This window comes from Callithrix jacchus, chromosome X (genome assembly GCF_049354715.1).
Source record: "Callithrix jacchus isolate 240 chromosome X, calJac240_pri, whole genome shotgun sequence".
Taxonomy (NCBI): Eukaryota; Metazoa; Chordata; class Mammalia; order Primates; family Cebidae; genus Callithrix; species Callithrix jacchus.
In genome coordinates, this window is record NC_133524.1 from 36,908,397 (window position 1) to 37,485,112 (window position 576,716).

Consider the following 576,716-nt stretch of genomic DNA (forward strand, 5'->3'; position numbering starts at 1 on the left):
AAATATCATGCACAGTAGCAACTAAATATTTTGAGTGTTTCAAGTGTATTTTATTTATACACTCCGTTCTTTAAAGGCAAGTGGAGGGCAAGGACAATGACTGTATCTTGTACATTTATGGTAATCTATATGAAACTCAACACGGTACATGATCCATTAGATACACGCAGAAAGTCATTTTTCTAGGCTTTCGGTGCTGACAGACCTTACATTTAATCTCAGCTTTCTTTTGCTCTTCTAGTGGCATTATATCTCCATGTCACAGTTTCCTCAAAATTGAAATGAGCACAAGAGCTATTTCATCCAAAGATACAGTGAGATAATGTATGTCTGACAAATAGTGAGTCTTTAATAAATTCATTATTATTAACCTATAAAGACAGAATTTAAAGCACTGTTTTTGAAAGCTTGGTCCAGCAGCAGGTGGGGAGATATGTTTACTACATTTCCATCAACAGCTTACTATATAAATATGTCATGTTGCTCAAGGATGCTGTGGGACCAAATATGACAGAGGTGAGAAGAATGGAAGTAGTTATCTGCTTATATAATCTGATGTCAGTCAATCCCCTCCCTTGAAAAATTATAATTCTTAAGCATTGACTCCAGCTTAACCTCTAATCTACCTTGTTCATAAGATTCACTATTTTTGGAAACTGGAGAAAAATTTAAAAGGCACTTGCCATAATTCAGGCCAAATCTGTCAAGAACTGAAATGAGGAGATAGCATTAGGGATAGACATAAGGAATGAAATCAAGATAGTTAATGAAAGAAGAGAAAACAGGATTTGGCATTCCAAAAATATTGCATTGACATAGCTAAGAGATTAGCATTAATCTAAATGACAAAAATATTGCATTGGCATAACTAAGAGATTAACATTAAGCTAAAGGAAATATTTATTCCCTTGATTACAAAATTTAAAAAGCTCCCCAGAATATTGTGACATTCAAGTCTTGGATTGTATCCTAGAAATAAAGGACAGCTTTCATAGCAGTCACATAATAGTAATAAAAGAAGATATTATTGGTGAGTTATCACTCTGTTCCAAGTCTGTGCAGTCTTTTTGAATTCTCAAAACAACTCTATGATGCAGTCACTTCTATTACTCTCTATTATAGATGAAGAAACAAGGCTTAGAGAGGTTTAGTAATTTTCCCAAAGTCAGCGAGCTGGTAAATGTCAGAGGCAGGATTTGATTCTGGGTCAGGCCTACTCCATAGATCATGCACTAAACTGCAGTTATTACACTTCTCAAGTCACATCAGAAGATTGGCTCAAGTGGAGATGGTGATGCCCCACCTTCCATGAATTATTCAATTTTCTCTACTTATCTTTATGTGACTTGAAAGGTTTTATTTGCATGCAAGTTTCTCAAGTAACAACAGCAACTAATTTAACAAGAACATTTTTTGAGAACTTCCTGGGTGCCAGAGACTATTCTAGGTACTTTTCCTAAATGTTTTTTAAACTTCGCGGTCATCCTCTGATATAAGCATCAATTATCATCATGATCATCATCATAACCTTCACCACTACCACCACCATCATCATTATCTATGCTTAACAAATAAGAAAATTGAGGCACAGTGAGATAACTGCCATTGCCAAGGATTAATTCACAGTTAGTGGTGGTACCATCATTTAAACATTGGCAGGCTGATCACCAAACTTGTGCTGTAACGTACAGGGCAAATAGTATCTGCCAGAATTCTGTCTCTGGCTTTCTGTTTTAATTTTTAAATTAAATTTTGGCTTGTTAGTTTCAGAATATTATTCTGGCCTGTCAAGGTTTTAACTTTAGTTCTCTCATTCATCTATTGTATTAGGTAGCCTGCACAGGTTTCTGCCATCTGCAAATTTGAGGTTTGAATTGCACTTTATGTTTTTGCAACTGAATTGAATTATAAACATTACTAAAGCCATAATATACATAGATATTTATACATAAGGCCATGGATGATTTGTTCTTTGATATAATTACAAATTATTTTTATTATATATTTGTTATCTGACAAAAATATGTATTTAAAATCTAACAAATTGGCTTCATAATAGAGTCAAAAAATATTAAGGTATAAAGCTACCATGATGCCTTATTTCCCAAAGCTAAAAACATGTAGTATATTTAAATTGTTCATAATGAAAACATTTTCATTGCATCATTGGGTTATTTCCAGTATTTCTGTCATTTTTGTATTTGCTAGAGCACCTTAAGAGAGAAAATTCAAATTGCTAGTGTTTAGTTTTGAACATCCAATGATGCTCAACTGGGACTAACTATGATGTGAATATATGAATAATTGGTATGCTTTTAGTATTTTAATATACATTTTGAAATAATGATAGATGCATTAAAATTTAAAAAATAATACAGAGGTTCTTGTATGCTTCTTCCAGCACCCTACAATGGTAATATCTTACATAGTTATGCTATAATATTAAAACCAGGAATTAACATTAGTACAATATGATTAATTACACTATAAATTTATTTAGAATTAATCAATTTTTGCATGCACTGATTTGTGGGGGGTGTGTGTGTGTAGTTTTATGTATTTTTTCAAATTTATAGGTTCATATAACCACCATAGCAATCAAGACACAGAAGAACTCCATCACCACAAACAAATTCCTTTGTTCTACCTCATTAGAACTGCATCCTTGCCTATGTCCCTAAGCATAGGAAACCATGAATCAAGTCTTCATTGGTAAAATTTTGTCATTTCAAGAATGTTGTGTAAATATAATAACATGGTATGTAACACTATGAGATTGACTTTTTTCACTCAGCATAATGTTCTTGGGAGCCAGTTGTTTGTGTGTAAGTAATTTGTTTATTTTTATTGCTGAGAAATATTTCATGGTATGTCTGGACAACAATTTTATTTATTTTTTATTTAGAGACAGGGTCTTCCTATGTTGCCCAGGCTGGTCTTGAACTCCTGGCCTCAAGCAACTCTCTCTCCAGGGCCTCCCAAAATGCTAGGATTACAGGTGTGAGTTACCATGCCTAGCATATGACAACTTTAACCACTCACTTATTGAAAGATACCTGGGCTTTTCCTGTTTTTGACTATTACATATAATGCTGCTATAAACACTTCAGTGAAGATTTTATGTATGTACATGTATAGGCTTTTGTGTAGATGAACGCCCAAAAGTGTCATTACTGTGCCATGTAAGTAATAGCAAATTTAACGTCATAAGAAAGTTCTAAACTGTTTTCCAGAATGAATGTACTATTTTATATTCTCACCAGCAATCCATGAGTGATCCAATTTTTTTACATTCTTGCCAGTATTTTGTGTTGCCACTATTTTTAACTGTAGCTATTCCAATAGGAGTCTAGTGATAGGTCACCATGGTATTTTATTTCTAATGGCTAATGGTGTCCAACTTTTCATGTGTTTATTAGCCATCTGTATATATTCTTCACTGAAATTTCTATCTTTTTCTCATTTTCTAATTGAATTTTTTACTGTTAAGTTTTGAATGTTCTTTATATAATCTGCATACAATGTTTTGAGGTATGGTTTGCAAATATTATCTTCAAAATTGTACTATTGCTGGTAGAATGTACTAAGTGTCAATTAGACATGTTGATTGATTATGTTGTTCAGCTATTCTATATATTTTTCTGAATGAGTGTCTAGTAGTTCTGTCGGTTCCTCAGACAGGTTTGTTGAAATCTCTAAGTCTAATTGCTGATTTGCCTCTCCTTTCAGTTCTAGCAAAATCGCTTCATGTATTTTTCTAGCTCTGTTGTATAAACATTTACGATTGCTAAGTTTTCTAGATATATTTTCCTTTTTACTATTACATAATTCCCTTTGTTCTTTGTCACTGGTAATTTTCATGGCGATGAAGACTACTTTTTATATACATATATTTAATATATTGTATATGTTAAACATACATATATTTATATATATGATAATACATATATTTGTATATGTTGCATATATATATCCCAAACATATGTATATATCAATATGCATAAATATATATGTGGGAATATATTTATATATATCTAAATCTCTCTCTATATATACTTATATATACATAAAATCGATATACCTATACATAGCTATTTATTTGTCTATGGAATAGTCTTTTTTAAATTTTTTTTTCTTGGATAAGTGCTTGCATGGTATAACTTATTTTATCCTTTTAATTGCCACCTTCTCATATTATATTTGTAGGGAGTTTAAAAAACTCCACTTTTTTGAAATTTGCATATTTAGATGAGTTACATGTAATATAAATAGTAGATATGTTAGAACTAAATCTGCCACTTTATTATCTGTTTTCTCTATTAATTAACTCCCTTTTTCCCCTTTCTTACCTTCCTGTGGGTTAGGTGGATATATTTTTTAGAATTCTACTTTGTTTTATGTATGATTTCTGTAATGTTTTGCATACATACAATTTTATTAGTATAATATATGTGTGTGTATGTGTGTGTATATGTGTGTATATATTTTATATATGTATACACACAAATATATATGCACATATATATGGATCAGTGGACAGACATAACTATATAGATGTAGATATCTATTTCAGGCTCTCTACCATTTTCCCATCTGACAGTATTATACTTTTGGTTTCAACCACCAAATATAATTTTACACACTCAAAAGGAGGGTAATCAATTATATTTGTCCCTATTTTTATCTTTCCTGTTGTTCACTATTACTTTTTAATGTTCAATATTCCTCTTGTCTGTGTTTAGATCTTGACTTTATTCACTCTTTTAGGGATGATCTGCTGCTGACGAAGTCTCTTAGTTTACATCCACCTGAGAATGTCTTTATTTCACCTTTTGTCCTAAATATATATTTCATTGCATATACAATTCGGCATTCACAATTACTTTTGCACTTAAGAAATATTGTGCTACTTCCTTCTGGACTGCATGGTGCCTGAATAGAAATATGCCATCATTCAATATATTATGTTCCCCTGTAAGTTATGTGCCATTTCTCTCTGTTTTAGAACATTTTGTTTATCTTCAGTTGTCAGAAATGGTACTACAATGTGTTTTGGTGTTGATTTATTTGAAATTTATCTTATTTGTAATTTGTTTAGTTTCATTATTTTATAGGTTTTCACCTGTTTGCCAAATTTGAAAAATTTTTTGTCTTTATTTTCTTCAAGTATTTGTCAGGCATATAATATTCTTTTCCTTTACCTTCTTGGGCTCCAATGATGCAAAACTTAGATATTTTGCTGTTGACTCACAGGTCTCTAACATTTGTTATTTTATTTGTTTTTAGCCCATATTTTCTCTATTATTCAGAATGGGCATTTCCTTTTTAACTATCTTCAAATTCACTGATTCCTTCATTTGGTATCTCTGCTATTGAATGTTTCCTGTATTATTATTATTTTTTTAGTTTTATGGTTATAAATTTTGTATTTAAAATTTCCTTTTTAAAGGTGTTTTTCTTTTTTAAAAATTTTTGGTAAGATGTTCTGTTATTTCCATTTGTTTCAAGAATGTTTGTAATTTCTCCTTGGTTATTTTCATACTAGTTGCTTTAAAATCCTTGCCAGATAATGACAACCTCTGTGTCAGATTCATGTTGATGTTTGTTGATTTTCTTTTCTTATTCAAGTTGAGATTTTTCTGGTCTTTAGTATCTCTATATTTTGTATATTATGTTTTAAGACTCTTATTCCTATGGAAATAATCTATTTCAGCAGGCAGCTATTTGGTTTTGACTTAGCAAACAGATCATAGCCTACTTTTGTGAGCTGTGGTTAAATGACAACTTCGAATTTCAGAACCATTTCAGTGTTATTCTTGTCTCCATCTTTTGTGCACTACCCAGATAGCAATCTGATTCTTGGAAAATTCCAAAGGTTTAAGGTTTTAGTTCTTAAACCTTCTGACATTTTGATATGGTCAATTTCACATGAGACTCAGTAGTTTGCACAGGACTTTATATTTGTTTTAAGAGTCCCTTTTTTTCACCTCTGTCCTCTCCATTGTTTTTTTACCTCTCTAATGTAGAGGGGCAGAAGCACTGCTTCATTTGTACTGGGAAGGAATGGGAGTCCATGTGCCCAAGTAAGCCTCTGTTAACTCCAAATCAGCAGTGGGAAAAGGGAGAGGACCTCCTTGTTACTGCTAGGCAGGAAGTAGATGTCTGAGCTCCCCACTCAATCTCTGATGATACTGTATCAGCAACAGAAAGAGGAAGTGTCACTGCCTCATTACTGCTCTGCATGGACAAAATTCTAGGTTTCCCACTCAGTTTTTGTCAATGAGGAGGGATCACTGCTTCATTACTGTTGGTCAGGGGATGAAAATTCATACTTCCTTCTCAGCCTCCAAACACTGTGTGGACAGCCGAGAGGAACAGGACAGTGTTTTTCACCATGGTGTTCAGCTGAAGAGTGATTATTGTAAAAAGGATTTTTGCTCTCCTGTTTAGTCCCCCTTCTGGTCCTTAGGCTCCAGGGTGAGTTTTTTTTTTTTTTTTCCCATACTTGTTGCCTTTTCTAGATTGTGAGTTTTTCCAGCATCTTGTCTGGGATACATAGGAAGCAAGAAGAAAACCAAAACCCAGAAAACTCACTGCCTTGCTGTTCATCAAGTGCCAAGATCTCTAGCCAAATTCCTCATTCTTTCCAACTTTTTGGAGGGTCTTTCTATGGTTGCTTTGTGTATCATATATAGGAGTTTTAGCTCTGCATTAATGTGAGGAACAAAGAGAAGTGTGTCTATCTTTTTTTTTTTTTTCTTTGAGACAAGTTTTACTCTTTTTGTCCAGGCTACAGTGCAATGGCACGATCTCAGCTCAGTGTAACCTCTGCCTCCTGGGCTCAAGCGATTCTCCTGCCTCAGCCTCCCGAGTAGCTGGAATTACAAGCACACACCACCACACCTGGCTAATTTTGTATTTTTAGTAGCGATGGGGCTTCATCATGTTGGCCAGGCTGGTTTTGAACTCCTGACCTCCAGTAATCCATGTACCTCGTACTCCCAAAATGCTGGGTTTACAGGCATGAGCCATCACGCCCAGCTGTGTCTGTCTTTTTAAGAACTAAAGTCCAAACTTGTTTTTTTAACAAACAAATTTATATTTCCTTGATGATAACAGCTCACACACATATGAACATAGGGAAAGCTGTTAACAGTTGTGTTAGAATGGCAAGATTATTCCTCATTTTTTAAATATTCTACCATAATATTTATATTACTTCTATGAAGACAAAATTAAGTTTCTGATTAAATTTCTAAATGTGCTTACTAAGTGTGCTTTATTGTTTCTAAGTGATTTAAATACTCTTTAGCTTAGGTTTACTTAGTTCCTTATCACCATAAGGGCCAAGTTCTCTACTTGCCAGGTCACAGCTGAACTTTCTTTTGAGAAGGAAAAAATTTTAAAGAAGTAAAATACTCTATCTTTTGCTGAGCATAACAGTCAAGGTTTGAACAGAGAAGTAGTTTCAAAAGGAGATATATGTTTAAAAATTTATTGCAAGGAGTTGGCTTACATGATTGTGGAGGTTGTTTAGGCAAGTCTGAAATTTATAGTGCTGGCCATCAGGAAGGGCAGGCTGGAATGCTATGACATGAACTATTGCTATACACAGACTTGATTCTTATACAGAGAAGCCTCAGTTCTCATTTTAATGCCTACTAACTGATTAAACTAGCCCTACCCTTATTATCTTGGATAATTTACTTTAATGAAAATCGATTGATTATGAGCCTGGTGCAGTGGCTAACACCTGTAATCCCAGCTACTCAGGAGGCTAAGGTGGGAGGATCACTAGAGGCCAGGAGTTCAAGAGCAGCTTAGGCAACATAGTGAGACCCTGTCTCAAAAAAAAAAAAATCGAATGATTATAGACTTAAATCACATCTACAAAATACCTTTATAACAATACCTAAACTAGTGTTTCAGTAGCTGAGGACTTTGGCAAAGCCAAGTTGACATATACATTTGCCAAAGTCCTCAGCTACAATATTTTCTGCTATAGCTAATAAAGTATTTCAAAACAAAATATAAAAATTACATCAGAGCGTAGGTCATGTTCAAATGTATAATTAAAAAATGAAGTTATTTAAGCATTATGATTGTACAAGATGGGGGAGGAATTGCATAGAATTATAGGTAACATTATTTTATGAATTAAAAACAGCAAAATTATATTGTGAAAAATTACTACAAAATATTTCTGTGTAATAAATAAAATTGCTTTAGCTATCTTTTTATCAGATTTAATTAACATAAATGTATTACCTAACCTTTAAAATGTAATATTTATAAAAAATTAATTTTGAAGTAACTAAATGAAGCATAATAAACATTCTGAAAATGTTTTTATAATACAATTTAGAGTGAAAAATATAAGATGCAAAATCATATATGTATATTATACACTCAATACTAATGTTTGTTTTGTTTTGAGACAGGGTCTTACTCTGTCACCCATGCTGGAGTGCAGAGGCCTGATTTCAGCTCACTGCAACCTCCACCTCCAGGGTTCCAGCAATTTTCCCACCTCAGCCTCATGAGTAGCTGGGACCACACGTGCTCATCATCATGTCCAGCTAAATTTTTGTGTTTTTTGTAGAGACAGGGTTTCGGTATGTTGACCAGGTTGGTCTTGAACTCCTGGACTCAAGCGATCTGCGTGCCTTGGCTTCCCAAAGTGCTGGGATTACAGGCTTGAGCCACTGAGCAGGACTGCTCATGTTTATTATAATGTTAACTGTTACTAGAAAACATTATTAATGAATGCTATAGTAAGATCATACTATGTGCCAGGCACTCCAATAAATGTTTTTGATAAAATATACCTAATTCTCAAAGCAACTCCGCTAAGTGTTATTATCTTCCCCCTATTGCAGATGAGGAAATTCAAAGTCCAGGAATTTAAATAGCTTGCAGGGATTAAATCTAACCCGTAGGCAGCCTTACAATTATCAGTATAATTAAGTTTAAATACATAGAAAGGAATTTTGGTGAACATCCTTAAAATCTTCAGGTAGGCCAGACCCAGTGGCTCACATCTGTAATCCCAGCACTTTGGGAGGATGAGGTGGGTGAATCACCTGAGGACAGGAGTTTGAGACCAGACTGAACAACATGGAGAAACCCTGTCTCTACTAAAAATACAAAGTTAGCCAGATGTAGTGGCTTGTGCCTTTAATCCCAGCTACTCGGGAGGCTGAGGCAGGAAAATTGCTTAAACCCGGGAGGCAGAGGTTGTGGTGAACTAAGATTGTGCCATGGCACTCCAGCCTGGGCAACGAGAGCAAAACTACATCCCCAAAAATACAAAAAAAATCTTCAGGTAGGGGAAATCCTTTTAAACATTGAAAATTTCCATAAATCATCAAGAAAAAGCCCATAACTCTGACAGTCTGCAAATTTAAAACTTCTTTAAAAAGTTTAAAGGTAAAAAGCACTACAAAAAATGATGTTTAAAGGCAAGAAACACTAGAAGAAAATATTTTAGTTTTTCTTTGTTAATGTTACATATTTTTCTGCTGGTTATCAATTTATTGACTCTCAGCTCCAAATGCAAAATTTCAGGATGCTCTCTGAAATTGGATCTGGGCTCTTTAAATATTGTTCCTTTGCCAACGAGCATTGAATTTCTCAATAAAGGGTGCCAAAGATACACTGCAGTAGGAAAAGTTTGTGCTTCCTTCTTCTGCTGACTCAGCGGGTTCCTGAAGCAGCCTTGGCTTTCTCTGACATTAGGCTCCTGCGGCACAGGCAGTTTCTCTAGTACTTAGCTCTTGCAGTGTACAGTGCCAGCAGTATCCAGCAGTAAGAAGCTTCCCCTGGCATCCTCCTGCAAGCCTTTTTGTAGCAAAGTGTTTCTGATGAAATAACTCTCCATAGGCAACTTTCCTCCTCACCATAGAGGAAAGATTTCCAGAAAGTTCTGTGAGTGTAGTACTCCAGCAACATCTCTGTTATTCAGTGAACCATGGCTGTACTCTCTCCAAGAAGGTATACATTTCAACCTTAGGAGAGGGGTGTCTTCCTGGGATGCTCTATCTTAACACTGACATAGCAACTACTCATTATATCTGCTATGTCTATATTTTCTTTTTTATTTTTATTTATTATTTATTTATTTATTTTGAGATGATTCTCACTCTGTCACCCAGGATGGAGTGCAGTGGCAGAATCTCAGCTCACTGCAACTTCCCACACCCGGGTTCAAGCGATTCTCCTGCCTCAGGCTCCTGAATAGCTGGGATTACAGGCACAGGCTAATTGTTTATATTTTGAGTAGAGACAGGGTTTGACCATATTGTTAGGCTGGTCTTGAACTCCTGACCTCATGATCTGCCCACCTCAGCCTTCCAAAGTGCTGGGATTACAGGCGTGAGCCACTGCGCCCAGCTGATTTCTATATTCTTTAGAGTCATCTTTTCTTTCTACTTGCCTGTCTTTCATGATGCCAATAATATATTATTGTTAATAATTCTATATTCTATAGTTTAATGCTTATAGTGAATATTCATTATATTAAACATTCCCTGTTCAGATTATAATATGGGTTGTCTCAGTTAGATTCAGACTAATATACAATTGGTACCAGTTGTAATCCTAGCAGGTAGATTCTATCAAAGATAGGATTTTAGTTTGGTCATACCTTTGGACTTGAGAGCTGTGCTGATATCCTTGCCAATGAGAAAATTGATGTTAGTGCAGTGGCCTCAAAATTAATCAAGCTATCACTTGTGATTGAGTGTGATAAAATGCTAACTGAAACTTGGGCCTTAGGAGCCCAAGTGGCTGCTGCACTTGATTATTATGATAGTAATGATGACTAAAATGACTGTGGTATGGAATAGATTATTTGGAATTCACTTGAGTGCTAACAAAGAGAAAATGACAAGCTTAGAATTGTTAAATCCCAGCTCAAGTTATAGTTCACGAATCAAAGAGCTTCTATGACAGTCCTAAAAGGAGCTATTACTTATTGTACTCACAGGGCTGATGTTGCTGAAAATCAAACACAAAATTTAATTATGTGGGTTGCTGAATTGCAATGACAGTTACATTCTCAGGCTTGCCAAGTTTCTCATCTGAAATTTAGGGCTAAGAATGGGATCCTGAAATTTGCAATTGGTTGGATTCATATGGAACTGACAATCCAAAGCCCCAGTGTCAAACTTTCTAAGGCATTTCATCGCGAAAGCTGTGGGCAAGAGCTAACAAGCCGGGACTGAAAATGCATCACAGGCTTCAGACATTATTTTAACCTGTAGTGCTCTTGAACATGTTCAGAGGTCAAAAATATCAGTATATGGAGTCAATTCCAGAAACCTGTCATTGGATAAGAAAACCCCAAGAGTATCTCCTGAAGAAAAAATTAATCTTTCCTCTGAAGGGTGGATAGAGGAGGACCCTTTAGAAGGACAGAGAGAAATAGAAGGAAATAGCAGAGGAGGATGCTGGGGAAACACATGTAGGAGGGTATTTACAAATGATAGAAAGGGACAATGGTATAAAATACTGCAATAAATTCCATTATTGAAAAGACTTAAAAGTGTCCACTAGATTTGCTCTTGGTGACTTTTGCAAGAGTGGTTTGAGTATAGTACAGTAGAGAGTGGGATGGTAGATGAGGAGGTAGGAATACAGATTGCCTTAACTCAACTGCAATAAGTTACTTCCTTTGTGTTTGCCCTGTGTTTTCTTGACTGACAGTAATTATAAAACAATATATGTATTTCTTTACAGACAGGAATAAGGTCAGCATGCTTGACATCACCACAAAGCTTAAATATAAGTCTGTATGTTCTGACCAATATAATAAATCATAAAAAAGGAGATGATAACAATGATGAGAATGATGATGATGATGGAGATACATAAATTTTTGACATAAAGATAAACATTTAGTAAATTATCATTATATGAGATTGATAAACTGTTTACTTAGAAAACCTTGAAAAATTATTGATGATATACTTGAAATAATCAGAGACATTCGGTGAGGAAGCCAGATGCCAGATGAAATGGAAATAAAATTTAGCTTTCTTTTAACCAGGAATAACTAATTAAAAATAATAATGAAAAATATTTCCCACTTACAATATGTGTGTGTTTTAAGATAAACATAAATAAATGGTAAAACTTGCTATTTCTTGAATGGAAAAACTCAATGTCTTATTGAAAATTATATCTTTAAATTTTCTGAAAATTATATATTTAAGGTCATTCCAATTCAATATTAAAAACCTTTTATTTCTTAACACAAGAAAAAATTATTTAAGAGTATAGACAATTGAATGGATGAAAAGAGTCAAGAAATCAATGTAATTGATATCTTTGAGGTGAAACTTTCTTTAAAAAACATAAAGAGTAGTATAAACTTGTTGTAATTTAAAATAAAAAACACCAGGATTTAAATGGACTGATAGATCAAGAACACATAATTAATTTAGTATATCACAAAACAGTTATTTTATATCACTGTAGATACAGAATAGAATTCAATAAATAATGTTTATCAGGAAAAATTTAGGGAACAAATACTGCTACACTCCTACCCCAACTCCTCCATAAGAATAAATTTAAATGGTGTCTCTCCATTATAAATGTCTGTGAATATGCTTTTCCCCCAAGGTCCAAAAATATTAATCATAATAAAAACACACAAGTGAGTATGAAACAAATGACAATGAAAAGGTACTGATTGCAGCACTGGTATAACACTAAATAGATGGAGATGACCTAAATATTCAAAGAAGGAATTGGTAAAATAAATTAGGGTATATCTATAAAACTGAATAATATAGAACCATTGAAATTAGGATATATATATATATGTGTATAATATAACAATGATCACTATTTATTGTATGAAAAATTATTTTATTAGAATATGTATGTGTTTTAGTAAAAATGTGTATATTAATATATGTTTAGAAAAATTTCAGTATGCTGACAGTGATATATTCAGGTATAATATATGATGCCTATGATATTTATTGGCTATCTTCATTTTATTTTTCTGGCATAATTTTGCATTTATATGAAGTAGCAAATCTATTTCATAATTGACAGTAATATATGGATGGCAACTATTTTTGTATATTAATGGAAGCTGCCTTTTAGATTATTTGTAATGAAAATAGAAATAAATATATTTGCTAGGTATTACTGCATAACGAATTATCTCAAATTTTAATGGCTTAAAATACCAATCAATTGTTATTTACTGTAGTTGTTATTGGTCAGAAATTGGAGAGGGCCTTGGATGGTTACTTCTGGCTTTGGGTCTACTGTTAGGTCACAGGACTGAAAGATCAGATTCCAAGGTAGATCATTTACATGGCTGGGAAGATAATGCTGGCTCGTGGATCAAAGACCACAGTTCCTCTCCTCATAAGGAGAACAGCCACTGGAGTGCTGGCATGTCCTCAATATATACCTTCTAGCTTCTCCCACAGTTAGTGATTCACAAGCACAAGGAGGAGGCTGCAATGTCTTTTATGGCACAGCCTTTCAACTCACAAACTGTCAGTTTCATAGTGTCTCATAGGTTGCAGGTTTGCCCCATTCTTTATTGGAGAGGATTACATAAGGGTGTGAATATCTGAAGGTGAGGATCACTGAGGACTATTTTGAAGCCTAACACATAATTATATTAAGAAAACATAAAAATAATAAATATATAAAAATTATAAGATGCAATAGAATATCTGTTATGTTAGCATAGCAAACTGGTCTTATCCATCCACTGAAATGATTAAAGCATTATTGCACAGAAAATATTTTAAAGCTAATATTAGGCAAAAAAAGATGCACACAAAAATGTGTATAGGGTATTAGCTACTATTTAAAGTGAACAGTGGATAAAGATTGAGGTAAAATGAAGAAATTCAAATGGTTATATTAGAGAGTAGGATTATGTGCAGATAAACATTTTTCTTTATTTTATTTAATGTTGTACCACTTTTTTTTTTAGCAAGACATGAATTTAAAACAGGGACCATGTCAGTATTATACAACATTTAAGTCATTATATATTAATTCTGTTTATAATTGAAATAATGTATGGTTAATTCAAAACAGTATCAAAAATTAATAAAAACAACACAAAAGCCTAGAAAGAAACCAATAAAATTTATAAGAAATTAGTAAGAAAATCTTACAAACATCAAAGAGCAAACATAACCTAATGATAAATATGTATAAAGCAATGTTGAATATGCTTCTGCAAAAGTTGAGGGATTTTAAATTTGGACACATGAATAAAAATGTTAGAAGGTGATATGAACTGTTTCCTAATTGTTATGGCACATTCATTCCTTCATTCAGCAAACAATTATGAAACACTGTTTTTTGTGTCATTATTAAATGAGGTGTTTATTACATAAAGATGGATAAGACACTGTCTTTATTCTCCAGGTACCCATAATCAAGTAGTGAAAGCAAATAATTGCAATGTGTTGTGATAAATCTTATATTTAAAAGTCTGGTATAAATAAGAAAGTAATCTCCATAAAAAGAGAAAGAAGGGATCAGCAACATGGTTTACAAACTGAGTAGAGCTTTTCTTTTCTATATACTATCAAAATGAATAACAAACCCAAGAACATTGTGGTATTTTAAAAGATTAATTTTGTTCTGTTTTGTAACATAGTTTTCTGTACATATGTTAGCCTCTTTTCAAGTTGCAAGACACATGCTCAATTTTCTTACTGTAATAGGATTTGTTTTAAAGATAAACAGAGAAGGCAGGAACAACAGCCACACAGCCAGTACTTATGTGCAATTGAATCGTCAATCAGAATGCAACACAGCCTTAGCAATTCAGGCATCCTGTCCTTATCTTAAGAAAAGGTACACCTTGCTGGCTTATCCTTTAGATAGGTAATACCCAATTTGTTTTTCCAGTGTATAACTCAAGGTTCCTCAAAGTGGGTCATTTAATTGACCCACTTTTCTAAGACCAATGTGATTTTCTTATCTACATGCGATTTAAAAAAGTTTGTTTTTCCAGCGTTTAACTCAAGGTTCCTGCTGTTCATGACTTGCACCATCCAATGGCTTCTCCACCATTAGCTGAATTTATCATCCACTCACTATTTCATATTCAGTGCCCTGCTGGGTAGCACTCTAATTTCAGGCCATGTAATGAAATACCACTCAGCAATAAAAAGGTATGAGCTACTAATTCATGTAACAACATGGACGAATTGCAAATGAATTATGCTGAAATAAACCACTTAAAAGGTTATACACTGCATAATTCCATTTATGTAGATTTAAAGATAAAACTATTTTAGGGGCAGAAAGCAGATCCATGCTTAGCGTTGGCGATAAGGGAAGAGTATGAGATAATATTTTGAGGTGATAGAAGTGCTCTACATGTTGATTGTGATGGTGGTCGCATGACTGTATCCATTTGTCAAAACTCATAAAACTGTACACCAGAAAGGGCAAATTGTATTGCATGTACTTATTTATTTATTTTTTGAGATGGCGTTTTGCTCTTGTTGCCTGGGCTGGAATGCAGTAGCACCGTCACTGCAATCTCCGCCTCCTGAGTTCAAGCGATTCTCCTGCCTCAGCCTCTCGAGTAGCTGGGATTACAGGTGCCCACCAACATGGCTGGCTAATTATTATGTTTTTACAAAATACAAATGAGGAGTTTGAAATATTTATCATTCTTTCCTATTTATCTCCTCTTATTTTTAGTCTTTAGCCAAGGAACTATGGAGAGATAGGGTTTCACCAAGCTGGTCTGGAACTCCTGTCCTCAGGTGACTTTGTCTGCCTCAGCCTCCCAAAGTGCTGGCATTATAGGTGAACCATCATGCCCGGCTTACTTTATTTTTAAACAAGTAAATATAAAAACTAATTCACAGTTTTTATACGTGTAGCTTCAAGACACAAAACAAACTTACAATAGAGTTACCTAGATAAAGAATAACAGAAAGGAAAGTGAAATTTAGAACTAGAAAACTCATTTTATTAAAAGAAAAATCAGAAATTTAGCCTCGATGGAAACAAAAATACTTGCAAAAGGGGGCAGAAAATATTTAATTTTGATTCTTTGAGGCCCACATCAAAATATAAGATGACAGCTGCTAGGCACTTCCCAGACACCCACCATTTAATTATCTCAAGGTGCCAGAGAAATGAAAAGTTGAAATAAAGTATTGAAAAGTGGCCAGGAATCTCTGAATTAGATTACAGGTGAATATGAGACCTCAAGGAAATATTCTATATATTGAGAATAAACAAGTTATTCTTTCTAATATTGTTCTATTTTTCAGAAAGATTAATGCCTCACAAATAGTTTATTTGAAATATGAGGTAGTCTCAACCCACAAATTCCAACTTGAAAATTTCTCCCTCCCTCTAGGCTTCTCAGAGAATAATGAATAATTGAGGAACTAAGCAGTTTGAGTAGAGTCTATTCCTTTACCTTGATATTAGGGACTCCTATGTGAAGACATCACAGGAATAGGGAAAATGTTTCTCAACTTTGGAAATTAAGTATCATTTAATTGACCCACTTTTCCAATGACTGTTTTAATTTTCTTATCTACATGCTATTTTTAAAATGTAAACATAGTGTTAGATTACTTATTTTAAAAATAAGTTTGAAAAGATCAACTCTGTAGCTCTTCCTCCATAGTTCCTTGGTTTGAGACTAAAAGTAAGATGAGATAAGTAAGAAAGAATGACAAATGAAATAAAAGTACTACTCGGCCTCCAAGATTTTTCTTTTTGAGATGGAGTTTCACTCTTGTTACCCAGGCTGGAGTGCAATGGCGCGATCTCGGCTCACCGCAACCTCCGCCTCCTGGGTTCAGGAAATTCTCCTGCCTCAGCCTCCTGAGTAACTGTCCAAGATCTTAACAGCAAACACTGATGGTTTAAGAAGTACATATACCTCATGCTGTGCTCTATTAATAAATACAATTTTTAAATGAAATGAAAAGCTAATATAAAAGTTATACTTTCAACTCCAGTCATGCATATTGTATAACTGGGCAAAACACTTGAGTTTTCATTATTTAACATGAGCTGATCATATCACTGCCAGTTCCTTCTTTTGTCATGGATTTTTTTGGAAGTAGTTTATTCTCATAACAGAATTATGAAAGCATAAAATATCAGAGCACTTCTTACTGGTTACTGAGCACTGGAAATATGGCTATTGTGATATAGGAGCTACATATTTTATTTCATTTCATTTAAATTGATTTAAGCTTTAAATAGCCACATGTGGCTAGTGGCTACCTTATAAGGAAACACAATTCGATACACTGGCATAGAAGACATGGAAGTGGCCCACAAGGAAAGGAGAGGTTCGAATGACTTAAACAAATTAATCCAGTCAAGGATGTCAAATATAACTGTAATTGCCTGCTAGCACTTTTGATTATACCAAAATCTTATGTGGCATGGGCAAGGGTTACCACTAAAAATAAATCAAGGCCTTTACTGCTGATTTCACATTTTCTTGCTACATAGGTCAACCAAGAAAGTACCAACTGGATATTTACATTTCCACAAGAAAACAACAGACAACTTACAGCTGCCTATAAATATAGTGGAGGACACTTGAAACGGGAAACCAGATAATCAATCTGCCTCACTGGCACAAATTTACTGAGCGAATTCTCACCAGGTGTGCAGTCTTTGCAGGACTTTATATATTCTTTACACTGTCTGGATGAATTACATTCATATAAATGAAATAAATCTCCCTTTGAATCCACAACAAAAGTGGAATGCTTTAGAATTTTGAGCAAAGTGGTATACTCACCATCTGGAACATTGTGCACAAACACAATGAGGTTTTATATTTCATTATACTCTTACACTTCATGCACATTTTTCTCAGATATCCCAATGGTAACACTTTCAGGAGTAGAGGATACTATATATATTTTATTTATTTGAATTTATTTATATTTTTATTTAAATTTTGTATTGATATAATTGTGGATTCACATGCAGTTAGAAAGAATAATACAGAAATATCTTCTATAAAATATTTCAAGCTTCCCTTGATGGTAACATTTTGCAAAACTATCATATAATATCATAACCAGGCTGTTAACATTTATATAATACCCTATATTATTCAGATTTCCAGTTTTACAAGTACACATGTATGTATATGTCTGTGTATGTGTGTATTTAGTTCTAAACAATTTTGTCGCCTTTGAAGGTTCATGTATCCTCAACCAAAGTCAATATAACAGTTCCAACAAAACAGAGATACCTTACCCAGCTCTTTTTTTTTTTTTTAATTTGAAACGAAATCTCACTCTGTTGCCCAGGCTGGAGTACAGTGGTGCAATCTCGGCTCACTGCAACCTCTGCCTCTTGGGTTCAAGTAATTCTCCTGCCTCAGCCACCCAAGCAGCTGGGATTACAGGTATGTGCCACCACGCCTGACTAATTTTTGTAATTTTAGTAGAGATGGGGTCTTGAACCCCAGACCTCAAGAGATCTGCCCGTCGCAGCCTCCCAAAGTGCCAAAATGCTAGGATTACAAACATGAGCCATCGTGCCCAGCCAACCTGCTCTTTTATAATCATACGCAGTGTGCTTCTGCCTCACCCTATACTTAACCACTGACATGTCCTCCATTTCTCACATGCTATCATTTTAAACATTACAGAAAGGAATCATGCATCATATCATCTTTTGGGAATAGCTTTTTTCTCACTCAGCTATTGATACAGCCAAGTTTCTGTGTGTATCAGTAGTTAATTCCTTTTCATTATTGAGTAGTGTTCCATGGTATAGATATATGACAGTTTGTTTAACAATTGACCTGTTGAAGAGCACTCAGCTCTTTTCAGGTTTGAGTTTTATGAATAAAGCTGCAATGAATATTCAGTTTTGGGTGAACTTAGTTTGCATTTCTCTAGGATGAATGTGTGTGACTGCAATTCGTGGACTGTATGGTAGTACATTTTTAATTTAATAAGAAAATGTAAAACTGCTTTCCAGAGGGCTATGTTACATTCCCACCAGAAATTTCTGAATGATCCAGTTGCTCCACATTGTCATGAGGTTTTGATGTTATCCTTATTTTTTATATTAGAAGATGACAATTTAGTGGACTTCAATCAAGCAGCTCTTGGTCACGTACACACACTTTCCATATCACCAGGTTCCCAATATAGTTTAGCATAATTTTGTTTGGATTAACATACAACTTTTTTTTTTTTAGTTTTCATTTTAATTTTTGTGGAAATGTAATGGGCAAATATATTTGTGGGGTACATGTGATGTTTTGATACAGGCATGTAATACATAATAATCACATTATGTAAAATGGGGTATCTATCCCTTTAAGCATTTGTCTTTTGTGTTATAAACAATTCAGTTATACTGTTTTAGTTATTTTACAATATACAACTAAATTATTTTTCAGTATAGTGACCCTGTTGTGCTATCAGATACTAGGTCTTATACATTCTTCCTAACTACGTTTTCTTTTTTGTAAACAGTAACCACCTCAACCTCCACCCCACCCTCCCACTATGCTACCCAGACTCTGGTAACCATCCTTCTGCTCTCTACCTCCATGATTTTAATTGTTTTAATTTTTAGATGCTACAAATAAGTGAGAACGTGTGAAGTTTCTCTTTACGTACGTGGCTTCTTTTATTTAGCATAATGATCTTCAGATTCATCCATGTTATTGCAAATGACAGAACCTCATTCTTTTTATGGCTGAATAGTAATCCATTCTGTATAAGTACCACACTTTTTTGATCCATTCATCTGTTGATGGACACTTAGGTTACTTGTAAATCTTGGCTGTTGTGAACAGTGCTGCAACAAACATGGGAGTGCAAACACCTCTCTGATATACAGATTCCCTTTATTTTGGGTATATACTCTGCAGTGGAATTGCTAGATGATATGGTTCCTCAATTTTTACTTTTTGTGAGGAACCTCCAAACGTTCTCCGTAGTGGTTGTACTAATTTACATTCCCACAACAGTGTATAAGGGTTCCCTTCTCTCCATGTCCTGGCCAGCATTTTTTATTGCCTGCCTTTGGATATAAGTTATTTTAAGTGGGGTGAGATGATATCATGCTGTAGTTTTGATTTGCATTTCTCTGATGATGAATGATGTTGAGCACACTTTTTTTCTTTTTATTTTTTAAATATATTTTACTTTAAGTTCTGGGATACATGTGCACAGTGTGCAGGCATGTTACATAGGTATACATGTACCATGGTGGTTTTCTGCACCTATCAACCCGTCATCTAGGTTTTAAGCCCCACATGCATTAGGTATTTGTCCTTCTAATGCTCTCTGTCCCCTCGCCCCCGACCACTCAAAAGGCCCTGGTGTGTGTTGTTTCCCTCCCTGTGTTCATGTGTTCTCACTGTTCAACTCCCACTTGTGAGTGAGAACATGCAGTGTTTGGTTTTCTGTTCCTGTGTTAGTTTGCTGAGGGTGATGGCTTCCAGCTTCACCCATGTCCTGGCAGACGACAGGATCTCATTCTTTTTTATGGCTGCATAGTATTCCATGGTGTAAATGTACCACATTTTCTTTATCCAGTCTATCATTGATGGGCATTTGAATTGATTCCAAGTCTTTGCAATTGTAAATACTGCTGCAATAAACATATGCATACACGTGTCTTTATCATAGAATGATTTATATTCCTTTGGGTATATACCTAGTAATGGGATTGCTGGGTCAAATGGTATTTCTGGTTCTAGATCCTCAAGGAATTGCCACATTGTCTCCCACAATAGTTGAATTAATTTATACTCCCACCAACAGTGTAAAAGCATTTCTATTTCTCCATGGCCTTGCCAGCATCTGTTTTTTCCTAACTTTTTAATAATTGCCATTCTGACTGGCATGAGATGGTATCTCATTGTGGTTTTAATTTGCATTTCTCTAATGACCAGTGATGATGAGCTTTTTTTCATGTGTTTTTTGGCCTCATAAATGTCTTCTTTTGAGAAGTGTCTGTTTATATCCTTTGCCCACTTTTTGGTGGGGTTGCTTTTTTCTTGTAAATTTGTTTAAGTTCCTTATAGATTCTGCATACTAGATCTTTGTCAGATGGGTAGATTACAAATATTTTCTCTTATTCTGAGCTTCTTCATAGAGAGGATTTTCTGACGTATGCTAACAGGGATGAGAAATCAGTTTTTCCAACATGGAATAACATAATGGATTTGGGTACACTACACGTTATATTTTCTCCAACCATTCAACAGGAGAAAAAATTTCCTATTCCTACTCTCCTTTCCTGACTCCTGCCCCTGAAGATGTAATTGCTAAGATTACTGGCATTCTTTAGATGCAAATTTTCAGTGCATTTTAAACACTCATTTTTTATTATGAAGAATCAGCTACTTTATATATTTACTTTCTAAAATAATATACTTGTATATATATATGATTTGATAGATTAATTTTCAGTATGCTTTTGTATAAAAGAAAAAATATATAAATATAAATACATAGGTATATTTGATTGATTTTCAGTATGCTTTGCTTTTCTGTAAAAGAAAAGCATACTGAAAATAAATATATCAAATTATGTATGTATTATATATACATATATATTATTTTAGAATCTGTATTAAACATTTTGTTCATTATCTGTTTCACAGGTTTTTCATCCCCTTTGGTTATGGAACCTATCTTCAAATTATCTCACTTATTTTGCCAATATCTCAAGCCCAATGGAAATAGGTTTTTTAGTCTATTGCAAATAGCTAATACCAAAGGGGTTTTGGGAAGCACTAGGATCAAGCAGGAAATGAAGTTCATATGGCGATCTGAATGAATTGAGGTATGAAAGATTCTTGAAACATTTTATGAATAATTGCTTTCACAATTACTACTTTGGGACTTTTTTGTCATTGCATTCAGCAATCAACTAGTCTTATTTATTTGGGTTCTGATTGGATTGTAGTTGCATTCTATACTCAATAGGCATCAATATCCTATAGCCAAAATATATTTGATACAAAACTAGTTTTGTCTAAAATGCCAGTGTATATAGTTCACCAATCAAACACTGAACTCTTAAATAAAAGATAGAAAGATACAGCAATTTTTGCTTTGACAAAAGCATAAAGTTAAAGGGAGAAATGACAAAAACTGAATTGGAAATGTACAACAAAGAGAAAGGGCAAAAATTCGGGCATGTTGAAATGATGGAAAAAAATCAGAGTGAAATAATTTAAAAATACATTCTGAGTCATTACCTAGATATAGTAAATCACAACAGAGAAATACAATTATTAATACAAATGCAAGAGAAAAATTAGGGAAACCAGTATGTAAAAGTGATCACGTATTTGATAGAAGTATTGAAACTCAACAAGTAATTCCCAGAGAATAAATAAGGGAATGTGCTATCTATGCTATCTAAAGAATTAATGTTCAGTTGGTAAGTTCTGCTAATCATGCACTAAATAAAACTTTTGAGAGAATTTTTAATATACTATACTACACTTTGAAACTATTATCATAAATTATGCAGTAAATGATGTTGGGTTAGTTTGGATCAGTAAATCGCTTTTATATCAGGGTAAATTTTATATGAATAAAACCCTAAACAAACAAAAACATGAAAAAGCCCCCAAAAACGCCGAAGGGAAGCAATAGTAAACAAATAGTAAATGCACCAGAAGGAACCATGGGAGAACATTGGTTTGTTCATTGTCCAATTCTGACATAAGGAGAGTTTTTCTAAGAATAAATAAAAATACTTTTAAAAAACCTGAAGCTATAAAAATGACGTATTTCACTAACACAGTCATTAGAAAAGTTTAAAAAATAGATATACAGAAACATATATTTATGCAGACAAAACTGTTTTTCTTAATATATAAACCATTTCCACTATTGATAATAAATAGATCAACATTCCAAGAAAAAATATATGAACAGACAGAGTATAGGAAAAAATAAATACTAATGACTTTTAAATAAGTGAAAAGATGTTCATTTATATCATAATAAGAGAAATGCAAATAAAGATGCATGGAAATATCCTTTCTTATGTAAGATAGTTGCAAAAAATCAGAACATTGATAAACAAAATTTGTGTTTTCTATTGCTGCAGAACAAATTACTACAAAGTGAACAATGTAAGACAACAGACATTTATTATCTCACGTTTTTTGGAGGTCAGAAGTCTGAGCACTGCATGGCTGGATTCTCTGCTCAGAAATTCAAATGAACAAAATCAAGATGCCAGCAGAGCTACACTTCTTTCTGGTGGCTCTAGGGGAAGAACTAGATTCCAGGGTCATTTAGGTTGCTGATAGGATTTGGTTATTTTATCCCAGTGTATTAAAATTCAAATAAGTAATGGTGTATTAAGTCCTTCTCGTGCTAAAAATGTCTCTGACTTCTCACTCACCCTGAGCTTGAGAAAGCTCTCTTATGTTAAATTAGGCTCACCTGGATACTCTTCGTATCTTAAGATCAGTTATGCCATACAAATTTACATAATCGTGGGAGTGATAACTCATCATATCCACAGGTTTTGTGAATTAGTTCAGGATATATGAGTGGAGGGGGCATTTTAGAAACCCTGCCTACTACACATACTGTAATAGCTTAAGTGTGGGAAGAAATGTACTTTCATTTTTTTGCTAGGCTGTGATTAATATAAACTCACTGAAGAACAAATTTCTAGTTTCTGTTAACAGTGACATTTCTTTATATCCATCTAGTGGCAAGTGCATAGAATTTTGACTTATCAGTTCTCCTTATAGTAATTCTATATTATTCTATCGATATACTCACACATGTGAGAAAAATATACACAATGACAGTCATCACTACCCTGTTTGTAATTTTTTTAAAAATTGCAAACAACTCAAGATGAATTAGAAGTTCACCAGGTCAATAAATTATTGTACATCCACATAATGGAATATTATGCTTTTGTAAAAAAAATTAAGATACTCTTGTTGTACTGATATGTCTTCCAAGATGTACTGTTGTGTGAAATAAGCAGTAATGATGTAATAGCATGCTATGAGTGATATAAAAAAGAGGGGGAAATATTCCCCCCTCCCCTGTGCCCCACAGGTACATGTAACAATGTTTGGAGTTAGTTTGGGTGGTCATAATTGAGGGGACGGGGATGTGCTGCTGACATCTAGTGGGTAAAGGCCAAGGAATTAGCTAAATATTCTACGATGCATAGGATAGCACCTAAAAAATATAATAATCTGGTCAAAAATGTCAGTAGTTCTGAGGTTGAGAAATTCTGCTGTAAAACTGCCATTTTGAGATTTTCAGAGTCTTGCTGGTTTTAAAGTTTCATGAAAAAGTCTGTGTCCATTTTGCTCATTCTTATGAGTACTATATAATTCAGCCAAATTCTTTCCTAATTCTTCACATTTCCATTACTGGAAAGTCCTGATGTTTTAGATTGTCTTCCCCTCAATTCCTCTAGGTGTTATTATCCAACTCTGTTAAAACTTTCATGAGATAGAGCGACTGTAAGTGCCAAAATCCTTTCAGGTAGTACAAGAAATGGCCCTGTAGGAGAGTAAAATAATGCAAAAATTACTCTTGCTACTATCAAGTGAGGCCTCTCCTGATGAGAGATACTGCATGAAATGATTGACTTTCAATTGCCTGTTTCACTCAGGAATCTATAATTACTCAGGAACCAAAGGTATTACTTGCCATCAAGTATTTGCCCCCAGTGAACATGAGAGGAAAATCCAGCATCACTGCAGTAGTTTAGAGGTAGGAAATGTCGTCAGCACCTTTGGATAGCTAAAACAAAGTTTTTCAAAAGTTATGATACTCAGTCTAATAGGGTGGTATTATCAGAACTGTTCAACTTCATGGGGACATACCCTTCTGAGTTCATGTCCTCTGTTGGTGTCTGCATTGATCAGATTTAGCTGCTCTATAGGGACTCAAACTAATAGTGCCTTAAACGTGATTTAGTTTCAACTCTCTCTCAGATAGTCCCACCAGGGTTGGTAGTTTTGCTAGACAATTTAGTGAGGGCCCAGGTTTCTTTGATCTTTTCACTATACCACCTTAAAGTGATCAGGTGGTCCACTACCATATTTACAATGAGCCCAAGAAGCAAGATAAGAGGGTAGGGAAAGCATCTCCGACGGTTGTAAGGTACCACTTTAACGTTATAATTTAGAAGTGGCACAAGTCAGTTTCACTCACAACCAAAACTTGTTTGCGTGGCTACATTTAGCAAAAAGAAAGCCAGGAAAATGTAACCAACCAGGTACAGTCATAGGCACATCGAAAAACTCTACCATGAAAAAATAGGGAAAATGGATAATGCAGCATAGTTAGCAGTCCCTGAACTGATTTCTGTTTGTAGTAAAGCACACTTGTTAGTAACGTTAGAGAAACGTGTATCCTTTGGCCCTGATCTCTTGAAGCCTTTCCTCATTCATCATATCCTTTGTAAAAACAATGGATTATTTTTCTGTTAATTCATCTTGCCATCCAATTCATGCTATTCTATCGGATCCAGGCATTAGTCTCATCAATTTATTCTTATTGACATGGCTTTTTATTACCTGGAAGAACTTTTAATTTTATGCTATCTTAGTCAATTGTGTGGTACATTACTGAGTTTCAAATTATTTCATAAACACCTTGATTACCATACGTTTTTATTTTATGTCAATGATTTTGGAGGAAGAGGTGGTTTTTGCCTGCCTGAATAACTTCTTGAGCGGTGATTTCTGAGATTTTGGTGGCTCTGTCACTGAAGCAGTGTACACTGTGCCCAATATGTAGTCTTTTATCCCTCACCCTCTTCTGCCCTTCCTCCTGATCCTGAGTCTCCGAAGTTCATTATATCATTCTTTTTTGAGACAGAGTCTCACTCTGTCACCCAGGCTGGAGTGCGGTCGTGCAATCTCAGCTCACTGCAACCTCCGTCTCCTGGGTTCAAGGAATTCTCCTGCCTCAGCTTCCCGAGTAGTTGGGACTACAGGCATGCCCACCATGCCCAGCTAATTTTTTGCACTTTTAGTAGAGACAGGATTTTACCATGTTGGCCGGGCTGGTCTTGAACTCCTGACCTCAGGTGAACAACCCACCTCAGCCTCTCAAAGTGTTGGGATTACAGGCGTGAGCCACTGCACCCAGTTCATTATATCATTCGTATGCCTTTGCATCTTCATAGCTTTGCTCGTACTTATAAGTGAGAACATATGATATTTGATTTTTCATTCCTGAGTTACTTCACTTAGAATAGCAGCCTCCAACTCCATCCAAATTACTTCAAAGGCCATTATTTTGTTTCATTTTATGCCTGTGTGCCTAGAGGAAATCTTTTTATCCTATTCCAGTAACATCTAAGTCAGTATTCTAACCACTATTGTAGATTTTTCTTGATTGCCTGCAGACTCCATTTTAAATAAATTATTTGATCTTTTTAATCATTTTTTTTCAGTCCTTTAAGCAGATCTAAAAGTAAATATCCAAAAACTCTACTAAGGATAATTTTGCATACTTCCTCATTGTTATCTCTGCCTTGGTGTTCAGAAGCTCTACACTTCATTAGAATTTCCACTAGCTATGTATGAAGTAGAGTCTTTGATTTCTAGTTCACATGGCAACTTTTATAGTTATTAAATGAGAGGCATATTTTTTTCCTTAAATTAATTCAGAGTAGAATGGCATGTCTGAATTGAACATTTAGGATGTCTCTTCTTAACCTCAATGGCTCCATAACAGTACTATTCATCATTCACTATAATAATAAAATAAAACTTAGCCTTATTTATAATATATACATTGTTTCCATAAGAAATTTTTTTGACTTTTATATACAAGTTCTTGCCAATTAAGCTGTCTTGGAAATGTGAACAAAAATGCACACTCATATTTAATCCATGGTATATAATTGATATTGTTCTCTGTGAAGCCCCCAGAAGATTTTTATAAAATAAAAATATATATCTATATGTATAATATATAAGACTATTTATATTTTAATTACTATTATGCAAAATCTCTTGTCATTTTGTGTTATTTGTTCAACTTTAATTATATAAATATGCATTGATGAAAATTTGGTTAAAAACAGCTTATACTTCAATAAAAGCCTTGAACTCTTAGTCAACATAATACTGGAAATCCTAGCTAAAGCAATCAGACAAGAGAAAGATATGGAATGGAAGAAGTCAAATTATCTCTGTTTGAGATGATATGATCTTATATTTGGAAAAAAAAAATCTGAAGACTCCAGAATAAGAGCTACTAGAACTGATAAACAAATTTGGTAAAATTGCAGTTTGCAAAATCAACCTACAAAAGTCAGTAACATTTCTATATGCCAACAGTGAACAATCTGGAAAAGAAATTTAAAAAGTAATCCCACTTATAATAGCTACAAATAAAATTAAGTATCTCGGAATTAACCAAAGAAATGAAAGATCTCTAAAATTAAAATTATGAAACACTAATGAAAAAAATTGAAGGGGACACCAAAAGCATGGAAAAATATTCCATGTTCATGGGTTGGAATAATCAATATTGTCAAAATGTCCATAAGACCCAAATCAATCTGCAGATTCAATGTAATCCCTATCAATATACCAATGACATTCTTCACAGAAATAGAAAAAACAATACTGACATTCTTCACAGAAATAGAAAAAACAATACTTCCCAGCTACTCGGGAGGCTGAGGCAGGAGAATTGCCTGAACCCAGGAGGCGGAGGTTGCGGTGAGCCGAGATCGCGCCATTGCACTCCAGCCTGGGCAACAGGAGCGAAACTCCGTCTCAAAAAAAAAAAAAAGAAAAAACAATACTAAAATTTATGTGGAACCACAAAAGACTCATAGTGGTCCAAACTATCCTAAGCAAAAAGAAAGACACAGAACAAATCACATTATCTTACTTCAGATTATACTACAGAGCTATAGTAACCAAAGCAGCATAGTCCTGGCATAAAGACAGACACATAGACCAATGGAACAGAAGAGAGAACCCAGAAACAAATCCACATACCTACAGTGAACTCATTTTTGACAAAGATGCCAAGAACATACACTGGGGAAAAGACAGTCTCTTTAATAAATGGTGCTGGATAAAAAAGGAAGAGTTCATGTTCTTTGCAGGGATATGGATGAATCTGGAAACTGTCATTCTCAGCAAACTGACACAAGAACAGAAAACAAACACCACATGTTCTCACTCATAAGTGGTGTTGAACAAGGAGAACACGTGGACACAGGGAGGGGAATATCACATACTGGGTTCTGTTGGGGCTTGGGGTCTAGGGAAGGGATAGTGGGGGTGGAGAGATTGGGGAGGGCTAACATTAGGAGAAATACCTAATGTCAGTGAAGAGGGGATGGAGGCAGCAAACCACCATGGCACGTATATACCTATGTAACAATTCTGCAAGATCTGCACATGTGCCTCAGAACTTAAAGAATAATAAAAATAAATAAATGGTGCTGGAAAAACTGGATGTCCATATGCAGAAGGAAACAAGCCCCATATACCTTGTAATAAACAAATATCAAATAAAAATGAGTTAAAGACTTAAATTTAAGACTTTAAACTATAAAACTGCTACAAGAAAGCATTGAGGAAACTCTCCAGTGTACTGTTCTGGGCAAAAATTTATTGAATAGTACCCTACAAGTACAGGCAAGCAAGGCAAAAATTGACAAATACGATCACATCAAGTAAAAAAGCTTCTTTACAGCGAAGGAAATAATCCACAAAGTGAAGAGACAGCACACTGAATGGGAGAAAATAGTGGCAAACTACCCATATGACAAGGGATTAATAACCAGAATATATAAGGAGCTCAAACAACTCTATAAGAAAAAAAAATCTAATGATCCAATCATAAAATGAACAAAAATGCAAATAGACATTTTTCAAAAAGAGACATACAAATGGCAAACAGTCACATGAAAAGGTGTTCGACATCACTGATCATCAGAGAAATGCAAATAAAAACTACAATGAGATATCATCTTACCACAAATAAAATGGCTTTTATCCAAAAATCAAGCAATAGTAAATACTGGAAGGGACTCCTCATATACTGTTGGTGGGAATGTAAATTATTTAAAACCACTATGAAGAACAGTTTGGAGATTCCTGAATAAATTAAAAATTGACCTACCTTGTGATCCAGCAATCCCGCTGCTGGGTATATACCTGAAAGAAAGGAAATCAGTATATCAAAGAGGCAGCTGCACTCCCATATTTGTTGCAGCACTGTTCACGATAGCTAAGATTTGGAAGCAACCTAAGTGTCCATCAACAGATAAAGGGATAAAAAAATGGGGTACATATACACAATGGAGAACTATTCAGACATAAAAAGGAATGAGATCCAGTTACTTACAACAACGTGGAAGGAACTGGAGACCATTATGTTAAGTGAAATAAGCCAGGTACAGAAAGAGAAACATTGCATATTTTCACTTATATGTGGGATCTAAAAATCAAAACAGTGAACTCATGCATAGAGAGTAGAAGGATAATTTCCAGAGGCTGGGAAGGGTAGTGGGGGGCATCAGGAGAGGTGGGGATGTTTAATGTATATTAAAAAATCATTTAAAAGAATGAATAAGACCTACTACTTGCTAGCACAACAGGGTGACTTGACTGTAGCCCATAATTACTTAATTGTACATTTTAAAATAACTGAAAGAATATAATTGAATTGTTCATAACACAAAAGCTAAATGCTTGAGGTGATGCCTACCCCATTCTCCATGATGTAATTTCATATTACATACCTGTATCAAACCATCTTATATAACCCGTAAATATATATATGTCTACCCACCTACCCACAAAAATTAAAAATGGAAAAAATTAAAAAGTCTTTATATGGCCATTATTTGAAAATAGAAGCCGAACAAGAGAGTTTAGAGATAAAGAAGTGATGCAAATATTAGAATATTTCATCTAAAATTAATAGTTTGAGTAGATAAAAGAATATATAAGAAGCCAAGAAGGTTTATGTATAGTTACTAAGGACAATGGATTGAGCTTTAGGCTTGCTGAAATTGTAGAGCTATGTGACATTCTGCCTTTGTTGATGAGAATACCAACAGAACAGAAAAACAAAATTGTTCTTCATTTGATTTTTATTGCCATATCTTTGGATTGTACATGGAAGTCCAGACTTGGGTTTTCTCCTTGAGAGTAAAAAATAGGGAGTTTTGAGACCTCTTTGGAATTTCCAATTTTTTTAGAAATTGATTGAAGGGCTTTGTATGAATTGTGGTCTTGATTCAGTCAAGTTATATGAGCCATTGTTATTTCAGTGCTATAAAATTGCCCTGCTTAAGGGCACAGGAATATGAATAGGATTTGTATTGTGATATAGTAGTAGCAACTAGTATAAAAATTCCAGCCATGATTCACATCTCCCACTTATTAAATCAAGGTATATAGAATTTTGAAAGATAATGTTGATGGTTTGCATCTATCAATTCCTAAGAATTTGCAAATAATAATCATCATCACCACTTCTGCTGTTTTCAACTACTGCCAGCAGTTCCAAGAAATGTGACTACTTGTCTTTGTATTTAGAGCTACTTACTAATCCTTGTGGAAAATGAAGCAGGAAATTCTTTATCATTACGGTACTGTGAGAACCTTTTTAAAGTGTTGTGGGAAAAGTTTTACTGTTGAAGAATGATTAACTGTCTGGCAGATGGAGAGGCCATTCTCCTCAGTGAATATAAAGTGTAGCAGCAAGGAGGAAATGAAAGCATGTGGTAGTTTTGAAACTCTCAGACAATAAAAGGACGAGGAGAGAGTAGGGACGTGGCAATGTGAATATGAGTTTGTTGGAAAAGTCCTCATCTAGCAGTGAAGATGTGTGATCTCTATCTCCCGAGCAACACCATTTCACAAATGAAGACCCTGGAATAGTTAACAAGGTTCCTAAAGCCTCCATATTCAACATGTGGCCCCTGAACCGGCAGCATTGTAATTACCTGGGAGCCTGCTTGTTATAAACACAGTTAGGCCTTGCTTCAGACATACTGAAACAGAATCTGCATTTTATAGAAAAGACCTAGAGGAGTGCTTTTACATTGTGTGTGTGTGTGTGTGCGCACGCATGCATGTTTAAAAAGATATAGGTGTCACAATATGCATACTGTTTGGTCAATTTTGAAATTTAATACTGTATAATGGATATCTCTTATGTCAACAAAGATCTACATTATTATTCATCATGAATAAAAGTAAGCTATATCCATAGCTACTGATTGGTATTCATATTAATCTAATATTTTAGTATTGTAAGAAATATTCTGATTCAGAAACACTGGCATAAAGGCCACTGGGCAGGACATCTAGGAGACACTGACTTTGCTTCTACATTTCTCCCTTTCTGTTATATCTTGCTGCCTTAATAGACCACGTGGGCACATCACTTTCACTGGTCTTTTTATTCTTTGTAAATTTAAATTTTAATTGGATTATAAGGCCAATTTACAGTGCATCTGTGGACCGATTGCTTTGAAATGCGTGGTACTTTAAACTTGGTCTTAAGAGAGGTTCAGGAAAATGCCCACTAACCCAGTGTGATTTTAATGTCTTGCTATGCCATGGCAAAGTGAGATGCCTCTGACGTTTGGGTTGCTACAGGTGTTTTTCAGTTACTCTGGTGACACCTGTGACCTGAGGGTTCTATTTGCGTAACAATTCGCGCAGCTTGGGGGGCGCCAATGAGGGCAGGGCTTGCAACTAGCGCTTTGCGTCCGATGGTTGCCTAGCGACGGTCTTCCGCGTTAATCCTTGATCGGTCAGATCCTACTCTGTTTTTCGTTTACTGAGAGGGCAGCTATGAACACCCCAAGGGGTTCCCTCGTCCCCCGGGGTTCCCTCGTCCCCCGGGACATTGAGAGCCCGGGGAGAGACATGAACCTGCGGGTAATCCCGCCTGAGCTGAGGTTCCTGGACGCGACGGCCGGGAGTGTGTACCACCTCTCGTTTGTTGTTCATAACCTTGGCCGCTGGAACCAGAAAATCCGGTTTGAGGAGCCCACCAAGCCACAGGTGACACACTAAGGGGTGCTGGGAGCAGGACGTTGTGAGAGCGCCTCCTCACTTGGCGTCTCTCTTTGCCCCAGGGAGTAGACATCTGCCTCCTGCCGGGATGGAGGAAGAATTGGGCTTCCCGGGAAACAGTGAGAGGTTTCTGTGTGTCTGCTTTTCTTTTTTTCCTCTTTGTTTTCTCTTTTGTTAAGGATTAGGAGATGGAAAAGACAGGGTGGAGAAAAGCTGATCTAGAGCCTCCCCATTTCTTCAACCTGGGTTTAGAAACTTCTTAACAATCCCCAAATATGTGCAACTTGGTTTTATGATTTTGTAGTTGCCTTAAGAATTATGAGAACAAAATTCTCTATTAACTGCGCTTTGAGTCACAAAGTGCCTGATAACTCCAGGAGCGGTAGGATTAGTGGAAAGGTTAATTATTTCACATTTTAACAAACATTTGTTAAGCACATGCTATATAACAGGCAATAGACATGAGGAATACAGAATGGGCACAGCCCTGCCCTCACAGAACTTTTAGAAAGGAATGAAGGGGTTTTAGTACAGATCTAACCATCACGAAAGTTAAAGTTTCTATTTTCTAATATAAAAGTCGGAAGAATTTCCTCTGTGTATCACCATGTTATTTTACATAATGTATGTGAATGGATGGTTATTAGTTCAGTATGATCACATTTTTGATATAGGAAACATGATGAGAATTTTTGAAATATAAGCAATAAATAACTGAAAATTTCAAGAGATGGCCCTAATGATAAATATTGTTGAATACAGCTTGACTTATATGTAGAAATAAAAAGATGTCCATTATTTTTAGATTAAATTTACATGTATTTCTTTGTATATATGTAGAAAAACCTATGTTAACGATTAGAAGAGCAATGAGAAAAAGGACTTCCATGTTATAATTTTATTCTGTTAAAAAATTGGTGTATTGACTGGGCGCGGTGGCTCAAGCCTGTAATCCCAGCACTTTGGGAGGCCGAGGCGGGTGGATCACGAGGTCAAGAGATCGAGACCATCCCGGTCAACATGGTGAAACTCCGTCTCTACTAAAAATACAAAAAATTAGCTGGGCATGGTGGCGCACGCCTGTAATCCCAGCTACTCGGGAGGCTGAGGCAGGAGAATTGCCTGAATCCAGGAGGCGGAGGTTGCGGTGAGCCGAGATAGCACCATTGCACTCCAGCCTGGGTAACAGCAGTGAAACCCCATCTCAAAAAAAAAAAAAAAAAAAAAAAAAATTGGTGTATTATTTGCCGACATGAAAGTGCACACATCTCAAAAGTAATGTTTGATGAATTTACAAAAAACTAAACGTGTGTATGTGTGTGTGTAAATAGGTAGATAGATGATCTCCATTAGCTACTACCTGGATCAAACAATAGAATATGTCCACCACCCCATAAGATCACCGGGGCTTCCTCCTTACAGTACCTGGAGTAATCACCCTGCGGAACTGACCACTATTCTGATTTCTAACACCATAGATGAGTTTTCCCTTTCCTTGGCTTTCATATAAATGGAATTATGTTTTAATGATTTTTATATTTAAATATTTTTATTAAAAAGTATATCTCAAGAGACTATTAACTCCTCTTTAAATCAAAAAGTACTTGCTTACTCCAGATACTGTAAAATTAGGGAGAAGCGGTGTTATTTCACTATATTAGCACATATTTATGGAACAATTGAATGTGTATCTGAAAATACTTTCTTTTGAAATTCAAGCTGGTGGTAATGTTTGGATGTGGACAAACACTATTTTATGGATGTTCAGGAAATAATTGTATGGATGGTTTCTGTGCAGTAACAAGAAAAATATTATAATTGGTTGTATTTTGATTTTTATCTAGGGTATAACGGAAAACAATTTATTCCATAGGTCTTGACATTGACAAGAGAATATCCGGATATGCTTACTAGTTAGAAACCAATATCAGTGTAAATTTTCCTTTGTTGCAAGACTATGAGATGCACTACTGGTCCTTCATAGGCATAAAGGGAATTAGATAAATTGTGAAAACTGCATCTTGGGGGGGGAAGGGGATAAGAAAAAGTGAAAACAAGGTGCTGTGGAAAGGTCATTGTCATCATCACTATTGTAATTACCCAGAAAATGATTCCTCTAACATACAGCAGTGCTCGTTTTCCACCCAGACTCAAGAACCTGCATTGACCCTATGTATTGAATACCCACTATGTGCCATAGGTTGCTGGTAGAAAAATAAGAAGACACATACTTTTAATTGTGTGCCAATGTGAATTTGAATTGTCAATTCAAATAGAATTGATAGTACTATTACTGATTTTCAAGACCATCCTTCAATCTCACCAACATTATTAATCTAAGAATGATTTTATGGCTTGTGTAGCCTCTGGTCTGGTCAGACCAGTCTTACTCATAACTGCCCCCTCTCCCTTATGACAGACCTCTTTTTCTTCTTACCCACATTTTCTTTTTTTTCTTTTTTTTTTTTTTGAGACGGAGTTTTGCTCTTGTTACCCAGGCTGGAGTGCAATGGCACGATCTCGGCTCACCGCAACCTCCGTCTCCTGGGTTCAGGCAATTCTCCTGCCTCAACCTCCTGAGTAGCTGGGATTACAGGCACGCACCACCATGCCCAGCTAATTTTTTTGTGTTTTTAGTAGAGACGGGGTTTCACCATGTTGACCAGGATGGTCTCAATCTCTTGACCTCGTGATCCATCCTCCTCGGACTCCCAAAGTGCTGGGATTACAGGCGTGAGCCACCGCGCCTCCGGCCTGCACCCACATTTTCATTCCCTGTCATCTGCAATAATTATCCCTTTCAAAATCCCATCCATCCTTTAAGGTCAATGTAAGTCCTCATTTTCTCTAAGACGTCACTCATTATTTTTCTTCCAAATTATTTCTGACATACTGGATACCATTTTCATTTACAGACATTTCTTATAGTTTGAATTTGTGCCCTTTTGCCTTTTGGTAAATGTTAGTACTGCCTCAATTTTCAGCTCACAAACTGTTAAGAGTAGGGATGGTGCCTTGCACATACTTGCATCTCACTAAGAGTGCTCAGCAACATGCAGTTTGACCAAAAGCACGTGGTTCTGAAGTATTGGTTTTCCTTCTTGAAACTATAGTTTACTTAAAAAAAGACAGTCAAACCTGATACATGGATTTCCACCACCCAAAGGCTTATGTGGAAAATATTGTATCCCTTGTATTCCTTTTGTTCTATAATTGCAGGAGGGGTGAGGGTCGGAATGTGGTAGTTATGAGCTATCAGCATTGTTTGCTGAAAGTGTGAAGCTCCCAGATCAATGTTAATTCCAAATCACTCCCCTTCTGTATATCCTTAATTGCTGCAAAGCACTATTTAGACTCAGCCTCACATTAAAATCTCTGAATAATTATTTTCAACATAACCTCCATTGTTTCTGATTGAGGACTCTTGCCTAGGGAGGCTGGCTTATTATCTGCTTTCTGAGAGACTATTTTGCTTATTCTTGCTTCTGCCTGTGTCTGAACTATTTTTACACCTATAATAAGCACCTTCTTTGCTTCTTCTCCACCTTTAACATCCATTCTCTAAGACTAGGCAAGATACACTCCTTTCTAGCCCATAATAATCATGTCCTCTTATGGATTTTCATGATGCTATGTCTGTATCACTCATATGGCGCTTAACTAGTTCCTGGCTTATATTTAATTTTCAAGGGGTATATAGTCTGCTTCCTTAAAGAGATTATATATTCAGGAGAGGGACTCTTTCTAGTTGAAGGGGAGGAAGTGCTTATGATTTAGAGTCAGACAGATGTGTTTTTGAGTCTTCACTTCCTGAGTGACTTGAGACATTAATTATACTTTACATGTCCCAGTTCCCTCATCTATATACTGAGAGCCTTTACTATCAGCCTCACAGGACTGTAGAAGTGTATTTGCATAAGATAATAGATGTAAAATGCTTGACACATTATAAATGCACAACAGACATTATTTCTCTTTTATTCTCCCTTTATATTTTTCCTGGCATCTAGCAAATGTCTTACTAGAACAAAAGTGTTTTTATCCTATTTGTTATATTATTCTTTTATATTTCCTCCAAGTTATAAAGCTCAAATTGCCATGGATAAAGTATATTAAATATACATATATATGTGCATGTTGGTATATATTATGTATGGATATGATTGAGCAATATTTTTATTAGGTTGTTCTTCCTTTTTTCTGTATTTAGATTTTAAGCTTCTTAGACTAGAGGCCACGTTAGTTCTGTAAGTATCTTATATGTTTAAAGTAGCTCGTTAGCATTTATGTGTTTCTTAGCTAACTGCATTGTCAGACTCAAGTTGTGTACTCTTGAAAGCATACTTAAAGATCTGGAATTGGATAGATAAAAACATGAGCATTAAGTCTTTGTCTTTAGGTACATAAGACAAATGCCACGTTCTCTCACTTATATGTGAAACATAAAAATTCAGGTTCACAGAAGTAGAGAGTAGAATGGTGGTTACCAGAGGCTGAGGGTTGGGGTGGGTAGAGAAAGGACAAATGTTGGTCAAAGGGTACAAAGTTTCAGTTAAACAGGAGGAATTAGTTTTGGTGATCTATCACACAGCAAGGTGACTATAGTTAATAATAATGTATTGAAGATCTCAAAATTGCTAAAAGAATGGATTTTAAATGTTCTCAGTACAAATAAATAAATGATGTGATAGATATGTTAATTAGCCTGATTTGCTCATTCCACAATATATACCTGTATCTGTACATTACATTGTATTCAATGAATATATACAATTATTATTTGTCAATTAAAAATAAAATTAAAAGGCCAGGTACAGTGGCTCATGCCTATAATCCTAGCACTTTGGGAGGCTGAGGTGGGCGGATCATGAGATCAAGAAATAGAGACTATCCTGGCCAACATGGTGAAACCTCGTCTCTACTAAAAATACAAAAAATCGGCTGGGTGTGGTGGTGCATGCCTGTAGTCCAAGCTACTTGGGAAGCTGAGGCAGGAGAATTGCTTGAACCCAGGAGACAGAGGTTGCAGTGAACCGAGATTGTGTCACTGCACTCCAGCCTAGTGAAAGAGCAAGCCTTGTCTCAAAACAAAAAAAGAAAAACAAATTAAATTAAAAAGTCTTTGCCATTAAGAGCAAGAATACAGCCTATATTTTGATAACACTCCTAACTATAGTTGCTCCTGTTTTTTTTTTTTTAAGCAGTTAATATGTATAATTTGATTCTCTTTCTCCCACTGAAGTTCAAACTTATGTTGACCAGTCTGGATAAAGAACTTGCTGCTGGCCTTCACATGACAGCTACAGTGGAATATCATCCGGATAAAGATGAAAACACTTCTGATCGAATACTTATTTCAATAGGAAGTAAATCAACAGAAATTCCTCTAATTGGGTATGTAATCTTCATAGTTCCTGCTGACACTTTGAATACTTTTTAAATAAAAATGAGGTTCAAAGTAATATTCTGTATTTTTTTCTGACATAGTTTCCTTACGTTGAACTGAAAGGACACATTTTTAGAAAATTGTAACCTCATTCTCTGTTATTTTTATTATAATAACAACATTCGACAATTGAATATATTAATAATTGGATTTTTGCAAACATTCACATTTTAATATAATTTTAAAGTATTGTCAGGTTCACTTCATTAAATTTTACATTAGGCAAATGTTTGGTGTCAAAAAAATCAAAATGCGATTCTACTGAGACTGGTTGAAAAATATGGATGGATATGAGTATAACAAAGAACCAAGTGACTGACATGGAGATTAACTTTGTTACAAATTATTTATTTGACCAGGATGAATGACGATTCACGTGTTGTTTTTATTTTATTTTATTTTGTTTTATTTTATTTCTGTCTTCAGGCTGGAGTGCAGTGGCACGATCTTGGCTCACTGCAAACTCCACCTCCCGGGCATTTGTTGTTTTTTAAAATCAAAAGTATATTTCGGTTCATGGTAAATTTACCTATCAAAGTTAGTGTTAAAATTTAAAATGTTTCTTTATTTATATCCATATATGTATGATTCTCCTTGTTTCCCTAGCAAAATGTGGTTTCCATAGGTGGTGTTCTTTTGCCTCTATTTATCCACCACCTGCAGAATTAATCTGGAATATTTTCTGCTGATTACATGGTATTAGATATATACCTTTTAAAAAATTCCCTTTTATTCAGGCCGGATGCAGTGGTTCATGCCTGTAATCCTAGCATGATCCTAGCACCTAGCACTTGGGGAGGCCAAGGCGGGCAGATGGCTTGAGCCCAGGAGTTGGAGACCAGCCTGGGCAACATGGTGAAACCCCACCTCTACAAAAATTATTTAAAAAATATAGCTGGGAGTGGTGGCACATGCCTGTAGTCTCAGCTACTTGTGGGGCTGAGGCAAGAGGATCACTTGAACCCAAGAGGTCGAGGCTACAGTGAGCCGAGATTGAGAGACTGCACTCCAGGCTGGGTTACGAAGTGAGACCCTGTCTCAGAAAAAAAAAAAAAAAATTCTTTCTTTTTCATTTCTATAAACTAAATGTAGATCCTCAATTATTTTCTTTCTTTGTGTTGTTGAGAAGTTCTGATTGAGCACATCATGCCGTTTTGCATAGGAATCAAACAGTTGACACATGGTAGGAAAAAAACAAGCTATTAACCCAGTATAAATATTTAATTTTCATTTTGAAATTTAAGCAGAGCCATTTTTGATGCATTCTGCACTTTGACATATCTATGACTATCACTCAGATTTGCTTGTTTGTGCTATGTATGGACAGACAGGTTCAAGATGCCTCTGTCCTTGAAAAAAGATTTTTTTCTTGTTTCCAGAGTAGATGACCTCTCTCATCAGAAGTCCATTTCTTACCACAGTTGCAATATAAGGACAGCACTGCCCCTCTTTTGGTGTGATGGACAGGGTTGAAGGAAGGTTTTGTGTGTGTGTGTGTGTTTGTGTGTGTATGCATTCTACACATTTTTTTATCACCTGTGTAGATTCTTGTATCCACCATCAGAGTCAAGATAGTGAACAGTTCCAATACCACAAGAAAATCCCTCCTGGCTCTATTACAACTATTTCTACTTCCCGTCTGCCTCACACCCATGATTCCTAAACTGTGGATGCTGATAATCTTCTATTTCTAAAATTTTTGTTATCACAAATATATTACATAAATTGAATCACACATTATGCAGCCTTCTGTTTTCTTCTTGCAGCACAATTTTTTGCAGCAAAATATTGCAGGAGATTCAACCAAGTTATTGAATGTATCAATATTTTGTTCCTTTTTATTGCTGAGTAGTATTCCATGATAAATATATCACAATTTGTTTAACCATTGACCTGTTGAAGAACAAAGGAACAGATTCTGTTTTTTAGCTATCACAAATAAGCTGCTTTAATATTCTTGTACAAGTTTTGTATGAGCATAAGTTTTTATTTTTTCTGGGATAAATGCTCATGAGTGTAATTATAGGGTTATATGGTAATTATATGTTTTGTTTTATAGAAAATCTCAAATTGCTTTTCAGAGTGCCTGTACCATTTTACATTTCAAGGAGTGATACATGAGTAATCTACTTTTATGATATCTTTGCCAGTTTTTCTGCTTTCATCACTATTTAAAAATTTTAGCTATTTTGATGGATATGTAATGAATCTCTCCATAGTTTTAGTTTGCATTGCCCTGATGACTAATGATGTTGACAACATATTTTCAGGTGCTTCTTTGTCATCTGAGTACCCTCTCTAGTGAAATCTCTGTTAATGTGTGTTTCTCATTTGCTAATTACATTGCTCTTTATTATTGAGTCTTGCAATTTCTTTGTATATTCCTGATACAAGCCTTTTGATGGTTACGTGGCTTGCAAATATGTTCTCCCAGTTTGAGGTTTGACTTTTCGTCCTTTTAACAGGGTATCTTGTAGAACAAAAGAGTTTTTGTTTTTTTTTTTTTTTTGAGATGGAGTCTTGCTCTGTCACGAGGGTGGAGTGCAGTGGCACAATCTTGGCTCATTGCAGCCTCTGCCTCCTGGGTTCAAGCTATTCTTCCGCCTCAGCCTCCTGAGTTGCTGGGACCACAGGTGTGTGCCACCATGCCTGGGTAATTTTTTTTTGTATTTTTAGTAGAGACGGGGTTTCACCGTGTTGGCCAGGATGATCTCGATCTCTTGACCTCCTGATCCGCCCTCCTTGGCCTCCCAAAGTGCTGGGATTACAGGCGTGAGCCAACAAAAAAATTTTTTAAAAACTGTTCAATTATGTCCAGCTTATCAATTTTCCTTTAATTGGTACTGCTTTTAGTGTTAGGTCTAAGAACTCTTTGCCTAACCCTTGATCATAAAGGTTGAAAATTTTCTCCTATTTTTAACTTTTAAGTTTTATATTTAAGTTTATGGTATATTTTGAGTTAATTTTTGTATAAAGTGGTTTACATTGAGGTTCTAATTATTGCCTATACGTGTTCAATTGCTCTGACCAAATTGATTGAAAAAAGCTATTTTTCTCCATTGTATTGTGTACCCTTGAAAATAATCAGTTCAATATAATCTGCATTGGTCTATTTCTGTGTTCTACATTTTTTTCCATTCATCCACATATCAATATGTTTGCGAACATCATGCTCCCCTAATTACCTTGGCTATACAGTAATTCTTAATATTATGTAGAGTAATTCCTCTTATGTTATTCTTATTTGTCACCATTAGTGTAGCTATCGAAATATCTCTATCTTTCCATATAAGCTTTAGAATAATCTTTCTTTCTGAGTCTGAAAAAAAGAAAGAAAGAAAGAAAAGCAAAAATCTTGCTGGGATTTTGAATATAATTGAGCTTAGCTTATAGATCAATTTGAGGAAAATTAACATCTTTACTATGGTAAGTCTCTAAAATATGAATGTGCTATGTCTTTCCATTTATTTAGGTCTTCTTTGGTTTCTTTTATCAGTATTTTGTGATTTTCGGAACAGACATTCTCTATATGTGTTGTTAAGTCTATAACTATTTCATTTTCTCTGGAGTGATTGCAAATGATATTGTGTTTTAAATTTTATTTCTTGTTGCTATATACAGAGAAGTGATTGATTTTTGTTTGTTGACATTGTATCCTCTGACCTTGCTGAACTCCCTTTTTAGGAGGTTTTTTGTATGTTTTTTAAGATTCCTTGCCATCTTATATGTAGATAATCATGTCATTTGCAGACAGGGATAGTTTGTGTGTTTTTTCCCATTCCAAAATATGTGCTTTTTACCTTTTAGTCTTGCTTTATTTCCATGGCTAGAGCTTTCAGTACCATGTTGAGTAAGAGTGGTGAATCTGGGCTTGGTGGCTCACATCTGTAATCCCAGCACTTCGGGAGGCTGAGGCAGGCAGATCACTTGAGGCCAGGAGTTCAAGACCAGCCTGGCCAACATGGCGAAACCCAGTCTCTACTAAAAATACAAAAATTAGCTGGGTGTGGCAGCTCACACCTGTAATCTCAGCTGCTTGGGAGGCTGAGACATGAGAATCACCTGCGACTGGGAGGCAGTGGTTGCAGTGAGCTGAAATCATGCCAATGGACATCAGCCTGGGCAACAGTGAGACTCTGTCTCAAAGAAAAAAAGAAAAAGAAAAGGAAAGCAGTGAAACATTCTTTCCTTTCTTCCAATATTGGAGGAATCACTCAGTCTTTCAACATTGAGTATGATTTTAGTTGTCAGTATTTTTAAATGGCCTTTATCAAGTTGAAGTAACTCCCATCTATTCTAAATTGCTAAGAGTTTTTTTTTTCCTTGTTGGAAAGGAGTGTTAAATTTTGTCAGATGTATTTTCAGTGTCAATTTACATGATCATATTTTGTTTCCATAACTTATTGATATGGTAGATTACATTGATTAATTTCTTAATGTTGAATCAGTCTTGCCCTTGTATACTTGAAATAAATCCCTTTTAGTCATCATGTTTCATTCTTTTTATATATTCTGAAATTTGGTTTGCTCATGTTTTATTAGGGATTATTGTGTCCCAGTTAATTAGTGATATTGGCTTATAGTTTGATTGATTGATTGATTGGTTTGTTTCTTCTGTATTGTCATTGTATGGTTTTGCTATCAGGGTAGTGCCATCTTCATAAATTGAATTTGGAAATGCTCCCTCTTGAATATTCTAGAAGAGCTTCTTTAATATTAATGGAAATTATTTAAATGATATAATTCTCTAGTGGAACTGTCTAGACTGTAGAATTTTCTTTCAGAATGTTTTAAATTATGAATTTAGTTTTTTTAAATTTTTTATTGCATTTTAGGGAATTTAGTTTTTTGATGCTTCTAGGGCTGTTCATACTGGCTGTGTTATTATGTTGGTTGAGTTATTGTAGTTTCTAATTTCCATGGAATTCTTCTAATTCTAAGCTGTCGAATTTATGATTTTACAGTTGTTAGAAATTTGTTCTTATTATTTTTAAATAACTGCAGCATCTGTAGTGATATCTTTTTTTTCATTTCTGATGTCAAACGTGTGTGTATCTTGTTCTTTTTTAAAGTATTGCTAGTGGTTGATCAACTTGATTGAATTTTTTCAAAGAACCAGCTTTCTGTCATTGACTTTCCTATCATTTTATTTTAAATTCCATTGATTGCTGCTCTCTATTATTTCTTTTCTTCTGCTTGATTTGAATTAATATTGTTCTCATTCTAGTTTTTGAGATTGGAAATTAGATAATGAATTAGAGACAATTTGTCATTTCTAATGTAAGCACATAATATTATATATGACCCTCAGCACTGCTTTAGCTGTGTCCGACAAATTTTTATACATTGTATTTTTATTTTGACTCAGTTCTATGTATTCAAAATTTTTTTCTTTCTTTTGAGATGGAGTTTCACTCTTGTTACCCAGGCTGCAGTGCAATGGCGCGATCTAGGCTCACTGCAACCTCTGCCTCCTGGGTTCAAGCAATTCTCCTGCCTCAGCCTCCCGAGTAGCTGGGACTATAGGCATGCGCCACCATGCCCGGCAAATTTTTGTATTTGTAGTAGAGACAGGGTTTCACCATGTTGACCAGGATGGTCTCCATCTCTTGACCTCATGATACACCCACCTTGGACTCCCAATCAAATATTTTTTAGAAAACTTTTTATTTGGCTCCTTGATTATTTATAAGTGTGTTAATTTCCACAGGTTTATTTTGGACATATTTATGATCATTAGTCTTTTCTGGTTGATTGATACTTTTATTATGTATAATATCCTTCTTTGTGCATGGTGATTTTCTTGCACTGAAATCTCTATTAGATATTAATGTAGCTTTTTGCCCTTTTTTTCTAAGTAAAATTTGCATAACTATTTTTTCTCCTGTCTGTTTACTTTCATCCTACTATGGCCTTGAATTTAAACTGAGTTTCTTCTAAGCAGCAGCATATAGTTGGGCAATGGTTCCCTTCCTCATATTTTTAACCCCTGTGTTTTGATTGTCGTATCTAGACTATTTATATTGAAGTTAATTTGTATATGCTGTAATGTGTCTCCTTGTTTATTTCTTGTTTTTTCATTGTTCTTTTTGTTTCTCATACTTCTGTGTCTCATTTTTGCATTCCTGTAGTTTAATTGAAGGTTATTCTAGGATTGCATCTTGATTTATTTTTACTGTTTTGTGTGTATCTCTTTGTATAGTTATCGTAGTGGTTTCTCTGGGTATTTCAATATACATACGTGATATAATATGCTAGTAGTATAAACATTTTGTCACTGTTTTAAGGTTTATTTTATTTATTTATTTTTTTAATTTTACCCTAAGTTCTGGGGTACATACATTTTGTCACTTTAAGTGAAGCTTCGTTTCCATTTGAGTCATTTTTTCTTTCCCTACTTTTAAATATTGTCTTGAGTATCTAAGGATTGATGATTCTTGTTTTCATCATCAAATATGATTTATAAAGCTTATAAGAAAAAATATAGCTGAATGTATGTAGCTAGTCTTTTGCTATTTCCATTCCCCCTTCCCCTTGCCCTTCCTTCCTCCCTTCCTCCCTTCCTCCCTTCCCTCCTTTCTCTTTTGTGAGGCAGGGTCTTGCTCTGTTGCCCAGGTTGGAGTTCAGTGGTTTCAACATGGTTCACTGCAATCTCAACCTTCTGCGCTCAAGCAGTCCTCCCACCTCAGTCCCCCAAATTGCTTGGACTACAAGCATGTGCCACTAACCCTGGTTATTTTTTTTTCACTTTCTTTCTTTTTCTTTTTCTTTTTTTTTTAAAGATAGAGTCTTGCTCTGTCACCCAGGCTGGAGTGCAATGGCACGATCTCAGCTCACTGCAACCTCTGCCTCCCCGGTTCAAACAATTCTCCTGCCTCAGTCTCTTGAGTAGCTGAGATTATAGGCTTGTGCACCATGCACTTGTAATTTTTTTGTAGAGGTGGGGTCTCACTATGTAGTGCAGGCTGGTCTCAAACTTGTGGCCTCAAGAAATCCTCCCACCTTGGCCTCCCAAAGTGCTGGGATTACAGGTGTGAGCCACCATGCCCAGCCTGCTCTATTTTTTTTTCTTTCTGATACTCCAAGATTCTCTCTTTTATTGTTTCCTGACTTTTTGAAGAACTTCCTTATATTTAATTTTTATGGGTACTTAGTATGTGTATATATTTAAGGGTTACGTGAGATATTTTGATACAGGCATGTAATGAGTAGTAATCACATCAAGATAAATGAGGTATCCATCACCTCAAGCATTTATCCCTGTGTTACAGATAATCCAGTTACAGTCTTTTAGTTATTTTTAAATGTACAAGTAAATTATTTTTTACTATCTAGTCACTTTGTTGTGATAGTAAATAGGTCTTATTTATTCTTTCTGACTACATTTTTGCAACCATTAACCTCCCCATTCTTCCCCACCCCCAAGTACTCTTCCTAGCCTCTGGTAGCTATCCTTCAATAGAAGGTTTAAATTAAATCTTCATGGTTTTAACTGTTTTAATTTTTAGATCACATGAATAAGTGAGAAATGAAATGCTTGTCTTTCTGTGGCTGGCTTATTTCACTTAACATAATGATCTCCAGATAAATCTATGTTGTTGTAAATGACTGGATCTCATTTTTTATGGCTAAATAGTAGTCCATTGTGTATATGTAGCACATTTTCTTTATTCATTCATCTGTTGATGGACCCTTGGGTTGCTTCCAGTTCTTGGCTATTGTGAATAGTGTTACAATAAACATGAGAGTGCAGATATCTCTTTAATACACTGAGCTCCTTTCTTTGGGTATATACTGAGCAGTGGGATTGCTGGATCTTACGGTATCTCTAGTTATAGTTTTTTGAGGAGCCTCCAAACTGTTCTTTTTTGTGGTTGTACTAATTTTCACTCCTACCAACAGTGTATGAGGGTTACCTTTTCTCCATATCCTTGTTAGCATTTGTTATTTTCTATTTTTTGGATAAAAGCCATTTTAATTGGTGTGAGATGGTATCTCATTGCAGTTTTGATTTGCATTCCCTGATGACCAGTGATGTTGAGCTCCTTTTCATGTGACTGCTATTTGTACCTCTTCTTTCAAGAAGCATCTATCCAGATTTTTTGCCCATTTTTAAATTGAGCTACTGATTTTTTCGTGCAGAGTTGTTTGAAGTCCTTGAATATTTTGATTATTAATCCCTTGTCAGATGTGTACTTTGCAAATATTTTCTCCCATTCTATGGGTTGTCACTTCACTTTTTGATTGTTTCCTTTGCTGTGCACAAGCTTTTTTACTTGATGTGATTCTATTTGCCAATTTTTGATTTGGTTGCCTGTGCTTGTGGGGTACTACTCAAGAAATATTTGCTCAGTGTAATATTTGCTCAGTGTAAGAGTTTCCTGGGTGGGTCCAGGGGTACCATCCAGGAACAAGGGACTGGGGTAAAGTACCTTAGAAGTCTACCTATTGTACTGTGACCGAATTGGCACTCAAACCTCAAGACACTGTTCTTCCCACTCTTTCCTTCCTTTCCCAGAGGCAGAGGGGCCTTACCCTCTGGCCACCACCACCAGCGGCTCACAGGGAGTACTGCCAAGCTTACTGCTGATGTTCTCTTAAGGCCGAAGTTTCTTTAGTCAGCTTGTGGTGAATGGTGTTTGGCCTGGGACTCACCCTTCAGGGGAATGAGCCCCCTTATGGCCCAGGGCAGGTCCAGAAATGCCATCCAAGAGTTAAGTCCTGGAATTAGGGTCCCTAAAGTCCTGCTTTGTGCTCTATACCTCTGTGGCCAAGCTGATACCTCAGGTACTAGACAAAACCCTTTACCTTTTCCCTCCACTTATGTCAGATGGAAAGGACACTTATATCAGGTGGCTTGCCCTGTAGCCACCACAGCTGGGAATGTGCTGAATCTCACCTGAAGCCAGCAAATTTCCAAGTGTCACCCAAGGCCCATGGCACACTACTTAGGTATCACTGCTGGTTATTCAGGGCCCAAGGGCTCTTTAGTCAGCATGTGATGAATCCTACCAGGACTGGATCCTTCCCTTCAAGGCAATAGGTTTCCTTCTGGCCCAGGGTGTGTCTAGAAATGTTATGTGTAAACTAGGGCCTGGAAAAGGGTCCTCACAGCTCTGACTGGTGCCCTGTCTTACAGTAGCTAAGCTGGTATCCAAGATTCAAGACAAAGTCCTCTTTATTCTTTCCTCTTCTCTCCTCCAGTGGAAGGAAGGGGTCTCTTTTGGAGCCATGAGCTGTGCAGCCTGGGGTTGGAGAAGGGTTGGCACAAGCACTCCCTTAGCCAGACCACCTGGTGTCTTAGTAAGTTGTGTGTCTCCCCATGTCCACTGACTTTTACCCCAGTTAAGCACCAGAACTCCTCTAGAAGTTGCAGTCCTTGTGGCGTAGATTGCCTTTCAAGGTTATCTGGGGGTCCTAGACCATGTTAGCTCATGGTAGCAGGGCTTGCTAGAACTCCAGTAATGACCACTGGGATGGGTGATTTCTCTCTGGCTAGGGCTGGTTTAAATGTTCCTCCCATAGGCAGGCATCAGCTTAGTTCCCCTCAGTTTTACTTTCTGCTGTGACAGGGCAGCACTGAGTTCAATGCAATTTCTCACAACTGTCTTGCTCTTCCTCTTTCAAATGCACAGATTCTCTCTCCGTGTCATGCATCCACTGCTGGGGTTTGGGGAGGGTTGACAAAGGTGGTTCGAAACTGTGTTTCCTATACTCTTGAATGCCTCTTTCAGTGATAGGAAGTTAAAACCATGTACTGTGGGTGCTCACCTGATTTTTGGTTCTTATGAAGTTGCTTTTTTTTTTTTGTATAGATAGTTGCTAAATTGGTGTCCTTGTAGGGGGGATGATAGGTGAAGCCTTCCACTCAGCCATCTTGCTCTGCCTACTTGAAGAATGTTATTTAGGTGATCTTTAAGGGTGTGTTTGCTAGTGACAAGTTCTTTTAGTTTTTCTTTGTCTAATGTCTTTATTTCTCCTTCATTATCAAACATAGTTTTAACAGATGTAGAGTTTTCAGTTGACCGTTTTTTTTCCTTTCAGTAATTGAAAAATATTGTTTTTTTTCACATTTTTTTAAATTGCATTTTAGGTTTTGGGGTACATGTGAAGAACATGCAAGATAGTTGCATAGGTACACACTGCATAGGCAGTGTGATTTTCTGCCTTCCTCCCCTTCACCTGTATTTCTCCCCATGCTATCTCTCCCCAACTCCCCATCCCCCACTGTCCCTCCCCTATTCCCCCCAACAGACCCCAGTGTGTAGTGCTCCCCTCCCTGTGTCCATGTGCTCTCATTGTTCAACATCCACTTATGAGTGAGAACATGACTTCCTTCTGGACTCCATGGAGTCAGATGTGATATGTACATTCATTTAATTTGATGTTTCTTTATATGGAACACATTCTTTCTCTCTGGCTGATTTTATGATTTTTGTTTTTATCTTTTGTTTTCAAAAGTTAAATTATAATATACCTTTATGTGATTTTCTTTGAGTTTATCAGGCGTGGGTTCACTCAGCTTTTGAATTTGTGTGTCAGTGTCTGTTGCCAAATTTTGGAAGTTTTAGTCATTATTTGCACTTAACTATCATTTCCGCCTTATTATCGTTCTTCTCTTCTTCTGAGACTTCAGTGATGCAAATATTGGATCATTTGTTGGTGTCCCACAGGCCACTGAGGCTTTACTCATATTTTCTCTTGTTCTCTCAGTTTCTGTCAAGTCTGGGTGAATTCTATTAATTGAACTTTCCTTTCACTCATTTTATCTTCTGTTATCCCCATTCTGGTATTGTGCTATGTTTTTATTTTGGTTTTTATATTACTCAGTTCTGTAATTTCCATTTGATTCTTTTTTATAACTTGTATTTCTTTGCTGAGATTTTCTATTTATTCACTAGCTTGAAGAAAACTTGAAATTGCTTGTTGCAGCATTTTCTTTTGTTGGCAGTTGCTTTAAAATCCTTGCCAGATAATGTCAAGCTGAAGTTCATCTCGATTGAAATTGGTTGATTTTCTGCTCTCATCAAAATCGTTATCTTTTTGGTTCCTAGATGACAGGTGATATTTGGTTGAATGCTAAATGTTTTCTCTGTGATGATAGAAGATTCTGGGTCTTATTTAAACCTGTTATTTTAACAGGCAAACACCCCATTAATGTTTAGCATGTTTTTCTTGGCCTATTTTATATGCTGTTGTTGTGATGACAATTTAATTTTCAGTATGCTTGTGGTATTATTTTGATCCATTTTGTTGATATGTTATCACTACTGCTCCCACTGTTTTCTGCTGGTGTTTACTGAAGGAGTGGAGGAATTTCTTTTTTTTTCAGTCCTGGCTGCCACGTCTCTTGGTAGAGGAGAAGTGTGGTGAGAACCCTATACAAGTACCCCCCTGGCTGCCCAGGTGCTCTGGGCAGATAGAGAGAGAAATCTGACTTATGGGACAAAGACGTTTGTTGCATTGGGCCAGTTGCTGTATCTAGATCTCTTGGAGGTCCTGCTCACTTTTCCAGGTTATCTCTGATTGAAAAAGGAGGGGTTTGAGCCAGCAGTGACAAAGAGGCTTTTCAGATAGAGCTGCTTGCAATTGCTGGTTTTTTTTTTTTTCCCCTGGTTTTCTAAAACCAACTTGGTGCCTTTTGACAGAAAACTCCTTTTCTCAGGAGGTGAGCTCCTCTTCTGCAGGATCTCAGGCCTGGAGTAGGAGAGTACTTCCCCTTGTCACTTACGATTGGTATACCTCCTAATTGATCCCCAGGCTGGCATTGTCTGGCTTACCTGGTGTGTTCAGTGGGGCTTCTATTTGATCCAGCAAAAAAATGATCGATCCTAACTAGGTCAGCAGGCAAAGAATACTGGGTCTGTGTGGCCTTTCTCTGCTGGTTGAGGAATTGTAAGACGCCCTGCTGCTATTGTTCCTCCCATCCCAGAGTCCTAAACCAGCCAGCTCTTTTTTTCACCACCTTTCATCATTCTCTCTTGCTTGCCTCATGTACCATTTTCAGAGTTCATAGTTGTGTCTAGTAGAAGGATCAGGAAAAAATGGGTTTATGCTGTATTTTTCTGGGCCAGAAGTTTGTATTTGTTTGTTTCTCCTCATTAGATTATAAAATTCTTGAGGTCCAGGGGAGTTTTTTTTTTTCTATAATCTAAATTGAATGTATATATACATATACACACACACACATATATATTCAGTGAATGTTTTGTGAATAAAGTTAGTCCAACTGGATCTGAAATACTCCATAATGGCATGAACAGAATGTGATTAAAAAAACTGTCTTGGAGTGAACACATTTATTTTTACTTTAGACTTTCTGTATGTGGATCAGACATGTAATGATCCTTCTATTTGTTGTGGAGTAAGCCCTGAAAGAAGAAGACAAAAACAGAAATTACATGTTTTATTTCTACATTTCTGTATATCTACCTGGATTTGCAAAAGTGCCCTAGTTGGCATATGATATAATTAGTGATTTTCAGAGCTTTTTTCAATGTGTAACCCAAAACCCCTTCTTTTACATTTAAAAATATCTAAGATTTTCATCATTAGTTTGAACAGTTGCAAAGATGTAATGGCTTATATATAGTAAGTGTTACTCTTTAAAAATAAGATATTTATATGACTTCTTAAAATGTATTCAGTAGAATGAATATACCATAATAATATGTTAACAGGTGAAAAACTTACCTCTTCCCTTTTTCCTCTTAAATTTGTAGCTGCATTCCATTTTTCACCACAGAAACACATCCTAATATATTATATTTTCATGTAATCTATTAGCATCACATCCTAATGTGTTAGCATCACATCCTAATGTATTACATTTTTATGCTTATGTTATTTTTTATGATCACCAGGAATAAAGTGCATATTCAGTTTGTCTATAGTTTATGTCTATGTGTATATGTACATATGAACATATGTGTGTGCATTGTGTAAACAGATATGTATTTAAATATACTTGCTACAGTCATGAATCATACATATTTTAAACAATTGTAAATATTATCAATACAAATTGATTCACACTCCATATATCAATCTAAGTTTGATTTATTAACAGAAAAGCAAACTATTACTGGAAATATTTATAATCAGATGAATGGGGCATCTTGAACTTTTATTTAGTTAGCATGTTTATGGATGATAGTTACTTATTGCTTATATGAATCCCACATACATTTTATCCCCATTTAAAATTTTTTTAATATATAATTTGCCGAGTTTTAGTAAATATATACTGTTGCACACCATCATTACAATCCAGTTTTAGAATCCTTCAATTATCCCAAAAAGTGTTCTCAATTTCTCTTGTACACATATACAGTCAATCTAGAGTTTTACTCTATCCCCAGGCAACCATGGATCTGCTTTCTGTCTCTATATATCTGCCTTCGATTTTCATGTAAATTGAATCCTACAATATGTGGTCTTTCTGAGTCTGGCTTCTTTCAGTTCGTTTTTGAGATTCACCCACATTGTTGCATATATCAGTATTTCGTTTTTCTTTCTTTTTTTTTTTTTTAGATGCAGTCTCTCTTTGTCACCCAGGCTGGAGTGCAATGGTGCCATCTCAGCTCACTGCAGCCTCCATCTCCCGGGTTCAAACGATTCTCCTGCCTTGGCCTCCTAAGTATCTGGGATTACAGGTGCCCGCCACCATGCCCAGCTAATTTTTGAATTTTTAGTAGAGATGGTGTTTCACCATGTTGGCCAGGCTTTTCTTGAACTCCTGTCCTTGTGATCCAACCCGCCTCAGCCTCCCGAAGTGCTGGGATTACAGGTGTGAGCCACTGCGCCCAGCCAGTTTGTTTCTTTTTATTGCTGAGCAGTTGTCTACTGTTTGTAACTCATAACCATCCTTGTTTTAAGAGATAGTTGGTCCAGGTTCAGAGTCTTGGTAATCAAGAGTATCTAGTCAAAATTCAGTGACACTGTTTAGGTTTTATCTTATTTATTTTCAGGGCATTTTCTTTTTTTTATTATTATATATTTTATGGGTTTTAGGTTTTGGGGTACATGTGAAGAACATGCAAGATTGTTGCATAGGTACATACATGGCAATTGCCTTCTGCCCCATCACCTACATATGACATTTCTCCCCATGTTATCCCTCCCCAACTCCCCACCCCCACTGTCCCTCCCCTAGTTCCCCCCAACAGACCCCAGTGTGTGATGCTCCCCTCCCTGTGTCCATGTGTTCTCATTGTTCAACACTCACCTGTGAGTGAGAAAATGCAGTGTTTGATTTCCTGTTCTTGTGTCAGTTTGCTGAGAATGATGGTTTTCAGGTTCATCCATGTACCTACAAAGACACAAACTCATTGTTGTTTATGGCTGCATAGTATTCCATGGTGTATATGTGCCACATTTTCCCTGTCCTGTCTATCATTGATGGGCAATTGGGTTGGTTCCAAGTCTTTGCTATAGATTTTTTGATATGGTTGTCTGCATAATGAGTAGATTGGAATGGAAGGATTTTTTGTAGTAATGTCTCTCAATTTTTTCAACTCTGTAAAGTTATATGGTAAAATTACAGCAGTTGTTTATCAAGTATTATTTTTAACAATGTGTCAGCTAAGTCAGTTGTATTTCCCTCTTTTAAGGTTGATGAAGGAGAATTGGATAAATACATTCATGTAGATATATTTGTTACCTAATCATTTTGGGCACTCACTTTATCAATATCAACACCAGTGTTTTTGATTGTCCCCTAGTTTGTTGTCCCAGAGATGTTTCCACTTCACAGCAATGCATCAGCATTAAATTAAGTTGTGGCACTGTTTACAATAGCAAAGACCTGGAACCAACCCAAATGCCTATCAGTGATAGACTGGATAAAGAAAATGTGGCACATACACACCATGGCAGCCATAAAAAAGGATGAGTTCACATCCTTTATAGGGATACGGATGAATCTGGAAACTGCTATTCTCAGCAAACTGACACAAGAACAGAAAACCAAACTCTGCATGTTCTCACTCATAGGTGGGCATTGAACAACAAGAACACATGGGCACAGGGAGGGGAGCATCACACACTGGGGTCTGTTGGGGGATGGGGGGCTAGGGGACGGACAGCAAGGGTGGGGAGGTTGGGGAGGGATAACACTGGGAGAAATGCCTAATGTAGCTGACGGGGGGGATGGAGGCAGTAAACCATCATGGCCTGTGTGTACCTATGCAACAGTCCTGCAAGATCTGCTCATGTACCCCAGAACTTAAAGTACAATTAAAAAAAAAGAGAAGACTAATAAGGTCACTCAGAATGACAGATAATTTTGTAACAACTTTATTGAGGTATAATTGGCATACAATAAACTGCATATATCTACAGGTTATATATTGATACGTTTTTACATATGTGTATACTCATGAAACCATTACCACAATAAAAGTAATGAACATATTTATTACTCCCCCAAAAGAAAGAAAAGATGACATTTATTTCTCCTTTGTATAAAGAAATGGGAGAGGAATTGTGAAAAGTGGGCGGAGAAAACAAAATCTGCACAGACCTCTTTGTTCTCTTTGTATCAGCAGATACACTTAATGAGATAGTAAAACAGGAAGATGCCTTTATACCATTGGAAGGTACTTGTTTACCTATTAGGGCATCCCTGAGTTTGACAACTTCTCATACTTAGCCTTGTGTTTGTCATTCTCTTCTTTTCTAGAGATTCCTTATACTATGGTCCTTATATAGGTACTTCCTCCGATAGCTGACTAGATACTCTGTTGTCCTCAGAGGTCAACTGTCTTTATATGCTGTGGTATATGTGAAGCCAAAACAAGATTTTAAGATTTTCATACAAGAGGAAGAGAAACTAACAGGAGATGCAGAGAAATTGTTGCATATTACCAAACTCTTAACACTGAAGTAGCCTCTGTCTCTCTTTTTCTCTCTCCCTCTCTCTCCTTCTCTGAGTGAAGTGTGAAGATTCCTAAGAAATTATTCTAAGGACCTTTTGCTACATCCAAAGGAGGATAATATACTTAGGAGTACTTTTTAACCATGAATGTCTAGCCAAATAGAAAATGTATGTAACCTTTGAGGTGTATATATAAGATGATAATGGATTTTTAAAAACATATATGAATACATGCTACAAATATGCTATAGTGAATTTTTTAGAAACACATATGAAAAATAAATGGTATCATTTTGTACTTAGATCTTGTTTTAGACCCTAGATGATATGTTACAGCATCACTACATTCTTTTATTTCATAAAAAATTTGGAAACATTCAGACTACTTATTTGGGATGGCATACCATGCACTTAGATACACAAAGTTTTATTTCTTTGTTAAAATGTAACCCATTACATTGTTTTCATCTCTTTATTTCATAACTCCTTTTATTGACAAATATGCCACCAGTAGACCAGTAAAGAAAGTGAAATGTCTTTTAAGCCGTTAAGTGTCCATCTATATTCCCCTACGTATTTAACTATCAGGCTGTTACGATTGTTAAATGAATTATGTGGCCTTCTTTTCTCCTCCCTAGGTTGATTCCATCCTGCCAACTGGCAATTGAATCCGTAGTTGATTTTGGCACATTGGTTGCGAATAGTAAAGTGTATCATAAAGAGATTACTATCACTAATCATGGCAAAGTTCCAGGTAAATACTTCCTGTCATATTTACTTATACTTTTAGAAGAGTTGGCATTATTTGAAATGTATACTTTGTGAAATAGATTACCTAATTTAACTGAAAAAAAATGATATCATTTGAAATAGGTCAAAACCAAAGGTCCTAAATAGTGTGACTATAAAAGACTGATAGGCAACAATTCAAGAAAAATTAACCTTCCTCTTTATGATCCTGATTAATACAGTAAGACTCAAATGACTGCTGATGTCCCTCAGGATAGGAGGCAGGTTAGTGTCAGAGAAATTACATGGTTCAGAGACAGAATTCGAGCACAGTGTTTATTAGTTGTGTGATCTGGGGCAAGTGTTTTTAAGACTTTTGAACTTTAGATTTCTCATTTATAAACTGCGGCTGATAAAATGTACGATGGTGAATTATGTACATACTTTGAATTGTGGTATGTTACTTGGCTCATCATAGATGCCTAATAAATATATTTGTCCTGTTTCTCAATCATATTCAACTTTGAATTAACATCAAGCTCCCCAGAAGGCTTTTACTTTTTTTTTTTTTTTTTTTTTGAGAAGGAGTTTCACTCTTGTTACCCAGGCTGGAGTGCAATGGCCTGATCTCGGCTCACCACAACCTCCGCATCCTGGGTTCAGGCAATTCTCCTGCCTTAGCCTCCTGAGTAGCTGTCATTACAGGCATGTGCCACCATGCTCAGCTAATTTTTTGTATTTTTAGTAGAAACGGTGTTTCACCATGTTGACCAGGATGGTCTCGATCTCTTGACCTCGTGATCTACCCTCCTCGGCCTCCCAAAGTGCTGGGATTACAAGCTTGATCCACCGCGCCCGGCCCAGAAGGCTTTTATTATTTTTTTTGTTGAAAGAATAAATGCTTCTCTCTTCTCCAGATTGAATTTTTTCCGGGAATTCCTACTGTGACTTAAGAGTCTGTGCGTGTGTGTGTGTGTGTGTCTGTATGTGTGTACATTCATGTATACTTTAATTTGATAGCATACAGTAAACATAGGATCGCTTATCCCTTCAGTGTCCTGATTCAATGGACCCTTCATCTCAGCTGTCTATAGCTGTGGATACTCTTATGTTTTATGTGCCCCCCAAGTCTTATCAGTGAGCAAGTCTATAGGTCTGTTTTACATGGCTTATTGGCAAAAGTTGACATAGTTGGCCACTGCCACTTTCCTGGGAAAACAAAATAAAAACAATTCAAACCCCTTTGGCTTCTGTGACCACTCTCTATAAAAAATACTCATTAATAACTCAGGACCTGAAGAAAAGTTGAACAAGGCCCAAATCTTAGTTGTATCACTTACTATCTGGGAGGCCCTGGACAAGGAATTTGCACTTCCCAGACATCCATTCTGTCACTTACAGATTAGAGATGAGATAGTACCTTTCTCCTCTAATGGTGGTGGTGATTAATAAAATGCTTAGCACACTCTCTGGCATATATTAACTTTTCAGTAAATACTAGCTATTTATGTTATAATTATTACTTTTTGACCATCTCTCCCACCTTCAATTCTCTTTTCTAGACTGGTGTTCCTGTCTGTGGTATATTAAATGTCAATGTTTCCTACAGTTTGCCATAAACTCTTATGTCTCTTCAGTCAAGATGCTCTTCTTGGTCCATCATTTCCCTTTCTTTTATTTCAGTGACTTTTCCCAGATCTGTACAACCCTTTGGGTATATTTCAGTTTTCTCAAACTTAACAGCTTCCCCAATACTTCTTTTTTCTTTTTCAGTGAATGTTACCACTATGTATTTGGACATTTCAGAAACTTGGCAACATTTTCAACACCTCTCCCTTTTTCACTTCCTACCCCCTTAGTCAATTAGTAAATCTTATCTGTTCACTTCATAATTAAGCCAGTAATCCTACTTGTGTCTGCCCAATGCCACTTTTTTTTTTTTTACCAAAAAGCCATGATCTTCCCTTGCTAACCTAAATTATTTTCCTGACATTACTTCCTTTTATTTTATTTCCCACACATATGCCAGTGCCATACCTGAGAAGAAATGAAAATTTGATCACAAATATTCCATTTGTAACATTCTTTTTTTTTTTGAGATGAAGTCTCGTTCTGCTGCCCCACCCAGGCTGGAGTGCAGTGGCATGATCTCTGCTCACTGCAACCTCCACCTCTTGGGCTCAAATGATTCTCCTGCCTCAGTCTCCGTAGTAGCTGGGAATATAGGCATGTGCCACCATGCCTGGCTAATTTTTGCATTTTCAGTAGAGATGGGGTTACACCATGTTTGCCAGGCTGGTCTTGAACTCCTGATCTCAAGTGATCTGCCTACCTCAGCCTCCCAAACTGCTGGGATTACAAGCATGAGCCACCGTGCCTGGCCAACATTCTTTTTATCAATAACTCTTCTCTTAGGATGATATTCTTGCTTTTGTTGTTAGCAATTTAAAAAGCCAAACAAATAGTTTTTGTATTAAAGTTAAATAAGATATAGTAATTTTGACATACCTGCAATTTAAATGTACTTTGAAAATTAAACAATATTATTTTGTATTTTGTGTTGCTTCTGAATAAGTTTTTGAAATCTTCACTTAAACTCTTTTGTCAAATTATGTCTAAATGGTTACAATATAGGAAACTTTGACTCAGTCTTAACTAATTTTATATACCTTTTTTTCTTATGGAATTGAATCAATAATACCTATTTATTTGAAATGGACATAATTTTATAGATTTTTTACTTATGATAGAAAATTAACTTTAAATATTATGTTATTAGCACATCTATAAAATGACTGAATTAACCAATGTTGTTAGTTACTTTGTGTTTTCAAATATTGTGTTTTTTATCTTTTCATTACTTTTGTTGTGCTAACATTTTGTTTCCCTAAATTAAATGAATACTTTTGAAAAATGTCATCAGATGTGATTTAAAACTGGTGAATTCAGAATTTGCAAAACTGTTTATTTTAGCAGCATGCACATTCGTGTTATAATGATACAGAGACTAGTGATTGGCTGCTTCTATTTCTTGGCCATATTTTAAGTACTGCTTAGTGCTAAGCGGTGTGTAGGGCATGGTGACCACAGACGTAAAAAATAGATTGTATCTGATTTCAAGGACTGCATGCTCTAATATAGGCATAAAACATTACCATAAATTATGAACCATTTCTGCTTTCAGAATAAGAATCTTTGTAGTCTTTTTCTCATATACGACTTGATTTCAGTCATAACTCATCTTTGCCCTTATCCTATGTGAACTGGTTAAATTCATCTCCTGGGGAATGGTAGTAACTATAAGTATGAACCTGTGGTCAGAAATATCCAAGTGAAAATCTCATCTTCATTAGTTACTAACTGTAGTAGTTATTGCTGTATAACAAACCACCCTAAACTGTTTTCAAACAGCAATTATTTTTTAAGTGGTCACGTGGTCATGTGTATGCAGATTGGCTGGAACTTGGCTGATCTAGGCTGAGCTCAGCTGGGTGCTCTGCTTCAATCTGAGGCAGCTGGGCCTGTTCTGTTTCTCACTGAAGGTCTGTGGGTCAGCTGGGTGGCTCTGCTTCACATTTACTCATTCTAGGGTATAGACCAGTTACTCAGAAGAAAAGTTCCTAAAGTCAAGGTGCTTGATCATGTAATTTGCTTTGGTCAATAACATGTGGGTGGATTGACAGTTCCAACCTAGATGCACTTCTACCATGGGAAGTGGGAAGTGTTTCTCCTGAGTAATTGCTGTCCTCTTGGCCCATGCCCTAGAATGAGCAAATGTGGAGCAGAGCCAACCTGCTGACCCACAGCCCTGCAGTGAGAAACTCTGGAACAATAGGGTAAAGATACGAATGTGGAAAAAGGTAAAGAATTGTGCTCAACAAGCTAATCTACCACAGCAGTTGTGTGACTTTAAACAAGTCATTCAACATTTCAAAGCTTCTATTTTCTTATTTGCAAAATGGAGGTAATGATTGAAACTATTATATCATAGATTACATATGGAAATTGAATAACATATGCAGAGCTCTTAACATAAGTGTCTGAATGTAGTAAGCAGATGATACATTTTAACTATTGGTGAGAGTTGAGTTCTAATAACAGGATCATATTTGTTGGGTGACCTTAGAGACTGGACTTACAATTAAAGCCTTAGTTCTGTGTACACTGTAGACCATCTACTCCAGGGATATTCAATCTTTTGGCTTCCCTGAGCTACATTTGAAGAAGAAGAATTGTTTTGGGCGACACATAAAATGCACTAACACTAACAATAATTGATGAGCTTAAAATATCTCAAAAAAAATCTCATAATGTTGTAAGAAAGTTTATGAATTTGTGTTGGGCTGTGTTATAGCCATCCTGGGCTGCATGTGGCTCATGGGCCACAGGTTATGCAAACTTGGTCTACTTTTTAAAGTATGTTGGTCCCCTAATGAGAGACTGTGAATGCAACATTGTAAGGGTCCAGATATAAACTAACTGCCTTTATTCCCTTTAGGCACATTTAATGCAGAATACCATGGCCAATTACCCATCCTCATTTTTCCAACTAGCGGTGTTGTAGATGTTAAGTCATCACTGGCTATTAAAGTGGATTTCTGTGCAGACCAACCAAGAATTGTAGATGAAAAGGCAATGTAAGTATATATTGTGGTTCTCAAAATTCTAATATGGATTTCAGTGCTTTTTTGTTTAACGCTTCAGATGTGCCTTCCACTGTATGTTAGCTTCTTTGTGCTTTCATTTAGCATTGTTCATTGAGTCTCTACTATTTGCCAAGCGGTAGTCTTTTAAGAAACAGGAAGAACTAGAGGATGGTATATAGGTACACATAACGGGATATTCTATTCTGAATTTCATTGAGGTGAGAGAGTGGACCAGGAAAGGGCTCCACTGACAAGGTGATAGTTGAATCAAATACTTATTGGTGAGTAGTAATTAGCCAGGCAAAGAGCAGTGATGTGATTTAGGGTGTGTGTGTGTGTGCACGCGCATACACGTGTCTGTGTGTGTGTTGGGGTGGTGGGAGTTAGTGATGGGAGTAGCATAGAGGAGGGATTTCAGGCAGAGCAAGTAACATACTGGAAATCCTAGAGGCAAAAAGACAGTATTGCATGCTGAGGGATCTGTGGCAATGTAAAATTAAAAAGATGGAGAAGGGGAATGACAGGAGACAAGACCAGAAAAAAGGTATGAAATGGTCCAGTTTGAAGGGCTATGTAGTCCAGTATTTTTGTGCAGTATGTCTCAATTCATTGGTAGAATGTGCAATCAATATAATGGGCCATCACCAGTATTTTTAACAAACGAATTAAAAATATCAGAATGCGTCTGTGGAGTGTGTGTGTTGTGTTGGTTTGTTTTTTGTTTTTTTGGGGTGTGTGTGTGTGTGTGTGTGTGTGTTCCTGCATTGGAATGTAAAATACATTTTTTAACTGAAGGTCACAGTCATGTGATAAACAGTCATATGATAAACAGATGTAAGCCCTGATAGGAGCTTGAGTTTTATTGTGAAGGCTATGAAGTCTTAGGAGGGTTTTAAGGAGATTATCATGATTAATTTGTATTTTAGAAAAGTCATGCTAGTGGCAGTATACAAAACAGACCAGGGAGTACAAATGTGGAGTGAGAAACTTGACTAGAAATTATAGTAAAGCAAGAGGAAAATGGTAAAGGTCTGAGGTAAGGTCAATTGAGAAGACTGATAGAAGTGTGCAAATTGGAGATAGGCTATGGAGTTAGATTTGACTAGATTTGGTGACTGATTGTAGCAAAGGAAGGTAAGAGGTGGAACAGGGTTATTGGAGAAGATGTTAAATTCAGTTTTGACATGTTGGAATGGATTTACTTTTCAGATTCCTGGTGGAGCTGGCTGAGGCTTATTAAATTATCTTGAGCCCCAGAAAATTTGGTTTAGATGTACAAGTTGAGTGTTCCTTACTCAAAATACTTGAGATCAGAAGTGTTTTAGATTTAAATTTTCTTTGGACTTTGGAATATTTGCATTATAATTACTAGTTTAGTATCTGTAATCTAAAAATCTGAAATCTGAAATGCTCCAATAAGCATTTCCTTTGAGTTTTATGTCAGCATTGAAAATGTTTTGGATTTTGGAGCAGTATGGATTTCATATTAGGAATACTCAGCCTGTATAGGGTTGAAGATCGTTAGTGTATAAGTGGTAGAAGAAACAGAAGTGTTGAGAATAACTTTGAGAAGGAGAGTAGAGTGAGAAAGAGTAAGACGAAAGCATTACTATTCGTGTTAACTATTTATCAAATTTCAAAAAGATTCCAGTCTTAGAAGAGTGAGAAGTTGGGCCTCAGTTAGTTAAAAGAAAACCTTGAAATTCTGGTGTCAAGGAAGCTAAAGGAGGAGTAATATGCAAAGAGATGGAATAAACAATGCCCAATGTTACAGGATATAGTGTAAGATAAGGGCTTAGGTGATGGTTGTGGAGTAGTCAGTTATCTGTGGTATCTGATGGGCCTAAATTGAAAGATTGCATTTATGCTGGAGAGGGATAAAAATGAAAGAGCGGTTCCCAAAGGAACTGAAATTTATCTGAGAAGTGAAGTTTAATGGTGAAATAATTATTTCAGCAAAAAAGTGGGAATTTTGCTTTGTTTTGCTTTTATTTTTTTTTTTGAGACGGAGTTGCAGTCTTGTTACCCAGGCTGGAGTGCAATGGCATGATCTCGGCTCACTGCAACCTCCGCCTCCTGGGTTCAGGCAATTCTCCTGCCTCAGCCTCCCAAGTAGCTGGGATTACAAGCGTGCACCACCATGCCCAGCTAATTTTTTGTATTTTTAGTAGAGACGGGGTTTCACCATGTTGACCAGGATGGTCTCAATTTGTTTTGCTTTTGAGATGGGATCTCTTTCTGTCACCCAGACTGGAATGCAGTGACACAATCATGGCTCACTACAACTGCGACCTCCCAGGCTCCAGCAATTCCCCCACCTCAGCCTCCAGAGTAGCTGGACCTGAAGATGTGTGTCACCATGCCTGACGATTTAAAAAAATATATTTTTTGTAGAGATAGGGTCTCACTGTGTTGCCCAGGCTCCTCTCAAACTCCTGGACTCTAGCAATCCTTCCTCCTCTGCTGCCCACAGTGCTTGGATTACAGGTGTGAGATCATGCCCAGCCAGCAGTGGACTTTACTGAGATACTTTAAATGGTAAGGAATTGAGGTGTAAGGATGGCGATAAGATTAGCTGTTGGACTTGGGAGATAAGAATTATAAAAGAATTTCAGAAATTGAGAACAGAGGTAACCATACAAATCACTTAAATAATTGGCAATATGAATATGCCATTGAGTTGTTTCTGGGGTCAGTTCATGAGATGGTTTTACAACTCTGTTGTTTCCTGAAGACGACAAATTAGCATGCACATATGCCATTTCATTGTGTAGATTCAGATATACAGAAGAACCTGATAACATGTGGTATGTAAGTGAAAGGAACTACTGTTAGGCTACAGAATTTTAATTATAATGTGGTTCTATAAAGTTTTTGTTTATCAAAATTTGTAGGAGAAAAAGTATATAGAATTCTAATTAAAATATATATGTATGTGCATACTTTATTATCTTGTAGAGTGGTTTTGCAAGATCAACCTGAGATGCTCTTGAGTATCAAAGCTTATGTGGTTGAGCAGATTATTGAATTATTACACATGAGTCATGACCAAAGGCTGAAATGCTTAGAATTTGGTGCTGTTTACTTCGGGACATCAAAACTTAAACATGCACGTATATACAATAATAGCCCAGAGCCCATAAATTGGGTGGCTATAATACAAGATGATGCCGTAGGAGAAGAACTGGTAAGTAAATGGTGTGATGGGGATATCAGGTATTATGATTTAAAAGAGATTGTGTTAAATCTACTAATAACCAACAAGCTTTTTAATTATTCAAAATACGTTTTAACATGGACAGATAGATTTGATTTCATATGTATCCAATGGCAACCTCAAAAAATTCAGAAATTAAGTGAAAATTTATGGTAATATATATCTGAAGTAAATCAGACAAGTACTTCTTATAGATCAATAGCTAATTGAAGGTATTTCTGTTCTCATCAATTTTTTAAATTTTTTTCAAAAATTTTTTTTATTGTACTTTAAGTTCTGGGGTACATGTGCAGATCTTGCAGGATTGTTGCATAGGTACACACAGGCCATGGTGGTTTGCTGCCTCCATCCCCCTGTCACCTAAATTAGGCATTTCTCCCAGTGTTGTCCCTCCCCAACCTCCCCGCCTTCCACTGTCCCTCCCCTAGCCCCCACCCCCAGGAACCCCGGTGTGTGATGTTCCCCTCCCTGTGCCCATGTGTTCTCATTGTTCAACACCTGCCTATGAGTGAGAACATGTGGTGTTCGGTTTTCTGTTCTTGTGTCAGTTTGCTGAGAATGATGGTTTCCAGATTCATCCATGTCCCTGCAAAGGACATGAACTCATCCTTTTTTATGGCTGCATAGTATTCCATAGTGTATATGTTTCACATTTTCTTTATCCAGTCTATCACTGATGGGCATTTGGGTTGGTTCCAGGTCTTTGCTATTGTAAACAGTGCCACAATGAACATATGTGTGCATGTGTCTTTATAATAGAATGATTTATAATCCTTTGGGTATACAACCAGTAATAAGATTGCTGGATCAAATGGAATTTTTATTTCTAGATCCTTGAGGAATCACCACACTGTCTTAAAAAATGGTGGAACTAATTTACACTCCCACCAACAATATAAAAGTGTTCCTATTCCCCCACATCCTCTCCAGCATCTGTTGTCTCCAGATTTTTTAATGAACGCCACTGGCATGAGATGGTATCTCAATGTGGCTTTGATTTGCATTTCTCTAATGACCAGTGATGATGAGCATTTTTCCATATGTTTGTTGGCCTCATAAATGTCTTCTTTAGAAAAGTTTTTTTTTTCCTTGTAAATCTACTTTAGTCCTTTGTAGATTTTAGATATTAGCCCTTTGTCAGATAGGTAGATTGCAAAATTTTTTTCCCATTCCGTTGGTTGCCAGTTCACTCTAATGATTGTTTCTTTTGCTGTGCAGAAGTTCTTAAGTTTAATTAGATCCCATTTGTCTATTTTGGCTTTTGTTGCCATTTTATGATGTGCCTTGGCCAAATTTTTGTATAAATGTTACTTTAAAGATATATATTTGCGGCCGGGCTTGGTGGCGCAAGCCTGTAATCCCAGCACTTTGGGAGGATGAGGCGGGTGGATCACGAGGTCAAGAGATCGAGACCATCCTGGTAAACAAGGTGAAACCCCATCTCTACTAAAAATATAAAAAATTAGCTCGGCATGGTGGCACGTGCCTGTAATCCCAGCTACTCAGGAGGCTGAGGCAGGAGAATTGCCTGAACCCAGGAGGCGGAGGTTGTGGTGAGCCGAGATCCCGCCATTGCACTTCAGTCTGGGTAAGAAGAGCGAAACTCCATCTCAAAAAAAAAAAAAAAAAAAAAAAAAAAGATATATATTTGCTATTTCCTTGATTCTGGAATTTCAATAATTGTTTTGTAACCTCTTTGAAAAAATTTTTGTGTTTTGCCTTAATACTCATTTATTTCTGACTTTGTATTACAGGGTACGAATACTCAACAAAGAACAGATATTGCTTTAAATAGTCTCGCCTCCATAAGAAAATTAAAGGACATAGATACTACTACCATTATCTCCTGTGTTCCTAATGAAGGGACTTTACAACCTTATCAAAAGATTGTAATTATATTTTGTTTCAGCCCGAAGTAAGCAAAAATTAATTTCATTATAGTGTTAAGTATTAATGGAAAGTAGACTAACCACACTTTAATCAGATTCACTTTAATACTATAATAGTAAAACTTGCCAGAAGGCACAAATCAGATTTCGCTTGTCATGGTTCTAGATGTTTCTAACATGGTTAGTAATATTTCTAATAATTCTAAATATGGTTATAAATACTTCATGGAAACTTAAAAATCTCCCTAGACCTTGTTGAAACGGGGTGGAGGAAGCACAAGTTTTGAGTTGTTTTAGAATGTGGCCCCAAATTGTTTGTGTAATCAAGACCTTGTTGTCCCCACGAATAGTCAGGCGCATGCAGCATGTTGAAGGCCTCTCCAAAGAGGATGCAATGCTTCTGTTAAGGCAAAGTTATTGCTAACTGTCATAAGTATTAAACCTATAGCACCTTCCTGGGATCAGTCAAACTTGCTTGCTGAAATTCATAGATTTTTAGCACGTAAGCTAGTGTACATTTTTCATAATTCCATGAACTTTTTGCTATTTAATTTGAAGAACATGCTGTTTTAAATATATAATAGCAATTTCAGTGATACCTTGATAGGTTGCAGTATGTATGAACTGATTCAATTGCAAGTATATATTTCCTTGTTTCTGAGAGGGTAATGTTTAATGTACTTCTTTTTGTGGAATAGGGTTGCTTGGTAACATCAATTGCCTGTTGAAGATAGAGCTTGCTCTAATTTAAAGAGGTTAATAAATCAAGTAATTGTTCTATATGTAAATACAGAATTGTTTTATTAATGATACCTTCATACAAGTAGTTTCTTTGGTGAAACTATAAGATTCTCTTTAATACACAATTTTTGAAATTTCAAATATTCTATTCTTTTTCATGGCAGCAGGTTACCTGTAGAGTCTAGCATAAGATCGTAAGTATGTGTATGATTTGAAGTCTTAGTTAAACGTGTTCTGAACATACTATTTGTATTCATATTTAATATTACATATCAGTCTTTTGTAAGTGTAGTTGAGTTTGCACTGCTAGAAGAGCTGACCTCTAGATAAGGCGGATAAAGATAGCCAATGAGCAGACCTATGACATAACCCATCTCTACCTTTGCTCCTATTTTCCTTCCTCCTAGCCTTCCTTTCCTTTTTTCCTCGAACAAAATTTAATTGTTAGCAAATCTTGTTCTCCAAATTACTTGTCCACAACGAAAGTGTGGCTGGCAATATGCACTTAGTACATTGGAGAAGACAAATATGTAACAAATGTTTTTTATTACGCCCAAGAGTAAGAGGGACTATTGTAAAGAATTAATCAGACTCTGAAGCTAGAGTTGAATTTTGCCTAGAAAGAAAATTCTTTGCAGAGAAAGTGGCATTTGAGCTGGACCTTGAAGACTTGGTAAATTTAAATTACTCTTGTCTTTACAATGTTGGCATGAACTCATTTTTCTGAGCTTTATACCCTGTAGCCTTCTTTTGGCAAATCTTTCCGGCTGTGCAGTAAATTTGGAAAATGGATCACAGTTATATTTTCATTCCTTAGCATTCACTTGCTTGCATAGATTTAAAGATTGAGTTGACACTCCCTCTTACAAGGTGATAAAAAGTGTATCACCTTTACTTTAAAAATAACTCATTGTGATTTTTTTACAGACTTACGGATGAATGTAAAAAGGATATTGGACCTTCATACAAGCAGGACTATGTTCTCTATTTGAGATTTGAGTCTGTAGGAAGTAAAGATGGATTTTTGAGAGATGATGACTATAAAACCATTAAAAGTAAGTGTGAAATTAACAAAATTATCAAAATTTAAATTTAAACATTTAAATTGTTTAAAAATTTGAACATCAATATCTGTAGAGACAATTTAATCAAATTTATAATTATTCAATAGAACAAAAATGCAACCGTGTTCAAGAGACCGTAAAGTGTCATCTGTGGCGTGTTAGGAAACAAGTCAACCTCACAATTATTTACATAGTAATTTTCCAGGTTAGAAGTTAGCTTGCTTTATAATTTTAAAATGATTTTAGATAAACATGATGTTCTAGAGTTTAAGAAATAAAAAAAAAAAACCTGATTTCTTTTTCTATGTATGCCTAGGTTTTTTCTTAGGGATTGGTATGGGGACAAATGAACCATTTCATCTCTACTAAACCTTCAGCTCTCTTAGAATCTACAAATAGGAGCAGTAAAAAAAAAAGATCTAGTTAATAGGGTACAGGACCAATAACCAGTGTTATCGGACACTGGTAATTGTACATGTTTTGCAGGCCACATGTCAAGATGCCTTATATATTTTACATTTCAGGTTGGTTGTAGTGAGGGAAAAAAAATGGAATTGGACTTGGAGTTCAGCTTAGCAAGACAGATGAAAGAGAAAATAGAGAATTAGGAAGGTTATGAATCAAATCCAGGAAAATGAGCTATACCAAGGAGGGGTTAGGTCACCATGCTGGATATTTAGGCAAATTGGGTATGTTGGTGTAAGTGATATGGAGCAGGATTTAACTGTATTCCTTGGGCAGAAATGGATTGTCCTGTTACTATTTATATCATGTTTTGTGATATTGAGCTATGTCTGCTAATCCTAGACAGCAATGGCAATTCCACATTTATACAAAGTTTACAGGTAAATCCAGTTTTTTATACCTAGGGATGGAGTTACTTGGTTTGCCTTAAAGGTAATATAAAGTCTAAGATTGGCTTCTGAGAGCATCAGTGAAAAAATAAAAACTCTATTTCTTCGGTTCCAGTTACACTGGTCTCTCTGCAAAATTGTTCTTCTGCTGTCGTCTTTCTAGTTTCCCCAAAGCTTCATGATTATATTTTTGCCCAGCTTCTATTCCATTGTCCATTATTACAATTACTCTTTTTCATGTACACTTATGTCTGTTGGTCTGTCTCCCATAGTGTCTGACTGACAAACCTCTAATTCTGTGAAATTCAACTTTGAGCCTACATTGGGTATGCACATGGGAAGTGGATTGTGTTAGAGAAAAACACACAAACATATTGAGAGGTTTCACTGTGTATCTATAGTCACTAATCCCAAATGAGTTATTTAAGCTGTCTGACATTCCTATTGCATTTACCCATTCATTCACTCTTACACAATCTGAAATGAGTATCACACACCTTTTATTCTCTCCTCAAGTCTCCACTCTTTCCTCCTTCATCTTCACTCGTAAGCTTGTCAATGCAGAGTGGCCTAGTAGACATTTCCATTAGAATATCTACTAGGTATCTCAACTTAACATGTCGCGAATAGAACTCCTGATTTTTCCACAACCGGCTCCTCCTTCAGTCTCTTATTTCATGAAATGGCAATTCCGTCATTTCGGTTGCTAAGACTAAAAACTTAGAGTCATCCTTTATCACTTCTTTATTTCCCTATTCTGTGGCCAATGTATCAGCAAATCTTCTTAAGTCTACCCTCAAAAATATATCTAAAATTTGATAATTTCTCACCAGTTTTCTGCTCCTCTCCTCTAGCTATATTTGATTCTTTAAAGTTGTTTGAACATGACAGACAATTTCCTGACTTAGCATATTTGTACCTGCTGTTCTCTGCCTGGAATATACTTTTCCTAGATTTTTAACATATTTTTTCCAGACTCCCTTTATATCTTTGGCTCAAGTATCTCCCTGTCAGAGAGGCCTTTTTGGACATCGCTATATAAAACAGAATTCCCAAGACCTTGTGCTCTGTCTCACCTTGTTTACCTTTACCCATAATACTTATCGTCTATAAAATGCTGTGTAAACATATAGCATTATTTGGTTGTTTATTGTCAGTGTCACCTTACTAGAATGTGAAGTCCGTAAAAGCAGGAATGTTGTCTTTTTTATTCATTGCTGTATCCTCAAGGCGAGACACAGAGAAGGCACTCAATAATTTTGTTGAAAGAAAAGATTGAATGAGCTACCCAATTTGCATTAGGTCTTTCAGACAACAAATGGACTAAGCAAATATATTCTGGATTCCCCAAACACTTTTTATGTTCAACAGTTATTATTGCTTTCACAGGTGAGCGACTTCAGAAAACGGAATTAGCGGTGAAGGGATCAGGAATTCCAGTTTTACTACAGTTTGATCCAGGAAAAGTTCTTAATTTTAAACCTTGTTTCGTGGGTGAACGTTCAGAAATTCACTTTACCATACAAAATCAATGCCAATTGCTTCCTGTGATATACCACTTTCCAAGAAATGCAAATTTTAAAATCGAACCTGAAAAGGGCAGGATTAATGAGGGATGCATGGTGGTAAGATAATTTTTCTTTGCTTTTCCATTGCAGCTAACATTTTAAGGTGTGCTAAAATGCTATGCAGAGGATTAGAAACAACATTTGTTCTACCAGTGTTTATAAATCGTTTCTCTTCTGTGGCCTAGTTATGAAGACTTTTGTATTGGTACTCAGATAGAATCCATAATGATTTGTTAAGTGACTCTCATGTGCCAGCGAAAGCATTTGGCACTAGGGAATTTAAAGAAAGGCAAAACATAGTTACTTCCTCTAAGATGTTAGACATATACACAGGTAGGTATGGCTTAAGGAAAATGCAAAGTATGTTAAGATAAAGTTGTAACAAGGTGATATAGAAACTCAGATAACAGGATGTTTACTTCTAACCAGATAGAAAAGTCTTCATAGGAGAGTAAAGTATGAGCCAGACCTTGAAGTTTGAGTAGAATTTCGAAGTTTGAAACTGGTGATATTTACCAGGCAGGCCTAGAACTTGTACTGCTGGTGCAAAGCAGAAAAAGAGAACAAGGCATACCTGTGAGCACTAGATCAGCTTCTGCTTGTCAGGAGCTCTTTTTCTTTTCATTGCTGCACAGGTAACTCTTTCCCATATCCTCTAAACCATGGGTTAAAAGACTCTGGTCCATAGGTCAAATGTGGCCTGATGCCTATTTTGGTAATTAATGTTTTTGGAATATAGCTACTCTTTTTTGTTCACCTGTTGTCTAGGGCTATTTTTACACAAAATGCAGAGTTGAATGGTTGTGAGAAGACTGTATGCCCCATGAAGCCCAAAGCATTCACTGTCTGGCAATTTGCAGAAAAAGTTTGTTGAACCCTGCCTTAAATATAGCAAACATAAGTACATTCAGTTTCTCCTCAGTTTCTTATGTTATCCTCTTTCTTCCACTGCAGTGATGCAGTTTATAAAGTTATTGAAGGAAGCTTTCTCCCAATTGCAATTAAGAACTATTGTATACGTGTTTATACACATGCAGCTCCTATTTATATCTCTTACTGTTTCATTAGTATGACTCTCTCCCTCCAAATTTCGATAGACGCAATCAGTTTTCATAGAAGAGCAACAAATGTTAACCACTTTATACTAAATGTTTTCTTTTTAACTGCTTCCTAGATTTCCTGTAATCCAAGTCTCTTAAACCTACCCACTCAATTATTTTTCTCCAGTACCATATGCGTCTTTCAAAACATATCTGATAGCTAATTCCCCAATATTATTTTTAACCCTCTACATTTGTGAATTTCTCTTACACTAATCATTTTCAAATTAGTCAAAATGTGAATGTAAGAAGTATAGTAGACACTGGACAATTGTGACCTGCACAGACTGGTCAAAGAGCGTTTGACTATTTAGAAGTGTGATAAGATTATTCTTTTTAAATACTAACTTTATAGATATGCAATTCACATACCATAAAATTCACATATTGAAATATACAATTCAGTGATATTAATATGTTCAGAGTGCACACATCAGCACTAATTCCGCAACATTCTCTTCACCCCAAAAAGAAACCCCGTGCCCATTAGCAGTCTCCCCTTCTCTTCATTCATCAGCCTCTGGCAAATGTTAATCTATTCTCTAGTCAGTAGGTTTTCCATTTTGGGTCATTTTCTACAAATATTATATTCATGGCATTTTGTGTATGGCTTCTTTCACTTAGCATAGTATTTTCAGGGTTCATGCACATTGTAATATGTATGAATGCTTCATTTTTATAGCCAATTTATATTCCTTTGTAAGGATTTATCACCTTTTGTTGAACCAGTCATCAAGTGAGGGACATTTGGGTTGTTTCCACCTTTTGGCTATTATGAATAATGCTGCTGTAAACATTTGTGTACAACTTTTTTGTGGACAAAGTTTTAATATTCTTGAAATATACTTAAGAGTAGGATTTTTGGGGTCATATGAAAATTGTATGTTTAACTTTTTGAGAAGCTGTCATACTGTTTTCCAAAGTGATTGTACCATTTTATATTCCCACCAACAATAAATAAACATTCCAGTTTATCCATGCCCTCCCACACTTGTTAATGTACTTCTCTTTTTATTATTATTATAGTCATCCCAGTGGGTGCAAAGTATCATGTCCTTATGGTTTTCATTTATATATCCTCAGTAACTAATGCTGACAAATATCTTTTCATGTACTTTTTGTCCATTTGTATATTTTCTTTGGAGAAATATTTATGCATATCTATAATAAGGCAGAATAATGGCCCCCTAAAATATCTCTATCTTAATCTCTAAAAGTTATGAACATGTGATGTTCTATGGCAAGGACTAATTCAGGTTTCACTTGCAATTAAGACTGTTAATTGACTGACCCTAAAATAGGAAAATTAGCCTGGATTATTCAGGTGAACCCTGTGTACTCCCAGGTTCATTAAAAGTGGAAATGGAGGACAGAAAATATATCAGTGTCAAAGTGATGAAAGACTTTACTGTCCATTGATTTCTGGTTCTGAAGGTGGAAGGGGGTGGGGTGCATAAGCTGAAGAATGGGATGGCTTTTAGAATCTGGAAAAGGCAAGAAAGCAGATTCTCTGCTACAGTTCCAGAAATAAACAGTCCTATTGACACCTTGATTTTCATCCTGTATTAGCCTTCTGACAAGTGTAAGCTAAGAAATTTGAGTTATTTTAGTCAACAAGCTTTTTGGTAATTTTTTATTGCCAAAATAGAAAACTAATGAAATATATTTTACTAATTTTTAACTGGTCTGCCTTTTTGTTATGGAATTGCTAGAGTTCTTTATATATTCTCAATACAAGTCCTTTGACAGATATGGAAATCACAAATATTTGATTCCATCCTGTGGATTGTCTTCCCACTTTCTTGGTAGTTTCCTTTGAAGGATAAAAGTAATTCTTTTGATGAAGTTCAATTTATCTGTTTTTTCCTTTTGTTTCTTGGGCATTTAGTATCATATCTAAGTAGTCATATACTGTCTGAGGTCATTAAGTTTTGTTCCTATGTTTTTTAGTAAGAATTTTAGCTCAAACTTTTTCTATTATACATTTTGTTATTTTTTATAAATGGCATTTTTATAACATTTTTTCATAGAGATGTCAAGTTATCACAGACTATTGTCACATATATAAAAAAATTAATTGACCATGAATGTAATGATTTCTAGACTAAAAATTCTATTTTGCCTGTCTGTATTTATCCTTTGTCAGTACCACAATGTATTAATTACTGTAGCTCTTTTTATTTTTTTTTGAGACAACGTACTTCACCATGTTGGCCAGGCTGCTCTTGAGCTGCTGACCTCAAATGATCTGCTCGCCTCAGCCTCCCAAAGTGCTGGGATTACAGGTGTGAGCCACTGTACCAGGCCTGTAATTACTGCAGCTTTATGGTACTTTTCGAATTTGGGATATATGAGCCTTCCAAATTTTTTCTTTTTAAAGAACACTTTTGCCTAATGCGACATGATTGCAAATACATATGAACTTTAACATTAGCTTGCTAATTTCTGCAGAAAGAAAAGACAGCTGGAATTTTGATAAGAATTGTGTCGAATCTGTAAATTTATTTAGGGAATTTTGCCATTTTAACAATATTAAATCCTGTGATCCATGAGATTGTATGTCTTTACACTTATTTATGTCTTCTTTAATGCCTTTTTAATAATGTTTGTAGTAGTCAGTGTACAAGTCTTGCAATTATTAAAAAAATTTATTTTAAATATTTTATCCTTTTTTGATGATATGTAAATGAAATTGAATTCTTAGTTTTATTTCTGGATTATTCATTGCTAGTGTATATAAATGCAGTTGATTTCTGCATATTGGCCTTGTATTCTGCAAATTTTGCTGAACTCATTTATTAGTTCTGGTGGTTTTTTGGTGGATTCTTTGGGATACAAGATCATGTCACCTGTGAATGGAGATCATTTTACATCTTTCTTTCTAATCTGGATTCATTTTATTTACTTATTTTCTTACCTACTTGTCCTAACTAGAACCTCTAGTACAGTATTAAATAGTCATGGCAAAAGGGTATCTTATCTTGTTTCTGATCTAAGGGGAAAACATTTAGTCTCTTATCATTAAGTATGATTTTAACTGTAAGATTTTCATAGGCTGCCTTTATCAACTTGAGGGACTTCCCTTCTATTCCTAGTTTGTTGCATGTTTCTATTATGGAAGTGCATTGTATTTTGTCAACCACTTTTTGTGTCTATTAAAATGATAATGTGGTTTTGTCCTTTATTCTATTAAGATGGTGCATTACATTGACATATAGATGTTAAACTTGAAATCATACTCATACATAGTATATAATCCTTTTTACATTTTGCTGGTTTCAGTTTGATAGTATTTAGTTGAGTAATTTTGCATATATATTCATAAGGGCCATAAGACTAGAGATTTTAAAAAATATTTTTGATTTTGGTATCAGAATAAAACCAGTACCATAGAATGAATTGAGAAGTACTCTCTTCTTTTAATTTTTTTGTAAATGCTTGTAAAAGATTGGCACTAATTCTTCTTTAAATGGTTGGATTTACCACCAAAGCCATTTTGTCCTGGGATTTTCTTTGTCAGAATTTTTTTGGCTATGAATTCAATCTCTTTATTTGTTGCGAGGCTATTCATATTATCTACTTTTTCTTGGGTTAGTTTCAGTAGTTTATGTATTTCACTTTATAAGAATTTTCCCATGTCATTTAGGTTACCTGATTTGTTGGTATTCAATTGTTGATCACATTAACTTATAAACCTTTTTATGATGTAAGTTGGTGGTGATGTCCTCTCTTTTGTTCCTGATTTTAGCAAAGTTAGTCATCTCTTTTTTTTGCTTATTAAGTCTAGCTAATTTTTTTTCAGCATTGTTAATCATTTCAAAGACATAGTTTCAAAACTGATTTTTTCCTAACATTTTCTATTCTCTTTATTATTTATTATTGCTTTTGTGTTTATTATTCCTTTTCTTCTACTCCCTTTAAACTTACTTTGTTGTTTTTTTGAAAAATTTCCTAAGGTGAATGGTTAGATTATTAATTAAAAGTCTTTAAAAAATACATTTATTTATAACCATAAATTTGTATCTTGTCACTGCTTTTTCTGCATTCCATACGTTTTCGTATGTTGTGTTTTAGTTTTTCTTCATCTCAAAATATAGTTGAATTCTCCTTGTAGTTTTATTCTCTGATCTATTGGTTATTTAGATGTTTACTCCTTAATTTCCAAAATGTATGAATTTTTTACATTTTCTTCTCTTATGGATTTTAATTTTATTACATTTTGGTTGAAAAACAGACTGTGCAGATTTCAATTTTTTTAAATGATTGAGGCTTATTGCATAACCTAACATAGTCTATATTTAAAAAGTTTCATTCAAAGTGCAAATGTGTGCTTTGGAAAAATGTGCATTCTACTGTAGTTAGGTAAAATGTTCTGCAGGTATATTTTAGGTCTAATTGGTTTTTCAGTTCTCTGTTCTTTGTTGATCATATGCTTAGTTTTTCTAATCATTATTGGAAGTGGGATATCTAAGTCTCCCACTATTATAGTTGAATTGCCTATTTCTCTCTTCACTTCTATCAGTTTTTTCATATTAGGTGCATATGTGGTTATGATATCCATTCCTGATGTCTTGACTCTTTTATCATTATAAAATGCTCTTTTTCCAATGTAGAACTTTTTCTATCAGTATATATTTTGTCTTATATTAGTATAGGTGCCCTGCTCTCTTTTGGATATTGTTTGCATATGACACATCTTTTTGCCATCTTTTCACTGTCAACCTATTTGTATCTTTGTATACAACGTATACCTCTTGTGGGCAATATGTAGATGGTGTTTTTGCCTACTCCACCAATCTCTGCTTTCTGAGTGCACAATGTAATCCATTTATGTGTGTTCATTTATCTATTGATGAACAGATTGATTGCATATTTTGGCTATGGAATAATGCTGTAGTTAACATGAGAGTGAAGATATCTCTTCAACATGCTTATTTCATTCCCTTTGGATTAAAAAAATGTGTGTGTGTGTGTGTGTGTGTGTGTGTGAATACCATACAGCCTTAAAAAATAAGGAAATCTTGTCATTTGCAAAGCATGGATGAACTTGGAGGAAGTTATGCTAAGTGAAATAAGACACACTTGGAAAGACAAATACTGCATGCCCACACTTACATGTGGAATCAAAGTTGAACTCATAGAAGCAGAGAGTAGAATTGTGGTTGCCAGGAATAGTGGGTGAAAACTAATGAGATATCAATCAAAGAATATAAAATTTCAGTTAGACAGAATGAATAAGCTCTGGGTGACTATAGTTAATAATAATGTGTAATTGAAAATTGCTAAGAGGGTATAAATATTTTCAACACAAAACAGTAAGGATATATTATTTAGCTTCATTTAATCATTTCAAAATTTATTCAAAATTACATATTAAATACTATATATTTGTATACAAATAATTTTTATGTATTAATTATACCTTAATAGAGCTGGGTGAAAGGAATGTAAAGAAAATTCATTTACTTTTTTCAAAAATTTTAATTTTAATTTTAAATTATGGTGTACATGTGCAGGATATACAGGTTTATTACACAGGTAAATGTATGCCAACCCATTTATATGTAATGTACCTACTAGTAACATAGGATTTACATTTGCTATTTTTCTATTTGTTTTCTGTAATTACATATCCTCCTTGTTTTCTATCATTTCATTACTGTTTTATTTTGTACTAAATAGATATTTTGTAATATACCATTTTAATTTCCTCATAATTTATTTGACTAAACTTTAAAAACATTTAATTTTCTTTTATGTAATACAGTCTCATTTACATTAATGTCTACTTAATTGTATAGAATTCAAAAACTTTGCTTCAGTAGAATTGTTTCTTGTCTCCTCTTTATGCTATTCTCGTCATACAAATTATATGTGCTTATTCTTTAAAAGCTCATCCATACTCTAATACTTATTTCTGAATACATTGCTTTTTAAATCAGATAGGAGCAGGAAAGCATTGCAAACAAAAGTAAGTTTATGCTTTTATATATATCTGTGTAGGTAATTATGTTTACCTGTGCTCTTAATTTCTTTTTCTGAATTTGAGTTATTACTTCATTGTGAAGAATTCCCTTTATATTTTTATAATGCAAATCTACTAATGATACATTCTCTTCATTTATATTTTTCGGGAAACCTCTTAATTTATACTTTAATTTTGAATGATAGTTGTGCTGGTTACAGAATTTTGCATCTAGAGTCTTTTTCCTTCAATATTTGAACATGCCTCCCCATAGCCTCTTTGCCTTCAGAGTTTCCAATAAGAAGTTAGCTCTTCATCTCTAAATAAACCTTCTCACATGATGATTACCTTTCTTCTTGCAGTGTTTCAAGATTCTCTCTTGTTGCTTTCTGGTAGTTGTTGTGTTTAGATATGGATCTATTTGATTTAACCTGCTTGGGTTTTGTTGAGTTTCTTTGATATGTATATTATCTTTATAATCAATTGAACTTTTCATCTATTATTTCTTCAAATATTTTTTCTGATCTGTTCTTTCTCTCTTCTCCTTTTTAGACTACCATCATACACATGTGACTATGCTTGATGGTGTCCCCAAAAGGCTCTTGAGACTCTGTTCTTTATTCTTTATCCTTATGTATCTCTCTTGAGTCTGAATAATTTCAAATGTCTTGTCTTCAATTTCATTGATTAGTTTTTCTGCCAGTTCAAATCTGCTACTGAGTCCCTTAAGTAAATTTAAAATTTTAGTTACATTACTCTTCAATTCCAAGTTATTAATTCATTCTTTTTTATAATTTCCACACTTTTTTGAAATTGTCTATTTTGTGAGACATTGTACACATACTTCCTTTAATTCTTTTGACCTGTTTCTCTCCAGTTCTTTGAAAATATTTGCAATAGTTAACTTATCATGTTTGTCTAATAAATTCACCATCTGGATTTCCATAGGGACATTGCCTATGAACTACATCTTTCCTAGGTATCAACTATACTTTCCTGATTATTTGGGTGTTTCATATTTTTTTCATGTTGAAAACTGGTTATTTTAAATAATATAATTTGGCAACTATGAAAATCAGAGCATTGCAGTATTTGTTGTGCTTTTTTGTTGTTTTGTTTATATAGTGATTCTCTAGACAAATTCTGTGAAAGCTTTTTCTTTATTGTGTACAGCCAATAAAGTCTCTACTCAGTTAACTTAGTGTTCAGCTGATGATTGACAGAGGTTCCCTTAAAAATCTTTGAATCAATAAGTCTCACAGCCTGTATCCAGAGCCTCTGTATAAGTAAATATGTAGGGGCATGTCTTCAATATTCTGTCAAGTAGTTTACAACTCTTTCTAGTCTTTAATTCAGATTCAGCTATAGATGAGACATGAGCACTTTCTTAATTCTTTTCTGGGAATATATAAAGTCCTGCAGATGCAATCTAGATTCCCAGGAATATTTCAGAGCTTTTCAAATACCATCTGAATATCTTGTTCTTAAGTGGTTTTTAAATTTTTCTGTTTGTTCATTTATTTATGAATAGCCTCATTTTAGCCTTAAATGATAATGCCACTTCAAGTTACTTAGATGTTCAAAAATTGCTGGACAAATGCATACACAGAGTAAAATATACCTATATATTTGACAGAGCACTGGAGAGAGCATTGTTCACACAGAGTGAATGCTGAATCATGTGAGACAAAACAAATATGTACATGTCTCTAGTAGTGAGGCTTTTGGAGTGTTCCAAACTCATTCTTTCCCCTCCTTTGGCTACTAGGCTAATGGTTTTCAGTTACCAAAGTTGCAAGGCTGCTGTTTTTCAAAGTGACTGCAAAGCTGAATTTTAAAGAATGGAACTACATCAAGTAAAAGTGGCACAGTCTTCTGTTCCTTCAGAGATTCAATCTTTTTTATTTAAGTAAATACTCCTTAGATTTTTGTGAGCCTTTAGGTATTTTCAAATATCTGAAAATAGTTCATTTTGACAATTTTTGTTGCCAGTGTTCTCTTTCCTGTTCTCGAGAAGTAGGCTTTTGGAGGTCCTTAATCCACCATTCTGAAAGTGCTTTGGTATTATTTTTAATTTTTCTTAAATACTTTTATGATAATGAATATTTTAAGTTTGTTAATGCTGTGTATTTCTGAAGTACTTTCATATTACCATTATAAACTAGCTTTCCTTGAAATTTTATTAACTTTTTTTTTTTAAGATTTGCTTTTGCTTTTAACTTTTTTTTCAACCTATTTGTTATTGGTTACTTTTCATCTTTTTGTTTGTTTGTTTTGTTTTAGAATGTGATGTTTTCCTTTGCACCACATCAACTTGGAGTCTTCAAAGTGAAACAGATGATAGAGATCATTGGTTTAGTGGCAGATGAAGATTTGCAGTCTTTATCAATGAAACCTTTCTGTCATGTATCTTTAGATTTCAACAGCATCTGCAAAGCTCCCACCATGAAAGTTGTGAGGAAAACTATTCCTGGTATGCTATTGTGTAATGCCACTTGGTTTTGTTGTTATTGTTGTTAATTTAAGATTATTTTAATATACTAATTGCTTAATCACACGCACATGTGTGTGTGTGTATATATATGTATGTGTATATAATATAATGTGGTCTGACCTAGGAGTTCTCATCTTTTAACATGCATTGAAATCACCTAGAAGGCCTGTTAATGCACATATCACTGGCTTACATCTTAGCAATGATTATTAAGCTACTCTGTGTTGCAGCCCAAAGACTCACATTTTTACCATGTTCCCAGTAGATGCTGACACTGCCATTATTGCCATTCTGAGGACTGCACTTTACATAGCACTGGTTTAGTGATGTATACAGTTTATTTAATTTTTTTATGGCTCTTATATTTTATTCTTCTTAGTCTGGTTGCTAAAGGAGTCTATAATAGAAACTGTTTTTGACTATTCCGTGGATTTACTTGTTGCTACTGTTTTGTCTAATTCTTCTTTATATATACATTGAACTATATGAAGTTGCTGATAGTCAACAGTTTTTAACCAACAAAAAATTTACTTTCATATGGGCCAACTTAAATCCTTCAAGTTACCATATTTTATGTTTTTATATATGCATTTTTATTATTCATATTTTATTATTTTGCTAAATTGTGTTGTATAGGTCTCTTTTAATTAATAATTTGTATTTTCAAAGTGTGTTTAGGAGTTAAGCATTTAAGTTAGAATCAATTATCTAGTGTATTAATTAATTCATGGTTATTGCTTATAAAGTTGAAATAAAAAATACCATCTATAAACTTAATATTCAATTCTATAAAAGGGGTATCGCCTGTGATCCATAATCCTACGGAAAAGATTGTAGTTGAAGACTTGGCAAAATGTAAGACTTATGCACCTCTATCAGTATTTAAATCCACCATAAGATGCACTCACAATCATCACTCACGTGGAGAGTCAGAGAAGGACATGCTATTACCCTTTCCCAAAGATGGAGCTGCAACTATCGGGTGTACAGACCATCATAAACATTTCAGGTAACATGAAATATTATAAAAACCTGAAACTTTGAAAAGTGTAGTGGACAACATGACATGCAGAGGTTTGATCAGATCCCACTGTATAACACTAATGATAGCAATAATAACAAAACTGCCATTTTCTGTTCCTTTTTTTTTTTAACATGGAGTGAGATGGTTGTTGAATGCCACTGTGTTTTCTTTATCTAACCTCTCCTATGTACTTGCCAGGAAGTGAATGGTATATAAAATATTCTTAAAATATGCTGTTGACAAGTATAGAAGAAAAATATAAATAATCACCTTTGGGAATGTAACAAGTCCTCAGAGTAGAAATGTTTATTAAGTATGGTTGACAGCTTGAGTTTATTTAAGCTAAAAATAAAATTGTGTGAAACAATCATTGTTATCATAATCATCATCTTTGTTTGACCCCTTCAAAGACACATTTTAAATAAACTTTCACAAAGTGAACTTAAACCTCTCCAATTAGGATGATAAAAAGTGTTTAACCTCAGTTTATATTTATCCAAATCTCAAATAAATGACTAAGTTTCCAATGGTTATTAAGAAGTGAACCAGGCATTTCAACATGCTTATCGTGGCCCTATGCCCATGAATAGTTTTTACACATTTGAGACTGAAATGCATTTTTTTTCCTGCCTGCTTGTGCGTTAATAGTAAAGTATCTAAACTTTACAATGACTCTGGACTTTCTTCACTTGTCTTTTTAGATTTGGTTAGTCATTAAGCTCACTTAATTCTGCAGACATTTTCCTGCAATACCATTTGTTTTTTAGGACATACTTGTTTTATTGTCTACAATAGGAAAAGTCCAGGTTTTTCTATAGTGCATCTTATTGTTTTACAAATTCCAACCAAGTTAGCCTTTTTAAAAATTATTACTTGACAAGTACCATAAAACACAGAACCATAAAAACCACTTAGACTGCATTTTATATAATTGTATATTATAAAAAAGAAAATTCTGTCTTTTCTTCTGCCTCATTCTGTTTGCTCCCACCCTGCAGAGGTGGTTTCTGGCAATAATTTTTTATTTATCTTTTTCAACTCTTTCTTAAGGTTATGCATGTGTATCTATATACAGATATAATGTGTTAATTAAATATTATTATTTTGTTTCTATATATATTAATCAGATGATCTAAAAATAGCAGAATTTTAAAAACAAGGCTTGGTTTTTATTATTTATCACCTGACCATAACCATTTTTCTCAATGAACACTTTTTTCGTATAAGTAATTAGGACAGTATTTAGTCCTTATGTTTTCTGGCTAGCAATTAATAACTTTAAGTAATGAAATAAGTTTTATAGTATATTTACTTGTTGGTAATTATAATTTCTATTTTATTTTAATGCATTTTACCTTTTCAATTTTTGAGAAAAAATAAGGTAGGAATTTTTCTCTATTTTATTTACTGCAGCATGCCTTGTGCTTAGAACAATGTCGGGCATAGAGTAGGCACTTAGTAAATTTTTTTTGAATAAATAAATGAGGAAAAATATTTTATTTCCATAGTAATTCGTGTCCCTTGTACTTTGCATATTTTAGAAAACTTATCTTCTTTAAGCTGCAGAGGTATTTCTAGATGTTTCTCTAAGGAGCCGATAAGGATTTAGATATGTTAATAGCTGTTTCTCATTTAAGGCATTTATACCACTACTCCTTTCCTTATGCCTCTCTGCTTGTTAGAGATCTCAGGAATTCAGATATATATGGGAATTATTTCTAGGTTCTAAAGATGGTTGAGTGTCTCAGGGCTTGAAGAAAATTTAAGTATCAACAGTTATCTTTGAACAGCAAAGCATTTGTTTCCTGTCTTGTTTTTTCACTCTCTTAAAGTATTTAACATTGTTAATGCTGTGTTACTGTAAACATTGAGGAATTGTTGAGGAAAAGAAGAAAAATTAATTTTCATTTGACTTTGTGACTGATATCTTCATACCGATGTTTTAATTATTGAGGGTGAACATCTTAATGATTAAGAACATTTGGTGAAGATTGAGGTAGACCAAACCCAGAAGGTGTGAATATTTGCACATTACTTTTTATTGAAAATGTATGGTGGGTAAAAAGGAAGAGCATAAACCTAGTTGAGTGAATATTAGATAGAAAGTAATTCACGGTTCTTTTATGAATTGTTTTCTCTATATAGATTTATTTTTGATAGTTATTTCATAAGCTGTGAAGTTTAAAGGAGGTAGCATGTTTAGCAAAATGATTCATTATTCTACATTTTTTCCCTAATTTTGATCATAATGATCTAAAGATAGTTAACTTTTAGAAAACATTAGTCAGATTCAGATCTTGTTTCTTGGAGTCTTATGTGTAATCGAGAACCATCCAAATTGCCTATCTGACTAATTATTCAAAGGTGGGTTTAGAATAGGCACCATTACATCCTAGTGACCTTACAAAGGATTGTTTTTGATTAGATTAAGAAAAAATAGGCTTCACTCTAGTTCTACATGCAATCATGTCTTGATGTAGAATAACATATGAGGGGAAGGACTGGAATCTGTCCTATTTGCCATTCCACACCCAACACCTGACATAGAAATTGGCTAGGACCTCTTAATACTGATTGAACAAATGCATATATGAAAATATTAACATGACTTGCTTATATTGCAGAGGAACTTTCATAACGGTTCCAAGATTTAACTTTGTGAATCATGATTTTGCATGTACTACATGTGAAAAACAGCAAAGGAAATACCATGCAAAGAATTATTCAACGTATCTTAAATATTTAAGAAATATACACTTGCAGAAACAAGCAGAGAGATAATGTTCAATTCCTCAAACAATATAAACAGATCATGGTGTCTACAGAATCATAATTTTTTTTAACTCCTTGGTTTCTTTTTTATTTTAGATGTTTTAAACGACATTTCAATACATGATAAAAGCAAAACAGTGAGCTGCTTTAACTACAATTATTTGTTTTGTTACCTTTTGACTTGGAGATATCTTAGATGAATTTCCCCAGAAGCAGATCTTGAGATAGGGATTCCAGTGCCTATGATTAATGGAATGTGTACTCTCAAGGGAAACTTGTACAGATGAGGGAAGCAATATAGGGAAGGAATAAAAGCTGAGGAAAGATGTGTTTCAAATACATTTTACAGTCAGCCTAATGCCCAGGATCTCTTGAGACTAAATTTTAACAAATGGTTGTTCCTGCCTTGAGCCAAAGATGCTTGTCTTTTGTGGTCCATATCAGTCATTGGCTGTCCTTGGGTGTGGCAGGCATTAGGATAATTTCCTTGATGAGGTGTTTGAGAAGGGGTCTCCTCCACAGAGGACCGTTTTATGCAGAGTAGTGCACCAGTCTGGGTACGTGAATATGAGTGAGACAGCAGCAAGATGCGCTATAGGAAATGCTTGAATTTATAGATGTATTTTCTGAATGACTTGACTGCAATTACTGATTATTATTATTATTATTAATTTTATAGGGAGAAAACGTATTCATATAATGATATAGACATAGGCTTAGAGTCAGGTCTAAGGTCACCTTCACTCTCAGTAGCGCATATAGAAGAGGAGCTCCCTTCAGAGAATTCAATCAAAGCGAATCGATTGTTAACCACAAGGAGTATCGCATCCCAGAAGGAGCAGTCCCTCAAAAGAAAGGCATGTGCAATGTTTTACATTTGGTTATTCCATGAGAATTCTCAAAATAGCTTTTGCTAATAATGAATAATTCTGGAAAAATATGATTTTTTACAGATTATAAAAAGACTTAAATCAGACCCATCCACACTCCAGGAAAAACATGACTGCAGTCTAATTTTGACACCAAAGCAAATTCATCAAGTAATTGTTGGTGAGAATACACAAAATCCTACTACAGCCTTTATTTTTTTTTAAAAAGTTCAAGTATGATTTATATTTCATGAAATTTAGAGTATGCATGTATCACCTTTGGAAATATAAGAGGTCCTCAGAGTAGTCATATTTATTAAGTATGATTGAGAGAATGAATTTTAGTAAATTTAAAGTTGTGTAACCACCTTCATAATTTAATTTTAGAATGCTGCCGTCACTCTCACGCCCATATGCAGTTACTTTCTTTCCTTCCTTTGTTCCTTCCTTCCTTCTGTCCTTCCTCCCTCCCACCCTCCCTCCCTACTTCCTTCCCTCTCTCTCTTTCTCTCTCTCCTTCCTTCCCTCCTTCCTTCCTTCCTTCCCTCCCTCCCACCCTCCCTCCCTCCTTCCTTCCCTCTCTCTTTCTCTCTCTCCTTCCCTCCTTCCTTCCTCCCTCCCTCCCTCCCTCCTTCCTTCCCTCCCTCCTTCCCTCCTTCCCTCCTTCCCTCCCTCCCTCCCTCCCTCCCTCCCTCCCTCCCTCCCTCCCTCCCTCCCTCCCTCCCTCCCTCCCTCCCTCCTTCCTTCCTTCCTTCCTTCCTTCCTTCCTTCCTTCCTTCCTTCCTTCCTTCCTTCCTTCCTTCCTTCCTTCCTTCCTTCCTTCTCACTCTGTTGCCCAGGCTAGAGTACAATGGCGCCATCTGGGTTCACTAAAACATCCATCTCCTGGGTTCAGGCGATTCTCCTGACTCAGTCTCTTGAGTTGCTGGGATTACAGACACAGTGCTACCACACCCAGCTAACTTTTTGTATTTTTAGTTGAGATGGGGGTTTCACCATGTTGGCCAGGTTGGTCTCGAACTCCTGACCTCAAGTGATCTGCCTGCCTTGGCCTCCCAAAATGCTGGGATTACAGGTGTAAGACACCATGTCCCGCCCAGTTACTTTCTATTTTTACCCCTTGTCTCAGACAACCATTAATCAACTTTCTGTCTCTATACAGTTGCCTATTCTGAACATAAATGGAATCGTACAATATCTAGTCTTTCATATATTGCTTCTTACACTTAGCCTAATGTTTCTGAGGTTCACCCATGTGGTAGAATCAATATTTTGATCCTTTCTTATATTGAAATGGCACCTCATTTTATGAATATACACATTTTGTTTATCAGTTCCCCAGTTGATGGACATTGAGTTGTTTTCAGTTTGAGGATATGATCAATAATGCTGCTATGAACATTCACATAAAATTATCTGATTTTTAGGAGTGGAATTGCTGGTTTGTATGATAAATTTATATCTAACCTAACCCTTAAAATGTTTGCCAAAGTGATTGCACAAAGTTGCAATCCTATCAGCAATGTATAAGCGTTATAATTTCAACATTCTCACCAGCACTGTTATTTTCTGTCTTTTTGATTATAGACCTGCTAATGAGTATGAAATGTTATCTCATTGTGGATTTGATGTTCATTTCCCTAAATGAATAAGATGTTGAAAATATATTCATGTACTCACTTAGAGAAATGTCTATGTATGCCATATATGGTCTTTGGAGAAATGTCTTTCAAATTCTTTGCCCAATTTTTTAATTCAAATATTTGCTTTCTTATTACAGAAATTTTCTGTGTATGCGTTTATATGTAGCATAATGTAGCTATGCCTGAAACTTGGATTCTTAGCTTAGTTCTCTCTGGAATTGTCTTTGTGTGCTTCAGGAACACTGTGTGTTATAGGGTAGAAAGACTGTAATGAGACCAAACTGGGTTTGATTCTGCAACCTACTAGTGCAATGACATTTGAGTTTACCTCTATGGGTCAGAGTTTCTTCATTTGTAAAATAGGAAGTGATAATATTGCCTACCCTACAGTATAATTGTGTGAACCGAGTGCCTTACCCATAATAAGTGTTTAGAAACTTTTAGTGAAAACACTTCATCCATAAGATGAGTATGCTGCATTAGAAAATGCCTGCAGTTTAATTGTAATTCCTTTATCCATTCAGTCATTTAAAAATGTTAATTGAATGACCACCATGTACTAGACACAGTTCTGTGTTCTAGAGATACAGCAATGAAGAAAACAGACTGAGTTCCTGCTCTCATAGAGACTACTTGTGGGTGGGATAGGAGAGAGATAATAAACCTATCCTTATATAATACGTCATTGGTTTACAAGGTATGAAGAAACATAAAGCAGGTCAAGTAGATTGAGAACAATAGAATGTTTTCATGGAGAGTCTCTTTTATCAGGTGGCTAGCATCTCTGAGAAGTACATTCAAGCGGGGGCAGATACCTGTGTGAGGTAAAGACATGAGGCATCTGGGCTGACTGTGAGTTAGGAGAACAAGTGAAAATTCCTTTTTAACCTTACAGAGGTGCTATGCAATGTAACCCCCAGGTCCGTTTTCACCAAGTGATTGGAGGACAATTATGATTAAAGAAGTAGTGGCTATAATGGTCTGAAGTGGGAGTTCTCATTTTATCCTAACCATGGTTAAGGTGGCTATGAGGGAGATGTGGACAGAGGATAATTGATCCGTGTGGCTAGGCAGATTCTCTAGGGAAGAATTCAGCATACAAAAACATGGAGAACAGTGGGAGAGAAGGAATGTAAAGGGGCACAAAATTTTTGGAGTGATGAATGTTCGTTCTTTATTGTGCTGATTGTTTCACAGGTGTATACATACACCAACACTAACGAAATTCTATACTTTAAGTATGTTCAGTTTACCATCTGTCAGTCTTAACTAAATTATGCTGTTAAAAGCAAGGCAAAACTAAAAATTATTAAAATTGCTTTTTTATAAAACCCTGGGCATTTTAACGGAAAAATTTAAGCAATGGTCATGGGAAATTTACCAGTTTCCATAAATTACAGATAAGTGAACAAAATAGTTGTACTATTGGGTATAGAGGAGGTGTTGAAGTGTTGTAAATCAAGGTGCTAAGATAAGTTATAGTGAATGGTTCTTGTTTAGTCATATACTTTTCCATATAATTAGAATACATTTATATTGAATTATAGCCAATAATGTCCAAACATTTAATTATGATCATGTAGAAAAAAATTCTTACTTAATAATTTCAGATATTATGGTAAATATTTTTCTAAATTTCATTTTTATATAAATTGGTTGATCAAAATATATTTTGAAAACTTAAAATGTAAATGAACCCATTTGCCAACTTTAAATTTAACAAAATACTTTTCATTTTTTTCAGGGCCTTCTGTCCTTAACTTTGGTAATATTTGTGTGAACTCTCCAAATACTCAAGCACTTCATGTTGTTAATATGCTACCTATACATGTTTTGCTCCAGTTAGATACTGATTTAGAAGAACTTCAGAAAACCAATCAATTTTCATATGTGATTCCACCTACATCCAGTACTTACATTTCAATGATATTTGAATCTCCTACCATTGGAAATTTTTGGAAGTAAGAATTATTTTTGAATTTCTGTTTGTTAGAATCAAAGTGTACTTTTGTAGAATATGTATTCATTTGCCTGAATAATTGTATTGTATATTATATTTGTTCTCCAAACATAGAAGCTATATGTGCATCAATTTTTAGATATATAAATTCATATTTTAGTGGCAATCTAATTATCTTTCACAATTAAAGTGTTACATGCTAAGAACTGTGGATGTTAATCAATGCTATGTGCATTTTACATGTAGCCGAATTCTATAATCACAAATAGCTCTCATCAGTTAAATGTGGATGCTTTTGCTGTGTTATAGGTCTTTCACGTTTACGGTGAACAACATACCCAGTGGACACATCCTAGTGACGGCAGTTGTCCAGCTAGTAAAACTTGAGCTTTCTTCTAATGAGCTAGAATTGAGACCACGAGGCTTCTTGATACAAACGTATTTTCGGGGGACAGTTAGATTGTATAATCCTCAGCATTGTTCTGCTCAGTTTCGATGGCAACCCGTCAACACAGGAGGAGGGATAGCATTTTCTGTTTGCCCGGCTAAAGGTAACAGTTTATTGTTTGTTTGATTTAGATACTTATTTTTTAATGTATTCATGTCTACTGGTATTAATTATTTATTGAGTGTGTACTGTGTACTGGTGCCAAGAGTATAAAAGTAAATGAGATACTGTCATCTGGGGTATTTATTTTTACAGACATAATACAATTTGGAAGTATGGAACCCTAATTAGTGTTCTCCAGAGAAACAGACCAACAGAGAGAGAGAGAGAGAGAGAGAGAGAGAGAGAGCGCGAGCGTGAGAGAAAGAGAGAGAGAGAGAGCGTGACAGGGTGTGAGAGGGCGTGAGAGAGAGAGGGAGAGAGAGGGGGAGATAGGAGACATTTTAAGGAACTGGCTCTGGCTCACAGGTTGCGTGGTTGTGTGGGCTGGCAAGTTTGAAATTTGCAGGGCAGGGTGTTAGACTGGAGATACCAGGAAGAGTTGATGGTGGAGTCTTGAGTCCAAAGGCAGAATTCATTATTCCTCTTGGGACATCAGTCTTTTCTGGTAAGGCTTTCAAGTAATTGGATGAGATTCATCTATATTATGAAAGGTAATCTGCATGTTAATTAACTGATTGTGATAATTATTTTACAGTATATATGCATATTAAATCATTATGTTGTACACCTTGAATATATACAATACTGTAACTTAACTGTTTTAAAAAGTCTACTGGTTTAAGTGTTAATTACATCTAAAAAAACACTTTCACAACAACATCTGGACTGGAGTTTAACCAAATAACTGAGCCCCACAACCTGGAGCAATTGAAAAATAAAATTGATCACCATAGATACTTATGGACAAGCTAAATTTTGTTTAGTTTTAGTTAGATAATGATGGTATGATTCAGAATGACATATTTTTCTAGAGTATGAGTTCTTTTAGAAAGACCTAGAAATTGCTTATGGCCAATATTGAATATAGCTCATAAAATCCAATTAATAAAATCAAGAACTTAAAACTAAATAAGAGGATTTTTAATTAATAGAAATCCTCTTCTAATTAATAGAAGACAATTTCAGATATACCTTGTTTGACATGTCCTGTATTTGTGAACCATCCTCTTAACCTTACTTCTGCCGTTCTCTGGAGTCTATAATTTTACATAGTATACCTGCTGTAACATGAACACTAGTAACTGCTAAACTGTGACTTACTTAGTAGCCTGTTGAATTTTACAAACATCTTTGTGATGTGCTGTGAGGACCTCATGATGGCACAAGCTATCATTTAGGAAATAAGATCGCAGTGTAGAAGTTGAATGATCAATACCATGTCTTTGTCTTATGTATATGTCATGCCTTTCCAGCTAGATGAAAAGAGCCGGATCTTTATATCTATAGTGACTCTTTTGGTGATTTATAACAGCTGAAGTCCGGTTTTGCATGAATGGAAAGTGAGACAGATTTTGGATGATCTTAGCTCCTCACTAGCTATTTTAACTTAAGCAAAGTATCTATGAATACAAGTTTCCTCATCTGTAAAATGGAAAGATGAATATATCTCAAAGATTAAATATGTGGGAGACTTCTCTAGTGCCTGGCAAAGAGTAGGTGCCAAATAAATGAATAGTCATTTTATTACAAAAATTTTCTAGATCCGTTTGGAATTTTTTTCTGAAAGGATCCTCGGAATAATAACCTAACCTGCCCCTTTCCGTCTATCCTCATTAGAAATCCCTTGCTGCCTGCTTCGTTCCTTCTGTCTTTCCTCCCTCCTTTTTTCCCTTTCTATTTCTCTTCCTCTTCCCCTTCCCTCTCTCTTTTAGTCTAATTTAGCAATGGTTGTTATTTAGGGTCTAAATAGAAAAAAGCTATATTTCATATTTCAGACGAGTTCTGGTTTGTGGAAATCTTGCCTTAAGCATATTTTTTTGTGAATATTAGTCATTTCCAAATCAACGGTTTATATAACTCTAAAAATGCTTGTAATAGGGAATGTTATAAAAATTATCTTAAGTATTAAATTAAATTCACTTAGTTTTAGTGTGGATGTATAGACAGAGATTTTGACAAATTTAACAAGGGGAAGAGTGGGACAGTCCCTTCGGTAGGTTTGGAGGTCACCAATACAGCTGTTTAATCTTTTTGTTAATGTGGATTGATTTAGAACCATTCTAGATCATAATTTATTAAGTATCTGAGGTATACTTTCACCAATATTTCACAGATTCACCTGACCAAGCTCTTTTTAAATTATAACACTGAAAATACTGGATCCTGCCTCAATCGATTATAATGCTGAGAGAGTAATTAAAGAAGAAAGAGAACATATTTCTGTACACTTAAGATATTTTAGATAAAAATTATACCATTTCTTTGAACAGGTATCAAATAGTGGTTGTCGTATTATCAGCATTCCAGCTATAGCTTCTGACCAACCATCTGATCCTGTGCCAAGAGTGTTTAAAAAGCTCCTACCCTATACTTTTCCTTGTATTAATATTTCTCTATTCTAAATAGGGAGGAATGGGCTAGGCTTGCCTTGTGGCTGCCATGGAAATACAATAATGATACTTAATTTTTGTAAAAGAGAAGTAGAATTGCAATATTATAAACTGGAGCACAAGTTACACTTCTTGTGGTCTTTAGAACTCTTATTTTTACAGGAGAGGTTTTTACATTTTATTTTCTTTGGTTACTCATTGCACCTTTTATAATTTTTAACTAAACAATCACCAAATATATAAAGATTTAATTTCAAGTAAAATGTTTGTATAAGTAATGCCGTACTTGCCTTTTTAAGAATACAAAAGTATAATGCTCAAATCTATTTCATATAGCATTGAAAAAAGTGTTTATAATTTGTAGCATATATAGTTTTGCTTATGTTCCTTTCCTCAGAATATTTATATAATAATTACTCAATTTCATATTGTTTTTACTTTTTTATAAATAGAAAGTGACTTTTTGCCAAGGTATTTTTCTTGTGCTATATTGGTTTTCCATCCTGGACAATACATTTAATCATATGCCTCTCTCTATATTTTTGTAAACTAAAACAAATAATTCCAAATTAAAATTTATATTGTCTTTGTCCTTTTTCCTTGTGGCATGATAGGTTTTGTATTTGTGTTGGGATAGTGGATATTGTAAGGGGAGAACATAAGAGTGGATTGATATATATTTTTTCTTTTTTGAGACAAAGTTTCGCTCTTGTTGCCCAGGCTGGAGTGCAACGGCGCAATCTTGGCTCACTGCAACATCTGCCTCCCAGGTTCAAGCGATTCTCCTGACTCAGCCTCCCGAGTAGCTGGGACTACAGGTGCCCACCACCATGCCCGGCTAATTTTTGTATTTTTAGTAGAGACGTGACTTCTCCATGTTGGTCAGGCTGGTCTCAAATTCCCAACCTCAGGTGATCTGCCCGCCTCAGCCTCCCAAAGTGCTGGGATTACAGGCATGAGTCACCATGCCCAGCCAAGAGTGAATTGATACTTTCTAAGATAGAATTCACTTCTCATTGGACTTTTTCTGTGGGTATTTTTCATGTTTCTGCTTTATTGTTTTTGTTATCTTTATCCTTACTAAAACCTTGAATCACTCAATCCATGAACTTGCTTTTGATCAATTCACTCTCACTCTCTTTCTCACTTCTCTCACTCCTAGGTTATATGCAGTACCAGCCCTACCAGTCCCAGCCTTACTTAATCCAGCTGAAGGGGAGAAAATCTAATTTATTTTCTCAACCCTCATAAATGTTTAATTGCGATACTTTCTTGAAAACAGAAGTCAGACCAACAAAAGAAAAACCAGCAGAAATTTACTGATACATGCTATACTCATCACATAGGAGAGGCCTCAGTTCAAAAGTATGTCTCTCAAGGCAGTGGCTTAAAGGTCTTGTTTAAATAGTATTTTAACAAAGAACAATAAATCTTAGCATAGCAAGACAAAGGAGAAAGCAGTTCCAGTCTTTTCAAAGGCAAAAAAATATGAGAAGGTAGATTTTACCATGGCAGCCATAAGGCAAGCCTAGCCCATTCCTCCCTATTTAGAATAGAGAAATATTAATAGAACGAAAAGTATAGGGTAGTGAGTTTTTTAAACACTCTTGGCACAGGATCAGATGGTGGGTCAGAAGCTATAGCTGGAATGCTGATAATACAGCAACCACTATTTGATACCTGTTCAAACAAACTGAAGAGGATTTATCTAGAATATATTAAATGTATATCTGAAATCTGCTCCCAGATTTCTCTGGTGCCTGCTGGTGTCTTCTCTGGGCCAATAAGCAAGAGATGTCTCCAGTAAGGAACGATTTATGTCCCAACATCTGGCAAACAGAGGCTGAGGCCCAGTGTTCTCCTGTGTTTTAAGTTTAACAATCTTAATGTATTGGGGAGAAATACTTTGTTTTCCTTCAGTTATCCAGTTTCTTTCCCATACCCCTGATATACTTAATATTCCTGAAGAAAAAATATGTAACTGCTCATTGTAGGGAGAAAATTCTTCTCATGCTGACTTGTCAATATGGATGTATAATTCTTTCATTGCTTTCAGCTCTTCTCAGGGCACTAAAGTGGCTTTGTTTATAGCACTGAATATTCTTTGTTGAAATTACTTCCCATCACATTTTTCCCCAAACCCCAAAGAACAGGAGAAAGCTGTTTTGTAACCCAACTTTTACATATTCCCCAGGATTTGTCTTTCTGCAGAGTTCCTGATCATCCTTCATGTCACAATTCACATGCCACCTCCATCTAATGAAGTTTCCTCTGCCCTTTGGCTAATTTAGTTTTTTACCCTTTGTTTCTGCTCCCATTGTGTGTTTGTTATGTCATCAACAATTATTTGTTTGTATCTGTCTCTTATTTTGGCAGGCATCGCTAAATCCATATCTAATGTTGGTTCCTCTTCCCAACAGGACGCTCATTTTGTTTGGGGCAACAATGTTCTCATCTGAAAAAACGCTTCCCAAACCTCTTTTGCCATGGACAGAAATTTTCCTTAGCTTCACCCTCCTCCTATGTACTTGAAACTGTTTCAACTACTTTTTACATGTATTATCATATTTATTTATTTGGACAATAAGAAGTTTAGTATCACAAACATATATATGTGTATGTATATATGTTTGTGATTATATATGTATAAAATTGCTCTTTTTGTCTTTCAAGCTTATTTAAAGCAAAATTACATAAAGAAATAACTATAAAAATATATTGTTGAGATTATAAGATAAATATACAATAAATATAACATTAGTACCACGTAAAGAAGAAAAGGGGAATAAAGTTATGTAAGAGTAACATTTCTACAAAGAGCATAAATGGGGAAATAACCGCACAAATTAAAATGTCAGTGGAAAATATTCACTTAGTACCAAAGAACATAGTAAATGTAGAATAAAGAATAAAAATACCGGTGGCTCAAGCCTGTAATCCCAGCACTTTGAGAGGCTGAGGCGGGTGGATCACGAGGTCAAGAGATCAAGACCATCCTGGTCAACATGGTGAAATCCTGTCTCTACTAAAAAATACAAAAAAAAAAAATTAGCTGGGCATGGTGGCGCATGCCTGTAATCCCAGCTGCTCAGGAGGCTGAGGCAGGAGAATTGCCTGAACCCAGGAGGTGGAGGTTGCAGTGAGCCGAGAGCACGCCATTGCACTCCAGCCTGGGTAACAAGAGCGAAACTCTGTCTCAAGGAAAAAAAAAAAAAAAAAAAAAAAAAAAAAAAAAAAAGAATAAAAATACATGAGCCAAACATAAAACAAAATGTAAAAGAGCAGATATAAATTCAAATATACCAATTCTAGCACTAAATATGAAAGCACTAAAGAAGTATCAAATAAAAAGGCAAGGACTATTTACTAGATATTAAACCAACAGTAAAAACTGAAATATCTACCACAAACAGTCTGCAAAAGTAATTTAAATCCTAAGAAACAGGATAAAAGTAGTAACATAAACTTGCAAACAGGAAACATAAGAAAGCTGGAGTGATGATACAACAATTAGAAAAAATACACATTTAAAAAAACTTTTATTTTAGATTCTGGGGTACATGTGCAGGTTTATTACATAGGACAATTATCTGTCATGGGGTTTCGATGTATAGGTTGACAACCAGGTAATAAGCATAATACCCAACAGGTAGTTTTTCAATCCGCACCCTCCTCTCAACCTCCGTCCTCCAGTAGTACACAAAGTCTGTTGTCCGCTTCTTTGTGTCCATATGTACTCTATTTAGCTCCTAGTTATAAATGAGAGCATATCATATTGGTTTTCTGTTTCTGCATCTGTTTGCTTAGGATAATGGCTTCCAGCTACAATCAAGGTTGCTGCCAAGGACATGATCATATTCTTTTTTATGGCTGTGTAGTATTTCATTATATATATCACATTTTCTTTATCCAGTCTAGTATTGATAGGTATTTAGGTGGATTTCATGTGATTGCTATGGTTAATAGGGACAGACACACATATGTGTCATTATGGTAGAATCAGTTCATTTGGGTATATACCCAAAAATGGGATTGCTGGGTCAAATATTAGTTCTGTTTTAAATTATTGGAGAAATACCAAACTGGTTTCTGCAGTGGCTGAACTAATTTAAACTCCTACCAGCAGTGTATAAGTATTCTGTTTTCTTTGTAACCTCAACAGCATTGGTTATTATTTGTCTTTTTAGTAATAGCCATTCTGACTGGTATGAGATGTTATCTCATTGTGGTTTTGACTTACATTTCTCTAATGATTAGTGATGTTGAGAATTTTTTTTTCATATGCTTGTTGGCTACATGAATGTCTTATTTTGAGAAATGTCTGTTCATATCCTTTGCCTATTTTTTAATATTAGGCTTTTGTCAGATATGTACATAGTTTGAAAAATCTTTTTCCCCATTCTCTAGGCTGTACTTTTACCTGTTGATACTTAATTTTGCTGTGCAGAAGCTCTTTAGTTTAATTAGGTCTCATTTGTCAATCTTCGTTTTTGTTGCAATTGCTTTTGGCGTCTTCATCATGAAATCTTTCCTGGGGCCTATCTCCAGGATGGTATTTCCTAGGTTATTTTCCAGGGTTTTTGGTTTTAGGTTTGGCATTTTAATCTTTAAGGCATTCTGAGTTGATTTTTGTATGTTGTCTAAGGAAAGAGTCTAACTTCAATTTTCTGCATATGGCTAGCCAGTTATCCTAGCATTATTTGTTGAATAGGGAGTCTTTTCTCTTTTGCTTGTTTTTGTCAATTTTGTCAAAGATCAGATAGTTGTAGATGTATGGGTTTAATTCTGGGCTCTCTAGTCTGTTCCATTGGTCTATGTGTCTGTTTTTCTACCAGGACCATGCTGTTTTTGTTATTGTAGTCTTGTAGTATAATTTGAAGTTGGATAAGGTGATGCTTCCAAGTTTGTTCTTTTTTTAGGATTGTTTTGGCAATTTCGAGCTCTTTATATGGTTCTGTATGAATTTTAAAATAGTACTCTTCCAATTCTGTGAAGAATGTCAGTGGTAGTGTGAAAGGAATAGCATTGAATCTGTACATTGGTTTGGTCATTTTAACAGTATAGATTCTTTCAATTCATGAGCATGGAATATTTTTCTATTTGTTTCTGTCATCCTTGATTTCCTTCACTAGTGTTATAATTCTCATCGTGGAGATCTTTCACACCCCTGATTAACTGTATTTCCAGGTGTTTTATTCCTTTTAGAGGCTATTGTGAATGGGATCACATTCCTGATTTAGCTCTCAGCTTAGATGTTGCATAGAAAAGCTACTGATTTTTATACATTGATTGTGGATCCTGAAACTTTGCTGAAGTTGTTTATCCAATCTAGATGCATTTGATCAGAGAATATGGGGTTTTCTAGGTATAGAATCCTATCATCCTAAAACAGAGATAGTTTGACTTTCTTCCTATTTGGAATGTCTTTTATTTATTTCTTGTGCTTGATTGCTCTGGCTAGGACTTCTAGTGCTATGCGGAATGCAAATCATGGGAATAGAAATTCTTGTTTCAATCTAATTCTAAAGATAAATACTTCCAGATCTTTCCTGTTCAGCATGATATTGGCTGTGGGTTTACAATAGATGGCTCTTATTATTTTGAGGTGTGTTCCTTCAGTGCTTAGTTCATTGAGGGCTTTTAACATGATGAGATGTTGAATTATATTGAAAGCCTTTTCTGCATCTATTGAGATTATTATGTATTTTTTGTTTCTGGTTCTATTTATGTGATTAATCACATGTATTTATTTGTGTATGTGGAACCAACCTATGTCTCTTGGTATAAGGCCTACTTGAACATGGTGGATTAGCTTTCTGATGTGCTGTTGGATATGGCCTGCTAGTAATTTGTTAAAAATCTTTACATCTATGTCCATTAAAGATTTAGGCCTGAAGTTTACTTTTTTTTGTTGTATCTCTGCCAGGTTTTGGTATTAGAATGATCCTGACCTCATGGAATGAGTTATGGAGGAGTCACTCCCCCTCAGTTTTTTTGGAATAGTTTCAGCAAGAATGGTGCCAGCTCTTCTTTTTACATCTGGTAGAATTTGACTGTAAATCTTGTTGGTTCTGGGCTTTTTCTGGTTGGTAGGGTTTTTATTACTGATTCCATTTCAGAACTCATTATTGGTCTGTTCAGGGTTTCAATTTCTTTCTGGTTCAATCATGAGAGGTTATATCTTTCCAAGAATTTATCTATTTCTTGTAGGCTTTCTAGTTTTTTGTGTGTACAGAAGTGTTTGTAATATTTTGTAAGTTTTTTTTTTTGTATTTCTGTGGGATAGGTATTAATGTCACCTTTGTTATTTCTGATCTATTTGGATCTTTTTTTTCCTTTCTTAGTCTAGATAATGGTCCATCAATCTTATTTATTTCTTCAAATAACCAGTTCATGGATTTGCTTTAATTTTGTATGGATTTCCATGTCTCCATTTCATTCATTAAGCTGTGATTTTGGTTATTTCTGGTCTTCTGCTAGCTTTGTGGTTGGTTTACTGTTTTTCTAGTTCCTCTAGTTGTGATGTTTTGTTGTTAATTTGAGATCTTTCCAACTTTTCAATGTGGGTGTTTAGCACTATAAATTTTCTGCTTAATATTGTGTTAGCTGTGTCCCAGAGAGTCTGCTATGTTGTATTTATTTCTCATTAGTTCTAAGAAAATTTTTAATTTCTCCTTAATTTCATTGTTTACCCAAAAGTCATTCAGGAGCAAGTTGTTTAATTTCCATTTAATTACATGGTTTTGAGCAACCTCCTTAGTATTGATTTCAATTTTTATTGTGCTGTGGTATGAAGGTATTTTTTTTTAATTTGCTGATCATTTTTCTATGGCCAGTTTCGTGGTCAGTTTTAGAGTATGTGCCATGTGCAGATGAGAGGGATGTATACTCTGATGTTTGGGAGTAGAGAGTTCTGTATATGTCTGTTAAGTCCATTTGATCAGGTTTTGACTTTAGGTCCTGAATATCTTTGTTAGTTTTCTGCCTGAGTGGTCTGTCTGATAATGTCAGTGGGATGTTAATGTCTCCCACTATTAGTGTGTTTATCTAAGTCTCTTTGTAGGTCTCAACTTGTTTTATAAAACTGGGTGCTGCTGCTTTGGGTACATATGCCAAGGCTTATCTCTGTACTCCTGGGCTGTAGGGTGTAACTCTAGGGACTGGTATTGGGCCCCAGGTTTGTTCTCTGGCTCCTGAAGATTAGGACCCTGCTGTGGTGAGGGGACTGATGTGTTCCTGGTCTGTGGGCCACAGCATTCCTACTGGGGATGCTGCCAAAAGCACTTCATTGGGGCCAGGGTGGTGGGATGCACTTGTACTAGCAGTGGTGGTGTGGTAGGGTGCACACAGACACTAATGCCAGCAGGGGAGGAGAGGGGAGGTCAGTCTGCACACATGCCCTGGCTAAATTCTCCTAGAGGAACATTGCAAGCCTTGGAGTGTGGACATCCCAAGTTGTGTTCAACTGTGGCGGTTCCCATGTCAAACCCCTCTGGGCTCTACACAGCTTGGAGTCCTGCCCCTGCTTCCTCTCTAAGCGGCTCTCCCTGACAGCATTAGCTTATTTAATCCCCACAATGTGATTCTCTGAGTTAAATACAATTGTTTTCTCTATTTTACATATGATTAAACTGAGCTACACAGCAATTAGGGAAATTGTCCATGGTCTCAGGTAGTAAGTGCCAGTTCTGGAGTTTGAACTAGGGAGACCTTAGAATTTGTGCTCTTTTGGGGTTGTTCTTCTTGAGGAGTATCTTTGTGGTGTTCTCGGTATTTTCTGAATTTGAATGTTGGTCTATCTTGCTAGATTGGGGAGGTTCTCCTGGATAATATCCTGAAGTGTGTTTTCCAACTTGGTTTCATTCTTCCTGTCACTTTCCGATACACCAATCAAATATACGTTTGGTCTTTTCACATAGTCCCATATTTCTTGGAGGCTTTGTTCATTCCTTTTCATTGTTTTTTCTCTAATCTTGTCTTCATGCTTTCTTTCATTAAGTTAATCTTCAATCTCTAATATCCTTTCTTCTGCTTGATGGATTTGGCTATTGATATTTGTGTATGCTTCACAAAGTTCGCATGCTGTGTTTTTCAGTCCCATCAGGTCATTTATGTTCTTCGCTAAACTGGTTACTGTAGTTAGCAATTCCTCTACCCTTTTATCAAGGTTCTTAGCTTCCTTGCATTGGGTTAGAACATGCTCCTTTAGCTCAGAGGAGTTTGTTACTACCCACCTTCTGAAGCCTACTTCTGTCAATTCATCAAATTCATTCTCCATCCAGTTTTGTTCTCTTGCTGGTGAGGAGTCGTGATCCTTTGGAGAAGAAGAGGTGTTCTGGTTTTTGGAATTTTCAGTCTTTTTGTACTATTTTTTCCCTCATCCTTGTGGATTTATCTACCTTTGGTCTTTGATGTTGGTGACATTTCGATGGAGTTTTTGTCTGGTCATCCTTTTTGTTGATCTTGATGCTATTGCTTTCTGTTTGTTAGTTTTCCTTCTAACAGTCAGGCCTCTCTTCTGTATGTCTGATGGAGATTTCTGGGAGTCCACCCCAGATCCTGTTTGCCTGGGTATCAACCAGCAGAGATTGCAGAACAGCAAAGATTGCCACTTGCTCCTTCCTCTGGAAGCTTTGTCCCAGAGGGCCACCTGCCAGATGCCAGCTGGAGCTCTCCTTTATGAGGTGTCTGTCCACCCCTGCTAGGAGGTATCTCCCAGTCAGGAGGCATGGGGTCAGGGACCCACTTAAGGAGGCAGTCTGTCCCTTAGCAGAGCTAACATGCTGTGCTGGGAGTTCCACTGATCTCTTCAGAGCTGGCAGGCAGGAATGTTTAAGTCTGCTGAAGCTGTGCCCATGGCCACCCCTTCCCCTAGGTGCTCTGTCCCAGGGAGATGGGAGCTCTATCTATAAGCCCCTGACTGGGGGTGCTGCCTTTCTTTTAGAGATGTCCTGCCCAGAGAGGAGGAATCTAGAGAGGCAATCTGGCTATAGCAGCTTTGCAGCTCTGCGGTGGTCTCCACCCAGTCCGAACTTTCCCATGGCTTTGTATACACTGTGAGGGGAAAACTGCCTACTCAAGCCTAAGAAATGGTGGGCGACCCTACCCCTACCAACCTCAAGTGTCCCAGGTCAACTTCAAACTGCTGTGCTGGAAGCGAGAATTTCAAGCCAGTGGATCTTAGCTTGCTGGGCTCCATCGTGGTGGGATCCACCGAGCAAGACCACTAGGCTCCCTGTCTTCAGCCCCCTTTCCAGGGAGTGAATGGTTCTGTCTTGCTGGCATTCCATGCGACAGTGAGGTATGAAAAAATACTCCTGCAGCTAGCTTGATGTCTGCCAAATGGCCGCCCCGTTTTGTGCTTGATATCCAGGGATCTGGTGGTGTAGGCAGCTGAGGGAATCTCCTGGTTTGTGCATTGCAAAGATGGTGGGAAGAGCATATCTGGGCCAGAATGCACCATTCCTCATGGCACGGTCCCTCAGGGCTTCCCTTGGCTAGGGAAGGGAGTTCCCTAACCCCTTTGGCTTCCTGGGTGAGGCAATGCCCCACCCTGCTTTGGCTTGCCTTCCATGGGCTGCTCCCACTGTCCAACCAGTCCCAGTGAGATGAACTGGGTACCTCAGTTGGAAATGCAGAAATTACCTATCTTCTGCATTGATCTCTGGGATCTGCAGACTGGAGCTGTTCCTATTCAGCCATCTTGCCTGGGAGTCCAAATTTGTGCTCTTTTAACCACCATGATATATGATACTTTTTTACATTGTGGAAGGCCACATGATAAGGAATGTTAATATAGGAAGCTAGCAGAGCACACTGGTCTTTGAAGGCGTTGCCAACCTGTTAAGACAGGTCTGGAATACCTATCCTTGGGATTTTGATTGAGTAAGATGAATAAACTCTTATCTACTTAACCCGGTGAATCAGGACTTTTTGTTATTTACATTCAAATATAATCTTGATGGACCCTTATTAAATTGATGGCACTTCCATAGCAAGTTCTCTTCTTCTTCTTCTTTTTTTTTTTTTTTTGAGACTGAGTCTCGCTCTGTTGTAGAGGCTGGAGTGGCAGTGGCATGATCTCGGCTCACTGCAACCTATGCCTCCTCAGTTCAAGCGATTCTCCTGCCTCAGCCTCCCAAGTAGCTGGGATTACAGGCACATCCAGCTAACTTTTTTTTTTTGTATTTTTAGTAGAGACAGAGTTTCACTCTGTTAGCTACGATGGTCTCGATCCTTATGATCTGCCTGCCTTGTCCTCCCAAAGTGCTGGGATTACAGGTGTGAGCCACTGCACCTGGCCTTCTTTTTATAATTTAATGTGCCTAACACAGTGTTGGCATTCAAGGGTATTAAAAATATCTGATATTGGGTGTTTTCTGGGCATTGCACACTATGTTACTCTCTGTACATATGTTGTTATCTCCCTATATGGCCATTGCAAAACTAAGGGGGAGATAGGCACTATATCCTTTTTACGATTTAGGAAACTTACATTCCATAACACTCAACCTGACCCAAGGCAAAGTTTTCTTGTGATGGTGTTTGATTGATTTCTTTCATTCAGTATCCTGTGCCTCTGATACTCAGGGGCTTCTCCCTTTCTGAAGGAAGAGCATCTAAGTTATTGTTTCCATTAAGTATTATTTTCCTTACTTTAAAGGAAATGATGAATTTAAACAGATAAAACAGCTCACACTAAATGTGTCTGATACCACATAGTTTTCAGTGTATTTGAATTATAGCAATGTGTTAATTACCAATAGCTAAATCAGAAGCTACATCTCTAGGGATGTATGTATTTTTTAAAAAGTTCTCTGGTAATGGAAATTCTTCCTTCTGAAAGCTGAATGAATGATGCTGACAAACATTCCAGAATGTCAGGAAACATGTGGAGTGGGCAATTTTGTTAGGAATCACAAATGATTTTCTACTGTCTATATGTGAATTTATCTCTAATCATAGAGTATTTGCTTTATTGCTAAGTTTTCTATTGTTTTCCAAATAGTGGCATATTTTTTGTGTATTTTATTTGCCTATTAAAATTGAAAAATGATGCATACATTTTCTATTTTAATCAAACCCTATAGGTCAATACTCATTTGATAATATCTCACTTAGCATTTTTCTGGTTTTGGAGTTTAAATTTAGTAATTTATTTAATGACATTACATTTTTACCATGACTCTTATTTTGGATAGTAACAAAAATAAATTCAATTAAAATGTGGAAAATGTCTTATTTTCTCTCTACATTTTCTGTAGGCACTGTTGAAGCATACTCCTCACTGGAATGTGAAGTGACATGGCAGCCAGGCTTCAGTTCTCCAGAAGAAGGAGAATTTAATCTTCATGTCTTAAAAGGAAACATGTTGAAACTAAAATGTGTTGCACATGTAATTATTTTCCTCAAACATGGTTTTTATTTTGAGGGCTATAAATTGATTGGGTGTACACTGGTGTGTATAGTTACCTGTATCTAGGATTAACTCTGAAACCTAAGACTTTCATGCCAACAATAATAGTTTTTGTTAGAGCCTCTATTGAATATATAATATCATCATGGGAACCATTAAAATGACATTATTTTATTAAGAGACAAAAAAAAAATATATCCAGAGAATATACTTGATGGATTAAAAATGTGAGTCAAGTGAAAGCTGTAATATGTAATTTTACCCTTTTTCTGGTATAATCCAGAAGGCCTTAACTTCATGACTCAGTCACCAAGCATGTATTTTACATGTATACCAAGTTTTCTATCCAGTGTTTTTAGAAATATTAAAGAAGCCAAATGCTCTTTTACCAAATCCCATCTATATTTCTAGGACATGATGATACTCTTACATATTTCAGCTGTGGAAGAGTTTGTAGCCTTAAGAGATGAGAGATTCATCCACTTTTAGTGATGGCAAGTGACAGTAGGGTTTTTCTTCTAAGCCTAAAATAAGTTGGGTCCTACTGTTTTTCATTATGTATAAATTACATTTATTCTTTTAAAAACTTTTATTGGCTGGGCATGGTGGCTCATGCCTGTAATTCCAGCACTTTGGGAGGCCGAGGTGGGTGAATCACCTGAAGTCAGGAGCGTGAGACAAGCCTGGCCAACATGGTAAAACCCCGTATCTACTAAAAGTGCAAAAAAAATTAGCTAGGCATGGTGGCACATGCCTGTGATCCAAGCTACTCAGGAGACTGAGGCAGGAGAATCGCTTGAACCCAGGAGGCGGAGGTTACAGTGAGCCGAGATTGCGCTACTGCACTCCAGTCCAGCCTGGTGACAGGAAAACAAGCAAACAAACAAACAAACAAAAATACCAAAAAACAAAAAACTTTCTATTGAATTATAATGTGCATATGTGTATTATATGTGGAGAAACATGAAGTGATTCATTAAAATATTCATTTGCTTGTCATTCCTTTTAGAAGGGCTGACTGGTCTATTTACTCTTCCGTTAGTTTTGTTTTAAAATTTATTGTTCCGATTACCTGGATAATATTCTTCAAATAAATGTAATTATAAGAATATATTAAAACCTATGATAATAACAAATAATATTTCATAAGTGAAGACAATAGGGTCTGATATAAAGGACACATAATACGAATTTGGAAAACGTGGATTCTAGTTCCTCTTTGGCTACTGTTTGCTTTCCTGAAAAACTGGAGAGGTGGATGACACCAACATCTCCAAAAATCAGTCTGTGATGCACTAGTTCTCTGAGGTGCTTTGTGAGATGAGGAGGGGGATTCCTGACCTTAAGTAATTCTCTGAATCCTCATTTTTAGAAGCCCCATGAGTAGACTTCTAGTAGAAACATGCCTGAAAAATTTCGTTTGGCACCTTCTTTTCCATACTTACGTGATCCTTCAACCCTTTCCTTTTGCACAGCACATAGTAACACCTTGTACATAGTTGTGGCCATGCTCCCTAAGATCCCTTTCAGTGATTAATCTACGTGATTTTTAGTCCTGGATCTACTTTTTTAATAGAATTATCTTACTTCTCTCGCCTTCCCTATTTTGGGAGTATATTGTAAATATTAAATTCATTTCCATTTCTCTTAAGCATTCCGCAAATCTGATAACACTTTATATTTTAAAAGTCACTATGAAGCTGAAAAAAATTAAGTCATATTGTAAAAGTGAAAAATGTATTTTTTATAGCTGCTCTCATTACCTTCCCTCCTTAAACATGAGAAGAGTTGGCTTTACTTTCTTGTTCATAGTAAGGAATTTTTTCAGCTGTAAAGAAACCATACAAGATTGACACATTAAGAACTACATATGTTTATTGAAACATATTTTTACGTGTTTTGTGAAGCTGGCGAATGTTATGCAATCATTGTATGACTTAGACAAAGTACTTAATCTCCCTAAATTTTGGTTTCTTCCACTGTAAAGTGTGATAGTACCATCCATTCATTCATTTAACATTTACTTATTGAACCCCTACACTGTACCAGACCACATATAGTCTTTTTGTATTTAAAGATGAATAACATAAGCATAGCCTAGCTTTCCTCTGGGCACTTTCTGGACTGATAGACGATAGTGGAAATGTAGGTAAAAATTAATTGTATATCTGGTTGATACTAGGTACACAATGATATTATTACTATTATTATTTTATATGTTTACCATCAATATGTAGATATTTTTACCTAAAATATCTAAATTCTAAATATCTAAAGATTTAATTATTATAGCCAAAATATCAAAAAAAATATCTCCTATGATGTTATTACCCCATCCTAACTAGATTATCACAGATTTAGTTTAAATTTTGGAAAATAAAATTATCATACCTTGGGTACTTTTTAATCAAAACTAACATATAAAACCCTATTTGTGATTTATTTTGTATGTTAGAATATATTGAATAAAGAATATAGGAGGATAATTATTTTGTTTTATTTTAGTAGTTATATCTTTGGTTAATATACATTCAAAATTAAAATACTTTATTTCTGTGACCAAAACAACAAACAGTGTATTTTATTTACCATTAATTCAGTTGTATTTTTCCTTTCCTTCTCTCTTTATTAGCCTGATCACAGCAAGGTTGTATTTTTGGAGCCAAGGATATTCTTTGATGAGTGCCCTCAAGGCTTAACAACTTGGAAGGAAGCCATTCTTCAAAATGTAGGACAAAACCATGCTTATTTCAAGGTAATATAGGATGTTGGTAATTTCTTATTTGGATCAGATGACATGATCATAATACTATGAAGTTCATACTTTATTCTTCACTTTTGCTAATTTGTAGATATTTCATATGAAATTTATCTGAGTATAGTTCATCTAGTTTGTCCTCTTAATTTCTTGTAAGAACAGTTTTTCTCACTACCTTCCTTAGCCTCTCTGTTTCTTCTTGTTTCCCTTTTATTCTTTCTGTAATTTGGTTTTATTGAAAAAAAGAGATGTTTAATTTTTTAAATATACATTAAAATGTTACACTCCATATTTAGTTATATGATTTTTCTTTTCATTTTACTCTGTAATCAGGACCATTATTGTAGCACCTGGGACCTAGATGAAGGCTATTCTGGAGAGAGTATGTTTATGGATGTTGCTCCTGATTTAAATGGAAAGAGGAGTAAAGTGGTGATTTTTTTTTTAACTGAAATATGTAGTAAGACCAGCCTCCCTTCCCAGTAATAGTAATAGAGATTAGTGTTTGAGATTTTTCATTCAGGCTTTACATTAATGTGTCATTTTCTGCCCAAATTAAGTCTTTAGCAAAACTGAAAAATGAGGAGACTCTTTTCTACTCTGCTGCTGTAGAATTAATTCTTACCTACATAGTCTATTTGTTCCTTTAGTCCCAAAAATCTCTTGGCCATTTTTGGATGGTAAAAAGGTTTAGATTGGCCTAGGAAAAATCATACAATAAATAATTGGTAAGTTACTTAGAACTTTTCTGAAGATCAAAATAACATCTTAGACATTAGGCTTTCTGTCAAGGAGATAATGAACAAGAGATTACTTCATCATCCTACCTCCTCGCTAACATTATTTTGAGTTTTTAGGATCAGGGAAACAAACCCTCAAAAAATAGTATGTAGAATATTGTCATCTTCTCGAACAGAAATATCATCTTTGTAAGTTTTGCTGTCTTAAAAGCACTCCAGATAATAAACTTCAGCATCGTATCATCCTATTTGAATTGGCTGTTGTCACTACTGAAGGTTCTGTTTTGTGGGATAGGGTTGCAATTTTTTGTTTTAGTCCAAACTATTTGAACCTTTGGTATTTTCAAATACTATTGCAAAATCCTCTCATGTCCTGTACCTGGAGGTCTTCTCTTTAGGTAGTGGCATGGAGGTTTTCCTATGAAAGCTTTGAAACTATAATCTTGGTGAATAATGTAGTATTTCTGCTAATTTTCAATTACAGGTTAATAGTCAGAGTCTGTTGCCTACCATTAATATTACTCCATCAGAAGGAATAATTCCATTTGGGGGAACAGCTGTTCTCAATATCTCTTATAAACCTACTGTGGCAGAAGAGTTTGATACAAAAGCAAAGGTATGTCCATACATAGGAGTTTTTGCACCTTACGTATGTATCTGTGGGTTTGTTGGTTGTTTATCTATAATGGTAGGTATAATGCTACAAAATGGAGTACACATGTTTATTATTAGAAAACTTGTTTTAATTCTTCTATTGGGGATGTTATTTAAAGTTATAGCAGTAAAGAGCAATTTTCTAAATGTATATAATTTTTCTAGAAATTAAGTTAACTTTAAAGAAATGTAGCTTTTGGAGATTAAAAAAAAGCACTTAACTTTATCATCTAATGAAAAATTCATAGCAGAACTTGGAGAGGATTTTCAGAAAATATTTTTGAAGAAAGTTGGTAATGGGAATTTATACTAAGTTGAAATGGATACTTTCCATCAATATGAGGTACTTTCTTATGAAATTACGGTATTTGGCATTTCTGAGTTTTGACAAACCCTAGATAGCCACAGAGAAAAGGGTTATTTTTTTCATATTTAGTTTGGTAGATTAGGGAAAAAATAATCAATTTTGCAATGCTAATTCTAAATAGTTTTAAATAATATGAATTATGTAGAATTTCTATATGATGTTAATATCTATATTTTAGAGCACACATAAAATGTTTTACTGCTTTAGGTTCTGGGAATTATCTAAATAAAAAATATTACCCTGATGCTAGGCAATTCTCTAAGTGATAAATAAAATATGTAAGACCAGTATGTGTAAAACTTAACCATAAAACTCAAAGACTAGAGTGTTCTTGGTCAATTGTATGATGAACTGTTTGTATTTACTCACATTAAAAATAATATATACACTATTATCAGATCAAAATGAATAACTAAGTATATCCTCCATGTTATTCCTGAATGGACCATAACAATACATGATTAAATAATAGGTAATTTAATATAATAAAAACTGATTTCCTAACCCTCAAACAAATCCCTTAAGAATATCTTATTATCGATTGAAGCTCTCGCTGGACGCACGGAGAGGGTGAGTCGGGGAAGCATTTCCAGACGGATCTTAGTTGCCCACAGAACGGGGAAATTCCCAGGTATAAAAGAGACGCGGGACACCAGGCAGAGGTCTCCGCTGGCGTAGCCGGCAGCCGGTGCGGCTCCGGCCCGCGCCAGAGCGCAGAGGCACTCCACAGCGCTCCATACAAAAGCACACTGTTACGGGTGCCCTGTTGAACCGGCAAACTAAGACCCGAGAGGGCTGAACTTGAGACTGAACGGGTCTTGAACTGTGACCCAGCCCAGGAAATCCCAGGGACTCAGCGTTTGGGGGAGCGCAGTGCGACAAACAAAATGGCGATTCCAAACGCTCCCGGTGAATAGGTTTTTTTTTTTAAAGTGCAGCTCCGCGGGGGAGGGGCGTCAGCCATTACCGAGGCAATCAGCCCCTACTGAGGTACACGCCCATTGCTGACGCAGCCTGCCGCTGCTGACGCAGCCTGCGGCTGCCGAGGCAACCCGGTACAACAGAGAGACTCCGCCGCAGGGCGTAGCCCGAGGCAACAGGGCGGAGACCACAGCAGAAGGGCGGAGCCTGCAGGAAAAGGGTGAACCTCACACCAGCAGGGCAGAGCCTCGGCAGGCAAAAAGTGACTAGACTGCCTCCTAGCTGGGCAGGACAGTGAGGCGGACACTCACAAGGAAAGCCCCAACCCCCCCCAGACAGAGCATCTGAGGAAAAAAAAGGGGTTTTCTTACGAGTTAGGTTGCAGCAGAACTAAACATAGCAGCCTAGCAGCCCTGAATGAACAACAGAGCTCACAGCTCAGCACTTGAGCTCCTACAGACTGCCTCCTCAAGCAACTCCCTGACCCCTCTATATCCATAAGACTGACATTCGGCAGACATCATCCTGGGACAAAGATAGCAGAAAAAGAAACTGGTAGCATCCCTCGCTGTTCCGCAGCCACTACAGGTGCACCCCAGACAAGCAGGGCCTGGAGAGGACCTCAGCGGTCATACAGCGAAGGGGCTAGACTGGTAGAAGGAAAACCAAGTAACAGAAATACTCCATCATCAACAATCTGGGTGTCCACTCAGATATCCAATCAAAAAGTCAGTAACTACACAGACGACAGGTGGATAAATCCACAAAGATGGGAAGAAACCAGCGCAAAAAGGAGGAAAACACCCGAAACCAGAACACCTTGCCACCTAGAGAGGACCAAAACTCCTCACCAGCAAGGGAACAAAGCTGGACGGAGAATGACTGTGACGAAATGACCGAATTAGACTTCAGAAGGTGGATAATGAGAAACTTTTGTGAGCTAAAAGAACATGTTTTAAATCAACGTAAAGAAACTAAGAACCTTGAAAAAAGATTTGAGGAAATGATAACAAGAATGGATACCTTAGAGAGGAATATGAATGAATTAAAGGAGCTGAAAAACACAATACGAGAACTTCGCGAAACATGCACAAGTTTCAATAGCCGAATTGACCAAGCAGAAGAAAGAATATCTGAAGTCGAGGATCAACTCAATGAAATAAAACGAGAAACCAAGATCAGAGAAAAATGCGCAAAAAGGAATGAACAAAGTCTCCAAGAGTGGGACTATGTGAAGATACCTAACCTACGTTTGATAGGCGTACCAGAATGTGATGAAGAGAATGAATCCAAGCTGGAAAATACTCTGCAGGACATTATCCAGGAAAATTTCCCCCACCTAGCAAGACAGGCCAACACTCAAATGCAGGAAATACAGAGAACACCACAGAGATATTCCGCAAGAAGAGAAACCCCAAGGCACATAATCGTCAGATTCAACAAGGTTGAAATAAAGGAGAAAATACTAAGGGCAGCCAGAGAGAACGGTAGGGTCACCCACAAAGGGAAGCCCATCAGACTCACAGCAGATCTCTCGGCAGAAACTCTACAAGCCAGAAGAGAGTGGGGGCCAATATTCAACATTCTTAAAGAAAAGAACTTTCAACCCAGAATTTCATATCCAGCCAAACTGAGTTTCAGAAGCGAAGGAAAAATAAAATCCTTTGCGAACAAGCAAGCACTCAGAGATTTTGTCACCACCAGCCCTGCTTTACAAGAGCTCCTGAAAGAGGCACTACACATAGAAAGGAACAACCAGTACCAGCCATTCCAAAATCACACTAAATGCTAAAGAGCATCAACATAATGAAGAATCTACAACAACTAACGGGCAAAACAGCCAGCTAGCATCAAAATGGCAGTGTCAAACTCACACATAACAATATTAACCCTAAATGTAAATGGACTAAATGCACCAATCAAAAGACACAGACTGGCAAATTGGATAAAAAGCCAAAACCCAGCAGTGTGCTGTATCCATGAAACCCATCTCACATGCAAGGATACACAAAGGCTCAAAATAAAGGGATGGAGGAAGATTTACCAAGCAAATGGAGAGCAAAAGAAAGCAGGAGTTGCAATCCTCATCTCTGATAAAATAGACTTTAAAGCAACAAAGATCAAAAGAGACAAAGAAGGCCATTACATAATGGTAAAAGGATCGATACAACAAGAAGAGCTAACGATCCTAATCATATATGGACCCAATACAGGAGCACCCAGATACATAAGGCAAGTTCTTAACGACTTACAAAGAGACTTGATTTTTTGGAGGGTTTTTCGTGTCTCAATCTCCTTCAGTTCAGCTCTGATCTTAGTTATTTCTTGTCTTCTGCTGGGTTTTGAGTTTTTTTGATCTTGCTCCTCTAGCTCTTTCAATTTTGACGATAGGGTGTCAATTTTGGATCTCTCCATTCTTCTCATATGGGCACTTATTGCTATATACTTTCCTCTAGAGACTGCTTTAAATGTGTCCCAGAGATTCTGGCATGTTGTGTCTTCGTTCTCATTGGTTTCGATAATAGTGGGAGACTTTAACACTCCGCTGTCAATATTAGACAGATCAACCAGACAGAAAATCAACAAGGATATCCAGGGCTTGAACTCAGACCTGGAGCAAGCAAACCTGATAGACATTTACAGAACTCTCCACCCCAAATCCACAGAATATACATTCTTCTCAGCACCACATCATACCTACTCTAAAATTGACCACATAATTGGAAGTAAGGCACTGCTCAGCAAATGCAAAACAACTGAAATCATAACAAACAGCCTCTCAGACCATAGTGCAATCAAGTTAGAACTCAGAATTCAGAAACCAACCCAGAACCGCACAGCTTCATGGAAACTGAACAATGGGCTCCTGAATGTTGACTGGATAAACAACGAAATGAAGGCAGAAATAAAGAAGTTCTTCGAAACCAATGAGAACGAAGACACAACATGCCAGAATCTCTGGGACACATTTAAAGCAGTCTCTAGAGGAAAGTACATAGCAATAAGTGCCCATATGAGAAGAATGGAGAGATCCAAAATTGACACCCTATCGTCAAAATTGAAAGAGCTAGAGGAGCAAGATCAAAAAAACTCAAAACCCAGCAGAAGACAAGAAATAACTAAGATCAGAGCTGAACTGAAGGAGATTGAGACACGAAAAACCCTCCAAAAAATCAATAAATCCAAGAGCTGGTTTTTTGAAAAGATCAACAAAATAGACAGACCACTAGCCAGATTGATTAAAAAGAAAAGAGAGAACAACCAAATAGATGCAATAAAAAATGATAAAGGGGAAATCACCACAGATTCCACAGAAATTCAAACCATCATCAGAGAATATTACAAACAACTATATGCGCATAAACTAGTAAACCTGGAAGAAATGGATAAATTCCTGGATTTCTGTGTCCTCCCAAGCCTAAACCAGGAGGAAGCTGAAACTATGAATAGACCAATAACAAGGGCAGAAGTCGAGGCAGCAATTAAGAGCCTACCACACAAAAAAAGCCCAGGTCCAGACGGGTTCACAGCCGAATTCTACCAGACACACAAAGAGGAGCTGGTACCATTTCTTCTGAAACTATTCCAAATAATCCAAAAAGAAGGAATCCTACCCAAATCATTCTACGAGACCAATATCATCCTGATACCAAAACCCGGCAGAGACCCAACAAGAAAAGAAAACTTCAGGCCAATATCCATGATGAACATAGATGCAAAAATCTTCAATAAAATATTGGCAAGCCGATTGCAACAGCAAATCAAAAAACTTATTCATCATGATCAAGTAGGATTCATCCCAGGGATGCAAGGCTGGTTGAACATACACAAGTCTATCAACGTAATTCACCACATAAACAGAACCAAAAACAAAAACCACATGATTATCTCAATTGATGCAGAGAAGGCATTTGACAAAATTCAACAGCCCTTTATGCTAAAAACCCTCAATAAACTCAGTATCAATGGAACGTATCTCAAAGTAATAAAAGCTATTTATGACAAACCAACAGCCAATATCATACTGAATGGGCAAAAACTGGAAGCATTCCCTTTGAAATCCGGCACTAGACAAGGATGCCCTCTGTCACCACTCCTATTCAATATAGTACTGGAAGTTCTAGCCACAGCAATCAGGCAAGAAAAAGAAATGAAGGGTATTCAAATAGGAAAGGTGGAAGCCAAATTGTCTCTATTTGCAGACGACATGATATTATACCTAGAAGACCCCATCGCCTCAGCCCAAAAACTCCTGAAACTGATAAGCAACTTCAGCAAAGTCTCAGGATTTAAAATCAATGTGCAAAAATCACAAGCCTTCCTCTACACCAATAACAGACTTAAAGAGAGCCAAATCAAGAATGAACTGCCATTCACAATTGCTACAAAAAGAATAAAATACCTTGGAATACAACTCACAAGGAACGTAAGGGACCTCTTCAGGGAAAACTACAAACCACTGCTCAACGAAATCAGAGAGGATACAAACAGATGGAGAAACATTCCATGTTCATGGTTAGGAAGAATTAATATCGTGAAAATGGCTATACTGCCCAAAGTAATTTACAGAATCAACGCTATCCCCATCAAGCTACCATTGACTTTCTTCACAGAACTGGAAAAAACCACCATGAACTTCATATGGAACCAAAAGAGAGCCCGCATAGCCAAGTCAATTCTAAGCAAAACGAACACAGCGGGGGGCAACACACTACCGGATTTCAAACTATACTATAAGGCTACAGTAACCAAAACAGCATGGTACTGGTACCAAAACAGAGATATAGATCAATGGAACAGAACAGAGGCATCAGAGGCAACACAACATAGCTACAACCATACAATCTTTGATAAACCTGACAAAAACAAGCAATGGGGAAAGGACTCCCTGTTCAACAAATGGTGTTGGGAAAACTGGCTAGCCATGTGTAGAAAGCAGAAACTGGACCCCTTCCTGACACCTTACACCAAAATTAACTCCAGATGGATTAAAGACTTAAACATAAGACCTGGCACCATAAAAACCCTAGAAGGAAATCTAGGCAAAACCATTCAGGACATAGGAGTAGGCAAGGACTTCATGAACAAAACACCAAAAGCATTGGCAACAAAAGCCAAAATAGACAAATGGGACCTAATGAAACTCCACAGCTTCTGCACAGCAAAAGAAACAGTCTCTAGTGTGAATCGGCAACCAACAGAATGGGAAAAAATTTTTGCAGTTTACCCATCTGACAAAGGGCTGATATCCAGAATTTACAAAGAACTCAAACGGATTTACAGGAAAAAAACAAACAAGCCCATTGAAAAGTGGGCAAAGGATATGAACAGACACTTTACGAAAGAAGACATATATGAGGCCAACAATCATATGAAAAAATGCTCATCGTCACTGTTCATCAGAGAGATGCAAATCAAAACCACATTGAGATACCATCTCACGCCAGTTAGAATAGCGATCATTAAAAAATCTGGAGACAACAGATGCTGGAGAGGATGTGGAGAAAAAGGAACACTTTTACACTGTTGGTGGGAGTGTAAATTAGTCCAACCATTGTGGAAGACGGTGTGGCGATTCCTCAAGGCCTTAGAAATAGAAATCCCATTTGACCCAGCAATCCCATTACTGGGTATATATCCAAAGGACTATAAATCGTTCTACTACAAGGACACATGCACACGAATGTTCATTGCAGCACTGTTTACAATAGCAAAGACCTGGAATCAACCCAAATGCCCATCAATGATAGACTGGATTGGGAAAATGTGGCACATATACACCATGGAATATTATGCAGCAATCAGAAATGATGAGTTCGTGTCGTTTATAGGGACATGGATGAATCTGGAGAACATCATTCTCAGCAAACTGACACAAGAACAGAAAATGAAACACCGCATATTCTCACTCATAGGCGGATGATGAAAAATGAGAACACATGGACACAGAAAGGGGAGTACTAAACACTGGGATCTATAGGGGGAAAAGGGGAGGGCTAGTGGGAGGGGGAGGTGGGGAGGGATTGCCAGGGGAGAAATACCAAATGTGGGTGAAGGGGAGAAAGCAAACAAAACACACTGCCCTGTGTGTACCTATGCAACTGTATTGCGTGCTCTGCACATGTACCCCAAAACCTAAAATGCAATAAAAAAAAAGAAAAGAAAAAAAAAAGAATATCTTATTTTCATAAATAAATGTGTTGAAAATGTTTATAAATTATATTTTGTGATATATGATCTAAGACTTGGGTAGAATACTTTTAAACACAATATTCTGGGAAAAATAAAACATATGGCCACCAAAAATATAGATTTTACTAAACTTAATTCCCACTATATTTTAGAGAATTATACTTTTTTTCTAATCTTACCTTTATTAACATTATATTATAATGGGACTCATTTATTTATTCATTCAACATCCACATTATGGACCAATCTCATGTAAATGTTATGGATTCAATTATTAACAAGATAACCAGGGTCTTTCATGTCAAAGAGCTTACAATCTGGTGGGAAATACAAATAACTCAATAAATAATTAAAATATACTATAATAAGTATTATGATGAAGAAATATAGCAGGCTAAGGAAGTACACAGGAGAGACACACCACTCTGTCTTAAATTATCAGAGACAGCTTTCTAGATGAAGGTATGTCTGAAAGACATCTGAAGTTAAGAATAAGCCAGATTGAAAGGATGGTAGTGGGGTGAGGGGGGAGAGGAGGAAAGATTGTTCAAGGCTAGCATGTGTTGAGGCTTGTGAGAGAGATAGCTGAGAGGCAGACTTAAGAAACTTGAAAATTAGCACGACTAGATTATACTATTGAATGGACTATGGTTGGGAAAAAATGTACTTATATGACCCGTGTAAGTTTTAGGTCATACAGGGCCTTATCAACATTAAGAAATCCAGGCTTTATTTTAAGAGGGATTTATTTTTATAGGGATTTCACAATGAGATTTGCATTTTTTAGAGATCACTTTGGTGATAAAGAAGTAAGCTAGGCCCAGAAAGATTGAATGCAGAGTTATTAGTCTGGTGACGAAATCTAGGCAAACTGGTGAGAAATTGATAAATACATGGGGATTGGTGATTGAAAAGGGGTCTCATATAAATAAGATGAGAAAGTCAAGAATGAGGCAGACGGTGGCAACATTTAGAGAGAAAGAGATCAGAGTATGAGTAACACCTGTTAGAGGAAAATGTTTGCTTGAGTAGGAGGCATCTTTTTGATTTTCATGTAGAGATGTCTAATAGAGAGGCAGCCACATATACATACTGGTCTGAAGGCTAATGATTCATCTTAGAGATGAAAGAGGATTTTTCTGCTATCCCTCTATGGGTCCAGATGTGTATAAGTGAACCAAATATATAATTGAGAAGTTGGAATGGTAAAAGTTGAAAGAAATTGAATAAAGGAAAATATAGAGGATAAAGGTGAATTGGGGATGATTGGGAGAATATTACACATCACAGGTTTGAAAGTCTCTGTGATATGTGACATCTAGGAACTGTTGTCTTTGAAAATGAGAGAAAGCAAGGGTGAGAGGGAGTTGTAAAAATGATACAGATGAATGAATTTATGATTTCAGAGGTTGTGCATTTACGAGGAGTAATGTTGTCTATGGTGTAGTTTAAGTCTCTAGAGATGAAAATGTCAAGAGACCAGTGGTCTAGGGTGGTAAATAAGCTATGACATCCAGGAGTTTTGGATGAATAAGGAATGACTGGGAGGTGAGTAAAAGGCAGCCATAGGGAGTTGAGACTTGTGTATGAGATTTATTAATGAAGAACATGTCAATTTGCAATTTCCTCTGAATCATTAAGTTATGCTTCTCTTGATTTTAGTCAAATATGTTTTTTATGTATTATATACTCTGAATAAAATGTGGCAATCATATAGCATTATGACTATAGAAACTTTAATAAGGCTCTCTAGTTGGCATATTAATTTCCCCAGTAATTCTGAAAAATGATATTTTATAGTTTATTTGCATATAAACAGTATCAGTGATTCTGTGGAAGAGTGAAATACACTCACTTTGCTTTCTTAGATATAATATACATTTAAATTTAAATGTACACCTTGACTCTTTCCTGTGCTTATACAGACAAGACTTCCAGGGAATTATATTTTTGCACTTCTGAGATTTTGCTTAAACAACTGTATGCTCAGATACTCTATAGTTCTTATTTTGTGGAATTATACAACTAAATTCTTGATTTGCTATCTTAATTTTTTTGGAAGAAATAGAATGTTCAGGCAGGCCTTAGTTTAGCTGCTGCTGCTTTCAAGTTTGTGATCTCATGAAAAAGACAAAATAGTTGGCCTCTGCAGGAGTCAGTTTTCTCAGTTTAAAATTAGGATTATTAGCAGTCGTTATCTAATAGAATGTTGAGTACCAAAAAGGAAATACTGTATTTAGCACTGTACTGGACCCATATACACAGCAATTTTTAGCTGCTATCATTACTATTATGGTTGTGCATATTCATATCTTTCTAGGGGAAGATACGAACTGCAATCATTCTGTTGTTTGTTTTTCTAAAAATTTTAAATAATGCTTTGAAATTAGATAAATAAAAATTGTACTGCAGGGAGTGGCAATAAAGTTTAGTCAAGTAGGTAGAACTCTGCATTCAGATTCACAAACCATCAGCTAATCACATTTATGGTGGTTCTGAGGATTTATACACTCACTTTTCTTAGAAATATCAATTCTGCAAAACTGGAAATGTGACGACAATTACCAGAAAAAATCTTGTGCATTTATAATATGTTACTATTATTTAAATGAAAAAATGTTGTATAAATGTCAGGTAATACTTTAGCGACTTAAGATTATATTTTAATGTGGTTTCTACAACGTTTTTTATTTCTCCTAAATAAGATTGATATTCGTCATGCAAACGCTATCAACCTTAGGATCAGTGGAACTGTTGAAATTGCTGACGTAGAAATCAATCCTGTGAGTATGTTACTTATTTGTGTGATGAAACTCTTGAGTGTGGTGATTTTTATTTGTTGTGTATTTCTAGTTAGTCCCTTTATGTTTTAAAATATTTTCCAATGTATGATTTTTAATTAAAAGTTACTATATGTAAAGTTAAAAATTAATATATGTCATATAAATATTAGTGATGAAATAGAATATCGAATGAAGGTTTAGGAATTTACCATGGAACATAAGTATCAGAACACTACCAGTACCATTGAAATCATCTTCATTATGATCCTGTCCCTTATAAGAGATAATCACTTGCCTAAAATGACACCACATAAATATAAATATGAATGCTTTCATTGTTCATTATTTAGTTTGTTTTTGAGTTTTATAACAAAGATGTACTATTTGTAGCCTTGATGAGTTACTTTTACTTAAATATTGTGTTTACAGCATTCATCTAAATGGTGTGTAACAGTATGTTAATCATCGTCATACTGCATAATAGTTGTTTCTGTAGACAAATATAATTTACATGCTCATTCAGTTATTCATCCCAATAGGTATTTTTGGCTTTCTTTTTTAAATACAAAAACTGGTTCACTGTAGCTGTGAACATTCATATGCATATCTTCTGGGGTACACGTACAAGAGGTTCTCTAGGAATGGAGTTATTGAGACAGAGTTATGAGTGTGTTTGACTTCACAAGATTATTTTTAAAATTTCCTCTCTGATTTCCATTGTTCCAAATTCTATTGTTCTGTAAGTTGTATTGTCAGATTTAAATTTTCCCAATCCATTGAGTATAAAATGATACCTCACTGTGGTCTTGATTTACATTTTCTGAACTAGAGTCATATTTATTTTTGAATTACTGTATGTGCCCTGAAAAAAACGTAGTTCTACAAATGATAAAATGCACACACACACACATGCACACACAAATACATACATCACTTTTTTGTTGTTGTTCTGGCCAGCTTTTTAGGAATTAGATCTAGACATACCTATTCAAAGAAACTTTTGATTCTTCAAAGTAGGGCCCCTCCATTGTGACATTTATAAGGCATTACAAACATCTTTTGCCCTGGGAACATCACCATCGGAGCAGTTGTCATATTATTTGGGGGTTGTTTGTACTTTTGTTTTTTTCTCCCACTAGTAGTGTTAACACATATCACCATACTTGTGGGGAGCTAAATGGAGGAGAAACTGATGATGAAGAGGTCAGCTGACTGCCTCAGGTAGGCGGCTCACTGCTAGTCTGCATTTAAATGGCATCACCAAAATTCCAGTGTGTGGCTTTAACTTATCCTTTTATAACCTTTCTTTATTCAATGATGAAGGCATAAATCCAGGTAAACTGACAAATACTAAGTTAGGTTGTCCAAGATTGTGTGATTCCTGGAGATTAAACTCCATAGTATCCAGAGTGGTTATTTTTCCATTACTATGGTATCCTTCCTTGAAAAATATTAGATAATTTTGAGTCTTTTATCACTTTCTTTTTTCATCCTAAAGTCATTTTTGGCATGCTTTACGTGTTATGGTATAATTGAATAATTTATAGGATGTTACATTAATATAGTTTATCAATATGCCCTTATTTCACAGGATTTTAGACATAGCTGACTTTAAAAAATAATATTCACACATGACTAGATATTTTTAGCAAAACATTTGTTAACTATACAGTAATGGATATGGCATTGACTATGTACCTTAATAAAAATTAGGACATTTTGTTCACATGAGCACATATGCAATGCTTATTTGAATATATGCTCATTTTAATGGGATAAGAAGAGTGATTATTTTTACATATACAAAACATCAAATTTTCCTTTTCCATGTTGAATTTTACAAATTTCACATATACGACTGGGTTGGCATTTTAAATGAAACAAATAGTAGCCAGTCTACCTTTATACGAAATTTTCCTCGATATTAGGATGCTGTTGTCTCAATCGCCTTTAAATGTTATATGTAATTATTTTACTAAGAAACTCCATGGCATTTTAGTAACTCCACTACAAGGAGTAATTCTAAAGAGTGTTGTGGTATAAGCACATGCCTGGACTGTGAGCTACAGTTCAGATACACTTAATAAAAATGCCTTGTTTATTTAAGGCAGATGTCAGATAGGTGCTAGGGATACAAAAATGAATCACAATAAGGTCCAGTAGAAGAGACATATAAGAAAATAAGTAAATCAATGAATTACGTGATTTCATAATGTAAGTAAATATAAGAAACAGAATTGGTCCTGAGCACAGCATGATTAATTGTGGTTTATCCAACTGGGCTTTGAAGTATGTGTAATATTTTATTAGGCAATTGCAAGTTATAGAAGGGCTTTCCTGACAGAAGGGGCACCAAAAGGGTGAAGACAGAAGGATGAAGCTCAGATGTTGGTTGAAAATGCCATCATACAGCTTGCTGAAATATTAAGTGATAGGGTGAGAGTGGGGCTAGTTGAAGCCGGAACATGAGGCAGCAGAAGGCCGTGGTGAGCTTTATGAGACCTGCTAATGAGCTTGGGCAGGGTCCTGTAGATCATGAGAAACCATCAAATTTTAAAACAAGAAGTAATGTGATCAAATTCTTAATTAGTTTAAATATGGCTTCGTTATAAAGGGGAGAGTTTGAGAAAGTAAAAATCTAGAAACTGAATGAAAAGTGATGTTTTACTAATTTCATACAGTTACAATATGGAGAAGAGGTAAAGAAAGGGGAAGAATTAATAAGATTTATTAACTCATTATGTATAGGAGGCATATAGGAGGTGGGGAAGAGGAAGGAAAATGTGACTAATTTTTTATAGAGTTTGCTTTGCAGTTAATAATTTCCCTGATAAACATAACATTGCAAGTTTTAGTTTGTATTTTCATAAAGTATTATTATATTTTCTAATTATATTTTTAAAATTTTAGGAAGTATTTAATTTCACTGGTGCCTATGTTGGTGGTACGCAGATTATTCCATTTGTAGTAAAAAACAAAGGTGCGACACGTGCCAGAGTGGAGTTTAATCTAAAAGACTTTCCAGAGTTTTCAATGGATCTTAAAGACAAATCAGGTATATGTTTTGTACTATAATGATATTATTGTAAAAGGAAAACAGTTTTAAGTTGCCCTGCGGTATAATTTCTAAAAATAATCCCATTGTGCAAGTTATTCTTAAATGTTTTTAAAGACCACTGCATGTTTTTCTTATACTCTGTAACTCATCATGGTTTTACTTGTAGAAATACTTCATTAATATCAAAACACTTTGGTAATACATGAAATGTAACCATTCTTATTAGTGGGTTAAATATGGTAAGTTAACTATGTTATATATAAGTATATGCCTTAAATGAACATAAAATTATGAATCATTTAATTGCCCAATAATTTCAGATAAATGTCTTTGGGGAGCTATCTCTATATATTTGCTCATGTATTAGGTATCTTTCTGTTAAATTCGATTTAAACAAAATATGAAATTTTATAAGTGCATTTTATCTGTTTACTCCATGGGTTGTCAAAATACGACCTATGGGCTAAATACGACCCAACACCTGTTTTCATAAATCAGATTTTATTAGAACATGCACAGACCCATTTGTTTGTATAATGCTTATGGCTGCTTTTATGCTATACTGGCAGAGTTGAATAGCTGTGATAGAAACCGTATATCTCACAAAGCTTAAAATATTTACTATCTGGATTCTCACAGAAAGTTTCCTGATCATTGGTTTAATTATATGTTATTCATTAATTATTTGTTGAATCCCAATTACAGGCAAGATAGAGTTTGGGTCCATAAAAATAAGTAAGACATCTTACATATCCTCGAAAAGTGAACAGTTAAGTATATCAGTGAGGTAATGGATATGCGTTTATATTACTTACGGACTCTTTGAGGCATCAAAGGAGATCTGATTCTTCCCTGATCAATTTTCACTGGAAAGGGAGGCTCCTAGCTATTCCAGGCACTAAGATTTAGTCAATTACTTGACCTTGCCGTTTATTCCTATTTATATTCATCTGAGTATGACTGTAGCATGCTTCTTGAATTTTGGAGTTATGTTTTAATGAGTTTACTGTCACTGTTTTGCTGATTGAATGTATATTTCTTCCATGCATATACATCAATTTTGCTAATTAGAATCTTGGTATTTAGAACAATGCTTTACCCAGCATCTTCACATAGCCCTGCACAAATATTTCAGAAATTGATTTTTGATTGTTATGAACATATGTACGTTTTCATCTCTTATAGAGGAATTTAAAAACCCTGCATGTCCTTATATATATTCTTTGGAAATAGAGAAAAATACATCTCTGGAATGCAGCATATCATATTCTCCCAAAGAAGTAAGTTTTCTGTTTTCTATTCCTCATATTACTGTAATTATGGGTAATCCTAACCAATAACCTATTAAAGATCACTCAAGATCTATCTGTAGAGGGTAGTTTCTTACTTGTAAGCATGCCTGTGTATACCTTAATTTAGTAAAACGTTTACTGGAGGGTTTGGCTCATGCTGCAGAGTGTCTCAAGAGGAGCAGAGGGCATGTACGGGGGACCTATGATTGTGTGGTCTTTGTCATACGATGTGGAAAATTCAAGATATTACACATTTTGAAGGAGACTAAAGTTTAGGCTAGCTAAAAAAATCACTTATATTCCAGGCAGTTGGTGCTTTCTACTTACATTTGAGTGGCTTAAGGTCTGTGAACCACTATCTGAAATTATCAAAGACATGTTGTGAAGATTTAAGAGGAGTTGCTATGATATTGGCTCCTTTTATATTGTACCCCTTGTAATTTAGTGATATAAAAACAAAAAATAAACAGACAAAAACCTATTCTGAAATGTGCCCAGAAGGAAGAGATACCACTGGTCAGGTTTCAGGAGCCAGCTTTAGTAGGCTTTTGCTGCATAGATTCTCTAACAGAAGTACCCAAGGAGAGAGCTTCTCTCTACGGAGCATATGAAAGTGCATATTGTTGTATCCTTCCAAGCAAGAATCAAACTTCTATGTGGGAATCAGAGTATAAAATTTTTATGTCAAAACTTTCTTTTTAAATATTTCAACATAGCTAGATTAATTCTACTCAATAGATATAGAATAGAATTAAGTGAAAGTAACTATTAGTTTAACACAACAAAATTGTATTGAATGCTACTAAATACTATCTTTAATAATCCAATTTTAATAATGTTATTTTTACTAGATTAAAATTTATTTTAGGAACAACATAAGCTGTTAGTTGGCTTTCAGGCAGAAAAATAAACTTTCAGAATGAGTTCAGATATTAGAAAATGATAAAGATTAATTTTGCTTTTTTTATGTTCAGTACTTCAGTTGAGATAAGTTTCATAGGTTTTGTGCACATATGATTCACATGACATGTTATTGGCTACAAGTTCATTCTTTTGTCTATTCTAGTTTTAGATAAGCATAGTAAAGGAAATAGTAAAGATTGCTTTTCTGACATCAAAGCAAATTAAAATCCTTTTTCTTATATATAAGGTTAGGTGTACTCAGATGTGTTATACTGTTCATTTTCCATGGATTTGGTGTGAAGTAATTATTCATCCACATTCATGAACAGTGATATTTAGGTAGATAACAGTCCAGCAAGGTTATCAAGAGAAAAATATTTGATTTTGAGAAAATCATCTTCAGGATATTTATTTGGCCTCATTTATGTTATCAAATATCAGAAACTAAATTTTATTTAGATTTTCCTTTTATCTTTTCAGCAAAGAATTTGCAGTACATAAAAATATTGTCAAACTATTTATTGAATAATACAATCTCTAATTTGTTTATTTAATTCAGACAAACAGCATAATTAACAATGTACTTTGGATAATTTCAGAGGATGTTTATCTTTTTATTTTTGCTGCATTCTAATATTTTTCAAAGGCTACTCTCTTTTTCATATTCTATTTACAAATGTTATCAGCATCAACTTATATTTTAATCTTAAATATTAATGATATTATCTTCCTGATTATTAAAGTTTATTGTCAAATTTAAGTGGAGAACTTAGAAAAGCAGAAAGAAAAATGGTTCTTAAAATTCTGATACTTAATAATGACCAGAAGTGATATTTTGGCATACCTATATTTCTTTGTCTCCTCCTTCTCTGTACTCATATTTCTACATTTGTATTTTTTTCAAAGAATACTTTTTGAGGTATTTTTAACCTACATTTTTTGTACGATTCTATCAATTAAAATGCAATGAATGGCTTTCTGTGTCCTTAAGTATTCCAAATACAATTTAATTTTATAGGGATAATGAATTGTATTATCTTATGGCTATGCTATGTCAGGGTTATTTAACTAATTCCTTTCATTGTACACTCCTCTTTTTTGGCTCTTAATAATACTGTTTTTAAAAAGTTCCTGTAGACAAATGTTTAGTTTCACATTATGCATTTTTACTGTGTATTACTAGAAGTTGAATACACAGGTCCAAATCTATGTACATATTTTGGGCTTTCAATATGTATTGTCAGATTGCTCTAGAAAAAGGTTGTATCAGTTATATTGACCATTTTTCAGTGTACAAATTTTCTATTTCTTCATTCAATTTATTTCCACATAGAATTGTTTTCTTAATTTCATTTTTCGATTGTTCTTTTCAAGTGTACAGAAAAGCAATTGATTTTCAGCATTGATATTGTATTCTGCAACCATGTCGAACTCATTTACTAGTTTTAATATGTTAATGGATTCCCTAGAATTTTATTTTTTTAAACTTTTAAGTTTGGGGGTACATGTGCAGGTTTGTTACATAGGTAAACTCAGTCATGGGGATATGTTTTACAGATTTTTTCATCACCCAGGTATTAAGCTTAGTAACCATTCGTTATTTTTTATGATCCTCTTCCTCCTCCCACCTCCCACCATCCCATAGGCTCAAGTGTGTGTTGTTCCCTTCTATGTGTCCATGTGTTCTCATCATTTAGTTCCCACTTCTAAGTAAGAACATGTGGTATTTGGTATTATGTTCCTGTGTTAGTTTGATAAGTATAATGACTTCCAACTCCACCGATGTTCCCACAAAGGATGTGATCTCATTCTTTTTATGGTGGCATAGCATTCCATGGTGTATATGTACCACATTTTCTTTATCTAGTCTACAATTGAAGGGCATTTAGGTTGAGTCTATGTCTTTGCTACTGTGAATAGTGCTGCAGTGATAATATGCATTCATGTGTCTTTATGGTAGAATGATTATACTTCTTTGGGTATTTACCCAGTAATGGGATTGCAGTGTCGAAGGGTAGTTCTGTTTTTAGGTCTTACAGGAATCGCCACACTGTTTTTCACAATGGTTACACTAATAATTAGACTTCCACCAACAGTGAATAAGCGTTCCTTTTTCTCCACAACCTCTCCAGCACTGTTAGTTTTTGACTTATTAATAGCCATTCTGACTGATGTGAGATAGAATTCTCCATATATATAGTAATATGTTATCTGTAAATAGAGAAAGCTTTAATTCTTCCTTTCTATTCTGGATACCTTTTACTTTTTTAGTATCTAATTTCTAGAACTTTTAGTGCAATGTTGAATAGAAAAACATCTTTGTCTTGTTCCTGGAAGCATATATTTTAGACCTTTAAATATAAATTTAACAACAGTTTTCTTTTTTTAAATTTCCTTTATTAGGTTGAGGAAGTTCCCTTCTATAGTTTGTTGAGTATTTTTATCTTGAAAGACCTGGATTTTGTTAATTTTATTATCCACCTAATGGCCATGTTTTTGTTCTTTATTCTCCTAATATAGTTAATTATATTGATTGAGTTTTTAATGTTAAACCAACCTTGCATTGTGAAATAAATCTCACTAGATCATAAGATATAATTCTTTTTATGTATTGCTGAATTCAATTCCCTGGTATTTTGATGAAGGTTTTTGCATCTATACTTATAAGGAGTATTGGTCTATAGTTTGTAAGTCTTATTTTTTTTCTTGTGATACCTTTGTTTCAAATATCAGGCTAATATTGGCCTCTTAGAATAAATTGCAAAATGGTGTCTCCACTTCTATTTTGGCAGTATTTGTGAATGATTGAATTAATTATTTAAATTGGTGTTATATTTCATAATTCAAGTCATCTGGTCCTTAGATTTTTTAAAAATATGTTGATTTTAAAGTAGGCATTGAAGGGACATACCTCAAAATAATAAGAGCCATCTATGACAGACCCACAGCCAACATCATACTGAATGAGTAAAAGCTGGAAACATGCCCCTTGACAACCAGCACAAGACAAGGATGCTCTCTCTTACCACTCATATTCAACTTAAGTCCTGGCCAGAGCAGTCAGGCAAGAGAAAAAAATAAAGGGTATCTAAATAGAAGGTCAAATTGTCCCTGTTTTCAGACGACATGATTCTATCTCTAGAAAACCTCACAATCTCAGCCCAAAAGCTCCTTAAGCTGATAAACAACTTTAGCAAAGCTCCAGGATACAAAATCAGTGTACGACATCACTAGCATTTTTGTGGGGTGGAGACAGAGTCTTACTCTGTCATCCATGTTGGAGTGCAGTGGCATGATCTCAGCTCACTGCAACCTCTGCCTCCCTGGTTCAAGCAATTTTCCTGCCTCAGCCTCCTGCGTAGGTGGGAATACAGGCATGTGCCATCATGCCTGGCTAATTTTTGTGTATTATTTTAGTAGAGATGGGGTTTTGCCATATTAGCCAGGCTGGTCTTGAACTCGTGACCTCAGGTAATCCGCTGGCCTTGGCCTCCCAAAATGCTGGGATTACAGGCATGAGCCACTGCACCAGGCCAAAAATCACTAGCAGTTTTATAAACCAACAACCAAGCCAAGAGCCAGATCAGGAATGCAATTTCATTCACAATTGCTACAAAAAGAATACAATATCTAAGAATATAGCAACCCAGGGAGGGATATTTCTTTCCAAAAGAAGGGAAATGTGTATTCACATCCATACAAAGACTTTTATGTGAATGCTCATAGCAGCATTATTTACAATAGCTTAAAAGTAGAAACAACACAAATGTCTATCACCTGATAAATGGATAAACACAGTGTGGTATAACCATATGCTAGAATACTCTTTGGCAGTATAAAGGAACAAATTGCTGATATGTGCTGCTCAGTAAATAAACCACAAAAATGTTATTTGAAGTGAAAGCAGCTAGATACAAGAAAATACATTTCATATGAGTCCATGAAATTTCCAGAGAGACAATCTATAGAGCAGATGAGTGGTTACCTGGAGTTAGGCAAACTGGCATAAAGAAGCTCTTGGGGGTGATGGAAACATTCTAAAACTTAATTGTGGTGATGGTTGAACAATTCTATAAATTTACTAAAAAACATTTAATTGTACCATTTGGTGAAATATATCTCAATACAGCTGTTAAAGGTATAAAAAGTTATGAATTTAATCTGCTGTGATAGGCGCATATTTATTAAAATTTTCTATTTCTTCTTGAGAAGTTTCATCTAAGTTATCTAATTTATTGACATACATGTATTAATGGTGTTATTCTTTTTATTTCTGTAAGGTAGGTAATAGTTTAGTTCATTCTTTCATTCCTGATTTATAATATTGAGCCATCTCTCTTTTTATCTTGGTCAGCATATCTAAAGTTTAGTCTGTTTTGATAATATTTTCAAGATCTAACTTGGTATTTCTGATTTGCTGTATTATTTTTGATTCTTAATTTCATTCATTTCCATGTTATCCTTTATTATATATTTTTTCTGTTTGATTTGATCTTCTATTCTTATTTCTAATTGTGGAATGTTAGGGCATTGATTTGAGATATTTCATTTTTTAAATATAGGTATCGCAGCTACATACTTTCCTCTAACTACTGTTTTATATTTATCGCGAAAGTTTTGATATGTTTTATTTTCATTTTTACTCTTCAAAATATTTTGCAAATTCTCACGTAAGTTATTTTTGACCTATTAGTTATTTGGTGTCTCTTGTTTAATTTCCACATACTTGTGAATTTACCTAGTTTGTTTGTTATTGATTTTTGATATAATTCCCTTATAGTTAGAGAACATAATTTATTTTATTTAAATCACTTTAAATTTATTCCAACTTCTTTCATGACATTCTATGTAGGTTATTTAACTATGTTGAAGTAAGTCTGAAACAACACATCCACATCCACATTACATCTGGATGTGTATGTGTCTGGTGGTGTATGTGTGCACATGTGTGCAATGGCGAAGGGAAGAGTGCTGATTATTTTAAAAATAAACTTTGCATGATTATTTTTTCAAATATGTATTTTATGATGCTGATTTTTAAAAACCGTCTAAATAAAAAGAAACAATACTTTTCTGAGAAGTTAATATTCTGATGTTATGTCATTCTCCTATATAATGTTTATATCTCACATGTTCATAGAAGTATGCCGACACACACACACACACACACACACACACACACACACACTCTTTTGACAAGAAAAAAACCCGAAATTTTGTGCAGTAATTTATTGGTTTTTAAAATTATGTTAAGGCCAAGTTTATATATTTTTCTAATAAGTCTATATTGTGATTTTATATTTTCATATAATTGAAACATATATAAAAATATTTTACTTAAGGATCTTGAAAATTAGAAAAATCTGTAATACAGTTTAAGTATCTTACATGACTTTTTTTGAGAATGTATTGGATACATTTATATATTATATTTAGATAATAGTCCACTAACAGCAATTTAAAAAGTTCTAAGTATTTTTAAATGTTTAGGATTCTAGAAATTGATTATAAAATTAAAATTAATTTTATATATTTAAATTTCAATGGAGTGCCACACTTCTCTTGGATCCTGAATCATTCTACATTAACTGGTTATTTTAAAAGAAGATTTACTTAGTGTATTGGAGTGTAATTCACTTCAACAATGAGAAGAACATATAAAATCCCGCTGAGACAGCACACCCTTTGAGAATTTGTTCTATAAATTTGTGCCAGTAAGGCAAATTGATTATCTACTTTCCAGTTATTTCAGATGTCCTCCACTATATTTATTGCTAGGTGTAAGTTGTCTATCTTTATACGTGTGTCGAAATGTAAATAGCAAATTGATGTTCTCTCGGTTGACCTATGTAGCAGGAAAATGTGAAATCAACAATACATGATTGATTTATTATTCGTTGTAGACCTTCCTTTCCTATACTGCACCAGGTTTGAGCACAACCTGAAGTGCTAGTAGTCAATTGCAGTTGTATTTGGCATCCTCAACTGGATTTGTTTATTTACTGTAAGTCACTCTTGTGGTCTACTAACATGTCTTCTTGGCCAATATATAGAATTGTACTTCCCTATATGGTAGTCATATGTGTGGCTATTTGAATTAAAGCTTAAATGTATTAAAATTAAGTCCAACAGAAATGTTGTTTCTTCATCACAATACCTACATTTCAAGTTCTGTAGATTCACATGTGGCTATTTTACAATGCAGAACTTTTTTTTCCACGACAGAAAGATGCTTTGGACAGCACCATCATTATCATAGATCTTTCCCTATTATCACTCTTACTTTTCCTGCTGCTTTGACCCAGGTTTTGCCCTGAGGCACAGGCTGATTAATTTTCAGTGGCTTAGTTACTCTTCAGCTCTTTGCAACTTTCGCCTTTGCTGCTCTGTATTTTTCCTGCAGTTTTTGAATATAAGGGAGAATTGTTCACCTTTTTTTCCCGCTACCCTTGATCTGTGATTTAAGGATGTGCAGAACCTTGGGTAAACCTTTCATAATAGTTATTCTAGATTTACAATCATTCTTACAGGAAGATAATTCCTCAAGGATTAAAGGAAAGAACATTTGAATGACACTCCTTTTCAATTCATAAACATGTCTCTAGCAACACTGGACTCGGTCCTGAAATCTGACTTCATTAGAGTATCCTTTTAAATTTGAGGTATTCCTGTCTTTGTATGACAGTATTTGGGAAATCACTTAAAATAGCACACATCACAAAGCGTTCAAAGTTTTCCTTCCTCATTGAATACCTCAGTGATTTTATAATGATAGGGCTTGTCTTTTTTTCAATGTGTCACTTTGTTTCTGTATAAAAGATAAGCCTTGTAATCTTGCAGTATTGTTGAAGGGAGAAGACTTCCATGGGCAAAGGACTCATGGAACCTCCTAATTTGGCATTCTGTGTAATTATAGACCTACTTTGGATAAAAACATATTTTATGCAAATTATGTGTGAAGATGTCAGTTAAGAGAAGACAAGTCCAGTATGACTTTTCACCCATACATACTTGATAATCAGAGAAGGCAGGGATTAACCCTCAGCCTTGTTAATTCACCACACAGTTTTAGAAAAATTGTGTTTCAGGAAGGAGAAAGGCTTCATACTTAAAAGAGACAGTTAAAGGCTGAGATGAGTACATTGAATTATCTTGATAATTACCAACAGTCATTATCATTGACAGTCACCAACAATCATCAACAAAAGCAGCATCAAACATTTTAAAATAAAGCCCTCAGTCTGGTCCTGTATTAAACCTATCTTGTAATTTCAGCTTTCTACTCTTATAATCCCTAACTTTGGAACCCAGCACTAGTCCCAAAGACAGACAGAAAAGGCTCAAGCCCCAGTAACTGTCAGGATTCAATTCATCATGACTCAGATTCCTCTTTATTTCAGTTGTTCTCCAAAAGTGGAGCATCCTGTGAATAACTTCTCTTTCCTGTCAGCTCTGATTCCCCTCACGTTTAGCTTCCCTTCCCTTTTTCTCTACCCCTAGGATCCCTACACTTCTGTAAGTCCTCTATATTTTTCGGTCTTCCTTTTTCTTCGTGATTTCTTCTTATTGGGAACATGGCTATCTCAACAACACTGTTTTTTTTTTGTTTTGTTTTTTTTTTTTTTTTTTTTTTTTTTTTTTTAATAGCATTTCCTATGAATCTTGCTGTGGGTCTAGAAGTGATCTTTTCTGGAGGCCGTGTTCCCTGGGGTGATTTTTCTAGGGGGTCTTTATCTGTTAAAAATGCCTGCTTCTGGCTGGGTGTGGTGGCTCACACCTGTAATCCTAGCACTTCGGGAGGCCTAAGGGGGCGGATTGCCTGAGATCAGGAGTTCGAGACTAGCCTGGTCAACATGGTGAAACCCCATCTCTACTAAAAATACAAAAATTAGTTGGGTGTAGTGGTACACACCTGTAATCTCAGTTACTAGGGAGGGTGAGGCAGGAGAATTGCTTGAACCCAGGAGGTGGAGGCTGCAGTGAGCCAAGATCATACCACTGCACTACAGCCTGAGCTACAGAGTAAGACTCCATCTCAAAAACAATACAATAGATAAAATAAATAATTTTTAAAAACCTGCTTCTTTGAATTTTGTATTGTGTGAGTTTGCCAGTTACCCTCTTGTGAAATCTCTGGTGAGTGGTCTTTTGTGAATAGTCATCTCCAGACATGCTCTTAGTCACTGCCAGACAGACTCGTAGTATACCTGGCACCCTACTCATCTCATTTTCTGAGTGATATCAGTATCCACATGGAAGTTTATCCAGAACCCTGGCCACACACTTTTTTTCTTCTTATTTCTATTGATGTGGAAGAAACTAAGTGACACACACTGAAAGAAAAGACGAGTCCTATCATTATAATTTTCCTATTTGCTCACATTTCCAGTCTCATCAGCTTCTGGTAAAAACAAATCTCCATCCAGCAATCAGATAAAGATGACAGTTTGGGAAACTTTAAAATATGAGTACACATTATTAATATATGAAAGAAGCCTTAAAATAAAATAGTAGCCTAAAGTAAAATAATATTATAATATGTATGACATTAATAATCAAGTTAAGAAAAAAAACCAGATGAACCAGATATGGAAAAATAGAAATGAGGCATGAAATATAACTAGTTGCTGATGATTAAATACTAAGAAATTCCAGGGAAATAAGATGAAGCAAAGTTTTTGTTGTTTTTTTCTTTAGCTATGAAATATCAAAACAGGTTGTATTTGTACATGAAATACTACATCTTTATTTAATTTATTCCTTGATGTCTGCATGCTGATGCCACTGCAGAAATAAATAATCATGGGAATAAATTGCTTGCTTTTTTTGACAAAAGAATTGAAACCTTGAGAAAAATAACAGATGAGCACTATTTTATGCTTGTATAATTTGGTTATAAGAACAGACTGTACATAAGATTCTATGATAGAAAATGAAATCAGCAGTGGTATGACCAGCTAAAGTCAAATAAAAATAAAAATCCAAGTGTTTTGTATATTAGGGCAATTTGAATGACTAGAGCTGGATGTATGCACTTTATATTATCCAGCTCTTTTATTTAAAACTGTTTAGATTGTCAGCACCGAGTTTATGAGTATAGCACAGCACTAGATATATGTAACCTCTGAACCCATCAATGCTTGTTATCATGATCTTGGAGGTTTTGACATGTGAGAAGTACTATTATTCTTCCCTTTTCACATTTAAAATATTCACATTCTTGCCTGTTTTCTACCTCCCACCTCTAGACATTTACCAAGGTATCATAGAGTAATAGGGTTGACCATCTTAATATTTTTAAAAGATAAATAATGTGAGGTTTTGATAAAAACATCAACACAAAGTTTAAAAACGTCATTAGAGAAAATGTTTTTATTTTTAATTATTTGTAATGTAACTTGAAATACAATAAGATTTTTTCATATAATGTAAATATTTTAGCACTGATACTCTGTAGTGTTTTCAGCTGTGGTATAAATCAATTTTATTTTTATCAATTTAAATTTCTAATAAATTATGTAATTTATGATTTTATTTTCAAAATTGAGATTTGGACCAGAGCAACTTTTAAATTCTATATACACACCCTTCCCCTGGTTTCTCAATTTTTAATTGATCAGCTCACGTTGAGGGAGGAAATGGTTAGTTAGAGTTCAAGGGTTTAGAACATTTCAATTTTCAAATGAGCAGCTGGTCAGAGGAATCCGTCTAAAACATAGGGTGCTAATAGGTGAGAAGAATAGTTAAGCTGTATAATCACAATAAATATAATAATTTAATTTGTGACTTAATATTTACCCCTAATCTAATAGTCTCTCAATCATTTTGCAAAAATGGATCTTTATTTTTTATTTTTCTGGAACCTTGAGATCATCAAATGGCAGATATCTAGAGAGTTTTTGGAAACCTGATCAGCCTCTCTTTCCTTTATGCTTTTTCTTTTTAAAATATTATAACAATATAACATTTAAATAAGATAATTTATTGAGAAGTCTATATGATGTAAGTTAACCAATTTAAAGTAGGCAATTCAGTACATTCATAATGTTTCATGTATTACACTTATGTCTTTAACCCATTTTGATTTAATTTTTGTATATGATGTAAGATAAGTGTTAAGTTGATTCTTTTTCATGTGGATATACAGTTTTTCCAGCACTACTTGTTCAAGAGACTGTCCTGTCCCCATTAAGAGTTCATGGCACCCTTGTCAAAAACCATATGATCATATATGAGTGTTATGTCTGGGCCCTCTATTCTATTTTATTGGTTGATTTGTTTTTATGCCAGTGCCACAATCTTTTGATTACTGTAGATTTGTTATGTGTTTTAAAATCAGGGAGTCTGATTTCTCCAACTTCGTTCTATTTTTTCATAAGTATTTTGGCTATTTGGGAATCTCTTGAGATTCCATATGAAGTTTAAGATGACGCTTCTATTTCTGCAAAAAGTGCCATTGGTATTATGATTGAAATTGTGTTGAATCTATAGATTACGTCATGTAGTATGGACCTCTTAAATGATATTGTCTTCTAACTCAACAATATAGGATGTCATTCCATTTATTTGTGTATGTTTTAATTTCTTTCACCAATGTTTCATAGTTCAAATGTACAAACTTTGGCCTTCTTAGTTGAGTTTATTCCTAAGTATTTAATTTCTTTTTGATGCTATTGTAAATAGAATTGTCTTTATTTTCCTTTGGAATTTTTCATTTGTAGTGTATAGAAACATAACTGACTTTTCTGCTTTAATTTTGCATTATGCAAATTATATGAATTCTTTTATTAGTTCTAACAGGGTTTCTTGTTTTCATTTATCTGTGAAATTTTTAGAATTCATTCATCCATTTAGCTAACTATATATTTGGATCGGGAAGTTTAATTCATTTACATTTAAATAAATTATTGATAAATCCCACTTGATTTACTCCTGGGATGCAAGGATAATTCAAAATATACAAATCAGTAAATATGATACACCATGTTAACAGAATGAAGGGTAAAAATTATATAATCACCTCAACATATGCAGCAAAAGCACTTGACAGAACTCAATATATTTCTATATAAAAATACTCAACAAAGTAAATATAGAATGAATATGCCTCAATGTAATAAAGGCAATCTCTGACAAGCCCACAATTAACATCATACTCAATGAAGAAAAATTGAAAGCATCTCCTCTGAGATCAGGAACAAGACAAGGATACCCACTCTCACCACTTATTTTCAACATAGTGCTAGAAGCCCTAGACAGAACAATTAGGCAAGGGAAAGAAATAAAAGAAATTTAAATTAGAAAGGAAGAAGTACTTTTTTTTCTGTTTTAAGATGACATAGTTCTATATGTAGAAAAACCTAAAGATTCTACCAAAAAACTATTAGATCTATTAAACAAATTTAGTAAAGTTGCAGGATACAAAATTAACATTCAAATTTAGTTGTGTTTCAGTTTACTAGCAATTAGCCATTCAAAAGAAATGAAAAATCTCATTTACAATAACATGAAAAACAATATAATCCTTAGGAATAAATTTAACCAAGGGAATAAAAGACTTAAACACTGAAAACTATGAGACACTGATGAAAGAAATTAAAGAAGACACAAAGAAATGAAAAGACATGTATCCATGGATTAGAAGACAAAATTATTAAAATGTTCATACTACCCAAAATAATCTACAGAGTAAATGCTATCACCATCAAAATCCAAATGAATTGCTATAAATCTGTTCATATTTTCTGTTTCTTCTTGAGTCAGATTGTGTAATTTGTGTTTTCCAGGAATCTGTCAATTTCATCTAGGTTATATAAGGTAATGGTGTACAGCTGTACATGGAATTCTCTTTGAACTATCCCCCACCCCCACTGCCTTTATTCTTTTTTGAGACAGTCTTGCTTTGTCACCTAGGCTGGAGTGCAATGGCATGATCTCGGCTCACTGCAACCTCTGCCTCCCAGGTTCAAAGTATTCTCTGGCCTCAGCCTCCCAAGTAGTTAGGATTACAAGTGCCCGCAACCATGCCCGCCCGGCTAGTTTTTGTATTTTTAGTAGACACAGGGTTTTTCCATGTTTGTCAGGTTGGCCTCCAACTCCTGACCTAAGCTGATCCACCTGCCTCAACCTCCCAAAGTGCTGGGTTTGCAGGCGTGAGCCACCATGCCTGGCCTAATTACCCATTTTTTTATGTGGTTGATAGTAATGTCTGTAATCTCATTTTTTATTTTAGTTATTCATTTCTTCTCTCAACTGTCAGACTAGTTTAAAGTTTTGTCATTTTTTAAATGTTTTCTAACAGCCAACTTTTTGTTTTATTGATTGTTATGATTTCTCTTTGTTGATATTCTCATTTTGTACATACATTATTTTCATGATATTCTTTTGTTCTTTTCTGTGGTTTCCTTTAGTTCTGTGGTTTTAAAGTCTTTTTCTAATAAAGTCCTATGGCTGGACTTTCTTAATAATCTTTGTTTTGTTTTTGGTTATTGAAAACTGGACATTTGGATATTATAATGTGGTAACTCTGTACATCAGATTATCTTCCTTTCCCTGGGTTTACTCTTCTGGCTTGTTGAAGGGTATAGTCATCCATTTTGTTTATTGACTTTTCAAAACTATTATTGTAAAGAATACATTCTTTGCTATTCATGGTCACTGAAGTGTCTGTTCCTTTGTCTGGTGTTGAGTAGTGTTTTGAGATATATTTCCTTAAATTGCAGGAACTAAAATAATCAGACACATTAACAAATCATCTATTAGAGTCTTTTTGGATAGAGTGTCCTGAGGCACTTCAGCAGTTAGCGAGGTTGTTTACAATATTTTCTTAGGTTTTACTTACCGCTTGCACTTAGCCTAGAGTCAGACGAAGATGAAAGTTGAGCATCGTCTCAGGAATTTTCTGAGCACATGTCCTACCCTGAGTACTCTTGATGCTTTCTAAATTTTCCAGGGCACTTTTAAATGCCTTAATTTCTCCGAACGCTTCCCTGCTTTTATTTTCAGACTTTGAGTAGTGTTTGTATGTCTCAACCATAATATTCTGTCTGGTGGCTTTGGGTTTTCTGTTTATCTTATAATATTTTTGAACAATTTCACTTCTTTTCTGCCTTGATTGAGTTCAAACATAGGCAAAACATGGCAAGCACCTTGCATCAGTTCTTCATGTAGCCCCAAGAATGTTGGAAGAGACAAATACAATAATTTCTGAATAAAGTCTGCTCTGTTTTATCAAAAACCAGGTACCTTTGTTTAAGTTCCTTGTAGATTCTGCATATTAAACCTTCATCAGATGGGTAGATTGCAAATATTTTCTTCCATTGTATAGGTTGCCTGTTCACTCTGATGCTAGTTTCTTTTGCTGTGCAGAAGCTCTTTAATTTAATTAGATCCCATTTGTCAATTTTGGCTTTCGTTGCAATTGCTTTTGGTGTTTGAGTCATGAAGTCCTTTCCCATGCCTATGTCCTGAATGGTATTGCCTAGGTTTTCTTCTAGGGATTTTATGGTTTGGGGTTTTATATTTAAGTGTTTAATCCATCAAAGGATATGAACAGACACTTCTCAAAAGAAGACATTCATGTGGCCAGCAAATATATGAAAAAAAGTTCATTATCACTCGTCTTTAGAGAAATGCAAATCAAAATCACAATGAGATACCATCTCATGCCAGTCAGAATGGTGATTATTAAAAAGTCGGGAAAAAATAGATGCTGGTGACGCTGTGGAGAAATATGAACACTTTTGCACTGTTGAAAGTGTAAATTAGTTCAACCATTGAGGAAGACAGTGCAGCAATTTCTAGAACCAGAAATACCATTTGACCCAGCAATTGCATTACTGGGCATATACCCAAAGGATTATAAATCTTTCTACTATAAAGACACATGCACACGTATGTTTATTGCAGCATTATTAACAATAGCAAAGACTTGGAACCAGCTCAAATGTCCATGAATGATAGACTGGATAAAGAAAATGTGGCACATATATGCCATAGAATACTATGCAGCCATAAAAAAGAAAGAGATCATGCCCTTTGCAGGGACCTGGATGAGACTGGAAGCCATCATCCTCAGCAAACTAACACAGGAACAGAAAACCAAACACCATATGTTCTCACTCATAAATGGGGGTTGAATGATGAGAACACACGGACACAGGGAGGAAAACATCACACACTGGGGCCTGTTGGTGGGTGGAGGGCAAGTAGAGGGAGAGCATTGGGACAAATACCTAATGCATGTGGGGATTAAAACTTAGATAATGGGATGACAGATGCAGCAAACCACCATGGCACATGTATACCTATGTAACTAACCTGCACATTCTGCACATGTATGCCGGAACTTAAAGTAAAATAAAACATTTAATTTAATTTAATTAAAAAAATAAAAAATCAGGTCTCAGGGTCTTGCACTGGGAAATGAACGCTGCTAGCCTCAAGACAACTGCTGAGTTAGAGGGAGTAGAACAAGGGCAAGTGAAAGTGCCACAGAGATTTCCTGCTGTTTTTAAGTTGTCTTTTTTCTTGATTCAGTGTTCACTTGATTGCTGTAAACTGTTGACTTTTTTACAGTTCTGATAACATGGTTCCTGACATTTTTTGTGTGTTTTTGATGTTTCTGTTGGGCCTTGGCCATTTATAGCTGCCTGTTTACCATATGGCTGAAGCCAGCCTTTTTAGTTTTGATAAATCCCAGACATGCAGATCGACTCTTTCTTTTCTGTTTGATGCAGACTCTGTGTTTTCATCAAGACTGGACCACATTTTCTTTTTTTTGAAATGAAGGGCTAGCACTATATAATTGCAAATATATTTTACAGCTCTGAGTGTTAATTGTTTTATGATTCACCTTCCTAGGTGCTGATATTGTCAGTCCATTTTGAGTTTTGAATCCAGATGTATAAAAATCAGAGCCAAGGCATTTGCTTTAACTTTTAAAAAAATGTGCATATGCTAAAAGTCTCTTTCTGCTATATGAATATTAACAAATGTATACAATTGTGCAAAAAATGCCAAAATCAATATAGAGAACAGTTGCATCACTTTCTGTACTTTTTTCTTGTGTGTATTATTATAGGCTGTGAAGGGTAGTAGGTGGATGAAGGGGAAGTGTGGGTGGTTAATGAGTACAAAAACATAGTTAAAAAGAATAAATAAGACCTAGTATTCAACCTCTCCTCCAACTCCAGTCCATGAGAAACACTAATCTGAATTTGACCCCATAATTTTGCCTTTTATAAAATGCCATATAAGTGAAATCATTGGTATTCATAAGGTAATCATGAAGTTTTCAGTCTGACTTCTCTCACTTAGCATAGTACATTTGAAATTCATCCACATTATTGTATGCAACAGTAGTTCATTCTTTTTATTGTTGAAAAGCAAGTTTGTTATTCATTCACCATTTAGAGGGCATTTGGATTATTTTCAGTTTTTGGCCATAATAAAAAAGTTGTATGAATAAGTTTCACTTCTGTTGGGTAAACACCTAAATTTGGGAGTCCTGAGCTTTATGTGAAATATGTACTTAACGTTCCAATAATGAAGAAACTTGTTTTTCAAAGTAACTATAAAATTTTGCATTCTCATGAGCAATGTATAAATGTTTTAGGTGTTCACATGTTATTTTTGTTTAAGCAATTCTGATAGGTGTGAAGTGATACTTCATATGGTTTCAATTTGCATTTCCTTAATATGAAACATCTTTCCATGTGCTAATATATTATTTGTATAGCTTCTTTTCGGAAGTGTCTTTTCAAATTTTTTACAAACTTTTTTCATTAGTTCATGTTTAAACTTTGGGTATTCTTTATGTATTTTGGATAAAGATAGATTTTTTGTGAGAAATGTCTTTTGACTTATAACTATTTTCTTAATAATGTCTTAAAATAACAGATTAAACAATTGATGCTGTACAATTTAATTGCTTTTAAATAGATGATCTAATGATTGCTATTGCATTTAAGAATCTTTGCTTTCCCAAGGATTACAAAGATTCTTTTTTCTATAATTTCTTCCTAAATATTTACTGCTTTGGATTTTATATTTAAAATCTGGTTCATTTCGAATGAATAAGAATTATTTAAAATTTATTTTTATTTTTTAGAATCATTTTTGAACTAATTAAAAATGAACCATCTTGTTTTAAATAATGTAGTGCAATGTCGCAAGATAATTTCATTTTTTAAAAGTGCTTTTTAAAAACTGCTGTTTGGCTAAATAAAGTGTCCTATATTTCTCAAAGGAAAAATTAACGAGTATAATGTATTTTTTCTATCAGGTGGTGATAGTTAAATTTATCATTCAAGTTCGGATTAATTTCTTTGAGTCTTCAAAACTCTACACTGAATATTTGTCTAGTCCTCCTTCGGATCCAATAACAGTACCACTTATCCGACCATGTTATGTTCATGCTACTGGTATGTAAATATGAAATAATCAATTGGTGTTGGTAGGCCAAAGATTTACACTTACATATCTAAAAGATTTAAAAAAAGAATATGATATTTATTTTTCATAAATAGAAATATTAGAAAATAAAATATTGATAAGATTCCTTTGTGTGTCACTTAAATTGTATCTATGAGATTTGAATGTTCATAAGCAGCACAGATATACTCTCTGGTAAGTAACTTGATAAAAAATGAGAATAGAATTAAAATCAGGCCAATTTAGTACGTTACTGTGTGGTCGATTTTAAATAATTAAGGTGAAATATAAATTATTGTAATATTACAAAATACATTTGATATAAAATAAAACAATAAGAACTATGTTCAAGAATATATCTCTATTCCAAAGGGATGGATTACTAAAAGACTAAGTACATGAAAAGAAGAAGTGTTTTACAAATTTGAACATTTTGCTCAATATTTACTCATTTTCTTCAAATATAAAAAAATAAAAAGTGATGTACTCTGCAAATTACATTTTTCAAGTTGGCCTTGCTTTCAATCCTATGTGTGTATTTTTCATGAAAAGAAGTCTATATTTTGTTTTTATAGTTCTGATATTAAGTTAAATTGCCATTAATTATAAAATAGTAGGGAGTTTCATATCAGTTAATAATTATATTTGGCAACTGGTAAGAGAGGTCTAACTAAAATAGCATGAATGTGATAAAAAATAGTTAACTATCACTTAAAATCCAGAATTAGGAATTCCACAGCTGATATGGAGGCTCAGTGAAGTTCAAGTTTTTCTTTGTTTTAAGAATTTCTTTTTGAAAGTAATTATAATCTAATATTGCTTCTTGAGTTAGATAGATAAGCTTTCAAAACATTTACTTGTTTGAAAATTAAAAATTAAGATAGCATTGTTAAAGAGAATTGGAAAATGTAGAAATAAAAATATTATCTGAAATTCAAATATTTAAAGTTCTTAATATTTTATCTTTTTTGTTCTATACATTGCTTTTGTTAATTTATTGTTAAATATGCTTATGATCTTACTGCTTATGCTAAGTTGAAACCAGCTGTGTTTCATTTTATTTTTTACTTTTTTGGGGTACACAGTAGGTGTATATTTTTGTGGGACACATGAGATGTTTTGATACTGGCATGCAATGGGTAATAATCACGTCATGGAATATGGGGTATCCATCCTATCAAACATTTATTCTTTGTGTTACAAATAATTCAGTGATACTCTTGGTTATTTTTAAGTGTACAATTAAATTATTATTCACTATAGTCACCCTGTTGTGCTAGCTAATACTAAGTCTTATTCATTCTTTCTAATTATGTTTTGAACCCGTTAACTGTACACTTTTCCTCCCCCTCATCCACCTACTACCCTTCACAGCCTATAGTAACCATCCTTCTACTCTGTCTGCATGAGCTCTATCGTTTTCATGTGTAGATCCTACAAATAAGTAAGAACATGTAATATTTGTCTTTCTGGCTTGGCTTATTTTGCTTAATATAATGACCTCCAGTTCCATTTATATTGTTGCTAATGACAGGATCTCATTCGTTTTATGGATGAATAGTACTCCATTGTATATATGTACCACTTTTTCTTTGTCCAGTAATCTGTTGATAGAACCTTAGGTTGCTCCCCAATTTGGCTATTGCGAACAGTGCTGCAACAAACGGGGGAGGGCAGATATCTCTTTGATATACTGATTTCCTTTCTTTTGGGTATATGCCCAACAGTGGGACTGCTGGATCATATGCTAGTCTATTTTTATGTTTTTTTTTAGGAATCCAAACTTTTCTCATAGTGGTTCTACTAACTTATATTCCCATCAACCAACAGTGTACAAGGGTTCCCTTTTCTTCTTATCCTTGCCAGCATTTGTTATTGCCTGTCTTTTGGATAAAAGCCATTTTTACTGGGGTGAGATGATATCTCATGTAGTTTTGATTTGCGTTTCCCTGATGATCAATGATGTCGAGCACATTTTTATATGTCTGTTTGCCATTTGTGTTTTCTTCTGAGAAATGTCTCTTCTTTTGCTCAATTTTAAATTGGATTATTAGATTTTTTCTCATAGAATTGTTTGAGGTTCTTATATATTCTGGTTATTAACCCATTTGAAGTTTGAAGTTTCTTAATACAAATAAAAATAAAGCTGGTACATGATTCAGCAATCCCACTGCTGGGCATATACTCAAAAGAAAGGAAATCAGTATATCAAAGAGATATCTACGCTCCCATGTTTGTTGCAGCTCTGTTCATGACAGTCAAATTAGGAAGCAACCTAAGGTTCCATCAGCAGATTACTGGATAAAGAACATGTGGTACAGATACACCCCTGTCAGATGGGTAGTTTGCAAATATTTTATCCCATTTGGATACTGTCACTTCACTTTTTGGATTGTTTACGTTGCTGTGCAGAAGATTTTTAACTTGATGTGATACCATTTGTCCATTTTCGCTTTGGCTGCCTGTGCTTATGAGTTACTAATCAAGAAATTTTTGCCTGGACCAATTTCCTGGAGAGTTTCCCCAAATGTTTCCTTGCAGAAGTTTCATAGTTTGAGGTCTTGGATTTAAGTCTTTAATTAATTTTGATTTAATTTTTGTATATGGTGAGAGATAGTGCTCTAGTTTCATTCATCTGAATACGGATATCCAGTTTTCCTGTACCACTTATTGAAGAGAGTCTTTTCCCCATTGTGTTTTCTTGACTTTTTTTGTTGAAAATGAGTTCACAGCAGGTATGCGGATTTGTTTCAGGTTTGTCTATTTCATTTTATTTATCTATGTGTCTTTTTTCTTCCAGTATCATGCTGTTTTGATTATTATAGCTGGATAGTATCATTTCAAGTCAGGTAATGTTATACCTCTAGTTTAGAACTTTTGCCTAAGATAGTTTTGTTTATTGTGGATCTTTTGTGGTTCCACATAAATTTTAGGATTATTTTTCAACTTCTGTGAGGAATGTCATTGGTATTTTGACAGGGATTACATTGAATCTGTAGATTGCTTTGGGTAATATCGATAATTTTACAATAGTGATTCTTCCAAACTGAGAACATGAAATACCATCACATTTTTTGGCACCCTCTTCAATTTCTTTCATTAGTGTTTTATAATTTTCAATGTAGCAATCTTTTACTTCTTTGATTAAGTTAATTTCTAGGTACTTAATTTTATTTATGGCCATTGCAAATGGAATTACTTTTAAAATCGCTTTTTCATATTGTTCGCTGTTGGCATATAGAAATCTGCTGGTTTTTCTGTTGATTTTGTATCTTGTAACTACTGAATTAGTAATTTACAATATTTTTTAGTGTAGTCTTTAGGTTTTTCCAAATACAAGATAATATTGCTCTGCAAACAAAGTTAATTTTACTTCTTCCTTTCCAATTTGTATGCCTTTATTTCTTTCTCTTGTTTGATTGCTCTGGCCAGAATTTCCAATACTATGTTGAATAAGAGTGGAGAAAGTGAGCATCCTTGTCATGTGTCATATCTTAGAGGAAGACTTTCAGTTTGATACTAGCTGTGGGTCTGTCAAATATGACTTTTATTATGTTGAAGTATTTTCCTTCTATCCCCTTGTTTTTTGAGGGTTTTTATCATGAAAGGATGTTGAATTTTATCAAATGTTCTTTTGGTATTAATGGAAATGATCACATGGTTTTTGCCTTTCATTCTGTTGACATGATATATCAGATTGATTAATTTACATATATTGTCTCATCCTCATCCTTGCATCCCATGAATAAATCCCACTTGGTCATAATGAATGATCATTTTAATGTATTGCTGAATTTGATTTGCTAGTATTTTGATGAGGATTTTTACAACAATATTCAATATCAATATCAGTGATATTGGCCTGTTCTTTTTTTTTTTTTTTTGATGTTTCATTGTCTGGTTTTGGTATCGGAGAAATACTGGCCTCATAGAATGAATTTGGAAGTATTCTACTGTCTTCTATTTTTAAGAATAGTTTGAGGAAGATTGGTGTTAGTTCTTCTTTAAACGTTTGGTAAAATACAACAGTAATGACACCAGGTTTTCTTCACTAAGAGACTTGTTATTGGTCTGTTCAGGTTTGAAATTTCCCCCTGGTTCAATCATGTTTCATTGTGTGTGTCTAGGAATTTATCAATTTCCCCTAGATTTTCCAATTTATTGGTATATAGTTGCTCATAGTAGCACTAATGATGCTTTGAATTTCTGCAGTATTAGTTTTAGTAAGTCTTTTTTTAAATCTCTGATTTTATTTATTTGGACTGTCTCTCTCTTTTTTTTTTTTTTTTTTTTTTTTTAGATAGCCTGGCTAAAGGTTTGTCAATTTTGTTTAACTCTTTTAAAAAACAACTTTTTGTTTAATTTGTCTTTTGTATTCTCTTCATTTCAGTTTTTAAAATTTCTGCTCTGATCTTATTTCTTTTTGGATTTTCTGTTTGGGAGATCTCTGCAGCCTTGGATTAGAGGCTGTGTGATGCCAGCACTCACTTAGCTCCCCCAGCTGGTGGCTTATTAGGTCAGGTACCTCCCCAGAACACTGACTCTGGGCCCAGTTCAGCCGCCAGGACTCACCTAGCAATTGCAGTCCCTATGGGCTAGTCAGCCTTTCAATTTTATCTTGGGTTCCACAGAACTTTTTTGAGGTGGCGAGGCTTGTGGGAACTCAAGACTACCGGGATCAGTGACTCACATCTGTCTGGGGCTGGTTTAAACACTCTCTCCATGAGTAGATGTCAGTTGTGTTTGGTTTAGTTTCACTTTCTGCTCTAACAAGGCAGTACCATACTGCCATTGCTGGGGTATATGAAACGGGTGATATCAGTGATTCATGACTGTTTTACCTTCTTCTTCAGTGCCTCTTTCAGTGTTATGAAGTTGAAACCGGGTACTGCTAGTGCTCACTTGATTTTTGGTTCTTATGTAGTTGCTTTTTTTTATGTAGATACTTGTTAAATCATGACCTTGCAGGGAGGACAATTGGTGGAGCCTTCTGTTTCAACATTTTGCTGCAACCATTCTCTCTCTGTTTAATCTTAATAGAAAGTTTTACTTGGATATTGTAGTTTCTTATTAATTATTTAAATTAACCCTGATAGATATTGCAAAAAATTTCATCCTGTAAGTGTCTCTTCTAGGTGACCTAAACATGATCGTAAGCATTTAGATTCTTTCTTCCTTCCTAATATAAACATTGTGATAGCAAAAATTTTTTGTATAATACTTTTTTCTTAGAATTATTTGGAGACATTCTCAAAATGGATTTTATCATTTCTAAAGCACATACATATTAAAGGTTCTTGATGAATTTTGTCATAGAACATTTCTAAAGGGTTGTATGATTTTACTCCCTGCCTGGTGTAAACTCTTATTAATGTTGCCCTAAAGAAATTGGATAACTTAACTGGTAATTTTGATTCACCCATATAATCCTAGTACTATGGGAGGCTGAGGCTATAGGGTCCATTGAAGCTAGAAATTCGAGACCAACCTGGGTAGCATAGTGAGACCCTGTCTCTAAATTAAAAAGAAAAAAAAAGAAAGTAGGTGTATGTGGTGATGTACTTCTGTAGACCCAGTTACTCAGGAGGCTGGGGCATGAGTATCCTTTGAGTCTAGTAGTGAGCAATGATCCTTCCACTGCACTCTACCCTGGGCAACAAAGTAAGGCGCTGTCTATAGAAAAAAAAAGAAATACAGAAAAGAATTTGTATCTCTTTCTATGTGATTAAAAACACATTATTTCAATTTTCAGTTTGATTGCTCATGAGGATAAAAGTTTCCTATCTTTGCTTTTAATTATACATTTTTATGTAACTTGTCTGTTCACATACTTCACCGGTAAGTGAAGTACCTTTGCTTTTTAAGTTTTCATATTCGTCTGATAGATTTGGGTAAGCTCTTTATATTATTTTTATATTTAATGTGAATGTTTTCCAAGATTTGTTATTTGCCTTTAGTGTTATTCATTTTCTGATAGATCTCTTTTTTAACTTCATGGAAAATCTCTCTTGTTCAAGACATCTAACATTGCTTGAAAATTCAGAATATCTTCTTCAACTAGAGGGTTGGTAAATATGTAATGCTTTATTAGATATTTTTTACTTCCACAAAATATATATGTAACGTATTAGCAGATATTTTTGTGCTTCCACAAAGATTAGAGATGTAAAATCAAACATACTTGTATTATGTAACTTAACCAAAACCAAAGTTCACTAATGATTCAAATGATACAAGAAAAATGAGGCAAAGATGTAGCATTACTTCTTCATCTGACAAGATGGGATCTGTCAGACATACCTCTAAATTGTTCTTTTCTTCCTCCCTAGGATTCCTTTTAGTTTTGAATTAACAGATAAAGTTTTAAAATTTTTGTTGTATACGTTTAAGATGTACAACGTTATGTTTTGATACACATATACATAGGAAATGATTTCTATAGTCAGTCAAATTAACATATCCATCATCTCAATCGTCCCACACAGTTAACATTTTTTGGTGGCAAAATTACTTAAAATCTGCTCTCTTAGGAAATTTCCAGTACATAATACAATTAACATTAGTCCTTGCTGTTTATTAGATCATTTTGAATGACATTTATATAAACCTTGTTCCCAAAGAATGCCATTTTTGTTTTATGCTCCTTAATTTTGTACTCTTAATAGTTACATAGATATAAAATGCCTATATGAGAAATTTCTACTCTTTGCCAGCCATGCTCCATAAATTCTTAAAAGCTATGTCTTTTTGATAGGCTATCTAAACAGATATGTCAAAGGCCTTCTTCTTTTAAGTCCACTGGTTAACACCATTTCAATGTTAACAAAAAAGTCTGATCAAGTCCATCATTCCCTTGGCCATTACCTGAATAAAAGAGAATGATTCTCAAGACTGCTATTTCTTTACTTCAAAATTCCCTGTATTCATATTAAAATTAAAATAGGGAAAACAAGGGTTATAACCCAATTATAATGCAATCTATTCTTCTTCTTCTTACAGTTTATCCTATACCACAGAGGCAGCAACTTTCCTCATAATTTATTTAATGAATGCACTATTTAGTGACAAGCATTTTTCCTCATGTGCAACTTTAACCCACTTCTCCATTTTGCTAGTATAATCATACTTTAAATTTCAATTAAACTTTTATTAAGAGTTTTAATTTTTTTTATGCTATGATAAAATTTTTTTCAGTGTCTGTACACCTAAATTAAATTCACATAATTGTTTATATAACACAAAATATTAGTCTTCTTTGGGTGTTTTTCAGTCTTAGTTTGTGGGCTGTACAAAAAGCAGTAGCAGGTAGGTTTGGCTTGCAGATCGTAGTTTACTGACCCCTGTATTAGAGTTTCATAACCATAGGAACAGATTCTATGTCATCTCTCAATTTTCCAACATAGGTTCAGGCCTTAGAAAATGCTCTATACATTGCAGATGCTCAACCCATGCTTAGAGGATGAATCACTGTTAAATAATTTATGGTTCTTTTAATGACATGGTTACCTTGTTTGTGTGTGAATGATTTTGCACTCTCTCTCTCTCTCTCTCTCTCTCTCTTTCTCTCTTTCTCTCTCTCTCTCTGCCTCCCCCGCCCCGCCTTCTCTCTCTCTCTTTCTCTAAGATTCTAGTTAAGTCAAAACATGGTAGACTTAAAGTGGTAAATTATTCCTATTAAATTCAGGATATTTAGAAAGAGACTTAGTTTTCAAAGAAAAGCTCAGTTAAATAATTCAAATGGTACAATGAACTAGAGTTTTAATTATTATGACAGTACATTGTTAATTGCCAAGCCAAGTAGTGTATTGTGCATGGTTATTTTATTTCCTTTCCATTTTTTATTCTTGGAGATAATTGCTTGATTGTCTTTGAATATTTTACTAAATCCTCCAGTTTCACAAAGCTCTGTAATACGCTTGTCAGTACAGTTTTCCACATATTCTAACCTGTCAGATAATAGGCCGTTCCTATTTATTTTCCTGATACATTGCTCCTGGAGCACATCAAACTCTTGTTGCAGTATGAGCTAGATCATTGCTTTCTTTGCAAGATGCATAACTTTTGTGTGAGATTTGTCTTTACTATATTTATGGAAATTCTCTTAAGATTCTTGGATTTCCTGTTTTTTAAATCCTTTGCTTTCCTGTTTTTGCTTCATAGTTTTGGTACATTATTATTTCTGGGGCTTCCCAACAAAGATTATTTTGAATGACATTTATATAAACCTTTTCCCTAAAGAATGACATTTTTGTTTGTTGGTCCTTATTTTTATGCTCTTAATAGTTACATAGATATGAAATGCCTATGTGATAAATTTCTACTCTTTGCCAAACGTGCTCCATAAATTAATGATTTTTATGTAGTTTTGATAAGCTAGCTAGACAGGTATGTCAAAAGCCTTCTTCTTATAAGTCCACTGGTGAATACCATTTCAATGTTAACAAGAAATGTGATCAAGTTCATCATGAACTCCAAGGGAGTTAATTTTTTGGAAAATTTTAATGTCTGATGTATCATTTTTCCTTCCACATTTGAATGATATCATAATTTGGTTGAACATATAATTTAATATTGAAATAATTTTTCTTCCAAATTTTGAAACTATGATCATTGCCTCTTCTCTTGTTGAATTTAGAAATCTGTTATTTTTCTTCTACATCCATTATATGCTACTCAGTGTTTCCTTTTTGAAGCTTTTAGAGACTTCTTTTCTCCTGGTATTCCATTATTTTATACTGATGATTTTCATGTGAATGTCTCTTCATATATATGTATATATAAGACTGTATATGTTGTATTTACATAAATATATATTTAGAGGGTACAAATGCAGATTTCTTACATGCATATATTGCATAGTAGTGAAGTCTGGGCTTTAAGGGTATCTATCATCCAAATAGTGAGCATTATAGCCAATAGGTAAGGTTTCAACTCCTGTCGTCTCACACCATCCCACCTTTTGTAGTCTCCAATGTCTATTACTCCATGGGATATGTCCATGTGTATCCATTTTTTACCTCTCACTTATAAGTAAGAACATGCAGTATTTGACTCTGTTTCAGAGTTATTGCATTGAGGATAATGGCTTCCACTTCCACCCATGTTGCTGCAAAATACATGATTTCATTCTTGTTATGGCTGAGTACTATTCCATGGTGTGCATGTGTGTGTGTGTGTGTGCACGTGTGAGTGTGTATCACATTTTCTTTATCCAATATTCTGCTGATGAACACTTAGGTTTATCCCATATCTCTGCTGTTGTGCATAGTGCTGCAATAAACATATGAGTACAGGTATCTTTCTGATACCATGATTTCTTTCTTTTTGGGTTTATGCCCAGTAGTTGGATAGCTAGTTCAAATGGTAGTGCAATTTTTAGTTCTTCTGGAAATCTCCACACTATTTCCATAAATGTTGTACTAATTTATATTCCCACTAAAAGTATATAAGTTTTTCCTTTTTTCCATAGCCTCACTAACATCTGTTGTTTTTTAGTTTTTAATAATAGCCTTTCTGACTAGTGTAAGATAGTATCACATTGTGGTTTCAATTTGCACTTTGCTGATAATTAGTGATGTTGAAATGTTTTTCATGTTTGTTGGCTGCATGTTTGTTTCTTTTGAGAAGTTTCTGTTCATGTCCTTCACCCAATTTTTAATGGGGTATTCTTTTTTCTTGATTTAAGTTCCTTATAGATTCTGGATATTAGTCCTTTGTCAGATACATAGTTTGCAAATATTTTCTCCCTTTTTGTATATTGTCTATTTACTCTTTTTATCATTTATTTTACTATGGAGAGGATTTGTAGTTTAAATAAGTCCCATTTATCCATTTTTCTTTTTGTTGTTTTTGCTTTTGAGAACGTGGTCATGAATTCTTTGCCAAGATAAATGTCCAGAAGAGCTTTTTCTATGTTTTCTACTAGGATCCTTATAGTTTACAGTTTTATATTTAGGTCTTTAATCCATTGTTAATTAGTATTTGTATATGGTGAGAGGTATGGGTCCAGTTTCATTATTCTAATATGAATTTTAGGATTGTTTTGTCTAATACTGTGAAAAATGACATTGGTACTTTGATAGAAATTATGTTGAATCTCTAGATTGCTTTGGGCAGTATGACCATTTAATGATATTGATTCTTCTAATCCATGAGCATTAAATATTTTGCCATTAGTTGTGTCATCTATGATTTCCTTCATCAGTGTTTTGTAGTTCTCTTTATAGAAATCTTTCATTTCCTTGGTTAGTATTTTATTTTTTTAAGCTATTGTAAATGAGATTGCTGTCATTATTTGATTTTCAGCTAGATTGTTGTTTGTATATAGAAACATTACTGATTTTTGTATGTTAATTTTGTATGCTGAATCTTTACTGAGTTCATTTATGAAATCTCAGAGTTTTTGGATAGAGTCTTTAAAAATTACCAGATGTAAGATTATATCAATGAGCAGGGATAGTTTGACTTCCTCTTATTCAGTTTGGATGTTATTTATTTATTTATTTCTCTTGCTTCATTGCTCTGGTGAAGACTCCAGTATTACGTGGAGCAGGAATATGAAAGTTGCCATTCTTGTCTTGTTCCAGTTCTTACAGGAAATAGTTTTAGGAGGATTGATATAATTCTTTGCATGTTTGGTAGAATTTAGCTATAAATTCACTGGTCCTGGGCTCTTTTGGGTGGTAGATTTTTAAAATTACTGATTCAATCTCATTACTTATTGTTGGTCTGTTCAGGAGTTTTATTTCGTCCTGGTTCAATATTAGGAGGTTGTACGTTTCCAGAAATTTGTCCATTTCCTCTAGATTTTCTTATTTGTGAGTGTATAGTTGTTCATAACAGTCTTTGGTGATCTTTTGCATTTCTGTCATATTACTTGTCTGTTTTCATTTCTGATTGTGTCTATTTGAATCTTCTCTCTTCTTGGTTAGTCTAGCTATTACAATAGCTTGTACATTTTTTAAACACTTTCTGAGAACCAGCTTTTCTTTTTGTTACTCCTTTGTATTGTTTCTTGGTCTCTCTTCCATTTTCTTCTGCTCTGATCCTTATTTCTTTTCTTCTGCTAATTTTGGCTTTGTTTTTTTCTTGTTTTCCTAGTTCTTTAAGGTGTGACATTAGACTGTTAATTTGTGAATTTTTCTTCTTTTTTAATGTAGTCACTTAATGCTGCAAACTTCCTTCTCAGCACTGCTTTTGCCATATCCCACAGGTTTTGATCTTTACCATTGTGTTATATTTTTTTGGTCTTTCAAATGGGGAACTCATGTTGTTAAGTTCTATAAAACGTTCATAAATTATTTCCTTGAAAATTTTCTGTCATCGTTTTCTATATTCTCAGATTACTATAGGTTGGATTTTATACTTTATGGATTATGTCATATATATCTATACACATGCATATATATATATTTATATTATCTTAGGCAGTCTCTCTTATTGCCATTTTTCTCATATTTTTATTGTAATTCCCAGGATATTTTTTTTCTTTACTTTTCTAAATCTTAAAATATTATTTTGGCAGTTTTAAACTACTGAAAGTTCTTCGAGTTTATTATTTCTTTATTTATAGCCTATTATTGGAAAATAATACCTTTAATTTCTAATTATAACATGATTTCATTGACTTTTTTCTGTTGACTATATTTTCATCAAATTATTTATTCCTTTATGTCTCTCTCTTTTATGTTGAATAGTTCTTTAATATATATTCACCCTTGCCTTTTCACTCATGTTTATTAATGCCTCTCAAAAAGCTGGCTTTATCATTAAATATTATATCATTTTCTGGCAGTCAGGATATTAAATGTTTTAATTTTAGAAGGTGTGTCTGTGACGTTAGTCTGTGATCTTTAATCTTAGGTGGTTTGGTTTCTTGTTTTTTTTTTTTTTTGAGATGGAGTTTCGCACTTGTTACCCAGGCTGGAGTGCAATGGCGTGATCTCGGCTCACAGCAACCTCCCTACGCCTCCTGGGTTCAGACAATTCTCCTGCCTCAGCCTCCTGAGTAGCTGGGATTACAGGCACGCACCACCATGCCCAGCTAATTTTTTGTATTTTTAGTAGAGACGGGGTTTCACCGTGTTGACCAGGATGGTCTCGATCTCTTGACCTCGTGATCCACCCCCCTGTGCCTCCCAAAGTGCTGGGATTACAGGTGTGAGCCACCGTGCCCGGCCCTGGTTTCTTTAGAAAATGATTCTACAAAAATCTGTGATGGGTAGAGTATAACTTATTTGTTTAAATTAAATAAGGCTCTCTAAATGTTCAAGTAATATGCCAATACAATGCTTTGTTTTTAAAGATATAGTCAACATATTATTTTCCCTGGTTATTCCTAGTTGCCAGGTTGTAAATGGGAAGGCAATATTACATGTGCCACTTTTTATATATCTGCTGTAACATTGTCTCTTTTAGGGTTTCACATGACAGGTTTTGGGAGTATCACAATGATTAACACTATCTACAACTTTCTCCTATCCCATATGTTCTGACTGCCTGTCGAATCATCCATTAATTCCAGTGGCATAATAAAAACACATGTAAGATAGATACATTTTTAGGATCAGAAAATGTTTTTATTGTACTTCCTTATTTTTTCAAAAGCTTGTGATACCCTTTAGTTTTCATTGAGAATTACGAATGTTTTAGAGGTAAGTTTCAAGAAGCATAGTTTTTTTTTTCCAGTAGATTATAATATCTTCTCTAATGCAATGAGTTTTACAGATATTCCTTTTATTAATCTTACAGGAATAGTCATTTACTCCCAGAGTTTTCTTGTTTTATCTAGGAAATGTTACATGCTATGCCAGCTATATATTTTCTCTATTCCAGTAAATTTTTATTGTGTATTTCTGTTTACTTCTGTGTTGTTCAAACTCTAGTGTGGAGATCATTTTAGCTCTCTTTACTTTTTTCTTAGCTTACTATCATCTTCTTTATTATCTCAAGGATTAGTTTCCTATTTTGCTTATAATTCATTACCATTAAAAAACTCCACAAAATGGAACTTTGTTAATTTGATACACCAAGATATTATAGAAATGTTTTTAAATGTTATTTTATTTTCTGGTTGGGAGTATAAAAATATACAGAAGCAAGTCTTATTTTATTATTGTTTAATGTTTTAAAGTATACTAAGAAGTACCTATGAGCTTATATCTGTTGACACTTTATCAGTATATTTACGTTTCTCTTACAGCATTACGATCACCACTGAAATTATCTACTACTAAGTTTGTATTGGAAATCCCTTTATATGAGATGAATCTTAATAAAAACGTCACAAAAACTCAGGTATGTATAAAGAAGCGATACAGTTCACAACTCTTTTCATGATTAATTTGATTATATATATAAACCATTCCCTATGATTAATTTCTCCCCAGTCATTTATGCTATTTGGAGGAAGAATATTGGCATTTTTAGAAAACTTACATATAAAATTTCTCAGGAGTAATTTTCAAATAAATATACAGCTATTTATAAATACATATATGCATATAATTAATAAAAATATTAAAATAATTTTAATGTAATTAAATTATCCCGTTCTCCTTATACAAATGGAAGCTATGATTTAAATTAATATGAAATATATTCCATAGATAAACAAAAATGTAGTGGGAGGCAATAATAAATCTGAAAAAATATCCAAGTATGTAATAAAGTAGTTTCTATATTAAGTTACCATTTTTTTCTTACAGGATATCTCTGCCTCTCTTCTAATTAGAGAGAAAAACAGAGAGACATGCATAAAAAAGGAAGCTCAGGACACATTATAGAATTTTGTATTTGCAGTGTCCCCTTTTGTCTTATATATTGTTATACCTGTAACCAATTTTGAACCTTTATAGCATTCAAGAAAATTTATATGGAGAGAATATTTAGCATTGAATTAATAAAAAATAGCAGAGTGCTATATACAATTATAGTTAGAGATCCATGAAGGATCTACTGAAATTAAAATGTTACTGTTTAGAGTATGAAAAGTACGAAAACTTCTACTTCAAATAGAACTTCAAGGATACAAAAGAGCTTATATGTGGGGCTAGAAAGGCAACTTCAATTAACTGAATTTAATGGATTTCAGATAAAAAACTATCCCTTCATAAATGTGAAATTATTTTACATCATTGAAATTTTATTCAATCCATGTAAGCAAAGAAGGTCTAGACACCAATAGCATTCTCTCTTTTGAGGGAAAAGTGGTACGTTGGCCTCATGGAGAAAAAGAAATGTGACTCTGACCTACTGAAACTTCCCATGAATGATATTTGCAGTCATAATATATAAGATATATGATTCAGAGAAGACTCAATATGTTTATGGAAGGTTAAGTTGACAAAAGGGTTAAGGATCTTGGAAAAAAATTCATTGTACATCGTGGGTAATTAAGGAGTGTTATCTAAAGTAGAGAGAGAGAGAGAGAGAGAAAGCAAGAGGTATATATATTTTGCTTAAACTTACCAAGTGACTAATGTAAGAATTAAAAAAGAATAAATATCTAAAATTGGGAAGTGGAGCAAGGAGTATAGGTAGTGCCAATGAGCTGAATCTATATCTTTCCTAGTTGGCAGTCAAAAGACAGTATCTAAAGCTGGTAAACCATAAAATAAATAGCCATGCAGCAGGCAGATAATGGGCCCAAAGATACTTAAGTATTCATCTCCAAAATTTGTGAATACATGACCTTATGTCACAAAAGATACTTTGCTGATGTAATTATGGTGAGGAACTCAGAGAAGGGGAGATTTTCCTGAATTATCTAGGTGGCTCCAATCTAATAACATGAGTGGTTAAAAGCAGAGAACCTTTTCTAACTGTGCTCAGAGGGAGATGTGATGACAGAAGGGTTAGAGTAATGCAGTGTTCAACATAGAGGAAGAAGGCCACTGACTGAGGAATGCGCCTGGCCTCTAGAAACTAGAAAAGGCAATGAAAGGGCTCTTTCCTAGAACTTTCAGAAAGGAACACACTTCCTGCTAACACGTTGATCTTAGCCAAATGATATTTGTGTTGAACCTTTAATCTACAGAACTGTGATACATAATAATTAATTTGTGTTTTCCTAAGTCCCTATGTTTGTGGTAATCTGTTATGGCAGCAATAAAAAACGAACATAAGCCATATTGGCATCACATTTAGATTAAAGCTATTCTAGATAAAAGTTCAAATCATAATTGGCTAAAATTGGTTGCTTCTGGGAAGCAGAACTTTTGATGAGGAGTTTAGTGAGACAACTGCTTTAAAACAAGTATTTTGAACTTTTTGGGTAAGCTGCATACATATATCATTTTGACAAAAATATAAAGAAAAAATAACACAAAACATACTGAACAAATTAACCAACGTTTCACTATAGATAACTGTATCAGTTCCATTCTCAGAATCATAAGCTGTAGAAGGTAGGTAGTATTTTTGGAGTGTAATATCTTTTCCTCATTTTAAAATGACAAAAATTAGCTTAAAATGGCTGGTATGATTTTGTGCTCACTTTCTGTATTAAAACGTGTTGTTTTATTTAGAATGTCTAAATTACCTTTTTAAAGTTAGGATATACCAATATTAGAGCTAAATAGATGCTTAGGTGCTTCAAGGCTTGGGAATAAATTCGACTCATTGTTTATCCTATGTATTTTAAATCAATCATGCTTTAGAGAGAAGTGAAGTATATATTTTGTTGTGGTGATAATTGTATGGCTTCTTCTGTACTCTTCAAATATTTGAAGAGTAAAGTTGATGAACAAACCTGGTTGATAGTTTTATTTTAATAGCAGTTAACATTAGAAAGAAGAGTCTGCCTGCAAGTCAGGCCCATAACGTTCAGATTTGCTAAAATGTTTCAAAGATAGTACAGAGAATTTCTGATAGCTTTCACCCAACTTTACCTAATGTTACCTTACACAACCATAGAGCTGTTTTTTAATGAGAAATTAATGTTGGTACATTATTAACTAAACAGCAGACTCTATTCAGAATTAAATGGTTTTTCACTAATGTCCATTTACTGTCCCAGGGTCCAGCCAGGAGTGTACACTGCATTTAGTCTCATCCAACCTGTGATAGGATTGCAATCTTGTTTATTTTTTATGACCTTGATGATTTTAAAGTGTATTTGTCTAGCATTTTTTGAAAATATCTTTTAATTTGAGATTGTCTGGTGTTTTTCACCTGACTAGACTGAGTTTTTATTTTCCATGGGTTTTGAAGAAGAATGTTACTGAGGTGAAATAATTTGTGATAAAAGAATGCATGATATGAAAATGACTAATTACTGGTGATATCTGCTAGGTTTCTCTACTGTGAAGTTACTATTTTTCACTTTCCATACTCTATGCTTTGGAAGTGTGTGATCAATTTCAGCCTACAATCAAGTGGTAGAAGGTTAAGCTCTACTTTCTGGAGGGGAATATTTACATACATTACTCAGAAATTTTCTTTAACAAAGATTATTTCCTCTATGTAGTTATGTTATTACATAATATATCAGTATAAACCACATATATTTGTTTTTATACTTTCAGTTATAATTTAACATTATTTATTTTGTTGCTAAAAGTGTTTCTGCTTTGGCCATTATAAGTTCTTTTACATTGGTCCTTTGACAGGCTCCCATCCTGGTGATTTTTAAGTATTTTCTTATTTACTGGCACTATCAAATGTTCCAGGCTCATCTTTTATTTTACTTGCTCCAGCTCTAAAATCAACATTTCTCCAAAATCCCCTAGTACTTTTTATTGTAGAGTTTAGAAACTGATATCTAAGTATTGTGTATATGAGTTGCTACTGCAGTGTCACAGGTTCTAGGGCCTTTCAACAAATAGGAAATATGTGTATATAGGTTAATCCCTATATATGTATATACCTATAATTATCTATATATGTGTCTCTCTATCTATTCATATATCCATCTAACACCAGTTCAGATTGATATCTCTAATCTAGCACCACAGTGTCAATTCCCATCTTTCTCTCTTACTCATTTTTGACTTATTTATTTGACAATGAGAAATCTGCCTCTCATTTTTTACTTTTTATTTACTGATTTTTTAATCCTAATTTCAAGTAAAGAAGCTTCAGAATTTCTAACCTGTGGCCTATTAAAATTGCTTACACATTTATCACCTAGAGTACATTATTCATACACAATTCTTAGTGTTTAGCCTTGTAGCTTTCAGTTAAAAACACAGTTTTTCAAAGTTATTAAGGTCAGTATCTCCCCACCCCTAACTACATTCAATGAGGTTATTACTAAGGTCAATTTCTCCTCACCCCAACTACATTCAGTAAGGTTATTTCACACATGTGTAATACAGTGCATTAACATTCCAAGATGGACTACAGACTGTGATGCACTGTATTACAGCTGGATTGATTGATTTTGATTTACATATATTTAAGTTCACGCTTTTTAGTATACAGATGCTTTGGGTTTTGAAAAATGTATGGAATAGTGTATCTACCCCTTCATTGCCATAGAAAACATTTTCATGAGATTAAAAACCCCTTTGTTTCTCTACTATCATTTTGAAGCATTTTATCTATGACTAATCATTTGAATTTATAAATAGGCTCATCAAATTGAGATGTAATACAATTAAATTTTATATTACCTGCTATAATTTTTGACTTTTTTTTATCTTTTTGTGTGTGTGAGCAGAATCTTGTTTTATATAATATTACCAAACACCATGTGACATGGACTTTGGATATTAGTAATACTGGCAACCTTTTCAAAGATGGCACATTCAACTTCAGTGTACTAAAGGGGCTTCTACGACCACTGGAAAAGTACAATGTTTCCATAAATTTCTGTCCAAGTAAGATCTTTTCTCCTATATTTGTGGTTATACTTTCAATTTATCCTTCATATATGAGATTGTTTTATTATGTAGTTAGAAATTTAGATTATTTTTTCCTTTTAATTTAAATAATTATGAATAATGCAATTTTATTGATCTTATTTTTGAATGTTACATTATTTAATTGACAAAGTTGGTATATATTCAAGGTGTACAATGTGAGGATTTGATTTTTGTATACATTGTGTAATGACTGCCACAATCAAATTACTTAACTTATCCATCATCACCCATGTTGTATATTAGATCCCCAGAAACTTGTTCATCTTATAACTGAAAGTTTGTACCCTTTGATCAACATCTCCCCATTTCCCCTACTCCCAAGCCCCTAGAAGACAATATTCTGCACTCTGCTTCCATGAGTTTGAACTTTTAAATTCCTCATGGGTGAGATTATACAGTAATTGTCTTTCTGTGTCTGGCTTATTTTACTTATAATAATGTCCTCTAAATTCAATCATTTTTTTTTCTTTTTTCCTAAGGGCAGGATTTTCTTCTTTTGTATGAATGAATAGCATTCTATTGTGTATACACACATCACAATTTATTTATCCACTCATCCATCAATGGACACTTCCATAATTTGGCTATTTTAAATAATGCTGCAATAAATGTGGGTGTGTAGATATCTGAGATACTGATTTCATTTCCTTTGAGATTACTGGATCATATGGTAGTTCTATTTTTAATTTTTTGAGGAACATTCTCAAAATTCTGCTTATCACATTCAGTCACTATAGTACAATGTAATCTGTTTTTCATTTTATTAGACTTATAAAATACCCAAATTCTGAGGACACTGTTTTACACATGTGGTAATCCAGATAAAATACCCACAACTGGCTCACTTATCAGTAGAAATTCAGGCAGGGAAAGAATCTATTATAGCTTTTAAGCTTATTAGAGAGTTCATTGAGCAGTGTGTTCTCTCTCTCAATAATATTCTATTAGCACTGTGTTGCAATAACTTGATATTCTACTATATCTATTAGCATGGCATTGTATCATTTTAGTTTTGTGTATGAGAAACATCTCATAGCATATTATGACTAGTAGGTTTAAAAATGTTCAAACTTTTTATTACCTCTCTTTAAATTTTTGAAAATATGATATAAATTATCAACTTTTCTTTGCATTCTGAGATTTGTTTTATAAAAATAATTAAGTTTCATTATGTATCTCTCTAGTTTCTTCTCTGTTTCTACCATATTCTGGTTTGAAAGAAATAGCACAAAGGCTATTCCAGTTAAACCTACCATCCGTATTTCTGTTCAGAACTTCTCCTTTATGTCGCTGTCAACATTTATACTCAAATGAAATGGACTGGACTGGTCAATCTAGAAGGAAATAAGAAACATTTTCTTTTGACTTTTCCTTCAATATGGGACTGGGCTGTAGCAGTCAAATCTATGGTTTCCTTTATTAGGCTCCCAACCTTACTGTTTTGTTGTTGTTGCTGGAGACAGAGTCTTGCCCTGTCACCCAGGTTAGAGTGCAGTGGTACGATCTCAGCTCACTGCAACCTCTGCTTCCTGGGTTTAAACGATTCTTTTGCCTCAGCCTCCCAAGTAGCTGGGACTAGAGGTGCGCACCACCATGCTTGGCTAATTTCTCCATTTCTAGTCAAGCTATATTTAAAAATTTTTTTCTTTCAATAGCACCTCATTACATGTCTTACGTTCTCCAGCAAGCTAAATCTAATTTCTGGGTAATTTATTCTGCCCCATTAAATAGTTGTAACATCATAGTACATTTTGAAATTTAGTAATGTTTCAGCTATGTAAATGGTTTTGTGTGTTTTAACTAATTTTAAATACCCTTAAAATTTGTATTTCATTAGAACATCCTGGAAAATACACAGCAGATATTCCTATGCTTTTAAATGGTATTCCAGTTTGCTATAGAATATTATCTCTTATTGGAGAAGTAAAATCACCAAAGTTATTGTTTGACCCTCCGTTTATATTTTTCACTCCTGTTCCTTTGAATATAACAACTGTGATGGATGTCAAAATTTTACCTCAAAACTATTTCAGGTAAATACTTACTGTGAATTTATCACATCTTCTTTATATGCTTTTTTTTGTTTGTGTCTGTTATATAAGAGTTATAAATAATGTCTGACCTGTTTCTATAGTTGGAAAGAACTATTAAAATATTTAACACAAAAAGGAACAAAAAAACCCTCTAATTATCTCACAGTCATTGAATTTTCTTGTGTGTGTGTGTATATATATATATATATATTTTTTTTTTTTTCCTTTGCTGTGTCTGTCTTCACGGTGTAATAAGCAAGCTTGAAAATTCAATATAGGTCAGGCATGATGGCTCACACCTGTAATCTCAGCACTTTGGGAGGCCGAGGTGGGCAGATCATGAGGTCAGGAGATCGAGACCATCCTGACCGTGGTGAAACCCCATCTCTACTAAAATACAAAAAATTAGCTGCGTGTGGTGGCGTGTGCCTGTAGTTCTAGCTACTTGGGAGGCTGAGGCAGGGGAATCACTTGGACCCAGGAGACGGAGGTTGCAGTGAGCTGAGATCGTGCCACTGTACTCCAGCATGGTCACAGACCAAGACTCCGTCTCCAAAAAAAAAAAAAAAATCTATATATTAGTTTTCTATTGCTGTGTGAAAAATTATCACAAATGTAATGCCTTAAATCATGCATTTGATGTCTCAAACAACATGAATTTGTGTATTATCTTGCAGTTTCTCTGACTTAGTAGTCCAGCTGGCTTAGCTGTATTCTCTGCTGAGTTTCTCAATAAGCAGAAGTCAAGGTGCTGGCTAGAGTGGCACTTTCACTTGAGGCTCAATCTTCTTCCAACCTCTCAAGTTGTTGACAGAATTAATTTCATGGTCCTTATAGAACTAAAGCATCATTTATTGACTAGGGACACGCTCAGTCCATGCTCAAGTCCTAGCCATGTGGTCACATCCTCACAACATAGTATACAAGTAATTCAAGGCCAAAAGTATACCATCTATCAAACTTCTCTGCCTCTGACTTTCAAAGCCTTTTTTATGATCTCAACTAATTGTGTCAGACCCATCCATGATAATCTCTTTCTTGTTTTATTCAAAGTCAATTAATCAGACACCTTAATTATACCTGAAAGGTTCCTATACATATATATGTATATATACATATATTTATATATATAAATACATCTATATATATTTATAAATGTATGTATATACATATATATATACATTGTATACATATATATGTATATATATAAATATATGTATGTGTGTATTGTGAGAGGCTATGTTGTTTGTTATGGAATGTTTAGCAGCGTCCGTAGCCTCTACCCAATAGCAATCCTCCCCTTGATGTGACAAAAAATATATATCTCCACACATTGTTACATGGCTCCTGGGGAACAAAATCACTCTCAGTTGAGAAGCACCAAAGTGAAAAAATAGGAAGAGATATAACAGCATAACCAAAATAAAACTGGGTAGCAGTATTAATTTCAAATGCAATAACCTCTGATAAGTAAAGTGTGTTTTAAAGATGTAAAAGTAATCAAATAATTGTAAAAGATTAAATTCACCTGGAAGCCAACAGAATTCTAAAATTCTATGCCTAATTAAAATTGTCTTAAAATATGTAACTTCCAAATTTAAATTGGGAAAATTTGACTAGTCCTTCATAACTCTAGGATATTAAAACATGTATCAGAAGTGTTGATGAGCCCAGAGACAAGATATGTGAACAATATTTGTAACAAGCTTCATTCACTTAACATGTATAAATTACACCTTAGTATTAGAGAATACACATTTTTAATCAGTCATGAGACATTTATAAAAATTGACAACGTATGATTCTATAGTTATAAGTTAAGTCTCAAAAGTTTTTAAAGAGTTGACATCATAAGACATTCTCCAAAAATAAATATAATAAACTGAGTGTCAGTAAAGATAACAAGATCAACCTTGAGTTAGAAAATGTTAAAAAAATTCTACAGAGATTGTAAGAAGAAATCATAATGAATTTCATAAATAAATAAGAATTAAAATACTAGATTCCAAATCTTGAAAACATTCACTGAGAGTCATGAGTGTGTAATACAATCAAGTACTGTAAACACCATCTGGACATTAGAGCTGAAAACTAAACTTAAAACAGCTGCTAGGACTTCTACTGCTTTCTTTGCAAAACCAATTAGGCCTGCATCATTGTTTACTTTATCTGTTTTATGAAATAAACATTAAAATTTCAGTGATTGAAGAAAAATACCTTAATAAAGTACAGTAAGATTATCCATACATGGAAACGTGCAATGTTAAATACTGATATTAGGAAAGAAAAAAATGATTGGAAATTTTAAACATTGAACTTAATAAGTAAGATTAAAAAAATAGAATCTTAGACTAACCTCATGGAGTGTAGAAGGTAGAATTTTAATTTCTACACAGTAGAAATGAAAGGAATATAAAAAAATTACAAAACAGAAACTCATTGGAACCAAAAGTTTCTTCTTTGAAAGACTGATACAATGGATACTAATACAGTGAATTTGACAAGGAATAAAACAGAGAAGAGGCAGTTAAATAATGTTAGAAATAAGGAAGCGTGAAGGGGAGAAGGAAAGAAAAGCACACTGCCATGTGTGTTTCTATGCAACTGTCTTACATGCTCTGCTCATGTACCCCAAAACCTAAAATCCAATAAAAAATTAAAAAAAAAAAATAAGGAAGCGTAACCATAAATCCAAAGAAAAAAATGAGATAATCAAAATACTACAAGGAGATCTATTCCAATACATGTGAATACTTAAATGTGAAAGTTTTAGAAATGTATAATTTACTAAAAATATGCTGGGAATAAATAGAAAGCCTTTGAGTCAGTACTTGAAATTTCTTAAGAAAACGTCCTCTGATGATTTTACAATCAAGTTTTACTGACCTTTCAGGAAACAGATATATCAAATTATAGAATAATAGATAATGTGCCCTAATTTGTTTTATGACCTCAGAAATTTCTATTATGAAATCAGGAAATGACAGTATAAGAAAGGCGAATTATTGCCTAAGCTGTGTTATGAACAAACATATAATTGTCCATAAAGAATCAAACCATGTGAATATAAGATAGATCATGACCAAATTGTTTGTATTTCAGTATTTCAAGGCTTGTCTATCATCAAAAGATCTAAAATGTCATTTTATATTATCTACCACATTCACAAATTAAAGAGAATAATGATATGATAATTTTCACAGGTTGAGAATAAAGGCATTTAATAAAATTTTTATTCATGGAAAAACTCTCAACAAACAGTAATAAAATAGATGTTCTTTAATTGTTTAAGGTCCTGTCATATAAGCCTAGAGCAAATATAATTATTGATACTGGAATATATGTGAATTACCTTTTAACAAAAGAAAAATCAGCAGTGCTTATTATCACTGCTTCCCTCAAGCATTTTAATAGAGAACCTAACACATGGCAGGGGGATGAGAAAAACAAAATGTATAAGGGTTAGGAAATAAAACTCAGAAGTGTCATTGTCTGTATATTACATTATTTTTGCATGCAGGAAATTCAAAGAATCTACAGGAAATTTTTTAAAACTGGGAAGATCACTTATCAAAATAGGCAAACATAATTTTAATATTTAAAATTCAATGTAATTTCAGCATACATACAGCACACAACTTTAAATTACTATTTATAATAACATCAAATTTTTTTTTTTTTTTTTTTTTTTTTTTTGAGATGGAGTTTCGCTCTTGTTACCCAGGCTGGAGTGCAATGGCGCGATCTCGGCTCACCGCAACCTCCGCCTCCTGGGTTCAGGCAATTCTCCTGCCTCAGCCTCCCGAGTAGCTGGGATTACAGGCACGCACCACCGTGCCCAGCTAATTTTTTGTATTTTTTTTTTAGTAGAGACGGGGTTTCACCATATTGACCAGGATGGTCTCGATCTCTCGACCTTGTGATCCACCCGTCTCGGCCTCCCAAAGTGCTGGGATTACAAGCTTGAGCCACTGCGCCCGGCCAATAACATCAAAATTTAAAAGATAATAGATAAAACTGAACAAAACATATGAATGAACTATATGGAACTGTATAAAGAAAATTATAAAACGTAAAGAACTCATAAATAAATATACCCATATTCATGGATTGGAATGTTCAATGCTGTAAAAAAAGTTTTCCACAAATAAATTCACATATCTCATGTGACTTTAATAAAAATTCAACTAAAGTTTTCATGGAGATTGAAAAGTAAAATTTTAACTTTATATGGAAGGGTAAGGATCAAGAATAGCTAGCTGGGTGTGGTGGCAAACACCTATAATCCCAGCACTTTGGGAGGCTGAGACAGGCAGATCATAAAGTCAAGAGACTGAGATCATCCTGGCCAACATGGTGAAACCTCGTCTCTACTAAAAATACAAAAATTAGCTGGGTATGGTGGCACGTTCCTGTAGTTGCAGCTACTTGAGAGGCTGAGGCAGGAGAATTGCTTGAACCAGGGAGGTGGAGGTTGCAGTGAGCTGAGATGGCATCACTGCACTCTAGCCTGACAAGAGGGAGACTCTGTAAAAAAAAAAAGAAAGAAAAAGAATAACTAAGCTCTCCAAGAGGAAGAAGAATAAGATGGGAAATGCTTGCCATAGGGAACATCAAGACAAAACCAATATGATAGTGGTACAGGAGTAGATAAAATGACCAAGGAATAAAATCACCTTGAAAAAGGTCCATATATGAATAGTTACTGGATTTATGATGAAGATGTTATTGCAGTTCTTTGGAGATAGGAAGTTATTATTCAGTAAATGATGGAGTGAGTGAATATCTGTATGAAATATTCCAAACTATATTATATCTCTGCTTCACACAATTCACAAAAATTCATTACAAATGTATTAAAAGCTTAAACATGAAAGGGCAAATGTAGAAAATAAGTATTAAAAACATTTAAAATGTTTGTGGGTAGTGAGGGATTTCTTTTTTAATTTTTGTAGCTACATAGTAGGTATATAAATTTATGGGATACATGAGAAATTTTGATACAGGCATGCAATGTGAAATAAGCATATCATAGAGAATGCAGTATCCATCTCATCAAGCATTTATCCTTTGTGTTATACTCCAATCACACTCTTTATTTTTAAATGTACAATTAACTGATTATTGACTATAGTCACTCTGCTGTACTATCAAATAGTAGGTCTTTCTATATTTTTGTACACATTAACTATCCCAACCTCCTCCACAGACCCCCACTACCCCTCCCAGACTCTCGTAACTGTCCTTCTACTCTCTATGTCCATGAGTTCAATTGTATTGATTTTTAGATCCCGTATATAAATGAGAACATATATTTGTCTTTTTGTGCTTGGCTTATTATGCTTAACATAATCATCTCGAGTTCCATCAATGTTGTTGCAAATGACTGAATCTCATTCTTTTTTATGGCTTCTTCTTTTTCTTGAGACCGAATCTTGCTCTGTCACCCAGGCTGGAGTGCAGTGGTGTAAACTTGGCTCACTGCAAACTCCGCCTCCAGGTTCAAGTGATTCTTCTGCCTTAGCCTCCAGACTAGCTGGGATTACAGGCACCCACCACCATGCCAGGCTAATTTTTGTATTTTTAGTAGAGACGGGTTTTCACCATGTTGGCCAGCCTGATATCAAACTCCTGACCTCAGGTGATCTGCCCTGCTCAGCCTCCCAAAGTGCTAGGATTACAGGCATGAGCCACCATGCCTGGCCCACCATTTCATTTTTATGTCTTCTTTTGAGAAATGTCTATCAATTTTTTTGCCCATTATTAAATTGGACTATAAGGTTTTTTTTCCTATAGGGTTGTTTGAGCTCCTTATGTCTTCTGGTTACTAATCCCTTGTCAGATGTGTGGTATGCAAATATTTTCTCCCATTCTGTGCATTGTATTTTCACTTTGTTGACTGTATCTCTTGCTGTACAGAGGTTGTTTAACCGGGTGTGATCCCATTTGTCCATTGTTGCTTTGGTTTCCTGTGCTTCTAGGGCATTTTTCAAGATTTTTTTACCCAGCCCAATATCCTGGGGATTTCCACAAGGTTTTCTTGTAGTAGTTTTAAAGTTTGTGGTCTTATATTTTAAGTCAATCCACTTTAATTTGATTTTTGTATATAGGATGAAAGATGGGTGTCTAAATTCATTCTTTCACTTATAAATATTCAGTTTTTCCACCACCATTTTCTGAATAGTGTCTTTTCCCCAGTGTATGTTCTTGGTATCTTTGTCAAAAATAAGCACATGGTATTTGTGTGCATTTGTTTCTGGTTTCTCTATTCTGTTCCATTGTTTCAAGTGGTTGTTTTTATGCCAGTACCATGCTGTTTTGGTTACTATACCTATGTACTATAATTTGAAGTCAGGCAATATAATCTTTCCAGTTTTGGGCTTTTTACTTAGCATTGCTTTGGCTACTCTGTTTTTTTGTGTGTGGTTTCATATCAATTTTAGAATTTTTCCTATTTCTGTGAAGAATGTCATTGGTATTCTGAAAGGAACATTTGATCATCTGAAGTGGTTCTTAGGTAAATTAAAATATCATCCATCTTATATGAGATGATACAAAGATATCTTTAATAATTGGGCACATGATTACAAATACTTTTTTATAATTTTCCTGAGGATTCCAAAAAATGAAATATACATTTAGAGCCAATTACTTGCAGGTATTTTGAGCTAATGAAACATTTTTTTTTAATTTTTAAACAGAATGTCAACTCTACATGTCAAGATTCCCACAGCAAGGCCTCTTGATGGCCAAGAAATTCAGCCTCTTACTGTGAAATTTCCAAAAGGCAGCATCATCCAAGGCTCTTACAATGGAATTAATCATAAGATGACTTGCTGCCTCACTTTCAACTCAGCTAAGCCTGTGTCATTTTTTACCAATCTTCTTTTCTGTGATGATGCTCAAAACTGGTAAGATACCTAAATGTAGATTGTTTTGTATCGGACATGAAAGAATAACATGTTTATATTTTACACCATTGTAAAATGTTAAAAAGAGAGGGATCTAATATAATAAATTTGGACATAAAGATTCTTTCTAAAGTTCCAAATATAAGTGTGCTCTCCCAAAAAAGCAGCATAATAGTGGCTACCAATTTATACTCTGGAGTCACATCCTGGCTTTGTTAACACTACTTCTGAGCCTGTCAGTTTCATCATCTGTGAAATGGACCTAACAGCAGAACCTATCCCATCTGTCATCATGAAAAGTACAGTGAATTGGTAATTATTAAGCAATTGGACAGGAAGTAACTCAAAGGAAATGCTGATAAGTATCAACTGAAAGCGGGAAACATCAGCATAATGATTTCTCTACAACATGGCTTTGTTACATGTTGCTTTAATGGTGTCAGTAGGTTTCAAATACACCTTGGTGAAATGGTGTTTCTGGATATCTTATCTTGTAGGATGAGAAATACCATTTTTACATCATGTCCTGAAATGACTGACTAAATGGCAAGAGGTTGAAGTGTAGGGCTATAAAGTTTGTTTAAAAGGTTTACAATAAAAAGTAAAATTAGTGTCAGTGTATGTTCTCTATGTGCTCATTTCTTAACATTTAGAAGTGTCATTTGTATATTTGTAGTCAAAGGACTGATTCATATGTTTGCAATTAGAAGATAGAGGAACAGATAGTAAAAAATGTCATATTAAAGGCAAAGTGTAGCTGTATCCAGGACACAGTGAAAAAAATTCAGTGACATTGCTTGAGGCTACTTTCAAGCACTGAATTCCATGTCTGTCATGGGAGGCATTCTGTCTTTTGTATGTAACTGAACTTCTTCATAAAAGCTGAATTGTATTTCTCTCCATTCAACAAATTCATACCTTTCTGGAAGCACTATGTGGTGTGTACTTTTCAACTCATCAGGAAAAATCATTAATATCTTATCCATGAATGCTGTCTAACACCACATTAACAGAGTAAGGAAATAGATAGTTTCACATAATATTATGGGGGCTAAGTGGCTTCTGAAAACAGGGGTATAGTTTGCCTCTAAGAGGGGCATGAACATACTTCACAGTGCCAATGTGTTGAAGCCTGGTTGGCAAACGGGATAATAAGACTTGAACACATTCTCTAGAGGTAGTAGGATGATTCATATGATAGTTTTCTTTTCTTTTTGTTAAGCATTTCCTTTCAGTCCTGAGTGTTATTTGTTCTTATCTGGAATTCCTCACCATTTCTTCTTAATACAACATATTTCACAAAACTCTATTTCAATCAGCAGATTTGGGATAAATTAGAGCTATTGGAACTAATTTAGAAACTTTGCAAATCATAGATGAGCAACAAAATACTTTTCTGTACACCCAGATAAACAAGGAATTAAGACCATAAGCATTCCCTAGAGTCTTAATACTGGCAATCCTTTTACTAGTGACTGGTTAACTCCTTATCTGGTTTTCCCATAGTAGTGAATATGATCAGATCCTCTTATTGTTCTCTACTCTCCAATGCTGCCCTTGCCTTCCTTTCTTTGGGCATTCCATTTCTGATCCATTGAGATAAGTGAGGTATTCTAGAAAAGAATTCCTCAAGAGCTTCCCTTTCACTTCAGAATTTCTATGAAATAAATTGTACTCATTTATTATTGTTAACTATTAGCTTATATTTATTGTAGGGAAACCATTTGTGTACTCTGCTCAAGATTTAGGGAAAGAAAGGGGGCAAATCCTTGATGGATGTTAGTGTGTTAGGTTTTATTGCCCTGCATTGAAGACTTTATTTGCATCTGGTTTGTTCCTACTGAAGCCCATGGGCCTACAACACTGATTTCTTAATTTTTTGCTTTCTTTTACTTTGTAAAATTCTTTCATAATGTGATTTATCTTGGAGGCTAACATGTTTGGTGTTTAATTTATTTTCTTTAGATTTTGTCACATTTGGATGGGCTCAACAAGCTGGAAATATGTTAATAATAGTAGGAACAAGTATTTTCTGCTAATGTGTCTACTTTCCATTACACTGCCATGTACTCACAGCTCAGACATTATACACCCTATTTGCCTTTTCCCCAAATTCCCCCAAAAGTCTAAGATAGAGGTTTTATTCAGTTGGTGCAAAAGTAATTACAGTTTTTTCCATTACTTTCAATGTCAGAAAAACTGCGATTACTTTTGCACCAACCTAAATATCTATCTGTGAGAAATGGTGATGTGAACAAGGAGTATTATAAACAGCAAAATAGAGCATGAGGTATGGAGGATAAAACAACTCAATTTAATGGCATTTTTGGTGTCATGGTTTGGTGAATTCTGGCAAGACTTAGCTGGGAGATGAAACTGAAAAGGCAGCAGGAACAGATTATGAAAGTCATCCATGCTCTGCTTTGGTATCCATGAGTGAGAAATAGGGTGAGAACTGGGAGAGTGTGAGGTTATGGATATCAAGGCTTGAAAAAATATAGGAAGCATAAGGTCTACAGCTATTAATTAATATAAGTCAGGTACTACTCATAGGCTAGATTTCATGGAATTCACACAGGAGTCCTGAGAAGTGGGATTTTTGTTTTCTTGTTTCTAGATTATCATCTCTATTTTACAGAAGAAGAATATAAGGTCCATAGTGTGGCCTAATACTTGTCAGAACTCACTCAAACATTAAATGGGGGAGCCAAGATGTAAACCATATTTTGGTTTCCAAAGATGTTCTACTTAGTCACCTTGTTTTAAGTACCATTTAGACAATAAAGAATCATATAGAAATTTTTATAATAATATGTTTTTGAAACAACCCCGTCAAAAAGTGGGTAAAAGATATGAACAGATACTTTTCAAAAGAAGACATTTATGTTGCTAACAAAAATATGAAAAAAGCTCATTATCACTGGTCATTAGAAAAATGCAAATCAAAACCACATTAAGATACCATCTCATGCCAGTTAGAATGGTGATCATTAAAAAATCTGGAGACAACAGATGCTGGAGAGGATGGAGAAATAGGAACACTTTACACTGTTGGTGGGAGTGTAAATTAGTTCAACCATTTTGGAAGACAGTGTGGCGATTCCTCAAGGACCTAGAAATAGAAATTCCATTTGACCCAGCAATCCCATTACTGGGTATATACCCAATTAATTATATACCTAGTATATAATTAATATACTTTGGGTATATACCCATTATAAATTAATCTATTATTAAAAAACATGCACATGTATGTTAATTGCAGCACTGTTTACAGTAGCAAAGACTTGGAACCAACCCAGATGCCCATCAATAACAGACTGGATAAAAAAATGTGGCACAAATGCACCATGGAATACTATGCAGCCATAAAAGAGGATGAGTTCATGTCCTTTGCAGGGACATGGATGAATCTGGAAACCATCATTTTCAGCAAACTGACACAAGAACAGAAAACCAAACACCAAGTGTTATCACTCATAAGTGGGTGTTGAACAATGAGAACACATGGACATGGCACAAAGTGGGGTCTGTTGCGGGGTGAGGGCTAGGGAGGGATAGCAGGGGTTGGGGAGATTGGGGACAGATAACATTAGGAGAAATACCTAATGTAGGTGACGGGGATGGAGGCAGCAAACCACCATGGCATGTGTGTACCTATGTAACAATGCTGCAAGATCTGCACATATACCCCAGAACTTAAAGTAAAATTATAAAGAAAAAAGAATTATACATTTTTGAGGATTATGCTACTATATGTCATATGTAGATTTTCCAAAGAATAAGATAAATGTTTTCTTTCTTTCCTGCTCTTCTGCATATATTTCTCTCTCTCTCTCTGTCTCAGACACACACACACACACACACACACACACACACACACACACACGTAAAACTTCTATGTTCCGCATATAGTAATGATAGAAATACAGCTACTCAATAAGTACTGAAACATTATTTATTCATTTTCCTCAATATATTAATTAATGAGGCAAAATCTTATAAGTCGTCTCTATGGTTATAGCATAAAATCAAACAAATATGAAATGTAACTATGTAGTCAAAGAATGTAGTTGTTGTGGTTCCAGTGATACCAGGAGCAGTGGACCTGCACATTTGTTCTTGGCTGGTGTTTAAAAGTATCATTGTCTGATATATGGCTTAGCTGTGTCTCCACCCAAATTTCATGTTGAATTATAGCTTTCATAATTCCCATATGTCATGGGAGGGACCTCATAGTAGGTAATTGACTCAAGGTGGTGGGTTGTCCTGTGCTGTTCTTGTAATAGTAAATAAGTCTCATGTGATCTGATGGTTTTATAAAGGGCAGTTTCCCTGCACACTCTCTCTTGCCTGCTACCATGTGAGATGTGACTTTGCTCCTCCTTCACTTTCTGCCATGACTGTGCAAGGCTTCCCTAGCCATGGGGAACTGAGTCCATTAAACCTCTTTTTCTTCATAGCTTGCCCCATCTTGGGTATTTCTTCAGAGAAGTATGAAAATGGACTAATACAGCAATTTGGTACCACAGAGAGTGGGGAGCTGCTGTAAAGATAGCCAAAAATGTGGACATGACTTTGAAATTTGGTAACAGGCAGAGCTGGAACAGTTTGGAGGGCTCAGAAGAAGATAGAAAAATGTGTGAAAGGTTGGAACTTCCTAGAGACTTGGAAGGCTGACAAACCAGGAAGATGTAGGAAAGTTTGGAACTTCCTATAGACTTGTTGAATGGCTTCTACCAAAATACTGATTGTGATATGAACAATAAAGTCAAGGCTGAGGTGGTCTCAGATGGAGATAAGGAACTTATTGAGAACTGGATTAAGGTCACTCTTGCTATGCAAAGGGACTGGTGGCATTTTGCCCCATGCCCTAGAGATCTGTGAAACTTTAAACTTGAGAGAGAGGATTTAGTGTATCTGGCAGAAGAAAGTTCTAAGTGGTAAAGTATTCAAGAGGAAGCAGAGAATACAAGTTTGAAAGATTTGCAACCTGACAATACAGTAGAAAAGAAAGACCCATTTTCTGGGGAGAAATTTAAGCCAGCAGCAGAAATTTGCATAAGTAACAAGGAGCCAAATGCTGATCACCAAGACAATAGGGCAAATGTCTCCAGGGCATGTCAGAGATCTTCACGGCAGCCCCTCCCATGACAGGTCTGGAGGCTTAGGAGGGAAAAATGGTTTCCTGAGCCAGGAACAGGGCCCCCCTGCTGTGTACAGCTTAGGCACATGGTGCCCTGTGTCCCAGCTACTCTAGCTGTGGCTAAAAGGAGTCAAGGTATAGCTCAGGCCATGGCTTCAGAGGGTGGAAGTCCAAAGTCTTGGCAGCTTCCACTTGGTGTTGAGCCTGCAGGTACACAGAAGTCAAGAGTTGAGGTTTGGGAACTTACCCCTAGATTTCAGAGAATGTATGGAATCATCTGCATGTACAGGCAGAAGTTTGCTGCAGGGGTGGAGCTCTTCTGGAGAACCTCTGCTAGGGTAGTATGGAAGGGAATTGAGGGGTCAGAGCCCCCACACAGAGTCTCCACTGGGGCACTGCCTAGGAGAGCTGTGAGAAGAGGTCCACTGTCCTCCAGATCCCAGATCTACTGACAGCTTGCACTATGCACCTGGAAAAGTTGCAGACCCTCAGTGCCAGCCCATGCAAGCAGCCAGAAGAGGGGCAGTAATCTGCAATGCCACAGGGGTGAAGCTGCCCAAGACCATGGGAACTTACTTCTTGCATCAGTGTGACCTGGATATGAGACATGGAGTCAAAGGAGATCATTTTGGAGCTTTAAGGTTTGCCTGTCCTGCTGGATTTTGGACTTGCATGAGGCCTGCAGACCTTTTCTTTGGGCCAATTTCTCCCATTTGGAATGGCTGTATTTACCCAATTCCTGTCCTCCATTGTATATAGGAAGTAATTAACTTGTTTCTGACTTACAAGCTAAGAGGTGGAAGGGACTTGCCTTGTCTCTTATGAGACTTTGGACTATGGAATTTTGATTTAATGTTGAAATGAGTTAAGACTTTGAGGGACTGTTGGGAAGGCATGATTGGTTTTAAAATGTGAGGACATGAGATTTGGGAAGGGCCATGGGTGGAATGATGTGGTTTGGCTGTGCCCCACCCAAATCTCATCATAAATTGTAGCTCCCATAATCGTGGTAGGGACCCAGTTGGAGGTAATTGAATCATGGGGGTGGTTTTTCCTTGCTGTTCTCATGATAATGAATAAGTCTCATAAGATCTGATGATTTTATAAAGGACAGTTCTCCTGCACACACTTTTCGTGCCTGTCACCATGTGAGACATGTTTTGCTTCTCCTTTGCCTTCCACCATGATTATGAGGCCTCCCCAGTCATGTGGAACTGTGAGTCCATTAAACCTCTTTTTCTTTATAAATTACCCATCTTGGGTATTTCTTCATACAGTATGAAAATGGACTAATACAGTATCATTAACAGCAAAGCTGACACTGAAGTATCTGCTCTATGAATTTATTGACACACAAATTCCTGGAAAGTACCTGATTTAGTGGTCCACTCAAAACCAATAAAAAAAGGTTTTCCTAATCATGGATGAGATATAGTGTAGTAGAATGTTTAACCTTTCCTTAAAAATAACAAACCACATTCTTGCTTAATTTTGCAAGTCACCATATTTAAGGAACTGGATTATATATGCCCTCTGCCTTTAAAACAGGTACAATAAGAATTTAGCACATAAATTAATTTGTAAGTGTTTTAAATAATAAAAATTATAATTCTTACAGTTTTCATTTATGTTTTAATTAATCATTACATTCCGACTTTAGAGCTGAAACTCCTAGACTTTGTTGCAAATGTACTTAACATTTTTCTGATGAGAAATATATTTTTAAATAGGCAAATTTGTTTAAAACTGAGAATATAGAGCTGTTAATTATATTAACTCTTTTCTTCTATTTAATAGCAGTTTATCAACTCTATTATGGGTTTATAAATACTTTTGCTGCATTATAAAGCTTATTATACTTACTCTCATTGACAATCACTTAAATGGAAATTATACTATTTTTAGAAAACATTCAATACAATTAAAAAGGATTGAGAAATAATGAAGGTAATTCTAACTATTGTTCTGCTCAGTGCATAATTTGGCAATTGTGTAGAGTGTGCTTGGCACCTTTGGGTCAGTCCCTAGTACTTTAAAATGTGTATTTAGCATGCCTCTTTCAGAAACCTTCCTGTTTTTGAATGGATAAGAAACTGCTTCACATAAAGGAGACTAGCAGAGAGTGAATCAGATCCAGATCAAATCAGTTTGAGCATTAATTCACTCAAGCTGGCAATGCCACGTTAGGAACTGTAGTGTAAATTAATACCTGCTATTTATGTGCCTCTTTGGAATATTCAATATTGGATATTTAAAATAAATATGTAGACATGTTTAAATATATATTTAAATTAAGACTTAAACTAAGCAAATAATGTGAATCAGGTACCTCTGAGGGATATTACCAGGTAGTTATAGGAAACTTTTGAGGTACTTTAAGCTCTCCTTATGGATTAAGAAGAATTATAAAGGATATATTAATCTTTTGGAGATTCTACTCTCAGTGCAAACCATTTACAATAATCCATCTCAAATTTTAGCATCATGGCAATGAAAGGCAGGCAATGTGAAATCTCAAAGAGGATTTCAGTATCCATCTAATTGTTCATAACTGAAGTCAGTATTGTAATATTGCCTGAAAACCTTATTTGTCATGATTTAGGGGACTGAGTTACACATAATACCATACACTGGCCCACCTTACTTAGTTTTTTGTATGTAGATAGAATAAGCAGTGAGGAAGGGAGTAGGATTCACATGAGACCACTCTGTATTCTGATATAATCATCTGTTCTGTATTCTTTGACCTAACCCTGTGAAAAGCTGTTTGTAATGGCATCTTCATCCTACAAAGGGCATTATTTTCATGGTTAATCTATTTAGACAAATCATAATCTCTATTACAAGGTAGAATGTTTAATTTATATTTAACAAAAATACAATACTGGTGTATTATAATAAACTATAAACATGATGTTCATAACTAGAAGTTATTCATTATTTACTTGTAGCAAAATGGTGGAGTTTAAAATGTACACAGAAATGCAAAAGCTGAGAAACTCTCAAGGTAATATTTACCACATCTTCCCAGATAATTAAAATTATAGTACTTTTAAAACCAGGTAGCAGAATAAAAAAAGAGTTAACTGCAGATGTAGTTTTTCTAATAACCTCCTTTTTCTTTTTCTTTATCCCCATCCTCTTTGGAATCTGTGAAGTTGGTTTTAGAACCTCTGCCTTGCTTATAGATTTTTGATTTTGAAGGAAATTCCAATATCTTGTCCTCTTTCTCTCCCTTACTGGTTGTGAGCACCTCCCTGGTTACTGTTCTTCACAGAACTCCTAGAAGGTGGATGTCCATGCAGACTTTGTGATATGGTTTGGATTTGTGTCTCTGCCCAAATCTCATGTGGAATTGTAACCCCAATATTGGAGGAGGGGCCTTATGGGAGGTAATTGGATCAAGGGGGTGGATTTCCTCCTTACTGTTCCCGTGATAGTGAGTTCTCACAAGATCTGGTTGTTTAAAAGTGTGTAGCATTTCCCACTGCTCTCTCTTCCTCCTTCTCTGGCCACGTAAGATATGCCTGCTTCCCCTTCACTTTCTGCAATGACTGTAAGCTTCCTGAGGTCTCTGAAGCATGCTTCCTGTCTAGCCTGCAGAACTGTGAGTCTATGAAACCTTTTTTCTTTATAAATTACCCAGCCTCAGGTAGTTCTTTATAGCACTAGGAGAATGAGCTAATACACTTTGTAACTCTATTACTGATTAACATGGCATATGTTGTCCTCACTTGTGATCAAGAGATTCTTGTGTCTGACAACATAATGAATGAACTCTATTCATGCTTAATGAGTTCTATGTGTGTTGTAAATATATATAAAAGTACCAGAATTAAAATTCCTTTGTCCCATCAATTGACTTAACTGACATGAAGTAGTAGCTATAGCAATCATTAGATATTTAAGACACATATCAATGAATTTTTGTGCATGTGAGTAACGTTACATATGAAATATTTTGCTAACAGTTATTGACATTGAGAAAAATTGTGAATAGGTATAAATAAACCACATCAGAATGGTTGCTCAAGGAAGTTTGTTTTGTGTAATAAATTTTCCTGACAGAAATATAGTCATCTGAATATATTCCATTAAGTGTTTACCTAAATGCTATATGAATTCTGTAAGCACCTATTTTTTATGGGGATGGGTTGGTTGTTGGTTTCAAAACGAAAAGCGTGTTCAAAACACCAACCCAGCATCTTTTCCTCTCCTTCACCTGTTGCTCACTTTATTCAAACCTATATACAGAAAAAGGGTTCATTAATCAAAAGCAATGTTAGCATTAACCTCTTCTTTTAACCCTTCATAGCCACTGACAGTGTTACCAACATATAATTTTTTTTCTAGCTGCATTGTAGAAAAAAGTTTAGTTAGATAACCATGGTAAGGCTAGAAAGACATGTTTTGATAAACCTGGAGGCTTTCTTTCTCTGCCCATTTCTCTGTGAATTAAAATCATGCTCAATAAGATTGCTTTTGGAATGTGAGATTGGCCTTGAAATAGTACAGATGAGAGCAGAACTTTAGTAAAGATGATAAATATAGTATCACAATATTTTTCATGTTGACATATGTTTGACATGCCATCACAGTATTTTGTGTGCTAGTGGAAAGCACTAAAATATTATAAATACAAGGCTAGTTATCACAAAAATTTAACATGAAGCTTCAAAGTTTTATTCCTAAAAATTGGTCAGACAAGCATAAAATCTCTCGGCCTTACTAATGATGTGGAAAGAATTAGTGATGTGTGATTAGAGTATTAATTATTCACCAGCTAATGGCCAGAGAGATGAATTGTGAGACTTTTCACACTTTATTTAATGAATTATATGTGAACATCATACCATTCAATATTAAAATATGAAAGATTTGTGACGAAAGTGATATGCACATGTTCTCCACATTTCATCTGCAGAGTACTTATTAATTTCCAAAAGAGAAATTTCCAGCATAGGAAAATTGGTAGGTTGCTTTCAGGGGCTGGGAGTGGGGTGGAGTTGCAAATAGAGAGTGACAGTTAAGGGGTAGAGGGTTTGTGAGAAGCAGAAAAGTTCCTCTTTAAAGTTTCCTTTCTTGTTAAATAATAAATCATAAGTGTGCTAATAACTGTTAAGCCCTATCCTATGTAGCTGTTAGACATGCCATGCTTACAGGCACGTGGTACATTCTATGTCCTTGTACTTTAACCAAGATATCTATGCTGGACATGCTCACAAGCATGTCCCAGCTCTCCATTGCTTTTACCTGTTTAGAAAAGTTTTAAGTTGTTAGCCAATAGGATTTTAGTTTAGATTGTGAGGTCTGACTCCAGTCAACGGAGAAGAGACACAGCAGTAAGGATGACCCCAAAAGTGTAAGGAATAAATGTTTCTGCTTTCCTTTGTTTGTTGTGCTGTCATGACAGTTTGGCTAGCGAGAGTACCCTTCCTGCAGTCCAGGAGGTAAAAATTGTGTTGCTGAAAGATCCTTTGTCTCAATGCTGATTTTTCTTTGTGACACTGAGCATCTGTTTCCAACAGTTTCATTTAAGGACGAAGAAAATCTTCTAAATTTTCTAGATAGTGGTGATGGTTGCACAACTCTGTGATTATGTTTTTAAAAAATATTGAATTGTACATCTTTGAAAGATGAATTTTATGGTACGTAAATTACATTTCTAATGCTGCTGTAAAAAGAAATGAAGACATCTGGTGAACGCAACCATAACCAAATGACCAAACACAGTATCACTAATAATGGGAAACATGGCCACAAATAGTACAAGCCCATTTACATCACTTTCATTAATATTCACATCATATCTTCAACCCTCTTATTACCAGGAATATTCATTCTGTTTTTTACCCAGTAGAACTATTGTAAATCACACATGCCTGAAAATAGTTATTTAAATCTTACAATGGAATTGAAACTCATAAAGGGTCTTTTCATCTCACTATTACTGTAATACTGAGTATTTTTTAGAATAATTCCTCTGTCAGTAACCATTTCTGTCTGTATGCATTGGCATAGTGAATTCATAAATATTACCATTGTTCCCTGATTAAGTAACACAAATTGCTCTATTTCCCCAGAAATATTTTATTAAAATGTAGAGTATTGGTACTACCAACTGTATGTCCCTTTTTCTGTTTTAATATATTTTAATACTAATGTCAAAGAGTGAAGTATCCGTATTCCCATGCCATATTACTTGTATAATTTCTGTATTATATCCTCTATGAAAAGAATGTGGTCAAGTCAATTTTGTATATGTCGGCTATTTTTTACCATAAGGAACATCTGAAATAAAATGTTATCTTCAGCAAACTAGATTTGTAAGAGAAACAAACAAACATTATTATATTTATTTCCACTTAATTCTTGAAGTAAAATTTATTTTCAATATTATTTTCCTTCATTCTTCACAATTGTAGAAATATTTCAAGTGCTAGTGTTTCTTTTGTTTGTTCATTTGATAGTTGTCTTAGGTAACTTTGTCTGGAAGCTCACTTTCAGATGAAGACTCATGGATCTGTGCATTATTAAGGAAATGTTCTCCTCCAAAAAACAAATAAGGGGGTAAGAGAAGTAGAACAGGGAATTGATCACTCCAAATAAATGTGACACTTAAATTTAAATCAAAATCTCAACAGCAACCTAATCCCTTAGGTGTCTCCAGAACTGAAATGACATCCCAATTTTTGTTGGGATTGGGTTGATTGAGCTGAGATTTGAAACTTCCACAACCACAGGTGTTGGCTATGGGCTTGCCCTCGGATGCACCCAGGCAATACAGGTATAAGAGCAGAGCATCCATAGAATTTACTACTGCGGTCTTTTTTTCCTTCTATAGTCCTAGTTAAAACAAAAAATAATAATTCTTATTCTATGATGGTAGCAATGATGGTGCCTCTCTGTAAACTATGTCATTTAATCTAAAAATTGTTGATTAAATAATAGTTGATCAGCTAATGAAATTTTGATTGGTCACTATGTTTAGCACAAGTGTACAATTTGTAGAAGTACTGATTTATGCTATCAAGGAAATTTAAATCTAAGAATGATATCATATGGTAAAAATTACATATAGATAGGAAATGTTGTCCTGAATAAGACCATTTGATACATGTGCTTAGGATCTATAGAATGAAAGATAAGATTAGTGTTTGTTAATCAAGATGATGTTGAGTATGTATTTTACATATAATTTTAATACATATCAATTTATAAAGAGAAAAAGGTAGTGCATTCCTTTCTGAAAAATATTTTATGCAGAACTGTGGTAGAAATCATTCAATTGCATGTCACACATGTTTACCATTAATGTACTTGGTAACTCATTATATTTCAGGTACGAACATTTTTTTAGTTTCATCCTATTCTTTATTTACTTACAGTTACTTGCATTGAAAACATGGGATTTTGACATTTTTACCTCAGCAAGTAACCATAAAGTAGTAGTAGATGATAGATGGCTGATTCAATAGTGATATTTTCTTGGTATACTATAATGCAAATCTGAAATTAATAAGGCAGGATTACAGTGATATAGATATAGAACATAGCCCTTTTATTTAAAAAATCAGTTCCACAAGAATAGAACTGTCATATAAGATAGACAGCCCCAATATACTTTAAGAGTGTTTTGTGACTGATAATAAGACAATTTCACAATACTTTCATAAAATAGAGTATGCAGGTTGTAATAGAAGGTAATAGTACTCTGTTCTCATTGAATAACTTTTGCAGTATTGCTTTCAGTCCTCAGACACATTTAAAGAAGGATAAACACAAAACAAAAGGTCATCTAAATAAATGAGATTGATATGTAAGAGATGTGGAGACCTTACGGTAGAAAGAATCTTCGAATGTCCTAAATTTCTGAAATCTGAAGAGAAACCTTAGAGAAAAAATAATGACTGCATTTAAATATTTGAAGAACTGTAGTGGGCTTCAGATTGTAAGTTTTGTTCTGCATTGCACTGGAACAGAACTTCTGCAGTTACAGCTCTCCAGATAGAAAATGGGCTGTTTCTGTGTTGTGAGTATCATCTGGTAGTATCTCCCTAATAGTGTCATCCAAGGCTACATACCATTTGTCAGGGACTCCATAGAAGAACATGAGTAAATTAACTCTGAGACACCTTCAACTCCAAACTTTCCCAAATCTGTGTTTTTGCACCTGCACAGTTACAAGCTGTGTTCTATAGCACACTTGACAGTGAAATTTATGTATGTTAAAATCTTTAAAAGTAAAAATTTAAAAAATGATTAATATTGAATAGCTGGTTAACAAAAACGAAGTAAGTAGAAAGAAAAAATGAATAAATCATGTCTTCATCATCAAAGGCATCTGGGATATTTAAATTCATTCAATTTACTGCATCTGAAATTTTTATTGTATTGAAATGCAATGTTTTCACTTTCAGCTTTTCGCTCCCAGTAACTGCAACCGCAGAAAACTGCATTCTTACTACTTACCAGTATGTGGCAATTCATCTGGATAAGCAAAACATTATTTTAAAGAATGGTAAGCTATGTATGACTTATTTATCTCTAACTCTCACTGTATAGGTTATTGGCCAACATCTAGAAATAAAGTGAATTGAAAATTATCAGTTGTTTATTAAACAGCTGCCATTAGTAGGAGCTGTGCTTGTCATTGAGAGTAGAATATATATGTCTCTTAAATCCAAAAATTGACAGTCTAGTTTGAACAGGATGATTTGGACCGAAGACAATATAACAAAGCATGTGGGTGTGACAGGAGATGTAAGGCAGGAAATGTAGGTACAGGACCATAATGCTAAGCCCTTTATTCTATAGTAGTGGGAGCCATCTGTCATTTTTTGAGTATCAGTGATTAGAAAGAAAACAATTCCTGGGATGTATGATGAATTAAAGTGGGACAGAGTATGGTCAGTAGACCAGCTTGGAATTGCTGCAGGGGAAATTGTGAGAGAAGCTAAGAATACTAAACAAGCTAGTGAGCAGGGAGAAATAGGAAAGGCAAGATACAGGGAAGTACATTAGAGAAAGGAGGGAGAGCAGGTAACAACAACAACAAATCCCATCTCTGTGGATTGTCAAGGTCTTAATTTTCAGTGCTGAATTAGAGGTCTTTTTTGTTTGTTTGGTTTTAACCAGTTTTCTCATATTCTTCACTTGTTTCTTCAAGCATTTACAACTCTCATAAAACATGTTTAGTTTTATTCTACCTCAATCTCAGGAGATGATTCTTTTTTCTTACTATTCAGAAGAAATAGAGGCCATTGGGCAGTACCACTCTGAACTTCCAGATACCCTCATGGATTGGAACTGGATTGTGACACACGAGTCACAAGCATGTATTGTGACTCATTTTACTGGTCACAAAGCTGGGGGCCAGTACTGTCTCTTGCCTTAAGCCATTCCTTTATCTGAATCCATTTACCCAAGTACCTTTCTGAATCAAGTAACCTTGCCTATCTTCATTTCTATCTCCCTCTTAGCTGCTTTGAGTAAGCATCTAGGAAGACAGCAGAGGAGAAAGGAGACTATATCTTCTCAGTACCCAGCAGGCTCATCCCCAAAGAGCAAAAAGGGTAGCTTCAGGCCATGCATCCCTTATTAATTCTTTCCAAATCTAACTGTAAGATAAATCACTCAACTTCCCAAGGAGAGTGAGAAAAGTAGCAGAGGAAATTATGCAATTAAAATACTTCAGCTGCCTTTAACAGGAAAAATTTCAGGGATGAGGAAGAAGAATTTATCCATTATGCTGCCATTACTAAAATACTGAGCGCAGCTAAGACTATTGACTATTCTTTCTCCATCTTTAAACTTTCTCTGGGTTTCCACATACCATACTTCTTTTGGTCTCCTTTAACCTCTCTGACTATTCCATCTGAACATCTTTCATAGATTTCTCTTCCTCTAGCTATACTTTTAAATTATTTGTGTCAATAGGAATTCTGAACCCTCTCCTCTTCTTCCTTCCATGACTTCAGCTATAATCCATGGGCTATATCTCTAGCCTAGTTTCCTCTCAGAGATTCAGCAATTCAGAATTCAACTGCCTTCTGGATACCATTCACTGTATTCACATAGGCATCCCAAAAACCAACATATTCCAAACTGAAGTCCTCTCTCTGAAATTTTTTTTCTCTATATGCGCCATCTCTGTGTTTGTACCTATGGTCCATCCAGGTGCCAAATCTGGAAACCTGAGTGCCATCATTGGCAATGTCTTCTCTCTCACACTCCACTTCCAGTCCGATTCCTGTCCCTTTTGCTGCCTAAATATTTATCAAATCAATTCACTTTTCTCCCTCTCTGCTGCCACTACAAACATTCAAGCTGCCATAATATCTTTCCAGGATTGTTGTAAGGGTTTCTAAACTGTTCTCCTACCTCCTACAATGGTCTCCCCTTTCACAAACCTACCCTCATGCCATGGCCACAGTGATATTTACAAACTGAAAATTCATTCTTTAATTCCCAGGTTTAAAATCTTTCCATAGAATGATTGCTAGGTAGATGAAGCCTGCAAGACCACACATGTTAGCAAGTGGCTTTGTTCTCATTTCTGGACATTTTTTGCTCTATGCTCAAGCCACATTAATCTTCTGCAAGTTCTTTGAGCATGTTGACCTTTACTGATATTCTATCTGGTGACTGGAGCATTTTATCCATGATACCATACACAGTTATAGAAGATCCCTGCCTCTGCATTCAAAAAGTATGTGTTTCTCTGGTGTATCCTCAGTTCTGTGCAATTCTTTTGTCACGGTCCTTGCTACATTTTGACTTATCCTGCCTATTATCAATGTCTATTTCCAAATGCTGCTATCTATAAAGTCTGTGAGAGTAGGAATCACCTCTCTCTTTTTGACTATGTGTCCGTAGTGCCTCACACAGTGTCTAGCAGATAAAAGGTCTTTGTTCAGTATTGTGAAATCAATTATTTGAATTATAAACCATCAGGAAGGTATCTTTTAGCTATATATTTTCATAAAATAATGAGTTATATGTGGAATAGCATATTCTGAACACCAAAAATTTATTTTAAAGTAATTTATGGAATAATGCAGTTGGCAGAATGGAGATATACAGGGAGAGATAGATATCTCAAAATTTTATCACACACTGTCAAAATTTAAAGCTTTTTTCTGACTAATATTAATATAGTATTTTTATATTCTATACTGCAAGGGGGAGGATTTCAGAATAATACAATGTAATAGTTATGAAGAGTCACACAAACTGGATGGCAATTCTCATTTGTGTTCTAACCACATTATTATGCCATATGATTTTATTTTTATTCTCAAATCTTCAAATTTACCGTCTTTTATTAAGGAAAACATGCATGACAGAACAGTAACAGAACACTGATATCTGTTTTACCTATTTAAAAGGGCTTTTGTGAGGACCCATAGACTGCAAATACATGGAAATTATTGTTATTAATATTATTTCAATATTATTGCTATTATCACTGTGGTTGTGATTGCTTTATCACTTTTGTATGCCTTATAATTTACTTCCAGAAAATAATGATTAATTACTGGCCAAAAAATAATATTGTGATCTCTTTAAAAGAAATAAATAAAACCTGTGTGATAGATTATTAAGCATAAAGTCTATGTATTAAAATAAAGCATCCATTTGGGGAAATATTTCAAAAGAAATAAATTATAATTCTTAAATATTCTAAATATCTTTAGAAATATGTATAGTAATAATTTCTAATGTATATTTAATGCTTCCCAGGTATATGGTACTCTGCTAAGTGCCTTATATTTATCCTTTAAATTAGTCCTCCCAGAAGTTCTGAGTTAGATGCTCTTACACATCTCGCTTTACAAATTAAAAATCTGAATATGTAGAGAGGGTGAGCAGATTGTCCCAGGGAATTCTAATGAAATTTGAGGCCTCAGAACCCACACTCTTTGGTACTATGTGCTAGGGTATTATGTGATCAGCGAAGGTAAAATATTAAAATATATCAATTATATCCAAAAGTAAAGCAGCATGAATATTTTAGAATTGCTCATCTGCAAAATTCTTTCAAAAAGTAAATTATTGAGTTGAGTTGAAAGGGTAGAGATGTGGTTTTGTATTCCACTAGGAACTTTTTATCATTTAATGGTAAGTTAAAAACATTTAACCTAATGCATCTACCACACATAATTCTATCATTGAGTTCTCTAAGGCTCACTTCTATGAATTCTATAGTGGTGTAGCATTCTGGAAATAATGCACACCTATTGACTACAGAGTCTCTGGCAAATTCTGAATTACTCTGTTATGAAAGAGTGGAAGAAACTTAGCATACAATAGCTCATTTATATTTGGTATTGCCTTTAAAATAATCTTCACAACAAACTCATGAGCTCAGAAACTTTGGTCTCATTTTATGGATAAATATATGTTTTAAATAATTCATATAACATACTCACAATTTAACTTGTCAGGAGTAGAGGTGCCAAGTTTTCAAATTAGATTTTTCTAACTGCAGAGTCTATGCATTTTTGACAGAATCAGACTGTCCCAGACTGAAGCTGGGACTTGATGCCAGGGCAGGGATTGGACACTGGACCACATGGAGGACTAGCTAAAAGAGAGTCAGGGCAAAATCAGCTTTCTTTCTTTCTTTTCTTTTTTTATTGGTGAGACAGGGTGTCCTTCTGTCTCCCAGGCTGGAATGCAGTAGCACAATCACGGCTCACTGCAGCCTCTGCCTCCTGGGTTCAAGCAATTCTCATGCCTCAGCCTCCCAAATAGCACCACACCCAGCTAAATTTTGTATTTTTTTGTAGAGTCAGGGTTGGGCAGACTGGTCTTGAACTTCTGACCTCAGGTGATCCTCCTGCCTTAGCCTCCTAAAGTGCTGGGATTATAGGCATGAGCTCTCTTGCCTGGCTGCAAAATCAGCTTTCAATCAGACATGCCTACCAGTGTGCCATGTCAATTTACCATTGCCATGTCAACATTTGGGAGTTACTGCCCCTTTACATAGCAGTGACCCACAGATTACTCCCCTTTCTCTAGAAATTTTTGCATAAACCACCCCTTAATCTGCAGGCCATTAAAAATGGGAATAAATATGACTGCAAAACTGCCCTGAGCTGCTACCCTTTGCCTAGGGGTAGCCCTGCTCTTCACGGGCAGTCATGGAGCTTAATACTGCTGGAGATGTAACACTGACTCTTCAATTAAGCTGTTTACTTCTACCTCTGGCTTGCCCTTGACTTCTTTCCTGAGCAAAGCCAAGAACCCTCGCAGGCTAAGTTCTACTCTGGGTCCCACCTGCCCTGCATCAAACTATGAATGTATGTAAATTGCATATGTATTTTGAGGCTTGGCCTTAAGTCACTCCTACTGGCTTTTCTTGGTCAGCACTGCCTTTGGTTGTATTCAAATGGACATTGTGGCAGACCCAAATATATGTATAACAACTTTAACTAAAATTGAGATTGAAATCTGTACAAAAATGGTATCAGTTCATAACCAAGCTGTGATATTATTACAGAGAGTTAACTAGGAAGAAATTACTTTTTCTGGTGTCTCTTTTCCTCTATCTTATTTTGAACACCGTATATAATAATTTCATGTCTTTTGATTTAGAAACATTTAAAATGTTTTCATATTCTTCTTTATGCTAAAGTTGAAGATTGTTCATTCTCTAATAACTTTGATGTACCATAAAAATTGCCTTACCAAAACATTCATTTAGTTTAGAAAATTGTATCAACTTTTATGTTATTTGTTTCCTATTTGACATCTTATTTGATGTACAGAGGGCGTTTGGTTTTTTTTTTTTTACTTTGTCATAGATAGATAGATGGATACATAGATAGATAGATACATCAATAGATAATGGATAAATTCCCATTAAATAATGGGATAAAGAAGTACATGAATGCATGTTTTACTTACTATGATTCAATGTGTCATTTGTAGATAAGGATGAATATCTTAGGAAAACTAGAGACCTTGTTTCGCCTCCCTGCCAGGATGCTAAATCATCCTCTCCTGCTTCAATTAAAAAGAAAGACACCACTAGCAAATTAAATGATGCTGAACCTGCAAAGGGAAACATATTTATTGGTATGTAGCAGATATATAGTGTACTTCCCAAAATTAGTCCATGACATGATCTGCTTAATATCATTTAATTTAAAAGTTAGGTTTTTACAAGTAACAAGAAATTCATGAGGAAAATTGTGAATTTGTCATTAATATTAAATAGATCATCTCTTTGGAGAGTTGTCTTCAAGGGTCAATAGCATAACTTCTCTAATGTTCTTGATTCATAGCACTTTAACTGTTTAAGTATTTATTTTCCAAAGCCAAAATGTACCACATAGTTCCATGTATTGAATGCATTGGGACAAAAATATAAGAGTAGTAACTTATGTGCTGTCCAACAGATGTTGCAGTAATATTTAACTAAAATGTTAAATATCCTGTGGAGCCTCTGTAAATTTACTTGGACATCCCAAGCACTCTCTGTGCACAGTTTGGGAACTGCAGAACTAAGGACTTGACTCCTCAGTATCTAAATGTAGTCAATGATTCCTATCTTAGAAAGAGGTCAGCACAGATAAATATGTGGAGTTTCGTACTATGATTTACAATTAACTGTTCAAATATTCCTTTCTCTGGATGTAGGTAATATTAAAAATTTTTCTTTTTATTGAATGGACCAAACCAAATTAAATAATATGAGGTTTTTAGTGAGTGTGTGATTGTGCCATTATATAGACAGATATTTTTGGGAAAAAAGATGAAATTATTTTATATTCTTGAAAATTATTTTAACTTGAAAATGCTTTTATTAAAGTACTTGTTTTGGATAGAAAGTCACTTGGGATCTAAACCAATATTATGTTTATATAATTTTTTCAGATGAGGTTAAATATTTTCTAATACATAATGCTGAAGATTGTCAATACATTTTATTAATGTAATAAAAAATGAAAGATTCCACTTCAGGGAATATTTTCACATACCGTTATGGAAAGAAGAATATGTAACTTTTATTTATTGAAATCTACCTATTGTCAAAACATTTCTGTTGGGTACTTAAAAACAAATACATTTTCATTGTTTATTTTTAAGATACAGTAAATTGTTTAAGAATTTCTATGCAAGCATAGAATAATTTATAGAATAGGTTCTGTTAGTCTACATACAAATGACAATAACTGAAAGAATATTTTACTCCTGGTCATGTAGCCCTTTTTTTTTTTTAACAAACTAATTTAAATTTTAGGAGTGGAAGCAGTGCCTGAAAATTTGCACCTGGGTAAAAGTGAAATATCAAAGAAAGATAAGAAAAAATGTGAACAATTCCTTTCTCTTGAAGAAGAAACAAAGGCAAACTGCTTTTTTGAGAGAGTTGTAAATGCAGTACAGATCTGGTTCAGCCTCTTCGGCTGGCCTGAAGGACCCCATTCTCTTTGTATTCCAGGGTCTGTAAGAAGGTAGGAGTCACATGTTTCTCTAAATTCCTTGCTTTGTATCACATCATAAAATACAATCTATTGATTGAGATTAAGTGAAGTACAATATGAAATAATTTATTCTACACTGATATATCACGATGCATCTCATAATTTATTGTTATTGCAAGAAGAGTAAAATGATGCAAACACACATTCTTTAGTATAATGTCATCTTTAATTTCTTTTAAATATCTGTTAATTTTAGGCAAGCACGGAAAATCTCTGAACCTCACCTTCCTCATCTGTGATACGAGAAAGGTTATACTATGAGTAGTATAACCCTTTAAAAGTTGAAAATTTTGTAAAAAGTTGAAAGCCCTTTTAAAGTTGAAAATTTTGTAAACTACACATTGCTGTGTAAATAAACTATTAGCCCCAGATGGAGATTATGGCCAGGTAGATAGGTAATGGTATTAATGAATAGGGAGGGATCACCTTTCTTTGACGTGATTTCTTCTTTTACAGTGCATTTACTTCCCTTCTTTCATGTGTTGTTCTATTATTCAGTACGTCTAAAATAGTTCAACTGTTTTGGTTATATCATGTGACTTAATTCTGTTGTTAAACAGGAGTTTAGGCCTATTACTTGTTATAATGTTGGTGTAGTATGTTCTCAGAATTTTTCTACCTGCTTTCTCAGCAATGAGGTAACTTGCTGCAACCATGGTGGGGAGTGGAGTACTCATACCGATAGTGGACTATGGGCTATTTATATAATTTCTGCTCTATATTAGAGAGACCTAGGTAAAACTAAGGCTACAGTTTTCCTGTATGTTACCTTTTTCATGTTTTTTAATTAATGGGACAAATCTAGCTTCATGGAATGAATTGGCTAATATTTCCTCTTTGTCCCTGCTGTGATAAAATTAATGCAATAGATACCCTGAAAATTTATCATTTTCATCATAAAATCATTTGGCTCCAGAGAATTTTTAACAAAATTATTCTATTATAACTTCAGTTTTCTGTTCTGGGGTTTTGTCTACTGAAATTTTTACCTGTTTCAATGAAATTTTAATGACTTGTTTTCATTTTGGAGGAAATTATTGATTGAGCATTTGAAACTCATTATTCAATAGATGTGACTAATAGTTATCTTTAATTGTACTTTAAGTTCTGGGCTACATGTGCAGATCATGCAGGATTGTTGCATAGGTACATACATGGCAATGTGGTTTGCTGCCTCCATCCCCCGTCACCTAGTCTTCCTGGTTTTTATTTCCTTTATGCAGTTGTATGTATTTCTTCATTTCCAACTGTAATTTTATTTTTTCTTGATTATAGGTATCAGGAATTTAATTTTAAATCTCATATAATGAGTAAATCCTTGCATTAACTTTCCATTTCTGTGTTTTCTAAATCATGTAATACTGATTTTTTATAATTTACTTTTTTTTAAACCTGAATTGTATACTTAATTAATTTGAGGTCTATATATATATATATCTTTTTTCTCCTTTAACTGCATACCATAATTTTTGTTACTAAGAAAAAATTTCTAGTTTTCATTTTTTTATAGATTGAAATTTTAGTTTTTATTTTCTATATAATATTACTATAATAGTGATTGCTAGTTTGTTGCATATTATGTTATTGCATAAATTTATCAGTATTTACTTGTAATTAACATTAATTTTGGGGCATACTTGCTATTTTATCATATTTTTGTTTAGTCTAGATGCAGAAATAAATGCATTTGCTTACAAATGGTAGCAGACACTTATAGATACTATATGGGAAGCTTCTCAGAGGTGGGATCACTGGATCAAATAACATAAACTTCTTAAAGTCTCTTATAATACATTGTTGGATTATTTTTTAATAAGTGTTCTGTATTAATCCCACTAATGAGATGCATTGTCAGTCTGGTTGTTTCCTGAGGGAATTGAGTGCTGTAACACTTTAAATCCCACTATTTTGACAAGTAAGAAACAGCCCATGTTTCTTACTTGTCAAAATAGTAATCGGGAAAGGCAGTTCTGGAGAAATATGGGAGCCTTTCTAGTTTTGGGAAGAAAGATACCCACAACCATAAAACTGATGAAAAATTAACTTTTTCCAAGTAATGATATTATTCAATGCATTTTTTAAACTTTTAGTTTCAGGGGTACATGTGCAGGTTGGTTCTATAGGTAAATTGCATGTTGTGGGGGTTTGTGGTACAGATTATTTCATCATCCAGGTAATCAGCATAGTACTCAATAGGTAGTTTTAAAATCCTTACACTTCTCCCAACCTCCACCCTCAAGTAGGCCCCGGCATTTATTGTTCCTGCTTTGTATCCACATATACTCAATGTTTAGGTCTCACTTACAAGTGAGAACGTAGTATTTGGTTTACTGTTGCTTTGTTAGTTCACTTAGGAAAATGGCTTCCAGCCCCATTCATATTGCTGCAAAGGACATGATCATATTTTTTTGTGTATGTGTAGTATTCTGTGGTGCATATGCATAACGTTTTCTTTATCCAATCCACCACTGCTTGGCATTTAAATTGATTCCATGTCTTTACTATTGTGAATAGTGCTGCAATGACATACGCATGCATGTGTGTTTATGGTAGAATGATTTATACTCCTTTCTCTATACCCAATAATGGGACTGCTGAGTTGAATGATAGTTCTGTTTTAAGTTCTTTGAGAAATCACCAAACTGGTTTTCACAGTGGCTGAACTAATTTACATTTCCACCAGCTGTATATTAGTGCTTCCTTTTCTTCATAGCCTTGACAACATCAGTTATTTTTTAACTCTTTAATAATAGCCATTCTGACTGGTGAAAGGTAGTATCTCGTTGTGGTTTTGATTTGCATTTTTCTAATGATTAGTGATGTTGAACACTTTTTCATATGCTTGTTGGTCTCGTATATGTCTGCTTTTGAAAAGTATTTGTTCGTGTCCTTTGCCTATTTATTAATGGAGTTGTTTGTTTTTGACTTGTTAATTTAAGTTCCCTATAGATTCTGGTTATTAGATGTTTGTCAGAGAAATAGTTGGCAAATCATTTGTCTAATTCTGTGGGTTGTCTGTTTACTCTGTTGATAGTTTATTTTGTTGTGCAGAAGCTCTTTACTTTTATTGCGTCCCATTTGTCAGTTTTTGTTTTTGTCACAGTTGCTTTTGTAGTATTCATCAAAAAATCTTTGCCTGGGCCTACATCTCAAATGATATTGACTAGATTTTCTTCAAGTATTTTTATATTTTTGGGTTTTAAATTTAAATCTTTAATCGATCTTGGGTTGATTTTTATATATGGCATAAGGAAGGGGTCCAGCTTCAGTCTTTTGCATATGGCTAACCAGTTATCCCAGCACCATTTATTGAATGGGGAGTCCTTTCCCCATTGTTTGTTTTTGTCCACTGTGTTTAAGATCAGATGTTTGTGGGTGTGTGGCCTTACTTCTGAGCTGTCTTTTCTGTTCCATTAGTTTATGTGTCTATTTTGTACCACTACCATGCTGTTTTGGTTACTGTAGCCTTTTAATCTAGTTTAAAGTCAGGTCTAGTTTAAAGATGCCTCTAGCATTTTTTTTTTTTTTTTTTTTTTAGTTAGTATTGCTTTGGCTACTTGGGCTCCTTTGTGGGTATATATGAATTTTAGAATAATGTTTTTCTAATTCTTTGAAGAATGTCATTGGTAATTTGATAGGAATAGCATTGAATTTGTAAATCACTTTGGGTATTATAGCCATTTTAACAATATGGATTCTTCCTATCTATGAATGTGGAATGTTTTTCCATTTTTATCATTTCTGATTGATTTGAGCAAAGTTTTGTAATTCTTGCTTTAGAGATCTTTCACCTTCCCAGTTAGCTGCATTCCTAGGTATTTTATCTATTTTGTGGCTGCTGTGAATGTCATTACATTCTTCATTTGGCTATCAGCTTGGGTGTTATTGGCATATAGAAATTCTACTGACTTTGTAAATGATTTTGGATCCTAAAACTTTGCTTAAGTTTAAAAATCAAATCTAGGAGCTTTCGGGCAGAGACTGTGCGGTTTTCTGGGTATGAAACCATAACATCTGCAAACAGAGATAGTTTAACTTCCTGCCTTCCTACTTGGATGCTCTTTATTTCCTTCTCTTACCTGATCGCTCTGGCCAGGACTTAACAATACTATGTTCAATAGGAGTGGTAAGTGTGAACATTCTAGTATTCTTCTGGTTTTCAAGGGGGATGCTTCCAGCTTTTGCCCAGTCAGTATGATGTTGGCTATGGGTTTGTCATAGATGGCTCTTATTATTTTCACATATGTTCCTTCAATGCCTAGTTTGTTAAGGGTTTTCAACATGAAGGGATACTGAATTTTATTTAAAAAAACCTTTTCTGTATCTATTAATATGATCACGTGTTTTTGTTTTCAGTTCAGATTATGTGATTCACATTTATTAATTTGGAATGTTGAACCAACCTTGCATCCTAGAGACAAAACCTACTTGATTTTGCTGTGTTCACTTTTTGATTTGCTTCTGGATACAGTTTATTAGTATTTTGCTGAGGAGTTTTGTATCTATGTTCATCAACAATATTGGTCTGAAGAATTTTTTATGTCTCTTCCAGGTTTTGGTATCAGAATTATGCTGATCTCATAGAATGAGTTAGGGAGGAGTCCCTCCCGCTTGATTTTTGGAGTAGTTTCCATAGGAGTGGTACCAGTGCTTCCTTGTACATCTGGTAGAATTCAACTACGAATCTATCTGGTTCTGGGCTTTTTTTGTTTTTGTTTTTGGTTGGTAGGCTATTTATTACTGACTCAATTTCAGAACTCATTCTTGGTCTGTTCTGGGATATAATTTATTCCTGGTTCAGTCTTGGAGGGGTGTATGTGTCTAGGATCTTAAACATCTTTTCTAGGCTTTCTAGTTTGTGTGCATAGAGGTGCTCATAATTGTCTCATTTTTGGGTGTTTCTGTATGGTAGGTGGAAATATCCTCTGTGTCACGTCTGATTGTGTTTATTTGGATCTTTCTTCTTTTATTTGTCTATCTAGCAGTCTAGCTTTATAATTTATTCTTTCCGAGAGCACGTGTCTAGCTTCATTGATCTTTTTTATGTTTTTTCCTGTCTCACCTCCATTCAGTTCAGTTCCAATTTTGGTTATTGCTTGTCTTCTGCTAGTATTGGGGTTGGTGTGCACTTTTTTCACTGTTCCTCTAGGTACAATGTTAGGTTATTAATTTGAGATCTTTCTCACCTTTCAATGTCTGTGTTTAGCACTATAAACCTTTCCCTTAACATTGCTTTAGCTGTGCCCCAGAGATTCTGATACGTTATATCTTTGATCTGATTAGTTTCTAAGAATTTCTTGATTTCTGCCTTAATTTCTTTTTTACCCAGAAGTCATTCAGGAGCAGGTTGTTTGATTTCTATGTAATTGTATGATTTTGAGTGATTGTCTTGGTATCAATTTCTGATTTTACTGTGCTATGCAGTCTGATGCTGTAGTTGGTATGGTTTCTTTTTTTCTTAATTTGCTGAAAATTAATTTATGGCTGATTGGTCAATTTTAGAGTATGTGCTGTGTGCAGATGAGAAGAATACATATTCTGGTGTTTTTGGGCGGAGAGTTGTTTAGATGTCTGTTATGTCTCTTTGGGTAATTGTAGAATTGACGTCCCAATTATGTTTGTTATCTTTGTTAGTTTTCTGCATCAGTGATCTATCTAATACTGTCAGTGGGGTGTTGAAGTTACCCACTATGATTATATGGTTATCTAAGTCCCTTTGTAGTCTCAAATAACTTGTTTTATGAATCTGGGTGCTCTTGTATTTGATACATGAATATTTAGGATAGTTATATCTTGTTGAATTGAACCCTTTACCATCATGTAATGCCCTTCTTTGTCATTTTTGAATGGTTTAATTTTAGTCTTTTTTTCTGGAATTAGGATAACAACCTCTCTCTTTTTTTTCCATTTTCTTGGTATATTTTTCTTCATCCCTTTACTTTGAGCCTGTGGGTATCATTGCATATGAGATGATCTTTTAAAGACATTATATACTTGGGTCTTGTTTCTTCATGTAACTTGTCACTCTGCCTTTTAATTCAGGCATTTAGCTCATTTACCTTGAAGGTTAGTATTAATATGTGAGAACATGATCCTTTCATTTTGTTGTTAGCTGGTTATTATGTAGAGTTGATAGTGTAGTTGCTATAGTGTCAATGGTCTTTGTAATTAAGTGTTTTGTGGTGGTTGGTAAATATATTTCCTTTCTACATTTAGCACTCCCTTAAAGACGTGCACTCTTGTAATGTACATCTGATGGTAATGAATTCCCTAAGCATTTGCTTGTCTGAAAATTATCTTCTTTCTCCTTCACTTATAAAGATTAGTTTGATGGTAGTTTTTTTTCTTTAAAAATGCTGAATATAGGCCCCCAATCGCATGTGGCTTGTAGGGTTTCTGCTGAGAGGTCTGCTGTTAGCCTGATGGTGTTCTTTGTAGATGACATGCCCCTTCTCTCTAGCTGCCTTTTATATTCTTTCATTTTTATCTTGTATAATCTGATGACTATATTCTTGGGGATAGCCATCTTGTTATAGTACCTCACAGAGTTTCTCTGCATTTCCTGAATTTGAATGTTGGCCTCTCTAGCAAGGTTGGGGAAATTTTCATGGATGATATCCTCAAATATTTTCCAAGTTGCTTGCTTTCTCTCTCTCTCCTTCAGATATGCCAGTGAGTTTGGTTTTGTTCTTTCCTTTTTTTTTAATGTTTGTTTCACTGAGTTTGTTTGGAGAACCAGTCTTCAAGCTCTGAGATTCTTTCCTCAACTTGGTCAATTCTGCTGTTAATACTTTTAGTTGTGTTGGTTCTTTCTCATCTATGTGGGCTGATGTTCTTTTAAGTGTCATGTAATTTGAGTATGCTCAGTTGAATTTGTTTCTGGATGTTTTCAAAGGGTTGAGGCTTTGTGCTGGGGCTTTCTTCGTAGCTGAATTCTTGTTCTTGGTTTCACGGTGGTGTATATTATGTTGAAGTTTGGGCTATAATTCAGTAGATTGCACTGAAGCGTAATGACTGGTAGATAGGCTTTTGTACAGCCACATGGCTTCTCTGCAATTCCCTGCATTTCCAGCCATGCTTCCTGTCAGTGCTCTGAGAGTGTGGGCTCCTCTCCCACATGACTGCTGGCTACAGATCTTGGCTTGGCACTCTTAGGCTGCACACTGCAGCCCTGAGATGAGTTCAGGTTTTATGTTCCCTCTTCGGCTCAGGGGCAACAAAGGCAGGGACTTTGGCAGTAGCAATTACAGAGGGCCTTTCATTTGTCTCTTGGTGCCCCACCCCAGATAAATGCAGAACCCATACCAATCAGAATGTCCAGCCCCAGATAGGATGGCTACTTTTTGGGCTCAAGATGGGAGGCCCTGCTTGCTGATGGCTTATGGGAAGATAGACTGGTCTCTTCTTCTTGGGGTGGCTACAGTGTGCTGGAGGTGTGAGTAAATCCCTCAAGATCTTTGTTTCTTCTCTAGTCCCAGGGCAGCAAAAGCAGAACTGCTTCAGTGGCAGTGTCACAGGGGCTGTCAGTTGCCTATGGAAACTCCACCTTAGGGAAACACCATGCCACTACCAGTGGCAATGCTCAATCAGGTTTGGAGCAGCTGCTTTGCAGTCCCTAGTGTAGGTACCTGCCTGGTAAAGAGTAGAGGGTGCTCAGTGGGAAGGGAATGGGCTCCTCTGTGTATGATGGTTGCACCATGATGGAGGTATCAGCTATATGACCAGGCCCTTTGTTTCTTCCCCAGTCTGAGGGCAGTAAGGGCTGTACATCTGCAGCTGCATTGGGAGAGGGGCTGTGGCATGTCTCTCAGATTTTTCTCCCTAGAATAATACAGAGCCACCACCAACTGAAATGATCAAGTGGGGGCAGGATGGTTTTGCTGGGGGCCCAGGTCAAGAGGCCCTTCCCAGTGAGAAGTAACAGGGGCAGTGAGCCACGTGGAAAACAATCTGGTCATTTTTTTTTTAATAAGGCAGTTGCACTGTGTCGGGGCCCTGCATTCGTCTTAATCACTTTACTCCTACCTAAGCCTGAAAGCAGTAGGAGCGGGAGCTGTAGAGCAGCAAAACTGTGGGCCTGGCTGCTCCCTTTGGGAGCTCCATCCTACGGAAGTACAGGGCTGCTACCAGCTGGCTCAAGAGCTCAGGGAGGGCTGGGGTGGCCATACCAGGGTCTCAGTGAGGCTTTTCTGGCAAAGTGCAATGGAGATGAAGCCTGCAGTCCATCAATTCCTCAGCCCCATGGATTCAGCCCTTATCCTGTGATTTTGTGATAGAGCCTGGCCTCCCTGGCTGCTGGATTTATAGCTCACTTGTGCTGGAATGCCCAGAGTCCAAGGCCCCCAAGACTCTGTTCCTGAACAGTGGCTCTGCCCAGACTTACAAAGCTGTCTGTGTCAGTATAGAGGCCCTGGTTGGTCCGGTGGCCAGAGGTTGTGGGGACTGGTGAGAGTGAGCCAAAGGGGATATCCTGAGTCCAGGTTGCAAAGGTCCATGGCAGAAGTGCAGATCCCCAGGGGCTCTCACCCACTCACTGTTTCTCTGCAGTGGTGAGTCTCCCTTGGCTCCATGCCCATTTCAGGTGTGCAGCTGTCCTGCCTCCATCTTTTCTTTCTCTGTGGGTCACATTGCTTCCTTGATGTGTCCACTTGGATGATCCCGTTGAAGAGCTCATGCTTATTTGCCACTCTCTCCTCCCCATGAGGGAGTTGCACACTAGCTGCTTCTAGGCAACCATCTTGGCCCCAAACACTGGTGCCATTTCTTTTCATGGAATTCGTGAATCATGAACTCTCAGGCTAAGAGACCACCAAGGTCGTGTAATGTTGCTCATGTTTGAACTCATTCCTCAGCGTCTCCTGCAATACTTCATTGTCTGCAAGCATCTAGTGTTTCTGATGAGAAATTGAATGGCATATTTTGTGAGTAATGTGTTCATCTCTTAGAGTACTTTTATGGCTTTGCTGGTCTCCTGTTCTGCAATTTATTGCAATACAATCTGAGCATGTAGGTCTTTTTCATCACTCATTCTACCTGACATTTAGTAGGCCCTTTCATTTTGAAGCCTTTAGCTATTCTTCCCAGCCTCCTCCCCTGCTATTTCCTTCCCTCTGTTTTCTCAATTTTCTCTATTATCTCTATCTGGATCTTATTAGAAGGATGGCAGACCTGCTTGACCGATCCTTTATATCCCTCACAATTATGCTTCATGTTTTTCATCTTTTTCCATCTTGTACTTTATTATACTTGTATCTATCCTTCACTTCCTCTTTTAGTCTTCCGTGAATTTCTTAAGTTGATATTTCTAGTTTTGTTTTCCCATAGCTCTGTGTTATTATTTCCTTTCTCCCTGACTTGTTCCTTGTTCCTCCTTCTCTTCCTCCCTTCCTGCCTCATTCCTCTTCCTCCTTGACTTCCTTCCATTTTAACGTCTTTTTCTTTCATTATAGCATCCTGTGTTTGTGTTATAGATGTTGACTTTCTCAAATATCTCTTTTAAAGTGTGAGCTTCTTCCTAAATTATATTTTTCCTTGAGTTGTTTTATTTCTTCTTAGTTCTTTATATTTTTAAATTTTTATTTGATTCTTTTCTTTCCTGCTCTGCTTTTTCTAAAATAGTTCTGTGTTTGTTTATCATTTATTCATATATATATGAATGAAAGACTTGGTTGTAGATAAAACCAACACACAAGGATTTATCTGACTATTGTGCAAATCTGTTTTTTTATCAATTATTTTGTCTGATTGGAAGACAGATAAAAGTCTTAAGTGGACAACACAAATGCTTTATTTTAGGGGAAAGAGAGGAGAAGCCAGACTCTATGCAATGCAAAAATAATGGAGGATTGACTCTAGAGAATGAATAGCCACTAAAGGTGCCCTCAGTTCCCCAGGTATCTGGGAGTTGAATTTATTCTGTGAGTTCTCCAGTTTCTTCTGGAGTCTATGTTTGCTGTTGTCAGTCTCCTCTGTAAATGTTTTGTGGTATAGGAGGTCAAGCCTAGGTATTCTATATATAGTACTTCTATTAATCATTGTGATTACTGTACCATGTGTCACTTCTTCCTTGTGTATCTGCCAACTCAAAACTTGAAGCCTCTCTTATATACCTCCAAGGAAAATGGCTTCCTTTTCCCTGGAGCCTATTGCTATGCTGTCCATAATTTTTATTTCTTTCTTAATTCAATTCTTTCCATTCTCTGTCTTATAGATATTCTTCAAAATTTCTGGTATATTAATGGTCTTTTCCCTAATTTCACCATTGTTGCAAGGTTATTCCCTGTCTGCAATCTTTGTGACATTTCAGAACTATTTTGAGAGAAAGGGAAGCAAATAAGTTCGGTATACTTTTCTGAATAGGAAATTGTCCTACCTTCTCATATGTATCAGTAGTTTTACTCTTCCAGTTATCTTCCTAAAGTCATATCTTAATGACTCATTGTTCTGCTATTGCTTTTATTATTTTGGTCTAGTGATTCATACCCCCACTGAACTTACTTTGGAATATCTCTCTGACCTTGTCCCTTTAAAATATTTTATATTTTGTTGATATTAATAATGGTTAGTATATACTGAACTCTTACTGTGTATAAGGCATCATTATATATGCCTTATGGATATTCATTTACCCTTTTTTCACTTTTTTTCTTTTATGAATTGTATATATCATATATACTTTATTTTTATTTTTTAAATTAAAAGAATTTTTTTCCCATAATTTATTGGGGTCCAGGTGGTATTTGGTACATTAGTAAGTTCTTTAGTGGTGATTTGTGAGACTTTGGTGCACCCATCACCCAAGCAATATACACTGTACTATATATGTTGTCTTTTATCCCTAGCCCTCCTCCCGCCCTTCCCCTCAAGTCCCCAAAGTCCATTGTATCATTCTTCTGCCTTTGTGTCCTCATAGCTTAGCTCCCACATATCGGTGAGAAGATAAAATGTTTGGTTTTCCATTCCTGAGTTACTTTACTTAGAATAATAGTCTCCAGTCTCATCCAGGTCACTGCAAATGCTGTTAATTCATTCCTTTTTATGGCTGAGTAATATTCCATAACATATATATGCCACAGTTTCTTTATCCACTTGTTGGTTGATGGGCATTTGGGTTGGTTCCATGATTTTGCAACTGTGAATTGTGCTGCTATAAACATGTGTGTGCAAGAATCTTTTTTGAATGATGACTTCTTTTCCTTTGGGTAGCCAGTAGTGGGATTGCAGATCAAATGGTATTTCTACTTTTAGTTCTTTAAGGAATCTCCACACTGTTTTCCATAGTGGATATACTAGTTTACATTCCCACCAGCAGTGGAGAAGTGTTTCCTGATCATTGCATCCATGCCAACACCTACTGTTTTTTGATTTTTTTATTATGGCCATTCTTGCAGGAGTAAAGTGGTATTGCATTGTGGTTTTGATTTGCATTTTCCTGATCATTAGTGATGTTGAGGATTTTCTCATGTTTGTTCGCCATTAGTATATCTTCCTTTGAGAACTGTCTATTCATGTCCTTGGTCCACTTTTTGGTGGGATTTTTTTTTTTTTCTGATTTGAGTTCATTGTAGATTCTGGATATGAGTCCTTTGTCCGATGTATATATTGTAAAGATTTTTTCCCATTCTCTGGGTTGTCTGTTTACTCTGGTGACTGTTCCTTTTGCCGTGCACAAGTTCTTTAGTTTAATTAGGTCCCAGCTATTTATCTTTGTTTTTATTGCATTTGCTTTTCGGTGCTTGGTCATGAAATCCTTGCCTAAGCCAATGTCTAGAATCATTTACTCTTTACAGCCACCCTGTGATGTAGGTACTGCAGAGCTTATAGCTTGCAGCAAATGCCAAGAATTAAGTACTCAGACAATTCCAGCTGAGCAGGGCTAATGGGTAGCTCTTCTGAGAGAGTCTGCCCCAGCATCTGTCTGCAATGTATTTATTGAAAGGGCTTGTATTAACTATAAACATCCATTAGATGGCCATTTGAGGCGGGTGCTGAGGCACCTGTGACCTTGTACACACTCAAACGTCATTCTCAGGAGCTGTTTTCAGCGTTCCCTATCACACCACACACTCCACTCCCTGTCCTGTTTTCAGGGTCAAGGAGTTTCATTCCCATAGACAAATAACATACACCCAGTGCCTCAGTATTTTTCCATACCCCAACCTGAAATGCATGCCTTATACATAAGCCTGAATAAGTTGCCTTGTGCCTCTCACATCTCCCCCTTCTTTAATTCTGAGAGCATGCTGGTCATTCAATGCAAGGTAAGCTTCTAGCATTCTTCCTTGGTCATATATGCATCGGGTAGCAGCACAGAGCCATCTGCAGATGCCTAGCAAACAGATACAAAAAAGAGTAAGTGTAACAGCCATCACCAAAATGCATATGTTTAACCCCGAAAACCAAGTATTTGGGTTTAACCATTGAAAGCCTTTTTGTAATTGCTGAAGGGTACTTGTTTGTAATTGCTGCGACCATTCGTCAAGTTGTTTCTTTAATTCACGCTCAAGAGTGGAAATTTGAGAAGGCAAATGGTCGTGATAAGCCCTTTTCAGCTGTGCTTTTCTAAATAACTGCAAGGTGGACTCTCCTTCCCAGTTCTGCATTAAATTTACAGGCAGTCACAATACTGCTTGCCATATTAAGATCATGACATAGGTTATATTTAACTGTATAACATTTTGATGAGACAAGGATATAGCATACCAGCTACTGGAAGAGACTTTAATACTATAAAAGGATTGATTCTGCTCTATGTTAGGAACACCTTGCCCAAACAGAAGTATAAAAGGGTGCGTAGTACAAATCAGGACTGTATCAATAACATTATTCTGCAAAGAGAGGGTGTAGCTGCCACCACTAGTAATGTACTCATCATGTGAAAGAAACTGTTCCTAGTCTCCAAATTTGGGTATGTGCAGGGCTTAAAGCTTGTTTCCCTTTTAATTGTAATATTGGTCCTGAAAGCCCATACTCTGGCTAGGTGATAAAACTATTGGAGGGACTCCCAAATCCATTAGTCTGATTTCTAGACATAAAATAACCATGGAAGTTCCAATCAAGTAAGGTGCCCTTATCAAACAGAGGCCCTTGGAGTGGCGCAGGTTGTCTGCTCAGAGACCAACAGATGGCCTCAAACTTATATCACCAGTCCCTACTTGGATGGCATATAGGAAGATCAGGCACTTGTGTAGCTTTATTAAAAACCTCAGTAAGATTAGTAGTAACAGCAGAAATAAAGGTCAAATTAGCATCCCTTTTGGGTTGATAGTAAAGATACTCCTGAGGAATGAGAGTAACACACTTATCATGTGATACTATGAAAAAAAAAAACAAAGAAGAGGATTACTAGGCAATAAAATCAAGGAGTCATTAAGTTTAATCCATCTCAAATTTTCAGTTAAGGGAATCAGACAGGGGCATCCATTGACCTCCTGTTCAAGAAGTATCATTAGATGACAAAGGCGGGTCAGCATCCCACCATGTACTAACATTAAAAACAGGGGGATTTAGAACATGACTCCAATAAATACGTTCTTGAGCTGATCCTACTTGGCAAAGGACAAGAATTACCAGCCACCCTAACATCCATGCCTGTCTTACTTTCTCAGGAATTTCCCCAGTTACCACTAGATACATAAGAAACTAGTTCTTTGCAGTTCCAGGGGCTTCCACGGTGGCAAACCAGATAGTTGCTTGTTGATCCAATTTCTTTAGCTGTTCCCAGGTAATGTCAGATGCCTTCCAAATCATCACTGTCATTGCTGGTCGATTCTCCAACAACAGGTCCTGTTCTGAAGGAAAGAACCCCATATTCCCCCTTTTTGTTTATTAAGATATACTTTAAGAGTTTGATGAGTTAATTTAATAATGGCCTGAGTGGGTAAGTTAGAGAGAATGCCAGTTTTATGTTGTGTATGTTAAAGTTGCAATGCATATGCAAATTGAACACTAAGATAGTAAGAAACATTATCAGTTTTTATAGTTTGCGGAAGGCCTAAAGTTATAATAGATTTAAACAAATGAGCAATTGTGTGTTTAGTTTTTCCTCCGGTCCAGGGGGTAGCATGTATTAAACCCGTATACGTGTTCACGCTGACGTGGAGAAATTTAAAACATCCAAAGGGTGGATACTGAGTAAAATCAGTTTGCCACATTAGCATTAGGCACCAGACCTCATGGGTTGGCACCAAGCCCGAAGGAAAAAGGAGAAAGTGAATGCTATTGGCGATCAGGAGAAGTTTGAATAATCATGTGAGCTTGAGCAAGCGTTAAACGAAACTGTTTTTAAAACTTTGGGCATTCTAATGAAAAAAAAAAAAAACATGATTAGCTTGAGCTCGAAAAAAGCAGGAAACCACAAACCACATTACCAGAGCATCAGCTGAAGCATTCCCTTCTGACAAGGGACCAGGTAGCCCAGAATGAGCATGAATGTGGGTGATATAAAGAGGGTGAAGACAGGCACAGAGGAGGTTTTGTGCTACAAGAAACAAAGCTAGTAGATTCATTAGTAATGTCCTTCACATGGGCAAGATCTAAATGAGTAATGCTATATACTAACTATATTTATGTCTTGGTGAGGAAAGGTTTGTAAGGTGATTAGAGCATTTAACTCTTCCTGTTGCATAATTTTAAAATATTCCTGGGATTTGTGCTGCCAGTTTTGCATGGCACCTTGCCACACTATAGCTGTCTTTTCATTTTTTTTCTGAACCATCTGTAAAGAGAGTAGTGGGGTGAAGCAAGGGCTCAGAGACAATAATAGACACAAATTTAACAGGTGCAGTTTGTGAAAAGTTCAGGAGCTTACAGGTTGGTAAATGGAAGCTGATATTTACCAATAAAGTCAGCCATTGCTACTGGCCAATCAAGATCACAAGCTAAGAGACTGTGAAATTGTTCTTAAGGGTAGGAAAAGAGTAGCAGGGTCATATCCTGATAATTGGACACAACGTTGGTGCCCCTTTAGTAAGAGAAGCTATTAAATCTGTGGTCTTTTGCATATGTTTAGAGGGGTTATGAGACAGGTACATAACATATAAAATACAGAAATGGCAAAAGATAAAGCCTACCTGTTAAACTAAGGTATGGAAGGGATGGATATTTTAGGTAACTTTTACCATATTATGGCCCTTGAAAGTTATTAGAATGTGACTGCAAGTCTCCAGGATAATAAACCTGCACTGAGTTAGCATAAGTGTGTTAAAAAAAAAAAAGAACCCCCCCCCCAATTTTTTAAATGTCCTTAGGTGCTGGCTATATTCCTGCATTAGCCTTTAGCTGGAATGTCTTAGAAGTGAGCTTGGGAAAGCAGGACTGTGGCCGGTTTCTTTCTATCTGCTCCAGGCTCTTTAGGCAGCCTCTCTTTTTAACAGCCTGCCACCTGTTGCTACCCTTACCCTGAGAGGAAGGAAGGAAGACTATAAGTGGCAGCAAGAGGTCAGAGAATGACCAGGTGGTAAAGTGGGTGTGGAAGTGCAGAGGCAGGAGGCAAGAGGGTAACAGGCTGGGAGAAGACCTTTCCCCTCATCCTCCGGGGCACCTATGCTTGGAGCCGACCCTGTTAGGTAAGGTACTGAAAATATATTGGGCTTTTTATTATTTTTACTACCCCTAAGCACAGAAGCTCAGGGGAGGAGCCGACATGCAGCACAGGGTCTGCTTTGAAGTTTCCCAGTCACAGTGTTTTTTAGACGTTTTATGAAAAAGTGAAACATTCCTTGCTGCTCTATCTTCTGAAGATGACAGCAGCTGGCAGAGGTTGTCCACCTCAACCTAGTTAACATTTAATATATGGCTGTGGGAGATCGCCCCTTTTTATCTGGCTTCTCCCCCAGGGGACTAGGGAAGACAAGGAATTGCTTGTCAGCTGAGACATGCAAGGGGTGGCAGAACTAGGAAAAGCAGCAGCACAGCAAGCAGCAGGCCAATCTCTGCACAGTTACTAAGGCATGTGCCCATGGTGAGGATGATTCTTAGGACTTGGCTGGAGCTGCCCGTAGTCACCCAGAGATCCGGTCTGTGCCTCTTGGCCTCCCATCCATCACCACAAACTCATAAAGGAGTGACTTGCCTAGACTGCCAATGACCAAATGGGGACTCCATGGCATCTTAGCAACTCTCTTGCCCCAGGCCTCTGTGGGCGGCAAGAAAGCCAGAGCTAGCTGTGATTAAAACCCAGGAGGCAGCCTGCAATTTCCCTTATACTCCAGGGAAACAAAAAAGACAAGGCCAAGAAGTTCGATGCTGGAAGTAGGAAGTGAGAACTTGCATATTAGGAAGACAATCATCATCTGCCACTTTCCTTCCCTCCTGGAGGCACCCCTCCAGCAGGGAAGTTTGTCGAGGAGATGTGGCCACCAGATCGTATAGATGTTTTCTGACCCGGGGTCTTCTCCAAGAGGCATCCCTTGGGTGACCTCCTATCTCCTTAAGGTGGATGGGAGGCACAGTTGCCTGCTCAGGGCCAACGAATGCAGGTCCCTTTAAGGGTGGAGGAAAGGAGGGCAATGACTTTTCTGTAGGGGGAGGAAAAGGCGTGGGTCCATCCTTATCACTAGAAAATGTCTCTTCCTTATTCCCCATAGAAGGAAATGAAAGGGGGAGAGGAGTCTCTCCCTGTGGTTCTGGTTCCTGTTTTTCCTTCTCCTTTAAACCTCCTGAATTCCCTTCAGGTGGAGAAGATGGGTGGTCTGACTTGCCACAATTTGGCAGATAAAGAGAGTACAATGCAGAGCGCACTAGTGTCCAGGTGGTCAAAATAGTAACATTAGTAAAATGACCTTGCTCAAGTCCTGTTTTCAGGCAGCTACGTACCTGCTCCCATAACTCTAAATCTAAGGTTCCGTGGTCAGGAAACCAAGGGCATTCCTGCCGAATTAAGAGCATGAGCATAAAGCTCCAGGCTCTACGGTGCACTGGATAGCCTTAAGTAGCTGTTGCACTGTTTTAAAAAATACTTTCTGCTCTTTGGTCATTTCTTGACCCATGATAACCTAAACCCTGATATTTTACATGTGTGTCCCATCGTCCTGATGGGAGTCAGGACTGTCCCTTACCGGGATTCCCTGAAAATTGATAAGCGCTCCTCCTTCACGTGTAACTTCAAGGTGATTACATCAGGGGCACCACTTGCAGAGTTTATAGCTTGCAGTGAATGCCAAGAATGAAGTACTCAGTTTCAGCTGAGCGGGGCTTGTGGGCAGCTCTTCTGAGAGAGTCTGCCCCAGAATCTGCCAAGTATTTATTGAAAGGGCTTGGATTAACTACATTAGATGGCCATCTGAGGTGGGTGCAGAAGCACCTGTGAACTTGTACACACTCAAACCTCATTCTCAGGAGGCTGTTTTCAGCGTTCCTTATCACTCCACACACTCCACTCCCTGTCCTGTTTTCAGGGTAAAGGAGTTTTATTCCCATACACTAATAACATACACCCAGTGCCTCAGTATTTTTCCATACCCTTACCTCAAATGCCTTGTACATAAACTCAAATATGTTGCCGTGTGTCCCCCACAAGGTACTATTATTATCCCAATTTTATTGATGAGAAACTGAGGCAGGAAGAGAATAAAGCAACTTTCCTAAGATCACACAGCTACTAAATAGCAGAGCCAGGTTTGGAACTCAAGCATTCTATTTTCAGAGAGTACTTTTTAAAATCATGCCCCTTGTCAATTATTGGAGGATCAGACTAAGATTTAGGAAATTCTAACACTTGAAAGACATGAACTCCACCATTTGGCAATCTTGTCTTTGGCTTTACTGTAAACACTACAATTATCTGTGGTTAGGTATATCGGTTTAAGAAGTCAAAGAATACAATAGTTTGGAACTAAGAAGAGATGTATAATCCTGTTGTGTATAGGCATAATCTAGGACTTCAGACAAAATGAAGCTTCAAGTACTGGGCAAGCCGTGAATTCTAGGATCATACAGGTTAATAGGTATAATTGCAAGGCCTTATATGCAATAACCCTCAGCTGGAGAGTCATCTACTATAAGACATATTACTTGAAAAAGTGAAATCCATTGTGGGTTATGGTGTGGGTCTCATACTGCATTTGTTTTTTGTGTTTTTTTTCTCTAATATTATTGAAACATTTTTTGAAATGTTTGTGCATTGTTTCTCTTGAACCTGAAGATAGGGATTGTCAGAAATGCTCTTTGTTGGTGTGTACCTTGGATAATCTGACTCTTTAGAAACACCACTTCATAGCAATAAGGGAAATGGGGCCAGTTTATTTGTTGATTTCTGAGATACATACAAGTAGAATAGCAGAAGGCAAAGAAATTATTTAAGGGGATTTCCTATTTATTCTTGGTTTTCTTTTTTATAAGGCTATGAAAATGTTATTAAGTTATATTTTGTCTTTTACAATAACTTCTTCATAATAATATTTTGGGATCTAGTAAATGAATTATGTGACTTACAGGTTCTTTTCAATTTTTTGAACAAATTGCAATCATATAATTATAGGGTATACAGCGTTAATGCGGTATATATATATACAGTGTGGAATAACTAAATCAAGATAATTAACATATTAATCATCCTAAGTATCATTTATTTCTCTTATGTAATTGCAACCTATTATCACTTGAACAACATCTCTCAGGTCCCTCAACCTTTAGCCTCTGATAACCACCATTCTACTCTCGGCTTCAATGAGTTCAGCTTTTTTAGGTGCCTTGCATGAGTGAAATAATATGATATTATCTTTCTATTCCTGGCTTATTTCACTTAGCATAATGTCCTTCAGTTTCATCCATGTTGTCAAAAATTACTAGCTTGCTTTCTTTTTTAAGGCTGAGGAGTGTTTCATTTTCTTTATCCATTCATCTATTGATTGACACTTAGGTTGATTCCATGTCTTGGCTATGGTGAATAATGCTGTAATAAACCTGGGAGTGATGATGATATCTTTTCAATACACTGATTTCATTGACTTTAAATAGATACCCAAATATGGGGTAGGCGGATCATGTGGTAGTTTTATTTTAATGTTTTGATTTTAATTTTATATTTACTATTTTGTTTTATTTATTTATTTAGAGACAGAGTCTCGCTCTGTCTCCCAGGCTGGAGTGCAGTGGCGTGATCTGGGCTCACTGCAACCTCTGCCTCCCAGGTTCAAGCAATTATCCTGCCTCAGCCTCCCAAGTAGCTGGGATTACAGGTGCACACCACCATGCCTGGCTAATTTTTGTATTTTTAGTAGAGATGGGGTTTCATTATGTTGGCAAGGCTGGTTTAGAACTTCTGACCTTGTGATCCACCCACGTTGGCCTCCCAAAGTGCTGGGATTATAGGCATGAGCCACCATACCTACCCTGTTGTTATTTTTTAATAATTTCAACTTTCATTTTAGATTCAGGGATACATATGCAACATATATGCATATATTGTATGATATTGAGGTTTGGAATACAAATGATCCTATCACCCAGATAAAGAGCACAGTATACAACCATTAGTTTTTCAACCTTGTTCCCTTCCTTCATGCCTCCTTCTATTAATCCTGAGTGACTTTTGTGGCCATCTTTTTGTTCATGAGTACACAATAGTTAGGTCCCACACGAGACAGAATTCAGTATTCGTTTTTTTGTTCCTGTGTTTATTCACTTAAGATAATTGTCCAGCTGCATCCATGTTGCTGCAAATGACACGATTTCATTGTTTTTTATGGTTTCGTAGTATTCCATGCTGTATATGTACTGTATTTTCTTTATCCAATCCACCATTGATGGAGAACTAGGTTGATTCTATGTCTTTGCTATTGTGAATAGTGCTGTGATGCATATACAAGTGCATATGGATTTTTGGTAGAATGATTTCTTTTCTTTTGGATACATACCCAACATGGGATTGCTGGGTTGAATGGTAGCTCTGTTTTAAGTTCCTTGAAATATCTCCAAACCCATAGTAGCTGATCTTACTTGCATTCCCACCAATAGCATTTAAACATTCACTTTTCTCTGCAACCTCACAAGCATCTCTTGTTTTTGCCTCTTTAGTAATAGCCATTCTGACTGGTGTGAGATGGTATCACTGTGATTTTGATTTGCGTTTCTCTGATGTTTAGTAATGTTGGGTACTTTTTCATATGTTTGTTGGCCAGTTACATATCTTCTTTTGAAAGTGTCTGTTTATGTTATTTGCCCACTTTTAAATTCAGTTGTTTTTTGCTTTTTGAACTGTTTCAGTTCCTTATAATTTATGATATTAGACCTTTGTCATATGCTTCATTTGCAGATATTTTCTCCCATTCTATAGGTTGTCTGTTTACTCTGTTAATAGTTTCTTTTGCTGTGCAGAAACCCTTAATTAGGTCCCACTTGTCACTTTTTTCTTTTTGTTGCAATTGATTTTGAGGACTCAGTCATAAATTATTTTTCAAGGTCAATGTCCAGAATGCTGTTTCCTAGGTCTTCCTCTAGAATTCTTATAGATTGGGCCTTTATATTTAAATCTTTAATCCATCTTGAGTTAATTTTTGTATATGGTAAAAGTTAAGGGTCTAGTTTTAATCATCTGCAAATGACTAGCCAAGTATCATAGTACCATTTATTGGATACAGAATCCTTTCTTCATTGCTTATTTTTGCTGACTGTGTTGAAGATTAGATGGCTGTAGTTGTGTAGCTCTTTTTCTGGATTCTCTATTCTGTTCTGTTGGTCTTTGTGTCTGTTTTTCTACCAGTACCATACAACTTTGGTTCATGTAGCCTTATAGAATAGTTTGAAGTCAGGAAATACGATGCCTCTAGCTTTGTTCTATTTGCTCAGGATTCATTTGGGTTTTGGGTTTCTTTTGGTTACATAGGAATTTTAGAAAAGTTTTTTTTTTATAATTCCATGAAAAATTGCATTGGCAATTTGGTAGAAATAGCATTCAATCTGTAGATTGCTTTAGGCAGTAAGTCCATTTTAACTATATTGCTTCTTCCAATTAGTTAGCATAAAATGTTTCTCCATTTGTTTGTGTCGTCTGTGATTTCTTTCAGCAGTGTTTTATAGATCTCCTTACAGAGATCTTTTACCCCCTTGGTTAGATGTATTCTTAGGTATTTTATTTTTTTGTTGCTATTTTAAATAGGATTGCCTTCTTGATTTGGCTCTCAGTATGAACATTATTGGTGTATATAAATGCTACCAATTTTTGTAAATTGCTTTTGTATCTTCAAACTTTGCTGAAGTCATTTATCAGTTACAGGAAATCTCTGGGATGCAGCAAAAACATTTTCAAGAGGAAAGTTTATAATAATAAACATCTACCGCAAAAAGTTAAAAAGATTTAAAATGGCTGGGCACAGTGGCTCATGCCTATAATCCTAGCACTTTGTGAGGCAGAGGTGGGCAGATCGCCTGAGGCCAGGAGTTCGAGACCAGCCTGGCCAACATGGTGAAATCCTGTCTCTACAAAAATACAAAAAATTAGGCAAGCATGGTGGCACACTCCTGTAGTCTGAGCTAATAGGGAGGCCGAGGCAGGAGAATTTAACCCATGAGGCAGAGGTTGCAGTAAGATGAGATCCTGACACTGCACTCCAGCCTGAATGACAGAGTGAGACACTGTCTCAAAAAAAAAAAAAGAAAATAAAAATCTCAAACTAAACGTCACATATTGAGGCACTAGAAAAGCTAACCCAAAAGCTAGTGAAAGAAAAGAAATTACTAAAATATGAGCAAAACTAAATGAATTTGAAACTCAAAAACACATGCAAACAATCAACAAAACCAAAACTTGGTTTTTTGAAAAGATAAACAAGATTGACATACTACTAGCTAGACCAACAAAGAAAAAAGGGAAGAACATGCAAATAAGCACAATCAGAATTACTAAAGGTGACATTACAACTGATCCCCAGAAATACAAAGGATCCTAAGAGATGTTTATGAACACTTCTATGCACAAGAACTAGAAAATTTAGAGAAAGTGGATAAATTCCTGGAAGCACACAACCTCTCAAGATTGAATCAGGAAGAAGTTGAATCTCTGAGCAGATCAATATTGATTTCTAAAGTTGAATCAGTAACAAAAAAACCTACTAACAAAAGCCATGGACCAAATTAATTCACAGACAAATGCTACCAGATAAACAAAGAAGAGCTGCTAACAATTATACTGATGCTGTTCCAAAAAATCAAGGAGAAAGGACTCCTCCCTAACTCACTCTTGGAAGCCAACATCCCTGTGATACCAAAACTTGGCAGAGACACAGTGAAAAAAAAAAAAAACTGTAAGCCAATATTCCTGATGAACATAGATTTAAAAATCCTCAATAAAACATTAGCAAACTGAATCCAGTAGCACATCAAAATGCTCATTCGCCATGATCAAGTAGGCTTCATTTCTGGGATTCAAGGTTGATTCAACATACACAGAATAATCAACGTGATTCCCCACATATATTGAATTAGAAACAAAAACCGTATGATCATCTCAATAGATGTGATAAAAGCCTTCAATAATATCTGACATCCCTTTATGATAAAAAAAACCCAACAGTCACCAACAAAGTAACATACCTCAAAATAACAAGAGTCATCTATGACAGCCAACATCGTACTGAATGGGCATAAGCTTGAACCATTTCCCTTGAGTACTAGAACAAAACAAGGATGCCCACTCTGACCCTCCTATACCAAAGAATATGAGAATTCCTTTGCAGAGCAAGCAGGCAAGAGAAAGAAACAAAAGACATCCAAATAAGAAAAAAAGAATTCTTACTTTCTGTCTTCACTGATATGATTTTATGCTTAGAAAACCCTAGTTTTATTTTTAATTTTTTGAAGAACCTCCATAATGTTTTCCATATGGCTGTACTAATTTACCTTCCTGCCAGAAGCGTGTAAGGGTTCCCTTTTCTCCACATCTTCTCCAACACTTGTTATTCATATTTTTTATAAGTCAATCTAACAGGTGTGAGACAATATCTCATTGGGATTTTAATTTGCACTTCATTTATGATAATGACTTTGACATCAGTCTCTTTTCAGTTCCTAGAAGCCCTTAGATATTATTTCATTTTAGCTCTTCTCCCAAATCACCAGAAGATAGAAGTAGCCCTTGAAATAGGCAAGAAAACATAATTTATGTTTCAGAAATAATCACAGAAAATGTGGTAAATATTATAGTCTATTCTTTTCAAGTTGGGCGAATTGTAGGAATAACATTTTCTATAAACGCCACTGGGAAGATCTCTGAGCAACTAACCATAGAGTCATTTGAATCCTACTGGAAATACCACTTATTCTGAGAGAAGTAATTGCACTACATATAGGTGCTATTCCAGGATTCCACTTTAGCATGAAGCTTCCTGCAGCTGCCACATACAAATAACACAAGCTAGAATGCCAGTCAGGAAGCTTAAGTAAAGCTTGTTTCAATGCCAACTATTCCATCCCAGAGCCTCTCATTTAGTATAATACATAGAATCTTACAGAAAATCAAATTCATTCAGTGGAATGTTTTATCTTTCATAACAAGAGATATGAAATGAGGAAAATATTTCCTTTATGCCTCCATTTACTCATCTGTAAAAATGGAGCTAATCATAATACCTAACCAATACAGTTGTTGTAACATTTATAAGGTAATATATTTAATGCATATCAGAGCAGACCTTAGGAACTAGTAAGTCTTCAGTAAATATTAGCTATTATTAATAAATTTAATTAGGATCATGTTAATATTGTTATGTGTTTCTAATTTCATTAATCATATTCACTAACTCTTCTTGTATTTGGCAGTAGAGAGTCAGTTTAAAACTCATCATTTTCAAGACACCACTTTTTCAAGTTACGTTTTATTAATAATATTTCTTTGCAGGATGTTTTCCCAGCTTGATTCAGGATCATTTGACTTTTATCTATATACATAGATACACACACACACACACATACACATGCACATATAGGTACATATATACATATATGTGTATAGATACTTATATATGTGTGTGCATATGTACAAAATATATATATAGCATAGCATGCTTTTCTGTTTGCAGCTTTGAGTTGTGCTGGCAATCACACTGATAATTTATCAGTATAAAAATGAGGTGTCACGTCCATTTCTGGGCATCCTGCCCATTTATACTGTCAACAGTGTCCAAAAAAGTTATAGAACTTGACTTTAGATTCAAGCTAAGTATTAAAATGAAAGTGGTTATAATAACTCATTCTAGTTTTGTTCCTTAATTCTTTTTACTTTTGCACACTATTATAACAATAATGAGATTCTCTACAGTTCTTATTTTTAAAATAATTTTATTTGTTTATCATTTTACTGCATGTTTGCTGGTGACAGTGGTGTGTGAGCCTTTTGAATATTTTCAATCTCCAAAGTAGGGGATTCTCCTAATTGAAAAATAAACAAAATCCTTTAACATATTAATATATAAGTAAGAGTAAAATGAATATTGTTAAACTATATATAGACAAATATGGAGTCAATAAAGAATAATGATTTGACAATATTAATATTTTTAATTCTTGTTTTTAATCAATTTATATTTGCCTATATATTTACCATCATCATTGTTCTTTATTCTTTTTGAATCTTTAATCTTGCAGGTAGGATGATTTTTATTTTCTGAAATGTTGCAGTATGAATACTTTTCTATGAGCTATATTTCATTGCAGTAATTTTTTATTTGACTTAATCTGCTGTTAAGCACATCATTGTTTTCTTAATTTTATTCAGATTTTTATTTGTGAATGTTCCATTTAGTCAATTTTTACGTAATTTATTGTTCTATGAAAAAATTCTCAATTTTGGACATAGTACATTTGGTTTAAAACCTGTCTTACAACTATAATACCTGGGATCCCTGAGTGTCCATTTTTATTCCCTATTATTCCTTTTCATTTGCATTAATCTTGACCAATAGTGGTATTAGTTTTCTCCATAAAATATTTGTTTCTTTCTTTCCTGGTAACTTCAGGATACACTAGCTCCATCATATCCATTACTTATGAGGAAACTAAGGAACGGAAAAGCCAAGTAACTTTTATAATGTAATCCAATAAGTGGAATAGCCATATTTTGAGCAGTGGTAGTCTGTTTCTTACCCAGTAGAATGTATTTTCTTCTGTATGAACTACCTATCTACCAAACTGGGAAACTGCCATTCAAAATGGCCTTGGATACTTTTTATTTCTCAGTCTAAGCAAATGATATTTCTGTGACTCTTAATGCTAGCAAACAATTAGACAGTGTGGTATGAAATATTTAATAAATTTTAGACAGCCAGAACATGTGGTAATTTTTAACTTCATTAAAAGTCAGTATGTATCACAAACTTGTACAATATTACTAGAAAGTAGAGATTTCAGTATCTCATTTAAAGCACAGAGGAATGTATATTATCTGTGGACTTTGTCTTTAAAATGAAAATTCCTGCTTATTAGGCCAATGTGCAGAATGTACCCTCCTAAGCATTAAAATACAAATACTGAGAAAATGTGTGTAAATTATTTTTGTATATCCATGTGTGATAAATGTTTGAAATTTATCTTGGAACCTATTATAGGCCTTATTAGCTCCAATTTATATCATGCAAAATTGAGCTCAGTGAGTTTAGATAGCTTGCATACTCATTCAGCTAGTAGGTGTTGGGTTTAAAATTCAATCTCTATTCTACTTTTCCAGATTCAATCTATTCCTAATCTAATACTTCAGATTTGACAGTTGTAACATCAATTATGTGTGTTTAAATGAGATACTGGAAATCTATGATATTATTTAACAGATCTTTTTTTGGCTAACAAATGGTAACTGAATGAAGCATATTATGTAATTTCTTACTTAGTTGATTTTAATAGAGTTTTATTTAGTCATTGAATTGAACATTTTTTTTCATACTATAACATTTTGAGACTGCTTTTAATTTAAAGTCTGTTTCTCATAGGGATGTATATAAAATGCAACTCTACTCATCACCCTTATCACCTCAAAAGTTTTCCAGACAGAATAATATTTTTAAATATAATAAAACCATTTATGATGTGTTCCTCCATTTGAGTGGAAGAAGGCCACCTGGAATTAGTTCAAGTCAATCTTTACCTGTGGATAATAATGAAAGGGTAATTCAGCTTCACAGGCAACACTCTTCACTTTTGGAGTTTCTCAAGTAAGTAGTTGGATGTGCTCATATAAGCATGTAACTCTGGCTTGGATAGTTAGATAAATAGTTGAGTAGATAGTCTTTGATATTATTTTTCTTTTTAACCAAATATATATATATACAAATATATACGTATATATATAATAATTTATATACATCTCACACATTTCAGAAAAATATATAATGCTTAATAGACAATAAGCATTTTATGATGTATTCGATTTTTAATCTAAGGCAATCATTTTTATACTTTATTATGCATCAAAATCACTGAAAGGGCCTGTTAAAACAACAGTTTGCTGACCCTTACCTATTGAGTTTACAAAGTTAATTTTCATTTATAACAAGTTTTAAGGTGATGCTGATATTTCTGATCCATTATCTCATTTTGAAAATCTTGATCTACAGCAAATATATAAATCCACTGAGCTAAAAAAGGATGAAACCAATAAGCTTTATTTCTCAGATTGTTATTAGTATCATCTCAATTTATGGATACCATAAACTTTTAGTCTGCATATGTAAAGTCTTAATATTAAAATATTAGGCAGGCAAAAGGAATTTTAAATGGTTGATACAAAATGGGAAAATACTTGTCATTATAATATCTGTGTTCCTCTGCAAATATTAAGTGGCAAATGGCCAAGAAATGGAAAAACAATGTACATTTACATTCTGAGAAGAGTACTGGTGAATTCACATTGCTTCTTCGCCCTTCACTTGCAGCATCCTTGTATACTGAAATATCCCACATCCATAGGCAGTAATTTATTTAGCATTGAGTTGAAAATAGTACTACTCCATCTTCCATGCTCCTATACAATTAAAATGGCATTTATTACTTATAATTATGTAGTGTGATTAATATATTTTTGAATACATTATTGTGATTTTCTCTTGTGCATCTTTATTTATGGAATCCGCTCCATTGTTTCTCAGAGGTATTCATCTATCCTAGCAGGAATAGAGATGAAGGGCAAGAAGAGGACTCTTACAGCAGGAATATAAATTAAATATTTGATATTCAGTTTTTAAATTTCCAAATCAGGATTTTTGAGTCCCTAGCAATGCTATGTATTAAAACTTTGACATGTTACTTAAAATATTTTCTTTCATTTCTTAGGCTCTCAATATCATGGTAATGAGGCAAACTGGCTTGGTTCCTTGTGGATTGCTAGGTAGCTAGAAGTTTCTAAATCACTTCAGGTGATTTAATCAAGATCCAGGCAACTTGTCATGGCAGTTTCTGTGTTAGCATGTTAGAGGGACCCCACTGAAGAGACAAAAGTGGCAGTTGGCAGGCCCTGACGCCACAACAGGAATGACAAATATATGAGGACTAGAGAGTGGCTGAGTCAGTTATAGGAGACCTCTTGGTCCTTGATGGGCCTAAGGGCAAAGACAGAAGATCCCCATCTCAGACATCAGTAGCATATGCCTACGTAACAAAAACATTTCAGGCCAAGAGGAGGCACAGCCTAAAAAGAACAAGTATCCAGAAATGCAGTCACCAACCTTCATGTACAAATATAGGAGTCCCTCTCCCTATCTCAGATAAGCCCACATCAGCATGGATGATCCTAGTTCTGAGAGTTCTTATACAATTTGAGGGACCCTCTTATATAAAATACCAAATGAAAAATATAAATATTAGATTCATGGCTTTATAAGGTAACCATGAAAGTAAAGAAACCTGAAGTCAAAATGGTATTTATTTGACAATGAATCTACCTTTTCCCAGGTGCCATATGGCATGGATAGGCGGGGTGAAATTTTGACTGTTAATCACAAATAACAGAATTACTGTAAAGAGGTTCTGAGGAGAAGACCTAAAGATACATGAAAATGCAATTTTGCATTTTCTCTATATCCTTCTCTACTCAATCTAGGTGGGAGAATGAGGACGGTTATATCAGTTAAGGAAATAGCACAGCTATGTGGAATTTTGTAAATCACTTTCAACTCCACTAACTTATCCCTGAGTCAGTGAATCCCCCAAATCTGTGAGCATCTTAAGGGCAGAAACCACATCTCATCTCTTTCATCTGGAATTTCTAACACCAGGATCACTGGCAGCACGGAATGAGGCCAATGTTCATTAAATATTTATTTTAAACATTTTCTTTCACAGAGATTTACCTTATGAATTTGTGTGGTATAAGGAATAAAACTTTGAAATTGCATCTCAGGACATTTATATAAGAATGAAGAAAATGCTGTGAACTATAAAAATTAGTGGTAAAAGAAAGGGTGAAGAGTTTGCATTCTAGGAAAGAGTGTAACATGAGAGAGTCAAGTTGGAGCAAACAACTTAAATTTATTTTCTCACAGTTCTGGAGGCTGGAAGTCTAAAACCAAGGTATTGTCAGGTTTTGGTTTCTTCTGAGGCTCTATTTGCTGGCAGATAACCTCTTCTTGCTGTGTCCTCACATGGTTTTTCCTCCATGTGCCCATTTCCCTGGTGTCTTTCTGTGTGTTCAAATTTCATCATCTTATAAAGACATGAGCCAAACTGGATTTCATGCTACTCTAATTATATCATTTTACATTAGTTATCTTTTTAAAGACCCTAACTCCAAATACACTCACATTCTAAGGTACTGAAATTTAGGGTTTCAATATATAAACTTTGTGGAGGGGTATAGTTTAGACCATAGCAATACCGTGTGTGTTATATTATGAAAAAAATATGTAATTGGATGTTATAATAAATTTTGTGTGGATATATTTGCAGTAATATATTTCTTGTCATTTGTGTCTGGTATGGACTGAATTGTGCCCCATCCCAAATTCATATGTTGAAATCCTAACCCCCAATGTGATTTTATTTGGAGATAAGGCTTTTTTTAAGGGTGTTATTAAGGTTAAATGAGGTCATAAAGGTAGGGCCCTAATCCAATCAGATGGATATCCTTTTTTTTTTTGAGAAAATATTTTTTTAATTTTTTATTGGATTTTAGGTTTTGGGGTACATGAGCAGAGCATGCAAGACAGTTGCGTAGGTACACACATGGCAGTGTGCTTTGCTTTTCTTCTCCCCTTCACCCACATTTGGCATTTCTCCCCAGGCTATCCCTCCCCAACTCCCCCTCCCACTGGCCCTCCCCTTTTCCCCCCAATAGACCCCAGTGTTTAGTACTCCCCTTTCTGTGTCCATGTGTTCTCATTTTTCATCACCCACCTATGAGTGAGAATATGCGGTGTTTCATTTTCTGTTCTTGTGTCAGTTTGCTGAGGATGATGTTCTCCAGATTCATCCATGTCCCTACAAACGACACAAACTCATCATTTCTGATTGCTGCATAATATTTTATGGTGTATATGTGCCACATTTTTCCAATCCAGTCTATTATCAATGGGCATTTGGGTTGATTCCAGGTCTTTGCTATTGTAAACAGTGCTGCAATGAACATTCGTGTACATGTGTCCTTATAGTAGAACGATTTATGGTCTTTTGGATATATACCCAGTAATGGGATTGCTGGGTCAAATGGAATTTCTATTTCTAAGGCCTTGAGGATGGATATCCTTTTAAAAAGAGAAAGAGATGCCAGATTTCTCTCTCTCTCTCTCTCTCTCTGAGCATAGAAAAAATATTATGTGAGTATACAGTGAGCAGATGGCCATCTACAAGCCAGGGAAAGAGGCCTCACCTAAAACCAAATTTTTGACATCTTGATCTTGAACTTAGAGCATCCAGATGGTTAAAAGAATAAATGTCTTGTTTGAGCCACTTATCCTGTGGTATTTTGTTATGGCAGCTTGCTTACCAACATCATAGCTAATATCCTTTGATACAACTTCATTTGTTTGTAATTATTATCATTTTTATGTTGTCATTAATTTTCATTGAAAATAACATTTTTAAAAATTTATAATTTGGGTAGTGTAAAACAAAAGCAGAAGCAGACTATGAACATCTTCTGCCCTACATTGTAACTATAAAGTAGACCATTACGAGAATATAAAACTATTATAACTCTTATTTTTAAATTCCATTGAGTTTTTAAATAAATAGTTCATTCACCAAAATAAATATATCTAGGAAAAATAACTCACATCCTCTTACATGTATATTTGGTTCCACTTGTGATTTTCACTTTTATCCTTATAAGTTTTATATCCTGGGCCAGGTGCTGTGGCTCAAGCCTGAATCCCAGCCCTTTGGGAGGTCAAGGCGGGTGGATCACCTGCGGTCAGAAGTTCAAGACCAGCCTGCCCAACATGGTGAAACTCTGTCTCTACTAAAAATACAAAAAGTTAGTCAGGCCTGCTGGCGGGCACCTGTAATCCCAACTACTCAGGAGGCTGAGGCAGGACAGTCACTTGAACCTGGGAGGCATAGGTTGCAATGAACAGAGATCGTGCCACTGTACTCCAGCCTGGGCAACAAGAGCAAAACTCTGTCTCAAAAAAAAAAAAAAAAAGGAAAAATTTTATATCCTTCTTACATAGGCATGACCATTATGGTATCTTATTTAATGGAATTGCATCTAAGAATAAAAATATTTCGAAGAAACAATCCAAGAAGTAATCCTGGAAGAGTGGACTGAACTGGGTTGAGAGAGCATGGCTTTTGAATCATGCAGATGTAGGCTTATATTCCAGCTCTCTTGTATTCCTGTGACCTTGCACAACTTACTTCACCTGTTTTACATCTAAGTTCATTATGTAAAATTAAGGGTGATAATTTCCAAACTAACTTGGTTGTTAGAAGAGTTACATCAAGAAAATAACCAATGGATGCTAGGCTTAGTATTGGAGTGGCAGAATAATTTGTACAACAAACCCCCGTGATACAAGTTTACCTATATAACAAAACTGTATATATACCATTAAACTTAAAAATTAAAAAATAATTAGAAATAATATAATGTGCATCACATGACATATAGATTATTATTGTTATTGTTGTTAAATGAATTATGGTCTAAGACTTTCACATGCTTAGATATTTCCTTAAACTATTCCAATATAGTAACCACTAGTGACATACTGAAACTGATTCTTGTGATATCACTATCACTGAAATGGAATATTTATTTTAAAAATCCATTCTATGATTAATAAATGTCTTGTTGACATAAAAATGTCAAAAAACCAGTATTTATCAATTATATCCTCACATTTATTAGATAGAATGGAGACTTTATTTACATTTTAATAGGTTTATAATGGCACATGGCTTTTAATTTTCACAGTTTGTACTTTTGGTCCTCAATAATTGATTCAAAAAGGTAAGTGTTCTAATTCAATAAGTCCAAAACCTGAATGCATTTTTTTCATAAAGTTTTACTCTTATTATAAATATTAACTGTGAGCAAAAGAAGGAAGCTTACACACTTAAGTCAATCTTGATTGTGTGTATGTTATGGAAATCAAACAACTTCGTGATAGCATCATTAAACTCTATGGTACTTGCTATCATTGTGTTATTTTTGTAGAATTCTTTTTGGCACAGCTCCCAGTAGTGTTGACATTAACAGGGGTGTTGTGACATTTTATGATGTGAGGATGCGGGTATGGAAGAGTAATTTTGACATTAAAGTCATGCCATTCAGATTTATCTGCTTTTTATCTGCAAATACATGCCTATCAGGATATGTTGACTGTGATAAAATTACTTAACATTTAGAAAGTGACATTATGGTTAATAAAATTGGGTCATTAATTCAAGATATGTGCATATGTTTCATCATGGAAATATATGTATTAAAATACAAAATTATCATAAATGTTATCAGCTTTCCCATTTAAATTTGATGACACAGTAGGCAAGAACTTTTGTACAAGTGAAATATGTACTCTGAAATAGATGAGCAGTTTATTTTTAGGGATTAAGCTAGAATTTTTTAAGAAACAAATTTTTAGAGATTACATTTAGAATTTAATAACTCATTGCATCTAATGTTTTGGTAGAAGTCAGCAGAAAAGCCATTAGGTCCTGGGCTTTTCCATACTGGGTGACTCTTTATTACAGCTGTGATCTTATAATTTGTTATTAGTCTGTTCAGGTTTGGATTTCTTCCTGATATAGTCTTGGTTGTATGTGTCAGTTTTTGACTTTGTCCATTTCTTCTAGATTTTCCAATTTATTGCCATATAGTTGCTCATAGTAGCTACTTGTGATCCTTTGAATTTTGCAGTATCAGTTGTAATGCCTTCTTTATCATCTCTGATTTTATTTATTGTATCTTCTTTCTTTTTATCTTAGTCTGGCTAAAGGTTTATCAACTTTATCTTGTCAAAAAGACAACTTTTGTTGATTTATTTATTTCAATTTCGTGTATTTCTGCTCTGATGTTGATTATTTCTTTTCTTCTATTAATTTGGGATTTGATTTGTTCTTGCTTTTTTCTCTTTCCTTAAGACGGAACTTTAGGTTATTTGTGTGAAGAGTTTCTCCTTTTTGAAGTATGTACTTACAGCTATAAACTTCCCTCTTAGTACTGCTTTCATTATATTTGATAGGTTTTGATATGTTGTGTTTCCAGTATCATTTATCTCAAGAAATTTTTCAATTTCCTTCTTAATTTATTCATTGACCCACTGGTCATTCAGGAACACATTTGAGAATTTCCATATATTTGTAAAGTTTTCAAATACCTCTTCTTATTGATTTCTTGTTTTATACCATTGTAGTCATTGAAGATGCTTGATATAATTTTAAATTTTGAATGTTTTAAGACTTATTTGGTGACATAATATATGGTCTGTCCTTGAGAGTGATCCTGTGTTGAGGAAAACAATATGTATTCTGCACCTATTGGATGAAAACTTTCATAAATATCTGTTAGATCCATTTGTTCTATAGTACAGATGAAGTCTGATGTTTCTTAATTTTGTCTGAAATATCTATTAAATGCTGAAAGTGGGGTTGAACTCTCCAGCTATTATTATCTTTTGGTCTGTCTCACTCTTTACTTCTAATAATATTTGCTCTATATATCTGGTTGTTCCAGTGCTTAGTGCATATATTTTTTTACAATTGTTATATCCTCTTGCTTAATTGACCCTTTTATCATTATATAGTGACCTTCTTTGTCTCTTCTTATACTTTTTGTATTGAAATCTAGTTTTTTTTTTTGATACAGGTGTACCTACTCCTGTTCCTTTTTATTCCCCTTTGAATGAGATATCTTTTTTCATCCCTTTATTTTCAGTCTATGTGCATCTTTACAGGTGAAGTGTGTTTCTTCTAGGCAACAGATCATAGGATCTTTTTTCATTCATTCAACTACTCTATGTATTTTGATTGAATAGTTTAGTCCATTTATATTCAATGCTATTATTGATAAGTAAGGACTTACTTATGCCTTTTTAAAATTTGTTTTCTTATTGTCTTCTTTCTTTTCTTTCTGTTTAACTTTAGTGAAGGTGATTTTCTCTGGTAATATGGTTTTGTTTCTTGCTTTTTATTTTTTGTGTATATGTCATATGTTTTGTGGTTTGTGGTTACAATGAGGCTTGCAAATAGTATCTTATAACCTATTATTTTTAGCTGATAACATCTTAACACAGTTTGTGTAAACAAGCAAACAATAAAGAAACAAGAAAAATAAAAAAAAAACAACTAATAAAAGACACTACACCTTAACTTCATCCCCTCACTTTTTAACTTTTGTCATTTCTACTTTTATCTTACTGTAGTGTCTGTGGCTTTGTATTTCTTATTTTTGATTGGTTGATTATTTAGTCTTTCTGTTTAACTTAAGAGTAGTTTACGCACCACAGTTACAATGTTGTAATAAACTGTGGTTGTTTTGTGTACTTACTATTGCCTGTGAGTTTTATGAGTTTTGTACCTTGAAGTGATTACTTATGGTTTCTTTCTGTCTGAAGTTTTCCAGTTAGCATGTCTTGTGTTGATGAAATCTCTCAACTACTGTTAGTGGTCTAGTAAACTCTTTATTACTTTTTCACTAGATACTCTATATTTTTTTTCACTTCAGCACTTTAAATATGTCATATCACTCTGCTGGCCTGTAATGTTTGCACTAAAAAGTCTACTGCCAGACATATTAGAGTCCCATTATATGTTATTTGTTTCTTTCTCTTTCTGCTTTTAGGATCATTTAAAAATTTTTTTTTAATCTTTGGAAGATTACTTATTTAATGCCTTGAGGTAGACTTCATTGGGAGTTTGATTACTAAATGTCTTGAGGTAGTCTTCTGTGAGTTAAGTCTGCTTGGTGTTCTAAAACTCATTTGGATATTGGATATTGGATATTGACTTGGGATATTGATATATTTCTCTAGGTTTGGGAAGTTCTCTGCTATTATCTTTTGAATAAACTCTCTTTCCCCATCTCTTTCTCTACCTCCTTGTAAGGCCAGTAACTCTTAGGTTTGCCCTTTTGAGGCTATCCTCTAGATCATGTAGGTGTGCTTCATTGTTTTTATCCTTTCTTTTGTTGTATCCTCTATTTTTAAATAGCCTGTCTTTAAGCTCACTCTGCTTAATCAGTTCTGCTATTAAAAGATTGATCCCTTCTTTAGTATGCCAATGCATTTTTCAACTCCAGAATTTCTAGTTGATTTTTTAAAATTATTTTAATCTCTTTGTTAAACTTATGTAATAGAATTCTGAATTCCTTCTCCATGTTATCTTGAATTCTCTGAGTTTCTTCAACACAGCTATTTTGAATTCTCTCTCTGAAAGATCACATATCTCTGTTTTTCCAGGAATGGTCCTTGGTGCCTTATTTAGTTTATTTGGTGAGGTCATGTTTTCCTGGATCATCTTGATTCTTGGAAATGTGTATCTGTATCTGGGGACTGAAGAGTTACAATTAGCAGGTGGCAAAGCCAACCAGGTCTATATCTTTTCTTTATGATGTAGAGTTCCCTCAGACCCCAGGTGGGTTCAGAGGTGCTATTCAAGCCCAGGGACTAGAGTTAAAAAAAAAAGCTAGAATTCCACTGGTGTTATACTGTACTGTGTCTGAGATGGCACTCAAACCATAAGATGCTTTCTTTTCACTCTTCCATCCCCTTTCCAAAGGCAGAGAAGCTTCATCCAGTGGCCACTGCCACCTCTGGCTAATTATATAACTTTTAAATTTGAAAAATAAAATGTAGCAAATATAAAAATATGACTATTGAAATATTTAATTGATGGTCAATGAAAATAGTATATAGATCATGTATCTTACCATAATTTGAGTTTTTCTTTTTTTAATTTTAGTGCTCAAGGAGGATGTATTTCACATATACTGCCAGAATTTTTGCTTGAACCAGAAGACTATAAGAGGTGGATTGAAATTACGGTAAGAAAACATAATTTCTTGCAACAAACCACATTATTATTGTATGTACTGGTATTTGGCCTATGTTAGAATATTGTATTTCAGAGTCCTTGAGTTTTATATACAAAATATTACAAGGTTCATGATTTTTGGACAAGCCGTATGTTTTGGACATTTGTCTAAAAATTTCCGTGGTGTTCCTATGTGAAAATGATTACATGGCTTTCTTAAATATATAAATAATTGCTACTTTGGAAAATGTATAAATGAAGACCAAGGTGGGGTTATGGAAATTTTATTCTTAAACTTTTAGAATATATATTTTCCAAATACTGGTTTTATTTCACCACCATGTACCACTTTTCTTCATTTTCAGAGGGACATAGAAATGAAGCAAGAAATACATAATTCTGTCATAATATATAGTTCACTTTGTAGAAACCTATTGAGAGGGGAGTGGTCTTGGAGGAATCTGCCGACTTTGAGGCAACTATCTATGGTTGTAAGACTCTCACTATGCTTGCCATATGACCTGAATAGAGAACCAACTGCCTGCCTGTTCTTTGGCACTATGCTGAGGTCCTGTTACCTTACCCAAAGGGTGTGACTCTTTCTTGGCTCAGCAATCAGAAGAACTTTGTATGTTGTTTGGTCACTTCTTCTAGAGTGATCTAGTAGGTGCATTGAGTGAATAAATCTATGACCTAAATATGAGCCTGTGTGCTCCATAAAGTTTCCTGTGTTGATATTTTATATTATTGGCACATGGAGAATTAGAGCTCTTGATTAAAGTATGGAAAAGGCATGCACATATTTTGTAAAAAAAAAAAAGTTTATATTCTAAATTTGCCTCAAATTTTAATTAATGTTGTACTATTTTATTTCTTAAAGTTTTCCACTCATACCATGCCTGAGAGTTCCTGTACACCTCAGGGAAAATGTTCTGTTGTCATAGAAATGTCTAAATTTGAAGATTGGAGTAAACGGGCATGGACAGATGTATTTCTACAGATATACAAGGTAACATTTCCACTATTGTTTGCTGCTTTTCTGTTGATTAATATAAATTATATATTAATTAAAGTATAGATAATGCTGCTATGAAAGGCTCAAAACACAGTGCTTTAAATAAGATTTTTTTTTCTTGCTTTCTCATGGAACTGCTGAGATGTGAGTGGGTCAAAGCTTGTGGAGTATCTCTTCCCTCCTCAGTACTAGGTTTTCATCTTTGGGTCTGCTTTCTCTGAAGAAGGAAGAGCAGATAAAGGATTACTGGAGGCAAGGATTTACCTTTTAAGGATGTGACCTGAAAAATACGTCTTTTACATTTCAAATTCCTTTAGGCAGAATTCAGTCAGATAGTCATATCTAGCTGTAAGAGAAGTTGAGAAATATACTCTCTAGAATGAGTAGCTACAGTAATATTCTAGTACTAAAAGGGAGAATTAAAGAATGAGTACTGGTGAGAATTATTGTCTCCACATCTAATATACAGGAGTTTCTTGCTATAAAATGATATTCATTAGGATTCATACAACTGTAAGCAAAAGCAGGTTTTTATGAGATTCTCGAACTTACTTCCTACCAAATTGCATTTGTGGGCAGATTAACATAGCATAAATTATACCTCTATACTCCATACCCTTATTGCATAAACAAGGCCTGGTTTCAGTCCATGAATCATTCCCTAGGTTCTCAAATAGCACTATAGATCTTGTCTACTAGGACAAATGGAGGCTTTTGTTTTGTCTTTACACTTTGCAACCCAAGACAGGTGAGCTATAGAACTGAGAGTTAGAACAAGAGAGGAATTAAATAGAATCAGGAATTACTGACTCAAAGGAAATTAAGAGCTGAATAATGAGTAGTATGTGTAAGACTCTGTAAATAAATTTTTAAATGTTAAATCCTCACAACTGAAATCCTCAATTTAGCAGTGAAGAAACTGAAGCTCTAGAGTAGCTGGGACTACAGATGTGCACCACCAAACCCTTCTAATTTTTATATTTTTGGTAGAGAGAGGGTTTTGCCATGATTTCTAGGCTAGTCTTGAACTCCTGAGCTCAAATGATCTGCCCACCTTGGCCTCCCCAAGTGCTGGGATTACAAGCATGAGCCACCATGCCTGGCCAAGTTTTTACTTTAAATTGTGGCACAATTCCATCAAATATTTTTATTCTTTTAATCAGAGAGCAGTGGTCTTCTGGTTAGGCATATTTTCCCCAAACCAGTTCAAAATCCCTCTATAACATCATATAATTGGAATATTTGTTGCTAAAGGCAGGACATGAAATCTACAGAGGCATTATTCAGAATTGCATTTGTATTACCAGGGTATCTAGCACAGTGGTAACCGACCATAGACCTCATTGAGTTATATAGGCCTGTTTCTCTTCCAAATAGTGCCCAGATGCTTGATTTTTTTTCTTTTTAGTTTTTTTTAATGCTTTTCCCCCATTATTTTTGTAAACAACTATTACCTCTCTTCCCTTCAATTGCTATTATCAACGTGCCTGGTTACAGTACTTCTTTTTCCTATTATTTGCAATCTTTTGTGGCATAAGAAACTAGATATCCACACTTATTAAAATTTTTTATACATACAAGCAAATAAGTTCTGATTTAAAGTGCACAGCAGGTTTTTATCAATTAAGTAGAAGAAAGGATTTTTCAGATGCCAAGGATTATAGCTCAAAGTGTTAACATATGCAAGAAATATGTTCTTGAATTATGTGCTCGCTGGCTTGCTTTCATGAGATTTTTTGCCATTGTCGAGATTTGAACAGGTAAGTTGTTACTGTGTGTGCTCTCATTTTTATCTTTATTGTAACACAATAAGAATCCATGTTAGATATGATATTCTAAATCCATTTTACTTGGCCATAATTGAAGATGCCAACATCCTTAAAACCCTCCAAGAAAATTTCCCTCTGTTAGGCACAAAGGCTGTGGTAAAATTCATTTTATTGGTGACTGGTAGTTAATGCTGGAAATATGCTCTTTTGCACTGTTAGTCATATAGGGCCTACTCTGCTTCACCGGAAGCATGGTCTCAGTTTTGGTTTGATAATCAAAATTGTGAAATATAACAGATTTCACATAGCAGCATGTTAGCTCAGTTTTAAGGAAGTGCAAAAGATAGGTATAATACAGAATGCACAGCAATAGCCAAATCATAGCTTTCAGTGTCCCACTCACTGCACGCTCATGTCGGAAGTGGTTACAATAGTGGAATATGGTGGGCAAGGACCATTTCAATACAGGACAGCCTTCAAGTCTAAGAAATCTTTTCATTTTTCTAGTCATGCAGCACCCTCAAAGTAATTAGTAATTTCTCATTATGCAATACAAAATACTGACAATGAGGTATAAGTGCTTAATCTGGTACACTATCCTCATCTGGATTCTCAATGAACTTGGATGTCTTGTAAATTTATTGCTATACATTTCTTTAGTTAAGCGGGTTTAAAGAGACTCCAAATAAGTGTTAAACCATCAGGCATCTCTTTAACTAAAGGTAAGATCATACATAAACTGGCAATTGGTTCTTTACTTTGGGTCCATATAAGCCTAGTCAAGATGATTCTTCAGAACAAGTCCAAATAAATATCTCATTAATCTCAAAAATCCAGAGATTTTTATGGATGCATAAAATGAAAATTATGTTTTCTGTGCCAATGGGTTAAAATAATACATAATTTAAAAAGTTGTCATTGATAGAAAATAAGCCAAATATAATAGCAAAGTTTATGTGAAACTGAAAGCGCAATGATAGGTAGGGGTGGGATAGCACTCAATGTATGCAAATATGTACTATTAGTAGTAGTTTTGTCATTGTTGTTTTAAAGTCTTTTAAACGTTCCATAGTGACATAGTGGGATAGCTCAGGACTGTGTTCAATTTTGTGGCCAATCTGTTGACTTTAAAGTGTGCTATTACATTTCTTGAATTAAATTTTTGCCAATAATGAAAGATAATTCAAAACAATGTTTTGTGAGGGTATGAAAGAATTTACTGAGTATGAATCACTAAATATGATTTACCCAAATTTCATCTTAGATGGCACGGCTTACAGCACATTCTTGCCTCTGTAATTCTTACTCCATTCCTTCAACTCATGCTTGGTATGATTTGCATGGTAACGGATAAATAGTAACACTTTTTGCCCAAGATATATTTGGATTTGCAAGTGATGGAGTCTTGTACTTTGTGTACATTTTAATTTTTCATTTTATTTTTCTAGCAATTTATTTTCAGAGTATTTTACAAAACTATCCTTCTGTGGTAAAGAGAAAATTAATAAGTTGTTTACCACTGATAATTGCAGAAACACTGCTGTAAAATTAAGCACTCATTGTAATGGCTCTTCCAATACTAAAGGTTACATCCATGATCCATGTGGGTCCATCATTAAATCTGTATTCTTAGTAAAGGGTCACTTGCAGATCTTGTCTCATTTGCAGAGTAGACATGACAGATGACAGATGATTCCTGAGCCAGTTCAGGTCATTAGTCCCAAACATATATCTCATCAGCTGTACTCAAGTAATTTACCATTTGGTATTTCCAAGAAATAAACAAAAATGGATGGGGGTCCTTTCCAAAGGCTTTAAATTGCATTTTTATAATATGTGAGATTTGAAATGTAGGACTTCTAGAACACAACTGCCAGAATGAAAGAAGGCAGTTTAATTAAACTTCTATACAAAGTACTAAAATGATGCAATTCACATATGCTAGATCAATAGCTAACATTCAGAAACTGACTTTTTTAAATCAAATTTGAAGTATTTCTTATAGTAGCAAAGAAAAGAACAGTTTTGGATACTCATAGGTATTTTAATAATTTGTATACTGTAGTTATTTGAAACACTGCATGCCATAAATGTGCACTACTTAGAAAAAGAGCACTTTTATTCAGTTACAATTAACGTGTACTTGACTGTAAGAGTACTTGTCTTAAGTTAGATTTTCTGAAAAGCAGACTCTAAGACAAGTATTTGAGTGCAAATCATTTATTTCAGAAGTGCTCCAAAGAAGTATTGGTAATAGAGTACAGAATTAAAGCAGATAATATAATGAAGTCAGTGACAGATGCGGTTTCAATCAGATTTTACTGTGGGCAACTGAAGCTCAGTGCCACTGGAGACCAACAGGATACATTTTATAACATGTCTCAGACTTAACTGACTGGTGAGGAATCTAGAGTAATTACCTACCAATGCCACTGACCATGTTTGGTAAGGGATTGCTGCTGGGGTCATTATCTTCTGGCAGTCCTGCCTTCCCATCTGTGAGCTGAGTGTGCTCTCATATGCCAGAAAAAAACAGTCCTCCAGCAGAGACTTACAGGTTTTCACAATAATCAACGTTAAGAATGTAAAGGTGAAGCTAAGGAGATATGGGCAGGGTATCAAGAGTATCTTTTTTTGAGACGGAGTTTTGCTCTTGTTACCCAGGCTGAAGTGCAATGGCACGATCTCGGCTCACCGCAACCTCCGCCTCCTGGGTTCAGGCAATTCTCCTGCCTCAGCCTCCTGAGTAGCTGGGATTACAGGCACGCGCCACCATGCCCAGCTAATTTTTTTGTATTTTTAGTAGAGACGGGGTTTACCTTGTTGACCAGGATGGTCTCGATCTCTTGACCTCGTGATCCACCCGCCTCGGCCTCCCAAAGTGCTGGGATTACAGGCGTGAGCCACCGCGCCCGGCCCAAGAGTATCTTTATAGCACATATGACTCAGATTGTTGCATTCATACCCATACCATTAGAAAACTATCTATTAAAGGTTTGGGATAAATCAAGGAGCTGAGCGTACATTGTATACTCTAATGTGAACCAATGCTCCATTCAGAAACTCTTGAGATGTATATAGTGAGGTAGTGGATCAAAAGCTGTTCATCTCATCTAGAACTTGTAGACAGTGGTTAGTAGAGTGTTACTTTGAGTAGCTCTGTGCTGTAGTGCTTTACTGACAAACACAGAGTTCTTTACTTCATCTTAATATTGCTAAGATTATTTTTACATCCAGTTGCATTGCTACCTAATAAAACATTTGGTATACATGTAGTGAATGGTGATATGATGTAAATATACCACACTTTAAGTTATAGGGTAACAATATGTCAAATAACAAATTTTGTACACCATTATTATCTTAAAAACAGACCTCTTAAATAAGTATCAATGTCAAAATAAGTTTTGACTTGTGTTTTAAATGAATTTACATCCTAACAGAACTGTCCTTAAATGCAGTTATGTTTTAATTGTTCAATAAGCCTCTTGCAAATTATACAGTCTGGTGCCCTGTAGACTACATACTATAGAAGCAAAAGGTTGGGAATTTAAAATGAGCATTATTGGGACACATCTGTTCTGTTCTTTTACTTCTAATTGAATCTATTTAACCAGAAAATACCTGTGCTCTCTTTTATCTACCTGTCATGTTTTTTCATTTTCTCTTCAAATATTAATTTGCTATTTTTCCATTTGCATCTAGTAAAAGTTATCTCTCACAATTTCAGGTTTTTGTTCTATCCCGTGTGGTACCATACAACAGCGATAATATGCCCCCCATATATGTGCAAAATGCACCAAAAGTCAATCACTGTTTTGCATCTAGTAACTTATATTCTGACTCTGAAAGAATTTTGCTTAATTGGATGAACATAAACTATGAGAATACTCGACATGTGATATGGAAGAACTGTCCCAAAGGTAAGAAGTTACTTTTTCCTTTAAACAAATTATTGCAAATTGTAGTGTGATGATGTAGAAGGAGCCATGGGCCCACACTCCACTCAGAATCCATGATTCTAGACCTATCTCCAACATATACTTTCTGTTCTACAAAAATGATGCTTCCTTAACATCTTCAAGACATGTTTCCTCACATGTAAAGTGGAAATAATGAAAGGTGCTTCTTTAACTTATTTTGGAGAATAACTGATTTTAAAAGCATATGGAGGAACTCTAGAAATGAAAGCCTTATTTATTGCCACCATTTTCAGCTATATAGGTGACCTTGCTCAAATTTTGTATATAACTAGTTGAGATCAAGTAAAATCTCTTAGAAAACATCTAACATGTCATATGATGATCATGTTGGATATAACTAAGAGTAATAATGCTTCATGAATTCTTTGGAGGCTAGGTAGGTCATATTAGGCATTTCACAATGAAATAAGAAAGGCAGTTCACATCCTCGTGATATAAATGAATTTACATTCTATGAGAACTGTCCTAAAAATGCACTTTTTTTTTTCTGTGACAGAGTCTCACTCTGTCACCCAGACTGGAGTACGATGTCACAATCTGGGCTCACTGCAACACAGCCTCCCTGGTTCAAGTGAGTCTCCTGCCTCAGCCTCCCAAGTAGCTGGGATTACAGGCACATGCCACCACACCTGACTAATTTTTTGTATTTTTAGTAGAGACGGGGTTTCGCCATGTTAGCCATGATAGTCTTGATATCTTGATCTCGTGATCCGCACACCTCAGCCTCCCAAAGTGCTGGGATTATAGGCATAAGCCATCACACTTGGCCAGCAGTTATTTTTTTAATTGAGTAATAAGCCTCTTGCAAATGATACAGGGTGGTGCTGAGACATGTTGTTGTTCACAGACAGTAGTAAGGACAGTGTTCATGGTCATTGTTTCTTTAGCTTCAATTCAACTCCTTTCTTCCAAGCACATACAAACCTGTTGTGTTCAGAATAGACTGTTTTTTAACATAAAATAACTTTTTATTATCCAATATGCAGAATTCAGTTCAAACTTTAGAAGTAAGGGGAAGATTAAAAGTTCAGTTTAAAGTGAGACTTTGAATTATGATTGCCCTTAAATTGAAGGTGTTATTTTAGAAAATATTCCAGAAAACATCAAGAATGAAAAAGATATATTGAGACGTTGGTATTTGAGAACAGCAAACAGAATACTTTACCTTCTAATTGACATGCTGAAAATACCAAAATTTATATCCTATAAAAATGTATTTCCCCATTAAAATACAAAAACCAAAGTACAAATAAATAATGCTAAAGTGAACTACGCAAATAACATAAAAAATTGGTTTTATTAATGTGGAGTAACACTTTGACCAGGGTGTCATAAAATATGTACATATATTAAAAATTAATATGTTCATTCTTTATAAATGTATTATGGTTCTAATTTTACAACACAGTGGCCTATGCAAGTTAATTTCAAATATTTTGCTACTTTTTTCCAGATAATACATTATAGACATTTACCTCTTTGCTGTTTTTTTAGCACACTGAGTCCAATGCCTTTACAAAGCCTTTGTGCTTACCAGATATCTTCATGGCTCCCTTTCTCAATTCATTCAAGTCATTGATTAAATGTCACCTTATCTGAGAAAGTTTCTCAATGCCCTCTCTAAACAGCGTACCCTTCAGTCCTACTCTTTCTTGCTCTATTTTAATTCTAAATAGCACTTTTTAAACATAAATGTGTTTGTTTATTGTCTGTCTCTTCCAGTAGAATGTGATCTTCTGAATAAATAAGACAGGATTGTTCCTTGGCAAATTAGGAATGTGACCTTCTTAATTAGCTAAGGAACAGTCTTGTCTAATTTATTCCCAGAGCCTAGAACTGGGCCTAACAAAATAACAGACATATACTGTCTTAGTTTTGCCATAACAGAAAAGTGCTATAACAAAATACCATAGACTGGGTAATTTATAAAGAACATATGTTAGTTTTGCCATAACAGAAAGGTGCTATAACAGAATACCATAGACTGGGTAATTTATAAAGAACAGTAACTTATCTCTCTCAGATCTAAAGGCTGAGAAGTCCAAGATTAAGGTACTGGCAGGTTATATGCCTGATAAGGGCTATTGTCTGCTTCCAAGATGGTGCCTAGATGATGCACACTCCAAATAGGAAGAACTCTGTGTCTTCCCATGGTAGAAGGCAGAAGGACAAAAGAGATAAACTCTCTCCACCAAACAACAGTGTATTATTGAGCAGTAAAATGAAGTGAGCTATCAAGGCATGAAAAGACATGGAGAAAACTTACAGGTTTATTACTAGGTAAAAGGAGTCAATTTGAAAAGGCTACACACTGTGTGGTTTCAACTATATGACTTTCTGAAAAATGTAAAACCACAAAGACAGAAAGAAGATCAGTGGATTCTATGGGTTAGTGGGAAGGAGCAATGAATAGGTAGAGTACACAGGATGTTTAAGATAGTGAACTACTTTTGATACTATAATCGTGGAGATATGTCATTATACATTTGTTAAAACCCATAGCAGTGGGATTGCTGGATCATATGGTAGCTCAATTTTTAGGGTTTTAAAGAACTTCCAAACTGTTCTCCATAGCGATTGTATTAATTTACATTCTCACCAACAGTGTAGGAGGATTCCCTTTTCTCCACATCCTCATCAGCATTTGTTATACCCTGACTTTTGGATAAAAGCCATTTTAACTGGGGTGAGATGATATCTCATGGTTTTGATTTGCATTTCTCTGATGATCAGTGATGTTGAACACATTTTCATATGCGTGTTTACCATTTGTATGCTTTCTTTTGAGAAATGGCTATTCAAACCTTTTGCCCATTCTTTGATTGGGTTTTTTCCTATAGAGTTGTTTGAGCTCCTTATATATTCTGGTTATTAATCCCTTAGCAGGTGGGTATTTTGCAAATATTTTCTCTCATCCTGTGTGTTGTCTCTTCACTTTGTGAATTTTTTCTTTGCTGTGCAGAATCACTTTTATTTAATATGATTCTATTTGTCCATTTTGCTTTGGTTGCCTGTAATTGTAGGATAGTAATCCCAAAATTTTGGCCCAGGTCAGAATTCTGCAGAGTTTTCCTTAAGTTTTTTTATGGTAATTTTATAGTTTGAGGTCTTAGATTTTGATTTGATGGTTATATATGAAAAGAGATTAGGCCAAGTTTCATTCTTTTCATATAAATATCGAGTTTTCTCAGAATCATTTATTGAAGAAATTCTCTTTTCCCTAGTGTATGTTCTTGGCACGTTTGTCAAAAATGACCTCACTGTAGATGTGTGGATTTGTTTCTGGGTTCTGTACTCTGTTCCATTGGACTATGTGTCAGTTTTTATGCCAGTACCATGGTGTTTTGGTTACTAGAGCTGTATGGTATAATTTGAAGTCAGATAATGTGATTCTTCCAGTTTCATTCATATTGTTTAGCATAACTTTGGCTATTCTGGGTCTTTTCTGGTTCCATATAAATTTTAAGATTGTTTTTTTTTCTTTGAAGAATGCCTTGGGTATTTTGATATGGATTAGATGAAATCTGTAGATTGCTTTGGGTAGTATGGACATTTAAAAGACATTTATTTCACTAATCCATGAACATGGAATATCTTTCCATTTTTTCCATAATTTTGATGTCATCTTCAATTTCTTTCATAAATCCTTTGTCATTTTCATTGTGGAGACATTTTACATCTTTAGTTAAGAAAATTCCTAGGTATTTAACTTTATTCAAGGCTATTATAAATGATATTACTGTTTTTATTTCTCCTTCAGATTGTTTGCTGTTGACATGTAGAAATGCTACTGATTTGTACATGTTGATTTTGTAGTCTGCAACTTTACTGAGTTTGCATTCATTCTAATGGTTTGTTTGGAGGAATCTTTAGGTTTCTCCAAATGTAAGATCATATCATCTTCAAACAAGGATAATTTTACTTTCTGTTTACCAACTTGGATGTTTATTATTTTATTTGTTTGTCTGATTACCCAAGCTAGGTTTTACAGTACTTTGTTAAATGACAGTGGTAAAAGCGAGTATCCTTGTCATGTTCCATATATTCAGAGGAAAGCTTTCAGTTTTTCCCCATTTGGTATGATCCTAGCTTTGGGTCTATCATATGTGGCTTTTATTATGTCACATTCCTTCTACACTCAGGTTTTGAGGGCTTTTATAAAGGATGTTGAATTTTATCAAATGTTTTTTCAGCATCAATTGAAATGAAAATATATCTTTTATTCTTTATTCCATTGATATCATGTATCACATTTGTTAATTTGCATATGTTGAACTGTCCTTACATCCCAGGGATAAATCCTCCTTGGTTATGATTAATGCTCTTTTTAATGTATTCTTGAACTTGGTTTGCTAGAATTTTGTTGAAGAGTTTCACATCAATATTCATTAGATTTATTGGCCTGTAGTTTCCTTTTCTTGATATGTCTTTCTCTGATTTGGTGTCAGGGTAATACTGGCATTGTAGGATGAGTTTGGAATTATTCCATCCTCCTCTATTTTTCAGAATAGTTTAAATAGGATTGATCTTAGTTCTTTAAGTGTTTAAGAGTACAGCGGTGAATCCATCAGGTTCTGGGCTTTTCATTACTGGGAGACTTTTTATTATGGCTTCAATCATGTTACTTGTTTTTGGTCTGTTTAAGTTTTAGATATCTTCACAGTTCAAAGTTGGTAGGTTATATGTGTCTAGGAATGCGTCCATTTCTTCTATATTTGCTAATTCATTGGCATACAGTTGCTCATAGTGGCTTCTAATGATCTTTTGTGTTGTTGCAGTATCATTTGTAATGTCTAGTTTTTCATCTCTTATTTATTTATTCTTTTTCTTAGATGGTCTGCCTAAAGGTTTGTCAATTTTGTTTACCTTTTCAACAGATCAGCTTTTTATTTTGTTGATCTTTTATTTTCTTCCTTTTAAATGAATTTATTTCTGCTTGGATCTTGATTGTTTCTTTTTTTCTACTAATTTTTGGCTTGTGTTGCTCATGCTCTTCTAGTTTTTTATTATGCATCATTAGGTTGTTTATTTTGAGTTTTCCTTTTCTTTAGGCAGGCACTTACCACTATAAAATTCTCCCTTATTACTGTTTTTGCTGTGTCCCATAGGTTGGGTATGTTGTTTCCGTTATCATTTGTTTCAAGAAATTTTTCAATTTCCTCTGTAATTTCTCCATTAATCCATTGGTCATTGAAAGCATATTGTTTAATTCTGTGTATTTGTACACTTTCCAAAATCTCTCTCATTATTCCTTTCTCATTTTACTCCATTGTGTTCAGGGAAGATTCATGATATGATTTAATTTTCTTTGAAAGTTTTAATACGTTTTGTGACCTAACATACAGTCTATTTTTGAGAATGATCCATGTGCTGAGGAAAACAATGTGTATTCTGTAGCCTTTGGATTAAATGTTCTGCAACTGTATATTAGGTCCATTTTGTCTATAGTGCAGATAAAGTCTGATGTTTCTTTGTTGATTTATCAAATGTTGAAAGTGGGGTGTTGAAGTCTCCAGCTATTATTGTATTGGGTTATATCTCTCTCTTAAGCTCTAATAAAATCTGATTTACTTTTCTGGGTGCTCCAGTGTTTGGTACATATATATTTACAATTTTTAGCCTCTTGCTGAATTAACCAATTTATCGTTATATAGCGACCTTCTTTAGTATTCTCTTTCTTCTTTCTTTCCTTTATCTTCTTTTAGTGAGGGTAATTTTCTCTGATTATATGATTTAGTGTTTTGCTTTATATTTTTGTGTATCCATTGCATGATTTTTGGTTTGAAGTTACCATTAGACTTGCAAATATTGTCTTTTAACCCAATATTTAACTTGATAAAAACTTAACACTGCTTGCCTAAACAAACAAGTGAAAAGAAAGCCCTTAAGAACTCTGTGTCTTAACTTTATCCCTCCCCATCTTCTGAACTTTTTATTGTTTCTTTTTATATTGTATAGCACTGTCTGTGCCTTGTAATGTTTTATAGTTATTATATTAATCAGTTCACTGTTCATTCTTGATACATTGAAAGTGGGATTTACACACCACTTACAATGTTATTATACTCTGCACTTTTCTGTGTACTTACTTAGTATTACTAGTGTGTTCGGTACCATCAGATGATTTTTTTTATTGCTCATTATCATTCTCGTTTTTCTAACTGAATTACTCCTTTTAGCATTTCTTGTAGGACAGGTATGGTGTTAATGAAATCCCTAAGCTTTTGTTTGTCTGATAAACTATTTCTCCTACATGTTTGATGAATATTTTTGCTGAATATACTATTCTAGAGCAAAAGATTTTTTGTTTTTCTCCCTTTTCCCCTTTAGTACTTTAAATATGTCATGCCACTCTGTCCAGGCCTGTAAGGTTTCCACTGAAAAATCTACTGCCAGATTTATTGGAGCACAGTCGTAAGTTATTTGTTTATTTTCTCTTGCTGATTTTGGGATTCTTTCTATATCTTTGATCTTTGGGAGTTTGATTTTTAAATTGCTGGGGGTATGTCTTCTTCGGGTTAAATTGTTTGGTGTTCTATAGCCTTCTTGTCCTTGGATATTGATACGTATCTCTAGGTTTGGGAAGTTCTCTATTATTATCCCTCTGAATAATCTTTATACTTGTATCTCTTTCTCTACCTCCTCTCTAAGCTCAGTAACTCTGAGATTTGTCTTTTTGACATTATTCTCTAGATTTTGTAGACATGCTACTTTTTTTTCGTTTTTCTTTTGTCCCCTCTGACTGTTTATATTCAAATACCCTATCTTCAAGATCACTAATTCTTTCTTTTGCTGATCAATTCTGCTATTAAAGGACTTCGATGCATTATTTAGTACACCAATTGCATGTTTCACCTCCAGAATTCTGCTTGATTCTTTTTAATTATTTTAATCTCTTTGTTAAACTTAGCCAATAGAATTCTGAATTCCTTCTCCATATTATCTTAAATTTCTTTGAGTTTCCTCAAAACATCTATTTTGAATTCTCTGTCTAAATGGTCACCTATCTCTGTTTCTCTGTGATTTGTGCTTGGTGATTCATTTAGTTCATTTGGTGAAGTCCTGTTTTTCTGAATAGTGTTGATGCTTGTATATGTTGTTCAGTGACTGGGCATTGAAGAACCCTTAACACATTGCACTATTCTCATTCTTGGCTTGTTTGTACACATCCTTCTTGGAGTAGCTTTCTTGATACTCAAGAGGACTTCAGTGTCATATTCTAAGCTGTAAGCCCAGCAATGTTGTGGTCTTGCAGACTCATAGAGGTATTGCCTTGATGGTCTTGGACAAAGTCCGGGGAAATTTTCTGGATTATCAGGTAGAGAATCTTGTTTTTTTTTTTTTTTCTTTCTCCCAAGCAAATGAAGTCTTGTTCTCTGTTCTGAAACACCTGGAGCTAGGGGTGTAGTAACACAGGCACTTCTGTAGTTACTAGTCTTAGGACTGTGGTGGGTCAGACTTCAAGCTAGCACAGCACTGGGTCTTATCCACTGCCGTAACCAATCCCTAACTACTGCTTATGTTTGCTCAAGGTCCCAGGTCTCTACAGTCATCAGATAGCAAAGCCGTCTAGGTTTATTCTCTTCTTTTCAGGTTGATGAGTGCCCACAGGTCCCAAGTGTGTCCATGGGTGCTGTTCAGGACTAAAGTCAATAACCTTTATACTCTACCTGGTGTCCTATTCAGCTGAGCTGGTACTAAAACCATACGACACAGTCCTTCCCACTCTTCCCTCCTTTTCAAAGGCAAAGGAGCCTTACCCTGTGGCCACCACCACAAGCCCACAGTGGGTACTGCCAGACCAGTGATGTTCTTTTTAGGTTCAAGGGGTCTTCAGTAAGCTTGTAGTGAGTGACTTCTGCGTGGACTGTGACTTCCCCTTCAGGGGTATGGGTGCCCCTTTATCCCAGAGCAGGTGGAGAAATGCCATTCACAAGTCACGTCTGGAACTGGGGACTCCAGGAGCCCACTTGTTGCTCTACCCACTGTGGTCATGCTGGTGTCTAAGGTGCAAGACAAAGTTCTTTTTACTGTTTCCTCTGTTTTACTCGGGTGAAAGTAGTCTTACCCCGTAGCCACCACACCTGAGAGTGTACTGAGTCTCACCTGAATCCAGCAAGTCTCAGAGTCTCACTCAGGTTCCTAAATGTTGTACCTGGGTATTGTTGCTGGTTATTCAGGGCCGAAGGCCTCTGGTTAGTGGTTGATGAATCTTGCCAAGACTGAGACCTTCTTTTCATGCCAGTGGGTTTCTTTCTGGCTCTGGATGTGTCTAGAAGTGGTGTCCAGGAGCTAAGTTATAGAACAAGGACCTCACAACTCTGAAAAGTTACTTATCCTGCTGTGCTTGAACTGGTATTGAAGATGCAAGACAGGGTTCTCACCACTCTTCCCTCTCTTCTCAGGCAGAGGGAAAGAATCTCTTTTGGAGCTGCAAGATGTACAGCCTGGGGTTAGGGAAGAGGTGATGCCAATGCTCCCTTATCTGCCTATACTGGTGTCTCAGTAGGTTCCAGCCCCCAAGTCCTCTGGCTCTGAGTCTAGTTCAGCACTAGGACTTGCCTAAGAGTTCCTATCCTTGTGGCCTATACTGCCTTTCAAGTTCATCTGGGGTCTCAGAGCACGTTAGTCTGTGGTGGTGAGCCTTGTGCAAACTCAAGTTTTGACCACTGTGATTGGTGATTCCCTTCTGGCTATGCCTGGTTTATATGTTCCCTCTGTGGCTGGTCATCAGCTGAGTTTGGTCCAGTTTTGTTTTCTATAATGACAGGGCAGCACTGAGTTCAGTACCTCACAACTGCTGCAGTATCCCTCTCCCCAGTGCAAAGAAATGCTCTCTGCCCCACATTGCAACTGCCAAAGGTTATGGGAGGGATGGTGTCAGCAATTTAAGACTGTCTTTCCTACATCTTCATTGCCTCTTTTAGTGATATGAATTTAAAACCAGGTACTGAGTGTTCACCTCATTTTTGCTTCTTATGAAGGTGTTTCTTTTGTGTAGATAGTTGTTAAATTGGGGGTTGATCAGTGGAGCCATCTATTCTGCTATCTTGCTCTACCCTCGATTAATAAAAAATATTTTTTTCAATTTTGGGAATATTCACAATTGCATTGAACACAGTAGGGAACTCAGAACAATGAATGTATATAATGGAATTTAGTATAATGAGTGTGACATTTCAAAATCCATAATAAATATTAGTTTACTCAGTAAATAGTGCTAGGTCAATTGGCTGATACTTTGGAATACAGGTAAAATTATCTCTGTATAACATACCATATACTGAAAATGAACAAATAAACACTGAGTTCATAGATAACTTGAAGGAAAAATAAGTGAATCGTGATCTGATTTTTGTATGATAATTTATTTAAAATAATCCTCACAAGGATAGAAGCCACTAAAACTGTCATTTGTTTAACAATTATCTATTAATCCCCAGTTTATATCTTTAGCAGTGTTCTAGGGATTAGAGATGTAGTAGTGAACAAAAGAGCCCAAATCCCTCCTATCATGTCAGATAAATTCTAGTAAAAAGAAGCAAGTCAGCTGCATAGGCCTTGGAAATTAGTCTGGTCTCTTGAGAAGGAAGTGGGAATTTTTATCACTCACAATACATTTACAAATTGATTAAATAGAATTTTATCATCTTTATAATTGGAACGCTTAATAGCTTACTGAAGTGAAAAAATCAAAGAATTATAAATATTTTATAAATATGTATATACAGTCACATACACATATAATTTAGCATTTTTTAAGTATAGAAAAAGTACGTGAGTAAATACATGTTCATTCACCAACTGTTTTATCAATGTTTCCATGCCTGACTCCAGTGATTTCCAATTTAGCTGTCTTCTGTCTTAATCCCATTATCAGTACAAATTGTCACCCTTTGTAATGGTCAGAGGAATAACATTGTTTGTGATATCACTGATATTATTGTAAACAGAAAGTTAAGAAATGTGAGAGACAAGCAATTATCATCTTCCATAATGTTCAGAGTTACTGTGTAGATAATTCATATTAGAAGAATTCTTACCTTTTAATGTATGTTCTAAATATTACTCTCATTTCCTCTCTCCTTCCTTCCTCGGTGTCATCATTTTTGCTACATTTACTATGCCTACATTATAAATACGTGTAACACATATTCTGTTACTACTATTCAACCACATGTAATATTATCTGAAACTTCCATTTTTACCGCATTTCACTATTAGATGGATAAAAATCAAAATAATTGTATTTTTCTAATTCAAGAATTTCTATTCTCTTAGTTCTGTTTGTAAATATCTTAATGTGATTTATATGTGAACAGTATCTTACCAAATATAAAATTGGGGGGTCATTATTTTTCTCTGAACACTCTACACAGTGTACCCACTATGTTATGCCTGTAAAGTAGCTGTGGAAAACTGAGATCAGCCTGAAAGCTTGGTTCTGCACTTTTTTGTATTGTCGAAATAAGTGAGGTTTTGAAGGATTTAAAACCCATTCTGAAATAGACATTTCTTTGTAAATTTGGCATATATTTTTTGGTGCTCATTTAAATTTTATGATATTGCTTGAAACTGAGACATACTTTTTAAAATATTCTATTTAGATGACCTTGTTTTATACCTGATATTTTTGTATAATCTTAAACAGAGGATATTTAACATTTATTAACTATGATATTTATTATATGATTATTTTGCAGATTATTTTCATTATATCCTAAAAGTTATCTCCTTTCTTTAGGAATTTTATTATGAAAAATATTGAATATATATATATTAATTTGGCAAATTAAATTCATTTAAAAATGTGAATTAGCCTTGTATTCTGGCACAAACTCAGATTTTTCATGATAGTTAAATCCTTTTTATATACCTTACCTGGAAGAGTTTACTGTTATTTTAGTTGATTGATTTAATTTAATGATAATTAGTCCGTAATTTTTTTCTACCATTTTTTTAAAATTCAGTTAATGCAAACCTTAGACAATTACCTGGAAAACATTCTTTTTTTGGAGAAAGAGTTTCTGTGATAATGATATTTCTTGTTTTGAAAGAGTTCCTGTGATAGTGACATTTCTTGTTTTTTGAATTTTGTAATATTCACTGGTAAGACCATCTAGATTTTTTTCTTTGTGGGATGATTTTAAATAACAAAGTAATTGTTTAATTGTTACAGGATTATTTTTATTTTTCATTGAGTGAGATTTTGTAACAAATTTTTATGAAATCAATGAGATTAGTCTAAAATTTAAAAAAAATTAGCACAAAATTATTCATAAATTGTATCTATTCTATTATATGCAACTCCTGTAATTGTTTTTTTTTATTTTATTTTTTCTTGTAGCATCTTCTGTTTTAATTTAGTCTTTTTCCATCGCAATTTTTTACCTTGATACTGAAAATATTTTACTTAATTTCCAGTTTATTGGTCATTTATATAAAAGTTATATCAAGTATTACATGGATTACTTTATATCACATTTCATGTAACTCATCTTATAACTATTATATGTGGCTGGTCTTATAATGATTTATAGTTCACATATCTTCATAACTCAACTACCTTTGCATACAAAATTATCTATGTTGGCATTAAAGAATTTACCACATTGCATTTCAGAAGTGTTTCAAAACAAAATTCAAAAATGCTCTATCTTATGTTTTATGAGAATAGACATGGAAATCTGAAATTACTAGCAAACAGAATCCAGCAATATAGAAAAAATATTAAATATAATCAGGAGATGAAATCTATCTTAGGAAAACAAAGTTGTCTTAACATAAACGCCCATCTATATAGTATATCATATGAATGAAATAAAAATGAAGAAAAAGGAACATTTCAATGGACATTAACAGCAAAATTATGTATCTAGCAAGAGACTTGTATCAAGAATATATAAAAAACACAAGTCAGTGGTAAAAAGACAACCCAATTTAAAAATGTACAAAATATTTAAATAGACATTTCTAAAAGGAAAATAAGTAAATTACCCATAAGCATATGAAAAAATGTTCAGCATAATTAGTAATTAGGGAAATGCAAAGCAAAATCACAGTAAGTTAGCATTTGGCACCAATTTGTATAACTAAAATTTTTTAAAACTCGAATTTAAAAGCTTCTGCACAACAATGGATATAGTTGACAAAGTAAAGAGACAACCCACAGAATGGGAGAAAACATTTGCAAAATACCCATCTGATAAGGAGCTCAAACAATTCTATAGGAACCAAAGATTTAATAATCTGATTTAAAATATGGGCAAAAAATTTGAATAGATATTTTTCAAAAGAAGACATACAAATGGTAAACAGGCATATGAAAAGGTACTCAACATCACTGATAATCAGAGAAATAACGAAAACTACAGTGAGATATCATCTAACCCCAGTTAGAATGGCCTAGATCCAAAAGATGGGCAATAAAAAAATGCTGATGAGGATGTGGAGAAAAGGAAATCCTTGGACACTTTTGATGGAAATGTAAATTAGTATAATCACTATGGAGAACTGTTTGGACGTTCCTCAAAAACTAAAAATTGAGCTACAGTATAATTCAGAAATCCCACTGCTGGGTATACATTCAAAAGAGAGGAAACCAGTATATCGAACAGATAAATCTGCACTCAACAGTTTGTTGCAGCACTGCTCACCATAGATAAGATTTGGAAGCAACCTAAGTGTCCATCAGCAGATAATAGATTTTTAAATAATATGGTACATATGCACAATGGGGTACTATTCAGCTATAAAAAAAATCTAGTCCTGTCATTTTCAACAACACGAATGGAACTGAAAATCATTATGTTAAGTGAAATAAGCAAGACACAGATAAACAGACATTGCATGTTCTCACTTACTTGGAATGTAAAAATCAAAACAAAAACTGAACTCATGGACATAGAGAGTAGAAGAATGGTTACCAGGGACTGGGAAGTGTAGTGGAGGGATGGGGAAAGGTGGGGATAGTTACTGGGTACAAAAAAGAATAGCTAAAAAGAATAAGACCTACAATTTGATAGCACAGCAAATAATAACTGTACATGTTAAGATAAAGTGTGTTATTAGATTGTTTGCAACTAAGTGGATAAATACTTAAGGAGATAGATACCCTATTCCTCATGATGTGTTTATTTCACATTGCATGCCTGTATCAAAACATCTCGTATACCCCATAAATATATGCACCTACTGTGTAGCCACAGAAATTAAAAACATTTTAAATTAAAAAAATAAAGACTATAACAAATGTTGACAAGAATTCGTGGAAATCAAAAACCTCATATGTTGCTAGAGGGAATGTAAAATGGTGCAGCCACTTTGCAAAACTGTGGCAGTTTCTCAAAATGTTAAAATTAGATTAACTAATGAGAGAGGTAATGCATGCTTGAGGGCAGGGAGTATATGGAAAATCTCTTCACTTTTTGCACAATTTTTCTGTGAATGTAAAACTGCTATAAAAAAGTCTTAAAAATAGTTTATTTTTAAGATTAGTAATATGATTCAATAATTGTACTCATTGGTTTATACTCAAGATAATTGAAAATATATGATTATAAAAAACTTTTACATAAATGTTCATAGCAGCATTATTAATAATGCCAAAAATTAGGAACACAAATATCCATAAAGAAAATGTGGTATATTCCCAAAGCGGAATGTTATTCAGCAATAAAAAGAAATGAAATACCTATACATGTGGAAACATGAATGAACCTTGCAAATGTTATGCTAAATAAAAGGCAACAGAACACAAAAGGGTACATATTTTATAATTTTATTTCTATGACATGTCATAGTAGACAAATACATAGTGACAGAAAGTCGATTCATTTATTCCCACTGTATGAGGGAAGAGAGAAATGAGAAGTGACAGTAAATGAGTATCGAGTTTCTTTATGTGTTGATAAAAATATTTTAAAAGCAGATAGTAGTGATGCTTGCACAGTTCTATGACTATACTAAACAACAATGAATTGAACAAGTGAATTGCATGAAATTTGTGTTATGTGAGTTTATAGCAGTATAACTTTTATAAAAATGTACTGTTATAGTCATCTAAAATAAAATTCATATAATTATATTCATAAGTTGACTTTTTCTAAAATTTCTGATGAAAGTTTGTGATTAACAAACACATCTCTAATTCACAATACTATAAAGACCAGTAATTTTATTACTATTTAAATATACCTGAATATTGGAAGCGATGTAATGTAAAACTGAATAAAAACATAACTTGCAAATTAATTTTTAAAAAAATGTGTAGAGCATCACTTGAAAGTTTTTGTTTCTGACAAATGACATCTACATTAGACTGCAGGTTCTCTCTCCAAAAAAACAAACATTGACCAGATGATAATGTGAATACAAATCACTTGGAGATTTTATTAATATGTCTTTATATTTTGCTAGGTGTTGAGTGAGGCCAGAAATTCCGCATTTTCAACAAGCTTCCATTTGATGTAGGTTGTGCTGATTCACTTAGCTCACTTTGGGTAGCAAATCCTTAGAGGGAGTATAGAAGAGAGAGTAGCTTATATCAAAGGAAGTATCATAAAAGCAGAGAAAATCATTGATATATCAAAGCTGTGATAAACTGTGATGAGGGCTCGGCAGCAGCCTTGAGTATAAAGACAAGATACAGACATAGGATCAGAGATTAGAGAAGAGCTTTGAAGTTTTGTCTTTACTTTTTCACAACATCGTCTTGGAAGAATCGTTGCCATCCTATTCTTACTGAGAGCCTTTTTGAACAGCTACAGCCCATGCCTACTGGTACTTGACAAGTAATATCAAAGCAGATTCAAAGTTGTGATGGGTTGAACAAAAATAGGTGCCCTGGTTTCTACTCAGGTAGATAGAGAACTGGAAACTGTTTTCTCCCACCCTTATAACAACAACGAAAGTCAGACAAACAGCAAATTTTCTATTTTTCTTGAACCCTAACAGAAAGCTGAGATTGCAGGACAACAAAGGGAGACTTGGTTTTTACTGGAAGAAATGAGATGACAGCAATGGTCTACTTGTAGATAGAGCTAGATACTATTAAGGATAGTTGAATTACGGTGATTGGTATAGTGGTAGAGGCCAAGTATACACTAGTGAGAGATCGTGAAGCTCCAAGTGGCCACAGTTATAGATTCTGCATCTTCTTGCAGGTCATATCTTCACAAACTTCACATGTTGCTCACAGAAATGACCAGAGTGAGTCTGGAGAACATGTACTCCTTAGTACCTAGCGTAGGGGCAGGTAATTTGCTTAGCTTTCTGTATATCTCTTAGTCCATTTAGTGTTGCTATAATAGAATACTATGGATTGGGTAATTTATAAACAATAGAAGTTTATTTGGGTCATGACTCTGGAGGCTACAAAGTCCAAGATAATTAGGTTGCCTTTGATGAGGGTCTTCTTGCTGCATTATTACGGTATGGTAGGTATCCCATGGCTAGAGAAGATGATAGAAAGTGAGAGCATGCAAGGCAGACAGAAAAGGAAGGCCAAACTCTCAATATAACTAACCCACTCCTGAGATAACAGCATTAATCCATTCATGAAGCCAGAGTTTTCATGATCTAACCATATCCTAAAAGTCTCACCTCTATTGGTTGGTATTAACCATTGAAATGGCAATGAAATTTGAACATGAGATTTACAGGGGACATTCAAACCATAGCAATATCTGTAGAACAGATGTGTTCATCTATGTTAAGGATACCACATACTGTCACCCGTTGGGCTCTGGTGAATACTCATTGCTATTGCAAAAAAAAAAAAAAAAGAAAGAAAGAAAGAAAACCAAACACCTCTTGCCCTGAAAAAGGGGCTGAAATTAAACATGTCTGTCAGGTAGAAAATCCCAAATAATCTATAAAAAGCTCCTAGAAATAGTATATGTGTTTATCAAGGTCAGAGGATATATGATAGTATACAATTAAATTAGATTATATTCCTATATATTGGCAGTTAACAATTGGAATTAAAAAATATATATACCATTTAACAAAGAACCATAGATGAAATACTTAAAAACTTAGTATAAACATCTATAACAAAATAAGTTAAAGATATGTATGCTATAAACTGCAAAACACTGATAAAAGAAATCAATGAGAACTAGAGAAATATAACACGCACATGACGTTGGAAGACTAAATGTTGTTAGATTATCAAATTGGCCTATAGATTCAATCCAATTCCAGTGAAAATACCATCACATATTCTTATAGATAGATATCAAAATATATATATAAAGGCATTGGTATTAAAATAGCCAAAAAAATTTTGAAAAGGTGGAAGAAAGTTTAAAACTACAATAATTAAGACTAGGTATTAACAAAAGAATAGATGTGTAGATCAATAGAATAGAATCGAGAGACAAGGTATAATCAACTCAGGTTTTTTTGCTTACAAAAGAGCAAAAGAAATTAAATCAAGAAAGGCTAGTGTTTTCAACAAATAGTACTTGAATAATTGGAAGTGCAAATGTAAAAAATGAGCACTGACCTATACCTCACATCTCATACTAAAATAGTCTCAAAGTAGATCATAGATTTGATATAAAATATAAACCCACAAAACTTTTATCTCAATGTGCTTTTATTTTTGTCTTAATATACTTTGTTTTTATCTCAATGTGGTATCTCAATGTGATTTTGATTTGCATTTCTCTAATGACCAGTGATGATGAGCATTTTTTCGTATGTTTCTTGGCCTCATATATGTCTTCTTTTGAAAAGTGTCTGTTCATATCCTTTTTCTACTTTTGAATGGGTTTGTTTGTTTTTTTCTTGTAAATCTGTTTTATTTCTTTGTAGATTCTAGATATTAGCCTTTTGTCAGATGTGTAGATTGCAAAAATTTTTTCCCATTCTGTTGGTTGCCAGTTCACTCTAACGATTGTTTCTTTTGCAGTGCAGAAACTCTGGAGTTTAATATATTTTAGATAATGGGATTCAGATTTTTCACTGTTGACAAAAGAATGTGGGGCGGGTGACATAATGAATTCTGTGGTCCTGAATTGGGATTGGTAGAGTTGGAAGTAACAGGAAAACAATTAGCTGTTGCTATGTTGTTATGTATTCATTGACTTCTGGTTGGGGGATTATTTTAATTAGTTGTTTTCCTGTTATGGATACGATTTCCCTGCAACAAGATGTTAAGTGCCTTCAAGGTAATTTCTATCCCTCCTCTAATGTCTGTATGAGACAAGGATGTGCTATCTGGTGGATAAAGTCTATATCCACTGCCAACTGACTGATTCTCTATCAGTGTAAAAGGCTAGTAAATGACCTTTTTCAGATCAAAAGTTATCATTGCTTCTAGTCCATAGAAAATAAATATTAACTACAAAAGTGAAATATTTTGCTTTTATTGATAGCTACGGGCGGCAAATATAGTTTCAGAGAAGCACATTTTGCTTAGCTAAGAGAGTAGATCTTACGTTCTCACCACACACATATACACAAAATGGTGACTGTGTGATGTGATGAATATGTTAATTAGCTTGATTTTGGGAATCATTGTACAAGGAATGCTTATGTCAAAATAAAATTTATGTTCTAAATACATATACTCTTTATTTGGCAATTATACATCAAAGCTGGACAAAAAGGAAAGCACATTTAGGTTATTAGCCAACTGGCAGTGTATGTTTAAGAAAATCATTAATTTGATTACATTGAATCTTGTATCAAAAATGTTATTTATATGTTTCTATCAGGAAACAATGCTTTGAAAAATAGGTTGTTTGCTTTGTATTAGTTGAAAATCCTTAGTGATCTTTGTTTGCTAGACTGATATTGTGCTGGTATGCTATAGAAATCCTTATAGAAATTTTCAATACTGTAGCTTCTCACATGAAAAAGTACTGGAGATTGTCTGTGAAGTGTCCAGGTCATCTGTGATTCGGGTGAAAATTAACTCTTCCGATTCCAGGTGTAAAGCAATCCTGGTTTGTGAAGTTAATACACATGTCATGGATGTATCCTGTCATGCTTTCTTCTTCACAGAAAATGGAAGTAGAGAGATTTGAGGGAATTTATAAAGACCACCATTTGCCTCTTGTTTTCAGACAAGAAATTGTCTCACACCATAAAGAATCTAGGCTTTTGGGAAACTTGCTGTAAAAGAAAATGTCACATTCAAGATAGCAATTATTTCCACTGTTTAAATTACACTCCACCCAATATAGGTATTTCACATCTTCACTTAAAATTCAAATATGTTCTTTTTTGTTCTGGATTCAGCATAGCAATCATGTCTGAAATTGAGAATTCCTTTTACTACTCCTCCATCTTGTATTGCCGTTTATAGGCCAATTTTGTTTCTTTAACCCATAAATCTTGAATTTCTTTCACATACTTTCCTGCCATCTGGAGAAATTTCTGCAAGAAATAAAGAAACTGGCACTAGTACTCTAAAGTTACAGGTAACTCTATGCCTTTTCAGTATCCTTACCCATATTGACGATAATTGATTAAACATTTGAACCTCAAGGTACTCAACAGAACAAATAAGTTTGAAACATTGAATTTCTCTTCCATTACCACATTGTAGTATATTTTTCAAAGCAGTTCATATAGAAATAAAAAGACAGCTTACAATTGTTTATAAAGCCTTTACAGATAACTCTCATAGTAATTTTCTGGGGTTAAATTTTGTTTTCGTTTCCAATATAATATGCTTCTTGTTTTCCAGCAGAAGCAAAATTTTCTTTTATTATTGCTCAAATTTCCATAGGTATCTTTCAGTAAAGTAAAACTATTGTCGTATTTACTTTCCCTCTTTTTTAAAACAGATGTTTTCCCCTCTGAGAGATGGATAGTAAATTTTGACAAAGACCTTTTAGATGGCCTAGTTTTGGCAACACAGTTGGGAGCCTATTGCCCATTCTTGGTAAGAGTCATTTTTATTCATAATGATCTTCTATTATCTGAAAAAATTTAGTGCTTAAAATTTGAAGTTTATTTTCTAGAAACAGATTCTTTCAAATATCTTACATTCAAGTCAAACACCTGGATCTGAATGGCTAGCACTACCTTTTCATTTATTCTTGCATTTTAATTATAACAATTTATTAGTGACAAATATTAATATTTAAATGATTCTTTGCCTAACTATAGAGAGCACTTAAAAAGCAGAAATTTTTATTCCATTACCAACAGGTTTGATTTTTTTTTTTTTTTTACAGATTGAGTCTCATTTCATAAATATGTATACACAACCAAGAACCTCTGAACAGTATTTGCACAATTGCCTGATTATTGTAAATAGTCTTCATGAAATTGGTTTTGACATAGACATACAGGTGGGTGCCTTTATATTAAACATTCTATAAACATTTTATACATTTCTTTTGATAGCTTACTCATTTATAGTATTTCTTTGTTCATATTTTTAAAATTTGAATTGAAACAGGCTTTTCATGAGCCATTGCTAAAATGTAGACATTGAAATAGGACTCCACAGAAATCAACTGGATATTTTAAAATTTGTATAATTATATACATCCAGCTATGCATGATAGGAAAGTACTTTTAGTACAAGTGCCTGAAACTCCAAAAATAAACAGTGAGTGCATTATCATCAGTACTCAAAGTCTGAGAATGAGCTAAAAGAGCAGAATTATTTAAGTATGGATGTTATATTATCATCTTCTAATTTAGTAGCAAAGATAAATTTTCACTTTAGTTTTAAAACAAATGTTTGTGTAGAGGTCACAATGGCAATATACATTTTAATTGTATGTTGCCCTTCAAGTTGTAATTCCGTTTGGCTTGTCACATCAAAACCTCGATAGCAATAATCAAAAATATATTGGATGCTTACTATTTTATGAGCCTTTTGTTTGTTACTTAGGGGTAATAAAAAGATAAAATAAATGGTTCCTGACTTTGAATATATAAATTCTATAAATTATCAAGATCTTTGGCTGTTAAAAAAGAATGTTCTACTCATTTAATTGTTAGTAATGGTGTATGAAAAAAATGAAGTATAGAATTCAGATGAAGGAAGAGATCAATGTGATGCAAACTGATACATCAAAGACAGTGTGGAAGAGGCAGGAAGAGGTAGAATTCAGTTCGAGTCTGGAATGATGAATTGGATTTGCATTGGTAGTGGTAAGAGAGAAAGTTGTTTGCTCAGAGGAAGTAGCGTGAACAGAATATAGAGTGTGAAAAAGTGAAATATGTTAAGGAAATTGTGTGAATAGGTTTCCCCAGTTGAAGTTTGGTATTGGAAACAGAGACATAAGCATATACTAGGATACTGAATATCAGCATAAAAATCAGGAATTTGTCTTGTGGGCATTATGGGGGATAAAATGCCTTTACTCTTGCAACAATGATCAGGATGGACCTACAGGAGAGGAACTGAAGACAGGGAACACAGACCAATCACAGTGTAATTTCAGCTGGTCAAGGAGGGCGGTAATTACTTTCTCTACTCATATCATTTTAATTAGTATTAAAACATAACAAACTGATATAGGAGAGGTTTGCTAGAGTTGGTGACCAACCACAAAAGAAGGGCATTGGAGAAGGACTATTGTAACTAACTCTGAGTCTTTCATTCTGTGATCCAGAAAGATTGATGGTACTAGCACCCAAAGTGATATCTTATACCTGCTGGAAAAATGAATTTTATAATTACTCACTTTTTTCTTTGTATTAAAGTCACTTTGTACCATTCCTGACATTTGTACTTTTTAAATTTCATTTTCCTTTTATTTCTTTTTACATTTTTGGTAGAACTGTAAAGAGAAACTGCAATCAATAATTTTAGGCAGAGAGTTCTTTTATAATAGTAGACTTTTAAGGACAAACTCTAATAAAAGGCTTTGGTTTTGAAGAATAAAAATGTTACAATCTCCATAAATTCAACAAATTATTTAACCTCCTTCATGAAAGACAATGGATAAATCCTTCAGGGGTACAGATGTGACAAAACTGCATTCATGCCTTCAAAGATGTTGCAGACTAATAATCACAAGTTACATGAAACAAGGCTGATGCAAAGTGACAGTGAATGCCACAATAGACTTAGAAATAATGTGCCATGAGACTCAAAGAGAGTGAGAAGGCACTCTAAAAAGGATACCAGGAAAATGTCACAGGTCACTTACTGTTTTAGCTGACCCTTGAGAGTTTGGTAGGAGTTCACAAGAAATTTAAAGTATCTTTCTTTAGGAAAACCATGCATTATAATTCTCTCCTTTGCTTTTTGATTTCCTCAGATCTGTTGACTCAATGTATTTATTTTATTGTATAGCAAAAAGTAATTTATAAATAAGTACTAGATAAAAATGCAGAAATGTTGTCCAAGATTTGAGGAATGAAGAAATTGAAAGTCTGCTTAGCAGATTATGACCAAACCTTTATCAGCCAATTCCAATGCCCTAACTTTTTATTAGTCCAGATTTACCAACCACATTAAATGGCAGATTTAAAAATATCACCCTCTAATGAACTTATACATAATAAATTAATGTTGTTTCTTGTACTAGTCCACCCTTGAATCCTATAAAATTCAGCAATGAACTTAATTATTAATGCTTAAGTTTCTTCTTTATTATGTTCTTAATTGTAGCATAAAAATTAGCTTCATAAGTTGCTGTGGTAATGTTATGTCTTTTTGGAGAATCCTGCCAGTAGGAATATACACTTATTACACATTCTCCTTTTCATGACGTGATTTTTGTTTAGAGCAAAATATCGACCTCAGCGTAGAATGCATGTTTTATTCCCTCATGCAAAGATAGATAACAATATAAGTATAATAAGCATTTATGGAGCTTTACTACACATAATTTAATAATTAGTGATTGGAGCTAAGGGTGAATCAATAATCTAATTTTGTCTTTAAATATTTTTGTTTCCTTTTTTTTTATCATTTGTTAGGGTTCTCTAGAGACACAGAAACAATAAGATATATGAGAGGGGATTTATTAGGGGGAATTGGCTTACACGAACCAAGAGTCAGAGAAGTCTCATGATAGGCTACCTGCAAGCTATAACACAGAAGAGCTGGTAGCATCACTCAGTCCAGAAGCCTCAGAATCAGGGAATCTAATTGTGCATCCCCTAGTCCAAATCTAAAAACCAGAGAGTCCCCAGAGACTACTGGTACAAGTTTCAGAGTCTAAAATCTGAAGAACCTAGTCTGATGTCCAAAGACAGGAGGAGAAAAGGTGTCTCATTCTGGAAGGAAAAGAGAGCAGAGAGAGAGAGTCCTCCTCCTTCTACCTGTTTGTCCCAGCCCCAGCTGATTGGATGGTATCTGCCCACCTTGAGGGCAGATGTTTCTTTCTCAGTCCACTGACTCCGCTTCAACCTCCTCTGAAAACACTCCCACAGATACCCAGAAACAATGCTTCAGCCACCATTTGGGTATCCCTCAATCCAGTCTAATGGACACCTAAAATTAATTTTCATAATCACTAGGAAATTTTTAGCTTTAAATAACAGAATTCTTAAGTAAAAGTGGTTTAAAATAAGGAAATTTAATATTTTATATAAGATAAAGTCAGGCAATCAGAGGTTATAAGGATAATTGTTCACGTTTTTAACCAAGTTATCAGAGATTCATTTTTGCTCAGCCAGTCTTGACCTACAAGCTTTGTTTTGGGACTGCACAAATAACTCCAAAATTTCTGCCAAAGTCTCGTATAACACCTTCATACAGTTCTGTTTTGGGCTGGCTGAGTGGCATCTTTTCTTGTGCTCCTCTTTTTTCAGAAGGTAAACCTTTCCCAGTGGCCGCATAGGATATTTCCCATTGCATATCATTGACCAGAATTGAATCCTATTCTTGTGGCTAACCAGTGGTTGATTAAAAATTTTTAAAAAAGGATATTCACAAAAAGTGAGGTTCATAGTTAAGAATAAAGGATAAAATGGCTGTTGGGAAGACAATCAACAGTTGTCTTTGTAGGATTATAGTATATAATTGTGTACTGCTAATTATATTTGGCATCTAGTTTGAAAGTGATAGCTTAAAGTTACGGCACATTAAATCCAGCATAAAACTCAAGATCTTATCACCCCTTCTAGTTACTGTTGATGAAACTGAGGCCCAGGAAATTCGATTTACTTAATCAAGAGCATGGCACTGTTTCATAACAGGACTTGAATTAATTTACCAGATTTCTTGATTTTTTTGTTTGCTTACATTACTGTATTTTGTTAATCTAGTAGGAAAACATTGTCATCATGGGGGAAAAAAGGACCAAAAAAATTACAGTTATTTTTGGTTAGATCTATATAGTGAAAATAATGATTATGTCCTTAAAAGTACTTTCACATGAAATATTTGCTTTAATACACCTAACTTATTTTAACATTTGGCTTTCCAGCCTAAGGTTGACAAAAGTCTAATTGCTTTAGGTCATTGTTGTTATAATGTATAAGGAAAGGTGAGAATGCTCTTTTATTTGTGTTTTCAGTATAATGGCTTATTACATATATTTTCCCATTAAAATGTATTCTTAGTTTGCCAAATTGCTGGATATTTGAAAGATTAGCTTTTAAAATAATTTTTATATTGCTATTTATATCATTTTATGTTGTAAACACTAAAACATGGTTCAAAAGACTTTGATTCATCTCAGACTTGCGCCCAGAGTGTTCTGCCATTAGTACTCTTTTCCCCAGTAAATGCACCTCCTGTCACCCTAGATAGCCCTCTTCGGATCATACCCTAGGATGATATAAAACACAGGGTCCAGCAAAGCCACACATTCTTCACTTAAAAATTCACCTTCTTATACCTCAAACGTGAAAGTGACAATTAAATCTTGCATTTTTTTTTTTTTTTTTTTTTGGTTGCAGTCTCTTTTACCACTTTCTTTTTTTTTTTTCTCTTTTTTTTTTTCATTGCATTTTAGATTTTGGGGTACATGTGCAGAGCATGCAATACAGTTGCATAGGTACACACATGGCAGTGTGTTTTGTTTGGTTTCTCCCCTTCACCCACATTTGGTATTTCTTCCCTGGCAATCCCTCCCCACCTCCCCCTCCCACTGGCCCTCCCCTTTCCCCCCTATAGACCCCAGAGTTTAGTACTCCCCTCTCTGTGTCCATGTGTTCTCATTTTTCATCACCCGCCTATGAGTGAGAATATACGGTGTTTCATTTTCTGTTCTTGTGTCAGTTTGCTGAGAATGATGTTCTCCAGATTCATCCATGTCCCTATAAACGACACGAACTCATCATTTCTGATTGCTGCATAATATTCCATGGTGTATATGTGCCACATTTTCCCAATCCAGTCTATCATCGATGGGCATTTGGGTTGATTCCAGGTCTTTGCTATTGTAAACAGTGCTGCAATGAACATTCGTGTGCATGTGTCCTTGTAGTAGAACGATTTATAGTCCTTTGGATATATACCCAGTAATGGGATTGCTGGGTCAAATGGGATTTCTATTTCTAAGGCCTTGAGGAATCGCCACACCGTCTTCCACAATGGTTGGACTAATTTACACTCCCACCAACAGTGTAAAAGTGTTCCTTTTTCTCCACATCCTCTCCAGCATCTGTTGTCTCCAGATTTTTTAATGATCGCCATTCTAACTGGCGTGAGATGGTATCTCAATGTGGTTTTGATTTGCATCTCTCTGATGACCAGTGACGATGAGCATTTTTTCATATGATTGTTGACCTCATATATGTCTTCTTTTGTAAAGTGTCTGTTCATATCCTTTGACCACTTTTGAATGGGCTTGTTTGTTTTTTTCCTGTAAATCTGTTTGAGTTCTTTGTAAATTCTGGATATCAGCCCTTTGTCAGATGGGTAAACTGCGAAAATTTTTTCCCATTCTGTTGGTTGCCGATTCACACTAGAGACTGTTTCTTTTGCTGTGCAGAAGCTGTGGAGTTTCATTAGGTCCCATTTGTCTATTTTGGCTTTTGTTGCCAATGCTTTTGGTGTTTTGTTCATGAAGTCCTTGCCTACTCCTATGTCCTGGATGGTTTTGCCTAGATTTTCTTCTAGGGTTTTTATGGTGCTGGGTCTTATGTTTAAGTCTTTAATCCATCTGGAGTTAACTTTGGTGTAAGGTGTCAGGAAGGGGTTCAGTTTCTGCTTTCTACACATGGCTAGCCAGTTTTCCCAACACCATTTGTTGAACAGGGAATCCTTTCCCCATTGCTTGTTTTTGTCAGGTTTATCAAAGATTGTATGGTTATAGCTATGTTGTGTTGCCTCTGATGACTCTGTTCTGTTCCATTGATCTATATCTCTGTTTTGGTACCAGTACCATGCTGTTTTGATTACTGTAGCCTTATAGTTTGAAATCCGGTCGTGTGATGCCCCCCGCTGTGTTCTTTTTGCTTAGAATTGACTTGGCTATGCGGGCTCTCTTTTGGTTCCATATGAAGTTCCTGGTGGTTTTTTCCAGTTCTGTGAAGAAAGTCAATGGTAGCTTGATGGGGATAGCGTTGATTCTGTAAATTACTTTGGGCAGTATAGCCATTTTCACGATATTAATTATTCCTAACCATGAACATGGAATGTTTCTCCATCTGTTTGTGTCCTCTCTGATTTCGTTGAGCAGTGGTTTGTAGTTTTCCCTGAAGAGGTCCCTTACGTTCCTTGTGAGTTGTATTCCAAGGTATTTTATTCTTTTTGTAGCAATTGTGAATGGCAGTTCGTTCTTGATTTGGCTCTCTTTTAGTCTGTTATTGGTGTAGAGGAAGGCTTGTGATTTTTGCACATTGATTTTATATCCTGAGACTTTGCTGAAGTTGCTTATCAGTTTCAGGAGTTTTTGGGCTGAGGTGATGGGGTCTTCCAGGTATATTATCATGTCGTCTGCAAATAGAGACAATTTGGCTTCCACCTTTCCTATTTGAATACCCTTTATTTCTTTTTCTTGCCTGATTGCTCTGGCTAGAACTTCCAGAACTATATTGAATAGGAGTGGTGAGAGAGGGCATCCTTGTCTAGTGCCGGATTTCAAAGGGAATGCTTCCAGTTTTTGCCCATTCAGTATGATATTGGCTGTTGGTTTGTCATAAATAGCTTTTATTACTTTGAGATACGTTCCATTGATACCGAGTTTATTGAGGGTTTTTAGCATAAAGGGCTGTTGAATTTTGTCAAATGCCTTCTCTGCATCAATTGAGATAATCATGTGGTTTTTGTTTTTGGTTCTGTTTATGTGGTGAATTACGTGTATAGACTTGCGTATGTTGAACCAGCCTTGAATCCCCGGGATGAATCCTACTTGATCATGATGAATAAGTTTTTTGATTTGCTGTTGCAATCGGCTTGCCAATATTTTATTGAAGATTTTTGCATCTATGTTCATCATGGATATTGGCCTGAAGTTTTCTTTTCTTGTTGGGTCTCTGCCGGGTTTTGGTATCAGGATGATATTGGTCTCGTAGAATGATTTGGGTAGGATTCCTTCTTTTTGGATTATTTGGAATAGTTTCAGAAGAAATGGTACCAGCTCCTCTTTGTGTGTCTGGTAGAATTCGGCTGTGAACCCATCTGGACCTGGGCTTTTTTTGTGTGGTAGGCTCTTAATTGCTGCCTCGACTTCTGCCCTTGTTATTGGTCTATTCATAGTTTCAGCTTCCTCCTGGTTTAGGCTTGGGAGGACACAGGAGTCCAGGAATGTATCCATTTCTTCCAGGTTTACTAGTTTATGTGCATAGAGTTGTTTGTAATATTCTCTGATGATGGTTTGAATTTCTGTGGAATCTGTGGTGATTTCCCCTTTATCATTTTTTATTGCATCTATTTGGTTGTTCTCTCTTTTCTTTTTAATCAGTCTGGCTAGTGGTCTGTCTATTTTGTTGATCTTTTCAAAAAACCAGCTCTTGGATTTATTGACTTTTTGGAGGGTTTTTCGTGTCTCAATCTCCTTCAGTTCAGCTCTGATCTTAGTTATTTCTTGTCTTCTGCTGGGTTTTGAGTTTTTTTGATCTTGCTCCTCTAGCTCTTTCAATTTTGACGATAGGGTGTCAATTTTGGATCTCTCCATTCTTCTCATATGGGCACTTATTGCTATATACTTTCCTCTAGAGACTGGTTTAAATGTGTCCCAGAGATTCTGGCATGTTGTGTCTTCGTTCTCATTGGTTTCGAAGAACTTCTTTATTTCTGCCTTCATTTCGTTGTTTATCCAGTCAACATTCAGGAGCCAGTTGTTCAGTTTCCATGAAGCTGTGCGGTTCTGGGTCGGTTTCTGAATTCTGAGTTCTAACTTGATTGCACTATGGTCTGAGAGGCTGTTTGTTATGATTTCAGTTGTTTTGCATTTGTTGAGCAGTGCTTTACTTCCAATTATGTGGTCAATTTTAGAGTAGGTATGATGTGGTGCTGAGAAGAATGTATATTCTGTGGATTTGGGGTGGAGAGTTCTGTCAATGTCTATCAGGTTTGCTTGCTCCAGGTCTGAGTTCAAGCCCTGGATATCCTTGTTGATTTTCTGTCTGGTTGATCTGTCTAATATTGACAGTGGAGCGTTAAAGTCTCCTGCTATTATTGTGTGGGAGTCTAAGTCTCTTTGTAAGTCGTTAAGAACTTGCCTTATGTATCTGGGTGCTCCTGTATTGGCTCCATATATGTTTAGGATCGTTAGCTCTTCTTGTTGTATCGATCCTTTTACCATTCTGTAATGGCCTTCTTTGTCTCTTTTGATCTTTGTTGCTTTAAAGTCTATATTATCAGAGATGAAGATTGCAACTCCTGCTTTCTTTTGCTCTCCATTTGCTTGGTAAATCTTCCTCCATCCCTTTATTTTGAGCCTTTGTGTATCCTTGCATGTGAGATGGGTTTCCTGGATACAGCACACTGATGGGTTTTGCATTTTTATCCAATTTGCCAGTCTGTGTCTTTTGATTGGTGCATTTAGTCCATTTACATTTAGGGTTAATATGGTTATGTGTGAATTTGACACTGCTATTTTGATGCTAGCTGGCTGTTTTGCCCATTAGTTGTTGTAGATTCTTCATTATGTTGATGCTCTTTAGCATTTAGTGTGATTTTGGAATGGCTGGTACTGGTTGTTCCTTTCTATGTGTAGTGCCTCTTTCAGGAGCTCTTGTAAAGCAGGGCTGGTGGTGACAAAATCTCTGAGTGCTTGCTTGTTCGCAAAGGATTTTATTTTTCCTTCACTTCTGAAGCTCAGTTTGGCTGGATATGAAATTCTGGGTTGCAAGTTCTTTTCTTTAAGAATGTTGAATATTGGCCCCCACTCTCTTCTGGCTTGTAGAGTTTCTGCCGAGAGATCTGCTGTGAGTCTGATGGGCTTCCCTTTGTGGGTGACCTGACCTTTCTCTCTGGCTGCCCTTAGTATTTTCTCCTTTATTTCAACCTTGTTGAATCTGATGATTATGTGCCTTGGGGTTGCTCTTCTTGCGGAATATCTCTGTGGTGTTCTCTGTATTTCCTGCATTTGAGTGTTGGCCTGTCTTGCTAGGTGGGGGAAATTTTCCTGGATAATGTCCTGCAGAGTATTTTCCAGCTTGGATTCATTCTCTTCATCACATTCTGGTACGCCTATCAAACGTAGGTTAGGTCTCTTCACATAGTCCCACATTTCTTGGAGACTTTATTCATTCCTTTTTGCGCTTTTTTCTCTGATCTTGGCTTCTCGTTTTATTTCATTGAGTTGATCCTCGACTTCAGATATTCTTTCTTCTGCTTGATCAATTCGGCTATTGAAACTTGTGCATGCTTCGCGAAGTTCTCGTATTGTGTTTTTCAGCTCCTTTAATTCATTCATATTCCTCTCTAAGGTATCCATTCTTGTTATCATTTCCTCAAATCTTTTTTCAAGGTTCTTAGTTTCTTTTCATTGATTTAATACATGGTCTTTTAGCTCACAAAAGTTTCTCATTATCCATCTTCTGAAGTCCAATTCCATCATTTCGTCACAGTCATTCTCCGTCCAGCTTTGTTCCCTTGCTGGTGAGGAGTTTTGGTCCTTTCTAGGTGGCGAGGTGTTCTGGTTTTGGGTGTTTTCCTCCTTTTTGCGCTGTTTTCTTCCCATCTTTGTGGATTTATCCACCTGTCGTCTGTGTAGTTACTGACTTTTTGATTGGATCTCTGAGTGGACACCCAGATTGTTGATGATGGAGTATTTCTGTTACTTGGTTTTCCTTCTACCAGTCTAGCCCCTTCGCTGTACGACTGCTGAGGTCCACTCCAGGCCCTGCTTGTCTGGGGTGCACCTGTAGCGGCTGCGGAACAGCGAGGGATGCTACCAGTTTCTTTTTCTGCTATGTTTGTCCCAGGATGATGTCTGCCGATTGTCAGTCTTATGGATATAGAGGGGTCAGGGTGTTGCTTGAGGAGACAGTCTGTAGGAGCTCAAGTGCTGAACTGTGAGCTCTGTTGTTCATTCAGGGCTGCTAGGCTGCTATGTTTAGTTCTGCTGCAACCTAACTCGTAAGAAAACCCCTTTTTTTTCCTCAGATGCTCTGTCTGGGGGGGGTTGGGGCTTTCCTTGTGAGTGTCCGCCTCACTGTCCTGTCCAGCTAGGAGGCAGTCTAGTCACTTTTTGCCTGCCGAGGCTCCGCCCTGCTGGTGTGAGGTTCGCCCTTTTCCTGCAGGCTCCGCCCTTCTTCTGTGGTCTCCGCCCTGTTGCCATGGGCTACGCCCTACGGCGGAGTCTCTCTGTTGTACTGGGTTGCCTCGGCAGTGGCAGGCTGCGTCAGCAATGGGCGTGTACCTCAGTAGGGGCTGATTGCCTTGGTAATGGCTGACGCCCCTCCCCCGCGGAGCTGCGCTTTAAAGAAAAAACCTATTCACCGGGAGCGTTTGGAATTGCTGTTTTGTTTGTTGCACTGCGCTCCCCCAAACGCTGAGTCCCTGGGATTTCCTGGGCTGGGTCACAGTTCAAGACCTGTTCAGTCTCAAGTTCAGCCCTCTCGGATCTTAGTTTGCCGGTTCAACAGGGCACCCGTAACAGTGCGCTTTTGTATGGAGTGCTGTGGAGCGCCTCTGCGCTCCGGCGCGGGCCGGAGCCGCACCGGCTGCTGGCTACGCCAGCGGAGACCTCTGCCTGGCGTCCTGCGTCTCTTTTATACCTGGGGATTTCCCCGTTCTGTGGGCAACTAAGATCCGTCTGGAAATGCTTCCCTGACTCACCCTCTCCGTGCGTCCAGCGAGAGCTTCAATCCTGGGTTGTTCTCACAGCGCCATCTTGAGTCCTCCCCCTTTTTTTTTTTTTGTGGCAAAGTCTCACTCAGCCAGCCAGGCTGGAGTGCAGTGATGTGATCTCAGCTCACTGCAACTACCATCTCCTGGGTTCAAGCGATTCTCCTGCCTCAGCCTCCCAAGTAGCTGGGATTACAGGCACCTACCACCATGTCTGGCTATTTTTTGTATTTTAGTAGAAACAGGATTTCACCATGTTGGCCAGGCTGGTCTTGAACTCCTGACCTCAGGTGATCTATCTGCCTCGGCCTCCCAAAGTGCTGGGATTACAGGCATGAGCCATGGCACCCAGCCCTGCATTTTGTTTTTTACATTGTTCTTATGTAAAATCATTTTTCTAAATCTATTGACTAATGTCTTTATTAAAGAATGTGAGACCATAAAATACTGAAGAGAAACTTTATGGTGCTGGTATATTTTCAAGTTTTCCTCAAATTATATTCACAGTTAGCTTTCTACCCTGCTAAGGCAGGCCAGTTTTCTTTCTACTGTCAATCTTCTGCTCAGGCACCTTCATTAGTGAGCCTTACTTCTAATTAACAAAACAAGAAAGAACCAACCATTCTATTTTCACACGAAGTATAAGAGAGCATCAGGAAATGTGGACTAATAGGTCACCAGTGGGGCTGTCATTATTCTCTGAAAAGCTGCTGCCCAATTTCAGACTCAAGTGCATTAGTTCCACATATCACATTGGGTCTCCTTGGCTTTTACACTATTTGCATTTTGAGGCCAGGCCCAGAACATGTGTAGTTGCTAACTTAAATCTGTACCGTTAAGTCATAGCAGACCTTCATTTCCATATTGCAGAAGTACAGAGTGTTGCATGTAAATTTTCAGTGGTGCAAAAGAAGTAGCACTTGAGTATAAATTTCCTCAGCAAGGCAATTTACTTCTATAGAAGGGTGCATCTCACAGATGGAGCAATGGCAAGTACACACCTGGACAAGTGAGGGGAAGGGGTTCTTATTCCTGATTTAGGTAGCCCCTGCTGCTGTGTCATTCCCCTATTGGCTATGTACGAGCTGGAGTGGCAGGGTGGGTAGTTTGGTGGGAAAGACAGTTATGGGACAAGTCAGAGCAGGTGACCAGGGGTGATTCAGGTCAAAGCATGTAACCAGGGCAGTTGACCAGGATGAGTCAGGATGGAGTAGGGGACCAGGGAAACAGTTGTGAACTATTGATTAGAACTGGTGGAAAAGTTTGTTTACTGAAACTACAAGGAAGTTAAACTTTAAAATGGAGAATTAAGGAATAAGAGAGCTGAACATACTGATATACCGATTCTTTGAAGTGAAACTTGGAGTTCAGTATATCTAACAAGAGAGCTCTTTTTATGTTGACAATGACAGAGTTGTTTGTCTATTATTGGTGTTTTCTATGTCTCTGAATTCCTCACACCAACCCCAATACTTTTGTGCTGTGAATAACTCTCCTCACTGCTTTTACCTTCTTTTGTTCCTGATTCTACTTTTTGGCTCTAGCTTACATTCTGTCAACGTTTATTGTCCTGATACCATTCTGCTGTTATTTTGGATTTTATCTCGAATCTACTCCAGTAATCATTACTAATGTGTTTTGTTTATCAGAGTAATTACATCCTCTGCCTTATTATTTATCTGTTCTGGGAGAAGTACTTCTTTAACTGCCCCTCCCTGATCTGCCTGAACTATTATCATGTTCTTTCTTCTTCAGAAATCAAGTCCCTCACCTTTCCATCTAAGACCTCCACAGTGTAGCCTGGCACTCTTTAAGTCTTTTCTCTCACTAATTTTTCTGTCTTTTCTTATGCGTGACCCAAACGGAACTTCTTTCCTGAACAACACTGTGCTTCTCCATCTCCTCATCCTATAGTGATTTGGTTTTCCGAAAAAATACACCCTTTTCCTCACATCAAACACAACATATTTGAAGTCTAAGTATTCTATGAGGCCCATTTAATGTGCCATTGGTTCTGTGGGCCTTTGCTTGAAAATCTCTTGCCATCTTTAACTTCAGGAGTAATAGTCATAATTTCTAGAGTGTAGTATTCTTCTGAGTTCCAATTAGCTTTTATGGAGTCTGAGGGTAGAAGATCAGTGTTCTACTTAGGACACATTTATGTTTTAACACCTAGGTCAAGCTCTTCTGATTCAAAGCAGTATTATTTGCTGTATCTATATTTCAGTGTCATTGTCAATCACAAATATTTTAAATGTTTTAAAGTAATTCAGTAATTGATTTACTATGATTTTCTTCTTTTTATATTTTCATCTGTTTATCTTACTTGATGGTTAATATTAGGTGTCAGCTTGACTTGATTGAAGGATGCCAAGATGTCTGGCAAAGTTTTGTTTCTAGGTGTGTCTGTGAGAGTGTTTCCAAAGGAGGTGGATGCAGGAGTCAGTGGACTGACAAAGAAAGATATTCCCTCAATGTGGGTTGGTACCATCCAATTGGCAGTGGTGGTGGCCAAAACAAAGAGGCAGGAGAAGGAGGAGATTCATTTTGCTTATTTTTTTTGTTTGTTTGCTCTTTTTTATTTTTGTCATGCTCTTTCTCCTTTTGGGAGCAGGATGCCTTTTTTTTCTCCTTCTGCCCTTGGACATCTGATTCCAGGTTTTTCAACCTTTGGACTCTAGTACTCACACCCAGCAGCCTCCTTTGGGCTTTCAGGCCTTCAGCCTCAGAATGGGGCCTGCACTGTAGCTTCCCTGGTTTGGGGGCTTTTGGACTTGGCCTAAGCCATGCTGCTGGCTTCCTTCAGAGACCCTGTGTGACTTCACCTTTGTGATTGTTGAGCCAATTCTTCTTAATAAATTCCCTGTCATATATGTATGTATGTGTATATACAGATATATATCCTATTGATTCTGTACCTATGCAGAGCTCTAGCTAATGTCTCCTCTAATTTCACTTTATCTTCTTTGAAACTAGGCCATAGACATCTGTGACCCAAATCCAGTCCTAATGCTCATGCTTTGTGTCTACATGTATGAGAGACTCCCTACATACCTCCCTGAGACAGTGGTGCTCTTTGAATGTACTCTACATGACACAATGCTGAATGAGGTAAGGATAATTTTTGGGGTCAAAATGAACAAGGTGTTACACAATAAAAAGAGATTTTAGTTATTTCTTTTCCAACCCAAAATTAACAGCAAGCATCTATATGACATAATTTTATTAAAAGTGAATAAGGCTTATCAAATGTTGCTTCTTCTAAGCCAAATGTCTAGATGAGTGAAAGGGGCAAATTTTGCTTAATAGTAATCACTACTTGCAATGAAATGATGACTCTTTTTTTACTCATTTTGGTTTAATATAAAATAATATTATTCTGTATACAAGTTAACTTACTGCTTTGATAAGATTCATGTATATTCCTTTTCTCAGGCTGTTATATGTGTCTCTTTCCATATGTAACTGGGAAGGAGGATAATTTTATATTTTTGATGCAAAACTTAGCCATATGTGGTCTTCAAAAGATATTCTGTGGTGATCTTTGATCTGTAATTGTAACTTCTTTGAGAAGGTAACTGTGTAGCCTACGTGATGGTGTGAGCATCAGTTGATAAGGATTTAGTTTAAAAAAAAACACTCAAGTTCTTATCTCAAAATGTAGAGGGCTGAATCTAGTGAAAAGACAGCCTCCTATTCTAGGTTTGTGTTAATAAATACTGAGATTCAATCTCTTTTATTTATTTTGATTCTTTTCTTTTTTGTCAGAAAAAGATATAAAACTCCATGGAATTCAGTATTTACTATGATAATTTGCTAATTATAATGCTATTCAAGGGCTTTTGAAAAATAGCCTTGAACTATAATTATATTGAAATTTGACTTTGAAATAACATTTCAGAAGAGTTAAAAGGTTTTTGCTTAGGACTGCAAGAGACAGAAGTGTAAATTTGATTAAGTATTATTTATTACTGTTAACTATTATTACCAGTTGTTGAATTCTGTCCACATGATTATATTTCTTCATCTCAATGGTTATCAATGTTTTTAAGTAGTTAATACTAGCTAATGTTTAAAAATAAATTTAAATTATGATGTTAAAACCAAATTAAATCATGTTTATATAGAACATGATTTATTTTCTCATTTTATTCCTTTACTAGATACAATCTTCATGCCTAAGATTATAGATAAAATTATACAAATATACCTATTATTTTTCACAATGTAAGAAAAGTTTTTGAAAGATGAAATAATATATACATATATATTATATGTAAGATAAATTATAACAAGCTTTGATTTTAACTTTTAAGAAAATTAATGATTTGGAAATTGCTAATAATCTTTTATGTATTTTGCTCCTGTGAATCAACACTAGAATAGCAGTACCTAAGTCAGAGAAAGTCATTCTTACCAACCCTGTCAACGTTACAGAATATAGAAAAATCTCCAGAAATGGCTACTAGAATTGAAAAAGTATTTCTATACCTATGGGCAAATAATAGAAACATAGAATGCCAGAACCAGTACAATAAAGTAGTGGTCAATGAAAAAAGATAGAGTACAGTGATTTTCTGAGACATTCAAAAGCAGTTGGATTTTGTTATTCTTTTTGGAACAAAATTTACAGACAAGCACAATAATGTCTGTCATTGCAAAAAAGGAATGGAGACTTTAAAACTTTCTTTTGTTTCCTTAAATAGCTATCTCTTCTTCCTATCTACTCCTCATCTCCCCTACATGAAATCCTGGAGTTGGGTGGTATGACTATCTGACCACAGATGAGTTCAATACCGTTGTGTCATATGTATGATATGTGTGATATACTGAGAATGAATGGTTTCCTTATGATCTAAACAGTTCACAACAAATCTATAATTTTCAACATTTCCTTCCAAAACAGTACGAATTAGCTCTCTAGGTTTTAAAATCACTTGGTCTGTTAATGATTATTTGAAAGCAATACCTTTGTATGTATGTATAAACATACAAAAAGATTACCACACTATAGTGGAATACCACACTACAGTGGGGGTCTTGCCCCCATAATTGATGTCTTTAAGTATTTGAGAACATGAGGCCTCCGAATCCTTAAAGAAACTAACATTGAAAACTCTTTAGGAACAACATACTTATTCTGTTGGTTACCAAAGTTCCCACTGAACTAGGAAAGTAATTAATTTTTACCAGATTTTCACCGTATTCCTTATGACTCACTATAACCATACCTACTGCTACTTTTTCACTCTTGGACTATCTGTCACTATAGGTCCTGAACTTCATGATTTGTAGTCACCTTTTATTCACTCTAATTTGACCAATTATCCTTTTCTCCATCTTCACCATTCTCTGGGTCAGAACTTTTGGTGATACCTTGGCATCTTATTAAAGAAAAAAATATTCATGACACTTGTTAAAACGGTAAGGCAGACTTTATTCAGGACTATTATGATAGGTATAGGGACCACTGCAAAGCAGTTTTGCAGTAGAGGAGAGAGATTGAGCTCAACTTGAAGTAAAATAAGGAAAAGTAGGAATTTATAGCCAAGGAGCAGAATGGAGGTCAGTGGGCGGGAAATAACTAAGAGGAAACATATGTGTAAGGGGGGATTCTGACTAAACCAAAATAAGATTTTTGCTAAAAGGAAGGCCAGGGTGATCATATATCACCTGAGCAATGGCAGGAAATGAGGAATTTGGTTAGATATCAAGGGTGATTGGATACTGAAGGTGCGGAATTCTGGCTAAACTGATTTAGCAGGATTCTTACCAAAACTGGGCTCTTGAGGACATGCCCAAAGGTAAGGCCTAGTTAAAAAATAGCTCAGACAAACCTTACTAGAGTGTGGTTGAGAAGAAAATCTTTGCCAGTCTTCCTAAGGATTGTTTTTTGAATCTCCATTATATTTTACATAAACACGTTGTGTGCTAACATTTTCAAGAAGTACTCTTTTGTAATAAAGCAACTCATTTTTTAATGCTCCCCATGTGTCTGGATAAGAAGGAAAGAGACAGCCAACCATTTGTTGAACTACCACCTCTAGACTAGGCCAGCATTGTATTCAGCCTGAAACTGTTTTTAAATCTATACTCCTTATAATACTTTCTGCACTGAGCAGCCAGAGTATCATTTCTGTAAATTGGATATGTAAGTTCCCTTTTTAAAAGTCCCCAATGGTTTTCCTTTGCGATAAATATAAAATCCAAGCTGCAAATTTTGGTCTTCAAGTCACTGATGATAAGATGCTTTTGCATTTGTAATTCCCTTTGTTGAAAGCTCCTCTCTGCCCACTTCAGCTAAACTGTGTGTGAGTGCGTGTGTGTGTGTGTGTTTGTGTGTGTAGTTATTTTAAAATACAAATAAATTCTGGGCTTTTCCCAGTTGGTTTAGATTAGGAGTAACTATATGACTAAAATGTATTGATGTCTTTGATAAAAATAAGAAATTATATAGTTGCATAATTTTTAATTTTATAATCATGCTTATATCCTCTTCTACGTCTACATAGATTCTACTGACAAATCCAAGCTCTGAAAACTTAGTGTATAATGCTAGAATTGTTGGACGAGATGCTGCTGACTTTTCCCTCTGCCAGAAAGAGAATGTTGTAACAATTCTTCCAAAGTAAGTATTTTTTTTAATTTTTACATTATCAGACATATCAACCCCAAAGATTTAATGTGTTATAATTATAAAATGCGACTTTGATTTTTACTATTGATAGATAGTTAATGAAAAGGTTGTCACTCACAATCACACAAATATTCATATGTTTCTACAATTCCTCACCAAATTTGTCGAAACAGTTCTAACAACATAGAACTGCTTTTTTTATGTATGCATTTAATTTTGTTTTTCATGCATATGGGTCATAGAAATAAGACTATAAATTGGTTTGTTGTATACTGCCATTCTAATTCCTGCAGGAAACTGAAACTAGTACATTCTAAAATTATGTCCGTATATAATTTAGATATATGTATGTGTGTGTGTGTGTATACACACACACACACACACACACACACACACACACACAGAGAGAGAGAGAGAGAGAGAGAGAGGGAGAGAGAGAGATTTATTTATTTATTTATTGAGACTGAGTTTCACTCTGTTGCCCAGGCTGGAGCGCAGTGGCACGATCTCAGCTCACTGCAACTTCTGCCTCCTGGATCAAGGAATTCTCCTGACTCAGCCTCCTGAGTAGCTGGGATTACAGGCACCTGCCACCACGCCTGGCTAATTTTTGTATTTTTTCTAGAGACGGGGTTTCACCATGTTGGCCAGGCTGATCTCGAACTCCTGACCTCATGTGATCCCCTCACCTCCACCTCACAAACTGCTGGGATTACAGGGGTGAGCCACTGTGCCTGAACTATATATATGTTATGTATAGTTTTTTACTGATTGTAAAAGCAGTGTGTACTCATTATAGGAAATTTAGAGACTATGAAAGTATAAAGAACAGGAAATTAAAAGCTTGATAATCCTACCTCAGTGCAGTCCCAATGTTGTCATTTTTCTCTGTGACCTCATAGTCATTGTGTACCTGTGTGTAAATGATGGATAGACAGATAGATGATATATATGCATGTAAATATACTCCCAAATTGTGATAATGTTATATAAAGTATCATTTTTATCTAATGATGTTATCATACTTATTTAATGTTTCTACTACTGTCCCACTCACAAAAATAAAGTATAATTGAAACCACCAAAGAATAGTTTTGAAAAATTGAATCTGAGCATAATGTGAGTCTTCCCAGATCAACAAATCATGTTGGATACACCAACATATGCTAATGACAGAAATACTCTTGTTTATTAAATAATACAAAGATGATATGAGAACAGCTGTGTCAGTACCACAGCAGTTGACAAATTTGATAACTGCTAATGAACTTTAACTAGTCCTGAATTTTAGTTATTGCCTTTGCATTCAATTATCTTTCCCCAATGTTATGTGATAGATGACTATTAAAGTTGTATTGCTCGATTATCCCTTTGGATTTTAACTATAAATTAAACTCAGTAACTTTTCAAGCTGGAGTCTTTATTTCTGTACTAGTATATCAAACACAGAAATAATAAAAGAAATTGGACCTTTTTAAATTGTACTTAAAATATCCTGTAACCCATATTCAACAGCACCCTTGTTGTATGCCATTAGCCTATGTTAGTTTTCTTCAGTTATTACTCCATGCTAAAGGAGTATAAAAAGATCTTAATATTTATGTTTGATATTATATTCAACCTAAACTACACCTGAGGAAAAAAATCTATACTTGCCTGCTTCTTTATTATAAATAAAATATTAGAATAAAATTCCTTGTATAATAAAAATAACCTACCCATTTTCCAAGACCACAGTAAAATACTTACATTTCTTATATGTCTTTTATAAGACATAACTGTAATAATACAAGTTCATTGAGACATTGTCACATAACCATTTACTTTGTTTTCAAAGGTTTTAAACTTGAGATCTATACTTCACTCTTCCAGTAGAGTGATACAAGTGAAGAGTATGAAGTTTCTCTTGTATTTTTTCTACTCACAAACCTAATAGCTTATTCCAGCATTTCAAAGCTTTCACTATGTGGAAATTCTTTCTAATAACCACAATAGGCCAGGCAAAGTGGCTCAGGCCTATAATCCCAGCAATTTGGGAGGCCGAGGTGGGTGGATTAGCTGAGGGCAGGAGTTCGAGACTAGCCTGACCAACATGGAGAAACCACACCTCTAATAAAAATACAAAATTAGCCGGGCATGGTGGCACATGCCTGTAATCCCAGCTACTTGGTAGGCTGAGGCAGGAGAATCGCTTGAACCCATGAGGCGGAGGGTGCAACGAGCTGAGATTGTACCACTGCACTCCAGCCTGGGCAAAAAGAGCAAAACTGTCTCAGAAAACAACAACAACGATGACAACAAAGAAAGCACAGAAAAAACACAATAAACCTCTGACAGTTTAGTTTAAGGTTACTTTTCCTGTTAACAAAATTCACATTAGTTATTTTTATTATCAATGTAAACCTGTGCACTATAGAAAATTTGAGTTATAGAAAAATAAACAGTATAACAAAAATCACCTAAAATTATGTCAAACACAGTTTGTTAGCTCATTTCTTTCCAGTCTTTTTATAGGCACATGTGGGTTTATTATAACATATGCATATATTACGTAGTCACATAATTTAAATATATTTAAATAATATATGCATATTTATGTAAATACAAATGTGTATGTTTGTGTTTACAAATATGTATTTGCATAATATACTTATTTATATAATATATGCATATATTATTTAACATAATATTTGTTAAACATTTTCTATATAAAATATCATATGAACTTTATGTTTCATATGTCAATATCTATATAGTATGCACTTCATATTTAATCTACCTAATACCCTATTAGTGTCCTCATATTACAAAAGAAGATATTGGACGCAGAGACATTAAATTACCCAATGTTCTGCTATTAAATGCCAAAGTAGAGATTCAAAACCAGTCAATATAAATTCAAAGCTGGCACTCTTATTAAACTGACACATGCACACATCTCCTGCATATGTATCTGTGTGTGTCTGTCTGTGTGTCACATTCAACAAAGCCCTTTGCATTCAATATAATATTGCTTTGACTATTTCTAAGCAATCCTGATGATCTGTGATATAATTGTGTCTTAGTCTGTTTGGGCTGCTATAACAAAATACCATAAACTAGGCAGCTTATAAACAACAGAAATGTATTTTTCACAGTTCTTGAGGCTGAGAAGCTCAAGATCAAAGCACCCACAGATTAATTTAGTGTCTTGTGAAAGCTTGCTTCTAGTTCAGAGATGGTACTTTCTTTCTGTGTCCTCACCTGGTGGTAGGATCATCGTAGCTCTGTGGGGCTTCTTTTGTAAGTGTACTAATCCAATTAATGAGAGCTCTGCTCTCATGATCTAATCACTCCCCAAAGTCCCCACCTCCTAATACCATTGCAATGGTGATTAGGTTTTCTTCTCTCTCTTTTTTTTAATCTTTATTGAGGTAAATTGATATATAAAAATTATATATATTCGAAGTATACAGTATGATGTTTTAGTATACATATACATTGTGAAATGATTATGGCAATCAAAGTATTGACATATTCATTACCACAAAAGGTTGCTTTTTGTCTGTGTCTTGTGAGAATACGTAAGATACACTTTCTTAACACATGTCAAGTATAAAATACATTATTATTAGTTATAGTCACTTTGATGTAAACTGGGTCTCCAGAACTTATTCAAGTTATATCTTCATGTTTGTACCCTTTGATTAACATCTCCCCTGAAATGGGTGAGACTTAAAGTATTATTCTTCCTGAGGCAAATTGTTTTCCAGTTGTGATTCTGTGAAGTAAAATAAGTTATATGCTTCCAAAATACAATGATGGAACAGGCACGGGGTGGACATTTCTATTCAAAAAGGGGGAAATAGGAAAGAAGAAAGCGGTAACAGGTCCCAAGTGTGACCAAAACTAAACAGGACAAATAACATTAAATCTTATGGCACCAGAATAATCTTCTTTGACTTGAAACTGTTCTCCAGTACCACTGAAGTGGTGGTCCTGCTTCCAGTGGCTTTGAGACAGCCCAGTGCCCACCACAGCTCTTTGTTTAGGAACATGCCAGTTCTCTGCAGTAGCCCCATTTCTGTGGCCATTCTGTGCCTGGGTCTTGTGTTTGTGGTTACCCTGAGCTGGAATCTTGCTCCTATGTTTCTACTGGTGTGAGGTCTTCAGGGACACCTGCTTCCAAAGCTCTACTGGTCATTGTCTTAGTGGGAACTCTGCAGTGGCCCTTCCCTATGGCATTTCTCTAACTGGACCCCAAGACTCTCCAGTTTACGCTTTGAAATATAGTTGGAGGCGTGCGCTTTCTGTGGTTTCTGCACCAGTAGAAATGGTACTACATGGATGCCTCCCTAATTTATTGCCTATGCCCATCAGATGGGCAGCTACCACATTCCAAGCCACATCTGGGTCTGCTGAAGAAGCACCTGGGGCAGCCAAGGGGCATGATACTGGAATGTGGACAGTAGAGCCTTGAGGCATTGCTGGGCAGCAAACGCCAGAGTCTCATAACTGTTCATACTCCCTTCTTAAAATTATTCTGTCTCTCAGGCCCTGACATTCTGGGCCTGTGATGGGAGAGGAAGCATGGATAATCTCTGAAATGTTTTTGGGTAATTCTCCATTGTTTTAATGAATAGCATCTGGCTTTCATGGTGGTTCCTGGTCCATAGTAATCTACTTCTCAAACAGTTCTGGCCCACACCCTTGTTCTCCCCCAGACGTGTTTGTTTTCTCATTCTTATCAATGTGAATAGGCTAAGAATTTTCCAAATTTTTCAGTTCTGCTTCCCTCTTGGTTAAAAATTATGTTTCTAAAATCATTTTTTTCTTCTTTCATTTTACTGTAAGCATTCAATAGAAGCCAATCCACACCTTTAACACTTTCTTGGAAAATTATTTAGCCAGATATTCTATGTAATCACTCACAAGTTCTATCTTCCAGGAAATGCAAACACTATTCAGCCAAATTCTTTGCTACTTTTTAACACAGGTTTTCGTCCTCTGTTTTCCAATAACACGCTCCTCATTACCATCTGAGACCTCATCAGGATGACCTTTACTGTTCATACTTCTACCAGCATTCTTTTCATGACCTTTTAAGTAATTTGTAAGAATGTTAGAGCTTTCTCTCCAGCTTTATTCTTTTGAGCCTTCACCAGAATCACCTTTTATGGCCTTTATATAGTAATGTTGGCTTTTTAAAAAAGTCATCCACCTCATAAGTCTTCCAGCCCCTGCCAATTACCCAAATCCAAAGCCACTTTGACAATTTAGGTATTTGTTACAGCAGCACCCCCACTCACTTCTTAATACTAATTTTCAACTTTCCTTCTTAGTCCATTAAGGCCACTATGAAAATATATCGTAAAATAGGTAACTTACATACAACAGCAATTTATTTCTCACAGTTCCGGAGTCTGGGAAGTCCAAGAGATCAAGGTGCTAGCAGATTCAGTGTCTGGCAAGGGTTTGAGTTCTGGTTTATAAATATATATATAGCTTTAAATTGCTAAGGGCACCTGTTCTCTGGCTATTTCTATCTCATGACATGCTGTTCTTAAACCAAGGTACCATATCTTCATAATTATCTCTGACTTTTCAGTTCTCATCTCTACCTGAAGTTTCTCTAAGGTCAGTTGCTTTGTTTGTTTACCTTGTTCTCAGTGTTCCCTGATGAAAGATTAGCTCTAATGTCTCCTGACACTTGGTTATTCATCATATGTAATAACATGGCAATAGAAAAGTAAATTTCTATATTGTATGTGCACAGGTATGTCAATTGGTAGGCTTCACATTAGGGTGAAAAAACATTCTGCTTTTATGCCCAATTGTCTGGCATTCTACAACGGCATAGAAGGAAGTAGGGTTGTCTGAACCCCATCTTGCTCTTCATTTAGTGATGGTTTCCTCTAACTAGCTGTGTTTTGAAAATCTCTTTATTTAATGAGATTTTTCTTAGGAAAAGAAATAATGAATCTGGGTTTCAGATGCCATTGTGGTTTAGAACTCCCCCATATCATTTAACAATTAAATGTTCTATTTCAATCTTGACGTGTACAGGCTCTATGATCCAGCCTCAGTTTCTTTATTTGAAAAATGTAGATAAGACCATTTACCCACAGTGTTGTCAGTGATAAACATGATTATTTAGGCAAAACACCTCGTACCATAACTGGAATGCGTAGGAAGCAATTAGTAAGAATGACTGCCTCAATTTGGAGTACTGGTGACTTGCAAATTAAAATATGTCAACACTACTCACAAATGCTTACAATCTATCAGAATGCCAAACAAGCAAATATATAATGAAGCTATAATTCAACAACTATTTGATTTATTATTTGTGTATAGAACTAGATGAAAATTGAAAAAGAAGTGCCTACCTACTCTTGAGGAGACTCAGAAAGGGTTCCAAGAAGAAGCAGTGCTTAATTCTGAAAACATATAGAAAACAGCTACTCATTTATCTAAATGCGTTTTATTTTATAGGCTTGAAATAAAATTATTTTAGGTGGCTCTCTTTAGCTAGGCTAAATAATTTCATAGCATTTGGTTTTTAAAAATATGACTCAGAAAATATTTTGTTTTCCTAAACAAAAAATGAGTAATTTTATCATTATCAGATATTATATAATTATCTATTTATGTGTACCACATTATTTGTTAGATACTGTCTAGATCACAGTTAATAATGTCTGTTTCCGCCAGCTATGGATTTAAATTCTCTGACATATTATTTATATAGAAAATGTTAAACAGCTACACCAGCATATAAACAAAGATATTTATTTCTTCATCTAACTTTATGACTAAATTTAGCTATAACCATAGAGTTACTGTCATAAAAGTGAAAGTATAAATTTAGCAAACCATTCTTTTTTTCCCTCATTCTTTTAATTGAGCCATATGTGCACTGACATTGATGTATTGCATATTTATTCTCCATCTATTCCAAAGGCTAAATTGAAGTAGCTTCCAATGTATATGTAATATCAAGGAGGTTTTTTTTTTTTTTTTTTTTTTTTTTAAATCAGGGATAGGCAATTGGAGCAAAAGGAAAATAAAAGGTCAGATAATTAAAATGAAGCCTATAGTTATGATGGAAATGCCTGGAGACTTAGGAAGCATACTTGAAGTAGACTACACATTTGCTTCTGAAGTTTCTAACAAATTCAGAAAAGAATACTGGTCATTTACATGCTTCAATGTAACTACAAAATTTAAAAAATAATTACCTCTACTTAAGAGAAGGCTGTTCATGGAACCAGCTATTTACCTCATAAAAAGGATACTCTGTTTTGAAATGTATTTCATAAGACTTAAGTATAAGTTCATAAAATCCTTCATTAAGTGCATGTTATTTAGATGATGGTCATTCTTGAATGCTTCTCTTTTCATCACCTTCCATGGAGAGCCAATCCATTACCAAATCCTATTGATTTTACCAATTGTATCATAAACCTTGTATACTTTTCCTTGCTTCACATATTCCACCCTAATTTAATGTAACATCATCTTTATACTAGACTGCCACTATAGACTCCTAAAAATCTTGTGTGAACTCTATCTTCTATATTACAATGCCAGGTAATTTTTAACAGAAATTTAAACCTACTACTCTTCTGCTTAAAATATTTCAGTAGCTTCCCATCAACATTTGGATATAAATTGAATATGGTTTCCTGTAACATACTGTTAGAAAATCCTTTATTTGAGAGATTATATATTTGAAAGGTAACTTCAGATTTTACAAAATATATTAAGACAGCTTAACTGATGGCAATAACTAGATTGTAGGCTTCTTGAGAATTGCAGCTGAAGTGAGTACCTTGCAGAGGGATGTAGGCACTAGATACATGATCTACATTAAACAAATGCTTGTGTGGGCTGGGCGTGGTGGCTCACGCCTGTAATCCCAGCGCTTTGGAAGGCTGAGGCAGGTGGATCATGAGGTCAGGAGTTTGAGAACAGCCTGGCCCACATGGTGAAACCCTGTCTCTACTAAAAATACAAAAAATCAGCTGGGTGTGGTGGCAGGCCCCTGTAATCCCAGCTACTTGGAAGGCTGAGGCAGGAGAATTGCTTAAACCCGGGAGGCAGAGGTTGCAGTGAGCCAAGACCACACAACTGCACTCCAGCCTGGGCAACAGAGCGAGACTCCATCTCAAAAAAAAGAAAAAATGATTTTAAGGTGTCTTTTTTGTTAAAACGTTTTCCCTTTTATCTTTTACGAAATAGACATGAAACTATTATCACCGTGAAATTCAACAGTCGTTTTCTTCGTCCTGCTGAAGCTTCACTACTATTAATTTCAAAACCCGAGAATGTAGTAAGAGGAATGACGGTGGCATTTGCTCTTGAAGGCAAAGTCCTCAATTTTAAACCCATTGTAAGTAAATGTTACGTACTTTATATGTCTTTGTTTCTCTTATCAGACCATGGAGTATCAAAAGCATGGTTATTGTTCCACGTTTGATCTTTAGGCAGCTGTTTCTTTAGTCATCCTGTGCCATGGATACTTGTGATTTAAGTTAAAGCAGTTCTGGGCTGTGTCTGTGCTTTTGCTTGGACTAAGGGTTGATAGTTTGTGCAGTAAAAAAGGACTTTTCTGTACTCTGGAAGGAACATTCATCAGTTTATCTTTTGTGTCCTGTGGATCAAATCTATTAAAAAGATAAGGCTAACGCTGGCATTTGTTGAGAGTTGATGATATTCCAGACAGAGTTCTATGTGTATAGCAAAGGGTGGGGAAGAGAGATTTTTAAATCTTTATAAAATGGTTGTGACATTATTATGATTGACTTTTTGTAGCCATTATCTCTTCTAAATATTAATTTCTACCATGGATCTATGGTAAAGAATAAGTAATTTTATTAGATTGCCGGATTTCCAAATGGATTATAAAGAATTTCAGGTGTGCAGCACAAGTATGGTAAGTAGAGAAAATGACTGTAGGATGGTTGAGTGGTGGTCTGTTGTGTGAGGAGGGCATTGAGATGCTCATATGGACAGATTGCCTTTTGAGACAGTGATGCTCAAAATAGGAAGTGGACATTTGTCACTTCCTTTGTGTGATCTTATTTCCTCCTGAATTTATGAACATATGCTTTTCCCAACCTTCTCACACAAATTCTCTGAAACAATGTGGCTAAGAGTTATGGGTGGTTCTGGGATAGAAAATCTGACAGCTGAAGCTCATGCAACTGTTTACTTCCCCATATGCCCCCATATGGTCTTAAGTCACCAGGAAACAGATTAGAAAATAAAAGCAAAATAAAATAAAACAATGAAATAATCTTTCTGAAACTGTAGAATCCCTAGAAAGTTTTTCTCCATGGAATTTCTTTTGATAGTGTGAAGCTTTGTCAGTGTAATATTAAATGGATGGTTTATAAATTTTTCAGCTTATATTTTATAATTCAGAAAGCTCATTTTTTATTAGTATGTAGTATGATTTTACTTTTTTACTTTAGGAAATTATAAAATGTGAAAGCCCATGTTACCAATGGCAGGAAGTCACTGTGGATGTGAAAAACCCCTTCCATACTGCTGGGGACTTCAGGTAAGTTATTGTTTTGGTATAAATTCATTACAATTAGCTATCTCCACTTTGAAGAGACATGTGTAATTTTCTTCATCTCTTCAACATGAACCATTTTGAGCAGAAATTATATGTGTTCACATTCCTATGAACTTCTAAGCACCATCAGAAAAAAAAACAACTAATGAAAGTAAATCAATTTTCTTGAAATGATCACACTAAATTTATGAGTTTTGTCTGTAAGTTGTTTGTTGAGATTCAGTGTTCCTTCAATTAAAACACATATATATATATAATTAACAAACTTTTTACTTCTAATTTTATTCTGTTCATGTCTAGAATTGAAACATTAATTTAAGCAGAGAAAAACATTTTTACTTAGAGCATCGTAACCAATTTACACTGCATAGTCAATGCACATGCATTCATCTTAAGATTTAATAACAATAACAGAAATACATATTTGTGATGAAAAGACAATAAAATTCTCAAGTATTATTTAACGTCACAATAGAAAAGTAGCTTCCTGAAAATGTATACCACGTTGAGGGTGAAGATGGAAAATGATACCTTCTGTGCTGATTAAGCTAGGAACTCTGATTTTTCTGATTTTTCCAGCTTTAGATATCAAAACCTTATGATACTTATATTGAAACTGGAAGTTATAATATGCTTATTATTTTAGTATTTGATAATTTCCAGTTCTTTTAATCATTGTATATCTAGGATTTTTGTAATTTCTCACTAATAATTTTGGTCATTTTGTTAAAAAATATATTGTTTTGAAACAGTGATTGGTAAATACATGGTTCACGGATGCATGTAAGAGAGAATATGATTTAGTGCAATTTTTTTAAAGTGATACATTGGAGTATAAGGAACACAAAATTTTAGAATATGTGGTGTGCTAACACAGGAATAAAGTATGCCCTTGGCTGGGCACAATAGCTCACACCTCTAATCCCAACACTTTGGGAGGCCGAGGCAGGCAGATCATGAGGTCAAGAGATCAAGACCATCCTGGCCAACATGATGCAACCCTATCTCTGCTAAAAATACAAAAAATTAGCTGGGCATGCTGCTGTGCACCTGTAGTCCCAGCTACTCAGGAGGCTGAGGCAGGAGGGTTGCTTGAACCTGGAAGGTGGAGGTTGTAGTGAGCTAAGATCGTGCTACCGTGCTCCAGCCTGGTGACAGAGCAAGACTCCGTCTCAAAAAACAAACAAAGTATGCCCTTAAGTAGGCCAAATGACTGACTGCAGTTCTCTGGAGAAAAACAGGATCAAACAAATTCAGTCTTACATTCTAGTGTGAAAGCAGAAAGAAAATGTGGATATTCCAGAAATTGGGAGAATATTACAGATACATATTTCTCAAATAACAGTAATATTTTAACATGTCTTTGTGGTTTATCTCAGATTTAATTAAAATGGTTAATTCTTGTGGGGGTTTGTGGTTTGGTAGGAAGCAAAATTGTTAATCATGCGATTTTAACTACATCCTTCCTTGGATGAATATATCCCTCAAACTTAGGCAACAGATGAATTAACTCAAAAATATAAAACCAGCCTCAAGTGTGTAAAATTAATATTGTGCAAGAGGAATATATTATGTTTGAAATTTTAATGTGATAAAATAAATTGAATAAAAAGGAATTTGACCAATTAATTATTATAGAAATATTTTTAAGGTATAGCCAATATAACAGATGACCCAGTTTTTAATATTACACTTAATAAATGATTGACTTGGTTATTATTAACAGTCTCATATTAAACATACTTTAAAATGAAATAAAAATATCCTGATATATTCCCAAATATTGTGTGCATAAGTGAAAAGAATACATCAGGTTTTATCAAAATTTCACAGTACTTTAAACAAATACAGCAATCCAGTCTATATTTAACAGAGATAGGTTTAGTTGACCAGGTTGTTGACTCCCATGACTTGCTCCCAGTCTGGTGATTCTCAAATTCTTCTTTGCAAGACACCACTATTTTATGCTCTATAATGTGATTTTTTATTTTTTATGTTTGATAAGATTTAGTTTGCTAGTACAGTATTTTGTTGAGGTTTTTGCCTGTATAATTATCATATTTAATAGTGTGATTGCCTTTTTCAGTTATTTGTCTATTTTTATATGATTACTATTAGTCTTATATAATTATTTCTGAAATGTTACCTTTTATTCTAGTTTTTGGAAAAGTTTGTGAAAGACTGGTATTAATTATTTGAATGTTTGATATAATTCACAGATGAAGCCATCTGGTTCTGAGCTTTGCTTTGTGGAAGTTTATATCATGACATTTCCATCTCTTTGTTATGAACCTGTTCAAAATTTCTGTTTCTTCTTAAATAAGTGTTGCTAGTTTATTTTATTCCAGAAATTTCTGCATTTCTTCTAAGTTATCAAATATTTTTGGCACAGAGGCATTCATAGTATTCCTTTATAATCCTTTTTCAGTTTCTGGAAGGTAGATAGTGATGTACCTCCTTCCGGCCCTTATTTTAGTTATTTAATTCTTTTCTTTTAGAATCTTCATTGGTCTAGATAATAATTTGTCATTTCATTGATCTTTTTTAAAAATTCCTTCTGCTTTGCTTAGTGTTCTGTATTGTTTTTCTATCCTCTGTTTTATTTCTGAATTAACTTTTCTTTGGATATTACTTATTTCCTTCTATTTGCTTTATGTTTAGATGTCTCTTTTTTTCTAGCTTCTTAAGGTGAAAATTTAGATTATTTTTATATTAGATTATATTTTTATTAGATTATATTATTAGATTAGATTGTTTTCATATAGGCATTTATATCTACATATTTCTCTCTAAAGACTGCTTGAGCTTCCCCTCATATGTTTTGGAATGTGTTACTTTTATCTTCATCAATTTTAAATAATTATTATTATTGTTATTATTATTATTTTTGAGACACACCTTTGCTCTTGTCCCTTAGGCTGGAGTGCAATGGCATGATCTTAGCTCACTGCAACCTCTGCCTCCTGGGTTCAAGTAATTCTCCTGCCTCAGCCTCCCGAGTAGCTGGGATTAGAGGCACCCACCACCACACCCAGCAATTTTTTTGTATTTTTAGTAGAAATGGGATTTCACCATATTGGCCAGCCTGGTCTTGAACTCTTGACCTCAGGTGATCCACCTGCCTGGGCTTCCCAAAGTGCTAGGATTACAGTATGAACCACCATGCCTGGCAAATCCTAAATTATTTTTAATTTCTTTTTGATTTCTTGCACATCCACCAGTGATATGGGAGTATGTTGTTTAATTTCCCCATATTTGTTAATTTTGAACTTTTCTGTCACTGATTTTATTCCATTTAAGTTAGAGAGCATACTTTGTATATTTAAATCATTTTAAATTTATCAAGGTTTGTTTTATGGCATATCACGAGGTTCATACTGCAGAATGCTCATAAGAAGAATATATCGTCTGCTGTTGTTGAGTAAAGTGTTCTACAGGTGTCTCTTAAGTTTAGTTGGTTTATAGTATTGTATAAGACTTATATTTTCTTGTAGATTTTCTGCCTAAATTTTTCTTTTCATAGTTAAAAGTACAGTATTTAGTATCTATTAATGTCGATCTGTTCATTTCTCCCTTCATTTATGTCAGTTTTACTTTCTGTCTTGGTGCTCTAAAATTCACTGAATATGTATTTATAGTAATTTTATCTTCCTGATTGTTCATATAAAATGTCTCTATATTTACAATTTTTGTTTTAAATTCTAGCATCTCTTGTATTAGTACAGCTGCTTCAACATTCTTGTGGTTGTATGTATGATATATACTTTTTCATCCTTTTACTTTCAATCTATTTTTATCTTTTAATCTAAAGTATATCTTCTGTATATAGCATATTGTCAGATTTGGGGTTTTTGTTTTGTTTTAAAAGCTTCATTAAGATAACATTTAGATGAAAGAATGTCAGGTATTTACTGTGTACATTTTGATGAGTTTAGACACGTGCAAACACCCATGATACCATTACCATAATCAAAGGAATAGAAATTTCCAACACATCTCAAAGTTCTCTGTGTCCCTTGGGTTTTTTTGATTTGTTTGTTTGCTTTTTGGTAAAAACACTTAGTGTGATATAGTGTGATATCTACCCTCTTAAAATTTGAAGTGCATGATTTTGTTGACTGTAGGCACTGTATTTTATAGTGGATGTCTAGAACTTTTTCATATGATAGTATAATTAAAATTTTATGCCCATTGAATAACAACTCTCCATTTCCCTAAACTGACAGCTACTGTCAGTCACAATGGGCTTCTTAGCTTCTGTGAGTTTGACTAGTATAAACACTTCATATCAGTGGAATTATGCATATTTGTAATTCCGTGACTGACGAACTTCACTTAGCATAATGTCCTCCAGGTTCATCTACATTGTTACAGATCCAAGACTTCCTCTTTTTTAAGTCAGAATAATATTCCATTGTATGTATATATTACATTAATCACTGCTTTTGATTGCATTAGTTGATCTATTTACAATTTTTTTATTATTGACATAATTGGTTTTACTTTTGCCAACTTCCATTTCGTTTGCTATATTTTATGTTTTTTGTTTGTTTCTCCATGGCTTCTATTTTTGACAATCGTGAATATTTTCTAGTGCAGCATTTTAATTTTTAAATGGCTTTTTCAATATGTTTTTGGATTTATTTTCTTAATGATTGCACTAGGGTTTACCATGGACATTTTTGCTTATCATAATCAGCTTCAGATATATGCTAGGTTAATTCCGGTAAGATTCACAAAGTGTTATTCTTATATAGCTCTATTCCATTTTTCTTCTTTTTCCTGGTGTTATTGTCATACATATTACATCAATATTACACACCCAACAATATATTGCTGTAATTATTATTTTATATAATTTGTATGACTTTGAGAAAGCTGAAAGAAAGTGTGTTGGTTTACTAGGGTTTCCATAACAAAATACCACAGATCAGATGGGGTAAACTACAGAAATTTGTGTTCTCATCGTTCTGGCAGTTAGAAGTCCAAGATTAAAATGCTGTCATTTTTTATTTTTTCTGAAGCTTTTCTGTTTGGCTTGTAGATAGTTGCCTTCTCATTTGGTCTTTTTTTTTCTGTGAATGTATATCCCTGGTGTCTCTTTGTGTTTTCAAATTTCCTTCTTCTTATAAGGACATAATTTAGATTACATTAGGACCCACCCTGAGGGCCTTAACTTAATTGTCTTTTTAAAGGCTCTTTCTCCAAATACAGTCACATTCAGAGATATCGGTGTTAGGGCTTCAAAATATGAAGTTGAGAGGACAAAATTCAGCCCATAACAAACAGCAAGTTTATAGCTATAGTTTTTCTATTTTAACCTATTTATCATTTCCTTTTCTCTTCATTTATTCCCATGGATTGCTGCTACCATCTAGAATAATTTCTGTGGCCTGATTCAGCTTTCATCTCACGAACTTCATTTTTTTGAACATTTTTTCTCTTCTTTTTCCTCTCTCCCTTTTTTTTCAGGTAATTTCATTGCCTACATGTTGCACTTAATGGTGTGCCTACCATACATATGTCAGATTCTATTTATTTTTTTGAATTTTTTTTCCTCTGTTCTTCAGAATGTGTAATCTCTGCCAAGCTTCAAACTTGTTAGTTTTTTTCCCCCCAGGTCAAATCTACTATTAAGCCCTGGAGTGAATTTTTATCTCTCTCAGTGTAGCTTCCATCTCCAAAAGTTCCATTTGATTCTTTTTTATAATTTCGATCTCTGTTGATGTTCTCTATTTGATGCTACATTGTCATCATATTTTCCTTTACTTCCTTATAGTTTCCTTTAGTTCTTTGAAGGTATTTATAATGGCTATTTTAAATTTGATTTCTGTTCAATCTGATACCTAGGTTACTCAAGCAGGCAGTTTCATAATGTTTATGAAATAGACTAGACATTGTGGAAAATATATTATGCCAATTCTAGGTACTGATTCTATCTGCCCCAGGCTTGCTAAGGTTATTTGCACTTCTAATTTTTTTACTGACTGGCTGGGTTATTTTAGTGGTGTCTATCTCCCCCTGCTAAAACCTACATACACATAGTGTTAAACCTCTGATATTGCTTGTCAAAGGCCACAGCCTTTGGTATGCCCACAACTACCCCGGGATTACAATGATTTTGGCAGGGCTCCCTGGAGTTTTCTGCCCACACCCATTTGTTAAATTCCCTGCATGGGGTTGGGGTGGATAAGTTACTCTTAAACTAATTCAGTCAACTTCAGACCTCTTTGAAAGAACAGTTCTATGAATCATTGTTTCTGATTTTGTTATGATTTTTCCTGATTCCAGGAGGACTTCCAGCCGTCTCTTTCAGCAAACTAACAGTTCTCTCCAGCAAATTAACAGCCCTATAGTTTAGCCTGTATCTTTGTTGATCTACCAATATCCATCCAATTGTATTTCACCATAACTGGCACTGTTTCTGAGAGCACACTTTCGCTTGAATTTCTCCAGACTTCATTGAACATGAAATTATTTCTTTGGGAGGTGATTAGGAGTGATTCATTTTAAGGCCTGCTTGTCTCCTCAGGGAAAATAGCCGATCCACGACTCTAGAGCTGGGGGTGGGGACAATGGTACACTTTTTCTTCAGCAAACCCTCCATTTTAGGAGCTGAGTGCTAGGTGAGCAAGGGGACAAAACAGCCTCAGGATTTTTTGACTTGCTTCTCCGAATGTGGAACTGCCACCTTACAAATGGGGGAAAAGGCAATTGGGGTCCCAGTATTTTCAGCAGTGCCACACTCATAGAGCTTCTGTCCATGAGTGGGTACTGGGTAGAAGAAAGGAGCTTCTCACTGTCTCTCAACTGCACTTGCCCAGAACCTAGCCTCAGCAACATGCACTGAGGTGAAAAATATTGATGGCCCATGCCTCCCGGAAACACAGGTCTCCAAATGGGAGCCTGGAGAAGGAATAGCCCTCATGTCCTACAAGTAAGAAACAAATGTGTCTCTATAACTATTCCTTGAATGTATGAGCATTGTCATATAGGAAGACTTTTTATTGCTTGTGTGATTTCAGAACATGACATAATTATTAATATACTGGTTATCTAGCTACACGCATCTCATGTCCACTCCTGAAAGAAATATTTTTCTTTTATGGAAATGGGTTTAGAAATTTTAAAATGTGTACAGCTCTGGGGATGTGTAAGACCAGTGTGTTATTTCTTCTTTGTTTCTGGAATGTAGCATGACCAGTCACTTATGTTCTAAATATCCTTGCTACGAGAATTCAGTGCTGACAAAGACATTATGTTTCACATAGTTCCATCCTGATCTTTCTCTTCTTTCTAATGTATATCTTTTGAGTTGCAGAATGAAAGCAAATGGATTTTTTTAAACTGTACTTTATTCTGATTCTAAGCATATTTTATGAACGATGGGAAAAAATAGAAGAATTTTTGTGGTTATCTGAATTTTGTTGCAATCGACTAAAAATAATTATTTCTTCATTTATTTCAGTGTCATTTTGGTAGAATCCTCAACATTTGTGTCTTCGCCATCAGAATTAGCTAAATCCACGCAAGCCCCAACACAGGAGTAAGTGTTTATATTTTGAACTCATAAGTTTCTGAGAAAAAGTTTTGAGAAATAAGTAGTCAAGGAAACTAGTTGTAAAATTACACAATAGTTTTCATTTACTCAAAATGTTTAATTTACCTAATTCACACTCATATCCAAATATATATTTAGGTTACTAGGTTCATGTGCGTAAAAACTGAATAAATCTGAACTTGATTAAATATAGCAGATTTTCATTATTTGTGGTAGTTATGTTCTATAAAAATTGCTATGCGTATTCTATTTGTGAATATGGAACCATTATTCCTAGAAGAAACATATATAATCATATAGATTATGATAGTAAGTTCTAAAAATAGCCCATCAGGGAAGATTCAATTTTTTTTTTTTACAAAATGAAAAAGGGATTCAGAAGTGTCAGATGACTTTTCTGACACGGCCTCACTAAAAGGCATCAGAGAAGGTATTCAAACCCTGTCCACTAGGCCTGAGTGTCTTGCATTACTCAGCACTGCTCACTATTATCTTTACCTCTTCTCATCTCGATACTTGTATAAGAACTTAAATAAGAAGGCTCATTGTTACTTTGACCTAAGCTGCGAATTGGTGCAACCAGTGAGGTTAACAGACATGAACAGTGAACATTTTTCTGTTCATGTCCGTTAACATCATTTAAGCACCACGAGTACTGATTTTGGGGTTACAAATAAATTTTAGGAAGTAGTTGGATTTGTAAATACAGAATTTGTGGATAATGAGCATTGACAGTATATAAACGTATTCCACCTACTTTACGAGTGCTGTATTTAGTTTATAAAGAAACTTTGAATTCTGAATAAAGAAACAGGATTTTTAAAAAATTGATTGCTTTATGTTGCTCCTCTGTTTTACACTGTAGACTCACTATATAAAGTTAAGTACAGTTAAAAACAATGTTATCAATGTTAAAGAAAGTGAGATAGAAAATAATGTAGATGTCTACTGAAATGCATGCCTATGTTGACTATTACTACTATGTTTTTAGTCTGTTTTACACCCTTGTTTGTCTTTGTGTGGTGCTTGATAGCATCAATATCATCCTTTTAGATACAAAAATGTATCAAGAGGCAAAAATTTGACAATTTACATGACAGAAATTTCCAGTGTCACCAGAAACCATTAAAGTGCTTGTGCAGATCTTGCTAAGATTAAAATAAGTATACTTAAAAAAAAAATGAATTGTATTTAACTTAACACTTTTGGGAGATTATACAGGTTGCATCTATTATGAGATGTTTGATTCCTTCAATGGTTATTCTGTGAGAAAAGTTATTAAAGATGAAACCATTTTTGTCTCACTGCATTTGTTTTATTGAATGTCAGTGTCATGCTTACCTACGGCCTTTGAAGTCTTGCTTTCATATTTTGCTTTAGTGAACAGTAAAATATCGATTGATGTATTTAGTTATAAGGCAGCATTATAGATACCAAAAGAATAAGAGTCGTGTAGGTATTTTATGTTAATTTCTTTGTAGATATGAAATGCAAGTTTTACTGAAGTATTGCTAAAAACACTTCTGTAAACAGTTCTAGATTTTTATCTTTTCAGCCCCTTGATTCTTCTTGATTAAGTGACTGCCTTGTGATTGTGGATTTTGCCTGAATGGCCTTGGAATAACTTCTTCACATTAGTTGTGTAAAATCTGTAGTACTGTATGTTAAATTAGAGTCATGTCTTGAAGTAACACTGTAGGTATGTGTGAGCATAAATAACTCAAAATTGAATCAGTGTAATGAACAGAACAATTGAGTATACTCTCATGATTTAGAATGCAAAATATGATTTCTGTATCTCAAATTTATCATGGTTTTTTTATATAATACTCCGGAATGCGTTTGATTAGATCCAAAGTTCTGGGATTATTGACGCCATGGAATCTAAACCTTTAAGTAAGGTTAATTTTTTATGGTATATTTCCCAAATCAAAAAGAAAATAGAAGAAACAAGTATAAAAGCATTTATAATTTAGTTTTTCCAGGAGAGGAAACCTTGGAAGTACTCATTCCAAATAATTGCCAATTCCTCATGAAATATAGTTTAAGAACTGTGTCTGTCATGATCATCAAGCACTATTGATCATTATTTCTCATTAGTGTCATACATTTTATTTATAATGCTGTACTTCCTTAGTTCTCTCAAGCCTTCCTGTGATGAAAAACAAAACAAAACAACAACAGCCAAGAAAAACTTAAAGATGCTGAGACATTGAATGTTGGGTCAGGGAAGACATTGATCCCAAATAGAACAATCAGGCTCCTGCAGATTAACTCTGCAAGAATAACTCAGAGACATACATTTAAAATACTGGGAATTTATTAATGTGAAGACTGTCTCCTAAATCAAAGGCAAGGGCAATTCTTTTTTTTTTTAATTTTTATTTTACTTTAGCTTCTGGGGTACACGTGCGGATCATGCAGGGTTGTTGCATTCGTGCATACATAACCAGGTGGTTTGCTGCCTCTATTCCCCCCTTATCTATATCTGGCATTTCTCCCATGTTATCCCTCCCCACCCTCCCTACCCCCTGCTGTCCCTCCCCTAGCTCTCCGGGCCAACACAACTGCCCCCAGTATGTGATGTTCCTCTCCTTGAGTCTACGTATTCTAATTGTTCAACACCCGGCTATGAGTGAGAACATGCAGTGTTTGGTTTTCTGTTCTTGTGTCAGTTTTCTGAGAATGATGGTTTCCAGATTCATCCAAGTCCTTACAAAGGACATGAACTCATTGATTTTTTATGGTGGCATAGTATTCCATGGTGTATCTGTGCCACATTTTCCTTGTCTATTCTATCATCAATGGGCATTTGGGTTGGTTCCAGGTCTTTGCTATTGTACACAGTACCACAATGAACATATGTGTGCACGTGTCTTTATAATAGAATGATTTATAATCCTTTAGGTATATACTCAGTAACGGGATTACAGAGACAAATGGAATTTCTATTTCTAGATCCTTGAGGAATTGCCACACTGTCTTCCACAATGGTTGAACTAATTTACACTCCCACCAACAGTGTAAAAGTGTTCCTGTTTCTCCTCATCCTCTCCAGCATCTGTTGTCTCCAGATTTTTTAATGATCGCCATTCTAACTGGCATGAGATGATACCTCAATGTGGTTTTGATTTACATTTCTCTCATGACCAGTGATGATGAGCATTTTCTCAGATGTTTGTTGGCCTCATATACGTCTTTTGAGAAGTGTCTGTTCATATCCTTTGCCCAATTTTGAATGGGTTTGCTAGATTTCTCTTGTAAATCTGTTTTAATTATTTGTAGATTCCGGATATTAGCCCTTTGTCAGATGGGTAGATTGCAAAATTTTTTTTCCAATTCTATTAGTTGCTGGTTCACTCTAATGATTGTTCTTTTGCTGTACAGAAGATATGAATTTTCATTAGATCGCATTTGTCTATCTTGGCTTTTGTTGCCATTGCTTTTGGTGTTTTAGTCAGGAAATCCTTGCCTATGCCTATGTCCTGGATGGTTTTGCCTACCTTTTCTTCTAGAGTTTTTATGGTGTTAGGTTTTATGTTTAAATCTTTAATCCATCTGGAGTTAATTTTAGTGTAAGGTTACAGGAAGGGGTCCAGTTTCTACTTTCTACACATAGCTAGCCAGTTTTCCCAACACTATTTATTAAACATAAAATCCTTTTCCCATTGCTTGTTTTTGTCAGGTCTGTCAAAGATCAGATGGTTGTAGATGTGGGGTGTTGCTTCCGAGGCCTCTGTTCTGTTCCATTGGTCTATGTGTCTGTCTTAGTACCAGTACCATGCTGTTTTGATTACTGTAGCCTTGTAGTATAGTTTGAAGTCCAGCAGTGTCATGCCTCTGGCCTTGCTCTTTTTGCTTAGGATTGTCTTGGCTATGCGAGCTCTCTCGTGGTTTCCTATGAAGTTTAAAGTGGTTTCTTCTAGTTCTGTGAAGAAGGCCATTGGTAGCTTGATGGGGATGGCACTGAATCTGTAAATTACTTTGGGCAGTATGGCCATTTTCATGATATTGATTCTTCCTAATCATGAGCATGGAATGTTTTTCCATCTATTTATGTCTTCTCTTATTTTGTTGAGCAGTGGTTTGTGGTTCTCCTTGAAGAGGGCCTTTACATCCTTTGTTAGTTGGATTCCTAGGTATTTTTTTTTCTCTTTGTAGCAGTTATGAATGAGAGTTCACTCTTGATTTGGCTCTCTGTCTGTTATTGGTGTATAGGGATGCTTGTGATTTCTGCACATTGATTTTGTATCCTGAGACTTTACTGAAGTTGCTTATCAGTTTGAGGAGATTTTGGGCTGAGACAATGGGGACTTCTAAATATACAATCATATCATCTACAAATAGAGACAGTTCGACTTCCTCTATTCCTAATTGAATACCCTTTATTTCTTTTTCTTGCCTGGTTCCTCTGACTAGAACTTCCAATACTACATTGAATAGGAGTGGTGAGAGAGGGCATCCTTGTCTAGTGCCTGATTTCAAAGGGAATTCTTCCAGCTTTTGCCCATTCAGCATGATATTAGCTGTGAGTTTGTCATAAATAGCTTTTACTATTTATGATATGTTCTGGCGATACCTAGTTTATTGAGAGTTTTTAGCATGAAGGGCTGTTGAATTTTGTTGAAGGCCTTCTCGGTATCTATTGAGATAATCATGTGGTTTTTGTCTTTGGTTCTGTTTATGTGGTGGATTATGATTATGGACATGTGTATGTTGAACCAGCCTGGCATCCCTGGGATGAAGCCTACTTGATCGTGATGAATAAGCTTTTTGATGTGCTGTTGTGTTCAGTTTGCCAGTATTCTATTGAAGATTTTTACATCTGTGTTCATCATGGATATTAGCCTGCAGTTTTCTTTTTTAGTTGACTCTCTGCCTGGTTTCAGTATCAGGATGATGTTAGTGTCATAAAATGGGTTAGGAAGGATTCCCTCTTTTTGTATTGTTTAGTCTAGTTTCAGAAGGAATGGAACCAACTCCTCTTTGTATGTCTGGTAGAATTCGGTTGTGAACCCATCTGGTCCTGGAATTTTTTGGCTGGTAGGCTATTAATTGCTGCCTCAACTTCAGCCCTTGTTATTGGTCTATTCAGGGCTTCAACTTCTTCCTGGTTTAGTCTTGCTAGAGTGCAGGTGTCCAGGAATTTATCGATTTCTTCCAGATTTAATGGTTTGTGTGCATAGAATCATTTTTAGTAATCTCTGATGGTAGTTTGTATTTCTATGGAATCAGTGATGATATCCCCTGTATCATTTTTCATTGCATCTATTTGATTCTTCTCTCTTTTCTTTTTTTATCAGTCTGGCTAGTGGTCTATTTTGTTGATCTTTTGAAAAAACCAGTTCCTGGATTTATTGATTTTTTGAAGGGTTTTTGTGTCTCTATCTCCTTCAGTTCAGCTCTGATCTTAGTTATTTCTTGTCTTCTGCTAGCTTTTGAGTTTCTTTTTATCTTGCTCCTCTAGCTCTTTCAATTTTGGTGATAGGGTGTTGATTTTAGATCTTTCCTTGTTTCTCATGTGGGCATTTATTGCTATGAATTTCCCTCTTGACACTGCTTTAAAGGTTTCCCAGAGATTCTGGTAAGTTGCGTCTTCATTCTGATTGGTTTCAAAGAACATCTTTATTTCTGCCTTCATTTCATTGTTTATCCAGTCAACACTCAGAAGCAAGTTGTTCAGTTTCAAAGTAGTTGTGTGGATTTGAGTGAGTTTCTTAATCCTGAGTTCTAATCTGATTGTGCTATTGTCTGATAGACTGTTTGTTATGATTTCCGTTCTTTTGCACTTGCTGAGGAGTGATTTGCTTCCAATTTTGTGGTCAATATTAGAGTAAGTGCGATGTGTTGCTGAGAAGAATGTATATTCTGTGTACTTGGGTGGAGTGTTCTGTAGTCTATTAGGTCCACTTGGTCCAGCTCTGTGTTCAAGTCCTGTGTGTCCTTGTTAATTTTCTGTCACATTGATCTAATATTGCAGTGGAGTGTTGAAGTCTCCCACTATTATTGTGTGGGAGTCTAAATCTCCTTTTAGATCATTAAAAACTTGCTTTATATATCTGGGTACTCCTGTGTTGGGTGCATATATATCTAGGATAGTTAGCTCTTCTTGTTGCATTGATCTTTTAACATTATGTAATGCCCTTCTCTCTTTGATCTTTGTTGGTTTGAAGTCTATTTTATCAGAGACTAGGATTGCAAACCCTGCTTTTTTTTTGTTCTCCATTTGCTTGGTAAATCTTCTTCCATCCCTTTATTTTGAGTCTATGTGTGTCTTTGTACATGAGATGGGTTTCCTGAATATGGCACACTGATAGGTCTTGATTTTTTATCCAGTTTGCCAGTCTGTGTCTTTTGATTGGGACATTTAGGCCATTTACATTCAATGTTAATATTGTTATGTGTGAATTTGATCCCACCATTTTGTTACTGGCTGGTTTTCTTGCCTGTTAGTTGACTCACTTTTTTCATTGCATTTTTGGTCTTTGCCATTTGGTGCACTTTTACAGTGGCTGGTACTTGTTCCTTTCCATGTTTAGTATTTTTTTCAGGGCTTTTGTAAGGCAGGTCTGGTGGTGATGAAATCTCTCAATAATTGCTGTCTGTAAAGGATTTTATTTCTCCTTCACTTATGAAGCTTAGTTTGGCTGGTTTTGAGATTCTGGGTTGAAAGTTCTTTTCTTTAAGGATGCTGATATTGACCCCCACTCTCTTCTGGCTTGCAGGGTTTCTGCTGAGAGATCCGCTGTGAGTCTGACTTGCTTTCCTCTGTGGGTGACCTGACCTTTCTCTCTGGCTGCCCCTAGCATTTTTTCCTTCATTTCAACCCTGGTGAATCTGATGATTATGTGCCTTGGTGTTGCTCTTCTTGAGGAATATCTTTGTGGAGTTCCCTGTATTTCTTGAATTTGAAATTTGGACTGCCTTGCTAGGCTGGGGAAGTTCTCCTGGATAATATCCTGAAGCATGTTTTCCAGCTTGGATTCATTGTCCCCGACATATTCATGTACACTGATTAAGCATATATTAGGTCTTTTCACATAATCTCGTATTTCTTGGAGGCTTTGTTCATTTCTTTTCACTCTTTTTTCTCTTGTCTTGCCTTCTTTTTTGATTTCATCGAGTTGATCTTCAGTTTCTGATATCCTTTCTTCTGCTTGATTGATTTGGCTATTAAAACTTGTGTTTGCTTCACATAGTTGCCGTGCTTTGTTTTTCAACTCCATCAAGTCATTTATGTTCTTCTCTAAGCTGGTTTTTCTAGTTAGCATTTCATCTAACCTTTTTTCAAGGTTTTTAGTTTCTTTGCATTCAGTTATAACATGTTCCTTTAGCTCAGAAAAGTTTGTTATTATCCACCTTCTGAAGCCTGTTTCTGTCAATTCATCACACTCTTTCTTGGTCATGTTGTGTTCCTGTGTTGATGAGGAGTTGTGATCCCTTGAAGGAGAAGAGGCATTCTGGTCTTTGATGGTTTCATCTTTTTTGTGCTGTTTTTTTCCCCATCTTCATGGATTTATCTAGCTCTGATCTCAGGGAGCTGCTTGATGATGTCCCTTGTCTTCCTCTGGAGGTGCTATTGGGTTTCCAGGTACTCCTTCAGGTTGCTAAGTAGGCTTCCTGTGTCTTTTTTGTTTACACTGGGAGGTTAGGCCCCTCTCTTCCACTGACCTGGAGGGGCTGCTGGGTGGTCAAGGACACCATCTTGTTACTACGTATGCTTCCTGTGTTTTGTTAAAACATGAAGCCTAGTCCCGCCTCTTTAATGGTGGATTGCACCTTTCCTCCAGGGAGCTGGCTTATTCAGGGTTCAGCTCAGACTGAAGCACTGGCTGCATAACCCGCTAGAGTTGGTGCTTCAGCCCTCTGGGGTTTGTGGGGGAGGGTAGGGACCTGCCCAGCCATACCATTTGTCTCTGTGGTTTCAGCTCCCTCTCTCTCTGGTCATGGGGGAGGATTCTGCCCAGCTGCTCCACCTGTCTTCCCACTTTCAGCTCCCTCTGTCTCCGGGCATGGGGAGGGGGCGATAGCTTGGTCCGCAGGCCCTCCTGGACAGCTTATGGGCTTATGTGTTTGCTTAGATCTGTGCAACAATCCAGGACACTTTCCTGGATCATTATTCAACTCTGCTCTTGTAATTCCTTGTACTTGCCTTTTAAAGATCCCTGTTCTGTGGTTTGCTGAGGCTTTGGGGGAAGTGCTGTATCTGGATCAGGGTGCCGGAGGGGGAGCCTCCAATTTACAGGTCAGATGTACTTTCTGGGTCAAGCAGCACCCCTCCCCACCCCTCGGTCTGCCCTGTCTGGGCTTTGCTTACCATCTGACCAGACCCGTTGAAATGCACCTGGTACCTTGGTTGGAGCTAGGTGATCTCTCGATTTCTGCGTCTCTCTCGCTGGGTGTTGTGCACCGGAGTTGTGTCTATTTGGCCATCTTGTTTCCTCACAAAGGCAATTCTTATAAAGGCAAAAGCCACAAAGTTTCACAAGGAAAAGGGCTTGTCAATTAGTGTAAGTTTATCATTTAGGGACTGGCATGGGATGATGGCTGAGGCTCAAATCCATCTGGTGAATTGAGTTAAAGTACTCCTTAAATTCACGGAGGTTGTTTTTCTGACAATTCTAAAGAGAACAGAAGAAGTTACTGTGGCTCCTTCATCTGGGATCCTGCCTGCTTCCTGTGTAACACCTTCAGACTCTGGATCATTTAGCACAGAACAGTTTCTGAGGGATCAATTAAGCTATCCAGAACTCCAAAAATCAAATCCACTTTTTAGGCAGTGGAAAGGAAGATGCAGAAGGATAAGAGTGTGCCCTTTTTCTATTAGGGAAGCTTGCCAGAAATACCAAACAGCATTTCTGTTTGTAACCCATGGGCCATATTTTAATTAAATGACCAAACCTAGTTGGAAGGAAGACTGGGAAGCCTCCTTTCTATGTACACATCTAAATAAAATTACAGTTTTATCAGTGAGGAGGAAAAGGAAAATGGTTATTAGGGTTGTTAACCAAGTCTCCACCATGAAGGGACACAAAAGATTTCTATCCCCAAGTAGCACAAATAATCTAATATTTCATCAATCTGGCTTCTTTGGCATAATGAGGCATTTCTGTCTTTAAATATGTCTTAATAAAATAATACTTAGTAATGTTACACATTACTTTAAAAAACTTTTTATTGTTTATCTTAAAGCGATTTCCATATACAGACTGAAATTTAATAATATGTATTTTAACTCATGACCAGAATGAAAATCCATAGTAGTGCCTCTGATTAATTTTCTTATGTAATCTACCATATAATAATCATTGTATTGTCTCAATAAAACCCTAGTATAATCTCTATGTTTAATCAGCATGGTAGCAAGTAAAATGAGAAAACATTAAAAAAAAAAGACTCCATAAATGAATTGGATTTTTAAAAGAGGTTTTCTTAAATGTTCCTATTTTCCCTGAAGGAAGCACTAAACATGAAAAGGAACAGTTTAAAAAAAAAAGTTCCTATTTTCCTCTATTTAGGTACCTGGTGATCTTGCACTTCTTCCCTAATGTGGATGTTATGTGTCAACATATAGCCTATTTGGCCAATGGCATGTGAGGAGAAGTTTTGTATGTTATTTCCAAATGGAAGCTTTAAGAACCAGTGAGGAATTTTTTGTGTTCCCTTCTGTTGCCACAACTATTATTGAAACACATAGAAAGGAGCCTCCTGGCCAGGCATGGTGGCTCACACCTGTAATTCTGGCACTTTGGGAGGCCAAAGTGGACAGATCACTTAAGCTCAGGAGTTTAAGACCAGCCTGGGAAGCGTGGTGAAGCACTGTCTCTACTAAAAATACAAAAATCAGCCTGGTGTGGAGGCAGGCATCTGTCATCTCAACTACTTGGGAGGCTGGGGCATGAGAATCATTTGAGTCTGTGAAGCAGAGATTGCAGTGAGCCGAGTTCTTGCCACTGCACTCCAGCCTAGGCAACAGAGTGAGACCCTATTTCAAATAAATCAAAATAAAAAAGAAAGGAGTCTCTTTCACCAAGGATCCCGGAGTGTACCCTCCACCTCAATAGACATGTAGCATGAGCAAGAAATAAATTATTGTGCTAATCCATTGATATATGAGGTTGTATGTTACTGCAGCATGACCTAGCCTATACTACTAACCAGTACTCTTCCTCAGATTCACATAAGCTAATATCTCTCCAAATAATACATTTTCTCTTCATAGGTGAGTAGTAAAGTATCGAATAGTAAACATTTTTAAACTGGCTTTAAAATAATGGTAGACTCTTCTATTTCAAAAGCCTCCATGAGCCGTTCTTTGCAAGCAACCAGATATATATATATATATATATATGTATGTATATATATATATATAGTAAAATAACACATTTGAAACCACATGAATGATAAAATTTTATATTCATCACACATTTTACATTGTGAGGACATGATCCATGAGCATAATGAGAGCATTTAGTAAGTTCTTATTCTAATGAAATCCAAAGGAATTATCAGGAAACTACCAGTGTAGAAAACTGATTTTAACCGAACTTTGAAATTAGTGACTAGAACAACTGGGCTCAGAAATGATTACTTTGTCAGTTATTTCTAATGGTTATATGACTTGCTGGTTTTTTTCAGCAATACTGGGTTTTTCCATCATTCAACAAATTCTTATTAAGTGGCAACTCAGGCATTGAAAAATATAAGGATAAGTAAGTCACATATCTGTCCCTTGAGGAACCAATCACCAAGCAGAAAACAAAAATCCCTACTAGTAGAGGCAGTTTTACAGGGAAGAAAGTATTTGTTATTATCATTAGATGAAAAAAATACTCTGTGATCTGATTGCTTAAGAATATTACTATCTAGATATTATGGAGAATTTCATGGAAGAGAAGTAATTTTAAAAGAAGTATTTTGGTGTCTTCTTTTATTGTAAACAAATTGGGATCTGAGTAAGATCTTGATGGCCAGAATCTAGAGAAGGAGGAGAACTTTCCTATGAGCATAGGAACATTGGTAGAGGGAATTTCAGAAGCAATGGGTAGGGGCATGCAAGGGGGAAATAAAAGACATATAAACTATAGGGCCAATATAAGAGCATAGGAATTAATGTTGAAAAGTAATAAAGGATTTATCATTCTACTTTGAAAGTATATCTCACAAATCTATGTTTTATTGCAGACTGTTTGCTCCCTGAGCTTAGGGGCTTCATCATTCATCTCTATGTCCCAGAAGAGCTTGGCTCAGAATTGTCACCAAAAATGAAAGAAGGCCTTGATAGAGATAATTTTCTGGGTCTTTATTCTTGTTTAAAAAAAAACAACAAAAAGCTAGATTCTGAGAGCCATGATTTTAAAATATTTCTTTCTACTATATAGAATAATTAGGAACAATTAGAATTAGGCAGTGTCTTAGTCTGTTAGGGTCCAATAACAAAATACTATAGATTGGGGGGCTTAAACTGCAAATATTTATTTCTCACAGTTGTGGAGGTTGGGACAGATCAAGGCAGATTCAGGGTCTGGTAAGGGCCACATTCTTGGTTCATAGATGACAGTCTTCTTGCTGCATCGTCACATGGCAGAAGAGGTGAGGGAGCTTTCTGGGGTCTTTTTATAAGGCCACTTATCTCATCCATGAAGACTCCACTTTTCTGACCTGATCGCCTCTCATAGACCTCACCTCTTAATACCATGAAACTGGGGATTAGATTCCAACAAATGAATCGAGGGAGTCAGGGCAGAGGAAGCACATTGTCTATAGTAGCAAGTCTCTTTAAGGAAAGCAGTGAATTGAAGGCCAAATATGATAGTTATATTCCATGATCATATTATTCTAAATTAGGATTTCTTAACTTTAAAAAATGTTATCAGGTTCTTTGGTTCTCATGAAGGCAATTGCACTTTGAAGAATAGTGTTTTCCAAACACATAAAATGAGATGTAAGGATTAAGACTATCTTAGTCTGCATGGGCTGCCATAACAAAATACTATGGACTGGATAGTTTAAACAACACGAATTTATTTCTCATGGTTTTGGAGGCTGGGAAGTTCATTATCAAGGTGGTACAAGATAGATTTTATTCTGTGTCCTCTTCTGGTGGCTTGTAGATGGCTGCCATCTTATTATGTGCTCACATGACCTCTTCTACATGTGAGCATGGGCAAAGAGAGAGAACTCTCACATATCTGTTCTTATAACACTGCTTCTATTGGATCAGGGCCCCACCCTTGTGATCTCATAAGCTTATGAGCAATATAAGCTTAATTGCCCCTTTATATTCCTCATTTCCAAATACAGTCACGTTGGTGGTAAGGATTTGAACATATAAAATAGGGGGAGAGGGGCACTATGCAGTCCATGGCACAAAGGAAATGAATATTACAATAGATTATCCAAATATTTTAAGAGTGTAATATAATAAAATATATACTTTATTAACACAAACAGTGGTGAAGTTAGTGTCTACTATACTTTAAAAGTAGCAATAAATGTAAATAATATCTTAAGATATGTGTAAGAACTGAAACGTAATATAGACATATCTGTGATTATTTGGTATTAAGTGTACCAAATCATAGGTATACTTAATATGACTATGGTTTGATTGAAATTGTCGTTAAATTAGTGGAAGACAAGATAAAATTTTTGTCCCATTCAAATTTGTAGATCAACTCTGCCCTTGTATCTTAGGACCTCTTGCTTTAGACCCTTTGTAACTGCTCAGGGGTCAAAGTGGCACAGAAAACAGCAAATATTTCATTTTTACTACCCTCTATATATCTACTGGGCTTTTATTGAGGAACATCTATATATATATGGGAGATCGAATGAATCTAAAACTTAATGCTCTCTAGTTTTCATGATACATGTGGCATTCAAAAGGCATGATCCATCAAAACTAGACTTAAACCATACATTTTGCTATTTGGTTGAGATACAGCCTTGAATGCCTGCCCTGAATTAACTTCATCAAAGCTTGTGATATATATCTTCCTAACTCTTTTGGTAGAGGTTTGAGTAGGAAATTGGGGCTGATTTAGTCATACCTTTAAGGGAATCAATCCAATGCCATTTTTCTTATTTTACCTTGAAAAGAGATGCATACCACTACTGTAGAGGAAAAAGAAATGTTACCCCTTCACACCTCAAAAGTAGTTTTCACTTCCTGACTCTGGGCCACTACTGAGTTAGCAGGAAATATTTAATTGATTGATCTACAGTATTTTTTATAATTTTAGCCTCTTTTGATTCTATTTTTTCCCTAAGACTAAGGATTTAACTTTTCTTTAACTTCAACAATAGTTTATAAGCATTTAGGAAAGTGGTAGTGTAGGCTGAAGTGCAAGAATTGACACAAAGGGAAATAAATTAAGTTCTTTTCCATTCTGTCTTTGGGAGACCAAAGTTTTGCAAAAATGTTAGATTTGTCACTGGCTTTCTAGACTTAGAAACATTCATCAGGTAAAATAGAGTTTTTTCCAAGTCTAATTATTGCATCAAATTATTTTCTGATGTCTTTTGTAATCATGATTACCGTTGGATTCATAGATGACTCAGTACAAAGATCTAGGTGTGCAATGTGTTCTGTCTTTAGCATAAACAGTAAATCAATTATTCTAGATTTCAGAGTCTCCTTTTGAGGATAAGACAACTCTGATTTCTTCAAAAGGTACTTTTATTACTTGTTTCTGACAAAATTGGTAAAGACGAGGAAAAAGATATGAAGCCCAAATTAGTCTGTTTTTCTACTCACTATAATAAAAATGATTGGACTAGAAATTACAAGTATTGAACTTGTAATATCAAAGAAACGACCATGGAGACAAATATGGAGAAACAATAAGCATTCTTTGTTGTTCTTTCCATTCTGTATGGTCTCCTGTATAAATGTGAAAATATCCGTTTATTGTGTCTATAGTAGCATTAAAATGTTTATCAAATGCTCAAATTACATAAAATATTAAATGTTCTTATTTTAAAAAGGTATTACCTTTGTTTTTTAAAAAAAGATATAACTTACAGTGCTAACCAGAATACCTATGAGTAGAATTAAGGCACAGAATATCTGTAAGAAGTGGTAAGTAACTTCATTATACATGTATTGTAAAGAAAAGACAGTACAGTATTACTCATCAAAATCAAATGGTTAAAAGGAATAGATAAGTTATACTTTACTTATAAAGAGTCAAAATATATTTATAGCATCAAAATCACGGAAAAGCAGATGTCAAAGTGAGCAAATACAGAGTTTTGTGTTCTCCAAAAAAAGTCAGGTAATCAATATCTCTAAACCCAAATAGTAATTGACAACTTATTGAGCAAAATAATCATGAATACTAAAAGAAGAGTGATATGGGGTAAACCAATGGGTTCTGAAAGACCTGAAGGTCTTTCAAGGGAGGCAGTTGCTTTAGGCTGTGATCTACTTTGTTTTCAGAAATGCAATCAGAGATTAATCAAATTCCAAGTCTTCTTATACCTTTATAAGAAAGAAGCAAATGTGGAAATAATAAACATAGAAAAGGAAATTTTCTCAAGAAAGCAATTGCTAGAACCACTTTTAGAAAAAGTACCTTTTTAGTCCTAAATTGCAATCATCTACTTTTTGAGTCTGTGGATTAGGGTTTTTATTATTATCAAATTTGTACTTCTCTACAGTACTATATTTTAAAGTAAAAAATAATTTATCAATTTTTTCGAAAAGAGTAGTGGAAATATGGATGTTTGTCAGTTTCCTTTTTTATATATTTTTTAGTAGTTTTGTATTTTTTAATTTCTAAAACAAAGTGAATATCAAATAATATTTAAAATATATCTATGGTCCTTTCATATCATTTGTACTTAGCCATAACCTTTAAGGTTCTGCGTGATTTAATTAATAGGAAGAATTGTTTTTGAGTTTTGTGTTGTTGATGTCATTTTCCTATTTTCTTGTGTCAGTGTTGATACGAGTAGCATTGGAAATGACACTGATCTGGGCTGTTCCAGTTCCTTAGATGCCTTACATACCTGTGAGTACCTAAATAAAAGTTTTTATTTGTTTTCATGTCTGATTTTTATGTGCAAAGCATAATATGAAATTAAATGTTCAACAGGGATGGTTACAAGGATATACAAAGTGTCCAGCCCTGGGGATTGCTGGCTGATTTGAGGCTGAAGCATAAATCCTGAGTCTTTTCCTTTGATGACCCTTTGTATGTCTCTGCATACATCTCTCCTTTCACTGCCAGTCTACTTCCCTCCAATGTACAAAGAATGTGTTTAGATATATGGCCTTTATGTCTCTTTGGCTTATTCCAAATTGTTTAAACTTATTTTTGGGACAGGTATCACCAAGTTTGGAGTTGTAAGGGGAGCATTTTATTTCATAAAATTACTTTATGAAACAATGATAGGTCTAGAAAAGATGGATGTAATGATCAGTAGAACAATTGGACATAGGAATGTTCTGGTTATCTAGAGCTACAGAACAAACTACCCCAAATACACTGTCATAAAACAACAAAAATTAGTAACGAGTGTCTCTCACACTTCTAGGGTGGCTGGGCTTAGCTGAGTGACTCTATCTAGCTCAGGTCAGATATACGCTGGGTCTTGAGTCATTTTAATCTTTTCCATTCACATGTCTGACTGTTAATGCTTCCTTTTGTTTGGGACATCTGCTGGGTCTCTTGATCTGAACACTTACCCATGGCCTTTCCATATGGCCCAGGCTTCTTTATGGGATCTCAGCTAAGTTCTAAAGTGAGGTGAGCCATAAAAGAAAGAATTGGCAGAACTGAGTTATATTATTTGATCTAGTGACAAAAATCATACCGCTTCACGTTTGCTGCATTCTAGCATATTGTTTGTAATCATCAAGTCACTAAGACTGGCCCACTATATCATCATATTTAAGGCAATATCAAAGAATTTGTGAACATTTTATGGACATGTTTTAAAACTGCTAGATAGATACATGGAGCTCCATGGCACAATAGGTTAGTGTGCTGTACTTATATGATAGATAGATAAAGGTATAGATAATACATCCTTTGTTTCCAGTTGAAGTTATCCATTGTACCCTGTGAAACATTGCATAGTCCACAAAAATTTGGAGATTCTTTGATGACCACTTTGCTTCATATATCCTGGCTAATTTTAAACAGTACTGAAATTCTTTGTAATGAAATTATGTATTAAGGAATCTTTATAGAGGGTCATAATTAAGCATTGTTTTATAACAAGATTGATCTGGGGGTCACTGTATTTTCATTAACAAATGTGTATATTATCTTCTAATCTTACATGCTAATGTTTTGAACATTTTTGATACCAAAACTTTAATTACTAAATGAACAGCAATAATTATATGTTAACAAGTTCTGTTTGTGTTTTGCTAGCAATTAAGTCCACTTTTGTTAGAGAGTTCTTCTGCTCCATGGAAACTGTTCACCTGGAGGTGAAAGCAACTTCTAGTCTACCGCTCTGCTTTCTTCCTTTTAACATCCACATACGCTATTGTATCATCATCCTGAGCAACAAAACGGTGAGAACATTATTGTGATCTGTGGGTTTATCACCAGCTGCTGCTTTAATGGATTAATGAACATCAGGTGACTTGGAGGCAACTGGAGACTCTAGAAATGTAGATGATTTCAGCTCTCAAGTTACTATGCAAAGAGCTTATCCTCAAGAATATGCATAGTTATACTAGTTGTGGGTAAATTTTATAATAGCTGCATAGAGCAGTCCCATGGAAGCAACGTGTAGGTATGCCTGACCTTTTTAATGGCTCTATTGGTATTAGTTATCTATAGCTGTGTAACAGATTATCACACACTAGGGGGTTTAAAACAACATATGCTTATTAACTCACAGTTACTGTATATCAAAGGTCCAGATTGACCAAGTCTCCATTCAAGGGATTGACCAGAGATGGATTGTCTCCAGAGGCCGAAGCAAGGAAGGATCTGCTTCCAAACTCTCCCAAGTTGTTGGCAAAATTCATTTCCTTATGGCTCTGGGATCCATACCACCTACATTTTCAAAACTAGCAAGGGAGAGGGAAAGAATTAGAGGGAGAGAGAAAGATATGAGAGAGAGAGACAGAGAGCGAGAGAGAGAGAGAGAGAGAGAGTGTGTGTTACCATCGAGGGAAGCTTTATAGCATTACTTGCTTCCCTTGATGGTAACTGAGGGAAGAGACACTGCCATATGTTGACCTTAGGAAGAAATTTATAACCCCCAGGATTTAGTCTTGAATTTATCATCAGTTATGTGTATGCTAAATTGAATATGTATAAAGTGAAATAATGGTAATTTGAAAGAGGTATTATACTAACCTGATGTATATGGCATTATTTACATGTGAAAAATAATATAGCTATTAAAAATGTAAGACATAGTTTAATTTTACACTTAGAAGAAAAAAAATGCCTTTTTATAGTAATGCTAAATCCTGTTTCATTAATTTTTTTAAAGGAGTTCAGGATTTGACTAAATTCCTGCATATATAAAATTTATAAAATGTAATAACTATATTTTGACCAGTAGTTTGATCAAATACTTCACAACCACTTTGTATTAATTTATAATATAACCCAAGAAAATACTAGAGTTAATTCTCAATAGCACAGTGACAAGGCTGATCTTATAATTTGACTTAGTCTATTGGAATATTAATATTAACTTACACAAATTTAATATAATCAAATATTGTTAACTTGTTATCTCAACTTACTAAAAACTATGTCTTGCTTACATATGTTTTGTCCTTTTCAGAGAACACATTAAAATAGAACAACAATCTTTAAATTTTACTGCTATCAATTGAGAAACAATGCCCTCAATACTAAGTATGGCATTGAATTAACATTTCTTACACGAAGAAGAACATTTATTAATTTACACATTCAATGATATTGTTAATTGTATTCAAAAATATAATCAATAATCAAATATTCAAGCTCACCTAGTTAGCTACTATTCTTATTAAGTGAGCCATAACTGCTCTACCATTAAGAAACACCTATTGGGTGGGCACAGTGGCTCACTCCTGTAATTCAGCACTTTGGGAAGCCAAGGTGGGTGGATCACTTGAGGTCAGGAGTTTGAGACCACCCTGGCTACATGGTGAAACTCAGTCTCTACTAAAAATACAAAAATCACCTGGGCGTGGTGGCATATACCTATAGTCCCAGCTACTCAGGAGACTGAGGCAGGAGAATTGCTTGAACCTGGGAGACAGAGGCTGCAGTGAGCTAAGATTGTGCCACTGCACTCTAGCCTGGGCAACAGAATGAGACACTGTCTCAAAAATAAAAAAAGAACCACCTATCAAAAATTGAAATTAGACTTCAACTTGATAGTTTTCGATGTATCAAACCGAAACATTGCTGCTAACACTGCTATCAAGCAAAGACTATTTCTTTCATTTTGGCTGTTCTATTTGAATTTTCAAATAAAAATGCAAATATTAAAGTAACAACTATTAGAAAAGTTTTATAAATCTTACATTAGCATTCATAGAAATTCTTTATATATATATATATATATATATTTCTTAGATATGGGGTTTTACCATATTAGTCAGGCTGGTCTCAAACTCCTGACCTTGTGATTCACCCACCTCAGCCTCCCAAAGTGCTGAGATTAGAGGCCGTGAGCCACTGTGCCCAGCAGAAATTCTTAACTAAGGGGGAAACCTATGAAAGCCATGAAAATTCATGCTATCAAATGCTAGGAAGCCAAAAAAAATTTTTGCTCCAAAGTGGAATGGGGCAAATTGGGTGGAGGAATTTCAGGGAGAATCAGCGCCCAGTCCCTCGTGAATTGTACCTTTTTTGTGGGGGGAGGGGTACAGACCCCTTTACAAAGCACACAGACATTGCAAAATACACAATGATGTATTGATAAAACCTTGGGGTTCTGTCTTCACTGTGGTGTTCAGCAGGTGAGCATCTACTCTGTCTGATCCTGGGTTTTTATGTAGTAAACCACTTGGCATTGCTGAGCTGACCTGTGTAAGGGAGGCAAGCGCATCAAACAGGATGCCCAACCTGGGGCTGAGTTATCAGTGGGTTCCAGTTGCAGCCATTTGCTGTGGTATAGCCAGCCCCTCCCAACAAACATTCAGTGTTTCTAATTGACTTGACCCAGAGCCTCCCTTCCACCTGGTGGATTTATCTTCTGTCCTTTTGTGTGCTCTGTCTACAAACCTTGGTTAGAAAAAATTGAGACCTAAGTCCAGGCATTGCTGAATTGAAGAAGCCAGAAGGGGAGTCAGCATCCCAGAAACTTATGTAAGTTGGTCAGCCCCACACCAGGGTGCCATATACCAAGTGAGTTTCAGCCTTGCCAAGTCAAGTTGGAGGTTAACAGGGAAAGCATGTCCACTCCCAGGTAGAAGACCCTGGAAGGCTTTCTTGTTGATTTATGGTCTATAGCAACTTTAGCCTAAAGCTATTAAACACCATTTGTTAAGTATGTTAAATGTCACTTTGGCCATCTCTCATATATTTACATAAATCAATAGGGCCACTTGTCTGGTTTTTTCCACTACCAGTCATTTCATTCTCTTTCAGTCTTTTGTATCTTCCTGTGTCTGGTGATGCAGAGATTAAGTTGGCAGTCTCTAATATGCATATATTTAAATATTTTCCAAGAATGTGCAACTTTTTCCAATTGTAATTAATGTTTACAACATTAATGCAGAATTTAACAGTACTGATTTCGCTTGTTTATTGAATGTGAAGGTAAAAACATTATGTTAAAATCTGTGTGATTTTATATTTAAGCAGACTAACTTGAGTTTTATAAAAGATATATTTGTAGCTTGAAGAATTATTATTTGAGGATGCTTTCATTTTATTTTCCATGATTTATAATGGCAAGCCCTATTTCATTTTTCTTTTGATTTTTTTAAATTCAATTTGTCACAACTGTTTTTCTTTTTTTGAGGGGAATGAGGATAACTACACTCCTCCCCACAGGTCACACCTCTGAGTTCCTGCGGAAACAGGCAAGACAAAATCCCATTTGGCCTATAAATACTTTGAAGCAGTTTTTAGCTTCATAATGCCTGGTGCCAATATGGGGGTAGGTTATGTCAACCTTGAAGTCTCTGTTAGTGTGTCATATAGTCACAAAGTTACAAAGATTCTCAGCTCCCTTCACACTGCAAGGCCTTTTTGCTTTTCAGCTACCCTCCTTTCTCCTATTAACTAGAAAATTCTCATCCTACAATAAGCAGCACAGACTTTTTCAGGATAAACATGAAGAGAAAATCTGAAAATTAGAATTTTGTACCTGGCAGCTATTTATTTTTGGTCTACTTCTGGGTTCCTTAGCAATGGTGCTATCAGATAGACTGTAAAGAATCCATATGCCTGTGGTGCCAATATTTTAGCTCTAGGGAATATCACCTCACATGACATTGCACAGTGGAGGAAACAGTGATTTCTTTTTTCCAAAATCAATATTATTTTTTGGACCCTCTCATTCTAAAAGGAAGTTGTAGAATATAGAGAATCACTACATCACAGTTTAAAGTTTACATCCTTCAAGCTGGACTTCAACAATTTCATTTTATTATGCTGCTCATTCTTCCCAACATAGTTTAATTCACCAACAGTATGCAGCCAGTTTTCTAGGAAGAGAGTGAACATATGCAAAGGCCACGATCCCTGCACTTAAGAGACTCGCATTCTAGTTGTATTAGTGCATTCTTGCACTGGTCAGCACTTGCTCACAACCATTCAACAAGTCTCTGTGATGTTCCAAACTTTCTCTCATCTTTCTATCTTCTTCTGAGCCCTCCAAATGGTTCCAACCTTTGCCTATTACCCAGTCCAAAAGTCACTTCCACATTTTCAGGTATCTTTGTGGCAATACCCCAATTCTGGTACCAATTTTCTGTATTAGTCTATTCTCACACTACTATAAAGAACTACTTGAGACTGGGTAATTTATAAAGAAAAGAGGTTTAATTGATTCTGTGGGCTGTAGCCTTCTGCTTCTGGGGAGGCCACAGGAGACTTACAATTGTAGCAGAAGGAAAAGGGGAAACAAGCATGTATTCACATGGCCGGCAGGAGAGAAAGACAGAAAGAGAGTGAAGGGGGAGGTGCTACACACTTGGAAACAAGCAGATCTTGGGAGAACTCTATCATGAGACAGCACTAGAGGAATGGTTTTAAACCATTAGGAACCACCTCCATGATCTAATCACCTCCTACCAGACCCTACCTCCAACTTTGGGAAATACAATTCAAGATGATATTTGGATGGGGACACAGAGCCAAACTATACTACCAGTGGAGAAGGCAAACTTGCATAGGGCTGGCCTACCTCACACAGAAACTTTGCATGAATTTGAAGTAAAGGTGTCTCTTCCCGGTAGATGAGAGAAGCTTACTGAACATATGACACAGTCCAGTGAATTAGAAAAATGCCTCTCTTAACTTAGTGGATGCCGCTTTGTGATGAGACATCGTTGCCCTTGACCGAATGCCCCCATGCAAGGCATATTCTTTGCTGGTATACATAGTGTCCTGAAACATGTCCACTAATTTCAATAAAACAGTTAGACAGATTGTGACAATTTCTGGAAAGAAGGAAGAATTTATTTCTATATGATAGTGAAGACAGGGATAAATAATACAGGATTTTGATCAAGAAGGATGAGTTGCCAATAAGACTAAGAGTATGGGCATGAGAGATGTGTGCTGAGATTCTGAGAACACAGCAAAACAGCTAAGTATGAAATCTCATTGACACATGGATTAATTATTCTGAGAATGGTTTTTTGGAAGTGATAGAAAATGGGTTGGATGGATAAATCAGACTGATATTGAGTAGGGCAGTGAATTTTAAGTTGAATGATTTATAATCATTGTAATTATTATTGAAAGCAGGAATCCAGTGGAAGCATAGGCAGGGTTTGATTTTGTCTCTGTTTTAGAAAGCATCTTTATTGCCAAAACAGGTAGATTACAGGTTGGAGAAATGAACTGGAGGTGGGGAGACGGGCTAGGAGACTTTTGTACTGGGCTACACTGCTTCACAGACCTTCTTTCTATACTGTCCTTGGCTACTCCCTCTGTGATTCTAGCAAGGGATTCCAAGGACCACAGTTTATGTTGCTATAAAGATCAAACTTAATGACAGTTTGAGTGACGTTCACACTTGAAGGAAGTTTTCATTCACTTGCAGAGCAAATTGGTGACAAATTTGAGTGAAATGGTTCTGAAAAAGGTTGAGATTAAAGGAAAGAGAGACTATATTTCATTGCCACAATGACTTCTGAAGTCTAAGGACAGCTTCCAGGTTTTTGAGGAAATAATGTCCTAAAACATAGCACTGATTTTTATTAAGCTATTCATACTTTATGTCATTTAAATATATTTTATCTTCTCAAAATGTTTGTGGATAATCTCTCAGGCATGCAATTAATATTGTGTCAAAATTTTCTTAAGGAAATTGAACTTTTAGTGCAGATATACAAATATCTTCATAAATCTTCTTACCTTCACTGAGTTTCCTAGCTCCTAGCTCACGTCTTAATTATTATAAATCATTCTATAAAAATATAATATTTGAATAACAATGATTATTCTTACTAATCAGGTTAATATTATAATTTTGATAGTCAAATAGTGATCTATAATGATTAATGATCTGTCTTTAGCATATGGAATTTAACATTTTAGAATTTTAGCTTAACTTCCATGTGCCTATTTAGCCATCAAAATAATATAATATTGCTCAGCCATCTCAAATAAATTAATCACAAAACAAGAAAGATCCAAACCCAAGATAAAGAGAATGAATATGATTTAATATCTATGAAAAATCATGGAGATTTTGTGTCTAGGTAAATGCACTTGTTTTTTGAAGACTGAGGTTATTTGTATCTGGAGGGCATCCATGACTTGTCCAAGGTTACCCAGCTAATTAGTGGCAGAGCTGGGATTAAAACTTTCATGCCAATTCAGTATTTGTATCTCTCTTTTCTGGGTAATTAACAGCTGGTCTTCTTGCAAATTTGCATGTGACTGTGCTATTTGAGGACTGCATTTAACTAGATACACAAGAAGAACAAGGATCTTCTCTAAAAGTTTCTTATAATTGACAATGAGCTTTGGCATCTTTCTGGAAAATATATTTCTAGTTAAGCATGCCAAATCGATGTTATGAAATTAAAAGCAGGAAAAAAACTTGTATAGGTGATTATTAGAACAGTTCATGATGAGAAATGTCTGCTATGTGTCAGCTAATTTCATTTCCCTTGTCAAAGTTTCTAGATTTGGAATATGAGGGGATTTTCTACTTTAAAACAGCTCTTTATTGCATTTCTGTGCCTTTCATGGTCTACTTTTATTCCAAGAAAAAGTGGAAGCAAATAATTAAATTACAGTAGAGATTATCTGACACAGGCAAGATAAGCATTATTTTTTATTATATTAAGTGATTTTTAGTAAAAAAAGAACATACTGAAATTGAACAAGTTAGACAAAATAATTTTTGGAGAAATAGTAATATACTGTGTGTATAAGATGTAGAATTTAATGGAAACTGAGTGCAGTCCTAGTTAATAATATTCTAATTAATCAGTGGCTGAGAAGATGTTTATAATTTATATTTGAGGAAAATATTCTGGAAAATATCAATTTGTTCCTTTTAAATTGACTCCCAAAGGTTGGTATTCATTTTCACATGGTAGACAAGTTCTAGTTTAGGTTTTATTTGGACATACATCAAAACAAACAGGTAATTATAGTAACTCTACATTCACTGAGTCTAATTGCTTACGTGTATTTTATTTTTGATAAAACAACAAATTTTTAGGAAATTAGTTATCTAATTACCTACATTACCTAGTTATCTAAGGATGGCAAAAATGTTAAAGTCAAAAAGATATCTTGTTTTCTTCAGTCCTTACTTTGTTGAACCAATGCATTTTTCCCCTCCCTGAATTACTGAAAATTTTACGTCATTAGTTGTTGATCATTCAGTTGTATTTGTACTGAAACACATACAAACACACAAACACACAAATCACATTTCAAATGGCTAGCTTGGATTTTTGTTTGTAAAGTATGTGGCTGCTTAAGAAAATGTGCTCTATGAAACTTGAGTATAATGTACTATTTATTGCTAGGAGTATATGGACTTAAATGATAAAACATTTAAAGTTTTTCATATTCCTTTTTCCAGCATGAACTATAGATAGCTATGAATCTTACTTAATAAAATTTTATGGAATGTTATATAGCAGTAGACCACCAAATGAATTACAAACAAATCCTAATGAGGGGATAACAAAGCTGTCAAAAATAGACCTTACAGTGAGAAATTGTTCATTCTTATATTATTTATAGATTAATTTTTAATTTCTACAGTTTGATTTGTTATCTATATTTGTAATATTTTAGAATACATATTTTTTACATGAGCAATTTACCTTTATATCATTGTTGACAAAAAACGTCAAACTCTAAAATATTTAGGGAGATTTATTCTGAGACAAATGAGAGTTGCCATAGCCTATGACACAGTCATGGGAGATCCTGAGAACATGTGCCCTAGGTAGTCAGGATACAGCTTGGTCTTACACATTTTAGAGAGACATAAGGCATCAATCAAAACATCTAAGATATACATTGGTTCTGTCCAGAAAGCAGGAGAATAAAAAGTGGGAACTTCCAGGTCATAGGATTCAATTATTTTCTGATTGGCAGTTGGTTGAAAAAGTGTATCTTAAGACCTGGAATACATGGAAGGGAGAGTGTTGGTTAATATACTGGGTTGTGGAGACCAACATTCTTACTATACAGATGAAGTCTTCAGATAGCAGGCTTCAGAAGAAATAGATAGCAAATTATTCTTATCAGACTTAAGAAAATGCCAAACTCTTTGGTAAATTCTCTCCTGGATCAGGAAAAAAACCTGGACAGGAGAAGGAGATTCTCTACAGAATGTAGGTTTCCCCCGTAAGTGGCAGCTTTGCAGGGCCATTTCAAAATGTCAAGGAAATCTATTTTGAGATAAAATACTTCGATTTCTTTCAGCGCCAGCTATTTCATGTTAATTCCGTCCTGTCGAAAGGGTCTGTTTTGTCGTTTTTAAGGTCTCTGTTGTAGTGTTAATGATGGTCAGCTGTGCCTGAATTCCAAGGAGAGGGAGGTATAATGAGGCATGTTTGGACTTCCCTCACTTCCCATCATGGCCTGAACAAATTTGTCAGGTTAACTTTGGAATGCCTTTGGCTGGTGACAGGGATCTATTTAGTTAGTTAGGGTCTTAGAATTTTATTTTTTGTTTACGTCATGTATCTAGATGTTTCATTATTATAATTAAGCAAATCCTAGTCATCATAGAATTTATTCATAAGCAATTCAGTAAGTGCTTGTACAACAAAAAGGTTTTTTTGACGCTGCCAAAGATATCATTGCTATTAAAAATAAGTTAAAATTTTTCTTAATATTATCAAATGTCCAAGCAGTTTTCATATTTCTTCAATTGTCTTAGAGTTGTTTGTAAGTTTTTTCTGTCACTTCATTTTAAGGTTCTTTGTTTGAATCAGGATCTAAATAAGTTTCAAGCATTGTGATTGCATATGTCTCTTGAGACTCCCTATCTCCTATTCCTTTTTGTTTAAACTCTAGGTTTCTAAAATTAAGGTATTGATCATCCCATATGACATAGAAGGAAACTGTATTTCAGAGGTTTAGTAGACTTGCTTGTAGCCTAGTAGTTAATAAATGGCAGTGCCAATTAAAACCAGGCATGTCCAACTCTACTGATCTTTCACTGTATCATGTTGCTGCCCTTACATTATTCCTGCTTTTGTTTTTGCCTTATTTCTTTAGCCTATTGGTCTAAAGACAGAAACTGAGGCAACATTAATATAGGGAGGTTGTTTGGGCCAAGGTTGAGGACAGTTGCAAATGACTTACTTCCAGGTTGCCTTGGGTAGTGATCCCTTTAGCCTTTATTATAAACAGATTTTTTTTTTTTTTTTGAGAAAACATTTGTTTTTTTTTTTTTTTTTTTTAATTTTTTATTGGATTATAGGTTTTGGGGTACATGAGCAGAGCATGCAAGACAGTTGCGTAGGTACACACATGGCAGTGTGCTTTGCTTTTCTTCTCCCCTTCACCCACATTTGGCATTTCTCCCCAGGCTATCCCTCCAAAGGCAAAAAGGGACAAGAATGACTGATACAAAGGTGTTTGACAGGAATTCTCCCTGATTTACAGAAATAATATTGGCTAGTGATTGGCTATACATTGTTTGAACTATAGAGTATGAGTTACGGTTTCTAGCATATGGCATTTTAGAGCTACTTGGCTTCAGTTAGTGTAGAGGCCACACATGAAGTGGCCTCAAGAAGTAATTATTTAGCTTAAGGGGATTTGAAACTCAACTGCTGTCACATTTTAAAGCCTCTCTATGACTGATAATTAAAGGGGACTTTCATTTGTCAAATAAAAGATTCTTTTCCGTCTTAAGCCTTTATTTATAATAGGCTTTTAAAAGTTATAATGTATTATACTTCTTGTCTAATTATTTTTTCTAAAAAAATTTAGACTTTTCCATGTTCATTTTGAAAACTTGCACTTTAAAAAATAGACTTTTGGAGACTTGGATGCCTGGCAAAACTGATGTCACTCTTCTCCAATAATAAGTTATAGACTAAAGGAAAAACGTTCTTGCTTGTTTGTTCATTTTAAGACAATAGTTGCCCGAGGATATTTGGAAAGATAAATTGCTATCAGTGAGATCCTGGGACAACCTTAAGCAATCCCTATGTTCTGGTTGCAGGCAGTTTTCCCACACTATGGTTGAACTATATTTGTGCCTTACCTTTGTTTATTCATTTATAGGCTATGTTGCTTAAAAAAGCACAATGCATACTGGTTCTTATAATATGCAGATTTCCCTTATAGCAGAAAAAGTTATATTTTTATGATTTTTAAATTTAACGTTATAATGTCTTATGTTTTAGATTGGACAATTTATATATGTTGCAGAAGGAAAAGGCATGATCCCTTTGCCTTCCAGTTTCCTTCCAGTGAATTATTCTTCAAGTTCAGTTGATTACAGCAGTACTCCAAAAGAAGGTAGAGAACAGATGTGTTTTAGTTCATTTATAATGTTGAGGAATGGACTGTTCCTCATATAGTTACCTAAGCATCTTTGTAGCAAGCTTCTCTTCTATGTGTTTAGATTTGGAAGGTCTCTTTTAACTTTATTGCATCAGCATCCATGAAATAGAGGACGATTTAAGCAGCTAAAAAATTTTCAATGGTATTTTTTTAAGTTGTCTTTTTCCAATCTTAAGCTAAGCTAAATATTGGAATTTGGCATAAAAATATTTACTTGGAAAAACTTTCTAATTCTCAAATAATCTGCAAATTACTACACTCTCAAAAACATCTACATATTGTTGTATAACCCGGAATTTTACCCTGGACTCCTATCAGTGTTAGGAGGCCTCCAGTTCTTGATTATTGTTCTTTAAGGAATTAAGCATTAAAATGTTGTCAGTGAAAGAAAATGGCAGTTCTTGCCAGTTTTTGACAGGTGTCTTTTTTTTTTCACATTTATGCCTACTCTCCCCGACCTATCACTGATAGGAAGGAACACAGTGATCACTGAATTTTTGAGCATGTTGATGACGTTTCTATGGATGAATTATTTGACTAGATCTCTTGGAGAATACAATAATCTTTAATTCCTGAAGACTTGCTCTTTAATTACTGATTACAACTAATAGACATGTTCTATGCATGTATTTTACTCTGTTTAATAAAGAGTATAACTGCAATTTTATATGTCAAACCTCCCAAGTCCATCCTGGATAACAATGTCAAGGGCATACATGTTCATCATATTCATTAATATTTTTTTTTCTTCCTTCAGACACTTATAAGAAAGATCCAGTTCTATATTTGAAATGCAAACTCGATGAAGTCCTGAATGTGGACCTTCAATTACCGATGACTAATGAAGCCAAGGAAAAGGCTTTGGCTTTTGCAGCGCAGCGACAGATGTCAAGCATTGAGTATGAGCGACGGTTGATCACAGGCACTCTAGAGAGCAGTAGTGTCCGCGTGGTCATTGCCCTCCTGGGGCTGACCAAGATTGAGGTGGGAATGGAGAAAAAGATGATTCATTTCAATTAATCTCTCTTTAGAAATATACAGAGCTACAGAGCTATTACTATTTAAAATGTTATTTTGGCTAAATAATATTTTTAGAAGGAAAAGCAATAAATACTGAAAGATGGCTCAGTTGCCATCTTTTCCTTTATACTTTGTTAAACAGTGAATCTGAAACAAAGAATTCTACTATATAATTTAAGGCATTGTAGTGTAGTCTTAATTCACAGTAGTTGTCATTTCTGTTTGCATGTTAGAGTGTTCTGGAGAACTTAAAATAATGCCCATACCCAAGCCCCACTCAAGAACAATTAAATGTGAATCATTAGGAGCATGTAGGTAGGAATATGTTCCAAAAGTTGCCCAGGATATTTTGCTGTGTACCCAGGTAGAATCATCTCTGGTGTCAGATTACCAGGCTGAGAATTCAGTCAAACCCTGTCCAGCTATATGACTGTGGGCTGGTTATTTATACCTTCTCAAGCCTCAATTTTTATATTTTTTATATGGAGACATTGGTAATTTGTAAAAACTGAAATAATATTATGTAAAATGCTTATTTCATATATGTTGCAAGTGCACTCTTTATGTATGGTGTTGAGGTGGTTATTATTACTACCCTATAGTAATAGTTCACTACTATTACTATTAACTATTACTATAGACTATCATTACAGGTTAAAATAAGGTGCAACCTATTTTTATGAATGAAATTAGGTAGTCTATTCTCAAAGAGCAGCCAAAGTGATTCTTGTAAATGCAAGCCTGCTCGTGTTGCTCCTGTGTGCATTTTCTTCTCCTGCCTTTCCAGCTAATGTTTGATAAAAGCCATATCCTTTGAATGACCCACATGACCTGTCATGTGACAGTCCATCAGTTCTGCTTCCTTCCCTTATCTTACCTTTACTGCTGGAGTCCATTCTCTAAGACCACTCCCTCAGCACGTGCCTACTTGCTTTTCTTCAAACATGCCAGGTGTCTTCCTCATGGCCTTTGAACTTCCACTGTTATTTTTCCCTACACATTGGTGGGCTGCCTCTCTAAGTTACTTAAGGACTCTGGTAAAGTGCTATTACTGGCTAGGAGTGGTGCCTCATGTCTGTAATCCCAGCACTTTGGGAAGCCAAGGTAGGTGGATCAACTGAGGTCAGGAGTTCAAGACCAGCCTGACCAATATGGTGAAACCTGGTTTCCACTAAAAATACAAAAACAAACAAACAAAAAATAGCCAAGCATGGTGGAATGTGCCTTTAGTCCCACCTACTCAGGAGGCTGAGACAGGAGAATTGCTTGAACCCGGGGGCGGAGGTTGCAGTGGGCCAAGATCATACCATTGCACTCCAGCCTGGGCAATAAGACTGAAACTCTGTCTCAAAAAAAAAGCTATCAGTGAGGTTCTGTTTTAGCAATTTATACACATTTTTATGTACATTGTTTAAGATTTATCTTCATTTATATATATCAAAATATTTGGCACTGTAGAAATTATTTTTTATTTGTCAGAATGCTAGAATCAATACAGCCTAATTGCAACCTAATCCAACAATTGGTGATGATATTTTTTAAATGACCTGGATATTGAAATACTGATTGGCTCAAATATGTTAAAGCCTGAGACTTTCATACTTTCTTGACTATACTGTGCTTCTAAGAAGTTGATGGTTTTCTTTAACTCAAACAAAACCACTTATTTCTGATATAGAACATTAAAGTTTAGAACGTTCATGTTCAACTTTGAGTACACTATTACATTAAAAATTTTTAATTAGTTGGCATTTCAAAACTTAATCCTGTCATAATGCCCCTCGTTTTCTTTTTCAATTCATTTTCTTCATTATTACCTCTTGTCAAAGCATTTTATTTAAATTGCAAATTGTTGAGGGACGGGTATTTTGTCCTCAAATAGTCTTTTCATTGTTTCTTTCTGTGACAAAGTTTCTTTCTCACTCTTCCTTTAGCTGTTTCCTTGGAATGCAGCATATGTGTTTATTATTGCATTTAATCAATTATGTTTTTATTAGGTTTACTTTTATGATTACCTGTTTCTCCTGTCAAACTGTGAAATCCTAGAATCTTAAGAACTTTTCTCACACATTTTTGTCTGTCGTTTGACATTTTATGTATGATATGAGCCTTTTCATGGTTTAGTTGAATTGAAAATATGCCTAAAGAAACAAAAGTTACTTTTAATTTGCTTCACTTACATTTAGAGATCTGGGCTTATATTAAGTGTCCCATTTTATGAAAAATAGTATTGAACTAAATTGTGTCTAGAGGAGCATTTACATGGAGGTGAGTTGTTGTAACCTCCATTATATGAATGGTCATTGAGGGACTAAAAATAACAAACCTAGGTAAGAGGGCTTTTGAACATCTGTGGAGGGATGGGACCAGTTGTTTTTATAAATTTATAAAATTGTCATTAGTGAAATAGAAGGCCTCAGTCTGTACTACTAATAAGAATATATCTGATGTATCTAGTGGATAGATGTGAAGGAGTACAGGTTCCAACTCAAGGAGAAAAGCACTTTCTCAAATACCAGTCAGCAGTGGAATGATTTCCTCCAAAGGCAATGAACTCCTCAACATTGAAAGCATTAGCACTGGGGGCATTGGCCATCTTTCAGTGAAAGAGGACTCCATTGGTTCTCTGAAATGTGTTTGTACTATGTTCCACCAATTAAAAATAATGAAATGATCAAATTCAATCCTTGGTGGATTTTTTCCCAAAAGTGTAGTCTAAATGCATAATTCTGTCTTTTGTGTTTTGAAGTTAAAAGTTAAGAAAATTACTTTCTAATTTTACTGTTTGTTCACAGACTCTTACACTCCTTCACACCTCAAAGTGGAAGCAGCCTAAGACAGTTTCATACACAACAGAAGTGAGCCTTCCGCAATATTTTTGTATACCTGAGAAAATCTACATTCCTCAGATTCCAGAACCTCAACCTAAATTGACTAAATCTCAAGGAATTAAACCTGCAAAAGAAAGAGGTAATCAGTAATGTGTAGACTGAAAAATCTAATAGTGTTCCAGGAATGGTGATGTATTCACTTCACAGTTGAGGCAAAAAGAGATTACACTTTTACTGACAAAGTGTTCATAATATAACTGAAGAATTTCAGCAAAGTAAATACCAATTATTAAATGATGCTTTGCATTACAATTAATATATGACATCATGTTAATCTAAATTATGTGCTGAATTTGGGTGCTAAATTACTGGTAATGAAATTTGCAGACTTGCAAATTTGTTAAAGAGTAGTAACCTATAAAGACAATAAGTGTACTTTAAGGAAGGTGAGTTCTTGCTTTAAGAGTGAACTTGGTTACAGAAGTTGCACCGAAGTTGTGGCTTAGGCTGGCTCTAAAATATAGAAAAGATGCTGATTGCTAGAAGGTATCAGAGAAGACTGTGTCATTTGTGAGTAATTTATCTTTAATTTGGATCAGGGTTTTTATTAGTTGAGTACTATACTTAATTTTGATCTCCTGGTGCCCCTTTATTTCTGTTGCCATGATCAGTAAGATGTAATATAAATTTAATGTGAATATTGACACACTAGCATTACTAAATACAAGTGATAAGACATACGCAAGTGACTAAATATTTTTATCTACTCAAAATTACCTTTCCCTTTCATTTCAGTTCTTTTCAAACAGCTGGATAATAGTAGGAATGTAATTTATTCACTAAGGCTATTCGTAGAATGTTCCATTATTCCAGTATCGTGGATTCTCACTTACGCTTTTGCTAAATTTGGTTTTGTTAAATCTTCATTTGTTATTCTAGTATGGATTTGTGTTAGCTACAAAATATTTGTAAGCCTGAAATGGTGGTTACAATTTATAAATTAGAAGATAGTCTGTTTACTTTCCCTCCCTAGGAAAACTGGGATATCAGACTCAAATGCTAAGAGGCCATGCAAGTAACAAGGAATTAAGAGTTAGATCTATTCTAAGGCAGTAGGGATGATAGATCCTATGGTGAACTAGAGAGTAGATGCCCTGTCTAAACATTCATATTCAAAAAGTAAAAGTAAAAACAACCTGAGCCAGCCAAACAACTGCGAGGGGATATTTGTCTTACCAGCAGTCTGAGACCCCTCATCGTAAGTAATTGTCTTTTTTAAATCTTTATTAACTTCAGCTTTTCAATGTGCTATTAAAATTTTCAATGAATAACTTGTTTTAGTAACTTTTTAATCCCTTTTGAGATAACTGGATAAAGATGCATCTACTTTAAAACACAGAGAGAACTGTGAATGTATTTATTCAGCCATTCATTCATCGACAATGTTGAGCATCAATCTCCCTAGGCAAAATGATAAAAATTGCCATATTTTTTCCTTTGGTGAACTCATAGATAAGTAACTTTTATAATACAATGAGATAAGTGTTATATATAGACACATATAGAATATATTTATAAATAAAATTAAGAATACAGTTGACTATATAGGATAATTCAAATTTTAAAGCATTTCACTTTGAGAAAGAATATAATCAAGGATAAACAGCATAGAATTGACTTAAAACTCAAAGTATAGCCTTACTAAACACTCATGAAGACTGTGTCATATTTAAATAGTTTTAACTGTAAGTGTGAAGTTATTTATATTTAAAAATCTATTCAATCAGATATTTTTCTAAGGCTGATTTTTTCTTTCATATCAACTATTATCTATTTTGGACAGATGATTACTGTCAAAATATGAAAAAATAAAATGACAAACAATTTTGAATGATCATGCATAAAACGTTATAAATGTATTTGCCCTAACATAGTTTATCTCTAACTCAATTTTCTGTGCAGCTGAGTTTATAAAGGCATTTTTTCATCCTGTGTTTCTGTTTTCACTGTCTTAAACAGGCATTTAAATGAAGTAAGTTTAAGAAGAAGGATATTAGGAAACTTTCAATAAAAGGATATTATAACTCAGGATAGTAACAAATGAAATAAAAAGCATACCCTAAACTCTGTGCATTCTGCTGTTCAGAGGTGGACTTGAGTAATGAAAAGGGATGGGATGCAAGCGTTGTAGCCTTAATAAATGGAATTCTCTAAGAATTTGTGCCTTAGAATATTAGAATTATGTGTTTAGAAAACATATTTTTATGGTATAAACTGATTTGAGGAGATTAAATGAGAAAATTCCTGGCAGTAAATATGGTAATATGGAAACAAAACTTTTTTTTATTTTAATTGGTGGCATGGAGATAGAAACATATGACAAGAATTCATCTAGAGGACCAAGGATAGCCCAGTGTTCCCCCAACTGCAGAAGAAGGGTAGAAGTAGGGCCATATTTATGATAACTTGAAGTTCTAAACTCATCAAAAGAAGCCAGTTTTAAGGTATTAAAAAATGACTTTCTTTCCTCTCATATTAATGTTGTCTATCAGTCTTTACTAAAACATTTAATGATTTTAGGGACAGATTAACTATGATACCAAAGGAGCAGGAGCTTTATAATTCTTTACCTTTTTGACTCCCTTTCCTAGTTCCTGTACCTACTTTTATATTTGTAATTTTACATTATTGCTCTTTTAGAAGGCCCCTCCCACAAGTTGTGACAACCTCATGCCTCTCAAAACTCAGAATTGAACCTGGGTGTAGATACTGACTTACAATCCCCTCTACATGTGGTTTCCGGGATGTTGAAATTTGTGGACAGGCAGAGCTTTATTGGCCTTAAATAGCACAGCTAAGCAAGAAAACTGCTATTTATCCACTAGTGATTATCCAAATTACTTCCTCAATATAGAGGGTCCTATATGAGCAATATTTGCCAAAACACTCAAACAAAATGCTTTGGGCTGGTTTTGCTGATCACTTAATACAGAGCTCAAACCCTTGTTCCTAAGTGTTATGAGTTCAGTTTCTAGTATTTTGCATAGTTCTAGTTTCTTGCTGCTCCTTCTCTCTTGGAAGAAGAAGAAGAAAGGTTAATTCAAAATATTGATCTAAATATTGATCTTCTAATGTGACAGAACATGTTAGAAGAGTGTATTGTAGGAACACTTCTCCTTATCTCCCTTCTCCCGCCTTATTCTCATTTCCCTAATTTAAAAATATTCACTAATAATTAGCAGTTAAATTGGTGACTGACATACCAGTAAATCATCCATGACACCTTTTTAATATGTAGTGTAATTGTTTATATGTAGAAAATATTTATATCAATAACTAATACTATATGTACAGTCATCCCTCAGTATGCACAGGGGATTTGTTCCAGGACCACCCATGTATACTCAAATCCACTCATACTCAAGTCCCACAGTAGATCTGAGAGAATTTGCTGATAACAAAACTCAGCTTTGGGTGTACACCAGCTTTCACAGCCCATAGACACTGTATTTTTGATCTGCATTTGGTTGAAACAAATCTGCACGTAAGTGCACCCATACAGTTCCAATACATGTTGTTCAAACATCAATGTGGTGAAAACCTGTCTCCAATAAAAACACAAAAATTATCTGGGCATGTTGGCACAAGCCTGTGATCCCAGCTACTTGGATGGCTGAAACACAAGAATTGCTTAAACCGGGAGGCAGATGTTGCCGTGAGCCAAGATCATGCCACTGGATCGAAAGTGAGGTGTTGAAGCCTCCAACGATTATTATTATATATTATTATAAAAAGGCCTATTTCTTTCTTTAATTCTGTCAGTGTATACTTAGGCTACACTAAGTTTGTTTTTCAAATTTTTATATAACAATGAATGAATCTTGGCTAACTTTAACTTTTTTGCTTTATAAACTTCTTAATTTTTTTAAACTTGCTGACTTTTGTAATAAAACTTAGCTCAAACACATATATAGCTGTACAAAAATATTTTCTTCATATCTTTATTCTATAAACTTATTATTATTATTTTTTTAAATTTTTTATTGGATTATAGGTTTTGGGGTACATGAGCAGAGCATGCAAGACAGTTGCGTAGGTACACACATGGCAGTGTGCTTTGCTTTTCTTCTCCCCTTCACCCACATTTGGCATTTCTCCCCAGGCTATCCCTCCCCAACTCCCCCTCCCACTGGCCCTCCCCTTTTCCCCCCAATAGACCCCAGTGTTTAGTACTCCCCTTTCTGTGTCCATGTGTTCTCATTTTTCATCACCCACCTATGAGTGAGAATATGCGGTGTTTCATTTTCTGTTCTTGTGTCAGTTTGCTGAGGATGATGTTCTCCAGATTCATCCATGTCCCTACAAACGACACGAACTCATCATTTCTGATTGCTGCATAATATTCCATGGTGTATATGTGCCACATTTTTCCAATCCAGTCTATTATCAATGGGCATTTGGGTTGATTCCAGGTCTTTGCTATTGTAAACAGTGCTGCAATGAACATTCGTGTACATGTGTCCTTATAGTAGAACGATTTATAGTCTTTTGGATATATACCCAGTAATAGGATTGCTGGGTCAAATGGAATTTCTATTTCTAAGGCCTTGAGGAATCGCCACACTGTCTTCCACAATGGTTGAACTAATTTACACTCCCACCAACAGTGTAAAAGTGTTCCTTTTTCTCCACATCCTCTCCAGCATCTGTTGTCTCCAGATTTTTTAATGATCGCCATTCTAACTGGCGTGAGATGGTATCTCAATGTGGTTTTGATTTGCATCTCTCTGATGAACAGTGACGATGAGCATTTTTTCATATGATTGTTGGCCTCATATATGTCTTCTTTCATAAAGTATCTGTTCATATCCTTTGCCCACTTTTGAATGGGCTTGTTTGTTTTTTTCCTGTAAATCTGCTTGAGTTGTTTGTAAATTCTGGATATCAGCCCTTTGTCAGATGGGTAGACTGCGAAAATTTTTTCCCATTCTGTTGGTTGCCGATCCACTCTAGTGAGTGTTTCTTTTGCCGTGCAGAAGCTGTGGAGTTTCATTAGGTCCCATTTGTCTATTTTGGCTTTTGTTGCCAATGCTTTTGGTGTTTTGTTCATGAAGTCCTTGCCTACTCCTATGTCCTGGATAGTTTTGCCTAGATTTCCTTCTAGGGTTTTTATGGTGCCAGGTCTTATGTTTAAGTCTTTAATCCATCTGGAGTTAATTTTAGTGTAAGGTGTCAGGAAGGGGTCCAGTTTCTGCTTTCTGCACATGGCTAGCCAGTTTTCCCAACACCATTTGTTAAACATGGAATCCTTGCCCCATTGCTTGTTTTTGTCAGGTTTATCAAAGATTGTATAGTTGTATGTATGTTGTGTTGCCTCCGGTGCCTCTGTTTTGTTCCATTGGTCTATATCTCTGTTTTGGTACCAGTACCATGCTGTTTTGATTACTGTAGCCTTGTAGTATAGTTGGAAGTCCGGTAGTGTGATGCCCCCCGCTGTGTTCTTTTTGCTTAGAATTGACTTGGCTATGCGGGCTCTCTTTTGGTTCCATATGAAGTTCCTGGTGGTTTTTTCCAGTTCTGTGAAGAAAGTCAATGGTAGCTTGATGGGGATAGCGTTGATTCTGTAAATTACTTTGGGCAGTATAGCCATTTTCACGATATTAATTCTTCTTAACCATGAACATGGAATATTTCTCCATCTGTTTGTGTCCTCTCTGATTTTGTTGAGCAGTGGTTTGTAGTTCTCCTTGAAGAGGTCCCTTACGTTCCTTGTGAGTTGTATTCCAAGGTATTTTATTCTTTTTGTAGCAATTGCGAATGGCAGTTCGCTCTTGATTTGGCTTTCTTTAAGTCTGTTATTGGTGTAGAGGAATGCTTGTGATTTTTGCACATTGATTTTATATCCTGAGACTTTGCTGAAGTTGCTTATCAGTTTCAGGAGTTTTTGGGCTGAGGCGATGGGGTCTTCTAGGTATACTATCATGTCGTCTGCAAATAGAGACAATTTGGCTTCCACCTTTCCTATTTGAATACCCTTTATTTCTTTTTCTTGCCTGATTGCTCTGGCTAGAACTTTCAGTACTATATTGAATAGGAGTGGTGAGAGAGGGCATCCTTGTCTAGTGCCAGATTTCAAAGGGAATGCTTCCAGTTTTTGCCCATTCAGTATGATATTGGCTGTTGGTTTGTCATAAATAGCTTTTATTACTTTGTGATACGTTCCATCGATACCGAGTTTATTGAGGGTTTTTAGCATAAAGGGCTGTTGAATTTTGTCAAGTGCCTTCTCTGCGTCAATTGAGATAATCATGTGGTTTTTGTTTTTGGTTCTGTTTATGTGGTGAATTATGTTGATAGACTTGCGTATGTTGAACCAGCCTTGCATCCCCGGGATGAATCCTACTTGATCATGATGAATAAGTTTTTTGATTTGCTGTTGCAATCGGCTTGCCAATATTTTATTGAAGATTTTTGCATCTATGTTCATCATGGATATTGGCCTGAAGTTTTCTTTTCTCGTTGGGTCTCTGCCGGGTTTTGGTATCAGGATGATGTTGGTCTCATAAAATGATTTGGGAAGGATTCCCTCTTTTTGGATTGTTTGAAATAGTTTTAGAAGGAATGGTACCAGCTCCTCCTTGTGTGTCTGGTAGACTTCGGCTGTGAACCCGTCTGGACCTGGGCTTTTTTTGTGAGGTAGGCTCTTAATTGCAGCCTCGACTTCAGACGTTGTTATTAGTCTATTCATAGTTTCAGCTTCCTCCTGGTTTAGGCTTGGGAGGACACAGGAGTCCAGGAATTTATCCATTTCTTCCAGGTTTACTAGTTTAAGTGCATATAGTTGTTTGTAATATTCTCTGATGATGGTTTGAATTTCTGTGGAATCTGTGGTGATTTCCCCTTTATCATTTTTTATTGCATCTATTTGGTTGTTCTCTCTTTTCTTTTTAATCAATCTGGCTAGTGGTCTGTCTATTTTGTTTATCTTTTCAAAAAACCAGCTCTTGGATTTATTGATTTTTTGAAGGGTTTTTCGTGTCTCAATCTCCTTCAGCTCAGCTCTGATCTTAGTAATTTCTTGTCTTCTGCTGGGTTTTGAGTTTTTTTGATCTTGCTCCTCTAGCTCTTTCAATTTTGATGATAGGTGTCAATTTTGGATCTCTCCATTCTCCTCATATGGGCACTTATTGCTATATACTTTCCTCTAGAGACTGCTTTAAATGTGTCCCAGAGGTTCTGGCACGTTGTGTCTTCGTTCTCATTGGTTTCGAAGAACTTCTTTATTTCTGCCTTCATTTCGTTGTTTACCCAGTCAACATTCAAGAGCCAGTTGTTCAGTTTCCATGAAGCTGTGCGGTTCTGGGTCGGTTTCTGAATTCTGAGTTCTAACTTGATTGCACTATGGTCTGAGAGGCTGTTTGTTATGATTTCAGTTGTTTTGCATTTGTTGAGCAGTGCTTTACTTCCAATTATGTGGTCAATTTTAGAGTAGGTGTGATGTGGTGCTGAGAAGAATGTGTATTCTGTGGATTTGGGGTGGAGAGTTCTGTAAATGTCCACCAGGTTTGCTTGCTCCAGGTCTGAGTTCAAGCCCTGGATATCGTTATTGATTTTCTGTCTGGTTGATCTGTCTAGTATTGACAGTGGAGTGTTAAAGTCTCCCACTATTATTGTGTGGGAGTCTAAGTCCTTCTGTAAGTCATTAAGAACTTGCCTTATGTATCTGGGTGCTCCTGTGTTGGGTCCATATATGTTTAGGATCGTTAGCTCTTCTTGTTGTATCGATCCTTTTACCATTATGTAATGGCCTTCTTTGTCTCTTTTGATCTTTGTTGCTTTAAAGTCTATTTTATCAGAGATGAGAATTGCAACTCCTGCTTTTTTTTTGCTTTCCATTAGCTTGGTAAATCTTCCTCCATCCCTTTATTTTGAGCCTTTGTGTATCCTTGCATGTGAGATGGGTTTCCTGGATACAGCACACTGATGGGTTTTGGATTTTTATCCAATTTGCCAGTCTGTGTCTTTTGATTGGTGCTTTTAGTCCATTTACATTTAGGGTTAATATTGTTATGTGTGAATTTGATACTGCCATTTTGATGCTAAGTGGCTGTTTTGCCTGTTAGTTGTTGTAGATTCTTCATTATGTTGAAGCTCTTTAGCATTCAGTGTGATTTTGGAATGGCTGGTACTGATTGATCCTTTCTATGTGTAGTGCCTCTTTTAGGAGCTCTTGTAAAGCAGGCCTGGTGGTGACAAAATCTCTGAGTACTTGCTTGTTCGCAAAGGATTTTATTCTTCCTTCACTTCTGAAGCTCAGTTTGGCTGGATATGAAATTCTGGGTTGAAAGTTCTTTTCTTTAAGAATGTTGAATATTGGCCCCCACTCTCTTCTGGCTTGTAGTGTTTCTGCCGAGAGATCTGTTGTGAGTCTGATGGGCTTCCCTTTGTGGGTGACCCGACCTTTCTCTCTGGCTGCCCTTAGTAGTCTCTCCTTTATTTCAACCCTGTTGAGTCTGACGATTATGTGCCTTGGGGTTGCTCTTCTTGTGGAATATCTTTGTGGTGTTCTCTGTATTTCCTGCAATTGAGTGTTGGCTTGTCTTGCTAGGTGGGGGGAATTTTCCCGGATGATGTCCTGAAGAGTATTTTCCAGCTGGGATTCATTCTCTTCGTCCCCTTCTGGTACACCTATCAAACGTAGGTTAGGTCTTTTCTCATAGTCCCACATTTCTTGGAGACTTTGTTCATTCCTTTTTGCGCTTTTTTCTCTGATCTTGGTTTCTCGTTTTATTTCATTGAGTTGGTCTTCGACTTCAGATATTCTTTCTTCTGCTTGGTCAATTCGGCTATTGAAACTTGTGTTTGCTTCGTGAAGTTCTCGTATTGTGTTTTTCAGCTCCTTTAATTCATTCATATTCCTCTCTAAGGTATCCATTCTTGTTATCATTTCCTCGAATCTTTTTTCAAATCTTTTTTCAAGGTTCTTAGTTTCTTTGCATTGATTTAATACATGATCTTTTAGCTCACAAAAGTTTCTCATTATCCATCTTCTGAAGTCTAATTCCGTCATTTCGTCACAGTCATTCTCCGTCCAGCTTTGCTCCCTTGCTGGTGAGGAGTTTTGGTCCTTTCTAGGAGGCGAGGTGTTCTGGTTTCGGGTGTTTTCCTCCTTTTTGCGCTGGTTTCTTCCCATCTTTGTGGATTTGTCCGCTGGTCATCTGCGTAGTTGCTGACTTTTCGTTTGGGTCTCTGAGTGGACACCCAGAATGTTGATGATGAAGTATTTCTGTTGCTTGGTTTTCCTTCTACCAGTCTAGCCCCTTCGCTGTACGACTGCTGAGGTCCACTCCAGACCCTGCTTGTCTGGGGTGCACCTCTAGTAGCTGTGGCACAGCGAGGGATGCTACCAGTTTCTTTTTCTGCTCTCTTTGTCCCAGGATGATGCCTGCCTAATGTCAGTCTTTTGGATATAGAGGGGTCAGGGAGCTGCTTGAGGAGACAGTTTGTACTTTATAGGGGTTTAATTGCTGAGCTGTGCACTCTGTTGTTCATTCAGGGCTGTTAGGCTGCTATGTTTTATTCTGCTGCAACAGAGCTCATTAAAAAACCCTTTTTTTTTTTTTCTCAAATGCTCTGTGTTGAGGGGTTTGGGCTTTATTTTTGGATGTCCGATCAGGTGTCCTGCCCAGCTAGAAAGCAGACTAGCCACTGTTTGGCTGCCGAGGCTCCGCCCTGCTGTTGTGTGATTCGCGCTGTTCCTGCGGGCTCTGCTGTGGTCTCCGCCACGCCCTGCGGCGGAGTCTCTTAGTTGTAGCGTGTTGCCTCAGCAACGGCAGGCTGCGTCAGCAGTGGGCGTGTATCTCAGTAGGGACGGGTTGCCTCGGCAACGGCTGGCTGAGTCAGCAATGGGCGTGTATCTCAGTTGGGGCGGGTTGCCTCGGCAACGGCTGGCTGCATCAGCAGTGGGCGTGTATCTCAGTTGGGGCGGGTTGCCTCGGCAACGGCTGGCTGCGTCAGCAGTGGGCGTGTATCTCAGTTGGGGTGGGTTGCCTCGGTAGTGGTGGACGACCCTCCCCCACAGAGCGTCTCAGACCGTCTGCTCCGGATAGTTTGAAATCGCGGTTTTGTTCGTCCCACTGGGTATCCCAATCCCTGCAATCCCCTTGGCTGGCCTACTGTCCAAGTCTCGTTCAGTCTCAAGTCCAGCCCTCTCAAGTCTCAGGTTGCCGGTTCAACAGGGCACCCGGACAAGCGCGCCCTGTGGGGATTGCTGGGTAGGGCCGGCCGGCCGCCGCCGCCCCGGCTGCCGGCTTCGCCAGGCAGACCTACTGCCTGGCGTCCCGTGTCTTTTTTATACTTGGGAGTTTCCCCGTTCTGTGGGCAACAAAGATCAGTCTGGAAATGCCGCTCTGACTCACCGTTTGCAGATTCAATGAGAAGAGCTCCAATCCTGGGTTGTTCTCACAGTGCCATCTTGAGTCCTCCCCCTATAAACTTATTTTAAACTTTATTTTACTTCTTAAACTTCTTTATTAAAAACTAAGACACAAGCACACACAGTACCCCAGGCCTACACAGAGTCAGGATCATCAGTATCGCCGTCTTCCACCTCCACATCTTGTCCCATACTGGAAGGTCTTTAGGCGCAGTAACGTGCATAGAGCTGTCATCTCCTATAATAACTATAATAACAATATTTTATTCTGAAATAGCTCCTGAAGTAATTGCCTGAGAGTATTTTACTGTTAATTTTTAAAAAAAATAAGTAGAAGAAGTACACCCTAAAGTGACAAGAAAATGTATAGTACAATAAATACATAAATCAGCAATACAGTCTGGTAATTATTTACCACAGTAAATATATTCTGGTAATATATTTAAAAAATATTATGAACTGTACATAATTGTATGTGCTAGACTTTTAGAACACTGGCAGCTCAATGGGTTTGTTCATAGCATCACCACATAATATGCATTGCAGCAGGATATTATGACATCACTAGGCAATAGGAATTCTTCATCTCCATTATAATCTTATAGGACAACCATCATATCCTGCACTCAGTGGTTGACCAAAACTCTTCCATAGTGCATGACTGTATATGCATCAGATTGCGCAGCAGGTGTCTCTGGAAAGTAAGCTTGAGCAATCAATGTGAGAGAGAAAAAAGGAATTTTATTTGCATGTTTAACCTCCTTGTCTCTTGTACCTGTCTGCTAAACTTTACTCCATGGGGAGTTAAAGGCCCTAGCATTTAAGGTGGCATTCTCTAGCTAAGGTGTCAGATTCCATGCTCTACCAGGGCAAAAGGAGCCTGAAATTGAGCATGTAGCCAGTCTGCTTGGTTGTAAAGCAGCAGTCAAGGGGTTGGGCTCTATTGCTTCTGGCACAAGATGGAGGTTCCCCCAAGCATAGGAACCTGGAAAAAAAAAGAAGTGGCTAAGGTTGCTAGAGGTGGTGGCAACAAAGGAATTGGAGGAAGCACATAAAATTTATCACATACTAAAATGTTGTCATACTGTTATTTTAAAGAAGTCTACTAGTTATATTGTCAGTAGCATTAAATGTAGAAAATTTCTGGTTTCTTTCCCTTCCCCCTACCATCCCTGTTGATATGTTCCATCCCAGGTCCTGAGTCAATTTTTATCTCAGGAGTGGGATCCAGAAACCCATCTGTTCTGACCACCAGTCTCCCATGTCATACTTGCGGTCTAGTGAGTACCAGTCTGATGCTAGATCTGTTAGCCCTGGCTCTTCATTTGCATTGTAACCACCCAATGGGTTCTCCTTGCCTTCTGCCTAGACAGAGCCAATTTATCAACACAGGGGAATTGTAATAGACATAGAGTTTAATTTATGCAGAGTTGGCTGTATGGGAGACCCGAGTTGTTTTATTACTCAAATCAGTCTTCCCAGTAATTCTAGGATTGGACTTTTTAAGGATAATTTGGCAGGTAGGGGCTCGAGAAGTGGGGATTGCTGATTGGTCAGAATGGAGGTAAAATCATAGGGGGTTGAAGCCATCCTCTTGCAGTGAGTCAGTTCCTGGGTAGAGGCCACAGGACCAGATGAGCCAGTTTATGATCTGGCACGTGGCAGCAGATCCATCCAGTACGGGGTCTACAAAATACCTGAATCACTGATCTTGGGTTTTACAATAGTGATGTTATCCCCAGGAGCAATATGGGGAGGTTCATAATCTTATAGCCTCCAACTGCTTGACTCCAAAGCCATGATTTCTAATCTTTTGTCTAATTTGTTCTGTAAAGGCAGGCTAATCTCCAGGCAGGAAGGGGGTTTGTTTTGGGAAAGAGCTGTTACTGTCTTTGTTTCAAAGTTAAATTATAAAATAAGTTCCTCCCAAAGTTGGTTTGACTCAGGCCCAGGAATAAACAAGGACGGCTTGGACGTTAAAAGCAAGATGGACTCGGTTAGATAAGATTTCTTTCACTGTCATTATTTTCTCAGTTACACCTTTTGCAAAGCTGATTTCAGCATGATCCACCTTTGGGATAGATTTCCTTCTGTCATGTCTGTCCCAGCACTCAGGCCTACGTTTCTACTTTATTTCTTAAAAGCCTGGTTTGTTGCTGCCAGGCTCCTTCCCTGGGTACTGGTATACTCTTCTTGCCATCCATCATTGTTTTGGATAGCTCTAAGCCCCATAAACAGGAATCTTTCCCTCAACTTAGGGATCCTGGGTCTCTTTCTTTCTTTCCATTTTTTTTTGAGACAACAGCCGCCTCCCTGGTTCAAGCAATCCTCCTGCCTCAGCCTCCCAAGTGGCTGGAACTATAGGCAGGCACCACTGTGCCTAGCTAATTTTTGTATTTAGTGTTTTAGTAGAGACGGGGTTTCACTATGTTGGCCAGGCTGGTCTCGAACTTGTGATTTGCCCACCTCAGCCTCCCAAAGTGTTGGGATTACAGGCGTGATCCACCACACATGGCCGGTCTTTCTTAATTGTGGAATTGGCCTCTTTCATACCAGCCTTACCCATTTCTTCTTTTCTCTGTGTGACTTGCTTTATTTTAAGCTTGCTTCTTACTTTAGGCAACCCCAGTGATAACCGTTACTTAATGGATATGCCTTTTTCCTGCTGCCCTCACATACCTATCTTCTCATAGTCAGAGTCTTACTTCGTTTAGTTGCAAATATATGTCCTACTAACATTTTGGTTTTCTGCTCATACCAAATTCTTACCTCAAACTCTGCATGTACCAAACTACAATGAGGCTTGATTGTGTTCTATGTTATTTTAAAAAATACACTTTAAGTCAAATAATGTAATAGAACCAAATCAACATAATGGTAATTTCCAAGACTGCATATATTCTTTATCCTTATAGTTTTAATGTATTTTCAGTTTGATAAATGACTCACTTTGCCTTTCATTGCCTTATATTTTAGACATAGAGCTGGCACATACAAAAAGTGAACTTTAAAAAATTTCTTACTCTTTCTGTTAGGTCTTCAGTGGTAAACATATGCTCTAGAATTATATATCTAGGGAGGCATTTAATCAGAAATTTTAGTAGTCTTTTCCATTATTTTAAGTCCTAGATAACATGCTGTTTATTGGTGTGCTAGCAGCTCATTCATACTAAATTGCACACTTAGTAAATCAGTCTGCAAGAACTTAAAAATAAACCCTGTTCAAAACAGATTTCATTTTTAATACAGGACAATTAGAGAAAGTTCATGGTATTCAGAAATGAAAATGCAAAGTATAAAGTTAATTTGCTGGCAGCAATCCCTTGCTTCCTTCCTTATGGAGGGGTTAATTAGAAAGTGAAATCTTGTGTCAGATATTTTCTTTGGGTAATTTTGTCTTCCTAGAAAAGTACAGAAAGCTTACTATTTAAAATGCTATCAAGCTAGAGCTCCTTGATATGTCCCCTCCTAAATGACCCATGAAGGCCTACAGAAATCCAAAAATTCAACAGCAGCCAGCCATTTCTGTGTATCCTATGAGGAATTCCCAAAAATGACCACAACTGTAGGGGATTACATGGAGGAGCATCACCCTATCAATGATATATGAATCTCACATGAAGATCTGGTAGTAGTGGTGGCAGAGATGGGAAGAGTCTTAGTGAGTTGTGGTGCATTTTGTTGATGAAAAAGCCAGACTCTGTGAAATACTTACAAAGGTCTATTCTGAGCCAATATGAGGACCGTAGGCAAGAGAACCATCTCAGGAGATCTTGAGAAAGGGCCTGAGATGGTTGAGTTACAGTTTGGTTTTATACATTTTAGGGAGACAAGTTATGGCGAAGGCATAAGGCAATACATATAGTGTATGCATTGGTTTGGCCTAGAAAAGCTGAACATCTCAAAGTGAGGATAGGAAGGGCTTATTACAGTTATAGAAGGATTAAAAGGTATTCTGGTTGGCAATTGGGTTAAAGAATTAAGCTAAAGACTTTCAGTCCTGGAAAGAAATGCTTGAGTTAAGATAAATGGAGTTGTGGAAGGTTCCTATTATGTAGCTGAAGCTTCCAGATAGCACGTTTTAGAGAGAATAGATGGTGAATGCTTTTTTTTTTTCCCGGCCTTAGAAGGTGTCAGATGCGTCTGCCTTAGAAGGTGTCAGAGATGAATCTCTCTAGATCAGAAAAGGCCTAGATGCATTAATGAAGATTCTGTGTAAATGCAAAATTACTCCCACAAAAGACAGTTTTGCAAGGCCATTTCAAAATATGTCAAAGATATGTATTTGGGGGTAAAATGATTTTATTTCATTCAGGGTTTGTTTTTTGTCATGTGATGCTATACCAGAGTCAGTATGGAATTTGATTTCTTTTTGCCACACAGAGTCTCTTTCATCAGTTTTATGATATCTATGTTAATCTTAATGCTGGTCAGTTGTGTCTAAACTCCAAAAGGGAGAGGGTATAACAAAGCATGTCCAGCCTCCCTTTCCAACTTGCCTGGTAATTCAGGTGTTATCAAAACAAAGTGAGTTCAATTACTAGACAACAACATTATAAGGAAGGGTTTGTAATTATAGACATGTAAGGTTCTTACATTTTAGGGAGCAGGGTTGAATTATTGTAAGATATTTTTATGTGAAGTATAGATGTCGACTATTTGGGGCAATGAAAAGTATAGAGATAGAATGTATAATTTCTAAACCAGTAGAGACATAAATAAAAATAAACAAATCTTGATGAATTCAATAGAAAAGAACAAAATGTGGAAAAGTATGGCATAAAGTGAAATGTTAAGCACAAATATATAATGAATCACAATAAATATGAGCAGACAAAACTATAAAAGGTGATATTTTCACAATGAAAGCTAAAATGTCGCTATATACTGTTTATAAAATTACCTGGTAAAATATCAAAAAACCTATACCACATATTTACTAATCATAAAATAGCTAGCATAGATAAATTAATATTAAAATAAGTAGACTTTATGGTAAATATGTATTACTTAATTTAAAAAAGGAAAAAATCCAACTTAGAGAAAAAAATTGAAATTATTTATACCTAAACACATATTCTCAAAAATATAAAGGAAAAAATTAGTATAAAAACAGAAATAAACAAATTCTAAATTACAGTAGAAGATCTTATTAGACCACTCTGAATAATTGACAGATCAAGCAGACAGAAAATTAGTAAAGCCCTACTAGATTTGAACAACAAAATTACTAAGAATAGGTTTTTCTGTAGCTATTAAGACTAGCTTTGCTGTGCAGGTAATGATTGGCCATCCTTGACATTCACATACTACAGTGCTCTGACATCTGTCTGTGACCTTTTTTCCCTGTGCTTTAGGGCACCTGGGATAAAGTGCACTTACAACTTTTCAGTAAAATCAGACAGGGAACAAGTAGACTGCACACCAGTCTGCTGGCAGATATGAACTTCATGGAAGGCAAGTCCAGGGCTCTCAGGAATTTGAGGTTGATCAGGTAAAAAGGGTCACATGACATACTTTTAGTATTCCAAATACTTTTCCTTTTCCTTCCTCAATTTCTATTCCCCTCTCCTTTATTTTTATCTTCCGTTCTTCTTATTTTCTTGCTTTCTTTCCTCTTCCCTTCCCCTCTATCTTCCTATCACTCTTTGTCTCTTACCCCCTAAGTATTATATTATTTTAAATCTTGCTGGTGATAGAAAAGGAAAAGAAGTTCAACCTCTTCTTAAGTAATAAAACCAATTTTAACCAATATTAATTTGTCAATAATAAGATAGGTCTTTATTATTTTAAATTATTTTATTGAATATTATAGTCAATATAACAATTTAAGCAGCAAATCTACCTCAGAGAAAATTTTTTTTTTAGTTTTCTGTGTGGACCTTATTAAGCAAAATTTCTACTAATACAAATTTTTTACAAAATAAACACTGCAAAGTTTTTAATTGCTGAATTTTTTTATATTAATGGTCACATTTCATATTTTTATTAAAGAGGAAACAGTAATGAGCAGTTGTTAGCACACAATCACTTACTTTTCTAGAGTATGAGTCAGATACTCATGTGCCTTCAAAAAAATAATAAAGTAAGTAAAATGGGAAAAATTTCACTTTACCTGTGATATGGTTTGGATCTGTATCCTCGTTCAAATCTCATTTCAAATCGTAATCACTGTATTGGAAGTGGGAACTAGTAGGAGGTGATTGGATCGTGGGGGTGTTTTCACATGAATGGTTTAGCACCGTCCTCTTGATGCTGTACTCAGGATAGTGAGTAAGTTCTAGTGAGGTCTGGTTGTTTAAAAGTGTATGTATTCCCCACTCTCTTCTCTTGCTCATGTCCCTGCTATATAAGATGCCTACTCTTGCTTTGTCTTCTGCCATGATTGTAAGTTTCCTGGGTCCTCCCCAGAAGCCAAGCAGATGCTTCTATGCTTCCTTTATAGCTTGCAGAACCATGAGGAAATTAAGCTTTTTATAATTAAATAAATTTCTCAGTCTCAGGTATTTCTGGGAAATGCAAGAATGGCCTAAGAGAGCAGGTAAGTTAGTCTTTTGACTTATGTAATAGAAAAAAAGCCTACATTAAAAGTTTTCAGTAGTAGGTAGCAGTGTGATTAGCAAATAAGCCAAAAAATTCTCTAAAATATAATTATTCATGTCTATTTATAATAAATATTATATGATTATATATATAATAAATATAATTATTCATTCTTGATTGTTCATTTTCTTAATTAAAAGCTCTTACTGTTTGCTAATAATATACCAAAAACTACTGTAGAAGGCGGTGTTCAACTTACTGTATCACTTCATCTCTTCCACATGTTGAATGTGTTTTTATACAGTTATGACATATTAAGGTAGAAACAAGTCTAATAAATTAGTTTACTAAATTATATTCTATGAAGCCCAAAAATACTTTTGAAGTGCTTTGGCTTATCTATAGTGAGGAAGTGGAAGTAAATGGGGATTTCTTGCTCCTCATTCTACTTCCACCAGATTAACTTCAGATTCCTTTGTTTAATATGTTAATTCGATTTTAAATATTGTTCATACACAGTCCATCTAAGCCAGAAAACATAATTTTTTAAAGCTATTAATCAAATCCCACTCATTGAAACAGATTAAGAAGTTTGGAGGGGAGTGAGGGTTAAAAAACTGCTTATTGGGTACTATACCCACTACCTGCATCCAATATACCCGTATAAAAATTCAACACAGGTACCCCCCATGTCTAAAATGAAAGCTAAAATTAAAAAAATAATAAAACTAAAAATTGTTTCAAAAAAAATCTATGTTCTTAAATAGGTGGGAGAATATTAATATACTGCTTATGTCTTAGTTTTCACAACTATTTTTAGATGGTTTTCCTTTTTAAATCACATGCCAAAAATATCTGGGAGGGACTACATTGTCTCCAGTGGGGGGCGGGGCAGAGAATAAACCCTTTTCTGATATTAAAAATATATGGAGTAAATTTAGAAAATAAACTTGTGGTTGAAAAGTGAAAGGAAAAAGAAAAAAAGAAAAAGTTGAGTTTGAAAAAAACTTTGTTTGCTTAAGGTCACACAATGTAGAATTAGAACCAAAACTGAAGAAAAGGGTTTCTAACTCTCAGTTGATTTTATCTTTTTTAGGTCACTAGTTTTATACGTGTCTCTTTCTCTGCAGTTAGGACATTGTGGATTATTAAAGTAAAAGCCCAAGTGGATCATATCTGCCTAGACACAGGTTTTGTATAGTCTCACTTGCCTCACTGACCTGGTGGTGGCCATGTGACTTACTTTGGACAATGGATCATTTAGGAATGGGAAAGAAGCAGATATTTGATAGCCTCTTTTACATTAGTCTCTTTTTTGCTGCTGGTAATTCTTCTGTACTCTATCAAAAATGATTGGGCTCATCTCATACAGGATTAGAGTGCTCATGGACAGAATTCCCAGATGAGGTCCAAAGACTACAGTCAATATCCAGGACATACACAGGTCAAAATACCCAGGTAGTGCCCGATGTGGAGATGACAAGCTGTCCCAAATGAGCTGAGGCTACATAATTATGAGCAAATAAATGGTTGTTGCTTTCAATCACTAAGTTTTGGGGTAGTTTGTTATGCAGTGGTGGATGACCATAACAGTGATATTGATTTTTTGTTCCAACTATGAACTATTCTAGGATCTAAACATAGTATATTTGTCATGGGTTATTTGAAAAACTGTAGATAGCACTGATTTCTTCCAATAATTAAAATTAAATGAAATGACATAGTCTTCTACAAATTCTTTCTTTGTGTTTATTTTCTTCAGTAATTGTAATTTTGGTATTTTGCATGTATTTGGTTGCCTTATGTATAGAATCCTGACAATTGCCACACTTGTAAAGAAAAGGTAACAGGTTAACTACATCTGAGTTGAGTAGGGATGGAAGGGACGGATCCAGATAGTCCCTAACATTTGTTATGTCCAAGTCAAGAGTACAAATGGGAAAAATAAAATAAATACAAAAAGAAAAAATAAAAGAAAAAAAATCCCACACTAAAATGCAAAGAGAAAAAAAATAAAAAAGTACAAATGGAAGTCCACATAACATACATCTAAATTTTAAAAACATATAAATCAAATGAACACATTTCAAAATAGAATACATTCTATTATTCCATTTTAGCAAATCTAACTTTATTAGAAATTTGAAGACTAAGTTTGAATTTAGAATGTTTTGATGCCTTAAAGTTTTGCAGTAGAAAATGACAGCACAGGGTAGCTGGGTGCTAGTCAGGTGCCCACACCATTCTCTTCTCTCTTTTAACTCTAACATGCACTCTAATGGTTCTAATGTTTAAACGTGGATATGTCAGCCCACATACTTACTCTTGCTCCATACTGTCCTAAGAGTGACCTCTTAGTTACTGCACAATTCTAGGAGTCTTCTATCAGGAGGACTGGCCTAGAGAAGAGTCTTGTGAAAGCACTGTAAATAGGATCAAGGCACTATGGATTGTGAATTATAATGTCTCCTGAATTTGAACCATGGGCAGGACTGGGATCCATATAGATCTGTCCCATTGGGCCCATGTACTCATTACACCTGTAGAGAGGTAATGCCAGAGGAGGCTCAGAGTAAAGCCATAGTAAGCATAAAGAGCAGGACAGGAACCTCTTTATCCTGGGATTTAGGGCAGGTTTTAAGCTGAGATCTGGTCTTGAGAGCAAGTAGTTTAAGAGGTGATCTCAAAGCAAGTAGTGGAGTAGGAGAATGCAAAAAGAAACCAATTCTGGGGGTGTTAAGTGGGGCTCAGTCCCACTGGGGACTTCTGGAAGTTGGTGTCGAATTCACCTCAGAGTTATTCTAACCAAAGGGCAAGGAAACAGGTTTTTTTTGTTCATTTGTTTGTTTGTTTGTTTGACAAATTTTGATCAATTTTTGGTTTGGTACTGCTCCTGCAGGCTTTTATTACCACTTCCAGCTGATCTGTGTGAGGATTGAGTACCATACTGTGTCTAGAGAGAAATTTCTAGGAGGAAGTCATAGTTATCCAAAAATCCATGCCTTGTAAGGCATATGTAAAGGGGACAACACATCAAGACATAGACAGCATTTGCTATAGTCTGGGATTGGAAATAAATTTAGGAAAACAAATTCCATTATGATATGGTAGCACAATGTGTCCAGTAAAATTTCTAAAGATCAAAATGGTTTCTACCTCTGCTAGTTTACATCTCAGGGGGAATCAAATACTGGCAAATAAATATCTTAACCCAGAAGTGATCTCTTATTTATAATATATATAACCCCTACTTATGTTTCTTAAACAATTCAATAAAATTATTTTTGGTATTTAAAAAGAAACTGATATTGATATATAAATATATCATCAAAAGTAAAACTATAATTTCCACACATTCCACTATTATAATGGTTTTTGTTTTGGGATTTGTAAGGGAGAGGGGCTGACATTGTGTGGTCCCTAAGTCCTTGCTCATAAACATTTTATGAGTTGGAAAATGTACACTTAAGAATGTCTTTGGCTTTAACTTTCAGACTCAGCAATCATTAGGAAATGAACTTTTTTTGGAAAAAGTAATGTGTAACATAAAGCTTTTGACAGAAATTTTATACTTGAACTTGTGCGCTGCAATGATTGTTTACCATGAAATAGCTAGAGTTTTTTTTAATCTTTGATGAAAATAATAGATATTGTATAATTCTTAAAATTTTCCTAACAGTTTCTCATTAAAATAAAATTAATAGAATTCTATTTAAATTATATATTCTAAATATTTTTATTTCATGCTGTTCAAGAAAAAAATAAGTTCTCTTTATTTCTATTAAAACAATGTTTCATCAAATAATTTTCTGTCTGATTTGTTCTATTGTGATGGCTACAACCAAATACCTCTCTCAGTATAAAAGTAATCAATGAAGAACAGATGATAGAATGTGTTTGGAGTCCTTTTTGCCAAGAAAAAAATGTATTCTAAAATTAGGTTTATACTTGAATAGGATAGAGTAAAAATAACGTTCTGACAGCCTTTAAGTGTAACTGTTTTCTCCTTATACCAGCTGATAGTCTTGGACTTGTTGGATGTCACACAGATTTCAAATGTTATCCATTATCAGCATGTTTTAATATGTACTATTAAATGTAATGTTATACATTATATACACTGTATTATATATAGCAACATAGATATGCAATATGTTCTGTATATTTTTGATTAAAAAGATACATAACATCATATAATGTATAATTTATAACACACAAACTCTTTTAAAGGATTTAGACTAATTAATGTTCTTGCATATCTTGGCATATAAATTTAATTGCATTTGAAAATAGCATGCCACCTTTCACATTTGAAGTATTCAATGTGAGAGAATTAAAATTGTAGCCAATTAATGTCATAATTTGTGTCTGGTCCATTGATTTGTTTTCTTGGTTTCAGAGAACTTCCTTGCACAAAATTAGGCATCAGACATTTAAAAAAATCATTTGTTGTTCATTGATTATCTAAATATTTTGGCACTATCCATGAAAGTTTTACTTATACTGTATTCTACTTTAGGGTTGCCAAATTTTTATAATTATTTTCTCACTTTATGGAGACTAAGAAAATGGTGACTTTCAGAGAAAAAGTGGTGTTGCCTGAAAGGAAAAAATGCAAATAGCCCACCTAGCATAAGAAATAAAGCTAGCTATTAACCTGAGATAAAGGTTATAACAAGGTGTTTTGAGAAGTATTAATTACACATGCTTCTTTCTGATTCCCTAGGTTATTAACTATGAAAAAATTATTTCTGTCTGCTAGCCAACTTGCAAATTATTTTGATTGCTGTGGGACAGAGCACCTCTAAGTCATTGAAATGTGGCAGACAGTAAAGCTTATCTAATATTGCATATATTTCCTTATGTCTCATCCCCCTTTCAATTAGATAAAGTCACAAAACTGGGTCTGGCCACTTAAATGCAATGTGTATTAATTTTGAGCTGAAAACTTAAAAGTTCTTGAGCAAAATTCTAGTCATTCATTTTCTCCTTACCTCTCAGCTAAAGAGCAGAGATGTTCCTTATGGTACAGCTGCAAGATAGTGGTATCTGACACAGTAGGGAGTCCTGAGTGATTTTGAGGAGCAGACTGTTCTCTGACCTATGCAGTATATATACTCGAATTGATAAATCAGCTTGCATAGTAAGCCCTGGAGATTTAGAGGTAGTGTGTTATCCAGTGAAACCTATTCTAGGTTATGCAGTACAATGTAATACAATAATATTAAGTATTGCTTACCAAGATGAATTTTGTGATTTATGTGATTTTCAATGAACTGTTTTAAAATTATTTTTATAGATTCGGGTCAGTCTGTTCCAGTTCCTTTAAAGTTTGTTCCTCTCCATCCTGGACGCTACCCTTGTAAAATTTTATTGCAGTCAAGATATGATGTGCGTGCCTATCATGTTGAAGGTATTGTGAATGAAGAACAACCAGAGGCCAGCTTCAAATTTGAAACACCAGCATTTAAAGCTCTTACTCAGAATATTCCAATAGTATGTATAAACATTTTTGGTACCTTTCTTTATTCTCATTGCCACTGTGTCAATTAAAGTCCTCCAGACCTCTCATCTCATCTCGAATTATTACAAATTTCTGATTGTCTTATCTGCTTTCAATTATTTCTTCATATTTATGTCAGAATCTCTTCCAAAATTTCAATGTTATTATGAGACCCATCTCATTAATCACTTCTGCTGGATCTCTTTGCTAAAAGCAATTAACTCCAATGTCCTTAATGTATGGTTAAATTGCTTCTTACTTCAACAAGCAGAGCTGTGGACTCTCAGATCACTCTACTCTAAATTCTATTGTGATCTAACACTTGGTTAAGATGGGTTCATAGGCACTGACAGCAATAATTGGCTGTAGCTTGGCTGCTTTTAGTCAAAGTGACAATATAGTATAAAAGAAGGTAAGATAATTGTAAAGAACTTTGGATTTTTAGAGGGATAAATTGACTTTTCTGGTTTATTTGTTTGTCTAATTATTAAAGGCATGACAAGAATCAATCTGAAGCATGAATTTTTGTTCTGATGACAAATATAATCTGCTACGTGAACAATCTACCAGTTAGAATATCTGTTATTACCTCTAATTAGGAGTCAAGTATGTCCTCTAAGGCCATTTTATCATTTTAATGGTAGTTAGTAAGTAAGACAAAGGGATATTTCTTTAGATATTAAATAATCCTTGGATAGATCTATTAGGCAGTGCTCTTACATGACCTAGAAAGAACATGTAGTTATCATTATGCGTTATGTATGTATTTTTGATATTTATTCTTAACAAATGACTTTCCAATGGTGATTCTTAAGAAATGCAATTAAAAATACAATATATCAATATATAATGTTATAAAAATTACCAAGAATTCATATGTAATTCAATTTCATCAATGTCATCTCTCTGATGTTTTTTTACCTTTTTCATACTTTAGAAAAATCAAACGATGAATAGATGGAAATGTCAAGTTACTATAGAAGGAGATTGGTTTTATGGACCTTCTTTTTTACGTGTTCAATCAGGTGAAACTGTGAAATATCCTCTCACATTCAAACCTATTATGGAATGTGTCATAATGGTATGAACTCATTGACATTTTCCCCAGTATTAATTAATACTATCATTAGTTAATAAACTAATATATGACATTAGTCTTTTAATTGATAACACAGCTTTTTAGCAGAAAACTTAATATTTTCCGTGGATTTGACTATTTTTACTTAAAACTTTAACACGTTTTAATTTGAGGCATAAACATTATAAAAGTAACAATATTTTTATCTTTGAATACTAGCATTCAAATTCATTTTATACAATATACTCAATAAAGCAAGATAATTTCTTTGTTTTTTATTCATTAAAGAAATTGGTTTATCAGAAAATACTTTCTTAACACGATATTTCTTTTACCTGGAAGTAGACATGCATATAATTGCTGTGTATGAGAATGCCTATATATACTCTGTAATTTAGAGAGGGTAATGAGAAATAAATGACTTTTCACCAGAAATTTGTCTTTATGTGTTCAGTAGAAGCATGTATTTGTGTGTTGAAAAAGTCAATGGTTAATACCCCTCTACAAACTTATTTTATTAACCAGATGCAAGATTAATAAGATAACAGAAGTTAACATTTAACTGTGACTCCTTTAGACCTGAAATTTGTATGGTTTCTTGTAGGGTAAACTTATTCTACAAAATGAAGTAGATGGTATGGAGCACATCTTTGACATAAAAGGGGTTGGAAAAAACCCTGTGGCCTTGGACAACATCACTGTGGAATGTCAAGTAGGCAATGAGACAGAAAGACCTATAATATTGCCTAATTTTGCAACTACTGCCCTGACATTTAAGGTAAAAATTTATTTGTAGTGTGAAAGTGTTGTCTTCTGAATGTAGTGGATTACATGAAATATAATTGCAAACAATTTTTTAAACATTTAATTTTACTTAATCAGAGAAGAAATGTCACATAAGATGTTTACAGTCCTACCTATTATTGGTCCAACAGCTTTTAAGTATAATTTCAATTATGAAGTTGAATTAGGATGAAATAAATGAAGCACATTAAAATCTACTTATTTGAGTCATGTACTTCTCATTGAAAAAATTGTACATGATAGTAAAAGGTGTTTTCAAAAATATTTAGAAACATCTTTTAAAATTTTAATGTGAAATCTGTAGGCACAAGAAAATTTCAGAAGTGTAACCTATCATTTACCAGGGTGAATAATAGTGGAAATATTAAGGAATAAATAATTGTTTACATCCTTTTACTTATTTATTTTTTATTTTATTTTTTTATTTGTCTGTTGCTCAGTTTGGAGGGCAGTGGTGTGATCTCAGCTCGCTGCAACCCTCCATCTTCTGGGTTCAAGTGATTCTTATGTGTTAGCCTCCCAAGTAGCTGTGATTACAGGCATGTGCCACCATGACCAGCTACTTTTTATATTTTTTTGTAGAGATAGATGGGGCTTCACCATGTTGGCCAGGCTGGTATCAAACCCCTGGCCTCAAGTCATCCACCCACCTTGGCCTCCCAAAATGCTGGGATTACAGTCGTGAGCCACTGTGCCTGGCCTATATCCTTATTTTTTGTGAAGCATTTTACTCTGCCTTCTTCACTTGGTTTGTTTAAACCAATCTTTAAATATCATTTTCCACTCACTCCTACATTTATCTACAAATAATTATTTACTCAATAGGATGCTCAAAAGAAACTTCAAATATCTACACATTGTAAATGCCTGAATTCAGTTTTAGAGGGGACTACAAAAGTTTGTAAGTTCTCTGGGTTTACTCTTTGCTTTTTGTGTAACCTTGATTAATATGTGCCTTGGTTTTCTTCTTCCGTCTTTCTAGAATGCAAATGGAAGTAATATTTTAAATGAAACTCTTATCTTTTAATGTCTAGCTCAAATTATTTACTGCTATCTCTTACCTTCAAAATCAAAACCTAGTCCTTTCCCCTTTTTTTCTTGGGATATCTGGATTTTAATATATGTTTTTTTGTTTGTTTGTGTTTTTTTCTGTTGAGTTGTGCTTTCCTTGTATTTTATGATATGGTTTGCTTGTGTCCCCATTCAAATCTCATCTTGGATTGTAGCTCCCATAATTCCCATGTGTTTGGGTGGGACCCAGTGGGAAATAATTGAATCATATGGACGGGTTTTTCCCATGGTGATCTCATGATAATGAATAAGTCTCATGAGATCTGATGGTTTTATAAAGGGAAGTTCCCCTGCACATGTCCTGTCTTGCTTCCTGCCATATATGACATGTCTTTTGCTTTCCATCATGATAATGATTCCTCTCCAGCCATGTAGAACTGTGAGTCCGTTAAACATCTTTTTCTTGGTAAATTACCCATTCTTGGGTATGTCTTTATCAGCAGCATGAAAATACACTAATGAATTTTAACTATTATCCTCTTGTCACCTATGTAATTTGCAAATATTTTGCCCCATTCCTCAGGTTGCCTTTTATTTCATTGATTTTCCTTTACTGTGACCTCAATTAACTCATCAGGTAACCTGTAATGTTTGACACTGTTGACCTCCCTTCTTAATGTTATTCACCTTCTATATTAATCTATATTTCTTATTTCTTTGACATTAATTCCTTAACATTGGATTATTATAATCAAGCCTTGATTATTACTTATCTGGTCTTTTTATTCATCTAATCTTCTGATTTCAAGTTTCATGCATCAAAAGCATCCTTAATTCTATATGACCTCCCACTTGGCAGTTTCCTGGCTTCAAGCTGTCATCTAAATACAAATAACAAATTCACACATTTATTCAAGAGGTATATGTTAGCTTCAGCACTTTATTTTCAACTGCTTGCTGTACCACTCCACTTTGATAATATGTTACCATAGACTAGACTCAGTATATTCTTTTAAATCTTTTCATTGTTCAGTTTTTCATTGGTGTAGTAACTATTTTTATGATGCTTTGTATTTTTAGGAAGCGTTTTAATATACATTTTATTTTATTGCTGAAAGTTGAGACCTCTTTAACATAATAGAGGAAACTAAAAATTAGAGAACATAAATGAGATGTAGGTAAAATGCTGTAGAATTTTATCAAATTAACAAAGTAGTGGAAAATAATTATATAATAAAGAAGACAAGAGATGTGGGGCTTCCACAAAGGTGAAACAAGAAGCTTTGTAAATTCATTTTTTAAATGCAATGAAAACTCTGGAAAAAATTGTCAAAATCAAATTTTTTGATGATCTTGAAATTAATGACTTGAAATAATCTAAGGAGTATATATTTAAGAAAAACTTGGAATTCTGGTAAGAGCAGGATGTATTGTGGCATTTTTACTTGGATTACTTCTATGCCTCTCTCCTTAGCTCTTCAGTCTTACAACTGTAGTAACTGTGAAAACCAGCAGCTTTGCAGTCAAAAGAAATGATCTTTTTCCAAGTTTTCTAGCAGCATCCCACAAGGAAGGCATTATCATTATTTGACTTGTCTCAGAGTTTACTCTGATGGATAGGCCCTATCCCTTAGAGCATTTGTCCAAATTATTTACCAGCAATTGTTTAACATTGCAATTGCCTGAGGCTGCAATAACAGGAGCAGCAAATAAGAGATTGGCTAAAAACTTGAAGATCTGGAATATAAAATGCCCTTAGGGGATTCGAAAATCTCTGGCATTTTCCTGGGGAGCAGGCAGGTCACATGGATGTTCAAGATTGTGTGAAAGCCTGTGAAAGCCCTGAGAGTCCTAGTTTTTTACCACTGGCTGACAAAGAGAAATTGTGAGAGCTGAAAATTAAGGCTAAGTCAGAATTTTAAACTACTAGAGTACTTAAGGTATACACAACACACACACACACACACATACACACACACACACACACACATACACACACAATTATTCCTTGTCAAAGGACAGAAGATTTATTGGTTCTTTCACCATTTATAGAAACCTGTGGCAAATTTTTGCTGATCACTAACCCAACCAAGCAGAGCTTCAGTGGGCACATACTACAGTGAATACAAACTTTACAGAATTAGTTCAGAAAAGTCACTAAACCATAATAGAACAAAACAAGATCAAGAACAACAAAAACTAACCATTAGGAGGTGATGAAATGATTTCCAAAGTGGCTACATTATCTTATATAAAAAGTAGTTTTCAATAAGAAATTATGAGATGAAGCAAAAGGACACAAAGAAACAGGAAAGTATGACCAATGCCCAAGAAAATAAGAAATTGTTTAAAGCTGTCTCTAAGGGAACTTGTATTACCAGAGTCTATGGTGATATATGGACTTCCCCTACACTACTGGAATGTTTGAAGATTCCTAGAAAAGAGAATTAAAAAACAAGGGTTGGTGAGAATGTGGGTAAAGGAAAACTCTTTTAAACTGTTGGTGAGAGTTTAAATTAGTACAGCCATTATGATAAACATTATGAAGTTTCTTCCAGAAATTAAAAATAGAACTATCATATGATTCTGTAATTCCACCGCTGGGTATATATTCAAAAGGATGGAAATCTGTATGTCAAAGAAATATCTGCACTTTCATGTTCATTGCAGCATTATTCACAGTAGCCAAGATAGGGACTAAACCTGTGTCCATCAACAAATGAATAGATAAAGAAAATGTGATATATATATACAAAGAAATACTATTCAGTCTTAAAACAGAAGGAAATCCTGTCATTTGTGACATGGATGAACCTGGAGGTCATTATGTTGAGTGAAATAAGCCAGGCACAGAAAGGAAAATACTGCATGATCTCAATTGTATGTGGAATCTAAAAAAGTTCAGTTCATAGAAGAGGAGAGTAGAATAGTGGTTATCAGGGGCTGATGAGGGGAGTCGTTGGAGAGATGTGAATCAAAGGCCACAAAACTGCAGTTAGAAGAAATCAGTTCAAGAGACTTATTATATCTAGTGTAAACATTGTTATGATAATTATAACAACATATTGTATTTTTGAAAAGAGCTAAGAGAATAGATTTTTTGTTCACCACCAAAATAACTATGTAAGATAATGCCTAGATTAGCTTGATTTAGCCATTTCACAATGTGTACATATATCAAAACATCATGTTGTACATCGTAAATATATGTAATTTCTTATCCAGTAGAAGTATGAAAAAGTTGGCTGGGTGCAGTGGCTCATGCCTGTAATCCCAGCACTTTGGGAGGCCAAGATGGGTGGATCACTTGAGGTCAGGAGTTCGAGACCAGCTTGACCAATACAGAGAAACCCTGTCTCTACTAAAAATACCAAATTAGCTGGGTGTGGTGGTGCATGCCTGTAATCACAGCTACTTGGAAGGCTGAGGCAGGAGAATTGCTTGAATCCAGGAGGTGGAGGTTGTGGTGAGCGGAGATCACACCATTGCACTCCAGCCTGGGCAACAGGAGTAAAACTCCGTCTCAAAGAAAAAAAGTATTAAAAAATTCAAAAATGTATTCTAAATAAGAAGTCAGTGACAGAAGTCCACATCATACTGTTTAATTTCATTTCTAATAATTGTTCATAATAGGCTCATATGTAGAGACACAAAGTAGATTATTGTTTGCCTGAGCAGTGGGTAATAGAAAGATATAAGCACCTAGTAAACTGAAAGTTGGATTTAGCCAGGGTGTGGTCAAATGCTGCTTAAATATTTTTTATTTGTTTTATTAATACTGATGTAGAAATGTATTGAAATGGTTCATCTGTTTTCTGCCTAAAGACAATTGTGCATGGTTGATGAGAGATATTCAGACTTTCTAAGCATCACCGATCTTAGTATAAGTAGTAGCAGAATATAAGTATTATTTGTTTTGTAAGAATAATTTCCTTTGTTCCAATTTTAAATAGATTTCTTCTTATATTTCTTTTCCACTGGAGGTAGAATTTTTCTGGCTTGCTATTTTGTTAAACAGTGAATGATTTGGGGAGTATTTAAATTAAATTTCAATTTTTTTCTATGCTTTAACTTGTTGCAGTAATTTCATGTAATGTAACATACTAAAGCATAGAAAAATATTTTATGTTGATCCTACGTAATTCTTATTTTTGAATTATCTTTTCTAGGTGACTACAGATCTTCCAATAGTGTGGGGAAATCCAGAGATTACCATATACCCGAGTAAAGACATTCCATACCTTCTACATGTGCACCCTTGGAAACGTGGTGTAATGAAAGGTATACTATTTATTTTAAAATATTAGTCATTTTGCTACTACACTAGGATGGAAATATAATGAGACAAAATAAAAATGCAATTTGTTTTTCATCTTTCTATTAAGTGATTCAGAAGAAAATTTAGTTTTACATTTCAGTCATTAGCTTTCTGAATAATCAGGGCTTTGATGAACACAGTTTATGTTTAGTGCTATATTATCTTGGCCATTTATTCAAACTTATTTGTGGAACAAATTCCTATAAATGGAAATATTTAATTAAGGGTGTTTACATTTAAAATGTGATAAATACTTTCAAATAGTTATACCAGTATTTCAACCCAATGATGTTTTAAGATAATGTTTATTTACAGGACTGGGTATTATAAAAACATCATGTGGCACTTCCTTGATATATGAAAAATAAGTTAAAGATTTGATATATGTGATTTTTTTCCTTTATCTTCCCTTTTCTGTAATAAAGTATGTATTTATGCAGTTTTCTCCAATGGTCCCTAAACAAAATTACTTACATGGGAATAGGATTTAGAGGTGTTCCTATTACTTTTTGAAGGGAGAGGGATAAGAAGTGATAAAAGGAGTAATAGCTAGTACTGAGGGATTATGATTCATCAAAGGAATAAGTCATCCTATTTGGGAGAAAATTAAATTTCCTATGGTAGTTGGATACTGTTGAGGAAATTATCATAATGTAGGTAGGTGGATACAGCTTTAGAAGTTTAGAAAGCATATGCATATACACATATTCTTTCTATACTTACATATGTAGTGGCTCCTTGGATGTCGTAGCCTCTCATCCCTCCTTACCTCAACAAACTGTTTAAGAGAAGGGTATATATCTAGTATAGAAGTGATAGAGAGCTGCTGCAAAGAAGAAAGTGCAGTGTATACTGGATTCCTATGCTATTAAAAAGAAGGGAAATTTCAGAATGACAACCACAGTGATCCAATTATTACCACCGTAATAGAATTTATGTAGGAAGAAACAGCTGCCCATGCCCACTCCCTGCTTCTCATGTGCTTAACCTCAAATGCCAACACAACAAAAATTGTTAGCATCTTCTGAAATATTCCTCTTGTTTTTGAGGTGTTTGGATTTACAAAGCCCATTAATAAGTCCTCATTTGATAGGTAGATTTGAGCTATAATGTCTCTAGTCCAAGCATTTTCATAAACTAACATAGTTTTACCATTTTTTAGGTAATCCATAAGAAGCGAATTGATTTAAAGAAATGTCAATTAAAAAATAAATAAATAAATAAATAAATAAATAAATAAAAGAAATGTAAATTTTCATTTTCATTATAATTGTCAATGACAGTACTAGTAGTTGGTATATATTCCTTAATTTTAGAGTTTTAACTAGTCTTTTGTAAAAGGCAACAAGTCATTCAGAATCGGTGTAATTAGTTTTGATAAAGCATAGTCAATCTCAGTTTCCTGTTCTATAGAAGGCAGTGAGTTCTGCTACTTATGAGAAGAAAGACGTAAGAAACCATAAACTGTGAAATATTGTTGAATTCAGAATGTTTATAGCAGCCACAAAGCCCCTGGTCTCAAACTCTTAAAGTTATTGGAATAGACTTATGAAAAATTAAATAATTAGATTTGGCAGGCCTTTCCTTTGTGTAATCTTTTCTGTTGTTGTTGGTTTTAGCAGCTTTTATGATACCACAATATCTCAATACATATTTTCACTATTCAGATATGGACTATTAACATGTTGGTTTGAAAGGATTTAGAAGGTAGATGATGTAACCTGAGGCAGCTCAGGTGACAATGTTAAGTGAGGATGAATTAGGTTAATGTTTCTGGCTATCCAAACCATTTTACAGGCTTCATAATTTTGAAAAATATTTACGAAACATCATCACATTAGCTGTTTCCAAGGCACTGCCTTAGAATTAAATTAATTGTGCCATTATGATTTGGAAAAACAGCCTGTAAAAGGGAGCCTAGCTCTAATTTTTATTGATATTACTATTGGAAGACTTAAACTATAGATTTAAGCTGCAGATTAAGCAGTGTAAATACAATTGCTTCTGAACAGCTGCTAACTAATCTGAAGTGATATAATGAAAACTAGATTATAAAAATTTCAAACATATGCGAATTTGCCTGCTTTTGCTGGTTAAAGAACCGTATCCATGTATGGGTGCATGCATGTATACACACATGTGTGTATGCATCAGATACTTTTTAAAAATTTTGTGTTCATTTTCAATTCTGTTCTTATATATAATTATTTACTAAAGACCTATGATTTAGAAAGCCTTAATAAACATAGTAGTTATGAAAAAAGCTGACACTCAACTAATTATGCTTTGCTTATTGAAATATTATAACAGCTGGTTTTTTCTTATATGTTGGCAAATATTCAGTTGTTTGAGCTTCACTATCAAATAACCCTTGCCAGTCTAGACACCACAGCCCCTCACCCAGAACCCTTGGAACCTCCCAGCAATTTAGCAGCAACTAAAGTGTTAACACATAAAACATCAGAATGCTTCAGGACCTAGATCAGGTGTCCTTTCTGATTGGTCAGTGTTGGTATATAGGTTTGTTTATTTATTTTGAATATTGCTACTATATCTAAATAATATGATGTGGCTCCTGCTTCCTGGAAATTCACATCTGGTGGTAGAAATTGGTATCGACAAATCATCTCAATCAAGGTATGCTTTGATACATCTAAAGTTTAATCATAGCACTGGGAGCATGGTGAAAGGAAATAATAATCCCAACAATGGGGGTCTGAGAGGAGGGCTTCATCGGGGATGGTGGATTTGATCTGAACCTTGAAGGATATGGCAGGGGGTTGGAGGAACCTTCCAGTGGAGAAATAACCTTATTGAAAACACAGAGAGGACAGTTTCTGTAAATTAAAAAGTAGATGGGTATGTTTGGAGTATGTGTGTGAGGTAGGGAATATAGAGTGACATACAATTAGCAATGCAAGTAGACATTTTAGGGCAGAATTTTATTTTACTTTGCACCAGGAACCATTGAAGATTGCTGTGGAAGCAAGGGGCATGAGTTAACTGAGTTTAAAAAAGGGAACTCTGGAGGTAATATATAAAACAGACAGGAGGGGTGTGATAGGCCACTAAGATCTGGGAGATCATTTAGGGGTCTTTGGCAATATCCAAGGTAATCAGTTCTGTGTACCGACTCCCAAGAGAAAACCCTAGGTCAAGAGTTTAATTGCAAGTAGTTAATCTGAGAGCTGATCCTGGAAAGCACACTAAGTAAATGGGGAAGTGAGATGCTGGAGGGAGAAAGCCGATAAGTAAGCAAGCTAGCTTTCAGATTACTGCTGAAAACAGGGATCTCACTGGGGACCTTCAGAAAGAATTGTCATATTGAAGCACAAGGGAGTTGGAGTATTATCCATTAAGCCTTATTTATAATAGATCAAAATTTTCTCTTAGGTCAGAGATCTGTACAGTGAGTGCCCACAGACAAAGAGTTGTAGGAAATGACTGGTATGTATAGGAACTCTCTGCAGGGAGGATTTTTGTGGGGGCACTGTTATACCAGTATTATATTTGGTATGTTTGTTGGTAGAAAGAAATTCTGGGAACTGGGTGGATTTGGAATTTTTCAAAGCAGCCTGCAGTGATCTACAATCACATTCCAAGTGTGCCTGTGTGTAGGTTTGCTTCAAATGCCTATTTGACCATGGAACAAAAAGTGAAGATGGGCCATTCTAAATCAGAGTTAGGGCAGAAGAAACTAGACAATGATAATGAATTAAGAAACAGAGGGACAGCTTCAAGATAAATAAAGAGGGAAAATGATTCTGTAGCAGGTTGAGTTCCCAGGAGAACAGATTCTGAGATAGGAGGTTAGAAAGCAGGACATTTATTAGAGAAAGTGTTATGAGCAACACTTCCGGAACAAAAAAGATAAAGTATATTCAGCAGGGGTAGAGAAAGAGCTTTGGCAAAGGCCCACTGAAGGCTTCAGACAACTCATTAAGGCCCCTGAAGCTGGGATGGCCCTTCAGAGTTGTCCCTAGTCAGCAGAAAGAGATTAAGCCTTCACAGTACTCTGTTGATCAGTCGTTGAAAGTGGGCTACATGTGGAAGGAGGTTTGACTTTGAGTGAAGCTTTTATTTTATTTTTTCAAGTAAGGTGCTGCATGAAAAAATAAGCCCTATTTTTTCAAGAGGGCTGACCTGATGGTTATCTTCCAGCATTATTTCCAGTAGCTATAGGAGTAAGTGCCTCATTCCTGAAACGATATATCATTAGTGCATTGGAGTGTCTTCCATAGTTGTATTTGATGAAAACTGAATATGAAAAAGAAAGGAGAAAATAGAGTCCAATGTACTTCTGACACTAAGAAGCTCTAAGCAAAGTGATACCAATAACTGTGAGGGGAAAGTAATCAGAAGGAGAAGCTTACTGCTTAGGAATGAAAGCCTAGTTCTATCTTGACTTCAAAGTTATCTTTTTATGTCATTAAGTTTCAGAAAAAAATTGAAAATATATAATAAGTCAACCTAGATACAAAAACACAAAACCTTAAGGAGAAACAAACAAACAAATCCAAGCCAAAATCACCATGTTTGCAGGTGTGAGAGAAATAATGTGTTAATGCAATAAAATATGATTGCTTAATTCTTTCTTTTGTGACTATAACATGACCTATCTGATATAGATACATATGAGAATACAAAAAGCTATTACTACTATTCATTGTTACAGGATTAGTGTGTAACCAACTGTAGACACAGAGTAATGGCCTGCTGCTTATTTGCAGTGGTGAAATATGCAACTAAATTTTTATTTATGTTAGCTAGAAGCTGTTTTGTTTGGCACAACACTATTATACAGGTGAAGATGAGTAGGCCTTAATGGTGATTGTATACTTTATTAATAGTAATCCTTAATTTTATTTTGATTGCAACAACATAATATGGTTCACAAATATGATTTAGATATGGCTGTAAAGATGCATGTTCACGACCTAAAGCAACTAATTTGTAACATAGTACTAGCAAAACTAACTCGTAAGTATAAGAATTGAGATTATATCATTTGGTATATATTACACATCATTTTCCTAACAATTTGCTCCAGGTGTCCTTTAATAATCTACATAGATCTCATGTCTCTGGCATGACTTTTCTGAGCTCTGTATGAGGATGTCACTAATCAGCTTAGTGTTTTTCAGTTTGTGAATATCAGGGTTAAACTACAGCTTTAAAAAACATGTTTTACAAACAACAAACAGGTAACTGTAGACTTGTAAAGATACTTCTGTGGCTCCCTTTCTATGTCTAGAGCTAGGAAGCTAAATCATTAATTTGGGATTTGTTGGTCCAAAAATATGTGAAAACTGTACCCCAAACCATGCAAATGTGAGCTCTTTGACTAATGATTTTGCTATTTGATTCCCATTTATAGTCCCTAAAGCCAAGATTCCAACTATTACTGGGTAGCATATATCCCAGAACAAATGTCATCTCCAGTGATGACCCACTACAGTAGATTCATGCTGTTTTAGTTTCTGTGTGTTTAACTTAAAATTTTCAGTTGGAAGAGGATTCTCTGAATTTCCAAATAAAAATGGAAACCCATAAATATTTTTAAAAAGCTTTCATGGTTAACTAGCACAGTTGATTTTTTTAAAGCCTTAGTATAGGACTTCATAATTATCTCTTGGGAACTTCTACATATAAGCAACAAATATACTTTCATCTCCAAGGAAAAAGTTTTTAGAATTCTTACAGTCATCAATGACATTTTATTTGTGAACCTGAAGGACATAAAAAGAGGGGGTACAACTCAGTAATCGAATAATCTTCCCTTTGCCCACAGGATTGATGGAAGTGCAACAGAGAAAGGCTATTACAAGAATCATTTATTGAATTATGAGCCGTTTAAACGCATGAACAAAACCAGGCTAGAAGACTTTATTATTTTGATCATGACCTGGTGGCCTAAAACTGTCTCCAAATATTATACAACAAGAATATTTTCTTTTTCTTTTTATAAATTGAGACAGGGTCTAATCCTTTTGCCCAGGCTAGAGTTCAGGTGATGTGAACATGGCTCACTGTAGCTTCAACCTCCTGGACTCAGCAATCCTCCCACCTCAACCTCCTATGTAGTTGGGACAACAGTTGTGCACCACCACGCCTGGCTGTTTTTTAATTTTTTAACATATGGAATCTGACCATGTTACTCAGGCTGTTCTTGAACTCCTGGGCTCAAGTAATCCATCTGCCTTGGCCTCCCAAATTGCTGAGATTATAGGCACGAGCCACTGCACCTGGCCAGCAAAAATATTTGCACACAGTGTGTATTTTGTGCACTTACAGTGGCAAGTCTTTGGATTTTATATAACACTACGTGGACTCAATTCACTGTAGTCACCAAGGTGCTTTAAATCTTTTTACTCCACACTGAGAACTAAGTACAAAGGACCGATGGGTTTCCAGTCACATGAGTAGTCTTTGTTTCTAACTTGAACATCGATGCTATAGTAGTGTGAAATTTTCTTATTATTCATCGCCCTTAGTAACCTCGTAGCTCTAGCAAGTAAGAATGATCAATTTTGATTTTGTCAAAATTCACCTCGTATTTTGTTTAACAGCACCCAAAAGTGCTTTCTTACTTGCTGAAAAATTACTGTTCATTAAATTTAACACAACTGTAAACTTCATACTTGTTTATGTATAGCCAACGATTCATTTCTAAAAATTTGTAATTTGAAACTTGCTACACTAGAATGGGATCTGTTATGATATTGGCATAAGAAATCTTTGTTCAAACAATTGCAAACAAGCTTTTAGTTAGCTTTGATCAAGGATCCCCAAACCAATAGAGTTGGCTTGAGAAATATGAAGTTTTGTTTTTTTTAACACTAAATATATACTATTGATATATTTAGTATATAGGCTTATTATTTATTATTAGGCTTATTTTGTCTTTATAAAACGATTTTTAGGTATTACTTTCTAGAATATAAAGAAACAATTTTCTTTACAATGAGAGCTCTTTAATATTTATTATTTTTATTCTGGAATATAAGCCATAGTACATTTGAATATCCTGAATAAGCCGTCTTTGATTTTTGACATTTAATTAATGCATAACTATTTTTAGGACTTGAAACAGGAATATTATAGCAATTGAGGATAACTTTATATAAAATGTAGTTTCAGTGTGAGTTTATGTATCTTAGGAATATGTAATATTTTCGGAAATAAATGCGGCTTTTTACAAATGAAAGGCCACTGTCAACATATAATTTTTTTTATGTTTCCATGTTACATAAATAAAAGACTCTGATTACTTACCTGGTACCACTGTGGTACCTCAGTCAGATTATTCCATCCCTAGAGCAGAGCATCGGTTTCTTCATCCATAGTAATGCAATATAAATAATTCCTCTATCACCTCTTATGTCATCAATGAGTAATAGCACTGTGAAGCCTCTAATGTAGAACATGCAGAAGGCAGTAAAATAAATTTTCTTATTATATTACGTAATTTGACACACATCACTTCAACTACCAATATTATCTTTCTTTAATTGTGCAATCTTGGGTAATTTACTTAACCTCCCTGAATATCAGGTTTTTTTGTTTGTGAAATATAGATAATATTTAGAGTTTCAGGGTGTCTAAATAAATACAGTATTTGATATAGGCACTATTATTTTCTTTGTTGTACCAAGAAGGAAACTAAGTCATGGAGAGCTTAATTTTTTTAGTCTTCTGGTTTGTCAATGGCGGAACTGGAATTGGAGCCTGGGAAGTTTGACTCCAAAGTATTCACTCTGCATCACTCCACCACAATGTGTCTTATTAATTTTTTTTCTTTCCTACTTTTATTTAGATTCAGGGAGTACATGTGTAAGTTTGTTACATGAGTAAATTGCATGTTGCTGAGGCTTGGTGTACAAATGACTTTGTCACCAAGGTATTTAGCATAGTACCTGATAAGTAGTTTTCCAACCAATGCCCTTCTCCCCGCTTTTCCCCTCAGGCCATCCCCAGTGTCTATTGCTCCCATCTTTGTGCCCATGTCTATTAATCTTTAGCTCTCATTTATAAGTGAGAACATGTGATATTTGGTTTTTTGTTCCTGTGTTAGTTTGTTCAGGATAATGACCTCCAGCTGCATCTATGTTGCTGCAAATGACACAATTTCATTCATTTTTATGGCTGCATAGTGTTCTATGGTGTGTGTGTGTGTGTGTGTGTGTGTGTGTGTGTGTGTACACTATTGCTGGTCATCTTGGTTGATTCCATGCCTTTGTTATTGTGAATAGCCCTGTGATAAACAATATGAGTACATATGTACTTTTGGTGGAACGATTTATTTCCCTTTGGATATATGCCACATAGTAGGATTGCTGGGTCAAATGATAGTTCATAGTTCTTTAAGAAGTATCCAAACTGCTTTCCACAGAGGCTGAACTAATTTGCATTCCCAGTGTAAATTACACACAGCAATGTGTAAGTGTTCTTTTTTCTTCACAACCTCACCAGCATCTGTTATTTTCTGACTTTTAGTAATAACCATTCAGATTGGCATGAGATGGTTATCTCATAGAGCTTTTGATTAACATGTCTCTAATATTTAGTTATGATCAGTATTTTTCATATATTTGTTGATTACATGTTTGTCTTTTAAGAAGAGTCTGTTCATGTATTTAGCTACATTTTAATGGAGTAGTTTGCTTTGTGCTTATTGATTTAAGTTACTTATAGGTATTAGACCTTTCTTGAGTGCATACTTTGCAAATTATTTTCTCCCGTTCCGTAAGTTTGTCTGTTTAATATGTTGTCTGTTTCTCTTGCTATGTAGAAGCTTTTTAGTTTAATTAGGTCCTCCTTGTCTGGTTTTGATTTTGTTACAATTGCTTTTGGTATATTCAATAAGACATCTTTGCCAAAGTCTGTGTTCAGAATGGTATGTCTTAGGTTTTCTTCTAGGATTTTTTATAGTTTAGGGTCTTACATTTAAGTCTTTAATCAACCTTGAGTTCCATTTTGTGTTTGGTGAAAGGAAGAAGTACAGTTTCAATCTTGGACATATGGCTAGACAATTATCCCAGTACTATTTATTGAGTAGGGAGTCCTTTCCTTATTGCTTGTTATTGTTGACTTTGTCAAAGATCAGATGGCTGTAGGTGTTCAGCTTTATTTCTGGTTTCTGTAAAGTGTTGGATTGGTCGATGTGTCTATCTCTGTACAAGTACCTTCCTATTTTGGTTACTTTAGCTTTGTGGTATAGTTTCATGTTAGGTAGTGTGATGCCTTTGGCTTTGTGTTTCTTTTAATTTTTTTACTTTTTAATTTTTGTGGATATATATTGTATATATTTATGGGGTACATGAAATAGTTTGATAAGGGCATGCAGTGTGAAATACATCATGGAGAATGGGATATCCATTCCCTCAAACATCTATTATTTGTTAACAGACAATCCAAATACAACCTTTTAGTTATTTTAAAATGTACAGTTATGATTGTCTATAGTCACCCTGTTGTGCTGTCAAACAGAGGTCTTATTCATTTCTTCTATTGCATCATACCCATTAACCATTCCTACCTCTCACCAATCCCCCACTACCCTTCCCAGTCTCTGGTAACCATCCTTCTACTCTCTGACACCATAAATTCAGTTGTTTTTATTTTTAGATCCAGAAATAAGTGAGAAAATGCAATGTTTGTCTTTCTGTGCCTGGTTCGTTTCATTTAACCTAATGATTTCCAATTGCATCTATGTTATTACGAATGATAGGCTCTCATTTTTTATGGCTAAATAGTACTCCATTGTGTATATGTACACATTTTCTTTATTCATCTGTTGATGTATACTTAGGTTGCTTCCAAAACTTAAATATCGTGAACAGTGCTGCAGCAAACATGGGAGTATAGATATCTCTTAGATATCTTGATTTCTTTTATTTTAGATATATGCTCAGTGGTGGGATTACTGAATCAAATGGTATATATATTTTTTGTTTTTTAAGGAACCTCAAAACTGTTCTTCACAGTTGTGCTAATTTACATTCCCAACAACAGCATATGAGGGTTCCCCTTTCTCCACATCCTCTCCAGCATTCGTTATTGCCTGCCTTTTGGATATAAGCCATTTCACCTGGGGTGAGATGATATCTCATTGTAGTTTTGATTTGCATTTCTCTGATGATCAATAATTTTGTGTGATTGTCAAAATCTCTTGGTAGATCTCTAAGAACTTATTTTATAAATCTGGGTGTTCCTATAAATCTGGGTGTGTATACATTTAGTATAGTAAGTCTTCTTGTTAGATAGAGCCTTTTGTCATTATGTAATGTCCTTTGTCCTTTTTGGTCATTGTTGATTTAAAATTGTTTTATGTAAGAATTGCAATGCCTATTCCTTTTCTGTTTTCAGTTTGCATTATGGATCTTTCTCTATCCCATTATTTTGAAACTATGGGTTTTGTTACTTGCGACATGGGTCTTTTGAAGATAGCAGATAGTTGGTTTGTGCTTATTTATTCAACTTGCCACTCTATGCTTTTTAAGTTGGATATTTAACCAATTTACATTGCATCAATACTAATATGTGAGGGTTTGATCTTGTTATCGTGCTGTTAGGTGGTTGGTATGTAGACTTGATTGTATAGTTGATTTATAGTGTCAATAGAGCATGTTCTTAAGTGTGTTTTTGTGGTGGCAGGTATTGTTCTTTTATTTCCATGTTTAGTACTTTTTTAGGACCTTTTTAAAGGCAGATCTGGTGGCAACAAATTTGTTTAGCGTTTGCTTGTCTGAAAAGGATTTCATTTCTTATTCACATATGAAGTTTACTTTGGTGAGAAATGAAATTCTTGATTGGAATTATTTTCTTTAAGGATGTTGAAAATAGGCCCCTTATTTCTTCTGGTTTGTAAGGTTTCTGCTGAAACTTCTATGAATAGCTTTATGGGGTTCCCTTTGTAAGTGACCTTCCCTTTCTTCTAGGTGCCTTGAATATTTTTTCTCTTACATTGACCTTGGAGAATCTGATGACTATGTGTTTTGAGAATGGTCATCTTGCATAATATCTCACAGGGGTCCTCTACATTTCTTGAATTTGCATCCCAATCTCTAATGAGACTGAGAAAATTTCTGTAGACTGTCTCCTCAAATATGGTTTCAAAGTTGCTTGCTTTCTCTCCTTCTCTTTCAGGAATACCAGTGACTTGTAGATGTGGTGTCTTTACTTAATCCCATATTTCTTGGATATTTTCTTCATTTTCTAAAAATTTTTTTAAATTTTTGTCTGTATGATTTGCTTGGAATGAGTGATCTTCCAGGTCTGATATTCTTTCCTCAGCTTGATCTATTCTGTTGTTAATGCTTCCAGTTGTATTTTGAAATTCCTGTAGTGAAATTTTCATTTCCATAAGCTCAGTTGGGTTTTCTTAAATTAGCTATATCATCTTTCAATTATTGGATCGATTATTGTTTTCCTTGGATTGGGTTTCAGCCTTCTCTTATATCTTGATGAGCTTTCTTACCATTCAGATTTTGAATTCTATGTCTGACATTTCAGCCATTTCAATCTGGTTAAGAACCATTTCTGGGAAGATAGTGTGATTTTATTTGGAGGTAAAAAGACATTGTAACTTTTAGACTTGCCAGAGTTCTGTGCTGGTTCTTTCTATCTGTGAGGGCTGATACTCCTTTATCATTTGAAGTTGCTGTCATTTGGATGGGCTTTATATTTTTATGATCACTATTGCCCTTGATTGTGACTGTTGTGCAAGTTGTGTATAATTAAATGACTAAGTTTCTGGATGCTTTCAGAGGGCGGATGCTTTCAGAGGGCAAATGCTCAATTCCACATTGCTGGGCTGTGTGCTGTATCCATGAGTAGCTGGTACTGGATACATGGCTTTGTCCACTGTTCTCTTGAGGTTAAGCCCCAGCTGGGATAGAGGAACCGAGACACTGCCAGATTATTGGCAGCAGCACTCCATAGGGGATGGTGGGGACATGGTGAGTATAAATGCTCCAGTAGGGGTGGTGGCAGCACTATGGGTGGGAAGTGCTCTGATGGGGTACTTGGGGGTACCACAGGTGGAAGACTCTCCAGCAGGAGTGCCATGGATGGGATGCACTTGGGCTGGGTTGATGGTGGCACCAACTGGTGGGACACACTGTGACAGGGGTGGTAGGGATACCACAGGTGGGATGCACTCCAGCAAGGGTGACACTAGAAGAAAGTGCCTGGGGGGAAGGCCAAGAGCTAGAAGTGCTCCAGTGAACATAGCGTGGGCACTATTTGCAAGAGGTGCTCTGACAGGGGCATTGTGGGTGGGAAGCCATCTGGCAGGGGATTCCATGGGCAGAAAGTGCTTCTGTGTGACAGTAGTGGTGTGGCAGCTGGTTGTGACCCATAGGGACAGTGGTGAGGTTGTAGGCAAATGCATTCTGGTGGGAGGATGTCAGCAAAAGTGCTCCAGTGGGGTGACAGGAGGATAAGGTTAAAGTGTTGTGGTGGTGGATGCTGGCAAAAAATGTTTTGGTGGGGTAGCTAAGGCTGTACTGCATGCAGGCATGGCCTGGCAGGAACTCTGGGAGGGGCTGGAGTTCAGTGGGGCATGCAGATCAGATTCACCCTGGTCCTATGGAAAAGACAGCCCTGCTCTCTCCAGGTCTAGCAGCTTACACATGTCACACCCACCCCTTTCTTCAGGAGCTGTACAGGGCCTGGAATGCATCCTGGCACTCAGCAATATCATGCATGGTTTCCAGCTTCCTCCTCCTTCAGTCCCAACATCTGGACCCTCTCTTCAACCTCTCTCATTGCATTCTTTCAGGCAGTCTGCTTGAAGCATGCCAGATTCCTCAATATTCTGATCTGTCTTGGTGAGAGAAGTTCTTTCTGGCTGTGTCAGAAGTTCTTACTGGACTGCTAGTCATCTTGTTCTGTTTGTCATCTTGTCCAAGTTTTGACACTGAAAGAAACTTACTGACCATAGTACCACTGAAACAGTGGAGATATTATCTAATGTAATTTTTTTTCTGGATTTTTCTTTCTCCTCACTGTTTCCTTCTTAATTTGATTTGCAGAAGCCTAAAATGCCAGGTGATTATATATACCTTTCTTGACAACTCCCAAATATGATACAGGCATATGAGGGATTTGGAACTTCTTTTGTCCCTTCTCTATCATAGCTTATTTCAATGAAAAAACTAGGTAGAGTGCTATCAATATCTTGGTTAAAACTGAATTTGGATCTTTTTGGATTTTTGCCATCACCAGTACTGACTGCCATACTTGTAGAAGCAAAACCAATCTGGTGTCATTGGTCTTTGAAAATAAGCATTGGTTGCTCTAAAGTAGTTCATGCTCTTTTAGGTGACAGATGTGATTTTTAAAAGCAAGACATTGAGGCATTGTGGAAATACTATATTTGGTATTCTTGGATGGTCTCATGGTCCTTTAGACATTTTTCTTTTTTTTATGATCTCAGCTTTCCCATGTAGCCTATGCTCTGATGCTTCATGATGGCATTACTCTAGAGGGTTTGTGAGCACTAGAGTGCTCTATTGAATATAAATTTGGGTTTCTTAGGAAGACGGTTGAAGTGGCTGATGAATCCACCCATTACATTCTAGAGAAAATCTTTATCTTTGAATTTTGAGCAACTAAGATAGCATTTTTATTAAGAAAATTAAACTTCTCTCTTCTGTGTGTGTGTGTGTGTGTGTATGTGTGTGTGTGTGTGTGTGTCTGTCTCTGTCTGTCCTGCTTGGTCAATCAAAAGAATTTATATATGTTGTGGAAAGTTATAGACAGTCAAATGAAAATGTGATTTGCAGGTTGTTGGTTTTTCTCATGTAAGAATCTCAGACACAGCAGTTACAGAAGAATCACAGATACAAGGGTTAATCATAAAATATTTCATTTTATTGTTTTTTTAATAGAAACTTTTCAAATTTAAAATACCCGTTAATGATACTTTTCTAAATTTCAGGATTTAAACATAACCTATTGAATTTACTAATTCAGTTAGACAATTTTTCAGAAATTCTGAAACTTTAGAAAAATTGGCTCTTGAATATTTTTTAAATATGTCAGTATTTCAAAAAGGTTTGCAAATACTGATAAACCTATGACTCTGACCACTCTTTGCGCTCTTGGGAAAAGTGATCTCTCTTTTGTTGTTGCATAGATAAGGACTGATTCTTTTATTTTGATTAAATGTAATTAATTTCTTTTTTCTTATCTGAATCAGAAAGAACCAAGTGGTTTTAATAACTATCTGAACCATCATTGCTTTAATATTTTGCCCCAGCCTCTGTTTTCCATCAGCCATGTAATTTTGTTTTTCCCACCTTGCTATTTTGGTCCCCTAATGAAGGGGAAATAAAACAAAAGAAAGTTGGTTAAAAGTAAGCTTAAAATGAAGGCTGGAAAAAAGAAAGGGACAGAAGGAAGAGAAAAATTAGTGCAAGATTTTCTAGGCCACTATATTCTTGCTTCAATTATTTTATAGATTTTATAGAGTAGTATGATATAAGAGAAACAAAATATTATTCAAATTTATTCGATTATATGTAATACAACATTCACAAAGAAGATACTTATACCAAAACTTCTTGACTGAACTAATTTGCTTTCATGGTTCACAAATTGATGAAATCCCAGCCATGCAGAGATTTTCCTTAATAGTACATCTCCTTAGCAGTTGGAGGCAATGAAGCATGGAGTCAAGGGATAATGCAAGGTGGGTGTGAGGGGAGCAATTGCAAAGACAGAAAATACTTTGCCAGGCTTTCCCATTACTATGGAAACTGGCTTTTGACAATTTCCTGAGGGATGAGAATTTAGGTGATTAATGTGCAGTATCTGAGCTCTTTCTGTTTAGGTCAAATTAAATGTTATGTAAGGACAAGTGGACTCCAAAACATTTACGAAAATGCATATTATAAAAAAATCTATGCATGGTTTCAAAATGCTTTTTGCACCAAAATAAACACATCTTAACCTGATACAATATGTCTGAACAGGACCTAGTTTGAGACTCTAAGTAGGATAAGACATCGTTTGAAAAGAGATCCTATGAAAGCAATATGAATTCTGCTAATATTGAAGTAATGGCAAACACCAAATTTACAGTGAAGCTTCAGTGGAGAAAATGGTGAAATCATTAATTTTTTATAGAAAGTTTAAGGGAACAATGCCCCAAATAAATCAGCAGTTTACAAAAGGGTAACTCGTTTTAAGAATGTACAAGATACATAATCTTGAAAGTGAATTTCACAGTGGCAGGCACATCAATTTGAGAGTACAAATTCATCTTGTTTGAGCCCTAATTGAATAGGACCTACAGATACTGGCAAAAACAATAGCCAACACTATAGATATCTTAATTTGTTTAGCTTATGGAATCGTGACTGAAAAGTTGAGCAAACTTTGTACTCGATGGGTGCAAAAATTGTTGCACCCAGATCAGCTATAGACAAAATCAGAGTTTTTACTGGAAATTTTAAACAAATGAGATCAAGATTCTAAATCATTTCTTCAAATAATTGTAACAGGTAAAACATGGCTTTACTGGCAAAATCTTGAATACAAAGTTAATGAAAGCAAGGGGTAGAAGAGGGCCAGTTAAAGCAAAAGATGAGAACAAAGGTCATGGCAACAGTTTTTTGGGATACTCAAGGCATTTAGCTTGTTGATTTACTGGAAGGCAGGCCAAAGAACAATAACATTTGCTTGCTTATTAAAAGAGAGTTTTGAGTAAGTTATCCAGAGCTTTAGCAAAAAAATGCCCAGGTAAGCTTATCTAGAAAGTTCTTCTGCAGTATGACAATACTCCTGCACATTCCTCTCATCAGACAAGTGCAGTTTTGTAAGACTTTCAATGGGAAATCATTAGGCATCTACCTTACAGTCTAGATTTGGGTATTTCTGATTTCTGACTTTTTTTCCCCCCCTCATCTTAAAAAAATCTTTAAAGGGCATCATTTTTATTCAGTTAAAAATGAAAGAAAGACTGCGTTGATATGGTTAAATTCTAAGGACCCTCAGATTTTTTGGGACTAAATGGCTGATACCGACACTTACAGAAGTGTCTTGAACTTTACAGAGCTTATGTTGAGAAATAAATATTATATAATTTTTATTCTTATCTTTTAATTCCAATTTTTTATAAACTTTTGGAAGTTCCCTCATATGTGAGTGTTTTTTATATTTTTCCAATCAAAATTCTGTTTATTCTGTCATATATTTTGTGATATTTAAACACTATTTAGTTTATAATTTCTCATATTATATGCCAGGGAAATATATATGCTTTTGCCACTGTTATTAACTGTGTGATCTAGGCAGTTAGACAACCTTCCCTAAGCCCAGCTTTAAAATGGGCCCCATGAGTAATTAATTCATATATTTCTTTCAGGGGTTAACTAAGATGATGAACGGGAAACATTTAGCATATACCTAGCACACAATAAGCATTCAGTTGGGGGGGGGCGTCTAGGGGAGGGACCACGGGGGGTGGGAAGGGTGAAGAGGGATTACATGGGGAGAAATGCAAGATATAGTTTACACCTATGCGACAGCCCTGCATGACCTGCACATGTACCTCAGAACCTAAAGTAAGTTAAAAAAAATTATTTTCAAAGGAAAACTCATTAATATAAAATTAGGTTTTTCATATTTAAAACTTGAGGCTTTTGTATGATAACATAAAATTAGAGGGAAAAAAACTTGATTAAAAAGATATTTGTATACTAGAAAATGTTTGTTTTACTGACTGAAAAAAATCATTTTGAAAAATCAGCTACTTAGTGGTTAGCAAAGGAATAAGTCTACTTTTCAAAATTAAAACTTGTGGTTTTAAAAACATAATGGGTTTAATTGCTATTTCTAATAGATTATTTTCCATCATAGTCTATTGAGAAAAACTGAAAATCTCCATTAATTCAATGATGCTGTTTTTTAATGTGGGGAGTTGCTTTTAGATACTAATATTATTTCTGTTATATTTATAGTTTTACCAAAGCAGACTGATAATTTTCCTATTACTTTGACCAACTCTGCTCCCAACAAACCACGTTTTATATTTATTTTTGTTTTCTGTTGGAACAATTGACCTTACCCTGAAGAGTGGAATATAGGAAACAAAAAAATAGCATGTACATATGTTGTGAAAAAAGTTATCATGTTTTGGAAAACATATTATTCACATAATCATTATTTTCTCCATTTCATTTGAAGATTTACTGCTGACAATCAGGTTGCTAAGTATAATGTTCCTCAGTATAATACGTGACAAACATTTGTCTCTTCCACGGTAGCCAATTAACAATCAAAAATATAAGTAAAATGAAAAGAAGTAATTGTTTAGAAACAAAATTAAATTGACATTGTCAAGAAAAAGATTTTTCACTAGAAAAAAATCTGGGCAAATTAATGGCATACTTCTAAGATATATTGTTTAAAAATGTTCCTTCATTTAAAACGTGAACTACTGAATAGGTGCATAAGTGCTTCTGTAGTTCTTTTCACCAATTTTTTTCATTATTTATTTATTTTTAATTTTTTTACTATACTTTAAGTTCTGGGGTACCTGTGCAGATCATGAAGGATTGTTACATAGGTATACAAGTGCCATGGTGGTTTGCTACATCCATTCCCCCCATCATCTACATTAGGTATTTTTTCTAATGTTAACCCTCCCCTAGCCCCCACCCCCTGCCATCCCTCCCCTAGTCCCCCACCCCCCAACAGGCCCCGGTGTGTGATGTTCCTCTACCTGTGTCTATGTGTTCTCATTGTTCAACACCCACTTCTGAGTGAGAACATGCAGTTCTTGACCAGTTTTTATTTTTTGAGATAAATAGTTAACCATTTCTCATTCTGTTCTATAATATACAGTCTTATAATACTCACATAGGGATTTTATATTGTTTTACAAATAAATGCCCAATTTCTATTTGTTAAGGAATAATAAAACATAATAAACGTTAAATGAGTGAGTTAGGGGAAAGAAAAATATGCTGAGTCTATAATGGACTGAAATGAGTGAGAATGGAAATACGTACTTTTAACTTGTGAGAGTACAGATGGTCCTGGAGTTATAATGTTTCTATTTATGATTTTTCAACTTTATGATGGTGTAAAAGCAATCCACATTTAGGACAATCCTTGACTTATGACGGGGTTTTGGCTGTATAAACCCATTGTGTATTTATAAAATATGATAAGTTAGAAGTACATTGTCAACTTAAGATATTTTCAACTTATGATCAGTTTACAGGGACATAAGCCTCATTGCGAATTGAGGGGCATCTATATTTGATAGTATTTGAAATACTGATTAGATTTCCTTATTATTCAAGCCAAGCATATTGTGTGACATATGTAGGTTTATCTAAATATTGGCTTTATCTGACTGAATTGTTTTCCTAATTTCCTATTCAAATTGTTCATTGCTAGCATATAAAAACATGACTGATTTTGCATGTTGGTTTTGTTCATGAACATTTGCTGAATGCTCTAACAAATTTTTATGTTGAATCCTTAAGGCTTTCTGTATATAGCATGTCATATAAAAAGAAAAAGTATTTTTTTCTTTCTAATTTGGCTGTCTCTATTACTTTTTTTTCATAACTTCTTTGCCTAGAACACCCAATACTGTATTGGATGGAGGTGGGAAAAAAACAGGCATCCTTGTCCTGTTTCTGATCTTACAAGAAGAGCTTTCTGTTTTACTCCTTGCATATGATGTTATGTGTGAGTTCACTGTACATGGCCATTATCGTGTTTTGGATGTTTCCTTCTATTCCTAGTTTATTGAATGCTTTTTATCATAAAAGGGTATTGAATTCTGTGAAGTGCTTTCTTCCTTCCTTCCCTGTTCGTTCCCTCCCTCCCTCCCTCCCTCCCTCCCTCCCTCCCTCCCTCCCTCCCTCCCTCCCTTCCTTCCTTCCTTCCTTCCTTCCTTCCTTCCTTCCTTCCTTCCTTCCTTCCTTCCTTCCTTCCTTCCTTCCTTCCCTCTTCCCTCTCTTCCTTCCTTCCACATGGGCTCACTGTCCTCAGGCTGGATTGCAATGGCACCATCATGACTCACTGCAACCGCCACCTCCCGGGCTCAAGTGATTCTCATGAGTAGCTGGGACTACAGGTGGCACCATACAAGGCTAGGTTTTTTACTTTGTATAGGAACAGCATTTCACCATGTTGCTCAGACTGGTCTTGAACTCCTGGGTTTAAGCTATCCACCCACCTCGTCCTCCCAAAATGCTGAGATCCGTGTGTGTGTGTGTGTGTGTGTGTGTGTGTGCGTGTGTGTGTGTGTGTTTTCCTACATTCTATTGCTGTGGTATATTAAATTGATTTATTTTAATATGTTGAATGACCATTCATTTATTTATTCTGGAAAGGAATTTCATTTGATTATAGTGTATAATCCTTTTAATATGTTGCTGAATTCAGTATGCCAGTGTTTTGTTGAGGATTTCTGCATGAATGTTCATAAGAGGTATTGGTCTTTAGTTTTCTAGTTTTCTTTTCTTCTAGTGTCTTTGTCTGGTTTTGGTATCAGGGCAATGCTAGCCTTCTAGAATGAGTTAGTAAGCATTTTCTCCTCTTCAAAGTTTTGGAGGTGTTGGAGAAAGACTGATGTTAATCCCTCTTTAAATATTTGGTAGAATTCAACAGTGAAAACATCTGGTCCTGGGCTTTCCTTTTTTGGAAGTTTTTTTTTATTACTGATTTAATATCCTCACAGTTTTGTATCTGTACAGATCTTCTATTTCTTCAAGACACAGTTTAGTAGATTGTATGTTTCTAAGATGTTTTCTATTTAATCTAAAGTTATCCAATTTTTTGGTGTACAATTCATAATCTCTTATCATTTTTATTTTGATAAAATTTATAGCATAAAAACATATTTATCTTAATTCATGTCATTAGTCATGCATGCAAAGATGGAAACCAAATCTCTGTTGTTCTGCATTTATGAATAATATTTCAATAGCATTTTTGTATATAACTTTTCACTGACAGTGCTAGTTTACCTGTGGGGATAACATTTAATATACAAGTTATTTAAAGGCTAAAAAACAAAAGTGATATGTGAAAGGGAATATGCACTTTCAAGTTTGTGGATGTTGCAAAATGACTCTCCAAAAACCCGTTTTTACTCTCACTGCCAGTGGTTGAGATCAAGGCTGTCACTCAACATTTTTTTTAATATTGTACCTTAGGTTCTGGGGTACATGTGCAGATCATGCAGGATTGTTGCATAGGTGCACACTCAACATTTTTATCTAAGGTGAATGTTACCAAAGGTGTTAAGAATTGCCAATATGAAAGAACTTGTTTTTAATTTTTGGAGGGAAGTATAGGTAATTTGAATCTATATTCTTATATTTTTAGTGAATTTTAGTATGTGTTATTTTAGCTTTAAATATTAAACTACAACTTTTTCTCTCTACCTTTAATGCTTCCTAAAAATTTAAGTAGTATGACAATCTTCTGTTATTTACAGATTTTCTTAGATCAGTGTCAGGTATGTTTTGAGTCATTTTTGGTAATTTATGTTGTATATTCCATCCAGATTTTAGAACTAAGCCTAGAATAATATTAGTATGTGTGTGTGTGTACATAAACATAAAAAATAAATATACAAATACATATTGACACACCCATTAGAAAGAATTGTTTCTCAGATTTATGTGAAAGTTGAACAACCAGATTAATGTCCAGAGTTAATTGAGAAGAAACAATAATGCACCATGTGTAAAATCATTAAATTAAATATAGGATGGTGATATTGAATCCAGTACATGACTACCCAAGGATGATAGCAGGCAGCATAATCTAATGTCGTGCCTTTGAAAGAAGTCTAGAATGTTGAGGGAATTGGGAGGAGAAATTGTCTATAGGCAGCAATACAGAGAAAGAATACTTCCCAGAGTTCCATGACTATGGGACAACAAGAGGACTGTAGTGAAAACCCTTCTGTGATACAATTTCTGTGGCTTCTTTGGATACAATTTCTTATAGTATATTCTTAATCTGATTTAATTTGTTTTGCTACTGTAGAGAAATTATTTAAAATCATGGATATGTACAGTAAATTACTCACATTGAGTTTAATAATGGGACCTAATTAAACTCCAGAGCTTCTGTACAGCAAAAGAAACAATCATTAGAGTGAACCTGCAACCAACAGAATGGGAAAACATTTTTGCAATCTACCTATTTGACAAAGGGCTAATATCCAGAATCTACAAAGAACTAAAACAGATTTACAAGAAAAAAAAACTCATCCAAAAGTGGGAGAAGGATATGAAAAGACACTTTTCAAAAGAAGACATATATGAGGCCAACAAACATATGAAAAAGTACTCATCATCACTGATTGTTAGAGAAATGCAAATCAAAACCACATTGAGATACCACCTCATATTAGTTAGAATGGCAATCATTAAAAAATCTGGAGACAACAGATGCTGGAGAGGATGTGGAGAAATAGGAACACTTTTACACTGGTGGTGGGAGTGTAAACTAGTTCAACCATTGTGGAAGACATTGTGGCACTTCCTCAAGGACCTAGAAATAGAAATTCCATTTGACCCAGCAATCCCATTACTGGGTATATAGCCAAAGGTTTATAAATCATTCCATTATAAAGACACATGCACACGTATGTTCATTACAGCACTGTTTACAATAGCAAAGACCTGGAATCAACCCAAATGCCCATCGACAATAGACTGGACAAGGAAAATGTGGCCACAATAAAAGCCACAAAAAATGATGAGGAGTTCATGTCCTTTGCAGGGACATGGATGAATCTGGAAACCATCATTTTCATCAAACTGACACAAGAACAGAAAATCAAACACCACATATTCTCACTCATAGGCGGGTGTTGAATGATGAGAACACATGGACACAGGGAGGGGAGCATCACACACTGGGGTCTGTTGGGTGGGGCCAAGGGATGGATAGTGGGGTAGGGGGTGGGGAGGTTAGGGAGGGATAACATGGGGAGAAATGCCAGATGTAGGTGACGGGGGGATGGAGGCAGCAAACCACATTGCCATGTGTGTACCTCTGCAACAATCCTGCCTGATCTGCACACGTACCCCAAAACCTAAGGTACAATTGAAAAATAGAAATAGCAGTTATATTCCATGTAAACATAAAAATGATCTGGTAATGGAAAAATGAAGCTGATAGTGAATATAAGATGTCACATTGTCTTGTCAAGTCTCTGTCCTCTGTCTTTTAAAGTGGAAAAAAAACCCCAGCAAATGTTCTATTGATGATGAGTAAATGTTTTGTCTTACAAGTATTCAAAGCCCATAAAAGGCATGATCTGTGCCTGGAGGAATTTATGGCCTGTTGCTGTGGCTTGCTATCACTGCATTGGACAATGAGAACATATATGTACCTGAGGACAATGCATTTTTAAAAAGAAGTGAATTTCAAACATTTTTCTTTAAGATCTAGAATAAAAAAAATTACTGATTTTACATTATGACTCAAGAAACACAAACATATACATATTCTGTATAATATGCACAGCTAGAAATAGAACTGAAACAAATTGTATGAAATAATACTTTTTTCACTACATAGAATGTGTTTTCAGTTTAATGTCTGTGCTGTCTAATATACTAGAAACAAGTGACTATTTCAATTTCAATTAATTGAAACCAAATAATATTACATTAACTATATGAAGCTAGTGACTCTCATATTGGATAATGCAAATATAGAAAATTACCATCATTGCAGAAGGTTTGATTGGACAGCCCTAGCTCTATTCTATTCTATTGTAAAATAATTTTATGAATAACTGTTGAGTTGAAAACTGAGGCTTCAATATCGAAAGAGAGTCAGCTTGGGAAATGTATGTTTAAATATCTTCACACAATGAATTACTGAGATTGTTTCAGAGCAGTGGATTAACTATAATAAAAATATTTGTGTAGGTACAATATGCAGGTGCTGAAAATGGTTTGTCTATAACAACACTATACGATACAAATAAAACATAACCATTTATGTAATTTTAAATATTATTGTAATCATATAAAAAATGAAATGAATTTACAAATATTTTTGTATATCCAAATGTATAATTTCAAAGCATGATTAATATGAAATCACATGAAAAAACATGAAATGAATTTACAAATAGTTCTGTATATCCAAATGTATAATTTTAAAACATAATTAATATACAATTATTAGTAGTACATTTTGCATTCTGTTTTACACAGTCTGTGGAATATAGTGTATATTTCACACAGCACATCTTAATTAGGATTACCAATATTTTAATTGCTCAGTAGTCACATGTGACTAATGGCTATCATATTGGATAGGACACATCTAAAGTGACAACTTTCAGGACTTTTGATCACCTATCTAACTGCCTGTAAAAATATGGAACACGTGAAACATCTGTATTGCTCATCAACACACGAAACACCTGTATTTCTCACCTCCCCCAAAAAACAAGTTAAAATATTATTTGTTTTCCAAATGAGCCATTTTTTTCTTTTAGATATCTGTCCTCTTCAAGAGTAGTATGACCAATAGTATCTTACTCTTTGGGACCATCTCCAACCAGGAATAATAAGAACATTAAATAAAGATGTCATTTGTTGAGTATTGGCTCTGTGCTTTTGGCTAATTGCTTTACATATGTGTTTCATTTCAAGTGGGTTTAACATGCACGCATTAGTATATCTTTTTTCAAGATGATTTTACTTCAAGCTCTCTCTCTAAGGAGACCACACTAAAAAAAAAATAGAATTTATTTTAAAAAAAATCAGGAGTTCACTACTCTCAAGTGAAAACTAAGAAAATATTGATGTTTAAGTTCTACTTGTCTTTACAATTAATGAGTCTACTTGTCTGTACAATTAATGAGGTATGGATACTACCATATTTCAACTACACAGTAGTTGTAGGCATTGCTGTAAGCTATTTAATTATGATGCATGGCTAGAAACACATAGTTTTATGTGCAAAATTTTCTTTATGTCAAGCTGGTATTTAGAGATCAGGACTAATTTCTGAATCACTTCCATAAGAATATAAACTTTAATTTAAAACATAATACCTACTTGTATAGGTCAATTTTAGTAAAACAGAAATTCCAGACAGAGAATGACTGTTTTTGACACTAATAAATGTTGGTTTTTTTGTTTTGTTTTGTTTTTGAGATGGAGTCTTGCTCTGTCACCCAGGCTGGAGTGCAGTGGTGTGATCTCAGCTCACTGCAACCTCTGCCAGCCAGGTTCAGGTGATTCTCCTGCCTCAGCCTCCTGAGTAGCTGAGATTACAGATGTGCACCACCATGCCTGGCTAATTTTTGTATTTTTAGTAGACATGGGGTTTCACCATGTTGGCCGGGCTGGTCTCGAATTCCTGACCTAAAGCAATCTGCCTGCTTCAGCCTCCCAAAGTGCTGGGATTACAGGCATCAGCCACCATGCCTGGCCTCACGAATAACTTTTGTAACGAACTGTTTAACATTTTATATATTAAATATTTTCAAGAAAGTTCATGCTTGGGATAGTGGGATGTTATGTAAAATAAAATAAATATTATTTTGATGGGGTAATAAATAGAGCCTTAAAATGACTTAGGAAGAGAATAAGAACAGTTATTTAAGGCCAATAAGTATTCTCAAAGTTGATCTATTTATACTATATTCCACCTGTTAAAATTATCTCAGAAAAGCTGTTGAAAAATTATTATTTTAATGGAGATTTTGAAGATATTTCCTTAAATCCTTTCCTTGAGCTTTTCCTTAAAATATTCTGTATATGTATGAGGTTTAATTCTAATACTATCTAGAATTAATTTTTGCTTTATATTTATATGTTTTAAGCTAGAGTAACTTTAATATCTGAAGCTTACCTTTTGTTTTATAAAACTAATCCCTAATGAATCCGGCATCTTCTATTTATGTGTTGTAGGTACAATTACATTTTCTTTCATGAGAAGGAAATGTGATGATTGTGAGGAAAACACAGATCAAGATCAAGCAGCTTCCTTTCTTGGTTCAATAACAGAACAATCTAGCACCTTTGATTCTGGAAAATCAGGTAAATTTATTATGACAGAATTTCATTATCGATTTGGATAAATCCAAATCATTATTCACTTTTGAATGAAATAGTTTACATGCATAATATATATCCAGATTTGTCTTGTATATGCCTGTCAGAATTTTGTTATTTCAGTATTAACTATATGTAGCACACATTCTGGAGTTCCACTGCTATTAATGTCAATAGTCAAAATGCTTCAGCTAGAAGGGTGCCCACTCTTCCATAATTGAAAAACTTTTCATATTTTTCTGTCATTAGACAAAAGCATACAGAAAATTTCTAATAAAATGTCAATGAGCATATTGTTTTAAGAATGTAATATGTGTTGCTTACTTTAGTATAAGAGATACTAGCAATCTTCCTCATATGCCAAAGAAACTAAACACTGTTGTTTTCTCCCTGTATTATAAATCTTTATTTGTATGTTGTTAAACATCATGTCTTTTTAGTACAAGTTCCAAGGAAAATAAGGTGACGAGGAGTTGGAATACTTGGGGCAGGTTTCCTAGAAATGGGTGAATGAGTTTTTCTTTTATGGGTGAGTGACAGGGACATAAGGCCTTAGTAAAGAAACATGGTGCAACAGGGGCAAACTTGGGGAGACATTTTAAATCTTATACAAAAGAATAAATGTTTATTGAATAAAGTTGTGTTAGATAGCATTCTTCACAGAAACAGAAATGATAGGGTGTGTGTCTGTGTGTCTGTGTGTATTGAGAGAGAGAAAGATTTTAAGGAATTGACACCATTGCAGGAGCTGGTAAATCAGAAATCTGTAAGGCAAGCCAGCAGACTAAAAATTCAATGTCAATGTTGCAGCCTCAAGTCCAAATTCCTAGGATAGGACAGGCAGGCTGGAAACTCAGGCAGCATTTCTATGTTGCAGTCTTGAGGAATAATTGCTCTCTTTGGGGGAACATCAGTGGTTGTGCCTAAGCCCTTCAGCTCATTGGAGGAGGCCTACTCTTTGGAGGATAATCTGCTTTACTCAAATTATACTGATATAAATGTTAATCACATTTCTAAAATAGCTTCACAGGAACATCTAAACTGGTGTTTGTTCATACAGCAGGGCACTATAGCCCAGCAAAGTTGACACATGAAATTAAGCATCACAGAATCCATGGATTAAACAGTGGTATTTAGGCAATATTCAAAATGTATTGGAAAGAGAAGAGAAGTTGGGCCAGTTAGACTACTGCAACAGCAAACTGAGTTTGAAGTGAAGACAACCAGGTCTTTTATGGTGGTGATGGAAATACAGAAATACCACTAAAGATGTGAAATATTTTAGAGACTAGCATTAGATGACTGTCCTTTTAGAAGATAAAGAGAAAGGGTATTGATTCCATAAAATAATAATAGAGTTTGTTTGTATTTTGGTCAATAGAAAAAAGTAAGAAATTCAGAAGGAAAGAAAAACGTTTGGGAGATTTTAACACTTAGCAAAGTTTTGTACTTCCTGATGTTGATGTGACATCAAGACATTTACATACCAATATTCAGTTGCCAATTGAATCTATGAAGCTGAGACTTAGGAGAAAAACAATGTTAACATGAGTCATAATGGTTTAGGGTCTCTTTCAGTGAAATCATGCAGGGTGAGGCAAAGGAATAGATAATTGCTGTAGATGTGTTATGCTAAAATTTAAATCCTCATTAATATCTATGGCAGAAGAACCATGAAGGAAGACCTTCATGAGGGTTAAAGTGTTCAGAAGACTCTGAAAAAAATCAGAATAGTATTTTATGTTAAAAGGCTAAAAAAACACCAATATCTAATAAACATGCTAACCTACATATTATAGCAGGTTGAAAGATAGATTAAAAGCTAGAAGTATATCTGACGATATTAAAGGTATCCCTAATTCTTCAAACCGGCCTTTTCATATCCTTACTCTGACAGAATTAATAACAGGGATCCATTTTTAAGGACTGCTCTGCAGTATATTTATTTTCAGCTAGTGAAATCATCTAGCCTTCCTCTCATCAAAGAAATGAAAACACCTCAATCAGAATGTTTTAACCTTCTGGATTGGGAAATATGAAAAATAACGGTAACACTCACTTTTAATGAGAATCAGATAAAAAGAGGCAATCTCATGCATTACAACAGAAATTTAAATTGATAAAAACTTTTTGAAGAGAACATTTAGAGTATGTTTAAACTTTTAAGAATTTTTTATCTCTTTCAATCCAATGATTCGGTCTAAGGAATTTGTTAGAATAATCAAAGATATACAAAAAATATGATATTTAAGGATGTTTCTATTGAATACTTGAAACTAAAATTTTAATAGTGTGTATTTACTGAACAATATAAATCTGTATATTTATATGTATATATGAATGTATCAATTATGTATATTGTATACAGCCCAGTATATTTATGTATGTATGTCTATATATCTGTGTCTTTCTTGATATTTGAAGCCTGGAATGTTCTACAGATCCATTAAGTAGCTGTCATTTGGTCATGAAATTATGAAGAACTTTCATCTTCATACTATTTAGGAATTTCAAAAATCACTATAATGAATGCTATTGATTTTATAATTAGAAAAATATTTTAATTTGTTTATGGTTCAGAGTTAAACAAATAATCATTATTCTTTTGCTGTTGTTTTCATCAATAAATCATTCACCAATCCCATTCTAATCAATAAATTCATACTCTGTACGTTTGTAACTAATCAATAAATTCATACTCTTTGTAAATCAGCTGCATCACAACACTACCACGTGTGATAGTCACAGTAATTATGAATGAAAGGTGTTATTGTCCGTGTTATGGTTAATTTCACATGTCAACTTAGCTGGGCCACAGGGCCCAGATATTTGGTCAACTTCATTTTTAATGTTTCTGAGAAGGTGTTTTGTAGATGAGATTAACATTTGAATCAATGGCCTGTGAATAAAGCAGATTACCCTCCATAATGTGGTTGAGCTTCATCTAATTAGTTGAAAAACTTAGTAAAATAAAATCTGACCTACCCCAATATCCTTTAGATTTTGGATATACCAAGACTCCACAGTAGCATAAGCCAATTCCTTAAAATCTCTCTCTTTCTCTCTCTTCTCTACACATCCTGCTAGTTCCATCCCTCCAGAAAGCTGTAACTAATGAAGTCCCCATTACATAAATTGGCAGGCTCTTGAGATTCTTTGCCAAAAATCACAAGCTAATGGTGGTCACATTGGGATTGAACCCTGGTCTTAGAACCCTCAGTCATTCCACTGATCTTTGCACTAACCCATAGTCATTAAGCAATCTCCTCAGTCATAGCTACTGTTTCCAGAATTATCTTCTCTGTGAGTTCAGTGTGGGTTAAAACACTGGAAAGACCCAGTTAAAATATGCATAAGCTACCTAGAAGGGAAAACACAGTTCTTTTCATTTTAAGAACTTTGAATTATTTTGAGAGAAGTCACATTCAAGTGTCATAAAAGCACTTAAAGTGCTTTTATAAAATTGAAGGAGCAAATGTGAGCAGAGGCTTCCTTAATAACCTCACATAAGTATAAATTTGGTAACCTTATTTTCTGCACATTTCTGCTTTTAAGGGAATGAACTGATGTCTGAAAAATAAACAAGTACAGGAGTCAGTTCAAAATGTGAAAATAAATTTGCCCTCGAGAACTCCTCATAGTTATTTGGAGTAAAAACTCAACTGGGTCTTACTCATTGTAACTATTTTTTCTCTTTCGCCTTCTTACTAGCTGTTTAGCTTAAATATATGAATTGTTCTTAGATCCACCAATTTTGTAAGTATTTTTGATACTTAAGGTGTTAGGTAACAAAATGTTGAAACAGGATACAAAGTAGTACAATACAATATGGTACAGAACAGTGCAGTACAGTAAAATACAATGTCATGCAATCCAATCCAATACAAAGCTATGAAATGCCATACAGTGACCTACAATACAACACAATATTATGCTATTCAATATCATACAGTGTCATACATACAATACGGTACAATGCAATGCAAAACATATACTCATGAAAAACATTTTTAGTAGAGAAAAACATTGAGACTATTATTAGTTTGGGCTCCTTATTTCATAGATGAGGGAACTGAGGCCCAAAGAAGTTAGTGATTTATCTAAATAAGTTAATCTAGCATAATAATTCTTGAAATTGTCTAAATATGACAATACTGATATGAATATGTATACAATTTACTGAAATTGGAGGGCAATCTTAAACCATGACCTAGTTCAACACTGGAAAACAAAAGAATATCAAAGTGGGAAGCTGAACAGACAGGAAAAAACAAACAAAAAACCCCTGAATTTGGTGGACATAAAATACCTTTTTATGAAGGGCCTTTGTGGTTGATAGGGGTTCCAGTTTTAGGGTGAGGGAGTATGGTTTTGGATACCATCAGGGGCAGAATTCCCTGCTTTTTAAAATATCAGGGAAGCAAGATATAAAATTAATTGTCTCACGACTTAGTCTATGCCCCTTTCAGACTTTCCTTGTGCTAAATTCTTAGGATCCTTTTCCACATATTCAGAAACATGCAATCTCATTTTACTGACTTTCTCCTTTTACTAGATCCTTATGGTCCTGGAAATGTAACATTGTGAATTGTTATGACTTATTTAGATATTTCTATGTATAAATACATGAATAGTTGGTCAATAAGAAAAAATATTATTTCTTTTTGAAACATTAATCATTAACTTAAAACATTCTGAAATTCATTTTAGGGAAGAACGTAATGAGTTACTGGAAAAGGTATAGGACCAGGAGCTCATATAGGATATTCTCTTGGCCATGCAAGGATGGAGCTTCTCTCATTCCTCACTAACCATGATAAAAACAGCTTCTCATCCTTTCTTCAGCTGTCTTGACAAAAAATCCATTTTAAAAAAAGGGTCAAAAATGATGTCTGTTCATGATTCTCAAATTTGTATGTTAAGTATGGTATTCTGAAGTCTATATTAAAAAATGGTGTTTTGTTCTGTTTTTCAGATGATAAATTTAGCAATTTAAGAATCTGCTATAATCTTGAGATCCACGGCACTCCTGGACCACCCATAGACATTATGGAAATGACATGTAGGGCTTTGGTAAGTGCCCATTACATGTTCATAGACTGTCATTTTGTAAACAGTTAGACCTTTTGTTGTACAGTAAATTATTTACTATCCCTAAAACCATCCATATCAGATGACTGTTTTAAGGTAAATTAATCATAGCAATTTTATTTTAAAATCTAGTACTGTGGACTTTAAATGCTTTTAGAAAACATCTTTATTTATGTGTGTTATCTTATAGTGACTGCATGTATTAGCATACTATCTGTCTGTTTCAAGAGTTACTAGAGCAAACTTAACTTTAGACTACATGCTTGTTCACAAATAGATGATAAAAACAGGATTATGCTACTAGACTCTTTCAGCATTGTTTCTTCCTGGTTTCTACAGCAGACCTTTCACTTGGAAATATATTTGAAGCAATTGGCATACATTTGCGGTTTCCATTAATACTTGGAATAGATTTGTCTGATGTGAATTACTAAAATGTTACTAAATTTGTGTCCAAAATTATTTAATAAAGTTAAATATTAAGAGTCTTGTTTTACATAAAATATGTGGAAAATATTGGTATTAATAATGTTTTAATTAAATTTAACTTCCTCATTGTTATTCAAATATTTAAATTTATAATAAAAGTTACTTTTATTTTTAAATATGTGGATAGATTTCTTTATAGAATTGATTACTTAGAATCTTGAACTTTGGCTCCAATAAATAGAGTGTTAAAAAAATATTTAAAATACTTTAAGTTTACAAACTGATTACTTGCCCACCTGATTTCTGGGTAAATCTCCATTTAGGCATAGATGATGAATGATTAAAATTTTGAAATGTGCTCAAGCATAGTTTGCAAAAGCATTATCTCCTGAGTGGAAAATTATTTAATATGACAGCAGGATTATTTCACTCAATGAAAGTGTCTTACTTCTGTAAACTGGTTATCACTGCAGTATAAGACCTTTCTTAAAGGTTATTTTTAAATACACATTAAAATGTATCCGTTTATCAGGACATAGAGGAAAAAATTAAATACACTTTGAAAAAACAGTGTATGATGTAGCACCTCAGAAAATGAGAAATTAGCTTTCTTATTAACTATATGCTTAAAATAGGAATAGACATGACAAAATATGCAAAACAAATGGAAATAAATACAATTTTAAATAAATGATAGATGACCAATTATTTCATCTTCTCATTAAATGGTGTATAAAGTGCCATTTTTCTGCAAGAGCTATTAGTTCTTCAAGAAAATAATGATAGAAATTGAGATTTTTATAGCTTTCCAACTTAAAGTGTGAAGACTGTCACATAGGCTGAGAAACGCACACCATCCGAGTTCTTAATGTGCATATATAAGAAGATTGAGCAAAAAGCAAAAACAAAACAAAATTGAAAAACCACTGCTTGTCTCTGAGAAATTTCAAATATGTATTCATTTATGAAATTGAAATTTGCATATATCCTTTCAGGAATATATTATTTTCATAAGTAATATACTTTTGAATAATGGCCCTTGTTCATTTTTCGTAAAGGATTTTCCCCTCCCATGTATATTATAATGTAATCCTAATTCAGTTTGTACTGATTTCCTATAAGTTTTAAAGTTTATATATATATATATATAATTATATATATATATATATATATATATATATATATATATATATAATTGCACTTTAGGTTCTGGGGTACATGTGAAGAACATGCATGCAGGATTGTTGCATAGATACATACATGGCAATGTAATTTGCTGCCTCCATCCCCCTGTCACCTATATCTGGCATTTCTCCCCATGTTATCCCTCCCCAATGTCCCTACCCCCACCGTACCTCCCCAGTCCCCCCCAACAGATGCCAGTATGTGATACTCCCTTCCCTGTGTCCATGTGTTCTCATTGTTCAACACCTGCCTATGAGTGAGAACATGCGGTGTTTGATTTTCTGATCTTGTGTCAGTTTGCTGACAATGACGGTTTCCAGGTTTATCCATGTCCCTACAAAGGACATGAACTCATCATTTTTGATGGCTGTATAGTATTCCATGGTGTATATGTGCCACATTTTCCCTGTCCAGTCTATCATCAGTGGGCATTTGGGTTGTTTCCAGGTCTTTGCTATTGTAAACAGTGCCGTAATGAACGTACATGTGCATGTGTCTTTATAATAGAATGATTTGTAGTCCTTTGGATATATACCCAGTAATGGGATTGCTGGGTCACATGGAATTTCTATTTCTAGGTCCTTAAGGAAGCGCTACACTGTCTTCCACAATGGTTGAACTAATTTACATTCCCACCAACAGTGTAAAAGTGTTCCTATTTCTCTATGTCCTCTCTAGCATCTGTTGTCTCCAGATTTTTTAAAAATCGCCATTCTAACTGGCATGAGGTGGTATGTTAATGTGGTTTTGATTTGCATTTTCTAATGACCAGTGATAATGAGCATTTTTTCATATGTTTGTTGGCCTCATATATGTCTTCTTTTGAAAAGTGTCTGTTCATGTCCTTCACCCACTTTGAAATGGGTTTGTTTATTTTCTTCTTGTAAATCTGTTTTAGTTCTTTGTAGATTCTGGATATTAGCCCTTTGTCAGATAGGTAGATTGCAGAATTTTTTTCCCATTCTATTGGTTGTTGGTTCACTCTAATGATTGTTTCTTCTGCTGTACAGAAGCTGTGGAGTTTAATTAGACCCCAGTTGTCTATTTTGGCTTTTGTTGCCAATGCTTTTGGCATTTTGGTCATGAAGTCCTTGCCTATGCCTATGTCCTGAATGGTTTTGCCTAGGTTTCCTTCTAGGGTTTATATGGTGTTAGGTCTTATGTTTAAGTCTTTAATCCATCCGGAGTTAATTTTAGTGTAAGATGTCAGGAAGGGGTCCAGTTTCTGCAACTATTTTTATATATTTGGAAACCATATTCCACTTCTACATGAGTGGTTAAATTTTTTTAATTATTTTAAATTTCAGCATCTTGTGAATGTCTTTTATGTTTTAAAATTTTTACTTGTATTTCATGGGATTACATATGCGTAATTTAGTCCTCTTACAAAGGAGTCTGAGAAATGGAAGCAATTTCTTTAAACAGCCGTTATTTTTGCTACAATATTCCTAAGTATAAGCAAGAAAAAAGATTAGATACTGTATGAAAGAATGCTTTTTATTGTTAAACCTAAAAGAGCCCATGTGAAGATGAAAGAAAGCTTTAGAAGTCATCATGTAATGTTCAATCATTACTGTTTTACTTGAATTTCAAACAAAATCAGTCAAAACTGATTTATGTTTAATTCTAAACGCAAATTAACTTTAAAAGCCTACTCATCAAAGTGGAGGAATATGCCATTTGCAAAACAGATACCCACCAAGTATTTCAGATGTTTTTATAGATAGAGTATTCACAGAAATTCAATGGACTATGTACTTCTCATTTAGTAAGAGTTCTTTATAAAATAAAATGGAATGGGAAGTGGCAGGATAACTTAGTCAAAACAATTTTATTTTAAATATAATTTTAATGCTTTATTTTGTATGTTATTTTCTCAAAATGGTTATGCATTTCTACAATCATGTAGGTAACCTAAGAAAGTTGTTTCAAGAATAAACATGAATTTTGATTGGCTTATAAAATAATAGATTACAAAAGTTTCTTTTCTTTAACCTACTGAACAAATAAAATACTTTAAAAATCTAATTTTACAACCTCAAGAAATATTGATATTTAGAAAAGCAATCTTGCCTAAATTTTTTGAAGATATTTTGTCAAGTGGATATTCAAAATACAAATTACTCATTATATTAAATGTATCATTTAAGATTTTTTTCTGTTTAAACCTAGAAGAAAATAATATCCAAACAATAATGAACCTTTGAAATCATTTTTGTAATATTATAATTACATTTGAGATAGTTTCTATCATACTAGAAATATAGTACAGTTAATTAGATACTTAAAGCTTTTGACTATAGTGAAATACTTATTTCTATTGAGTCTTGCTATTTTCAAGACTCTAAATTATTAGATTCTAGAGATTTTCAAGAGATTACAGTACTGGTAGCTCTAAGCATTCAATGATTGCTTTCTGGAAGGCTGCTCTTTGAAGGATTTTGAGGATGTGTCCAGACCTACTGAATAAGAGTGAAGTGGTCAGTTAGTAGTATTTGCCATGGATGTTGCAAGAATGCCAAGGAGGAGCTGTGGTTTAAGTACTCCATAGACACAATCCTTTTTTCCTACTGTTAAGATCTAGCACTTTTGTAGCACGAGAGCATGGTCCTGTTAGATAGGTTATAGTTTACAGAGAAAATAATAGGTTTAATGTGATTTTGTTTCATTTTGTTTTCAAGACTTATATATGTAATAAGACCTCAAGTAGTTCTATATTTCAATATTTTATTCCACTTTAGACCCGAATCTAAATGTCTAATGTGTACGTCTCAAAACTTGAGTGTGTCAAAACTAGCATTATTTTTTCGGGAAACAAAATAGAATAAAAGACAATAGAAAGTATCAGAAAATATCACATGTGGTAAATGCAGGGATTGTTTTGTGAAACTTTTGTGATATGTGTATGCAAACCATATTGTGATATAAAACAAATTATTTTGAGTTGTGGTTAAAACATTTTGAAACCCAGTGGTTTAAATTATAGTATTTTTACTTCTATGACAGGCTATAGCATTCTGTTGAACAAACACTGATCTCTGAATTATATCTGAGTAGTAGACCAGGACAAATGTTTATGCCAAATGTGTCATTTCAGTTTTCTGTCTTAAGCCCTGAGTAAAGTTTCTAGTCTAATATTGGGTTGATAGTGTTTGTTACCTTGGCATATCCTTTTTCTAGTTGTTGTTATTTTTGACCATTGGAAACTTCTCTGGAGGCCATGTCCTATATCAGCTTTATAAAATATGCCAGGTTACCCGGGAGATTAGTCACTGTTCAGTGTTTTACATTTTATAATTTTATTTTTCCTTCTTTCCAACTATGAGCATGGAATATTTTGCTGTAGAAGTTTAAATGCCCACTTATTTTAAAAATTCATAATTTTAATGTCTCTGGAAACCATTGTAGATGACTATTTTTCATTGCATTTATAATTAACACTGATTTCTAATAAGTAGTATCTGCTCTAATCTAATTGTTAGTTTGTGTATATGCTTCGTTTTCATATTTTCCTCACCAGATGTTGTTCACCACACTAAATGCTGTTTGCATTCCTCTAAAATGTAGCATCCATCCACTTATTTATTTATTAGTGGTGATCAGGCAAATATTATGAGCCAGTTCCTCTAAAACAGCCATAGACAAAGCTGTATATCTACTTTGAAGATATGTTCCCAGAAGCTTAGTAAGAATTTTTTGTCACCCCTGTAATGTGATTTGATAAATTTCATAACAGTTCCATGTTCTAAAGTATGTTTATTACCAAGTTTTGATTTATAAACTTGTCCAACCTTCTCCATTTCTTTAGGTTAAAACATTTAGGCAACTTCAATTTGTTAAAATTGAGATGTGTCCTATCTACTAATTATCTTTACTGCATTTGCTTCAAAAAAAATTATAGCTTTTGATGTAGTGGAGATCATGGCTGAAATGGGATGCATTATAAATCATTAGCCAGGATGGGTCAGTATGAGGATCAGGAAAAATCTTAGAACTTAAAGAGTACCTTCCAGGGCTAAAATGATGTATGTTGAGAGAAGGACAGGAAAAACAAGAATAGAAGGAAGAAATCTAAGCAGAAAGATATATCAACAATATAATTTGACCTTTTTAGTTTAGATTGTCCCTACAACTTGATGCTAATGTACGTTGCTACTCAAGTGTTTCACTTGGATCAGCAGCAGCAGCAGCAGCAGCAGCAGCAGCATGTGGAAACTTTTCAGAAATATAAATTTCAGACCCCATCCCAGAACTACTGAATCTCTGGGATGGAGAAAGGGTGTGGGGGAAAGGTAGATAAAAATATGTCTTTTAGCAGACTCTGCTGGTGTTTCTTATGTGTGATAAAGTTTGAGTACCATTCCTAGAGTAAACACTAAAAAATGGACCTCATAGAAATAATTATACCAGTGAAAAATATAATTTAAATGTAATTTTACAAATAGTTTTTATCTATTTAGTTACATTAATCTCTGTGTAGTATTTGCTGTTGAAAAAGATAAGGGTACCATGTATCAAGGCGAATGAAGGAAAACATATGAGAGTCAAAGCTAGTGAGATATATTCAATAGTGTATCAAGCAAAAAAACCAACATATAGCCTTATATTATGTAATAACTTCCTTTACATTTCCTTTCATAGACTAATGACTCCATGCTGGCACTAAAAGTTGATTACATATACTTTTTATAATTCTAGAATACGACTTGTATTGAAATACCAATCTCCAATCCAAAAAATCACGTTATTCGCTTAGATGTACAGTTAATGAGTCCTGCCCTTGATGGTGAGAGTGAAATATTCCTGAACCCACTACAGGACACCAAGTATATTTTATGGTACTCTTCAGCAAGAACAGGCCGTAGTGATGAAAGGTATGGTTTGAGCGTGGTATTATATTTCATTGTTGATCCTTAGAAAGTAACCTTTCAAATTTATGTTTCTCATATTATAATCATTAAAATTACACTGGCTCATAGTTTTAACTTTGTTTAATTCTGGTCCCTGGAAGAATGTGCTAATTTAGTTAGAGTTAGCTTTTGCTTGCTTCATTGCAAAAACACTATTTATCAGAATATCAAATTAAATAATTTCTACATTTCTCCTTTTATCTCCTCTTTTACCTCAGTTTTTACTAAGTAAATCTTTATGGATGCAAAAACTGAACTAAAAGAAAACAATTGCATGAGGACTAGGGATTAAACGTTCAATTTTCTTGATGAAAATTAATTTATATATTTTTACTTCTTAATTAAATACAAATCATTCACTTGGAAGACATAGAGAAATTAAAATAATTAATTATAGTCATCATGTCTTACAATAAATATCTTGAACTTACTCCTGCTAACTGAATTTTGGAACCTTTGACCAATCTCTCCCCAAAGTCTATGTCCCCTCCACCTTCCAGTGCCTGGTAACAATAATCATTATACTCTCTGCTTCTGAGTTCAAATTTTTAAAATTCTACATATAAGTGGAATTTGTCTTTCTGTGCCTGGCTTATTTTATTTAAGGCAATGTCCTTCAGAATAACTCTTATTGGTGCTTCAAGTACAGTATCCTACAGCAGAAACTAGTAATTGTTATTTAAGTGAGTGGGTGAATAAATGAATGCATCTGTGAAATTTTAAAGGATTAAAAATTATTCTGTGAAGCATGAAAATAAGTATATAACATATTATAAAAGACACTATTTTGAAAAAATTATCATTAGAAATATGGTGTGGTCTTTTTACCCCAATATGACTCCACAGGGTTTGGGAACACAAACAGAATCTTGACTTTTCTTTATCAGCATACATTAAAAAACATAATTTTGGCTAATACTGACTGCTTACTCTGTTATCATCATTGGGGCATGTATTTTACATATATAAACATAAAATTCTCACAGCAACTGTAAGAGGTAAGATTGATTGCCCCTATTTTATAAATGAGAAAATTTAAGCTCAAAAAGTTAAGTGACTTTTTCAAGGCTGTACAAATTAAAGATGATGGCGCTGAGATACCATCCCAATTAAACTTTTTTGGACTGCCACAAGCTCTGCTTCCCTGGGAGTTGAGCATGTGCTGATTATAAAGGAGTTCTCTAGAACTATATGTCACTTGATAGCATTCACATGACTGTCACTTGATAGTATTCACATGAAAGTGCCCATACATTCAACTAGAACTAAATTTGACTTCATCACAGTTAAAAAGTAAGGCTTTTAGTGGTACAGCTTCTGCAAAACATTTAAAATACTCATGTTTAAACATTTTTATTGATTCAACAGGCATTTATTAAACATATATTAATGACAACACCACTGCTTTTCTTAAATAATGAAGTAATTTTCTCAACAAAAAATGAAGAATTAAAAATACATCTACAAAAAGAGTAGTATGTGTTACAAAGTAATTGTCAAATGCTGTATTTGAAACCACCTATTTATACTAGTTTGGGGTATATACTTCTTCTGCCAAATTTATTATACAAACTAAAACTGCTGACAAAGTTTTGTGTATTTCTCTCCACCAGCATTATTTTTCAGCCTGAAATGGCTGATGAGTTCTGGTATTTACTGAAACTAACCATTGAATTACCAAAACCAATCACAATGTCAGAAGTAGAGTGCGACCTTGGCAAGTAAGTTCTACTTAATAAAATTATTGCTTGCAAGAAAAATAATTAATCTATTACAATATTGTTAGTTTCTAAAATAAAAAACTAATATATCTTTAGTCATTGATTTTTTTTCCCTAGGGAGTGTTTGATATATAAACTACCCTGTGGAAAACTTGTCAAAGAAAAACAAATCAGGACTTAGCAAGCAAAGAGTTTTATTCAAAAGGATTACTGAAAGGGTTAGAAAGGGACCATTGCAATAGGGAAAGACTCCCATTTTAGAAGTCTACAGGGGTCTACAAAATGAAACAGAAAAAAGTTTATCTTTTGTAAAATAAAGGAGAGACAAGCAGATATAAACAGAATCTTTGGAGGGAAAGCTGGACTAGCAAGGGAAAATGGCCAGTGATGCCTAACAGGAAAAGTGTTTCACTGTGGCCAGCTAACTCCTAGGAGAAGCTAAGAAGGGGTCATGTTACTTTGTGTGTCTGCATGCTTGTTTAGGCTTAGGAACAAGCAGAGTTCAGGGGCTGGTGGGAAGGAGAGAAGCCTGGCAAAAGTTTCCTCAAGGCAAAGCAGAGGTAAACAATGAACAACTGTGAACATTTGGTCAGTGGGTTAATACCATGATCCCTTGAGATATGACTATTCCTATTTAGATAGTCGACTTCCTACTATATATCTGGCACCAAATTTGGTGCTGGTAAATAAGGGTAAACAAGATATAATACATACTTTAAAGAAGTTTACACCCTAGTGAAAAAATTCATGCCTTTTAACTAATTTCTCTCCCTTAGCACATCAAAAGGGTGTTGAATTCTTTCAGGAATAGCTCTTGAGCCAAAAAAATAACATTTGAATTTTTTTTTCTTATAGTAGCATAGAAATCTAGTATGAAAATATTTTATTTCTATTTTTTCTAAGGTATAGTATATGAGAAAACTTGCAAAATTGGCAATATACAAAGCAGATGCTTACCACAAAGTAATGGGAAATCTATCATAATTTTTAGTATATTTTATTCATTATAATTAATGATATTTTGGTTATTTTCATTGAATTTCTTCATATGTTCCTGGTGAAAGAAAAAATTCATGATTTACAGAGACTTGTTAAATTTGTAGTCTAGAATCATAAAACTGACATATAATGTTCTTCTTAAGGGGAATCATTATATGCATATACTTTATATAAAAAGAAAATGGTGCTTTGTTTGAATTATACAATTTGAATTTATGAACTGAATTCTGCTCAGCACATATTACTCAATTTTCCTCTGTCACAGGGCCATGACATTGTGAAAAATAATATATGTATGGTGATGATTCCATTTTTTAATTACAGATTTGATACATAAATATTTTAATCTTAATTACTCTGTATTGTAAGCAAGAAACAGTAAGGAGATATGAAAACTTACATAGATAATATTATGTTATCATGTTATACTTTAACATTACAGAAAAAATGAAGATGACAAGTTTGATGCTGTACATTAAAAACCATTAGAATTGATAGTTGTTTGAGAATTATGAACATTCATTTAGTATTTGCTTGGAGCATAGTCACATATTTTAGGCATTTACTCATCATCAATCTGGATCTTGCTAATGTTATGAATGAAAACTTTGTGCATTTGTTACACTGTTATTGTGACTAGACAATGTTAGCTTTTTTGTCTGGATTTAGCAGTTGTAAAATGATAAGTAAACATTATTCCTAAAACTGGAATATATTCTAATATCCAATATGGGATAATATTAGGTCTCAAAAATAGAGAACCAAGGATTATTTAATTTAGTAAAATTTCATTAGTTCATACATAATTATTTTGATTTTGAAACTAAAAGAAGTAATTATACTAGCTTCTTAGGGTTACCATAACAAGCACCATAAACTGGGGGGCTTAAGACCACAAAAATGTCTTGCCTCACAGTTCTGAAGGCTAGAAATTTAAACTCAAGGGTTCAGCATGCCATGCTCCTTCCGAAGCCTGTAAGGGAGAGTTCCTTGCCTCTTTTAGCTTCTACTTCTTCTTTTACTTTTTTATATTTTAAAAACATTGTGTTGCTCTGTCACTGAGGCTGGAATGCAATAGCACAATCATAGCTCACTGCAGCCTCAAACCCTTGGGCTAGAGTGGTCCTCCTGCCTCAGCCTTCTGAGTACCTAGGTCTACAGGCGAACCAACATACCTGGCTATTTTTAAAATATTTTATAGAGACAGGGTCTTGCTGTGTTGCTCAGGCTTGTCTTGAACTCCTGACCTCAAGTGATCCTCCAGACTCAGCTTCCCAAAGCACTGGGATTAAAGGCATGAGTCACTGTTCCTGGTATCTTTCAGTTTCTTGTGCTTGCCAGCAACCTTTGGCTTTCTGTGGCTTGTAAATACATCACTCTAATCTCTACTTCCACTGTTATATGGACATTTTCTGTGTGTCTTCACATAGTTCTATTTACAAAGACACCAGTCATGCTGGATTAAGGGCCCATCTTACACAAGTAATACATTATTTTAACTAATTATATATGCAGTGACTCTATTTCCAGATAATATCGCATTCCGAAGTACTAGGAATTAACACTTCAACATATCTTATAGGGTGAAATATTTTAATCCTAAGGGTCATCAAGTTTATGGAATTAACACTAAATATGTTTATGAATACCAGTAACTTTACTAGCTTTGTTTTTTTCTCCCAGGTATGTCACTCAGATCATTCCCTTAGCTAATACTACATATGAAACCTTAGAATTGCAAGCAACAAACAGTAATCCTGAAAATTTTGTCCTGGATCTTGACATAAAATCAAAAGTAAGTAAATTCAGAGAGCCATGAAATTTACTGCTGCTAGAGCATTTTCCAATTCTGAACTTGGGACACTGGTGGAGTGTTATCACTTGAATTATTAATTATTAACAATGATTTAAATTTCTAAATTTTAAGAATTGAATTTTATAGGCTATGTATGGTGGCTCACACCTGTAATCTCTGCACTTTGAGAGGCCAAGGCAGGTGGATCATGTGAGGTCAGGAATTCGAAACCAGCCTGACCAACTTGGTGAAACCCCATCTCTACTAAAAATGCAAAAATTAGCCAGACATGGTGTCATGCACCTGTAATCCCAGCTACTTGGGAGGCTGAGGCATAAGAATCACTTGAACCCAGGATACAGAGGTTGCAGCGAGCTGAGATTGCACCACTGTCCTTCAGCATGGGTTACAGAGCAAAACTGTCTCCAAAAATAATTTTTTTTTAAAAGAAGCATTTTCTTTTACATACTTCTCCCCTTGAATTTTAATTTATCAACAAAACAATATCATGTTAATATAAATTTTTGAATATTATATGCTGGAGTCATGCTCATGATTACTTCATTATAATAAATTGTTTGTGTTTTCTTTCTCACCATTTTAATAATCATTTTTAAATAGTTTCCAGTATTATGATTTTTAAGTCTACTGTCATTATATATTTCCAGGTTTCCAAGAGACCATTTGTTTTCTAGCCTTTACTGAGTTGTTGCCCATCCCCCATTCCTTCACCTCTGACCCAGACACACACTTTCAGACAATGCTGACAGCTCTACCCCTCTCTGCTTCTTTCTCTGCTCAATTTCTCATTCTTAGATCCTGACAGAGGCTAGGTCCTGTCAATGATACTAAATCACTTTTCTTCTTCCTGCAAGTTACTAAGATTCTGAGGTTTAGCACGACTGTTTCTAAAGCGTAGACACCACTTACTGGCAGTGAGTGTCATACTTTCAGGTAAACATCAAAATGATAGTTACAATAGACTATTTTTATCAAGGTACTTCCAAGTAAATCATGAAATCTGCTAGTAGACATAGTATTTAAATAAAGGCTTTTACTATTTGTTGTTTAATGATTGTTTGGCAAATCTACACTTTGATTATTTTATTTATATCTTAACATCTGTCTCTTGTCAGTTACTGGTTGCCAACTTATATAATGATATAAAAGTAGTTCTTAACATCATAGTGTGTCAAATTAGAAATCGCTAATTACTATATTGCTAAAATTGGCATATATGCTTTAATCTTAGAATGTGTTAAAATGTACACATATTATTATATTATTCAATACCATATTTTTCCATAAATTATATAAAGTATGATATTCAGGATATAATTTACATATTACTGAAATTCCTCATTAGAAAGTGTGTTTTTGTATCCTTTATAGCTCTACTATTAGAGAAGAGTCTAATCTGTGATCCAAGGGAAAATAAATATAATGTATTGCACATCCAAACTTATATGACATAATCAAGAATACGAACTTTCTTTTAATATTTCCAACCATGGCTTACTAGTCTATTAATTATTCTAATCATTTACCAAACATTATAGAGCACTGAATATGCAATTAACTCTAATATTAGAAAATAACTCAAAAAGTTATATATGAGAAAAATACTATCACATTTTACAAAACAAATAGGAACACACATTAATTGTGATAATAAATGAAAAAATATATATAGAGAAAAATATCTACATCTTTATATCTATGGAGAGAATAAACTATTTTTCCAAATTTTCTAAGTGCAATTTTACTTATTTTTGCTAAGTCTGACATGGAAATTAATTAATACTCCTGAAATGTATATTAACTGATAATCCTGAAACATTCAAGATATCAGAGAGAGCACCAGCCTGAGGTAAGAATATTATATGTAGATAAACCACAATTGTATAGTAAACAAGTAACTCAGTTCTAAATATAAAACTAACTTTGCATTTGCATTTCATAGTCATTACCAGAGTTTATTGGGCATCAACTGCTGTATTCTAGAAGGATTGAAAGATACTGCTAAATTGTAATTTTGCCTTTGGTTTATCTGGCAAAATATATTAGTATAAAATAATAGACTTCCATGTGCACTTTTGCTATCATTTTGTAAGTGTTTATCTTAAAATTAAATTATTTCCAGTGTAGCATTTCAATTATGTAATATACTTAAGCCCTTATTATATTGTGATGGAGTCACTGGCTTCTTTCACAGTCTCTAAAGAAGTAACTCAAACTAATACTGTACAAGCTCAAGTTATCCTAGAGGGTCACACCTTGAATGTATACAAGATAGGAGGAAGAGGAAAACTTCCTTGCACATTAAAGAAGTGTGTCTTATACCTTTGCTTAGAAACAGTTCATTTCTTTTGATAATACCAAGGCAAAAAGTTAAGTTACTGGTGGTTTGACATGTACCTTGGGATGGGCAATACGCTATGGGTTCCTACATAAAATGTTTATGTCTTTTATGGGGATTCAACCTCAGCTTTAAAAATTAACCCTGACTTCTTTTTTTTAATCTTGGATAAGAATATGATGTCAGCACCCCTAAACACTGTTTAACATGGGACCTTTGAACAATATTCAAGGATCAGGCATACTGAGAACAGATAATTTGCTGCAAGGCAACATGTTAATCACACAAACATCAACCCTGCATATACCTAGTAATACAAAGATAAAGCAAATGGGTGTTAATTTTTGTTTCTTCTTTTCTTTTTCCATTTACACAGCTGATTGTAAATCCTCACTCCACTAGGGAGTTATCTGTTCACTTTTATCCTTCTGCTCTTGGAAGAGCTCATCATCAAGCTTGCATCAACTTCCACTGTACTCAGGTATGATAGAGTATTCTTGGACCAAGCCAAGTTAATTAGATTTTAAATCAATATATAAATAAATATAATTCATCATTCATTCAATTATCATATTTTGCAAGTAAAACAAGTTAATTATAAGTCCTTAGTTAAATGATCTTTGGAAAATACAATATGTATTATGTACATGCAGACATCTAAAGAAGGTATTTTTAAATACATACGTCAGAGGAATGAAGAGAAATATATACCCAGATTTAAAATACACATATTTTAATGTTCATGTCAAATTGCTGGCTTTTATGTTAATTTTCTGACTTGAGTTTTACTACTCAACTTTCCATAAACTTAAATATAAAATATAGAGTGCAATTTATAAATATTTGTTATTTTTTCACTGCATTTCATCTGAACAGTGTTCCTAAATATTAACTTTAAAAACAAGAGTTTATTACTTCTTGATGATCTCTAAATGTCTTTCATGTCATTCTAAGAATTATCCCAATTCATTCTCACTATACTCCTATAATGGAAGTACTGTTATCAATCCTATTTAATGCCCAGAGAAATTAAAATCAGGCAGCTACTAAAAGGTTGAGGTGTGACCTGAATCCAGGATAATCTGGTCTCAACTCATCTTCATGGCTACTTCTTACAGCTACTTAGCCAACTGATTGTAACTCTCTTACTGCCAATAAAAATTTCATGTAAAAATTTACATTTATATTATTTTTACTTCTTCTAATGTTGATGGGAGGAATGCAAATGGAGGAACGTACTTTATATCTTAGAAGACATCAAGGAGCTTACAAAACCCTGATATCGGAGGGACAGTGGAATCAAATATGATACAGGGGTCTCAATGTCAGTACAGGGCCTATGGGTAACTAAAGTATCTTTGTTTCTAAAAAAATTTTGTAATTCATTTTTAGAAAATTTGTTTTGAGGCTGTAAAATTGTCTAAATACTGTAATAACTAACTAATATATGACCTGAGACTTATACTATAGAAATATGCTTCTTTCTCAAAAATATTAAAGGAGACAAACAGTAATCCTTATCATACAGAAGGAAAAATATAATGGAGATTATTTTCTTTTAGACAAGTAATTATAACAAGGTTGTTCTTTTAAGTGATTGCTACATAGCAGGATTAGAATCCCTTCGTCATAATTATTAGGAAGGATTTATTTGCTTGCATTTCTGGTGGAAAGCATATCTATTCAAGGATAGTCTTAGAAGTTAGCAGGGAGATAATCAGTTCTGCATCTTAATAGCTTTAAAAAATCCTATCCTAGAAGTTGAATGTTAAATTCTTTATCAAACACAAAAAGGCTCAAACATCAAAATAATTCAAACCTTTTATGAGTCAGTTGAACACTGATGGTTAATTGCAGTCACTCTGAATATCTCCTTCCAACTTGTAGCAAATCTACAAGGATTCATCTATGATTAGACTTCAATCAATAATTCATCCTTTCAGCTTCCAGGTCTAGGACCTCCTCAACCTTTTCGATATATTGCTGTAACCTTTGTGATTTTTCTTGCCCTATTTATCATTAAATCATTTAGGCCGTCTTCTTTTATTTAATTCATTCAGTTGACACCTTTTGCGAGAAAAACTAGTTCGTCATAAAGTATTAATTGAATGAACTTTTGAAAATGTGATATGCATTATGTATGAGCAGGCATGTAAAGAAGGTATTTTTAAAAATAAACTCTAGAGTTTATTTTTCTGAGTCTGGAATGACTTTTTATCATTAGGGAAATAGTCGTATAGGTTTCCATCCTCTCTTGATTTAACTGATTAAATCTATCTAAACTGACACACACAGCTGATTAGCCAATTAATCTAAAGCAAACTAATGGCTGTGCTTATAAGGTAAACTTTAACTATTTCTGATTGTACCACTTTGCTGGATTGAGGGAAATGGCTGTGGTTCATTATGTGCTTCATTTGTTTCTGGTTCCAATTCATGTGAAAAGCTCTGCATTGTATAAAAATGTAACCATTCAGTTATGGTTAGGGTTTGGGTTAAGTTCAGATTGTGCAGATTTTGAATCCTGTGATTAATTTGGTTAGTATAACAAAACTGCAGATATCACGAATGTATATTTTATGCAACCAGTCTCTAAACTAGATTGTGTTAATATGTAACAAAATAAGAGGAACAGTAGTAGTAAGCAGCAAATGTGGTAATTATAACTTCTCTTTGGTTTCAAAGTTTATGTTCTGATGTTTTCTTTCTTAGTTTTCAGATGTTTCCTTTTATTTTCAAATAGGTGCCTTGTTTATTTCATTCATATTTGATTGTATGACTTGTTTCATCTCAAGGTCAGAATAGCAAAAATTAAGGAAGAATTTATTAAATCAGAGTGGTTTTACAATCCAGCATGTGTCTGTGATCTTTATAGCCTGTGCCTATGGAAAGCTCTGATTATTCTTAGCAAGTTTTAATTCTCTGTCGCTCACTGCATAAGCCAGATTTGCTATCCTTTATATTTGCTTGTTTTTTCTTTCAGAAATAGCAAAATTGTATCTTTAAAAGTTTTACTGTCTCTCCTTTAGAAGAAGATAGAGATAAATATAGGCTGAATATATTACTTAATTGTTGAGCGCATGTTTGCTGGGTTACTTTTTAATTTACTACTCTGAACCCAAGTAAATAATTTAATCAATGCTAGGAAAAGTGTTGCATATCAGTGTTCAATAATCGTGGGATGTGGTTTAACGTAGGAACTCCAGTACTCTAGGCCACTTGAAAAAACATGAAAGCATAACCTTCTTTCTGTCATGTGGCTCATTCACAGTGGTTTAAAGTAACACAAGCTCTGTCATTTAAGATTTCTTTTATAAAGTATCCAAATAGTAAATAAAATTATTTAAAAAATTATTTAAACCACTTTTTAATTAAATTGAACTCTGACGCTTGACTTTAGTCAGCCAATCTTGCCAAAACAACTTAGGATGTTATTATTGAAAATACAATGAATTTATATTATGCTAGTCAAATCTGTGACTAATAGTAATACAGTCATTTGAAGATAATATCCAGATGAAATTTGCCTTTAATTCTCCCTACTAAGGAGGCAGGATTTTATGGATTTTCTTTCACTACTTCTTCTAATTTGAAATAATCTTAAAGCAAGTTTCCCTCTTTTTATTGGAATTTAAGCTTGGAAACATCTATATAGTTGGAAAAATTATAAAGTAGGACATTGTGATCCTTTATTCATCTGCAACATTAGCAAAGTGTTTATTGCAGAAGTTTAAGAGACCCTAGAACTGAGTTACAGTCTACTATACTCTGAAGGGACTTTTATCCTAAAATACAAAGGGATTTCCAAACAGCTTTACATGCTTATGAAAGGTAGGTAAAAGCAGTAGCCACATTCAATCTCCTTCACATAATTTTTGATTCATTTATCCCTATCATGTGGTAACCGATAATGCACTCTACTCGATGAAGGGGGTAAATAATATAGCATGCAATTGTGCATACTTCCTCTTAATGTAGCTTCAATGTGTGCCTCACCTTCTTTGCCTTAATGTGATAGCTATCTGAATTTAATTTAAAGTTCACACAGAGAGTTTGGAAATTACATGCAGTGTTTGGTACCAAGTTTGTTAGATAAAAAACAAAACAAAAGAAAACAAAACAAAACCAACTTGAACAGAATGCAAAGTTTTCCTTTAAAGTTTCTCTTTTATGTTGCTATAAATTACTTTATATTCATTGAAATATGTTTGATATTTGAATATTGCTCTTTTGCCCTCTTCTGCTTCAAAATGAAAATATATAGAATTATTTTTCATAAAATCAAAAGGAATTTGGAAAAGAAAGGAAAAATAAAACAATGCTTTTTAACAACGAAACTTATCTAGCCCAATTTCTGTATGCTTATTAAGTATTGCAAATAAAATATATGTAGTTAGGACACATATGTTATGAATACTTATCTTCAAACAGTTTACAGAATGGCAGTTCTACTTTTCTGGAGTAGGACTGTTTCCCCAGCCTCTATGCACAAGAAGAATAATCACACGCATTGGTCTTCAGGCATCTATGGTTATAACTTTCAAAAATCCCACAATGGAAAAGGTCCTCATTGATGTCACACTGACAAGTAAGTTCTTTTTTTAAATATTTTACATGTTATTTTATAGATATTTATCAGACTTATTTTGGCATAGGATCAAAACATTTTAGAACAAATGAATACTTTAGAAATCTGTTAGCTAAAGAAAATTATAAGAGAAAACAAGATTTGAGAGATGCAGTATTTTGGCTGAAATCATAGCTCATAATGGTGCAGAATCAGAATTAGATATCTATAAAAATCAAGTTCTTCCAATTTTATCCATAAATGCAAATATGTAAATTAGATTTGTAAGATTCTTATATTACTCAAATATGCCAATACTTATTCCTCAAAACTTTATAGAAATTCTGATATTATGACTTTGTTTCCTTTTTGTATTTTCTTAATAAAGAGACAACATATTTGGAATAAATTTCGGCTTCAACCAGCCTTGCCCTTTTTTTATGCCATATTAAGGATACATGCTTTTAATTAGATTATTTGAAGAGTTTGGTCACTTTATATTAAACAAACAAATAGTGTAAGTCTGAATTAAAAATTAACTCAGCATGAATTTTTTGAAACACATTTTCAATCTAATATTGAGCATGACCAATTTATCTTTTCAACTATGATGACTACTTCTACTAAAATTATTATTAGTGCAATGATTGGGTTAAAGTTATATGTGTGTTATGGTTTTTTATATAAATGACCAACTTTCTAGAATGTTTATGCTTTTGTAATTCATGCTGCCATTAGGAATATAATATAGACATTACCTATTTTCAAGAACTGTGTAAGCTCTGAGTAATAACATTGTCTTTAATCTCCATCAATCTGATTGAAAGAACATTATGTTGTATCATCATTGCAAATTTACTATTTTTGATTAATGTTGAAGCTGAACATAACATTTACTTGTTGCACTTTGGTGCTTTCCCATTATTTCTTCATTTTCTTGAAATGAAATATTTTTTTTTTGAGACAGAGTTTCACTGTTGTTACCCAGACTGGAGTGCAATGGAGCGATCTTGGCTCACCGCAACCTCCGCCTTCTGGGTTCAAGCAATTCTCCTGCTTCAGCCTCCCGAATAGCTGGTACTACAGGCACGCACTACCATGCCCAGCTAATTTTTGTATTTTTAGTAGAGACGGGGTTTCACCTTGTTGACCAGGATGGTCTTGATCTCTTGACCTCGTGATCAACCTGCCTTGGCCTCCCAAAGTGCTGGGATTATAGGCATGAGCCACTGCGCCCAGCCAATAATTTTAAATACTAAGAAAGTAATGTCATCTCATGTAAAATTCCCTTATAAGAATTTTGGCTGCAATGAGGAGAGCCATGTGGTGTTTAGTAAATGTTAATTGCAAGCTCAAGGAAATCAGCATTTTAAGATGGAAAAGATTGAGCATATGTATAAGCAGAAGGGAGAAGCCAGGGTTGAGCAGCAGTTAAAGGTATAAATGAGGTAAGGTTTAACTGATAGGCTATGGGTCTAGGAGGGTTGGGAACAGAACAGAGGTAAAGGAAGAGCTGAATAGGAGGGGCATTTCTTGCTTGGGTGGGGGTAAAATAAAATAAATATGGATGTTGATGAATTGATAGGTAGTGGAAGTGCTTTGGAGTTAGGAGCAGTTCATATATTTACATTTTCATCTGCTGAGGAAAAGTGATAATAGAAAATTTGAAGAGTGGAGTGGTGGTTCGAAATAACTGTTGGAGAAAAAGGAACATGGAGCTGACAAAATTTAAATATAAAAGTTACTGTGTTTGGGATTTAAATCATAAATTTAGATATATACCAAAAATGTGTCTTTATGAAGTTTATACCAATTGTAGGGGTCAGAATTTCTAGAATGCGAGCACACTAGGCACATCAATGGGTCTTTCCAGGGAATGGAATTTTCAGTATAGGTACAGCCAAATGACTTTATATCTGAACGTATAATAAAGAACAAATTTGGGTTAAGATTTTAACATTAAAAATAAACTTTCAAATAATGAGTGACTTTTTAATTTTCTAACATTGCTATAAATTTCTTTCTGCTATATAACAAGAAAACATAGTAAGCTTGACAATTAAAAGTTTATCAGCCTTTTGTAGTTATAAACAGTCTCTTTTAAGAGAACTCACTCTTTGTTGGGCAAATGTTCAGGCTTTGTTTCTCTCCCTTCTTCCTTAAACCTGAGGAGGTATGAGACAAAGGAAAATTCACAGACCTCTAATATCTTATTTCTCTTTGTCTGTCTCTCTATCCTATGTGAAAAAGAACTCATTTCCCCTTTGTTGGTGATGCCATCTCCCTTTCTGTTTTCTTCTTATTCTTCTCCCTTTTTTGGTATCATTTTTATGCATTATCTACATATCTACTTAGTCCTTGGTGACTAAGGCTCACAATTTGACCTAAAGAAAAACATAGTCTCTGGAAAAACATGACTGATGAAAGAAATAAAATATTTAACATATATGCAAAATACTCATTAAAAAATAGAAATTAATACTATATTAGTTCATTTTTGCACTGCTATAAAGAAATATCCAAGACTAGGTAATTTATAAAGGAAAGAGGTTTAATTGACTCACAGTTCTTTATGGCTGGGAGGCCTCAGGAAAGTTACAATCATGGTGGAAAAAAAAAACCAGGCATATGTTACATGGTGGCAGGGGAGAGAAATCAAGTGTGTGTAGGAGGAAATGTCAAACACTTATAAAACCAACAGTCTCATGTAAATTCACTCACTCTCATGAGAATAGCATGAGATAAACTGCCCCATAATCTAATCACTTCCCACAAGATTCCTCCCTTAACACCCGGGGATTATAATTTAAGATGAAATTTGTGGGGATACAGAGCTAAACCATATCAAATACCTTCTCATTTAAATATTTGTAAATGTCTTTAAATCATTTCATGATAGAAGTAGGCAATCTCATTTTGTCTTTTAAAAGAAGATGTAAATTTTCATAGCAATTCTACAGAATTAAAAAAAAAATTCTTAGGCAAGTTCATAACAAGACTGATCTTACCAAATGGTTACTTGCTGGTGTGAAGAATCTCACAGCATTTGAGATCCTACATTCCTCATTTTCCTCTCTCTCTCTTTCTCTCCCTCTCCTTTTCCCTCTCCCTCCTTCTCCTCCTCCTCCTCCTCCTTCTTATTCTTCTTCCTCTCTCTCTCTCTCTCTCTGTTTCTCTTCTCATTAGCTGCAAATCCTGGGATGATTTCTTCCCCTAATGGCATGGCAACTTGTGCATAGCTTGATGTAAATATTTGTCACACTTATTGTAGCTAATATTTGTTCATCCCACAATATTTGTGAGATCTTTATAGACATGATCTATTAGTAACTTGAGCAAATAAGACAGAGCAGACTTTTGATGCTTGCCTGCTGAATGACTAGATCATAAATAAAATACCCAAATTTCTGAATCTTAGAGATAACACAGTTGAAATTAAATACCAAAGATCTTTGGAATATCAAAAGCCATTATTTCTGGGAGAAGTAATAAAAATAGAAATAGCCAAGATATTACCAGGAGAAAAGACAGATAATTGGGTACTCCAGAAGTTCAATAGTGAGTTTGACATTCTAAAAGTGCTGCCTTCTTGGAAAACGTAGTGAATTTGAGAAGATCTCTATGTATTTTATATATCGCTAGCTCTATCTATCTATGTATTAATAGAAGAAAAATTTTGCCAACTTAAGTTTAACAGAGTTTAATTGAGCAAATAACAATTCACAAATCAGGCAGCCTCTTAAGCTAGAGAGGGCTCAGAAACCAGTATAACCACGTGGTGTAAGATTTATGGACATAAAAAAAAAGTGACATAAAGAAAACAGAAGGGAGGTACAAAAACAGCCAAATTGGTTACAGCTCTGAGTTTGCCATATTTGAACATAGTTTGAACAGTTGGCCACCTCAGTGAATGACATAAGAGTATGCTTACAGTCTGTTTACGGTTCTATATAGCTTATGGTTCTCTATGTACAGAGAAACCTTTAGGCTGAACTTAAAATATGTAAGTAGCCAGTTTTAGGCTAAACTTTTTAACACTATCTACCTATCTGTCTGTCTGTCTGTCTGTCTATCATCTATCTATCCACCTACCTATCTGAGAAAGAGAGAGAGAGAGAGAGGGGCAAAAGAGAGAGGAGATATGTTAGGATATTGCAAAAGTATTAAATACTATTATAAGGAATCCAACTTTTATCCTCTACATAATGACAGTTTCAAAAGATTACCTGACTTTATAACCTGCATTTTGAAAGCTAACTCTAGAATTGTTTGCGGATGATGGATATGGATGGGTTGGGGGAAAATTGGAATTGAGAAGCAGAGATCAGAAGATTCAAGCCAGTAACAGTGGAAAAGTTCATGACCACAGGTAGCAGAAAAGCTCATAGTATATACCTAGAATTTTTCCAAAAGTCTGGAAATCTGTTTCTTTAGCAAACATGTTTAATGTTTCATGTGTCCAGACTAATTTTTCTTCAGATAACTCTACTATGTTGCCTGAAAATGTTTCTAAAGGCTCACCTATAGTCCTCATATTTTTAATACCCAAGATGAGTGTCTTGTTATATCCATCTTAAAATAGTCTGATGCTAAATATTACTGTGGCTGTGCCATTTGGTGAAGAAATTGAGGACCTTGGGCACACACTGGTCTATGCATTACAAAAAACTTACCATTATTTCCTAAGGAGAATTTTGGCACCATTCACAGGGAATTACTTAGTGGAATGGCCTGTCCTTCACTTGAGCATAAATACTTGTTATGCTCCACAATTGACACATGAGGGTGTGAACCTGACCTTTAACTTAAGTCACAGTTAAGGCATATAGTGCCCTTGTAATTTAACAGGTGATACACAGTTGTGATTGAATCTGGGAACACATAATAGTTGCCAATTATAAAGACTATACTGAGCACTTGATTTGTGTAATTCTTTTCGTTATCTCAGGACAACAAATATTCAACTAGTCTTTATCTGGGCCATTGTCCAGCTACCAACATTTGTAACTCTATTAGGTATTTCCGTTGGCTGCCCTAGTGAGTTATTTTTCCTTAACCTAAGGATGACAGGAAGTGGTGGATAAATATGACAGTTCCCATCCGCCTGAGCAGTATACTTTTGAGATGTGTGTGCTGCACTGGTTCTCAGAGTTGCCTAGTTGCCTTGAGCCTCATATATCCACAGTAGTAACTTCCTTTGTAATACACCATTTATTGGAGTTCTTCTCATCTTTGTCTCACTTTTACACTTCCCTACTGGCATTTCCTGAGGTCATGTCCCAAATAACAGCTTCTGAGGAAACCCCAACTAAGACAGGAACCCTCTGAAATAGGCATTATATCTGTCTTTAAAGAGGATAAAATTGATGAATAGAGAGGCTTAACAATTTGTTCATGATCGTGGAGCTATTAAGTGAAGGAAGTAAGATTAAAAAGCCAACTCTGCAAAGCCAGGTCTCTGTGTACCTTTGTACGTGGCTTCTCAGTAAGCAGGCAGAACAATTTCTCACTAAGTGTTCACCTAGTTATGTATAATCCTGAAAAGCTCAAGTGGAGAGGTAATGTTAGTTAAGGGTTACAGGAAATACTTGCAGTCTGTTTCTGTGAGTGGTCTGAAATCTGCTTAACAGATTAAATAGAAGGAGCCAGAAACCCAGTACTTGAAATCAATACACTCCCCCAACCACGTTAAGAATTGTGTTCAATGAATTTAACTGTGTTGTCATGTCATTTACCCATAACACCAGATTGCATAGAAATATTCTAAAGGAGGCATCATGATGTATTGGTGAAGATGTTATCAAAGGCTTTCTTATCACACTGTAATCGTTTTTAAATGAAATGTTTTTATGAATCAGTTGTTAGTATCAGGAAGAATGGTTCCCTCTTTTGAGCAATTGTCTGGTTTTTGTACTGTGGAGCCTGATTATGTTACTACATTTTCCCTCAATATATTAATTTCTAAGAAAACATTTTGGCTTCTTCCAAGTAAATGACATGACCATTTTCCTTCAATATATTAATTTCTAAGAAAACATTTTGGCTTCTTCCAAGTAAATGACATGACCATACTGTGTCTCATTCTTGACTGAAGATGATGTCCCTAATCTTGTTTCAATTTTCTAAAAAATTATTCTAATTCATCTTTGTTTGTATTTTGTATTTTTGTGATCTACCCAGCTTAGGAATAGGAGGAGATATCACACAAGGAGATATGCAACCTCTAACAAGTACAGGGGGGAATTTTTTGTTTTGTTTTGAGACAGAGTCTCACTAGGCTAGAGTGCAGTGGCACGATCTCAGCTCACTACAGCCTCCAGCTCCCAGGCTCAGATGATTCTCCCACTCTACCCTTCCCAGTAGCTGGGACCACAGGTGTACACCACCACGCCCGACTAATGTTTTGTATTTTTTGTAGGGATGAAGTTTTGCCATGTTGCCTAGGCTGGTCTGGAACTCCTGACCTCTAGTGATCTCCCTGCCTTGGCCTACCAAGTTGCTGGGCCTATGGGCCACCACATCCAGCCCTCAGGGTGAATGTTTGAAAGATCTTTCAGTGGAATATTACGTAAGGCAAGGTGTAGAGAAGATAATGTTTCAGACATCCATATATATTTAAAGCCATGCCAATTTTGAAAGGTTAATAAGATAGGGTGATAAGAGAGGAGGTACCTAACCAACCTGAGGATAGTATAGATTCTCTAAAGCAAACAATTAATGAATCCCAGGAGGAGCAGGATGCTACCAAATAGCTTTCAAATAGTCTGGGAAGCTAGAATTTTTAAGACCCTTTATGTTACCAAACATGAGCTTTATCAACGTGACTGTACCCAAATTCCCCTGAAAATCCTGGAGGTCAGTATTCCTGCCTTTCTGATGAGGAACCTCAGGCTGAAAAATTTCCCCAAATTCCTCACTTACAGTGAGTAAGTGGTGGAACAGCATGTTGAACTTATTATGTCTGACTGCCTTCTTGAGGACCACTAAACATTTTTTATCTGCTCACAGATGGTAGTTTTAAAGCCAGTTATATGATCTAAAGTATGGCACTTACTCCTCTTTGACACCTTCCCTTGAATCTTAGGGGGATAGGCCTCCCTCCATTCCATCCAAAGTCCCTAGGAAGTGCCCCTACTGCTGCTTATTTCACATTTTCTCAGCTGTCTCTCCTCTTTTTCACTCTGCCATCAGACACTGGCTTCCTGATACATACATGCTTTGGCTTCCTGTCATGACTTTGTTTGGCTAGCACGTGTACCCTTGCTCAGTGACTGGTGTCCACGGACACAATTCTTACAGTATTTTCTCATCAGCAATTATGTCCCCTACCCAAGACCCCATCTTTCAAGTTTCCACCCTGATCAGATGGGAATAAAGGTGGAGAAGGAAAGGGTAGCCATCAATGAAAGCAAGCATCTGAGATGAAACATTAGAAATTAGGGCCTGATTTACACATATTACACATTTAAGGGCACATCTTCATTAGATGTTCCAAACCTTTGCTAGTAGTCATTTAATATTCAGTCATTGAGCATCTATTTCATGCTGGAAACTGTTGTATGTGCATTCCAGAACTATCTCCCATGTGGAGAAAACATAAGTATATATATATCTGCAAACATACAACCTCACAAATACATTCATTGTTTTTGATTTTGTATTCCACTCTATATATGAAATTTCAGCATGGATTATATACTTAAAAGTTGCATAAATGATGAATCAGTAATTAAGGAATACAAAGTAGCTGTTTTGATTATTTTTCTATCAAAATTGCTATAGTCTGGAAATTATTCACTTCTAATTAATCCAAATTTAAATGCAATATTAGTGATCTGATTCAGATATTTAAATAAAAGTGATTTCTGTTTTATATATCAGTAGTTTATTGGAACAAAACAAAATAGCACTGAATAAAAATGTGCATGCTAATTAACATGTTAGTTTTACAGATAGCAACTTTCATGTGAGAACTGGTAATGAAAACAAAGTACATTGATGAGTTTTTGTTGACTTTGGGTTAATTATTACCATGGTGTTCACCAGCAGTAAAATAATAAAGTGCACAATGTAGCGTAATTATAAGTTAATCACACTTACATGATATGGAGAAGAAATACCAGTGCCTTTCATTTCACATGGTAGAATTACTTATGAAATTCCCTGGAGGTCCTCTGAATCTTATCTAAAGCATATCCAGACTTGAGCACATATTTACGTAATATATGTGTAATCATTGCAAATTGCCAGTCAGGGTGAGCATGGTTTTATACTTAAGAAGAGAGATGGCCAGGGCGGTGGCTCAAGCCTGTAATCCCAGCACTTTGGGAGGCCGAGGCAGGTGGATCATGAAGTCAAGAGATCGAGACCATCCTGGTCATCATGGTGAAACTCTGTCTCCACTAAAAATACAAAAAATTAGCTGGGCATGGTGGCGCGTGCCTGTAATCCCAGTTACTCAGGAGGCTGAGGCAGGAGAATTGCCTGAACCCAGGAGGCGGAGGTTGCGGTGAGCCGAGATCGCGCCATTGCACTCCAGCCTGGGTAACAACAGCGAAACTCCGTTTCGAAAAAAAAAAAAAGAGAGAGATAAATTGGTGTAAGAAAAACTCCCAGAACCTAAAATTCTCTCCCAAATTCAGACATGCAACTTTTTAAATAGTTGCATTAATAAATAAATAGTATTGAGAAATTTGAGACTTTTGGCAGGGAATTCGGGTATCACATATATTAAGTTTTTATAACAGTTTAATTGAATTATCTGTCTTAGTTTACTTTGCTTATAACAAATAGTTAATATTATTGTACTAATAAAAAGTAAATGTGGAATAATTATAACCATTTTTGAGGTGAGTAATCTGAGACTCGACTTGCTTACAATTACTTTATTTTTAGATACTGTTAAGATACCTTAACATTTAGAACTCATTTGATTAGATTCTTGATTAGTAACACTCCAAATTCAGTAAACAATATTTGGGAGCTTATAAAAATTCATATTTCCAGGTCCACATTCATTTATTCTGATTCATAAGGGCTAGAGTGAGGCCCTGCCATCACAAGCTATTCCAATGCAGGTTATCAGAAGACTACACTTTTAGAAACACTGATCTATATACAATGATCTCAAAACATGTTTCTCTTTTATCATATATCACTGTTAGCAAATATTTTTCTGCATTTCCTTTAATGTATGTATATTTACATTTGAAATATAACCACATAGCCTATCAACTGATATTTTAATGTAAGTAGAGCTTAGCTTTTTAATAGAGAATTAATAAACGTATTTTTATATTTATTGGTTTAAACTTTTTGTTAACATTGCATAAATGTTGTTTATTTGTGCATATTTTTATATAGGCCATCCTTCTGTATCCATAGAGGATAGATTTCAGAACTCCCAAGGATATCACAATCCACAAATCTCCATGTCCCTGATACAAAATGGCGAAGTGTTTGCATGTAACCTACACATACCCTCTCAGATACTTTAAATCATCTCTAGATTACTTAGAATACCTAATACTATGTAAATGATTGTTGTAGTATATGATTTAGGGATTAAAGACCAGAAAAAAGTCTATATATATTCAATGTAGATGAAACCATCCATTATGTTTTTGAAGATTTTAAATCTGCCTTTGGTCGCATCCATGGATATGGAACTCATGGGTACAGAAGGCCAACTGTATTCAGCAGTGCAATCTATTTTTAAATAGCAGGCTCAAATAGAATCTTAATATCTGCTTGTTGAGTAGTTTAAATTAAAATTCCAAGATTTTTAAAATATAGAGATGTGGTCTTGCTATGTTGCTCAAATTGGTCTTCAACTCTTGGCCTCAAGCAATCTTCCTGCCTCTGACTCCCCAGTAGCAGGAATTATAGTCACATGCCATTGTGCCCACCTAAAAGTTCCAAGAATTTATGAGTTTATTTTTTAAACATTGTAGAGAAAACCATTTATATTAAATGTGTTCTTCAAAAAATGCCTTTTACATCTCATTTTAAAATATACTTTGAAAGATATTCATCTTATAAGCTTCCTATTAGAGAATAATTTTAATGTTATTTCCATCTATACTGCTGTTTTTCTTCTTGAATATGACATTGAAGTGTAACATCTCCTTATTTTTTAATTAGGTCTGGAACATCCCAGGCATCTTGTCACTGATCCTTCCTGGAATAACTTCATCTATGAGAATTCTGCCTTCCGATTTAGTTATTTGCGTCGAACACAAGGTACAGGATTTCTACATTACATTATATCATTCTGTGTTGTTGCATTTCTGAGATAATGAAGTATATGTCTATTGCCTTAGTAAATATTTAATACAAATTGAAAACATAATTTTAAATTTTTGGAATGAATTTTAATAAGCCGATAGAAAAGCATGGAGAGTAAAACTTTTTCTATATTCACTGCATTTACATTATTTTTCATTCTTCAGCACATAAGTAAGATTTGCCAAGTATTTTAACTTTGAAATTTTTCATGGTTGAATAGCATACCACGTAACACATGGTTATATGACTCAAGAAATGTTTCAGAAAATTATAAATAGCGTGCTAAAACTACAAAAGTAGTATCAATAGTTTTAATACTAATAAAAAGTAGTATCAGTAGTTTTAACTACTGTTTTACTGCCAATTTATTATAGGGTATGTATCTATTTGTGCTGTTGCTATATTGTTTTGGTTTGTTTTCTTTTTTGAGACAGAGTCTCACTCTGTCACCCAGGCTGGAGTGCTGTGGCGAGATTTCAGCTCATTGCAACCTCCACCTCCGGGTTGGAGGAATTCTCTGTCTCATCCTCCACAGTAGCCGGGACTATAGACGCACACCACGAGGCCTGGCTAATTTTTGTATTGTATTTTTAGTATAGACAGGGTTTCACCATATTGGTCAGGCTGGTCTCAAACTCCTGATCTCAGGTGATCCACCCACCTCAGCCTCCCAAAGTGCTAGGGTTACAGATGTGAGCCACTGCACGCAGCCTATATCTATTTCATATATATATATATATATATATATATTTTTTTTTAATTGCATTTTAGGTTTTGGGGTATGTGTGCAGATTATGCAAGATACTTGCATAGGTACACACATGGCAGTGTGTTTTGCTGCTGTCTTCCCCTTCACTCACATTTGGCATTTCTCCCCAGGCTATCCCTTCCCCCTTCCCCCCCCGCTGTCCCTCCCCTATTCCCCCCAGTAGACCCCAGTGTGTAGTACTCCCTTCCCTGTGTTCATGTGTTCTCTTTTTTCATCACCCACCTATGAGCGAGAATATGCGGTATTTCATTTTCTGTGCTTGTGTCAGTTTGCTGAGAATGATGTTCTCCAAATTCATCCATGTTCCTACAAAGGACACAAACTCATCCTTTTTGATTGCTGCATAATATTCCATGGTGTATATGTGCCACATTTTCCCTATCCAGTCTATCGTGGATGGGCATTTGAGTTGGTTCCAGGTCTTTGCTATTGTAAACAGTGCTGTATTGAACAATCATGTGCATGTGTCCTTATAGTAGAATGATTTATAGTTTTTTGGATATATACCCAGTAATGGGATGGCTGGGTCAAATGGAATTTCTATTTCTAAGGCCTTGAGGAATTGCCACACTGTCTTCCACAATGGTTGAACTAATTTACACTCCCACCAACAGTGTAAAAGTGTTCCTATTCCTCCACATCCTCTCTGTTGTCTCCAGATTTTTTAATGATCACCATTCTAACTGGTGTGAGATGATATCTCAATGTGATTTTGATTTGCATCTCTCTAATGACCAGTGATGATGAGCATTTTTTCATTTGTTTGTTGGCCTCATGTATGTCTTCTTTTGAAAAGTATCTGTTCATATCCTTTGCCCATTTTTGAATGGGCTTGTTTGTTTTTTTCCTGTAAATCTGTTTGAGTTCTTTGTAAATTCTGGATATCAGCCCTTTGTCAGATGGGTACACTGCAAAAAATTTTTCCCATTCTGTTGGTTGCCGATTCACTCTAGTGACTGTTTCTTTTGCTGTGCAGAAGCTGTGGAGTTTTATTAGGTCCCATTTGTCTATTTTGGCTTTTGTTGCCAATGCTTTTAGTGTTTTGGTCATGAAGTCCTTGACTACTCCTATGTCCTGAATGGTTTTGCCTAGATTTTTCCTCTAGGGTTTTTATGGTGCCAGGTCTTATATTTAAGTCTTTAATCCATCTGGAGTTAATTTTAGTGTAACGTGTCAGGAAGGGGTCCAGTTTCTGCTTTCTGCATATGGTTAGCCAGTTATCCCAACACAATTTATTAAACAGGGAGTCCTTTCCCCATTGCTTGTTTTTGTCATGTTTATCAAAGATTGTATGGTTGTAGATATGCTGTGTTGCCTCCAATGCCTCTGATCTGTTCCATTGGTCTATATCTCTGTTTTGGTACCAGTACTATGCTGTTTTGATTACTGTAGCCTTGTAGTATAGTTTGAAGTCCGGTAGTGTGATGCCTCCCGCTGTGTTCTTTTTGCTTAGAATTGACTTGGCTAAGCGGGCTCTCTTTTGGTTCCATATGAAGTTCATGGTCGTTTTTTCCAGTTCTGTGAAGAAAGTCAATGGTAGCTTGATGGGGATAGCATTGAATCTGTAAATTACTTTGGGCGGTATAGCCATTTTCATGATATTGATTCCTCCTAACCATAAACATGGAATGTTTCTCCATCTGTTTGTGTCCTCTCTTATTTCATTGAGCAGTGGTTTGTAGTTTTCCTTGAAGAGATCTCTTACATTCCTTGTTAGTTGTATTCCTAGGTATTTTATTCTTTTTGTAGCAATTGTGAATGGCAGTTCGTTCTTGATTTGGCTCTCTTTCAGTCTGTTATTGGTGTATAGGAATGCTTGTGATTTTTGCAGATTGATTTTGTATCCTGAGACTTTGCTGAAGTTGCTTATCAGTTTCAGGAGTTTTTGGGCCGAGGTGATGGGGTCTTCTAGGTATACTATCATGTCGTCTGCAAATAGGGACAATTTGGCTTCCTCCTTTCCTATTTGAATACCCTTTATTTCTTTTTCTTGCCTGATTGCTCTGGCTAGAACTTCCAGTACTATATCGAATAGGAGTGGTGAAAGAGGGCATCTTTGTCTAGTGCCGGATTTCAAAGGGAATGCTTCCAGGTTTTGCCCATTTAGTATGATATTGGCTGTTGGTTTGTCATAAATAGCTTTTATTACTTTGAGATATGTTCCATCAATACTGAGTTTATTGAGGGTTTTTTAGCATAAAGGGCTGTTGAATTTTGTCAAAGGCCTTTTCTGCATCAATTGAGATAATCATGTAGTTTTTGTTTTTGGTTCTGTTTATGTGGTGAATTACATTTATAGACTTCCGTATGTTGAACCAGCCTTGCATCCCCGGGATGATTCGTACTTGATCATGATGGATAAGTTTTTTGATGTGCTGTTGCAATCGGCTTGCCAGTATTTTATTGAAGATTTTTGCATCTATGTTTATCATGGATATTGGCCTGAAGTTTTCTTTACTTGTTGAGTCTCTGCCAGGTTTTGGTATCAGAATGATGTTGGTCTCATAAAATGATTTGGGAAGGATTCACTCTTTTTGGATTATTTGGAATAGTTTCAGAAGGAATGGTACCAGCTCCTCTTTGTGTGTCTGGTAGAATTCGGCTGTGAACCCATCTGGACCTGGGCTTTTTTTGTGTGGTAGGCTCTTAATTGCTGCCTCAACTTTTGCCCTTGTTATTGGTCTATTCATAGTTTCTGCTTCCTCCTGGTTTAGGCTTGGGAGGACACAGGTGTCCAGGAATTTATCCATTTCTTCCAGGTTTACTAGTTTATGTGCATAGAGTTGTTTGTAATATTCTCTGATGATGGTTTGAATTTCTGTGGAATCTGTGGTGATTTCCCCTTTATCATTTTTTATTGCATCTATTTGGTTGTTCTCTCTTTTCTTTTTCATCAATCTGGCTAGTGGTCTGTCTATTTTGTTGATCTTTTCAAAAAACCAGCTCTTGGATTTATTGATTTTTGGAAGGGTTTTTCATGTCTCTATCTCCTTCAGTTCTGCTCTGATCTTAGAAAATAAATAGCAATAAGTGCCCATATGAGAAGAGTGGAGAGATCCAAAATTGACCCCCTATCATCAAAATTGAAAGAGCCAGAGGAGCAAGATCAAAAAAACTCAAAACCTAGCAGAAGGCAAGAAATAACTAAGATATTTCTTCTATATATTAACCACCCTACCTGTCCATTAATGAATAGGAAAAATTCTAAGAAATAATGAAGTTTCTTAAAAATTTAAAGCTACAAAATTATGAATTTGATTAACAATAATAATGTTTTAAAATTACAAAACAATTGTTTTGGTGGTAAATATAAAGTATGAATTATCTTAACATAATTAATACAAAAAGACTAACTGAAACCAATAACCATTACTAACATATCAAGAAGAAAAGGTTAATTTTGCTTAAATTTTCTATAGCCATTTATAAAACTTTCTAAATGTCATTAATTCAATTCATTTGATACAACTCCAAGGTACAGGTGTTATTACTACTCTCATTGAATTATGGAGAGTGCAATTCAGAAAAATTAACTGATACAGAAGCAAAATAATTGCTTAATAACAGACCTGAACCTTTTTATGTTTCAACTTTGCAATGCATTAAAAGGAGTATGAACAACAGTTCACAAAAGAGAAAGTATGAATGGCCAAAAAATGGTTTAAAATATGTTCAATATCATTAATAATCAGATATTGATTTTTATTTAAATGACCATGTAGATTTTTTCCTTTTTTAAGTTTGTTTTTGTCTTTTAATGAAACTATAACTGCTAATGTTTCTATAGTGTGATTGGAATAATCAAACAGTGTTTGTGGGAATACAAATTACCTATTACATGGCTTTTGGAGAGTACCGTGTGTAATGTAGAAATAGAAACTTTGCAACTATCATTCTTTTGACCTAGTAATGCCAATTCTGTTGGTCGAAATGTAAGGTAGTACAACTGCTGTGGAGATCAGTTTGGAGGTTCTTCAGGAAACTAAAACTAGAGCTACCATGTGATCTAGCAATCCCATTGCTAGGTATATATGCTAAAGAAAGGAAATCAGTATATTGAAGAGATATCTGTACTCCCATGTTTATTGCAGCACTATTCACAGTAGCCCAGATTCAGAAGTAACCTAAGTGTCCATCAACAGACAAATGGATAAAGAAAGTATGGTACATATACACAATGTAGTAATATTCAGCCATAAAAGAGAGAGAAAGAGATACTGTCATTTGCAACAACATGGATGGAACTGGAGTTATGTTAAGTGAAACACACAGAAAGAAAGACTTCTCATGTTCTCACTTATTTGTGGGACCTAACAATAAAAACAGTTGAACTCATGGAGATAGAGAATAGAAAGATGGTTACCAGAGACTGGGAAGAGTAGTGGGTAGGGGTGGGGCCATGAGGGGAAGAGGGGAGAGTTAATAGGTACCAAAAAATAGAAAGAATGAATAAGTTCTAGTATTTCATAATACGACAAAGTGACTATAGTAAAAAAATAATTTAATTGTACGTTTAAAAATAACTAAAAGGGGCCAGGTGCGGTGGCTCAAGCCTGTAATCCCAGCACTTTGGGAGGCCGAGGCGGGTGGATCACGAGGTCAAGAGATCGAGACCATCCTGGTCAACATGGTGAAACCCCTACTAAAAATACAAAAAATTAGCTGAGCATGGTGGCGCATGCCTGTAATCCCAGCTACTCAGGAGGCTGAGGCAGGAGAATTGCCTGAACCCAGGAGGCGGAGGTTGCGGTGAGCAGAGATCGCGCCACTGCACTCCATCCTGGGTGACAAGAGTGAAACTCCGTCTCAAAAAAAAAAAAAAAAAAAAAACTAAAAGGGTATAATTGGACTGTTTGTAACACAAAGCATAAATACTCGAGGTGATAGATATCCCATTTACCCTGATGTGATTGTTATACATTCCATGCCTGTGTCAAAATATCCCATATACCTCATGAATATATATACCTACCAGATATCCACAAAAATTAAAAATTAAAACAAAGATATAATCAATGTATGGTTAATGTATGAATAAATATGCTTGATACTGCATTTTTTATAATAGCAAAAAATTGAAAACTGCCTTCATGTTAAGTAATAACTTTGTTATATTTGTGGCAACTATTTATATGTCTGCTTATACTTAATTAACTGATCCATTAAATAGGTGAGCCATTTTCTGTTTCTAACATTTCTTCCACTGATTCTACACTTTCAATGTCATTTCACATTGTGAAATAAATTGAAAATTCACCTACATTTTCTTTTTCTTCTCCTTTGTTTTTAATGAGAAAATGGTTAAGGTAGGTAGGCAAATTTTACTCCTTCAGTTCATCTATATAGTGCTTTTTTGGTATGTAATGAAAACCTAATTTGATTGCCCCTCAGTTAGCCACTTTTCCATTTTTTTGGTTCAATAATAATAATTATTTTGTTGCTATTTAAGTTTGAAATGTGACTTATCTGATATTCAGATCATATATACACTTTTCCCTGGATCTGTGTTTCCGATCTGATGCCAGTGCCATACAGTTTAAACCCCATGATTTTGTTTTCTTATTTTATTTCTTTCTAGTATATTTAAATGATATATTTTCTCTTATTTACTTATTATTCTAGTAAAAATTATAAACTTTTATCAAGTCCCCCCCAAAATCCCATTAATTATTTAATAGCAATTACATTAACCTATGGACAAATTTGGAGATGACTGCAACTTTATAGTATTTAAACTTCTTTTTTCGGGGCCATTCATTCTCTCACTATTTTGAAACACAGTATTTATGGCTGTCAATAAAATCTGATTTACAGAACAAAAATATAAACCTTCTACTAACTATATTATTTTCAATACCACAATTAGTAGTTATATATAATGTATTTTTTATGCAACATACAGACTAACATTTATGTTTTAATTTTAAGGTTTTTAGTTTAAAAAATAGAGGTTAAATATACTTTATTAATTATAATTTCTATTTTTGTTATGGTCACAAAATATTTTTTCAATATTTAAACCAGTTTCTTGGTGAATTTCTTATTGTTTTCTCTAATTTGTGACTTGCTTTCTAAGATAAACCATGCATACCCTGCCTATATAGTGTATTTGACAGTTTGCGATGTGCTCCCTGCTGTTCTGTGTAATAAGATCTCCAAAGGGGTTTGCTTATTTTATAGGAACTTTTTGTTTGCCCTGATATCTTTACATGTTATAATACTAGTTGTAGGAGTTTTTCTGCTGATTTGAGGAACTTAAATCTTAAAGAGTACAACAGAAATGGGAGCTTGGCTTCTTATGTCGCTATTGGCATTTTTAGACATTGGGATTTTTATTGGTATTATAAAAATCACCTCTAGGGATACCATCAAATAACAGAAAAAGCATTTATACCCTTAAAACTAAGTGTTCCTATATTAACATAGAATATTTTCCTGGTGAATATTTGAGGACTAAAAAATTACCTAAGTGTGGATGAACCTAGAAACCATAATTCTCAGCAAACTTACACAAGAAGAGAAAACCAAATACCGCATGTTTTCACTCATAGGCAGGTGACAAACAATGAGAACACTTGGGCACGGGGAAGGGAACAACACTCACTGGGGTAGGTGTTGGGGTGGAGGGGAGGGACGGGACAGCGGGATGGGGTGGGGCAGGGAGGTTGGAGAGAAATGACTGATGTAGTCACAGAGTGGGGGTGTGGATGGAGACAGCAAACCACCATGGCATGTATGTCCCTATACAACAATGCTGCTGGATGCAGGATGTGCATATGTACAACAGAGCCCAAAGTACAATTAAAAAAAAAAAACAAGAACACAAAGAAACAGAAACATCTAAGTTATATATACCTACTAGTAGTTACAGAAATAGAATTAAAAACTCTACATTCTATGCCTAAGTAAATTTGGGAAATACTTGGCTAAACAACATTTCTTTATGGCAGGGTTTCCTAGGCCTTTTATTTCCTCTCTAGTGCTGTGTGTATTTTTAGATAGAGGAAGTGATATGTATTTCAAACATGTATTTGGCCAAGAAATATACTTTTGTAAATGTTATTTTCCCCTCTTATGAACTGATTGAGCAGGGAAGTTCTAAACTTGTACTCTCTAATTTGCCATATGATGTGACAATGCATTCTATTCAATTCTATTCAATATTAGGCAGTAAAGGAAACTGAGTGACAGCTGTTATAACTAACATATGTTTCTCATGTATGAATGCTACTGCTTCATTCCATAGTAGCAGCCACTCTATTCATCATCCCAATCAAGCTGACTTTACAAAGAATTTAGTCTCTATATTACAAAAGGACATAGATAAAAATAATTTCTATAAATATTTCCCATATTACCTTCTTTCAGAAATTTTACAATTCCTTGGGATTACAAAGTTGTTTAATAAAATTAGATCTAGATGTAGTTAGATGTTGACCTAGATTGGAGCTCTAGCTATTATAGAGTATTTTTCCCATTGGAGAAAGTGTTCACAGCCCTTTTCTTCCTTTAAGGAAATATATATTTCTAGAAATTATTTCCTTGGAATGAATTTCATACTATAGATAGCTAAGTACTTCATTTTATTTTTAGAAAGTTCTCTGTTCCTTTCATTATCATTCAAAACTGGTGACAAGAACTAGACCAGAAGAAGAAAAGGGTCTTCCTGTCAGTGAAGAATCTTAACTTGCCAGGTTTTCACTTTGAAATGTTACCTTGCTTACAGATTTAATCAGGTCAAATAACCAAGAACAGGACAGGAGTGTAGGTGAATTGTGAATTCAAAGGACATCCTTCTACAAAGCTAATAAAGTTCTAGGACTTGCAATATTCTTTTTTTCTCTTTTAATAGGAAAGAATTAAATGTTACTAAAACAAGATTAAACTTGTGGAAAAATATTAGCTGTAACATGTTACTGGGTCCTCTAACATTTTAAAAAAGGTGGAGGATTAGCATTATTATATTTCTAGTGTTACATATTATAGCAAAAAACTTTACAAATCTACACATAGATGTAAAATTAGACCTAGAACCTTAGAAAGGTAGCCAAGGTATGGGGATTGAGCATTAGGTTATGGTCAAATAATCTGTGTTCTTCTTTCTACTCTAACATGGATAAGCTGTATTATCTTGGGTTAGTTTCTATCCTGTATGAACCCAATTTTGGACATTATAAAAAATAAGTTTTACCTAATAAGACTTTTTGATAAACATACACAATTGTGTATGTGAAGACATTTCTAAATACTAAAACTATGTAAAAAGATATGTTATTGTGAGTACTCGTATAAATGAAAATAGGTCAACCCCAAAACGGACTCCTATTTTCCTCAGTTTTATAACAAACAAGATCTAGCACCTGATGTTACATGCCAGGAAATACATTCCTGGAAAAGAAATAAATAGTTATTTTTCTTATAAAATCTATTTGTTCCTAGATAAAACAATTCCTAAACAAATGGTTTTAATTTTATAAACTAAAATTATTAATTGATTAAATAATTTTGGTGTCTTGGTGAATCTCAGTTTTCTAGAAAATAACTTCTTATGGAACAGTTGATATCTACATCTACAGTTACATCTGTATCTAGATTTAAATAGATATAAAAGTTATCCAGCCTTATTCCTCTTGACATTCCTAACCCATCATATGTTTTACACTTCTTCAACATTTCTCTTAGAAAATACTCTCCATATTTCAGTTATTCACATATTACCTTCACAATTTTTGGCATACCTTTATATCACCTAAATAAAAATTTACTTAGTGGTATTCTAATGAAAAATGATGTCACTTGCCATGAACAATACAATAGACAATGTGCCAGGAGCTATTTTAAGCACTTTACAAATATTAATTGATTTAGTCCTCAGAACACTATAAGATAAATTCTATTAACTTAGGTTTGAATTTGGGGCTTGAACTCTTACCCTCTACACAGTATTCCTATAAAACACCAATAAATAACTTAGAAAATGTAAACATATAGATCCAAGTTTCACTCAAAAGTATCTTAAACATCACTGTTACAGAATAGTTTTCCTGGGAAATAGACTCTGAAAAGGAAGGTGGGGGTATGAAGTTTATTAGGAAGTGCTCTGAGGATCAACACCACTGAAGGAAGAGAATGAAGCAAGATTGATTAGGGGGAGAAAGTAGGGACAAAGCTGTCAGTTTACCCAATGGCTAGCACTGAAGCTAGGATAACTCTTCAGAGTTGCCCCAGTTTGGGATAAAGGGGACAGGATTTTACACATCTCTCCCTCACCTTCCACATCAATTCATCATTGAATGGAGTCTACCCTCAGGAAAGGCGTTTTAATTTGGACAGGTGACTCTCTTCAGCTGAAATTTAGGTACTATATACTGGCAATAATCTCAGTAATCTGGGGCATAAAGTCATGAAGATATATTTCTCTTTTACCTAGAAGTTTTATTGCTTACATTTCATGATACATACTTGATACTTTCAAATATGGTGAGATATAGGACTCAAAGTTCCATTTAGACACTGTGTATGCCAAATTTTACTGGCAGCATTTATGGATAAAGCCATACTTTTATCATTGATTTTTTTGTGCTATTTTTCTCCCAAATCAGATGACAGTATATATATGAGCCTGTTTCTAGACTTTATTTAGTTCAAATATTCTATTAATCTATCCTTGCACTTGTACTGTCTACTACTATAGCTATATAGTAAGTCTTGATATTTGGTAACATAAATACTTCAAACCTTTTCTCTTGTTCAATATTTTTATAGTTATTCTAGATCCTTTGCACTTACTTAAGAATTTTAGAATCAGCTAGCCAATTTCCAAACACATACACACACACACACACACACACACACACACACACGCATGCATGCTAGGATTTTGATTTGAATTGTGCTATAAAGATACCTAAAAATATGGAAGTGACTTTGAGATTGGGTAACAGGCAGAGGTTTGAACAGTTTGGAGGGCTCAGAAGACAGGAGAACGTGGGAATGTTTGGAACTCCCTAGAAACTTGTTGAATGGCTTTGACTGAAATGCTGATAGTGATACGGACAATGCAGTCCAGGCTGAGGTGGTCTCAGATGGAGAAGAGGAGCTTGTTGGGAACTGGAATAAAAGTGATTCTTGCTATGCTTTAGCAAAGAGACTAGTGACATTTTGCCCTGCCCTAGAGATCTGTGGAACTTGGAACTTGAGAGAGGTTATTTAGTGTACCTGGCAGAAGAAATTTCTAAGCAGCAAAGTGTTCAAGTTATGACCTGGGTGCTCTTAAAAGTGTTCAGTTTTAGGAATTCACAAAGAGATGGTTTGGAATTGGAATTTATATTTAAAAGGGAAGCAGAGCATAAAACTTTGGAGCATTTTAAGCCTGACAATGCCAGTCTTGGGAATTTCTTATAACAGTATGAAAATGGACTAATACAAATTGCATTGAAATTATAGATTGATTTGGGGGCAGTTGTCATCTCAGAAACATTGTATCATTAAGAACAATCCATAAACATGGTATTTTTCTCCCATCTATCCGAATAGTTCTCTGTTTCTTCAGGATTTATTAAGAAGTCCATCTCATAACTACTGAATTAATATGCCCATATTATCATAGATTATACTGCCATATGGACTTTGGCTCTTTCTGGATTATCTCTATTATTCCACTGATCTGTTTTTTTTTTTTTTTTTGAGACAGAGTTTCGCTCTTGTTACCCAGGCTGGAGTGCAATGGCGTGATCTCAGCTCACCGCAGCCTCCACCTCCTGGATTCAGGCAATTCTCCTGCCTCAGCCTCCTGAGTAGCTGGGATTACAGGCACGCGCCACCGTGCCCAGCTAATGTTTTGTATTTTTTTTAGTAGAGACGGGGTTTCACCATGTTGACCAGGATGGTCTCGATCTCTTGACCTCGTGATCCACCCGCTTCGGCCTCCCAAAGTGCTGGGATTACAGGTGTGAGCCACCGCGCCTGTCCCTGATCTGTTTATAATAGGCAAAACTACACTGTTGTAATCAGAGAGTTTTTAAAATATTCTCTAATATGTTTTGAGGATTGCTCTTTTATGTTACCTTTTGTTTTCAAGGTTTTGCTGCCTATTCTTTCCTAATATTTTATCCATATGAACCTTATAATAAACTTGGCTACTTCCATAGAAAACTCAATGAAATATTTATCAGGCTTATTTTAAATTTATAATTTATAACATTATAAATACATGAAGAAATGACATTTCTGTGACATTGAATTTATTTCAGTGTGTCATATATATTTGTTCATCTGTCTTCAGAAGTGTTTAGATTTTATGTTTTTATATTTTTTATGTGTTCTAATGGATGAATCATGCTCAAAACCATTTTAGATCTCTCTTTAAAAAACAGCAATAGTAATGACAATATATCTTATTCTTTTCCATGACACTAGAGCAAAAAAAAAGATGGCTTATTGTCACATAATACAAGTAACATTTATGATTATTTGTAGTTAATATTTTATTACTGATATTAAATGCTCACTATTACAGCTTCTCTTATTGATCCCTAGATAACATAAAAGCTTTACTTGAAATATGATAGCAGTTTTCTCTGCTCAAGAATGCAAAACCTTTCATCACTTTCATGAGAAAGATTAATATAAAAGTTTAGTTATATAATGACTCTTATATCACTTCATTCCTTTTCCTGATATTCTGTTATGCAGTACTAAAAGGAATAGCTCACTATTTAAAACATTTTATACAGTGTTAATAATTTCTGTAAATACTCATTAAATTGTATTTTACTCTTAAAGACTTTAGAGTCCCAATTTTAAGTTGTTGTCATTGAAGCTAATCATAATATTAGGGAATCCTACTTCTGTTTAGATAAAGATTCCTGGCAGAAAAATACCTATGGAAGATATATTTAACTATGTTGTTGTATTCCACTTAACATTTATTAATTTTTTCTTTAAAATTCCAAGCCATAGTTTTTCTAAATAATTTTCTACATGTGATTAAAACTACATAGGTGTAATTTTGAATGGTGTATTTTTATGTAACTTTAAACATTTTCAATGTTATATTTTACCTTTATTTAAAGGTAGATAAGTTTACAGATAAATAAATGTTAGGTAATATCACCTTTCTTTTTTGGGAATGAATTCATCATTGTCAACATAAAGTAATTACATTGGCTAATACCAAGAGTCCTTTAGATTTCAGATTTCAGGAAGCAGAACTCACAGTTCAAACATTGCTATTTGTATTTGGCTTCTGCAGACAGTATTTTCATGATTTTTGCACATTTTAAATAATATTCTATTTCTATATCTGTCATTAATTTGGAAAACTTTTTTATTACCCATTACAAAACATTTTCAACATCTCCCTGAGAGATATTTGTCCAATAAAAAGTTGAAAAAACTAAAAGTTCATGATGAGAAAAAAAAATCTCACAAAGTTGAAATCACAGGGAAATCAGCTAGCCTAAAATCTGAGTAAAGGCTGGCGCCTACAGAGAGATACTAAATGAAAGCTTTTATATGTACATAAAACTACAATGACATATTTGTAAGTAGAGCCAGGGATATTGGATAATTAGGTCACTGAATGTACACTGATGAGATTAGAAAGTCCCTGAGGGCTGAATATATAGAGACTGGAACCTTCTTGGAAACGTTTTTCCCCTAAATCCCACTGGGTGTCACAGAAAAGACTGGAGGGGCTTCTGAAAAAGTATATTTTGTGGTGCAAACTTGGAAGAGGGAGAATACAGCTTCTCTGGGAAAGACATGAAAATCTTGCACACTTCTGTTTTATATTCTCTATGAAAAAAAAAGCCTGACCTCTCCTATGGAGAGAGAAGAAAAGCAGCAAAAATGGAAATACTTAGGGCATTGGTAAAAACCCATTTTTGATATAGGAGGGTCAGAGAGAAAAATGCTCTACTCCTGAGGAGAGGCAGGAGTCCATGTAAAAACTACCACTAGGGTAAGAATGATAAAACTGAGAAGGCCATATCTGAGACAAGGTGACATGGTGCCTAAGAGTAAAGCTTAATCAGGACAGTAGAGAAAACTGCCCTACCAACTTTACTGCTAGAAAAAGCTTTAAGTCACAAACAACACTAAATATGTTACAAAAGGCAGACCCAATATCAGATACTGTGCAATGGGAAGTCTAAGGCTAAGGATGGAGCAGACATGGAGAAAAATTCCCTTTTGCAAACTAGTCCCCACACCACACTAAACCTATTTGTATTACTCTCAACTGAAACATTATGAGATATGTAAAAGGCAAGAAAAAAGATAACATACACTCGAGAAAGATCAACATTTACAGTGGCCACAAAAAATTGAAATACTTAGGAATACAGCCAACCGAAGAGGTGATGATCTCCACAAGAACTGCAAGATACTACTCAGAGATGACACAAATAAAAGGAAAAGCATTCCATGCCCATGCAATGGGGGAGTCAATATCTTTAAAATGGACATACTGTCCAAAGCAATCTAGATATCTGCATTATTTCTATCTATCAACATAATTGTTTCACAGAATTCAAAAAATATATTTTTAAATTCATATGGAACCAAAAAAGAGCCCAAATAGCCAAAGCATTCTTAAGCAAAAAGAACAAGGTCAGCGGCATCATGCTACTGGACTTCAGAGGATTCTACAATGCTACAGTAACCAAAACAGCATGGTACTGGTACAAAAGCAGACACATAGACCAGTGGAACAGACTATAGTACCCAGAAATAAAGCCATACATCTATAACCAGCTGATTCAACAAGGCCTACAATAACACATACTGGGGAAAGGACACCCTCTTCTATAAATTTGTATTAGGATAACTGGCTACCCATATACAAAAGTATGAAACTAGACCCCTCCCTTTCACCATATACAAAAATTAACTCAGGATAGATTAAAGATGTAAATGTAATACCTCAAACTATAAAAATCCTACTAGGAAATCTAGAGAATGTCTTCTCTATATTGGCCTTGGTAAAGAATTTTCAGCTAAATCACCAAAAGCAATTGCAACAAAACAAAAAATTAACAGGTGGGACCTAATAAAACTAAAGGTTTCTGCACAGAAACAAACAGACCAACAAACATACAAAAACCTATAAACAGAGTAAACACATTCTCCCTCTCTCCTTAAAATCTCGAGTTTTGAATTTTCAGCCATCAAAGAAAATGTCTTTAGCGCCAACACTATATTTCTTAAAATATTTGTTGACTTCCATATCCACATAGTTGTTTTCTTCTGTAACTGTTGTACTTTCCCTCAATTACCTGCTCTTTACCTAACCTAGCCATGCCTAAGTCATCTCATAAAAGGGAATTATGTTAAAATAACTCTCCATAGTTATAATAACTGCATAGTTACATAGTGACAATAGGTCCTTAGTTACAATAACAAAAGTCCGTAGTTACAATAACTCTCTTGCATATAGTCTCATCTTCCTCGCTTCCTCTGTATCCCTTTCCCCCACCTGCTATTTTTTTTCTTGACCCAGTTCAATCAGGCTATTTCTTGACACTGTATCAAAGAAACACTTATCAAGGTTTAAATGATCTCTGTGTTGCCAAATTTAACTATAAAATCATTCTCCTAATCTTACCTTATCTCAACCCCTCCAGTCTGAAATAGTTTTTCACTTGCCTTCTAGGATATCACACTGTCCTAGCTGTTTTCCTTCCTGTGCCTGTGTTCATACTCTGTACTGTCATTAAATAACTTCAATTCCTCCATAATCTTCATTTCAAGTGTCTCATTCTCTTACTCCCACCTCCTCTCTTTTCAATTCATTCCCTCTAGTACTGCAATTCTGGAACACACTCATAACTTGCCCTTTCTCATGCCTTCACTTCACCAAATCAATTTCATGGTCCATAGTTACAACAACTCTCTTGCATATAGTCTCATCTTCCTTGCTTCCTCAGTATCCCTTCCCCTCCCCTTATCTAATACTCGTAATTATGAATGGCGAGCTCATCTATGCCTGTCTCTGTTTAGATAAATGTAGCTGAAGAAAAATATGCAAATGTGCTGAAAGGGATCACATTAAATCCATGACCACTAAATATAAACTGTTTCCTAAGGAATTCTTACAGTCATACTACATTTCCTGAGCCCTCTCATTCTTGACAATTTCATACACCTAACTCCTTCCTCACACCTCCAAAATCTTCTCGTACATTCTCAATCTTAACTAATGACCTAGAGTACTAATTCATTGAGAGAAATACAGGCTACAGGCAATCAAATGAGAACTTCCAAAAGCTTCCACAATCTCAATGAAACAGATGACTGTACTTGTCACCATATGGTCTGCCTTCCCTTCTGTTACAGTGAATGAACTCCTGTCACCCTTTTCTTTAGGCCCATATTTAACTGTCTACCATATTCCCTCTGTGATGACTCCAGATACTTTTTTTTATCAGGAGCTTTATAAATTTTTTTCTCTTTATTCTAATGTTTACATAAAGTTATGCAATTTTACTCGTATTAAAAATTAATGCTTATCCTCACATAATCTTGTACAAGATATACCCGATTTTATGTCTCTCCTTTATATTAAAGCTCCTAAAAAAATCATGATACCTCAAGAGTTGAGTACTCTAATTCCAAACCTCCCTTTTTTTTTTTCTTGAACCAGTTCAATCAGGCTATTTCTTGACACTATCAAAACAACATTTATCAAGGTTTAAATGATCTCTGCATTGCCAGATTTAACTATAAACTCATTCTCCTAATCTTACCTCACCTCAACCTTTCCAGCCTGAAATCGTTTTTCACTTGCCTTCTAGGATATTCACACTGTCCTAGCTGTTTTCCTACCTCACATCCTGCAAAACGTCACTTTCTTTTGCTTGTGCCTTTTGATCTCAAATACTCTAAATGCTGGAGTATTAAAGAACATGATGTTTGGTTCTCTTATGGAAATCTATGATGAATTTTATGGATCTCTGTCTGTGCTCATACCATGGGTGATCTCATCCAGACTCGGTTTTAGTTGCCATTTTTATGTTAGTCACACTCAAATTTTTTAATTTTTTCTAACCCACAAACATTGTTAAATCTGGGCTTAAAAATTCAATGCCCTACACATTATCTATATTTAAATATCTAATAGAAATCTCTAAATTTAACATTTCCGAAAACAAAATAGCTCTCCCTATCCAAAATACTTTGTCCTTTAGTTTTACTTGGTCTCATTAATTGCAACTCTGCCATGATAGATCGTAAGATGAGACATCATGGTGTCATCTTTGCTCTCCCCTTTCTCTCACATCCCCCAAACAACCTGTCAACAAGCCCTACCAACATTTTTAAAAAATACCTACAGAATATTCCTCTTCTTAACATGACATCTACCTCTATGAAACTGCTTTAAATTGTCATCTTGTTTGTCACCTAGTTTGATAAACTAAACAAATACTCCTGCCTCTAAAATATGTCAACTTTCTAATTCCAAGAAACTATGAATATTACCTTATATGGCAAAAATCACCTTATATAACAAAAGGGATAATTAATTTTTCTAATAGGAGAAGTTTATGCTGGATTATCTAGGAGGACCGTAAGTAGAATCACATGTATCCTTATAAAAGAAAGGCAGAGAGTGTTTGGACAGACAGAAAGCAGAAGGCAAGGTGAAGACAGACTAATGAAAGATACAGTTACAGGCCAATGAATACCAACAACCACCAAATGTCTGAAGAGACAACGAACAGATATTCCTCTAGAGCCTTTAGAAGGTACACAGCCCTACCAAAAACTTGATTTCCAACTTCTTGCCTCCAGAACTTTGAGAGAATAAATTTTTCTTTAAGTCACCCATTGTGTGGTAATTTATTATAGCAGTCACAGGAAACTAATACAGCCTCAAGATTCCAGGTCACATCTCCTGGAACCTGTGAATGTTATGAAGTATCACTCCTATGCTTTTGTTATTTATTGTATTAATCTGTTTTGTGTTCCTATAAAGAAATACCAGAGACTGGGCAATTTATAAAGAAAAGTGGTTCATTTGGCTCATGGTTCTGTAGGCTGTACAAGAAGTATGGCACCAACATCTGCTTCCGATGAGAGCCTCAGGCTGCTTCCACTCATGGATGAAGGTGAAGGGGAGCCAGGGTGTGCAGATCACATGGTAAGAGAGGAAGCAAGAATGAGTGGGGAAAGGTACCAGGCTCTTTTTAAGAGGGCATTAATCTATTCATGAAGGATCTTCTTTTATGATCCAAACACTTCCCATTAGGCCCTACTGCCAATACTGGGGATCAAGTTTCAACATAAGATTTGGTCAGGACAAGCAAACCATATCCAAACCACAGCAGTGTTATGGTACTTCCTCTCTTGCTGTGTGACCTTAAAAAGTGAGATCATCCAGGTGGGCCTAATCTAATCACATGAACCTATGAAAGTAGAGAAATTTCTCTCATGCTAGTGGCAGAAGAGGAAGGCAAAAAAAGAATTCAAAGAGATTTGAAGTATTAAAATGATTCAACACATCATTTGTAGCTTTGAAAGTTGAGGGAACCAAAAGATAAGTAATGTCAACCTTCGTGCTAAGAATGACCCTCTGTGTAACAGACAGCAAGGAAAAGGGAAACTTAGACCTATAACAACATGGAATTTAATTTTCCCAAATTCTTGATTTTCTGCCCCACCCCTAAGTACTTTTATGCCTTAGAAGCAGCACACTGTGATTCCCTTCCCCTTGTATTTTCTGTGGTGTTGATGGGACCAAGTAAGGAAGTAATCTGCCATTCCTCCAGCAGAAGCACACAGTGCTGTGATTCTCCTGCCAGAATGGTGTTGGTAGAGGTGCAGCAACAAGAAAGGATGAAAGGATTTGAACCAGGGTAGCTAGCATTGTTTTCCTTCTCCCCATATGTGAACAAAGACCAGTGGAAACAGAGCCTCCAACCCCACTTGGTATGAAGGAGGTAGAATGAAGTGGCAAGAAGTGAGCTAATTGGTGTTCTACTTCCTCCAGTCTCATCTCTTGGTGTCAGTGAGGCCAGCAGGAAGCAAAACTTTCCCTCCCCATCTTCAGTGGGGCAGTTTGAGTCTGTCCAAATTTTGCTTCAAGAAACAATTTTGAATTCTAATGAAACATAAAATGGAGAATCTCAGAAAAATGTTGAATAAAGAACCGAACAAAAGTTGTGGAACTGATTAAATATAAGTTAAATATATCTTGCCAGATGGGCTCAAGAATAGAATGGAGATGATTGAGTATAGAATCAGTGCAATTGAGGAGAGATCAATATAATTTATATGGTCAGAACAACAAAGAGAATATAGACTTTTACAAAAATGAACCGAGTACCAGGGACCTGTAGGAAAATAACAAAAGAGCTAAAATGTGTATCATCAGAGCTCCAGAGGGAGAGGAGAGAGAGGTAATGAAAAAGTATTCAAATAAATAATGTCTCAAAACTTGCTGAATTTGATGAAGCACCTAAGCCTACAGATTCAAGAGACTAAGTAAACTCCAGTCAGTGTAAAGCAAAAGAAATCCAAGGCAAGACAAATCATCATTAAACTTCTGAAAAGTAAAGACACACACACAGAAAACAACCTTGAAAGTAACCAGAGAGGTACAGTGCATTACTTATAGGGAAAAACCAATTGAAATGACAGTAGATTGCTCATCCAAAACCATGGAGGTCAGAAGGAAATGGTATACATTTTTCAAATACTGAAAGGAAGTAACTATAAACTGTGAATTCCATATCCAGAAAATATATTCTTTATACATAAAGAGAAAATGTAGATATTCTCATATAAAGGGAAAGTGAATTTATTTTAAGCAAACCAGGCCTTAAAGATCGTTAAAGAATGTTCTCTACAAAGATAAGGAATAGTTTTTAAAAAAAAAATTTAAAGAAAGAATATCATATGGATAAAAATAATAATTAATATAACAGACTGCCCTACTTCCCTTCAGTCTCTTAAATCATATTTGATGATTGTAGCAAAAATTACATCACCTCGTGACATGTTACAAAAATGTATATATATATATGTATACACACATATATATACATATATATACACATATATTTGTAGAGAGACAGCAAAAGGAATGTCTTAAGACATTTATATGATAAAATGTAGGAAGTATAAGGTTATCTAAATGGAATTGAGGTATAATGACTGTATTTCTTATTTTCTGTATTCTTTGTGCTTTGATAACATAAACATAAAGTTTGCATGCTTTACTTAAAGTAGTAAAACATTGGTAGGAGAGAGTGATAAGTTGCCTATGGATATTAAATTCCTGTTTAAAAGCACTAAGAAAATTCTATGAAATGATATACTAAAAAACACTATACATAAATTGGAATCCCAAAAGGTATTCACAAAACCCATAACAGTATCACTACAGATAGCATCAGACATTAAAAAATAAAGCAGTAGTGTGAACAACTTTAAACACATAATTTCAACAACTATATGAAATTTATCCATATTTAGTAAATAAAAAACTACCAAAATTTACCAAAGATGAAATAGACAATCTGAATACTATTATTTAAGAAATTGAATTCATAGTTTAAAAGCTTCCCAAAAGAAATCTTCAGTCCCAGAGAGCTCCAGTGGTAAATTATCCCAAACATTTAAAGAAGAGTTAACACCAATCATTCTCAAACTCTTCCAGAAAAGAGAAGATGAAGGAAAACTTCCTGATTCATTCTATGAAGCCAGCATTACTCTGATACAAAAACCAAAAACATTTAACAAGAAAGTAAAACTACATTCCAATGTTATTCATGAAATTAGTCACAAAATATCAGCAAATTGAATCCATCAGTATATAGCAAAAAGTATACACCACAATCAAACAGTTTATTCGAGAAATAAAGACTAGTTTAATATTTTGAATTCCATTAATGTCATCTTATCTGTTAAAAGATGAAGGCAGAAAAATTACATGATTATGTCAATCAATACAGAATAGAGTTAGAAGCAAACCGATATCCATTATTTTTTTAAAACAAATACTCTTTGCAACCTAGAAGATAACTTCCTCAACCTGGTAAAGTGTTTGCATAGTAAACCTATAGCTAACATCGTGTTCAATGATGAACATTGTATACTTTCCCCCTAAAATAGGGAGCAACATAAGAATATCCACTCTCACCACTCTTATTTAACATACTAGTTAAAGTTCTAGTACCATAGGCAAGAAAAAGAAACAAAATATGTACAAAATGTAAAGGAAGAAATAAACTGTTCCTATTTTCTGACCAGGTTTGTCTACTAGAAAACTTCAAGAGACCTGCCAAAAAACAAAGCATGTATAAGTAAGTTAATTCACCAAATCACAGTGTAGAACGACAACACAAAAAATTAATTGTATTTATATATACTGGCAACAAAATGTAGAAACTGAAATTTAAAACTCAATACTATTGATAATCTTCCAAAATAATGAAAAACTAAGATAAAAATCTAACAAAATGCATGTAGGATGTATATGCAGAAAATAACAAAATTAAACTTTATAAATAAAGACATATGCCATTTTAATTGACTGGAAGACTCAATATAGTAAGGAGGTCAGCTCTATCTAAATTGATCTATAAATTTCCTGCAATGCAATTCCTGTCAAAGTACTCACATATTACACAAAAATTAACATAGTGCAAAACATATTTCTCAGATTTCTCCAATAGCAAGCTCCATAAGGAGAAAAATTAATAAACCAGATATCCTCAAAACTAAAAAAAATTTCCTATTATACCCAATGAGAAGATGGTGAAATGGAGAGCTATAAATTGGGAGCAAATAGTTCCAAATCACATATCTGACAAACGGTTCATTTCTAGAATATCTAACAATGACAAAAACTTGACAGTAAAAATAAAATCCAACTAGAAAGTGGGCAAAAACAGATGAAGGGACATTTCACCAAAGAGATTATACTGATGGTTAATAAACACATTTGCAAAGGTATTCAACATCGTTAATCTTTAGGGCAATGCAAAATAAAACGGCAGTGAGATTTCACTGCAAGCCTATCAGAATAGCTAAAATAAAGAACAATGACAACAACAAATGTTGGCAAGGGTGTAGAGAAACTGAATCATTCATACATTGCTGGTCAGAATATAAAAGGGCACAGCCAGTCTGGAAAAATCTTTTCATAAAATTACAAGTGCAACTAAATACACTGTCCAACCATTGAACTATAGGGAATTTATCCCAGAAAATTTAAAATATATATTACCCCAGAACATGTGAATAAATGTTCTTAGCAGATTTATTCATAATAGCTGAAATCTGTAAACAACTCAGATTACTTTCAATGAGTGACTGGTTAAACAAACTCTGGTTTATCCATACCATAGAGTACACTCAGTAACAGAAAGGAATGAAGCACTGATTAAATACAGCAACTTGATTGAATGTCCAGGGAATTATACTGAGTGAAAAAAGCCAACTGCAAAAGGTTACATATAGTTTGATTTTATTTATATAGCATTCTTGATATGACAAAATTAAATAAATGGAAAACAGATAAGTGGTTGTAGTAATTTAGGGATGGAATGGGGCAGGAGTTGGTGGTGGCTCTAAAAATCCAACCTGAGAGATTCCTGTGGTGATGGAACTTTCCTATATCTTGACTGTATTAATATAAGTGTTCTGATTTTCTTCACTATAATATTACAAAATGACATCATTGGAGGCAATTGGGCAAAAAGTACGTGGAATCTTTCATTTCTTACCACTGTATGTGAATCTGTAATTATCTCAACTATTTTTGTAATAGAAAAGGATATCATAATATGAGAAAACAGGCAAAATGATAAAGACATACACTATACTTCGCATTTGTAATGCCGTATCATAAATTTGTTTAATATAGTTGCTGCTTTGACATACATTTTTTGGGCTTGACATAAGTTATTTGAAACCTAGTCACACAGGTGACCTAGTTAAGACATCCCCTCCCTTGTGTTTTGTGTTTTTTTGCTGTTATAATCCAGTTGTTTCTCATCTCCACTGTCCCAAAACTCAAACCCAGCACATTGTTTCTGTCTCTCTCTCACAGGCATGTTTATGCGTGCGCGCACATGCGTGCGCGCACACACACACACACACACACACACGCTCTCTCACACACACTTTCTTTCACACACACACACACGCTTTCTCTCTCTCACACACACTTTCACACACACACACACACACACACACACACACACACACACATTCTCCACCAGCTGGTTGAGCTGACCACCACCAAGGAAATTCTCATTGGTCCTCTGGCTTCATGGCTAACTTCTCTGGCATCTGTGAATAATAAATTTCTTGTTTCATGCATTTGGTTTTATTTCCTCATTGTGTCTCACTTGACACACACACACACCTGAATCTAACTTATCACTTGTCAGGGCTCTCCTAGACTGTGACTATTTTAGCTAATGTCCACTATCAATAGAAAGAACTCAAGACCAAATTTTAAAGATCCATAACAATAAAAATTATAATATATCTAATTTTTAAAAGATGAAATATTCATCATTTATACTTATATGATTGCTAATAAGCAGAGCTCAACTCTCAGAGTTCTTGCATTAGCATTTAGAAAAGATGCATTTATATTTTCTTTCCTTATGAAATATAATTTCTGTGACTTGTGTCATGTTGATTTTAGTTAACATGTATAATTTAGTTTACCAAAAAATAAGAAAAATATTATTTTGAAAAATAATATGTTTTTGAAATAAAAGACTACTGTTTGTAAATTGGAAAAGGTCTTCAAGAACCCAGTGTTTAGTGACATATAATGATGTTACTGCTGCTTTCTGTAAGCACACCCAGATCTCCAGATAATTGTCATGGAAGTTTATCAAATTACATTGGCAGCTAAGCATGGTTTCACATTTTAAAATAAACCTTCCTCCCTATTATGTCAAATGATCAATTTTCTACCCAACTTAGCTCAGGTTTCAATTATATAGATTTGTAATTATGATTTGTAGCATAAAGCATTTGGGTTTCCTATCTAGTCAGTAAAGCTGCTGATTTTATTGAAAAACACAAGGCTGTAACTCTCATTATATAAGGATGACTGGGAGTTTGCCCTTTAAAAAACATCTCTGTAACCTGAAATTTAGACCTCTTTATACCACCAGAATATTTTAATGAAGAGAGCAGAAAGTGAAACTATTAAAATCGCTTGTAAGTGTCTGGTTTTATTAAATGGAACATAAGGCATAGTGTCATTTCTCTTTTCTGTCATTTTATGCAGTTTTCTTCAATTCAGAAATCCAGGTAAATATTATAACAAAAAGAGGACTAATACCTGCTTAGGAGTTATACAACACCAGGCATTTAAAAGAGGTAGATTAGTAGGCGGATATATATATAGATGGTGGAGAGAAAGGGAGATAGAGAAATAGGTAAAATGTGTGTGAGTGATGAACTTTTGATGGGACATCACTTTTCTTTAATAAAGTTTACTATAGTAAAGTTGCCTACAGTGAATTGAAACCTGAAGACTACTAGTGACATGCAACACTTCCACCCATTTTCTCAGTGATATTCTTCCTATTTTATTAAGAATGTAAAGGCAAATTGTCTGTTTCTGTCATCACATATTAATAGATCAGCTTAATTTTATTTGCATCCATGTACCTTGCCTTCCCTCACATTACATCAGAAAAGTATTCTGTGCTCTTATTGCCAAGTTCTCCACCAGTTTACTGAATCCCAAACCTACTCAATCATGTGAAGCTGTCTAATTTTCTACTCTTTCTTTCATAATAGATTTTTAATGGATTATTCTTATCATCATAATGCATGCTACAGTAGCTCTCAATTTAAAAGTTATACAGCTCTTTATCCCCTGTTCCTACCAGCTGTCATCCCACTTCTCTCATCCTCCTTGATACCAAAACTATTTGAAAGCCTGACTCTATTTACTGCCCTCATTTCTTATACTATTATCTCACCCAAAGTAATCCAGTTTCATCACCATCATCCTTTTTTACTCTGTGATACTGCTCTTTTAATTAATTAGTAACCTAACATTGTCAGATATAATTATCCATCGTAAGCAGTCCTCATCTTGCTCAATCCATGAGCACTATTTGACACACTTGATCTCTCACTGCTTTGGAAACAGTTGATCTCCAGGAATCAATTCTCCCTTTATTCTTCTTATTTCTTTAGTGAGCCCTGCTCATTCTCCTTTGCTGTTCCTGTCCCCCTGACTTCCTAGAGGCTACCTTCTCTTTTTATTTCTATCTACATTCATTTCTGATGGGATCTCATTTGCTCACACATGAAATGTCAACTTCTAAATTCATAGCCCCAGCCTTGACCTCTCCTTTAAATCCAGATTTATATATCCAACAGCTATCTCAATATTCCCCCTACAGATTTCTGTGAGGCTTCTCAAACTTCTTTAGGTACTCTGCTCAAGCAATGCCTTATTACAGAGACCTTCCTGAACATCCTGTATTAGTATCGATTTCACTGTCTAACCTTTAACTGTTTTACATAACACCATACGTACTGTATGTTTTATTTATTTGTTAATGTCTACTCTCACTTGCCAACATGTTCTGGAATCTCTGACTCAAGAAAACAGGAGATTTGTTTTCTTTAATATTTTATCCCCAGTGCTTATTATAATGCACAACATATAAGAATTTTCTAAATAAATAAAAGAATAAAATAGTGTAGAATAAAAAGCATATTGCACAAGATGGAATTATCTAGACAGGCCTGGGTTGTACCTTTGCCATAACAAAAGCTTAGTGTGTATATTTTATTAGCTTCCTTTTTTATGTGCAGAAAATCTCACTTAGAAATATAAATAACTTTCCTAGTTTCCCAGAAATAGTGAGTAATAGAGCACAGAATTAAACTTCTCTTAGTACAGTGCAGAAGAAGAGGAAGACATCATGATCAATCAATAGGTATATTAGTTATAGTAGTAACAGAGGGAGACATTATTTTTTCTTAAAATTGTCTGTGGGTAATTTAATTAAAATTAAAACCAGCCACTTCCCAAGAAAAATACAGTTTCTTAAGAATTTTTTAAATCTTAGTTATCTTTTCAACATATTAAGAAAAATGTTATCATAGAGTTATGGGGATAGAAGGAGCATGAAGATATTCTATTTAAGCACATATGTAAAGCCAGAAACTCTTTGCTATTATACATGTCAGTGGTTATTCAACATGTGATTGACAGTGCTCAATGTCAGAAAACTTTCTCCTTCTTAGTGTCTCTGGGATTATCTGAGATGGGCCATTTCTAATGTCACAGTAATTATTGGAAGTTGTGCACAGTGGAGCAGAAATGTAATACAACTAAAGTGACGAAAAATGAATTGCCCAGGATGAAATAATTTTGTTACTAAAGTTAGGGTTATGTTCACTTTACCATCTTGAGAAAATTTTCTTGAAAGACAGAAAATCTCAGAGCTATTAAAACACTATACAACTTGCATATTTCAAATAGGGGATCAAAGGGTAAAAATTTCTAACACCTTTAATCAAAAGAACAATCAAATAGTAGTTTTAAGTATACACCAAATAAAATTTGAATGCTACTTGCAACTGGGTTATCGTAGATTTTACAGCAAAGCACAAATAATAATAATAATGTCATTATTTTTAGTATTCCTGAGATACTAAACATGATTTATTATCAGGGCTTCTAAAATTCTAAAAATAATGCATAACTCCCTTAAATATAAATATATATATATGTGTGTGCATGTAAAATAATTTATGTAAAATAAAATATGCATATTTTTCCCAAATGCTTAGTAGAGTTAAACCTCAAGAATGATGACTGTAACAGAACATAATAAATCTAACTGTAGTTAAATTATGTAGTAACTGTATGGGAATGGACAAAAAAAAGAAGCACAAACATTTTGAGTTTCTAATATGTTTTATTAGATTACTTGATCTAATAAATATAATCATTATACTAACTAGATTTCCCAGTCAGAAAATACAAACAACTGATGTGATTACTCCCAGCTTCCTGCTAAACACATATGAAGATGTTTTTAACTTCTAGTAACACTGAAAATTAGGACTAGCTGAAAACCTGTTCCAAGAACCTAGATACACTTTATAAAATGAGGTTGGTACTCAAATAAGAAAAACAAAATAAATGGCATACTTTTGCTCTTGGATAGGTCTTGGATGAAAAAAAATTTTGAATATCCTTAAGCTGATGTATAAATGTAGAGTGATGGCATTAAAAATATCATTTGTTCCCCCATCCAAGTTTGCTCCCTGTAGCTAACTATTCATTGCATGTTTTAAAAATTGTTTAAAAAAATGAGCTGGAAAAGAAGGCAGTTAATCCTACTAGAAAAAGAGTATCTATAATTGATACAATGTGTAATTACACATGAAGTGACAGAAAGACCAAAGCAAACCTCTAGGAAATCCTGAAATAACCCAAATATATATGGAAATGCTATGAAGCCAGCATTTCAAATCAGTACTCTTTTAAATAAGTGGGTTTCTTGATCATTATATTATCAATAACATAGATAAATTGTTCACTTCATATGTAAGTGTAAATTACAAATGGATCAAACATTATTTAACTTTCAAAATGAAAGCATACAAGTATTAGAAGAAAACGTGGGTGGATTTTGTTGTTGTCGATATATAATTCATGGTGTTGTTTTTTAATTTAAGTTCTGGGATACATATGCTGAACATGCAGGTTTGTTACATAGGTATACATGTGCCGTGGTAGTTTGCTGCACCTGTTAACCTGTCAGCTAGGTTTTAAGCCACACATGCATTAGATATGTGTCCTAATGCTCTCCCTCCCCATCCCCCCCAACCCCACAGGCCCCAGTGTGTGATGCCCACCTCCCTGTGTCCATGTGTTCTTATTGTTCAACTCCCACTTATGAGTGAGAACATGTCGTGCTTGGTTTGCTGTTCCTGTGTTATTTTGCCGAGGATGATGATTTCCAGCTTCATCCATGGCCCTGCAAAAGGCATGAACTCATTCTTTTTTTATGGCTGCATAGTATTCCATGGTGTATATGTGCCACATTTTCTTTTCCATCTAACAGAGTCTAATCTCCAGAATCTACAAGGAACTTAAATAAATTTACAAGAAAAAAAAAACCCATCAAAATGTGAGTGAAGGATATGAAGAGACACTTCTTAAATGAAGACATTTATGCAGCCAAGAAACATATGAAAAAAAAAGCTCATCATCCCTAGTCATTTGAGAAATGCAGTTCAAAACAACAAGATCTTACACCAGTTAGAATGATGTTCATTTAAAAAGTCAGGAAACAACCAATGCTCGTGAGGATGTGGAGAAATAGAAATTCTTAATACACTGTTGGTGGGAGGGTAAGTCAGTTCAACTGTTGTGAAAGACAGTATGATGATTCCTCAAGGATCTAGAACCAGAAATACCATTTGACCCAGGAATCCCATTACTGGATATATACCCAAAGGGTTATAAATCATTCTACTATAAAGACACATGCACAAATAAGTTTATTGCAGCACTACTTGCAATAGGAAAGACTTGGAACCAACCCAAATACCCATCAATGATAGATTTTTTTAGAAGGAAGAACAACTTTCCTGTCCATAGTCTAAGTAATGTGAAGGGCAATGGGAAAACCACAGAAAATAAAACTTAATTTGTGAGATGAAAAATGAACTTGATACATTCTCAAAGTTCTTTTCAATGTTAATTTTCAGTGATTTCTTGGAAGTTAACAGCATTATAGTGGTTCTTATCCATCCAAGGTGTAATAATAGCTAAAGAAACCTATGAAGAATTCAATAATTAACTACAGTTCTACTTGCATGCTTGGTAAAAAAGTTACAACTGCAAATAGGGTATTAGATTTTAAATAAAATAGCCATGTTTGTCATGGCATTGTCTTTCTATACTTTCAATTTAAACATTTAAAAAAATCATGGTGTAAGTAATGAGATACTCTTTTGTTATCTGTCTTGACTTCTTACACTATCTTCACCATCTAAAAGCCTAAGTTTATTTTTAGTGGTAGTATAATCTTTTTTTAGTAATAATATAATCTTATAAGGGCAAGTTATAATTCCTAAATTTTATTTCCTTGAGGACGCATGCATGGTTTATGTGAGTTAACCTTTGCTGTTTTTATGCAAACATACTTTAAAATGAATTAATCTGTAGTTTCCCTGAAATTAAACATAATGAAATCTCCATAAACTGTATTCTTAATAACATTTGCACTTATGACCTGTGAAATATATAGTCATCTAGCTTGCTCCTTCCTCACCCTGAAGGGAGGTATGTAGATTTAAAGTCACATAGAAAATCTATTTTATTGTGCTAAGAATAATTGAGAACTACAATAAAAATATTAGTCAAAAAAGAGTAAGTTGAGTTCAAATGTATTTTGGAAATTCTTGCAAATATCTCTGTATATAAAATGTAATGACCTTCATAATGTATAACTTTTTTTGAGAAAGTGTGTTTATATTAATTAACATTATCTATTTCATAGAACACTGATTCATGAAAATATAGAACTCATAAAAGCAAAGTTGAAGATAATTGACTTTGCTTAGATCAGCAGTTCCCAGCCTCTATGGTACCAGGGACCGATTTCATGACAAACAATTTTTCCGCAGATGTGGGACAGGATGGGAGAAGATTTTCGGGATGAGATTGTTCCACCTCAGATCGTCAGGCATTAGTTAGTTTCTCATAAGCAGCACGCAACCTAGATGCCTCACATGTGCAGTTAACAATAGGGCTGGCTCTCCTATGAGAATCTAATGCTGCCACTGATCTAAGAGGAGGCAGAGCTCAGGTGGTAATGCTCACTCACATGCTGCTCACCTCCTGCTGTGCGACCCAGTTCCTAACAGGCCACAGACTCTTATTGGTCTGCCACCTGGTGGTTGGGGAGCCCTGGTTTAGATACCTTATAAACAACACAGTCTTTCAGCGGGACTTTGTACAAGTTATTTAATTAAACTTTGTCAATTTTTTTTATTTCTAAAATAAGAATCATAAAACCATTTAATTTTTGGTAGTTTTCTGAGAATTAAATAAGATGTTATATAAAAATACTTAGCATGGAGCCTGAATATAGTCAATTCTCAACAAATGTTAACTATTAATTATATTAATTATTGTTTATTAACAATGTTACTTGGCTTTAGAATGTTTTAATTTTCTCAAGGAATAAAATTTGAAAACTTACAAGAATTTTTAGTTGGAAGGTTTTGCAAAGGGGCCCTTTTTAATTTCCCTTTGTGATCTTTTTAATTGTTTAATAAAATAATGTTGAGAAAAAATGACTTTGGTTTCCATCAGTCTTACAACAGAATAAAAAATGAGTATGGTCAGTTATCCTCTATTGTCTTGTAAAACAGTGTTAGTACTAAAGAAAGGTAGACATTCATAGGCTTGATAGGCTTGGAAACCCTCACTGTTACAAATGTCCTGAAGCTTAACATTCTTCGAACTTCTGTAAACTTATCCAAGAGGTAACTTTTTTTTTTTTTAAGTATGTTCTCATAAGATGCCCTAGCTCAGCCTAACTAAGAATCTCTAGGGATGTGGCTCTGCAGGTTCCATGGCTATCAAGTTTCTCAGGTGGTTCTTAAGCATAGTAAAAGTTGAAAAATTCTAATCTATCAGACCACAGGGAAACGCGGTCAGTTTTTCTGTCTCTTGGTTTTCCCAAGTAGGAGCAGATGCCCCTTTCTTTCACAAATAAGCTTTGACTTTCCTCATGGATCAGCTAAATAAGTTAACAGCTTTTAGTGGCAGCAATGTGGGGGTTCTAAGCAGAGACTTAATACCTATTATAGTCTAGAAAAACACATCAAGAAAATAAAGGATCAAAAATTGCTGTACTGTATCCTCTGTAGAATGTGGCAAGGTGTGAAAAGACATGGGTTTTGTGGTTCTTTGATCACTCTGGGAAACCTCTGCCATCACTTTCAACATTTCCTCAGTTCTTCTGGCATCTTCAGGAGAAACTTCTTACTTCAGGAAAATGTATCTTTAATAGGGTTGATGATATCTAAGGTAAAATAGTGAAGTGAACTTACAATTTAGCATAATGTATTTTTTTGTTCAGAAGCAGTTTTTAAAAATCAATAATCAGTAATTGAATTAGGTGATTACTTTCTCATGTTAAAATTATAGTCTATTAATATTTACAACATTAAAAATTATTCATTGCGTGTTTTACAGGAATTGAATTGCTTCCTAAGGGATATGTAGATATCCCATTGTTATTTATACCCAGAATTATGAAATTACACAGAACAATGGTAATTATACGGATGATGAGAGCAAATGGAAAATATTGGACTATTGACAATTTTCGTGAGTTGAGTACAGAGTTTAAAAGGTAACATTTAAATAAAGACCATTATAGTAATGCATTAAACAAGCTTGAAGGCCTTCAAGGATGGGAATTTATTCTTTTACATAAGTCCCATGCTCAACCTGTCTTGCCTGCAATGTCTAGCATTTCATTTTAAGGAAAAAATCCCAACTTCAAACATGATCATAAACATTTTTTAATTAATTAATTTTCTGAGATGGAGTCACTCTGTTGTCCAGGATGGAGTGCAGTGGTATGATCTTGACTCACTGCAACCTTTGCCTCCCAGGTTCAAGCAATTCTCATGTCAGTCTCCCGAGTAGCCAGGATTAAGGCATGTGCCACCATGCCCAGCTAGTTTTTGTATTTGTCGTAGAGATAAGTTTTCACCATGTTGGCCAGGTTGGTCTTGAACTCCTGACCTCAAGTGATCCACCTGTCTTGGCCTTCCAAAGTGCTAGGATTACAGGCATAAGCTACCACTCCCAGCCTATAAACATTTTCTAATATTGCTGTCTTCCTAATGGTGTATGATGCACCTAAAATATTTGGACAAATGTCCCCTTTCTTTTAGGTAGTATCCTCCAAATGTAAATACCTCACAAAATTCTGAAGTACTGTACTTCATGGCAGTTTTCATTTTGTGCTTTGCCCATCCAATATAGAATGGATCCCAAGAGGGCTGTATTATCCCTCATTAAAGAAGGGGGAAAATCTCTTCAATTTTAACTGATATTTCATGTTTCATTACAGTTTGCTTTGTGATGATTTCCCAGGGTTTGCTTTGAAATGTTTATAAAATTAGCATTTGCAGAAAATGTTCTTTATTTCATCAGTTTCTCTCTACCAAAGTCTAAATTCACAAGCTTTACTACAATACCATAGGGTTAATAAAAAATAAGCTTTTTGTTAATATGGAGTTTCTCTTTTTGTTCACTCCTAATATTTTAATTTCTAATTAGTTTTATGGGAATAGACAGTGAAGAAGTACAAGTGATACCTTGGATATACCCTGTTGTTGGACTCCCAGAAGCACCACCTCCTGAATCTCCTCAAGGTAGGTATACATTAGGATCAGAGAATGCCAGAATTCTTAGAGACTTTAGATATACTCTATTCCCATGTCTTCTTTGTTTGAATTCCAGAGAAAGTAGGCTGTCATGTGGGAATAGAGTATATCTAAAGTGGGAATTCTAAGACATAAACCTGTGCTCCTAATGTGTCCAGTGATTTTTCCATAAAACCACACTATTTTTTGTTGCCTTCCTGTTGGTGAAATGCAGATATCAGATAAAATTAAGATGAAATTAACTTCAGACTCCTTTATCCCACAGAGCTCTGCACTAGATTTGTAAGATTCTCAGTGACTTGCTCTTAAGTCACTTTTAGTCGTCCTATTTCGACTTCTGTGTAACTCTTGGTCTCATCTAAGAACTATGCTGTGGAGATGCGGATCCCTTTATTATTGTCTCAAGAATAAAAACTTTGTGGGATCCCCCAACCAGTCAGAATGTACTTCCTGAAGTTTTCAGGAAGGTTTATTTTGCCACAATAAACACAATATAAAATCTCTGCCCTTAAATGCCTTTCTTTTAATCATTGACCTTATTTTGTTCCTCCACATACCCTAGGCTTCTCAAGTTTCTGTGTGTTTTCTTTCCTCAATACTCTTCTCACTTCTATTGCATTCCTTGATTTTCCCATTTTCTTCCCAGGATCAACCTAAGAAACAAAATTTCTCTTAGATTACCAATGATATTTAGTATTCAAACCTCTTACCAGGCTCTAGATGGTATTCTGCATCACTAAGGTGCACTGAATTGCTCTGCAAAGCAAAGGGATATTTATTTTGGATCTCCCCCTTTAGCAACAACAGATGAATGAAAATCAGTATTGAAATTTTGCTGTTTCTTTCTCTCTCCAATATCAATCTTTGTAAATGAAAAAGAGTTAGACTTCTACTGATGCAATTACATCACCACTTAGAAAGAAGAGACACTAGTAAGTTTTGCTTGTAAGTAAAGCATTTCCCCAAATACACTGGTCATAAAGGAAGGTCAAGACTACATATTTCCTTATATAGTTTAATTTGAACCAGAGTAAAAATTCGCAAATATAGTAATATCTTTGACCACAAATGTCATTTATTTTACTTGAAGCATTTTTATTTTTGACTTTAAAAAATCAACACATAAATATTCTTCAGAATATTTCACAGACATGTCAAAACATTTCTTTTATTTCCTTCCAGAAGATAGTTAATTGTATACTTTCCATAAAGCTGAACTGCTTAAAATTTATAATATACAGTCATCTGATCGAAGTGATATAATAAACCCTAGACAGTACCCTGTTGGAATGTTAATAATAGTGTTGCTCATGTCAACTGCAGACAGTTTCATTTTCTCCAGATTAAAGGTTTAAGGCCAAATTTTTAGTCAAAAACCATGCTTATGAGAGCACAAAAACATAAATTTCTTGCAAATTTTTCTTCAAAGACAAATATGCTCTAGAACATTTTTATTTGAGTTACTTTTCTTGGTAATTACTTGATTTTTAAGTTAAACCTGAGTTCTGTAAATAGTTTGTGTTAGATTAGCACAACCTATAGTAACATTAGTGTTCTGAAAGAGTATTAGTTATTAAATCATTTTCCCCAAAATCTAAAATCTATACTGGTGATTATTTTTATCTACGTGTGCCCTCAAAAGGCAAGTGGGTATAATTTTATAAATACAGATATAATTTACTTTCTGTGTAGTTTATTTTTTGTTCTTTATTTAATAATATCAGATATAACCTACTGCTTTCCCTGCTCACCTATATTACTGTTAAAGTTTATTATTTCTTTTCTTTTTATGTATCTATCACTTAGGTAATTCTCAAATGCAGAATACTTTTTGTTCTTTGAGCCACATTTTCTCTTTGTGCATTCTTATCTACTACTCCCTATTGGGATCATTGGAAAAACACTCTGCTACCTGTCACACTCTAAAGACAATGAAATGAGAATTCGTTGTGATTGAGTGATCCATACATTGCCAGAGCACTAATTTCCTAAGGACCTCTAGGACATGACCAGTGACATGATACTGATTGTAACTTTGATAACATTAATTTCTGATTTAATGCTTTAATACTGAAGATAGTTATAACCAGAAAAGCTTGTACAGTTTTTCCCAGCCATTTTAACCCTTTTAATTTATATCTATCATGGTATTCTTATTGTGCATTTCACATACTCATTCTAAGTCCAGAATGTTCAATATAAATTTATACATTTTAGAATAAAATTTAAATTTATTATAGTATTTTATATTACAAATATAAGTATTGTGAAGACACATATATCTGAGGACATCTAATTTTGTAGATTGTATGAATATATTATTATTGATGCCACAGAATCATAGCATAATACATTTCACAAATGCTTTTATATTATGATTCTCCTTTTTCCCCTTTAGTCAGTGTGTATTTGACTTGATAATAGTATAGAATTTTATATGTTTGAGAGAAATAATATTCTTATTTATGTGGACTCCAGTACCCATGGTTATAGACCTACTGTCAAAATAATACATTGATATTCCTCCTTTATATAATTGGTAGTTGTACAAAGCAAGACTATTTTGATTTCTCACAACATTTCTGACAAATTTTCCATCACTTGATATAAAAAAGTTGTAATTTAATACATTTAAAATATATTTATATATACATATTTAATGCTATACATTAAATTAATATGTAATCACATTTGAGTTGAATTTTAAATAAATCATTATAATTTATGTGTTTAAAAGGTGACATTTATAAACTTAAAAGTGAATCAAAAATAATTTTAAGTATTTAATTTAAATATGAATTTCAGGGTACATGTAAAAACATAAATCTAAAAGGAAATATTTGAAAATATTGCAAAATGTGTTACAGAACTTATTTTTAAAAATTACTTGAAGACATTTCCTGTAGTATTGTTATAAAAGTAGAGTTTAGTATTATCACAATGAACATATATTGCAAAAGGGGAAAAAAATTCAAGCATTTACAATTGCCCCTTTAGTTATTAATATAACTACATCAGTTCCTGAATCAAATTTTTACTTCCTAATATAATGTTTTATAATCTAGTATATATCTTACAGATCTGTTTTCCTGTGTTATATTTACATAGTGTTTAATAGTCATATTTTCTTCCCAAATGTTAATTGAGATAGATATTGCATGAATGTGTGTGTGTGTATGTGGACAGATACAATGAAAAGTCAAAGGATACCAAAGGAAATTTTATTTTTATGACATAGTTCAGTTTCTTTTATCTCAAGAATGATCATGTCACCTACATATCAAATTAACTGGAAATATTTCTCTCCTGTAGTTGTTGTAAAATGTCAGACCAGAAAACGGGTGGAAGAGACAGTGGAAATCATACTGACTGCTGGTTTTTTCGGACATAATCCTACTCCAGAAATGAAGAAAATTTTAGTAGTTCCAAAAAGAAATTCATTTAATTATGGTGAAGATATAAATGGTAAGAAAACTACAGTAGATTGAAAAAATGGAAAGAAGCACTTAGTTTCCATGAATTGCAGGTTGCTGATTGTGCAGTTACATGATGATCCATGTCCGTTTACTTTTCATTTATAACATTCACATAATGCTTAAGGAATATTCAGTTGTTATGTGTGTTGTTTTCACGTAGCTCAAAAGTAACAGTTATAATTATCACTAGAATTATAAGATGTAGATTGTGATTCCATCAATAGTGAGAAAAAAACCTGTAGTAACTGTAATTTCCACTTCCCCTCAACTTTAATTTTTTTCTTTTACTGTTTCTTTCTGATTTAAGGAATATAATAATGCCATAAAATGCAGCTTTAAATTTAGAAACAAAACCTTGAGTAAATTATTTTCTTATTTAAAGAAATAGAAAATGAACACAAATTAGATATAATATCCAAATAAAGTTTGTATAATAATAATAATGCTCCATATATTTACTGTATATTCCAGATTTATATAAAAAAGAATTTACTATCTCAGTTTAAAAAAATCAAAATAATTTAAAATAGGTTATCTAATTCTTCAAATATGTGGTGTCTTTAAATATATATATGGAACTGAGTGATATCAGCAATAAGGGAAAGTAGAGTGTTCTGGCCCCTCCATACACCCACAAACACACCAACTCAGCAATAATTCCCTTCATAAGACAACAGAAACTAATTGAAAGTTTCTTGCATTTCAGGAGAAACCAGACTTACCAAAGCCTTTAGAGAGATTTAGGACACCCTCTTGCCAGAGACCCTGTGTTTGGCAAAGGGTCTTCTCATGACACATTGGTCTTGGCAATTATTTCATGGATGTAACACCAAAAGCACAGAAAAAAAAAAGTAGGACTACGTTAAACTCAAAAACTTCTTTACAACAAAGGAAACAATCAACAGGGTAAAAAGATAACATGGAATAGGAGAAAATATTTGCAACCCATATATCTGATAAGTGGTTAATTTCTAAAATATATCAGGAGCTCTTACATCTCAATTTTTTTAAAATAAAATCCTAATAACCTGATTTTTAAACTAAGCAAAAGACTCGAATAGACATATTTCCAGAAAATGCATATGAATGGTGAACAACTATATGAAAAAAGTTCAGTATCACTAATTAGGGAAATACAAATACAAACCGCAATAAGAAATTTGAACTTTTGCACATTGCTGGTAGGAATGCAAAATGGTTCATCAACTATGAAAAACAGTCTAATAGTATGAAGTCTCCTCAAAAATTTAAAATCAGAATTATCATACATTATCTAGCAATCCTTTTTCTCGACATTTATTTTAAAAAAAAGTTAAAATGGAGAGTTCCAAGAGAAGTCTGTATTCCACTGTTCATTGTAACATTATTAACAATAGTCAAGATACAGAAACAACCTATATTTATGCCCACAGATGAATGGATTAAAAAAATGTAGCATATACTATCCTGAAATAATATTCAGCCTTAAAAAGGAGGAAATTAATATGCAATATCATGGATGGACCTAAATTAAATAAGTCAGTCACAGAAAGACAAAACTACATGACACCACTTAAAATGATAAATTTAAAATAATAAGTGTAAATTAAAGCACTATACTGGGTGGCATGGACTCGGATAAAATTTAAGTGATAATCACACACTTGTCTTCTCTCACCTGAGTCTAAAACTAACTGAGAGGCAGATATAAAAATAAAGCATATGGAGATCAAAGTGTTAGCTTTATTAATTATACAAATGAATTAGAAAATGACTGGAAACTTTGGATAAATTTGTGCTTATTAATATCTTCCACCAAAATTGAGTGCATTCATGCCAAACTAGCCAGTTGTGAACTCCTCTCAGGAGCAAATTACACATGAGGGAGTAGAAGAAAGTGTGAATCCTGGAATCAAGACATTGGGGAAGAAAGAGAAGGGTATGCTCACTTGCTCATGTTCCATTTCTTCACTCAAATTCACTGATCAGATATGTTGCTTTTCCACCATGGCAAGTCATGAGGAAGGAGGCAGATTGAAGCTGAGATATTTTACTCCTATACTTTTTCCCTTCTTGTGAGTGAATAGGCCTCTTTATGTAAACCTGCTAAGTAGGAGATAAGAATTCCCATTATCTTCATCATAGAATATCTCTGAGTCACATTAAACTATCAAGCTTCATTAAATGAAAATATGAGGACCCCTGTTCTCTCTTCATCCTTATTTATCACACATATCTTTAGCTGGGATTAATTGCTTTCATATCTTTATCTTTCCACAACAATCTAGTAAGCATCTTTTCTGCCAGATATTATACTCAGCTCCAGAGATGTTAAAGTTAACGAGACAAATACTCCGTTGTCAAGGTGTTTGAAAATATTTATTCAACATGATAAATCTATGCACCTGTACTATTTAAATCAATTGGTATTGTCCTATTGGAATAGTATTCTTGGATTTTTGACTGTGTTTTGCAATGTCACTTCTATAAGATTTCAAATTATTCTCTGTGGGCAAGATTTCTCCTATAAGAATTTCTTCTTCCTAAGTAACTCCGGGTCCATGCATTCTTTGTAATTCTCTGTGGGTTAGTTCAGTGATTCTTGGGGCTTTCTATCTGAAAGTAGTTTTAGTGATAACCGCACATAAGTGTCATTCCCCTTAGTTTTATTTCCCTATTGTTCTATAGCTCAAGGCTGTTTTCCTTTGATTAATCTGTTGTCTTTTTTTTGCGTGTGATGTTTTGATTTATGTGTCATATGTGTCTGATTTTATCCCAGGCCAGTCATCTTCCTGTGTCATATTTGCCTGTTGTTTGTAAACTCCGATGACAGGTTTGGCCTTTAATCACAAACAGCTCCTGAAAAACCTGTCATTGGTTCTCCTGTGACCTCATATTGACCTCCTGTCCTTGATTCGTTGCTCTGCTTCTCTTCACTTTGTTTTTTCTGATCAACTTACTTCATCCAGCCTTTTGTCCTGCTTACCCTAATAGAACCCTTGGAAAGACTGCTAACCTTATCCAGTGTGTCTAATACAGGAGTCATATTTATGTTCTACATGTCACCAGCATTTACCAGTTGACCAAGTTGAAGTACTTTCTACTCTTGGTTTTCATGACTAACCTTACTAATTTATTATCTCAGTGGTTACCCCTTCTTTCTTTTTATTGTACGTTAGGCTCTGGGGTACATCCCACAGGCTTGTTGCATAGGTATACGCACGCCATGGTGGTTTGCAGTCTCTGTTCCCCTGTAGCCTACATCAGGCATTTCTCCCAGTATTTTCCCTCCCAGCCTCCCTGCCACCTACTGTCCCTCCCCTAGCCCCCCATTCCCCAACCTACCCCAGTGTGTGACGTTCCCCTCCCTGTGCCCATGTGTTGTCGTTGTTCAACACTCGCCTGTGAGTGAGAACACACAGTGTTTGGTTTTCTGTTCTTGTGTCAGTTTGCTGAGAATGATGGTTTCCAGATTCATCCATGTCCCTACAAAGGACACGAACTTGTTTTTTATGGCTGCGTAGTATTCCATAGTATATATGTGCCACATTTTTTTTGTGCAGTTGTTTTCTTTTCTTTCTCTGACCTAACTTTTTGAGTGCCCTAGGGCTCTGCTCTGAGAGGCACCACATTCCTATGCACAGATTATGTCCTGCACACTTCCCAGACAGTGATGCTAATGGTGCTTCTTCAGCAATTTTGTGCCATATGACAAGCCTGCTGTCTTAAGTTGTAAAGTCTTAAGTCAGACTGCTTCAGTTCTTTAGAGTTTGAAATTAGATGCTAACCACTAATTGTCTCCTGTTATTCTTAGAAGTCCCACATCTTCACCACACCCTGCATTGTCTCACTCTTTTCTATTTTGCCTGCCTCATTTCTTGATAAGCTCTTCTCACCCCCTATGCTCTGCTCTCATATGTTTTTTCTCAAATGGGCCCCTGTTTTCACCATGAACAATTCCTGCAATCCGAATAATTCCTGCAGGCTGCTTTGATGAGTAGAAGGCGGTTTCTCCCTCTCTACATCCAGCTAACCTTTACTCATCCTTCAGTTTGGTGTGTTGGTCTCTTCCTCTGGAATCCTTAGCAGTGGTGTTTCTAGGACCTGTGGTCTCATGGGGTCCTCTACTTCTCAGTGGTACCAGTTATCAGAGTAATAATTTAAAAACTAGTTGTGGCATTAGCAGTTATTGTCAGTTTCTTCCTCTTGATCATAGACTCCATAAGGAAAAGAATTGGATGTTTCATATCAATGAAAGCCTTTAATTCATATTTGCTGAATGAATAAAGAAATGAAAATATAAGTAATGATAAGAAAAACATGTTTTTAATGTATCTTTAAGTGTTGTCTGTGGAAACAAAATTATTTGCCTTTTATTCATTAATTTAGCCATAGCTAGAAAGTTTCCCTGAGGTAAAATCTATAGGTCTTCATCAGCAGTTCATGAAAATAGTTACAGAAAGAGAGACAACTGACAATAGAGGTGCATTGAAAAGGCAAGGGTGAAAATTATTTTATATCATAATATAGAAGTCTATTTTGAGATGATAAGAACTTTAATCACATACAAAAACACTTTTATTCCCCCCTAAATGTACTTTATATTATTGATATTAAAACTCATTTCATTGTATATTCATTAACTAATTTTTTGTGGCTATAGTTATTCTAAATACTTTTCTTTTAACATTTATACTAAGATTAAAACTTGTTTGTGCACCACTATTACATTATCACATTATTCTGCATTTGTATATATATTTACCTTTGCCAGTGAGATTTATACTTTTATAAATTTTTATGTTGCTTCTGAACACCCTTTCATTTCAGCTTGAAAAACTCCCTATTAGTACTTTTTGTAAGTAAGGTCTATTAGTGACAAACTCCTTCAGCTTTTGCTCATCTGAGGGTTTTTATCTCTTCATTTTAAAGGACAGTTTTGTCAAGTGTAGTATTCTTGGTTGCCCTTTTGTTTTCTTTTAGCACTTTGAATGTGTCCTCTCACTGTTTACTGTCCTGCGATGTTTCTGTTGAGAAATCCACTGATAGTGTAATGATAGTTCCCTTGTATGTGATGAGTCAGTTTTCTCCTGCTGTTTTCAAACTTCTATTTTTCTCTTTGACCCTTTTTGGCTACTCCATAGTCAGAAAAGGGACATCCCATGAGCAGAGTGGCCCAGAGTAGCCTACCTTTGACTTTCAACCATTTGATTATAAGGTGTCTTGGTGTAGGCCTGGTGCCTGGAACTGTAAGCAGATCTGGGGCCATGACTGGGGACACATCTGGCACCTGTGTCTACAAGGACAAGGCTTGGAACTAAGGTCCATGAGGGCAGTCCTAGTGCAAGCGCACATGACAGAGTTTGCTGCTCCCTTTACTCTTCCCTTCCCCTGTTTAAGAACTCCTGGGCTAAGGAGATGTCTCATCGTTGGGCTGAGAGGGTTGAATTCTGGATTAGCACAGCTGTAGCCCCTGTCAATTCATGATTCTCTGACCTCTCTTTCAAGTTCCATATGCAACAAACTTCTTGATTTGTGAGTTGGGCTCCTTACATGTAACTGGAGAGGAAATTTAATACATGTTTGTACCTCTCATCTACATGCTAGTTTTGGATTTAAGATATTTTTCATGTGCAGTGAACAAAACACTACTACTACTTTCCTTTGCTAATCTACTCATTAAGAAAATATGTGTTGGGCTGGGCACAGTGCTTATAATCCCAGCATTTTGGGAGGCTGAGGTGGGCAGATCATCTGAGGTTGGGAGTTTGAGACCAGTGTGACCAACATGGAGAAATTCTATCTCTACTAAAAATACAAAATTATCCGGGTGTGGTAATGCATGCCTGTAATCCCAGCTACTTGGGAGGCTGAGGCAGGAGATTTGCTTGAATCCAGGAGATGCAGGTTGAGGTGAACTGAGATTGTGCCACTGCACTCCAGCCTGGGCAACAAGAGCAAAAATTGCATCTCAAAAAAAAAAAGAAAATATTTGTTCATCATATTTTCTATATACTCCATTGCTAAAACATGAGGGACAGTTTTTGGTAATCCAAATATACCAGAAATTGAAAATCCTGCTCTAATAGTTAAAATGCTGTTTCTATATTATTTAAACTTAATTCAAAGCAAAGTTTAAACCACTTTTATCATAAGTCTATTGGTTTTTAATACACTTTTTATATGGAACAAATGTCATTATTTGCATCTCATAGTTAATGATTATTAATTTCCACGTGATCTTTCTTGTTTTATAGACCTAAATTATAAAGATTTAAAAGTGGTGAGAATTGTCTTCTATGTTTATTCTTATATGCATTCATTTATTTATTGACTTTTAACAAAAATATACTATCATTATATTCCTGATAATGCACTAGGCTTTATAGACACAAAAGTAAATAATATATACCTCCTCCCTTCCGCTAAATACCTGTGCATTATTAGTCTTGACAGGTAATTAATATTAAATCTATGCCTGTTTAATTTAATTGAAATATATTTTAATCTTGATTTTCTTAGACATTCCTAGAATACGTAAATTTCAGTATGAAATTGAATATGAATCTGAAGCTATGAAGTACAAGTTGGAACCCTGTATAGCTTTATATTTGATCAAAAAATCTTATGATATTATGGCTGAAAGTATAATATTGATCTTCAATCTGATATTCTCACCAAATATGCCATTAAGGTAAGTCCACTTTCCTCTTTTTTATTTAAACACTATTATTAGTCTTTTAAATGTATTAATGTTGATTTTTTATTTTTCAATATTTGAATTACAGTACTTGTTTGATATTATTGAGAGAAATATTTTGAGCTAGAAAAAAATATTCTCATGATAAAAATGTAGTCTAAATAGTTGGAAATCTAAGATATCCCTCAAGAATTATGATCTCCCTAAGGTCATTAGTGTATCACATTAATGAAAGAGAATAGTCTATTTTGTAAAATCTTTAAAAATAACTGACAGTGTTATGCAATAGCAACATGTTATTTCTTGATGTTGCTTATTAGAACCAGTTCAAATGATGCAAATGCCTAAGCTATATTTTACATTGCAACTGCTTTCATTACATTTTACTACTCAATACATAACATTACATATTCCTTAGTAAGGTATAAGTGTATCTGTGGGAAGAGTGGCCTTTAGATGTCTGTCCTCTGGGAAACTTCATCCAGTGTCATTATGTTTGCTTTTTGGACACCTGCTACACAGCATCTGCAAAAACTATATGATATTTCACTCTGAAATAGGTCTTTATTTGTGTCTGAATGCAGAGATACTGAGGAGCACCGTGATATGCACAAAGTACAGCCTGGCAATGAAAAAACAGTTGAAAATATTATTTGAGTTTTTAATGATTTTTTTTCTCTCAACTTTTATTTTAGATACAGGTAGTACATCCATAGGATTTTTTACATGGGTATATTGCACTCAGGCAGGGAGCATAGTACCTAATAGTACCTTTTTAACCTATCCCCTTCCCAAGTAGTAGTTTGTAGTGTCTGTTCTTCCCATGTTTATGGCCACAGGTGCTGAATGTTTAGTTCTTTTTTGTTAGTGAGAACATGCAGTATCTGGTTTTCTATACCTGCCTTAATTTGCTTAGGGTTATGGCTTTCAGCCCCGACCATGGAAAGAGGACATGGATGCATGCAAAGGACATGGTTTCATTCTTTTTGATGGCTGCATGTTATTCCATTGTGTACCAAGCCACCATTGATGGCCACACAGGTTAATTCCATGTTGTTTGATATTGTGAATATAATGTGACAATGAACATACAAGTGCATGTGGATTTTTGGTATAATGATCTATTTTTCTTTGGGTATATACCCAGTAGTGGGATTGCTGGGTTAATTTCTAAAGTTCAGCCTTGTATTTTATGTAATCATACATGTAAAGTAGCTATGAATATATAGTCTGATAACTAAAAGATACAGGGTCATCTTAAGGAAGCAGTAATGAAATCAAGCTACAAGAAGAAAGTATACCATACACATTGACATTTTCCATTTTTTGTATTTTATTTTTTGTAGTTTTATATATTTGCTTGTTAATTTTTTTACATTTGCTTCATATTGTATTAATGCAATGATGTGGAAATTACAGCAACACTAGAAAGGGAACAATGTTATTATTTGTGAATATGAGTAGAGCCAATGTGAATTTATACTCATTAAAAATTTTGTGGATTTAGAACATTTTGGTGAATATTTGGGAAACTAATTTAGGGCAACATTTTTTGATGATTGATAAATTTCTGTGAGATAAATTTCACACTGTGATGTTCTGATATGGTATAGCAATGCTATTTTGTGCATATATACATATATTCATTTACTGTGATTCCGTCTTTTATATGTACAATCATGTATCACTTGAAGACAGAGATATGTTCTGAGAAATACATCCTTAGGTGATTCCATCATTGTGCACACATCATAGAGTGTATTTACACAAACCTAGATGGTGTAGCCTACTGCATACCTAGCCTATATGGTACAGCCTATTGCTTCTAGGCTGCAAACATACACAGGATGTTACTACTGAATAATGAAGACAACTGTAACACAATGGTAAATAATTGTGTACCTAAATACAGAAAAGGTACAGTAAACATACAGTATGATAATCATATGGAACAACCATTGTATGTACAGTTCATCATCAACCAAAATGTCAATGCAAGAGAAACAATTAAATGAGAAAAATCAAAATTACACCAATAGCATTAAGCTATGAAAAATAACAGGAAAATAATTATACTATGCTTTACCTAGATTAATAAATTAGTATTCAATTCAATTATTCTCTTTTTTGTGGGAAAGTTTAAAAATAACATTTTTTATGTTTTGGTAAAAAGAAAATATATCATGTTTTCAACAGTGAATACTAGGTAATTTTGACATTCATCTTTTCACAGAATACGGTGTTGTGCATAATAAAAATAATAATCAATTTGCTAAATTATAATTTTACAAAAGAAATGCAGGAAAATTATTCCTATGGGCCTTTTTTCAATAAAAATCAAGGGTCCAATACAAAAACATATGAGAACAATGGTTAATATTGTAATGAATCAGTCTGATAATCCTAATTTAACATGTCTAAACATTTTTCTAGATAAAGAAATAATAGCTATCATTTGTCTTATAGTATCTTCAGAAATACGAATTACCTTAGCTTGACATTTTCCTAGAACTTTTTACCTGCTCAAGAGCTGATCAGAATGAGAAACTCCGAAATGAGTTCTATTTCGGAGTTTGTTGGTGGCAACTTGAAATAAGAAATATCACACATATGCATTGTTATGAATATATGTATTGATTATAAAATGGTTCATTGTGTCATCCCTGAAATTGTGTGGTATTCCCCCAGTGGGTACCACATTTTGAGTCAGCAGCTTCTCATTAACTCAAAGAAGTGGCTTGTAGAATGGAATTATTCAGTATTATTCATTCGAATCTGTATATTAATTTATCAAAAATCATTTAACATCTACAAAAGAGACAAAATCTCTGCACTTTAGGAATATATCATCTAGTGAGAGTGATAAATAACAGAAATAAATGAATAAGCAAGCAAGCAAATTTTATATTTTCCTAAGAAATAAATAAATAGGGGAAATAGTCAAAGCGAAGACCTTACAGATGAAAAAAGTTGGAAAGAGCATTTGAGCCAGAGAAAATAATAAATACAGAAGTCATAAGACAGGAAGTGTTTAGCACAGACAATGAATAGTAAGAAGGTCAATCTTTCTCTAATGGAGTGAGCAAAGGAGGAAATAAGTTTGGAGAATTTTGCTGGGATTTGTTCACATAGGTCCATGATAATATGAGTTGGTCTTTTATGTTAGAAACAATAGAAAACCATTGAAGAATAAATATTTGGGGAACTAGTTTAGAACAACTTGTGTACTTGAGTCATCAAATTTTGTAAGTGAAAGTGATACCTGATGTAACTTAACAATTGTATTTTGTGCATATTTATTTACTTCTGCCATCCCTTGTTCCAAATTAATTTGGAATGGCTTACTGGAATACACAGAGTTAAATTTAAAAAAAAAAGAAAGAAAGGAAAGAAAACAATAGCTCTAAATTGTGGAAATCTTGTAAGATGCTAACAGGAGAAGTGGAGAAACCAGTTCTTGAAATAATGGTCTTGAAATAGTGGTAAGAGAGTAATATAGTTTTGTTTACAAAGACAGGAGAATGTGAAAGAGGTATAGGTTTAAAATGTATATTTGGATGTGTTAAGCTTAAGATTGTGTATTGGTCATCATTAACTAAATTATACTGCATAGTATTCCATTGTTTCTATGCAACACACTTCATTTTAGCAGCACCCTATTGAAAGAACATTTTAAAATTTTGCTCCCAACTTTTTGATAGTATAATGCAATAATGAATATCTTTGTATACATCACTTCTTGAAATCTTAGAGGCATTTCTCCAGAGGAAAGTACCAATAGTGAAACTCCTAATTTATTGAGTGAAACTTTCTTTTCTTTTTAAAAAAACTGTTATTTTAGGTTCAGGGGTATGTGTGAAGGTTTGTTATATAAGTAAATTCGTGTCAATGGGGGTTTGCTGTACAGATTATTTCTTCACCCGTGTATGAAGACTAGTACCCAATAGTTACTCATTCTGCTCCTCTTCCTCCTTCCAACCTCCACTCTCAGGTGGGCCCCAGTGTCTATTGTGCCCTTCTTTTTGTCCATGTGTTCTCATCATTTAGCTCCCACTTATAAGTGAGAACATGTGGTATTCGGTTTCCTGGTTTTCTCCTATGTTAGTTTGCTAAGGATAATGGCCTCCAGCTGTATCTATGTGTCTGAAAAAGACAATCTTTTTCTGTTTTTATTTTATTATTATTATTTTTGAGACAGAGTCTCACTCTGTCACCCAGGCTGGAGTACAGTGAAGCAATCTCAGCTCACTACAATCTCTGCTGCCCAGATTCCAGTGATTCTCCTGTCTCAGCCTCCCAAGTAGCTGGGATTATAGGCACCTGCCACTACACCTGGCTAATTATTTTTATTTTTAGTAGAGATAGGGTTTCACCATTTGGCCAGACTGGTCTTAAACTCCTGACCTCCTGATCTCCCAAAGTGCTGGGAATACAGGCCTGAGCCACTGCACACAGCCATAATCTCATCCATCTATCTATCTATCTATCTATCTATCTATCTATCTATCTATCTATCTATCTATCTATCTATCATTATTTCAGAGACGGAGTTTCACGCTTGTTACCCAGGCTGGAGTGCAATGGTGCGATCTGGGCTCACCGCAACCTCCGCCTCCTGGGTTCAGGCAATTCTCCTGCCTCAGCCTCCTGAGTAGCTGGGATCACAGGCACACGCCACCATGCCCAGCTAATTTTCTGTATATTTTTTAGTAGAGACGGGGTTTCACCATGTTGACCAGGATGGTCTTAATCTCTTGACCTTGTGATCCACCCGCCTTGGCCTCCCAAAGTGCTGGGACCACAGGCTTGAGCCACCACGCCCGGCCATTCTCTCTTTTTTTAATGGATGCATGGTATTTTGGGTATTTTGTGGTGTAGATGCACCACATTTTCTTTATTCAGTCTTCCTTTGATGGGCATTTAAGTTATTCCATGTCTTTACTATTGTGAATAGTGCTGGAATGAACACACAAGTACATGTGTCTTTATGATAGAATGATTTTATATTCCTTTTGGTTTATATCTAGTAATGGGATTGCTGTGTCCAGTGGTAGTTCTGTTGAGAAATTGCCATACTGCTTTGCACAAAATTGATAAGATATCATCCAGTTGCTCACAAAATGGTTGAGTAATTTTGTAGTCCTACCTAAGAAGTTATTAATTTTGTATTCCCAGAACAGTTCCCAGAACAGTTCTTTCTGTCACTTTTAAGGAAGAGATTTGAGATTCCTTTTCGAATCCTGACTTATGATATTGAAATCACACTGTTACATGTGTGTCATTTCTACCCTAAATAAGCAAACAGATAACCATTCGTCAACTCTGGCTACTGCCCTGTCTTTCCACTCTTTGTCATAGTCAAATGCTTTGGAAGTCTAAAATCTGTCTCTAGTAACTTTCTTCCTTAATTGCCACTCAATTTTATCTTATTCTGCAAGGTGTATGTGGTCTTTACCAATTGCAATTTAATTTTTTAAAAGCGGCCATCTAAGTCAAGTATATGGGCTTTGTATGTTTTCACAGAAAATATATTTTTTCTTTGTGAAGCAAGAGTTGAAAATACTTTCTCATAATGTTTCATTTGTGAAAAAAATCCCCAAATGGAATATCTATTAGTATAAAACATGGGTTCATTTTGCCGAATCCACTCTTACCTTCTTATACACTATGATATTCTATGCTGGCTACAGAAAATTTGCAGAATTCATTCTGCATATGTTATTGGTTCTTAGAAAATAACTAGAGGGTAGATAAAATGCCGTAAAAATAATTATTTCAAAGGGAGAATGATAATCTATGACCTAAAAATAGTTTCTAAAATATAATTAAAAGTCATTTACATTATTTTTAAGAATTAAATGCTCTAGTGTTTTCACTGAAACATAAAGTTTGCTTACATTTTTACCTTGATATTACCTTACTATATTTATTCTCTTGTTTTCATGTGGTATCCTTAAAAATCTCCTTTTATATTCAAGGACTGAAATAACACTGAAAATAGAGTGCATAACAGAAGGGATCTGGAAGTTTCCCATAAGGGTGATTGCTACTGAACCTGATGTGGATGCTGTCATTGACATTGAAGGAGTTGGTTTATTTAAGGAATCTGTTTTTGACTTTAGGCTGACAAGTCAGACAAGGTAATATATTAAACAAAAGTGTGTAGCTGTTTTAGTGAATATGCTAAACTTTGGAATGAAATTTAAGATAGGAAATTCTATAGTTCATCTTTCGCTGGTTAAGCCAGTGCAACATTGGTTCTCTGAATCAAAGCTTTATATACTACATAAATTTTTGTTTAAAAATTGGAAAATAGGGTATACAAAGTGAAGGCCAGAAAGGAAAACAAAAGTAGATAATTAAAAATTGAAATACAGGATACTAATAATATTTCCATTTGTTTTCAGAGGATGTTTCGGTGTTTTTCTGCAAATGTCAATTGTGTTACTATATCAAATGGTTTAACTAAGCAGAAATGGTTGGGTAAACCCACATTGATTCCATGTTATGTTTTATTTACTTTCTACCATAGTGGTCTTTGTCATATTTGTGCTAACATAGGCGGTATTACAATATTTTTACTTATCTCACATGTAAAATATACTTTTACAGCTTTTTGAGGTATAGGATGCATAACATAAAATTCATTCATTGTAAATGTACATTTTAATAATTTTTAATTATAGAATTCGCAATCATTACTACATTCTAGATATAGAACTTTTCCTTTTCCCCCCACATTTCCCTCAAACCCTTTTGCAGTCAACTCTCATACCCTTTACCAGTTTCAGTCAACCACTAATTTGCTTTGTCTCTATAGTTTTGCACTTTCTGATATTTCAAATAAATGAAATTACATAATATGTATCTTTTGCATGTGATTTCTTACACTATCCTTATCTGAAGTTCAGTAGTTTTCATGAATAAGTACCTATTAGCCTTGTATATATTTCATCTATTTCTCGAGGGCTGAAATGGTTTTTTGTAACAGTAGTCCAGCTTTATGGTGAAAATGAGTGATGAACAGTTAAATGTATAATCACTTATATTTGGAGCCAGGTTATACAAGTCTGTACAGCAGATAGGCTATTCACAAAATTCACTGTCTAAACTTGAACCATCTTGAGAATTAAAGAGGATAATTAATAATTAGGTTTGGCAACAAGGTAAACTGGTACAGACCTAAGCAAACCAGCACCTAACAGTTACTGTTCTTACAGGCTATGGCAAGATGTTTGCTGTTTATCCAAAGAAGTATAAAAAATCATTTAATCAGCAGAGTGATATATTTGAAAAAGAACATTTAGCTGAAATGTATAGAAAACAAATGCAAAAAGGGTAAGAGTGAATGGAGATAGATTAGTTAGTTGGCTAATGCTGTTTTCTGAAGGTTGCTTGAACTTTTTGCAGTGAAAGTTTAGAGGGAAAATAGGTTGGAGAGGCTTTAAGGAGGTAAAGACAGTTAAATTTAGCGATAGTTTTGGGGATCAGAATGTTCCACTTTGCTGGAGAGTATTCAGTGTTAAATCAGAGAAGTATCTGTAATGTAGAAGAAATTGTAACATCGAGTGGATATTAAAATATACGATCTGAAATTTCTCTTACAGTTTGAAAAAATGATATTCTTGTGAAAAAAATTGGTTTCACAGTCAAACAGAATGAGAAATAATTTTTTGCTCAACCACCTGTGGGACTTTCAACTATATGTTTTTGCTTCTCTGAGCTTCCATTTCCTCATTTTTAAAGTGGAGATAAAATATAACCCATAATGTTGCCATGAGAACAAATAATGCAGTGTATATGAATTGTTCAACACAATGCCCAATAACTTTTAAATGTTTAATCCTGTTTAAGATAAATTCTCCTACACTCCCTTGTACCTACTCCTCACTCTCTGCTTCAGGGTAAGAGAACAGCTGCCTTCAGCTATTCTCTGTACCCACTCCCCCACCAAGCTTTGCAGAGCCTTATAACCTTTCAGAAGACCTGCTCCTTTCTCTATGGTTTCTCGCACTGCTCTGACCCATCTCTTACAAAATCCCAAAGATTTTCTTTCATGTTCTCTTTTAAAAATTTTAGAGTTTTGTGTTTCAAACTTAAAGCCATTATATATTTTAAGTTAACTGTTGGATATGGCATGGGGTTTAGGTTGGGGGTTCATTTTCCTTAAGGATGTCCAACAACGTTTGTTTAAAAGACTATCTTTCCTCCATTGAATTGATTTTGAAACTTTGTCCAAAGTCAAGGTGGATGTATTTGTGTCAATCTAGTTTGGGGTTTTCTATTCTTTCTCTTTATCCATTGCTAATAACACCACGGTCAGGTAGAGTGATTCCTCTCACTTTATGAGTTCCTTTTAAAATTATTTTAGCTCTTCTACTTCCATTACCTCTGTATATATATTATAAAAATAAGCTTATCTATGTCTACAAAATTCTTATGTTATTGTAAAAGAAATTTATTAAGCTTATATATCAAATTGCTAACATTTGACATTTTTACTGTGTTACATACACTACTATATATTTTACTAATCCATACCACATATGGTAGATCTCTCAATTTTCTTAGATCTTTGATTTCTTTCATTGGTGTTTTATAACTTTCAGATTATAGACTCTGTACAGGTTTTGATACATTTTCATCTAGACGTTGTACTTTTAGAGTGATTACAAATGCTATTGTATTTTCAATTTCAGTCTCCACGTTTGTTGCTAGTATTTAGAAGTGCTATTGGTATGTGTGCTTATTTTGTATCTTCTGAGTTTTCTGAACAGTTATTTATTCTACAAGCATTGCTTTTGGATTCCTTGGCATTTTCTATATAGACAATCATGTCTTCCACACAAAGGGATAGTTATATTTCTTCATTTTCAACCTATATGAATTTTTTCCCCCTTTTATGCCTCATTTCACTGGCTAGGACTGCCAGTACTATATCGAATAAGACTGATGAGAGTAGACATCATTGCCTTTTTTTCCAAACTTAGGTAGAAAGCATTCAACCTTTCACCATTACATATGATGTTAGCTGCATAGTATTTTAAGGTAACTTTCAACAGGTGGAGGAAGCTGTTCATCTCTGTATTAGTTTCCTAGGGCTGCTGTAACAAACTACTACAAACTAGGTGGCTTAAAACAACAGAAATGTATCTTCTCACAGTTTTGGAGACTAGAAATTTAAAAAATAATGTGTCAGCAGAGCCATACTTTCTCTTCAGGCCCTAGGGAAGAATCTGATCTATGAGTTTCTCTTAGCTTCTGGTGTTGCCAGCTATCCTTAGAGTTCATTGGCTTGTACATATATCACTCCAATCCCTGCCTTCATCATCACATGCCATTCTCTCTGTGTGTCCCTGTCTGTATATCTTCTCCTCTTCTTATAAAACCAGTTATATTGCATTAAAAATTCATAATGACCTCATCCTGGCTTGATTACATCTGATATGACTCTATATTAAAATAAGGTCATATTCATAGGCACTGGAGTTAGGACTTCAACATATATTTGGGGAAACAATTCCTAATTCCCCATGTCTAATTTTTTTGAAGGTCCTACCAAGAATATGTGTTTATGTCAAATGCTTCTTATATAACTTGTTGAAATGGTGGGTTACATTGATTGAATTTAAAAATATTGAACCAGATTTACATTCCTGTAATAAAATCCACTTGGTATTGTTATGTATTTTTATATGCATTATTGCATTGAATTTGCTCTAATTGGTCATTATTTTTGTGTCTAACTACATAGAAGTATTGGGCTATAGTTTGATTTTTAATTTTAAATTTTTAATTTTAATTATTATTATTGCATTCTTTTTGTCTGGTTTTCCAATCTGAGTACTGCTGTTATCAAAACATGAGTTAGAAATGTTCCCTTCTCTTCCATTTTTTGAAGATAATGTTTAGAATTGGTTATAATTATCTTTTGAATGTTTCATAGAATTATCCACTGAAATCATCTGAGACTGAAGATTTCTTTTTCAGAAGCTTTTTAAAATTATAGATTTAATTACTCTAAGATGTCAAGTAAGGTAATTTATTTCATACTGGATGAGTTTTGGTAGTCTGCGCTTTTCAAGTAATCGTTTCATTTATTCTAAATTGTCAAACATTGTATAAAGTTGTTCAGTATACTTCCTTAAGAATCTGTTGAGACTTGCAGAGTCTGTGTAATATCTCCTCTTTTATTTCTGAAATTGATCATTTGCAGCTTCTCCTTTTAACCACTACCAGTCATGTTAGAAGTGTGTCAGTTTCATTGAGTTTTGGTAAAGAACCAGCTTTTAATTTCATTGGTTTTCTCGATTTTTCTGTTTTAAATTGATTTTTGCTCCCATTTTTGTTTTCTTTCCTTTACTTATTGTGGATTTTTCTTAATTTTCTAGTTTCCTGAAGTGGAGCTCAGATTGTTGATTTGAGGCCTTTTCTTTTTTCTATGTTATTTAGTATTATAAATTTCCTTCTGGATACTGCTTTAGCTGTATTTCACAAATTTAGTATGTTGTTTTTTTCATATTTGTTTAGTATTTGTAATTCCTTTGATATTTCTTTTTTGACCCAGGGATTATTTAGAAGAGAGACACTTAATTTACAAGTGTTTGAGGATTTTTGTTGTCTTTCTCTTATTGATTTTTAATTAGATTTCATCATGACCAGAAAACATACTCTGTAGAAATTTAATCATTTGAGCTTCTGAGCAATTTGCTTGGGCAGAGGGCCTATGGATAAAAATAGAAATCAACAGAATAGAGGTAGATGGAGTGTTCTACAAATATCTGTTAGAGCATGTTTGTTGATGGTTTTATTTAAGGTTTTTTAATTTTTAATTTTTATTTTTTGTTTTTTTCCCCCTAATTTTCTGTTCAGTAGTTCTAATAATTGATGAGAGAGAAGTGTTGATATCTCTGTATATAATTGTAGATGTTTCTTTTTTCCAAGACTGTTTTTGCTATACATGTTATTTATTGATTGATGGACTCCTAACAATTATACACCTTTATGGGTTACATATGGTATTATGATACTTGCACACAATGTGTAATGATAAAATCTTGGTGTTTAGGATACCCATCACCTCAAACACTTATCATTTCTTTGTGTTGGGAACATTTGAAATCTTCTGTTCTAGCTATTTTGAAACAAGAAATTATAGTTAACTATAGTCAGTCTACTAGTCTAGCTAACACTAGAATTTATTATTTCTATCTAACTGTATGTTTGTGCTCATTAACCAACCTCTCTTTACCCCACCTCCTCACCCATCACCACATCTGGTAACTATCATTGTACTGTCTATCTCCATGGGGTCAACATTTTTAGCTCTCACCTATAAGTGAGAACATATGATATTTGTCTTTCTGTGCCTGGCTTATTTCATTAACATAATGACCTCTATTTTCATCCATGTTGCTGCAAATGAAAGGACTTCATGATTTTTATGGCTGAGTAGTATTTCATTGTGTAAATATGCCTCATTTTCTTTTTCCATGAATCTATTAATGGACACTTAAGTTGATTTCCTATCGTGGTTATTGTGAAACGTTCTGTAGTAAATAGGGGTGTGCACATCTCCATTTGATATACTTGTTTTCTTTCCATTGGATAAATAACCAATAGTAGGGTTACTAGATCATAAAGTAGTTATAGTTTTAGTTTATCTGAGAAATCTCCATACCATTTTCCATAATGGTTGTATTAATTTACATTCCCACAAGCAGTATATGAGTTCCCTTTTCTCTGCATTCTTACCAGCATTTATTTTTTCTCTTTTTCCTAATAGTCATTTTAACTAGAGTGAGATGATAGCTCATTGTAGTTTTGATTTGCATTTCTCTGAAGATTAATGACGTTGAGCGTTTTTAATGTACCCATTGATCATTTGTAAGTCGTCTTTTGACAAATGTCTGTTCAGATCCTTTGCACACTTTTTAAAGATGTCAGGATTTGACTGCTTCCTTATGAACCCAGTAATATTTCCTTTTTCTTTAGGGAATCAGGAGTAAAATAAGTTCTAAAAAGGAATGACCCCCTATCCTAGTGACTACATTTTTGTGTGTGTACTGGGAATACAGGGAAAGGAAAGAAGGACAAAGATGCATGGCAAACCCTATAGTGGTAGCTACTCTGTTTCCTAAATTAAATATGTAAAGTGTTAGTGTATCAAAGGGTAATTTTAAACATAATAATACAAAGTATTCTGAAGAATTATTATAAAAACATAACAGTTCAAAGTATCAAAATAGTTTAGCTATTCTTAAAATATTTTATATGCATGTCAGTGATTAGCAAGAAGTAAAACTTCTGAGAATATCATTTTCTTATTTTTCTGAATATCCTAGTTTTTACTAATGTCTGCCTTTTGTGATAACATTTAAAAATTATTTTCATAAAAATGAGCATTATGAATTACACAAAAAACTACAAGGTAAATCTTAGGAAGTGAGAACTATACCATCTCATAGCCACTAAGTCCAACTCAGTTCAGGTAGAGTATAGAAATTAGAAACAAATGGTTTCTTAGTAATATAACCTAATCATATTTTGAAATAATCATTTGGGATCATCTACATAGAAATTGTCTTGTTATAAAGTGAAAATCTGTAGATGAGCATTTTCATTAAGAAAACTAAGTGTAGGGCTGTGTGTGTGTATATATATACACACATATACATATAATAACCACACACCTGAATACATATAATTTAAGAAATCTTTAGTGAATCATGCTGCCCACATTGTTTAAATCCTCTCTAATTCATTAACACTTTTACACCACAGCTGGGTCTCCATTTATTTCTAACAATAACAATAAAGCTACTGTCTTAAAAAGAAATGATGGTGGCTGGGCATGGTGGCTCACTTCTGTAGGCATAGCATTTTGGGAGGCTGAGATGGGCAAATTACCTGAGTTCAGAAGTTCAAGACCAGCCTGGCCAACATGGTGAAACCCCATCTCTACTAAAAAAAAAAAAAAAAAAAAATTAGCCTAGTGCAGTGGCACGCACTACTCAGGAGGCTGAGGCAGGAGAATTGCTTAAACCCCAAGGTGGAGGTTGTGGCGAGCCAAAATCCCATCACTGCACTTCAGCAGCCTCGGCGACAGAGCAAGACTTTGTCTAAAAATAAAATAAATGATGACACATTAAAAAAACTTGATGAAATTGTTTTGTAAGCAGTTTTCTCAAGGATGTTCCACTGACTGAAACAAACAGCTTTTAAATGCTCCAGATGGAGATGAAAAAGTGTTTTTATAATTTCTAAAAACATGTAAAAATTAACAGAAATTTTCCCCTTTGGAAATCTTACATATCTCCTCTATGCATTAGCATCAACTTTCTAGCATTAGTCAGTATTTATGTGAGCAGCTATTTTAATTTTATGAATACAATTATTTTTACCTTAGAGAATGGCTGCCACATTCTTGTCACAAACATATGAAAGGGGATGTCTCCCAAGACACAAGTTGTCTACCATGCTTAATAATATTGTTATCAAGAAAAAGAACTAAAAATAATTTGTTTCCAGTAAAGATCAGAGCTGTGTCAAATTTAGGACAATATGAACTCACTTAAGTGATTATTCATGATCATTCACTGCTGTTTCTAATTTCCTTGTCTGAGCTACCTAAAAACAATACAATAATAATAATAATAATAATAGTAAATGATTGTCACATGCCTACTAAATGTTTAGCATATATAGAATTTAATTTGTATGCTACTACAAACTAGATATCGCTGTCTCTCTCTCTCTCTCTCACACACACACACACACACACACACAAACAAATGTTTACACAACCACAGTGAAGAATAAAGTAAGTTCTAGACTTGTCGATGCTTAGTGGGTGGGGTGCACATTTAAGGAAGATGGCTCAACTCCCCCCTCCAATATCTCTGGTCCTATCCCAGAGATACCCTTCTTTACATTCCTACCTTAGCTTGTCATCCTGTAAATTTTAGATTCAGGCCATTCTGAACTGTGGCAGGCTAACAAATACGGCAGATTTGCCTAGATATATTTTCCATATCAACATCCCTGAGAAAGCTACTAAACATTCCTGTTCTCTTAGAGAGTTATACTCATCATTAGCTTTGGCAGCTACAGGCAGAATAAGTATCTTACATCTTATGGGAAAGTATAATTTAAGGAATGCCATATAAAGGAAGATATAACTTATATAAAAATCTTTATATATAAATTATGAATAGATTATATAAATTATTAATATGCTATAATATTAATATGTTATATTCATATATTCATATGTAGATTTATAAATAAATTAATTTAAAAATTATATATATATATATATATATATATATTTTTTTTTTTTTTTTTTGAGACGGAGTTTTGCTCTCGTTACCCAGGCTGGAGTGCAATGGCGCAATCTCGGCTCACCGCTATCTCCGCCTCCTGGGTTCAGGTAATTCTCCTGCCTCAGCCTCCCGAGTAGCTGGGATTACAGGCATGCGCCACCATGCCCAGCTAATTTTTTGTATTTTTAGTAGAGACAGGGTTTCACCATGTTGACCAGGATGGTCTCAATCTCTTGACCTCGTGATCCACCCACCTCGGCCTCCCAAAGTGTGTAAATATATTTTTATATAGCTTTTTATATAAATTCTGTATATATAATTTATATTTTTTAATAAAATTTATATAATTTATATAAAAATCTGTCCTCAGTAGAGTCTGTACTTGTATCAGTCTTATCCTTTTCAATTAAGATTATTTTTAAATCATACTTCACTATCCCCATTCCTATTCACCCTCCTCACTGACACTGTACACACAAACCCTTAGTATTGAAACAGAGAAGCTCTATTTTCATCTGATTTTTAAATTTGTGCTTCTTTGTAGCTTGCTTGAGCATAGGAGTCCATAGAAAAAACTATAAACCAAGAAATAGAAACCTTGCAAACTATACTGGGTGAAGAAAAACCTTTTGGAAGCCATCTTGACCTCCATTAAAAGGGGACTGTTGGGGCTATTTATCAAAAATCTTCGTGTAGATGTATATAGAACTTTACAAGTTAGAGTCACATAGTTGAGACAGTGCCAACAAAGAGCAAAAAAACAGGTTTGGAAGTAACCAGGGCAATATCGCCCCCCTTAGGTGGCATTTGAAAATGCCTGGGGTAGTGCTGGTTTGCTTCTATAGACATAAAGCATTACACTTCCACCAGCAATGTATGTGTGTTCCATTTTCTCTGCAACCTCATCAGCATGTTATTTTCCTTTGGCATTTTAATAATGGCCATTCTGATTGATGTGAGATGATATCTCATTGTGGTTTTGATTTGTATTTCTTACATTATTTGTGATGTTAAACATTTTTTCATATGCTCTTTGGCCACATGTATATCTTCTATTGAAAAGTGTCTATTCATGTCCTTTGCCCACTTTTTAATGGGGTTGTTTTCTTCTTGTAAATATAAGTTTCTTATAGATACTAGATATTAGACCTTTGTCAGATGCATGATTTACCAATAATCTATTCTGTAGGTTGTTTACTCTGTTGATAGTGTCATTTGCTGTGCAGGAGCTCTTTAGTTTAATTAAATCCCTTTTGTAAAAAAATTGTTCTAGTTGCAATTGCTTTTGTCAGGTTCATTGTGAAATCTTTGCTTGTTCTTAGAATGGTATTGCCTGGGTTTTCTTCCAGATATTTTGTGATTTGGGATTTTAAATTTAAGTCTTTAATCCATCTTGAGTTGACTTTTGTATGTGGTATAAGGTAAGGGTCCCACTTCAATCTTCTGCATATGGCCAGCCAGTTATCCCAGCATCATTTATTGAATGGATAGTCCTTTCCCCATTGCTTGTTTTTGTCAGCTTTTTCAAAGATGGCATTATTTCTGGGCTCTCTATTCTGTTCCATTGGTCTATGTGTCTGATTTTCTACTAGTACCTTGCTGCTTTGGTTGCTATAGCCTTGTTGCATAGTTTGAATTCTGGTAAGATTATGCCTCTAGCCTTGCTACTTTAATTAAGATTCCCTTGGCTATTCAGGTGTTTTTCTAATTCTGTGAAGAATGTCATTGGTAGTTTGATAGGAATAGCATTGAATCTATAAATTGCTTTGGGCAGTATGGCCATTTTAACAATATTGATTCTTCCTATCCATGAGCATGGAGTCTTTTTTCATTTGTTTGTGTCCTATCTGATTTATTTGAGCACTGTTTTGTAATTCTCATTATAGAAATATTTTACCTCTCTGGTTAGCTGTAGTCCTAAGTGTTTTATTCTTTTTGTACAATTGTGAATGAGATCGCATTCTCTTGTCACTTGTATTCAACATAGTATTGAAAGCTCTGACCAGAGTTTTTTGCACAAGTTCTTTTTGCATGGGCACACAGAACATGTTGTCATATATATTCAATGTTTTTTAATTTGTGTATTATTATTATTTTGAGACAGTTTTGTTCTTGTTGCCTTGGCTAGAGTGCAATGGTGCGATCTCGGCTCACTGCAACCTCTGCCTCCTGGGTTCAAGCAATTCTCCTGTCTCAGCCTCCTGAGTAACTGGGATTTCAGGCACACACCACCATGCTTTGCTATTTTTTTTTTTTGTATTTTTAGTAGAAATGGGGTTTCACCATGTTGGCCAGGCTGGTATTGAACTCCTGACCTCAGATGATCCATCTGCCTTGGCCTCCCAAAGTGCTGGGATTACAAGTGTGAGCCACCGAACAATCTTACTCTGTCACCTGGGCTGGAGTGCGATGGTATGATCTGGGCTCATTGCAACCTCCATCTCCTGGGTTCAAGTCATTCTCTTGCTTCAGCCTCCTGAGTAGCTGGGATTATAAGCACATACCACCATGCCCAACTAATTTTTGTACTTTTAGTAGAGATGGGGTTTTGTCATGTTGGCCAGGCTGGTCTTCAACTCCTGACCTCAAGTGATCCACCTGCCTCGGCCTCCCAAAATTCTGGGATTGTATGTATGAGCCACTGTACCTGGCTTCTTTGTGCATTAAAAATGTAAGATGTGACTTTAAAAACCTTTAGAATTTTCATTTTGTCACCCTGAGAAGAATAACTCTTTTCAGTAATTTTTTAAAAATGCCTCCTCACTATTATTTGGTAAGCATTCAGCATTCATATTTACCTAGGCCTATTGTAGCATGATTTAAATTCTACTCAAGTTCTCACAAAGAGAATGAGATAATGATCAAGTTTAATAAGCTGAATTTTGTACTTTTGTTCCAGATATCCTGAGCCATTCACTGCATACTTCCTACCTGGCAGTGATCCTGAGTTTTCTGTAAGACCAGAGGTTGGAAAACTTCTTCCTTTTAACACAAACGGAACTCCAATCATTGTAGGATTTAAACCTAAAATGTACTGTAGGAAATATAAAGCAACATTAGTAATACAGGTGAGTTCTATAAAGGCAGTAGTCAAGGATGTTTGATGCAACTAGAGACACTAAACAAACTAGGAAGAAAAGGTTTTACTAAATGGTTACAGGTAAAGAATAACAATTTTGCTGTGTTAAAAAGTCAACTTATCTCAACTGCTCTCTCTAGGCTTACTCTTCTTTTGTCCAAGAGCAGTATTTTAAGTATGGTATAGAACAAAAAAATTATCAACACTAGAGGAAAGTTTAAAAAATACTTTTCGTTCCATATTAAGGAATTGTGGAAGAAACAAATAATGACTGTAAAGTGATTTGTATAGTTATGTATCACTTTCTGTAGCATACCTATTCAAGGACTTCATTAACTTTAGTTTATTCAAGATAGGGATTTTGGAGCCTTTAATTAAGACAGAGTATTGTCAAGATGTTGAAGTCTAACATAAAAAAGGAATAGAAGGTAACATTTATTTTGAATTGAAAAACATGATGTGAGCCATTAATTATCTGTTAAAGTGATCATTTTATTAACAGTTAAGGTAAATACAATTTTGAACATTTATTCAGGAACCAAAGTTGAGCTATAACATTTCACACATATTTTATAGTAAGAATTTCTAGTCTAAGTACAATGTTCAAACCATTTCTGAAAAGATATCTATTACCACTGTCTACTTTCAATAGCAAAGGGACACAGAGCATGTTGTCATATACACACAACTCCTGGTGCAAAAGTGATTTCTAGATTTCTGAATAAAGCAATAATTAGGCAGTACCATAGGCAGAAAAAAATATTATTTTAATGAACAGAGTAAAAATATTGAATATTGTTTAAGGAAGTTATTTCTATTTTTTTTATTTTTCAAAGAATCCTTACAATGTACATAGTAAGAAGGTAAAGTGTTTGTTGACATTTTGCACATACCCTGTTGCCTATATTGATACATAATTTAAAGTGACCATATCGTACTTGCTTGTTTGCTTTAAGGGGATTAAATGGCATCTTTAAAAATATTTTCAAATTAAAATTATGTTCATTTTTATCTAGCATACAGTAGACACTTCTGCAATTAACAGAAGGCTTTACCAACAAAACCTGTGCCCGATTTCTCTGTGTCGATTTGACAAAATTACTGGCAACACAATTAAAGATTTTATGTGAGGGAACAAGTTGTTACATGGAAACAACAGAGAATATGCCATTTTTTAGCCTGAAGTGGTACAATTTGATAAAGTTTATTTAGGGAAAATTGAGTTTGAAACATTAAAAAAATCATGATTTTCTGAATTCTACTTTTATTATTGAAAATTCCAAATATGTGCAGAAATAGCATAATTCATCTCCATGCACTAATTATCCAGTATGAACATTTATCAACTTATGGCCAATTCTGCTTCACCTATATGCCCACTCCCTTCCCCACCTTCTCTATAAAGGGTTACCTTGTGCTAAGCATATCCAACACTGTAATTCTTGCCCTTCCCCTGACAACCACTAATCTTATAATTTCTAGAACATTATATAAATAGAACCATTAAGTCATTAAAGCATTATCTAAATCAAAAATATTATTTGCATTATCATCAAAATGATTGAAGAATCCATTTAAATGAATGATTTTAAGTGTTAAGTCAATGTTTGTAACTATATGATCTTCGTTTTGCTTCACTTGGAAATAAAAATGATTAAAGAACATGTTAATTAAATATTAGCCCAAACGAACTTCAATAATCTTGTTCACAAGTTTCACAATTTCTCATTTCATTAAATCACACTTGAAGTTATTAAAAGCTATCTTTTCCCACTAGTAAACAAGATATATAGCGCTAGCTTTGAGAGACTAAAGTTTACTTATTTAGTCTGTTTTACAGAAAGCAGTGCTACTCAAAGAGAGTAGTAAATCTGCTCAATTTTCCATTGGTGGATGTGATAAATCTTAGTTTATGAAAATGTGAGCATTATAATTGTCTAATATAAACTATATGATGCCTTAGCTTTATACTTATATAAATTATTCATATATTGTATACAGTAATATATAAGATTATATATGATTGTGATTTCATTTATAATATATAAGTAATATAGTATTTATATAAGTAATATTTATATAGAGATATTCCTGTTATAACTAGAGACATAACCAAACATTGATAGTTCCTGTTTGCTTTTAAAGGAATAGATCATTAGGCATGAAACTGTGGGAAATGGCATTGTAAATAACTTGGTTTGTATTTCCTCAGAAGCAGATGTTGAAATAAGGATTGAAATCCAAGTAGCATATTTACTATGTGAACTCAATTAACAGATGTAGGGAGGACAGGATGTGAGATAGGGAAGGGGAAGAAATTTATCCAGGCATCTGCCACAGTGAGCAACTAGAAACAAATTCCATGGAAGATCTCTGGGAAATGGTGTGGAACGCATAACTCAGAGTTTTCACAGCTGAAAGATTAAGAAAGTTTGGTTACTTATACAGTAACTGCCACTATTCCAATCATTGATTGAAGAATGCTCTCAGGGATTGTTCAAACTATGGCACCAGTAGAGAAGCCTTCTGGGGTTTCTGAACAATCTTGAGCAAAAGAGATGCAAAATTGTTCTATAAAGTTTCACACATATTTTACAATAAGGGCTTTCAGGCTAAAGACAACTTTCAATCTCACAATTGAAAGTTGAGGCAGGCAGTGATATGAAAATATCTGAGGGTTGTGGGTGGACACAGACAACATGTGCTAATGGATAATTATCAGTTGTTTCCATTCGCATAACTAAGCCTTAAAAATAGGGTTTTCTTAATGGTAACTTTGGAAATAAAAGAAATATGCAACAACTTTGATTATTCATTTCATGAGATCATTCACTTTGGCTGATCTCTTTTCAGAACACAGAGACACAATCCAAATGTGGAAGTTTCATCTGTTTATTTTTTTTTATTTCTTTAAAGAAATAGTTAAGAAATATAATTGTCAATTTGGCATTCTTTTGTAAAAAATCAATGCAGTAATTCTATGAGATGTTAGTAATATGGAAGTATTAACTTATTCTTATATTATTTTAACTTCTTTTTTGTATTTATATTTTCAATGGGAGATTGGGGACAGAAGATATAAAGTTATTATCTTTAAAATGTTTTTCTAAATATACATGGATAGTTCCTTTTATTTACAGTTAGACTGAAGAAATTTGGCTATATGTAAAACTGTAATGTTCAACTTTTATTTCATAAAATAAGCCTATTAGTATTGTATAGCTTTTTGGAATGAAGAGTATGAACAAATTCCATACACATGCACACACACACCAAGGTAGTCCACCACTACTGAGGCAATCTGCCATTACCGAGGCAGCCTGCCATTTCTGAGACAGTTCTAACCTTACCTGTGTAAACAAAATTGCGAGGAAGTTTACACAGCAGCTGGGTGGAGCCTGCAGCAGTTCATCAATGCCTCTATAGGCAGACTGTGACTAGACTCCCTTATTGCTGGGCAGGGCATCTCTGAAAAAAGGCAGCAGCACATCAAGGACTTACAAATAAAGACCCCCATTCCCAGGACAAAGCACCTGGGAAAAGGGGCAGACGTGAGTTCTACTGCAGCAGACTTAAACATCCCTGCCCAGCAGCTCTGAAGGGAGCAACGGAGCTCCCAGCACAGCACTTGAGCTCTGATAAGGGACAGACTGGCTCTCAAGTGGCTCCCTGAACTCCGTATATCCAAAGAATCACCTCATACAAGAGAGCTCTGGTTGACATCTGGCAGGTACCCTTCTGGGACACAGTTACCAGAGGAAGGAAGAGGCAGCAATCCTTGCAGTTCTGCAGCCCTCATGGGTGATTCCCAGGCAATCAAAGTCTGGAGTGGATCTCCAGCAGTCCTGCAGCAGAGGGGCCTGACTGTTAGAAGGAAAACTAAAAAACAGAAAGAAATATACTCAACATCAACAGAAAGGACATACATTCATAGACCCCATTCAAAAGTCACCAACTTCAAAGACCAAAGATAGATAAATCCATGAAAACGGGGAAAAAACTAGTACAAAAAGGCTGAAATTACCAAAACCAAGAAGGCCTCTCCTCCTCCAAGGGATCACAACCCCTCACCAGCAGGGGAACAAAACCAGATGGAGAATGAGTTTGACAAATTGACAGCAGCAGGCTTCAGAAGGTGGGTAATCACAAACTTCTCTGAGCTAAAGGAACATGTTCTAACCCAATGCCAAGAAACTAACAACCTTGAAAAAAGGTTAGATGAAATGCTAACTAGAATAACCAGCTTGGAGAAGAATGTAAATTGCTTGAAGCTGAAAAACACAGCACAAGAATTTCATGAGGCATACACAAGTTTCAACAGCTGAATCAATCAAGCAGAAGAAAGGATATCAGAGATTAAAGATCAACTCAATGAAATAAAATGAGAAGGCAAGATTAGTGAAGAAAGAGTGAAAAGAAATGAACAAAGCCTCCAAGAACAATGGGATTATGTGAAAAGACCTAATCTATATTTGGTCAGTATACCTGAATGTGACAGGGAGAAGGAATCCAAGATGGAAAACACTATTCAGGATATTATCCTGGAGAACTTTCCCAACCTAACAAGGCAGGCCAACATTCAAATCCAGGAAAGACAGAGAACAACTCAAAGATATTCCTCAAAAAGAGCAGCCCCAAGGCACATAATTGTCAGATTCACTAGGGTTGAAATGAAGGAAAGAATGCTAACGGCAGCCAGAGAGAAAGGTTGGTTTATGCACAAAGGGAATCCCCTCAGACTCAGCATATTCATCAGCAGAAACCCTACAAGCCAGAAGAGAGTGGGGGCCAATATTCAACATCCTTAAAGAAAAGAACTTTCAACCCAGAATTTCATATCCAACCAAACTAAACTTCATAAGGGGAGGAGCCTCATAAGCTTCATAAGTTTTGCCCTTTATGGGCAAACAATTGCTGAGAGATTTTCTCACCACCAGGCCTGCCTTACAAGAGCTCCTGAAAGAAGCACTAAACATGGAAAGAAACAACCAGTACCAGCCACTGCAAAAATGTACCAAATGGTAAAGACCATTGACACAATGAAGAAACTGTGTCAACTAATAGGCAAAACAACCAGCTAGTATCAAAGTGGCAGGATAAAATTCACGCATAACAATATTATCCTTAAATGTAAATGGGCTAAATGCCCAATCAAAAGACACAGACTGGCAAATTGGATTAAAAAGTCAAGACCCATCAGTGTGCTGTATTCAGGAGACCCACCTCATGTGCAAAGACACACATAGACTCAAAATAAAGGGATGGAGGAAGATTCACCAAGCAAATGGAGGGCAAAAGAAAGCAGGGGCAATCCTAGTCTCTGATAAAATTGACTTTAAAACAGCAAAGATCAAAAGTGACAAAGGAGGGTATTACATAATGGTAAAAGGATCAATGCAACAAGAAGAGCTAACTATCCTAAATATATACGCACCCAATACAGGAGCAACCAGATACATAAAGCAAGTTCTTAATGACCTACAAAGAGACCTAGACTCCCTCACAATAATAATGGGAGACTTTAACACTCCACTGTCAATATTAGACAGATCAACGAGACAGAAAATTAACAAGGATATCCAGGACTTGAACACAGATCTGGACCAAGTGGACCTGATAGACATCTACAGAACTCTCCACCCCAAATCCACAGAATATATGTTCTCCTCAGCACCACATCACACCTACTCTAAAATTGACCACATAATTGGAAGTAAATCACTCCTCAGCAAATGCAAAAGAACAGAAAGCATAACAACCAGTTTCTCAGACCACAGAGCAATCAAATTAGAACTCAGGATTAAGAAACTCACTCAAAACCGTGCAACTACATGGAAACTGAACAACCTGCTCCTGCTCCTGAATGATTACTAGATAAATAATGAAATGAAAGCAGAAATAAAGATATTCTTCAAAACCAATGAGAATGAAGACACAACATACAAGAACCTCTGGGATGCATTTAAAGCAATATCTAGAGGGAAATTTACAGCACTAAATGCCAAAAGAGAAGTGAGGAAATACCTAAAATAAACACCCTATCATCACATTTAAAAGAGCTAGAGGAGCAATATCAAACAAATTCAAAAGCTAACAGAAGACAAGAAAGAACTAAGATCAGAGCAGAACTGAAGGAGATAGAGACACAAAAAAACCCTTCAAAAATCAATAAATCCAGGAGCTGGCTTTTTAAAAGATCAACAAAATAGACAGACTGCCAGACAGACTAATAAAAAAGAAAAGAGAGAAGAATCATATAGATGCCAAAAAAACCACAAAGGGGATATCAGCACCAATTCCACAGAAATACAAATTACCATCAGAGATTACTACAAACAACTCTATGCATATAAACCTAGAAGAAATGGATAAATCCCTGGATACTTACACCCTCCCAAGACTAAACCAGGAAGAAGCAGAATCCTTGAATAGACCAATAACAAGGTCTGAAGTTGAGGCAGCAATTAATAGCCTACCAACCAAAAAAAGTCCAGGTCCAGATGGTTTCACAGCCTAATTCTACCAGTCATGCAAAGAGGATCTGGTACCATTCCTTCTGAAACTATTCCAAACAAGACAAAAAGAGGGAATCCTCCCTAACTCATTGTATGAGACCAACATCATCCTGATATCAAAACCAGGCAGAGACACAACTAAAAAATAAAATTTCAAGCCCATATCCATGAAGAACATCAAAGCAAATATCTTCAATAAAATACTGGCAATCCAAATGCAAAAGCACCTCATAAAGCTTATCTATCATGATCAAGTAGGCTTCATCCCAAGGATGCAAGGCTGGTTCAACATACGCAAATCTATAAATGTAATCCATCACATAAATAGAACCAAAGACAAAAACTGCTTGATTATCTCAATAGATGCAGAGAAGGCCTTTGACAAAATTCAACAGCCCTTTATGCTAAAAACTCAAATAAATTAGGTATTGATGGAACATATCTCAAAATAATAAAAGCTATTTATGACAAACTCACAGCCAATGTCATCCTGAATGGGAAAAAACTGGAAACATTCCCTTTGGAAACTGTCACTAGACAAGGTTGCCCTCTCTCACCATTCCTGTTCAACATAGTATTGGAAGTTTTAGCCAGAGCAATCAGGCAAGAAAAAGAAATAAAGGGTATTCAATTAGTAAAAGAAGAAATCAAATTATCTCTATTTGTAGATGACATGATTGAATATTTAGGAGACCACATCATCTCAGCCCAAAATCTCTGTAAGATCATAAGCAACTTCAGCAAAGTCTCAGGATACAAAATCAATGTGCAAAAATCACAAGCATTCCTCTACACCAATAACAGACTTAAAGAGAGACAAATCATGAGCAAACTCCCATTCACAATTGCCACAGATAGAACAAAATACCTAGGAATACAACTAACAAAGGACATGAAGAACCTCTTCAAGGAGAACTACCAACCACTGTTCAACAAAATAAGAGAGGACACAGACGGAAAAACATTCATGGTTAGGAAGAATCAATATCATGAAAATGGCCATACTGCCCAAAATAAATTATAGATTCCATTCTATCCCCATCAAACTATCATTGACCTTCTTTACAGAACTAGAAAAAAAAACACCTTAAACTTCATATGGAACCAAAAAAGAGCCTGCATAGCCAAGACAATCCTAAGCAAAAAGAACAAAGCTGGAGACATCATGCTACCTGATCTCAAACTATACTATAAGGCTACCGTAAGCAAAACAGCATGATACTGGTATCAAAACAGAGATATGGACCAATGGAACAGAACAGAGGACTCAGAAGTAATGACAAACACCTATAACTATCTGATCTTTGACAAGCCTGACAAAAACAAGCAAAGGGAAAAGGAATCCCTGTTTGATAAATGGTGTTGGGAAAACTGGCTAGCCATGTGCAGAAAGCTGAAGCTGGACCCCTTCCTTACACCTTATACAAAAATTAAATCTAGATGGATTAAAGATTTAAACATAAGACTTAACACTATCAAAACCCTAGAAGAAAACCTAGGTAATGCCATTCAGGACGTAGGCATACGCAAGGACTTCATGACTAAAATACCAAAAGCAATGGTCACAAAAACCAAAATAGAAAAATGGGATTCAATTAAACTTAAGAGCTTATGAACAGGAAAAGAAACAATCACTAGTGTGAACTGGCAACCAACAGAATGGAAAAATATTTTTGCAAGCTACCCATCTGACAAAGGGCTAATATCCAGAATCTACAAAAAACTAAAACAAATATGCAAGAAAAAACAACCCAATCAAAAGTGGGTGAAGCATATGAACAGGCACTTTTCAAAAGAAGACATTTACACAGTCAACAAACGTGAAAAAATGCTCATCATCACTGGTTATTAGAGAAATGCAAATCAAAACCACATTGAGATACCATCTCACGCCAGTTACAATGGTGGTCATTTAAAAATCTGGAGATAATAGATGCTGGAGAGGATATGGAAAAATAGGAACATTTTTACACTGTTAGTGGGAGTGTAAATTAGTTCCACCATTGTGGAATACAGTGTGGTGACTCCTTAAGGATCTAGAAATGGATATACCATTTGACCCAGCAATCCCATTACTGGGTATATACTCAAAGAATTATAAATCATTCTGTTATAAAGACACATGCACACGTATGTTTATTGTGGCACCGATTACAATAGCAAAGAATTTGAACCAGCCCAAATGCCCATCAATGATAGACTGGAAAAAGAAAATGTGGCATGTATATACCATGAAATACTATACAGCCATAAAAATGATGAGTTCATGTCCTTTGCAGGGACATGGATGAATTTGGAAACCATCATTCTCAGCAAACTGACATGAGAACAGAAAACTAAATACCACATATTCTCACTCATAAGTGGGTGTTGAACAATGAGGACACATGGACACAGAGAGGGGAACATCACACACTGGGGTCTGCCGGTGGGTGGGGAGCTAGGGGAGAGATAGCAAGGGGTGGAGAGATTGGGGAGGGATAACATTAGGTGAAATATCTAATGTAGGTAATTGGGGGATGGATGCAGCAAACCACCATGGCATGTGCATACCTATGTAACAATCCTGTAAGATCTGCACATGTACCCCAGAACTTAAAAACTAACAAATATTTTTTAAAAAATAGAAAAATTAGCCAGGTATGTTAGCACATACCTGTAATTTCAGCTACTTGCATGGCTGAGGCATGAGAATTGATTCAACCCAGGTGGTGGAGGTTGCAGTGAGCCAAGGTAGTGCACTCCAGCTTGGGTGACAGAGTGAGACCCTGTCTAAAAAATAAAAATAAAATGGTTATACATACTGTGTACTTTCATAATCCACAAGCAGCTAAATATATTTTACCAGTCATTTCTGTGGCTGCACTTAAATTCTCATAAATGTGTTTATCTAGGAAGGTATTGTTTCCATTAGTTGAGGTTCATACTGGACAACAGTCTTATGCAAACCAAATGGATAGCTTTCCCTTATTATCAGACACATGCCTAGTTTACCTACAGGGAGAATCACTGAGAGATTTTTTTTAGTAAATAATTCTTAGTGCATAAAGTGAATTACTTTCTTTATTTTCCACAATAATTGTCACTATAAGTGGTTTCAGTTTTGTACTTTTCCCATACTCTACATGGAAAACAGAAGATGTTAAGTATAGTGAACTTTTCTCTACATGTTTTGAAGTCCCTGGATATTTCAAATAAAATTTCTGTCTTTCTTTGCCTCCAGACAGAAGAAATGTTCCGGATGTATAAGATCAATGGATTACCTCCAACTACCATGCCACCAATAAATGCAAAAGCCAAAATTGATGCTACTAACAAGACATTTGACTACATGCCAGTTCAGCTGCATAACTTTGTCCGTGAAAATATTAAGCTCATAAGAAAAAGTATGTCTTCCTCCACCAAGGGTGCTTCTACGATGAAGAAGTATAAATAAAATTTTTTTCCAAAATATTTCTTTGTCTCATGTAGAATTTTGATAACTATTATTTCATCTTTTGGAATATTTCTGAGGAATAATAATTTAATTTAATAGGCCTTCTATATTTCATTTTCCTTTAAAATGCAATCTATTCTCTGAGTATAACATACTTCATTTCTGAATTATGAGTGTTTCTTGAAAGTGGACTTTGGTTGCAAATATTGGAATTGGTTCACTTTTAACATGCAGGTGTATATTTGTGGTAAAATGAAATATAATTTAAACGACAACAGTATTTCTAATAACAGTATTGCTAATAAAGCTAAATTTCTCATGTAGATATTGCTTGTTGGTCTTTATGTTTTAATTTACAATTAAAAATTGTATATATTTATGGTATACAACATATTTTGAAATAGGCATACATTGTAGCATGGTTAGCCTGAGCTAATTAATACACGTATTACCTTACATACTTAATCTTTGTTGTAAGAACACTTAAAATATACTTTCTTAGCCATTTTCAGGTATATAATACATTGTTATTAACTATTGCCCTCATGTTGTACAGCAGATCTCTTGAACTTATTCTTCCTATCTAACTGAAATTGTGTATACTTTGACCAACATCTCCCAATCATCCTGACTTACCCCACCCAGCCCCTGGTAATCAGCATTCTATTCTTGTATGAGTTCACTATTTTTAGATTTCAGATGTAAATGAGATCGTGCAATATTTGTTTTTCTGTGTCTAGCTTGTTTTACTTAATGTCATATCTTCCAGGTTCATCCATGTTGTCACAAATGGCAGGATTTCCTTCTTTTTCAAGGCTGAACGGTATCTCATTGTGTATATATTTCAAATACTGGTGTTGCTATTAAAGCTCAATTTCCCCTGTATATGTTGCTTGTGAGTCTTCAAAATGATGATTAACTTAGCACTCAAGTCAGAAAGATTGACCATTTCTTATATCTGCTTTTAAAAATATATGTTTATGTCTTATATCTTCTATTTGGAATATTATGTGCTATTTAGAAAGTAATTAAAAAGTCCATGTATATATGTGTATATAGTTCATCTGCTTTTATTTTGCAGGATTTAAGTAATATAAATATCTATCAAAATGATCCATGAGGAAGTTCATTTTGATGTGTGTCTGATCCTTTTCAATAATGTATTAATCAAAGTAAAAGGGAGTATGTTGTTTGGTACTTGTCATTAAAGGTAAGCCAGTATGGACCAGCCTTAAGATACTTTGACACAAACTGACTGGCTCTGCCACAAAACATTCATGTATTCGTAAGCAGGTTGCTTACCCTATTTTCTTGTTTCCAAAATGAAGTGACTGTACTAGGACAGAGGTTGGCATACTATGGCCCATGGGATGACTGTAGACTGTCCCCTATTTTTATATAGCTAGGAACAATTTTTACATTGTTAAATGGATGAAAAAATAAATAGAAGAATACTGTGTGATATAAGAACATAATATAACATTCAAATTTCACTGCCTATAAATAAGGATTTACTAGAATACAGCACAATCACTTCTTTATGTATTGTCTGTCATTGCTTTGCACTACAACAGCAAAGTTGAGTAGACAGAAACCACATTGGCTGCAAAGCTTGAACTATTTATTCCCTGTCTCTTTACAGAAAATGTATGGAAACGTATCTTTAGGATTAAGTTGTATTATCTGTAGCAATTGAGAAAGAGAGGAGTGGAAGTCCATGTTCACTGGATTTGCCGTCTTTGGAAAGGAAAAGAACTAAAACTCTGAATTTTCAAAACCCTTTCTCAGTCTCTGCTACCCTAAGGATATTTCTTTGAGTATGGAGTAGCAGATCATTTGTCTGTCCTTTCTTCTGCTGTACTGCATTGCAGGTGGTGGTGGTGGTGGTAGGTGGGTCAGTCTCTGAACATATTTTCCACATAGGCTTCCTAAAACCTCTCAAATCCCTTAAGAAAGTAAAATCGCCTTTGCCATGAACATACTTAGAGATCTAATTGCTTTTATATTTTGATGTCTATAGTAATGGATAATATTTAAATAATCTTAAAAGTTTTATATGGGGTCTGCTGAAAATCATGATTGCTTTCCTAACTGAAATGTTCCAATTATTGAAAGTGCCTAGAATAGAGTACATTTGGATTGGACTTTTCTCAGTCAGAGAAGGAAGTAAAGATGAGATACTGAGAGATATGCTATTTAAAATGTCATGTTGTGAATATTTGAAGAATACTTAAAATGATAGTGCTAAATTATCATGTTTAATTTTATTCTGGATATTACCCTCTTACAAAGAAGTATATTTCATTTGAAATTTAGGTGCAAATTACTATTTGTCCAGAGGAAAGTAGAGTGAGGGCAACTCAGGTAGATAAAATTGAATAGTGAACAAAATCTAAGACCTATGAGAGAATAAACTTTTCTCAAATATGTTTTGGAGTCACAAGGAATCGAGAAGGCCCTCTGCCCATTTCCCCATGGTGGCCACCATTTCCACATAGATCAAAAGCTTTCTGCTGCAAACACCTGTGACTCTGCCTCTGGACTTTCTCTGGCCATAGCACCCTGCTTGACCCGAAAGGGCAGAGTCCAGCTGGAAATGCCAGGATTTCGTGCCCCTGGGAGAAGACTTTGGTCAATAATTAATCAATAACAGACAGATGAAAATTAATAATATTTCTGCCTCCTTGCCCCTTTGGTGGAACTGCTCTGAGGTATTTTCTTTGTTCTCCCTAGGTCCCTAGCAGGATTGAACTTCTGTTGCCTGCTGTGGTAACGTCAATAGCACATCCTACGTTAGCTTTCTTCCTTTTCTGTGTCTCCTGCAGTCACATTTCAAATAAACTACCTGCACTAAAACGTTTTCTCAAGGTCTGTTATGAAAGACACCAACCTGACATTCCTGAACCTTGACATTCAAAAACAATATAGTCAACCCTCCTCCCTACAAAACCAATGGGCAGAATGGGCTTTGGATCTATGATTTTAGTTGATTTGTAGTAGCCCTCACACTCCATTATGTTCCCATATCCAAAAGGAGTCTAAATTGAACCAAAAGACTTAGCAGTAACTGAATCAACAGAAAAACAGAAAACAGTTAAAACTTGATAAATATGAGCCACTATAACCTCTTAAAGTAGAAAACTTAAAAACAAAATAAAAAATTGGGAGAGTCATAAATGTTGGTGGTAAAAGGGACAATAATTATCACTTAAAACTATTTTAAGATGTTTGAAACATTGTCTACTTGTAGTTTCTCCAAATTTCCCAAAGAAAACCTAAAGTACTCAGCATCATTCTATTTCTTTTTTAGATGCATTCAGTACAGATGCTCAATACATTTGTTAATATTGGTTATTATATTTCTCCAGTGAAAAACATTGTTAAAATTAAGGACTTATCTAACATTTCCTAAATTTAATGTCATATAACTTCTGTTTATTCAATGCTACAAGTTTGATTGCTGCAGTATCAGATCAAATAAGACAACCAGGAAATTCTAGGCATCAGTAAATGACTTAAGGTTTCCACAGGGCCTTTGGGACACCTTGGTGACTTATTTTTAGTGACTTCCTACATAGCATGACAGGAAAAATGATACTTAGAATATTTGAATTGCAAGTATCCTTGAACATCATCATGGTCTAAACATTTAATTTATCACAGAAATTTGCAAATTTTATTTGTTTCTTATATTTAGCAGAAAACTTCTACCAAAGAAAATTGTATACAAACCCAGTAACTCACAGAGTTCATTGTAGAGACACACACAAGAGCCTCTCCTTTAATCCAACTTGATTGTTGAGATACATGTTGGAATCATGCCCTCCACAAATAGTTTTAAAGTCACAGATGTAATAAGCGGTCCACAAAATTTTCACTTCTCTCTTCTAATTACATTATGCCAAATCCTATCGATCGATCCTGTATAAAGTTTTGTTTAACCATCCTCCATTTCTAGGCATCAGTAAATGATTTAAGAATTTCTAGGAAATTCTAGGCTGACTGCACCTGCCTTGTTCAGAAAAAGCATGTCTTGATTTCTGTATCCTGTGACTTTGCAATACATTAATGGGTTGTTACTGGTTGTTGTTGTTATTTTTATTGTATCTGTCATATTCACAAGCTTGTCATTGATTGCTTATTGCTTAAGAGTAGATCATCTTCACCACCTAGAAATTGAAAGCATTTAGTGATTTACTCCCCATCAATTTACTGTCTTATATCCACAGTGTTTCTCTCTCCTCTGTCTCAAAACTAAAAACAGAACTCAGGCCTCACTGAAACTGTTACCCCATACATTTGCTTTTGTGGTTTTGTTTCTCTAAAGTGCACTACTTTCTTATGCCTGACTAGCAAAATACCTTTCATCTTTCAAAACTCTACTGAAATTACTTTTCCGACACACAATTTTTAGATATCTAATGCCTTTCATCTAAGTTATTTTTTTCTTATTTCTTTCTCTCTCTGCTCTTTGCTCTTTCAGTTCTTAGCACACTATGCCTCATTATCACTTGAGGATAAATATTTCTTCCCACACTTGATTTCTGAGCTCTGAGAAGAGAGGTATTTTACCTTAATCATTTTTGTATCCATCATATTACCTAGTGCTGTTCCTTTTACACAGCTTTTGTAATGTATGTTTTGTTGAGGTTAATTTAGCATATTTATCAAAAATTCTAAATTAGTAGCAGGGCAAGTCCTGGAACCTGTCTCCCTATTACTAGTTCAATGTTCTTTCTACCTACCACACTTTTGGAAAACAGTAAAAGCAGCTTCTAGAGAATTACCACAAATTTAAATATGTTTATCAAAATCAGGATTCATAAAGCTGAAGTAGGCTTGAGAAAATGTCCTACTTACTTTGTTTCTTTGACTTCCCCAGTTAAGCTACAATCTCAGGATGAAATGAGGTCATAGTTCTGCCTCAGTGATTATAACAATTCTCTCATCATTGCCTTTTCCATTCAGCCTCCAAGCACTTTCACACTCACATGTACATGGAGTTCAAATAGCCAATCTTGTCCATATTCTTTCATTCTTTTGTTGTTGTCAGGCACCTTCCTTTCTGAACTCTGAATAGCCTCCTCTGATTCATGATATTCCACTTGGCTTTTGACTTTTAGTTCTCCTGATATTGTCTTACAGTTTTCATTGTTCTTTAATATCGTACTGTGGGTTACTCCCAGCACTTACATGTTCCTTCAGGAGGAGAGATGACATATTAAGAAGAGGGAGACATCCTAACTTTGTATCATACACAAAAATTACATAATTATTAGAGACCTAGTTAAGAATTATTGATGAATCAAACCATTTATTAAGCCAACGAATATCATTCATACCTGTATTTACCTCTCCATCATAAAATTATTTTTGGATTGCTTAAGAACCTCTTTGATAGTTAGGAAAACTACCTAATAAAAGGATGAACAGGAATGATACAGTTTAATATTTGTCCTAATCCAAATGTCATGTTGAACTGTAATCCTCATTGTTGGAGGTGGGGCCTGGTGGGAGGTATTTGGGTCATGGGGGCAGATCCCTCATGGCTTGGTGTTGTCTTCATGATAGTGGGTGACTTCTCATGATGTCTAGTTGTTTCAAAGTGTATGGCTCCTTGTCACTTTTTCATGTTCCTGCTTTTGCCATGTGATATGGCTGCTCCCCCTGTGCCTTCTGTTATGATTGTTAGTTTCCTAAGGCCTTCCTAGAAGCTGAGCACATGCCAACACCATGCTTCCTGTAAAGCCTGCAGAACAATGAGCCAGTTAAACCTTTTTCTTTGTAAATTATTCAATCTCAGGTATTTCTTTATAGCAATACCACAATGGCTTAATACAGAAACAATGGCTTAATACAGAGGAATGGGACTTTGTTATAAAGATAGCTGAAAATGTGGAAGCAGCTTTAGAACTGGTAATGGGCAGAGGTTGGAAACGTTTGGAGGTCTCAGAAGAAGATAGAAAGGTAAGGAAGAGTTTGGAACTTCCTAGAGACTGAGTAAATGTTTATAACCAAAATGCTGATAGTGATATGGACAGTGAAGGCCAGGCTGAGAAGTTCTCAGATGAAATGAGGAACTAATTAGGAACTGGAGCAAAGGTCACACTTGTTATGCCTTAGCAAAGAACTTGGCTGCATTCTGTTCATGCTCTAGAAATCTTTGAATATTTGAACTTCAGAGTGATGACTTAGGATATCTTGTGAAAGTAATTTCTAAGCAGCAAAGCATTCAAGATATGGCCTGGCTGTTGCTAACATCCTATCTCAATGTGGGAGCACATAAATGACTTAAAGTTGGAATTTATGTTTAAATAGAAACAGAGCATAAAAGTTTGAAAAATTTGCAAGCTAGCCCTGTGGCAAAAAGCGAAAAGGCTTTTTCAGGAGAAGAATTTAAGCAGGCCATGAAGTAACCATTTGCTAGAGAAATTTGCGTAACTAAAAGGGAGCTAGGTGCTTGCTCTTAGGAACCCTGGTGGTAGTTACATTTTTATCTGATACTAATGAACCCTTCTATACATAAACCAATAAATGATTATTATATAGACAATAGATGATGTATTTTCAGTCATGTTCCATTGAAGAGAGCACAGGAAATTTAGATAAGTTAATTGGTGGTGATATATATGTTCTAAAAGTGACTTTATTACATGTATAACTAAGAGTTTTGGGAGAATGAATAAACAATCCCTACACTGTTGCTACATGTTCATAACACTATTTTTTTCCTTCTTTGCTTTTGTATAAAGGTAACATGCACAAGTTATTCTTGAATTCCAAATAAGTCCATTGGAATGACTGATGTGGGACAATTTGGCCAAGTTCAAGTAAATAATTCTGTCAGTAAAGGAATGAATAATTAATACCACAATTTCAAAAAGATGGAAACTTCCATTGGACTTAGAAGATAATCCTGGATTCCTTTCTTCACAAGAATAGGTTTGAAGTACATGCTGTTCTACGTGATATTTATTCTTTCTATTTAAGGTATCAAGAAGACATGGGGCAAACTCATAATGTCAAACTCTCCCCTCTCCTGCTCCATCAATTTGTGGACTATTTTAACGTGGGGTTTGAAATTAGATCAGAAGATTAAACTTTTCCTTTGGCAGTCTTTTTTCTTTTCAATTTCTTATAAAAGCTCTTTTTCAGAATATCTATCTTTACATAGTTATGATTATAGCTCTTATGGTAACTTTCAGGGCAAAATCAGTAAGATCTTTTAAAATTTTGCAAGAAAGACGAGTTTTATTTTATTGAATTTTACTCTAATAATACAAAGGCATTGGAAAAGGATTCAGTAAGAGTAAACTTGCATTGTATGCTTTCAAATATTTCTTAGTCCAACACTAGTGAATATCAGTGGCTCTAAAATGGCATCAAACTGATTCAGAGACTAAAGCAGTTACATGGGAAACAGAATAATTATAAAGAGATCTATCAATTTCCTCATATCCTCAAAATTCTTCCCTAATTCTCAAGAGAGCAAAGAGCATGCTATGTTATGATGATGTTCATAGCTTCATATCAAAAATGCAGTCTGGAGAAACAAAAACTCTAAGATGTTTTACTTGGAGTTTCTTATTTGAGGATCACGAATTGTCCCTTAGTATGTGAATTCACTGAAGAATGAAGATAGGCCGGGCATAGTGGCTCAAGCCTGTGATCCCAGCACTTTGGGAGGCTGAGGCAGGTGGATCACCTGAGGTTAGGAGTTCAAGACCAGCCTGGCCAACATGGTGAAACCTGGTCTCTGCTGGAAATACAAAAAGAAAATTAGCTGTGTGTGGTGGCAGGTGCCTATAATCCCAGCTACTCAGGAGGCTGAGGCAGGAGAATCCCTTGAACCCAAGAGGTGGAGGTTGTAGTGAGCCGAGATTGCACCACCACATTCCAGCCTGGGTGACAGAGCAAGACTCCATCTCAAAAAAAAAAAAAAATAGAATGGAAGATAAGAGTTTTTTGGGGGGAATCTGAAGGTTCCACATAAATCTGATGCTGTACTTATACAAAATACATATGCCGATTTGAAATATGATTGTATAATCTCTGAACCTGGGTCAAATAGTTATCAATTCACTCTTGGCTTTATGCCTTTTGTTAGGAAAAGGATGTTGAGTACCACTCAGAGCCAGTTTCTGTACTCCCTCCTAAGATAAAATGATAAATGAATCCAGATAAAAACTTTCTTGCAAGTGCTTCTTGAATAGTAAAGAAAGCAGGTGTAAGCTGCTAATTTCCGTACATGTGGAAAATGCTGTGATTGAGAACTTGGCGTGGAAGCATAAAGGTAGAAACCTGGCAGAAGAGAGAGAAAAGCCTTCAAGTTGGAGTCTTGCAAGTACAAAAGAGGAGTAAAAAGAGGAAACAACTTGAACTGGGAGGAGGAACATGAAAAAGCATACATATGTGACAAACAGGACCAATCTCAAGACTAGGAAGAAGTGGTTGAAGCTCAGAAAAATGGTTTAGGTGTTGACAAAAAAGTGGGAACAAATGTAGGTGAGAACAGTTGACCTTAAGGTGACTCATTCTTAGTTCAGGGACTGCATGAAATAAATATTTAAGAAGATAAACTCAAATTTAAATATACTATTTGCAGGTGAATATATGGCATTTGTATTGAAATGACCAGTTAGCAGACAGATATATTTATATGGAACTTAGGAATTTGATTTTGTTGTAAAGTTTATGACTCATTGGTTAATTATTTGCCAAAAACAAATCTATACAAGGCAATGCTTAGGAAAAGTTTATTTAAAAACACAGTAGTTCTCAAACTTTAGTATGCATTTTAATTATCTAAGTTGATTACAAAATGTAGATTTATAACATTCACATTTCCTCATTCTGATTCAGTATTTTTGAAACTAGATCCAAGAATGTATGTTTTAACACATGCTTCAGATGATTCCAAGATTCACGCATTAAGAAAAAATACTGAGAAAGAGAAGCAAGGAATAAAAACAACCTAAAAAATGAACACTTTTGAATAGCAACAAGCATAGAAAAGGAGAAGAGGTGGTATACACTGAGAAGAAACTAGTTAGAAAGACACATGGAAGGATCTTCCTCCTGAGGTGGGAGTACTCTAGTCAAGGTTGCTGTCCCCACTGAGCCAACCACAGCAAGGAATAGGTCCTGGAGAAAAGACTGGACACTGTGGAGTAATTACCCACTGGGAATAAAAGGTTAAAAGGAAGCCATGGATTGAACGTGCTTGGCAACTTCTGCCTAGATTTCAAAGAATGTATCAGGTAGCTTGGGTGCTCAGGCAGAAGCCTGACACAGGAACAAAGCTTTACAGAAAGCCTCTCCTAAGGCACTGCTTAGTGGACCCTTGGAAATAGGTCTTCACCCCTTCAGACCCCAGAATTATAGAGCCACCAATTAGCATGTAACCCCAGCCTGGAAAAGCCATAGGCATTCGACTCCTACTGATGTTAGCAGCGACATGGGCTGCACCCAGCAAAGGAGGGGCTGACCCTGGCCTTGGGAGCCCACTCCTTATACCTGTGTGCCCAAGATGTGTGATATGGCATTAATGATGATTATTTTAGAGTTTTAAGATTTAATGCCTATCTTGCTTAGTTTCAACTTATGTGGGCCTATTTCCAGTTTCCTTTGGCCTATTTTTCCCTTTTAGAATGATATCTTGGAAGTAAACAATATAATTTTGATTTTACAGGCTTATAGCTCTAAGAAACTTTCCTTGAGTCTTAGGGCTTTGGACTTTGGAATTTTAAATTGATCCTGGAGCCAGTTAGGATTTTTGGGGACCATTGGAGATCACTGAGATGAAATGATTGTATTTTACATGTGAGAAGGAGATGGAATTTAGGGTACTAGGGACAGAATGCTATGCTTTGGATATTTCACTCTCCAAATGTTGAAGTCTGATCTCAGTAATGGGGATGGATGACTAACAGGAGGTGTTTAGGTCATGGGGCAGATCGTTCATGAATGGCTTCATGCAGTCCTTGTGGTAATGAGTGAATTCACTCTGTTAGTTCTCATGAGAACTTCTTGTTAAAAAAATGGCTGTCTTGCCCTTCCAAAAAAATTGAAAAAAAGAAAAAAACCCCAAAAAGTAAAAAAAAAAAAAAAAAAAAAAGTTTTGTTTAGTTTACTGTGAAACGAACTGTATGGCTTATTTACAGTATTTTTAATTCTTAATAAACACTTGAGCTTTGTTCAAAAAAAAAAAAAAAAAAAAAAGAAGCTGACACCTGCCCTTCCTATCTCTCTGGCTTCCTCTCTTGCCATGTGATCTGCACATGCTGGCTATATTTTACCTTTCATCATGAGTGAAGTGCTTAAAACCCTCACCAGAAGCAGATGCTGATGCCATGATTTTTGTACAGTCAGCAGACCCATGAGCCAAAAACACTTCTTTATGTATTACTCAGCCTTAGGTATTTCTTTAGTACAACACAAATGTACTAAGACAAAGCTGGAAGAATTTAGAGGATCAGGATAGAAAAAAACCTAGATTGTTGTGAAGAGAGCATGAAGGATGACTATGATGTGGGCTCAGAAGAGAACTGTAGAGAAAGTCTGAAATGTCTTAGAGATTGCATTATGTGTCATGATCAGAATCTTGGTAGAGGTGTGGATAGTAAAAGCCATTCTGATGAATTCTCAGAAGGAGAAACAAGTATTGGAAATTTGAGTTATGGCCATTCTTATTATAATGTTGTAAATAACCTGGCTGAATTTGTCCCTGGCCAAGGGCTTTATAGAAGGCAGCATTTAAGAGCAATGAAGTATGATATCTGGTGGCAGAAGGAATACTGAGCAACATACAGAAAGACTGCATGACTACTTTTAACCTAATAGCATAAGATGCAAATAGAGAGAAATTATTTAAAAATGAAGTTTACAACTAAAGGGAAAGAAGAACAGAAAAATTTGGAAAATTCACAGCCTTACCGTGTAAAGAGTGAAAAGGTGCCTTTAGGAAAGCCAACCAAGAATGTGGCCAAGAATCCATTTTCTAAAAAGATGAATATGGATTAAAAAGATCCAGGTGTTATTCACAATGATAATTGGGGGATGACCCTCAAGGTTTTTCAGAGATCCTTGAGGCAAGCTAGGACCTTGAGGGCAAGGTTTCCAGGGAGGCACAAACACAACCTCAGAATTCAATGAACAGAACCACCTCAAGTGTCTGCTCTCTGCATTCCAGTGCAATGTTCATTGACTTCTCTACCTTTGATTCAAGTTGTCCCATGTGTGGCGTATGATGCTGCTCCAGAGGGCACAAAGGGTAAGCCTTGGTGACATGCACATGGTGCTGACTCCAAAGACATGTGGATTGCATGAGCTGTAAGGCTGTGTGACTTGCACCAAGATTTTAAATAACATAGCAGACACTCTTGACATCAAGGCAGAGACTTGTTGCTGGGGTGGAGCCGCCATAGAGAACCCCTAATAGGGCAATGCTGAGTGCCAATATGGAATCAGAGTAGCAACAGAGAGCCTGCACTATAGCAATACCTAGTGGAGCTGAGGGTAAAAGGCCACTCAGAGATCCCAGAACGTTAGGGCCACCAGTATCCAACTCAAGCCTTGGAAAGTCCAACTTGTGAGAGCTGCTGTGTTAGCTGATCCCAGCAAAGTCATAGGGGCAGGGATGGCTGAGACACTGGAGACCCAATCCCAGCTCCATTATGCCAAAGATGTGGAACATGGAGTCAAAGGAGATTATTCTCCAGCTTTAAGACTTTGTGTTGTTTTTTTCTGTGGTGTTTTGGACTTATTGAGACCAGTTACTTCTTTCTTCTTGCCTATTTCTTACTTTTCGAATGGGAATGTCTATCCCATGCCTGTCCCACCATTGCATTTTAAAAGCATGTCACTTGTTAGTTTTACAGACTTACTGCTAGAGGGGTGTTAGTCTTAGGATGAGTTATGCTTTGAGTCTCACCCATATCTTACTTCAATGAGACATTGGTCTTTGGTGTTTTGAATTGATGCTAGAACAAGTCAAGGCTTTAAGGACTATTGGGATAGAATGAATATATTTTGCATTGGGAAAGGCATGTAAATTTTTGGTGGCAAGAGGCAGAATGCTATGGTTTGATCGTGTCCCTAATAATTAATGTGTTATAAAATTAATTCCCAATGCAACAGTGTTGAGAGATGAGACCTTTAAGAGGTGATTAGGCCCTGAGGGCTCTGCTCTCATGAATGGGTTAATGTCATTATGGCAGGAGTGGATTAGTTATTGAGGGAATGTGTTACTGAAAAAAGAGATGAGTTCAGCCCCTTTCCTCTCTCTCTGACCCTTCCACCTTCCACCACGGGATGATGCAGCAAGAAGGCTTTCACCAGATCTGACTTCTCAGTCTTGGACTTCCTAGACTCCAGAGTTGTAAGAAATAAAGCTCCAGTTTTCTTTATATAAAGCATTCAATCTGTGGTATTATGTTATAGCAACACAAAATGGACTAAGGCAGGGGATATTGTAAGGAACTTAAGGAAAGTTTTGAGTTCTAACCAACTTCCCAGTAAACACAATATTGAACCTGGCTTGCAGGAAATTTAAAAATGGCATTCATATGGCATCTTTCTTTTAACCAAAGTAAATATTGTAAGGGTTTGTTTGTAACAAATGCTTTATTTTTTTTGTTGTTGTTGTTTCCAAAATGTCTTAATTTTGCCCTTCCTTTCAAATTACACTTTTGCTGGAATATAGAATTCTGAGTTCATAAATATTTTTCATCTCAATACTTTCAAGCTTTTACCCTACTTTCTGCAGCTTTTCTTGTTGATAATGAGAAATCTAGAATGCCAAATTACTAACTTTTAGGTAACCAATCTTTTTCGCTTTTAAGATTTTTTATTTATTATTGATTTCCTAAAAGTTTCTATTATATATTCAGAAATTGACCTAATTATGTTGTTTATTATTATTTTATTCTGATTGTTAGTCAAATGCACTATTCGTTGAATACTGGCATTTCTCTTTAACATCTGAAAATTAGCTAATATCATAGTAAATATTTATTCCCTGCCGTTGTCTACTTCTCTGTATTCTGGAACAGAGATCCCAGGAGATTAATGCCTGAAGTTTTAGTGCAAATTGTCCCAATAAATCTTGTGAGAATCTTAAGTGCTTGAACATATATTTTTCATCTTTCATTGCTTTGCCGTGCGGTAAGTGAAGTGTTCAGTGCTATCTTCCATAGCACTGTTAATCCTGTCTATTAATTACTTTCTATTTTGATGTTATTATTTCTCATATTTTAATTAGATTTATTTTTCCTCCCTTTAATTGACCACAGTAAAGCTGTGATATTTTGTTGGTAACCTGCTTAGAATTGTAAAAATTATTTTATTTGGTCCAGCCATACTGCCTAGGACAAAAGTTGTTGACAATTCTAATCTCATCTAGATCGGTTCTTATAAACAGCATATAAAAAATCTTCAGCATCCTAAGTATGATGCACTCAGTGTGAAGCATATCAGATGTAGATGACGGGGTGATGGATGCAGGAAACCACCATGACACCTGTATTACCTATTTAACAAACCTGCACGTTCTGCACATGTAACCCAGAACTTAAGGTATAAAAAAAGTTAACTTATTTTTTAATTGACAATGTTTTTGTATATTTATCTTGTACAACATGTTGTTTTGAAATATGTATACATCATAAAATGGCTACATTGAGCTAATTAGCATATATTTTCTCACATACTTATTTTTCATGGCAAGGACACTTAAAATGTTGGCTGTGTTTCTTAGCTTTAGATTTCTTCATGCATTTTAGAATTGTGGTTCACAGGTTTATTTGAGGGGACCGTATTTTTTGCTTTGCATTGTTTTGTTGTTCTTTAATTGTCTTGGCTCCCTCTTTTCTGACAAGAAATTATGAGGCTGCTTTATAATCAAGGTTTGTGCCTCCTCCCTAGTAGGGATATAAGGGGTTTACAAGACTGGTTAGTGAGCCTCAGGCAGCTTTGTGCTGAGGCTATGCCAGTATCCTCAGGTTTACATTGCCTGGAAGATTAAGAAAAACTGTAGCCTCAGACACTAAGTTTCAGTATATTTTCACCCTACTTTTATTAATCACAGCTCCTGGATTTAAGTAGTGAGGCTAACTTTATTTCTCTATTTTACACAGATCTGTAGTCCCCACCCTGTAGGAGATGAAATTGTAGCTTCTATTGCCTGCTTTGGAATATGATACTTCAGCTCCATTAACTACTTCAGCCTTCTATTTTATCTCTGCTCTATTATCTTGTCAAGTCTCTGATTTTTATTTTTATATTATATCCATCTTTAAGGCCAGGCGCGGTGGCTCAAGCCTGTAATCCCAGCACTTTGGGAAGCTGAAGTGGGTGGATCACGAGGTCAAGAGATTGAGACCATCCTGGCCAACATGGTGAAACCCCGTCTCTACTAAAAATACAAAAATTAGCTGGGCACGGTGGCGTGTGCCTGTAGTCCCAGCTACTTGGGAGGCTAAGGTAGGAGAATTGCTTGAACCCAGGAGGTGGAGGTTGCAGTGAGCTGAGATTGTGTCACTGCACTCCAGCCTGGCGCTTGGTGACAAAGTGAGACGGTGTCTCAAAAAAAAAAAAAAAAGCAAACTGTATCCATCTTTGCCAAATTTGTAATTTGTAGAGAAGAAGGGGTTACATTAAAGAAGAAAGAGCATGCCATTTTTATATGGTGTCTCTGGGTTCATTTTTAACTACACATTCCATTAGTATTTGTCAGTGTAATTCATGAAGAAAATCCAACCACTATGAGGTAAAAATGGCTATGGAGTATTCAGTAATTTAAACATATAGATGATAACCAATTACTAAAATTCTTTCTGCTCTGTTTCAAGAGGTGCTTAGCATTTAAAGAGCTATCTAAAACTGCAATTCAATCAACTAGTTAAGGATATTGGAGTGGTTCCTCCTCATTAGTTATCACGGGAAAGAGTCTCAGGGTCTACGTTTTAGTGTTGGTTAACTAATTTTTATGCCCCTTTCTGCAAGAGTGAACAAATTTACACTGAATATCAGATTGTTGAATCTTTATATCTTTGCTTGTACGTTAACATGTACTTGAGTGAAGATCTGAAGTAGTCTGTTTTTAGCTCAAAAATGTTTTATTGAGCTTTAAGCTGAAGGTCTTAGTCTGTTTTTAGCCCAAAAATGTTTTATTGAGCTTTAAGCTGAAGGTCTTATTTTTACAAATTATATCTACAAGGGAACAATCATTTCTTCTTTCAAGAAGTAGCAGATAGCATGGGGAGAAATGCCAGATATAGGTGATGGGGAGGAAGGCAGCAAATCACACTGCCATGTGTGTACCTCTGCAACAGTCTTGCATGTTCTTCACATGTACCCCAAAACCTAAAATGCAATAAAAAAGGATCACATTAATCTAAATTGACATATAGACTGTATATTTTACCATATTATATGGTTTTACCAGTTTGCTATGTTATAAAGTCTGCATAGACAGATTAGCATTTTTATTCAAGTGAACTAAGAATATATATATCGATTAATTCACTCTACTAGACCTCAGCTGAGAAATATCCTTAGCATACTTCAAGTCATTGAGCATAGGTGGGGAATCCTATGTAACCTGATATCCAGCAGGGTCCCTCTCCCGTTATGTTTTGATCTGCTAAGATTCCAAAGTGATGAATTTTATTTGGCTTGTCTCTTAATGATTTTACTCCATGCCATATTTACTTTCTGTACCCTGACTCAGCCCACTGTAGAGGGGCTTTATGGCTTTTGCTTATCTCTCTTATCTTTATCAGTTGTTCGCCTCTTCTGTTTCCTTCCATCATGCCAGCACTGAATGAAGTTCATAAAACCTTAGATGGGAATTTGAGGTATTATCGTTTACTTGGAAGTTGACAAAAGGAAGCACCATAAGGGGAGTTAGAAATTGAAATGCATGTGGGTTGGTTCCAGGTCTTTGCTATTGTAAACAGTGCTGCAATGAACATACATGTGCATGTGTCTTTATAATAGAACAGTTTATAATCCTCTGGGTATATACCCAGTAATGGGATTGCTGGGCCAAATGGAATTTCTGGTTCTAGATCCTTGAGGAATCGCCACACTGTCTTCCACAATGGTTAAACTAATTTACACTCCCACCAACAGTGTAAAAATGTTTCTATTTCTTCACATCTTCTCCAGCATCTGTTGTCTCTAGATTTTTTGATGATTGTCATGCTAACTGGCATGAGATGGTATCTCAATGTGGTTTTGATTTACATTTCTCTAATGACCAGTGATGATGAGCATTTTTTCATGTTTGTTGGCCTCATATATGTCTTGTTTTGAAAAGTGTCTGTTCTTTCATATTCTTTGTCCACTTTTCAATGGTTTTTTTCTTGTAAATCTTCTTTGGTTCTTTGTAGAGTCTGGATATTAGCCCTTTGTCAGAAGGGTAGATTGAAAACATTTTTTCCCATTCTGTTGGTTGCCAGTTCACTCTAATGATTGTTTCTTTTGCTCTGCAGAAACTCTTAAGTTTGATTAGATCCCATTTGTCTATTTTGGCTTTTGTTGCCATTGCTTTTGGTGTTTTCATCATGAAGTCCTTCCCTATGTCTATGTCCTGAATGATTTTGCCTAGGTCTAGAGGGAAATTTATAGCAATAAGTACTCAAACGAAAAGCGAGGAAAGATCTAAAATCAACACCCTAGCGTCAAGATTGAAAGAGCTAGAGGAGCAAGATCAAAAAAACTCAAAAGCTAGCAGCAGACAAGAAATAACTAAGAGTAGAGCAGAACTGAAGGAGATAGAGACACAAAAAACCTTTCAAAACATCAATGAATTCAGGAGCTGATTTTTTTGAGAAGATCAGCAAAATAGACCACTGCCAGACTAATAAAAAAGAAAAGAGAGAAGAATCAAATAGATGCAATAAAAAACAATAAAGGGGATATCACCACCGATTCTACAGAAATAGCTTTTAACAAAGATTTATAGTGTCTTAATCCAAGAGAGGTTTAGAATTACACGTTCTTATTTTTCTGGTCACAGTTGTTGTTGCTAAGAACTGCTTCCTAGTAGAATTAACTTTTTAAGGCATTAACTCACACATGTGTGAAAGAAAGCTGCTAGGCAGAAATTTGAAGTAACTACTATATTTAAGTATAACTTTACTTAAAAGCTTGTTTCTAATATTCTTTCTTAAATTAAAATTTTAAATTTACATGCAGTTGTAAAAATAAAGAAGTAACATCTTATATACCCTTTACCCAGTTACCCCGAATGGTTCATTGCAGCACCATTCACAATAGCAAAGCCATGAAATCAACCTAAATGCCCATCAATGGTAGACTGGATAAAGAAATGTGATCCATATACACCATGGAATACTATGCAACCATAAAAGTGAATGAGACCATGACCTTTTCAGGAACATGGATGGAGTTGAAGACCATTATCTTTAGCAAATGAATGCAGAAACAGAAAACCAAATACTGAGTGTTCTCACTTATAGGTGGGAGCTAACTGACAAGAATACATGGACACATACATAGAGGGGAACAACACACACTGGAGCCTATTGGAGGGTGGAGTGTTGGGGGAGGGAGAGGATGTAGAATAATAGGCCCCCCATATTGCCTTCTCTGTCACTGTGAGTGGGGCAGAGCCTTATTACCACCAAGCAGGAATGAATGTGAAATCCCTGCTCCGTACTTATCTTTCTCTGACAACACCTCAGTGAGGGGTTGTGGCACTTCGTTACAGTCTGATAAGTGTGAGTGGGAATGTCGAAGTCTCAGCCTCCATTTGGACTTTATTGGTGAAAGTGAAGGGGAGGGCTCCCTAAGTGAGTTTTTGCAGTGTTTAGCTGGAATATAGCAGTCATTGTCTAGGTGTTCTACCTGCTATGCTGAACTTTTCTTAGTCTTTTCTCTAAAGAGGGAAGGCTTTTGTTGAAAACTCACCGCTATGTTGTTCCCTGAGTTCAGAGCTTCCTATCTTCTTTATTCTGTTTTCTCCATACTTCAGTGATACACTTAAATAATTTAGAAGTGATTTTAGTTATACTATGTGGGAGGAATAAAAAAAAGTTTATCTATTCCATATTTACAGAAGAGGAAATCTATCTTTTTTTAAATTAATTCAGAGAAAAAAAATAGCATGGTTGCTTTCATTTCCACCAGTATCTTTGTCATCCATTTATTTCAAAAGTCAAAAGGTACTCAGAGCTATTCAGCTATCAATTCCATTCTTTGGTAAATCAATTTTTTCTTTTTCTTTTTCTTCTTTTTTTTTTTTTTTTTTTTTTGAGATGGAGTTTCACTCTTGTTGCCCAGGCTGGAGTGCAATAGCGCGATCTCAGCTCACCACAACCTCCACCTCCTGCGTTAAAGTGATTCTCCTCCCTCAGCCTCACGAGTAGCTAGGATTACAGGCATATGCCACCACGTCCGGCTATTTTTTGTGTTTTTAGTAGAGGCGGAGTTTCTCCATGTTGGTCAGGCTGGTGTCGAACTCCCAACTTCAGGTGATCTGCCCACCTCAGCCTCTCAAAGTGCTGGGATTACAGGCATGAGCCACCATGCCCGGCCAGTAAATCAGTTTTCAACATTCACAGACAACTGTGTGTGTGTTTGTGTGTGTGTGTGTGTGTTGTTTTTTTTTTCTGAGGCAGAGTTTCACTGTGTCGCCCAAGCTGGAGTGCAGAGGTGCGATCGTGGCTCACTGCAACCTCTGCCTCCTGGGTTCAAGCGATTCTTCTGCATTCACTATTATGAAAACAGCATGGAGGAAACTGCACCTATGATCCCATCACTTCCTACCAGGTCCCACCCTGAACACATGGGGATTACAATTGCAGATGACATTTAGGTGGAGACACAGAGCCAAACCATATCACATGTGATAACATAGACTAAATTAGTTGCATCTTAAAAATGGTAACTGTTAGAATAGTACAAGGATTAGGAAGTTATATTAAGATTTTATAAGGTATGATCAGTGACATTTTATTTGCCACACATGGGTGTTTTATAATTTGGTCTGCATATTGAATCACAATTGCGCATAAATTACTCATGACGTATATGAATATAAATGTGTATAATATAAAGCTATTTAGAGACACATGCTACTATAAATAAATACTCATCCAAAAAGCTCTTGATAGTTCATTAAGTCTCAAAATTTGTTGGAGGCTCATAAGTGACAAAGATTATGCATTTTTCTGAAGGTCAGAGGCAGAATTCCAGCAAGACTCAGGTCTTAAACAGAAGAAAGAACAACCTCATACTCTGGCATAAATATTGGAGTGAGACGGTGGTGTCTTAAATTCTTATAACAACTAGTCACATTGGGAGTTTGGCTGCAAATGCAGCCAACTCCAGTCCACCGATCTGAATATTCCTAGGCTATCAATCATTTAACACTTGTCTACATATGTTATAGCTGTGTCGCCATTACTGACTACAGACATAGAAATAAATGGAGCTACTAACTTACTTTTGCCTTAAAATCACACACATTTGATGTTCATTGAAGCATTTAAGTAATAAAACCTGACAAGACAAACTTTGGAGTCAGATTCAGTTTGAGTCTTGACTAAGTAACTTAATAACGATCTGACTCTCCAATTCCCTCATTGTAATATGAAAGCCAGTCTCCACTGTCTCCACCTTTTCATTGAGTTTTAAAGATAGTGTACATTAAATAACAGCAAATTGAAACAGACTAAGGTAATAATACAAAATGTTGTTTATACTAAACTTTTGCAACTTATGAGAGTTCTTGTCCTCCCAAAGAAAGTGCAAAAGATAAAAATAAGGTGGTAAATTTAGAAGCTTTTAGATGGGTCATTGTTGGATGGTTGTTGGTGCTTGATAAGTTTTTGGGAGGATTCCTTGTATACTTCTGTCCACTTTTGTGCATTTTCAAAATTTTCCAAAATGTGAAATTCAAAAAGAAGTCCTTTAAATTAAAATATTGTAAGTCATAAGAGGAAAACATTGCAATGCAGTATTTCTCAAAGAGGGGTCCCTGAGACTAGTGTGGCATTGGCAGCTATATGGAATGTGGTATAAAATGCAAATTATTGGATGCCATCCCAGACCAACTGGATCAGCAACTTTGAGGGTGGGATTCAGCAATTTTATTTATTGATTTATTTATTTTAGACAGTTTCACTCTTGTTGCCTAGGCTGGAGTTCAATGGCACAATCTTGGCTCACCACAACCCCTCCTGCCTCATCCTACCGAGTAGCTGGGATTACAGGTATGCACCGTCACGCCCAGCTAATTTTGGGTTTCTCTGTGTTGGTCATGCTGGTCTTGAACTCCTGACCTCAGGTGATGCACCTGCCTCAGCCTGCCAAACTGCTGGGATTACAGGTGTGAGCCACTGCATCTGGCTCAGCAATTTATTTTTTTAACATGCCTTCCAGGGGATTTGGATGCGACACCAAAAAATGCGAACTACTGATGAAACAAAAATATTTTTCTGGAAGTTAAGATATCTGAATTTTAGTTCAGGATCAATTGGTTTTGCAGTCTTGGACAAGCCACATACTTTCTCTGAATATCAGTTTTCTTATCTCCAGATGAGGTCTGCATCAGATAACCTGGGCTTTTTCTATCTTAGCCTTCTAGGATGACCCTGAAACACACAAATTATTACCTAAGTATTAGGTATTATCTCTGAGAAACTGCTATCTAGAATTTGGTAAATTATATGAATTGGGAGCTTCATTAACTATACAAAGGGCTAACAATTAAACTAGTTGTGTCTTTAATTAATAGGTTCTTTATGTATGGCTGGAAGAGTATGAATTTTCATCTCCAAATACTATTTGAAATGTAAATTTTTCTTCACAAATAGAAAGTGTTTTAGGTTTCTTATTACAATAGTCACTGATGTTTGGATTTTACTATTAAGCATAGATGACTTGGGGTGATTTGCTTGTCGTTGTAATTGCGCGTTTTTGTTTGATGCAGAATAGAGACATATTTTCTATAACTGTAACTCATTTGAGAAACTAACACTTAGGTTCTTAACTATAACTACATACAAATAACAACTTATTATGAACCTAAAACGTATTTGCAAAGTATTTTTAAGCACTAATACTTGTCAGGAGTTTGTGTCAGTCCGCCACACTCCTCTGATTCAACACAAGATGTTAAAAAGTTTACAGTGTCATGAAATTTTGGCCACTCTGAATTACATTTAGACAGAACAGAGAATATGAAGTGAGGGAAAGAGATTAAGAAGCTGGATTGGGAAAATGTGGCACATATACACCATGGAATATTATGCAGCAATCAGAAATGATGAGCTCGTGTCGTTTGTAGGGACATGGATGAATCTGGAGAACATCATTCTCAGCAAACTGACACAAGAACAGAAAATGAAATACCACATATTCTCACTCATAGGCGGGTGATGAAAAATGAGAACACATGGACACAGGAAGGGGAGTACTAAACACTGGGGTCTATTGGGGGGAAAAGGGGAGGGCCAGCGGGGGGGGAGCTGGGGAGGGATAGCCTGGGGAGAAATGCCAAATGTGGGTGAAGGGGAGAAAGGAAGCAAAACACACTGCCATGTGTGTACCTATGTAACTGTCTTGCATGTTCTGCACATGTTCCCCAAAACCTAAAATGCATTAAAAAATTAAAAAAAAAAAAGAAGCCTTTCTACAAATCCCCACCATCAATTGGCAGGACGTTTCTCTGGCTGAACACTTATAAATATTGGCAAAATAATGAGGACAATCAGGCATGTTGGACCTGGAAGAGTGTGAGCAAAGGCCTCATTCAGAAACAAAAGAAACTGGGAGTTCATTTTTGTATCAGATGTGATAAAACTATGAGAAAGTAAGCAAGAACCTCCTTTATTGCCATCCCATGTAACCCTATAGATTCTGATAACACTTCTGATACTGCTTACTCCTTTCAGACACTATTAAAGGGCAATTAAATGGGAGACCAGGAAGTTGTAATGCTTCTGGGCCTTCTGTGTTCAGATAATGTAATATGTAGGGCTAAGAAAAAGGGGTTCATTCTCAATAAACAGCCACAGGAAGCCCCTTCCATCCAAAATGGTCTATTAGTGCAGATGTAAAGGGTCTTGTGGAGAACAGAGATACTTGAATTTTTAAAACCCAAAACATTGTTGTTATTTACTAATCCTTGAAGAACTGACAGCAATAAGCTGCAATAATTCTGCACATGGAGCAAGCATGAGGCTTGCAATGCTGTATCTATGGAGATTTATAGCAAAGGTACAGACAGGTGTTTATCTGTTTCTTAAAGCAAGTTGAATCTCCCTGGATGCATACGTTAGCCAAGATGAAACAATTCCAGGTGTTTCAGCTTGTCAAGGTCTCTAGGTGAACGTTATTATTGAGAATAAATTGAAATAGATAAGAGCAATGAAGCGTGGACAGAATTGGATGCTTACTTTACTCACATTCAGCTGAGTGTATAGATATTGATTGAAAAAGCACGGGGATGGGGGAGGAGTCACAGTAAAGGCAAGTATCTAATCCTGACACGTATCTATGATTAGCCTGCTTTATTTGATCCATACAATTGTAAAAGTTTTACATAATAAAGTTACTCCCTACTCTTCCTGGTGACCCTTAATTGTTCACACTCAAACAACATGGTAAGAGACTTTCAGTTACAACCGAGACAGGGAAGAACCCTGCCCCCATCCTTCCAGGTTCTCCCTCTTAAAACTAAAACTCTGGATATAATACAACACAAAATCATAAAAAGACTGAAACGTGGAAAGAAGCTTGGCTGCCTAAGGACCTTGTGACTTGAAGAACAACATGGCAATGAGTTCCCTGGTATATTAGTTTGCTTAGGGTATCACAACAAAGTACCATATACTAGGTAGCTTAAACAAGATAAATTTATTTTCTCAAAGAATTGGAGATTGGAAGTACATGATCAAGGTGCTAGTAGGGTTGATTTCTCCTAAGCCTTCTCTCCTTGGTTTGCACATAGCTACCTTTGTACTGTTTTACAGTAGGCAGCTAGTCAGGCATAAGCAGGGCAGGAGAGGGATCCCTGCCACCCCCAATCAAGAATGTCCAGGGACCATTCGGTGATGGTCAGGTGGCTGTTACACTGTTTCTCTAAAATAATAATTGGTCCCAGCTGATACCAGGGAAAGGCAGTCTCCCAATAGATAGAGAAAACCTGAAACTGGTGATCAGCAGCCTCCAGATAAGATCACAGGAGCTGGGCGAGTGGGTTCAAGCATGCACATTAAGAGGCAAAATGCGGTATGTTCTCACTCATAGGCGGGTGTTGAACAACGACAACACATAGATACAGGGAGGGGAGCACTACACACTGGGGTCTGTTGGGGGTAAATAGGGGAGGGACAGTGGGGGGTGGGGAGTTGGGGAGAGAGAGCATGGGGAGAAATGCCAGCTATAGCTGAAGGGGAGGAAGGCAGCAAATCACACTGCCACATGTGTACCTATGCAACAATCTTGCATGTTCTTCACATATACCCCCAAACCTAAAATGCAATTTAAAAAAAGAGGCAAAATGGTAGGGTTTAATTGATATACGACCTTGTAGATACATTAGGACTGTTAAGGGAAGATCGTCTTATGTGAGCATGTGCACAATTTTGGTAAACACACTACACATGAGGCCCCTCTCACGCGCTGGCAGGCCACTGCACATTTGGACAGCCCACACCAGGGGAGAAATCTTGGAAGTAAGACAAGACGCTGGAAGCATGCCAAGGTACGAAACCCCAGATCAAAAGGTCAAACCGCGCACTTAATCTTTCAAGTTGCCAACTTGGCTCTCTTCCAAATATATTTTACTTCCTTTCGCTCCTGCTCTAAATTAGCTTTTTAATGAACTTTCCTTCCTGCTCTAAACCTTGCCTCAGTCTTACTCTGCCTATGCCCCTCAGTCAAATTCTTTCTTCAGAGGAGGCGAGAATCAAGAGTGATGCAGACCTGTGCAGACTTACTACCATTAAGTCTTCTGATGACAATTTCTCTGCATGTCTGTCTGCATGCACAGAGAGAGAGAGAGAGAAAAAAAAAACTCTTGTATCTATTCCTCTTATTATAAAACCATTAGTCATATAAGATTAGGGCTTCATCCTTATGACCTCATTTAACCTAAGTCACATCCTTAAGGGCCCTACCTCCAAATATAGTCACATTAAATGTTATGGCTTCAATGCATAAAATTGGGGAGGGGACAATTTAGTCAATAAAACCCTTTTTTAAAAAATCAACTTTACATATCCAAGAAATGCCAACAAGCAAAGAGAAAAGAAGAGCAAATCTGTTTTCCCCAGCCAAAGTTCTGGAAAATGGGAAACCTAAGAACAGAAATCTTTTGGCAATTTTCTTCAGTATTTTTGCATCAATATTCATCAGAGATATTGACCTGTAGTTTTCTTTTTTGATGTTACTTTGTCTGGTTTTGGTATGAAGGTAATATGGGCCTTTTAGAATCAGTTTGGAAGCATTCCCTTCTCTATTTTTCTGAAAAGTTTAAGTAAAATTGATATGACTTCTTTAAATGTTGTGTATTATCCAGCAGTGAAGGCATCAGTTCCTGGGCTTTTCTTGACTGGAAGATTTTTTTTATTACAGCTCTAATCTTATTATTGGTTACTGTTCTGCTCACATTTTGGATTTCTTTCTGGTTAAATGTTAGTAAGTTGTATGTGTCTCACCATTTGTTCATTTCTTCTAGGTTTTTCAATTAATTAGGAAAGAGTTACCTATATCACCATTAATGAGCCTTTGAATTTCTACAGTATCAGTTGTAATGTAGAATGTTCTTCACATCTGATTTTATTTATTTTGATTTCTTTATTCCTAATCTGGCTAATGGTAGGTCAATTTTGTTTAACCTTTTTTTTTTTTTTTTTAAAAAAAGCCTTTTGTTTTAATCATCTTTTGTACTGTTTTCTTCATTCCAATTTTATTAATTTATGCTCTGATCTTTAGTATGTTTTTCATCTACTAATTTTGGACTTGGTTTGCTCTTGCTTTTCTAGGTCTTTAAGATGCATAGATTGTGTATATTTTTTTCTCTTTTTGATGTACTCACTTACAGCTATAAACGTCCCTATTAGTACTGTTTATGCTGTATCTCAGGTTTGGTATGTTGTGTTTCCATTATCATTTGTTTCAAGAATTTTTTTCAATTTACTTCTTAATTTACTCATTAACCCACTGCTCATTCAGAAGCATATTATTTACTTTCCATGTATTTTTATAGTTCCAAATTTCCTCTTGTTATTAATTTCTAATTTTATCCCGTTGTGCTTAGAGAAGATGCTAGATATTATTTTACTTTTTTGAATGTTTTAAAATTTGTTTTGTGACCTAACATATGGTCTATCCTTGGGAATAATTCATATGCTGAGGAGAATAATATGTATTCTACAGTTGTTGCATAAAATGTTCTGTAAATATCTGTTAGATCCATTTTGGTTCATACTGCAGATTAAGTCTCATGTTTCTTTCTTAATTTTCCATACAAAAGATCTATGCAATGCTGGAGGTGGTGTGTTGAAGTCTCAAACTATAATTGTTTTGGGGTCTATATCTCTCTTTAGTGCTAATAATACTTGCTTTAGATATTTATCTGGGTGCTCCAGTGTTGGGTGTGGGTACATATGTGTGTGTGTGTGTGTGTATACACATATATACACAAGTGTATATATATATACATACACACACATATATATGTATATATAGAGAGGATATAGCAAATATATACCTATAATTGTCATATCCTCCTGCTGAACTGACTGCTCTGTCATTATTTAATGACCTTGTTTTATCTTTTCTTATAGTTTATGTCTTGAAATCTATTTTGTATGACATAAGTATAATATAAGTATAGGAACTCCTGCTATTTTTGTTTTTCATTGGCATGTAAGATCTTTTTTTAATCGCTTTGTTTTCAGTCTGTGTGTATTTACAAGTGAAGTGTGTTTCCTGTAAACACACTTACTTTCCTGTAAACAGATCAATGGGTCTTTTTTCTTTTTCATCCATTCAGTCATTGTATGTGTTGTGTGTTTTTTTTCCTTTTTATTGCATTTTAAGTTTTGGGGTACATGTGCAGAACATCCAAGATAGTTGCATATGTACACACATGGTAGTGTGATTTGCTGTCTTCCTCCCCTTCACCCACATCTGCATTTCTCCCCCTGCTATCCCTCCCCAGCTCCACCCCCGCTGTTCCTCCCCTATTCCCCCCAATAGACCCCAGTGTGTAGTGCTCCACTCCCTGTGTCCATGTGTTCTCACTGTTCATCACCTGCCTATGAGTGAGAACATGCGGTATTTCATTTTCTGTTCTTCTGTCAGTTTGCTGAGAATGATGTTCTCCAGATTCATCCATGTCCCTATGAAGGACACGAACTCATCGTTTTTGATTGCTGCATAATATTCCATGGTGTATATGTGCCACATTTGTCCAGTCCAGTCTATCATCAATGGGCATTTGGGTTGGTTCCAGGTCTTTGCTATTGTAAACAGTACTGCAATGAACATTTGTGTGCATGTATCCTTATAGTAGAATGATTTATAGTCCTTTGGATATATACCCAGTAATGGGATTGCTGTGTCAAATGGAATTTGTTTGTAGGTCCTTGAGGAATCGCCACACTGTCTTCCACAATGGTTGAACTAATTTACACTCCCACCAGCAGTGTAAAAGTGTTTCTATTTCTCCACATCCTCTCCAGCATCTGTTGTCTCCAGATTTTTTAATGATCGCAATTCTAGCTGGCATGAAATGGTATCTCAATGTAGTTTTCATTTGCATTTCTCTAATGACCAGTGATGATGAGCATTTTTTCATATGTTTGTTGGCCTCATGTATGTCTTCTTTTGTAAATTGTCTGTTCATATCCTTTGCCCATTTTGAATGGGCTTATTTGTTTTTTCCCTGTAAATCTATTTGAGTTCTTTGTAAATTCTGGATATCAGCCCTTTGTCAGATGGGTAAACTGCAAAAATTTTTTTCCCATTCTGTTGGTTGCCAATTCACCCTAATGATTGTTTCTTTCGCCATGCAGAAGCTGTGGAGTTTGATTAGGTCACATTTGTCTATTTTGGCTTTTGTTGCCAATGCTTTTGGTGTTTTGTTCATGAAGTCCTTGCCTACTCCTATGTCCTGAATAGTTTTGCCTAGATTTTCTTCTAGGGTTTTTATGGTGCCAGGTCTTATGTTTAAGTCTTTAATCCATCTGGAGTTAATTTTAGTGGAAGGCATCAGGAAGGGGTCCAGTTTCTGCTTTCTGCACATGACTAGCCAGTTTCCCCAACGCCATTTATTAAACAGGGAATCCTTTCCCCATTGCTTGTTTTGTCAGGTTTATCAAAGATTGTATGGTAGTAGTTATGTTGTGTTGCCTCTGATGCCTCTGTTTTGTTCCATTGGTCTATATCTCTGTTTTGGTACCAGTACCATGCTGTTTTGCTTACTGTAGCCTTGTAGTATAGTTTGAAGTTTGGTAGTGTGATGCCTCCCGCTGTGTTGTTTTTGCTTAGAATTGACTTGGCTATGCGGGCTCTCTTTTGGTTCCATATGAAGTTTAAGGTGGTTTTTACCATTTCTCTGAAGAAGGTCATTGGTAGCTTGATGGGGATAGCGTTGAGTCTGTAAATAACTTTGGGCAGTATAGCCATTTTCACAATATTGATTCTTCCTAACCATGAACATGGAATGTTTCTCCATCTGTTTGTGTCCTCTCTTATTTTGTTGAGCAGTGGTTTGTAGTTCTCCTTGAAGAGGTCCTTTACATTCCTTGTTAGTTGTATTCCTAGGTATTTTATTCTCTTTGTAGCAATTGTGAATGGCAGTTAGTTCTTGATTTGGCTCTCTTTCAGTCTGTTATTGGTGTATAGGAATGCTTGTGATTTTTGCAGATTGATTTTGTATCCTGAGACTTTGCTGAAGTTGCTTATCAGTTTTAGGAGTTTTTGGGCTGAGACAATGGTGTCTTCTAGATATACAATCATGTTGTCTGCAAATAGAGACAATTTGACTTCCTTCTTTCCTATGTGAATACCCTTTATTTCTTTTTCTTGCCAGATTGCTCTGGCTAGAACTTCCACTACTATATTGAATAGGAGTGGTGAGAGAGGGGATCCTTGTCTAGTGCCAGATTTCAAAGGGAATGCTTCCAGTTTTTGCCCATTCAGTGTGATGTTGGCTGTTGGTTTATTTTAAATAGCTTTTATGATTTTGAGATACGTTCCATCAATACCGAGTTTATTGAGGGTTTTTAGCATAAAGGGCTGTTGAATTTTGTCAAAGGCCTTCTCTGCGTCAATTGAGATAATCATGTGGTTTTGGTTTTTGGTTGTGTTTATGTGGTGAATAATGTTTATAGATTTGCGTATTTTGAACCAGCCTTGCATCCCCGGGATGAATCTTACTTGATCATGATGGGTAAGCTTTTTGATGTGCTGTTGCAATCGGCTTGCCAGTATTTTATTGAAGATTTTTTTTTTTTTTTTTTTTTTGAGACAGAGTTTTCGCTCGTTACCCAGGCTGGAGTGCAATGGCGCGATCTCGGCTTACCGCAACCTCCACCTCCTGGGTTCAGGCAATTCTCCTGCCTCAGCCTCCTGTGTGGCTGGGATTACAGGCACACGCCACCATGCCCAGCTAATTTTTTGTATTTTTAGTAGAGACGGGGTTTCACCATGTTGACCAGGATGGTCTCGATCTCTTGACCTCGTGATCCACCCGCCTCGGCCTCCCAAAGTGCTGGGATTTTTGCATCTATGTTCATCATGGATATTGGCCTGAAGTTTTCTTTTCTTGTTGAGTCTCTGCCGGGTTTTGGTATCAGAATGATCTTGGTCTCGTAGAATGATTTGGAAAGGATTCCCTCTTTTTGAATTATTTGGAATAGTTTCAGAAGAAATGGTAACAGTTCCTCTTTGTGTGTCTAGTAGAATTCGGCTGTGAACCCATCTGGACCTGGGCTTTTTTGGTGTGGTAGGCTCTTAATTGCTGCCTCAACTTTAGACCTTGTTATTCGTCTATTCATAGTTTTGACTTCCTCCTGGTTTAAGTTTGGGAGGACACAAGTGTCCAGGAATTTATCGATTTCTTCCAGGTTTGCTAGTTTATGTGTATAGAGTTGTTTGTAGTATTCTCTGATGATGGTTTGAATTTCTGTGGAATCTGTGGTGATTTCCCCTTTATCGTTTTTTATTGCATCTATTTGGTTATTCTCTCTTTTCTTTTTTATCAGTCTGGCTAGTGGTCTGTCTATTTTGTTGATCTTTTCAAAAAACCAGCTCTTGGATTTATTGATTTTTTGAAGGGTTTTTCGTGTCTCAATCTCCTTCAGTTCTGCTTTGATCTTAGTTATTTCTTGTCTTCTGCTAGGTTTTGAGTTTTTTTGATCTTGCTCCTCTAGCTCTTTCAATTTTTATGATAGGGTGTCAATTTTGGATCCCTCCACTCTTCTTATTTATGGGCACTTATTGCTATATATTTTCCTCTAGAGACTGCTTTAAATGTGTCCCCGAGATTCTGGTATGTGTTGTGTCTTCATTTTCATTGGTTTAGAAGAACTTCTTTATTTCTGCCTTTATTTCATTGTTTATCCAGTCACCATTCAAGAGCCAGTTGTTCAGTTTCCATGAAGCTGTGCAGTTCTGAGTTAATTTCTGAATTCTGAATTCTAACTTGATTGCACTATGGTCTGAGAGAGTGTTTGTTATGATTTTTTTTGTTTTGCATTTGCTGAGGAGTGCTTTACTTCCAATTATTGGTCAATTTTAGAGTAGGTGTGATGTGGTGCTGAGAAGAATGTATATTCTGTGGATTTGGGGTGGAGAGTTCTGTAAATGTCTATTGGGATTGCTTGTTCCAGGTCTGAGTTCAAGTCCTGGATATCCTTGTTAATTTTCTGTCTCGTTGATCTGTCTAATATTGACAGTGGAGTGTTAAAGTCTCCCACTATTATTGTGTGGGAGTCTAAGTCTCTTTGTTAGTCTTTAAGAACTTGCCTTATATATCTGGGTGCTCCTGTATTTGGGTCCATATATATTTAGGATCGTTAGCTCTTCTTGTTGTATTGATCATTTTACCATTATGTAATGTCCTTCTTTGTCTCTTTTGATCTTTGTTGCTTTAAAGTCTATTTTATCAGAGACGAGAATCACAACTCCTCCTATTTTTTTGCTCTCCATTAGCTTGGTAAATCTTCCTCCATCCCTTTATGTTGAGCCTTTGTATATCCTTGTATGTGAGATGGGTTTCCTGGATATAGCACACTGATGGGTTTTGGTTTTTAATCCAATTTGCCAGTCTGTGTCTTTTGATTGGTGCATTTAGCCCATTTACATTTAGGGTTAATATTGTTATGTGTGAATTTGATACTGCCATTTTGATGCTAGCTGGCTGTTTTGCCCATTAGTTGATGCAGATTCTTCATTTTGTTGATGCTTTTTAGCATTTGCTATGGTTTTGGAATGGCTGCTACTGGTTGTTCCTTTCTATGTGTAGTGCCTCTTTCAGAAGCTCTTGTAAAGCAGGCCTGCTGGTGACAAAATCTCTGAGTACTTGCTTGTTTGCAAAGGATTTTATTTTTCCTTCATTTATGAAGCTCAGTTTGGCTGGATATGAAATTCTGGGTCAAAAGTTCTTTTCTTTAAGGATGTTGAACATTGGCCCCCACTCTCTTCTGGCTTGTAGGGTTTCTGCCAAGAGATCCGCTGTGAGTCTGATGGGCTTCCCTTTGTGGGTGACCCAACCTTTCTCTCTGGCTGCCCTTAGCATTTTCTCCTTCCTTTTAACCCTGGTGAATTTGACGATTATGTGCCTTGGGGTTGCTCTTCTGGCGGAATATCTTTGTGGTGTTCTCTGTATTTTCTGGACTTGAATATTGGCCTGCCTTGCTAGGTTGGGGAAGTTTTCCTGGATAATATCCTGAAGAGTATTTTCTAGCTTGGCTTCATTCTCTTTGTCACATTCAGGTACACCTATCAAACGTAGATTAGATCTCTTCACATAGTCCCACATTTCTTGGAGACTTTGTTCATTCCTTTTTGTGCTTTTTTCTCTAATCTTGTCTTCTCATTTTATTTCATTGAGTTGATCTTCGACTTCTGATATCCTTTCTTCTGCTTGGTCAATTCGGCTCTTGAGACTTGTGCATGCTTCACAAAGTTCTCGTGTTGTGTTTTTTAGCTCCATCAATTCACTCATATTCCTCTCTAAGTTGTCCATTCTTGTTATCATTTCCTCAAATCTTTTTTCAAGGTTCTTAGTTTCTTTGCATTGAGTTAGAACATGTTCTTTTATTTCATGGAAATTTCTCATTACCCACCATCTGAAGTCTCATTCTTTCATTTCATCACATTCATTCTCCGTCCAGCTTTCTTCCCTTGCTGGTGAGGGATTGTGGTCCCTTGTAGGAGGGGAGGTGTTTCAGTTTCAGGTATTTTCCTCCTTTTTTCGTTGGTTTCTTCCCATCTTTGTGGAGTTATCCACCTGTCATCTGAGTAGTTGCTGACTTTTCGATTGGGACTCTGAGTGGATGCCCAAATTGTTGATGATGAAGTATTTCTGTTTCTTAGTTTTCCTTCTAACAGTCTAGCCCCTCTGTTGTAGGACTGCTGAGGTCCACTTCAGGCCCTGCTTGCCTGGGGTATACCTGTAGCAGCTGTGGAACAGTGAGGGATGCTACCAGTTTCTTCTTCTGCCCTCTTTGTCCCAGAATGATGCCTGCCAAATGTCAGTCTGATCAGTCCTTTGTAAGGTGACTCCTTGGATATACAGTGGTCAGGGAGCTGCTTGAGGAGACAGTCTGTACTTTATAGGAGCTGAAGTGCTGAGCTGTGAGCTCCATTGTTCATTCAGGGTGGCTAGGCAGGTATGTTTAAGTCTGCTGCAGCAGAACTCATAAAGCCCCTTTTCTTCCTCAGGTCCTCTGTCTTGGGGAGTTAGGGCTTTATTTATGAGTATCTGTGGCACTGTCCTGCCCAGCAAGGAGGCAGTCTAGTCACTACCTGCCTGCCGAGACTCCGCCCTGCTGCCATGGGCTCTGCCCTGCTGCCGAGTGTAATTCCCTCTAGTCCTGTTTATATGGGTGTGGTTAGAACTGCCGTGTCAATGGTGGCTCGCCTCTCTATTGGCGGACTCTCTCTGTTATGGCAGGGTGCCTCGGCAATGGCAGGCTGCATCAGCAATGGGAGAGTACCTTCGTAGGGGCAGAATGCCTCGGTAATGGCGGACGCCCCTCCCCCACCGAGCTGCACCATCCTGGGTTCAGCCGTGCTTGCCGTGAAACTCTCAACCCGGAGAGTTTCCAATTGCTGTTTTGTTTGTTTTTGTGGGGGTGGGACCCACGGAGCCTGATCACCTGGCTCCCTGCCTCAGAGCCCTTTTGTTTTTTTTTTAAGTTGAACGGTTGACTCTCTCCCAGGTGTTTCAGTCACGTGCTGAAAGGGCACCAGGATCTGTGTGATTTCCCATGCAGCGACCCACTACGCTGGCTCAAACGTCACTGCTCAGGAGTCTCCTGGCCTGGCTTACTGTTTAAGTCCCGTTTAATCAGATGAATATGCAAACTGCCTTACAAAATCTCAAATTGCTGGTTTAACAGGGCAACCAGACCAGTGTATTTTGTACGGAGTGCCACTGCGTTGAGGCTCCAGCCAAAATGGCAGCGCCAGCCAAAACAGCTGTGCTGGCATCCCATGGAGCTCCTACACCTGGGAATTTCCTGGTCTGTGGGCAATAAAGATCCGTCTGTAAATGCGGCATCCACTCACCCTCTGCACTTTCACTGAAAGCTGCAATCCTGAGTTGCTCCTATAGCGCCATCTTTCCCCTTCCTTCTGTATGTCTTTTGATTGGAGAGTTTAGTCTATTTAAATTCAGTGTTATTTTTGTTAAGTAAGTACTTACTCCTGCCACTTCCTTATTTGTTTTCCAGTTGTTTTGTGGTCTTCTCTTACTTCTTTCTTTCCTTCTTATGATCCTTTAGTGAAGATTATTTCCTACGATGATATGACTTATTTTCTTGCTTTTTATTTTTTGTGTATCCATTGCATGATTTTTTTGTTTGAGGTTACCATGTGGATTGCAAATACTATTTTATAACCCATTATTTTCACCTGATAACAACTTAACAGTTTGCCCAAATGAAACAAGCAAGCAAAAGAAAATTAATAAAGATTCTATGCTATAACTTTATGCCTCTTGTTTTTATCATTTTGTTTTTTCTGTTTATTTGAGTTAATTTTTGTATATAGTGTAAAGTAAGGGTGTAACTTCATAATTTTTTTGCCTGTAGATATCCAGATTTTCCTTTGCTTGTTGGAGACTCTTCCCCATTGTATAATTTTGGCATTCTTGTCAACAATTATTTGGACAAATATGCAAGATTTTTTCTGGGCTCTGTGTTCTGTTTCAGTGGTTTATATACATTTGTCTTTATGCCAGTACCACACCATTTTGATTACTGTTGCTTTGTAGTGTATTTTCCTATCAGAAAATGTTTGGCCTTCAACTTTTTTATTTTTCAAGACTGTTTTGGCTATTCTGGATCCCTTGAGAGTTCTTATAAATTTTAAAATGTTGTTTACATTTTTTTCCAGGAAACAATACCAGACATCACCTGGTACAATGATTAATATTTTTTAGTGGAAACCTTTCTAGAGAGGTTGACTTACCCAATGCAAAACACCTTAGGGGCATAAACTCTGGTATATTCACCTTATGTTTGCTCTTAAACAACCAGCAGCAATGGCCTATAGGTATGGCTTCCTGTTTCCATATTATTTCTTCTCAAACTTTTGCATGGAAATTGAAATTGATCTGTGGGAGTCTGAATAGGGATTTAATTCATGATATATTCTGTTACATAAGTTAAATGTGACCATCTATTAAAGGTATCCAGTCTTGAGATTGGCACATGATAGTTGCTCAATATATGTTGTTCTTCTCTTTCATATTCATTCAGGTTTTTGTTGTTACTCAGCCTAATGCAATAGATGACTTTTGTTTAGAAAAATGATAATTAACAAAGATGAATGCCTTTATTTTGGACTCAAGATATATTATAATTTGGGGCAAATTATATTTCTTTAACCACCTCATTGTTCTTGCAATCTTTTTCTCTACAAGTACCACAATACTTTTAATATGTTCAAACATCTTTATACACTGCAATGATTTCAAAAGTGCCATTTCATTTGCGAGAAATGTTCTTTATTCTTGTCTTTCTAATGACCTAGGAGTTCTAAAATCAGCTCAAACTTCAGATTCTCTATGAAAAGTTTTATTGTCTTTCCACAAAAGTGTTAGCCTCCCTCCTTTGTGCTCCTGTTTGCCTCATATATTTCCATCTCCTTCAGTTCATTTTATTCTCTGACTCTATAAAAGTGTGTTAAAATGTATGCTAATTCCTAAAGGAAATGTTTCCAAAAATATTAAAGCACCATTACATGAAATGAACACAGAAGACAAGTTCAGTAAAGAAAAAAAAACAAAAACAAAACCTATGAGAGGTTGAAAGTTATTCTGATGGATCAACTCATTTAATTAAACATGCCATTCTTCTTAAGGATAAAAGTCTAAAAATAACATTATAAATCATTCAAAATTTTTTCACATGTATTCAGAATTTTGCTGAAACAAATATAAGCAGTAATCTGTCCATAAAAACTGTAGTTTTATGTGCTGTTCTTTTCAGCATGACTTTCTGTGCTAAGATCTGAACTGGACTATGAACTCCAGGGGTCTTCCCTGTTTCTGGGAAGTGTACCTCTTATGCCTACAAACCTTGTGTCACAGCAAAATGAGGCCATGAGCAATGAAGGTGTCTCACTCTTGTCAGTAGTGATAAATATAACACCTATTGCCTAAGCTTTCACACCAGAAAACATAATAGGGTTCTGGCCCAAGAACTCTATTGAAATCTCAATGCATACAGTGTTGCTATTTGTTTTGTCAGGTTCTGTACAGCTTTAAACTGCTCACCTAATGTGTTTAATGTTATAGTTAATGTCAGAAAACATGGTAACCAACATATAAGCCCAGCATTACTCTCATCTGTTTGAAGTTACGCTCTCCAAGATGTCAGCTTTGATGAAATGTTCTCCATAGGGCTCTTGTAAAGCTCATCAGTAGTGCACTGAAGAAAAATTCCTGCAAGCTACTAATGTCCTTTAATCATATAGCTTTGTGTATAACTCTTTGATATTTTGTGCTTTTAGCCAGAGAGCCTACACAAGATGGAAAATACTACTATTTTCCATTCTATAAATGCATGGCATACAAATATAAACTCTGTTTTGCACTTATAGCTAGATATTAGTGGAGGAAATTAAGACACAGTGTGCCAATGGCCTGAACCTAGATTTTCTAGCCCTGTCTTTGCCATTTGACAATAATAGTCAATCATTTTTGTTTGGACATATTAAGTAGATTTTATGAAATCTGTCCTCTAAAACAACATTAAAGAAAAGGAAGGGTAGTCTTATGCCTTGATTTCTCCATTATAACATTTTCACTAGAAAAATACTGTCCTCACAAGGTACTGTTATTTACAGGAGATATAAAATAATAAATAGTATTAACAGATTTTAGAAACTTTTTTTTTCTTATATACACTTTAACACATCAAAGTTTCTGCTGCTGGGTACTTACATAAAGCAATTGAGATCTAAAATATATTTTCCATATGTAACTAAGCACAGAATATTTGTAATGCATTTTACTGTAATAAGTTTCATGCATGCATATCTTCTCTTACTCTACCTTACCCCTTCATCTCCTACTTTGATTTAAAAGATGATGAAATTGTAAACAGTCTCTAGCTTTTGGGGTACAAAAATGTACCCACTGGTAACTTTTTCACCTTGAGTTTTTGTTTCAGAAAAGTTTCAGGAAGAAGTTCAACCCTGATATATTTGTCCATTTTTGCATTGCTATAATGAAATACCTGAAACTGGATAATTTATAAGCAAAAGAGGTTTAATTGGCTCATGGTTCTGCAGGATGTACAGGAAGCTTGATGCTTCTGTACATACCTCTCAGCATCTGAAAGGCCTCAGGAAACTTCCAAATAGTCAGAAGGGGAAAGGGAAGCAGGTACATTACATGAGCATAGCAGGAGCAAGACAGAAGGACAGGGTGGGTGACACACTTTTAAATGGCCAGATCTTATATTATCTTACTCCTTACTGTTAGGATAGCAACAAAAAGATGGTGTTAAACCATTTATGGGAAATGTGCTCTGAGGATCCAATCACTTCCTACTAGGTCCCTCTTCTAACACTGAGGATTACTGCCCAACATGAGATTTGGGCAGTGACACACATCTAAACTATATCATTATGCCCTGGTCCCTCTAAAATCTCGTGTCCTTCTCACATTTCAAAATACCATTCTGCCTTACCAATAGTCCCCCAAAGTCTTTACACATTGCAGTGTTAATTCAGAAGTCCAAAATCCAGTCTTGCTTGAGATGAGGCAAGTCCTTTCTACCTACAAGCCTATAAAAAAAAAAAAAGAACAAGTTAGTTACTTCCAAGATACAGTGGGGTTATAAGCATTGGGTAAACATTCCCATTTCAAAAGGAAGAAATCAGCCAAAAAAAAAAAAAAAAAGAACTACAGGCCCTTGGCAAATTAAAAACCAGCAGAGCAGTCATTAAATCTTAAAGCAGCAAAATAATCTTCTTTGACTCCATGTCCCACATCCAGGGTACACTGGTGTGAAAGGTGGGCTCCCAAAGTCTTGGGTAGTTGCATTCCTGTGGCTTTGCCATGTTCCTCTTCCATAGCTGCTCTCACAGGCTGGCATTGTTTACCTGTGGCTTTTCCAGGTTAAGAACGCAAGTTGTCAGCGGATCTACTATTCTGGAGTCTGGAGGATGACAGTCCTCTTTACATAGTTCTACTATGCAGTGCCCCAGACTCTGCACAGTGGAACTGTGGAGGCTTTAAACCTACATTTCCCTTCTGTATTGTAACTCTCCAATGGGTTCACCTTGCCTGCTGCCTAGACAGAGCTGATTTATCAAGACAGGAATTGCAAGAGAGAAAGAGCAATTCATGAAGAGCTAGCTGTGAGGGAGACTGGAGTTTAATTATTACTCATATCAGTCTCCCCTAGCATTCATGCATCAGAGTTTTTAAGGACAATGTGGTAGGTGAGGAGGGCCATTTAGTCAGGAGTGTTAATTGTTTGGGTTGGAGATGAAATCATGGGGAGTTGAAGCTGTTCTCCTGTGCTGAGTCAGTCCTGGGTGGGGGCTACAAGATCAGATGAGACAGTTTATCAATCGTTGTGGTGCCAGATGATCCCTCAATTGCAGAGTCTACAAAATATCTCAAGCACTGATTTTAGGATCAGTGTAGGGAAGGTCAGAATCTTGTAGTCTCCGTCTGCATAACTCTTAAAGCATAATTTCTACTATTGTGGCCAATTTGTTAGTACTACAAAGGCAGTCTAGTCCCCAAGCAAGAATGACGTTTGTTTTGGGAAAGGGCTGTTGTCATCTTTGTTTTAAACTATAAACTAAATTCTTCCCAAAGTTAGTTCAGCCTAAGCCCAGGAATAATAAAGGACAGCTTGGAAGCTAGAAGCAAGATACAGTTGGTTAGGTCAGATCTCTTTTACTGTCTCAGTTATAATTTTGCAATGCAGGTTTCAGTCTTTCCCATTGGGTTTTATAACACCTTAATCTCAAGGTGTTGGCTAATAAAGATGGAAAAGGGTAAACACCAGGCTAACTTCTAACTTCTTCCTGCTGATCAGGGGCACAGTGGGGGTAGGTGTTGACTCCAAGGTGAGAGGAGTGGAACTGCTTTGCAATTGTCTGAATGTACTCAACTAGGCCTGGCTGGTGTTCCAAAGCTTGCATGGCAAAGGTGTTAGTATTGTCATATTTAGTTTTAGTACTGCATTTAAGGGAACAGTGTACTTTAAGGTAAATAATGAGTACTAGGGTAAGGAGTGCAATTCTCAGTTTTAAAAGTTAAGATTTAAGATTTGAAAGCATTTGTTTAAGACTTGTAGCCTACAAAGAATCTAGGATTTAGTCCACACTGCAGAAAAACTCAAGAACAGCTAACAACACATGTACTATATATTTTTTCAAAGCATAATTTTTATCTCTCCAGTCCCCATTTTTATTAAAAAGTAATCATGATAGAACTGATTTGTTACAAAATGAACTGTTGGCTTGTTGTACTTGGCCTAATTATTTGCATGAAGTGCAACAAGAGTAATTATTTTTCACATAGGCTTTTAAAATATTTTATTATATTTTAAGTTCTGAGATACATGTACAGAACGTGCAGGCTTGTTACATAGGTATACACATGCCATGGTGGTTTGCTGCACCCATCAACCTGTCATTTGCATTAGGTATTTATCCTAAAGCTATCCCTCCCCTAACCCCCACCTCCTGACAGGCCCTGGTGTGTGATGTTCCCCTCCCTGTGTCCATGTGTTCTCATTGTTCAACTCCCACTTGTGAGTGAGAACATGCAGTGTTCTTTTTTTTTTTTGTATGAGGTGTAAGGAAGGAGTCCAGTTTTAGTTTTCTGCACGTGGCTAGCCACTTTTCTTAACACCATTTACTAAATAGGGAATCCTTTCCCCATTGCTTATTTTTGTCAGGTTTGTCAAAGTTCAGATGATTGTAGGATGTGTGGCATTATTTCTGAGGCCTCTGTTCTGTTCCATTGGTCTATATATCTGTTTTGGTATCAGTACCATGCTCTTTTTGTTACTGTAGCCTTGTAGTATAGTTTGAAGTCAGGTAGCGTGATACCTCCAGCTTTGTTCTTTTTGCTTAGGATTGTCTTGGCTATCTGGGCTCTTTTTTGCAATAGTGGTTTCAGCACTGCCCTAGTAACATTTCCCTGTGAGGGCTCTGCACCAGCAACAGGCTTCTGCCTAAACACCTAGGCTCTTCCATACATCCTGTGAAATCTAGACAGAGGCTTCCAAGCCTCATCCACTCTTACACTTTGTGTACTCACAGGCTTAACAATACATGGAAGCCACCAAGGCTTATGGCTTTCATCTTTTGGAACTAATGCCTAAGCTGTACCTGGGTCCCTTTGAGACATGGCTAGAGCTTGGAGCCATGTCCCAAGGCTATGCAGTGTTGCAGGGCCCTGGGCAAACAAAGCTATGGTGTTCTCCTAGGCCTCAGGGCAGGTGATGGGAGGGGCTGCCTCTTTATCTCTGAAATGCCTTCCAGGCCTTTTCCCTATTGTGTTGGCTATCAGCACTTTCCTCCATTTTAGTTATACAAATTTCTCTAGCAAGTGGTTGCTCAACAGCCCACTTGAATTATTCTGCAAATGGGCTTTTTTTCCTACCACATGGCTAGGCTAGTGTGTAAAAATTTTCCAAACTTTTGCACCCTGTTTCCCCTTTAAATATAAGTTTTAACTTATTTCCTTTCTCCTGCACCTGAGTTAGGTTGTTAGAAGCAGCCACACCATGTCTTGGATACTTTACTAAGAAATTTCTTCTGCCAGATATCCTAGGTCAGGAGTGTCCAATCTTTTGGCTTCCCTGGGCCACACTGGAAGAAGAATGATAGTCTTCAGCCACCCATAAAATACACTAACACTAATGAGCTAAAAACAACAACAACAACAACAAAACAATATGTCATGTTTTAAGAAAGTTTACAAATTTGTGTTGGGCTGTACTCAAAGCCATCCTGGGTCTCATGCAGTCTGCAGGCTGTGAGTTGGACAAGCTTCTCCTAGGTCATCATTCTCAAGTTAAATATTCCGTACATTCCTAGGGTATGGATGCAATCCAGACAAGCTCTTTGCTAAGACATAACATGCATGATGTTTGCTCCAGTTTCCAGTAAATTCCTCATTTCTATTTGAGACCTCATCAGCTGGGACTTCACTGTTTATATCACTATCTGCATTTTGGTCACAACCATTTAGTTAGTCTCTAGGAAATTCCAAATGTTTCCTCATCTTCCTGTCTTCTGCTGAGCCCTCCAAACTCTTCAAACCTCTGCTTGTTGCCCAGTTTCAAGGCTGCTTCCACATTTCCAGGTATCTTTATAGCAATATCTCATTCCTGGTACCGATTTTCCATTATTAATCCATTCTCACATTGCTATAAATAGCTGAGACTGGACAATTTATTTTAGTAAGAGGTTTAATTGGCTCATCATTCCACAGGCAGTACAGGAAGCATAATACTGGCTTCTGCTTGGCTTCTGGGGAGTCCTACAGACACTTATGAAATAATCATTATGGAAAGTGAAAAGGGAGCAGGCATGTAACATGGCCAGAGCACGAGTAAGAGAGGGATGAGGTGTCACATTTTTAAGCAACCAGATCTTATGCAAACTCACCCACTATCATGAGAGTAGAACCAAGAGAATGTTGCTAAATGCTTTATGAGAAATCCACCCCTATAATCCAATCACTTTACATAAGGCCCCCACCTCCAACATTGGAGATTTTTATTTGAAATAAGATTTGGGTGGGGATAGATATCCAATTTAAAATACAAACTGGTTTGATCCAGAGATGCCTGAGTTGGAGATGAACTTTGACAAACTTTTCTCATTACCATACTAAAAACCTGTAATGTATGCAGAAGCATGATTGATAACTATGATCCATCTCTTCATACAGTGGCTCAGCTAATCTGCCCAATAAAAGCCCTGTTTTCACCTTTGTTTGTTTGTGAGGCACTGAATTGGGGAACTATCACTGGTGTTCTTCTCACTTGTTGTAAGTAATAAAACCCCCTTATTAAATCTTCCTTGGTTGTTCATTTGACCTGCTGAGGGATCAAACACAACAATTGTGTAGGTAACAAATCCTCAGTGTTATTTGTACCCAAGGTCTATCTTCTGAATTTCAAATCTGCATATCTAGTTCTTTAGTTTCACCTCCATCTGGAGGTATGCACAGAAACTTTAAATTCCTCAGGCCACAAGTTAAATTTATAAGTTCACACACACACACAAACACACACTCAAAAACACGGAAAAAAAGAACACCAAAAATTTGATAAGATTTCACACACATAAGGAAATATGTCAAATGCATTAGAGAAGGTGGCAACAGGATAGAAGAGAATAAAAACACAAATGGAAAAAGGTAAAAAATTAAATACACAGGAAAGATATCTTTCACAGGTGGAGGTTGTCAATGCATTTTAAGCTGAAGAGTGTGATGAATGATGCAACTCTGCACACCTATGACTGGGCCTAGTAAAAATAAAGTTGGAAAATAATCTCAATAAAATGGTTAAATGTCTGATGGTGCCTAGGACAACATATATCATCAAGGCTATATGATAGGGCCATAACTAACTTTGAAATGACATTGAAATGTAACTTGTAACCTTATAAATTATGCAAGAAACAGTCTCAACCTTTATTATGCTCTGAATGTGTATGTACCCCAAAATTTACATGTTGAAATCCTAACCCTCAAGATGGTTATATCAAGAGATGAGGACTCTGAGAGGTAATTAGGTCACAGGCACAGAGTTCTCATGAGTGGAATTAGTGCCCTCGTAAAGGAGATTCAACAGAGACCTCTCACCCCTTGCATCATGTGAGGTTACAGAGAAGGCTTTGTCTATGAACCAGAAAGTGAACTCTCTCAAGACACCAAACTTGACAGAACCTTGATTTTGTACTTCCCCAGACTCTAGAAATGTCAGAAATAAACATGGTTGTATATAGACCACCCAGTTCATGACATTTTGTTATATAGCAGCCCAAATGGATTAAGCCAGCCTTTTACTTAGTAAATCCTAGGGATTACCAAATATTCTTTTGGTCTCTGATCAATCAATCAAGGCTGTATACACATACATGCATGCATATATAAATTATATGAAAACATATCTCTGTGTGGAAAATATTGCATATATATATATTACATATTGTAAGACATATTTTTTCCCAGAGCAAGTATGGATATAATTTTAAGTGAAATAAAACTATTAACAATTATGAAGGTTTTGTTATTTATGGTATATTTAATAGTGCTGTTTGTGTAGAGGATGACAGTGTATGTCCACTGGTGAATGTAGTGTTCATGATATCTGTCTCCTCCCAGCCCCAAAAGTACAACAATGAATATTCAGCTTTCAGGGATCATTGTCTCTCTTAATCTTTTCTCTTCTCAGTTTTGCTATGGTCATGAGGGCAGCCTACAAGCCCATTTTCTACTAAAAGTACAGTTACAGATTTTAAATGTTAAAAGGGGGTGTTTTTTCTATTACATACACTTGTATCTCAGAATTTTCCTTGTCTTAGTTCCTTATCATATCTCAAAGTGTAAATGTGAAATATCTAAAATACATAGGATCAAATAATTGCTATTGTTATGCTCAGAAAGTGTTTTTTTTTTTTTAAAAAAAGCTTTTTGTCTTTGTTACAACTTTCCTATCAAACTTGGCTACATTTTGGTGTGTGTGGAAATAATATTATGAATAAAAGACAGGTAGGCTAAATTGGTTTTTAACAGAATTTAATGACTCATTTATAGAATCTGAATTTTTAGACTTAGTGAAAAGAATCATGCAAACTTTCATCAGTTGATGTTCTCTGTCTGAAATCAAATGTTTCTGTTATACTCCTAATACCTAGAAACATTTAAAGAAACTTCCTTTAAATAGGCCTAATAATACAGACTATTTCTACATGATAAAAGAGTGACAGACTATTTCTACGTAATAGAAGAGCTTCCAAATGTCTCTAAAGTAATTATCTATTGTTACTTCATGTGAAGTTGTATGGATGATGAAAACATATACATATAGTTCACTTCTCATTCAAGTAATTTATAATTATGTCACTACAAGATAAGAAATATTAACATTGTGGTGCCTATTTTATGTACAGAATTGTGCTTACAAAAATTCTCTAAATGTATAATACACATGTATATTTATATATCTATATTTGTATATTTACACATTGATTATACTCAATATAATGTTGTATTTTACAACATCCTTAACTACAATTGGAAATATGATTTGTAAAGCTGAATACCATTCTGATTGATAAAAACACCATAATTTTAAACATAAGATGAATTGTGTCCCCCCAAAAAAATTATATGTTGAAATCCTAATTCTAGTACCTCAAGTTGTCACTTTATTTGGAAATAGGACTTTGGGGATGTAACTAGTTAAGATGAAGTCATACTAGGGTAGAGTGGGCCAATAACCCAATATGATTGGATTCTTTATGAAAAGAATATTACATGATAAGACAGATACGCATTCACACTGAGAGAACATAAGATTAGAGTTATGTTGTCACAAGCCAAGGGACTACCAGAAGCTTTCAGAGAGGCCTGAAACAAGTACTTCTGTGGCTAAGTCAGAGGAAATGCTCTGCTGACACTTTGACTTAGATTTCTGGCCTGTAGAACTTTGTGACAATAAATTTCTGTTGTTTAGGTCACTCTGTGGTACTTTGTTATACCAGCCACAGCAAACTAATATGTCTCTATTTTTTCAACTTACTTGCTTTTGGAAGTGACAATAAATGTTACTTACCAAAAGGGTCATTCACCTCTCCAATTATTTTATTTTACAAAATAAACTTTATTAAAGCATAATTTACATTGAAAAAAGAAAAATGGCACAGGGAAGTCTGAGCTATATGAGATATGCAAAATTTATCAGGCCCCAAAAGACATGACTATGGGACTTTAGTCATTCCAGGTGCACTCATGACTGGGATGGGGGAAATTGTTTAAAGACATTTGGTTCCTGACTCACCCATTGTCTACATGTTCCTGGAATTTGTGATAGAAAGAACATTGTATAGCCAATCAATACCTCATGCTATTTTAATATAAATTCTTGGTAAAACAACTTAGGAACTGCCTATTTCTTTAAAAGCCCACTTGTAATTATTGCCAATCAGGGCATATATTCAGGGCAACTTGAATCTATGCTTCTAGTTTGTAGTTCTCAAACTTGGCTGAAATCAACTCTCTACTTATGTTAGTATTAATTTTTGCCTCATTTTTTTCCCTTTAGGTTGATGTATCTGGTACAGTCTACATGTTTCAAAGTTGCTCTCCTAGATCATCCAGTGTTTCTGTCTGAAAGAGATGCTTAATGGCAGACTGAAGCCATTGCCTTCTTTGTTTTTCAGAAGTCCCATTAGGTGTTATGGGTAAGTTCTACTGAAATATGGACTTTATCCCACACTTTGATGGAAAGTCTAGACTTTATTTGGGCTGTTCTTTCAAACCACTTCTTTCTAGGATAGAGACTTTTTTTTAATGTTTTCCCTGTGGGCAGATTTGGAAATACAGTAAAAAACAAAACAAAACAAAAACTGCCTTTTTTCTGCCTCTATCTCACAGCAGGTGGTTCATGTCAAAGTTTTTCTGCTTTTGCCTCAGGACTGGAGGTTGGGGTTAAGGTCAGGCAAAGAGCTCTCCATAGAAATTTTGCTTTTTTCACCTGTCTCACGACAGAAGGTTTGGATGAAGAGATTGGCAGTTTGGCAACAGTGGTCTTGTTTTAAATAGCATGCTTTAAAAATTGCAGCTGCTTTCTACTGTTTAAAATTTAGACTTGGTTTTATATTTGTCATCAACTAATTAAATACCAGTTGGTTTTATGTATAACAGTTATTGGGTATTCACTTTTAAGTATCTAGGAAAGGAGACTCAGCTAACCCAGGATGGTCATATGCAGCAATGACCAAAATGGGGGCCCTTTGAAATGCCTAAAATAATGTACTAATGTGCGGAACTGAAAAAAGCTACTCTTGGAACAAGATAAATTGAATGGGAGAACTACTTCATGTTTGTTCTGGATGAAATAAGAGATTTGAAAAGAATTGTTTGAAGAACTCTATTGTTGGCTGGGCGCGGTGGCTCACACCTATAATCCCAGCACTTTGGAAGGCCCAGGCAGGTGGATAACAAGGTCAAGAGATTGAGACCATCCTGGTCAACATGATGAAAACCCGTCTCTACTAAAAATACAAAAAAATTAGCTGGGCATGCCTGTAGTCCCAGCTACTCGGGAGGCTGAGGCAGGAGAATTGCTTGAACCTAGGAGGCGGAGGTTGTAGTGAGCTGAGATTGCGCCATTGCACTCCAGCCTGGGTAATAAGAGCAAAACTCCATCTCAAAAAAAAAAAAAAAAAAAACTCTATTGCCATAAATTAGTTTAATTGAAAGCTTATGTTCAAGGCCAGGAACAGTGGCTCACACCTATAATTCCAACTCCTTGGGAGGTCATGGTGGGAGGTTCACTTGAGCCCAGGAGTGAACATCAGACTAGATAACATAGTGAGACCTTATCTCTACAAAAAGATTAAAAACAAAAACAAAGACTAATCAGGCATGCTGGCATGAAACTGTAGTCCCAGTTACTTGGGAGGCCAAGGCAGGAGGATCACTTTAGCCTGGAAGATCAAGGCTGCAATGATCTTTAATTACATCACTGCACTCCAGCCTGAGCAACATAACGAGACACTGTCTCTTAAAAAAAAAAAATCGGATATTCAGGGTATATTTTTTTGGGAGAGAAAAAAAGCTATTCTGCTTTTTTCTCTTGGATCATATTTCTGTGGAATTTTTTCAGTCAACTAAAGCCTTTTAAAAATGTTTAATACCTCTGTTTACTTACTATCTTGTTGGCATAACTGTGCCAAGAAAAATGTAAAACTTCTTTGGCCATTTATAAAGCATGAAATCCCCTCAAATTGGCTTCTCTATGTATACTTCCATGTTTTCCACTTACGCTTTTCTGTCCCTTTGCCATTTTTGATAACACATGAAGATATCTAAAGGAGACTTCAAGTGACTCAGACTTTATGTTGAGTAAAGTGAAACATCCAGGGTCTTCTGTTTTCCTTATAGAGTTCAGTCATGGGCAGGCTTCTCTCTAGTCGAAAGCTTTGCTCTCTTTTTCACTGAGTTACCTGAACTCTTTTGCTTTCAGGGTATCAGGATCTACTTCATACTCTGAGAGAGAAGTTGACGTTTCTATGTGTGCAGTGGCTAAAAAGTCACTGGCAAAAGTTTCACCTTCAGAAATTGCTGACAGCAGTTGTAGTGAATGGGTATTACTGCAGAGGGATGCTTGTTTCTTTGTAGATTTCCATAAGAAAGGCACATTTTGAAGACTTGAAGGCTATGGAAACACTCACCACCAAGAACTAATACTCCTGCAGGAGATAGGTTGATCACAGAGTGGGTTGATGGGTGTTGGGTCACCCATGAGCCTTGGGGAATGTCTTCATAGTAAGGTGCACTATGGGAGCATTTTTGGCCTCTTACAGTGTTTCCCTTTTTTGAGGGATCTGGAATTCAGTGTAAAAGTAAGATCCTTGATTTTTAAAAATCTAGATGCTCTGCCTTAGTGCTGTGCCTGCTTTTTAAACATGTTTAAATCTTAGGCCCTGAAAACTGGAAATGCTTTCTTTGTCCTACTCTTTAAAGGGCTCAATGCTGAGGTCAGTAATCAAATTTAGAAACAAGCTAAGCAGAAAAGACCACCTATTAAACTGAATCCATCTCCAAACTATAACTTTTTAATATTTAGATGGCTGCTATGTGTTAAAATGAATGCTCTGAATGAAGAGACGCCCCTCAAACCGGCTTTGTATGAGCTACATGGCTGTTTATTCACGCGGGTTTGGACACGCTGAGTCTGAAAAGAGAGTCAGTGGAGGGCGGTGGATAGGACTTGGTTTTATAGGTTTGGGGTAGGCAGTGGAAAGTTACAGAAGTTACAGTTCAGTTGGTTTTCTGCAAGCTGGGAGGGGTTCATAGGTTTGCAAGCTGGGAGGGGGTCATAGGGTCTGGAGTCACGAGGTTGACCAAGGTTGGTTACAAAGTCCAATGGCCTTATCAGTTGAGGCCGGAATAAGAATAATAGAAGAATGTCTCAAGTTAGTTACGCGCCAAAGTTTTTTTTTTTTTTTTAGACGGAGTTTCACTCTTGTTACCCAGGCTGGAGTGCAATGGCGCGATCTCGGCTCACCGCAACCTCCGCCTCCTGGGTTCAGGCAATTCTCCTGCCTCAGCCTCCTGAGTACTGGGATTACAGGCACATGCCACCTTACCCAGCTAATTTTTTATATTTTTAGTAGAGACGGGGTTTCACCATGTTGACCAGGATGGTCTCGATCTCTTGACCTCGTGATCCACCCGCCTCGGCCTCCCAAAGTGCTGGTATTACAAGCTTGAGCCACTGCGCCAATCATTCTTCTGCTTTTCATGGTCTTCCAGTTAGTTCAGGTTTTCTAATTCCTGGAGGCCATCCAGAGGTGTACATGTGGGTCATGGGGGTCACCATAGCATCCATGGCTCCCTCAGTCAACCTAAAAGACTTTACACTTTGAACCTTTTTGAAAGAAATTTACATCTATAAAAAAATTCTTATTAGTCAGGGCATCTCCCTCTTTGCATCAAAACTACTAGAAAATTTTATAATGGAGAAGGTATGGCCTTAAATTGTTCAAGGCAATTTAAAATACCTTACCATTGTTCAACATAATTATCCTAGCAAATTTGTCTTGATTAGGTGTTTACTGATGCCCTTCTTTGCCTCAGCAAATAATAGTGTTTATATGTAAGTTCTGTGCTTTTGGGATATAAATTTTTACCTGAGTCATGTCTTTGAAAGTACAAATATGAGATTGTCTAGCTAATAATTTTCTATGGCACTTGAACAGCTAATCAAGGGATCAATAGTCTCAAAGTGGGAAAAATGTATTTGAAAATTGAAAAATGAAGGACCTTATAAAGCTATTAGGCCTGCTTGTATCTGTCTGTCCATATGTATATCTATATGTTTCATGTGTATGTAATATTTCACTACTAAAATTATATAAAAGCACTTTGATTGACTTAAAAAAGTAAGTATCTGAAATTAAACATTTTATCAGAATAACAGAAACTAACTAAAATGTCTTTTAGTTCACATGACTTAGGTATATCTTTGACTGATACGACTAATTTAATATTATCAGTTTAATAAAAATAACTGTCTTCTGAGTTATCAACACAAAAGGCATGTATTTAATTTTAAGGTTTATGCTTTTATGATACTTGCCTAATATAGAGTAACATAAAAATGGATGGTAGAAAATGTAACTTGAAATGATTGCTAGAATTGTCTAATGTCTCCTGAAATTTTCTAAACATAATTTTTAAGAAAAACATAAATAAATGTAAATGGAATAAATAATTATAATTTTGCTTGATAATGCATTTGTCAGAGGAATTTGAACCAGAGTGACTCTGTCTTGAACAGGGCTAGATAAAATAAGCCTGAGACCTACTGGGCTGCATTCCCAGAAGTTTAGGCATTCTTGTTTACGGGGTGAGATAGGAGGTCAGCAAAAGATGCAGGTCATAGAGACCTTGCTGATAAAAGAGTTTGCAGTAAAGAAGCCGGCAAAAACCCACCAAAACCAAGATGGCCAGGAAAGTGAACTCTGGTCATCTGCACTGCTCATTATATGCTACTTATAATGCATTAGCATGGTAAAACACACTCCCACCAGCATCATGACAGTTTATAAATGCCATGGCAAGGTCAGAACATTAGCCTATATGGTCTAAAAATGGGAGGAACCCTCGGTTCTAGGAATTACCCACCCTTTTTCTAGAAAACTCATCAAGAATCCACCCCTTGTTAAGCATATAATCAAGAAGTAACTGTAAGTGTAATTAATCAGTTGAGTAGCCCATGCTGCTGCTCTGCCTATGGAGTAGCCATTCTGTCATTTCTTTACTTTCTTAATAAACTGCTTTCACCTTACTTTATGGACTCACCCCAAATTCTTTCTTGCATGAGGTCCAAGAACCCTCTCTTGGGGTCTGGATCGGGATCCTTTCCGGTAACCTGCTTACTTTAAAAGGATTTTCAAATCCTTTTGATAATTTTTCCCTTAGGGATTTTGCTAAGCTAAGTTAAATTATAAATGTTCATTGAATACCTAAATCATCTACAGATAAGATATAATGCTAAGACATTAATGACTAATTACGAGTTGAAGCTTATATATTTTTGGCTTCTTATTTCAGAGAAACAAATATATTTAACCCTTTTAATAAATATGTTCTATTCCACATTAAAAAATTGTTCCATTAAGACAACTATGTTTCTAAATATCATGAAATGTGTATTCATAAATTGTTAGTATGTAACTAACAGTTAAAAATTACCTACTGGGGTTACTACAGGTTAAAATTCTGAGTGGTATATAATAATTAAAACTTGATATGAGAAGGAAAATGAAGCTGGGTGTGGTGGCTCATGTCTGTAATCCCAGCACTTTGGGAGACTGAGGTGGGTGGATCATGAGGTCAGAAGTTTGAGACCAGTCTGACCAATAAGGAGAAGCCCCCATCTCTACTAAAAGTACAAAAATTAGGTGTGGTGGTGCATGCCTGTAGTTCCAGCTACTGAGAAGGCTGAGGCAGAAGAATCACTTGAACCTGGAAGGCAGAGATTGCAGTGATATGAGGTAGTGCCACTGTACTCCAGCCTGGGCAATGGAGTTGGACTCTGTCTAAAAAAAAAGGAAGGGAAATAAATCTACATACAGAATGTACAAGAAAAGGGAATATGAGAATGTAGTTTTTGCAAAGGAAAAGCAATATTTATGTTATTTGGAAGTTTTTAAGTTTAATGGATAAAAAAAGGATACAATGAGATAGATAAATTGAAAGGCTATAGAGAAGTTGAAATAAAAGAGAATTTTAAAACCTGTAAAAGGGTATAAAAGATTTGTGAAAATCTTGGTATGGTCAAAACTGGATTGAATGAATCTGTTTATTAGGTTTTATTAAAATTAGATTTAGCTCAGACCGGGATCCCTGGAAAATGGAGAAGCTGTGCCAATAGAGGGGGGCCAAAAACTCCCATTCTAGAATGCTCTGTAATGTTGGGAGACACCTAGGATGTGAGGCCAGGGACTTTCTGGAAGTGTTTTTTCTGGCCCAACCCAACCCCAGGCAGTCCACAGCTGTCTGCAGGGTCTGATGGTGCAGGGGTTTGCACAGAGTTAGAGCCAGAGGAAAGAGGCCCGGCAGCCATGGCAGTGGAAGGAGAAATGAAATGTGTGAAGTTCCTGCTTTCTGTCCTCCTGCTGGCCTTTTGTGCCTGTGCAGTGGGACTGATTGCCGTGGTTGTCTGGCACAGCTTGTCTTCAGTCAGACCATAATCCAGGGGGCTCCTCTGGCTTTCTGTTGCCTGTGGTCATCATCACAGTGGGTGTCTTCCTCTTCCTGGTGGCCTTTGTGGGCCACTGTGGGCCCTGCAAGGAGAATTATTATCTTATGATCACGTTTGCCATCTTCCTGTCTCTTACCATGCTGGTAGATGTGGCTGCAGCCATTGCTTGGCTGTGTGTTTAGAGATCAGATGATGTCAGAGTTTAATAACAACTTCTAGCAGCAGATGCAGAATTACCCAAAAAACAACCACGTGGCTCCAATCCTGGATAGGATGCAGGAAGATTTTAAGTGCTAACTGCACAGATTGGGAGAACATCCCTTCCATGTTTGAGAACCGAATCCATGACTCCTGCAGCATCAATGTCACTAGGGAATATGGGATTAATTTCACTGACAAGGAGATCTATGAGGAAGGCTGTGTGGAGAAGACTGGGGGAAAAAATGTGCTGGTAGTGGCTGTAGCAGCCTTTGGAATAGCTTTTGTCGATGTCTGGAAATTGTCTTTGCCTGCTGCCTCGTGAAGTGTATCAGAAGTGGCTATGGGGGTCTGGTCTCTTCAGCCTCCTCATCTGGGGGAATATAGTAGTCTCCTCCAGAGTTTTCAATTAAGCAGATTATTTTTTCAGACAAAAAATAGATTTAATATTAATAAAACACCAATAAAAAGGTAAACTTTGGTTTTCTCTTTTGAACAAGATTTTCATATAGTATTAGAAAGAGATAATAAAATATTTTGCTTATCCTTTGAATGAACTGCAAAATAAAAAAGAGGAGAGAGTTGTCTTATGCTATCTTTACTAGGTTTCTTGATTGTTTGGGAACTGAGTTTCCCCTCTATCAATAAGTAATGGTCCTTGCTTAATGATATCTAAGAATAATTACTTTGGCTAATGAATGACCATTATTTTGTAGTAATTTATGCTCCTATTTTGATATCAAGTATTCTAAATGTTAATATTTGACATTTACAAGTCAAATTTCAAATTCTAAAATTAAGTCTTTTCCAAAAGGAACCCCTGGAAATTCAGGAAAAATATATTAGGCTTATTTGTTATATTAAAATTATATGGGAAACATTGTCAAATAAGAAATTATATTTAATTTTCTTTGAGTTATAGTTGTATAAATGTGTTATTAATATGTGTTTCAAAATGATGTGGTATTCCAAAATTCTGACGTGTGGTATATTATCAGTCATAATTATGATAATAATGTGAAATTGTTGTATGCCACAGAAATAAGAAAATTTTCATTTAATTGTGTCTTTAACCATGGCTACTCTAAATCTTTTGCTAGCCACAGAAAATTTTTATTTTACTATGATTCTTCTCAGAACACAGTTTATAGTCAGCTAGAGTCCAAAATTTCCTTTTTCTTCAAGAAAATTCATAGAAAGGGATCCTGACAAGTACAATTCAATGCAGGTTTCTCATAACTTTGCAAATCATATAATTAGACTAAGAACAATCTTTCAGAGCTTTAGTACAAAAATGATTTGTCCATAAAGATTGCTAACCCAACATCAATATGAACAATAATTAATTACATGTTAGTGAACTGATAGAAAACTGAAAGGATTTATATGGCTTTTATTTTGAAACAATGTTGATTTTTTTAAAATATTAAGTTTTCTAGGGTCAAGAAAACTTTTTCCTTTGATCTATCTATAGCTAATAGCAATTGGGTAAAGTATACTTTTGTGAAAAAAATCAAACATTTTTCTTTCTCTATGTGTGGTTTATCCAGAATTCAGAACTATTTTTTATTTTATTTTATTTTTATTTTGTAATTTTATGGCAATTTAGTTACCTTTTGTAATAGGACATATTGGATAAACTGATTATTTTATCAGGGCTTTGACTAAAATGTCATAGTTTCAAATGTAACCATACTGCTTTGAGGAACTGAGGTTGATTTGATAAAACCAATAGATGTGGGGGAAAACAAAACAAAACAAAAAAACCTGGCCTCCTACCTTGTCTATTTGGTTCTCTTACAAAGTTACTAAATTTGCATAAGTAAAGAATGTCACTTTCTGACAGGCCCATGAAACTCAGGGTATTTTGGGGACCTTAAGAAGAAACTGATTTACCCAATTTGTACAGATATCAGAACTGTCCAATGGAAAAGCCTTGGCTTGGCTTTCAATACCTGAGATGTATTTACAAAGGCTAATTTGAGATTCCTTACGAAAAAGTTTTATCAAAGCCAACTTAAAAGACCCTATATGGCCAATCACTATTTTTGTTTCACTTTATGCAAATAATCAAGCCAAGTATAATACTAAAACTTATTTTCAAATAAATTTGTCTTAATAAGATTTATCTTTGGTAGAAATGGAGAATTAGAGAGTGAAAATATGCTTCAGAAGAAAACTATAGAAGGCTTGTGATCAGATTCTAGTCTTGAAATAGTTTTTAAGTTATTATTTTCCTACAATTTGGACTGAATTCTGAATTATTTTCTGGTGACAAGTATCTAAAAAAGAATATGGATTTAATTTTCTTCCTTATGTTTTTAGTTGACTCCCCAATGGAACAGGTAACTTTTTAAAATTTGTTTTGGCATACACATTCTTTTTTATCTCTCACTGTTTTACTTCTTCCAAGAAAAGTAAACTTGTGGTCTTCTGAGGACTAGAGATGATTCAACAACCAACAGTAGCTCTATACACCACTGACTTCACTAAAGTATTATTTTTGCCACCCCATCCCTCTGTGATGCCATCCCAGTTCAGCTTTTGGTGCTCTTAAAATTCTTGAGTGAGACATATCTCCCTCCTACCCCCTGACACAGAACAGGACTATTCAGGAATAATCGGCTTTTGAAGGCTGTTGCCTCGGCAAAGATAATCATTAATGCTTCCATGGGAAGATTATTGATCAAAAGAGGATAAATGAAAAAATAAAAATAGCTCAGAAAAGTTTGAGCTAAGCAACATTATCAGGCCTAAAAAGATAAAGCTATGGAATTTCAATCATGCTTCTGTACCCATGTTAGGGGCAATTGTTTAAAGGCTGTCTCACTCATTGTCTTCATGTTTTATAGTAGAGAGAATAAAATAGTAAAAATGTAAACCACAGTTTACATTTTATCAGAAGTGGAAATTAAATAACAGAAAGGTATCATACCATCAGCCAAAGGAGCAATCTAAAATGACATCTCAAAACTTACTCTTTTTAATAAGTGAGAAAAACTACATTCTCACCAACTGTTACAATCTCAATGACTCGACCATAACAAATTTGGGAGAGGAGAACATTTTTTGTCTTTAGCATGGCTTGACTAAAAGGCTAGGTTCCTCCAAACACCTGAACATATAGAGGAAGAGACTTTGCATATCATGTGTCATATATGCTTGGAATGAATTTAGATGATACCATGACAACTGCTAGCCAAGGAGAATATTTAGTATGAGCATCACCAAATACAACAAGAATGAGGTCATGTTGATTATACAGTCTGGTGGAACTAAAGCAACTGGACTTCATTTATTTCCATTGTGAAGCCCTTATATCTTGGTTTTATAATAAATGTTGGAAGCAAAGAGACAAGTGTCAGTTACTACGCAAATGTCTTTGCAGACAGTCTTACCTCATTCTTCTCCCGGTTCCAGACAAACATGTCAAGTGTGGCTTTGCATAAGTCAGAATAATTGTGAAAAATACAAAACTTACCAGGGCAAAGCCATGTTTTATTTTTCCCTTCAAAAGTGTTTTATCCCACCAATTTGTCATTTTCTTTTTTTAGGCAGGCTTTGAGAGTCATGTTTCAGTTTGTTGCCTTACTTGATAAAAGTTAAACAGTAAAAGTTGGTTCAGTTACAGATCTGGCTAAAGAACAAACAGGGGGAGAGAAAGTGTGTGGGAGTGATGGGTGATGTTAAAAGCTCTTGAGTCTTGTTTCAGAAGTAAGAATCCATACAAAACTTGTAACTAATAATAATAAAACCTAAGTGCTATATATAGAATTACAAGTCATAGTGAATCATTGACATTTTACTCCAAGAGTGTCATTACTATTGAGATTTTAAATATCTAAATGCCTTTTTATTATCGGGTCCATGTTAGATTTTAGGAGTCTGAAATCATTTTCTGATCATGGGAACCTTTCTCTCTCTTTATGTGTGTGTGAATTGGAATCAATTTAGATGATTACCATGACATGTTTGTGTGTGTGTGTGTGTGTGTGTGTGTGTGTGAGAGAGAGAGAGAGAGAGAGAGAGAGAGGTATAATTTTTCAGTAAAAACAGTCTTTTATAACTTCTTCTGAGTTGCTCTTGGTTAGTACCTAGTCTCAGCTGGATGGGATAATACCTAGGCATGTCCTTTCGTGGACGGATTCCACATAAGCTACAGCAATCCCCATCTCCCCTCCTTCATGTACCAGCCACCCCCACTTTACTATGGAATGCTAGGGTGTTACACAGTATTACATATAAGTGAGGATCTGTTGCTATAGATCTGAAGAAACCTAAATTCTTGCCTCCTCAGAAGAAAGAATTGAAGTGGGTCACAAGGCAGAAGAGACTGAGGCAAGTTTTAGAGCAGGAGCGGAACTTTATGAAAAAGCTTTAGAACAATAAGGAAAGGTAAAAGGAAAGGAAAGAGAGAGAAAAAAGGTATAACTTGGAAGAGGGCCACGTGGGCGACTTGAGAAACCAAGTATGCAGCTTGACTTCTTGACTTGGGGTTTTGTAGGTTGGCATACATCTGGGATCCAGAATTTCTCCTTCAGTACGTCTAGAACTGGGCTGCTTCTCTGACATAAACAAAAGACATTAATGTTTTATGTTTCATTAAATTAGTTATGTGAATAATATAAGATGGCTTCAGTTACATACCTCATCTGTGAATTACAAATTCTATTGTTCTTTTCTGCTATGAATTATACATTTTAAGTAGCTCTGTGTGATGAAATTCAGTGGAAATTACAGGGAGTGAAATCTGGTTACAATTGGTCAATTATAAAAGCACCAGGTCCTCCTGTTGCTTAAGAGCCATCTAAATTATCTAATAGCCCTGGTGAAGTGACAACATCCATGGCACTCTGGCCAAGTCATGATTATATCATTCTGATTCCTCATTGTTTGCTTCTACTGGATTTGAAATGCTAGAGTAAGTTTAAAGATTTCTATCTATAATATTTGACTGCACATGACAGCTACATAAAATATTTCAGTCTGAACTACCAGGCACTTCATGATTTGCCGTAAGCTTCCCCATCACAGTACTCATAATCATCATCATCACTATTATGATTCTCCTCCTCATCATCATTGCTGATTTTTATTTAGCATTTATTATTTACCAGACATCTTTACCAGATATAATTAATCATCATAACAGTCCTACAAGATAAACTATATTATTGTCTTCATTTTACCAATAGGGGCTTAGTGACATTAACTTAAATACGTTCCCCCAACCCTATAGACAGTGTGTAGAGGAGCTGAGATGTAAACCTAGGTCAGTCAGCTTTGAAACCTAGAGGTCTTACTAAACATGCATTAAAACACATGAATAAGATTTACAGGACATTTCTACATCTAGGCAATCTTTTAAGCAACAGAAACTAATAGGGGTTATAGAAAATTAATCTTAAAAAATGTAAGCTTTTCTTTTTTCCAAGGTGGCAGATTGGAGACTGGGTTAGCATGCTTCTCCCACTTGGAAAGATAAAATTGTGTGTAGATATTCACACTGTGAATTTTTTTCCAAGAAGCAATGCAGGAACTTAAGAGGAAAAGTAAAATCCACACATTCTTTGAAAGAACTGGCAGGCTGAAGTCTATAGCATGAGCTGGAAGAAAGTGTGTAAGGTGGGGAGGCTGCCTCCAGGATATACACCCCAACCAGGGAAACTGGAAATACAGGCCACGGGAGAAGGCCTTAATCCTACACAATGCTGGAACTGATTTAGAGAGCAGTTAGGAATATAAATGTAGGAACAGCAGCAGGAAGAGCCTTGCGTGCAGTCCCAGTCTCCATTGCGGATGGAGGGAAGCCCTCCCTTATTCTGCCTCACAGGGGATATTGTAGAAGTCTGCAAACTAACTCAGGCAGTGGTTGCAAGTTGAAAAAAGCTCTCAACTGAATTTTGTGATATGACCTCAAGTGAGAAAGAACTCCCTTGGCCAGATTTGGGGGTGAGTGGGAAGTGTGCTGCATCCACAAGCACTCGGAGCTAGATATCCCAGTTGTATGGTTGAACTGGGAGGGACAGATCTTGAAAGCCACGGTTTCTGTTTTCCTGCATAAGGCTTATGGCCTGAGGCAGTTTTGAGTTTCTGAGCATAGATAGCCTGAAACTTAGCTTGCTGATGCTAGTGAAAAACTGTGGGTGTAAGATCTGTCTTGCCAAGTGTGTGAGAGCAGGGTAGGGCTTGCTGTAGTCTGTTACTACCCACTCCCTGCACAAACTCTTCTGTGTAGCAGAGACAGATATATTCCTTTCTGGAATATTATCCCAGTGGTCAGAGAACCACCTCCAACTTCCACAAGGGCTATTGCTTGCCCTGTACGCAGAGAGTAGAGCACAGACCTATCAGACACAGCACCCACCTGGCTTTGCCCTACAACCCACCCTGGTATTTTAACATAAAGAATAGAAACCTTTGGGAGCTCTATGGCCCTGCCCATTGCCAGAGAAACCAGAGTACTGTACCTGGGTAACATAAGGCAAGCACTAATCCACACACTACTACTGCAGCTGGTGAACTTTTGCAAATGCCACCTCCTGGCTGGAGGCCAACAAATACAGCTATCAGAGCATCTCCATGTATAATAACATTGCATCCAGAAAGAAGAAAACTTGCATGTAATCTCAGCTTATCAACATTGTGTACATCACCCTGGCTAATAAGGGGGTCCTGAGTCTGTCCACATGACCTGTTTATTACTACGATAACTGGCATTTGAGAAACCCAACACACTAACATTATCTATTACCAAGGAATTTCACAGAGTCTTCAACACTCCCTTACCAGCCCCATCAGAGCTGGTGCTGGTACTCACTGCTGGGAGACATGGGGATAGGTCATATCTCTGAATCTCTTATAGACATTCCACAGTACCAAGCTGGAGTATGGCAGACACACTGGGTAGCTAGACCCAAATGAGCAACAGCATTCTCAGAAGTCTGGCTATCAGGGACTGCTACTCCTAGAGGAAGGGGGAGTAAACCACCTCAAGGGAACAATCCATGGTACCAAAGAACCTGGATGGTAAGCCTTAAGTTTCAGATCTTTCTACTGGTGGAACATGTCTTTAAGCAGCAGTACAGTTGCACTGCTGGGCTTGGTAGGGAAAGTCTGTAGCTCTATGCCAATAGTCAGGCAACTCTAGTGCTTGTGAAGGGTCTTGGAGAAGAGGACTTATTTTCCCTCTCACCCACCACTACAGCAAAATTGGGGCTTTTTCCATGGGAGCTTGGCATATAAACAGCCTCTCTCGTACACTTCAGGGTGACTGCATCCCCACGGAAGGAGCCCCCTGCAGGTGCAGGCTTGCATGAGGGGTAGAGTCAGGATTCCTCTATACTTGGAATATAATCATTTCTAGAGATGAAAAGAGGAGCCAGTCTGATCTGAATACATGTACAGTTCTTCTCTCTGATAAGACCTAAGTGCTTTTACTAAGAGCTCATGCAGCTACCTCTGTCAAGGCTGGGACTTCGCCTGCCATTGGGTATTACATTTACACACCTGCTTTAATGTCAGCCAATTTTTACCTGTGGACACCTCCCCTATTGTCCTGAAGCCTAAACTATTCAATCCAGTAAATAAAATACTGGGGAAAAATAAATTTAAAAAAAATAGTGCACAACACAGGGGAATGAGATAAATTTCAAGAGACTTTTGTCATTCCAACCCTATAGATGACAGTAAATTTGCTGACATCAAGCACATTACTACTACAATCAGCATCTGAAAAAGCCATCATACAAAGACTCTCTTGAACCATACAGAGTCTTCATCCTGAAAACACAAAGAGCTGAATTAGGCTACAGTGAATTATAAACATTACAGTCACATCTCTAAGGAGGAAAAAAAGAAATAAAAGAAAACACAGTCAAATCAAAAATAATTTCAAGAATAATTAGAAAAAATACCCAAATAAGAAACTAGAAAAATAATTCTGGTAATAGGACAAAAAAAGATTTCTATAACACCCTCAGGAGATCACACTAGCTCTCCAGCAATAGATTGACACCAACAAGAAATCTTTGAAATACAGATAAAGTATTCAAAAGGTTGATTATTAAGCTACTCAATGAGATACCAGGGAAAGGGGAAAAGCAACATGAAAAATTAAAAAATATGGGATATGAATGAAAAATTTTCTAAAGATATGAACATCTTAAAAGCCAATCAGAACTTCTGGAAATGAAAGACACATTTAACGAATTACAATATGCAGTTGAAAGTTTAAAGAATAGACTTTAACAAGTACAATATAGAATTTCAGAGCTTGAAGACAAGGCTTTTGAATTAACCCAATCAGATATAAATAAAGAAGAAAGAATCAAAAGAAATGAACTAAATCTCCAAGAACTATAGAATTATGTAAAATGGCCAAATCTAAGAAGAATTGGTGTTCCTGAGAAATAATAGAAAGCAGAAAGCTCATGAAATTTATTTGAGGAAATAATTGAGAACAATTTCCCTGGCCTTGCTAGAGATTTAGGTATCCAAATACAAAAGCTGAAAGACCTACAAGGAGATTCGCTGCAAAAATGTCATTACCAAGGCATACAGTCATCAGGCTATCTAAAATCAACACAAAGAAAATAATTCTAAGAGCAGTACAATGAAAGCATCAGGCAACCTATAAAAGAAAACCTACCAGAGTAAAAGTACACTTCTTAGCAAAAAACCTTACATGTCATAAGGGAATGGGGTCTTATCTTTAGCCTCCTTAAATAGAATAACCCTTAACCAAGAATTCTATAACCAGAAAAACTAAGTTTCTTTTGCAGTGGTGCAATCTTGTCTCGCTGCAGCCTCTGCCTTCCAGGTTTAAGTGATTCTCATGCCTCAGCCTCCTGAGTAGCTGGGACCACAGGTGCATGGCACCATGCCCAGCTGATTTTTGTACTTTTAGTAGAGATGGGTTTCACTATGTTGATCAGGCTGGACTCAAACTCCTGACCTCAAGTGATCTACCTGCCTTGGCCTCCCAAAGTGCTGGGATTACAGGCATGAGCCACTGTGCCCAGCCAAAAACTAAGTTTCATAAATGAGAGAGAAAAAAAGTCATTTTCCAACAAGCAAACGCTGAGGGAATTTGTTATAACCAGACAAACCCTACAAGAAATGCTAAAAGGAGTTCTAAATCTTGAAACAAAAGCTCAATGTGCACCAAAATAGAAGCTCTTCAAAGCATAAAATTCAAAGGACTGCAAAACAATAACACAATGAAAATAGTAATCTAGGTAACAATTAACATGATAAATGGGACAGTACTTTATATCTCAATATTAACATTCAACATAAATGCCCCGAATACTCCACTTAGAAGATATAGATTGTCAGAATGGATTACACAAAAATCACAAACCAAACATCTGCTGTCTTTAAGATACTCACCTGACATGTAAGGATTCATATAAACTCAAGGTAAAAAGGGGAATTCAATCTGTATGCCTTTTACTTACTTATTCTCAGGCTCATTCCTTGAGTAGATAAATGCAAGGACCTTCCTGCCCCTTCTTCTTAAGAATTCAGTGATGGACCCCATGCACTTGGTTTACTTTCATGGCTGCTTCCTGAGTGCAAACATGGTAGGCCTCTTCCTATGTATCTTCAAAATCCTGCATTTAAATATAGCACCAACTGATATCTCATCCTGAAAATGTAAGATGTAAATCTCCCTTGCTTTGCTATGTATTCACCTAGTTCCTTTCTTTGCCCTAGAATACTTCCAAAGTGCAATATAGGATGTCTAGAGCTCAATATCTAGACCCCAATTCCTAGTACTACCCAACATACAATGTCTGCTGACGTCAACAATCCTCAGAGCTCAGAGACAAGAAACTACGCATCATAATAAAACGGTGTCACTGTGTCAGCTCTGGAGCATCTGTGCCTTTGTGAGCAGCATGGTTTAGTGCTATGAGGATAGAAATCTTCATGCTCAAAAGTCAAAAGATTTACAACCTGATACAGTTTGCAGAATGTGCAACCTAGAACAAGAGCATGAGAGTTGAAAACCCCACTTTAGGTCAGCTTCTTCCTTAGGCACACTAAGAACAGACAGAATATCCTATGAAGCTGTGAAAAAAATACAAGTACAAAAATCATGGATAAGGGAAAGCAAGATAAACAAATGAAAGTCATTTTGGCTATATTTTCCCCAGAAGACCACTGGCTCATCACTGTTCTTCTATTTTGCCCTGGCAGCCTAGTGGAACAATCAAAACAAGAATGACTGACCTGAAATAATACCTCCAACACACAGAGTACAAACCATGCAATTTGTAAACTCAAGCATTCTTGATTCAGGGTATTTATTTTGCGTTTTTGCTTTTATACAACAGATATTTTTAGAGCAAATAGATGGCTTGTTTTGACAGGAAATGGGATTATGACTTTGGCAGCTGATGGTAGTGTTCAAGGTCAATTTCTTTCTGAGTGAAGGAAAGTGAGTCCCTGCAGATGTCAATGTGCTACTTCAGAGGACTCATAAGTTACGTTGAAATCCCAGTCCTGCCAAGCAGACATGCAAACTGCAGAAGTGTACAACTACATTACCCTGGCACTACAATTTGGGTTATGCTTTTTGATAATAAATTTTGTTCTCTCCATAACAGGCAGCAGCATAAGTTTTCTAATTCCAACTATAACAGAAAAAAAGCCTGCTTCACACACTAGGGGTGCAAATATGGTAACAATAGTTTTAATAATCAATTCAGCATTTCTGTAAGTTCCCCTATTAGCACTGTAAGACTATCCAGCCCTCCCCTCTTAGGCACATCACCAGGATCATCTTACTCCTGGTATTTGGATGGGAGAATACTTACTGGAATATTGTATTCTATGGAAATTACTTCAGTCTAGAGTTGAAACATGACAAGAAGTTGAGGAATTCTGCATCCACCATTGGAAGCAGATTCTAGGTAGCATATTGTGAAGCCAGAGACTAATGTCTGTCGCTAGAAATCTAGGAGACAGTTCTCAAATCTCCATTGCCCTGCCAAGGTCATTCAGGTAAGCCGAACCCACAGTACCAGTTTTGACTAATGCTATTTCAACCTTACGGTGTCATTGTTAAAAACCAAGTGGTTTCAATAGAGACATATCATTCCTGTAATACAGTAGTACCTCTCCTGGTTGAGTTGTAGCTGCTCAGGTTTTCTGTTTTTGGTTTTGCTTTTTTAGGTTCCTATTGTTGTGGTGATGATTTTGGAGGTAAGAGGTGGGAAAGGAATGGGAGAATGTGGAGATAAAATGATCTATTTTCTCTCACTGTTATGTCAGCTGTGGCTACAGTACACCATCATAGCCTCCCAACATTCTAACCCATCATTTTACTATTAATATACACATGCTCCTTTACTTACCATGTGTTACTTCCCAATAAACTCATCCCAAGTAGAAAATATGGTAAGTTGAAAATTTAATATACCTAACTTACTATACATCATATTTATCATAGCTTAGCCTAGCCTGACCTAAACATGCTCAGAGTACTTACATCAGCCTATAGTTGGACAAAATCATCTGGCAACACAGTATACTGTAGAATATCAGTTTTTGGTTGTGTGGCTGGCTGGGACCTACAGCTTGTTGCTGCTGCTCAATCTAGTAAGTGGGTATAATACCACATGTTGTTAATCCAAGAAAACATCAAAATTCAAAGTATTGAATGTGTATTACTTTTCATCATCATGCAATCGAAATGTAAGTTAAACCATTATAAGCTGGGTGGGGTTTGTTTGTATAGCCATTAATCCCAAAACCATATCATGGTGTTTGAGTTATTTAGCCACAGGGAGTTTTCAGGTTCAAGTTTTCTTAGCCCTCCTTGTGTCACAGACACTGGTTTTCTATTTAGCAAACCCATTTCCTTTTCTTTTTTCTTTTTTTTCTTCTTGAGACAGTCTCACTCTGATACCAAGGCTGGAGTGCGGTGGCACAGTCACAGGTCACTGTAATGTTGACTGCCTGGGCTCAAGTGATTCTCCCATCTCAGCTTCCCAAGTAACTGGTACAACAGACATACACCACCATGCCTGGCTAATTTGTTTATTATTTGTAGAGACAAGGTCTTGCTATGCTGTCCAGTCTGGTCCCAAACTGCAGGGCTCCAGCGATACTTCTGTCTCCACCGCCCAGATTGCTGGGATCACAGGAGTAAGCCTCTGTGCATGCCTCCTTTTCTTCACGGACACCTTTCCTGACACTACTTGTAGCAGATGAGGACACAGAGATAGAAGTGATACAAACCACTTCCAGATCTAACCCACAAATATATCTCTTGAACGATGCTTTGTGATACAGAATACTGTACCCCGGTACCAGTCCTTGAGAGGGCAACACTATACACAGGTTACCAATGCCAGGGAAGGACTTTAAATGACTCATCAATTTCTGCACAGGTTCCTAGATCTGGCAGGAAGTTTTGCACAAACTCAGCTAGCAGAGGTTTTGCACAAATCCAGCTGTCAGAGTATGAGTCCAGTGAGACACAACACTTGCATGAGAGAAAGCAAATTTATTATACACAAATAGGCAGGAAGAATAAACAAGAGCAGAGGATCCACAGTGAGCCAGTCCTCCAAGGCACAGGAAAGCTTCCCCAGGGCAAATGAAGTTTTTCTGTGCATATTCCGTTTTGTGCCACAGCTGAGGGACCCCAAAAAGCACTCCACTCTGGGTTTTATAGCCCAAAGATAACTTGGCTTCCTGAGATCAAGTATTGCAGGTAGTACCATCCTAGCAGGAATGAGGAAAAAGCCTGGGTTGTTTCCATTTCTCCTTATTTTAGGATGTTGCATTCTAGGTACATTTAATCTGAGAATTGCAAGTGATAGTGGGGAGAGCTATATCAGTCCTGTGCTCTTGAATTCTCCACTTTTTTTTCTGGTCGCTAGAAGATGAAAAGCCAGCAGGAGAACTTGAGGCTCTATATGTTAGCAGTGTTATAAGAAGGAAGAGTCTGGGTTCTAGATCTCTCCATGTAAAACCATCAGCCAAACACACATGGAACAATTTAATGAGCCAGTGCTAGACTTGTGTCATATTAAGCAACTAAAATTTGGGTGTTGGTCATTAGGCAGTTAACCTTCCTGGAATGATACATCCTATTAGTTTAAGGTCTGATTTAAGCCTTAATTATCACTCCAAATTTCTTCCTACTGTTCTCTGAACCAGTTCATTTATAAAAGATTTTTCAAGAGTGCGGAACCCTGAGAGGGAAAGAAGTGAGACACTATACATATCTTTTCTCAGGAGAATATTTGGCCCCTTTGCCAATTTGACTGCTATGTCTTTCCTGACAAATTCACTCTTTCTACAAAACCTATGGGAGCTTGAATTCATATAACCTCTGTAGCTGAACACATCATTAATTACTTGGCAGAAATAAAGAAAATTCTTTCTGAAAGATTGTACTTTAAATTCCAAAAATGGCTTCACTTAAAGCTCTGTAATATATGATATTACAATAACACACACATATACAGAGAAACAAGGTATCATAAATAAATGTCGACAAAAACATTAAACTATGATATCAAGTTCACAAAGAATATTGGAATTATCAGACAGGTGTCTAATATTTTTAAATAAGTAACAGTATCAAAAGTATGACTGTCATAAATTACATTATTGTCCAGCAAGTAATTATCTCTCACCCCCATCTTCTTGAGAGGAGTGTATCTATTTATTTCCATCCCATTAATTCTGGAGTTGACGATGTGAGTTGCTTTGGCAACACAAAGTGGGTTGAAGTGACAGTGTGCCAGTTTCAAACCTAGGTCAAGAGACACTGTGTTTACACTCACTCTTTGGGGGCAATTTAGATATCTGCCATAATAAGAATATGCCCTAGGTAGCTAGGGCCCCTTCAGCCTGTGTTCCAGAATGAGGCACATTGGAAGAGATGAATTTGATTCACAAACTGAAGCAGACCTTCCTCTAACTATACAAAGGTATCATATTGGCTAACAATTGTATTGTTCCTTCATTGCTCTTTAAATGTGTTATATGCTATACATGCTATTTCATATGGATAATGGGTGATGATGGTTATGATAATGATGAGGATGATAAGAGCAAATATCCTCATTTTTGTTAACAGCTAAATTATCTATTATATGCCTTCCTTAGGGCACAGAGTGGGAGACATTTTGGGCTGATTATCTTAAGAAATAAGTCTATCAGAGTCAACAGCTACGTAATCAAAAAGGGTAGAGAGAAATTCTTTATTTCTGTGTGTTAGTGTCCAAGGAAAGGATGAAAGTTACTATGATTATATCAGTACAAACTCTGAATTTAGGAGTGAAAATCTCCTATTCTTCAGATAGGACTATTTTAGCTACTTATGATTTTGGAGTGTAGAATTGAAAAACAATGTAAATAAAGAGATTTGTGGCACTGTTGCATTAGTGTTCTGAGAAGTATACTTCCAATGCTTGCTTAAGATAAATAATTTGAGTAAACATGTGTATTCCTAAGTATAGGTGTGTATATATCTGGACTTTTGTTGTCTCTGAGCTAAGCTAGTGTAATATAGCTGAAAATGTTTATTATTTCCTTTCTTAAACAGTTTCAGCTGAGTCTGGTTAGAAACTGAAAAATCAGGGTTACAGTCTAAAAAAAAATTCTTCTGGAACACTTTCAGTAAAAGGAGGACATCTGATGACCCAATTTTTGCCTATACTGCATTTCTGAGTAGTGGCTTTTCCCTGAAAGTGAAAGCCAAACTCTAATTGCACTGTGCCATTCACACTGGAGGCCGTTGGGTGGCTGGTTCTTATTTCTTCCCATGCCAGTTTTCTGACTCTAATCTTAAAAAGTTTATCTTCCTTTACTCAAAAACTGATTTTCTTAACTCAATAAAGAGACATCAGGGGTAAAAGATATTCTAGGTAAAGTGGCAGGATCCTTGTTGAAGAAAACAGGCCAGAGTAGTAAGACATCACTTGGGGGACAGTGGAGAAAGACGAACTTGATCAGATATCAGGGATTAACAATAGTGGTTCCCGACTTAGCAGGAATCACCCTTAAAACTGAATTTTACAGAGAAATGCTTGGATGGGCTTGGCAGAAGTTTCAGAAGCCTGACCAAAGCTTGGCCAATCAAATAATTTTTGCCAGTACAGGAAGTTCATTGTGGGATGATGCCTGAGAAAGATACAATGGGGGAGGGACCAGGATTGGGCAGAGAGGGCTTAGTTCAAAATATGGACCTGACAAAGTTTCAGCCTACCCAGAAAGGAGCTGAAGAGCTAGATTGCTTATTAGAGTACCCATGCTTTGGGTAGAAATGCCAGGCCTTAGTAACCCCATGTTGCACAGTCATCGACCGAAGACTGTCCAAGAAGAGCATGGCATCAGCTGGAAAACTCTAATAGATCTTGAAGGTCATGTACCTGGAAGCTGTCAGCCAATTGCACCCCTTGAAGCTGAAGGGTGAGTTTTGTTTTGAAATGAGATCTAAACTGCACATATCTCTGGCTTCCATAACTGATTGTGTATTCAATTTTGTATTCATAGCTTTTCTTTAAATTGTACAAGTGTGATACTTTTTTTTTGTGGTGCTTCATTATATACTCAACAACCACTCCTATATAGCCAAACATCTGGACAACCAGGATGCTAAACTGCTCAGAAGAGCCAATTTAGTACACACGGCCTAGGAATCATTGTGGAACTTGGCCAGATTCTGTGTCGCATTTCAGTTTCATTTTGATAAAGTAGAGTGCGGATTCCCTGACAAAGAATACTGTCTTTTATTCTTATTTATACATTTTCTTATTTTTATTTTTATTTTTTGAGACAGAGTCTCACTCTCAGCCTGGCTGAAGTGCAGTCTCATGGTCTTGGTGCACTGCAATCTCTGCCTCATGGCATCAAGTGATTCACGTGCCTCAGCCTCCCAAGGAGCTGGGATTACAAGCATGTGCCTCCATGCTTGGCTAATTTTTGTACTTTTAGTAGAGAGGGGGTTTTCCTGTGTTTGCCAGGCTTGTCTTAAACTCCTGGCCTCAAGTGATCTGTCCACTTCAGACTTCCAGAGTGCTGGGATTACAGGTGTGAGCCAACTTGCCCTGATATTTATATATTTTCATTGTCATCTAACCACCCCCCTAACACAGAATTCAAAGCCTAGCATAGCACCTGCTGCCTAAGAGGATCATAGTAAATTAATAGAATGACTAATTATCCATAAGTTTATCTTTTCCACCTCACTTTATGTACATATATAGAGCTTTCGTATCACTTGCTTTTGCTGATGGATCTGGCTCTGGTTTTGAAATCCATCAATTTGTCTTTTCTTTTTTAATGAAAGAAGGAAGACAATTCCTATTGGTAAAGGATAATACAAATGAAACTGAGAAGAAGAAATGTTACATTAATTTAAAAATATGAATTGAATTACCATTTTCTGGGTTTTGCCTCACCAGTGACATCCCCAGAAAGACAACCTGCTTTTCAGCACAACACAGCAAAAACTGGGAGCTAGGTGTGTTAAGAAAAGCTAGAAGGAAGGAAAGGAGGGAAAGAAAGGAGGGAAGGAAAGGAGGAAAAGAGGGAAGGAAGGAAGGAGGGAGGGAGGAAGGAAGGGAGAGAGGGAGGAAGGAAGAAAGGGAGGGAGGGAGGAAAAAATAATATGAGGGCTAGGAAGCCCAAATATGTAAATGTAATAGCTACTTTCACTTGTCAGTCAGTTGAAAGTAACTTTATGATTGTGAGAGTCTTGTTTGCAGAATCAGGACATCTAAGCAGACCAAGAAGTACCAGTTGGTAGCTAGAATGAAACATGAATGTCAGAAACCTTTAACAGTTGCAAAGGAAGTACCTGTCCTTTGCAAGCTTTGGAAAAGAGAGGAAATGCTCACTGTCAGTCTGTAGCATGCCCTGGTGATAACCCAAAGGGTAAGTCTGGTAAGTCAGAAGGCTGAAAGTAAACCTAAAAAGGTGAATAAGAACCAGTTCTTTTCTAGGATGTGGCTTCTTGTGCAAAGCCTTTCACTGATAGGTGCCTTTCAGCGTTAGAAGCCAAGCTCCTTAATCCTGACTTCCTGAAGCTCCCTGGAAGAGCTGCAAATGAAGAATTAAAAAAACAAAGCTGTATAGGGGCTTCCTGGAAGGCTCTTTTATACAACTGATTATGATGTTCTTCTGGATAATTCACCTCTTTCAAGTGCATAATTAATGGAATTATTATTCATAATTAAGAAGTGCCCAGAGAGCAAAGAACACAGCATTCTGACTGGCTATCAGTAATTTTTCTGGCTCGTACTAATAATGCTCAGAAAAAGAAAAGCTCTGGCATATTCTATAGTAATTAGAAATATTGGTTCTTAACAGCAATTTAGTGCTGTGGGCAGTGTATATTCTGTGGATTATGTCACCTTGAAGCACCATTCCTCATGACATCCCTTGCAGAGTACACAGAGAAAGTCAGTCAGGTATCATTGCTTAAAAACCTAGGGCCTTTCTAGTAGGAGCCTTTGCAAATGATATCTGCCTCTTCTCTTGCTCCTCCTCCTGTCTTGGTATAATCACCTGTGCTGCTGGTCCCTTAAGATGACACACCATGTTGGAGGAACTGAGTTCTATTAGCTACCGCCTTGACCTCTAATGAAATGTTTTGTAAGCCCCATCAGCTAAATTTTCATGGCACAGCCTGTCTTCTTGTAGTGGTGGGGGAAATGTCTTTAGCAACCTTTTTGAGTTTTTCTATCATTATTTTGCTACAACTAAGCACAACACTGTCATGCTCACCAGCACAGAGTGTTGCAACTACAATATGCTCTAGAAAGACTCCAGTCAGAGTGATGACTATTTGTAGAGGCAGTTGCCTCTCCAGCCTAGTTGGTTTTGTTGTTGTTGTTTTCAGAATAGAGCAATCAAAAAAGCTGGGCTTCCCTGTACAAGTGTTCAAATAAGTTATATGAGAGAAAGGCAGGTAACAGGCCTCAAACACAACTTGCAGTTTGCTTCTCCGTTTGTGTGTTTTTGCTGGATTTTCAAAAAAGTGTATGATCTGGGTGCTGGGTAAGATATTTGAGTTTTTTGTGAATCTGGGAGCAGGAAAGTGCCAATTGTAAAATAATTCCACAGAGAATTTTAAGAGCACAAATGTTGTTTTATGGTGATAAAACTGAATATTCCCCAATGCTAATATATTGTCAAGCAACTTTTTGATGATAATCAGGATTACTTCACCTATCTCTGGGCCACACATCACTCCGTTCAAAAGTCAAGATGGCTGTTATGAATGCCCAAATGAAGACTGGTGCCATTGTACCCACAAGCACCCTGTCTCAGCTGAGGGCATGCAGCCCACCATGTTACTGCTGCTGGCATGTGCGAATGAGCCTGGGTCCCATTGCCACGACCAGATGAAGGTCCTTGGCTGGCATCACCCACTGGAGTGTTGTGACCAGCTGTCTGGGAACAGCTCAGCCTCTCTGGAACTGCAGGTTTCTAAGCTATAGAGGCAAGAGAACAAATCCCAGGGCATGACACTGCCCACCCCCCCCCCCCACCAAGAATCAGAGCACATAGCTCAGGAGACCTAAGCTTAGCCTTGGCTCAATACAATTTCCCAGAAAGGAAGCCAATCAAACTCCCAAGAATATCGAAGAGGACTTTAAAAATGCTCATCCAAAGGACAGCAACTTCACAAATGGATGGAACACCAGCCCACAAAGATGAGAAAGAACAAGTGCAAGAACTCTGGTAACTCAAAAAGACAGAGTATCTTCATACTTCCAAACCACCAGATTACTTCCCTAGCAATGATTCTTAACCAGTGTGAAATGACTAAAATGACAGAAACAAAATTCAGAGTATAGACAGGAATGAAGATCATGGAGCTTCAGGAGAAAGTTGAAACTCAGTCCAAGTATTCTAAAACATAAAATAAAATGATATTGGAGATGAAAGACAAAATGGCCATTTTAATAAAGTACCAAACTGATCTGACTAAGCTAAAAGACTCACTTCAAGAATTTCAGAATCAAATTGCATGTATTAACAGCAGAGTTGCAGAACTGACTAAGCTGACGAAAGAATTTTGGTGCTTGAAGGCTGGCTTTCCAAAATAAATCAGTCAGACAAAAATAAATTAAAAAAAAAAAGAATAAACAAAACCTCTGAGAAATATAGGATTAGTAAGGAGACCAAATCTATGACTCATTGGCATTCCTGAAATAAACTGAGAAAAAGCAAGCAACTTGGAAAACATATTTCAGGATATTATCCATAAAAATTTTCCCAACCTAGATGGAGAGGCCAACATTTAAATTTAGGACTTGAAGAGACTTCCTCTAAAATACTACAAGAAAACAATCCCTGAGAAACAGTCATCAGATTCTCCAATGTTAAAAAAAAAAAAAAAAAAAAAAGTTAAAGGCAGCTAGAAAAAAGGAGCTTTTTGCCTGCAAAGGGAACCCCATCAGGCTAGCAACAGACCCTTCAGCAGAGACCATACAAGCCAGAAGAGATTATGGGCCTTTTTTGTAGGAATACTGAATTTTTTTGCCCAGGCTGGAGTGCAGTGGCATAATCTCAGCTCACTGCAAACTCTGCCTCCTGGGCTTAACGGATTTTCCTGTGTCAGCCTCCTGAGCAGCTAGAATTACAGGTGTATGCCACCACACTTGGCTAATTTTTATATTTTTAGTAGAGATGGGTTTTACCATGTTGGTCAGACTCATCTCAAACTCTAACCTCAGGAGATCCAATCACCTTGGCCTCCCAAGGTGCCAGGATTATAGATATGAGCCACCATGCCTGGCCTCAGTATTCTTAAAGAAAAGAATTTTCAACCAAGAATTTCATATTTAGCCAAACTATGCTTCATAAGCAAAGAAGAAATAAGAGCCTTTTCTGACAAGCAAATGGTAAGGGAATTTGTAACCACCAGACCTGCCTTACAAGAGGTCCTGAAAGGAGTAATAAATATGGAAAGGAAAGATTATTACCAGCCACTACAAAATCACACTTAAATATATAAACCAGTGACGCTCTACAGCAACCACACAAACAGGTGTGCAAAATAACCAGCTAACAACATGATGACAGGATCAAATCCATACATATAAATACTAAGCTTTAGTATAACAGTCTAAATGTCCCAATGGTTAGACTAATAAAAAAAAAAGAGAGAGAAGATTGAAATAAACAGAATCAGAAATGACAAAGGGGACATTAACAGAAAACATGGACTAAAGACTTAATTATAAAACCTGAAGCTATAAAAGCCCTGTAAGATAATCTATGAAATACCATTCTAGACATAAGACCAGGCAAAGATTTTATGATGAAGATGGCAAAAGCAATTTTAAGGAAAACAAAAAATGGACAAATGGGAACTAATTAAAGAAACTGTCAATAGAGTAAACAGATAACTTACAGAAAGGGAGAAAATATTTGCAAACTACTATCAAACAAATATCCAATATCCAGAATCTATAAGGAACATAAACAAATTTGCAAGCAAAAAACAACCCCATTAAAATGTGGGCAAAGGACATTAACAGACATTTTTCAAAGGAAGACATACATGTGACCAACATGCATATAATGAAATGCTCAACAGCACCAATCTTAAAGAAATGTGAATCAAAACCACAATGATATACTATGTCACACTTGTCAGAATGGCTATTACTAAAAATTAAAAAAATAACAAATGTTGTGGATGTTGTGGAGAAAAGGCAACAATTATACTCTCCTGGTGGAAATCAAATTAGCTCAGCCATTGTGGAAAGCATTTCTCAAAGAACTTAATACAGAATTACAATTTGTCTCTGAAATTCCATCATTAAGTATGTACACAAAGAAATATAATTTGTTTTTACCATGAAGACATTTGTGTACATTTGTTTATTGCAGTATTATTCATAACAGCAAAGACAAGGAATCAACCTATATCCCCATCAATGGTGGATTGAGTAAAGAAAATGTGGTACATATACACCATGGAATGCTATACAGCCATTAAAAAAGAATGAGATTATATTCTCCACAGCAACATGATAGAGCTGGAGGCCATTATCCTAAGCAAACTAACATAGGAACAGAAAACCAAATACTGCTTCACCTGCACGTGTACCCCTGAACCTAAAATAAAAGTGAAAAAAAATCAAGTAAAAAAAAGGGGAAGACATTGGAAAGTATTTTATCTATGGTTTGTCTTTCAGTCATGACTTTTTGTGATTTTATTATTTGTCATTTGCTACCAGTGTTTCTTATGTTTAGCAATTCTATCGTGTAGTCATTCTGCTGTGTTCAAAGGCAACATTATGGATTACTTTTTTAACAGAAAATTTAAGTTTTTTTCCCATTCAATGAGAATAATGGAAATCTTGAACTAACTGATGACACCATGTCTTATTTTTAAATGCAAAGCAGCTGGGTACATTATTTAATATAATAGGACTATGACTAGCATTATTTAAAAAGTATAATGTATCCCTTAAACAAAAAACAAAATTACAACTAGATGAAGGAATAAGTTCTGTGGTTCTATAGCACTAAAGGATGACAATAATAGTTTAAACAATAATGTATTACATAGTTTCAAATAGCTAGAAGGAGGATACTGAACATTCCCAACACAAAGAAATAATGCATGTTTGAGATAATAGATATGCCAGTTACCCTGATCTGATCACCCTGATTATAAAATAATAATATAATAAATAATAAAAATATGTCTCTACTTGATTTTAAATTCCTTGAGGGCAAATCCTCTTTTTCCTTTATTAATCATTTTTTAAAAATTTCAATAGCTTTTGGGGTACAAGTGGTTTTGGTTGCATGTATGGATTCTATACTAGTGAATTCTAAGATTTTAGTACTCAAGCAGTGTACGCTGTACCCAAGGAATAGTCTTTTATCCCTCACCCGCCTCCAACCTCTTCCACCAAGTCTCCAAAGGCCCTTATGTCACTTGTTATGTCTTTGGGTTCTCATAGCTTAGCTTCCACTTATAAATGAGAATATATTTTGTTTTTCATTTCTGAGTTACATGATATATATACATTATATATATATACATGATATATATACATTATATATATATACATGATATATATACATTATATATATATACATTATATATATACATATATATATACATATATATATGTATATATACATATATATATGTATATATATATACACACACACACACACACACACACACATACACACACACACCATAGAATACTATATCTCACATTTTCTTTATCCACTCATTGGTCAGTGGGTACTTAGGTTGGTTCCATATCTTTGCAATTGCAAATTGTGCTGCTATAAACATGAGTGGGCATGTGTATTTTTTTATATAATGACTTCTTTTCTTTTGGGTAACATACTAAGTAGTGGGATTGCTGGGTTGAATGGTAGATCTACTTATAGTTTTTTAAGTAATCTCCATACTGTTGGCCAGAGAGGTTGTACTAATTTATATTCCTATCAGCAGTGTAAAAGGTTTGCTTTTCACCACATCCACATCATCAACTATTGTTTTTAGACTTTTAATTATGGCCATCCTGGCAGGAGTAAGGTGGTATTTCATTGTAGTTTTAATTTGCCTTTCTCTGATGATTACTGATGTTGAGTATTTTTTCATATGTTTGTTGGCTATTTGTAATTGTATATCTTCTTTGAGAAACATTCATTTATGTCATTTACCCACTTTTTGATGGGGCTCTTTTTTTCTTGCTGATTTCTTTGAGTTTCTTGTAAATTCTGGATACTAGTCCTTTGTTAGATGTGTAGTTTGCAAATATTTTCTCCCATTCTGTAGGTTGTCTGTTTATTCTGATTATTATTTCTTTTGTCATGCAGAAGCCTTTTCACTTATTCAGGTCCCATTTACTTAGTTTTAGTTTTGTTGCATTTGTTTTTGGGGTTTTATTTATGAATTCTTTGGCTAGGCCAATGTCCAGAAGAGTTTTTCCAAGGTTATCTTCTAGGGTTTTTATGGTTTCAGGTCTTAGATTGAGGTCACTGATCCATCTTGAGTTGATTTTTGTGTAAAGTGAGAGATAGGGGTCCAGTTTTGCTCTTCTACATATGGCTTGCCAGTTTTACCAGCACAATTTATTGAATACAGTGTTCTTTCCCCAGTTTGTGTTTTGTATGGTTTACCAAAGACCAGTTGGCTGTAGATATTTGGATTTATTTCTGGGTTCTCAATTCTGTTCCATTGGTCTAAATGTCTATTTTTATATCATTGCCATGTTGTTTTGTAACTGTATCCTTGTAATATAATTTGAAGTCCAGTAATCTGATGCTTCCAGATTTGTTCTTTTTGTGTTTTTTTCTTTTTGCTTAGGATTGCTTTGGTTATTTGGGCTCTATTTTGGTTCCATATTAATTTTAGAATTGTTTTTTTCTAGTTCTGTGAAAAATAATTTTGGTATTTTGATGAGAATTGCATTGAATCTCTAGATTGCTTTGGTAAATATTGTCATTTTCACATTATTAATACTTTCCATACATGAGCATGGGATGTGTTTCCTTTGTGCCATTTATGGTTACTTAATAAACATATATTTATAAGGCTCTTCATTAAGAAAGTGGGCAAATCTTTAAGTGGTTACAGAGAGGCATATAGGTACAAGAGAACGTAGGGGAATATATAAACTGGGTTAACCAATTGTACTCTCCCATTCTACGTGCACTCTGAAACTGAAGGTGGCGATTCATCTTTGCCAGTTGAAATCTCCTGAAGTTATAAATATTTTTATAACTGCTGCTTTTAATGGTCTTGAGGTTGTGATAGATATTCTTCATCTTTTATTTTACCAGAACTTCTGATTTCCATCATCATGAACAAATATTTAGTTTCATATGGGTTTTTTGAATGGTAGGTTGAACCAGAACTTCATTCCCCAGGAGTCTAATCTTTATTTAGCCTTGCCTCTGTTGACCTAGTGTTACAAGAATTGCCCACTTATACTAACCTCTTGGGTAGGAATAGATTAGGGAAACAATCAATTAAAAAGTATACTATTTTCTTATAATACATAAGAAAACATATCAAGAAACAATCATACATGCTATAGAATGGCAATAAAGAGAACAAATCTTTTCCATTGCTACATTATACTTCAGCCTTCAAAAATTTTCCTTTAAACTGTGTTCAAAATAAGTTAGCATCAGGCCTCATAAGATAGAAATGAGGCCAATGTAGTTCTCTAGATTTTCAATGTAGTAGCGTGGGGTGGACATCTTTTGCTAGGTTTTCCTAATTTTCCTGCAGACCTACTGACCCCATTTTGTTCTTTCCCCTAAAAGACCTGGAAGACTTAACACTTATGATGCTTTTATTGTTAAAAAAATGAACATATGAACTCCTAAGTAAAATTAGTTTTAAAAAGGCTATGAAGAATCAGATGGTAAATGTTAAAGAAATTAAAAATCTTACTGTTCTTTTCATTTCTGGTGATTCAATAAATATGTACTGTTTGCCACATAGTTAAATAATGGTGACACTTCGAACCAAAATTACAGAAGGAATGTTATTACTAAAATTCCATTAAGTATATAAATTCTGTAGAGAAATGGCTATGGAAAACTCTAGTGAGAGTTAATAAAGAGATCATTGTGAGTTAATACTTTCTAAGTAGAAAATTACCCACCCCCACAACCATTACTTCCACGCTTTGGTCCAAAATATCATTAATGAGAAGTAAAAGTTTCTATTTCATAATTAAGAAGAACTGAAACACTCTTACAAGACCTAATGTAACATATTTATAAATGATTGAAGTCAAGATATTTATTAAGAGTAGGCCTAAAAAAGAGCACAGTAGAAAAGAAAAACTGTACTTGAATGAGAAGGCCATGAGTTTTGAAAGACACTGGATAGGAATATCATAGACTCCAGCACATACAGCATTTATTTTTCTGTTTCAGAATTTTGTTTAGGATTGCCTGGATACCAAGAGAAGATGAAGTTATTTCTCAGGTTGGTAAAATAAAAAATGGTGACAAATTTTCCCATGAAATTTTCCCCTCAAACATCAACCCTAATATAGAAGACTTGTGGTTCACTAGGGGCAATGATGAATGCTGGAAAGAGGTATGACTTAATGCCTAAGAAAACAAAACATTGGGAAGATTGTCTTCCCTATTTCTGTAACAAAAATCTATATTTCTTCCTTTTTTCTTGACTCATCCCCTTTTTTTGACTATGCAACTCCCAATTATTCAAGGGAAACCATTCAAAGATTATCTCAAGGTTTTAAAAATGTTAGCTGGCAAAAATCCTGTCTTTTTTGAGTTTGCTGATGAATTAGGTGAAGCAATGACTCAAAGAGTACAGATTCAAGGGTCAATACATTGAATAAAATATTTCTTAAAATATGTGAGCTCACCTATGTAAACATACATCACATGTAATAAGATGTGGAGTCCTTTCTGCTAGCAGTCCAAAGCAGGCAAAATCTCTTCCTTTCAAATATCTTTTAAGATGAATGCTCATCTTGTGAGATCTTTTGTTCTTAAAGGGCATAATTCATGTTCACTAAGAAAATTCACCAAGAAAAGTTATATATGATTACCTTTAGGCCAGATGGCATAGAGAGATGTTCCTTCCATCCCTTGAGGCTTAAAAAATACCTCAATGACAGTATGTGTTGTGGGGGTCCCCAAAAGGCAGAATATCAGTCAAGTATTTTCTTTGAACGTTATTCCCTGTTAACTCATTAGGGGATAGGGAAGTAAGACAAGGAAGGGAGGAAGCCATAAATAGTTCATTATAAGGTAATTTCTACTTCAAGCAATTGGAGCTGAGCCTTGTTAGGGACCTATGACCTGCCTATCATTGATTGAAAACTGCTTTTTGAGGTATTCACTCTCTTGGGCACTTTGTCCCATCCACAGCAGAGACTGAGTTAGCTCCAAACAAATCCTTCAGGCAGAGAATAGCAAGTGCTTGCAATAAGCTACCTTTAGCGTCCTGAGGTAAATGTTAAGGGTATCAGCATTGGTTAAGGGTCCCAAACCATAGGTAGTTGAGAACACAAAATTTCCATTTCTCACCTGGGACAATCCAGAGTGCCATGAGAGGAATCTTTGAAAGCCTAGGTTCTTCTGCAAGGCCATTCAGCATGTCAATTGGGTCTTCCTGTGGCAAATATCATATGGAATGGAGACAGAGGTCAAGTATTATATTTTGCTGAATGCACTGACATTTCTACACTGTAGGACAGGCACATGTCTATTTAGAAAATGTGCTACTTGTTAAGTTTCCCACTGACATCTCTTGATCTCACTGGGAATTTTCAGTTCATGGCAATTTCTGAGCTGTGTACTTAATGTACAGTAGAAGATTATTGCTCCATATTATGGTCCACTGCTTAACACAATCTGCCAACAGCCAGAAGAATAGTTTTCCTTCCCACCGAGTCTCTCAGATGAGATACTTTCTCAACATTATTGTTATTGTCTCTGTAAGCTGCTTTTCCATCAGAGTTAGAACTTTGGAGAAAATAGGTTTTAGCTTTTTTTTCCCTAAGAAATAGATCTCTGTGGTGTTATTAACAAGTTCAACTCAGATTAAATGCTTTGTTCTTGTTGCTGTAAATATGTTGCAGTATCTGTAAATTCATGTTCTGTGTAGTTTGAAGACTTATTTTTTGAACCACACACATTTTTACAATAGGTTTACTGATAGTTGCTCAAAATATGAATTTAGTTTTAGCATTGTTTTATGCATGAAGAACAGTTAATTATTATGCCATGACAGGAGCACTAATCCTCCTGTATCATTTGCGAATCTTATGGAAGGCTAAACTCTGGTGATAATTTTTGCTTATTTGTGTAATTTTAAGACTTTTTAATTGTGTCACTAAGTATTGCCAATGAAAATAAAATATCTCCCACTGTTCACTTCCTGCTTGGATTTCCTAAGAATAAGGGTATTTCATTTCACAACTATAGGCAGTTATCAACTTCATATAAGAAAACTGTCACACAAAAATATTAAATAAATTGTTCAAGGTCACAGAGTTTCTCAACTGTAAAAAGGGAATGATAATAAAACCCTGTAAGTCTGTTAAGAACTTCAATGAGTTAATATTTATGAAGCACTGTAGACTAAGACCTCCATAATTTTTTATTTAATGATAAATTTCTAACTGGAACAGATTTATTTTCCTTCCTTTGTTTCTTTTTTGTTTTTCTCCTCATACTCATTAGAAACAAAAGAACTACCAATTCTTCCACAAAAATCTTGTTTAAGTTAAATAACATTCAATTTCATATAAGTTGTATGCATTGTGACATCATTAAAACCTTTCTTGACAACAATCTTGAGGTATTGGGTGATGTGTTAAATTGAATTGTCAATATTGTCCTTATCCATGTAGCAAGTTTTATGAACGGGAGCTTTCTAGACTATGATTTACATTTTCTACCTTTAAATGCAGCCAGGTGCTTTAATATAAAGATCACCAGAGACGACCTTAAGCTAGAACCATTAAGTTATTACTTAGCTTTGGCCATCAAAAATTCCCTCTTCCTATTAATTTCTGCAAACCTTTGAAAACTCTGCAAAATAACTAATAAGTGAACTGATAAATTCATAAAGATCCCTTTTATTTCTATTATTCTAGGCTTAATGTACCCATTAAGTTTTTGTGTTTGTTTTGTGTTATAGATTGCACTCCCACTTGAGTCAAATGACTTAGATCTGATAATGCTAGAGATATCTGGTGTGTGAATAATTCTGTGTGGCATCTGTGGCCAAGCTCAATAGGAGAGTTGCAGAACAGACCCCTGGAGCTCTGAGAATAAGATGTGTTCTACACAATGAAGAGCTATTCTTATTTTTTAAAAAGTAAGTGAAAATAAAATGGCTCCTGGCATGGCTATTGAACCCTAATAAATACTGAGCAACCTGATGCCAGGTGGCTAAGGGATCATCAGAGATACAATAAACCCAGGACTATCAAGTCCATGGAGTTATAATGGACTCTGTATTAGTCACCTTAGGATGCTATAACAAAATACCATAGACTTAAACAATATAGATTTATTTCTCACAGTTATAATAAATAGATAATCTAATAAAAAGGTACCTATAAGGTAGGTTTCATTCTGATGTCTCGTCTCTTGGCTTTTGCTCGTAAGACCTCCTTTTTGTTCATTTGGGGAGAGAGAAAAACCTCTCTAGTGTTTCCATGAGGGTCCCACTTGTATGACCTTATCTAACCCTAATTATCTCCCAAAGACTTCACCTCCAAACATCACATTAAAGTGAGGGCTTCAACATAGGAATTTTGCAGGAACATAAGCATTCAGTATGTAACAATCTTTTATATGATTTATTCTAGATCCAGCTTATAAGCCTCTTCCCCTTCTTCCCCTTTTAAAATTCAGTTCAAATTTATAACTCAATGGACTTGATAGCACTTGGTTTATTGTGAGTATCTCTGGTCTCTTTGGCACCTGGCATCAGGTTGCTCAGTATTTATTAGGGTTCAGTAGCATGCCAGGAGCCGTTTTATTTTTATTTGTTTTTTAAAAGAAAGAAGAATCACTCTTCATTGTGTAGACCACAGCTTATTTTCAGAGCTCTAGGAGTCTGTTCTGCAACTTTCCTATCGGGCTTTGCCAGAGACTCCACACAGAGGTATTCACATACCAGACATCTCTAGCATTATCAGATCTAAGTCATTTGACTCAACTTGCAGTGCAACCCATAACACAAACTAGGCATACTAAAGATCCCTCTCTCAAAATGAGCTAAACTCAAAGCAAATACATGAGTCATCAAATATATGAATAGCAGCATTATGAGTCATCAAATACACAGATAGTAGGAGGCTCCAAGTGCAGTATGTGCACTAAATCCACAAGTAACCTATGGTCCTTTGTATGTAACATCTAGAGTGCACATAGTGTAGGATATGTCTATTTCACCTTCAGTTTTACGGACCCACTTATGGAAACTTTAGCTGTGGCAGATTAAATGTCTTAGGTCTCAGAGGGGGAATAACCTGACAGGTGCACATTATGGAACTGAATTAGAAGGTGCAACCATCACTTATGAATTTTGGACTCCTAATAGCAGTGAGAAAGTAAACAAAGTGTTACTAGACTGGGGGATGGAATATAATTTGATTATTATGAAAAGCAAGGATGTATGACATAGTGGGGGCAGGGGAGAGTGCATCTTTCAGCCAGAGATTCCACTGAGCCATATACTGATGCTTCCTACCCAAGAGATTAGTATAAGTGGGCAATTCTTGTAACACAAGGTCAACAGAGGCAAGTCTAAATAAAGATTAGACTCCTGGGGAATGAAGTTCTGGTTCAACCTACCATTCCAAAAACCCATATGAAACTAATTAATTTGTTCATGATGATGGAAGTCAGAAGTTCTGGTAAAATAAAAGATGAAGAATATCTATCACAACCTCAAGACCAGTAAAAGCAGCAGTTATAAAAATATTTAAAACTTCAGGAGATTTCAACTGGCAAAGATTGAATCGCCATCTTCAGGTTCAGAGTGCACGTAGAATGGGAGAGTACAATTGGCTAACCCAGTTTATATACTCCCCTACGTTCTCTTGTACCTATATGCCTCTCTGTAACCACTTAAAGATTTGCCCACTTTCTTAATGAAGAGCCTTATAAATCTTTTTTTTTTTTTTTTAAGATAGAGTCTCACTCTGTCGCCAGGCTGGAGTGCAGTGGCACAATCTTGGCTCACTGCAACCTCCTCCTCCAGCGTTCAAGTGAGTGATTCTCCTGCCTCAGCCTCCTAAGTAGCTGGGATTATAGGCCCACGCCACCATGCCCAGCTAGTGTTTGTATTTTTAATAGAGATAGTTTCACCTTGTGGGCCAGGCTGGTCTTGAACTCCTGGCCTCAGGTGATCCACCCACCTTGGCTTCCCAAAGTGCTGGGATTACAGGTGTGAGCCACTGCTCCTGGCCTCCTCAATCATTTTAATGGACACATCTCCTGACACTACCAGCTCTCTCTGCCTTTGAGGGTAATACTGGGCTTCCACATGGTCTGAGAGCAGTAGTCATCACAGCTGAACACCCAAGTCCTACAACCCACAGAAGCTATTGCAAAGCACACTTCTTCTTGGTGTAGATGATGTCCTGCATTATGGATGAGGGATCTTACTCTCCTAGTGGTTGCCTGGAGAAGCTAAGTAACACAATCAAGAGTTTCGGGGAGATAATGTTTTGGGTGTCAAGCTAGGACCAGTGTGATGCCATAAACAAGAAGGTTCATTAGATAAAATCCCATTCACACATATTTTTCTGAGGTACAATAGCTCCACATATTCTCTCAGGGAATGACCAATGTGATTAATTAAGAAGCTACCTTTTCTTATGATAAGCTTGATAATACAATTTTCTTACATTGACTTGACTTTCTTTCTTGTATTTTTTTTCCCCTAGTTCCTTCTCTCTCTCACTTCTTACTTTCCTGGGATTTCATACCCAGCCACCTCAATTAAACATTAGAAGTTAAGGTTTGCTGCAAGGTTACTAGTACTAAGATAAAGATGTTTAATAATTTTGTGCATGTATGTCTTAGGTTGTCTATATGAGAGAATCCTGAGAAGATGAGGGAAATTTCTTGTCATGAAGATGAACAGAAGGTCAATTATAAGAAAAATCACACAGAGAAGTGAGGTTATGTGAGATGCATGAAACAGAAGATGAAGAAAAGAGAAATGTGAGCAGCATGAAGGAGGGCAATTGCTCACCAGATTTAAGAATTAAGCTTCCCTTGAGAATTTCTAGGGGCAAGAAAGGGTAGTGAATTTGGAATAATAAATGTAGAGTGTTGTTGACAGAAAGAGAACACATATAAACTTCCAGAAAAGAGCAGGCTGTGAAGAAGCTGTCTTCTTTCTTGCCTTGGTAATTTTTAATTGATTTTTAGAATTGCATGCAGATATTCATATCAAGACCAACACAAAACAAAAGCATAAGTGTGACCTTGGCTATTTACTTACAAAGTAAAGACTATAATGGAAGTCAAAATATATTAAAGGTATTGTGGAGGTCTTGTGGTCCTGGCTGAGCTCTCTAAAGGGATTTTCTTTATCAATTTGTATTGGTCATGGTTTAGGGAAAGCAATAGACAGAGTAATCTAAAAATTATTACTTAGGGCCTAATCAAGCTAAAAGGTTCTCTGGGTCAGAGCATAAATACGAATGCCTATAACATCTATCAGTGGTTATGAAACTTTAGTACATATCCGAATTATGGGCTTATTTTTTATTTTTATTTTTAATCTTTAAATTTATTAATTGATAAGGTGGATTGAACATCTACAGAGCCAGACAATGTTCACACATTGAGCCTATGAAAATGAAGAATACTGTCTTTGGGGTAATTCTAGTCTGATAGCCACCACTTGTGACACTTTACATGCATCACGACATTCATTTTTCCTAACTTTTTTTCTTGTATCTTTATTCTAAAATTTGTTTCTCAAATATTCAAACGACAAATTTAAAAATATTAGGTTTTACATAAATATATATTTTCCCATAATTTATTGGGGTACAGGTGGCATTGGGCTACATGAGTAGGTTCTTTAGTGGTGATTCATGAGATTTTGGTGCACCCATCACCCGAGCGGTGTACACTGCACCATATTTGCTGTCTTTTATCTCTTGCTCCCTTCCACTCTTCCCCCCAAGTCCCCAAAGTCCATTGTATCATTCTTATGCCTTTGCATCCTTATAGCTTAGCTCCCACATACCAGTGAGAACATACGATATTTGGTTTTCCATTCCTGAGTTATTCTGCTTAGAATAATAGTCTCCAATCTCATCACTGAAAATGTTGTTAATTCATTCCTTTTTATGACTGCATAGTATTCCATCATATATATATATATATATATATATATATATATATATATATATATATATATATATATATCTCACCGTTTCTTTATTGATGGGCATTTGGTTTGGTTCCACAATTTTGCAATTGTGAATTGTGATGCTATAAATATGCATGTGTTCAAATATGCTATAAATTTCCATGTGTTCAAATAATGACTTATTTTCCTCTGGGTAGATATCCAGTAGTGGGATTGCTAGATCAAATGGTAGTTCTACTTTTAGTTATTTAAGGAATCTCCACACTGTTTTCTATAGCGGCTGTACTATTTTACATTCCCGCCAGCTTTGTAGAAGCAATCCATGTTCACCACATCCGTGCCAACATCTACTGTTTTTTGATTTTGACCATTCTTGCAGGAGTAAGGTAGTATGGCGTTGTGGTTTTGATTTGCATTCTGATCATTAGTGATGCTGAACTTTTTTTTCATGTTTGTTGGACATTTGTGTATCTTCTTTTGAGATTCTTTATTCATGTCCTTAGCCCACTTTTTGATGGGATAGTTTGTTTTTTTTCTTGCTGAGTTTGTTGTAGATTATGGATATTAGTCCTTGGTCAGATATATAGATTGTGAAGATTTTCTCCCACTTCGTGGCTTGTCTGTTTACTCTGGTGACTGTTCTTTTGTCACGCAGAAGCTCTTTAATTTAATTAGGTCCCAGCTATTTATCTTTTTTTTTAAAATTTTACTTTAGGTTCTGGGGTACATGTGCATATTATGCAGGATTGTTGCATAGGTACATACATGGCAAGGTGGTTTGCTGTTTTCATCCCCCTGTCACCTATATCTGGCATTTCTCCTCATGTTATCCCCCTCCAACTTCCCCAGCCCCTGCTGTCCCTCCCCTAGCTGTCCCCACTACAGACCCCAGTGTGTGATGTTCCCCTCCCTATGTCCATGTGTTCTCATTGTTTCAACACCCACCAATGAGTAAGAACATGCAGTGTTTGATCTTCTGTTCTTGTGTTAGTTTGCTGAGAAGGATGGTTTCCACATTCATCCATGTCCATACAAAGGACACGAACTCATCTTTTTTTATGGCTGCATAGTATTCCATGGTGTATATGTGCCACATTTTCCTTGTCCAGTCTATCATTGATGGGCATTTGGGTTGATTTCAGGTCTTTGCTATTGTAAACAGTGCTACAGTTTGTATGCGTGTGTCTTTATAATAGAATTATTTATAATCCTTTGGGTATATACCGAGTAATGGGATTGCTGTGTCAAATGGAATTTCTATTTCTAGATCCTTGAGGAATCAACACACTGTCTTCTACAATGGCTGAACTAATTTCCACTCCCACCAACAGTGTAAAAGTGTTCCTATTTCTCCACATTCTCTCCAGCATCTGTTGTCTCCAGATTTTTTGATGATCACCATTCTAATAGGCGTGAGATGGAATCTCAATGTGGTTTCAATTTGCATTTCTCTAATGACAAGTGATGATCATTTTTTCATGTTTGTTGGCCTCATATGTGTTTTCTTTTGAAGAGTGTCTGTTCATATCCTTAGCCCACTTTTGCCTGGGTTTGTTTGTTTGTTTTCTTATAAGTCTGTTTTAGCTCTTTGTAGATTCTGCATATTAGACCTTTGTCAGATGGATATTTTGCAAATATTTTTTCCCATTCTGTTGGTTGCCAGTTCACTCTAATGATTGTTTCTTTTGCTGTACAGAAGCTCTGGAGTTTAATTAGATCCCATTTGCCTATTTTGGCTTTTATTGCCAGTGCTTTTGGTGTTTTAGTCATGAAGTCCTTACCTATGCCTATGTCCTGAATGGTTTTGCCTAGGTTTTCTTCCAGGACTTTTATGGTGTTAGGTCTTATGTTTAAGTCTTTAATCCATCTGGAGCTTATTTTAGTATAAGGTGTCAGGAAGGGGTCCAGTTTCTGCTTTCTGCACATGGCTAGCTAGTTTTCCCAACACCACTTGTTAAACAGGAAATCTTTTCCCCATTGCTTGTTTTTGTCAGGTTTGTCAAAGATCAGATGGTTGTAGACATGTGGCATTGCCTCAGAGGGAAAAAATAGCTTACTGGACCCCAGATTCAAGGTTTTTAATTTAGTAGCTCTGAGACAGTGTGAGAATTTGAAATTCTAAAAAGTTTCCAGTAGATACAAATGTTGCCAGGCGACAAAAGGTTGAAGGAGTGATGTATCTGAGACACAGATATAATTTTAAGATCTATGACTACAAGGAAAAAAGTAAAAAACAATTCTGCTACTGAATATGCATAGGAGACTGTTGGAAGAACAATTTTGAAGTGTAGCATTAGGATTGTCCTATGGAGATGGAAATTGCAATGCTAAAAATTATTTCCCACTTAGTTTCTTTGAACATATGGAAGTTAATTTTTAAAATAGTTGTTTCATAAATAGCTAGCAGTGGCATTATTATTTTGGATGTAAATGAGTCCATTCTATAGCAATATTTCTGCTACCTGGGCATAAATTAATTTATTCTAGAGAACTATCTGGATGAATTAGCTCAGCTATCTTGACTTTTTTATGTTCTGTAGAAGGGGAAAAATTATTATATTTTCTTAAGACAAATCTGATGCCCTGAAGCATTTCTATGAATACTTGTTTTAAAAATTCAAAAAGGATTGAAAATTTGTTGTTTGAAGTTATCAAATAAAATCAGCTATAAGATAGAGTTTGTCTTAAAATACAGGCTACAAATGTTATGATATTAACAGTGCCTTTTCTACATTGTTTAAGGAAGGTTGAGTAAAAAGGGACTAGACCAATGGTTTGTATGATGGCTTTACATTAGAGAATTTTAATACTCAAAAATCTTGGACTCACCCAATGTCAATGAATCAATTGAACTGAAGTGAGGTTTTAAAAGCTCTGGAGTGCAGCTTAGATAGAAACCTGGGGTGAGACTTAGGCATCAGTGTTTTTAAGGCTCCCCAGGTGATTCTTATAAGCATACAGGTTGGGAATCAGTGATCTGAAAAAAATAAAAACCATTCTGCCACAGAAAGTGTTATATAGTCTGTTTCTAACAGTACTGGAGTCACATTTTTCATGAAGTACGCTCATCTTTGACCCTTTCTGAAAAGAAAATTTGTTTTCTTTAATTGAAACAGCTTCACTGCACGTATTGAGATGCTTGAGAAGTGTGAATATTTATTTTCATATTTATGATGGCATTGGTGATAGAATATAGTCAAAGACAGGGGCATTTATTTGGTCATTCCAAAATGAAGAATAAATAAATTCAAATATTAGTCTCTGCATTTTAAAAGCTGGTAATCTTAGAGAATCAAAGGTTATATTTGAGAGATTCGAATTTGGAAATGTTAAGAGAATCTGTATTTAGGCTTGTAGAAATGCCTACAGATAAACAGATATGGGTGTAATGGAAGAAAAGTAATAAAAATGTAGGGATCAGTAGAGTCTCAGAGGAGCTGGAAGACCCTTGAACAGCCTGTTCCATTAGAAGTGAATGACAGTGCAGCAAATGGCCAAAATTTGGGGGCACTATTTAATTGCACAGAAATGTTGTTGGAGTTGAGTCATTACCACCCATTACCCAGTCCTCACTTTCAAGGCATCTTGTATTGCCTGGGCCCTGGCACTGAGCGAACATCTGTGGAGGGCTCCCTTTCACATCAGCCATCACTTCACCCAAAGACTTCCAAATAAAACTGACTCATGTTCATGCCCTTAGCCCAATTCCTTGCTACTGTTACTCTCATACTCCTATTGAAACCTGTCAAAAATATACTATTACCAGGAAGATAAATCTGAACTCATTTAACTGAGAAGTTGTAGTGGTGAAAAAGAGAGCTCAGCTTCTATATTTTGAACCAAGTATGGTATATGAAGGCAGCCTGAGAATCCCCTAAAACCAGGTAAAATCAAGGCACTATTCTTATTATTTATCTTCTGCAACCCTTCCACCTTCCAAAAAAACCACACCTGAGGTGAATTATTGGTTAGATGCTCTATGGGAGATTCCCTGATTTAAATGATATAAATTCAAGAATCTTAATTTGTGATAATATTTAGATTCTTCCCCCCTCCTTGCCAAAACAAAAAAAGGGTACAAGGGAAGGTCAGTGGTGAGAGATCCAGGATAGAGACATGGCTGGAGCTGGTGTGGCTGGTGAGGCTGTGTAGATCAAATTGTCATGCCTCAGGGTTTGTGATATGGCTGGCTTTCAGAAAGGAATACTGTACCAGAAACAGATATGTTTAACTACATAGGACACAATTTTCTGGGTGTCCTACAATTTTAGACTCTGTTGAGCATTTCCTTCTTTTTCTTCATAGCATAGCCTGATATCCATAAAGAACGTCATCAGCCATCAGTACTTAATGGATATTCAATCTCAAAATGTTGTTTTTTTAAAGAGTATATGTGTTTCTGAGGCTATTCTAAAATTACAAAAGGAAAGCTTCATCTGTTTTAAAGAAATTTAAGTTGCCAATATATATTATGAATTGATGTTGAGAGGAGAGAAAAAGTTCCCTAATTGTATCACTTAGGAAGTTATATGCTTTACTTTTTGGAAAGATACATTATTGTTGTGCAAAGACGACCCTTAACCCCAAAAGTTATGTAGAAAAGATGACAAAGAGGGCAAATAGAAGAGTGATCCACAAGAATAGTATCAGGTCAATTAAATCAATAATAAATGGAGGCTTATGGAAAGAGATCCAAGATGGCCTTCTAGCAGAGCTCAGGGTTGCAGCTCCCAGTGAAGGCGCAGGGAATGAGTAGATGCCAGACTTCCAGACAAATTTTTGTTGTTTACGGACCAGGAGATTCCCAGCAGAGGAGCCCCATGGGTCACCAGCACGACTCTTTTGGCCGGCATGGCTGTTTTGCCGGCGTCCTAGCGCTGCAGTTTTCAGTGCAGAGAATGCGGGACTGGGTACCCTTTTAGTTGGCATTTGGAGCTCTGAAAAGGCAGAGTCATTCATTCAGTCGATTGGGAGGGGGACTGAAGCTGGGATCCAGACAGGAGATTCCAGACAGAAAAGTGCCATGAATCTCAGCACTGCTGTTTTCAGCCGGAGCAGTCACCACACGGGAAATTGGCATAGATCCCAGTGCCTTTTTGGTGGGTGACTGGGGCACCTGGGAGAGAATTGACCATTCAATTAGGAAAAGAAAAAAGGGGGCTCCAAGGCGGGGAGCCAGGAGATCGGGCTCGGCTGGTCCCACACCCACAAAAAAACAGCAATTGGAAACGCTTACAGTTGAGAGTTTCACAGCAAGCACAGCTGAACCCGGGAAGGTCCAGCTCTGTGGGGGAGGGGCGTCTGCTGAAGGAAAACAAGGAAACAGAAATAACATCACCACCAACAATCTGGACGTCCACCCAGAGACCCAATCTGAAAGTCAGCGATTACAAAGACGACAGGTGGATACATCCACAAAGATGGGAAGAAACCAGTGCAAAAAAGGCTGAAAACATCCCAAATCAGGATGCCTCTCCTCCTTCAGGGGATCATAGCTCCTCTTCAGCAACTGAACAAGGCCTGATGGAGAATGAGTGTGATGAATTATCAGAATCAGGTTTCAGAAGGTGGATAATAAGAAACTTCCGTGAGCTAAAAGGACATGTTCTAACTCAATGCAAAGAAACTAAGAATCTTGAAAAAAAGGTTTGACGAAATGCTAATGAGAATAGACAATTTAGAGAGGAATATAAGTGAATTAATGGAGCTGAAAAACACAACATGAGAACTTCGTGAAGTATGCACAAGTTTTAACAGTTGAATTGATTGAGCAGAAGAAAGGATATCAGAGGTCGAAGACCAACTCAATGAAATAAAATGAGAAGACGGCCAGGCGCGGTGGCTCACGCCTGTAATCCCAGCACTTTGGGAGGCCAAGGTGGGTGGATCATGAGGTCAAGAGATTGAGACCGTCCTGGTCAACATGGTGAAACCTGTCTCTACTCAAAATACAAAAAATTAGCTGGGCACAGTGGCACGTGCCTGTAATCCCAGCTACTCAGGAGGCTGAGGCAGGAGAATTGCCTGAACTCAGGAGGCGGAGGTTGTGAGCCGAGATTGTGCCATTGCACTCCAGCCTGGGTAACAAGAGCAAAACTCCATCTCAAAAATAAAATAAAATAAAAAAATAAAAGTAAATAAAACAAGAAGACAAGATTAGAGAGAAAAGGATAAAAAGGAATGAGCAAAGTCTTCAAGAAATATGGGACTATGTCAAAAGACCTAATCTACGTTTGATAGGTGTACCTGAATGTGACGAAGAGAATGAGTCCAAACTGGAAAATACTCTTCAGGATATTATCCAGGAAAACTTTCCCAACCTAGCAAGGCAGGCCAATATTCAACTCCAGGTAATACAGAGAACACCACAAAGATATTCCTCAAGAAAAGCAACCCCAAGGCACATAATCATCAGATTCACCAGGGTTGAAATGAAGGAGAAAATGTTAAGGACAGCCAGAGAAACAGGTCAGGTTACACATAAAGGGAAGCCTATCAGACTCACAGCAGATCTCTCAGCAGAAACCCTACAAGCCAGAAGAGAGTGGGGGCCAATATTCAACATCCTTAAAGAAAAGAACTTTCAACCCAGAATTTCGTATCCAGCCAAACTAAGCTTCACAAGCAAAGGAAAAATAAAATCTTCTGTGAACAAGCAAGTACTTAGATATTTAATCACCAGCAGGCCTGCTTTACAAGAGCTTCTGAAAGAAGCACTACACACAGAAAGGAACAACCAGTATCAGCCTTTCCAAAAATATACCAAAAAGTAAAGCGCATCAACATAATGAAGAATTTACATCAACTAATAGGCAAAACAGCCAGCTAGCATCAAAAGGCAGCATTAAACTCACATATATTATTACTAATTCTAAACTTAAATTGACTAAATCCCCCAATCAAAAGACACAGACAGGTAGATTGGATGGAAAGCCAAAACCCATTGGGATGCTGGATCCAGACCCATCTCACATGCAAGGATACACAAAGACTCAAAACAAAGGGATGAGGAAGATTTACCAACCAAATGGAGAGCAAAAATAAATAAATAAATAAGCAGGAGTTGCAATTTTTGCCCTGATGAAATAGACTTTAAAGCAACAAAGATCAAAAGAGGCAAAGAAAGACATTACATAATATTAAAAGGATCAATGCAATAAGAAGGGCTAATGATCCTAAATATGTACGCACCCAATACAGCAGCAACCAAATACATAAGACAAGTTCTTAATGACTTATAAAGAGACTTAGACTTTCACACAATAATAGTGGGAGACTTTAACATCGCATTATCAATATTAGATCAACAAGACAGAAAATTAACAAGGATATCCAGGACTTGAACTCAGACCTGGAACAAGTAAACTTAATAAACATTTATAGTAGTCTCCACCCCAAATACACAAAACATACATTCTTATCAGTACCAAATCACACATACTCTAAAAGTGACTACATAATTGGAAATAAATCACTCCTCAGTAATTGCATAGCATTTCACAGGTTTAAATGAAATATTGGTTGGCTGCTTGTTTGTTATTTTCCTCCCTTATTCCTTCCTGTCTCCATTGTTAAGCACAATTATTGGCATGAAAGAGGTTTTCAATACCCATTTTTAGACTGCATTCTAGCCTGGGCAATAAAGCAACACTTCCATTCTCTCTCCCTCTTTCCCTTCTTCTTTCTTTCTTTCATTCTTTTTTTATTCTTGTCTTTCTTTCTTTCTTTCTTTCTTTCTTTCTTTCTTTCTTTCTTTCTTTCTTTCTTTCTTTCTTTGTTTTTCTTTTTTTCTCTTTTTTCCAAAAAAAAAGAAAAGAAAACAGAAGGCCTCTCCCCTGCACCTTACTCTGTATTCCCATGCCCCAGAAGTCCCTACTGTTAACATTTTGATTGCCCTTAGTCTTTAAAACAGAAAAAAAAATAAATATATGGAGGCTTATAAAAAAAGGTGAATGACAAAAAATTCATACTAAATTCTATTTGCAGTAAGTAAAATAAGCAGAGGTGGGCTGATGTTATAATAGATCACAGAAAGAAAAATGCCCTCAGTGGATGCTATTTAGTTTTCCCCATCCAGTAGAATCATTTTTTAAAAGAAAATTAAAGAACAAACATATTGTTAAAGAGAAATTCTAGGCTGTAAGTTGGTGAAGTGTTTCAAGGAGAACAGTTCCTAGTTGAGAGGACAGTTTTTTAGCTTGATTATATTCTTTTCAAATATAATCTCTTTGATGTGAAGTAAAATCTGGGCAGATAGCCTCCTTTTTTCCCTCCCAGTGTTCTAGGACAAGCTGTCAGATGTTAAAAGTATATACAGATTTAAAAATGTGGGAATTATTTTCAAAATCAAATTTATTAAAAAATCTACCTTGTAGAGTAATAATATATAATGAGGTTATCAAAAACTTATAAAAAATCAGAAAGCTATGAAAATTTGCCAGTAGGTTGGATATGTATATATACATCTTATATTTTCCAGTTTTGAAAGAGAATAAATTATACAATCTATAGTGCATTAGAGTGATATCATTAGAAAGCCAGCAATTATTATGGATTATTAATAATATTTTTAATATTGTACTTTTAAAATGCAAATTATGAAGATCTTGCATAGGTTCATAAAGCATAAATTATGAAAAGTCAAACTGATTTCTTAAAAAAATAATTAGACTAACACGATGAAGAATATACAAGAGATCTAGATTTCAAGAAAAATTAGAATGTCCCAATATCTTCCTAAGAAAAAGAATAAGAAATCTATAGCTAAATGATTGTATACTTAGATGATTTTGTAACTGGCTCATTTATCAAAACAGGATGAGTTGCATGGCCAAGGTAGAAATGCCATAGGGACATTTTCACAGGCCACTGTCTTCTGTATTCATCACTACCCTCTTCTTTTTTTTTTTTTTTTTTTTTTTTTGAGATGGAATCCTTGTCTCACCCAGGCTAGAGTGCAATGGCACCATCTCAGCTTAGTGCAATCTCTGTCTCCCAGTTTCAAGTGATTCTTTCACCTCAGCCTCCTGAGTAGCTGGGTTTACAGGCACCTGAACTCTTGAAAGTTTCTCACTTCTGTGTTACAGATCACAATAATTGGTGTGATATAGACTATGCTTGATGGCAGAATAAAAATACAAAAAGTCCTTGGTCGTTGGAAAGGTGAAATGGGCTTCGTCTAGTCATTTAAAAATTTTTTTTAATGCTACAGGAAAGAGGTTATATTCATGACAAGAGTTGTATAAGAATGAATTATACATTGTATGCCTGTATGAAAACATCACGTGTAGTCCATAAATATGTACAAATATTAGGTATCCATAATAACCCTAAATTAAATAATGAAACATTGATTTCCAAAGGGAAAAATGCATAAGAATAAAACAAATGGCCTCAAGACGTAGTGAATTAGTTGTCTTGCACTTACAGGACTGTAATTTGATTAAACCCAGATAGTGGTTACAAAGAAAAGTCAAGGACTAACTACATGGCATAAATAATAGACTTTAAGGTATCTTACAACTCTGAGAATATTAAATATTTCTGAAGTGCTTACCAGTTATTTGGCAGGCCATTATTTCTAGCCCTGTAGCAGATTTAATCTAGCATAAAGCTTTGGCTCTTAAATATCTCCTGATTAAGCTATTCCATCAACATATCTTGTCAGCTGTTATCTTCTACTGACACTTCATACTAATCTTCCTCTTTTATTTTTATTCCTTCAGCAACTTATCAGTATCTAATATATTACATATACAGTATTATTTTTAATTTTAATTATGTTTCTCCCCCACCAACAGGTAAGCTTCATATTTTTATCTGTTTTGTTCTTTGCTGCATTCCCAGTGCTTAGAATGATGCCTGGCACAGAGTTGACAACCAATACATATCTGTCAAAGAAATGGAAAAAATGATAAAAGTCTACATATTGGTCAGTCTTCATTCTGCTGATAAAGACATACTCAAGACTGGGTAATTTATAAAGGAAAAGGTTTAATGGATTCACAGTTCCATATGGCTTGAGGAAGCCTCACAATCATGGTAGAAGGCAAAAGGCATGTCTTACATGGCATAGGCAGGAGAGAATGAGAACCAAGCAAAAGGTGTTAACCTTTATAAAATCATCAGATCCCTTGAGACTTATTCACTCCCATGAGAACAGTATGGGAGAAACTGCCCCCATAATTCAATTATCTCCCACCGGGTCCCTCCCATAACACATGGGAATCAAGGGAGTGACAATTCAATATGAGATTTGAGTGGGGACACAGTCAAACCATATCAATCCATAATGGTATCAGCCATATTTATGAAGCACTTTTTCAGGGCCTTGGCATAGTGCTAAGTACTAAGCATGCTAATGTGTCCCTGAGTTCTCAAGACAACAAGAACTGCCACAGGAACCTTCCCCATGTTAGCAGGTAAAGAAATAGAGGTTCTGAGGGGTCAGATAACTTATCCAAGGACGTACAGCCTCTCAGTGCTAGGTCAAAATAATTTTCAAGAATCTATGACTTCACCATTGTCCAGCTCACTAAATCAAAAGCAGGTCCTACCTTCCTCATCTGATTGTCTTCCATTTAATCAAAGGAGTGAGGCAAGTGACTCTGAGGGAGAAGTGGCCTGTTGGCTATGATACTATTATGGGTGGGGGGGGGATTAAACATATTTTTCCAGTATGAATTTGGTAGATTTTGCTTAGCGCTGCATCTCAGAGAGGTCAGGACCTCAAGATTGTCCTAACAATGAAGAGCAGCTGCTCACAAATTCGTTTCCTGTGGGGTGATATTCCCTTCTTTAGAGTTTTAGCTGGGAACCAATTCGGTAACTTGTTATAAAATGTCTGTGGCCAGTGCTCCTGGTTCTATTTAGATCTACTTGATGTTTTCTATTTGGTGGGTATATTTAGACTTATGTCTTATTTTTTTCTTTTCTCTTTTTCCTTTTAAAAGTTAATTAAACATATTACAGTTAACTTGGAAGAGGTGAAAATAATTTATAATCAAACCCTATACAATCTCATTGTAATTCACTTTTCACTACTCAGGTATAATTTACATACAATAGAATTTATTTAAAATGTACAATGTAACAGATTTTAGTATATTAAAATGTGTCTACAAGGTCAAGCAATCATTTCCAATATCTAATCCTAAAACATTTTCACCATACCAATGAGAAACTCCCTAATCATAGCAAGCACTTTCCATTCCTCACTTTCCTCAGTACGTGGCCACCACGGATCTACTTTCTGTGTCTATAGATTTGTCAACACTTTATATAAATGGAATCATATAGTATGTGATCTTTTGTGACTGGCTCCTTTCACTAACCATGATGTTTTCTTGGTTCAATCATGTTTAGCAATTCATTCCTTTTTATTGGAAAATAATATGTCATATGGATTTACCACATTTTGTTTATCCATTCAATGATTGACAGACATTTGGATTCTGCTGTTAATTGTGATGTTCATTTTTCCAGAGAGCCTAACTTTGCCATCTGCTAGCACTTTGGCATTGGGAAAATCACTTAACATTTATTAGAGAAAATAACCCTGGTCAACTCTCAATGATGTAGATAATCCTTATTTCATAAGGTTTATTTTAATATTTTTCTCTTTTTTGTATATTTTTAAAAATTTTATTTCAATAATTTTTGAGGGTACAGGTGGTTTTTGGTTACATGGATAAGTTCTTTAGTGGTGATTTCTCAGATTTTTGAGGATTAAATGAAGTTAAGTATGCAAAATCTGATGCTTACAGAACTTCTAGGAATATTTTTGGCTCTTTATAGATTCCCTTCTTTTTTCTGAATGCTGCTCTCTGCCCTGCCTACAGATACCACCACTCCTGGTTAGCACACTTAGAGGTATATTTTAATATTTGAATTGTCAGAAAATAATACAATAGGAAGACAATAATGATATATGAAATTTAAAACTCTCCCTGTGACATTGACTTATCAATGCCAATCCCTTAAAAGCCCTCTTCTTCAATGCACTGTTAGTGCTGAGGACATAGGGCTTCTCTTTGTCTCAAAGCTAATGCATCACCTGAAGTTCATGGGCCAGTCTCATCTGCATGGTCTAGATTCAAAATCATCATTCCCAGAACTTATTTAGATACACAAGTATCTCATGTCCTTTGCTCTAGTCAACCTCTGTAAATGCTCTGAAAGCTAGTATTCCAGCTCTGTCCTTATTACCTGTGTGAACTCCATTGCCTTACTTTCCACAACTATAAAATGCAAATTACAATAAATATAAGTACATAATTGTTAGGATTAAATGAGATAATGCCCAAATGGGCTGCATATCACAGCTGGCAAACATTGTTGATGAGATGAACACCTTATCCTCAGGAAAAAGGAGGAGGAAAATGTTTGTTGCCTTCTCTCACTATTCACCTTCTTTTCTTCTTCCTTCACAGACCACTTGACATATATCTATCTCAGCTTATATTTATTTAAGGAAAGAAAATAATTTCCTGCCGAGCCCTTATACTGTGTTTCAATACTTGGTCTCTGTAGTCATTTTCTGTATTGCACCATCATTATCATTATACACACACACACACAAGCCTCTGATTTGGTATCATATTTGATACCATTTGATATTTTTCTACTCCAAAATTAGGTACTGTATTAATAAAGTTTATTCTTATTCATTCTTATTTAGCCAACCACATGTTGTTAAATATTTAGTTTTTGAATGTTTTACTTTACTAAATGTTACTATAATGAACAACTTTGTAACTAAAGTTTTATGCAATTTATTATTATCTACTTAGAATAAATTCGAGATTTTAAATTTCTGAATCAGAGGCATATATATTTTTGAATATTTTTTACATGTTAAATTACCTTTAAGCAAGTTTGCACCAATGGTGAGCAATTAAGAAATTCCATCTATCTCTATCATCTATCAAGCAAATGAAGAAAAAATATTTGATACTTTTAAAAGCAAATATATCTAATAATTATATATAGGTGCTTTTGTTAATTTAAAAACCTAACTGTATTATTCTGCAGTGCTTTATAACTAAGATTGAACTTATATTCATATGTTGACTGGGCATTTACATTTATTCTGTTAAGAAATTACTGGTACTTATTTTTATTATTGTGGCAAAAAAAAGCCCATAACATTAAATTTAACATCGTAACCATTTGAAAGTGTACAGATCAGTAATTTTAAATACATTCACATTGTTGTGCAACAAATCTCTACACTTTTATTTTGAGAAAGTGAAACTCTATAGATACTAAACACTAATTCTCTCTTGTTTCTCTACTCAACCCTTGGTAATCACCTTTCAATTTTCTGTTTCTATGATTCTTACTACTACAGGTATTTCATATAAGTAAAACTTATATTTCATATAAGTATATTTCATATAAATAATACTGATTTAACCTTTATGACTGGCTTATTTCTCTTTCCATAATGTTCTAGAGGTTCATCCATGTTGTAACATGTGACAGGATTTCCTTCTCTTTAAATGCTACATAATACCTTATTTTATGTATATACCACCTTATATATTTATCTATTTATCTGTTGACAGATATTTTGCTTGCTTATGACCCGTTGCTAGCTATTGTGAAAAATGCAGTGATAAAAATGAGTGTGTATCTCTTTGTGATCCTGCTTTACATTCTTTTGGATGAATGTTCAGAAGTGGAATTGCTGAATCATATACTAATTCTATCTTTCATATTCTGAAGAACCACTATAACATTTTCCATAATTCCCACCACAAGGACACGATGGTTCCAATTTCTCCACATTTTCACCAAAACTTGATATATTTTGTTATTTTGATAGTAGCCTTTCTGAGGAGGGAGGTGATTATATCTTATTGTGTTTTTTATTTGCATTTCCCTGATGATGAGTGATGTCGAGCATATTTTCATATGCCATTTGTATGTGTTCTTCGGCGAAGTGACGATTTTGATCCTTTGCGTCTCTAAAAATAATCAGGTTGTTTTGTTGTTATTATTGACATATAGGACTTCCTTATATATTCTGGATGTTAATCTTTTATCACATTTGTAATTTGCAAGTCTCTTATTCCCCTATGTAAGTTGTCTTTCCACTCTGTCCATTGTTTACTTTGCTGTGCAGAAATTTTTGTTTGTTGCACTCTTATTTGGCTATTTTAAAAAAATATTTTGTGGTGTGATATTCAATAAATCATTCCCAAAGTTAATGTCCTGAAAATTTTACCACATGTTCAATTCTACAAATTTATAATTTTAATTCTAACATTTAGATATTTAATTCATTTTCAATTATTTTTGTATGTGATGTAAGGGTCCAACTTTATTTTTTTCTTGTGAATATTGTTTTCTCAACACAATGTGTTAATGAGACTGTCCTTTCCCTACTGTGTAATCCTGGCACACTGTTGAAACATCATTTAAAGGTTTATCTCTGGGCTCTTTGTTCTGTTTCATTAATTTACACATCTACTTTTATGCCAGTAACATGCTATCTTAATAACTACTGTCTTGTATTGTTTTATGTTTTGAAATTAGGAAGTATGAGAGTCTTGAGTTTTCATATGAATTTTAGCATTTTTTTGTGAAAAATGACTGGCATTTTAATAGGAGTTCTTTGAAAATGTCAATGAAAGACATGAACAGACACTTCTCAAAAGAAGACATGCATGTGGTCAACAAGCAAATGAATATAAGCTCAACATCACTGATCGTTAGAGAAATGCAAATCAAGACCACAATGCGATACCACGTCACACCAGTCAGAATGGCTATGATTAAAAAGTCAAAAAATAGCACATTCTAGTGAGGTTGTGGAGAATAAGGAATGTTTATATACTGTTGGTGGGAGTGTAAATTAGTTCAATCATTGTGGAAGACAGTGTGGCAATTCCTCAAAGACCTAAAGACAGAAATACCATTTGACCCATCAATCCCATTACTTGGAATATATATATTTGGGTATTTCAAGTAATGAGATTGCTTTATATATATATATATATATATATATATATATATATATATATATATATACACATATATATATATTATTTATTATATTTATTATGTAAATGTATATATTATATATTAAGCATATAAATCATTTTATTATAAAGACACATGCATGGATGTTCATTGCAGCACTCTTTACAACAGCAAAGGTACTTAATCAACCTAAATGCCCAGCAGTGGTAGACTGGATAAGAAAATTGGGTACATGTAAAACCATGGCATACTATGCAGCCATAAAAAATAATTAGATCATGTTCTTTTGTATTGACATGGATGAGCCTGGAGGTCATTATCCTTAACAAACTAATTCAGAAATAGAAAACCAAATACTGCATGTTCTCCCTTATAAGTGGGAGCTAAATAATGAGAAAACATGAACACATAGCAGGGGACAACATATACTCAGGCCTATCAGAGCATGGAAGGTGGGAGGAGGAAGAGGGTCAGGAAAAATAACTAATAGATACTGGGTTTAATATCTGGGTGATGAAATAATCTAAACAACAAACCCCCATGACACACATTTACCTATGTAACAAACCTGCACATCCTGCACATGTACCCCTCAACTTAAAAGTTAAAAAAGGGAGGTCGGATGCAGTGGCTCATTGCCATAATCACAGTGCTTTGTGAGGCTGAGACAGTACAATCACTTAAGGCAAGGAGTTTGAGATTGGGCAGGGAAACATAGCAAGGCCTCATCTCTATAAATATATATATATATATTTTCATTAGCTGGGCATGGTGGCATGCATCCAAAGTCCCAGTTACTCAGCAGGCTAAGGCTAGAGCATCACTGAGCCAAGGAGTTTGAGGTTGCAGTGAGTTATGGTCATGCCACTGCACTTCAGCCTGGGTGATAGAGAGATATCCTGTCTCTAAATACACACACACGCACACACATAAACACATGTATATATACATTATTTGTAGCTACTGTAAATAGGATTGTCTTTTTGATTTGGTCCTCAGATAGATTGTTATTGATGTACAGAACTGCAACTAATTTCTATACATTAATTTTGTATTGTAAAACTTTACTGAATCAATTTATCAAATCTAAAAGTTTTTTGGTGAAGTTTTTAAGGTTTTCTAGATAGGAGATCATATCATTAGCAAACAGGAATACTGTGAATTGTTATTTTCCAATTTAGAAACCTTTCTTTGTTCTATCGCCTGATTGCTCTGTTGAAGGCTTCCAGTACTATGTTGAATAAGAGTGGTGAAAGTGAATGTCCTTGTATTTCTCCAGTTCTTTTAAGGAATGTTTTCATCTTTTTGTCTCTAAATATGGTGTTGGCTGTAGATTTGTCATAAAGGACCTTTATTATGTTGAGGTGTGTTCCTTCTATGTCTACTTTGTTGAGGATTTTTATCAGGAAGGGATGCAGAATTTAACTGAATGCTTTTTCTCTGTCTATTGAGATGATCCTGTGGGTTTTGTCCTAAATTCTGTTTATGTGATTATCACATGTACTAATTTGCATATGTTGAATTATTCTTGCATTCCTGGGATAAATCCCACCGGATCATAGTGTACTATCTTTCTGATGTGCTATTGGATTCTATTTGCTATTGTATTCTTGAGGATTATTTCATCTGTGTTCACCAGGCATCACATTACCTGACTTCAAATTATACCTCAAGACTATGGTAACCAAAGCAGCATGACACTGGTATAAAAATAGACACAATGAAACAGAATAGAGAACCCAGAAATGAAGCCACATACCTACAACCAACAGATCATTGAAATATAGTCACTGAAAATATAGACTGGAAAAATGAGCACCTATATAATAAATGGTGCTGGGAAAATTCAATAGCCATATGCAAAAGAAAGAAAGACTCCTACCTCTAATCATATAGAAAAATTAACTCAAGGTAGATTAAATACCTCAATTATAAAAATTCTAGAAGAAAACCTAGGAAGGACTCTTTTGGACATTGGCCTATGGAACGAATTTATGATGAAGTCCTCAAAAACAAATTTGCAACAAAACCAAAAATAAGTAAAATGGAACTTAATTTAACTAAAGAGCTTCTGTACTGCAAAGGAAACAATCCACAGAGTAAATAGATAACCTACAGAATAGGAGAAAATATTGTAAATCTATGCATCTGACAAAAGGCTAATATCCTGAATCTACAAGGAACTCATACATCTCAACAAGAAAAAAAATAACTCTATTAAAAAGTGGGCAAAGGACATGAGCAGACATTTTCAAAAGAAAATATACAAGTGGCCAACAAACATATGAAAAAAAAAGTTCAACATCTCTAATTATCAGAAGAATGCAACTCAAAACCACAATGACATCTTATACCCATCAGAGTGGCTATTAAAAACTATAAAAATATTAGATGTTGGCAAGGATGCAGAGAAAATGGGATGGTTATACCCACCATTTACACTAATAGGGATATAAGTTAGTATAACTGCTCTGGAAAACAGTGTGGAAATTTTTCAAAGAACTAAAAATAGAACTACCAGTGATTCAGCAACCCTACTTCTGTGTATCTACCCCCCTCCCACAATAAATTATTATATTACAAAGATACCTGCATTTGTTTGTTTATCAGCGCACTATTCACAGAAGCAAAGATATGGAATCAACCTAAGTGTCCATCAACAGAGAACTGGACAAAGAAAATGTGATATGATATACATATATATATATATATATATATATATATATATATATATATATGGAATAGTACTCACCCTTAGAAAGGAAGGAAATCATGTCTTATTCAGCAACATGGATATGGATGCAGCTGCAGGTCATTATCCTAAGTGAAATAACTCATAAACATGAATACCATATATTCTCACTTATAAGTGGGACTAAAATATAGGTACACATGAACATACAGAGTAGAATAAAAAAGTTGAAAATTACCTACTGGGTATAGTATTCACTTTTTCTGTCATAGTCACACAAAAATCCTAAAATTCATGACTATTCAACATATATATATTCACCACTATGCAACATATACATGTAATAAACTTGCATTTTGCCACCTAAATATATAAAAATTAGAATAGAAAAATATAAAATGAATTTGCAATTTCACAAATCTGTGCAACAAGTTAATTTGAATGTGATTAAGATAAATCATAATTTGCTATAAAGTTTAGCACCTCAGTTGAAAACAATAAAAAAAAGTCCTTCATTTTATCCCTGATTTTTTGTTCTAATTTTTTTAAATAAAATGTTTTCATATGTGTGAAATTAGAGGGAAAAGAGATGGAGGCCTATTATGAACAAAAGTGAAAAAGGATCCTGAAGCTTTCCAGTAACTTGCATTCCAAATGTTTTGAACCACATGCCTTATGGGTGTTTACAAATAAAAAAAAAAAACAAGGAAGAAAGGGAAGACTAGACATTGAGGCTGGGAGTGTCTTGGGAGGAGGAGTACAATTTTACTTAAAATTATAGAAATATTGGGTTGTTTTTTAGGGGAAAAATGTTAGCAATACTGACACTAACCTAAGTTTTTTCTGTTGAGAAAACATATTCAATACAAAAATGTGTTTTTTGAAGTTATGTATATATATATATATGTATTAATATATAGAAAAGAGCATCACTGACTACCTGTGCTTGTGAAAATACTTCTTTAGTACATATATTTTCTTATCAGCATTTGTCAATTGTAAACATGAAAATTTGTAAAATTGTATTCTGTGCATACAGATATTGGTGTATGTATGTATAAATACCCATAAATATGAAAAACACAGACATATGGTAGTTGTGCAGATGACACTATTTTAGACTGATGAAAAGCTCTTCAAAGGAGCTAATGTTTCTATTGTATAATGGATAAGTGGCTTAAAAGTAGAAATAGAAAGCTAGGACCTGTAATATATTCAGGCTTTCAGTTTTCTTTTATGGTTATGTCCTTGCCAAATTTTGTTAACAAATGGATGCTGCCTTGATAGACTGAGTTAGGGAGAAGCCTCTCCTCATACAGTTTTTTGGCAATAGTTTCAATATAATTGGTATCACTTCTTTGTACATCTAATGTGGTCCAGAGCTTTTTTCTTTTTTTTTTTTTGGCTTGAAGCTTTTTTTTATTACTGACTCAATTTCAGAATTTATTATTGGTCTGTTCAAGTTTTCATTTTCTACTTGGTTCAATATTAGGAGGTTGTATTTTTCCAGGGATTCATCTATTTTCCTCTTGTCAGAGGAAATATTCACTCCCATTTTTTGAAACTTATTTTATAGTTATGTTTTCATGTTTACTGAGGAGTAATTAAAAGTTAGATACTATAACTACATTACATATTAGAAAACATGAGTCAGATAAATTATGAGATATGCCAATATCATTTTTAAATCTCTAAGTAAATTTTATTTTCACTATCCCCCTTAAAAACTGTTGTCTTAAAATTTTAAAAAATTTCTTAATGATGAACAAAATGTAAATAAATTCAATGCTATTTATTTTCAGCAATCAACTCAAATTTTTTGTCAATTTTTCAAGCCACAGCATGTTTATTTGCTAAATAATATGAGCTCATTGGAATTGGAGTCTGAAGCTATTATCTTTCAAAACCTTTCTTATAGGAGACAAGTTCAATCAGTCTAAAAAGCTCAATGAGGCATGAAATCATTATGGTACATTATGCAGCAATATAATTTATTTCTCGAAACACCTAAAAATGAACAAGTGCATTTTAGAGGCATGAAAATATATATTCTACAGGGTAGGCTGAGATTAATTCATCATGACAAAGTTTCAAAATCCTACTGGGATGTATGTTTAGATAGCTTGGATGTAAAGTTTATGATGACATGGAGGAATAAAGTGTACTATGTGGAAGGCAACAGAAACAGAAGTCCAAAAGGAAAGAGATGAGAATTAAAATTAATTACCTCTGTTGCACTCTGTCTCTCATATAAGTAGATGAATGTGATTACCGGTTTATGTTTAATAATCCATGTTTTCAAAATGTCGAGAGTCAAAAAAATGTGATTTCTTGTTCTTCCTGGTTTCCTTACACTACTCTCCAGATCCTTTACTCAAGGATCAAAAATAAGACAAAGATAATTCACTTTTGCTACTAAAGTGGCCAGAACATATACTATGGAGTGCAGTTTTAGTTCTCAAGTAGACCCTATTGGCATAGCTAAAGCTCATTAAAATGAGAAGGAGGGAGGAAAATGGTAATGAGGAGTACCCATTTCAGAAAGCATTGCAAATGATCCCTAGTGCCTTGATTGTGTCTAATACAGTGTCCTGAGTATTGGTGTCACCAAGAGGCCAATAGAAGATGTTCAATAAGAAGTAGATTTCTACTGTATGTGTTGTTGATTTAAGAATAAGCTAGAAATGAGGTAAATACAGCTACAACAGCAACTGAAAATGTGTAAATTCAAAGGCAGCATGCCAAATCAGTTTCTCCATAGGACATAGCACATAGACTCATAGGATTTGTTCCAACTCAAGCCTTCTGAAACATGTTTTGAAGCCAAATCTTATGTCTAAACAAGTTTTATAGTTTTATCCTTCCCTCTGGAAATATTTCCACAGAATTAAAACACAATCATGCTTGATGTTGTGTCAGGATATAGCCACAATTTTAGCCTCTTGCTGGACAGCTGATTTTATTTCTCACACTTATTTGAATTGGCAAGTCCAACAAACAACTGAGTTGAAGAAGCCTGCCTGCAAAATTCATGGGGGAGCCTTCTGAGGTTCGCTCCTTCACCTTTAAGTATTAAAGCAAATCATTTTCATGGGAAAATTAGGTTTCTTTAGGGCATCAAAATATGTAATAGGAGAGGTTTGTACCTTGCTCCACGGAGAATTGTCAGTTATATCACATAACCTTGTTTGTACTTATTTCAACCTACTTTCCTGAGAGTAATTGTTCCTCTGCAAGTCAGAATCACCTTTGTTTGCTCTCACAAAGTATTTTTCACAACATTTTAATCGAGGATATTTAAATCATGTGTTTGGGTAGCCTACAGCTTAGGAAATCATAGCATCATTAAGGTTTAAAAGTCTAGCCTGAGTCTCTTGATGGTCCTAAATGATTTTTTTTTGTTTCAATGCTCTTGTAAAAATAATAAAACCTCCTCAGAATAATAATTTCACCAAATATGAAAATACTAATTAAATATATATAATGCAGTAAGTTATTTGAATGCATTTTATACATATATTAATATATTTAATATATATAAATGTATGCACATGCTATATGTATATATGAAAGCTCCACTATGTGAAAAACCCATTTCTAAGTGTCTTAAATAAAATTAAAACACATGATAAAGGCTGCTTCTTTCTCAGAGAATCTTAAAATTTATATGAAATGTACATAAACACTTAAATTGATAATTATGTGCAAGAGTAATAGGAATGATACCAGTAACATGTTAATAGAAGAATTCACATGCTTTTCTTTATAAACTGTCTTTGCTTATTTCTACCACCATAAAAATATTGGCAACAGACACCCCTTTCTTAGGGAAATGCAATGGCCATGAATATCTTGTGAGTCATTTTCATTTTATTTAACAAGAACAAAAAAAGCAAAATAAAGACATTTTATTTTACATCATAACTAATGTAAAACCTTTTCAATGACCCCATAATTTGGTTAAAAATAGACAATCTGCTCCTTTACGGAAGTTTTAACTACTATGGCAAGTCCTAATCTTTATTTTTAAATCTCAAAACTCACAAAGGACACTCTAAAAAGAGTTTTACATCCTGTCAGATGATAGTGTGTAGGTTTCTATAAACTCCTACAAGAAGTAAGCATCAATGACAAGAGAAGAAACATTTCTTAATGAAGTATGTTGATTCTAAGAAAAGCCAATAATAAAAATGATTGGGACACAGGCTTAAAGGAAAAGAGCCATCAATGAGGGAACAAGTCATTAAGACTATTCTTACTATTTGGGCAGTTCAGGGATTGTGCATCCAAATTGGCCATCAGGTGAGTGAAGACTTGTTCACTAATTAGGCCTTAATTTGTGGGACACTGATCTGAGGAAGCATCAAAGAAGCATTAACAAATGCTTTTGTCATACTTGTGTGCCTTGTCCTCTTTCCCAAAAGAAAATATTATCACAGAAGGGATGAAAACAAAAATCAAATAGAATAATATCCCTCAATATATGTATAGTATACAACTTGTTGCTGCTTTAAGAAGCTATTTTTTCATGAAAAGTTATTCTAAGAACTATCAAACTTATAAAACCAAGGTCTCTAATATACTTTTTTTCAGAGGAAAATCTAGTTTTCAATTTATTAAATGGAAAATAAAAGTACTTGTAAGTGGAGAAGGGGATGCAATTGCTGTAAATAAGCTGGGAGCTCATCAAGGGAAGGCATACTGAACTGACACTGTCCTGAGTCAACTGGTTATGGTAAAGGTGAAGGACCAGGAAGAAGAATGTGAGAGCAGGAAGCTGTGGTTGTGTCTCCTGATGTGCCTTAACAACAACAAAACAGTAACCAGAAGTAACCACTGAAAGTACAAATTGTGGAGGGAATTCAGGATGTACCGTAATCCAATGTGCCTACTATCTTTAAAAGCATAAAAGTTTGGAGATAGACTTGCATACAGAGAAAAAATCATGTGTAGATAAAGGCAGAGATCAAGGTGAAACTTTTACATGCCATAGAACTCCAAATATTGCCAATCAACTACCAGAAGAGAGAAGAGGAGCATGGATTAGAAACTTCCTCACAATCTTCAGAAGGAACAAATCTTGCCAGAACCTTGGCCTCAGACTCTAGCATCCAAGACTGTGAAAAGAAAATTTTTGTTTGATCCACCCAGTTTGTGGAACACTAATATAGAGCCCTAGACTTTTTGGATCTTTAAATTAAAAAGGCTCACTCCAGTTTCCCACTCATCACACTCAATAATGGGGTAGGCTAGTTTTCCTCAAATGCATTTTTTATTTTTAGATTTATTTTCAACCTGCATGGCGAATGAGAGCATTTGTTCAACAAACATTGATGAGTGCTTCCTAGTGACAGATTCTGTTTCAGGCAATGTTACCAAATACGATTGGAAATACGACAGGAAAGTATTCACACTTTGGAGCTTACAGAATCTTTGGAGAAGGTAATAAGCAAATGAACAAATATGATAAAATAAAGTGAACATGAAGGTAGAGAGCAACAACAGAATGGGAACTATTTCTGTAATCTGCACAGACAAATTCTGTTGGAGAAGCAGTCATTTGGGAGAACTGAGTGAAACAGGAAGCAAGACATGCTAACGTCCAGATGAGCAGAAAGGATTAACCCATAACCTCCAGCGGATCATTATCTTGTCTTGGTGAGTGAGTGTATGGTGAAGTGACAGAACAGGGCAATTTAAAGTGTAGTTTTATAATACTTATCTGGGTGAATTAGCATAGCATACCAAGAGGTTCTTTTATTCACTTATTGTTTGTAATATATCAGATGCTTGTACTATTCAGAATGAAAGTAAAAGGAGGCCTGAAAAAATGCCTGATTTAAAAAAATGCATCATAGGTAAATGATGTTAATCACAGCAATGTCAATATTTTATAACATATTGGATTTCATTAGAATTTAGACAAAATAGCAGACATAAACTAGTGAAAGTGTAACGGGAAGAAATATATAAAATCCACAGAGATGAGCAAGATAAAGGAGCAGAATGCCCCACAATTATATATGGGCCAACATACTTTTGTGAGAACTCAGTAATCTGTCTAACAAGTTTTAGGACTCTAGTTGAGCACTCAACTAAAAGCCACAACTGAGAACAAACATTGGTAGAAAGAACAATTTCCTTTTACCTGAGCCAGCCCCTCACGCAACCCTGCACAGTTCAGCACTGAGAGACATTGCCTCAGCCCACAAATTTTCCCTTGAAGGAAAAGAGAGAGGTTGTCATGGGTACAACATCTCAACCTTTTAGTTCACTGTCAGAGGGGTCAATTTATAGCTTGCTTCACATAGAGCACAGAGAGAATTGGCATCATTTGGATGCTTAGAAGCAGTTAAGAACAAAGAAAATTGAGCTGGTGGATTGCCGCAACCAGCAGAGTTCCTGAGACTGAGAGAAGACACAGAACTTCATGCTTCTCCCCCAGGAAGGAAAGAGAGGGGTGGAGCATATCTTTAATGTCTCAGACTTTCAGTGTAGTAAGGGGCCAGAATTTACCTTGCCTCACTCAGAGGGCTAATGGCACTGGCGTAATTTGTGGGAACAGTTAAGAGCAGTAAGAACGGTGTGGGCACTGTGCTGCAGCCACTATGCAAATACCTCAGCATACTGTTCTGCTCAGCATTTTGGGATGTCCTCCTGCTTTCAAAAAAATCAAAATGTGATTCTTGTTTTTTTTCCCCAACATCAAGATTTATCCCTATATTTTTAGTGTATTTTTAGAAATGACTTTAGAGTTAATGAACAATGTTTCTTATGAACATAGACCTGTAAATCTCCATGTTACTTTAACACCAAACTGACATTTTATACTAAGAGAGAGCTATTATGTAAAAAGGAACTTAAATGAATGTTATATAAAACATTACATAAAATGGGAGAAAGTCTCCCCATTTACCGAGAGAGATGACTTTCTCCTTCCTGTGGAGAATAAGTTAACACAATTTACCTGATGGATGCCTAGATGGAAAATACTATAAGCAAGTTACAGCCATGTTTTGGAACAAAAAAAAGGAAAGCGGGGGAGAAAGTTGCAGGATCCATGCAGCAATTTTAAACCAAACTTACAGGTGAGTCTTCTCTCAAAAAGAATCAATTCTAGATAGACAACTAGGTATTTATAGAAATCAACACTGTTTTAAATCTTCCCTTTCAAATGAAATAATATATGGGTAAAAAATAATTTGGAGAAATGCCATATGATATAATATGTGAATCCATCCACACGTTTTTATCTTGATCATCCAACATAGGTGTGGCAGCAAGGTCTGGGAGAGACTCTTTACCAAATTTATTGTGATCCAACAAAATACTTATTATTGACATTCATAGCATAAGCCACAGCTCAGTGCTCTGCACATTTACTGTAACTGAGGGATTCCAATGGAGACTGGCAATCACAAGTTTTTACCTTTTTAGACACAAAGACAGAATGGACTCTGTGCCATGGAATCAGAATTTTTCTCTGGGACTTGACCTAGGCTGAACCTCTCTCTGATGGAAAAGCTGTGAGGAAAGGAGCTGCCAGGGCCAGGCTGAAGAACGTGTGAAAAATCTGGCTTGTGGAAGACAATGGAGACCACCACAGAGAAAGACAGCTTGGCAAAGAACATGCCACTGTTCCTGCTGTCTATCAAAGGACATTGTTATAATTGTAAGTTAAGAAGAGAGAGTAAGAAATAGTGATGAAATACTGGCATTAGAATAGAAGATAAAACGCTAAGTGTAAATACTATTGTCAACATTTACACTATCATTTAATCTTTTTATTGTGGTAAAATAGGCATAGCAAAACTTAAAATATTTACCATTTTTAAGTGTACAGTACTGTAGAATTAACTATATGTACATTATAGTGAAACAGATCTGTAGAACTTTTTCATCTTGGAAAACTGAAACTTTATAGCCATTGAACAATAACTTCCCGTATCCACCCTCCCTTAAGCCCCTGACGATAACTACTCTACTCTATGTTTGTAA

General features: G+C 35.3%; 1 protein-coding gene and 1 pseudogene across 1 annotated transcript; both read left to right on the top strand.

Moving 5' to 3' along the window:
* Positions 1-31,802: 31,802 nt before the first annotated feature.
* Positions 31,803-469,780, top strand: CFAP47 (cilia and flagella associated protein 47). The gene is made up of 63 exons (XM_078364097.1): positions 31,803-32,041; positions 37,296-37,447; positions 54,015-54,130; positions 58,604-58,742; positions 61,710-61,938; positions 63,723-63,883; positions 65,526-65,653; positions 67,906-68,141; positions 77,433-77,622; positions 78,439-78,652; positions 82,119-82,296; positions 82,393-82,489; positions 85,696-85,912; positions 86,221-86,462; positions 100,176-100,306; positions 102,960-103,082; positions 104,310-104,441; positions 114,665-114,742; positions 117,653-117,797; positions 118,986-119,080; positions 136,281-136,419; positions 149,631-149,725; positions 154,092-154,251; positions 156,134-156,329; positions 163,031-163,240; positions 176,807-176,907; positions 182,325-182,471; positions 183,640-183,850; positions 209,797-210,018; positions 219,200-219,281; positions 220,152-220,280; positions 225,786-225,978; positions 244,842-244,939; positions 245,235-245,351; positions 259,136-259,270; positions 262,672-262,787; positions 271,020-271,170; positions 272,255-272,343; positions 279,830-279,907; positions 294,869-294,939; positions 296,311-296,456; positions 306,921-307,035; positions 307,838-308,064; positions 310,896-311,070; positions 333,209-333,405; positions 334,350-334,493; positions 335,095-335,268; positions 340,475-340,586; positions 365,556-365,684; positions 370,675-370,772; positions 377,103-377,278; positions 378,928-379,035; positions 381,718-381,829; positions 384,565-384,669; positions 388,620-388,776; positions 398,899-398,997; positions 430,041-430,200; positions 431,139-431,233; positions 434,558-434,710; positions 441,223-441,394; positions 447,379-447,540; positions 458,624-458,792; positions 468,542-469,780. The coding sequence occupies exons 1-63, from the start codon at positions 31,829-31,831 to the stop codon at positions 468,752-468,754; spliced, it is 9,354 nt and encodes a 3,117-aa protein (XP_078220223.1). The 5' UTR covers positions 31,803-31,828; the 3' UTR covers positions 468,755-469,780.
* Positions 469,781-518,827: 49,047 nt separating this feature from the next.
* Positions 518,828-519,552, top strand: LOC100413184 (CD63 antigen pseudogene; annotated as a pseudogene).
* Positions 519,553-576,716: the final 57,164 nt, after the last annotated feature.

Excerpts from the sequence above, each read along its gene's own strand:
- CFAP47 (XM_078364097.1), top strand. The coding sequence starts at position 31,829 with ATGAACACCCCAAGGGGTTCCCTCGTCCCCCGGGGTTCCCTCGTCCCC. Across the intron at positions 296,457-306,920 it reads TCATCCTGAGCAACAAAACG|ATTGGACAATTTATATATGT; the intron begins GTGAGAACATTA and ends CTTATGTTTTAG. Across the intron at positions 388,777-398,898 it reads CATTGATGTCACACTGACAA|GTCTGGAACATCCCAGGCAT; the intron begins GTAAGTTCTTTT and ends TTTTTTAATTAG.